Source organism: Pongo pygmaeus, chromosome Y (genome assembly GCF_028885625.2).
Source record: "Pongo pygmaeus isolate AG05252 chromosome Y, NHGRI_mPonPyg2-v2.0_pri, whole genome shotgun sequence".
Taxonomy (NCBI): domain Eukaryota; kingdom Metazoa; phylum Chordata; class Mammalia; order Primates; family Hominidae; genus Pongo; species Pongo pygmaeus.
Window position 1 is genome coordinate 15,010,836 of NC_072397.2, and position 546,126 is coordinate 15,556,961.

Below are 546,126 nucleotides of genomic sequence, written 5' to 3' on the forward strand. Positions count from 1 at the left end.
TATGAAGAAAGAGTGCATTGTACTGGATCGTAAGAAACATATTGAATTGTGTTTCTTCCCTCTATAACATGAAAGGACAATTAGAGATATAGAAACAATGGAACATTTCACAGCATGGCTTGACATTTCACTGAAATTTTATCCTTTTAAGCATATACAAAGTTTGTGGATCACACCCTGAGAGCTGAATTAGAGTGAGAATTAACTTTCCGGTTGCCAAAGGAGAACAAGGAGAATGAAGCTATCAGCAGTTTACAGTATTGGATTAATTGAAATGAATGTTGACAGACATTTTTCGCTTTCCAACAAATTGAGTAAAGAAAAGGTAACTGCTTATCTAATTTCACACATACACAATAGTGGATTAATTAAAAAGTTACATAACCCATATATTACGGGTATCTCCTATAAATGTATATGCACATGGGCAAACTCACAGTGTGCAAATATGTGTCTATAGCTAAATATATACTAACCCATTGACTAACAGCAAGTTAGAAATTATTCTTACATTTCACCATTCCCTTTCCTAGAATTTTGTCACAAACATAATGTTTCCACATATTTGAAGCCTACTCTCTGAAGGGATGTAATGTATACACACAGTAAAGCTCTGAGATATTACAATGTTGGTGTCAGAGAAAACAATAACACTGGTTTTATAAAAGATTAATTGTGAGGAGAAAGGTATACTTCACGTTACTGCAAATACACAAGTAGAATTTCATCAAAAGCTGAAATCAGTCAATATAATTTCTTTTTAATGTTTTATTTAAAATACTTAATTTCAACAGGATTACTCAAGGAAAATAATGGTATTCGTAACAAAAAATGTGGAAGAATTCCCTCTAATTGTTGATTATTTAAAATGTGAGTAAAATACTAAAAGGCACTGTATAATGTAGTTTCATGAAGCATTCTTTATGGTTTTCATAAAATTAATAGTTTCAATGGAATATTTTGAGACTGTGAACATTCCCTATGTTATTTTATTGTACTTTCACTTCATTACTTACTTGCGTGTCATCACTGATGGAAATAAAAACATGTATATTTACACATATGAAAAACGTGGATGTTTTTCTATGTTTCATAGTCAGACAAAGTTACCAATAATTTTAAGTATATAGGAAAATTTTTACAAACCCAAAGTTCTTAACTTTCTTTTCTTTTGAAGTTTCTTATTTCAGTCTAGGTATGAAATGGAACTGGCTGTGATCATTCTTTGATTTCACTGTTATTTGTGAGTTTCTGATACAGTGTTCGGAATGTATAGACTTTAAAACTTGCTTTATTTTTCTTCATCTCCCCTTGGACCTGTACATGTGACTTCTGCAGTAATGTGCACCATTATCTCACATATGGTTGCTGAAAGACACACGCATAAATAGAATTCTTAGTTTCACTGAATCTTGGGGAACAGACAAGTAAAACTCAAAGATAATTTTGGTATGAATGTAAGTAAGCAGTTTATCACAGAGGTACAATAAGGGTGAAAATCAATTTAAAAACACATGCCTCATCCAAAACATGAGGTAGTAAAAATGAAACATTTAAGTTGGCATGAAGAACAGTTTAAAGGTTATGATTATTTCCGGTGAGAGCAAGTAGCTCAAAAACCATGAGGAAGTCCTTCAAAACTACATGTTGGATTTGCTGGTCAGGATGGGAAGCCTGGATCCGGGGAAGGGTTCTAAGATCCTGGTCAGTTTGACGTGCTCCTGGAGCTCAGGGGTGTCTCAGTGGGAGAGCTAGGAAGGGGAAACGCATGTTTCACCCCAGCTAGAAGGACACCTCAGCCCACCTAGATGAAATTGTCCCTTGACTGTCCTCTATCTCCTTCTTGGACTGGGAGGTGGAGGAACTCAGTCATCATGAGTACAACTGGCAGGAAGAAGTTTGCCTGTCATCACAACATTTACTTCGGCAATGAAGTGCTCACTAAGGAGTATTGCGTTGGCATCCTCAATGAGGAGTGCCTCCTGGTATGGTAGAGGGGGTAGTACCTGGGAAGCTCGGCCTGGCGTTAGCCTTCCTGACTCCTCTCCCTCCAGGATACAGGGCGACTGGCTCCACTGCAGTCAAGTGGTTCTAGGCTCATTCAGGTGAAGGCCCCAGTTTCCTGCAGGGCACTGCCTAACTGAGCTTCCTCAGCTGGTTGGCTGACTGTGACTGCCCAGGGTATGGCTGGTTTGCTGAGGTGGGGCAGCTATGGGGCGTCATGGCAAAGGACCTTGTTGGACATTCCTTGGCATCGGAAGAATTGGCTTTGCATCGGAACCTGACCTGTCACGACCACTTTGCCCAGTCTCCCAGGTCATCAGCCAGGGCCTGTGGCTCAATCTCCTGCAGCACTACTCAAGAGAGTTAGGCCCTCAGAGAGGGAACAGAGAAGAGGACAGGGAAGCAGCCCAGGCCTGGGGGTTGAGAGGCCTGTGGGTCCTGGAGTTAGGATGCACATAGAGAAGCCAAGGCTCAGGGAGGAGATTGCAGTAAGCAAACTCAGGCCATCATGGGCTGGTGGAGAAAGGTCCATAAGGGAACTGTAGTTCCCACATTTCAGGATGGGGGAACCCTAATCTGCTAAATAGGCATAATTAGCTAAGGTCAATGGGTAAGAAGCCAGGATCAAGAGATAGCTGCCTCATCATCCCTTGCTAGCTCCCTTCTCTGTCCTGAGGCGTGCCACTACCTGGCCTTCAGTTTGGGATCCACCAGGGCTGTCTCACCCTCCATACAGATGCCCACCTGAGGCCTGTCCAGGTTTACATCCTCCCAGAATGGCTCTCCCAGGCCTGCCAAGTCCCATTTGTATGAACCCAGGCTCTCCTGACATGCTTGTTTCCTTCTGCCGTCCTCATTCACCCAGCAACTCCCCACTGCCAAAAAAGGCAGGCCACTGCACGGGGAATCTGGGGACCACACAGGGCTCACAGGGGAGGAAATGTGAAGAGACAGCAAAATGGAAGGGGATCTTCTGTGTGTTTCCAGGAAGCAAATCTGGCTGGACATTAAGGCCCACCTCACTATTGCTGAGGACACGCAGTGTCTCTTGGCCCTGGGCATGTGCACCCAAACACACACATTGTCTAAATCGCATTGACATCAATACTACCTGAGTGATCCTCAGATCCTATACAACCCCTGTAAAAATATCAATGACCCATTCTTCTTAGAAAAACAATCTGAGAATCCTAAATTTCCTGTGAAACGGCAGAACATCCTGAAAACCCAGAGCAATCCAGTAAAACGCACAAAGCTGGAGGCATCACACTACCTAACTTCATGATCTACTACTACAAAGCTTTACATACCAAAATAGGATAGCACTGCAGAAAAGCAGAGACTTGAGTTATGAAAAACAATAGGAGCCCAGAACTAAGTCACAGCATTTGCAGCTAAGTCACGGCCTTTTCCCAAAGAAACAACAACGCCCAGTGCAAAATCAAGTATCTTCTATAAACTAGGTTGGGGAAAACCTGAATAGCCACATAAGGGATTTTACAAGTAGAGAATTTATCACCAAACTCCAATGTCAGACATGAAATGATAAAAATACCAGAACAAATCACAAGGAGGAAGCTCCATGGCATCCCTGTGGTCTGAAAGTGACTGCAAGAGCACAGTAAACACCTTCAAAAATAGATAATGTAATCATACAAATTAAAGTGCTTCACCACACCCAGAAAACTAAACATACAGGTGGGGCATCCTACAGGATGGGATCAATGATTGAATCAACATACATCTGTTTTGGGTGAATATTCACAGTTCATAAGGAACTCCCAACAACTCAATATCATGAAAACAAATAGGCGAAAGCTGCAAATACTCATTTTTGAAACTAAGACATACAGTTGCCCAGAAGACACACTAAAAAGTCCTCATCATCCCTAACCCATCAGGAAATTGCAAATGAAAAACACAGTGAGATTTCTTCTGACTTCAGGCAGAATGCCTATTATGCAAAAGACAATAACAAAACAAATCAAAAAAACCCTCATTTTTGGTGAGGTTGCAGAGAAAAGAAATTCCTTGCTCACATTTGGTGAGAATGTAAATTAGTGCAGGCATTACAAGAAGCTTTATGACTTTTATTTAAGTATAACCAGCCTTCAGAAATCTACAAGTAGAACCACCCACCATATGATCCAGCAAATCAGAATACCCGGGCACGCCCACAAGTACACAGATCAGTATGTTGAGGCGGTGCGTACACCCATGCAATTGTTGCTGTACTCATTACATTTTTGCTATAGCCAAAATATGGAAGCAACCTGAATGTCCCTCCATTGATGAGTGGATTAAAAAATGGGGCAAAAACACATATGCGCAATGGAAAAATGTATTGCAATAATAAATAAGGAAATCCGGCCAGTTGTGAGAATGGGTGTGAATCTGCTGAATTTGTGCATGCCATTTTGTTAAGTGACATAAGCCTGGTATCAGAAAGGCAAATAGCAGATGACCTCATTCTTATGTGAAATCAACAAAGCAGACTTCACAGAGGTAGTGACTTCAATAGCTGGGGTGAAGAGAGTTCACTGAGGAGATGCTGGATCAAGAATTCATATAAAGGAGGGAAAGGTTAAAAATATTTTCTTCAGCATGCGACTATAACTAGGGATAACATATTCTTTGCCTAAAAAAATTCTAAGACAGTGCATATCATGATTTTCCACAACAAAAATGACAAGTATGTGAGGTCATGCATTTGTTGATTAGCTGGATGTATCCAATGCATAATGTATATGACCTTTTGAACATCACCCCTTAAGTTATAAATATGTATCATTTCATATGACATTTTTAAAATAAACATAATTTTTAAAATGCCTTAAGAGAATAGAATAAATGTCAATAAAGTATTTTATTATAAAGCAGTGTTTTTCTTTTCTATCAAAGTCTTTTTCATGACACAGGAAAGAATGCAACGTTGTTTGCTAAGTTAAGAAAAAAATGTATGTGTACATATATATATATATATGAAAATCCCAGTGAATGCTGATGATGAGTTGAAAGATAGAAATTACAGGCACGGAGACTATAGTCCATGAATTGAAACCTTCACTGCATGTTTCAAAAGAATACATGAAGAGGAAGAAGAAAAAAGCAAAAAACTCAAAGCCATGCCTGAGCCATGGTTCACACCTGTCATCCCAGCACTTTGATAGGCTGATGTGGGAGGATTGCCTGCACTCAAGAGTTCCAGAGGAGCCTGGGGCAACATGGGCACACTTCCAAAAAGTAATCAATTAGTTAATTAATACATAGCTGGGAGGGGTGGCATGCATCTGTAGTGCCAGCTGTGTGAGAGTCTGAGTTGAGAGGATCACATGGGTGTGTGCTGTCTGGGCTGCAGTGGGCTGAGATCCTAGCACCTACAGGTCACTCTCACTTTGCCTGTAAGTTGGATAAATGGCTGAAAGCTGATTCTTTTTCAAAGCTGGTTTCTATTTGGGAAAGAAGGGTGTACGGAACAACATGATATTGTAAACTGCATAGCAAAATAAGGATATAGAGTACATAGAGGAAGAAAGACCTCGGGCACAAGAAGATCTTGTTCCCCAAACCACATGCTGCCTACTTTCTAGTCTAGCTTCACATTAACCCTACTCCAGTTTCCAAAAGAACAATGATTATTTCATTTAATCGGACCAAGAGCACTTTACACATCCCACCATGTACCTCTGTCATTTCAAAGAAGAAAGAGTATTTTAGGACCACAAATAAAAATAATGTACTATTAACATTAAAATCTAAGAACAAATCTAGCTTCATTGAAAGTCTGTCTATACTGATATCTTATTTTTTTTTTAATTCTGCCAAGGATTGGTGAAAATATTATCCCATTCTTGTGTCTGTCCAGAAATCAGTATTGGGAAATTACTAAACTGATTGCCTTATGAAATCACTTCCAATTCAAATTCTATAATTCAGTTAATAATTACAAAACATATCGTATTTGAAGTAAAATAATTTCCTTTTTTAATCTTCCATTCAAAGATCTTACAAATAACTCTTTCTTTCGCATGTCACCTTTGCAGTTCTCTCGGCTATAGAGGGATCTAAAGGAACACTTTGTCACCCTCATCAGTTTCAAAGGTCTATCCTCCCAAGTTTTCAGAGAGCCCAAAGCATTTACAATAAGCATATCTCTCTGCAGAACAGATAATAGCTGCTTCAACTGTTCTCTGTCAGCCTGAATGTTAAGACCTCTATAATCACACTTCACTCTGCACAAATCTAAAATCACAAATGTAGATTAATTTATGAGAACAGAAGGAAATAATTGAAAGAAAAAAAAAGGCTATCTTGCTCATTTGGATATTTTTATTTTTAAACTGTTCAAGCATCCTAGTATTTTCTCAGCACGTTAAAGAGACAATTAAATATTGTATCAAATAGGATATCTAAAAAGATGACGTATGTTGTAACAGGTGGACTCTCAACAGGAGAATTATCACTGGCTCACTGAGAACTCTGATCTGCAGGCATATGATTGATGATGCCTTTCTAATTCCAACAACATGGGCCTGTAGCAAAGTGTATTTTACTGCAAGGTCTACTTTATTGAATTCATTTCCTGTCCTAAGTCTATAGATTTCTGATTAGCTGACTTCAAAACTGATGTTAGTAGAAGGAAATTGTTTTCTGTCATGCTAACATTTTAAAGCTAATCATTTTTTTAAATAAGCGATTGAGTTTGCAGCATTCTCCTCCTGTTATGTTTTATTAGTGTTTGTGCTGTAATTTGGTATGTGTCTTTTGGCATTAACTCCAAGGGCAGGTCCAGTTATAAAAATAAAATCAATTAGAATCACTGTGATGTCTGATATAAGCATTCCAAGCTTTGCTTTTAAAACAAAATAGTAGGCTGGCTTTTTCCCGAGTCCTGAAAAGAAAATGTATTGATTCTGTAGGCCTTTCTGTACCGTATCTTTTTGAAATTTTGTTGCCATTCTTCACATGTCCAAATCCACAATCTCCTAAACAGCTTTTATTGAGAACCACAACCTCATCTCCTCCTTTTTCGAAGCAATTAAGTCCATCTAGCTGGAGAGCCCAAACAGTTTGTTTTCCTCTTTAAAGTCTCTCTCCAGTGCTTTCTACAGTACTGCCAATTAAGAGGGCCTTAATAAATCTTCCTTAAATGACAGGTTGAATGAATCTGCACTCTCTTCTCTTTTCTCTGACTTGCAGTAAGAGAAATTTCATTTTTCCAATACTAAACCTTGTCAGTGATGTAGAATTTATCTGATTCTTTACACGCATGCCTTCTTCAAGATGTTGATTCATGATGTATTTCTTTTTAGTCTGTCTTTGGTCTTCCTTTCTTCATTAGCCACTGGGTGGCTTCTTAATAACACAAACAAATATCTCAGTGTTGTGAAAAGGCCTGAAAGGAATGGTGATTTGGACAAGGCAACTGCACTGGAATACTAGTTTGGTTGGCAATATTCTGTTGCTTTATATCTGCATGCAGGAAATAAAACTATACACTTGTGTACTTTCCATATCTGAGTTTTATCTTAAAATAAAAACGTAAAAATAAAAAAAAACACATCGAGGACAAGAGGTTCATTAAGTCTGACAAAAATTAAAACAGAGATCAGACATGAAGAATTTCTTAGAAGAAAAACAACAGTTAGGCTTCAGAAGTCACTTCAATCTTTCTTGATTTTCAAACATAAGCAAAACTTAACTTGAGCTATTTCTTGTAAATGTTTATATCATTAAAAAAAAAGTAAACTCAACCAATCAGAAGCAGTTAACAAACTTCTATAATTAGGACTTTCTGATGGGATAGATCAAATGAGGCAACTGTATAATTGTAACCAATCAAATATCATCTGCTTTATTTCTGTGTGTGTTTTATAAAATTCTCCCCGTTGTCTTCCCTTGATGGAGCTCCTGAATGGCTTCTAGTTTGGAGCTGCATAATTCATGGAATATTTCTTGCTCAAACTCTTTAAAAATGTGCCTCAGTTTACCTGTTAGCATTAGAAATATAAGTCATTGGCTTCACAAGGTGAACAATTCTAAAGGCTAGATAGTAACTCCTCTTGTAAGTCAAGCAATTATCAATGCTTTGTTTTCAACAAAATTGAATGACTTGCAGTTGTCATTTATATAGTTTTCAGTATTTAATTCATGAAGAATTGAAAGAATTGAGTGAAATTGCTTAAAAAATTCCTTCTTCCATTCCTATATACATATTCATTGGAACAAGGTCTCTTTTTGACACTTCCATCCATAGAAAGAAAAAAATAAAAATTGAATTAATAATGAATCCTGCCTCATTCTGTCATTTAGTAATAGTTATCTATGTCTACAAGACAGAATGAGAGTAAGTGAGAGGGGACAGGAACAATACCATGCATCTCATTAAGAAATGTATTTTTTGTGTGTGTGTGTGTTTGTGTGTGTGTGAAATGGAGTTTTGCTCTTTTTGCCCAGGCTAGAGTGCAATGTCACAATCTCATCTCACTGCAACCTCCACCTCCTGGGTTCCAGCGATTCTCCTGCCTCAGCCTCCTGATTAGGTGGGATTACAAGCATGCGCCACCACTCCCAGCTAATTTTGTATTTTAAGTAGAGATGGGGTTTCTCCGTGTTGGTCAGGCTGATCTCAAATTCCCAACCTCATGTGATCCACCTTCCTCGGCCTCTCAAAGTGCTGAGATTACAGGCATGAACCACCTTGTATAGGCATGAACCACCGTGCCTGGCCAAGAAATGTATTTTAAATAAAGTTAACATTGTATGTTTAGCAATTATTTTCCAAAAAACACTTAGCATGCTCTTTTCAACCAATTGTATGCTCTATTAATTGAAACTGGCAAGTATGTTTATCAAAACAATAAGGATAGTTTTTTTTGTATTGTTGCATTTCATGTGTTTTTTTTTTTACATTTTTCTTTGTACTTTTTGTATTTTTAAATCCTATAGTGGGCACATATCATTTTTCACTGAATAAAGCAATAAGCTATTAACATTATTAAAAAATATTTTCCCTTGAAAACACCTCCCTAAAGCTATTTATCTTTTTTCTTATTTGCTTATCTCCTTTTCATCATTATTCACTCATCTGATTTTCCACAAGAATCCTGCCCCTACTATTCCACTGAAAATATACTCTTCAAGGTCAACCTTATCATTACAAAATTTCTGTCTTTACTTCCTTTGACAGCTCTCCACAAGATTCAGTAGAGTAAAGTGGACAGAGCCTTGCAAAATGTGTCCCTTGGCTATTCATTCCCTTGTTTTCTTTCCCTTTCTGCTTGCATCTTCTCTCTCTCTTTGATTGGCCTTTTTATGTCATCTGCTAGTTGTGAAATGTAAACCCAAGCCTAAATATTTAGGATACCATGAGCTATGTGTCTCCAGGTCAGTATATCATTGTTGAATGACTTTCCAGCCTGCATTTGCCATTCAGAGTGTTCCCTGACCTTGAGTCACAGTTCTGTAACTGCCATTTTCCATGGAATATCTTGACACCACCTTAAACTCAACATGTCTAAAACCACATCTGTTGGCTCCAAGTCAGTTTCCCCTCTAGACCATATTTGTTCTGCCACAAAACTAGGTCATAACTTCATTGCTTTTGCAATAGTCTTTGGGAAAAAAACAAGAAAAAGCCACAAAGTGATCTTTAGCTACAGTAGAAAGAGGAAAACAGAACATACAGAAAGTCTGAATGCACGAATATTTATTTTTGAGCTGATTTCGTAGACAAAATCAGACCAATATATTATTATGTTGGTTTAAGCATAGCCATAAAAGTAAATTTGCCTTCAAATTTGGAGTCAGTCAATCTCTGGAGAGAAATGTGTTCATTACCAATATTAGCAGCACTTTATCCTCCAAGTCATTTGGGTTAAAAATCACGGGGAGGTACAATTCTGTGTTTTGAACCCTCATATTCAGTCTTTTGCCTACTCTTGTCGAGTATTTTTGACTGACTTTTGTTGTTTGTTACGTTTGCACTCCCACAAAATACCTAATTCAGGTCATGTTCACCTTACCTTAAGATGTTACAACACTCAAACTCTTAACTGATAGGCTTGACCTCCATTTTCTTCCATATGCTGTTCCTGTTCGTATAAATTCAACCTGCTTTAAAAATTATATTTGGTACTTGATGACTATAGTAAACCTGAGTTTTCAAGGTGTATAAAATCTGATCAGAAACCACCTTCCAATCTAATCCACAACTATATTTTTTCACGAACTATGTCGAATCAACTTTGATAAATGCTAAGTATGAAGGAAATATAAATGGTGCATACACCGTTAAAGAAACAGCATATTGGAAGCAGAGGTTAGGTAGAATCTAGTGAATGTTGCAAATAACTAGACAGCCTAGGACAAACATTTACGCGTTGAATTAAGTAGGAGCCAGTAAAGGAGAGTGAGAAAGAGAAGTCTGTGAGTTAGGAAGAAAACAAAGTTAAACGTGACATTACAAAAGACAAGGGAAGAAGATGTTCAACAAAGAGAGAATGACCAACACTTTAAGAGTGATAGGCGACCATTAAATTGGAGCTATGGAAGTCACTGATGACTTTGACAAAAGCAAGATCTATGGAGTGGACAGTTTGAAATTTGGAGTGGTTTAAGGAGTGATCAGAATTTTGAGAAAAAGAAACAATGAGTATCAACAACTTTTTTTTTCTTTTTCTTTTTTTTGTTTGTTTCTTTGTTTGTTTTTTTCTGAGATGGAGTCTCACTTTGTCACCCAGGCTGGAGTGCAGTGGTGTGATCTTGGCTCACTGCAACCTCCGCCTCCCAGGTTAAACCAATTCTCCTGCATTATCCTCCACGCCTGGCTAATTTTTGTTGTGTTTTTGTATTTTTCGAAGAGACGGGGTTTCACCGTGTAGGCCAGGATGGTCTTGATCTCCTGATCCACCCATGTTGGCCTCCCAAAGTGCTGGGATTACAATTATGAGCCACCGCCCCCAGTCAACAACTCTTATAGCAGGTTTTGCAGTGAGAAGAGCAGATAAATTAGACTGTACATAGAGATTTAGGGTGAATAAGTACTTTCTTATATTATTTTGAAGATATGATTATTTTAACATATTTGAGTGTTAACAGACATGATCCAATACAGGAGAAACTGAAGTTGCAAGAGAAAGATGGTATAACTGAAAGAGCAAAATCTTTGGGAGGTGAAAAAGAATGGGACCCAGTGCAATTGTGGAGGGATGGCCCCATCATAGGAATGGGGACACTTTTTTGATTTGAAATAAATAAAAGGGGTATATTAACATGAGGCTTGGAGATGTCACAGTCAAAGATGGAGGAGGCTTCTTTTCATAGCTTCCTCCCATTTTCTCAGTGAGGTATACAACTGGAAATAAGGAGATTGGGACAGGTGGGTATATAAAGTTTAAGGAAAAGGAAGACATGAAAATGAGCTTACAGACAGTGAAAAAGTAAACTTGCTATAGAAAAACAGTGGAAATTCCAGGAAGGATTGACACCTAATTTGAGTTTTGAGAGCATTAAAGTTAAACTAGGGTGTCTGATGATTTGATTTTCTCCAGCTATGAAGAAAGGATAACTAATGTGCCAGGCAAAAATGGGACTCAACTTCATGATTTCTGACTCTAAGACCAAAATTCTTTGTACTATACTATATTAATGGTATTTTATTTTAAATTCACTAGAAAAGTCATAGCTCAGGTAAAATATTTTCTTCAAATTAAAAAATATATATCCAAGTGGAGGATGAGCAACAATACTTATGCAAATAAATAGAAGAAGCTTACAACATGAAGCCATTTGTAGATTGCATGCTAATCAGCATACATTTCCCCCTGGAAATATTGCAAAATGTCCCTATGTTTATGTTGCAAAATCCCTCTTGGAGCCTTGTAATCAGGCCAGTGGACCATGTTGTTAGGCACAATCTAACTTCTTTCATTCTTGGCCCCAAACAAAGACAGCAGTCTGATAGCACTAGAGCTAATTAGCACACCATTCATCTTGTCTTTTGCTTAGAATGCCTAAAGGAAGCTTCTTTTTTCTGGCTGATGATAAAACAAAATGAGTCTCTTTTGCTCTCTGATTTGAGTCATTTATTAATCATCATTCTGCAGACCCACTGAGCAGCAAAAATACATACACATATGTATGCTGATGTTTAAAATGTTTTATAGGAGGGTATATACATTTTTTAGCAGGAGTGTGTGTGTGTGTGTGTGTGTGTGTGTGTGTGCTTGGCAACACAATATAATGAAAAGAAAAATAGGAGGGGTTAAGGGAAGCGAAGTCTGGAAACTAAGTACAGCTATTCCTGGAGAGACAGAATGGTGTAAAGTTAAAAGGATGGGCTTTGGAGTCAGACTTCTTGGCCTGAATCCTGGCTCTGACACTTTTTAGCCACATGGCCCTAGCCAAGTTACTTACCTTTTCTGGACCTCAGTCACCTTATTTGTAACAAGTAAACAATAGTGGTACTTAAAATAAAAAGTTGTTGAAAGAATTAAATGAGTTGATGTTTGAAACTCTAGTATTCACCAGCTGATAATCCTGGGAACATCATTTAAATTCTTAAGGTTCAGTGTCCTTATCAGTAAAACATAATCCAAAGCCTCCTCTGCTTTTGCAATTGTTTTTTCTTTTCACAAGATTTTACATTTTCTGGTATTTTCGCAACAGATTCATGGTTAAATAATATTGTATTAGGTACAAGATTTCCTCAAAATTATGTTACCTATACCGAAGTCCTCATCAGTGGCCAGATAAATTTATGACCATAAATATTTGATTCAAGAATGTCATCTGTTGGCTGGGTGCAGTGGGTCAGGACTGTAATCCTAGACCTTTGGGAGGCTGAGGCAAGCAGATCATGACGTCAGGATTTTCAGACCAGCCTGACCAACATTGTGAAACTTTTGGCTACTAAATATACAAAAAATAAAAATAAAAAATAGCCGGGTGTGGTGATATGCACCTGTAATCTCAGCTACTTGGGAGTCTTAGGCAGGGGAATGGCTCGAACCTGGGAGGCAGAGGTTGCAGTGAGACAAGATCAAGCCGTTGCACTCCAGCCTGGGGAGAGGTTAAGACTCTGTCACAAACAAACAAACGTCATATGTAAACCTGAAAAGCTGATGAGTCTTCCTAAGAATATATCTACATTAATATCCAATTTGGTTTGTATTGTTTGAGACTTTCTCAGTGGAACCCAAAAAGGTGTACAACTAATGAAGCTCAGACTATGTAGTGGACTGCATGGAAGATGCCTCATCTACAAAGCTCAGAGGAATTATAGAATGGTCACCATCAACAGCCAGCAATTTGTCTACCTGTCATATGTCTCCCTATACTTGCTTCATAATAAGGGTAGTCCTATGTCTTGTTCACTCTGCATTCTCTTGCCCAGAGCAGAGTCTGTGACACTAAACAAGTCTAAAAATTGTGTGAAAACTGAATGAGGAAATGAATGGACTTGACCATTTTTCTTGTCTTTCATTTACCTTGCAGCCAATTCTCATTATCCAAAACCTTTTAAGTAATGTTATAATAAATATTTATTCTGATAAGAGAGAAGAATAGTAAGCATATGTTTGAGTAATCAATTCCTGAGCAATATTCAGAAGGCTCACAAAAATACCTGATTATTTACAATACCTAAAGTACCATCTTTGCCTATAGCATAAAATGTTGCTTCTTATAACAATTTTGGTGCCTGGCATCACTCACTTCATGCACAATACATGGGGGCATGTGCACAAAGACACACACACACACATACACACACAATTTCTTCAATAAAGACTTCAGTAGTGATGAAGGACACATTGTTAAAATGGTAAGGAAAAAAGCAAAACAACAAAATGCTGGTTGAGACTTAAGGCTCTGGGCTTCTGTGTTCCATATGGTAACTGAGCTTGGAACACAGCAAATATAGATTCCAAAAGATCTTTTTATCCCTCTATTCTGTGATTTGTGCAGCCAAGCACGTTAGAAAGAATAAGTAACCAGAACGAAGAGCTGAGAGGCAAACAGAGAGTAATTTACAATCAGTGAAGATAAAACTTTACTCAGGCTCAATATTATTATCATTATTGATATTTTAAACCCATACTGCTGGGCAGAACAAACATAAGTGTACAGAACCCAATCACAACAGGTGAAATCACGATGAAATAACACCCTGAATCTTGGATAGAAAGAAGGTGGTCAACATTCTATAAAGAAGGGTGGGAGGTAACTCTACAAGAATCATTTGGATATGGAAAGTCTGGAAATTATTTTTAATATATTTTTGTGGCTTAACTTGGCTTAACCATAAGCTTAAAAATACTCAGGAGTCATTAACTTTCCAAATTGTTTGGAGGATTCTGAGGAGTTAATCCTGGAAGATAGTATAGTGTACCAAAAAGTCACTTACTAGAATTTTTTTTATTACAAAGAAGCAAAAAGAAATAAAATAGAAAGGAAGTTCTATGCAGTATAGAGGGTGCTAGACTAGGAGTCAAAAAAACCTGGAGTCCAATCTTGGTCTAAAGTAAACTAATTCTCCTTTTCCGTGCTTTCCGTTTCCTCTGCATAAAAAAGGGGTGATGAAAGGAGATGTGCATTCAATCAGTTCCCTCCAAGCACTACCATCACTATTTGGAATGTCCTTCCTATTCACAGAACATGCCTTAGTTTACAAAAAGCTCCATCATTGAATCCCTAAAACAATACTGTTAAGATAATAGTTATTATCCTCATTTACAAATAAGCAAGGAAAAACTCAGAGTGATTAACACATTTCCCCAAAATCCTCCTTCTAGAATGTTGGAAATCCAGTTCTCATATCAAATTCAATGCCCTTACAAGGATCTTATAGTGATTTCCTAATATGATTTATCCTAATATACATAGTATCTCTCAAAATATAAACTGTTATGTGACCCACAGAGAACAGGGCTTTAAAACAATAATGGATTTCATCAAACTGGAAAGAACCAATTTTAATAAAATATAAGGGTGAGGAAGATATTGGTCAAAGGATGCAAAATGTCAGTTAGATAGGAAGGATAAGTTCAAGAGATCTATTTTACAGATAGCATGGTGACTGTGGTTAATAAAAACATTATATTCTTGTATGTTGCTAAGAATTAGATTTTAAATGTTCTTAACTCAAAAAAAGATAAATATGTGAAGTAATGTATATGTTAATTAGCTAGATTTAGCCATCCTACAATATATATGTTTTTCAAAACAATGTGATACACACAATAAGTATATATAATTTTTACTAATCAGTTAAAATTAATAAATGTTTAAAAGTGAAATAAAAATAAAAAGCATTTGGACTTTATACACACTATGTTTTTATGTGATTATTTGAAAGCTCTCTAGCTGAAGACTATCAGGAACACACTATAGTTGAACAAATTGGGTTTATTACTCATTACAGTAAGAGAGAATGTACACCACAGAGAACTATTTTATCAATTATTGGGGCATCTAAGTAGGAAGATAATAAAAGGACTTGTTATGGTGTTTGGATTTGTATTGGGTGATTTGGGGAAAATATTGAGGAAGCAGAATTTTTCTCTGGATTGAATACTCTCAGGAAGTAAGGGTAATGTGATGATTAGGTATCTTAATACATCTTATCTATTGTGAGGGCAGTCTAAAGCAAGGGTAAAGCTGTAATTGATAAAAGAAAAAAAGCAGTAACTTATATTAGTCAGAACAGTGAGATAACTGGTCATTTTCATGACTTGCACAATGTTCATGTTCTCTCTGTGTTCAGACATGATTGCAGAGCGGTCTTGTTTTCGCCTTCATCCATCATGGTCACAGGGTGACCTCATTTAATGCTGATGTTCCTGAAATAGTAATACCAAGGCCTAGCTGTGAGTGCCAAGCCAGCTCCTAGCAACAACTGGGCCTAGCCTGTGAATGTAGGAAGCTGTTTCCCTCTTTCTCAAAACCAGTTAAACATTTTAGTTAAGTGATTTGCCCTGCACCTGGTGAATGAGAAGGAGTTTTCAAAAGCAGAAAAAAATAGAACAAGATATGCTCTTTCTCAAAAGGCATGTTTTCAAACACTACTTCTATATGACAAATTATTTCTTATACAAACGTAAAATATAATGAAGAGATTAGGAGAAAATTCTTGCAATATGTATAACAAACAAATGACTATACAATTTTTTTCTATAAATAAAAAACCCAATAGAAATATACAGCAACAATTCACAGATTGATAACTACAAATAGATGTGTAAAGATATTCAAATTTACTATTCATGAAGTAAATACAAATTAAAACAGAGAAACAATTAATTTTCTTCCATTGGATTGACACAAAAAATGATGAGGGAATAGGAAATCCTAACACTGTTAAATGTGAACAAAGTACAAGTACTTTACACGATATTTTGGGAATTTCTAGCAAACTTTAAAATGTGCATTAAATTTTTAAGAATTTTCCTTTCAGAAATCCTACACATGTGTATAAAAACATACTATTCAAAAATGTTCATTGTAACATTTGTTAAACAGAAAAATTGGTGAATAACATTTGAACATCAATAGAGAAATACCTAAATTTAAAAATGATGTATCCATACTATGAAGTTATATGCAGGCAATTAAAATATTTACATAGATATGTATGGCAAATATAGAAGAAAAACAAAGATACAGATTTAGACAAGAAAATTAATCTACAAAAAGTTCTTAATATGTCATTTATGTCAAAATATTTATGTAGGCTAGTTGCAGCAGCTCAGTCCTGTAATTCTAACACTTTGGGAGGCTGAGCCAGAAGGATTGCCTGAGTTCAGGATTTCGAGACCAGCCTGGGCAACATAGTGTGACCTCTTCTCTCCAAAGACAAAAACAAAAAAGAGCCAGGTGTGGTGATGCATGCATGTAGTCCCAGCTACCCAGGAGGCTGAGGTGGGAGAATTGCTTGAGCCTGGGAGTTTGAGGTGGCAGTGAACTGAGAGCCTGACACTGCACTCCAGCCTGGGCAACAGAGCAAGACCCTGTCAAAAAATATATATATATTTATGTATTTGTAATATTTGCATATATGTGTATGACTATATATATATATAAATACACACATATATATAAAGTATGTGTGTATATATATTTAAATGCATATAAAATTATCTGTAATTGAGCATACCAATTATGAGCTGTTTCCTTTGAAGACCAGGAATGCAGTTGAATTTTGGGAGAAAGAGGGTGGGGAGAATGGTAGAAATGTAAGTTTTTCTGTATATACATCTGTAGTGCTTGAAATTTTTATAGGAATATATTATTTTCATTATAAAAAGTTTAATAGTAATATATTCTCTTAGGAAACATCTAGCTGAGATGGGATAACTTGTAATGCAGTTATCTTCCTGGTAGAAACAACTGAAAACACTGGACTGTATACGTACATATATCAATGTTTTTAAGTGTTAGAAATTAGGTAGAGAAAGAAAATAATTCATTAGAAGGGGAAAGCAAAATAAAACCTTATGATTGTCCTGGCTTACTGCCTGAAAGGAGACTGGGCTACATCATAGAAAGGGAGAACCCAGATGGAATCCAGTAGCCTCTGTAAGTTGAGATGACAGAGCTAGGAGTCCAGAAAGGGAAATACAGCTAGAATTCTTCAGGGAAGAATAGAAGAGAAAAAAGATCTGCACAAAAAGTATGACAACTGCGATTTGCTGAAGGTCCTCCTCAGCTCTAGTTGAGCATGAATCTGTGCATAAATGTGAGGAAACTAACTGAGGCTGGAAAAATAACTATAAACAGCAGAAAAAACAATTCTTAGTGTTCAAACAGTTCATGTTCCCTAAGTCAGAGTGAAAAACCTTGTATTTCACATGATATTAGGTAAGTTCCTCAGAGAGTATTGCCACAGTAGTGGAAAACAAAAATAGCCCAAGATTAATACCTAGTCTGGTTCTAACAAAGTTTAAAAACAAGCCTTGAAAGAATCAATGTTTTTTTTTTCCAAGTAAACATAAAGCATCTGAGATTTAAGTGTGAAAATAATATTAGAAGAAAAACACCATTAAAAAGTAAAATCCACATTGTCTGATATCAAATAAAAAATTATCAAGCGTGGATGAAGCCAGGAAAGTAAGAGCAGAAAAGCCATTCAGCACAAAGAGACCAGAAAATGGCACATATAGAATAAGTAGACAAGAACATTAAAACTGCTTCTGATGTTCTAACTCTATTACGTATGTTCAATAAATAAGAGGGCCTGGCGCAGTTTCTCACACCTGTAATCCCAGTACTTTAGGATCCACCAAGGCATGTGGATCATGAAGTCAGGAGATAGAGACCATCCTGGCTAACACAGTGAAACTCTGTCTCTACTAAAAATTCAAAAAATTAGCCGGTCTTGGTGTGATGTGCCTGTAGTCCCAGCTACTTGAGAGGCGGGGGCAGGAGAATTGCTTGAACCTGGGAGGCAGAGGGAGCAGTGAGCCACGATTGTGCCACTGCACTCCAGCCTGGGTGATAGAGCAAGATTCTGTCTCAAAAAAAAAAAAAAACAAAAAACAACGAGGAGGAAAGGTTGAACATGTTAAGGAAACATATGAAAGATATACCAAAATCAAACTTCTATGGATATAAATTACAGGTCTGAAATGAAAAATAAACTGGTGGATACATAGCAGATTCAACACTGCCGAAGAGAAGACCAACACTACAGGTTGAATTTTGTTCCTCTACTTAATATGTTGAAGTTTAAAGCCCCAGTGATGCCGAATGTGACATTATTTTGATACAAGATTCTTCCAGATGTGAGCTAAGATTAAGTAATTAGGGCAAGACTTAATCGAATACTACAATACTACTGTCATTTTAATAAACGGGAAATTTGGACGTGGAGGCACATACTGAGGTAGAATGCCACATGAAAACACAGGCAGAAAAATCACTGAATCTACCTAGGCAAGAGAGGTGGTAGATTCTGAGAGCCCTCAGAAGAAACCAACCTTGTTAACACCTTGATATTGAACTTACAGCATCAAGAACTATGAGAAAATAAATGATGTATAAGCCCCCTAGTTTGTGGTATTTTACTATGTCCAGCTTAGCAAACTAAAGCTAACATTAACATTGAAAAAATTAGAAGAGTAATTTCCACATTAAATGCAAAGAGGGAACAGTATTTGAAAAAAATCACAAGCATTCTTATACACCAATAACAGACAAACAGCCAAATCATGAGTACACTCCCAATGACAATTGCTTCAAAGAGAATAAAATACCTAGGAATCCAACTTACAAGGGACGTGAAGGACCTCTTCAAGGAGAACTACAAACCACTGCTCAATGAAATAAAAGGAATACAAACAAAGGGAAGAACATTCCATGCTCATGGGTAGGAAGAATCAATATTGTGAAAATGGCCATACTGGCCAAGGTAATTTACAGATTCAATGCCATCTGTATACCCCATCAACCTACCAATGACTTTCTTCACAGAATTGGAAAAAACTACTTTAAAGTTCATATGGAACCAAAAAAGAGCCCGCATTGCCAAGTCAATCCTAAGCCAAAAGAACAAAGCTGGAGGCATCATGCTACCTGACTTCAAACTATACTACAAGGCTACAGTAACCAAAACAGCATGGTACTGGTACCAAAACAGAGATATAGACCAATGGAACAGAATAGAGCCCTCAGAAATAATGCCACATATCTACAGCCATCTGATCTTTGACAAACCTGACAAAAACAAGCAATGGGGAAACGATTCTCTACTTAATAAATGGTGCTGGGAAAACTGGCTAGCCATATGTAGAAAGCTGAAACTGGATCCCTTCCTTACACCTTATACAAAAATGAATTCAAGATGGATTAAAGACTTACATGTTAGACCTAAAACCACAAAAACTCTAGAAGAAAACCTAGGCAATACCATTCAGGACATAGGCACAGGCAAGGACTTCATGTCTAAAACACCAAAAGCAATGGCAACAAAAGCCAAAATTGACAAATGGGATCTAATTAAACTAAACAGCTTCTGCACAGCAAAAGAAACTACCATCAGAGTGAACAGGCAACCTACCGAATGGGAGAAAACTTTTGCAACCTATTCGTCTGACAAAGGGCTAATATCCAGAATCTACAATGAACTCAAACAAATTTACAAGAAAAAAACAAACAAACCCATCAACAAGTGGGCAAAGGATATGAACAGACACTTCTCAAAAGAAGACATTTATGAAGCCAAAAGACACATGAAAAAATGCTCATCATCACTGGCCATCAGAGAAATGCAATTCAAAACCACAATGAGATATCATCTCACACCAGTTAGAATGGCGATCAATAAAAAGTCAGGAAACAACAGGTGCTGGAGAGGATGTGGAGAAATAGGAACACTTTTACACATTGGTGGGACTGTAATCTAGTTCAACCATTGTGGAAGTCAGGGTGGCAATTACTCAGGGATCTAGAACTTGAAATACCATTTGACCCAGCCATCCCATTCCTGGGTATATACCTAAAGGATTATAAATCATGCTGCTATAAAGACACATGCACACGTATGTTTATTGTGGCACTATTCACAATAGCAAAGACTTGGAACCAACCCAAATGTCCAACAATCATAGACTGGATTAAGAAAATATGGCCCATATGCACCATGGAATACTATGCAGCCATAAAAAATGATGAGTTCATGTCCTTTGTAGGGACATGGATGCAGCTGGAAACCATCATTCTCAGCAAACTATTCCAAGGACAAAAAGCCAAACACTGCATGTTCTCACTCATAGGTGGGAATTGAATAATGAGAACACATGAACACAGGAAACGGAACATCACACACCGGGGCCTGTTGTGGGGTGGGGGGAGGGGGAGGGATAGCATTTGGAGATATTCCTAATGTTAAATGAAGAGTTACTGGGTGCAGCACACCAAGATGGCACATGTATACATGTGTAACTAACATGCATGTTGTGCACATGTATCGTAAAACTTGAAGTATAATAAAAAAATGAAAACAAAGCTAGAATACCTATATAATAACAGTAGATTTCAGAGGCAAGAATATCACATGCAAAATGAGGGACACTGTAAACTGACAAAGGGAGAATTAACCAGGGAAATATAAGAATTTAAATATTTGATATTTAGGCATCCAAAGTAACTGTGCTTCAAAATCAACATTGTAAAAAAAAATACAACTTAAAGGAGAAACAGGCAAATTCACAATTACAGTCAAATATGCCAAGATTCTTCTTTTAATAAATGATAAAAGATTTGGACAAAAAATCTGTAAAATATACAGACTTGAAAAACAATATCAAATAACTTGACAACTGACTTTGGTAGAACACATGACACAACAACAGTAGAATATACAGTGTTTTCAAGTGCACACAGAACATATACCAAGATAAGACAGATACAGGATCATTAAATAAGTCTGAATAAATATAAAATGATTGAAGCCATACGAAGTACATTCTCTGAACCCAACGGACTTGAACTAGGAATTAGTATCAGAAAAAAATGTCTAGGAAATCCGCAAGTATTTTAATACTAAATAGCATAGTTCTGGAGAGGATATGGATCAAGGTAAGAATAAGATACAATTAGAAAATAATTTGAACTAAATGAGAATGAAAAGACAACCTATCAAAATTTGTGGGACTCAAATTTAACAATATTTGGAGGTAAATTTATAGCACTAAAATTTCTACATCATAAAAGATTGGTCTCAGCTGGGTGTGGTGGCTCATGCCTATAATCCTCTCACTTTGGGAGAGCCAGGCGGGTGGATCACCTGAAGTCAGCAGTTCAAGACCAGCCTGGCCAACATGGAAACCCATCTTTACCAAAAATACAAAAATTAGCAGAGTGTGGTAGTGCATGCCTGTAATCCCAGTTACTCAGGAGGCTGGGCAACAGAATCACTTGAACCTAGGAGGCGGAGGTTGCACTGAGCCAAGACCCTGCCACTGAACTGCAGCCTGGACATCAGAGAGAGACAAAAAAGATTGCTCTCTTAACAATGGCCTCAGTTTCTATATTTAGAAAATAAGACAACAGAGCAAATTAAATCCAAAATAAACAGAATGAAGAAATAATAAAATTAAAGCAGAAATGAAATAGAAAACAAAAATATACTAAGGAAAATCAATGTAATGAAAAGGCAGTTAGTGCAAATGATTAATATAACTGAAAAACATGTAGCCACATCAATCTGGAAAAAATATACACATTAGGAATGATAGAGGTGCCATCACTAAAGTTCTACATCTATTAAGTGGATAATAATTGAATATCTTCCACAATGGTTGAACTAGTTTACAGTCCCACCAACAGTGTAAAAGTGTTCCTATTTCTCCATATCCTCTCCAGTACCTGTTGTTTCCTGACTTTTTAATGATCACCATTCTAACTGGTGTGAGATGGTATCTCATTGTGGTTTTGATTTGCATTTCTCTCATGGCCAGTGATGATGAGCATTTTTTCATGTGTCTTTTGGCTTCATAAATGTCTTCTTTTGAGAAGTGTCTGTTCATATCCTTTGCCCACTTTTTGATGGGGCTGTTGGTTTTTTTCTTGTAAATTTGTTTGGATTCATTGTAGATTCTGGATATTAGCCCTTTGTCAGATGAGTAGGTTGCAAAAATTTTCTCCGATTTTGTAGGTTGCCTGTTCACTCTGATGGTAGTTTCTTTTGCTGTGAAAAAGCTCTTTAGTTTAATTAGATCCCATTTGTCAATTTTGGCTTTTGTTGCCATTGCTTTTGGTGTTTTAGACATGAAGTCCTTGCCCGTGCCTATGTCCTGAATGGTAATGCCTAGGTTTTCTTCTAGGGTTTTTATGGTTTTAGGTCTAACATGTAAGTCTTTAATCCATCTTGAATTAATTTATGTATAAGGTGTAAGGAAAGGATCCAGTTTCAGCTTTCTACATATGGCTAGTCAGTTTTCCCAGCACCATTTATTAAATAGAGAATCCTTTCCCCATTGCTTGTTTTTCTCAGGTTTGTCAAAGATCAGATAGTTGTAGATATGCGGCATTATGCGGCATTCAACCACTGTGGAAGTCAGTGTGGTGATTCCTCAGGGATCTAGAACTAGAAATTCCATTTGACCCAGACATCCCATTACTGGGTATATACCCAAAGGACTATAAATCATGCTGCTATAAAGACACATGCACACGTATGTTTATTGCGGCACTGTTCACAATAGCAAAGACTTGGAACCAACCCAAATGTCCAACAATGATAGACTGGATTAAGAAAATGTGGCACATATACACCATGGAATATTATGCAGCCATAAAAAATGATGAGTTCATGTCCTTTGTAGGGACATAGATGAAATTGGAAATCATCATTCTCAGTAAACTATCACAAGGACAAAAAACCAAACACCGCATAGTCTCACTCATAGATGGGAATTGAACAATGAGAACACATGGACAGAGGAAGGGGAACATCACACTCTGGGGACTGTTGTGGGGTGGGGGGAGGGGGAAGGGATAGCATTAGGAGATACACCTAATGCTAAATGGTGAGTTAATGCATGTAGCACACCAGCATGGCACATGTATACATATGTAACTAACCTGCACATTGTGCACAGGTACCGTAAAACTTAAAGTATAGTAATAAAAAAAAATAATAATAATTGAATGTCATAAGAAACTTTATGCAAATAAATGCAACAACTGAAATGAATGACAAATACCTTGAAAAGACAAGCTACTAATGCTAACACAAAAATAAATAGATAACCTCCATACTATGTCTAAAAACAGAACTGAAATTTTTAAATAAAACTTTCACACAAAGAAAATATCGGCCCAGATGACTTTGCATAAGAATTCTAGTGAATATCAAAAGAAAAAATAATGCCAACTCTATACAATATCTTCTAGAAAATTAATAGGAGAGAATGCTATCTAACTCATTATACAAGCCCAACATTACCTTGATGCCAAAGCTAGACAAAGAAATTACAAGAAAAATCACAAATCTAATGTCCCCCATGAACAAATTCAAAATTTTCTAACCAATTTTTTACTAAAACAGTTTACAGAATGGATAACATATCCATAACCAAGTGAGTTTTGTGTACTGTTGAATTAACTTTAGAAAAATAATCAGTATCACTCAGTATCATTAACAATTAACAGATTATAAAAGAAAACAAGATCATATTAATAGACATAGAAAAAGCACTTGACAAAATCCAACATACATTCTTGATAAAACCTCACTCTTAGCAAATTAGCAATAGAAAGGTAATTCTCCCATCTGATAAAAGGCATCTTTAATAAATCTACAGCACCATACTTAATGAGAAATGGTTGAAAGCTTTCCCTTTGAAGACAGAAAAAAAATAAAGATATTAGTGCTGACTACTTCTCTTCAATGTTGTATTAGTGGTTCTACCCAATGTAATAATGGAAGAAAAAGATGTCACATCTTTCCAGAATGAAAGAATTAACACTGCTTATTAATCATCTAAATTAAAAAAAATGTTAAAATCTACAAAAAATCATCTAGAACTAATAAGTAATTTTTCAAGGCTGTGGAATCTAAGCTCAGTATAAAATGATATATCTATATGCTACACTAAAAATTAGAAATTAAAATTTTAAAACAATGCCCTAACAATCAAACAAAAATATCAAATACATAATAATAAATTTAACAAAAACTATGCAAGAACTGCATAGCAGAAATAACAAAGTATTACAAAGAGAAATTAAAGAAAACCTAAATACATTGAAGCATATTATTATGTATAACATGATAGAGGAAACATCATATATTGATGTAGCATATAAATAGTGGAAAGGGATAATAGGTCCCTTTTGGGTTCAATAGGGGCTTATTGAGGGTTTGATGGCCGAATATTGTTATAATTTCAAATCTTCACCTAAATTATTAATATAATCAATGTAATCTCAATTACAAATCAGGCAGATTTAAGAAAAAAGACAAGCCAATTATAAAATGTGTGTGGAAATACAAAGGAACTGGAATATCCATTAAAACTTTAAAAGTAAAAACACAATTGAAGAACTGACATTAGCTGATTTGTAGACTTGTTTTTTTACAAATGGTTATCAAGACAGACACACATATCAATGAAATGGAATACTGATTCCAGAAATTGACCCACACAAAAATGGTCTGTTGATTTTTGACAAAGTTCTACATAAAATTTGGTGGAAAAGGATACTCATTTCAACAAATAATGTTAGAAAAATTAGATATCCATATGCAAATAATAATTATAATTAACTTCAATCCATACCTTACACCATATATAAAAATTTACTCAAGATGGAACTTAGATTTAGACATAACTTCTAAAACTATAAAATTTCTAGAAGAAAATGTGGGGCAACATCTTTATGAATCTGGATTTGGCATAGATTTTTTAAATACAACACAAAAAGCACAAAATATAAAAGAAAAAAGTCAATAACTTATATTAGTCTATTTGTGATGCTATACAAAATAACTTAGACTGGGTAATTTATAAAGAAAATAAATTAACCTTTTATAACTCCAGAGGCCGGGAAGCCCAAGATCAAGATATCAGCAGGTTTGGTGTCTAGTGAGGGTTACACATTTTGTCTAAGGTATTACCTTGCTGCTGCATCTCCAAAGGGGGAAGTGCTATATTCTTATGTGTAAGAAAAGCCCAAAGGGCTTAAGTTAGTTCCTTCTTGCCCTTTTATAATGATCTGCCCCACATGACTTAATTACTTCCCATAAGGCCTCACCTTTTCATATCACCACCATGGGGGTGAAGTTTCAACATGTGAATTTTGGAAGGGACATTGAAATCATAGCACTCCACCACTGGTGGCCCAAAATTCATGTTCTCCTCACATACAAAATACATTAATTCCATCCCAAAAGTGTTAACTCCTTCCAGCATAACCTTTAAAGTCTATATCCAAAGTCTCATCTAGAACATGCAAATATTATCTAAATCAGATATGGGGGATACTCAAGGTATAATTCATCCGGAATCAAATTTTCCTCCAACTGTGAGCCTGAGAAATCAAACCAGTTATATGCCTCCAAAATACCATGGCGAGACAGTCATGGGATAGGCATTTCCATTCCAAAAGATAAAATTAGGTAAGAGGAAAGCAGTAGTAGTTTGCTTTTGGGTTCAAAACAAAGCAGGACAAACAACATTAAATCTTAAGGCCTGAGAACAATACTATTTGACTCCATGTCCCAATTTTCAGACACACTTGAGTGAAGGTTGAGTCCTCAAGGCTCCAAAAATCTTTGTCCCTTTGATTTTTGGGATATACCCATGCCACAGCTCTTAGGGTTTGATTTCATTTGCCTGGAGCTCTCCTAGGCTGGCATTGCAGTACTGGCTGTGTAGGCCTGGAGTCTTGGAGGTGGCCTTCACCCAATAACCCCCGTAAACACTGCTCTAGTGGTGGCTGTCTGCAGTATCCATGACCCCTTAGCTCCACTGGGCATTTAACCTGTGGAGATCCCCTTTGGTAGCCCTGACTCCATGGCTCAACTGGACATTGCCCTAGTGGAGGGAATGATATGGTTAGGCTTCCTGTCCCCACCCAAATCTCATCTTGGCTTGTAATCCCCATAATCCCCACACATCAAGGGTGGGATCAGGTGGAAGTAATGGAATCATGGGGGCATTTGATAATGAGTGAGTTATGATGAGATCTGATGGTTTTATAAGTGTCTTGATGTGGTTTGGTTGTGTCCCCACCCAAATCAGCATCTTCAATTGTAGTTCCCATTATCTTCATGTGTCATAGGTGGGACCCAGTGGGAAGTAATTTGATCATGGGAGTGGTTACCTCCATATTGTTCTCATGATAGTGAGTGAGTTCTCACCAGCTGGTTTTATAAGGGGCTTTTCCCCCTTTGGTCAGGACTTCTCCTTCCTGCTGCCATGTGAAAAAGAACATGTTTGCTTCCCCTTCCATCATGATTGTAAGTTTCCTGATGCCTCCCTAGCCCTGTAGAACTGTGAGTCAATTAAACCTCTTCCCTTTATAAATTACCCAGTCTCAGGTATGTCTTTATTAGCAGTTTGAGAATGGACTAACACAGCGCACTTACCCCTTTACTTAGCACTTCTTTCTGCTGCCTTGTGAGAAGATGCCCGTCTTCCTCTTTGCCTTCCTCCATGATTGTAAGTTTCCTGAGATTTTCTCATCCATGCTGAACTGTGAGTCAATTAAACCTCTTTCCTTTATAAACTACCCGGTCTCAGGTATGTCTTTATTATCAGTATGAGAATGAACTAACACAGGGCTCTTAACCCTTCACTCAGCACTTCTTCCTGCTGCCTTGTGAGAAGGTGCCTTGCTTCCTATTTCCCTTCCTCCATGATTGTAAGTTTCCTGAGATTTCACCACCCATGCTGAACTGTGAGTCAATTAAATCTATATCCTTTATAAATTACCCAGTGTCAGGCAGTTCTTTATAGCAATATGAAAACAGACTGATGCCGGTATTCTGCAATGGCCCCGATTCTGCAGTATTTCTCTGACTGGACCCGAAATTTCTCTGGGGCATTCATTGAAAATTAGGAGGTATCCATGCCTCCACAGCTCATTTGATCTGCATGACTGCAAAGTTAGCACTACATGAACGCTGTCAATGTTTATAGCCTGTACCTTCCAGAGAAGCTGCCCTTGCTGAAACTAGGCCCACTTGAGCCACAGCAGAGACTGCTGTGGAGCACTGCACTGGAATGGGGGAAGCAGAGACTTGAGGTGGGCCTAGGAAGCAAACCCTGAGAATCTTCAGGCATCCCAGGACCCTTCCTTGAAACTATTCTGCCCTCAAGGGCATAGTTCTATGTGTCTGTGATGAGAGAGGTATCCTGGAAGACCTCTGTTTTGCCATCAGGATCATTTCTCCATTATTTTGATAAAAGGAATCTGGCTTCATCCTACATATGCTAATCTCCTCATCAAATGGTTCACTTGGCCACACACTTGGTTTTGTCTCCTAAACATAGGTTTTTATTCTTTACTAGGCAAGGTTGACAGTTTTCCAAATCTTCATGTTCTTCTTCCCTTTTTAATTCCCTAAGAATTATAAATTCTATCTTTAATATCTTTATCTTTTATTGCATTTTACTATAAGCAGCTAAGCCATGCCATCCAGCACCCTGAACAATTTGCTTATAGATATTTCTTTCACCAAATATTCTAGTTCATTACTCTAAATCCTGCCTTCCACAAAACAGAACATGGACACAAGTCCACCAAGTACTTTGCCACTTAGTAACAAGGATGGCTTTTCCTCTAGTTTCCAGTAAGATATTCTTAATTTCCATCTGAGACCTCATCAGAATGGCCCTTACTGTCCATATTTCTATGAACATTCTGTTCATGATCACTTAGGTAATCTCGAAAACTAAGCCTTTCCCTACAGCTCTCGTCTTCTAAGCTCTCACCAGAATTGCCCTTAACCTTCAGTTCATGGCAATCTAAGCTTTTACTAGTCTGCACCTTAAAATTCTTCCAACCTCTACCCAGTTCCAAAGCCACATTCACATTTTTAGGTATTTGTTAGAGCAGCACATTCACTTGTCAATACCAATTTGTCTTAATTTGTGCAGCTATGAAGTACCTTAGACTTAGTAATTTACAGTTCAGGAGGCCAGGAAGTTCAATATCAATGCACAAGCAGATTAGGTGTCTGGTGAGTGCTGCTCTCTACTTCTAAGATGGCACCCTGTAACTGCATCTTCCAGAGGGGAAGAATGCTCTGTCTTCACCTGCCAGAAGAGCAGAACACTGGTATTCTATGGCTTTTCCTTGAACATTTCAAGCTGCTTCATACAACAAGGCTGTTGAACTTAGCTATCTCCTCTGCCCAGAACACTCTTCCTCTAGGTATTTACTTACCTAATTATTTATGTCATTTAAATGTCATCTCTCTGTAGAAGCATTGTTCATCCCCATTCCTTCTGCTAACTCTCTATTCTCTTTCCTTTAATTAGCAGCACCACTTGAAATTAAATATTTGTTTGCTCTTGAGTTGGAAGCTATATGAAGGCAGAAACATTTGGTTAGTTTTATTCACTGCTGAATCACCCAGTGCCTGGAAGAGTACTCACAAAGAGGAATCTCTCATGAAACACTTGTTGAATGATTGTATGAGTAATTGTGGACTTACACTAAAAGTGAAAATAAATAAAATGTTAGCTCTTAAGACAAAAAGATCTTCAGGCAAGGACTGCCAAGTGAATCTGAGCACAGAGCTATTGCAGCCAACTAGAGAAAAGGAGAAACTTGGAAGCTTGGAAGTCATAGATAAGGAAACACCAAAGAAGACTTTGAAGATTACAGATTAATCTAGTATCTTATGACTAGAAGAGAATGTGAATATTTGTCTAAAGAAGAGATGGTGAGTGGGAAAGTGATGTAATTAGATATGTTCCATGCATGTCATAATTGTTGTATATAATTATTGGTATTAGTGCCTTAATTTACTCTTTGATAAGCATAGGTTCTACCCTTTCCTCATCAGTTTTCTTCTGAGTTCCCAATACATTGGGTAGTTGAATAGGAAAAATCTGTTTATTTAACTTCGTATTAATCTATTCATATATAATGTGTATATATATATACACGTTTGTATATACATACATGTTTGTATGTATATATAATCTGTATATATATATACATTTCTACTAAGTTTATGTCCAATTTTAGCAGTAGTTTCTTTTTATCCAGTTCTTAATAAAGTAACTAATATTCTGAGGAAAATAGAGTTAAGATACTTACATTAGGCCGGCCTAGTGGCTCACGCCTGTAATCTCAGCACTTTGGGAGGCTGAGGTGGGCAGATCATGAGGTCAGCACTTCGAGACCAGCCTGGCCAACATAGTGAAACCCCATCTCCACTATAAAGTACAAAAAATTAGCTGGGCATGTTGGCGAACACTACTCATGAGGCTGATGCAGAAGAATTTCTTCAACCCAGGAGGCAGAGGTTGCAGTGAGTTGAGATTGTGCCATTGTACTCCAGCCCAGGCAATAGTGTGAGACGCCAAAAAAAACTTATGTTAACTACTGAGATTAACTTTGTTAAGTATTTTTAAGTTGTATCATTTCATTCACTTCTGCAAGGATGTATCTTGCTGCCATTGATTGTATTTTTTTTGAGATAGGGTTTCACTGTCACCCAGGCTGGAGTGCAGTGGCATGATCTAGGCTCACTGCCACCTACACCTTCCAGGCTCAAGCAATCCTCCCACCTCAGCCTCCTGAGTAGCTGGAACTACATACAGGTGCACACCCTCATGTGCAGCTAATTTTTTGTATTTTTGGTAGAGATGGGCTTTCACCATGTTGCCCAGGCTGGCCTCGAACGCCTGAGCTTAAGCAATCTGCCCCCTTTGGCCTCCAAAAGTGCTGGGATTACAGACATGAACCACTGCACCCAGCCAATTGTATTTGTTTACAAGCAAATTATTGAGGAAAATTGGCAATAAATATATATACATATATATATTAAATTTCTCTAATTTTTTTATTTTGAAAGTGTCTTTTAAATGATAAATGTACCCATAGACTTAATGAAAAGAAAAAAAAAACAAAAATATTAAATTTTCTCTTCAGTAAAACATTTTGAAACTATAAATAAACAATAAAACACAAGGTGAAAACAAGCAGGAAAGTAGCATTTAAAAATGCATATAAATAAATGTTATCTTCACTGATATCTTCATTTACACCAGTAAACTATTACAAAATCATTTTTAAATCTGCATGGCCTTTAAAAAAGGAAAATTCAGTGTATCTTTTAAAAATCACTGAAAATATATTTGCAAATAAGTTTAAAGATATTTCTGAGATGTTTTTATTGATTTTTTTTCTTTCATACACAGAAAGCAATCGAGAATTTTCACAGAAAACTTGTTTTTTAATAAATTGGTGGCTGATTGTGCAGGTGTGTGAATGAATTTTGAGAGGATCCCAGCATTCCTGGGGGCTCATCCTTCAGTAGATAGATTATAGGGTAGAAACAGAGGGTTGCGGGCCTCTGACTCCCCTTTAAATGCCAAAACTGTGAAAATGCCTCTCTGATTTGCCTATAGCCATCCACAGAAGAACTTACACTATGAAAAAATCTAAAGGTTGGGTGCGGTGGCTCATGCCTGTAATCCCAAAACTTTGGGAGACTAAGGCGGGTGGGTCACGAGGTAGGGAGTTCCAGACCAGCCTGCCCAACATGCTGAAACCTCGTCCCTGCTAAAGATACAAAAAATTAGCCTGGCGTGGTGGCATGTGCCTATAAACCCAGCTTCATGAGAGGCTGAGGCAGGAGAATTGCTTGAATCTGGGAGGCAGAGGTTTCAGTGAGCTGAGATCACGCCATTGCACTCCAGCCTAGGCAACAGGAGGAGACTCTGCCTCAAAAAAAAAAAAAAAAAAACAAAAGCCAAATGTCACTGGTATTTTTATAAGATCCAGCAGTAATACTCAGAATGTTTTGTCCTCTAAGTTTTAATTGGCAATGTTTCTTCTAAACAAATATCCAGAAATATTTTTTAAACAAAGCTTGGGGAGTTGTATATAAAGCACCCACACAAAGCCATTTTAATGTTTTGGAAGAGAACTAGTTATATAACATTTATATTGAATTCAAGGTAATTTTTAAGTAATGAAGTGTCTTACCTCATTTTATTCCAGTCCCCTCATTTTACATATTTTACAGCCTAGAGAAGAGAAAAAACTTCTGGCAATTCCTACTGCCAGATAATGAGAAAACCAACGGTGGAAACCCGGTCTCCTGCCCATGAACTCACCAATCCCCATCCTTTTATCTTTTCACTATATCACTCAATTTACTTTTGGATTCAAAGTAGAAAAAATGTAGTGGAAATGTGTATAAGATAGTTTCTTGATTTTTTAACTAATTATTCTATTTAAGCCTAGGAAGAGAAAAAGGAGCATTGTATTTTATAGTTAATAAACTAAAACATACATTTTTCTTAACTAGAAAGGCAGAAACTAAGTTGACAAGTCCTGTGCACAGTATCATGTCAAGCATATATCTGATGAAAAAAGTATTGAAAGGAACAAAAACAACTGTTACATGAAGTGTATAACAAATTGGTAAATGCTTTTGATTCTTCCATCAGGAAGGGACAATGGAGTAGATAATCTCCATGCAACTGTGGGAAAATACCCACTGCTCTTTATTCTGGGAAGCTACTTTCTGAATGCAAACACAAAAGAAAAGTAAAATAAATTAAGCAACTCATCCACATACAGCTAAGATGAAAACATGTAGTATATAGTTTGTAGACGACAGTGTCAAATGTGAAATCAATCACTACCAGAAGAGAAGAGAGCCAGCTAACTATATCAGGGAAGAAAAACTGGATAAGCAAGATGTATTGAAAAGCATTGTAGGCTACAAATTATAATAGACTCAGTGAGGTTAAGTGCAGTTTTTCAGGTCCTGGACTTGGCTTCAGAACTCAACTGTACAAGATGGGAAGTAATGGCTTACCTACATTCAAATAAGACTTGGGGGCTTGAGGGGATAGTTAATATAAATCAATTAGGAATGAAAAATCATACAATCTTAGGCACATATTCACTGAAATATAATAACTGTAATAGGAGAAATTCTGACTCCACTCCACTGTGTGCAGTCACAGGTAAATTACTCAATTTCCATATGCCTCAATTTCCTCATTGTCCAAATGGAGATTCAAATTCCACACTCCTTGTCATGTTGTAAGGATTAAATTAATTAATACAAGAAAAGTACTTGGAACAGTACTTGATACTCAATAAGTGCTTGCTTCCATTATTATTAATTATTATTATTATTCAGATCACCGTAAGACACTGAACTCAGTGATACATTTTTTAAAAAGGGATAAACTAGTAAGCATTCAACAGAATGTGATCACAAAGTGACTGAAAAGACCCTCAGAATCTCATCATATAACTATAACTTATGGGAACTAGCATGTTTAACATGAAGAAAAGATGACTTCAATTATTATGTAAACTGTTACTACATATCAGAAAGGCTGTTACGTGGAAGAGGAGGTAGATTTGTTCTCTAAGGCTGGAGACAGAGGGTAGAAAATACAAGGAGACAAGATCTGGTTTAATACAAGCAAGGCTGTTATAATCAACAGAATTATCTACAGATGGAGTGGACTGTCTCAGGAGGCAGATAGTTGAAGCTGAATATTTGGCTAAGATTTTGAAGACAAGGTTTACATATCAGATGGTTGGGCAGGACTAAATGACAGCTAGAATTCTGTTCTTTCCAGACATGAGTTCCTGTAATTCTATCACAGTTCTCAAAGCCAGTCTAGCATCACTGACCCTAAAATTTGTCTGGGTGAAGAAGCTTGCCATTATCACACAACTATTAGCAGTTTACAATGTAACACTGTGATGATGACTAACCAAATTAATTAAAGAGCAAAATACTGAAGATGGCAGAATACAGCAATCCACAGGGGGAAGAAAAAGATCACAAATGTAGGCAAAGCTGCCCAACCTCCTCCAAGGATCAGAGAAATGCACACTGAAAATAATATTTTTGCTGTGCATGGTGGCTAATGACTGTAATCCCAACACTTTGTGAGGCAGAGGCAGGCAGATCACCTGAGGTCGGCAGTTTGAAACCAGCCTGACCAACATGGAGAAACACCATCTATATGAAAAATACAAAATTAGCCGGGCGTGGTGACGCATGCCTGTAATCCCAACTACTTAGGAGGCTGAGGCAGGAAAATTGCTTGAATCCAGGAGGTGGAGGTTGTGGTGAACTGAGAAGGCACCACTGCACTCCAGCCTGGGCAAAAAGAGTGAGACTCCATCTCAAAAAAATAAAATAAAATAAATAAAATAAAATAACAATTTAATTGCTAATGTTTTCAAAGTTAGATGATATTAAAGCTGAAGAAAAGGCTGGGCACAGTGGCTCACTCCTGTACTCCCAAGCACTTTGGGAGGCTGAGCTGGGTGGATCACCTGAGGTTCAGAGTTAAAGACCAGCCTGGCCAACATCTTGAAACCCCGTCTCTACTAAAAATACAAAAATTAGCTGAGCATGGTGGTGGATGCCTGTAATCTCAGCTAGTCAGGAGTCTGAAGCAGGAGAATTGCTTGAATCTGGGAGGCAGGGAGATTGTAGTGAGCCAAGATTGTGCCATTACTCTTCAGCCTGGGCAGCAAAGCAAGAAACCATCTCCACACAAGAAAAAAAAAAAGTCAAGGCGTTAGATGTACAAACTAAGTTTTTAGAGGTACGAAGCAGGAGCTGAGCTTTCTTGACTGCGTGAGATCCAGTAAGCCAGGAGGAAATAGTTTTGGAAGTTCTTCAATGTCTATTTAAATCCCTCTTTCATCTTGGAGGTCCTAGGAGAGTTATAAATGCCAGTCTGTGTTAGAATCCAGAGAATGGCAAGCGAGGAATCATTTCATGGAGAAGCAGATGTAACAGGTGGAGTACTACATACGTGGTTTAATACTTCAGTCGTCTGAGAGAAGCTGTGAAATAATAGTTCTCTATGCATTCTAGGACACTGTCAGACATAAACTCTAGAAAAAAATTATGATTCAGTTTTTCTTACCTCTTTTAAGTGAGTATTTTCATAATACTATGTGTGTATCTCAACTGGTTTCTGAGTTTACAGGGAATGGATGTGGGTGTGGCTTTTTGTTGCATTTTTGGGTGGAGGAACAAATTAGAGCCTCCTATTTTGTCACCTTGTGGAGATACACTTTTTATTATTTTTTTACTTATTTAAAAAAATTTGTACGCAACAGTTGTAGATACTTTTGGCAATATCATACAATATTTTGATACAAGCAATGTGTATTGGTAAGGAAGGGATCAAAGATGGTTTGGGGGTGGGTTAAATTATGGCTGCTTAGAAGGAATAAGATCTAGTGTTCAGTAGCACAGGATGACTAATCTTAACAATGACTTATTGTATATTTCAAAAGAATTAAAAGAATGAAGGTGGAATGTCGCTCATACCAACAAATGATATGCCAGTCTCAGTGGCTCACAACTATAATCACAACATCTTGGGAGGGCAAGGAAGGAGGATCACTTAAGCCTGGAAGTTTGAGACCAGCCTGAACAATATATCTGAAGCATTGTCCCTACCACACACACACACACACACACACACACAAACACAAAAGCTGGGCACAGTGGTGTGTGTCTGTAATTCCAGCTACTTGGGAGGCTGAAATAGAAGGCTCGCACATTTCAACACAGGAGTTCAAGGCTGCAGCGAGCTATGATGGTGACACTGCAGTCCAGGTTGCACAACAGAGTGAGACCCTGTCTCTAAAAAAGAATAAAGATGTGCTGCTGGATTCGGTTTGCCAGTATTTTATTGAGGATTTTTGCATCAATGTTCATCAAGGATATTGGTCTAAAATTCTCTTTTTTGGTTGTGCGTCTGCCCGGCTTTGGTATCAGGATGATGCTGGCCTCATAAAATGAGTTAGGGAGGATTCCCTCTTTTTCTATTGATTGGAATAGTTTCAGAAGCAATGGTACCAGTTCCTCCTTGTACCTCTGGTAGAATTCGGCTGTGAATCCATCTGGTCCTGGACTCTTTTTGGTTGGTAAGCTATTGATTATTGCCACAATTTCAGCTCCTGTTATTGGTCTATTCAGAGATTCAACTTCTTCCTGGTTTAGTCTTGGGAGAGTGTATGTGTCGAGGAATTTATTCATTTCTTCTAGATTTTCTAGTTTATTTGCATAGAGGTGTTTACCATCACTGGCCATCAGAGAAATGCAAATGAAAACCACAATGAGATACCATCTCACACCAGTTAGAATGGCAATCATTAAAAAATCAGGAAACAACAGGTGCTGGAGAGGATATGGAGAAATAGGAACAATTTTACGCTGTTGGTGGGACTGTAAACTAGTTCAACCATTGTGGAAGTCAGTGTGGCGATTCCTCAGGGATCTAGAACTAGAAATACCATTTGACCCAGCCATCCCATTCCTGGGTATATACCCAAAGGATTATATAACATGCTGCTATAAAGACACATGCACACATATGTTTATTGTGGCATTATTCACAATAGCAAAGACTTGGAACCAACCCAAATGTCCAACAATGTTAGACTGGATTAAGAAAATGTGGCATATATACACCATGGAATACTATGCAACCATAAAAAATGATGAGTTCATGTCCTTTGTAGGGAAATGGATGAAATTGGAAATCATCATTCTCAGTAAATTATCGCAAGAACAAAAAACCAAACACTGCATGTTCTCACTCACAGGTGGGAAGTGAACAATGAGAACACATGGACAGAGGAAGGGGAACATCACACTCTGGGGACTGTTGTGGGGTGGGAGGAGGGGAGAGGGATAGCATTGGGAGATATACCTAAAGTATAATAATAATAAAAATAAATAAATAAATAAAATAAAATAAAATAAAATAAAGAAAAAAAGAATAAAGAAATGATAAGTGCTTAAAGTGAAGGATAACAGATTATCTACATATTTGTTGATTTATATAATTATTTTTGAGTTGGAGTCTCGCTCTGTCACTCAGGCTAGAGTGTATGGTACAATATGGGCTCACTGCAGTCTCAGGCTCCCAGGTTCAAACAATTCTCCTGTCTGAGCCTCCCAGTTAACTGTAACATACTACAGGTGTGGGCCAGCATGGCTGGCTAATTTTTGTATCTTTTTAGAAATAGGGTTTCATGGTGTTGGCCAGGCTCGTCTTGAACTCCTGACCTAAAGTGATCTGCAAGCCTTGGCCTTCTAAAGTGCTGGAATTAAAGAACTGAGCCATCACACCTGGACAGTAACATACAAAAGACTAGGCAGTTTATCTTTTCACTTCATCCTCACAATGCTACATTATAGATGAATGAAAACACAACTTCATAACATGAATAACTCACTTGAAAATCAAAGTTGGTAAATTCTCCCTTTAAAATTATTTGCACCCTTAGTCTATAAAAATTGGAGATCTTATTAAAATGTTGCCAAGAAAATACCTTGTCCTTGCTGATTAGTCTGTTAATTTTAAGAATGATGGACTGTAAAACTTCCAGAACTTCATATATTTCATTTCTTTAGGTTGGATAATCAGGAAAATTAATTGGTTTAGTTATTTGGGTCCAGATATTTTATTTTTTTATCATTTGTTGATTTGTTAAACCTTTAAGCAACCCCCGTCTGAAACTTTATGCTGTTGTTTTATGTTTTATATACTTCACTTTCCAAAAGTATGAGGTCTAAAGTGTTCCCATTCACCTCTTCAATTAAATCTGATCAGCTGATAGTTGTGGCTTATACCTATAATCCTAGCATGTTGGGAGTCTGACGAGGTGGGTCAGGATTTCAAGAACAGCCTGGCAAACATGGTGAAATGCTGTCTGTACTAAAAATACAAAAAATTAGCCAGCTGGGGTGCACACACATCTAATACCAGTTACTCAGGATGCTGAGGCAGGAGAATAGCTTGGACCCAGAAGGCGAAGTTTGCAGTAATCCAAAATTGAGCCACTGCACCCCAGCTTGGGCAACAAAGCTACACTGCATCTCAAAAAAAAAATTGATAAAATCCCAACTATACTAGATCATTACTATTTGTAAGAACTTATTGCTAAACCATTACTTATAACATCCATTGTCAAATCTTTCAAGAAAAAATTAACATGAGTAACTCTCAAGACAAAACACATACTTTCCACTATTTAAACTAGGAACATTTAATTTCATTGTGCTCTGCACTTAAGAAACTTAATTGGTTCAGTTTTGATTCAGGTTAAAAAAATTTTTCATTCCCAATATCCCCCTTCAGTCACAGAATGCTTCATGTAGAATGTTCCAGATGTCTTAAACTTTAGTATCAACCACATCTAATTATTTCCTTTGACATGTAATATTCCTCTAAAAGATAAACATTATATGGTGAGGCAGAGAGTTGTGTAGTCTTTCTGAAGATTTCTCAAACGTTTTAAGCTTGTGATTTTTAAAAGAGAAACACAGCCTAATTAGAAAACTTATGCAGCTTGCAAGGGAGACATAACATATGCTTGATTTTGTATCTACTTATCTCCAAAGAAACAAAGGAAAATGTTCAAAAACAACACAATTTACTCTCCTATTGAATTTGCTTTTAATTATGTATAGCTAAGCAGTAACATCAGGCATTTTGCATTACATGTAAAATTTCTTTGTGAAAATTTTAATGCAGATATTACATCTAAACAGAGAGTTTTCAAATAGCATTAACAAGCATGAAATTACTTTGAAAAAAAATTCCTTTTCCTTTGAATATCTCAACAAATTCATGGAGTAAGTTAGTTTCTACATCTCTGCACACAACCAACATGTTTCTTTGAGTGGTACGCAGGTAACAATGAAGAAATAACGTTTCAATTTTCAATTTGCAAACAAGGTTTGGTATGAAATAACTATTATTTTGAATACTTGCTTTAATATCTACTTCAGCCTCCTTTTTCAGATCGGCTTCTCTCACCATCTCCTGTAGATGCCATATAACTTGAGCTACCATATGCTTCACGAGGAGCAGCATGCACTCTATCCAAAGAAATCAGATTCCTATCCAGAGGAATTAAATTCCTTTGGTCTTTTCTGCCAACGTGCTCATGAAAACAGGAATAAAAATCACCGCAGTGTCTTGAGTAACTCTCCGACTTCTGCTACATCTATCTCGTGTATTGTTATAATAATGGCGGCTTCTTCCACCAGAAGACATCTGAGGTCCTCGTGCAGGTGGTGCACCATGAGAGGTCCCTGCAGGGTTGATAAAATAATATGTTGGACAACATTTGAACATTTTTACTGCTATCACTAAAGCATGAATTAAAGTACTATTTGGAAATATCTGCGTTCCTCTGCCTTTGTTGCAGGATATTAATTATGCCTGCAATAGTCGGAAGGTTTATTTAAAAGAAGTGTAAGAGTAGTATTTTGAAGCTTAACAGATTTAATTCTAAAGTAAACGTTGAATCATATTTTCTGAACATGAACTGAAGTTCTCACCCTCGTATCATTTCCTATGTTTTATACTGTTAACAATATTGAATATTTAAACATGTTATATTTGTCCTTTATAATTTTCCTTAGAATTTCATTAAAATAATGATCTGGTCTAATAAATATAATTCTATAATTTACAAATCCATCCTGGACCCTCACCATATCTCTGAAATGCATCTCTGTAAGAACTTCGACCTGGATGTTCAGAATGATCTCTACCACGGGCCTCACCATAGCCATCATGATCACTAAATTGGAAAAAAAAAAGCTTTCTTAACGTCAGAATAAACAATTAAAGAAATCTATTTGACAAATCTGGAAAACCTTATAGTACCTATATTCTCTAGAGGAATGTTCATCCTGAATAGAATGACCATAATTATGGGATGCATAGTCTCTAGGTGGTGGAGCATAATCCCTGGTTTCTGGGGAACTTGGATGATTTCTGTATGCATAAGTTTAAGCAACAAATTTTAAATTTTCAACTTCTAGTATCCAAAACATAACTAACTTACAACTTAAACAAAATTAAAAGGCCAAACATCTAAATAGATATTTCTCCATATAAAATAGGCAAATGCCTAAAAAGCACATGGAACAGATACTCATAATCAGTCATACAGAAAACGCATTTCAAATCCCAAATGAGATACCATACTTCACACCCACACTGGAATGGCAATAAATTTTAAAAAGCCGGAAATAACAAGTGTTTGATAGGATGTGAAATAAATTGGAACCCTGATACAATGCTGGTTGGAATGGAAAATGATGCAGCTACTATGGAGAAATGTGGTGCTTCCTCAAGAAAACAAACATATTTATCATAGGACCAAGCAATTTCACTCACATACACCCAGAATTGAATAAGTATACTCAAACAAGTGCTCATGCATAGAAATACTGCCATGGAAACAACCCAAATAAAATAATGGATTAACAGCTTGGGGAAGGAGTAAAGTGCTGTGATGTAAATGAACCTTCAGGACATCACAGATGCAAAAAGTGTGTAGCATTTGAGCCCATTAACATTAAATGCCCCCAACCAGGGGTTCAGAGGTAGAACACAGATTGGTGTTTGCTAGCAGCTGAGGAAAGGGAAAAAATGGAAGGACTGCTTAACTGGTAGTTGGAGGTTCAGTTTGGAGTGATGAAAATGTTTTGGAACTCAATGAAGGTAGTTGGTGTGTGACACAGAATGTATTGAATGCCACTTAACTGTTTACCTTATAATATTTAATTTTGTTATGTGAATTTCATCACCACAAAAACAACTGTTTTTTTTAATGTTTCCTTTACCTATCCTTAGTTGCATAACCATCATCTCTTGGTGACATATGATTATGTGCCAAGAAGAGATTGGCTCTCTGCGTGGAGGACCTCCATAATTCTCTCTTCCATGTGACATGGGACCTTTAATATTAAAATGATGGAACATTATGTAAAGAATGCTATTTTCTGAAACACTATTTTCTCTTCTCTCAAGCAACTTTTAAAAATTATTTCTTCTATGTCTCCATTCTTCATTCCCTAAATCACTAGACAGTCATGATACTGTGAATATTTCTTATGGATTTGGATAATCTCATGGCTCCTGCAAGGCCAGTTCTTCTAAGGAAGCTGAAGCCAAACATTAATTCATAGGTAAACGTTCATTTGTAATGGTTAATAACTACTTAGTTATTATTTTCTTTTTCCTTAGTTATTATTTTCCTTTTCACATGAATTACTGATGACTACTAATGGAACATGGACAAATGTAAAACCATCAAACTCTTCACTGTTTTTAAAGTTTACACACATTGTCCTTTCTCAGCTGAAGAAGGTAAATTTTCCCTTGTTGTTCAGTTAATCTGACACAAAAATACTGCTAACTTTGAACAACTCCATGCTAAATTTTTACATAAAAGTTCTCCTTTATCTCTAAATGGTTGGCTTTATCTTAAATGTTGACAAATTAAAATGTACTAGAGAAGATTTTCTAATGATGGCCAAGATTTACTTTTATTGCAATAAGCAATTCTGTTAAAGGGGAGATTACAACATTGTTGCTATTTCAAAACAGAAAAGGTTCTCCTGTAATATACTCTTCATGTGTTATTCCTTAGAGGTCAGTCTTTCACCTATGGTATGTTCACTGGCTAATTTTCCAATGGAAATGTGTCGGCTTATGTATCTTGAAGTCAATAAATACCTAATTTCACCAATACTCTACATATGAAATATAAAGGTGCAAATGGCAGTTTTCAATTTCCTCCAAATTAGGATGGAGGACTAAGTAAGAATTTTAATTAGTTCTGCTTAAACTTCTTTACTAAGAACTTTTATTTATTGTCTTGCTTTCTTCTGTACAGTCTGCAAACTTACAATTCTCCTTCTCAAAATATTACTTCTATTCAGTCCTACTGCTCACATCATATTGCTTAGTTCTAAATTCTCTCCTCAAATAATTTCACATCTTTCACTAAGGATCTTGTGTTAATGTTTAAACATCCAGGTACAATATTAATTATTGATTTACATTCCCTTTTATTTCACAACTCTGCACTTCTGTGATATCCACTTAATTTTCGAATATTGGACTCCTTCATGTCTACCTTTCAAGCCTTAAATTTATTTTTAAATAATATTTAAACCCAGGGATACCTTTTCTGCCAAATGCTCTTGTATTTCTTTTGAGTCTTTATACAAGCTGTAAGAATGCCTTGTACATAAGCATTATTGAATTATCAGAAGCGGGATGGCCATGCTCAGCGGCTCACACTGTGAGCCAATGTGGAAGGCTGATGCAGATGGACTGCTTGATCCCTGGGCTTTAAGGTCAGTTTTCACAATATAGTGAGATCCTCTCTCTATAAAAATATAGGAAAAAATTTTTGCTAGGTGTGGTGGTGCATGCCGGTGGTTGCAGAAACTCTGAAGGTTGAAACAGGAGAATTAGTTGAGTCCAGGAATTTGAGGCTGTAGTAAGCCATCATCTCACCTATGCACTCTGACCACATAAGAGCAAGACTCCAACCCAATAAACAAATGTAACAAGCAATTTTTAGATTGGGACACCAGGGGACCTAGGAAATGGAAGAGATCATTAGATGAAGAAGCCTACCATCAAAGAATACTTCTGGGAGCTTTTAGAAAAATTAAGGGGAATCTTCTAGCAACACAGGATGAAAAGGAATGTCATCCTCAATCCAATCACTTCATTAATCTGCAATGAGAGGCTCAAGTATATTTTCACCATAAATCTGAAATGTACCTAGTGAGATAGAAACTATAATAGAAGGTATCGATCTCTAATTATGCCCATGTATGTGTCACTTCTCTTTTGTTCGATGAACTTAAAATTAAGCATCCAGGTAAAATAACTCATTTTTAGTCATACAAAAAATACAGTCTTTCTATCTGGTAGTATTTACCTTGGCCTCCCATCCAACTATTCCTTCTTGTCACAGGAGCAGATTTTTTAGGAGTATCTCCATTTCTTGAAGATGGACTTCTTTTAATTGGAATGGGTCCCCTAGAAGAACTCATGTTGAAATCAAGAGTGTATCCACCATCATCTGTATTTCAAACAAAATTTTTAGTTGACTAACATCGCTGTTTCTTAAATGGCTAAGTTTTAGTTGTTTATAAAGATTTTCTACATATTATAATCTTCCAAATTCATATTTATCTAAACCAATAAAATTAATATTTCTATATGAAATTAGTACAATTCAAGCAATAAAAGTCCATTTAGAAAATCTAGAAAGAAACTCAAGAATCATAATATGTTGGTGAGAGAGAGAGATGTGGGAAAAGTGGGAAGTGAACACAGAGCAGAAATCTATCAGTAAAATATCTAAGTATAATATACATAAAAATACTAAAAGAAAAATGATAAATGACGGTTTATATCATTCTGTTATGAGGAAAAATTTTCAAAGCATGTCATAAAGATAAACTAAATTCCATTCAAAGAAATTTAAATATTTACAATATCAAAACATGACATATCAGGGAAATACATTATCGCTAAAAATTGTTAACATAATGTAGACTTCTTACAATCCTCTTGTGAGACACTAATTTTCAGATTAGACTATGCTAAATTTTAATAATCTTTAAGAATTGCACATTGAATAATATGTAAATATTTTTATATATCTACAAAAAATGTAGATATATGCCAATTTCCAGGTGGTGTTAGAAGTTAGAATATGCACATTCTCCTTCATGGCAGAGTATTATTGAATCTCACCCTCAAGACGAATAGAGAGACAAAATAGGCATGAAGCTATGCATCTTAAAATGGAGCAGACACTGTAATTTCACCTTTTAAAAAAATCTCCAATTAATTATACATCTGGTTATTAAAACTCAAAGTTAAATGTTCGATCTTTGAAGCTTGGTTAATAGATAATACAAGTTAACCAATAGGTTTGTTTGTTTATTTATTTATTGAGATGGACTCTTGCCCTGTCCCCCAGGCTGGAGTGCAATGGCATGATCTCAGCTCACTGTAGCTTCCACCTCCCAGATTCCAGTGATTCTCCTGCCTCAGCCTCCTGAGTAGCTGGGATTATAGGTGTACACCACCATGCCAGGATAATTTTTTTGTATCTTTAGGAGAGACAGGGTTTCACCATGTTAGCCAGGCTGGTCTGGAACTCCTGACCAGAAACCATCCTCCCTATTCCCCCGATGCCCCACCCTGTCCCTGTGACAGCCCCACTGCACCACCTGCCCTCTGTCACACTGCTCCCACTGGAAGCCCAGGCCCACCATGTGCCCCTCTGGGCCCTGCTGCCAGCCCCCACTGCCAAATGTGTCCACCTCGCCACCTTCTTCCCCTGTGTAACCCTTGTCTGAGGAAAAACTGTCTTCCACTAAACTGATCCCCAATGCAAAAATGGCAACAGATTAAAGGAGCCCTTTATGTTACCCAGGCTGGTCTCCAACTCCTGACTTCAAGCCATCCTTACACCTCCTCTTCCCAAAATGGTAGGATTACAAGAGTAAGTCAGTGTGCCAGGTTAATAGAATAACTTAAAGCGCATTTACTTTGTTCCCGTTTTAGGCTATCTAACTCCATTTATCTTGATTACACCCACTTACTTGGTTTAAATTATTTATGGTGCCAGAGATACATGAAACATGTTTCAAATACTGTCATACAGGGAAGAAGACAATTACAGTTTTTACAGAGGCGAATTTAAACTGAGATTATTTATCGCCCCACGTTTCTACATACAAGAAAGTAACAGAATTTATGTCAAAATATGTGTGCCCTGGGCACACGGGAGGCCAGCCACCATGGTCCCCCATTCGATGACCCATGTGCAGTGCTTTGCTGGCGCAGAGGCTCTTGCAAGAGCAGCAGCGGCCATGGTGCCAGCTAGCAGGGCTCTGGAAGCCCAGGGCCTTGGCCTCCGACTCCAGGGCTACTGTGCACAGCTAATCCTACTGGATGTCTGGGCCCCAAGGAGAGTGCGGCAGGCTGTGGGCCCTGAGGAGCTCCCCAGGAGCCCTGTATTCACCTAGGAGTGGGACGTGGTTCTTAGCAGGGCTAGGCCCTCGGGCTCCTCCGGGAGCTTCCCCTAGAATCTAGGGGTGCCAGGGACTTGAGATGGGCGGTGCAGGCCTTAGTCTGTGGGAGCTTCAAGGAGGGCACTGAGTTAAGGCTTGAGGCTCTGCAGGAGAGGGTAGACTGTGTGCAGAGCAGGGAGGCAACCCTGTGGGAAGAGGCATGCCAGGGGGGGATGACATCATGGCAGAGATGGAAGTGGTGGCCAAGGAGGAGGCCAATGTGGCCCTGGCTCCAGTACACCCCGGCCGACAACGGACTCTCTGGACGTCCTTCACTTGGAGCTGGACCCCGTGAATGCCGCAGGCCGCAGGGCATCCCTGACTTCTGGGCCAGAGCCATATCCTTGCAGCTGCCAATTCAGGGTGACTGGCAGCAGCGGGTGGGCGTCGAGCTCCCGGGAGCAGGTTTGGGAAAGCAAGGTGGTAGGTACCGGGGGTCAGCCAAGATTCAGGGGATGGGGGACAAGGATGGCAACCGAGGACCGGCTTCTGCAGATAGGAGGGCAGCTTGCTTGCCGGTGCCCTGAGGGCAAGTGGTAGGAACGGGAAGCCAAGCACAGCACGACAAAGGAGAATAACAGTGCAAAGGACCCTTCATAAACAGCAGAAAGTTGAAGGACAGGTTTCACTGGGAAAGTCCTGGAGGAAGGGGAGTCTGCATGCCCATGCCAGCCATGGAACTACTCCTGCTTCCCGTGCCTGTGTGCAGCAGACTCACCCCAGAAACACAACTTGGTTCACAGTGCACAGGGCTGCTCTCCCCTGCAAGGCAGGCACCAGCTCCCCATACAGGATTTCTTCCCTCTGCCAGAGCTGCACCCAAAGATGTGTAGGCCCTGAGCATATATAATCTCTGTTGAACCCACACGAGCCCCATGGGGATAGCCAGGCATAGCCCTGCAGCCACTTCTACCCACAGAGGTTCCCTGGTGTGGGCAAGCCCACCCCTCAGGGAGACCAGGAGAAGGGGAGAGCGCACATCCGGACAGCAGCGGCAGCTGTCCAGCATCCAGCACACAAGGGCCTCCTGCAGCTCAGGAACGCTGAGCAAGTAGCCGCCCGACACCACAATACCCCGCCCACAACCCCCAGACCACTTCTTCTGTGCCCGCCCCTGGTCAGAGCAGGCTGTCTGGGCCCGCCTCCAACCACCGCCAAGACCACCACAGCCGCGACGGTGCCCCGTATGCCAGACAGAGACAAAGGACCAGGAAGGGAAGGTGCCAGACCAAAGGCCTGCGGGGTAGCCCTGCCCCACACTCTCTGTGCTCTTGCAAAGTTGCAAGGTGTCTCCTTGCACGCCCACCCAATCATCTGGCGGCTCTTTGACCAGAGGCGGATTGTACGGCACACGCAGATGTTGGCTGGGATCACAAATGGTAATGAAGTCAGTCCTACTAAGCTACATAACGGATTTGTAGGTCAGGCTAAGGAGCCTGGGTCTGCAGGAGGAGTCCGGTTTCTGAGTGAGTTTGAGGTCGCCCTGGGTTGTCTCAGTGGGAGAGCTGGAGAGGGGAAACGCATTCTTCACTCCAGCTAACTCAGTGAAACTCCATAAAACTCAGCCCAGCTACATGAAATGGTCCTTTGAGTCCATCCTCTTTCTTCTTCTTGGCCAGGTAGTGAGAGGAACTCAGCCATCCTGGGCACCAGTGGCAGGATGACGTTTTCCTTTCATCACAATCTTTATTTCCACAATGAAGTGATCATTAAGGGGTATTGTGTTGGCATCCTCTGTAAGGAGGGCCTCCCAGCATGATAGGGGATGTGGTGTATGGGAGGGTAGGTCTGGCATGAACCTGCCTGTATCCTCTCTCTCTAGGATACAGGGTATCTCATTCCACTGCAGTCCAGTGGTTGTGGCATCATGAAGGTCAAGCCTGCAGGCAGTTACACCTCCTACCTGAGCTTTTTCGGCTGGTTGGCTCACCATGAGTGCCGAGGTTCTGGCAGGATAGCTGAGGTAGGCGCCATGGTGGGGCATCATGGAAAAGGACCTTGCTGGTCATTCCTTCACCTCTGGGTAATTGGCTTTGAGCCATGACCTGACCTGTCCTGTAGCCCCTTCTGCATTCCCCCAGATCATCAGCCAGGGCCTGCAGTACTTTCCGATGAAGGGAGGCCATTAGAGAGGGAAACAGAGAGGAGGTCAGGTGAGCAGTCTAGGGCTGGGGACTGAGAGGCCTTTGATTCCTGGAGTTGTGCCCTACATGGAGAACCTGAGCCTCAGGGAGGTGACTACAGTGAGCAATCCCAAGCCATTCAAGGGGTGGCAGAGAAATGGCCATCAGAGAACTGTAACACCCACATTTTAGGATTGGGGCACCTGAAGCCTCCTAAGATGCATAAGTGTTTAAGGCCAGTGTGTGAGAAGCAAGGCTCAAGGGATAGCTGTCTCATCATCCCTCACCGGCTCCCTTCCCCGCCCTGAGGCCAGCTACCAGTTGGTGCTTAGTTTGGGCTAAACCAGGCCCCTCTCACACTCCATGCAGATGTGCCCCCCGGCCCATTTCTGTGTCCTCCCAGAATGGCTCTCCCAGGCCCATCATTTTCAGTTACAATGATCCCAGGCTCCCCTGACATGCTTACTCCCCTCTGCCATCCTCACTCACACTGGCCCACTCCTCCAGACAAGAGAGGCCACTGCACAGGGAATCTGGAGGACCACACTGGGTTTTCAGGGGAGGAAATGTGAAAAGATTGCAAAATAGCTGGGGACCTTTAGTGTGTGTCCAGGGAGGGAAACTGGCAGGGAATTAAGGCCCACCTGAGTACTGGTGTGGACACCCAGTGTTACTTACCATGATGAAGACCTGCTTTGTCACATCCCTTAATATTAATATGGAAGTTATTTTCTTGGAATAGTGAAACAATGAGTAAGAAGAAATAGTGTTTGTTCAGATTTGTATAGAAATACTGCAGATGTACCCAGTTTCCATTAAAATTCTTATATGAGACTTGAAGTGTTTATTGAATTTTAAGATACATTTTGATTGTTCTGCTCCTGGCAAATTTTATGGTCATGTTTGCAATGTAGAGACAAAGAATCCAGAAAATTTTTGAGTGACTTTTAGCTTCTTTTAGAGGACTTACTTGTAAATTTTGAATTTTTTCCCCTGTGGTTCTCTTCAGTTTATTATTTGAACTTTATATGCAAGGTGATAAATTTGTTTTGTTATTTGCCTGTTGTGGAATTTTTGCTTTAAAGGACTTTTTTTTTCTGTTAGATATGTGAGTTTGGCTGTGAATACCTTTTCTAGTACAAAATTTTTATTTTCATTGGTTAGTTTGTGTGTGTGTGTGTGTGTGTTTGTGTGTTTTGAGATGGAGTCTTGCTCTGTCACCCAGGCTGGAGTGAAGTGGCAGGATCTCCACTTGCCTCAACCTGCGCCTCCCAGCTTCAAGCAATTCCCCTGCCTCAGCCTGCTGAGGAGCTAGGATTACAGTCACATGCCCCCATGTCCAGCTAATTTTTGTATTTTTAGTCGAGACTGGGTTTCACCATATTTGCCAGGCTGCTCTCAAACTCCTGACCTCAAGTGATCTTCCTGCCTTGGCCTACCAAAATGCTGGGCTTACAAGTGTGAGCAACCATGCCTGGCCTCATTTGTTTGTTTATGTATTTGAACCCTTGTTCTATTTTCTTTGTGTACACGTATTTTAGAGTTATTGAAATAATATATTTTATTTATTTACTGAATACTGTAGGATTTTAAAAGTAATGTTTTTATTCACTAAATACAGTATTGTGAATAGGTTCAACCTTGTGTAGTACTGTTATTCTTTCTTTCATATATTCTTCAAGAACTCTGTTGCTGTTTTTCCCCCACCTGAGGAGAACATGCAGATAGTTACAAAAAATTGTGTGAGTGAGTGCGTATGAAAATGTAATTTGAAGGCTGGGAGGCATGGCTCATGCCTGTAATCTCCACACTTGGGTAGGCAAGGCAGGTGGATTACCAGATGTCAGAAGTTCAGGACCAGCCTGGTCAACATAGTGAAACCCCATCTCTACTAAATATTCAAATATTAGCCAGGTTTGGTGGCAAGTGCCTGGAATACCAGCTACTCTGGAGGCTGAGGAAGGAGAATCAGTTGAACCCGGGAGGTGGAGGTTGCGGTAAGCCAACATCAGACCACTGCAATCCAGCCTGGGCCACAAGAGCAAAACTTGATCTCCACCCCCACAGCCCCCCAAAAAAGTGTCACATTTACGTAAACATAATTATCTTAAAAGCCAGTATAATTTTAATTTTACTGTAGTCATCACCTTCAGACATTGTTTATTTTGGAGGAGTGATTATGGAAATCTGAAAAATCAAGGCCTGATGAGAACACTTAAATTAACCACACTCCAGAAGCCCAAATCTGAAAAGCAAAGATGTTTCTGATAAAACAGCCCAAATTCTGCATTTCCTCTCTATTGGGCAGTGTAATATTGCACGTATGAAAAACAAATGCAGTGTTAAATAAAAAGTAATGGGATTAAGAGGAGTCATTGCTTAGTGAGTTAAAATGACACACAAATAAATTGAGAAGAAAAGAAAGACAATGATAGAAAATATATTGTCTATTGATTTAATTCAGAATAATTTTCATTTTTCTCTATTAGCAGTAAATAGTACAGTTAACATAATATAATTTTGTACACTGACTTCTAACATGTGAGTGGTTTTTATTTCATATATTTGGAAGCCTGATCAAAGATTCTTTATACATTTTTCTCCCAAATTTGCTAGCTAATAGCTAGCTAAATGCTAGTTGACTGAATACCACTCACTAAGTAGTTTGTCTTTTCCCATTAATTTTAACATGAACTTTGGTCTGTATTTTCTTGGCATCTTTACTAAATCTGTGGGTGTTGATGTTGTTCATGTCTCAGTCATGGATTCTCTTTCATTTTCTCAAGGCTATAACACGCTTTTTATGCTGACCATTAACAAATTCCCAGTTTCAGGCCAGATCTTTTTTCTGACCTTTGGACTTGGCATATGGAACTGCATGCCTTACATCTTTACATACCAAAACCAGATCTTCATTTCATTCCCCAAACATGTTTCCTCCTACAGTATTCCACTATTTCAGAAATTCATAGCACCAAATACCCTGTATTTCAAGCTAGAAATGTAGAGGATGATTCTTGAGGCAGCCTTTTCTCAATGACTCTGCATCATTCACATCCAACTCTTCACAGGTTGTATGTCCCCTCTGAGAATTATATAGTCTTAGTAAATAAAGACTGGCCCCTAAACAACCTTCAATCATCCATTTTTTTTTTTTCAATTCATGTCAGTTTCTCTACAGAACAGCTGGAGCTCTGCAAGGTCAATGTTGGACAAAGTACCATTCTCTGCCAATATTACTATTTTATTTATCATGATATAAATGTTCCTTAAAAATGCCCAAATGAAGCTATGTTAAGTAACACAATTAAATGATGGCTTTGTTTCACAGAGAAGCACAAGGCAAATAGAATCCATTGTTATATGATCTTTATAACTACATGTACAGGTACTAGATATTTTAGATCCCACTTCATACGTCTGATATTTGGGTCTCAAAATACTTAACTTCTCTCAAAGTCTAATTTCAGATTACAAAACTACCTCTTTCCACAATATTGTGCTATCTCCCTTTAAGATCCAGCTAGGGAATCACTAAAAACAAAAAAAAGTCATTTTCTTCCACCTCTCCTAGCTGTGCCAAAATCTAAATTTTCTGTGGAGATGTTGTCATGTGCAATTTCACCAAAACTCTTACAACTATAACCACAGCAGTGGCCTACCTGTTCATCCAATACCTGCACACCTGCTTTAACACAGAGAAATTTGGAAGTTAATATGATTATTAACTATCATTATAGACAATGACATCTGAAGATGCTTTCCAATCTTCCTTGAATATATGAAATTCAAAATGCCAGTACAATCTCCAAATTGTCAGTTAATCTTAGTAGCAGTGGATCATTTACAGAAGGTAATTTTGCTGCAGTGGTCAAATATTTTTGTTAAATACTGCTATTTTATAGCCATACATACCATTAACTGACACACAGGGTATAGCTAGAAATATGATCCTAAAGAAAATGTTAAGAAATAGGTTTCTTATTTTTGCTAAATTGCAAACTAATAGGTTAATTACTACTCTGAAGTGCTAGATAGTTGGAGTAGTATTTGCCAAGAATGAAAAAAAAGTTAGGGGCATATGACTTGAGAAGACTGGAGTGAGAGAAGGATAAGGTATTTATTCCTGACTCCTGGCTTGATGTTCTCTCTGTGTGTGTGTTTATTGTTTGTTTTTTGTTTTTGTGGGTTTTTTTTTTTTTTTTTACTTTCTCTTACTTGTGAGACCAAAGTTTCACAAACAACCCCAAATAATTATGTGGGTCATAAAATATATGTCCAGATACTTCTAGCTATTTTCCTTCAAAATCCTGGTTCAGTCATCTGAAATGAGGCCTGTTAGAACCAGTAGTTCTAACAAATTTGCTAAGAGATGATTACCAAAATGACAATTGTGAGATATTTAGAAAACCATCCAGGAGCTAGGTAATCAACATTTAATAATTGGTTCTTACTATAAGGGTAAAGGATTTTATTGAAATGACTATTTAAATGATTTTTATTAAAAAGATATAATTGAGCATTTCAGTGCCTTCTAATTAGTCTCTTTAAAGCACACTTTGCTAAATTGGCAAAATTATTTTTTCATTTGAAGTTAGCATCACGGTCACAAATGACTTCTGAGTTAGCTTTTTGAAAATCTTCAGATCATAAATTCTAAAAACTATCTTGAGTGTTTATAAAACTCCAGAAAAATCACTAAGAAAAATATAAATAAAAATACCAGTATCCAAAATAATAAAACTAACTCTTACAAATATGCAAGAAAAAATATATACAATCTAGCCCAGGAGAAGGAAAAAGCAGTACAGGTAACTAGTTAGATCCTTTTTAGAAAAGAGGAAAGTCAAATGACCAAGAAAAATGACTAGATGCTTGAGCTCATTAGCAATCCAGGTATATAAATCAAAACCACATTAGGTTCTAACTTTCCTTCATTAGCTTGGCAACTATTAAAATAATAATACTGAGTGTAGTCAAGAATGTAAGAAAATTGTAAATTTTTTTCCATCAATCCACAGGACTATCTGATGATATTTAGTAAAATTAGGGTGACTACACCTTTATTGTTCCAACAGAAACTTTTTTTAGGATAAAAGAGTCCTAACATATATAAAACCATTTATTATTTAGTATATTATTTCCTTACAGGCAAATTGTTTTTACTATATCAATGGATCTATTAAATAGTTATCTTCCAACTATTTTTGGAAATGAAATTCCTTCAAATATTTAAAACCACAATTATATATCTTCAAGCAAAACAGAAAAATAGCTTCTTTACATTTATTATTTAAATATTAGAAATAGTAGGCAGAAAATGACTGTGGAACATATTTAGATGAACTAATCTGTTTCTTAGCAATAATTATCCATAGTTCTTTTCTGGAAAATGCATTTCTTTTAATTTTATATTGATTTTTTTTTTTTTTTTTTTTTTTTTCGTTTTTTTTTTTATTATTATTATTATTATTATTATTATTATTATTATTATACTTTAGGCTCTATGGTACATGTGCACAACGTGCAGGTAAGTTACATATGTATACATGTGCCATGCTGGTGCGCTGCACCCACCAACTCGTCATCTAGCATTAGGTATATCTCCCAATGCTATCCCTCCCCCCTCCCCCCACCCCACAACAGTCCCCGAAGTGTGATGTTCCCCTTCCTGTGTCCATGTGTTCTCATTGTTCAATTCCCACCTATGAGTGAGAATATGCGGTGTTTGGTTTTTTGTTCTTGCGATAGTTTACTGAGAATGATGATTTCCAATTTCATCCATGTCCCTACAAAGGACGTGAACTCATCATTTTTTATGGCTGCATAGTATTCCATGGTGTATATGTGCCACATTTTCTTAATCCAGTCTATCATTGTTGGACATTTGGGTTGCTTCCAAGTCTTTGCTATTGTGAATAATGCCGCAATAAACATACGTGTGCATGTGTCTTTATAGCAGCATGATTTATAGTCCTTTGGGTATATACCCAGTAATGGGATGGCTGGGTCAAATGGAATTTCTAGTTCTAGATCCCTGAGGAATCGCCACACTGACTTCCACAAGGGTTGAACTAGTTTACAGTCCCACCAACAGTGTAAAAGTGTTCCTATTTCTCCACATCCTCTCCAGCACCTGTTGTTTCCTGACTTTTTAATGATTGCCATTCTAACTGGTGTGAGATGGTATCTCATTGTGGTTTTGATTTGCATTTCTCTGATGGCCAGTGATGGTGAGCATTTTTTCATGTGTTTTTTGGCTGCATAAATGTCTTCTTTTGAGAAGTGTCTGTTCATGTCCTTTGCCCACTTTTTGATGGGGTTGTTTGTTTTTTTCTTGTAAATTTGTTGGAGTTCATTGTAGATTCTGGATAATAGCCCTTTGTCAGATGAGTAGGTTGCGAAAATTTTCTCCCATTTTGTAGGTTGCCTGTTCACTCTGATGGTAGTTTCCTTTGCTGTGCAGAAGCTCTTTAGTTTAATTAGATCCCATTTGTCAATTTTGGCTTTTGTTGCCATTGCTTTTGGAGTTTTAGACATGAAGTCCTTGCCCATGCCTATGTCCTGAATGGTATTGCCTAGGTTTTCTTCTAGGGTTTTTATGGTTTTAGGTCTAACATTTAAGTCTTTAATCCATCTTGAATTAATTTTTGTATAAGGTGTAAGGAAGGGATCCAGTTTCAGCTTTCTACATATTGCTAGCCAGTTTTCCCAGCACCATTTATTAAATAGGGAATCCTTTCCCCATTGCTTGTTTTTCTCAGGTTTGTCAAAGATCAGATAGTTGTAGATATGTGGCGTTATTTCTGAGGGCTCTGTTCTGTTCCATTGATCTATATCTCTGTTTTGGTACCAGTACCATGCTGTTTTGGTTACTGTAGCCTTGTAGTATAGTTTGAAGTCAGGTAGCGTGATGCCTCCAGCTTTGTTCTTTTGGCTTAGGATTGACTTGGCGATGCGGGCTCTTTTTTGGTTCCATATGAACTTTAAAGTAGTTTTTTCCAATTCTGTGAAGAAAGTCATTGGTAACTTGATGGGGATGGCATTGAATCTGTAAATTACCTTGGGAAGGATGGCCATTTTCATGATATTGATTCTTCCTACCCATGAGCATGGAATGTTCTTCCATTTGTTTGTATCCTCTTTTATTTCCTTGAGCAGTGGTTTGTAGTTCTCCTTGAAGAGGTCCTTCACATCCCTTGTAAGTTGGATTCCTAGGTATTTTATTCTCTTTGAAGCAATTGTGAATGGGAGTTCACTCATGATTTGGCTCTCTGTTTGTCTGTTATTGATGTATAAGAATGCTTGTGATTTTTGTACATTGATTTTGTATCCTGAGACTTTGCTGAAGTTGCTTATCAGCTTAAGGAGATTTTGGGCTGAGACAATGGGGTTTTCTAGATATACTATCATGTCATCTGCAAACAGGGACAATTTGACTTCCTCTTTTCCTAATTGAATACCCTTGATTTCCTTCTCTTGCCTAATTGCCCTGGCCAGAACTTCCAACACTATGTTGAATAGAAGTGGTGAGAGAGGGCATCCCTGTCTTGTGCCAGTTTTCAAAGGGAATGCTTCCAGTTTTTGCCCATTCAGTATGATATTGGCTGTGGGTTTGTCATAAATAGCTCTTATTATTTTGAGATACGTCCCATCAATACCTAATTTATTGAGAGTTTTTAGCATGAAGGGTTGTTGAATTTTGTCAAAGGCCTTTTCTGCATCTATTGAGATAATCATGTGGTTTTTGACTTTGGTTCTGTTTATATGCTGGATTACATTTATTGATTTGCGTATATTGAACCAGCCTTGCATCCCAGGGATGAAGCCCACTTGATCATGGTGGATAAGCTTTTTGATGTGCTGCTGGATTCTGTTTGCCAGTATTTTATTGAGGATTTTTGCATCAATGTTCATCAAGGATATTGGTCTAAAATTCTCTTTTTTTGTTGTGTCTCTGCCAGGCTTTGGTATCAGGATGATGCTGGCCTCATAAAATGAGTTAGGGAGGATTCCCTCTTTTTCTATTGATTGGAATAGTTTCAGAAGGAATGGTACCAGCTCCTCCTTGTACCTCTGGTAGAATTCGGCTGTGAACCCATCTGGTCCTGGACTTTTTTTGGTTGGTAAGCTATTGATTATTGCCACAATTTCAGATCCTGTTATTGGTCTATTCAGAGATTCAACTTCTTCCTGGTTTAGTCTTGGGAGGGTGTATGTGTTGAGGAATTTATCCATTTCTTCTAGATTTTCTAGTTTATTTGCGTAGAGGTGTTTGTAATATTCTCTGATGGTAGTTTGTATTTCTGTGGGATCAGTGGTGATATCCCCTTTATCATTTTTTATTGCATCTATTTGATTCTTCTCTCTTTTTTTCTTTATTAATCTTGCTAGTGGTCTATCAATTTTGTTGATCCTCTCAAAAAACCAGCTCCTGGATTCATTTATTTTTTGAAGGGTTTTTTGTGTCTCTATTTCCTTCAGTTCTGCTCTGATTTTAGTTATTTCTTGCCTTCTGCTAGCTTTTGAATGTGTTTGCTCTTGCTTTTCTAGTTCTTTTAATTGTGATGTTAGGGTGTCAATTTTGGATCTTTCCTGCTTTCTCTTGTGGGCATTTAGTGCTATAAATTTCCCTCTACACACTGCTTTGAATGCATCCCAGAGATTCTGGTATGTTGTGTCTTGGTTCTCGTTGGTTTCAAAGAACATCTTTATTTCTGCCTTCATTTCATTATGTACCCAGTAGTCATTCAGGAGCAGGTTGTTCAGTTTCCATGTAGTTGAGCGGTTTTGAGTGAGATTCTTAATCCTGAGTTCTAGCTTGATTGCACTGTGATCTGAGAGATAGTTTGTTATAATTTCTGTTCTTTTACATTTATTGAGGAGAGCTTTACTTCCAAGTATATGGTCAATTTTGGAATAGGTGTGGTGTGGTGCTGAAAAAAATGTATATTCTGTTGATTTGGGGTGGAGAGTTCTGTAGATGTCTATTAGGTCTGCTTGGTGCAGAGCTGAGTTCAATTCCTGGGTATCCTTGTTGATTTTCTGTCTCGTTGATCTGTCTAATGTTGACAGTGGGGTGTTAAAGTCTCCCATTATTAATGTTTGGGAGTCTAAGTCTCTTTGTAGGTCACTCAGGACTTGCTTTATGAATCTGGGTGCTCCTGTATTGGGTGCATATATATTTAGGATAGTTAGCTCTTCTTGTTGAATTAATCCCTTTACCATTATGTAATGGCCTTCTTTGTCTCTTTTGATCTTTGTTGGTTTAAAGTCTGTTTTATCAGAGACTAGGATTGCAACCCCTGCCTTTTTTTGTTTTCCATTTGCTTGGTAGATCTTCCTCCATCCTTTTATTTTGAGCCTATGTGTGTCTCTGCACGTGAGATGGGTTTCCTGAATACAGCACACTGATGGGTCTTGAGTCTTTATCCAATTTGCCAGTCTGTGTCTTTTAATTGGAGCATTTAGTCCATTTACATTTAAAGTTAATATTGTTATGTGTGAATCTGATCCTGTCATTATGACGTTAGCTGGTTATTTTGCTCGTTAGTTGATGCAGTCCCTTCCTAGTCTCGATGGTCTTTACAATTCGGTATGATTTTGCAGTGGCTGGTACCGGTTGTGCCTTTCCATGTTTAGCGCTTCCTTCAGGAGCTCTTTTAGGGCAGGCCTGGTGGTGACAAAATCTCTTAGCATTTGCTTGTCTGTAAAGTATTTTATTTCTCCTTCACTTATGAAGCTTAGTTTGGCAGGATATGAAATTCTGGGTTGAAAATTCTTTTCTTTAAGAATGTTGAATATTGGCCCCCACTCTCTTCTGGCTTGTAGGGTTTCTGCCGAGAGATCCGCTGTTAGTCTGATGGGCTTCCCTTTGATGGTAACCCGACCTTTCTCTCTGGCTGCCCTTAACATTTTTTCCTTCATTTCAACTTTGGTGAATCTGACAATTATGTGTCTTGGAGTTGCTCTTCTCGAGGAGTATCTCTGTGGCGTTCTCTGTATTTCCTGAATCTGAATGTTGGCCTGCCTTGCTAGATTGGGGAAGTTCTCCTGGATAATATCCTGCAGAATGTTTTCCAACTTGTTTCCATTCTCCCCGTCACTTTCAGGTACACCAATCAGACGTAGATTTGGTCTTTTCACATAGTCCCACATTTCTTGGAGGCTTTGCTCATTTCTTTTTATTCTTTTTTCTTTAAACTTCCCTTCCCGCTTCATTTCATTCATTTCATCTTCCAGGGCTGATACCCTTTCTTCCATTTGATCGCATCGGCTCCTGAGGCTTCTGCATTCTTCACGTAGTTCTCGAGCCTTGGTTTTCAGCTCCATCAGCTCCTTTAAGCACTTCTCTGTATTGGTTATTCTAGTTATACATTCTTCTAAATTTTTTTCAAAGTTTTCAACTTCTTTGCCTTTGGTTTGAATATCCTCCCGTAGCTCGGAGTAATTTGATCGTCTGAAGCCTTCTTCTCTCAGCTCATCAAAGTCATTCTCCGTCCAGCTTTGTTCCGTTGCTGGTGAGGAACTGCGTTCCTTTGGAGGAGGAGAGGTGCTCTGCATTTTAGAGTTTCCAGTTTTTCTGCTCTGTTTTTTCCCCATCTTTGTGGTTTTATCTACTTTTGGTCTTTGATGATGGTGATGTACAGATGGGTTTTTGGTGTGGATGTCCTTTCTGCTAGTTTTCCTTCTAACAGACAGGACCCTCAGCTGCAGGTCTGTTGGAGTACCTGGCCGGCCGTGTGAGGTGTCAGTCTGCCCCTGCTGGGGGGTGCCTCCCAGTTAGGCTGCTTGGGGGTCAGGGGTCAGGGACCCACTTGAGGAGGCAGTCAGCCCGTTCTCAGATCTCCAGCTGCGTGCTGGGAGAACCACTGCTCTCCTCAAAGCTGTCAGACAGGAACATTTAAGTCTGCAGAGGTTACTGCTGTCTTTTTGTTTGTCTGTGCCCTGCCCCCAGAGGTGGAGCCTACAGAGGCAGGCAGGCCTCCTTGAGCTGTGGTGGGCTCCACCCAGTTCAAGCTTCCAGGCTGCTTTGTTTACCTAAGCGAGCCTGGGCAATGGCAGGCGCCCCTCCCCCAGCCTCGCTGCCGCCTTGCTGTTTGATCTCAGACTGCTGTGCTAGCAATCAGCGAGACTCCGTGGGCGTAGGACCCTCTGAGCCAGGTGCGGGCTATACTCTCCTGGGGCACCGTTTCCTAAGCCCGTCGGAAAAGCACAGTATTCGGGTGGGAGTGGCCCGATTTTCCAGGTGCTGTTTGTCACCCCTGGAAAGGGAACTCCCTGACCCCTTGCGCTTCCCGAGTGAGGCAATGCCTCGCCCCTGCTTCGGCTGGCGCACGGTGCGCTCACCCACTGACCTGCGCCCACTGTCTGGCACTCCCTAGTGAGATGAACACGGTACCTCAGATGGAAATGCAGAAATCACCCGTCTTCTGCGTCGCTCGCGCTGGGAGCTGTAGACCGGAGCTGTTCCTATTCGGCCATCTTGGCTCCTCCCCTATATTGATTTTTTAAATAAAGTTACTTGCAAGCTTTTCCAAAGTTGCTTCTTGTCACCAATAAAAGTTATCAACAATGTTTAGTGTAACTGAACATTAAAAATCATTTATCATATTGTTCAATGTTTTATTTCTCGCACAATAATATTTAAGAGCTTTATTTTAATTCCAATGATTGATTAAAAATTCAAACCATTTTTTAATTTAATTTTCTGTTTGAAACATCTAAATGGAATTATTGAATTCTTTTGGAATTTCTTCTGTAGCTAATAGAGCTAACATACTAACAATTACTGGTGCATATTTCTTAACTGCAGAAAAATTAGAATTAAAATATATACACAATCGATTTTTTAAAAAATAGTAATTTGATGTAAATAAAAAGCCGTGCATCTCAGAGTTATATGCTTAATTTTTCCAAATTCACATACTAAACCTGTGAAAATGTCATCATCAGGCATAGTTTCCTTAATGTAACTAGGTATTACCTTCTGAAATAGCAGCTGCTTTTTCCCCTCAGCCTTCTATATTCTGGATTTCAGGATATCACTTTTAGCCTTGTGGTTCCAACAAGGACTACAAGGCTTTATGACTACATCATTTGTTTATTGACACTTTTCAACCCATAATTTGATTTAAAGGGAAATTGAGTAGTTTTTAATTAAATACCTACTTGCATTTTTCAGTCATTACTGCTGAAACAGATTTTTGTAAAACAGTCATTAGCAAACAGCCCATAAATAGTTGTAGGTATATGAGAGATGACAAAACCACTGTGGCCAGACCAATTAACTATGCTCTGTGTGTTAAGCTTCTATTTCTAGCACATAATTTACATATATCTAGCCTATTATTTCCTTCTTTTTCCCCAAACCTACCATAGGATGATCTGGGAGTGTCATGTAAGTGGACCACATAGAAACAAAACAAAACAAAACAAAACAAAACTATGTCAAATACTTCTTCCATCACCAGGCAAGACTGGAAGAAACTATTCATCCCCAGGCCCTACTGACTCAGTGCATATTGATTTATTATCACTCACTGTGCTGCATGCTGTCCTTGAAAAAGTAGCAGTATCTATGTTTTGTGTGAACTGTGTCAGGAAAATAAAGTTGATTTTCAGATTATCCCCATACTAAAGTCACCATTCTGTTAACATTTATTTTTCTCACATACTGATAGAGGCCTGACAAGCTGTAATTATTAAACAAAATGAACATTTAACACACACATGCTGGTTCTCATTAATGTAACATAATAATACTTCAGTAAAAATGAAAAATCTAAGACATATGCTAAATTGATCAGCATGGATCAACAATAGTAATAAAGTGGTAGTCCAGGGAGCTAATGAGAATATTTTATCCCCTCAAAGTTAAAACGGTACACACACTGCAGTCCTGCCATTCTTCTAGTATATTCATTAGAAACTCTCACACATGTACACCTGGAGGCATAGGGAAGGTTTTTCATTGTAGCATTTCAATAAACCCATCATGCAACATGAGAATTCAGTAGACTGAGAACTATGCCATCAATAAAGGCAGCTCTCAACAAGAATGTTAACAGAAAAAAATATGTGAGATAATACACACCTTATAATATTGACATAAACACTCAAAATTCACAAAACACCAGTATTATTCAGAAATAAATCTTTTAATAAATTTAAAAAATATGAATAAAATATCAGTTCATGATAATGGTGCTTCTGGAAATGGAAGAAAGGAAACAAACCTGAGGGCGTATATTCCACTTACAACCAGAGGTAATGTAAGTACAAAAAGGAATATATTAATATCTGTTATTTTTAAGTGGGGTTAAATTTGTATCTGTTATATTATTTTGTATTTCTATATCTTTTTAAATTTTCCTCAAAAGCCAAATAATTTTATAATACTGTTTACATTGCAATCACCTTGTGAAGTAATTGCTTTATAATTTCCTTGTCTCCGTTGTCACTTCCAAGGTATTAAAAAAATTAAAAATTAGAACATGTGGTATTTTTCAAAGAAAAACATTTTACAAGTATGAAATAAAATATATTACCAGCACATCACATTTTTTGACTCTTTATTCATGTAAAATCGTGTAGTAGGAGAAGAGAGAAGGACACAGGCAGAATTTCACGTATAAGTAGAGGAAATATTTCTATATTTATTTAAAAATCTTCTTTTATTACTATTATTATACTTTAAGTTTTAGGATACATGTGCACAACGTGCAGGTTTGTTACATATGTATACATGTGCTATGCTGGTGTGCTGCACTCATTAACTTGTAATTTAGCATTAGGCATATCTCCTAATGCTATCCCTCCCCGCTTCCCCAAACTCACAACAGGCCCCGGTGTGTGACATTCCCCTTCCTGTGTCCACGTGTTCTCATTCTTCAATTCCCACCTATGAGTGAGAACATGCGGTGTTTGGTTTTTTGTCCTTGCCATAGTTTGCTGAGCATGATGGTTTCCAGCTTCATCTATGTCCCTACAAAGGCCATGAATTCATCATTTTTTATGGCTGCATAGTATTCCATTATGTATATGTGCCACATTTTCTTAATCCAGTCTATCATTGTTGGACATTTGGGTTGGTTCCAAGTCTTTGCTATTGTGAATAGTGCCACAATAAACATACGTGTGCATGTGTCTTTATAGCAGCATGATTTATAATCCCTTGGGTATATACCCAGTAATGAGATAGCTGGGTCAAATGGTATTTCTAGATCCCTGAGGAATCATCACACCGACTTCCACAATGGTTGAACTAGTTTACAATCCCACCAACAGTGTAAAAGTGTTCCTATTTCTCCACATCCTCTCCAGCACCTTTTGTTTCCTGACGTTTTAATGATTGCCATTCTAACTGGTGTGAGATGGTATCTCATTGTGGTTTTGATTTGCATTTCTCTGACGGCCAGTGATGATGAGCCTTTTTTCATGTGTCTTTTGGCTGCATAAATGTCTTCTTTTGAGAAGTGTCTGTTCATATCCTTTGCCCGCTTTTTGATGCGGTTTTTGTTTTTTCTTGTAAATTTGTTGAGTTTATTGTAGATTCTGGATATTAGCCCTTTGTTAGATGAGTAGGTTGCAAAAATTTTCTCCCAGAGGTACAAGGAGGAGCTGGTACCATTCCTTCTGAAACTATTCCAATCAATAGAAAAAGAGGGAATCATCCCTAACTCATTTTATAAGACCAGCATCATCCTGATACCAAAGCCTGGCAGAGACACAACAAAAAAAGAGAATTTTCGACCAATATCCTTGATGAATACTGATGCAAAAATCCTCAATAAAATACTGGCAAACCAAATCCAGCAACACATCAAGAAGCTTATCCACCATGATCAAGTAGGCTTCATCCCTGGGATGCAAAGGATGGTTCAACATGTGAAAATCAATAAATGTAATCCAGCATATAAACAGAACCAAAGACAAAAACCACATGTTTATCTCAACAGATGCAGAAAAGGCCTCTGACAAAATTCAACAACCTTCATGCTAAAAACTCTCAATAAATTAGGTATTGATGGGACGTATCTCAAAATAATAAGAGCTATCTATGACAAACCCACAGCCAATATCATACTGAATGGACAAAAACTGGAAGCATTCCCTTTCAAAACTGGTACAAGACAGGGATGCCCTCTCTCACCACTCCTATTCAACATACTGTTGGAAGTTCTGGCCAGGACAATCAGGCAGGAGAATGAAATAAAGGGCATTCAATTAGGAAAAGAGGAAGTCAAATTGTCCCTATTTGCAGATTACATGATTCTATATCTAGAAAACCCTATCATCTCAGCCCAAAATCTCCTTAAGCTGATCAGCAAGTTCAGCAAAGTCTCAGGATACAAAATCAATGTACAAAAATCACAAGCATTCTTATACACCAATAACAGACAGAGAGTCAAATCATGAGTGAACTCCCATTCACAATTGCTTCAAAGAGAATAAAATACCTAGGAATCCAATTTACAAGGCATGTGAAGGACCTCTTCAAGGAGAACTACAAACCACTGCTCAATGAAATAAAAGAGGATACAAACAAATGGAAGAACATTCCATGCTCATGGGTAGGAAGAATCAATATCGTGAAAATGGCCATATTGCCCAATGTAATTTATAGATTCAATGCCATCCCCATCAAGCTAACAACGACTTTCTTCACAGAATTGGGAAAAACTACTTTAAAGTTCATATGGAACCAAAAAAGAGCCCGCATTGCCAAGTCAATCCTAAGCCAAAAGAACAAAGCTGGAGCCATCATGCTACCTGACTTCAAGCTATACTACAAGGCTACAGTAACCAAAACAGCATAGTACTGGTACCAAAACAGAGATATAGACCAATGGAACAGAACAGAGCCCTCAGAAATAATGCCACTTATCTACAACTACCTGATCTTTGACAAACCTAACAAAAACAAGAAATAGGGAAAGGATTCCCTATTTAATAAATGGTGCTGGGAAAACTGGCTAGCCATATGCAGAAAGCTGAAACAGGATCCCTTCCTTACACCTTCTACAAAAATTAATTCAAGATGGATTAAAGACTTACATGTTAGACCTAAAACCATAAAAATCCTAGAAGAAAACCTAGGCAATACCATTTAGGACATAGGCATGGGCAAGGACTTCATGTCTAAAACACCAAAAGCAATGGCCACAAAAGCCATAATTGACAAATGGGATCTAATTAAACTAAAGAGCTTCTGCACAGCAAAAGAAACCACCATCAGAGTGAACAGGCAACCTACAGAATGGGAGAAAATTTTTAAAATATCTTCTTAAGACATACCAGTGGCCAAGAAACATAAGAAAAGTGCTCAACATCACTGATCATCAGAGAAATCCAAATCAAAATCACAACAAGATACCATCTCATACCCAGTCAGAATGACTATTATTATTAAAAAGCCAAAATAATAAGAATAATGTACATGGGCAAGGCTGCAGGGAACAAGGAACTCTTATACACTGGTGGTAAGAATGTTCAGTCACTGTGGAAAGTGGTTTGGGGATTTCTACAAGAACTAACAATAGAACTACCATTCCATCCAGAAATCATATTACTCGGTATATGCTCAAAGGAAAATAAATCATTAAAGCTACCAAAAAGACGCATGAAGTCTCATATTCATCACCACAGCGAAGACATGGGGTCAACCTAGGAGCCCATCCATGGTGTATGGGTTAATGAAAATGTGGTACCTATGAACCCTGGACTAGCACACAGCCATAAAATGAACAAAATCATGTCCTTTGCAGCAACATGGATGTAGCTGTAGGTTATTAACCTAAGCAAATTAATGAGGAAACAGGAAAGCAAATATTGAATATTCTCAATTATGAATAGGAGCTTAAACTTCAGTGCACGCAGAAATAAAGACAGGAACATTATACAATGGGGACTCCAAAGTAGTGACAGAGGGAGAGAGGCAGGGGCTGACAATCTTCTTATTGGGTACAAAGTTCCCTGGGTGGGAACTTCTATTGATGGGATCAATAGAAGACTAAACATCAGCATCACACAATATGCCTTTGTAACAAGCCTGCACATGTACTCTCTGAATCTATAATAAAAATGAAATACAAATATAATAAATATACTACTAAAGGAAATAATATATTACATTACAGAATTGACATTATTGCAGTGATACATAATTGAAACATGCTAATAAAATCTATATAAGCTTTGGGGAAACGGTGAAGTCTCCTGACTGTCTTTAAAAGTATAAAAACGGGATGGCTACCTTTAAGCAAATTAACTGGACTTCAGTTGCACTAATTGAGAGCATCAGCTAATTCAATCAAACAATAATAGATAAGTTACAATTGATGTCAAAATTCTACCTTATTATATTACCTCCGAAATCATACCCCAAGTTTTCTTCTATTTTGAGAAACATCACTCTACATATATATGAAACAAAGATTGCTTTTGCAGATTAGCATGATTTTAATAGAGCAAATTCCATCTTCAAATCTGATAAGCCCTTTCCAACCATAAAACGCTGTTGGAAAAAACTATCAGGTTAGACACATTTCACAGAGCCTATGAATCTGCAAATCACTTATGCTTCCCTCTTGTGTTACCAAGATAATGCATAGCCCTTACATACTGTTTCTTAGCTTGAAAGAGCCTAGGAACTTTAATTAATCCTTAGACTACCCAGTGAGAAGAAGCCCAGTGAAGAGATCATTTAACTACATAATTCACACTTGCTTAAATGTAATTCAGGATATGTGTCATGTTGTGTTCTCCTAGCTTTCTATTTCAATCTTCAGAGAAATAATATTTACCTGTGAATGTATGATGCATAGGCATCTATTATGAATAAAATTGTATAGACTGCACTCTGTCTGCCACTAAAAGCTAACACATATATGTACATCCAACACACAAAAAACATCTGGTACATTCTGCTGTATTTTCTTTTCTTATTCATTTCATATATCATTTTCAGGTATTTCAGAGTGGACTTCTTAGATCTGAATAGGCTAAAAATTTTTAATAAGGAATATACAATTCTCTTGTTAATTTTTATAATTACTTTAGTTTTTTTGGAAAGCGTATTAAACGTGAATGTTTATAAATGAATATAAGAGAATATCATATGTGAATGCTTCACCCAAATGAAAGAATCTTGAACTATTCTATTTATGATTCTGTTTAGTAGGATTTTCTTCTCTGCAGGTAGCTGGCTACAGGGGTCTACCAAAACAAATCTATTTCTGCAGTAAATACCAACACTGGGTTACTCAGGAAAGAACTCTTTCAGTCTGCAAAACACAATACATCTTTTCCCTGAGCAGGGTATATTCTTATACAGTTTTATTGTTCAACTAAAATTTCAATTAAAGTTAATCATTTTCCTTTTTATTACAAAGAAAATCTGGTTATTTCTAATTACTTGCCCGAAATCTATTCTCTATAAGTATATAAAATTACGTAGACATACACACCCACCTACAAAAGAAACAGTACAACTGGAAGACCAACCAATGTGTACATGTGTTCTGTTTTATAAAACTTTCTACAGTACTATTTGCATTAAGGTCATAGTTGTAATTCAATCAATGACCTATTTTAAATGAGTGGCTAGGACATCCCTGGAGAAAGTGTGTACAATGCAAGAAACATTTCCCTATGCATTCACTTTATCTGTAAATACATTTATACTGTGAAGTTAAAATGGTTAACATTTTTGTCAAAGACTGATACTGGCAAAGGTTTTGTTTCTTAATATATTCTTCTTTAATTTTTTCCAAAATGTTTTTAAATATCATTCATATATTTATTCTAATTTCTTCTGGGAATAGATGACCAAAGAAAAATGGACAAAATAATTTTTTTCCTATAAGTTTATCATCTCCTGAGTGTCAAACTTGTCATGAAAGGAGAAATGCATCTGCTGCTCTTACTTTAGGACCAGAGTTTCCACCAATAGATTATAAATGTGAAAATAACTGCCTACTTAAAGACACTGTTCTGCAGAAAACACTACTACAGTCTGAGATTGAACCCTAAGGACTGGCCTTGGGAAACTTGAGACTTTGGTCAACTAATTTCTAAGGATGTTCTCAGTTGCAAGAGTTATTGACTCTTTAGTCAAACACTCTATCACGGAAAATCTAACCTAGTGGGTCACTTGGTTATGAGATGGTAAAAAATAATAAAAATATTTCTGGAATGCAGATAGCCAGAACTGTAGGTCTTCAGTTCTGTAGTACTCTCAGTAACAATGTGAAAGTGTGTATGAATTTCCATTTCCACATTATGATAATTATGCCACATTTTGTAGCATTTCTGTAAATTACTTCTGGTTTTGAAAATCTTTACTTTTGAATGTGGATTTATCTTTAAAAATTATTGTTTCATAGGACCATTTGCTTGTATAAATTATGCAACATTTTATGGGAGCTCATACATAGACATCTCATACAAAGCAGGTGATGAGACATATGTTTGAGATGCATTAGGGTGGATGAAGAGGAAGCACTGTTTTTACTCTCTTGGTTTCTCACTTCCAATAAGATAAACTACAAAATAATTACAAATAAGGGTTTAGAAAAGAATGACTCAATCTCTTGTGTCTGACTGTTGTTTTGTATCCCATAAACCCTTTTTGCTATATCTAAGACTTAAAGTGTTTTAAACATTAGATATTTGTCTTTAGGATACCAAGTGTAGGCAGGGTGACACATGCAGTTGCTGCCTGGGGGATCTTATCTAACGAAAGAAGTCAGCAACAGGCAGCTGAAAGGGCAGTGGTCCAGTGCCAGGTGTTTAGCTGAGACTTGTGTTTCTCAGAAATTGATCGATGCCGAGCTGCCCATAAGTTACTTACACTTCCCCAAGAGCACCTCTCAACCAGAAAGGCAGAAGAAACACTGAAAAGGATACCACATTGGCCCAGAAGCCAGGGACGCTCTGGATGACCGCGCCTCTGCGGTCCAGGTGGGCCTTGCACCTCTGCTCCCTCTTTCCCCTCTGCTGAGAAAAGGCCTTCCTGGCTCAGGCATTAACCGGCTGCAGCCCCACCTGAACGGCCAGCAGCTCCTCCAGTGCAGACTCTGGGCTCATGGGCCCAGGGCCAGGCTGTGCCCGCTGGTCCTTCTGCTGCTCCACGAGGGACTCCTCCCGGGCCACCACCACCACCTCCGCCATTATGTTATCCAACACCAGCACCGTCTCCTCCTTCAATGCTGCCTCCTCAGTCTGCGCCCCGGGCGCCTCCTCCTGTAGAGACTCCATCCTGAAGACGGTGCCCTCCTCCGGACTAACAAAGACCACCGCCTGTGCTGCCGGACCCACTGCACAGGAACCCTGCCGCTGCCCTTTCTGTAGCCTGTGGGTCGGCGGGACCTCAGGGCGCATGCACCGGGCTTCCAGGCGCCACCTAATGGACTGCACTCAAAGGGCGCCTGGAGCCGCGCCAAGACCGCCAGCCTCCCCCCGCGGCCAATCAGTGCAAGCGTGGTGGTCATCTCCCTGGGCGGCACCAACCGAGACTGGCCTGCAGTCCCTGCCTCCCGGGATAAGCCTCCTCTGAGAAGCCCTCAGAGCTAGTGCCAGTAGCTCTGCATCCAGGCACACGCGGGCTGCGTGGCCTTTGGAAATGTGGGCATGGGAGCCCTGTGCCCTAACTGACATCCTGAGTGTGGCAAGCCATTGCCCCACAAGGAACACATGAACCATCTCACTTCATTAGGCAAGCCAGGTAGGCGGTACGGAATATTGCAGATCCGGGGAATTCTCTGGCTGCTCGGGCGAGGGCAGTGGGAGTGGCCTGGGGAAAGTGGGCCCAGGCGGGCGCGTGGGAGAAAAGTCGTCTGGTTATGCTGAGGTGGAATTCGTCTGCTCTAGAGGCCAGAACCCCGGCACGCACTCTCGCAGGTCTAGGCAAATACAGGCTCCGCATACCATGCTTCCCCCCTGAGGATGCTGTACTCCAAAGAGCATTCCAAAGGTCCTCTCGTGCTATGCCCTGGGCACACCAGAGACCAGCCGCCAGGGTTGGCCATCGACGGCCTTTGTGTAAGCTGCTGTGCACTGCCTTGCTGACCTAGAGGCTCCCGCACGTGCAGCAGAGGCTGAGGTGCCTGCTAGTGGGGCTCTGAAAACAGAGAGCCTCGGCCTCCTGTTCCTAAGCTCCTGTATGCAGTTGACCCTGCTGGAGACCTGAGCCCCATGGCGAGTGCGGCCATCTTCGGGCCCAGTGGGGCTCCTCAGGAAACCTGGATCCACATAGGTTTCAGACGAGGTACTCAGCAGAGCAAGGCCTGTGGGCCTTTCAGGGAGCTGGAGGTCGTACACTTGGAACTGGGCTCCGTGAATGCCCCAGGCCACAGGGCATCTCCCGCTTCTGGGCCAGAGCCATATGCTTGCAGCTGCTGATTCGGGATGGCTGGCAGCAGGGGATGGGGATCGGACTTCGGGTGGGCATGGGGGCTGGGTGGGGGGAGGAGCCAGGAGGGAGGTGCATGGCGTCAGACAGGAGGCAGAGGATGGGGGACAGGTTGGGAGCCGAGGCCAGGTTCCTGCAGATAGGAGGCCAGCTTGCTTGTGGGAGCCCTGGGAACACGTGGTAGGGAAGGGGAGCCAAGCACAGCACTCACAAGGGAGAATCAGGGTGCCAAAGGCCCTTCAGCACAGCACAAAGTTAAAGGGCACGTTTCCCTGGGAAATGCCCTGGAGGAAGGGAAGCCTGCAAGCCCTTGCCAGCCAGTGAACCACCCTCTTAGTTCCTGTTTCCAACAGGCTCGCCCCAGAAACACAAAGTGCTGAAGACTTGGGTTCGCAGTGCATGGGGCTGCTGACCTGGACAATGCAGGCACCAGCCCCCCAGATATGCTTTCTTCCCCCTGCCGGCACTGCACCCAAAGGGGTGTAGGCCCTGAGCATATATAACCTCCTTTGCACCCATGCAATTCCCATGGGCAGTGCCAGGCAAAACCCTGCAGCCCCTTCTACCTACAAAGCGTCCCTCAAGTGGACAGGCCCACCCCTCAGGGAGGCCAGGATAAGAAGACACCACACACCTGGACATCCACAGAGCATGTCCAGCACCCAGCACACAAAGGCCGCCTGCAGCTCATGAACCCTGAGTAAGCAGCTGCCTCACACCAACCACCCAGCCGCCACCCCCAGGCCCCCTTCCCTTCCCTGTCAGCAGCAACCACCTGCCTACTTATTCTGTTTCCTGTCCCTGTTCAGCGCAGGTGTCTTGCCCTGGCTCCACCCAACCCAAAAACCACCACAGTTGTGATGATGCCTCCTCAGCAGAGACAGGATCAACAAGGGAGGGTGACAGCCCAAATGTCTGGGAGATAGCCCTGCTCCACATTCTCTGTGCTCTTTCAAAATTGCAGGGTGTCACCAGGCTTACCTACCCAATCATCTGGAGGCTCCTTGACCAGAGGTAGATTGTTTCGCACACGAGATGTCGGCCTAGGTCAGAAACCATGATGAAGTCCTGCTTTGCTACATGATGGATTTACAGGTCAGGGTAGGGAGCCTGAGTCTGTGGGAGGTCTAGTGTCTGAGTCAGTTTGAGGTGCCCTGGGGCCTGTGGGTGTCTCAGTGGCAGAGCTGGGAAGGGGAAACTCATGCTTCACTCCTGCTAGCAGCCCACTTCAGCCCAGCTAGTTGAAATGGTCCCATTGAGTCCATCCTCTTTCTCCTTCTTGATCAGGCAGGTGGAGGAACTCAACCATCCTGGTTACTGGCGGCAGGATGATGATTTCCTTTGGTCACAACCTTTACTTCCACAATGAAGTCATCATCATGGAGTACTGCTTTGGCATCCTGGGTAAGAAGTGCCTCCCAGCATGGTAGGGGAGCTGGTGTGTGAAAGGGTAAGCGTGTCATGAACCTTCCTGACTCCTCTCCTTCCAGGGTACAGGGTGTCTCAATTCACTGCAGTCCAGTGGTTCTGGGATCATGAAGGTCGAGCCTCCAACTGCAGGCAGAACATAGCCTACTTGAGCTTGTTGAGCTGGTTGGCTGAACATGACTGCCTGGGTTTTGACAGGATTGCTGAGGTGGAGTCCCAGGCGGGGCATCATGGGAAAGGACCTCACTAGCCATTCCTTGTCCTCTGAGGAATTGGCTTTGAACTGTGACCTGACCTGTTGTGGACCCCTTCTTCAGTCCCCCAGATCATCAGCCAGGGCCTGTAACTCAATCCCTTGTAGTTCTACCCCAGTGAGGAAGGGACAGCATTAGAAAGGGAACAGAGAGGAGGCCAGGTGAGCAGCCTAGGGCTGGGAAGTGAAAGGCCTTTGAGTTGTGGATCTGTGCCCTGCATGGAGAACTCAAGGATCATGGAGGAGACTGTGGTGAGCCATCCCAGGCCATCCATGGGTTGGGGGAGAAAGGCCCATCAGGGAACTGTAACACCCACATTTCAGGACTGGGGAACCCTAAGCTGTCTAAGATGCATATGTGGCTAATGTCAGTGAGAAGCAAGGCTTACGGGATAGCTGCCTCATCATCACTCTCCAGTTCCCTCCCCTGCCTTGAGGCCTGCTACCCCCTGGGGCTCAGTTTGGGCTCAACCAGGGCCCTCTCCCTTTCCACACAGACATCTACCTGCAGCCCATCTAGGTCTACGTCCTTTCAGAATGGTTCTCCCAGGCCTGTCTTGTTCTGTTTTGATGACCCCAGGCCCCCCTGACATGGGTTCTCCTTTCTGCCATCCTCACTCCCTCTGCCCTGACTTTCCAGATAAGACAGGCCATGTCACAGGGCATCTGGAGGACCACACTGGGCTCCAGTGTGAGGAAATGTTCCATTTTCTTCATGTGCATGTATTTTAGAGTTTCCTCCAGGGGAGGAAATGTGAAGAGATTACAAAATGGCTGGGGACCTTCAGTGTGTGTTCAGGGAGGGAACCTGGCTGGGAATTAAGGCCCACCTGAGTAATGGTATGGGCATCCAGTGTCAGTTATCTTGATAAAGACCTGCTTTGTTACATCACCTACTATTTATACAAAAGTTAATTTCTTAGAATATTAAAAAATAAATTTAAGTATGAAGAGATATAATTTGTTCATAATTGTATGGAAAAACTGCAAACTGATCCATTTTCCATTACAATTCTTACACGAGACTTGAAATGTTTATCAAGATTTAAGATACATTTTTATTGTTCTACTCTTGCCAATGTTTATGATCATTTTTGCAATACAGGGATATGGCGTCTAGAAAGTTTTTGAGGGAATTTCAGCTTCTTTTAGAGTACTTAGTTGTAAATTTTGAATTATTTCCCCTGTGGTCCTTTGCAGTTTACTATTTGTACTTTATATGTGAAGTGTTAAATTTTGTTTTCTTATTTGCCACTTCTGGAACTTCTGTTTCCAAGATTTTTTTTTTTTCCGTTAGATATGTGAGTGTCCTGTGAGCACTTTTTCTATTACAGATTTTTTTTTTTATTCATTAGTTTTTGGGGGGTGTGTGTGTATGTTTGTTTGTTTGTTTTGAGATGGAGTCTCACTCTGTCACCCAGGCTTCGGTGAAGTGGCATGATCTTGATTCACTGAAACCTCTGCCTCCCACCTTCAAGCGATTTCCCTGTCTCAGCCTTCCGAAGAGCTGGGATTACAGGTGCATAACACCATGTCCAGCTAATTTTTGTATTTTTAGTTGAGGTTGGGTTTCACCTTATTTGTTAGGCTAGTCTTTTACTCCTGACCTGAAGTGATCCGACTGCACTGGCATCCCAAAATGCTGGTCTTCCAGGTGTGAGCCACCACACCCAGCCTCATTTATTTTTCATGAATTTTAATCATTGTTCTATTTTCTTCATGTACACATATTTTAGAGTTATTGAAATCACATATTTTATTTACTTACTCAACACTTAGTAGGATTTTAAATGTAACGTTTTCATTCACTACAGTATTGTGAATAGGTTAAACCTTGTATAGTATCGTCATTCTGTCTTTCATAAATTATTCAAGAACTCTGATACTGTTTTTCTCCCACCTGAGGAGAACATGCAGATAGTTATAAAAAATTGTGTGAGTGGGTAGGTATGCATATATTATTTGAAAGAATGATAAAGTTCACAAATACAATTTCACATTTGTATTTTGCATCATTTTGAAAATTTTATTTGCTGACACATGAAATTCTGTATTCAACTTCATGTTAAACAGACACTTTTGAATCAGTTTCAGGAATGAAAACAATCCAAGGCCAAGCATTAGTTCAGGAAGTAAGTAGAAACAGTTGTTATGTAGAAAAACATATTTATTGAAGGTATATGTAGGGAGATTTTAGGAGGCTTAAGTCAATATTTTTGTTTTTGTTGCTCTGGTTGTTTTATCATACTGTGAGCAGACTGTAGCATCACTAGTTATATTCACTAGGCTACCAAAGTCTCAGGGCTGCAGTAATTATTACTGAAGAAAGTGGCAGTGTGGTTGGCTGTTCAAGGAGACTAGAGGACTTAGGAGTTTGCACCCAAGGCATAAGGGCCTGGTTTAGTGGGTGGCCTTCTTTTGCTGAAGTAGATAAGATCCAGGAGAAGTGTGAACTCACTGTAGTAGCTAGGGCTATATAGTAGACAGATATTGGTCTGCACATAATGGCACTTCCTGGACTCGCTGACTCCTGTAAATTCAAATGTAGAATTTGGATTTAAACACTTGTTCCAACATCTTAAACTTAGATCTAATAAATGGATAATAAAATATATATTCAGAGGACAGTGAGACATCATATAAGTACATAAGGAAATCATCCTCATTAAATACAATAAAAATATTACTACAAAAAAATCACTGAGGATTAAACCTTAAAAACGTTATTTAATTGGGAAAATAGGAAAAGGTTAGACTGTTTTCAACTTTGAGGTGTGAAGAAACTATTATTAGAATATGGGAATTATATAAAATGTCTAATTTTTTCAAGTGCAGCATGCTAGCTATTTAGTATGGCTAGAGATTAATAACCCATGTAAGAAAACTCAGAGATTGACAACAAAATTTTTTCAGAGATTTTTTTCTGTAATTAAAGACTTTTAAAATGGTTTCTTGTTGATCAATTATTCACTTACATTTATCGTTTAAGCGTATGCTGACCTTTTATAAAGGTCAAAGTTATAGTTTCTGTCATGTAGATAGAAAAAAAAATTGACTGTGTACCACATTTGCATTAGAGTCTTTGGCCTGAGTAACGAAGCAAACAATGGAACTGCATATGTCAGGGTACGGGTGGGCATGGCTGGAAGCTTCCATCACTTGCATCTTTAACATTTCTGGAAACTCATCAGTCTCTCCTAGGAAGAAAAATGTAGTATAATTATCCTAAGGAACATATGTCACATTTAAACACTAAGTATTGAGATAAAACCATGAACTGTCTTATCACTGTTTCATCATTACTTTAAATTTGTATGTATAACCTATACAAAGAAATTCAGTTAATTTTATCACCATTAACATTTTACATCACATGTTTATGTATTTCATTCGCTTTCTAGTGACTTGATTTTTTTTTTTTGAGATGGAGTTTCATTCTGTCACTCAGTCTGGAATGCCCTGGCCTGATCTCACTGCAACCTCTGCCTCTTGGGTTCAGGCAATTCTCCTGCTTCAGCCTCCTGGGTAGCTGGGATTACAGGCACACACCACCACTCCTGGCTAATTTCATATTTTTAGTAGAGATGGGTTTTCCCCATGTTGGTCAGACTAGTCTCAAACTCCTGACTTCAGGTGATTCACCGGCCTCAGCCTCCCAAAATACTGGAATTACAGGTATGAGCCACCACACCAGCGCCCGGTTTTTTGAGACAAGTTCTTGCTTGGTCACACAGGCTGGAGTGCATTGCCACCATCTTCACACACTGCAGCCTCCACCTCCCAGTCTCAAGCTATCTTCCTGTCTCAGCCTCCCACGTAGCTGGGACTACATGTGTGCAACACAACACCAGGCTATTTGTTGTTGTGTAGTCATGAAGTCTTGCTACATTGCCCAAATGGGTATCACATTCCTGGACCCAAAGGGTTCTCCTAGATGAAGCTCCCAAAGTGCTGGAATTACAGGAGAGAGACACTGTAGACAGCATCGTCACTCTTTAATCACTTTTTAAATGCCACCCTTCAAAAGTAATAGGTAAATTTTTACTTAAGAAATTCCAAATTCCAAGTCAAGTTCAGCTTCTTTTTCATAAAGAGGGAAAAACAAAACAAAACAAAACAAAAACTTCTTTTTCCTTTTTTTTTGAAGTCAGCAAAGAGTTGGAAAGCAAATCATCTCTACTTTAGTTTACAAAATTGACTGTACAGAGAAAGATCCTCATATAATTGTTTTCAGATCTAAAATCCTATGAAGTTATCATCAGAACCATCAACTTATAAAATGAAAACAAATCTCCTGTTGGGTTTTTTATGTGGATTAAATATCTTATAATTAGTAATTTATACAGTTGTGATCATACTTCTTCCTTGAACCATAATATTAAAAATATGGACCTCATTTCGTAGAACTGCTACCCTAGTAAGAAAACTCACCGCTGACCTGGTATAATAATTTGTGGCAGTTTCTGTTGCTGTGCAGAAGCTCTTCAGTTTAATTAGATCCCAGTTGTCAATTTTGGCCTTTGTTGCCATTGCTTTTGGTATTTTAGACATGAAGTCCTTGCCCAGGCCTATGTCCTGAATGGTGTTGCTTAGGTTTTTTTCTAGGGTTTTCATGGTTTTCACTATTCACGATAGCAAAGACTTGGAACCAACCCAAATGTCCAACAATGATAGACTGCATTAAGAAAATGTGGCATACATACACCATGGAATACTATGCAGCCATAAAAAATGATGAGTTCATGTCCTTTGTAGGGACATGGATGAAACTGGAAACCATCATTCTCAGCGAACTATCACAAGGACAAAAAACCAAACACCACATGTTATCACTCATAGATGGGAATTGATCAATAAGAACACATGGACACAGGAAGGGGAACATCACACACCAGGGACTGTTGTGGGGTTGGGGGAGTGGGGAGGGATAGCATTGGGAGATACACCTAATGCTAAATGAGGAGTTGATGGGTGCAGCACACTAACATGGCATGTGTATACATATGTAACAAGCCTGCACGTTGTGCACGTGTACCCTAAAACTTAAAGTATAATAATAATAAAATAAAATAAAATAATAATAATAATTTGTGGCCCAGACATCCAGCATTCTGAACTATTCAGCTTCTTCAGATAGCCCAAGGGTGCTAAGAGCCAAATGGGAGTCTGGACGTCTTGGAGGAATAGCAATGCCAAGTCATTCCTTGCTGCCTCCCACTCACCAACTGGCACCTCTCATGCAGTAGAATGGTAGACATCTTCACAACTCTCATTGGTGTCCCAGGGTACCTCAGGCCCAGAATCACAGCAGTGTCTTCAGGATTCCTGTGTAGATAGGCAAAGATTTACTATAGTACATTCTTTAGAAAACCTGAAACTTCCACAATGGTTGAACTAGTTTACGGTCCCACCAATGTGTAAAAGTGTTCCTATTTCTCCACATCCTCTCCAGCACCTGTTGTTTCCTAACTTTTTAATTATTGCCATTCTAAATGATGTGAGATGGTATATCATTGTGGTTGTGATTTGCATTTTTCTGATGGCCAGTGATGATGAACATTTTTTCATGTGTCTGTTGGCTGCATAAATGTCTTCTTTTGAGAAGTGTCTGTTCATTCCTCCAGGATCTAGAACTAGAAATACCATTTGACCCAGCCATCCCATTACTGGGATTATACCCAAAAGATTATAAATCTTGCTGCTATAGAGAAATATGCACATGTATGTTCATTGCGGCACTAGTTACAATAGCAAAACTTTGAAGGAACCCAAATGTCCACCAGTGATAGACTGGATTAAGACAGTGTGGCACATACACACCATGGAATACTACGCAGCCATAAAAAGGATGAGTTCATGTCCTTTGTGGGGACATGGATGAGGCTGGAAAGCATCATTTGCAGCAAACAATCGTAAGGACAAAGAACCAAACACCACATGTTCTCACTCATAGGTGGGAATTGAACAATGAGAACACTTGGACACAGGAAGGGGAATGTCACACACTGGGGCCTGTCATGGGGTAGGGGGAGTGGGGAGGGATAACAGTAGGAGATATACCTAAAGTAAATGATGAGTTAATGGGTGCAGCACACGAATATGGCATATGTTTACATATATAACAAACTTGCACATTGAGCTGTAGTAAGGATCCACTGTTCATTTAGTATGGAGCCAGCACAGAAATGGGAGAAAGTTGCACAGAAACTATACAAGGGAATTCACCAATTTCTGCCTTCCAGCAGTTGTGACAGAGGGTGACATGGCCAGGGCATAATCCAGACTCTGCAGAAGGAATACACATGTGGAATAGAGTGAGATTAGTGTTGCTACTCTCCTATTTCTAAAATCTAATTTTAGGTTTTTAGGAATATGCTTGAAAATTCAGTATCTTCAATCTGAGAAAATACTTGGAAATATACGTTATTCATCCTACAAGTTTAGATTACTACAGAGGTTATCTGCATACTTTCCCTTCAAATAATAATTTAATGTATATATAAATATATATTTTATTATTTATATCCAAGTTATTATACTATTATCCAATAGTGTGTGTATATATTTATATACCTCAAAAGGAATAATAAACCCTTTCTAAGAAGTAAGAGTCCTTTAAAATACTGTTCTCTGAATAGAATTCTGTTTATAAAACATAGCCCATAAATCTTGTTTGGCAAAAATAAGATATTCTCTCAATATTGAGATGTCTCTGCTGATTCTTGCAATAACCTTAATTTTGGTTTTGCAAATGTTTGAGGACATAACCTCTGATCTTAAAAACTATGGTTTTAGGGTTCAACAAGAGTGTTTGTACCAAGTATAATAACTTCAACATATGACTAGACCAAATGTGCCTGTGGTTTCATGAGAAATAACAACTATCCTGAAGAGCCAGAAAGCCTGGAAACTTTCTTTCCAGATCACAGCTAGTTGACACTAAACCAGGGAAACATTGAGTTCTGAATGCCTAAGAGGTTGTTGTTCAGACATGGGTCCAGATTGAGATCCAGGCATCAGGTGAGGTTATTTTGTGAAAAGCGTGGCTGGAGCAGCATGCAAGGATGAAAAAGAATGAGAAAGAATGGACTCTTCAGGAAATGTTGAGGAAGATATTTTCTGAAGAGCATTAGCAGAAGAGGCTATGGATAGGAGAATAGGAGAGGAGACCAGAGGAGAAATAACTGAGCAAGATGGGAAAACGAAGAATGAAGGGAACGTACAAGAAGAAAAGACTGAACAAGAAGGGCACAGTGTACATGGAGATGGAAGAGAATAAGAAAGAAGGAAAACAGAGGAAGAAAGAGAGACAAGAGAGGTACCTGGGACATCAGGGCATTCTTTTACCTGTATAATTTTTAATTTCCTGCTGTAGTGCTGGTAAACAGCTCTTCCAGGAAGCCAAATGCTTGTAAGCTGGCTTGGTTAGAGAGAATTGATTTTATATTGGATTTCTGTGTCAGTTATCTCAGTTAACAAAGAGATAAATACAGATCTGGGAAAGAAACAGTTTTTACTGGCAAAAAGAGTACGCGTTTAGACAAGCAGCCAAAATGACTCGTTAACAGTGTTTCTCCATTAGGCTCATTTTTAGAAGGAGAAAATGATGCAGTTATATCAGCCTTATAATGGTTTCTGGGTCTTAGTATTTATGTTTCAGGCTGGATCCATGTTCTTACTTTTCCCACTTTAAAAACAGCAAAGGATTCAATAATATCACTTCAGACTGGATCCAGTGGATGTCTGCTGTGGTTACAGGCAGTATCCAAGAGATGAGTGTTCTTCCCATAAGCAAGGTCCATGTTTTGACTACCGGAGATGGAACCTTGGGCCAGAATCTTAGCAGCAAGGTTTCAGACTGGATAAAAGATGGAATTATATCAACTTCCAGCTGGATCCAGGGACTGACTCTTTGAGATTTTGAATAAGCCCATGATCTGCCTTTATTCATTTGAATGTAAAATGAAGATCTGACTATATCAGTTTCCTGCTTGATCCAGTATCTCACTGCTTGGGTTTCAGGTGGGTCTGGGTTTGATACGTAGCAGCTCTTTGCTGAGTCTAGGGCCAAAATATACCAACTTCAGTCTGGGGCCAGGGAGAGAGAAGCTGACTTTCAGGATTAATCTGAAAGGGTCTAACTGTATCACATTGAGTCTGTAAGCAAGATGTGACTGTATCAATTTCAGTCATGTTTCAGGGTTTTATTTCTTGGCTTACAGTCCAAATTTGGAATACTTGTTTCAGGTCGGCTCCAGGATCTTATTGAATTCGAGTCTGGAACCAGTATCTTATCACTGTATTGTCTTCACTGTGGGTCCAGGGATGAATTTCAGAATAAGTCTATTATCTAATTGTAGCAGATACATGCTGAGTCCAAGAGTTATTTATGCTAACTTGATTCTGGGTCCAGAAGTGTGTCATTTGAGATTAAAGTTTGGTCCAGGTCCAAACTGCAGCGCTTTGAGTTGGGGACCAACATGTCAACATACCTGCCTCAGGTCAGGTCCTAATTGCTTGAGATTCAGGCTCAGTCCATTGTTCTATTTTATCAGTTTCAGAATATGTCCAGTGTCTGACTGTATTAGTTTCAACATTGATCCAGGTTTTGATAACACCACCTTCAGACTGGGTCAGGGTATTACTGCATTCTTTTCAGATTGGTTTAATGGGTGGATTATTTGCCATTCTGGCTGCATCCAGGTAGTAACTCTTTGAGAATAAGGTTGAGTACAATTTCTTCTTACATAGTTTTGGATCTGAAACCAAGCACTTGCAGTATTAATATCAGGTATGTTCAAGCGTTTTGGGGCCTACATTTCAGCCTGATGCAGTAGTGTATCAGACAAGGATTGTATTAGTTTTACCTTGAGTCCAGGAGTAGATTGTGCCTGCTTCAGTCTAGATCCATAGTTTTACTGTATCAGCTTCAGAAATGATCTGGGATCTCATTGTATCTACTTCAGATTGGGTTCAAAGGAAGGAGGCATCAGTTTCACATTGGATCCATGTCATAAATGTTGTAGTTCTCTGTTTGGCCCAGGATTCTATTTTACCAAGTCCAAAGGGAGTAAATGTGCTCATTGTTTGAAATTCTGGCTGAGCCCAAGGTTTTATTTTTTCTGTTCCAGTTTTAAACAAAGTTATGTAACTAAAGCTTCAGGTTTGGACCATGGTTTTGCTGCCTGAGGCATAGGCACTATCCAGGATATAAGTGTTCCAAATTCAGGCAAGGTCTATTCATTGATATTTTCAATTTCATGATGTGTCCAAAAAATTGAAGCTTGATTTTCATCTTGGATTAAAAGTTGTATGGTATCAGGCTGAGGCAGTAATGAAATTCTATAAATAATTTAGCTTCAGGCAGTGCCCAGAGTTTCTTAGCTTCAGTTTTAAGCATTGTCCAAAATGAGCCCATATCACTCCGTGTATAAGAATTTGCGTCAGGAAAATCATCGTAAGTCCACTTTGTGTCTGTCGAAGCTGCAGCCTCTGTCCATGTGTTTACCACTGGAGACTCAGACTGGGATCATGGGGTGATTGATTCAGACACAGGTAGTGTCCAGGTTTTTTCTGCTGAAGGGATATCCTGGGTCCATGGTAACACTGAGGAAACTACAGCCCATGCCTCTGGATTTTCTGCTGAAGATTCATCATCGTTCCATGATATAAGTATATCAGATACAGTCTGTGTCCAGGTAACGCCTACTGGAGACTGGGCCTACAGCCACAGTATAATTTTGTCAGATACTGGCTGTGTGGAGGTGATGACTGCAGAAGATTCAGCCTGGGTCCACAGTGCAACTAAATCAGATACAGGATGCGGCCAGGGATTTGTTGCTAGAAGTAAAGCTTTGGTCCATGGGATGACTTGGAAACTATTGCCTCTATCCATGATTGACTGCTAGAGATACAGGCTGGGTCCACAATGATAATGTATTAGATATAGGCAGTAATCAGGGGTTTACTGCTGAAGATTCAAATTGGATCAATCCTATGTATGTGTCAGATACAGGCAGTATCCACATAATTAGTGCTGCAGATTCAGATTGGGACCATAATCTGGTCATATTAGGTGAAGGCTGTGCCCAGGCCTTTACTGTTGCAGATACAGGCTGTGCCCAAATTGTAGCTGTATAAAAAACAGGCTGTATCCAGGGATTTATTGCTGGAAATTCAGCCTTGGTCCAGAGTATAATTTTGGAAGCTACAGCTTCTGTTGAGGTATTTATGGGTAGACATTCAGTTTGATGCCCTGTTTTCAGTGTAGCATGTAAACTTTGTGAAAAGAAGATTAATGGTGGAGTTACAGGCTGTGTACACAGTGTGAGTGTATCAGCAACAGGCTTGGTCCATGGATTTACTGCCAAAAATTCAGTCTGGGTCCATGGTATGACTCTATCAATAGTCTCATCCTGTAACAGAGGACTTGGGGCTGGAGATTTGGACTCTGTCCGGATATTTACAATTAGAGACTTAGACTGCATCATGGGATTTACAGCTGGAAATTCAGCCTCATTCTAAGTGATTACTTAGATATTTTGTTTAGGTCCATAGTGTGACTGTATCAGGTACAGGTGGTAACCAGAAATGTATTGCTGGAGATTTTGTCTGTGTCCATGTTATGACTGTATCAGCTAGAACCTCTCTGCTGGGAATTATTATTAGAAATACAACCATGTACTGCAGTGTGACTATACCAGTTACAGCCACTGTTAAGTGACTTACTACTGGCAACAGATCCTGGGTCCATGATGTGACTTTCTCAGTTTTAGACTGGCTCCATGGATTTACTACTACATAAACATTCTTAGCCAATGGTTTCAATCTATCAGTTGAGTATATGTACAGAGATTATTGATTGTAGAATCAGCCTGAGTCCACAGTAAGACAATTTCTGTTTCAAGCTTTGTGGAGGGACTTACTAGTACAGGTTCAGCTTGGTTCTGTGGTACAACTGTAACAGGTAGAGGCTGTGTCCACTCATTTACTTTTGGACATTCAGTCTTGGTCCACTGTGTGAAGATATCAGTTTCATATTGTTTCCAGAGATTTATGGCAGGTGATTTGACTTGGTTCCATAGTTTGATTGTATAAGCTATTGCCTGTGTCAAATTTCTTTACTGCTGAAGACTCAGCCTGGGTCCACACTATGAGTGTATAAGATACAGAGTTGATCCAAGGCTTTCCTGTTAAAAATTCAAACTGAGTTCATGAAATGTGTGTATCAGCTGCGGGTTCTGTCCAGTAAAATACTACTGGAGGTTCAGCCTGAGGCCATAGTGTGTCTGTATCATACAAAGGCTGTGTCCAAAGATTTCCTGCTGGAGATTCAGACTGTACCTGTAGTGTGACAGTAGCAGCCCAAGGCAGTATTCGTAGAAATCCTGCTGTTAATTCAGCCCCTTTCCATAGTGTGATGCTGTCAGCTATGGAGGTTGTCCAGGTATTCACTGATAGACATTCAACCTGGGTCCAAGGTTTGACTATTGAAGGTATACTCTGTGTCCATGGAATTTCTGCTGGAGATACAGCCTAGGCCCATGGTGTGACTGTGGAAGTAACATCCTCTATGCACAGATTTACTGTTGGAGACTCAGCTTGTATCCACAGGATAATGTTATCAAATTCAGGTAGTGTACAGAGATTTACTGCTGAAAATTCATCTTGGTCCCATGGTTTGATTGTATAAGATAGATACTGTGTAAATGGATTCATTGCTGGAGAGGCATCCTGAATCCATGGTATAGTACTATCACCTAGAAACTTTGTATAGAGATTTATGGCTGGAAATTCACAGTTTGTCCACAGCTTGTTTGCATCAGCTATTGTCTGTGTCCATGAATTTACTGCTAGAGAATCATTCAGGATCAACTCTCTGACTGTATACATTTCAGACTGTGTCCATGCATTTCCTTCTATAAATTCAGCCTGATTCCTTGGTAAGACTGTTGTGGGAAGTCAGGAACCCCGAATGGAGGGACCAGCTAAAGCCATGGCAGGAGAAGATAAATTGTGAAGATTTCATGGACATTTATTAGTTCCCCAAATTAATACTTTTATAATTTCTTACGCCTGTCTTTACTGCAATCTCTGAACATAAATTGTGAGGATTTCATGGACACTTATCACTTCCCCAGTCAATAACCTTGTGATTTCCTATGTCTGTCTTTACTTTAATCTCTTAATCCTGTCATCTTCATAAGCTGAGGAGGATGTATGTTGCTTCAGGACCCTGTGATGTTTGCATTAACTGTATAGATTTTTTGTAGATCAGGTGTGTTTGAACAATATGAAATCTGGGCACCTTGAAAAAAGAACAGGATAACAGCAATGTTCAGGGAACAAGAGAGATAACCTTAAACTCTGACTGCCGGTCAGCTGGGCAGAACAGTGCCATATTTCTCTTCTTTCAAAAGCAAATGGGAGAAATATCGCTGAATTCTTTTTCTCAGCAAGGAACATCCCTGAGAAAGAGTATTAGTCCCTGAGGGTAGGCCTCTAAAATGGCCACTTCGTGGGGTGGCCGTCTTTTACAATCAAAGCTGTAGGGATGAAATAAACCCCAGTCTCCCACAGTTCTCCCAGGCTTATTAGGAAGAGTAAATTCCTGCCTTATAAATTTTGGTCAGACCGGTTGTCTGCTCTCAAACCCTGTCTCCTGATAAGATGTTATCAATGACAACATGTGCCAGAAACTTCATTAGCAGTTTTAATTTTGTCCTGGTCCTCTGGTCCTGTGATCTTGCCCAGCCTCCATTTGCCTTGTGATATTCTATTACCTTGTGAAGCATGGGATCTCTGTGACCCACAGGCTATTCATACACTCCCTCCCCTTTTGAACATCACTAATAAAAACTTGCTGGTTTTATGGCTCAGGGGGCATCACGGAACCTGCCGTCATGTGATGTCTCCCCTGGACACCCAGCTTTAAAATTTCTCTCTTTTGTACTCTGTCTCTTTATTTCTCAGAGCGGCCGACACTTAGGGAAAGTAGAAAAGAAGCTACGTGAAATATTGGGGGTGAATTTCACCTGATATCTGGCTGAAATTCCCCTGATAGGACCATATCAGCTGTAGCCTATCTCCAGGGATTCATTGCTGTAGTTTCAGCCAGAATCCATGATTGAGTCTAAGATATTTGTGGATGTTCAGCATGGGTACATGGTAGGAATATATCAGGTGCCCAGGGACTTACTCCTAGAGTTTCAACCAGAATCCATGTTGTGACTATATCAGTTTCAGACTGTGTCCAAGGATTTAATAATAGTGATTCAGCCTGGATACACATTGTGATCATATCAGATAGAGTTTATTCATGAATTCATCACTAGTGATTCAGCATGTGTTCCTAGTGGGATTATATCAATTTCCAACTGTTTCCAGAAATGTACTGCTGGAGACTCAACCTGGATTCATAGTGTTATTTCTTCATCAAACTGTATCCAGTAATTTACTGCTGGAAAATAAGCCATGGTCCACAATGAGACTGGATTAAATTCAGATGGGAGTCAGGTATTTCCTTCTAGATATTCAGGCTGCAATTTTGTCCATGGATTTATTGGTGACATTTCCTCAAGGGTCAATTGTATAACAGTTTCAGCTATAGTTTTTGCCCAGGGATTCATTGTTGGGAATCTATCCTGGATCCATGGTGTGACTGTCTTAGCTATATGACTCTGTCAAGGGAAATAAGGCTGGAAATTCTTCTTGGTTCCAACATGTGACTACATTGGATACAGAATGTGTCCAGAGATTCACTGTTGAAGATTTGGCAATAATTCACAATATGATTGGATCAGTTTAAGACTGTCTTCAGGATGTTTATCCTTGAAACTCAGCCTTTGTCCATGTTGCCAGTGTATCTGCTAACATCTTGGTCCAAGAGTTTACTATTGCAGTTTCATTCTGGGTCCACAGTGGGACTGTGTGAGTTTTAGATTGTATCCATGGATGTAATTCTTGAGATACAACCTGCATCCATTGTGTTAATACAGTAACTTTACTTTGTACCCAGGGGTCGATTACACCAATGTCTTTCTGATTCCAGGGTCTCAAAGTATCATCTTCAGCTTGGGTCCACAGTCTGACTTTAACACTTTCAAACTTGCCCCAGAGTCTAAATGCATAAGCTTCATTTTGTATCCAGTCTTTTAACTTATCAGCCACAGATTGGTTACACAACATCACTATTTCAGTTTCAGACTGTATCCAATGGTGATCTGTCAGAGTTACTGGTTCTCTCCACTGTGTGGCTGTCTCTGATTGAGACTGAAACCAAAGTTTGATGATATCAGCTTCAGTATGATTTCAGGGTCTGGATCTATCACCTCCAGGCTGGGGCCCAGGTACCACTGTCTCCATCCCAGTTTGGGACCAGTACCTAACTGGATCTACTTCTGATTGGGTCCAATGTTTCTCTTTCCATTCTTCAGTCTGAGTTCTGGGCCTCAATATTTTAAATTTATGCTGAATGCTGGGTCTCATTCTTTCAGTTTCAGTTTGTAACAATGGTTTAATCGTATCAGTTTTCAGGTGAATCAAGAGTCTTCCTGATTGAGTTTCTGGCTGGATCCAAGTTTGGACTATGGCTGTTTTAGGCTGACTTTAGGGTCTGATCATGTCAACTTTGGAGTGAAGTAAGGGCTCAATTATATTCATAATAGGATGTTTTAAGATCCATGTCTGCATCAGGGGTTTGAGAATAATAGCCTCATGTTTACTAAATGGACTACATCTATCCATTTGATTTGAGGGCCTGATCATACCGGTTTTCTGTTGCACCCAAGCCCTAATATTGTCACCTTTTGACTTGGCACATGAAGAGTATGCCGTATAGAAGAAATCCAGAACTCAGTTGACTCAGGTTCAGTGAGAATCCAGTATCCATCTGAGCTTTCTGTAGTTTCTTGAGGATCGAAGTACATTCAAAACTAGCTGACACCATGTTTCAACAGTAAGAGTTACTGTAGGATGCTGAGATCCATCTTCACTGAGGGATGAATCAGCCCATAGTTCAACTGTATTAACTATGAAAGGTACCAGTGGAATCTAGTTGTAAGTTACTGGTTTAGTACCCGGGTTAACTCTATGAGCTACATGATACATTTGTTTTCTATTACTCTCTTCACTGGATTGAATCTGCATCACTCTTCCTGCTTTATAAGATAAAAATTGTTTTCAAGCTTCAACTTCAAGGGTAATTTCTAGCCAAGGTCTAGCTACAAGTTGTCTATGAGATGGAACATTAATAAATTGAACTTGAGACTGACGAGTATCCCTCTTAACAGGAACTTGAGATCCATATATCCCACTTGAAAAGACTAACCAGAATCCACAAGCATTAACTAACTGTAGAGTATGATGCCTAATTATACTAGCTAATGTATTAATCTAGAATCTTGCTGAATCATTCACAGCTTAATATTTATAATTCATTGTATTTTTCTGAAGAAAATTCCAGGGTATAGGTTTAATAGCTGTTTGGGAGTTCTGGGGTCCAGAAAAAAAGAAATATTAAGATTTTTCCATTTCTGGGGTATGCCAGCATTCAGCTGTATCAGGATGATCCCACGGTTTGGCAACAGGAGAGATACAGGATCATACCACTGGGAATTTGCTAGCTGAGGAGAGGTGACCACTTTGAAAGTGTAATGGTCTATTGGCATAAAACAAGTCTCTATTATTAGAACTAAAAAAACATTGAATGAAGGTCTCAGTGCCTTCTGTTAACTGAGGAAGTGCTTAATCTTCTCCTACATGTTTGTTCTCAGAATCCATGAAAGATCAAAGTGACAGAGCCTGTGTTAGAGCAAAGTGTGTTTTGTGGACTATCTTCTACTCCTGGAGAAAAATTGCAGGGTAAAGAAAAAAATGGGACCCAGTGGTTTCTGGGATGCCTTGATAAGCCATCTCATTCAAGATATGTATTGGGCTGTCCTGATGACAAGAACAGGGTCATAACATGCTTCTGAGGTAAAACTGACCAGGCCTACCAGTTCCCAGTGACTGCCGAAGAGGCAAAGAACAGGACGACTTTGCTGTACCTGAATGGTTGGAAACAAAGTTAACCATATATATTAGAATACTTACAGACATGTAGTATACATGGATTACAATGTATAATGCGTAAATTACATATGTATGCAATACATATATAAATTATAAAATACACAGATACATATCTTGTATATGTTTATGAATACTTATATCTATAAATTAGTTATATAGCTTATATGGTTTATACACATATTAAATTAAAAGATTAAATTATAAGTATAAATTATACTTTTCTATCACATGTACATTTCATATTACTTGATGTACAGTAATAAATATTACATGGTACATACTTCAAGAGTTCCATATAACACTTAGGCATAAATAATTCTAATTCTGGTTAAAACAGTAAAATCAAATACTAGAAAGAAATTAGAGGAAGGTTCTAAACAATAAAAAATCACCTACATACTCATTACATTTGTTGAAGCAATCATCATTAGTTTAGTCTCTCTGCTTGATTCTGATACCTACTTGCAGCTTACAGTTTGTTCTCCCAGTAGCCGGAATTACACTCAGAGTAAAAGCACTTGTTCTAAAATTGACTGCATAATTGGAAGTAAAATACTCCTTGGCAAATGCAAAAGAACAGAAATCATAATAAACAGTCTCCCAGGCCACAGTGCAATCAAACTAGAACTAAGTATTTAAAAATTCTCTCAAAACTGCACAACTATGTGGAAACTGAACAACCTGCTCTTGAATGACTACTGGGTACATAATGAAATGAAGGCAGAAATAAAGATGTTCTTTGTAACCAATGAGAACAAAGATACAGCATACCAGAATCTCTGGGAAACATTTAAAGCAGTGTTTTGAGGGAAATATGTAGCACTTAATATTCAAAAAAGAAAGTAGGAAACATCTAAAATTGGCACACTACCATCAACATTAAAATAACTAGAGAACCAGAAAAGCAAAAGCAAACAAATTCAAAAGCTACGAGAAGACAAAAATAACTAAGATCAGAGCAGAACTGAAGGAGATAGAGACATGAAAACCCTTCAAAAAAATCAATGAATCCAGCAGCTGGTTTTTGGAAAAGATCAACAGAATAGATAGAACACTAGCCAGACTAATGAAGAAAAAAAGAAAGGAGAATCAAATAGACTCAATAAAAAATGATAAAGGGGATATCACCACTGATCCCACAGAAATACAAACTACCATCAGGGAATACTATAAACACCTCTATGCAAATAAACTAGTAAATCTAGAAAAAATGGATAAATTCCTGGATGCCCACACCCTCCAAAGTCTAAACCAGGAAGAAATTGAATCTCTGAATAGACCAATAACAAGTTCTGAAATTGAGGCAGTAATTTGTAAGCTATGAACAACAACAACAACAACAAAATCCAGGAGTAGATGGTTCACAGAAGAATTCTACCAGAGGTACAAAGAGGAGTTGGTACCATTCCTTCTGAATCTATTCCAAACAATAGAAAAAGACGGAATCCACCCTAACTCATTTTATGAGGCCAGAATCATCCTGATATCAACATCTGGCAGAGACACAGCAAAATAAGAAAATTTCAGGCCAATGTCTCTGATGAACATTAATGCAAAAATCATCAATGAAACACTGGCAAACCCAATCCAGCAGCACATCAAAAAGTGTGTCCTCCATGAAGAAGTCAGGTTCATACTTGGGATGTAAGGCAGATTCAACATACACAAATTAATAAACATAATCCATCACATAAACAGAATCAATGACAAAAACCACATGATTATCTCAATAGATCCAGAAAAGCCCTTTGACAAAATTCAACACAACTTCATGACAAAAACTCTCAATAAACTGGGTATTGATGGAACATATTTCAAAATAATAACAGCTACTTATGACAAAACCACAGCCTGGAAGAACCTGGAAGCTTTCACTTTAAAAACCTGCACAAGACAAGGATACCCCCTTTTCCACCACTGCTATTCACCAAAGTTTTGGAAGTTTTGACAAGGGCAATCAGGCAGGAGAAAGAAATGAAGTGTATTGAAATAGAAAAAGGGGAAGTGAAATTGTCTCTGTTTGCAGATCTCAAGGTTGTATATGTAGACAACCCCACTGTCTCAGCTCAAAATCTCCTTAAGCTTATAAGCAACTCAGGAAAGTCTCAAGACACAAAATCAATGTGCAAAAATCACAAGCTTTCCTATACACCAATAGCAGACAAGCAGAGAGCCAAATCATGGGTGATCTCACATACACAGTTGCTACTAAGAGAATAAAATACCTAGGTATACAACTCACAAAGGATGTTAAGGAACTTTTCAAAAACTACAAACCACAGGTCAAGGAAATAAGAGAGGACAGAAATACAAGGAAAAACATTCCATGCTCGTTATAGGAAGAATCAATATTGTGAAAATGGCCCTACTGTGCAAAGCAATTTATAGATTCAAAGCTATCCCCATAAAACTACCATCTGACAATGGACAATGTATCCATCTGACAACAGACCAATATCCACAATCTACAAAGAACTTAAACAAATTTACCAGAAAAAAACTAAACCAACCCATCAAAAACTGAGTGAAGGATATGAACAGCCCCTTCTCAAAAGAAGATATTTATGCAGCCAACAAACATGTGGAAAAAATTCATCATCACTGGTCATTAGAGAAACGCAAATCAAAACCACAATGAGATACCATCTCATGCCAATTAGAATGGCGATCATTAAAAAGTCAGGAAACAACAGATGCTGGAGAGGATGGGAGAAATAGGAATGCTTTTACACTGTTGGCAGGAGTGTAAATTACTTCAACCATTGTGGAATACAGTCTGATGATTCCTTAAGGATCTAAACCAGAAATAGCATTTGACCCAGTGATGTCATTTTGGGTTATATACCCAAAGGATTATAAATCATTCTACTATAAAGACACATGCACACTTCTGTTTATTGAGGCATTGTTCACAATAGCAAAGACTTAGAACCAACCCAGATGTCCATCAATGATAGACGGGATAAAGAAAATATGGCACATATACACCATGTAATACTAAGCAGCCATAAAATAGGATGCAGGGACATAGGTGAAGCTGGAAAGCATCATCCTCAGCAAAATAACACAAGAACAGAAAGCCAAAAACCACATGTTCTTACTCATAATTTGTAGTTGAACAATGAGAACACATGGACATAGGGAGGGGAACATCACACACCAGGGCCTGTTGGGGGTGGAGGGCTAGTGGAGGGATAGCTTTAGGAGAAATATATAATGTATATGATGATTTGATGGGTGCAGCAAACTACCATGGCAGGCGTATACCAATGTAACAAAACTGCACGTTCTGCACATGTACCCCAGAACTTAAAGCATATAAAAAATACATATAGACATATACTATACATGAATTAAAATATATATAGTGTATAAATTTCATCTATATGCAATACATATATATTATAAAATATACAGATACATATATTGTACATGTTTAGGAACACATATTTATAAATTAGTTATATAACATAGGATTTATACATATATTAAATTATAAGATATTAACTTCAAAGTATAAATTATACTTTTCTATCCCATGTAAATTTTATATTACTTGATGGACAGTAAGAAATTTTACATGGTACCTACCTAATGGTCTCCATATAACACTTAGGCATAAATAATTTTAATTCTGGTTAAAAGAGTGAAATCAAATACTGGAGGGAATTCCGAGGAAAGTTGTAACAATAAAAAATCACCTACATACTCAACATCATTATCTGAATATTACTTACACCGTCAGGTCAGCCAAGTAACATTTGGCAAAGCACAACTTACACAGTCACATGAAAAGACTGCTTGTATCACCTCCTCTGCCATTATGTTTCTTGAAGCATCATCATTTGTTTGGTCTCTTTTCTTGATTCTGATACTCACTTTTAGCTTAATTTGTTCTCCTGGTAGCCAGAATTATACTGGGCATAAAACCAAAAGGATTTGTCTTTGATCTCACTTAAGCATTTTCCTTTGTTCATCTTGCTACATGATGAGAGTATGACTATTTGCTTAATTCTAATGTCAGAATTATTTCAATGGTTATTTTCTCTGCCTGGAATTCTCTTCCTCCAAATATGTTCCTAGATTACCTCCCCAAGGGTTTAGTCTCTGCTCAATTAAAGCATTTTTAAAGACTCGTGACATCTGGCTTAGGATTGACTTGGCAATGCGGGCTCTTTTTTCAGTTCCATATGAACTTTAAAGTAGTTTTTTCCAGTTCTGTGAAGAAAGTCATTGGTAGCTTGATGGGGATGGCACTGAATCTACATATTACCTTGGGCAGTATGGCCATTTTCATGATATTGATTCTTCCTACCCATGAGCATGGAATGTCCTTCCATTTGTTTGTATCCTTTTTTATATCATTGAGCAGTGGTTTGTAGTTCTCCTTGAGGAGGTCCTTCATGTCCCTTGTAAGTTGGATTCCTAGGTATTTTATTCTCTTTGAAGCAATTGTGAATGGGAGTTCACTAATGATTTGGCTCTCTGTCTGTTATTGGTGTATAAGAATGCTTGTGATTTTTGCACATTGATTTTGTGTGCTAAGCCAAAAGAACAAAGCAGGAGGCATCACACTGTGTGACTTCAAACTATACTACAAGGCTATAGTAACCAAAGTAGCATGGTACTGGTACCAAAAAATTGATATAGACCAATAGAACAGAACAGAGCCCTCAGAAATAGTGCCACATATCTACAACTATCTGATCTTTGACAAACTGACAAAAACAAGAAATGGGGAAAGGATTCCCTATTTAATAAATGGTACTGGGAAAACTGGCTAGCCATATGTAGAAAGCTGAAACTAGATCCCTTCTTTACACCTTCTACAAAAATTAATTCAAGATGGATTAAAGACTTAAATGTTAGACCCAAAACCATAAAAACCCTAGAAGAAAACCTAGGCAATACTATTCAGGGCATAGGCATGGGCAAGGACTTCATGTCTAAAACACCAAAAGCAATGGCAACAAAAGCCAAAATTGACAAATGGGATCTAATTAAACTAAAGAGCTTCTGCACAGCGAAAGAAACTACCATCAGAGTGAACAGGCAACATACAGAATGGGAGAAAATTTTTGCAATCTACTCATCCAATAAAGAGCTAATATCCAGAATCTGCAATGAACTCCAAAAAATTTACAAGATAAAACAAACAACCCCATCAAAAAGTGGGTGAAGGATATGAACAGATACTTCTCAAAAGAAGACATTTATGCAGCCAACAGACACAAGAAAAAATGCTTATCATCACTGTTCATCAGAGAAATGCAAATCAAAACCACAATGAGATACCATCTCACACCAGTTAGAATGGAGATCATTAAAAAGTCAGGAAACAACAGGTGCTGGGAGGATGTGGAGAAATAGGAACACTTTTACACTGTTGGTGGGACTGTAAACTAGTTCAAACATTGGGGAAGTCAGTGTGGCGATTCCTCAGGGATCTAGAACTAGAAATACCATTTGACCCAGCCATCCCATTACTGGGTATATACCCAAAGGATTATATAACATGCTGCTATAAAGACATATGCACACATATGTTTATTGCAGCACTATTCACAATAGCAAAGACTTGGAACCAAGCCAAATGTCCAACAATGACAGACTGGATTAAGAAAATGTGGCCCATATACACCATGGAATACTATGCAGCCATAGAAAAGGATGAGTTCATGTCCTTCATAGGGACATGGATGAAGCTGGAAACCATCATTCTCAGCAAACTATCACAAAGTCAAAAAACCAAACAGTGCCTGTTCTCCGTCATAGGTGGGAATTGAACAATGAGAACACTTGGACACAGGAAGGGGAACATCACACACCTGGGCCTGTTGTGGAGTAGGGGAAGGGGGAGAGGGATAGCATCAGGAGATATACCTAATGTTAAATGAAGAGTTAATGGGTGCAGCACACCAACATGGCACATGTATACATAGGTAACAAAGCTGCACGCTGCGTACTTGCATCCTAAAACTTAAAGTATAATTAAAAAAAAAAAAGACACATGACTTCAAAAACACTTCTTCCAATATCTCCCTATCACCTAATTAACTACAAACTGTAGTTGATGTAAAAATGTTTGTAAAATGTGCTTAGGTTAAATGTGCCAAAGTCATTGATAGTACCCTTAATACTTGTAGTGTTTGGATGGAAAAGCAATAAAAGTAGAATAAGCCAAGAAACCATCTTTTCAAAGTGGTGGTTAGCATAGACCACCACCCTCTTCAAGAAACAGAAGCCCTACAGGAAGTCTGAGATCTGCAAGAGGAAGTAGTGGAGGAACAAGAGGGTGGCTTCCCTCACATGAAGGGCACTTGGGTAATGTTTTAAAATATAAAGATGGAACCATAGGACTGAAAGAAAATAAGTTTGAAGGTATCAAAATTTCTCAATTTTATTTATTATCTTTATAAACAGAAAATTTATTATTGATTTATTTCTAACTAGTAAAGGTGTATTATAAGAATAATTGAATTAATGTCTAAAATTCATTTTAAAATTGTAATAACTTTTGCATTGAAATAACACAAATTTCAGACTGAATTGATTTTATGAATGCTGATTGCCTGTAAACCGGTTTTCTGCAGAACTCATTTATATTCATTATACTTTAGCATTTTCTACTCTGGGGCCCAGAACTTCATATCAGTTTTATCATCAAAATACAATGGAATATTTAAAACTTTCAAATGAGAAAAAGTAACTCAGTACTTAAGATTGATTTTGCAATATTTGTTTTTTTGTGTGTATTCATGTGCAAACATCTGTGCAAGTCAATTCCTTTGTAATTTTGATATAGAGAGTGTGTACATCAGCCTGCCGTAAAGCATTTTCAGTTTAAGAAATGTAGAACTTTAATTTCTGAAAACAGTTTGTGACTCTGGAAAGGTCTAAGAACTGCTGCTTCACAGATATGTATGTATCTTTCTTTGCTGGAGAATGAGTCACTGAAAATGATATTTAGTAGTGATTTACACAATAGAAATAAGGGGTCAATTTTTACATGAAAAAGAAAATCACATCATGTATTATACATATATAATATGTATAGATATATAAATATATCTATATATCTATATATATCTCTATCTATCTATCTATCTATCTATCTATCTATCTATCTATCTATATCATGGGCTGGGTGAGGTGGCTCATGCCTGTCATCTCAGCACTTGGGAAATATGGGGCAGATGGACCACGAGGTCAGGAGTTCCACACAAGCCTGGCCAACATGGTGAAAACCTGTCTCTCCTAAAGATACAAAAAATTAGCCTGGCATGGTGGCTTGCAGCTCTACTCCCAGGTACTTGGGAGGCTGAGGCAGAAGAATACTGGAAATGTGGAGTTGGAAGCTGCAGTGAGCCAAGATCATGCCATAGCACTCCAGCCTGGGGGATAGGGCAAGAGTCTATCTAAATAAATAAACAAATAAATAAACCCATTGGTTAACTTGTATTATCTATTAACCAACCTTCAAAAATAAGCCATTTAATTTTGAGTTTTAATAACCAGATTTTTTATTAATTGGAGATTTTTTTAAAGTTGAAATTGCAGTGTTTCCTCCATTTTAAGATACACAGCTTTGTGATTATTTCATCTCCATTGATCTCGAGGGTGAGGTTCAATTATACTCTGCCTTGTATAAGAATGTGCGTATTCTAACCTGTAACACCGCCTGGCAATTGGCATATATCTACATTTTTGTGTGTGTGTATATATATATATATATATATATATATACACATATATATATAATATTATTTCATATGCAATTCTTAAAGATTATTACAATTTAGCATAGTCTAATCTGAAAATTGGCATTTTATAAGGGATTTGTAAGAATTCAATATTATGTTAACAAATTTTAGAGATGATGTATTTTCCTGATGTGTCACCTTTTGAGTTTGTAAATATTTGAGTTTCTTCGAATGGAATTTAGTTTATCTTTATGATTTGCTTTGAAAATTTTTCCTCATAACAGAATGTTAAAAACAGTCATTTATCATTTTTCTTTTAATATTTTATTTATATTATACTTAGATATTTTACTGATAGATTTCTGCTCCTTGTTCACTCTCCACTTTTCCCACATCTCTCTCTCTCACCAACATATTATGATTCTTAAGTTTCTTACTAGATTTTCTAAATGGACTTTTATTGCTTGAATTGTACTTCTTTCATTTAGAAATGTTAACTTTATTACTTTAGACAAATGTGAATTTGCAAGATTATAATATGTAGAAAATCTTTATAAATAATTAAAACTTAGCCATTTAAGAAACAGTGATGTTAGTCATCTAAAAAGATTTTGTTTGAAATACAGATGATGGTGGATACACTGTTGATCTCAACATGAGTTCTTCCAGGGGACACATTCCAGTTAAAAGAGTTCCATCTTCAAGAAGAGCAGGTCCTCCTTCTAAAAAATCTGCTCCTTCTGCTGTGGCAAGAACCAATAGTTGGATGGGAGGCCAAGGTAAATACTACCTGAAAGAAAGACCATATTTTTTTGTCTGACAAAAATAAGCTATTTTACCTGGATGCTTAAATTAAGTTCTTCGAACAAAAGAGAAGTGACACAAGCATGGGCATAATTACAGATCGATACCTTTTGTTATAGTTTCTATCTCACTAGGTACCTTTCAGATTTTTGGTGAAGAAATACTTGATCTTCTCATTGCAGTTCAAAGAAGTGATTAGAGTGAAGCCAACATTAATCCTGTTTGCTAGAGAATTCCCCTTAATTTGTCTAAAAGTTCCTAGCAGTATTCTTTGATGGTAGACTTATTCATGTAATGAATTCTTCCATTTCCTAGGTCCCCTGCTAGTGGTCCCCTGGTGTCCCATACTAAAAATTGTCTGTTCAGTTTCTTTGTTGGGTTGGAGTCTTACTCTTCCCAGGTCAGAGTGCATAGGTGAGATGATGGCTTACTACAGCCTCAAATTCCTGGACCCAAGCAATTCTCCTGTTTCAGCTTCCTCAGTTGCTGCAACTACAGGCATGCATCACCACGTATAGCTAAATTTTTTCCCTATATTTTTGTAGAGAGAGGATCTCACCACATTGCCAAAACTGACATTAAAGACTTGGGCTCAAGCAGTCCAGGTGCCTCAGCTTTCCACACTGGCTCACAGTTTAAGCCAGTGCACCTGGCCATCTTGGTTCTGAGACCTCAATAATTCTTATGCACAAGGCATTTTTACTGCTTATGTAAAGATTAAAAAGAACTACAACAGCATTTAGCAGAAAAAGAGGCACTGGGCTTAAATATTATTTAAAAATAAATTTAAGGCTTCAAAGGTAAACATGAAGGAGTCCAATATTCTTAAATTAAGTGGATATCACGGAAGTGCAGAGTTGTGAAATGTAAGGGAATGTAAATCAATAATTCAGATTGTACCTGAATGTTTAAACATTAACAGAAGACCATAGTGTAAGATTTGAAATTATTTGAGGAGAGAATTTAGAACTAAGCAACATGAGTTGAGCAGTAGGATTGAATATAAATAATATTTTTGAGAAGGAGAATTGTAAGATTGAAGACTGAACAGAACAAAGCAAGACAATAAATAAAAGTTCTTAGCGATGACTTTAGCAGAACAAAATAAAATTGTTACTTACTCCTCCATCCTAATATGGAGGAAATTGAAAACTGCTATTTTTAATTTTACATTTCATGTGTAGAGTATCAGTGAAGTTAGGTATTTAGTGAATTCAGGATACACAAGTCAACACATTTCCATAGGAAAATTAGCTGGTGAATATATCGAATATATCATAAGTGAAAGATGGAACACTAAGTAATAGCCCGTGAAGAGTATATTAAAGGAGAATTTTTTCTATTTTGAAATAACAACACTGTTGTTATGACCCCTTTTACACTATTGCTTATTGCAGTATAAGTAAATCTTGGTCATCATTAGAAAATATTCACTAGTATATTTTAATTTGTCAACATTTGTGATAGAGCCAACTGCTTAGAGATAAAGGAGAACTTTTATGTAAAAGTTTAGCATGCAGTCATTCAAAGGTAGCAGTATTTGTGTGTGTGAGATGGATTGAACAACATGGGAAAATTTACCTTCTTCAGCTGAGAAATGACAATGTATGTAAATTTGACAATCAGTGAAGAGTTTGATGGTTTTACATTTTTTCATGTGTCATTAGTAGTCAATAGTAATTCATATAAAAAGGAAAATAATAACTAAGTAGTAATTAACTATTACAAATGAACTTTTACCAAAGAATTTATGTCTGCCTTCAGCTTTTTTATAACTGGCCTTGCGGGAGCCATGGGATTATCCAAAGCCATAAGAAATATTCACAGTGCCATGATTTTCTAGTAATTTAGGGAAAAAAGAATAGAGACATAGAAGAAATAATTTTAAGAAGTTGTTTGAGAGAAGAGAAAATAGTGTTTCAGATTTGGTGTCTTTACATTACGTTCCATCAATTTAGTTTTAAATTTAATGGAAGAGAGAATTATGGAGGCCCTCCACTCCAGAAGCCTATCACTTCCTGGAGAAATGACCATATGTTGTCAAGAGATGATGATTATGCAATTAAGGATAGGTAAAGTAAAAATCCCACTTAGCTGGAATTACAGACACACACCACCATGCTCAGCTCTTGTGTTTGTGTGTGTGTGTGGTAGGGACAATGCTTCCATATATTGTTCAGGCTGGTCTTCCAGGCTTAAATGATCCTCCTTACTTGGCCTCCCAATCTGTTGTGATTATAGCTGTGAGCCACTGAGTCTGGCATATCACTTATTGGTATGAGTGACATTCCACCTTCACTCTTTTAATTCTTTTCAGATATGCAATAAGTCATTATTAAGTGTAATCATCCTGGGCTACTGAACACTATATTGTATTCCGTCTAAGCAACCATAATTTAACCCACCCCCTTCCCCTCTTTGATCTCATCCTTACCAGTACACATTGCTTGTATCAAAATATCACGTAATATCACATGATATCACCAAAATTATCTACAAATGTTACATACAAATTTTTAAAATAAGTAAAAAAAAAAAAAAAGAATAACTCCATCAAGGTGATAAAATAGGAGGCTCTAATTTGTTCCTCCACCCACAAATGCAGCAAATAAAAGGCCACACCCTCATCAATTCCCTGTGAGATGAACTCAGAAACTAGTTGAGATGCTCTTGCACACACAGGATTATGAAAATGCTCACTTAAAAAGAGGTAAGAAAAACTGAATCATAATTTTTTTCTAGAGTTTATGTCTGACACAGTGCCACAGAATGAATAGGGAATTATTATTTCACAGCTTCTCTCAGAGGACTGAAGTGTTAAATCACATATGTAGCACCCCACCTGTTACAGCTGCTTCTCCAAGAAATGATTCCTAGCTTGCCTATCTCTGGATTCTAACATAGACTTGCATTCATAACCCTCCTAGGACCGCCACGATAAAAGAGGGATTTAAATAGACACTGAAGCACTTCCAAAACTGTTTCCTCCTGGCTTACTGGATCTCATGCACTCAAGAAAGCTCAACTCCTACTTTGTGCCTCGAAGAACATAGATTGTGCATCTAACACCTTGACTTTTTTTTCTTTTTTTTTTGAGATGGAATCTTTTTCTGTTGCCCAGGCTGGAGTATAATGGCATGATCTTGGCTCACTGCAACCTCTGCCTCCCAGTTCAATTGATTCTCCTGCCTCAGCCCCCTGAGCAGCTGGGATTACAGACATCCACCATCATGTTTGGCTAATTTTTTGTATTTTTAGTAGAGATGGAACTTCAAGATGTTTCCCAGGCTGGTCTTGAACTCCTGACATCAGGTGATCCACCCACCTCAGTCTCCCAAAGTACTGGGAGTACAGGAGTGAGCCACTGTGCCCAGCCTTTTCTTCAGCCTTTAATATCATCTTTCTTTGAAAACATAAGCAATTAAAATATTATTTTCTTTTCCTTTTTTTTTTTTTTTTTTTTGAGATGCAGTCTCACTCTTGTTGCTCAGGTTGGAGTGAAATGGCACCTTCTCAGCTCATGGCAACATCCACCTCCTGTGTTGAAGCAATTCTCCTGCCTCAGCCTCCCAAGTAGCTGGGATTAGAGGCATGCACCACCATGCCTGGCTTTTTTTTTTTTTTTTTTAGTAGAGACTGGGTTTCTCTGCTTTACTGATTATACACCCTAAAGAAATGAAACACATGAAGTTCCAGAAGTTTTACAGTCCATAATTCTTACAATTAACACACCAATCTGCAAGGAGGAAGTATTTTCTTGGTAAAGTTTTGACAAGATCATCAATTTTTAGAAGATAAGTGTGGAAACAATTTTAAAGAGAGAAGTTACCAACTTTGATTTTCAAGTGAGTTCTTCATGTTATGAAGTTGTGTTTTCATTCACCTATAACATAACATTGTGAGGATGAAGTGAAAAGATAAAACTCCCTAGTCTTGTGTATGTTACTGTGCAGATGTGATGGCTCAGTTCTTTAATTCCAGCACTTTGGGAGGCCTAGTCTTGCAGGAGTTCGAGACCAACCTGGCCAACACCATGAATCCCCATTTCTACCTGAAATAAAAAAATTAGCTGGGCTTGGTGGTCCATGCTTGTAGTATGTTATAGTTAATTGGGAAGTTCAGGCAGGAGAATTTTTTGACCCTGTAGGCCTGAGGCTAAAGTGAGCTGATATTGCACCATGCACTCTAGCCTGAGTGACAGAGTGAGACTCCAAATCAAAATCAACAAATATATAAAGAATAAATAGCTTATCCTTCAGTTCAAGCACTTATCCCTTTTTTTTTTTTTTTTTTTTTTTTTAAGACCCAGGGTCTTACTCTGTTGTCCAGCCTGGACTACAGTGGCACCATCGTAGCTCACTGCAGCCTTGAACTCCTGGGTTCAAATATGTGACTTCCATTTCAGCCTCCCAAGTAGATAGAATTATAGACACACACTACTGTGCCCCAATTTTGTGTCTGTGTGTGTGTGGTAAGGACAATGCTTTGGATATATTGTTCAGGCTGGTCTCAGACTCTGAGGTTTAAGTGTCCTCCTTCCTTGGTCTCCCAAAGTGTTGTGATTATAGCCTTGAAACACTGAGTTTGGCATATTGTTTCCAGAGTTGCTTCCTTCTGGTGCATTCTTGGTCTTTCTGACTTCAAGAGTGAAGCCTTGGACCTTCATGTTGAGTGTTACAGCTCTTAAAGATGGTGTGTCTGGAGTTTATTCCTTCAGATGTTCAGATGCGTCCAGAGTTTATTCCTCCTGGTGGGTTCCTGGTCTTGCTGACTTCAAGAATGAAGCCACAGATATTCATGGCCAATATTGCAGCTTTTAAAGTTGGTGTGGACCCAAAGAGTGAGCAGCAGCAAGGTTTATTGTGAAGAGTGAAAGAACAAAGCTTCCACAGCATGGAAAGGGACCTGTGTGGGTTGCCACTCTGGGGTGCGGTGGCCAGCTTTTATTCCTTTATTTGGCCCCACTCACATCCTGCTGATTGGTCCATTTTGCAGAGTGCTGATTGGTCCATTTACAATCATTTAGCTAGACACAGAACACTTATTTGTGAGATTTTACAGAGTGGTGATTGGCGTATTTACAATACTTTAGCTAGACAGAAAAGTTCTCCAAGTCCCCACTCAACCAACGAAGTCCAGCTGTCTTCACCTCTCAATGCCCCAATTGCTGTTGGGAATTGGGCAATGACCACTCTAGCTACTTCCTGCTGGATAGAGGTGAAGAAGCGGCCCTCCAGTGGTAGTGTCCTCTAGAGGGGAACTCTCTAGGCCAGCCAAAGGGTCAGAGGGTTGATCCAAGGTCCTTGGTAGAAGTTGTTAGTTGAGCTCATTTGGGGTTCCATTTGTAAGACCATCTGTAACCTTGATCCTAGAAGAAATAAATATGACAAGGTGGTTAAAAATACAGGGCCTGAAGGAAAGTAATAGCAAGATGGCTGTCATGGGACCTGGAAAGGGGAGAAGCCATATTGCCCAACTTCAGAAGTTGATATAAGAGTTTGAAAGGCATTGTCTGATTTCAGAAGCCTTTTCCTTTAAATGCCAGGCAGCATCTCTTACTATCCCTGACTGGTTGCAGAGCCTTCCTTTCTCAGCAGTGAGGAGGCCTAGGCCTCAGCAGTTTTGGAGAGTCACTGCTGCCAAAGAGTCTATTTGGGTTTGTAGAGAAAGGATAGATTTTATTTTTCACAAACTGAGAAATCCTTTGAGAGTGTGTGGTAGTAGGATAATACATGTTACACTGTTAACTTTTAGCAAACTTTACTTTTGTTGAAAACCTAAGTTTGGGATTTCAATTATTCTTTGCTATTAATAAGACCTCGTTCAGTCGCTGTTAACTTAGAAATGGTATAGATGGCTCCTTCCTGATTCTGTAAGTACATTGAGGTTTGACTGAGTGCAAACAGCTCTCACCTTTGAGCAGACAAATAATTAGGCAAGTTTCCTAATTGCTTCTACAAGTGTTCCCTTATCACTTACTGAATACCCATTGCATCTTTTTCCCTTAATTGCCTGGAAGGAACCATCTATCATCCTGCCCTGAAGGGAGTTCCTCCTAGGTCTGGTTGGACTTTTGTATGGTAATTAGTTAAGACTTACATCCCCTGTTAGGAAACCTGCTGTGTTTAAAATTTTTGATAGAAGGGCTATGGGTTGTCAGTAGCCTCAGTGATTTCAGGCTATGCCCTTGTTTACACTGACAACAAGGTGGTATTGGAGTGTCATAGGGTCATTGACAAGACCTTCAATTATCAATTATAGGTTTTAAATTTACCCTGGCTTTTAAAGGAATAGGGTACACTGTTTTTTCTTTATTACTTTGCTTTCTCTCTCTTTGACTCCTTCCTTTTTTGTCTCTTTCTCTCTCTTCCCTTCTGTATTTGACTTTGTCTCTCTTTTTCTTTCTCTCTGACTCCCTCTTTGTCTATCTCTTCTTCTCTTTCTCTCTCTCTCTATCTCTTCTCTCTCTTTGACTTTCTTTATCTGTCTCTTCCTCTCTTTCTTTCTGTCTTTGACTTTGTCTCTCTCTCTTTCTCTCTGAATCCCTCTTTGTGTGTCTCTTCCTCTCTTTCTCTCTCTCTCTGATTTTCTGTCTCTTACTCTGTCTCTCTGTTTCTTTCCTCTCTGTTGGTCTTTCTCTGACTCTGCCAGCCACTCATGCTGCTGTTCTCTCCTCTCCTTCCCCTTATGATGACTTTGGCAGTGTGAGACTGCCACCTCCTTGGGCTTTTGCACAGCATTCAATAACTCCATGGTTTCCTTGTGATATTTAATGGGGGTTCCTCCAGAGGTTAGGAACTCATTTTCTTTCCATATTGCAGGATGGGCATGTAGGTTTAGATAAGCATATTTACTATCCATATACACATTTATTCTTCTTCCCTTTCCCAGTTCTAAGGCTTGGGCTAGTCCCACTAGTTTTGCTAATTGGGGGCTGGTCTCTGGGGAAGAAGCTTACTTTCAAGTACTGTTACACCACTAACTATGGCATAACCTGCCCTTCATATCCCATTCTCCAAAAATGAACTTTCATCGGTATATAGGTTAATATCAGGATTAACGAAGGACACTTCTAACAGATCCTCTTGGGAAGCATAATTTTGGACTATAATTTGTTGGCAGTCATGCTCGATTAGTGTTTCCCATCCTCTAGGAGAAAAATGGCAGTGTTGAGGGCTGCACATATGCATATTTGAAGCATCTGTCCCTCAAGGAGTAGCACCTGCTATGTAAGCAGCCTGTTTTCTGATAGCCATAAACTTCCATTGGCACCTAGTGTGCCATTTACATCATGAGTAGTCCAGACAGTGAGATCCTTTCCTGGAATTATTTTGATAGCCTCTGACACTAAGATGGGCACCACCACAACTACCAGTAAACAATGAGGACGGCCTTTTGCTACTAAATCAATTTCCTTACTTATGAATGCCACTGGTTGTGTGGTTGTCCCATGAGTCTGAGTAAGGACTCAAAGAGCTATTCTTACTCTCTCTGTGACATATAAAGAGAAGTTTTGTCCTGTGGGAAGGCTTAAGGCTGGAACTTGAGTTTGTTTCTTCCAATCCTCAGACTTCAGGGTTGACTACCTCCTCAAGCAGGGGACAACAAATGGGTAAGTTTTTCCCCATATTCATTTAGATAATAGTGCCAGCTTTGGCCAATGTGTCCTTCCCTAATAAAGTATGGGTCATTCAGGCATAACAAAAACGGCATGTGAAAAGAGCAAAGTCTCCCAGTTACAACTGAGTAGGTGGGAGAAACACCTGGTTACAGGCCATCCCAGGATTCCTCGGATGGTAACTGACCTTGAGGATAGCTGTCCAGGACAGGAGATTAACACTGAGAAGACCGCATCAGTGTCCAGGAGGAAGTCAATTTCCTGGTCCTCAACAGTTAAATGCACCCAGGGCTCAGTGAGGGTGACAACATGAGTTGGTGCTTGTCCCCAGGCACTCTCAGGCCTGTTATTGGATCATCTGGTTGGGGGATTCTGGCCTAGAGAACCTTTGTCCTGTGGGGCAGTGAGCCTTCCAGTGATTGTTTCGGCATAGTGAACACGGGCAAGAGGGCAGCTTGTTTCTTGTGGGACACCCTGTTTTAAGGTGTCCTTGCAAACCACACTGGTAAGAAACCCCACCATGCAATTGGCGTGCTCCATTTTCTGTCCTCTCTGAACCACCAAGGTTTGTTTGTCTGAGGGCCATGACTAAGGCTGCAGCCTTTCTCTGATCTCACTTTTCCTTTTTGGCCAGGTCTTCTTGGTCCCTACTATAGAAAACTGAGATTGCCAGGTTTAATAATGCCTCCAGATTTTGTTCAGGGCCTGGCGCTGACTTTTGGAGCTTTCTCCTGATATCTGCAGCTGATTGGGTAATAAACTTATCTTTCAAGATCAGTTGACTCTTGAGGGAATCAGGTGACAGGGGAGAATATTTCCTTAAGGTTTCCTGTAGCTGCTCGAGGAAGGCAGAATGATTTTTTTTCCTATGCCAGAGTTATGGTGGACATCATTGCATCATTCATGAGCTTCTTCCTGATTCTCCTTAGTCCTTCTAGAAAACAGGTCAACAGATGTTTGTGAACTCAGTCCCAATAATCTGAGTTGAGACCCCAGTGGGGATCCATACTGGGGATGACTTGCTGACTGGTAGGAAATTTGTCCCTTTCTTCAGCTGTCATTCTATCATTTACTTGACTAAGATACTAGGTATCTCCAAACTCTTGGGTGGCAGCTAAAGCCACATTCTTTTCATCAAAGACCAGGATTTGATCTAACAATAGCATGACATCTGTCCAAGTGAGGTCAAAGGTTTGTCCTGGACCCTGTAGGACATCTATGTACCTATCAGGATGATCTGAAAACTTCCCCAGCTCTGCCTTGATTGGCTTTAAATCAGGGAGGGAGAAGGGGACATGTACCCAGGTTGGGCCAAATTCCCATCCTCCTACAGCTTGAAGGGGACATAATTGATAGCCCAGGTTTTTTTGTGGTCCTTTATAGATTTCTTTGCTTGTTTCCTTCTGGGAGTGGGAGATTAGAGGAGGCTTATCATGAATAGGAAGGGGAGCTATAGGGAGGCTAGGATATGGGGGTAAGATGAAAGGTCCTCCTGTGGGATGTAAACGTCAAGATTTCCATAGTTGTGGATTCTCCTTCAATGAAAACAAAGCTTGGACATAAGATATTTCACTCCACTTGCCTTCTCTCTAACAGAAAAGGTCAAGCTGCAGGATAGTATTGTAATTTATACTGCCCTCAGGTGGCCATTTTTCCCCATCAGAGAGAGAATATTGGGGCCACACCACAGTGCAGAAAAAAATGAGCCACCCACCTCTTTTTCAGGATTTGTGGATCAAATTGGTCCCAGTGGCTTAGGATACATTTCAAGGGTGAGCCTGTTGATGTCTGAATGTTTCCCATCTGAAAGGCAAAACTGCCCACAGTTTTGGTTTGCTTCTTTCTCTCCCAGTCCTAGGAACTGCAATGGTCCCTGGACCCTGCTGATCAGAATAGTTTTGCTCACTGATGCAGCAGCAGAAACCCCTCTTGCCCAAGAACCTGCAATGATCCCTGGACCCTACTGATTGGAATAGTTGCGCTCACAGATGCAGCAGCAGGAACACTAGTTTTCCTCCTAGACCACAAGGAGGACGCAGGAAGGTTGGATTTAGTGGCCTTTACCGACACATTCTTGAAAACCTGCACCATTTCCTGTCCTCCTATACCACAAAGAGGAACCAGAAAAATTGAATTTAGTCGCCCTTACTGACTCATTCTTGAAAAACTGTTAGAATCCTAAGCATTCTCTCACTGGTATTGGGACTTTACCCCTGTCCTATAAAGATGTTATGCCTCAAAAATGAAGTGGAGGGCCATACCTCGTGGGACAGAAGTGATCTCCAGGGTTGGAAGAGTGATGCCTTTTGTCCTCATTTGAATAGGAAGGATATGATTTCTGAAACTCCCCATATCCTAGCTTCAGGAGGAGCTTCGTTAGGCCTGCTGGTTTGAGGAGGCATCCTAAAATTCTAGATAAGATAGTCCCCCAAGACCCCCAACAGGGCTTTGGGCAAAAATTATGTCTTTCTGATTGGTGAGCCTGGGTGCCTAAAGAAGGGAATAGAGTCCTGGAGTTTAGAGTCGAAATCATTCTTATAGGTTCTAGAAAAGCACCAGAGACAGGGAGTGGTTTTTAAAATCAGGACTTGGAGAAGAGGCAAGAGGAAGTTTGTCTGACAGGCATTAGTATCCAGTATGCAAAGGTCAGAGGTCAGGATAGATAGGATAGATGGGTGAGTCTGGCTTGCACAACGTGACTTTGAGAGTTCTGCTCATGGCTGCAGGGTCAACCAACTTATTGGGACCCCAGAGCTGAATGGCTTTCCTCTCTGTCAACGCTCAGCTCAGCCCAGGAGTACAGGAAAATCAGAAGCTCTTTCCAGGAAAACCAATTCTCTTAACTAAGAAGAGTTGGGGGTTGTTACAGAGCACTTTCCCAGAAAGCCTGTCACCCATGTCTTTAGTCCAGCAGCCATGCCAGTCGCTTTTAACTGGCTGACAGGTGCCTGGTATGTAACCCCCAAGTTCTAAGGAAAAATAAGACAGAATAGCAAGTGAAAGGGGTTCGATGGTACTCACTGCTTTGTGATAGGCAATAGTCCCTTCATGGTCACCATAATGTGTCCGGAATTTACTCCTTCTTGTGGGTTCTCGGTCTCACTGACTTCAAGAATGAAGCCACAGACTTTCGTGGTGAGTGTTACAGCTCTTAAAGATGGTGTGGACCCAAAGAGTGAGCAGCAGAAAGATTTATTATGAAGAGAGAAAGAAAAATCTTCCACAGCATGGAAGGGGACCCAAGCAGGTTGCCACTGCTGGGCGAGGTGGCCAGCTTTTATTCTCTTATTTGGGTCCACCCACGTCCTGCTAATTGGTGCATTTACAATCCTTTTGCTAGATACAGAGTGCTGATTGGTGCATTTTTACAGAATGCTGATTGGTGCATTTACAATCCTTTAACTAGACAGAAAACTTCTCCAAGTCACCACTCGATCCAGGAAGTCCAGGTGGCTTCACCTCTCCCTAGGACCTCCGAGAAAAAAATAGGGATTTAAATAGACATTCAAGCACTTCTTAAACTGTTTTTTCCTGGCTTACTGGATCTCAAGCAGTCAAGAAAGCTCAGCTCCCACTTTGTACTTTGAAGAACTTAGATTGTACATCTAACACCTTGACTTTTTTTTTTTCTTATTTCTCTTGTGATGGAGTCTTGCTCTGTCACCTGGGCTGGAGTGCAATGGCATGATCTTGGCTCACTGCAACCCCTGCCTCCCGGGCTTAAGTGATTCCCCTGCCTCAGCCTCCTGAGTAGCTGGGAATACAGGTGACCACAACCATGTCAGGCTAATTTTTGTGTTTCTTAGTAGAGACAAGGTTTCGCCTTGTTTGTCAGGCTGGTCTCAAATTCTTGACCTCAGGTGATCCCCAGCCTCATCCTCCCAAAGTGCTGGGATTACAGGCTTGAGCCACCACACTTGGCCATGTCTTGACTTTTATAGCTTCTGCCCAGGTATCTTGCTTCTAATTCTCCTGACTTTTGGATCTGTCAAGGTCCTCTGAGAGCAGGCACATAGGCATTTCTCATCAGTCTTCATCATCACTCACTCTAGCAATATACTGAGCTCCCAAATTTTCCTTCCAAGAAGTTAAACTACCTAACAATGGCCCTGACATCTCAGGTTGCTGCCTAAGAGTTTGAATACCAACTTGCTAATCTCTGGAAACTAATGAATTCCAGCTTTTTGTAGTCCCAGATTCTAAAGAGGAAAAATGATTGTTTTACCATAACTCTACGTGATTTTTAAACTTCCCTATTGTTATAGTTTGGACATTTGTCCCTGCAAGCCTTAGGTTGAAATGTGGTCCTCCACACTGTAAATGGCACCTAGTGTGAGGTGTTTGTTTGTGTCATGGGGCTGGATCCCTCATAAATGGCTTGGCACCCTGGCCATGGTTAATAAGTGAGTTTTCCACTGTATTAATTCCCACAATGCAACTTATATTTAAATAGGTTGTTGAAAAGAGCCTGATACCACCTCCCCTCTCTCTCTTGCTCTTTCCACATATGACATGCCTATTTTCCTTTTACCTTCTGTCCTGAGTGGAAGCCTCATGAGGATCTCACCAGATGCAGATGCTGGCACCACACACATCTTTTACAGCCTGCAGAACCAGGAACCAATGAAAGCTTTTTTCTTTATAAATTTTCCAGTCTCATCCTTTTAGAGGAACACAAAAAGACTAAGGCATGTATCTCTGGCTGATAATGTGCTTATATCAGTAAACAGTGCACCTCAGCATTCACTATTTCCTGCATTCCACAGAGGACAAAGAAGTGGTTTTTCATGGTCCCGTGAGATCTTCCTTAAATCCAACCCTTGGCTTGCTCTAGCTTTCAGGTTCTCCATGGAAGCACCCCAGCGTTTTACATTCATTCCTCCCTTAGGACCTTTTTTTTTTTTTTTTTTTTTGAGATCCAGTCTCACTCTGTCACCCATGTTGGAGTGCAGTGGCATGATCTCAGCTCACTTTGACCTCCATCTCTCGGGTTCAAGAGATATTCCTTCCTCAACCTTCCAAGTAGCTAGGACTACAGGTAAAGGCCAACAGGCCCAGCTAATTTTTTTTTATATGTCTAGTGGAGAGGAGATTTCACCGTGTTATTCAGGATGGTCTTGACCTCCCGACTTCATGATATGCCTGCCTCATCCTCCCAAAATGCTGGGGTTACAGGCATGAGCCACTGTGCTCAGCATGGACCAATGTTTTAACTTGGCTGTTTCTAGGGTCTGATGTGACAGAACAAGCATTCCGTAATTCTGCTAATTCCTAACTCTCCACAAAAAAACTCAACTCACAACTATCCTTAGATAAGGACACCTTAGTGAATGATTCTATAACTTGAGATTGAATCTATTACACCTTTTTTGACTGTAGAACTGAAAATAGCCACACACACATACAATAAAAGAACAGTTTTAATTTGATGTTTTTATTTTTTTTTCCTCCCCAAGCCAGCACAGTGTTGCATAAATTTTTTTTTCCCGGAATCACAGTTTCTTCAGAGTGGAGAGAGTTGAAAGTGTACACTCAGGCTTTTCTTTTCCATTTTGCAATTCTTCACATGATGTTCTCTCTAGTCTTACCCAGTGGGAAATATTGAGGGTATCAGACAACTGGGGTCAGTTAGAAACAAACTACATGGATGGGGCTCACATTGACCATAAAAGTAATCTTACTTGTGCCTTTGCATTCCAGCCAGCAGAGGTGCACCATCAGAGAAACTAGGCAACAGCATCATTCTGCAGCAACCAACCATGGTTGATGGATCTGCCATGCTCCAATCATTAGCTAACTGCCAAATTCCAACCTGGCTTTCTCTGCAAAACTTTCCAAGCTGTGACAAAGAGGCAACTTGGTGATTATCAACAGAAGGGGCATGTGAACCCACCTAATCCCAGCTGCCATATGCTTTTGACCATCCTAGCCCTGTGTGCTCCATCAATCCCCAGGCTGAAAATCAGAGACAATTTAGTGGTTAAAGATGAAGTTTCTAGCTCTACCTGGACCCAGTGGGCAAGTAGCTTATATAATAAGCCTTGGTACCCCTGCAAGGAAGTTCACTTCTGATATATCTAAAGGAAATCACTGGGGCATTAGAATCTCTAGAGGACATGACTTTATTGAGAAACAGAATCCCAGTCTCAGCTCCAGCCCCTCCCTCTTCTGCTGGGAAGCAACTACCCTGCTGGGGAACTTGCCTGTCTGAGCCAATGAATGTAGTCTATCTAGGCTCTATCCAGCAGGAAATGTATCTAGACTCTCCAGACTTTGTCCCCTATGGGGAGGACCCACTCTCAGCTCTGGGCCTTCCCTAACTCAGAGAACTATATAATCTTTGGGAAACTTTCTGGGAAAAATGCAACTTTCTTAGCTGAGAGCAGGCTCTAAGTGATCTGTTCAACAGCAGATGTCAAGGGAGCTGATTTTCAGCCCCAGGGCCTCCTGCTGCAGGCAGAAAACTAGCCCATCTGTGCAGCAACATTCCAGTAATAATCACAGCCAAAATTACAGCCATGCAGTTTTCTGTTCCACAACAGAATCAAAGTGGACCCAGTCTCAGCTCCAGCCTGTCCAATTTCAATTTCCAAAATTGATTCATTACTAATAAATAACCTACCAGCCAGAAAAAAAAAAAGCTGAGAAACTGATAGATTCAGGATGCATTCTACCATATCTACAAACAGTTGCATCATATTCCATTCTGTGGGTGATCCTATTTTGTTCAACTGGTTTTGCATGTATGCTTACACACACACACACACACACACACACTGCACACCACTATGTTTCATGTTTTCTCTAAAAGCAGCAATGGAAATGCCATGCTGGCCTCTGGTATTATCTGAAGGCTCAGAGGGAAGGAACTATTCCTCTGCTTGCATGACATTGTTGTCAGCAGCCTTGTCCACAATGGCAGTTTTTCAGTGGTTTCTTACAGCTGTCTAGATAACCGCAATTAGATTTATTTATATGGTTTACAATATCTTCGTTAGCCTTTATCTCTAAACTTGAGGCTGGATACAATGACTAAAGTCTGTAATTTCAGAACTTTGGAAGGCTGATTTTGGAGGATCCTCTGAGCCCAAAAGTCTGAGACCAGAGTGATGTATAATTCAGCCTGTTGACAGAGCAAGACCCTGCCTCTAAGTAAATAAATAATAAAAATACAACTGATCATAATATTGTTGTTTTACTGTTTGGACGCACAAATCTCCTTGATCAAATGTATGAATATTTTATAGTCACTAACACAGCATATTTGCTTGTGCATGGGAACCAATGCAGGAAAGTGGTAGGATTGGATGCTCTTTCTTCTTGATGCCTGAACATGTGTATACTGTGATGATAAGAGGTGAATTTGGACCAGGAAGGCTTTCTGCCAGAGCCGTCTAAACAGTGGGAATAAAACCCTCCACAAGTCAGGAAACAAAACAGTCTTTACCGGTAATAGTAAATGGAAAATCTTTTGCAGATTTGATTTCATTTTTAATTTAGTGTAGATTAGGCAGCATAATACAGACTACCCTGCCCCAATACTATGCAATTTGATGACATATGTCAATTTTATTTGTTGAAAACTAGGTTTCAGCTCCACCAAGAAGCTTAGTTACTTGAGTAATTTTGACAATACTCATAGTTAAATAAGTAATTTTGACAATATATACCTGCTTATTTTAAAGTTTGTGTTAGTCCACCGGACACCTAAATATTAGTATTATTTTAAACATAAATTTTTTTTAAACATAGCTCAAAATTCATGTGGATAATGAGAAAAATGGCACATTCTTATTTTTATTCATCTCCTTTTGGTTTTATGCCTTTCATTCTCTCTTTCTCCCTCCCTCCCTTCATCCTCCCTTCCTTCCTTTCTTTCTTTTCTTTCTTTCTTTCTTTCTCTTTTTCTTTCTTTCTTTCTTTCCTTTTCTTTCTTTCTTTCCTTCTTTTTCTTTTCTCTGTATCTCTCTTTGTTTTTTTTTTTTTTTCTGTAGCCTAGGCTGAAGTGCAGTGGCATGATCTTGCCTCACTGCAACCTCCCCATCCTGTGTTCCAGCAATTCACCAGTCACACCCTCCCAAGTAGCTATGACTGCAGACATGTGACACCAATCTTGGTTATTTTCTTTTTTTTCGTATTTTTAGTAAAGACCAAGTTTCACAATGTTGGCTCAGGCTGATCTCGAACTCCTGTCCTCAAGTTATCCACCCACCTTAGCCTCTCATAAGGCTGATTTCAGGCATGAGCCACAATGCCCACGCAGTTTTATGCATTTCTCTTCTCAGTGATCTCTCCTATTTTATTATTTAACTTCATTTTTATTTCTGAGACAGTGTCTTGCTCTGGTGCCCAGGATGGAGCTCAGTGGCATCATCTTACTTCAATGCAAACTCTGTCCCAGGGTTTCAGTGGTTTCTCCTGCATCAGCCTCCCAAGTAGCTGAAAGTATATCCATGGACCACCAAGACCAGCTAGCTTTGGTATGATATCAGACATGGGATCTTGCCATGTTGGCCAGGCTTATCACAAACTCCTGAGGTCAAGAGATTCACCCATCTCGGCTTTCCAAACTGCTGGGAGTGCAGGTGTGACCCTCCATGCCCTGCCTCGTATCTGTTTTAAAGTTCAGTTGATAAGCAATATTGTCTTCCTGGAATGCTTTATGTTTACAAAACAACTATAGCACTATTATTTAGCTCCTTAGGATAAAATATGGTAACACACAAAACATACCGACACAGACACAGACACAGTCAGTGATCAAAAGATCAGTGTAGGCCAGGACCTAAAATGATATATGAGTTGCTGCAGTTGATTTGAACTAAAGCAGACCAGAGTTCACCCATACCCAGACAAAACATGTGAACAGACGCTTTCAAAAAACTCTATCAGATACATGTTAGATTATTTTCCAGCCATAGCAAAGGGACATTAAAGATCTATTGTGTTTAGAAGAGCCTTGATTGTTTGACTTTTCCAGGGTATTAGCATTCATGATGTTGGCCTTTAAAGCTCTCCACGATTACTCAAATCAGTAGACAACTCAGTTTTTCTAGGAGTTGAAAGTGCTTTTCAAAATTATCTAAAACTCAGTGGCTAAAAACAATGATTATAATTTACTGTCAGTCTCTAAAACCTTCCAGAGTCTCTCAGCCAAATGACTGTGGTTCAGGGGCACTCAGGAGGACACAATCTAGGGATGGCTCAAGATGGAGACATTGTCAGGTGTCTTCTCATCTACCTGGTGCCATGGCTAGCAGAACTCAAATAGCGGGGCCTGGACTGCTGAGATCCTCAGGCATCTCCTTTTATTCCTATGAATCTCTCCATGGGATGTCCCTTCTGCATTGTGTTATCAGGGTGCTAGACTTCATGATGTACTGGTCTGGGGCTCCTGAGGGGTTTGTCCCCATGAGAGCAGGAGACTTAGGCAGAGCTGTGTCACCTTTTCTCACCTAGGCCAGAGGTAGCCCAGTATCCAGAAAATCCTTGCGCTGTTTTCTGTTAATTAGAAACAAGTACTGGGTTCTATCACATCAGGAATATTTTCAAATTGGTTTCTGAAGAATTTCAAAGTGTGTTTTAGAACACTACCTTGGCCATGCCTAAAAATTACTTATTTTTATAAGTGCTGGATGGGTTTTACCCAACATAATAGCAGATACAGACTTTTAAGCTTGAAACATATATGTCATAGCTCCGAACATTTGATTATATGTTGAAATAACTCTCAAGCAAAAATTGATTTTGAAATGAGAGCTATAAATAAATAAATAAAATAAATGAGATAAACTCATAAATATCTGCATGAAATGCTTATAAAGAGGTTAGCCTTAACAATGTCATGAAGTCTAATGTGCCACTCTTTTACTATTTCTATGGATATTACTTGGACAGGAGGACAAGAACTCATGTGTCTGCTGGTCAATCTCTGCACCTTTAAACAGCGCCTGGGGAACCAGGAGTAACAGTTTGGGCCATAGCCATGTAGTAAGGACTAGGAGTCCATCCAGGTTAAAGAGAGTGTCACTATACATATCATATACTATGTAATATATACATACAATATAATATATACTGAATTTCTTATATAGTGTTTTTTATATATATATATCAGAAACTCAGTAGTCATAGTGAAATAAAAAAAATCACAGTCAATTTGATCTCATACTTAGACTGAAATATGAAACTTCAAAAGAAAAGGAAGTTGAGAAGTTTGGGCTTGTCAGAATTTTCCTATATAGATAAAATTATTGGTGATTTTCTCTCAGTAGAAAACATAAACAAAAATCCATGCTTTGTATATGTGTAAATGAAAATATTTTTATTTCTATCAGTTATGACATGCAAGCAAGTAATAAAGTGAAAGCACAATAATAAATAATAAAATTGTATAAGGACATTTCTCTGTGTCAAAAAATTCCTTTGAGTCTATTAATTTTATAATACCATGGAGAATGCTTCATGAAACTACATTATACAGTACTTTTTAGTATTTTACTTACATTTTAAATAATCAACAAATTAAAGGAAATTCTGAATCATTATTTCTTACCAATATCATTATTCTACACAAGAAATCCTTTTGAGGTTGAATATTTTAATAAAACATTAAAAACAAATTGTATTCACTGATATCAGCTTTCAATGAAATAATACTTCTGTATTTGTAATCATGTGAAATATAACTTTCTCCTCACGATGGATCCTTTATAACAGCAGTGTAATTATTTTCTCTGATACAAACCCTGTCATATCTCAGGGCTTTACCATATCCATAAATTATGTCTCCAGATAGCAGGCTTCAAACAGATGGAAAAATTATATTTGTGACAAAATTCTAGGAAAGTGAATGATAAAATGGGAGAATAATTTCTAAATTTCTAACTGTTCATCAATGTATTTAGATATATTTAGATATAGACAAATATTTACATACTGCATGTTTGCACATGTGTATATAAATCTATATGAGATATCCATAATATTGTATGGGTTATGTAATCTCTTAATTAATTCTCAATTTTACATGTGGGAAACTTGATAAGAGTTTACCCTCATCAAATACTCAATTTGAAGTACTATATTCAATTTGATTTAAAGCCAACAAAATTTCTATCAACATTCATTTCAATTAATCCAATAATGTTAACTGCTGATAACTTCATTCTCCTTGTCCTTGTTAACAGCTGAAAGTAGATTCTCACCCAAATTCAGTGCTCAGGGTGCCATCCACAAGAGACTATCACCTTTCTGTGGATTGTGACCTCTGATTCCACCACTTTCATCCTATAGCAGTCCTACTTTTGCATATTTAATGAATTTTGTACATGGTTAAAAAAAAAAATTGCAGTGAAATGTCAGGCCATAGTGTGAAATGTTCCAGTGTTTCTATATCTCAAATTCACCTTTGATGTTATAGATGATAAGAAAAACAATTCAATACATTCCTTAGTATCCAGTCCAATGCACCTTTTCTTATTAATATGCCAAACCTGTCCCTTCAAGGCACTGACATCCAAACACAGCTAGATGTATCAAAATTTCTTCTCAACAATAACCATTATATTAATAACTGTTGCCCAGATCTGGACCCTGCCTGTGAAATATTTGATTGGAAATTGCTATAATGGCTCAAACTAGGGGAATGACTATTTTTTGGCATAATTACTGCTGTCATCCTACTGAAAAATATCATATTAGATGGCAGCTTTTAGTTAGATAAATCCTGTTGATTAATTTTTAATATCTATGATTTATGATTTTGTAGAAGTAAAGATATTTGATAACTTAAATGGTTAGCTGAGAAATGACTAAAATAACTCACAGCAATTCAAACATTCATTTACTTACTTGAAGTGCCGTACATCATTAACTTATGATTAAAACAAAGTTGGGAAATTGCAAGTGCTAAGTTGGTTACTAAACTATGTATTTCAGGGTATTTTATAAAACTATCCATGCCATGTATGATGCTTCACCAGCCAGGATAAAGCTTTAACATATACATATATATATATACATACACACACATATATACATGCTAAATACTTTATATATATATAAAGTCTTTATGTGTATATATATGTAAAGTCTTTATATATATAAAGTATATATATATATAAAGACTATATATGTGTATATATGTGTGTGTGTATATATACGTGTATGTGTGTGTGTGTGTGTGTATATATATATTATATATATATATAAAGTCTTTGGTTTGTAATGCATCTCTACATTTTTCTTCATAGCCTCAACACAGAAGCAAGCATGTACTCGACTTTCAGCTCAGCTGACTACCAGTTATTAGGGTTTAAGTAAACAGAATAAAGATTTCAAAATTTGGTGACCAAATATGAGAAATCACAGTCTCACCATAAGTAATAATGATTATCAAGTGCCACTGCAAAGGCAAAATTGAAAGAAGAAATTAAACCTAATATATTTCAATATTCTAAAATCTAAAATTTCCTCTTTGAGGTCTGGTGGTTCATGCCTGGAATCACAACTCTCTGGAAGGCGGAGAAGGGAGGACTGCTTCAAACCCAGAGTTTGACATTAGCACAGGCTACACAGCAAAACCTATATCTAAAATGTAACTAATTATTTAATTAGTTAATGTGGGTATGATGGCACCCATCTGTTGTTCTATTTACTCAGGAGTTCACGGTTGTAGTTAGCAGTGATCACCCACTGCACTTCAGCCTGGGCCACGAGGCAAGACTGTCTCTACAAAATAATTCAATATAAAAAGCAAAATAAATTCAAATAAAAACACTTTCAGGTGTTTTTTGGAAGTTTGTATAATTGCTCTAAAATCCTAGACATTGTTTAAATTTGAGCAGTTCATGGGGGAATGGGCAGTGAACATTGTTTATTCTGTTTTCCATAAATTAGGATAAATATTTATATAAATATCTAATAACCTCTTACACAATAAATATTGACAAGTGTCAAACCATTGTGTTTATAGATTTTCCTTTGAAATATTAATTGGAGAATGAAGGGAAGAGCAAGAATTGGAATGTACTCTGACAAGTGTTACAGTATATACAATTTAGTAACTTAGTTGGAGAGGAAGAAAGTTCTTAGCTGGGTTTACACCTGTGTGGGGAACCTTCTTAGGACAGGAACAATTGAGAGCATCTGTAAGGATACAAATTTGCAAGAAGAATGTTTGAGAGAAAAGCATTGTAGAAAAAAAGAAACATTCTTTCTATCAATGATAGAAGTACCAACAGTGTATATGATGGCATCTGCTGAATGCTTAGACCATTCTAGCTCAATAAATATTTCTTGAATGAATCCATGAATGGAAGATATTGGGAAAAGGATTCTGGAAGGGATTTTCAAAATCCTATAAAGGAAAGGTAAATAGCCTGGACTTTACAATTTTTGGCTGCTTTTCTTTATGTTCTTTTTATGTTTACTGCCTCATAAGCTGTTTTACTTTTTGGTCTTTTCACAAATATCACACATGAATCATTCCTGAGAATAATTCTCTCTTAATCCCTTGATACTGTATTTGTTGTTGATACTCCTTTGTGTGAGGCCCTGGGTTTGCATGCCCACAGCTACATCACTCACATCTCCATGGCACTGTTCTGTAATAGAGAGGCCTGGCCCCTGGGAGGCAACATTACTAGGCTCCCATAAAAATTACTTCCTCTTTCAGTTCAGTCAAGGGGTGACACTGCAGAGATTAGAGAACAAGAAGATGAGAGATGCCAGTTTGTTTCCTTTTCCTTCTCAGTAAGAGATACGTTTCTGCAGTGATTCCATGCCCGCAGGACATGCTCTCTGTGTTTCCATTTTCTATGTAGTGAGCCTAATCCTAGACTGGTTCTTCTAATGACATTTTCTCCAATTGTCTTCTATAAAGGATTTGGGTATAATTTATGGAGTTTTAGATTTAAAATATATTGATATGGAAGGGGGGCAGGGAAGTGTCTGGTAGAGGAGGGTGTGGTTCTTGGCTAGGGATCCAATATCAGGCCTGTGCTCACTGACCTAGGTGAGGACAGGAACTTCTATTTTCTTGCCTCAGTTGGTGAGGGCATGTGTTTCTGTCTTTTTGCCCAAGTGTTGCATTTTCCAAGACCACCCTGGCCTGCCATATCCCCATCCTGTGTTATAAGAAACCCTGAGACCCTAGCAGGCAGACACACAGCAGCTGGATGTCGAGAGGAACCATTAGCACAAGAAGACACAGCAACTGGACCTCAAGAGGACACCAGAGAAAGGAGAGCACAAGGACTGCGGTGGCAGGCCATCCACCACAGAAGAACACGAGGTTTGCAGGGCTGTGGGAGGACAGCACTAAGCTGCCCCATTCCAAGGGAAAACCACCTTCCCACTCCATCTCCATTCTGGCTCCCCATCCATCTACTGAGCACTTCCAATCAATGAAACCTTGCACTTCTTCTCCAAGCCCATGTGTGAGCCAATTCTTCAGGTACAGCAAGGCAGAATTCTTCAGGTACAGCAAGGCAGATAAGCCTAGGATCCAGAAAGCCCTCTGTCTTTGCAGTAAGGCAGGGTGTCTAATTGAACTAACACTAGTAGCCTACAGATGGATAAACTAAATTAGCACCATGTAACATGCACGCTAGGGATTCAGGAAGTGTAAGCATTCACCCCTAGATGCTACCTGGGGTCAGAACCGCAGATCCCATCCTCCTTGATCTCCCAGCTGCGGGTAATAAGGGATGTTTCCCCATTTCAATATGAATCTGTTTTAAATGCAGTGTATTCTGCAATACTGCAGTGTTACCTCATTGCATATGTTTGACAAAATAAGTTACAAACTGTAACTAATCTGAGAAGAAAATAAATGGTGGAGAGTAAGGAAGAAAAATGAAACATTATGTTACACAATGAATGTTAACAATTATAAGTATGATTAATCAATACATGAGACCAGCCAAGCAGGTGCTTTATGTCATGAGGGAGCACTGCTTAATCATCTTGGGATTTCATTCTGGGACAGAGAGTGTGGGCAGCTATAAGGTCAGATAGAGAAGAGGATACAATCTGGTGAGGTGTGGATTGTGTCCCACATGTGCATGTGCAAAAAAAGTGAAGACATGACACAGAAGTTCCTTCCAACTGCATTCTCACATCCCCTTAATTGCACAAGCAGTGCACACCAGGGCCCGGTGTTCAGTTGGGAGTTCTCCAACATGCCATGAACATGTAGAGTACAAACTGGGTCTTTGCACTTAGAGGGCTTTCATACATGGGGACAAATGGGAGTGGGATGGAGTGATGCTGGGTGGGATGTGGCCTCCATAGTTGCTCTTTTTATTCTGACTTCAATCTTCCTCATTGAATTAGGGTTTCTTTGGTCTGGCACATCATCTTCCACATTAAACATTTCCCAGTTCACAAAGGATGACCCTCATAGGAATCCACTGTGTGAGTGTTTTCTTCTAAACACTGTCACATTTTAATGGCTCGGCAGCTTTATTATTTTTAAAACTGTAAATTCCTTTAGAGCTGCCAACAGGGAAACTCTTGTCTTCCCACTTCTATCAGAGGGTGACTTGATTCATATGGAATGAGAAGCAGGCAACAGTGTCTAATATTTGCCTGGTAATCTTTGCTCTGTTTCATTTCATCTGCACGTCTTTTCTTATTGTCACAGATCTCCTTCAATGGGCTGTTGCTGGATGGGACTCCCTCTCACCACAGGTCTTTTGACTGAAAGGAATTTCAGAGAGTAATGAAGACTTCGGATAGACTGGCTGAGCTCCAGGTTGTGGGTAATCGTTGCATTGTTGCGGGTGAAAATTTTCACAGTTTGCAGGAGGATTTTGAGTCCTCTGTCAAGAATCACTGAACATTTCTTTGACTCCAGCACAAAGCAGCTTGTTCTCTCAGGTAAGCATTGATTTTTCTTGGCTTTCCTAGGGATTCCCCATTGCCCATCAACCGAACTACTGGATACCATTTTCAGGTTAGCAATTGCCACAGATGGCCTCTGAGACACTGTCACAACTTCATCTGCCTATAGGTGAGGCCAGTTCGAGGTGAGAGAACACTGCTCCACCTTGAAATCACCTTTATAGTGGTTCCTGCCTTTCCCAGAGAGCCCCTAAAAGGCCCAGGATGAAGGGAAGCAGTGAGGTCAAGAGCCCAGCCATCTTTTGCAGACACCGGCTTCTGGGGTCTCAGGTGTGATTCCATCACATAAAGAACCCTCAACAACTCACTGGCCCCTATCCCAATCCCCATGGGACCTGGTTCTTACACATGGTCTCTTTCAGGAATGGAGTCAGAACAACAGGTTCCAGTGACCACCTCACAGTTTCTAAATACCTCCTCCTCCACCAGGACTCCACCACCAAGATGACCTGATGGGGTAATTAGTTCGAGACTTTTAGGGTTGTGCAGGCAACATTTTTATCAATACCAGGCTGGCTCTGCCTATACCATTTACCTCTGCTTAGGCAGCTGATGGCTCTGACAGGGAGGGACCTGAGCCTACCTCATGAATACGCATGAGCTAGTCTCACAGCACCGGGCCTGAGCAGTGAGCTCTGGCTAGTGTCACAAAAAATGACACCATTGCCTAGCGACAAGTCCCTGCACCTTGGCGGATAATGAGACCTCTGTGGAGGTGTGTTAGTGGTGGACTCTCCCCTGTCTTTTGTGTGGGTTACACAGGACAGTCCCATGATTCTAGTAGATGGTAGATGTGAGCCAGCCCGAAGAAACGTTAAGGAGAGTTCCAGGAATGAACCACGAAATCCCTAATGATCCAAAAGTATATGCAGGATGCCTCCAGCCTGGTTAGATGTTGTAGAGGTGACTCTTTTTAAAACTTGCCTCAAAGTGATTACTAGATACAGCCCGCCTGTGTTCCCTAAGGTTGCTGTTTCCCAGATGTGTCTTCCTGCAGAACCACGCAGCCTCAGAAGCTGGCTGTCTGTTTATTTCTGTGGGAGTGCTCCTAGTGGTGGATGTCTGCTTGTGTGTGTGGCTTTGTGTATTTGTGGCGGTGTGTGTGGGAGTGTGTGCCTGTTAGTGGAGTCTGCTTAAAATAATGTGGCTAATGCATTGCAGCAGCACTTCTTCTTCTTCCTTTTTTTTTTTTTTGAGTAACCTAACATTTTGTTCGCCTGTGCGTGTGGTCATGCTTGGGATGCAGGGCTCCGTGTTCTTTCTTTTTCTGTGGATCATGAATCTGTAGTGAATTAGGAGTCTGGCCAAGATGAGCCGGAATCCAAATCACCTCCCCCTGAAAAAAATACACTTTTCTAGAAAGAAGAGCAGCACATCATACCCAAGAACCAACATCTCCCAGTGTTTCAAGCCAACCCAAGGAGAGACACTAGCAGTCTTGTCCACAGGACCCCTTGAATTTACATTGAATTCCATTCCCAGGTGAGCAGGTGCTTAAATTTTACAGGGGACACTCCATTTTCTTGGGATTTCATTCTGGCAAAGAGGGTGTGGGCAGCAATAAGGTAAGAGAGGGGTTAGGACACTATCTGATGAGGGGTGTATGGGGTCCAGCACCTTCACCTGCAAAAAAGGTGAAGACAGATGAAACAGAAGTTACTTCAAACTCCATTGTTGCATTCCCTTAATTGCATCAGCAGTGCACACCATGGCCCCATGTTCATCTGGGAGTACTCCAACGTGAAAGGAACATTTGCAGTGCAAACTGGGGCCATCCGGGCAAACCTCAGATTCATTATGATAGCCAAATGGGAGTGGGATGGATTGATGCTGTGTGGGATGTGGCCTCCATACTTGCCTCTTCTTTTCCTGACTTCCATGTTCCATATCGACCTAAGGTTTCTTGGGTCTGGCTAAATGTCTTGCACACTAAATGTTTCCTAGTTCACAGAGGATGACATTCATGGGAATCCATTGTGTGAATGCTTCCTTCCAAACACTGTCACGTTTTAATGACCAGGCTGCTTTGATATATGTAAAACCATAAATTCCCATTACAGTTGTGGGAAAAGAAACTGTCACTCTCCAACTTCTATCAGAGGACAGTGTATTCCTGGAGCATGAGAAGGAGGCCAGTGTGTCTGGCTTTTGCTTGGTAATCTAGGATGTGTTTCATTGTATCTGCATATCCTTTCTCATTGTGGAGGGAATATTTCATTGAGCTGTTGCCAGATGTGACTACCTCTTTCCACAAATTATTTAGCTGTCAGAGATTTCAAAGTGCAAAAGGGACTTTGGGTAGGCTGGCTGCACTCCAGGATATGGGTGATTGCATCATTTTGGGGGCTGAGGTTGTTTGCACTTTGCAAGAAGATTTGGGTCCTCTGACAAGAATCCTTGAACATTGATTATACTCCAGCAAAAGGCATCTCATTTTCTCAGGTGAGCCTTGATTGTTCTTTGCTTTCTTGGGGAATCCACAGTGCCCCTCATCAGCACTACTAGACACCCTTTCCAGGCTTGCAATCACCACAGAGGGCCTCTAAGACACTGTCTCAACCTTATCTGCACCCATGAGAGGCCAGTCTGAGGTGTGGGAACACTGTAATACCTTGGACTTAACTTTGTCTTGGATTCTGCCTTTCCCAGAAAGCCCCAGTGAGGCCAAGATGAAGGGAGACAGTGAGGTCAAGAGCTTGGCTATCTTTCACTGACACCTGGTTCTGTGGTCTCAGGTCTGAGGTATAATTCTATCACCCAAAAATCCTAAACAACACACCAGACTATATTCCAATCCCCATGGGACCCGATTCTTGCACAGAGTTTCTTTCTGGAATGGAGCCAGAAGAGCTGTTTTCAATGACCACCTCGCAGTCTCAAAATGCCTCTTCCTCCAGCGAGACCCAACCACGGAGACAACCCAAATGGGGCCTGAGGTGGAGACTTTTATGGTCTGATAGTGAGTTTTCTTAGGCAGCCTTTTCTCCAATACTAGGCCGGCTCTGCTCCAGAAATAAACTGTGAAATCCTTAATGATCAAAAAGATCTGCAGGACTCCTCAGGTCTGCCTAAATATTGTGGGGGTGAGTAGTTTTGAAACTTGCCCCACTGTGATTTCTAGGTACACCCTGACTGTGTTCTCTGGTGTTGATCTCTCCCAGTTGGGTCTTCCTGAAGAACCAACCAAACACTGGAGCTACCGGGCTGCGTGTTTCTGTGAAAGTGTTGTGAGTGTTGGATGTCTGCATGTGCGTGTGGCATTGTGTGCTTAGGTGTGTGTGGGTGTGTGTGTGTATGTGTGTGTTTGCCTGTAACTGGAGTCTGCTTAAAGGACTGTGGATAATGCACTTCAGTGCTTCTTTTTTTGAGTCTTGCAAACTTTTGGTTGCCCCTTGAATTTACTTCAAATTCTTTTCATTGCTGAGCAGGTGCTTCATATCATGAGGGGACATTTTTCTATCATCTTGGGATTTCATGCTGGGACATAGAGTGTGAGCCACAATAAGGTCAGATGGGAGTGAGGATACAATCTGGTGAGGGATGAATTGGGTCCAGCAACTTCACCTGCAAAATCAATCAATCAATCAATCAATCAATCAATCAATCAAGACAGATGACACAGCAGGTGCTTCCAACTCCATCCTAGCATTCCCTTAATTGCACAAACAGTCCACATCATGGCCCAGTGTTCAGGTGGGAGTATTTCATTATGTAAGCAACATTTGGAATGAAAATTGGGGCCCTCCTGGCAAACTCTTGAGTTGAGGTTTTTCATACCCAGAGGCAAATGGGAGTGGAATGGATTGATGCTGGGTGGCATGTGGCATCCACACTTGCCTCTTCTTTTTCTGACTTCCATATTCCACATTGGCCTAGGGCTTCCTGGGTCTGGCTCAACAACTTCCACACTAAATGTTTCTCAGTTCCCAAAATATGACCCTTATGGGAATCCGTTGCCTGGGTGTTTTCTTCTAAAAACTGTCACATTTTAATGACTAGGTAGGTTTGACTTTTAAAATTGTAAATTCCCATTAGAGCTGCCAACAAGAAACCTCTTGACTTTCACTTCCATTGGAGGGCTGCATGATTTCCATAGGATGAGAAGCTGACATCAGTGTCTGGCTTTTGCCTGGGAATCTAGCCTGTTTCATTTCAGCTGCATGACCTTCTCATTGTGGAGGAGCTCTATCATTGGGCTGTTGCTGGAAGGGATGGCCTCTCACAACAGATTATTCTGTAGCCAGAAATTTCAGAAAGCAAAAGGGACTTTGGGTAGGCTGGATGTGCTCCAGGTTGTGGGTCATTGTCTTGTTATGGGGACTGAGGTGTTTTGCACTTTGCAGGAGGCTTCTGGGTCCTCTAACAGGAATCATTCAACATTGCTTAGACTCCAGCTCAAAGCAGCTCTTTTTCTGAGTCAAGCCTTAGTTTTTCTGTTTTCATGGGGAATCCACAGTGCCCCTCAAAACCACTACTGTAAACATTCTTCAGGCTTGCCATAACCACAGATGTCCTCTGAGACACTGTCTCAACCTCATCTTCACAAGTGAGAGGCCAGTCCGATGTGTGAGAATGCTGCTCCCTCTTGGACTTACCTTTGCCGTGGTTTCTGTCTGTCTCAGAGAGCCCCTGCGAGGCCCAGGATGAAGGGACTCAGTGAGGTCTAGAGTCTGGCCATCTTTCTCTGACACCCGCCTCTGTGGTCTCCAGTATGATTCTATCATCCGAAGAACCTCAGCAATACACCAAACTATATTCCAATCCCCATGGGAAAAGATTCTTGGAAACAGCCTGTTTTGGGAATGGTGTCAGAAGAGTATTTTCCAGGGACCTCCTCACAGTCTGTATATGCCACCCCCGCCAGTGGGACCTGACAACAGAGATGGCACAAAGGAGCCCTGATGTCAAGACTTTTAGGGTCCTGCAATGGGTTTTTGCAGGCAGCCTTTTCCCCAATATTAGGCCAGCTCTGCCTTTACCATTTTCCTCTGCTTAGGCAGGCTGACAATTCTGATAACCCGGCACCCAAGCCTGCCTCACAAATGCACATGCACTAGTCTCAGGGCAACAGGCATGATTGTGAGGTCTGGTTAGTGTCATAATGAAAGTCTCCATTCCCTAGTGACAAGTCTTTGTGGGTTGGTGGAGAAAGAGACCTCTGAGGAGGTGTTTCGGTGGTGGACACTCGCCTGTCTTCTCTGTGGGATCCACGAGATAGCCCCATGATCCTAGGAGAGGGCAGACGTTAGCCAGCCTGAAGAAACGTCAAGACAAGCTCCACAAATAAACCGCAAAATCCCTAAGAAACCAATAAGATATGCAGAATTCCTGAAGGCTACCTAGATGTTGGAGGTGTGAGTCTTTTTAAACTGGCCCCACTGTGATTTCCAGGTTCAGCCTGCCTGTCTTCCCCAGGTTTGCTGTTTCCCAACTGCAGCTTCCTGCAGAACTATGTAGCCTCAGGGGCTGCCAAGCTGTGTGTTTCAGTGGGAGTGTTGCAAGTGTTGAATGTCTGTGTTTGTGTGTCTGTGGCATTCTGTGTGTGTGGGTATGTGCCTATATGTGAAGTCAGTTTAAAGAAACTTGACTAACACATTATTGCTTCCTTTTTGAGTCTCCCAACCTTTAGGTGGCCTCTCTGTGTCTCTACTTGGGCTGCAGGAATCCGTGTTCTTTATTTTTCTGTGGATCACAAATCCACAGTGAATTGAAAGGCAAGCCGGGACCCGCTGGCATTGAAATCACCTCTCCCCACATTAAAAAAACAAAAAACAAAAAACACAACAACAACAAACAAACAAAAAACCCCCACTCTTCTAGAAAGAAGAGGAGCACACCACACCAACAAACAGACATATTGAGTGTTTGATTGTCTGCAGAGACACTAGCAGTCCTGTCTGTACAGCTCCTTGAATTGTTCTCAAATTCGGGTCCCAGCTGAGCAGGTGCTTCTTGTCGTCCGGGAGCACTCCTCCATCATCTTTTGCTCTCTGAAATCCCTGGAAGCTAAATACTCTGTTACGAGAGGCAGTCCCATTCAGCAACAGACCAATGAAAGAGCCCCTCCACTATGAGAATGCTATGCAGATGAAATGAAACAGAGGCTAGATTACCAGGCAAAAGCCATGGCTGCCTGCTTGTCAACCTACAGGAATCATGCAGACCTCCAATAGAAGTGGGAGAACAAGAATTTCCTTGATGGTGCCTGTAATGGGAATTTATGATTTTAAATTTCTCCTCCGTCATCTTGAGTTTTCATCCTGGAAGACAGAGTGTGAGCAGCAAGAAGGTCAAATAGGAGTGAGGATACAATCTGCTGAGAAGTTGATGGGGTCTCGCAACATCACCTGCAAAAAAATTGAAGACAGATGACACAGCGGGTGCTTCCAATTCCTTCCCCACATTCCCTTAATTGCACAAGTTGTCACATCATGACCCAGTGTTCAGGTGAAAGTACTCCAATGTGCAAGGAACATTTGGAGTGCAAATAGGGGCCATCCTGCCAAACTCCTGATTTGGGTGCTTTCACACCTGTAGCCAAGTGGGAGTGAAATGGAGTGATGCTGGGTGGGATGTGGCCTCTGCACTTACCTCTTCTTTTCCTACTATGTTCCTCATCAGCCTATCATTTCCTGGGTCTAGCTCAATGACTTTCACACTAAACGTTTCCCAGTTCAAAAAGAACAACCATCATGGGAATCCATTGCCTGAGAGTTTCCCTCTAAACACTGTAATGTTCTAATGACTGGGCAGTTTGATCCTTGTTTCCAACAAGGAAAGTCTTGTTCTCCCACTTCTATCAACAGGCTGTATGATTCCTGTAGAATGAGAAGCAGGCAGCCATGCCTGGCTTTTACTTGGTAATCTAGCCTCCGATTTATTTCATCTGAAAGGTCTTCTCATTGTTGAGGTTCTCTTTAATTGGGCTGTTGCTGAATGGGACTGCCTCATGCCACAGATTACTTTGCTGCCTGGAATTTTGGAGAGGAAAAAGGAACTTTGGGGAGGCTGGCTGCCCTCCAGGTTTTGGGTCATTGACTCGTTGTGGGGGCTGAGGTGGTTTGCACTTTGCAAGAGGCTATTGGGTCCTCTGGCAGGAAACATTGAACTTGCTTGGACTCCAGCACAAGACAGCTCCTTCTCTCAGGTGAGCCTTGATTTTTCTTTGCTTTCATGGGCAATCCACAGTGCCCTTCAGCAGCACTACTGGGCATACTTTGCAGGCTTTCCATCACCAAGCCTTTTGGTGGTGTGTCTGTGTGGCTCTGGTTGGGATGTGGGGCTCTGTGTTCTTTATTTTTCTGTGGTTCATGAAGCTGCAGTGAATTGGGAGGGATGCGTCCAAATCCCCTCCTCCTGCAAAAAAAAAATCCACTCTTTTAGAAAGAAGAGGAGCACACCACACCAAAAAACTGGAATCTTCTAGTGTTTCACAGTCCTGCAGCCAAACCAGGGAGAGCCCCTGCCGTCCTGTCCCATGGGCCCCATGAATTTACTTTAAATTCAGTTCCCAGCTGAATAGGTGATTCACATCTTAAAGGAAAACTCCTCCTTTGTCTTGGGATTTCATCCTGGGACATAGAGTATGCACAGAAATGAGGTCAGAAAGGGGTAACCATACAATCTGGTGAGGGCTGGATAGGATCCCCAAATTTCACCTAAAATAAAAGTGAAGACAGATCACACAGAAGTGTTTCCACCTCCATTTTTGCCTTCCCTTAATTGCACAAGTAGTCCACACCATGGACCGGTGTTCATGTCAGAGTACTCCAACGTGCTAGAAACATTTGGAGTGCAAATAGGGGCCATGCTGGCAAACTCCCGATTTGAGGACTTTCATGTCCGGAGCCAAATGGAAGATGAATGTATTAATGCTGGGTGGGAAGTGGCCCCACACATGCCTCTTCTTTTCCTGAGTTCCACGTTACTCATTAGCTTGGGGTTTCCTGGATCTGGCTTGACCACTTCCACACTAAACATTTGCCAGTTCACAGAGAAGGTCTCTCATGGGAATCCATTGCCTGAGAATTTCCTTCTAAACACTGTCACATTTTAATGACAGGGCAGCTTTGATACTTCAAATTTTATTGGAGGGATGCATGATTCCTGTAGAATGAGAAGCAGGCAGCCGTGTGTGGCTTTTGCCTGATAATATAGCCTCCTTTTCATTTTATCTACATGGCCTTCTTACAGTGGAGGGGTGTTTTTGTTGGGCTGTTGTTGGATGGAACAGCCTCTTGCCACAGAGTATGCAGCTGTCAGGAATTTCAGAGGCAAAAGGGACTTCAGGTAGTCTGGCTGCTCTCCAAGTTGTGGGTAATTGTCTCATTGGGAGCTGAGGTTGTATGCACTTCAGAGGGGGCTTTTGGGTACTCTGACAAGGATCACTGAACAATGTTTCAACTCCAGCATAATGTAGTTGGTTCTTTCAGGCAAGCCTTGATTTTTCTTTGCTTTCATGAGGAATCCACAGTGCTCTTCCACAGCATTACTAGACACCCTTTTCAGGCTTGCCATCACCACAGATGGCCTCTGAGACACTATCTCAATCTCACCTGCAACCATGTGAGGCCAGTCTGAGGTGTGAGGACACTGCACCACCTTAGATTTGCCTTTGTAATTCCTGTCTTTCCCCAAGAGCCCCTGCAAGGCCCAGGATGAAGGGAGAGGGTGAGGTCAAAAGCCAGGCCATCTTTCACTGACACCAGTGTCTGGGGTCTCAGGTATGATTCTATCACCGAACGAACACTCAACAACACAGCAGACAATATTCCAGACCCATGGGACCCAGTTCTTGCACACCGCCTCCTTCTGAAATGGAGCCAGAATATCAGTTTCCGGTGACCACTTCACAGTCTAAAACCACCTCTTCCTCCAGTGGGACCCAACCACGGAGATGCCCTGAAGGGGCCTTGAGGTTGAGACTTTTATGGTCCCAAAGTGGGTTTTTACAGGCAGGTTTTTCCCAATACCAGGCTGGCTCTGCCTGTACCATTTTCCTCTGCTTAAGCTGATTGAGAGTTCTTACAGCCAGGCGTCTGGGCCTGCCTCAAAACGCTCATGCCCTAGTCTAAAAGCACCAGGCCTGATTGTGAGCTCTGTCTAGCCTCACAGTGAATATCACCATTGCCTAGCCACAAGTCCCTGTGGCTTGACAGAGAAAGAGACCTCCGTGGGGGTGTGTCTTCTATGGACTGTCCCATGTCTTTTCTGTGGAATTGACCAGATAGTCCCATGATCCAAGGAGCGGGCAGACATGAGCCAGCCTGAGAAAATATCAAGCAGAGCCCCAGGAATAAACTGTGAATCCCTGAGGATCCAAAATAATCTGCAGGATTCCTTAGGCCTCCCTAGATGTTGCAGGGGTTGAGTCTTTTTGAAACTGGCCCCATTGTGATTTCTAGGTATAGCCTGCCTTTGTTCCCTGGGGTTGCTCTCTCCCAGGTGGGGTTTCCTGCAAAACCACACAACTGTAGGAGCTGCTGGGCTGTGTGCTTCTGAGGGAGTGTTGTGAGTGTTGGATTTCTCTGTGTGTGTGTGCACCTGTAAGTGGAGTCTGCTTAAAGGAATGTGGCTAACGCACTTCAGCGATTCTTTTTTTTTTTCTGAGTCTCCCCACTTTTGATGGCCTGTCTGGGTGGCTCTTCTTTGGCTGTGGTGCTCTGTGTTCTTTATTCTTCTGTAGATCATGAATCCTCAGTGAATTGGGAGGTGGGCTGAGATGTGTTGGCATCCGAATCACCCCCACCCCTGCAAAAAAAGCCACTCTTCTTGAAAGAAGAGGGGCACACAACATCAAAAAACAGGCATCTCCTAGAGTTTGATTGTACTGTGGCCAAACTGGGGAGAGACACTAGCAGTCTTGTCCAAAGGGCCTCTTGAATTTAACTCGAATTGGTTCTCTGCTGAGCAGATGCTTCACATCATGAGGGGGCAGTTCTCCATCATCTTGTGATTTCATCTTGGGACATAGTGTGTGAGTAGAAATAGGGTCAGATGGGGAAAGGATACAATCTACTGAGGTGTGGATGGTGTCCTGCAACTTCACCTGCAAAAAAACAAATGAAGACAGATAACACAGAAGATGCTTCCAAATACATTCCCTCATTCCCTTAATTGCACAAGCAGTCCACACCATTACCTGGTGCTCAGGTAAGAGTACTTCAATGGGCAAGAAATATTTGGAGTGCCAACTGGGGCCACCCTGGCAAACTCCTGTTTTGAGGGTTTTCATACCTGGAGTTAAATGGGAGTGGAAATGATTGATGCTGGGTAAGATGTGACCTCCACATTTGCCTCTCCTTTTTTTACTTTCATGTTCCTCATTGGCCTAGGAGTTCCTGGGTATGGCTCAACGACTTCCACACTAAATGTTTCTCTGTTCACGGAAAATGATCCTCATGGGAATCCATTGCATGAGTGTTTCCTTCTAAACACTCTCAGGTTTGAATAACTGTGCAGCTTTAATACTTTTAAAACCATAAATTCCCATTACAGCCACCAACAAGGAAAGTCTTGTCCCACATCCTTCAGAATGCCACATGATTTCTGTAGGATGAGAAGCAGGCAGCCCTGTCAGGATTTGCCTGGTAATACAGCCTCAGTTTCATTTCATCAGCATGGCATTTTCATTGTAGGGGGACTCTTCATTGGGATGATGCTGGATGGGACTGCCTCACACCACAGATTATTTAGCTGCCAAGGATTTCACACAGCAAAAGGGACTTCAGGAAAAATCGCTATGCTCCAGGTTGGGGGTAATTGTCTCTTCGTGGGGGCTGAGGTTGCTTGCACTTTGCAGCAGGTTTTGGGTCATCTGACAGGAATTATTGAACATTGCTTAAATTTCAGCATGAGGCAGCTCGTTCTATCATGTGAGCCAAGTTTTTTTTTTGGTTTAATGGGTGAATCCATAGTGCCCCTCAACAATGCTACTGGACACCCTTTTCAGGCTTGCCATCACCACAGATGGTCTCTGAGATACTGACTCAACTTTATCTGCACCCATTAGAGGAAGGTCTGAGGTGCAAGAACACTCCTCCGTCATACACTTGACTTTGTTGTGGTTCCAGCCTGTCCCACAGAGCTTCTGCAAGGCCCAACACAAAGGGAGGCAGTGAGATCTAGGGTCCAGCCATCTTCCACTGGAACCCATCTCTGGGGTCTCAGGTGTGATTCTGTCACTGAAAGAACACTCAACAACACACCAGACTACATTCCAATACCCATGAAATCAGATTCTTTCACCAAAAAACAGATATCTCCCGGTGTTTCATTTTCCTGTGGCCAAATCAGGGAGACACACTAGCAGTCTTACCCTTAGGTCCCCAATAATTTACCTCAAATTCAATTCCCAGCTGAGCAGGTGCTTCACATCATGAGGGGTTACTCCTCTATTTTCTTGGGATTTCATCCTGGGACATAGAGTGTGAGCAGCAATGAGGTCAGATAGGTGTGACGATACAATCTGGTGAGCGGTGGATAGGGTCCCACAGCTTCACCTGCAAAAAAATGAAGACAATTGAAACAGAAGGTGCTTCAAACTCCATCACCATATGTTCAGATGGGAGTATTTCAATGTGCAAGGAACATTTGGAGTGCAAATTGGGGCAACCCTGGCAAACTCCGGATATGAAAGCTTTCATACCCGGAGCCAAATGGGAGTGGAATGGGTTGATGGTGGGTATGATATGGCCTCCAGACTTCCCTCTTAGTTTCCTGCTTTTCATGTTCCTCATCAGCCTAGGGTTTCCTAGGTCTGGCTCAATGACTTCCACACTAAACGTTACCCAGTTCATGGAGAACGACCATCATGGGGAGCCACTGTGTGATTGTTTCCTTCCAAACATTGTCATGTTTTAATGACTGGGAAGCTTTAATACTTTTAAAACTGTAAATTCCTGTTACAGCCACCAACAAGAAAACACTTGTTCTCCCACTTCTATTGGAGGGCTGCATGATTATTGTAGGATGAGAAGCAGGCAGCCATCTGTGGGTTTTTACCTGGTAATCTAACCTCTGTTTCATTTCATCTGCACGGCTGTCTCATTGCTGAAGGGTTCTTTCTTTTTTATTTATTTATTTATTATTATCATACTTTAGGTTTTAGGGTATATGTGTGCAATGTGCAGGTTAGTTACATATGTATACGTGTGCCATGCTGGTGCGCTGCACCCACTAACTCATCATCTAGTATTAGGTATATCTCCCAATGCTATCCCTCCCCGCTCCCCCCACCCCACAACAGTCCCCAGAGTGTGATGTTCCCCTTCCTGTGTCCATGTGTTCTCATTGTTCAATTCCCACCTATGAGTGAGAATATGCAGTGTTTAGTTTTTTGTTCTTGTGATAGTTTACTGAGAATGATGATTTCCAATTTCATCCATGTCCCTACAAAGGACATGAACTCATCATTTTTTATGGCTGCATAATATTCCATGGTATATATGTGCCACATTTTCTTAATCCAGTCTATCATTGTTGGACATTTGGCTTGGTTCCAAGTCTTTACTATTGTGAATAATGCCACAATAAACATACGTGTGCATGTGTCTTTATAGCAGGATGATTTACAGTCCTTTGGGTATATACCCAGTAATGGGATGGCTGGGTCAAATGGTATTTCTAGTTCTAGATCCCAAACAGCATGGTACTGGTACCAAAACAGAGATATAGATCAATGGAACAGAACAGAGCCCTCAGAAATAACGCCGCATATCTACAACTATCTGATCTTTGACAAACCTGACAAAAACAAGCAATGGGGAAAGGATTCCCTATTTAATAAATGGTGCTGGGAAAACTGGTTAGCCGTGTGTAGAAAGCTGAAACTGGATCCCTTCCTTACACCTTATACAAAAATCAATTCAAGATGGATTAAAGACTTAAACATTAGACCTAAAACCATAAAAACCCTAGAAGAAAACCTAGGCATTACTATTCAGGACATAGGCATGGGCAAGAAATTCATGTCTAAAACACCAAAAGCAATGGCAACAAAAGCCAAAATTGACAAATGGGATCTAATTAAACTAAAGAGCTTCTGCACAGCAAAAGAAACTACCATCAGAGTGAACAGGCAACCTACAAAATGGGAGAAAATTTTCACAACCTACTCATCTGACAAAGGGCTAATATCCAGAATCTACAATGAACTCCAACAAATTTACAAGAAAAAAACAAACAACCCTATCAAAAAGTGGGCGAAGGACATGAACAGACACTTCTCAAAAGAAGACATTTATGCAGCCAAAAAGCACATGAAAAAATGCTCACCATCACTGGCCATCAGAGAAATGCAAAATGCAGATGAAAACCACAATGAGATACCGTCTCACACCAGTTAGAATGGCAATCATTAAAAAGTCAGGAAACAACAGGTGCTGGAGAGGATGTGGAGAAATAGGAACAATTTTACGCTGTTGGTGGGACTGTAAACTAGTTCAACCATTGTGCGGAGGGGTTCTTTCATGGAGCTCTTGCTCAATAGGACTACCTCTTGCCACAGATTATTTTGCTAACAGGGACTTCAGGGAGCAAAAGTGACTTTGCAGAGACTGGTTGCACTCAACTTTGTGGTTCGTGGTCTTACTTTGGGGGCTGAGGTTTCTTGCAGTTTGCAGGAGGTTTTTGGGTGTTCTGACAGGAATCACTAAACATTGCTTGGACTCCAGCGCAAGGCAGCTCATTCTCTCAGGTGAGCCTTAATTTTTCTTTGCTTTCATGGGGAATCCACAGTGCCCCTTAGCAGCACTACTGGACACCCTTTTTCGGCATGCCATCACCACAGATGGCCTCTGAGACACTGGTCTCAACCTCATCTTCACCTGTGAGAGGCCAGTCTGAGGCATGAGAATAGTGCTCCACCTTGGACTTTCCTTTGCTGTGGCTCCTGCCTTTCCCACAGAGGCCCTGCAAGGCTCAGGATGAAGGCAGGCAGTGAGGTCCTGGCTATCTTTCACTGACACCAGGTCCTGGGGTTTCAGGTATGATTCTATCATCCACGGAACCATCAACAACATATTAGACTTTATTCCAATCTCCATGGGACCCGATTCTTTCACACAGCCTCTTTCAAAAAGGGAGACAGAAAAACAGTTTCCACAGACCACCTCACAGTATTGATATGCTTCCTCCTTTGGCAGGACCTGACCACAGACATGGCCTGAAAGGGACCTGAGGTCAAGACTTTTAGGTTCCCATAGTGCGTTTTGCAGGTCTCCCTTTTCGTGATACCAGGACAGCTCTGCCTGTAGCATTTTCCTTGGCTTAGGAAGGCTGACAGCTCTGACAGCTGGGTGCCTGAGCCTGCCTCACGAATGCACATGAGCTGGTTTCAGGACACCATTCCTGATTGTGAGCTCTGGCTAGCATCACAATTAATGTCACCATTGTCTACAAGTTCCTGTATCTTGGCAATGCAGGAGACCTCTGTGGTGGTGCATCCATGGGGTACTCTTGCCTGTCTTTTCTGTGGATTCTTGGGATAGTTCCATAATCCTGGTAGAGGGCAGGTGGGAGCCAGCCTGAAGAAATGTTAAGCACAGCCCCAGGAATAAACCACAAAATCCCTAAATGTCCAAAAGTATCAGAAGGATTTATCAGGCCTGCCTACACATTGTAGGGGTGAGTGTTTTTGAAACTTTCCCCACTGTGATTTCTAAGTGCAGCCCACCTGTGCTCCCTGGGGTTGCTCTCTCCTAGGTGGGGCTTCCCACAGAATGACACAGTCTCTAGAGGTGCCTCACTGTGTTTTTCTGTGGGAGTGTTGCAAGTGTTGGATGTCTGCATGTGTGTGTGCCACTGTGTGTTTGTGTTGTGTGTGTGTGTGTTTGTGCCTGTAAGTGGAGTCTGCTTAAAGAAATGTGGCTAACCCACTTCAGCACTATTTTTCTTGAGTCTCAAAACCTTCTGGTGGACTGTTTGTGTGGGTCGGCTTGGGCTGTGTTTTCTTTATTTATCTGTGGTTCATGAATCCGCAGTGAATTAGAAGCTTGCCAAGTCCCACCATCATCCAAATCACCTCCTCCTGCAAAAAAAGCCACTCCTCTAGAAAGAAGAGGAGCACACCACACTGAAAAACAAACATCTTCCAGTGTTTCATTTTCCTGTAGCCAACGCAGGTAGAGACACTAACAGTCCTGTCCGCAGAGCCCCTTGTATTTACCTAGAATTCAGTTGACAGCTGAGGAGGTGCTTCACGTCGTGACGGGGCACTCCTCCATCATCTTGGGATTTCATCCAGGAACATAGAGTGTGAGCAGCAATAAGGTCAGGTAGGGTGGAGGATCCAATCTGGTGAAGAGTGGATGGGTCCTGCAACTTCACCTGCAATAGAAATGAAGACAGATGACACAGAAGTTGCTTCAAACTTCATCCCCTCATTCCCTGAATTGCACAAGCAGTCCCCACCAAGGCCAAGTGTTCAAGTGGGAGGACTCCAACATGCACAGAACATCTGGACTGCAAATTGGGGATATCCTGGCAAGCTGCTGATTTGAGGGCTTTCATATTCAGAGCCAAATGTGAGTGGAATGGATTGATGCTGGATAGGATGTGGACCTCCACACTTTCCTCTTCTTTTTTTTGACATTCATGTACCTCATCGGCCGAGTGTTTCCTGTGTCTGGCTCAAGGACTTCCACATTAAACATTTCCCAGTTCATGGAGAGAGACCCTTATGGAATCCATTGCATGAGTGTTTCCTTGTAAACACTGTCATATTTCAATGACTTGGCAGCTTTGACATATTTAAAAATGTGAATTCCCATTACAGCCACTAACAAGGAAACTCTTGTTCTCCCACTTCTGTCAGGGGGCTGCTTGATTCCTGTAGGATGAGAAGCAGGCAGCCATGTCTAGCTTTTGCCTGGCAGCCTAGCCTCTGTTTTATTTTATCTGCATAGCCTGCTCACTGTAGATGGTCTCTTTCATTGGGCTTTTGTTGGATGGGACTTCCTCTCACCACAGATTATTTAGCTGCCAGATATTTAAGACAGCAAAAGGGACTTCATGTAGGCTGGCTGTACTTTAGGTTTTGGGTAGTTTTCTGGTTGTGTGGGATAGGCAGTTTGCACTTTGCCTGAGGATGTTGGGTCCTCTGACAGGAAGAATTGAACATTGCTTGGACTCCAGCACAAGGCAGCTAGTTCTCTCAGGTGAGCCTTGATTTTTTGTTTGTTTTCTTAGGGAATCCACAGTGTGTCTCAACAGCACTACTGGACACCTTTTTCAGGCTTGCCATCACCACATACTGCCACTGAGACACTGTCTCAACCTCATCTGCACCCTTGAGCAGCCTGTCTGAGGTGTAAGAACACTGCTCCACCTTGGACTTGCCTCTCTTCTGGTTCCTGCCTTTCCCAAAGAGCCCTTGTGAGGCATAGAATAAAGGGAGGAAGTGAGGTCAAGATCCTGGACATCTTTCACTGACACTCACCTCTGGGGTCTCAGATATGATTCTGTCACCTGAGGGATCTTCAAAAACAAACTAGATAATACTCCAATCCCAATGGGACCCGATTCTTGCACACTGTCTCTTTCAAGAATAGAGTCAGAAGAGCAGTTTCCAGTGACCACCTCACAGTCTGGAAACATCTCCTTCTCCAGTGGAACTTGACAATGTAGAGGCACTGAAAGGGCCCTAAATTTGAGCCTTTTATGATCCTGTGGTGGGTTTTCACAGGCAGCCTTTCTCCTGATACCAGGCTACCTCTGGCTGTACCATTTTCCTCTGCTTAGGCAGGCTGACAGCTGTGACTCACAGATGCCCGAGCCTACCTCATGAATGTGCATGTGCTAGTCTCAGAGCACCAGACCTAATTGTGAGCTATGGCTAGTGTCACAATGAACTTCACCGTTGCCTAGCATCAAGTCCCTGCAGCTTGGCAGAGAAGGAAACCTCCATGGGGGAGCATTGGCGGTGGACTCTCGCCTGTCTTCTCTGTGGGATCCCTGGGATATTCCCATGATCCTAGGAGAGTGTAGACATGAGCCAGCCTGAAGAAACATCAAGCACAGGCCCAGGAATAAACTGTGAAATCCATAATGATCCAAAGGGATCTGCAGTTTCCTCAGGCCTGCCTAGATGTTGTAGGGGTGACTCTTTTTGAAACTTGGCCCTCTCTGATTTCTTGGTACATCCCACCTGTGTTCCCCAGGGTTGCTCTCTCCAAGGTGGGGATTCCTGCAGAACTATGCAGCCTCAGGAGCTGCTGGGCTGTGTGTTTGTGACAAAGTTGTGAGTGTTGGATGTTTGTATGTGTGTGTGTGTGTGTGTTATTGTGGGTTTGTGTGTCTATGTGTATGTCTGTGTGGGCCTGTAAGTGGAGTGTGCTTAAAGGAATGTGGCTAATGAACTTCAGTCCTTCTTTTTTTTGAGTCTCTTAACCTTTTGTTGGCCTGTCTGTGTGGTTCTGCTTGGGCTGCAGGGCTCAGTGTTCTTATTTTTCTGTGGATCATTAATTGAAAATGAATTGAGAGGCAGGCTGAGGCACGCTGGCATCCAAATCACCTCCCTATGCAAAAAAAGGCACCTTTCTAGAAGGAAGAGGAGCACACCACACCAAAAAGACAAACCTCTCCTAGAGATTCATTGTCCTGAGGGAAACCCAGGGAGCACACTAGCAGTCTTGTCCACAGGCCTTTTGAATTTACCTCATATTCGGTTTCCAGCCTGCCAGGTGCTTCACATCATGAGGGCGCACCCTCCATCATCTTGGGATTTCACTGTAGGACGCAGAGTGTAAGAATCAATAAGGTCAGATAGGAGGGAGGATACAATCTGGTGAGGGGTGGATGTGGTCCAGCAACTTCACCTGCAAAGAAAATGAAAGATAACACAGAAGGTGCTTCTAATTCCATCCCTGCATTCCCTTAATTGCACAACCAGTCCACACCAAGGCCTGCTGTTCAAGGTGGAGTACTCCAACGTGCAAGGAAGATTTGGAGTGCAAATTGGGGGCATCCTGGCAAACTCCTGATTTGAGGGCTTTCATTGCTATAGCCAAATGAAAGTGGAATAGATTGATGCTGGGTGTGAACCAGCCTGAAGAAACATGAAGCAGAGCCCCAGGAATAAACCGTGAAATCCCTAAGGATCCAAAAGGATCTGCAAAAGGCCTGAAGCCTTCCGAGACATTGTAGCAGTTAGTCTTTTTGAAACTTGTCCAAATGTGATTTCTAGATTCAGCCCACCTGTGTTCCCTAGGGATCGTCTCTTTCAGGTGGGGCTTCCTGCAGAACCACACAGCCTCAGAAGCTGCTTGGCTGTGTGTTTCTGTGGGAGTGCTGAGTGTTGGTGTGGCTGTGTTTGTGTGTGTGTGTGTGTGCCTGTAAGTGGAATCTGCTTAAAGGAATGTGGCTATTGCACTTCTGCACTTCTTATTTTTGAGTCTCTCAAACTTTTGGTGGCCTGTTTGTGTGGCCCTCCTTGGTCTGTGGGATTACATGTCCTTTCTTTCTTTATTTTATTTTATTTTTTTGTGGATCATGAATCCACCGTGAATTGGGAGACTGGCTGAGACATGCCAAAGTTAAATTATGTACCACTGCAAAAAACAAAACAAAACAAATCACTCTTCTAGAAAGAAGAGCAAACCACACCCTAGAACAGACATCTCCCAGTGTTTCATGTTCTGCAGCAAACCCAGGGACAGACAGTTTCAGTCCTGTCCACAGGGCCCCTTGAATCTGCCGGGAATTTGATTCCCAGCTGAACAGGTGCTTTTTGTCACAATCCTCCATTGTCTTGGGATTTTATTCTTGGACAGAGAGTACGAGCAGCAATAAGGTCAGATAGGTGTGAAGATACAATCTTGTGAGGGGTGGATGTGGTCCTGCACATTCACCTGCAAAAATGGTGAAGACACATCACACTGTCAGAATTCAATGACTGGGCATCTGTAATACATTTAAAACCATAAATTCCCAGTACTGACACCAAGAAGGAAACTCTTGTTCTCCCTCTTCTATCAGATGGCTGCCTGATTCCCATAGGATGAGAAGCATGCAGCCATGTCTGACTTTTGCCTGGTAATCTATGGTCTGTTTCATTTCAACTGCAGGTCCTTTCTCATTTTGGAGAGGGTCTTTCAGCCATTGCTGGATGTGACTGCCACTCACCACAGATCTTTTGGCTGCCAGCGATTTTAGGGAGCAAAGGGGCCTTCAGGTAGGGTGGCTGCATTTCAGGTTGTGGATCACGGTCTCATTGTGGAGGCTGAAGTTGTTTGCACTTCTCAGGAGGCTTTTGGGTATGCTGACAGGGGTCTTTGAATGTTTCTTGGACTCCAACAAAAGTTAGCTCATTCTCTCAGGCAAGCAGTGAGTTTTTTGTGCTTTCATAGGGTGTCCCCATTGCCCCCCAACAGCACTATTGGAGACACTTTTCGGGCTTGCAATAGCCACAGACGACCTCTGAGACAATGTCTCAACCACATCTGCATCCATGAGAGAGCATTTTGAGGTTTGAGAACTCTGATCCACCTTGGACTTGCATTTGTTGTGGTTCATGCCTTTCCCAGAGAGCCCCTGGGGGGCTCAGAATGAAGAGAGGCAATGAGGACAAGGGCTTGGCCATATTTCGCTGACAACCACCTGTGGAGTCTCACATATGATTCCATGATAAAAAGACCCCTCAACAACTCACCAGACTGTATTCCAATCCCTATGGGACCTGATTCTTACAAATAGCCTCTTTCAGGAATGAAGTCAGAAGAGCAGTTTTCCATGACAGCCTAACAGTCTCAAAACACCTCTTCCTCCAGTGGGACATGACCAAGGAGATGGATGGAAGGGATCCTGAGGTTGACATATTTAGGGTCGCACAGCTGGTTATCGCAGGCAGCCTTTCTCCTGATATGAGGCCGCATCTGCCTGTACCATTTTCCTTTGCTTAGCTCTGACAGCCTAGCGCCTAAGCTTGCCTCATGAATGCGCATGCGCTAGTCTCAGGGCACCACCCCTGAGTTGTGAGCTCTGGTTAGCCTCATAACCTCAGAGTGCCTGCGGCTTGGCGGAGGAGACCTCCATGAAGATGCTTCACGGTGGACTCTCACCTCTCTTCTCTGTGGAATCCTCGGGATAGTCCCATGATCCTAGGAGAGGGCAGATGTGAGCCAGCACGAAGAAGCATCAAGCAGAGCCCCAGGAATAATCCGCGAATTCCCTAAATATGCTAAGGATCTCCAGATGCCTCAGGCCTGCCTAGACTTTGCAGGGGGTGAGTCTTTTGAAACTTGTCCCACTGTGATTTCTACATATAGCATGCCTGTGTTCCCCGGGATTGCTCTCTCCCAAGTGGGGCTTCCTGCAGAACCACACAGCTTCAGAAGCTGCTGGGAGTGTGTTTCTGTGGGAGTGTTGCCAGTTTTGGATGTCTGTGTTTGTGTGTGTGCATGTTTGTGTGTGTGTGTGCCTGTAAGTGGAATCCGCTTTAAAAAATGTGGTTAACACACTGCAGTGCTTCTTTGTTTTTGAGTCTCCCAACCTTTTTTGTGGCCTGTCTGTGTGGCTCTTCTTGGGCTGCTGGGTTTTGTGTTCTTTATTTTTCTGCAGATCATGAATCTGCCATAAATTGAGAGGCTGCATGAGACCCGCCATGGTCCAAATAACCTCCCCGCTGCAAGAAAAAAAAAAAAAAAAGCCACACTTCTAGAAAGAAAAGGAGCACACAAAACCCAGGAACAGAAATCTTTCACTGTTTTATTGTCCAGTGTACACCCCATTTCAAAACACTAGCAGTCCAGTCCGCAGGGCCCCTTGAATTTACTTCGTATTCAGTTGCTAGCTGAGCAGGACCTTCACATCATGAGGGGGCACTCCTCCATCATCTTTGGATTTCATTTTGGGAAAGATACTTTTAACATCAGATAAAGGTGAGGATACAAGCTGGTGAGGGGTGGATGGGGTTCTGCACATTCACCTGCAAAAAAATATGATGACAGATGTTACAGAAGGTGCTTCCAACTGCATCCCCGCATTTCCTTAATTACACAAGCAGTCCACACTGTGGCCTGGTGTACAGTTGGGAGCACCCCAATATTCAGGCAACATTTGGAGTGCAAACTGGAGCCATCCTGGCAAACTCTCTATTTGAGGGCTTTTATACCAGGAGCCAAATGGGAGTGAGATCATTTGATGCAAGGTTTGATGTAGACACCACACTTCCCTCTTAGTTTCCTGACATCCATGTACCTCATCGGCCTAGGGTTTCTTGGGTCTGGCTCTACATATTCCACGTTTAACGTTTACTGCTTAATGGAAGACGATCCTCAAGGGAATCCATTTCATGAGTGTTTTCTTCTAAATACTATTGGGTTTTAATGACTGGGCAGCTTTAATAGTTTTAAAACCGTAAATTTTTGTAACAGTAGCCAAGAAGGAAACTCTTCTTATCCAGCTTTTATCAGACAGCTGCTTGATACCTGTAGGAGGAGAAGCAGGTGGCTGTACCTGGCTTTTGCCTGAGAAGCTAGGCTCTGTTTCATTTCATCTGCTTGTCTTTTTTCATTGCGGAAGGCTCTTTCATTGGGCTGTTGCTGGATGGGGCTACCTCTTGCCACAGACTTATTGGCTGCCAGGGATTTCAGAGAGCAAAAGGGACTTTGGGTAGGCTGGCTGTACTTTAGGTTTGGGGTGATGGTTTCCTTGGGGGGCTGAGATTATTTGCACTTTGCAAGAGGCTTTTGGGTCTTCTGACAGAAATCTCTAAATGTTGCTTGGACTACAGCACACAGCAGTTCATTCTGTCATGTGAGCCTTGATTTTCCTTTGCTTATATGGGGGGTCCACAGTGCCCTTCAACAGCACTACCTGACAAAGTTTTCAGGATTTCAGTCATCACAGATGTCCTCTGAGACACTGTCTCAACCTCATCTGCACCCGCGAGAGTCCACTTAGAGCTGTGAGAATACTGTTCTACCTTGGACTTGCCTTCGTCATGGTTCCTGCCTTTCACCAAGAGCCCCTGCGAGGCTCAGGATGAATGGGGGCAGTGAGGTTAAGAACCTGGCCATATTTCACTGGCACCCACCTCTAGGGTCACATGTATGATTCTATCAACCAAAGAACCCTCCACAACTCACCAGACAACCTTCCAATCCCCATGGGACCCGATTCTTGCACACAGCCTCTTTCAGGAATGAAGTCAAATAAGCAGTTCTCAAAAACCCCCTCACAGTCTAAACACCTCCTCCTCCAGTGGGACCAGATCACAGCTATGGCAGAAAGGGGCCATAAGTTGAGACTTTTAGGGTTCCACAGTGGGTTATCACATGCAGCAGCTTTTTCCCCAGTACCAGGCCAGCCCTGCCTGTACCATTTTCCTCTGACATACAGGCACTGAGCCACCCGCAAATGCACATGTGCTAGTCAGCAGGGCCTGCTGTTAGAGCTGTCATGCTGTAGAGCACATGCTGTAGAGCTTGCACTACTCAAAGGACACCAGGCCTGATTGTGAGCTGTAACTAGCGCCACAGTGAATTTCATCGTTGCCTGGTGACAATTCCTGCATCTTGGCAAAGAAGGAGTCTTCTGTGGAGGTGCGTCTGTCATGAACTCTCACCTGTCTTCTCTGTGTGATCCATGGGATTGTCCCATGAGTGTAGGAGACGGCAAACATAAGCCAGCCTGTAGTAACGTCAAGAAGCATCCCAAGAATAAACCACAATATCTCTAAGGATCCAGAAACATCTACAACATTTCTCAGGGGTGCCTAGATATTATAGAGGTGAGTCTTTTTGAAACTTGCCCCATTGTAATTTCTAGGTACAGCCCACCTGTGTTCCCCAAGGTTGCTCTCGCCCAGGCAGAGATACCTGCAGAACCATGCAGCCTCAGGAGCTGCTGGGCTATGTTTTTCTGTGGCAGTGTTGCAAATGTTGGATGTCTCTCTGTGTGTGTGTGACATTGTGTATTTCTCTGTGTGCATTTGTAAGTGTGTGTGTGAGAGCCTGTAAAGGTAGTTTGGTTAAAGCAAATGTTGCTAACAAACTTCAGTGTTATTTTTTTTTGAGTCTCCCAACATTTTGGAGGCCTGTCTATGTGTCTCTGCTTGGCCTGCAAAGCTTTGTGTTCCTTATTTTTCTGTGAATTATGAATCTGACATGAATTGGGAAGTGAGCTGAATCCCACTGGCATCCAAATCACCTCCCCTTGCAGAAAAATCTACACTTCTAGAAAGAAAATGAGCACACCATATCAAAAAACAGACATTTTTCAGTGTTTTATTGTCCTGCAGCAAACACAGGGGGAGACACTAGCAGTCCTGTCCACAGGGCCACTTGAACTTACATTGAATTCGGTTCCAAGCCCAGTAGGTGCTTCACATCATGAGGGGGCACTCCTCCATCATGTTGGGAATTTATCCGGGGACCTAGAGTGTGAGCAGCAATAAGGTCAGATACAGGTGAGTATACAATCTGGTGAAAGGTGGTTGGGGTCCCGTAACTACACCTGCAATAAAAATAAAGACAGATGACACAGCATGTGTTTCTAACTCCATCCCCTCATTCCCTTAATTGCACAAGCAGTATAGGCAATGACACAGTGTTCAGGTGGGAATACTACAATGCGCAATGGACATTTGGAGTGCAAATTGGGGCCATCGTGGCAAACTCCCGATTTGAGGGTTTTCATATTCAGAGACCAATGCAATGGAATGAACTGATTCTGGATGAGTTGTGGCCTCCACAGTTTCCTCTCCTTTTTCTGACTTCTATGTTCCTCATCCGCCTAGAGTTTCATGTGTCTGTTTCAACAAGTTCCACACTAAAGCTTTCCCAGTTCACAGAGAATGACCTTCATGGGAGTCCATTGCATGAGTGTTTCCTTCTAAACCCTGTCACATTTTAATGACTGGGCAGCTTTGATATTTTAAAACCAAAAATTCTCATTACCACTGCCAACAAAGGAACTCTTTTTCTCCCCCTTCTATCAAATGGCTGCATAATACCTGTAGGATGAGAAGCCATGTCTGGCCTTTGCTTGGTAATCTAGCCTCTGTTTCATTTCATCTGCACAGCCTTTTCATTGCAGAGGGGCTCATTCACTGGATTGTTGCTGGATGTGACTGTCTCTTGCCACAGATTATTTAGCTGCCAGGGATTTCAGAGGGCAAACCTTTGAAATCCTTCTGCCATCCCGGTTGTGGGTCATTGCCTTATTGAGGGGCTAAGGTTGTTTGCACTTTGCAGGAGGGTTTTGGATCATCTGACAGGAATCACTGAACATTGCTTGGACTCCAGCACAAGGTAGCTCATTCTGTAAGAAATGTCTTGATTTTTCTTTACTTTCATGGGTATTTCACAGTGAATCTAGACAGCACTAGTATTCACCTTTTTCAGGCTTGCCATCACCATAGATGGTCTTGGAGACACTGTCTTAACCTCATCTGCACCCGTTGGAGGCCAGTTGGAGGTGTGAGAACACTGCTCCTCCTTGTACTTGCCTTGTCATGGTAACCGCCTTTCCCAGATCCCCTGTTAGTCCCAAGATGAAGAGAGGCAGTGAGGTCAAGATCTCGGCCATCTTTTGCTGACACACACCTCTGGGGTTGGTCTCAGGTAAGATTCTATCACTCAAATAACCCTCAACAACACACCAGACTGTATTGCAATCCCCATGTGACCTGATTCTTGTACACACACATTCTCTTTCGGGAATGCAGTCAGAAAAGCAGTTTCCAGTGACCACCTCACAGTCTCAAAATGCCTCCTTCTCCAATGAAAACTGAAAACGGAGACAGCCTGAAGTTGCCCTGATATCAGGAATTTTAGGGTCCTGCAGTGGGTTTTTGCAGCCACGACTTCTTCTGATACCAGGCTTGCTCTGCCTGTACTATTTTTCTCTGCTTAGGCAGACTGACACCTCTGACAAATGGGCACCGGAGCCTGCTTCACAAGTCTGCATGCACTAGTCTCAGGGCACCAGGACTGATTGTGAGACCTTGCTAGCATCACAATGACTATAACTGTTGCATAGTGAGAAGTCCCTGAGGCTTGGCAGAGAAGGAGACTTTCGTGAAGTTGCGTTGGCATTGAACTCTCGCCTGTTTTCTGGGTCTGGCTCAACGACTTCCTCAACAAATATTTTCCTGTTCATGGAGAACGACCCTCATGAGAATCCATTGCATGAGTGTTTTCTTCTAACCACTGTCACGTTTTAATGACTACGAAGCTTTGACATTGTTAAAACCGTAAATTTCCATTACAGCCACCAACAAGAAAACTCTTGTTCTCCCATTTCTATCGGGGGGGCTGCATGATTCCTGAAGGATGAAAAGCAGGCAGCTGTGTCTGCCTTTTTCCTAGTAATCTAGCCTCTGTTTCATTTCATGTGTGTGGCATTCTCATTGTGGAGGGTCTCTTTCATTGGGTTGTTGCTTGATGGGACTGCCTCTGGCTAGAGATTATTTAGCTGCCACGGATTTCAGAGAGCAAAAGGGACATTGGGTACTCTGACTGCACTCCATGTCATTGTCTTGTTGTGGGGGCTGAGAATGTTTGTACGAGGCAGGAGGCTTTTGGGTTCTCTGACAGGAATCACTGAACGCTACTTGGACTCGAGCACAAGGCAGCTTATTCTCTCAGGTGAGACTTGATTTTTCTTTGTTTTCATGAGGAATCTACATTATCCCTTAACAGCACTACTGGACACCCATTTCAGGCTTGCTATCCAAACAAACGGCCTCTGAGACACTGTTTCAACCTCATCTTCACCCAATAGAGGGCAGTATGAGGTGTGAGATCAGTGATCCAACTTTGACTTGCCTTTGTTGTAGTTTCTGCCTTTCCTTGAGAGCCCCTGCAAGGTCAAAGATGAAGGGAGGCAGTGAGATTAAGAATCCGACCATCTTTTCATGACACCCACTTCTGGAGTCTCAGGTATGATCCTATCACACAAAGCAACCTCAAGAACACGTCAGACTATATTTTAATCCCCATGGTACACAATTCTTGCACACAGCCTGTTTTGGGAATGTAATCTGAAGAGTAGTTTCTAGCGACCACCTCACAGTCACAAAATGGCTCCTCCTCCAGCAGAACCCAACCACCGCGATGGCCTGAAGGGTCCCTGAGGTCGGCAGTTCTAGTGTCTTCCAGTGGGTTTTTGCAGGCAGCCTTTTTCATGATACCAAAAGGACTCTGCCTGTACCATTATTGTCTACTTAGGCAGGCTGGTAGCTCTGACAGCCATGCTCCCCAGCTTGCCTCAAGAATGTGCATGCACTAGCCTTAGGGCACCAGGCCTCATTGTGAACTCTGGCTTGCATCAATATAAATGTCACTATTACCTAGCGACAAGTCCCTTTGGCTTGATGAAGGAGACTTCTGTAGAGGTGCATCAGCAGTGAACTCTCGCCTGTCTTCTCTGTGAGATCCACAGGATAGTCCCATGATCTTAGGAGAGGGCAGACGTGAGGCAGCCTGAAGAAATGTGAAGCACAGCTCCACGAATAAACCACGAAATCCATAAGGATCCAAAAGGATCAGCAGGATTCCTCTGGCCTGCCTAGACATTGTAGCGATGACTCTTCTTGAAACTTGCCCCACTGTGATTTCTAACTACAGACTGCCTGTGTTTGCTTGTAGAACTGCAGAGCCTCAGGAGCTCCTGGACTGTGTGTTTCTGTGGGAGTGTTGTGAGTGTTGAATATCTGTGTGTTCGATGTCTGTGTGTCTGTGTGGCATTGGGTGTGTGTGTTTGTACATGTGTGCCTGTAAGTGGAGTCTGCTTATAAGAATGTGGCTGAGGCACTACAGCATTTCTTTCTTTCTTTTTTTTTGTCTCCCAAACTTTTGGTGGCCTGTCTGTGTGGCTTGGCTTGGAATGTGTCGCTCTGTGTTCTTTATTTTTCTGTGAATCATTCATGAGTCTGCAGTGGATTGGGAGGCATGCCAAAATGTGCCAGCATCCAAATAACCTCCACCTGCAAAACAAACAAACGAACAAACAAAAACCCACTCTAACCCACTCTTCTAGACAGAAAGGGAGCACACATACAAAAAGTTTCCCAGTTCATGGAGAATTATCCTCATGGGAATCCATTTGTGAGTGTCGTCTTCTAAACACTGTCATGTTTTAATGAGTAGGAAGCTTTGATGGTTTAAAACCATCAAGTCCCATTACAGCCATCCACAAGATGGCTTATTCTTCCACTTCTGTCTGAGGCCTGTGTGATTCCTGCAGGATGAGAAACAGGCAGCAGTGTCTTCCTTTTCCTGGTAATCTAGCCTCTGTTTCATGACATCTGCATGGACTTCTTATTGTGGAGGGGCTCTTTCATTGGGATGTTGCCAGATTGGAATGCTTTTCACCATAGATTATTAAGTGGCCAGGGATTTCAGAGATCATAAAAAATGTCGGGTAGTCTGGCTGCACTCAAGGTTTTGGGTTGTTGTCTCTTTGTGGTGGCTAAGGATGTTTGCACTTTGGAGGATGCTTTTGGGTCCTCTGACAGGAATCACTGACCATTACTTGGGCTCCAGCACAAGACCGCTTGATCTCTGGTGAGCCTTGATTTTCTGTTGCTTTCACGGGGAATCTACAGTGCCCATCAACAGCACTACTGGACACCATTTTAAGGCTTGCCATCACCACAGACAGCCTCTGAGACACTGTCTATACTCATTTGCACTAGTGAGAGGCCAATCTGAGGTGTGAGAACACTGTTCCCACTTGGAATTGCCTTTGTCTTGGTTCCTGCTTTTTCCAGAGAGCCCTGTGAGGCTCAGGATGAAGGAAGGAAGTGAGGTCAAGAGCCTGGCCACCATTCACTGACATCCACCTCTGGGATCTCAGGTATTATTTTATCACCAAAAGAACCCTCAACAACACACCAGACTATATTCCAATCCTCATTGGACCCAATTCTTGCACATAGGTCTTCCTTGAATGGAGTCACAAGAGCAGTTTCCTGTGACCACCTCACAGTAACATAATGCTTCTGCCTCCAACATGACCTGATCACCGAGAGGGCCTGGAGAGTCCATCAGTTTGACAGTTTTAGGGTCCTAAAGTGGGGTTTTGCAGGCAGCCTTTTTTTTGATACCAGGCCAGCTCTGCCTGTACCATTTTTCTGTGCTTAGATAGGCTGACAGCTCTGACGGCACAGCACCTGAGCCTCCCTCACAAATGTGCACGTGCTAGTCTCAGGGCACCAGGCCTGATTCTGAGCTCTGGCTAGCATCGCAATACATGTCACCATTGCCTAGCACCAAGTCCCTGTGTCTTGGTGGAGAAGAAGATTTCCATGGAAGTGCGTAGGCTTTGGACTCTCACCTGCCTTCTCTGTGGGATCCACGAGATAATCCCATGTTCCTAGGAGGGCACAGATATGAGCCAGCCTGAAGTACCATCAAGCACAGCCCCAAGAATAAACCACAAAATCCCCAAGAATGCAAAAGATCTGCAGGATTCCTCAGGACTGCCTAGATGTTGCAGGGGTGAATCTTTTTGAAACTTGCCTCACAGTGATTTCTAGGTACAGCCTGAATGTTTTTTTGGGTTGCTCTCTCCAAGGTGGGGATTCCTGCAGAACCACACAGCCTCAGTAGCTGCCAGTGTGTGTTTATCTGTGGGAGTGTTGCAAGTGTTGTTTGTGTGTGTGTGTGGCATTGTGAGTGTGTGTTTGTGTATGTGCCTGTAAGTGGAATATGCTTAAAATAATGTGGGTAATGCACTTCAGCGCTTCTTCTTTTTTGAATCTCCCAACATTCTGTTGGGTGGTCAGTGTGGCTCTACTTGGGCTGCAGGGCTCCATGGTCTTTATTTTTCTGTGGATCATGAATCTGCACTGAATTGGGAGGCAAGTAGAAACACACTGGCATATAAATAACCTCCCCCTGCAAAAAAAGCCACTCTTCTAGAAAGAAGAGGAGCACACCACACCAAAAATAGACATCTCCCAGTGTTTCATTGTCTTGCGGTGAACCCAGGGAGAAACACTAGCAGTCCTGTCTGCAGAGTCGCTTGAATTTACCTCATATTTGGTTCACAGCCAAGCATGTGCTTCATGTCATGAGTGGCCACTCCAGCATTGCCTTGAGATTTCATCCTGGAACATAATGAGAGGCAATAAGTTCAGGTAGGGTTGAGGATACAATCTGGTGAGCAGTGCATGGGGTCCCGCAACATCTCCTGCAAAAAAAAAAAAAAAAAAAAAAAAAATTAAGACAGATGACCCAGAAGGTGCTTCCAACTCCATAGCTGGGTGTGCAGCTGGAAGTACTCCAACATGCAGGGAACATTTCAAGTACAAACTGGGGCCATCCTTGTAAACTCCTGATGTGCAGGCTTTCATACCTGGAGCCAAAGGAGAGTGTAATGGATTGATGCTGGGTGGTATGTGGCCTATACACTTGCCTCTTTTTTTTCTGCCTTCCATGTTCCTCTTTGGCCTAAGGTTTTCTGGGTCTGGATCCACATCTTCCACACCAAAAGTTTCTCAGTTCACAGAGGAAGACCCTCATGGAAATCCATTGCATGAGTGTTTCTTTCTAAACTCTGTCATGTTTTAATGACTGGTCAGCTGTGATATTTTAAAAGCTTACATTTCCATTACAGCTGCCAACATGGAAATTCTTGTTCTCCCACTTTTATCAGAGGGTTGCATGATTCCTGTAGGAGGAGAAGCAGGAAGCCATTCTGCATTTGCCTGGTGAACTTGGCTCTGTTTCACTTCATCTGCATGTCCTTCTTCACTGTGGAGTGGATCTTTCCTTGGCTCTTGCTGGATCGGACTGCCACTTGCTATAGATCTTTTGGCTGCCAGGAATTTCAGGAATCCAAAAGAACTTTGTGTAGAATGGCTATGCTCCAGGTTGTGTGTTGTGGTCTCCTTGTTGGGGGGCTGATGTTGTTTACACTTTGCAGGAGGCTTTAGGTTACTCTGACAAAAATCTTTGAATATCGCTTGAACTCCCATACAAGTCAACTTGTTCTCTCAGGCAAATCTTCATTTTTCTTTGCTTTCATGGGGGGTCTGCTTTGCACCTCATCAGCACTACTGGACACCATTTTCTGGCTTGCATTGCCACAGACGGCCTCTGATACACTGTCTCAACCTCATCTGCACCTGTGAGAGGCCAGTTTGAAGTGTGAGAACAATGCTTTATCTCTGACTTGCTTTTGTCATGATTCCTGCCTTTCCCTGAGGGCTCCTGTGATAAGCAGAATGCAGGAAGGCAGTGAGGTCAAGGGCCTGTCCATCTTTTGCTGACACCCACCTCTTAGGTCTCAGCAATGATTTCATCATGCAAGGACACCTCAAAGACTCACCAGATGGTATTCCAATCCCCATGAGAACGAACTCTTATACACAGCCTCTTTCTGGAATGGAGGCAGAGGAGCAGATTGCAGTGACCACCTCACAGTTTCAAAATGACTCCTCTTTCAGTTGGACCTGACCATAGAGACTGCCCAAAAGGGCTCTAGGGTCTAGACTTTTTGGGTAAGGCAGTGGGTTATCTCAGGCAGCCTTTTATCCCATACTAATTCAGTTCTGCCTGTGCCATTTTCCTCTGCTTAGTCAGGATGAGAGCTCTGAGAGTTGGTTGCCTGAGCCTGCCTTAAAATGTGCATGGGCTACTCTCAGGACACCAGGCCTGATTGTGAGCTCTAGCTAGCATCACAATAAATGTCACCATTGCCTAGAGACAAGTGACTGTGGCTTGCCAGAGAAGAAGACCTCCATGTAATTGTGTGGGCAGTGGACTCTCGCCTATCTTCTCTGTGAGATTTACTGCATAGTCTCATTATCCTAGGACAGGGCAGATGTGAACCAGCATGAAGAAAGGTAAAGCTGATCCCAGGAATAAACATTGAAAACCCTAAGAATCCAAAAGAATCTGCAAGATTTCGTGGGCCTGCCAACAAGTTGTAGCAGTGAGTCTTTTTGAAACTTGCCCCACAATGATTTCTAGGTACAGTTATCCTGTGTTCCTTGGGGTTGCCCTCTCCTAAGTCGGGATTCCTGCAGAACCATGTGGTCTCAGGTGCTGCTAGGCTTGTATTTTTCTGTGGAAGAGTTGTGAGTGTTAGATGTCTGTGTGTGTTTATGGCATTGTGTTTGTGTGTGTGTGCCTGTCAGTGGGTCTGCTTAAAATAATGTGGCTGACACACTTCCACGCTTCTTCTTTTTTTTTTCCTCCCAACATTTTGTTGGCTTGGCTGTGTGGCTCTGCTTGGGCTATGGGGCCCCATGTTCTCTATTTCTTGGAAGATCATAAATCTGCAGTCAATTGAGAGGTGGGTCGAGACACGCCTGTGTGCAAGTCACCTCTCCGTACCAAAAAAAGCCAATCTTCTAAAAAGAAAAGGAACACATCACACCAAAAATATGATATCGCCCAGTGTTTCATTGTCCTTTGGCCAAACCAGGGAGAGACACTGAGTCCTGTCTTCAGGGCTGCTTGAATTTACCTCAAATTTGGTTCCCACCTGAGGAGGTGCTTTATATCATGAGGGGGCACTCCACCATCATCTTGGGATTTTATACTGGGCCATAGAGAGTGAGCAGCAATAAGGTCAAATAGGGGTAAGGATACAATCTGTTCAGGGTAGATGGGGTCCCACAACTACACCTGTAAAAATAGTGAAGACAGATGACACAGAAGGTCCTTCCAACTCCATCCCCATATTCCCTTATTTGCACAAGCAGACACAACATGGCTCAGTGTTCAAGTGAGAGTATTCCAATGTGCAAAAAATATTTGGACTGCAAATTGGGGCCGACTTGGCAAACTCCTGATTTGAGGGCTTTCATACTCAAAGCCAAATGGGAGTGGAATTGATTGATGCTGGGTGGGATGTGGCCTCCAGACTTGCCTCTTCTTTAACTGACTTCCATGTTTCTTGTTGGCCTAGGGTTTCCTGGGTATGGCTTAACCACTTCTACAGGAAACATTTCTCAGTTCATGGAGAATGATTATCATGGGAATCCATTGCGTAAGTGTTTCCTTCTAAACGCTGTAATGTTTTAATGACTGGGCAGCTTTGATACTTTTAAAATCCTAAGTTCCCATTACTACCACCACCAAGGAAACTCTTATTCTCCCACTTCTGTTGGAGGGCTGCATAATTCCTGTAGGATGAGAAGCACTTAGCCATGTCTTGCTTTTGCCTGGTAATCTGTCCTCTGTTTCATTTCATCTGGATGACCTTCTCATCATGGAGGGGCTCTTTCATTAGGCTGTTGCTAGATGAGACTGATGCTGGCCACAGATTATTTAGCTGCCAGGGATTTCAAAGAGCAAATGGGACTTCAAGTAGGCTGCCTATGCTCCAGGTTGTGGCTTCTTGTCTCATTGTTGAAACTGAGATGGTTTACAACTTTCAGAAGGCTTTTGGGTCCTCTGACAGGAATCATGAACATTACCTGGACTGCAGAACAAGGCAGCTCATTCTCTCAATTATGCCTTGATTTGTCTTTGCTTTCCAGGGGAATTGACAGTGCCCCTCAACAGCACAACAGGACACCATTTTCAGGCTTACCATCCCCAAAGACGGCCTCTGAGACACTGTCTCAACCTCACCTGCGTGGGTGAAAGGCCAGTCCAAGGATGAGAACAATGCTCCACCTTGCCTTTATTGTTGCTCCTGTCTTTCCCAATAAGCCCCTGTGAGGCCCAGGACCAAGGAAGGCAGTGAGGTCAAGAGCCCTCCTGTCTTTTGTTAACACCTGCCTCTGGGTACTCAGGTATGATTCTATCATCCAAGGAACCCTCAACAATACACCCGACAACATTCCTATCCCTAGGGGACCGGATTCTTGTACATATCCTCTTTCTGGAACGGAGTCAGAAGAGCAGTTTCCAGCGACCAGCTCACTGTCTCAAAATGCCTCTTCCTCCACCTGGACCCAACCACAGAGATGGCCCAAAGGGGAATTGAGATTGAGACATTTAGCATCCTGCAGTGGGTTTTCAGAGACAGCCTTTATCTTGATACCAGGCTGGCTCTACCTGTTCCATTTACCTCTGCTTAGGCAAGCTGACAGCTCTGACAGCTGGCTGCCTAACCTGCCTCATGAATGCATGTGTGCTAGTCTCACAGAATCAGGCCTGATTGTGAGCTCTGGCTAGAATCACAATGAATGTCACCATTGCCTAGCAAGAAGTCCCTGTGGCTTGGCACAGAAGGATATCTCCTTGGAGGTGTGTCGGTGGTGGACTTGCACCTGTCTTCTCTGTGGTATCCATGTGATTGTCTCATGATCCTAGGAGAGGGCAAATGTGAGCCAGCCTGAAGAAAGGTCAAGCACAGCCCCAGAAATAATCTGTAAAATCCCTAAGGATGCAAAAGGATCTGCAGGATTCCTCAGGCCTACCTAGATGTTGTAGAAGGGAATCTGTTTGAAACTTGTCCCACTGTGGAGCACAGCCTGCCTGTGTTTCTTGGGGTTATTCTCCCCCCAGATGGGGATTCCTGCAGAACCACACAGCCTAAATTGGTGCTGGGATTTATTTTTCTGTGGAAGTGTTGTGATGTTGCTTGTCTGCCTTTGTGTGTGGCATTGTGTGTTTGTGTATGTGTGTTCCTATAAGTGGAGTGTGCTTAAAATAATGAGGCTAACACACTTCAGCACTTCTTCATCTTTTTTTCTTTTTTTAGTCTCCAAACCTTTCTGGTGGAGTGTTGTGACTGTTGGATAGCTGTGTGTGTGTGTGTGTGTGTGTGTGTGGCATTGTGTGTTTGTGTGCATGACTGTAAGTGGAGTCTACTTAAAGGAATGTTGCTAATGCCCTTTAGCACTTCCTTTTTTTTTTGAGTCTCCCAACCCTTGGTGGCATGCCTGTTTGGCTCTGCTTGAGCTATGGGGCTTTCTTCCAGGTGGTGCTGCCTGCACAACAACAGAGCCTCAGGGGCTGCTGGGCTGTGTGTTTCTGTGGGAGTGGTGTAGTGTAGGACATCTGAGTGTGTGTGTGTGTGTGTGTGTGTGTGTGTGTGTGTGCGCGGCATTCTGTGTGCCAAAAAAGCCACTCTTCTAGAAAGAAGAGGAGCACATCACACAAGAAAAGAGACATCTCCAAATGTTTCATTGTCCTGTGGCCAAACCAGGGAGAAACACTAGCAGTCCTGTCCAAAGGGCCACTTGAATTTACCTCGAGTTTTGTTCCTAGCCAAGAAGGTGATTCACATCTTTAGGGGGCAATTCTCCATCATTTTGGGATCTCAACCTGGGACATAAAGTGTGAGCAGCAATAAAGTCATTTAGGGATGAGGATACATTCTGGTGAGGGGTACATGGGGTTCTGCATCACTTGCAAATAAAATGAAGAAAAATGACATGGAAGGTGCCTTCAACTCCTTAGCCCAGTGTTCAGGTGAAAGTACTCCAATGTTCAGGGAACATTACAAACTGAGCCCATTCTGGCAAACTCTCGATGTGAGGGCTTTCATACCAGGAGCCAAATGAGAGTGTGATTGATTGATGCTGGGTAGTCTGTGGCCTCCACACTTGCCTCTTCTTTTCCTGACTTCCATGTTCCTTTTCAGCCAATGGTTTCCTGGGTCTGGCTCCATGTCTTCCACACTAAAATTTCCCAGTTAATGGGAAATCCATTGTTTCCTCATGGGAATCCATTGCCTGAGTGTTTCTTTCTAAACTCTGTTACATTATAACGACCGGGCAGCTGTGCTACTTTTAAAAGAGTAAATTCCCGATACAGCGGCCAACGTGAAAAACCTTGTTCTCCCACTTTTATCAAAGGGCTATATGATTCCTGTAGGATGAGAAACAGGCAGCCATGTCTGTATTTGCCTGGTAATCTTGGCTCTGTTTCACTTCATCTGCACGTCCTTCCTCGATGTGGAGTGGATCTTTCATTGGCTCTTGCTGAATGGGACTGCTTCTTGCTACAAATCAGTTGGCTGCCAAAAACTTCAGGAACCAAAAAGGACTTTGTCTGTGCTGACTAAGCTCCAGTTTGTGGGCCATGGTCTTCTTATGGGGGCTGATGTTGTTTGCCCTTTGCAGGAGGCTTTTAAATCCTCTGGCAAAAATCTTTGAACATTGATTAGACTCCCACACAAGTCAGCTTGCTCTCTCAGGTGAACCTTCGTTTATCTTTGCTTTCATGGGGGGCCCACATTGCTCCTCATCAGCACTACTGGACACACTTTTGGCTTGCAGTTGCCACAGACGTCCTCTAATACACTGTCCCAAACTCCTGTGAGAGGCCAGTTTGAGGTGTGAGAACACTTTATTTTGGACTTGCTTTTGTTGTGCTTCCTGCCTCTCCCCAAGAGTCCTTGTGAGGTCCAGGATGAAGGGAGGCAGTGAGATCAAGGGGCTGGCCATCTTTTGCTGATACCTGCCTCTTGGGTCTCAGTGATGGTTTCATCACCAAAGGACCCATCAAAAACTCACCAGACAGTATTGCAATCCCCACGGGAATGGAATCTTGCATACAGCCTCTCTGGGGAATGAAGGCAGAGGTGCAGATTGCAAAGACAGTTCTCAGTCTCGAAACAACTCCTTCAGCAGAATCTGACCCTGGAGACTGCCCAAAACAGCCCTTTGGTCTAGACTTTTTGGGTCTGGCAGTGGATTATCACAGGCAGTTTTTCTGGCCATGCCAGGCCAGCTTTGCCTGTACCATTTTCCTCTGCTTAAGCAGGCTGACAGCTCTGAGAGCCAAGTGCCTGATCCTTCCTCACGAATGCACAGGCACTAGTCTCTGTGGTATCCACGGGATTGTCCCATAATTCTAGCCTGGAGACACATCAACCACAGCTCCACGAATACACTGTGAAATCCCTAAGGATGCAAAAGTATACGCAGGAATCCTCAGGCCTGGCATCGTAGGCGTGAGTCTTTTTGAAACTTGCCCTACCGTAATTTCTAGGTACAGTTCCCCTGTGTTTCTTGGTGTTGCTCTCTTCCAGATTGGGATTCCTGCAGAACCACACAGCAACAGAAGTTGTCCAACACTTTTTTTTCTTTGCGGGAGTGTTGCAAGTCTTGGATGTCTGCATGTGTGTGTGGCATTGTGTATGTTTGTGTGTCTGTAAGTGGAGTGTGCTTAAAATAATGTGACTAATGCACTTCAGTGCTTCTTCTTTTTTTTTTTTTTTTGCCTCCAAACCCTTCTGGTGGAGTGTTGTGAATGTTGGATGTCTGCATGTGTGTGTGGCATTTAGTGTTTGCATGTATGTGTATGTGTGATTGTAAGTGCAGCCTGCTTAAAGGAATGTTGCTAATGCAGTTCAACACTTCCTTTCTTTGTGTCTCCCAAACTTTTGTTGGCTTGTCCATGTGACTCTGCTTGAGCTGTGGGGCTCTCTCCCTCATGGTGTTTCCTGCACAACAATGCATCCTGAGTAGTTGCTGGGTTGGGTGTTTCTGTGGGAGTGTTGTGAATGTTGGATGTCTGAGTGTGTGTGTGGCATTGTGTGTGCCATAAAAACCACCCTTCTAGAAAGAAGAAGAGCATCACACCAAAAGAGATATCTTTCAGTGTTTTATTGTCCTTTGGCCAACCCAGGAGAGACACTAGCAGTCCTGTCCACAGGGCCCCTTGAATTAACCTCGAATTCGCATCCCAGCCAAACAGGTGATTCACATCTTGTGAGCAGGGGTCACTTCTTTATCATCTTGGGATTTCATCTTGGGAGTTCATCCTGGGACATAGAGTGTGGACCACAATAAGGTCAGATGGGGTGATGGTACAATCTGGTGAGGGATGCATGGGGTGACACAAATTTACCTGCAAGAGAAATGAAGACAGATGACACAAAATGTGCTTACAACCTCATAGCATGGTGTTCAGTTGGAAGTACTCCAAAGTGCAGGAAACATTTGGACTGCAACTGGGAATATCCTGGCAAACTCCAGATTTTAGGGTTTTCATACCCACAGCCAAGTGGGAGTGAGATGGATTGAAGGTGGGTGGGATGTGGCCTCCACACTTGCCTCTTCTTTTTCTGACTTCCATGTTTCTCACGGGCATAGGGTTTCCTGGGTCTGGCTCCAAGTCTTTCATACTAAACATTTCCCACTTTATAGAGGATGACCCTCATGGGAATCCATTGCTTGAGTGTTTCCTTCTAAACACTGTCATGTTTTAATGACTGGGCAGCTGTGATACTTTTAACACCATAAATTCCCATTACAGCCACTAACAAGGAAACTCTTTTTCTCTCACTTCTATCAGAGGGCTGCATGATTCCTGTAGGATGAGAAGGAGGCCATCGTGTCTGGCTTTGAACTGGTAAACTAGGATCTGTTTCATTTCATTTGCACATACTTTCTCATTGTGGAGACTGTCTTTCATTGGGTTGTTGCTGGATGGGACTGCCTCTTGCCACAGATCTTTTGGCAGCCAGAGATTTCAGGGAGCAAAAGGGAATTCGGATAGGCTTCTGTGCTCCAGGTTATGGGTCATGGTCCGTATGTGGGGGCTGAGGTTGTCTGAATTTTACAGGAGGATTTTGGGTCCTCTGATGGGAATCTTGCAACATTGCTAGGACTCCAGCACAAATCAGCTCGTTCTCTCAGGAGAGCCTTGATTTTTCATTCCTTTCATATGTGGTCCACTGTGTCCCTTAACAGCAGTACTGGATACTTTTTTCAGGCTGGCAATCACCACAGCGGGCATCTGAGACATTGTCTCAGCATCATCTGCATGCATGATAGGCCTTTCGAGGTGTGAGAATGCTGCTCCAACTTGGACTTTCCTTTGTTGGTGTTCCTGGCTTTCCCAGAAAGTGGCAGTGAGGCCCAGGGTAAAGGGAGGCAGTGAGGTTAAGGACCCAGTCATCTTTCACTGACACCCACCTCTGATGTCTCAGGTTTGATTCTGTCAACTAAAGACCCCTCAAAAACACACCAGACTATATTCCAATCCCCATGGGACCTGATTCTTGCAGGCAGCCTCTTTCAAAAATGGGGTCAGAAGAGTAGTTTTCAGTAACCACCTCAGAGTCTCGAAATGCCTCACCCTGAAGGGGGCCCTCAGGTGGAGACTTTAGGATCCCACAGTACCTTATCATAGGTAGCCTTTTTTCTGACACCAAACATTCTCTGCCTGTACCATTTTCTTCTGCTTAGGCAGTCTGACAGTTTGACAGCTGGGTGCCAGAGCCGACTTCATGAATGTGCATGTGCTTGTCTCAGGGCACCAGGCCTGAGCTGTGGTCTCTGGCTAGAGTCACAGTGAATGCCACCTTTGCCTAGTGACAACTACCTGCAGCTTGGCAGAAAAGGAGACCTCGGTGGAGATGCTTTGGTGGTGGACTTTCCCCTCTCTTCTCTGTGGGATCCAAGGAATAGTCCCATGATGCTAGGAGAGGGCAGATGTGAGCCAGCCTGAAGAAATGTCAAGAAGAGCCCCAGAAATAAACCAAGAAATCCCTATGCATACAAAAAATCTGCATGATGCTACATGCTGGCCTAGAGGTTGTAGGGTCAATCTTTTTGAAACTTGCCCCACTGTGATTTCTAGGTACAGCCTAACTGTGTTCCCCAGGTTTGCTCTCTCTCAGTGGGGGCTTTCTGCAGAACCAGGCAGCATCAGAAGCTGCCAGGCTGTGTTTCTGTGGGAGTGTTTTGCAAGTGTTGGATGTCTTCATGTGTTTGGGGCTTGGTGTGTGTGTGTGTGTGTGTGTGCATGCGTGCATATGTGTGTGTGCCTGTAAGTGGAGTCTGCTTAAAGGAGGATGGCTAATGAATTTCAGCACTTATTTTTTGGGTCTCAAAACCTTTTGGTGGCCTCTCTGTGTGGCTCTGCTTGGGCTCTGGAGTTCCATGTTCTCTGGATTATTAATCCACAGTGAATTGGAAGGTTGGCTGATACCCACAGGCATCCAAGTCACCTCACCCTGCAAGAAAATTGACTCTTCTAGAAAGAAGAGGGCACACCACACCAAAAAAGAGACATCTCCCAGTGTTTTATTTTCCTGTGGCCAACCCACAGACAGACACTAGCAGTCCTGTCTGCAGGTCTCCTTCAAAGTACCTCGAAATCGGTTCCCAGCCCAGGAGGTGCTTCACATCATGAGGAAACATTCCTCCATCATTTTGGGATTTCCTTCTGGGACACAGAGTGTGAGTAGCAATAAAGTCAGATAGGAGTGAAGATACAATCTGATGAGGAGTAAATGGGGTTCCGCAACTTCACCTGCAAAAAAAATGACATGACACAGAAGGTGTTTCCAACACCATCACCACATTCTTTTAATTGCACAAGCAGTCTGTACAATGACCTGGTGTTCAGGTGGATCCCCCCAATGTGTCAGGAAAAGTTGGAGTGCAAATTGGGGCTGTTCCGGCAAACTCCCAATTTGAGGGTTTTCATACCCAGAGTCAAATGGCAGTGGAAAGGTTTGTTGTTGAATGGGATGTGGCCTCCACACTTGTCTCTTCTTTTCCTGACTTCCATGTTCCTTGTCAGCCTACAGTTTCCTGAGTCTGGTTTAATCACTTGCACACTAAAGGTTTCCCCCTGCATGGAGAATGACCCTCATAGGAATCCACTGCGTGAGTGTTTCCTTCTAAACACTGTTATATTTTAATGACTGGGCAGCTTTGATACTTTTAAAATCGTAAATTGCCATTACTGCCACCAACAAGGAAACTCACCATACTATATTCCAATCTCCTTGGGACCAGATTATTGCACACAGCCTCTTTTGGAAATGAAGTCAGAAGAGCAGTTTCCAGCCACCACTTCACAGTCCCGGAACACTTCATACTCCAGTGGGACCCAACCGCAGAGATGACAAGAAGTGGCCCTAAGTTCGAGACATTTAGAGTACCACAGTGTGTTATCTCAGAGAGCCTTTTTCTCATTATGAAGCTGGCTCTACTTGTACCATTTTCCTCTGCCTAGGCTGACAGGTCTTACAGCTGTGTGCATGAACCATCCTCACAAATGCATATTCACTAGTCTCAGGGCACAAGGCCTTAGCTTTGAGCTCTGGCTAGCATCACAATGAATGCCACAGTTGCCTAAGTCTAGGCATCTTGGCAGAAAAGGGGACTACCATGGAGGTGTGGGTCCTTGAGATAGTCCCATGAACCTAGAAGGGGGCAGACATGAACAAGCCTGAAGAAACATCAAGCAGAGCTTCAGAAATAAACCACAAAATCCACAGGGATGTAAAAGGATCTTCAGGATGCCTCAGGCATGCCTAGATGTTGTAGGGGTGAGTCTTTTGAAACCTACCTCACTGTTTTTTGAAGGGTTTTTGCATCTCTATTTCCTTCAGTTCTGCTCTGATCTTAGTTATTTCTTGCCTTCTGCTAGCTTTTGAATGTGTTTGCTCTTGCTTCTCTAGTTCTTTTAATTGTGATGTTAGGGTGTCAATTTTAGATCTTTCCTGCTTTCTCTTGTAGGCATTTAGTGCTATAAATTTCCATCTACACACTGCTTTGAATCCAGGAGCTGGTTTTTTGAAAAGATCAACAAAATTGATAGACCACTAGCAAGACTAATAAAGAAGAAAAGAGAGAAGAATCAAATAGATGCAATAAAAAATGACAAAGGGGATATCACCATGGATCCCACAGAAATACAAACTACCATCAAAGAATACCATAAACACCTCTACAAAAATAAACTAGAAAATCTAGAAGAAATGGATAAATTCCTTGACACATACACCCTCCCAAGACTAAACCAGGAAGAAGTTGAATCTCTGAATAGACCAATAATAGGCTCTGAAATTGAGGCAATAATTAATAGCTTACCAACCAAAAGACATCCAGGACCAGATGGATTCACAGCTGAATCCTACCAGAGTTACAAGGAGGAGCTGGTACCATTCCTTCTGAAACTATTCCAATCAATAGAAAAAGAGGGAATCCTCCCTAATTCATTTTCTGAGGCCAGCATCATCCTGATACCCAAGCCTGGCAGAGACACAACAAAAAAAAGAGAATTTTTGTCCAATATCCTTGATGAACATTGATGAAAAATCCTCAATAAAATACTGGGAAACTGAATCCAGCAGCACATCAAAAAGCTTATCCACCATGATCAGGGAGGCTTCATCCCTGGGATGCAAGGCTGGTTCAACATATGCAAATCTATAAACATAATCCAGCACATAAACAGAACCAAAGATGAAAACCACATGATTATCTCAATAGATGCAGAAAAGGCCTTTGACAAAATTCAACAACCTTCATGCTAAAAACTCTCAATAAATTAGGTATGGATGGGACGTATCTCCAAATAATAAGAGCTATCTATGACAAACCCACAGCCAGTATCACACTGAATGGGCAAAAACTGGAAGCATTCCCTTTGAAAACTGGCACAAGACAGGGATGCCTTCTCTCATCACTCCTATTCAACATAGTGTTGGGAGTTCTGGCCAGGGCAGTCAGGCAGGAGAATGAAATAAAGGACACTCAATTAGGAAAAGAGGAAGTCAAATTGTCGCTATTTGCAGATGACATGATTCTATATCTAGAAAGCCCCATCATCCCAGGCCAAAATCTCCTTAAGCTGATCAGCAAGTTCAGCAAAGTCTCAGGATACAAAATCAATGTGCAAAAATCACAAGCATTCTTATACACGAATAACAGACAAACAGAGAGCCAAATCATGAGTGAACTCCCATTCACAATTGCTTCAAAAAAATAAAATACCTAGGAATCCAACTTACAAGGGATGTGAAGGACATCTTCAAGGAGAACTACAAACCACTGCTCAATGAAATAAAAGAGGATACAAACAAATGGAAGAACATTCCATGCTCATGGGTAGGAATAATCAATATCATGAAAATGGCCATAATGTCCAAGGTAATTTACAGATTCAATGCCATCCCCATCAAGCTACCAATGACTTTCCTCACAGAATTGGAAAAAACTACTTTAAAGTTCATATGGAACAAAACAAGGGCCTGCATTGCCAAGTCAATACTAAGCCAAAAAAAAAAAAAACAAAGCTGGAGGCATCACGGTATCTGACTTCAAATTATACTACAAGACTACAGTAACCAAAACAGCATGATACTGGTACCAAAACAGAGATATACACCAATGGAACAGAACAGAGCCCCCAGAAATGATGCCACACATCTACAACTATCTGATCTTTGACAAAACTGACAGAAACAAGCAATGGGGAAAGAATTCCCTATTTAATAAATGGTGCTGGGAAAACTGGCTAGCCATATGTAGAAAGCTGAAACTGGATCCCTTCCTTACACCTTCTACAAAAATTAATTCAAGATGGATTAAAGACTTACATGTTAGACCTAAAACCATAAAAAGCCTAGAAGAAAACCTAGGCAATACTATTCAGGACATAGGCATGGGCAAGGACTTCATGTCTAAAACACCAAAAGCAATGGCAACAAAAGCCAAAATTGACAAAGGGAATCTAATTAAACTAAAGAGCTTCTGCACAGCAAAAGAAGCCACCATCAGCATGAACAGGCAACCTACAAAATGGGAGAAAATTTTTGCAACCTACTCATCTGACAAAGGGTTAATATCTACAATGAACTCTACAATTTTACATTGTAGAATCTACAATGAACCCAAATAAATTTACAAGAAAAAAACAAACAACCCCATCAACAAGTGGGTAAAGGACACAAACAGACACTTCTAAAAAGAAGATGTTTATGCAGCCAAGAAACACATGAAAAAATGCTCATCATCACTGGCCATCAGAGAAATGCAAATCAAAACCACAATGAGATACCATCTCACACCAGTTAGAATGGCGATCATTAAAAAGTCAGGAAACAGCAGGTGCTGGGAGGATGTGGAGAAAGAAGAACACTTACACTGTTGGTGGGACTGTAAACTAGTTCAACCATTGTGGAAGTCGGTGTGGCAGTTCCTTAGGGATCTAGAACTAGAAATCCCATTTGACCCAGCCATCCCATTACTGGGTATATACCCAAAGGATTATAAATCATGCTGCTATAAAGACACATGCGCACATATGTTTATTGTGGTACTATTCACAATAGCAAAGACTTGGAACCAACCCAAGTGTCCAACAATGATAGACTGGATTAAGAAAATGTGGCCCATATACACCATGGAATACTATGCAGCCATAAAAAAGGATGAGTTCATGTCTTTGTAGGGACATGGATGAAGATGGAAACCATTATTCTCAGCAAACTATCACAAGGACAAAAAACCAAACACTGTATGTTCTCACTGGTAGGTAGGAATTGAACAATGAGAACACATGGACACAGGAAGAGGAACATTACACACCATGGACTGTTGTGGGGTGTGGGGAGTGGGGAGGGATAACATTGGGAGATATACCTAATGCTAAATGACGAGTTGATGGGTGCAGCACACCAATATGGCACATGTATACATATGTAACAAACCTGCACATTGTGCACATGTACCCTAAAATTTAAAGTATAATAAAAAAAAGGAAACCTACCCCACTGCGATTTCTAGATACAGCCTACCTGTGTTCCCCAAAGTTGCTCTCTTTCAGAGACTCCTATCTTTTGTTGGCCTGTCTGTGTGGCTCTGCTGGAGCTGCAGGGCCCCATGTTCTCTATTTTTCTGTTGATCATGAATCCATGGTGAACTGGGAGGAGGCCTGAGACCCCCCGGCATCCAAATTACTTCCCCTTGAAAAAAAGGCCCTCTCTAGAAAGAAGAGGAGCACACCACACACACACAAACAAACATCCCAGTGTTTTCTCATCCTGCAGCCAACTCTGGGAGAGACACTAGTTGTCCTGTCTTCAGGGCCCCTTGAATTTACCTCGAATTTGATCAGATGCTTCATGTCATGAAGGGACACACTTCCATTGTCTTGGGATTTCATCCTGTGAAATAGAATGTGAGCAGCAATAAGGTCAGATAGGGGTGAGTACATAATCTGCTGAGGGATGGATGGAGTCCCACAATTTCACCTGCAAAGAAAAAAAAAAAAGAACACAGGTGACACAGATGGCACTTCCAAAACATCCCCACATTCCCTTAATTGCATCAGCTGTCCACACCATGTCCTGGTTTCAGGTGGAATTACTCCAACCTTCAAGGGACACTTGGTATACAAATTGGGGCCATTCTGGCAAACTCGTCTTATGAGGGCTTTCATATCTCAGCCAAATGGGGGTGGAGTGCATTGATGCTGTGTGCGATGTGACCCCAAGACTTGCCTCTTCTTCTCCCGACTTCCATGTTCATCATTGGCCAAGGGTTTACTGTGACTGGCTCAGTGACTTCCACACTAAACATTTCCCAGTTCACAGAGAATGACCCTCATGGGAATCCATTGCATGAGTGTTTCCTTCTAAACAGTCATGTTTTAATGACTGGGCTTCTTAGATACTTTTAAAACAATAAATTCCCATCACAGCTGTCAACAAGAAAACTCTTGTTCTCCCTCTTCTATTGGAGGGCTGCATGATTCCTGAAGAATGAAAGTCAGGCCGCCATGCCTGGCTGTTGCCCAGTAATGTAGCCTTTGTTTCATCTCATCTGCACTGCCTTCTGATTGTGGAAGTGATTTATTTTTGGTGAATATATTATTATTGCTGCTGGATTGGACTGCTTTTCACCACAAATTATTTGGCTGCCTGGGATTTCATAAAGCAAAAAGGTCTTCGGGTAGGCTGGCTGCATTATAGGTTTTGGGTCATTTTCTCATTGTGGTGACTGAGGTTGTTTGCACTTTGCAGCAGGCTTTTGGGTCCTCTGACAGGAAATATTGAACATTTCTTGGGCTCCAGCACAAGGCAGCCCATTCTCTCTGGTGAACATTAAGTTTTCTTTGCTTTCATGTTGAATCCACAGTGCCCCTCTACAGCACCACTCGACACTCTTGTCAGGCTTGCCATTGCCACAGGCAACCTCTGAGACATGGTCTCAATTTTTATCTGCACCCATGAGAGGCCAGTCCAAAGTACTGCTTTACATTAGACTTGGCTTTTTCATGATTCCTTCCTTTCCCAAAGAATCCCTGCAAGGCCCAGGATGAAGGGAGACAGTGAGGTCAAAAGCCTGGCCATCTTTAACTGACACCTGCCTCTGGGGTCTAAGGTATGATTCTATCACCAAAACACCCCTCAACAATACACCAGAATATATTCCAATCCCCATCCTATTCGATTCTGGCACACAGCCTCCTATGGGAAGGAAGCTGGAAGAGTGGATTCCAGCGACAACCTCATAGTCTTGAAATGCATCCTCCTCCAGTGGGATATGACAACAGAGGCTGCCTGAAGGGTCCCTGAGGTTGAGACTTTTGGAGTCCCACAGTGGGTTTTCACAGGCAGCATTTTTTCTGATAGTAGGATGGCTCTGCCTCTACCATTTTTCTCTGCTTAGCCAGACTGACAGCTCTGAGAGCTGGGCGCCCGAGCCTGCTTTGTGAATCCACATGCACTAGTCTCCAGGTCAGATTGTGAGCTCTGGCTAGCATCACAAAGAATATCACCATTGTCTAGCCACAAGTCCCTGCCTCCTGGCAGAGACAGAGACCTCCATCGAGGTTTGCCCATTGTGGATTGTCACCTGTCTTCTCTGCGGAATCTGTGGGATAGTCCCATGATCCTAGGAGATTTCAGATGAGAGCCAGTGTGAGGAAACATAAGCACAGTCCCAGGAATAAACTGCAAAATCTTTAGGAGTCCAAAAGGATCTGCAGGATACCTCAGGCCTGCCTAGACATTGTAGGTGTGAGTCTTTTTGAAACTTGCCCCACTCTGATGTCTAGTTACAGCTCACCTGTTTTCACCAGGGTTGCTCTATGCCAAGTGTGGCTTCCTGCAGAACCACACAGACTCAGAGGCTGCCAGACTGTGTGTTTCTGTGGGAGTGTTGTGAGTGTTGGAAGTCTGCATATGTGTGTGGCATCATGTGATTGTGTGTCTCTGTTGTGTTTGTGCTTGGATGTGCAGTCTGCTTAAAGAAATGTGGCTATCACACTTCACTGCTTCATTTTCTGTGCCTCCAAACCTTCTGTTTGGCCTTTATACGTGGCTCTGCTTGGCTTGCGGGGCTCCATGTTTTTAAATTTTCTGTGTATCATGAATCCACAGTGAATTGGGAGGCAGGCAGAGATCCACTGGCATCCAAATCACCTCTCCCTGAAAAAAGAATCCACTCTTCTAGAAAGAAGAAAAGCACACACCACAAAAAGTAGACAAATGGACATCTGCCACTGTTTCATTGCCCTGTGTCCAACCCAGGGAGAGGCACTAGCAGTCCTGTCTGCAGGTGCCCTTGAATTTACCATGAATTCGGTTTCCAGCCATGCAGGTGCTTCAAATCATGAAGGGGTGCTTCTCCATTGTCTTGGGTTTTCATCCTGGGACATTGATTATGAGAAGGAATAAGGTGAGATCGGAGTGAGGATACAATTAGATGAGGGGTGGAAGGGGTCCCACAACTTCCCCTGCAATAAAAATGAAGACAATTGATGCAGGAAGTGCTTCTACCTCTGTACTCACATTTAATTAATTGCACAAACAGTCCACACCATGGCCCAATGTTCAGGTGGGAGTTCTGCAACATTCAAGGAACATTGGGAGTGCCAATTGGGACCATCCTGGCAAACTCTTGACTTGAGGTCTTTCATACAAGGAGCCAAATGGGAGTGCAATGTATTGATGCTGGGTGGCATGTGGCCTCCACACTTGCTTCTTCGTTTCCTAACTTCTGTGTTCCTCATCGGCCTAGGGTTTTCTGTGTCTGGGTCAACAACTTCTACACTAAACATTTCCCAGTTCATGAAGAATGACCCTCATTGGAATCCATTGCGTGAGTGTTTGTTTCTAAACACTGTCACATTTTAATGACTGTGCAACTTTAATATTTTTAAAACCGTAAATTTGTGTTACAGCCACCAACAAAGAAACTCTTCTTCTCCCACTTGTATCAGAAAGCTGCGTGATTTCTGAAGGATAAGAAGCAGGCAAACACGCTTAGCTTTTTCCTGGTAATCTAGTTTCTGTTTTATTTCATCTGCACAGCCGTCTCATTGTGGGGGGGCTCTTTCTTTTGGTTGTTCCTGGATGGGACTCCCTCTCTCTACAGTTTAATTAGCTGCCAGGGATATTAGAGAGCAAAATGGACTTTGTGTAGGCTGGACAGCCTCCACATTGTGGTTGTTGTCTCTTTCTGGGGGCTGAGGTTGTTTGCCGTTTGTAGGAGGCTTTTGGGTCCTCAGATAGGAATCATTGAACATTGCTTGTACTCCAGCACAAGGCAGCTCGTTCTCTCATGCGAGCCTAGATTTTTCTTTGCTTTCATGGTGGATCCACAGTGTCCCCCAACAGTACTACCGCACATACTATTCACCCTTGCCATTACCACAGATGACATCTGAGACACTGTCTCAACGTCATCTGCACCCATGAGAGGCCAGTCTGTGGTGTAAGAATAGGTAAAGTTCTGCTTCTGGGGTTTCAAGTATGATTTTTTTACCCAAAAAACCCTCAGCAAAGTCTGATTCTATCACCCAAAAACCCCTCAAAAGTGTGCCAGACTATAAGCCAATTTCCATGGGACCTGATTCTGGCACACATCCTCTTTCAGGAATGGAGTCAGAATAGCAGTTTCCAGAGACCACCTCATAATCTCAAAATGCCTTCTCCTCCAGTGGGACCCGATCCCAGAGATGGATGAAGGGGCCCAGAGATGGAGACTTTTTTGGGTCCAGCAATGGGTTTTCACAGGCTGCTTTTTTTCTGATACCAGGCAGGTTCTGCATGTACCATTTTCCTTGGTTAGGCAGGCTAACAGCTCTCACAGCCAGCTGTGTGAACCTAACTCATGAATGTGCTTGCACTAGTCTCAGGGCACCAGGCCTGATTGTGAGCTCTTTTGAGCATCACAATGAATGTTATCATTGCCTAGCAAAAAGGCCCTGAGGCTTGGTGGAAAAAGGAGACCTTCATGGGGGTGCATCTGCAGTGGACTCTGCTTTTATTCTCTGTGGGATCCACGACATAGTCCCACGATCCTAGGAGAGGGCAGAAGTGGATTCCTCAGGCCTGCCTAGACATTGTAGGGGTGTGTTTTTGAAACTTGCCCCACTGTGATTTCTAGTTACAGCCCCCCTTGTGTTGTGCATTGTTGCTCTATGCCATGTGGGGTTTCCTGCAGAACCGCGCAGCTTCAGGAGATGCCAGGCTGTATGTTTCTGTGGGAGTGTTGCAAATGTTGTAAATTTGCATGTGTGTGTGGCATTGTGTGTTTGTGTGTGCGTGCATGTGTGTGTCTGTTAAGTGGAGTCTGCTTAAAGGAATGTGGCTATTGCACTGTAGCATTTTTTTTGAGTCTCCAAAAATTTTGGTGGCCTGTCTCTGCTGCTTTACTTGGGATGTGTGTTCTTTATTTTTCTGTGGATCATGAATCCACAGTTAAATGAGAGGCTGGCTGTGACCTGCCAGGGTCCAAGTCCCCTCCTCCTGCAAAAGTGTCACTCTTCAGGAAAGAATAGGAGGAAACCACACCTAAGAACAGACATCACAATGTTTTTCTTTGTTCTGTGGTCACCCCAGGGAGAGACAATAGCAGTGCTGTTCACAGACCCTTTGAATTTACCTAGAATTTGGTTCCCAGGAGAGCAGGTTCTACATGTCATGAGGGGCAACTCCTCCATTGTTTTGGGATTTTTTTTTCTGGAACAGAGAGTGTGAGCAGCAATAAGGACAGATAGGGGTAAGGATACAATCTGCTGAGGGGTGTGTGGGGTCCCACACCTTAGCCTGCAAAAAAGTTGAAAACAGATGACACAGAAGGTGTTTCCAACTGCATCCCCAAATTCTCTTAGTTGCACAAGCAGTCCACACCATCCCTGTTGTTCAGGTAGGAGTACTCCAACATTCAGGGAATATTTGGAGTGCAAACTGGGGCCATCCTCACAAACTCCCGATTTGAGGGCTTTTATATCTGAAGCATAATGGGACGGCAAAGGATAGATGGTGGGTGGGATGTGACCTCCACACTTGCCTCTTGTTTTCTTGACCTCCATGTTCCTTGTCAGCATAGGGTTTCCTTGGTCTGGCTCAATGTCTTCCAAACTAAATGTTTCCCAGTTCATGGAGGATGACCGTCATGGGAATCCACTGAGTGAATGTTTTCTTTTAAACACTATCACATTTCAATGACTAGACAGTTGTGATACTTTTAGAACTGTAAATTCCCATTGCAGCCACCAACAAGGAAACTCTTGTTCTCCCACTTCTATCTGAGGGCTACACAGTTTCTCTAGGATGGAAGCAGGCAGCCATTTCTGTCTTTTGTCTGGAAATCTAGACACTATTTCATTTCATCTATATGTCCTTTCTCATTGTGGAGGGGATCTTTCACTGGGCTGTTTCTGGGTGGGAGTGCTGCTCACCACAAATCTTTTGGCTGTCAGGGATTTCAAAAGCAAAAGGAAATTTAGGTAGGCTGGCTGAGCTCCAGCTTGTGAGTCACGATCTCATTGTTGCAGCTGATGCTGTTTGCAATTTGCAGGAGGCTTTAGGGTCCTGTGACAGAAATCTTTGAATGTTGCTTGGACTCCAGCACAAGTCAGGTGGTTCTCTCAGGTGGGCCTTGATTTTTCTTTGCTTTCATCTTGGGTCCACAGCGCCCCTCAACAGCACTAATGGAAACCCTTTTTAGGCTTGCAAACATCACAGACGGGCTCTGAGACACTGTCTTAACCTTATCTGAATCCATTAGGGTTCAGTTCGAGGTCAGAGAACACTGTTCTACCGTGGACTTGCTTTTTTCGTGGTTCCTTCCTTTCCCAGAGAGCTGCTGCAAGGCCCAGCATGAAGGGAGGCAGTGAGGTCAAGAGCCTAGCCATCTTTTGCTGACACCCACTTCTGGTCTCTCAGGTATGATTCCGCCACCCAAAGAGCCCTCAACAACTCACCAGACTATATTCTAATCTCCATTTGACCCGATTCTTGCACACAGCATCTTTCAGGAATGAAGTCAGAGTAACACTTTCCAAAGACCACCTCGTAGTCTCGAATCACCTCCTTCTCCAGTGGGACCCGGCCACAGGAACAACTCGTAGAGGAACTACAGTTGAGACTTTTACGGTCCTGCATTGAGTTAATGTAGGCAGCATTTTTTCAATACCATGCCGGCTCTTCCTGTACCTTTTTTTTCTTTTTTTTTTTGTTTAGGCTGGCTGACAGGTCTGACAGCTCGTCGCGCAAGCCTGTGTACTCTTAGGCACAAGGACTGAGCTATGGGCTCCAGCTAGCATCACAATGAAGGACACCATTGCCTAGGGATAAGTCCCTGTGGCTTTGTGGAGAAGAACTCTGTGGAGGTGACTCAGCGGTGGACTCTCGCGTATCTTCTCTGTGGGATTCCCGCGATAGTTGCATGAGCCTAGGAGAGGGAAGAGGTGAGCCAGCCTGAAGAAAAGTCAAGCACAGCCCCAAGAATAAGCCACAAAATCTGTACGGATCCAAAAGAATCTGCAGGATTCCTCAAGCCTCCCAGACTTTGTCGAGGTGAGTCTTTTTAAAACTTACCGTACTGTAATTTCTAGGTACAGGCCGCCTCTGTTCCCCGGGATTGCTCTTTCAAAGGCAGGGCTTCCTGCAGAACCAAGAAGCCTAAAAGCTGCCGGGCTATGTGTTTTTGTGAGAGTGTTGTCAGTGTTGGAAATCTGCGTGTATGTGGTAGTGTGTATGTGTGATTGAGTGTGTGTGTGCCTGTAAGTGGAGTCTGCCTAAAGGAATGTGGCTAATGCACTGCAGTGATTCATTTTTCTTTCTTTCTTTTTTTTTTTTTTGAGTCTCCAAACATTTTAGTGGCCTGTATGTGTGGATCTGCTTGGGCTGCTGGGATCCGTGTTCTTTATTTTTCTGAGGATCATGAATCTGCAGTGCATTGGCAGGCTGGCTGAGAAACACCGCTGTCCAAATCACCTCCCTTTGTCAAAAAAGCCACCCTTGTAGAAGGAACAGAAGAACACTACACCCAAGAACAGAAATATACCAGTGTTTAATTGTCTTTCAGCCAACCCAGAGACACTATCATTCCTCTCTGCCAAGCCTATTAAATTTACCTCGTATTTGGTTCCCAGAGGAATAGGTGCTTCACATCATCAGGGGGAACTTCTCCATTGTCTTGGGATTTCAGTCTGGGATAGAGACTTTGAACAGCAATAAGGTCAGATAGGGGTGGGGATACACTCTGGTGAGGGGTGGATGCCATGCTGCACTTTCACCTGCAAAAAAAAAAAAAAAAAAAGTTGAAGACAAGTTACACAGAAGTTGCTTCCAACTGCATCCCAGCATTCTCTTAGTTGCACAAGCAGCCCATACCATGGCCCTGTGTTCACATGGGAGTACTCCAACATGCAGGGGACATTTGGAGTACAAACTGGGGCCAGGCTGGCTAACTCCACGTATGAGGGCTTTCATACCTGGAGCCAAATGGGATTGGGAGGGATTGATGCTGGTGGTATGTGGCCTCCACACTTTCATCTTTGTATTCCCACTTCCATGTTTCTCATCGACTTAAGGTTTTCTGGGTCTGGATCTAAGTCTTCCACAATAAGCATTTACACTTCACAAGGACGATATCTTCATGGGAATCCATTGTGTGATTATTTCCTTCTAAGCACTCTCTCAGTTTAATGTCTGGGCAGCTGTGATACTTTTAAAACAATAAATTCCCATTCCAGTGGCCAACAAGGAAACTCTGTTTCTTCCACTTCTATCGGAAAGCAGCATGATTCCTGTAGGATGAGAAGGAGGCAGCCGTGTGTGGCTTTTTCTGGTAATCTAGGATCTGTTTTATTGGATCTGCCCATCCTTTCTCATTGTGGAGGGGTTCTTTCACTATGCTATAGCTGGATGGGACTGCCTGTTGCCAAAGATCTATTGGTTGCCAGGGGTTTCACGAAAAATAGAAACTTCAGGAAGGCTGGCTACACTCCAGGTTGTGGGTTGTTTTCTCATTGTGGAGGCTCAGGTGGTTTTCACTTTGTAGGAGGCTTCGGGTTCTCTGACAGGAATATTTGGACATTGCCTGGACTCCAGTGCAAGTAACCTCATTCAATCAGGGGAGTCTTGATTTTTCTTTCATTTCATGGGGGGTCCACAGTTATCTTCAACAGTGCTAATAGACATTCTTTTCAGGCTTACGATCACCACAGACAACCTTTGAGACACTGTCCCAACGTCATCTGCACCCATGAAAGGCCAGTTTGAGGTGTGAGAACACTGCTTCACACTGGATTTGCCTTTGTCGTGGTTCCTACCTTTTCCAGAGAGCCCTTGTGAGGCCCAAAATGAAGGGAGGCAGTGAGGCCAAGGCCCTGGCTATCTATCACTGTCATCTGCCTCTGGGGTCTCAGGTATGAGTCCATCATGCAAAGACCTCTCAACAACTCACCAGACTATATTTCAATACCCATGGGACCCAATTCCTGCACACAACCTCTTTTAGGAATGGAATCAGAAGGGCACTTTCCAGCTACCACCTCACAGTATCAAAATGTCTCCTCCTCCAGAGGGAATGACCAAGAGATGGCCCAAAGGTGCCCTAAGCTCAAAATTTTAGAGTCCCACAGTGAATTATCACAGGCAGCATTATTTCTGACACCAGGTCGTCTCTGCCCGTAACATTTTCCTCTGTTTAGGCAGGCTGACATCTCCTAGAGCCTGGCACAGCCAACTGCCTCATGAAGGGATACGTGCTAGTATCAGGGCACCAGGCATGAGATGTGAACTATGGCTAACATCACAATCAATGCCACCATTGACTAGTCACAAGTCCCTATGGCTTGGCGGAAAAGGAGAATTTCATGGAGGGGTGTTGGCATTGGACTTTCGCCTGTCATCTCTGTGGGATTCATGGCATAGTCCCATGATCCCAGGAGAGGGCAGAGGTGAGCCAGACTGAAAAAAACGTCAATCAGAGCCAGGAATAAGCCTTGAAATCCCTAAGGATCCAAAAAGATCTGCAGAATGCCTTAGGCCTGCCTAGACATTGTAGGGGTGAGTCTTTTGGAAACTTGCCCTACTGTGATTTCTAGGTAGAGCCTGTTTTCCCCATGGTTGCTCTCTCCCAGGTGGGGCTTCCTGCAGAACCACACAACCCAGAAATTGCAGGGCTGGGTTTTGCTGTGGGAGTGTTGGGAGTGCTAGATGTCTGCATGTGTGTGTGTGTGGCTTTGGGTGTTTGTTTTTGTGTGTGTGTGTGCCTGTATGTGGGGTCTGCTTAAAAAAATCTGGCTAATGCACTGTAGCACTTCATTTTTCAAGTCTCCCAACATTGTGGTGGCCTGTCGGTGTCACTCTGCTTTGGCTGCAGGGTTCAATGTTCTCTATTTTTCTGTGGATAATGAATCTGTTGTGAATTGGGAGGCTGGCAGAGATCGAAATCACCTTTCCCTGGAAAAACAGTCACTCTTCTAGAAAGAAGAGGAGCACACCACATTCAAGAACAGACATCTCCCAGTGTTTTTTAATCCTGCAGCCAACCCAGTGATAGACACTAGTACTGTCCACAGGGCCCCTTGAATTTACCTCGAATTCAGTTCCCAGCTGAACAGGTGCTTCACCTTGTACAGAGGCACTAATCCATCATCTTGAGGTTTCACTTTGGGTCAGAGAGTGTGAGCAGCAGTGAGGTCAGATAGGGGTAATGATACAGTCTGGTGACGGGTGGATGGGGTCCCGCGCCCTCACCTGAAAAAAGGTGAAGACAAATGACAAAGAAGTTATTTCCAACTGCATCCTTGTATTCCCTTAATATGACAAGCAGTCCACACCATGGCCCCATTTTCATGTGGGAGTACTCTAACATGCAGGGAACATTTGGAGTGCAAACTGGGGCCATCCTGGCAAACTCTCAATTTGAGGGCTTTCAAACATGGAGCCAAATGTGAGTGGGATGGATTGATACTGGGTGGGATGTAGCTTCCACACTTGCCTCTTCTTTTCCTGACTTCCATGTTCCTCGTTGGCCTAGGGTTTCCTTGGTCTGGCTCAATGTCTTCCAAACTCAACATTTCCCAGTTCATGGAAAATGACCCTCAGGGTATTCCATTGTGTGAGTATTTCCTCCTAAACACTATCATGTTTTAATGACTGGGCAGCAGTGGTACTTTTAAAACTGTAAATTCCTGCAACAGCCACAAACAAGGAAACTCTTGTTCTCCCACTTCTATAGAAGAGCTGCATGATTCCTGGAGGATGTTTTATTGTCCTGCAGCAAACCCAAAAAGCGACACTACCAGTCATGTTGCAGAGCTTCTTGAATTAACCTCAAATTTGGTTTCCAGCTGAGCAGGTGCTTCACGTCGTGAGAGGGCAATCCTCTGTCATCCTGGGATTTCATTCTAGGACACAGTTTGAGCAGCAATAAGGTCAGGTATGGGTGAGGATATAATCTGGTGAAGGGTAGATGGGGTCCCGCACCTTCACCGGCAGAAATGGTAAAAACAGATGACACAGAAGGTGCTTCCAACTGCATTTAAACATTCCCTTAATTGCAAAAGGATTCCACACCATGGCCCTGTGTTCTGGTGTCAGTACTCCAAGTTGCAGGAAACAATGTTAGTGCAAACTTTGGCAATGCTGGCAAATTCTCTATTGCAGGGCTTCTGTACTCGGAGCCAAGGGGGAGTGGGATGGAATGATGCTGTGTGGGATATGGCCTGGCCTAGACACTTGCCTCTTCTTTTCCTCACTTTCATGTTCTTCATTGGCCTAGAATTTCCTGGGTCTGGCGAAACATCCTTCACACTAAATGTTTCCCAGTTCACAGAGGATGGCCCTCATGGGAATGTATTTCATCAGTGTTTCCTTCTAAACACGGTCACGTTTTTAATGACAGAGCTGCTGTGATAATTTTAAAATCATAAATTCCCATTCCAGCCACCAACAGAGAAATTCTTTTCTTTTTTTTTCTTAGACAGAGTCTCACTCTGTTGCCCAGGCTGGAGTGCAGTGGCATGATCTCCACTTACTGCAAGCTCTGCCTCCTGGGTTGGCACCATTCTCCTTCCTCAGCCTCCTGAGTAGCTGGGACTACAGGTGCCTTCCACCATGCCTGGCTACATTTTATATTTTTAGTAGAGATGGGGTTTCACCATTTTAGCCAGAATGGTCTCATTCTCTTGACCTTATGATCCTCCCACCTCAGTCTCCCAAAGTTCTAGGATTACAGGCTTGAGCCACCACATCTGGCCCTTGGGAAACACTTTTTCTCCCACTTCTAACAAAAGGCTGTATAATTCCAGTATGATGAGAAGCAGACAGCAGTGTCTGGCTTTTTTCTGGTAATCTATGCTCTGTTTTATTTCATCTGCAAGTCCTTTCTCATTCTGGAGGGTGTATAGCATTGACTGTTGCTAGATAGGACTGTCTCTAAATACAGATTTTGCTGCCGCTGATTTCAGAAAGCAAAAATGACTTTGCATAGGCTGGCTGCCCTCCTGTGGCTCGTGGTCTCATTGTGAGAGCTGAGGTTGTGTGCAGTTCTCAGGAGACTTTTGGTTCCTCTGACAGGAATCTTTGAAAGTTTCTTGTACTCCAGATCAAGTCAGCTCCTTCTCTCAGGCAAGCCTTTATTTTTCTTTCCTTTCAGGCTGGGTCCACATTCCCCCTCAACAGCATTAGTGGACAACATTGTCAGACTTGCAATTTGCACAGACACCCTCTGTGAACATTTTTCAACATCATCTGCACCAGTGACAGGCCAGTTCGACATGTGAGAATACTGCTTGACTTTGGACCTGCCTTTGTCATGGTTCCCGTCTTTCTCATAGATCCCCTGCCAGGCCCAGGATGATAGGAGGCAATGAAGTCAAGGGCCCAGCCCACTTCACTGAAAGCTGCCTCTGGGGTCTCAGGTATGATTCCATCACAGAAAATCCCCTCAACAGCTCACCAGACTATATTCCAGTCTCCATGGGACCTGATTCTTGCACACAGCCTCTTTCAGGAATGAAGTCAGAAGAGCACTTTTCAGTGTACTCCTCACAGTTTGGAAAAGCCGCGTCCTTCAGCAGGTCCCAGCCACAGAGTCATCCTGAAGGGGCTCTAGCATCAATACTTTTAGGGTCCTGCAGTTGGTTATCACAGACAGACTTTTTCATGATAGCAGGCCATCTCTGTCTACATCAGCCTGCTTAGGCAAGCTGACAGCTCTGACAGCCAGGCGCCGAAATCTACCTGGCAAATGTGCATGCTCTAGTCTCAGTGCAAAAGGCCTGTTTGGGAATTCTGACTAGTGTCACAATAAATGCCGCCATTGCCTAATGACAAGTCTTTGCAGATTGAGGGAGGAAAACTCCATGTAGGGGCACTGGTAGTGGACTCTCATCTGTCTTCTATGTAAAATGCATGGGACAGTCCCATGATGCTAGAAGAGGGCAGACAGAAGCCAGCCTCAAGAAACCTCAAGGGCAGCCTCAGGAATAAACTGCAGCATTCCTAATGATTTAAAAGACATGTAGTATTTCTAATGCCTGCCTAGATGTTGCAGGGGTGAGTCATTTTGAAACTTGTCCCACAGTGATTTGTAGGTAAAGCCCACTTGTGTTCCTGGGGTGGCTGTCTCCCATGTGGGGCTTCCTGCAGAACCACAAAGCCTGAGAAGCTGCTGGGCTTTGTGTTTCTGTGAGAGTGTTGGTAGTGTTGCATATTTGCGTGTATGTGTGGCTGTGTGTGTGTGTGTGTGTCTGTAAGGGGAGTCTGCTTAAAGTAATGTTGCTAAAGCACGGCAGCCCCCCTTTTTTTAAGTCTTCCAACTTTTTAGTGGATTGTCTCAGGCTGAGGGGCTTTGTATTCTTTCTTTTTCTATGGATCATGAATCTGCAATGAAGTCTAAGGCAGGATGAGATCCACCAGGTAACAAACCACCTCCTTCTGCCAAAAAAAGCCACTTTTCTAGAAAGAAGAAGACCACACCACCCTCAAGAACAGAAATCTCCCAGTGTTTTATTGTTCTTCAGCGAACCTAGGGAGGGACACTAGCAGTCCTGTCTGCAGGGCTTTTTAAATGTACCTCGAATTCAGTTCCCAGCCAAGCAGGTGCTTCACATCGTGAAGGAGAACTCCTTCATCATCTTGGGATTTCATTCTGGAACAGAGAATGTCAGTAGCAATAAGGTCACAGAGAGATGAAGACACAATGTGGTGAGGGGTGGATGAGGACTTGCACCTTCACATGCAAAAAAGGTAAAGACAGAAGACAGAAAGTGCTTCACACTGCATCCCTGCATTCCCTTAATTGCACAGCAGTCCACACCATGGCCCATTGTTCAGGTGGGAGTACTACAAGGTGCAGGGAACATTTGGAGTGCAAACTGAAGCCATCTTGCAAGCTGCCGATTTGAGGGCTTTCATACTAGAGCCAAATGGGAGTACGATGAATTTATCCTGGTTTGGATATGGCATCCACACTTGCCTCTTTTTTTCCTGACTTCCATGTTCCTCATCAGCCTAGGGTTTCCTGGGTCTGGCTCAATGTCTTCCACACTGAACATTTCCCCATACAGTGATTACAACCCTTATGAGAATCCATTGTTTGGATTCATATTAACTCACACAATGGATTCATATTAACACTCACACAATGGATTCATATTAACAATGTCACAATTTAATTACTTAGTGGCTGTGATACTTTTAAAACCATGATTTCCTATTATAGCTGCCATCAAGGAAACTCTTGTTTTACCACTTCTGTTGGAGGGCTGCACGATTTCTGTAGGGTGAGAAGCAGGCAGCCATATCTTGCTTTTGCCTGGCATTCTAGGCACTGTTCCATTTCATATGCACATCCTTTCTCATTGTGGAAGGGGTCTTTTACTGGACTGTTGCTGGATTATACTACCTCTCATTACAGATCTTTTGGCTGCCAGGGATTTCAGGGAGCAAAAGAAACTTTGGGTAGGCTGGCTGCAATCCAGGTTGTGAGCCATGGTGACGTCGTTGGGGCTGAGGTTTTTTGCACTTTACAGGAGGCTTTTGGGTCCTCTGACAGGGATCTTTGAACATTGCTTGGACTGCAGCACAAGACAGATCATTCTTTCAGGTGAGCATTGATTTTTCTTTGCTTTCATAAGGGCGAATGGCAAACCTTTCATAAGATATGTATAGTGCCCATCAACATCAGTACTTGCATTTTTCCCCCTGACTTCTATGTTTCTCATCAACTTAGGGTTTCCTGTTTCTGGCTGAATGACTTCCACACTAAATGTTTCCCAGTTCACAGAGAACGACCCTCCTGGGAATCCATTGCATGAGTGTTTCCTTCTAAACATTGTCACAATTTAAGGACTGGGAAGCTTTGATAGTTTTAAAATGGTAAATTCTTGTTACACCTGCCAACAAGGAATCTCTTGTTTTCCCACTTCTATCATAGGGTTGCATGATTCCTGTATGATGAGAAGAAGGCAGCCATGTCTGGCTTTTGCCTGATAGTCTAGCCTCTGTTTCATTTCATCTGCATGGACCTCTCATTGTGGAGGGGCCCTTTCACTGGGCTGTTGCTGGCTAGGACTGCCACTTGCCACAGATTATTTTGCTGCCAGGGATTTCAGAGAGTAAAAGGGACTTTGATAAACTGGCTGCACTCCATGTTGTGGATCATTTTCTTGTCGTAGAGGCTGCAGTTGTTTGCACTTTGCAGGAGGCTTTTGGTTTCAGACAGGAATCTTGAACATTGCCTGGACTCCAGCAAAGGCAGCTCATTCTTAGGTGAGCCTTGATTTTTCTTTGTTTTCTTGGGGAATCCGTAGTGTCCCCAAACAGCAGCACTGACACCATTTTCAAGCTTGCCATTACCACAGATGGCCTCTGAGACACTGTCTCAGCTACATCTGCACAAGTGAGAGGACAGTCCGAGATGTGAGAACACTGCTCCGCATTAGACTTGCCTTTGCCATGGTTCTTGCCTTTCATAGATAGCCCCTGCAAGGCTCAGAATGAAGGGAGGCATTGAGTTCAAGAGCCTAATCATCTTTTGCTGACATCCACCTCTGGCATTTCAGGTATGTTTCTGTCACCCAAAGAACACTCAGCAACACACCAGATTATATTCCAATCCCCATGGGACCCAATTCTTGCACACACCCTCTTTTGCTAATGGAGTTAGAAGAGCAGTTTCTAGCGACCACCTCACAGTCGCAAAACACCTCTTCCTCCAGTGGGACGTGACCAAGGAAATGGCCAGCAGGGTCCCTGAGGTCAAGACATTCAGGGTCCTGCAGTGGGTTTTTATAGGCAGACTTTTTCCCGATACCAGGCTGGCTCTGCCTGTACCATTATCCCCTGCTGAGGCAGGCGGACAGCTCTGACAACATGGCTTGTGAGTCTGCTTCACAAATGCGCATGCACTAGTCTCAGGGCACCTGGTCTGATTGTGAGCTCTGTCTAGCATCACAATACATGTCACCATTGCCTAGCAAGAAGTATCTGCACCTTGGTGGAAAAGGAGACCTCCGTGGAGGTGCGTCAGTGGTGTCTTCTCGTCTGTCTTCTCTGTGAAATCCACGAATAGTCTCATGATCCTAGGAGATGGCAGATGTTAGCCAGCATGAAGGAACATCAGGCATAGCTACAGGAATAAACTGCAAAATCCTTAAGCATCCAAAATGATCTGCAAGATATCGTAGGCCTGCCTAGATATTGTAGGGGTGAGTCTTCTTGAAACTTGCCACACTGTGGTTTCTAGGTACAGCATGTCTATGTTCCTTGTGGTTGCTCTCTCCCAGGTGGGAATTCCTGCAGAGCTACACAGCCTCAGGCACTGCTGGGCTATGTTTTTCTGTGGGAGTGTTGCAACTGTTGGATATGTGTGTGTGTCATTGGGTGTTTGAGAATGTGTTTGTGACTGTAAGTGGAGTCGGCTTAAATAATGTGGCTAACACACTTCAGTGCTGCTGCTGCTTTTTTTTTCTTTTTTGAATGTTTCAATCTTTGTTGGCCTGTCTGTTGCTCTGCTTGTGCTGTGGTGCTCCGTGTTCTTTATTTTTCTGTGGATCATGAATCTGCAGTGAATTGGGAGGTAGGCCAAGACACGCAGGTGTCCAAATCAACTCCTCCTGAAAAAAAAAAAAAGCCACTCTTCTAGAAAGAAGAGGAGCACACCACAACAGAAACAGACATCTTGCAGTGTTTCACTGTCTCAACCTTATCTGCACAGTCCAAGGCCAGTCTGAGGTATGAGAATAACCTCAACTGCACAGCGAAAGACCAGTCGGAGGTATCAGAACACCCCTCCACCTTGGACTTGCCATTGTTGTGGTTTCTACCTTTCCCAGAGAGCTTCTGAGAGACCCAGGATGAAGGGATGCAGTGAGGTCAAGAGCCCAAACTTCTTTCACTGACATCCACCTCTAAGGTCTCAGGTATGATTCTATCACCCAAAGAACCCTCAACAACAAAACAGATTACATTCCAATTCTTATGGGACAAAATTATTGCATACAGCCTGTTTCAAAAATGGAGTCAGGAGGGCAGTTTCCAGTGAACAGGTTACTATCTCAAAATACCTCCTCCTGCAGTGGGACCTGACAATGGAGACAGCCCGAAGGGGCCCTGAGGTCGAGACATTTAGGGTCCCACAGTGGGTTTTCGCACACTGCCTTTTTATAAACAACAGTCCTACTCTGCCTATACCATTTTTCTCTGCTTAGGATGTCAGCTTGCTTAAACACAGGCAAAAGCATCTGCAGGATTTCTCAGGCCAGCCTAGATGTTGTAAGCATGAGTCTTTTGAAACTTGCCCAACTGTGATTTCTAGGTATAGCCAACTGGAGTTTCTTGTGGTTGCTCTCTCCCAGGATGGGATTCCTGCGGAATCACATAGCCTCAGGAGCTGCTGAGCTGTGTTTTCCTGTGGGAGTGTTGTGAGTGTTGGATGTCTGCGTGTGTGTGTGGCATTGGGTGTGTGTGTGCACCTGTCAGTGGAGTGTGCTTGAAATTATGTGGCTAACCCACTTCAGCCCTTTTTCCTTCTTTTTTTTTTTTTAATCTCCCAACATTTCTGGTGGAGTATTTCGAGGATTGGATGTCTGCATGTTTGTGTGGCATCGTGTGTGTGTGTGTGTGTGTGTGTGACTGTAAGTGGAGTCTGCTTAAAGGAATATTACTTACGCACTTCAGTGCTTTCTGTTTTTGAGTCTTCCAACATTTTGGTGGCCTGTGTTTCTCTGCTTAGGCTGTGGGACTCCCTTCAGGTAGTGCTTCCCGCACAACAACACAGCCTCAGTAGCTGCTGGGCTGTGTATTTCTATGGAAGTATTGTGAGTGTAGGATGTCTGAATGTGTGTGTGGCATTGTGTGTTCAAAAAAAGCCACTCTTCCAAAAAGAAGAGGAGCACACCATGTCAAAAATAGACATCTCCTAGTGTTTCATTGCCATGAGGCCAACCCAGGCATAGACACTGTCAGTCCTGTCAGTCAATTGTCTGTTGGGCAATTTGAATTAACCTTGAATTTGGTTCCCAGCTGAGCAGGTGATTCACATCTTGTAGGGGGGTTACTCCTCCATCATCTTTTGATTTCATCATGGGACATACAGTATGAGCAGGAATCAAGTCAGATAGCGGTAAGGACAAAATCTGGTGAGGGGTGTATAAGGTTTTGCAACATCACCTGCAAAAAAAAAAAAAAAAAAAAAAAAACAAAACAAAACAAAATACAGATAAATGACACAGAAGCTGCTTCCAAGTAAATAGCCTGGTGTTCAGGTGGACATGCAGAGAACATTTTGAGAACAAACTGGGGCCATCCTGGCAAACTCTTAATGTGAGGGCTTTCATACCGGGAGCCAAATGAGAGTGTGATGGATTGATGCTGGGTGGGATGTGGCCACCATACTTGTGTCTTCTTTTCCTGACTTCCATGTTACTCTTTGGCCTAGGGTTTTCTGGGTCTGGTTCCACATCTTCTACACTAGAAGTTTCCCAGTTCACGGAGGATGACTCTTATGTGAATCGATTGCATCAGTGTTTCTTTCTAAACTCTGTCACATTTTAATGACTGGTCAATATGAGACTTTTAAAAGCATAAATTCCCATTACAACTGCCAATATGGAAACTTTTATTCTCCCTCTTTTATCAAAGGGCTGCATGATTCCTGTAGGATGAGAAGCAGGCAGCCGTGTTCTGCATTTCTGTTTCACTTTATCTGCCTGTCCTTTCTTGCTGTGGAGTGGATCTTTCATTGGCTCTTGCTGGATGGGACTGCCTCTTGCTATAGATCTTTTTACTGCCAGGAATTTTAGGAAGCCAAAAGGACTTTGTATATGCTGGCTATGCACCAGGTTATGAATCATGGTGTCCTTGTGGGGGCTGATATTGTTTGCACTTTGCAGGAGGCTTTTGGGTCCTCTGACAGGAATCTTTGAACTTTGCTTTTATTCCTGCACAAGTCAGCTTGTTCACTCAGGTGAACCTTCATTTTTCTTTGCTTTCATGGGGAGTCCACATTGCTCCTCATCAGCACTACTGGACACCATTTTCTGTCTTGCAATTGCCACGGACTGCCTTGGAGATACTCTCTCAAACACATCTGCATCCGTGAAAGGCCAGTCTGAGGTGTGAGAACAATGCTTTATCTGGGACTTGCTTTTGTTGTGGTTCCTGTATTTCCCAGAGAGCCCCTGTGAGTCCCAGGATGAAGGGAGGCAGTGAGGTCAAGGGCCCAGCCGTCTTTCACTGATACCCACCTCTTGGGTCTCAGTGATGATTCCATCACCCAGAGATGCCTCAAAAACTCACCAAGTGGTATTTCAGTCCCCATGGGAATTAACGGTTGCACACATCCTCTTTTGGGAATGGAGGCAGAGGTGCAGATTGCAGTGACCCCTTCACAGTCTCAAAATGACTTCTCCTTCTGTGGAACCCAAACTTGGAGACTGCCCAAAAGGTCCCTATCGGTTATTGCAGGCAGCATTTTTCCCATTACCTGGCAGACTCTGCCTGTACTATTTTCCTCTGCTTAGGCAGGCTGACAGCTCTGAAGAGTGCCTGAGCCTGCCTCAGGAATGCACATGTGCTAGTCTCAGAGCACCAGGCCTGACTGAGCACTGGCTAGTGTCACAGTGAATGTCACTGCTGCCTTGTGACAAGTCCCTGTGGCTTGGCAGAGGAGACCCCCTTGGAGATGCATCAGCGATGGACTCTTGCCTGACTTCTTTGTGGTGTTCATGGGATTGTCCCATGATCCTAGAAAATGGCAGGCATGATCCAGCCTGAAGAAAAGTCAAGTACAGCTCCAGGAATAAACTGCAGAATCCCTCAGGATGCAAAAGGATATACAGGATTTCTCAGGCTTACCCAGAAGTTTGTAGGGTTGAGTCTCTTTGAAACTTGCACCACCGTGATTTCTAGGTACAGTTCCCCTGTGTTTCCTGGGGTTGCTGTCTCCCAGGTTGGGATTCCTTCAGAACCACACTGCCTCAGGAGCTGCCAGTCTTTGCTTTTCTATGAGAGTGTTGCATGTGATGGATGGCTGTGTGTGTGTGTAACATTTTGTGTTTTTGTATGTGTGTATGTATGTGCCTGTAAGAGGAGTGTGCTTAAAATAATGTGCCTAACACACCTCAGCACTTCTTTCTTCTTTAGTCTGTCAACATTTCTGGTGGAGTGCTGTGAGTGTTGGATGTCTACGTGCATGTGGGTGGCATTGTGTGTTTGTATGTGTGTGTGTGAGAGAGACTGTAAGTGCAGTCTGCCTAAGGAATATTGCTAATGCACTTCAGTGTTTGCTGTATTTGCACCTCCCAATCTTTTGGTGGCTTTTCTGTATGGGTCTGCTTGGGCTGTGGGGCTCTCTCCCAGGTGGTGCTACAACAACACAGTCTAAGTAGTAGCTGGTTTGTATGTTTCTGTGGGAGTGTTGTGAATGTTGGATGTCTGAGTGTTTGTGTGGCATTGTGTGTGTGAGAAAAGCCACTCTTCTAGAAAGAAAAGGAGCACACCACACCAAAAATGAGACATCTCCCAGTGTTTCATTGTCTTGCAGCCAACCCAGGGAGAGACGCTAGCAGTCCTGTCCACAGGGCACATTGAATTAACCTCGAATTTGATTCCAAGCCAAGCAAGTAATTCATGTCTTGGGTGGGGGGGCTCTCAAATATCATCTTTGGATTTCATCCTGGTGCATAGAGTGTCAGCAGCAATAATGTCACATAGGAGTAAAGATGAATTCTGGGGAGGTGCATGGGATACCCCAACTGTACCTGTAAACAAAAAAAAGGAAAAAGACAGATGACACAGAGATTGTTTCCAGCTAAATAGCCTGGTGTTCAGGTGGACGTACTCCAATGTATGCAGAGTACACTGGGGCCATCCTGGCAAACTCCCACTGTGAGGGCTTTCATACCCAAAGACAAAGGAGAGGGTGATGGATTGATGCTGGGTGGAATGTAGCTGCCACACTTGCCTCTTCTTTTCCTGACTTTTATGATCCTCTTTGGCCTAAGGTTTCCTGGCCAAAGGAATACATGTTTCCTGGCTAAATGTATTCCACACTAAAAGTTTCCCAGTTCATGGAGGACGACTCTCTTGGGAATTCATTACGTGAGGGATTCTTTCTAAACTCTGTCACATTTTAATGACTGGGCAGCTGTGATACACTTAAGAGCATAAATTCCCATTACATCCACCAACATAGAAACTCATGTTTTTCCACTTTTATTGGACAACTGCATGATTCCTTTAGGATGAGAAGCAGGCAGCCATGTCTGCATTTGCCTGGTAATCTTGGCTCTGTTTCACTTCATCTGCAAGTCCTTTCTCACTGTGGAGTGGATATTTCACTGGCTTTTTCTGGATGGGACTGCCTCCTCCCTACAGATGTTTTGGCTGCCAGGAACTTCAGGAAGCCAAAAGGTCTTTGCATATGCTGGCTATGCTCCAGGTTTTGGGTCTTTGTCTCGTTGTGGAGGCTGATGTCGTTTGCTCTTTGTAGGAGGCTTTTGGGTCCTCTGACAAAAATCTTTGAATATTGTTTGGACTCCTGCCCAAGTCAGCTTATTTGCTCAGATGAGTCTTCATTTTTCTTTGCTTTCATGAGGGTTCCACGTTGCCCCTCATCAGCACTACTGGACACCCTTTTCTGGCTTGCATTCACCACGGACGGCCACTGAGAAACTGTTTCCACCTCACCTGCACCCGTGATGGGCCAGTTTAAGGTGTGAAAACAATGCTTTATCTTGGACTTTCTTTTGTCATGGTTCTTACCATTTCCCGAGAGCCCCTGTAAGGCCCAGTAACTTACCAGTCTGTATTACAATCCCCATAGGAATTGCCTCTTGCCCACAGTCTGTTTCCAGAATGGAGGCAGAGTATCTGATTGCAGCAACCACTTCATAATCTCAAAATGACTTCTCCTTCAGTGTAACTTGACCTCGGAGACTGCCCAAAACGGCCCTATGGTCTAGACGTCTTGGGTCCAGCAGTGGTTTATCACAGTGCCTGTTCTTTGTTCCTCTTTTTGGTCAGGCTGACAGCTCTGACAGCCAGGCCCCAAAACATGCCTCTTGAATGCAAAGGCACTGGTCTCAAGGCACAAAGACTGAGCTGTGAGTTTTGGTTAACATCACAGTGAATGCCACAATTTCCTAGAGACAAGTTCCTGCAGGTTGGCAGAGAAGAAGAACTTTTTACAAGTGCTATTGGTGATGAACTCTCACCTGTTTTCTCTGTGGGAATTACTGGATAGTCCCATGATTTTAGGAGAGGGCAGACATGAACCAGCCTGAAATAATGTCAATAAGGGCACTAGAAATAAACCATGAAATCCAGAAGGATCCAAAAGGATCTGCAAGATGCCTCAGTCCTGCCTGGGCACTGTATCCTCACCCATGTGAGTGAGTGAGGGGTGAGTCCTTTTGACACTTGCCCCACTGTGATGTCTAGGTACAGCCCTCATGTGTTCCTTGGTGTTGCTCCCTCCTAGGTGTGACTTCCTGCAGAACCACGCTGCCTCAGGAGCTGCTAGGCTGTGTGTTTCTGTGGGAGTTCTGCCAGTGTTGGATGTCTGCCTGTGTGTTTGACTTTGTGCATTTGTGTGTGTGTGTGTGTGTGTGTGTGTGTGTGTGTGTGCCTGTAAGTGGAGTCTGCTTAAAGGAATGTGGCTAATGCACTGCAGTCCTTCATTTTGTTGAGTCTCCAACCTTTTGGTGTCTTCCTGTATGCCTCTGCTTGGGATGTAGAGCTCCATGTTCTTTATTTTTTTGTGAATCATGAAAATGCAGTGAGTTGGGAGACTGGCCGAGACATGCTGCTGTCCAGGTCGCCTTGCCCTGCAAAAAAAGCAACTCTTCTGGATAGAAGAGTGTCAAACCACACCCAAGAGCAGACATCTCCCAGTTTTTCATTGTAATTTGGCCAACCCAGGGAGAGACACTAGCAATCCTGTCTGCAAGGGCCTTTGAATTTACCTCAGGTTCTATTCACAGGTGAACAGGTGCTTCACATTATGAGGGTCACTCCTCCTTCACCTTGGGTTTTCATCCTTGGACAGACAGTGTGAGCAGCAATAAGGTCAGACAGGAGTGAGGATACAATCTTGTGGATGGGGTCCCACAACTTCACCTGCAAATAAGTTGCAGACAAATGACACAGAAGATGCTTCCAACTGAATCCCTACATTCCACTATTTGCAGAAGTAGTCCACACCATGGCCCATTGTTGAGGTGGGAGTACTCCAACGTGCAGAGAACATTTGGAGTGCAAACTGGGGATATCCTGGCAAACTCCAGATTTGAGGGCTTTCATACGCAAAGCCAAATGGGAATGGGATGGACTGGTGCTGGGTGAAATGTGGCCTCTACACTTGCCTCTTTTCTTCGTGTCTTCCATGTTCCTCATAAGCCTATGGTATGCTGCGTGTGGCTCAATATCTTCAACACTAAACCTTTCCCACTTCACGGAGGTCGAACTAATTGGAATCCATTGCATGAGTGTTTCCTTCTAATCACTGTCACGTTTTAATGAATGGGCAGCTGTATTTATTTTTGAAGCATAAATTCCCATTACAGCTACCAACGAGGAAACTTTAGTTCTCCCACTTTTATTGGAAGGCTGCTTGACTCCTGTAGGATGAGAAGCAGGGAGCAGTGTTTGGATTTGCCTAGTAACCAAGGCTGTGTTTCACTTCATCTGCACTTGCTTTCTCATTGTAAACAGAGTCTTTCATTGAGTTTTGCTTTCTGGGACTGCCTCTCACAATGGATCTTTTGGCAACCAGGAATTTCAGGCAGCAAAAGGACTTCGATCAGCTGCTGGTGTTCCAGATTTTGTGTTGTGGGCTTGTTGTAAAATCTGAGGTTGTTTGCACTTTGCAGGAGGCTTTTGGTTCCACTGGCAGAAACCTTTGAACATTTGTGGAAATCCAGGACAAGTCAGCTCATTCTCACAGGTGAGCCTTTATTTTTCTTTGCTTTCATGCTGGGCCCACATTGCCCCTCAGCAGCAATACTGGCCACCATTATCAGGCTTGCAATTGCCAGAAATGGCCTCTGAGACAATTTCACAATGTCAACAGCACCCATGACACTCCAGTTCGGTGTAAGAACAGCTTGGCATTGGACCTACCTTTTTCATGTTTCCTGCCTTTCGCAGAGAGCCCCTGTGAGGACCATGATGAAGGGAAGCAATGAGATCAAGGGACTGGCTATATTTTACTGACACTCAATTTTGGTGTCTCAGGTATTATTCCATTACACAAAAAGCCTTCAACAACTCACCAGACTATATTCCAATTTAGATGGGTCCTGATTCTTGTACAAAGGCTCTTTCAGGAATGGAGTCAGAAGGGCTCTCCTAAGCAATCACCTCACAGTCTTGAAACGCCTCCTCCTCCAGTGATACCCAAAGATGCAGATGTCCCAAAGGGGTTCTAAAGTCGAGAATTTTAGCGCTAGTCTCAGGACGCTAGGGCTTAGATCTGAGCTCTGGTTAGCATCACAATGAATGCCACATTTGCCTAGCGACAAGTCCCTGTGACTTGGCTGAGGAGGATACCTTTGTGGAGGTGCATCAGCTGTGGGCTCTCATTTTTATTCCCTGTGGAAGCCTCAGGATAGTCCCGTGATCAGAGGAGAGGGCAGATGTGAACCAGCCTAAAGAAACATCAGGCATAGCCCCAGGAATAAACCGCAAAATTCCTAAGGATCCAAAAGGATCTGCAGGATTTTTTCAGCCTCGCTAGATGCTGTATTGGTGAGTCTTTCTGAAACTTGCCCCACTGTGCTTCCTAGGTAAAGCCTAGGAAAAGCCTAGGTAAAGCCTGCCTGTATGCCCTGGGGTTGCTCTTTGCCAGGTTAAGTTTCTTGCACAACCACGAAGCCTCAGGAGCTGCTGGGCTGTGTGTTTCTGTTGGAGTGTTGTGAGTTTTGGGTGTCTGCCTGTGTGTGGCATTTTGTGTGTGTGTGTTTGTGTGTCTGTGTGTCTGTGTGCCTGTAAGTGGAGGGTGCTTAAATAAAAGTGGCTAACGCACTTCAGGGCTTGTTTTTTTGAGTCTCCAACCCTTTTGGTGGTCTGTCTATGTGGCTCTGCTTGAGCCACATCATAAATCTCAGTGAATTGGGAGGCAGGCCATAACCCACCCATGTCCAAATAACCTCTCCCTACAAAACAAAAAGCCACTTTTCTAGAAATAAGAGGAGCACACCACACAAAAACATGGATATCTTTAGTGTTTCATTGTTATGTGGCCAACCCAGACAGAGACACTAGCAGTCTTGTTTGCAGGGCCCCTTCAATTTACCTCAAATTCAGTTCTCAGTTTAGCAAGTGCTTCACGTCCTGAGGGAGCACTCCTCCATCATCTTGGGATTTTATTCTGGGACACAGAGTATAAGCAGCAATAACATCGGATAGGGGTGAGAATTCAATCTGGTGAAGGTTGTCACTTGAAGACAGGTGACACAGAAGGTACTTCCAACACCATCCCCACATTCCCTTATTTGAAGAAGCAGTTCATACCATGGCTTGGTGTCCAGGTGAGTGTACCAGCTGGGGCCATCCTGGCAAACTCCCGATTTGAGGGCTTTCATACCTGGAACCAAATGGGAGTGGAATAAATTCATGCTAGGTGGAATGTGGCCTCCACACTTCCCTCATCTTTTCCTGACTTCCATGTTCCTCATTGGCCTACAGTTTCCTGGGTCTGGTTCAATAACTTCCAACACAAAATGTTTCCCAGTTCACAAAGAACAACCCTCATGGTGATCCATTGTGTGAGTGTTTCCTTCTAAACACTGCCACATTTTAATTACTGCGCTGTTTTGATACTTTTAAAACAATAAATTCCTGTTACAGCCACCAACAAGCAAACTCTTGTTCTCCCAGTCCTATCAAAGGGCTGCATGATTTCTGCAGGATGAGAAGCAGGTATCCATGTCTGGCTTTTGCCTGGTAATCTATCCTCTGTTTCATTTCATCTGCCTGGTTTTCTTATTGTGGAGGGGCTCTTTCATTCAGCTGTTTTTCAGTAGCATTGCCTCTCTGCACAGATAATTTGGTTTCCAGGATTTCAGTGAGGAAAAGGGACTTCAGGTAGGCTGGCTGCACTCCAGGTTCTGGGTCATTGTCTCATTTGGGGGGCTGAAGTTCCTTCCACTTTACAGGAGGCATTTGGATCCTCTGACAGGAATCATTGAACATTGCTTGGACTCCAGCACAAGGCAGCTCATTCTAGACAGATGAGGTTTTATTTTTCTTTGCTTTCATGGGGAATCCACAGTACCCCTAAACAGCAGTACTGGACAACTTTTCATCCTTGCCATGCCACAGATGGCCTTTGACACACTGTCTCAACCTCATCTGCACCCATGACTGGTCAGTCCAAGGTGTGAGAACAGTGCTCCACCTTACACTTGCCTTTATCTTAGGTCCAGCCTTTCCCAGAGAGCCCCTGTGATGTCCAAAAGGAAGGGAGGCAGTGCGGTCAAGGGCCCAACTATCTTACACTGATCCCAGCTTCTGGGGTCTCAGGTATGATTCTATCACCCAAATAACCCTCAACAACACAGCAAACTATATTTGTATCCCCATCGTACCCAATTCATGCACACAACCTCTTTTGAGAATGGAGTCAGATGAGCAGTTTCTAGCGATCAGCTCACAGTCTTGAAATGCCTCCTCCTCCAGCATGACATGGACATGGAGATGCCACGAAGGGACCTTGAGGTTCCCAGTTATGGTTCCACAGTGGGATTTCACAGGCAGCCTTTTTTCTCATTACCAGGCTGGCACTGCCTGTACCATTTTACTCTGCTTAAGCAGGCTGACAGCTCTGACAGACAGACAACTGAGGCTGCCACAGGAATGGGCATGCACTACTCTCAGGGCACCAGGCCTGATTGTGAGCTCTGGCTAGCATCACAATGAAGATAAGCATTACCTAGCAACAAGTAGTCCCTGTTGCTTGGTGGAGAAGAAGACCTCTGTGGAGTTGTGTCAGAGGTGGACTCTCACCTGTCTTCACTGTGGGATCCATGGGATTGTTCCATGATCCTGGGAGACGGCAGACATGAGCCAGCCTGAAGATACCTCAGGCAGAGTTCCAGCAATAAACCATGAAATCCCTAATAATCCCAAATGATCTTCAGAGCTCCTCATTCATGCCTAGACATTGTAGGGGTGAGTCTTTTTGAAACTTACACCACTGTGATTTCTAGGTAGAGCCAGCCTGTTTTCCCTGGAGTTGCTCTCTCCCAGATGGGGGCTTCTTGCAGAAGCAGGAAGCCTCAGGAGCTTCCAGGCCATGTGTTTCTGTGGGAATGTTGCGAGTGTTGGATGTCTGCCTGTGTGTGTGGCATTGTGTGTTTGTGTGTGTGTGTGTGACTATAAGTATAGTCTGCTTAAAGGAAAGTGGTTAATGCACTGCAGCACTTCTTTTTTTTGAGTCTCAAACCTTTCAGTGGCCTGTTTGTGTGGCTCTGCTTCTGCTGTGGGGTGCTGTGTTCTTTATTTTTCTGTGAATTATGAATGTAAAGTGAATTGGGAGGTGTGCTGAGATCCATCAGCATCCAAACCACCTTTCACTGCAAAAAAAAAAAAAAAAGAAAGAAAAAAAAGCCACTCTTCTTATAAAAAGAGGAACATAACACAACAAAAAACAGACATCTCCCAGTGTTTCATTGTCCTGAGCCCAACCCATGAAGATACACTAGCAGTCCTGACCGCAGGACCCCTCGTGTTTAACTCGAATTCACTTTCCAGGTGAGCAAGTGCTTCTCATCACGAGGCGGCACTCCTTCATCATCTTGGCATTTTATCCCTGTACATAGAGTGTGAGCAGGTATAAGGTCATATAGGGGTGAGGATATAAGTAGATGAAGGGTGGATGAGGTCCCACAACTTTACCTCCAAAAAAAAAAATGAACACAAATCACACAGAAGTTTCTTCCAGCTCCATCACTGCATTCCCTTTGTAGCAAGACAAGTCATGGACAAAACCCCTCAGACACTGGATTAAAGAAGAAAGTGGCTTTATTCTGCTGGGAGTGTTGGCAGACTCCTGTCTCAAGAACTGAGCTCCTGGAAGAAACAGTTCCTGGCCCTTTTAAATGCTTACAACTTTAAGGGGTTACACGTGAAAGGGTTGTAATAGATTGAGATCTAGAGATAGCACATGTGGTTAGAGTGGTGGGTTAAACTTTTAACCTCAGGCCTGTTGATTAGTGGCACCAGCTAGTCTTGCTAATGATTTCATTTCTGTTGTTTTTCAGCTTTTACTTCCTCCTTCTATTCAGAGAACAGGAGACAGTAAGAGAAATGGCCTTTCTCCTCATCCCCCTCTTTGAGAACCTCGCTCACTAGTGGGAGTTCTCTTTCTCATCTTCATTAGCCGGGTCTTTCTGTGAAACAGATTGATAGTGATTTATGTAATGCAACTGTGCTGTGGTCTTTTGATGAACTAAGATGGTAAAAGTACAAGTACCATACACCATACAGGGAGTAAACACCGGCTTGGGAGAGGGCCTGTGGACCTCCCCTTAGACTAAAATATTTACTTGGGGATCCAGTCCATTTCCATTGATTCCTAGAATTACATACTCTCCTGTTTTCCAATGGGGATCAAGTAGTTCTAATGAGTTTTCACACATCAGGCTGGTTACTTCCTGGGCTGCATACTTTGTATTGGGTGGCATTATAGAAAGTCATCCCTTTTGAAGTTGCAGTACATTCATAATAACTATAAAACAGAAAGACTGCTTTACCTTTTTTCCCTACCTCAGTAACTTGAACAGCCCTCAGTCTGAGGAAGGTCAGCTGAAGTCCTTACTGTACACGTCCAAAATTTAAGAAAAATGAGTCCCACAATGAGATTCCTCATGCTTTGGCCATGCGTGGACCAGTCAGCTCCTACGAATGACTGGAGTAGGGCTTGTCATGTTCTTCAAAGTCACCTTGCAGGTGTTATTTGGGCTTGGTCTCTCCTCCCAGGTCTCAGGTGCTGCAGTTTTAGGTGGCTATGATGGATCCAGGCTAGAATTTTCTCTACCTTTATGGCTGTGGGAGTGGTCAAGAGGAAGGCCTAGTGTCCTTTCCACCTGTGGCCACAAGGGGGCTACTTTCCGATCCTTGATCCACACCTGATCGTCTGGGGAGAAAGGGTGAACTGGGCACCTGTCATTTACCCTGGCTGAAATTGTTTGTCTAATTTTCCCTAAAGCCTGTAGCTGTTGTTGTAACTCAATTTTACCTAGCTCTCAATGAGTGCCTCGGAGTCCGCATAGTATGGCAGGAGGCCTATGATATAATATTTCATAAGGGGAATATCCTGTTCTTTTAGAAGAAATACATTTCATCTTAAACAATACCTTAGGAGAGCTTGTACCAGCTTTGATCCTCTTTCTTAACACACTTTTTCTAAACTATTTTTGATAGTCCAGTTCATTGCTTCACCTTTCTGCAACTCTACTGTCAATAAGCAGTACGTAGTTTCCACGTTATTTCCAATACCTTTGCTGCCTTTTGTGCCAAGTCAGCAACAAATGATGGCATGTCGTCCGAGCTCATTCATAATGGCAGTCTAAACCTAGGGATGACATTTTAGAGAAGTTCACGGGATACTTCACGAGCTTTCTACATTTTTGTTGGATAGGCCACCACCCACCCAGAGTATGTACACACTAGAACTAGCAAATACTTGTTACCTCTACATTTGGGTATCTTGGGGAAGTCTGTTTGGATGTTTTCAAAGAGAGCTAACCCATAACTTGCATGCTGGGCAAAAAGGTTGGACCTTGCCTAGCATTGTGCTGTGGAAAGGTGACACATTGACTCTCAGTCTAGGTGGGTGGTCTCATGCACAGCCAGTACCACTGTGGATACTAGCAGTTGTCGCATGGCTATTCTTCCATCAAATAACAGAATCCTTCCCTCTTTTATCACATGCCCTCCCTCTGCTTGGAGAAAGTCTTTCTTTTCTGTAGAATAAATAGGTACAAGGTCAGGTACCTGATGGAGCAACAGGGTTGTGACTGATGCCCGGTAGGGGATGGATGCTGCTTTCTAAGCCTCTGAGTCAGCTTGGGAGTTCTCCAAGGCAATCGAGGTGGAAGCTTGCTGGTTTCGTCTGCAGTGTATGACTGCTTTTCTTGTAGATTGACAAGCTAATCCCATCCATGTACAGCTCCAAATCTACTGATGTCCAAGAATGGTCTCAATGGGGAGCCTGCTAAAATAAACTGTTTCCAACGCCTCTACACAGTTATGTTCACCTGGGCTCTCTGACACCGGTAAGGTTTAAGTAAGGTGGTGGAGTTCAAGGTGTTGCAAACTTCAATGGTTGTGTGGGGATTTTCACAGAGCAAGCTTTGGTAGCTAGTCTTGCATTCATTAGCCAATGATGTCCTTTGGTATTCATTAATAACACCACAGCATGGGGAGACTTTATATTCAGGTTTTGCCCAAGAGTTAGTTTATCCACTTCTTGTGCTAGCAGGGCAGTTGCAGCCAAGGCCTTCAAACATGGGGGCCAACCTTTAGAAACTCCATCTAGCTGTTTGGAGAAGTAGGCTACCAGTCTTGGCCAGGGCCACACCATGTGGATTAAAACTCCAACTACCATCTTTTCTCTCTCTGACACATGTAGTGTAAATGGCCTTGTGAGGTCAGGTAGCCCCAGGGCTGGGGCTGACGTGAGTTTCTCTTTTAACTCATGAAAACTCATTATTGTTGGGACTCCCATTCAAAATGCTCTTTGTTACCTCCCTTTGTGACTTTGTACAGTACTGCAAATACAACTGCTAAGAATTCTCTCATCTGCCTTCTGGTTTTAGTCTCCAGTAGGTTGCAAATTACCTGCTTTCTTTCTGATCCCAGGCTGTGCTCCATTGTAGGATAGTAAATCCCAGATAATGTAAATGCTGTCAGCAGATCTGAGCTTTCTTCAGACACCTCATACCCACAGTCCCCCAGGTGCCAGAGCAGGGTATCCATTCCCTTGGGGCACCCGACTACTGTTGGATGTCCCCGCAGGAGGTCATCAATAGACTAGAGCAACACACAGTCTAGGTCTCTGTGGGAAACTTCTAGAGGTCTCGAGCCAGTACCTTCCCAAAGATAATGGGGGAGTTCTTGAACCCTTGGGGAACCAAGGTCCAAGTGTACTAAGCAGTGACACCTGGCCCTGCATCTTTCCACTGAAAGGCAAAGAGTTTCTGGCTCCCAAGGGCTAGTCTGATGCTAACAAAGGCATCCTTCAGCTGTCCTCAGCTGGCAGCAACCCCAACAATTTGTATGAGTTAGGTACAACTGGGGCAAAGTCACTGTAGCTTGGGTGACTGAACACAACTCCAGTACTGGCCTGTAGTCCTTGATCCCTGGCTTGGGAACAGACAGGGAGGGAGTGTTCCATGGAGACTGACAAGGGACTATAATTCCAAAGGCCCTCAGGTGCTTGAGATGGACCTGGGTACCTTCAAGAGCTTCTCTGGGGACTGGGGATGTTTTTTGCCTGGCTGGCTGGGCCATAGACTTATCTTCTATGAGTAAGAGGGGCTAGTTAATTGCCAACCCTGGAGGGTTCTTTTCTGCCCACACTTTTGGCCATCACTTAGCCAGAGCTGGTCTTATATCTTAGCTTAACTGAGTTAAGAGGCATCTCCATTCCTTCTCGCAAGGAAAAATAAGGGCCATGGTGACTCTCCTTCCAGGTGACTTTAGCTGTGAAGAGCCATGCTTTGTAAAAGAGATGGTGGCTGTCAGCTTGCTAAGCAAGTCCCTTCCTACCAAAGGCAAGGGGCAGTCAAGCATGTACAGGAACTGGTGAATCACTTAATGACCCCCGCATGTCCCACAGTGCAGGTCTAGGGCAAACAGAAAGTTTGCTTTGCCAAGACCCCTGTGTATCTGATTATATTACTAGTCTTTGTAGAAAAGAGAGTGACCAGGGTGGTTACTACTGCACATTAGCCCAGACCTCCACAGTCCAATAACACTTCTGCCAGACTGAACAAGGCCCCTTCATCCTTGTCTGAGGACTGCTGCTCAGAGTCACCTTATTTCCCTTTCAACCTGGGGCACTTGTCCTTACAATGTCCTATTTCCTTACAGCAAGAACACTGGTTACACTGCAAGCATGGATGACCAAACTGGGTATTTTTCCTAGGGCCCCCCTTCTCTCGCCCCTTTGGGGGGGCCCCTCTAATGGCTGCAGCTAGAAGGTCGACGTTTCAGTGGGCTTGGCATTCACTCTCTCTGAGGTTCCCTCTGCAGCTTACTGTATCTCTGTTTACAAACATCTGGTTGGCTATCTCCAATAACTGTGAAGTATTCATGCCTGCAAATCCAGCCTGTTTCTGCAATTGTCTTCTAATGTCTTCTATAATTTGAGTCACTAAAGCCATGTTAATCATGTGCTGATTTTCAGGGCTACTGGGATCAAATGGAGTATACATATGATAGGCCTCACCTAGTCTATTGTAGAACATTTATGGCCTTCTGAGCTCCCTATTTTAACAATTCCAGAAGGGCTTCCCTGTACCGGTTTAGGCTTTGCCTACCCTGCCTTTCATTTAGATCCTTTTGGAGGTCTGTTCCTGGTAATTGGATTCTTACATACTCTTGGGCATTTTGGTAATCAGCTGGAATATGTTCTTCTAGCCACTTAGTTGCTGCTTGGAACACTCTCCTCTTTTAATCTGTGTTAAAGATGAACATGAGCAACTGAGGGCAATAAGCCCTTGTGAGGTTGTGTCTTTGAATAATAGTTTGGAGGAAATAAGTTATAGTTTGAGGCTTTTTGGTATATTATGGGGTATTGTTTTTCCAGTTGTGGAGATCGGCAGAGGTGAAGGATTGATACACAAAGGCATGCCTTTCCACCATATGCCCATCCTTGTCTACGCCAGTATATCATTGTTCTCGCAAGGGAATTTGTATCCCGGTTCTATGCCTCAAACGTGCTGCCAATGGAGGGTTTTCTCCTGATGTCTCACATCCTTTCTTTTCTACTCTGGGTGGCCTAGGAATATGTAAGCCATGTTGAAGCTTGGGCCCAGTGGGCTCAGGAGTGGGAGGCCTTCATTCTTGGTGAAGTGGGGGCCACTGGCACCATTTCTTGCCATGAGTCCTATGATTTTGGATCAGGACTTCAGGAGCCAATTCTGCTCAGTGGGTGGCATGGGAATCTTCCTTGGCTATCTGTCTCTTTGCTACTAGTACTACTGCTGCCTGTCCTCTCAACCACTCTGCAGAAGTGGGTGGGGGTCTAATACCAGCTGTAACCAAGTTTCTGTGTACAGAAACTGGACTGGGTATCCTGGCTTACCAGTCACCTTGTGCCACACCTTTGAAACAGGAGGCCTATCTAGGCTTCCTTCTGATGGCCAACCCATTTCTAATATTCAAAATTTATTTATAGAAGCAGACATATTCAAATACGACACTGGACAAAAATAAAAAACCTGGAATGCCAATGACGCCAGAAAATCTCACTTGCACTTTACATTTCTCTGAATTAGCACCAAAAGTGCAGAAATCACAGATGTAATTAAAATTACTAATCCAATTCTATGGCTTATCAAAGAGAGTGAGACATAATAAGCTGTACTGGAAGAAAGTGCCTGAATTCAACTTCTAGCTTTCTTCTAAAAACCAAGTAGATACACACATTGAATATTACTACAGAAATATGAGTCATCTAAAACTGGTCTTAGAAAATATTTTCCTAAACTTCAAAAATACTAAAAATGTACCTAAAACTGTCTTGTACCACAATCATCACAAACATCAAGTATTATTCTAATCAATGTTCTATGATTCATTCCGATTCAATGTTTATTTTTCCTCAAGTTTTTTTGTAGAGTCAGATGCCGGCCAGTCTATCTCGCATAAAGTTCTAAGTTTTCCAGGTGTCTTGAAATTTTTCAGCATGGTTTCTAACAGAGTGGGCTTACTTTGCATTCCACCCAACTTCCTCCTGAGTCAGAACAACACTCACACCACAAGAAGGAAAGGGTAAAGGGGTCACTCACTCATCTCACTCATCTCAAACTCAAGCACCCACTCACTTTCACTTTTCTTCTTGCAAACAAGTCAAGCCAAATGAAAATCAATACCAAAGTGCCGATAAGGGCACATACTGGGTTATCAGGCCACGTTTCCACTCAAATGCAGTGGGCAAGATCCCGGGACCAGTTCTACCAAATTCCAGATGTTTGGACTCCAATCACCAGTTTCTTCCTGGTGTACAGCCACTGCGTTGATCCTTTGTGGAGGCCTGCAGTGTACTGCTCTGATAAGGCATTCCACTGGGGAAAATGCCTGCACAGGAGTGCTCTCAGGATGCATGTTGCTGAAGGTGGCTGGAGTCCCCTGAAGAGATATGTTTCAGGGCAGGCCAAAACTGCCTTAGGGGCTGCCTCGATGTTCTATTAATCACCTCACTTCCCGGTCAGGCAACCAAGAAATGTAGCAGCATGGGTGGCAAACAAAACCCCTCAGACACCGGATTAAAGTAGAAAGTGGCTTCATTCAGCCAAGAGCATTGGCAGACTCATATCTCCAGAACCAAGCTCCCTGAAGAAAGAATTCCTGGCCCATTTAAGGGCTTACAAATCTAAGGGATTCCATGTGAAATGGTGGCAATAGCTTGAGGTCTATAGATAGCACATGTGGTTAGAGAGGTGGATTAATCCTTTAGCCTCAGGCTTGGTCATTAGTGGTGCTGGCTTGTCTTGACACTGATAGCATTCTCCTGTTTTTTAGCTTTTACTTTCTCCTTCTCTTCAGAGCCATTAAACAGTAAGAGCAGTGACCTCTCCTCAGCTTAATTGCACAAGAAGTCCTTACCGTGGCCCAGTGTTCAGGTGGAAGTACTCTAACATGGAAGGAACATTTGGAGTGAAAATTGGGGCCATCGTGGTGCACTCCCAATGAGGGCTTTCAAACCCAGAGCAAAATGGGAATAGAATATATTGATGCTGAGTGGAATGTGGCCTCTACAGTTGCCTATTCTTATCCTAACTTCCATGTTCCGCATTGCCCTAGGGTTTCCTGGGTCTGGCTCAACGACTTCCACAGTAAACATTTCCCAGTTCACAGTGAATGACACGCATGGGAATCCATCGCATAAATGTCTCCTTCTAAACACTGTCATGTTTTAATGACTGGGAAGTTCTGACACTTTTAAAACGGTAAATTTGTATCACAGACGCCAACAACAAAACTATTGTCTTCCCACTTCTATTAGAGGGTTGCATGATCATTTAGAATGAGAAGCAGGCAGATTTGTCTAACTGGCCTGGTAAGCTAGCCTCCATTTCATTTCATCTGCCTGGCCTTCTCATTGTGGAAGGGCTTTTCATTGGGCTATTGCTGGATTGGACTGCCTCTGTCCACAGATTACTTAGCTGCCAGTGATTTCAGAGAGCAAAAGGGACTTCAGGTAGGCTGGCTGAGCTCTAGCATGTGGGTGGTTGTCTCATTGTCAGGGCTGAAGTTGTTTGCACTTTGCAGTGAAATTTTGGGTCCTCTGAGAGAAATAGTTGAATACTGCTTGTACTCCAGCACAAGTTAGTTTATTCTCTGAGGCGAGCCTTGAATTTTCTTTGCTTTCACAGGGAATCCGCAGTGCCCATCAACTGCACTGCTTTTCACACAACACTTTTCAGGATGGCCATCTCCACAGATGCCCTCTAAGACACTCTCTCAACCTCACCTGCACCAGTGAGAGGCCAGTCTGAGGTGTAAGAATACTGCTACACCTTGGGCTTGCCCTTTTACCTGGTACCTGCCTTTCCCAGAGAGCCCCTGTGAGGCCCAAGATGAAGAGAAGGAAGTGGATCAAGAGCCCAGCCATCTTTCACTGACACCCACTTCTGGGGTCTCAGGTATGATTCTATCATTCAAAGAACACTCAACAACCCACCAGACTATATTCCAATTCCCACTGGACCCAATTCTGGCACACAGCCTTTTTCAGGAGTACAGTCAGAAGAGCAGTTTCCAGCAACAAACTCACAGTCTGAAAATGCCTCCTGCTGCAGTAGGATCCAACCACGGAGTCCGCCCAAAAAGGCCCTGAGTTCCAGTCTTTCAGAGTCCCACAGTGGGTGTTCATAGGCAGCTTTTTCATAATACCAGGATGGCTCTGGCTGTACCATTTCCCTCTGCTTAGGCAGGCTGACAGCTCTGACAGCCTGGAAGCAGAGGTTGCCTACAAATATGCATGCACTAGTTTCAGGGGACCAGGCCTGATTGTGAGAGCTGACTAGCATCACAATGAATGTTATCATTGCCTAGAGAAAAGTCCCTGCATCTTGGTTGAGAAGGAGACCTCCATGGAGTTGCATCATCAGTAGACTCACCTGTCTCCTCTGAGGGATTGTTTCATGATCCTAGGAGAGGGCAGACTTGAGCCAGCCTCAAGAAAGGTCAAACAGAGCCCCAGGAATAAATCTCAAAATCCCTAAGTTTCCAAGAATACCTGCAAGATTCCTCAGGCCAGCCTAGATGTTGTAGGGGTGAGTCTTTTGAAACTTGTTCTACTGTGATTTCTTGGTACAGCCCGCCAGGGTTTTTTGGGGTTGCTCTCTCCCAGGTAAGGCTTCCTGAAGAGCCACATAGTGTCAGGCACTGCCAGATTGTGTGTTTCTGTGAAAGTGTTGGGAATGTTGGATGTGTGTGCGTGTGAGGCATGGTGTGTTTCTGTCTGTCTATGTGTACGTGTGTGTGAATGTAAGTGGAGTTATCTTAAAGAAATGTGGCTAACATTCTTCAGGGCTTTTTTTTGAGTCTCCCCACCTTTTGGTCACCTGTCTGTGTGTTTCTGCTTGGTCAGTGGGGCACCGTGTTCTTTATTATTATGTGGATCAAAAATCCGCAGTGAATTGGTATGCGGGCAGGAAACTGCCAGTGTCCAAAAAAACTCCCTCTGCAAGAAAAGCCACAGTTCTGGAAAAAAATAAAAGCACAGAACACCAAAAGACAGACATCTCCCTGTGTTTCGTATTCCTATGGCCAACTCAGGAAGAGACACTAGCAGTCCTGTCCGCAGGGCCCCTTAATTTTACCTCAAATTCTGTTCTGAATTGAGCAGCTGCTTCAAGTCCTGAGGAGGCACACCTCCATTGTCTTGGGATTTTATCCTGGGATATAGAGTGTGAGAAGCAATAAAGTCAGATGGGGTGAGAATATAATGTAGTGAAAAGTGGATAGGGTCCCACAACTTTATTTGCAAAAAAAAATAATAAAGACGGATAACAAAGAAGTTTCTTCCAACTCCATCCCTGCATTACCTTAATTGCAAAAGCAGTCCAGAGAATGGCTCAGTGCTCAGGTATGAGTATTCCAATGTGCAAGGAACATTTGGAGTGCAAATTGGGGCCATCCTGGGAAACTGCCGATTTGTGGGCTTTAATACCCAAAGTCAAATATGGGTGGAATGGATTGATGCTGGTTGGATGGGGCTTCCAGACATGCCTCTTCGTTTCATGACTTCCATGATTCTCATTGTTTTAGGGTTTCATGGGTCTGGCCTAGCGACTACTACACTAAACTTTTCCCAGTTCATGGAGAATGACTCTCATGGGAATCCATTGTGTGAATGTTTCCTTCTAAACACTGTCATGTATTAACAACTGGGAAGATTTGATACTTTTAAAACCATATATTCACGTTACAGCTGCCAAAAGAAAACTTGTCCTCTCACATCTATCAGAGGGGTGCATGATTCCTGTCGGATGAGAAGCAGGCATCTGTGTCAGGCTTTTACCTGGTAATCTAGAGTCTGTTTCATTTCATGTGCACAACTTTCTTATTTTGGAGGGGCACTTTCATTGAACTGTTGCTGGATGGAATTGCCTCTCACCACAGATTATGAATCTGCCAGTGATTTCGGAGAGCAAAATGACTTTTAACAGGCTGGCTGACTCCTCATTGTGGGTCATTGTCTCATTGTGGGGGCCGAGGTTGTTTGCACTTTGTAGGAGGGTTTTGGGTCTCCTGACAGGAATCATTGAACATTGCTTGGATTACAGCACAAGGAAGCTTGTTCTCTCAGGTGAGACTGTTTTTTTGACATCCTTTTCAGGCTTGCCATTACTGCAGATGGTGTCTGAGACACTGTCTAAACCTTATCTGCACCCAAGAGATGACAATACGAGATGTGAGACCACTGATTCATATTGGATTACCTTTGCGTTTTTCCTGTGTTTCCCAGAAAGCCTCTGCAAGGCACAGCATGAAGGGAAGCTGTGAGGTCAAGAACCCAGCCATCTTTAACTGACATCTGCCCTTGGGGTCTTAGGTATGATTCTATCACCCAAAGAACCCTCAACAGCACATCATACTATATTCCAATCCCTATGGTACCAGACTCTCCCAAACAACATCTTTTGGGAAAGAAGTCAGAAGAACAGTTTCTTGTGACCACCTCAGAGTCTCAAAACCCTTCCTCCTCCAGCAAGACTCAACCATGAAAACGGTCTAAAGGGGCCCTGAGTTTAAGAATTTTAGTGTCCTGCTCTGGGTTTTTCCAGGCCGCCTTTTTCTTGATACGAGGCTGCCCCTGCCTATACCATTTTTTACTGCATAGGCAGGCTGACAGGTCAGACTGACTGATGGTGGAGCCTGCCTCACAAATGTGCATGTGCTAGTCTCACAATACCAGGCCTGATTGTGACCTTTAAATAGAGTGACAATGTCATTGTTGCCTAGTGCCAAGTCCCTGTGACTTGCAGAAGAAGGGCACCTCCAAACAGTTTTGTCGCCAGTGGACTCCCACCTGTCTTCTCTGTAAGGTAGACAGGATAGTCCCATAATCCCAAGAGAGGGCAGTCGTGACAGTCTGTGGAAACATCAAGCACAATTTCAGAAATAAATTACGAAATCCCAAAGGATACAAAGAAATCTGTAGGATTCTTCAGGCCTGCCTAGGCATTGTAGTTGTGAGTCATTTTGAAACTTGCCTCACTGTGATTTACAGGTAGAGCATGCCTGTGTTCCTCAGGGTGGGGCGGGGAGGGGGGCTCTCTCTCACTTGCAATGTCCTGCAGTACCATGCAGCCTCAGGAGTTGCCGTGCTGTGTGTTTCTGTGGGAGTGTTGTGAATGTTGGATGTGTGTGTGTGTGAGACGTGTGTTTTTGTGTGTGTGTGTGTGTATGTGTGTGTGCCTGCAAGTGGAGTCTGCTTAAATGACTGTGGCTAATGCACTTCATTGCTTCTGTTTTTTGAGTCACCAAACCTTTATCTGCCCTGTCTGTGTGGCTTTGCTTGGACTGTAGGGTCCATGTTTTCTATTTTTCTGTGGATCATGAATCCGCAGTGAATTGGGAGGTGGGCCGATACCCGCCACAGTTTAAGTCACCTCCCTCTGCAAAAAAAAAAAAAAAAAAAAAAAAAAAGAAAAGAAAAGAAAAATAAAAAAAAAGAAAGCCATTCTGCTAGAAAGAAGAGAAGCACCCCACACCTAAAAAAAAAAAGACATCTCCTGTGTTTTGTTGTCCTGCAGCCTAACCAGGGAGACACTAGCAGTCCTGTTCTTAGGTTCCCTTGAATTTATGTTGAATTCGGTTCCCAGATGAGCAGGTGCTTCACGTCATGAGGGGGTATTCCTTCATCATCTTGAGATTTCATCCTGGGACATAGAGTGTGGAAGGAATAAGTTCAGATAGGGGCAAGGATAAAATCTGGTGAGGGTTGAATGGAATCCCAAACTTCACCTGCAAAACAAATGAAGACAGATAACACAGAAGGTGCTTTCAATTTCATCCCTGTAATTCCTTAATTGCAGAAGCAGTCCACACCATGGCCAGGGGTTCAGGTAAGAGCACTCCAACATGCTATGGACATTAGGAGTGCAAATTGGGGCCATCCTGGCAAACTCCTGATTTGAGGGCTCTCATACCCATAGCCAAATGGGAGGGGAATGGATTGAGGCTTGGTGGGATGTGGCCTACAGACTTGCCTCTTCTTTTCCTAACTTCCATGATTCTCATTGCCCTAGGGTTTTCTGGTTCTGGCTCAATGACTTCCACAATAAATGTTATCCAGTTATTGGGGAATGACCCTCAAGGGAATCCATTGCCTGAGTGTTTCCTTGTAAACACTGCCACGTTTTAATGACTGGGCAGCTTTGTTACCTTTAAAACTGTTAATACCCATTAGAGCCACAAACAATGAAACTTTGTCTCCCATTTCTATTGAGGGGCTGCATGATTCCTGGAGGATGAGAAGAAGGCAGCTGTGTCTCGCTTTTGTCTGGTAATCTAGCCTCTGTATCACTGCATCTGCATGGCCATCTCCTTGTGGAGGAGCTCTTTCATTGAGATGTTGCTCGATAGGACTGCCTCCAGCAACAGATTATTTAGCTGCCAGGAATTTCAGGGAGTAAAAGGCACTCAGCATAGGCTGGCTGCATTCCAGGTTATGGGTCATTTTCTCCTTGTAGGGGCTGTGGTGGTTTTAACTTTGCAAGAGAATTTTGGGTCCTGTAACAGTAATCATTGAACATTGCTTGGACTACAGAAAAACTTAGCTCTTTCTGTCAGGTGAGCCTTGAGTTTTGTTTGCTTTCATGGGGAATCCACAGTACTCCTCAACAGTACTACTGGACATGCTTTTCAGGCTTGCCATGGTCACAGATGGACTCTGAGACACTCAGGCTCATTTGCATCTGTAAGAGGCCAGTTTAAGGTATGAGTTCACTGATCCACATTGGACTTGCATTTGTCTTGGTTTCTGCTTTTCTCTGATAGCCCCTGTGAGGTCCAGGATCAAGGGAGGCATTGAGGTCAAGAGCCCAGCCATCATTTGCTGAAACCCACCTCTGGGGTCTCAGGTATGATTCTATAACCCAAAGAACCCTTTACAATACAACAAACTGTATTCCAATATGCATAGTACCCGATTCTTGCACACAGCCTCTTTCTGGAATGGAGTCAGAAAAGCAGTTTCCAGTGATGACCAACTCATAGCCTCGAAACATCTCCTCCTCCAGTGGGGCCTGATCATGGAGATGGTCTGAAGGGGGCCTGAGGTCTAGACTTTTAGTGTCCCACAGTGGGTTTTCATAGGCAGCCTGTTTCCAAATATTAGGCCAGATCTGACAGTAGCATTTTCCTCTGCTTAAGCAGGCTGACAAATATGACAGCCAGGGGCCATAGCCTGCCTCACAAATGTTCATGTGCTAGTCTCGGAGCACCTGGCCTGATGATGAGCTCTCACTAGTGTCACAATGAATGTCATCATTGCCTAGCAAAAAGTCCTTGTGGCTTTGCAGAGATAGAGACCTCTGTGGAGAAGGGTTGGCAGCAGACCGTCACCTTTCTTCTAGGTGGGATCCACTGGATTATCTCATTGTCCTAGGAAAGGGCAGACATGAGCCAGCCTGAAGAAATGTCAAGCAGAACCCCAGGAATAAAATGCAAAGTGCCTATGGATCCAAGAAAATCTGCAAGATTCCTCAGGCCTGACTAAACGTTGTAGGAGTAAGTCTTTTTGAAAATTGCCCTACTGTGATTTCTAGGTACAGCCCACCTGTGTTTCTCAGGGTTGTTCTTTCCCAGGTGGGTCTTCCTGAAGAACTACGCAGTGTCAGGAGATGTCAGGCTAAGTGTTTCTGTGGGAATGTTGTGAATATTGGATGTGTGAGCGTGTGTGAGGCATTGTGTGTTTCTGTCTTTGTGTGTGTGTGTGTGTGTTCCTATAAGTGGAGTCTGCTTAAAGGAATGTGGCTAACACACTTCAGCACTTCTTTTTGTTGTGTCTTCCCACCTTTTGGTGGCCTGTGTGGCTCTGCATGGACTGCAAGGGTCCATGTTCTTTATTTTTATGTGGATAATAAATCTGCAGTGAATTTGGAGGTGGGCCGGGAACCGCCAGCATCCAAATCAACCACCTCTGCAAAAAAGTCACTGTTTTAGAAATAAGAGGAGCACACCACATCAAAAAAGCAGACATCACCCTGTGTTTCATATCCCTGTGGCCAACACAGGGAGAGACACAAGCAGTCCTATAGGCAGGGCACATTGAATTTACCTCAAATTTGGTTCCCAGATGAGCAGGTGCTTCACGTTGTGAGGTGGCACTCCTCCATCATCTTGGAATTTTATCTTGGGACATAGAGTGTGAGCAGCAATAAGGTCAGATAGACATAAGGATACAATCTGGTGCGAGGTGGAAGGGGTCTCACAACTTCCCCTTCAAATAATAATAATCATAATAATAATCATAATAATAATAAACACTGATAACACAGAAGGTGCTTCCAACTCTATCCCTGCATTCCCTGAATTGCAGAAGCAGTCCACATCATGGCTCAGCTTTCAGGTGGGAGTACCCCAATGCTCAAGTAACATTTGAAGTGCAAATTGGGGCCATCCTGGCAAACTTCCAATTTGAGGCCTTTCATACTCGGCGCCAACTGGTAGTGGAATGGATTGATGCTGGGTGGGATGTGGCTTCCAGACTTGCCTCTTCTTTTCGGGACTTTCATGATTCTCATGGCCCTAGGGTTTCCTAGGTCTGGCTTAATGACTTCTACACTAAACATTTCCCAGTTCACAGATAATGACCCTCATGGAAATCCATTTCATAATTCCTTCTAAACAGTGTCACGTTTTAATCACTGGGAAACTTTGATACTTTTAAATCCATATATCCCTGTCACACCAGCCAAAAGCAAACTTGTTATCTTTTTCTATCGAAGGGCTGCATGAATCCTGTAGGATGAGAAGCCGGCAGTTGTGTTAGTCTTTTACCTGGTAATCTAGACTCTGTTTCATTTCATCTGCATGGCCCTCTCAATTTGGAAGGGCAATTTCATTAAACTGTTGCTTGATGATACTGCCTCTCACCACAGATTATGTAGCTGCTAGGGATTTCAGAGAGCAAAAGGGACTTCCATTAGGCTGTCTGTGCTCCAGGTTGTGGGTCATTTTCTCATTGTGGGGCTGAGGTTGTTTGCACTTTGCAGGAGGTTTTTGGGTCTTCTGAAAGGCATCATTGAACATTGCTTGGACTCTAGGACAAGGCAGCTTGTTCTTTTAGGTGAGTGTTGATTTTTCTTTTCTTTCACAGGCAATCCACAGTGCTCCTCAACAGAACTAATGGACACCATTTTCAGGCTTGCCATCTTTATAGACGGCATCTGAGACACAGTCTAAACATCATCTACACTTGTTACAGGACAATATGAGGTGTGAGAACACTGTTTCATCTTGGACTTTCTTTTACCTTGGTTCCTGCATTTCCCAGAAAGCATCTGTGAGGCCAAGGATAAAGGGAGACAGTGAGGTCAAGATCGCAGCCATCCTTCGCTGACATCTGCATCTATGGTCTCAGGTATGATTCTATCACCCTAAGGGCCCTCAACAACACACCATACTGTATTCCAATCCCCATGGTATCTGATTCTGGCACACAGCCTCTTTTGGGAATGCAGTCAGAAAAACAGTTTCCAGTGACCACCTCAGAGTCTCAAAACGTTTTCTCCTTCAGAGAGATCCAACCATGGAAATGGCCTGAAGGGGTCCTGAGGTTGAGACATTTAGTGTCTCACAGTGGGTTTTTGCAGGCCCCCTTTTTCTTGATACCAGGCTGGTTCTGCCTGTACTATTTCCAACTGAGTAGGCAGGTTGACAGCTGTGACAGCCTGGCACCAGAGCCTGCCTCACGAATGTGCATGAGCTAGTCTCACAGCACCAGACCTGATTGTGGGCCCTAGGTATTGCCAGAATGAATATCATTGTTGCCTAGCACCAAGTCCCTGCACCTTGGAGGACAAGAACACCTCCATTGAGTTGCCTAGGTTGTGGGCTCACACCTGTCTTCTCTTGGGATAGATGAGATAGTCCCATGATCCCAAGAGAGGTCAGACATGAGCCAGCCTGAAGAAATGTCAAGCACAACCCCAGGAACAAATTGAGAAATCATTAAGGATGTAAACAAATCTTCAAGATTTCTCAGGCCTGCCTGAGTGTTGTAGGTGTGAGTCTTTTTGAAACTTGCCCAAGTCTGATTTCTAGGTACAGCCCACCTGTGTTCACTGGGGTGGCTCTCTCTTCAGTGGGGCTTCCTGCAGAACCAGGCAGCCTCAGGAGTTGGAGGTCTGTGTTTCTGTGACAGTGTTGCAAGTGTTGGATGTCTGAGTGTGTGTGTGTGGCATTGTGTGTTTGTGTGTGTGTATGTGTGTGCCTGTAAGTGGAGTCTGCTTAAATGAATGTGGCTAATGCACTTCATCGCTTTTCTTTGAGTCACCAAACTTTTAGATGACCTGTCTGTGTGGCTGTGCTTGGGCTGCAGGGCTCTTTGTTTGTTATTTTTTCTGTGGATCGTGAATCCTCTGTAAATTGGGAGGTGGCCTGAGACCTGCTGTTGTTTAAATCACCTCCTTCTGCCAAAAAAAAAAAAAAAGTCACCCTTCTAGAAAGAACAGGAGCACACTACACCAAAAAACAGACATCTCTCAGTGTTTCGTCTTGTGGCCAAACCATGGAGAGACACTAGCAGTCCTGTCTGTAAGTACCCCTGAATTTCATCCCTGTGACTCACATATGATTCTGTCACCCAAAGAACCCTCTAGAAGACACCAGACTATATTCCAATCAACATGGAACCTGATAATTGCACAGCCTCTTTTGGGACTGGAGTCAGAAGAGCAGTTTCCAGCAACCACCTCACAGTCTCAAAATGCCTCCTTTTCCAGTGGGACCTGACCATGGAGAAGGCTGGAAGAGTCCCTGAGGTCTAGACTTTTAGTGTCCCACAGTGGTTTTTCACAGGCAGCCTGTTTCATGATACAGGGCTCTGCCTGTACCATTTTCCTCTGTTTGGGCAGGCTGACAGCTCTGACAGCCAAGGGCCCTAGTCTGCCTCACGAATGCCCATGTGTTAGCCTCAGGGCACCTATCCTGATTATGAGCTTTGGGTACCCTCACAATGAATCTCACCGTTGCCTAGCGACAAGTCCCTGCAGCTTGGTGGAGATAGAGACCTTTGTGGGGGTGCCTCAGCTATGGATTCTCACCTGTCTTCTCTATGGTATCCACAGGATTGTTCCCTTGTCATGGAAAAGAGCAGACATGAGCCAGCTTGAAGAAATGTCAAGCAGAGCCCCAGGAATAAACTGCAAAATTCCTAAGGATCCAAGATCTGCAGGATTCCTTAGGCCTGCCTAGACATTGTAGGTGTGAGACTTTTTGAAACTTGCCCTACTGTGATTTCTAGGTACAGCCCAACTGTGTCCCTGGGGTTGCTCTCTCCCACGTGTGGCAACCTGCAGAATCAAACAGGATCAGGATCTGCTGGGCCATGTGTTTCTGTGGCAGCATTGTGAATTTCAGATGTGTGCGTGTGTGTGAGGCATTGTGTGTCCTTCTGTGTGTGTGTGAGTGTGTGTGCCTTTAAGTTGAGTCTCCTTAAAGGAATGCGGCTAATGCACTTCAGCTTCTTTTTTTTGTCTCCCCACCTTTTGGTGGCCTGCCTGTGTGGCTCTGCTTGGGCTTCAGGTCTCCGTGTTCTTTATTTTTATGTGGATCATGAATCTGCAGTGAATTGAGAGATGGGCCTGGAATCGCTGGTGTCCAAATCAACTCCCTCTGCAAAAAGAAGCCACTGGTCTTCAGAGAAGTGTAGCACACCACACCAAAAAACAGATATCTTCCAGTGTTTCACAGTTTTATGGCCAACACAGGGTGAGTTCAACACAAGCAGTCCTGTCTACATGGCCCCTTGAATTTACCTCAAATTCGGATCCCAGCCGAGCAGGTGCTTCATGTCATGAGGAGGCACTCCTCTATCATTTTGGGATTTCACCCTGGGACATAGAGTATGAGCAGAAATAAGGTCAGATAGGGTGATAGTACACTCTGGTGAGGCATGGATGGGGTTCCACATTTTCACCTGCAAAAAATAAAATAAAATAAAATAAACACAGACGTCGCAGTTTGTGCTTCTAAATCCATCCCTGCATTCCCTTAATTGAACAAGCAGTCCACACCATGGCTCGGTGTTCAGGTGAGAGTACTCCAAACAAACAAACAAAAAGCTTGTTCTCTCACATCTATCAGAGGGGTGCAAGATTCCTGTAGGATGAGAAGCAGACCACCATGTCACGCTTTTACCTGGTAATCTATACTCTGTTTCATTTCATCTGCACAGGCTTCTCATTTTGGAGAGGTTTTTTCATTGAACTGTTGCTGGATGAGACTTCCTCTTGCTACAGATTATGTAGCTGCCAGTGATTTCAGAGAGCAAAAGGGACTTTGGGTAGGCTGACTGCGTTTCATGTTGTGAGCCATTGTCTTATTGTTGGGGTTTAGGTTGTTTGCACTTTGCAGGAGGATTTTGGTTCTTCTGACAGGAATCATTAAACATTGCTTGGACTCTAACACAAGGCCACTCTTTCTCTCAGGCAGGCATTGATTTTTCTTTGCTTTCATGGGGAATCCACGGTGTCCCTCAGCAGCAATACAGGACAACCATTTCAGGCTTACCATCACCACTCATGGCCCCTGAGACCCGGTCTCAACCACACCTTAGAGTTGTCTTTGTCATGTTTCCTTCCTTTACCAGAGAGGCCCTGTCATGCCTAGGATTAAGGGAGATAGTGAGATCAAGATCTCAGCTGTCTTTCAATGACACTGACCTCTGGGGTCTCAGGTATGATTCTCTCACTCAAAAAACAGTCAACAACACATCAGAATATATTCCAATCTCTTTGGGTTTCAATTCCTGCACACAGCCTCTTTCAGGAATGGAATCAGAAGAGCAGTTTGCAGCGACCACCTCACAGTCTTGAAACGCCTCCTCCTCCAATGGGACCTGACCACAGAGACGGCCCAAACGGGTGTTGAGGTCAACACATTCAAGGTCCTGCAGTGGGTTGTGGCAGGTAGGCTTTTTCCCGATATCAGGCTGGCTCTGCCTGTAGCGTTTTTCTCTGCTTAGGCAGACTGACAGCTCTGACAGCCCAGCGCCTGAGCCTGCCACACGAATGTGCGTGGGCTAATCTTAGGGTAGCAGGCATCATTGTGAGACTTGGCTAGCATCACAATGAATGTCATGGTTGCCTTGTGATGAGTCCTTGTGTCTTGGCGGAGAGGGAATCTTCTGTGGAGGTGTGTCAGCGGTGTACTTTTGCCTATCTTCTCTGTGGAATTCATGTGATAGTCCCATGATGCTAGAAGAGAACAGAAGTGAGGCAGTCTGAAGAAACGTGAAACACAGTGCCAAAAATAAACCATGAAATCCCTAAGGATACAGAATTATCTTCAGGATTCCTCAGGCCTGCCTATACATTGTGGGGTGAGTCTTTTTCAAAGTTGCCCCTCTGTGATTTCTAGGTAGAGCCTGCCTGTGTTCCCCAGGACTGCTCTCCCACAGGTAGGGCTTTCTGAAAAACCATGCAACCTCAAGAGCTGCTGGGCTGTGTGTTTCTTTGGGAGTGTTATGAGTGTTAAATGTCTGTGTGTGTGTGTGGCATGGTGTGTTCGTGTGTGTGTGTGTGTGCCTGTAAGTGGAGTCTGCTTAAAGAAATGAGGTTAATGCACTTCAGCGCTTCTTTTTTATGAGTCTCCCAGTTTTTCGGTGACTTGTCTGTGTGGCTCTGCTTGGGCTGCAGGGCTCCGTGTTTTTTTTTTTTTTTTTTTTTTTTCTGTGAATTGTGTATCTGCAGTGAATTGGAAGGTGTGCAAGATGCAGTGGTGTCCATATTATCTCCACCTGCAAAAAAATTCACTGTTCCAGAAAGAAGAGAAGCACACCACACCAAAAAGCAGGGATCTCCCAATTTTTCATTGTGCTGAGGCCAAACCAGGGAGAGACACTGGCAGTCCTGTCCGGAGGTGCGGTTGAATTGAATGCCAGTTTGGTTCCTAGCTGAGCAGGTGTTTTATGTCATAAGGGTGCACTTCTCCATCGTCTTGGGATTTTATGCTGGGATATAAAGTGTGAGCAGCAATAATGTCAGATAGCGGTTAGCATAAAATCTTGTGAGGGGTGGATTGGTCCTGCAACTCCACTTGCAGAAAAAAATGAAGACAGATGCCACAGAAGGTGCTTCCAACTCCATCTCTGCGTTCCCTGAATTGAACAAGCAGTCCACACTGTGGCTCAGGGTTCAAGTTGAAGTACTCTAATGTGCAAAAAAAATTTGCAGTGCAAATTGGGGCCATCCTGGTCCACTCCCTATTTGAGGGCTTTCATTCCTGGATCCAAAAGGGAGTGGAATTGATTGATGCTGGGTGGGTTGTGGCCTCCACACTTGCCTTTTCTTTTTTGAATTCCATGTTCCTCATCAGCCTAGGGTTTCCTGGGTCTGGCTTAACAGCTTCCACACTAGATATGTCCCAGTTGACAAAGAACAACCCTCATGGGAATCCACTGAGTTAGTGTTTCCTTTTAAACAATGTCAGGTTTTAATGACTGGATAGTTTCATACTTTTAACACTGTAAATTCCTGTTACGTCTACCAACAGGAAAACTCTTGTTCTTCCACTTCTATCGGAGGGCTGCATGATTCTATAGGATAAGAATCAGGCAGCTGTGTCTGGCTTTTGCCTGGTAATCTAGCCTATCTTCCATTTTATCTGCATGGCCTTCATATTGTAAAAGAGTTCTTTCATTGGGCTGTTGCTGGATGATACGGCCTCTTTCCACAAATTATTAAGCTTTCAGGGATTTCAGAGAGCAAAAGGGACTTTGGGTAGGCTGACTGTGCTCCATGTTGTGGGTTGTTGTCTCACTGTTGGGCTGAGGTCATTTGCACTTTGCAGTAAGCTTTTGAGTCCTCTGACAGGAATCACTGAACAGTGCAGAGACTCCAGCACAAGGCACCTCATTCTCTAAGGCAAGCCTTGATTTTTCTTTGCTTTCAAGGGGAATCCACAGTGCCCCTCAACAGCATTACTAGACAGGTTTTTCAGGCTTGGCATCACCACAGAAGGAATCTGAGACACTCTCTCAACCATATCTGCATGCATGAGAAGACAGCCTGAGATGTGAGAACACTGCTTTATTTTGGGTTTGCCTTTGTTCTGGCTCCTGTGCAGAGATCCCCTGCAAGGCCCAGGATGAAGGGAGGCAGTTAGATCAAGAGCCTAACCATCATTCACTGACACCCACCTCTGGGGTCTCAGTTATGTTTCTATCACTTAAAGAACCCTCAACAACAAACCAGACTATATTGCAATGCCCATGGGGCCTGATTCTTGCACACAGCCTATTTCAGAAATGGAGTCAGAAGAGCAGTTTCCAGGAACCACCTCACATCACAGTCTTGAAACTCCTCCTTCTCTAGTGGGATCCCACATTGAAGAAGGCATGAAGGGGCTCTGAGGTCCAGACTTTTAGGGTAGCACAGTGACATGTTGCATGCAGCCTTTTTCCCAATACAAGGCTGGCTCCGCCTGTACCATTTTTCTCTGTTTAGGCAGGTTGACAGCTCTGACAGCGGGGCACCTGATCCTGGCTCACGAATGCACAGGCACTAGTCTCAGGGCATCAGGCCTCATTGTGAGCTCTGGCTTGCATCACAATGAATGCCACCATTGCCTAGAGAAAAGTCCCTGGGGCTTGGCAGAGAAGGAGACTTCATGGAGGTGCTGCAGCAGTTGACTGTCACCTTTCTTCCCTGTGGGATTCACAGGATAGTCCCCTGATCCTAGTAGAGGGCAAAGGTTAACCAGCCTGAAGAAAAGTCAAGCAAAGACCCATGAATAAATCTCAAAATCCCTAAAAATCCAAATGAATCTTAGGTTTCCTCAGACCTGCCTACACGTTGTAGTAGTGAGTCATTTTGAAACTTGCCCCACTGTGATTTCTATGTACAGCTGGCCTGTGTTCCATGGAGTTGCTCTCTCCAAGGTGCAGCTTCCTGCAGAATCATGCAGCCACAGGTGCTGCCAGACTGTGTGTTGCTGTAGGAGTGTTTCTATTATTGGATGTTTGCGTGTGTCTGTGACATTGTGTGTGTAATAAAATCTGCTTAAAGGAATGTGGCTAATGCACTTCAGTGCTTCTTTTTTTTTGAGTGTCCCAACCTTTTGGTGGCCTGTCTGTGTGGCTCTTCTTGAGTTGCAGGGCTCGATGTTCTTTATGTTTCTGTGCATCATGATTCCACAGTGAATTGGGAAGCAAGCCAATATTTGCTGGAGTCCAAATCACCTTCCCTTGCAAAAAAAAAAAAAAAAAAAGCCACTCTTCTAGAAAAAAGAGGAGCACACCACACCAAAATTCAGAAATCTCCAGTGTTTCATTGTCCTGCGACCAACCACGGAAGAGATACTAGCAGTCGTTTTTGCATGACCCCTTGAATTTACCTCCCATTCGGTTCCCTGCTGAGCAGGTCCTTCACATTGTGAGGGGGCTCTCTTTCATTGCCTTGAGATTTCATTCTGGGACATAAAGTATGAGCAACAGTAAGGACAGATAGGGGTGAGGATATAATCTGGTGAAAGGCAGATGATGTCTCAAAACTTCACCTACAAAAAAAAGTGAAAACAGCTGACACAGAATGTGTTTCCAGCTCCATCCCCACATTCCCTAAATTGCACAAGCAGTCCACACTATTGCCTAGTGTTCATGTGGGAGCACTCCAATGTGCAAGGAACATTTGGAATGCAAATTGGGAACATCCTGGCAAACTCCCAATTTGAGGGCATTCATACCCAGAAACAAATGGGAGTAGAATGAATTGATGCTGGGTGGGATGTGGCCTCCACAGTTAACTCTTCTTTTCCTGAATTACATGTTTCTCTTCAGGCCTAGGGTTTCCTGCATCTGGCTCAATGACTTCCACACTAAGCATTTCCCAGTTCATGGAGAATGACACTCATTGGAATCCACTACCTGAGTGTTTTCTTCTAAACAGTGCCACATTTTAATGACTGGGCAAAACCACAAATTCCTGTTATAGTCACCAACAAGGATACTCTTGTTCTGTCACTTCTATCCAAGAATTGCATGATTCCTGTAGGATGAGAAGCAGGCAGCTGTTTGTGGCTTGTGCCTGGTCATCTTGCCTATGTTTTATTTTATCTGCATGGCCTTTTTATTGTGGAGGGACTCTTTCATTACGCTGTTGCTGGATGAGACTGCCTCTCACCACAGATTATTGAGTTGCCAAATATTTCAGTGAACAAAAGGGACTTTGGATAGGCTTACTGTGCTCCAGGTTGTGGGTTGTTGTCTTGTTATGGGGGCTGATGTTGTTTGCACTTTGCAGGAGGCTTTTGGGTCCTCTGACAGGAATCACTGAAGACTGCCTGACGCCAGCACAAGGCAGCTCATTCTCTCAGGTGAGCCTTGATTTATCTTTGCTCTCATGGGGAATCCACAGTACCCCTCAACAGCACTACTGGACACACTTATCAGGCTTGACATTCCCACAGATGGCCCCTGAGACCATGTCTCAACCTCATCTCCACACTATAGTGTTCAGTCTGAGGTGTGGGAACACTGCTCCACCTTGGACTTGCCTTTGTCTTGGTTCCTGCCTTTCCCAAAGAGCCCCTGCGAGTCCCAGGGTGAAGGGAGGCAGTGACATCAACAGCCCAGGCATCGTTCACAGACAACCACCTCTGTGGTCTCAGGTATGATTCTATCACCCAAGGAACCCTCAAAAACACACCAGACTATATTCCAATACTTATGGGACCTGATTCTGGCACACAGCCTCTTTCAGGAATGGAGTCAGAAGAGCAGTTTCCACTGACCACCTCACATTCTCAAAATGTCTCCTCCTCCAGTGGGACTCATCCATGGAGCTGGCTTGGGGAGCCTTGAGGTCGAGACATTTATGGTCCTGCAGTGTGTGTTCACAGGCAGCCTTTTCCCCAATACCATGTTGGTTCTGCCTGTACCATTTTCCCCTCTTAAGGCAAGCTGACAGCTCTGACCGCCAGTCACTCAAGCCTGCCTCAAGATGTGCATGTGCTAGTCTCAGGGCAACAGGCCTGATTATGAGCTCTGGCTAGCTTCACAATGAGTGTCACCATTGCCTAGTAACAAGTCCTTTCAGCTTGGTGAAAGAGGAGACTTTTGTAGAGGTGTGTCAGCCATAGACTCTTGCCTGTCTTTTCTGTGGGACCCCAGGATAGTCTATTGATCCCAGGAGAAGGCAGATGTGAGCCAGCCTGAAGAAACGTCAGGCACAGCCTTAGAAATAAACTGAGAAATTCCTAAGGATACAAAAGGGTCTGCAGGATTACTCAGGCTTGTGTAGGCATTGTAGAAGTGAGTCTTTTTGAAACTTGCCCAACTGTGATTTTCGACTACTCCTACCTGTGTTCCCTGAGGTTGCAATCTCCAAGGTGGGGCTTTCTGCAGAACCACACAGCCTCAGGAGCTGCTGGGGTGTGTGTTTCTGTGGGAGTGTTGTGAGTGTTGAATGTCTGTGTGTGTGTGGCACTGTGTTTTTGTGTGTATATGCATATGTACGTATAAGTGAAGACTGCTTAAAGGGATTTGGCTAATGCATTTCAGCCCTTCTTTTTTTTTGAGTCAGCCAACTTTTGGTGATCTCTCTGTGTGGCTCTGCTTGGGCTGCTGGGCTAAGTGTTTTTTATACTTATGTGGATTATTAATCCGCAGTGAATTGGGAGCCAGGCTTAGACCCAACAACATTCAAATCAACTCCCCCAGCAAAAAACAAAAAACACTCTTTGAGAAAGAAGACATCTCCCAGTGTTTCATTGTCCAGTGGCCAACCCAGGAAGAGACACTAACAGTCCTGTCCACATCACCCCTTGAATTTACCATGAATTCAGTTCCCAGCCTAGCAGGTGCTTCATGTCATGATAAGGTGCTCCTTCATAGTCTTGGGATTTCATCCTGGTACATAGAGTGTGAGCAGCAATAAGTCACATAAGGGTGTGGATACAATCTGGTGAGGAGTAGATGGGGACCCACAACTTCACCTGCAAAAAAATAAAGGCAGATGACACAGAAGGTGCTTTCCACTCCATTCGCACATTCCCTTAATTACACAAGCAGTCCACCCTGTGGCCCGGTGTACAGGTTGGGAGACTGCAACGTGCAAGGACCATTTGGTGTGCAAATTGGAGTTATTCTGGCAAAATCTTGATTTGGGGGCTTTCATACCCAAAGCCAAATGGGAGTGAAATGGATTGATGCTGTGTGGGATGTTGCCTCAACACTTGCCTCTTTTTTCCTGACTTCCATTTTTCTCCTTGGCCTAGGTTTTACTTGGTCTGGTTCAACAATTTTCATGCTAAACATTTCACATTTCACAAAGAATAACCCTCATTAGAATCCGTTGCATGGATATTTACTTCTAAACACTGTCATGTTTTAATGACTGGGCAGCTTTGATACTTTTAAAACCATAAATTCCCATTAGAGCCTCCAACAAGGAAACTCTTGTTATCCCATATCTATCGGATAGACCTTGATCCTCATTGTGTAGGATGAGAAGCGGGCAGCCATGTCTGGCTTTTCCTGGTAATCTAGCCTCAGTTTTATTTCATCTACATGGTTTTCTCATTTTGGAAGGGCTCTTTCATTGGGCTGCTGCTAGATGGGACTGCCTCTCACCACAGATTATGTAGCTGCCAGGATTTCAGAGAGCCAAAGGGACTTCAGGAAAGCTGGCTGAGCTCCAAGTGGTGGGTCATTGTCTCGTTTTGGGGGCTGAGGTTGTTTGCACTTTGCAGAAAGGATTTGGGTCCTCTGACAGGAATTGTTGAACATTGTTTGGACCCCAGGACAAAGCAGCTTATTCTCTCAGTGAGCCTTGATTTTTCTTTGCTTTCATCGGGAATCCACAGTGGCTCTTGATAGCACTGCTGGACACCCTTTTCAGGATTGCTATCACCACAGACAGCCTTTGAGACACTGTCTCAACATCATCTGCACCTGTGAGAGGCCAATCAGAGGTGTGAGAACACAGCTCCACCTTGGACTTGCCATTGTCATGGTTACTGCCTTTCCCAGAGAGACCATGTGAGGCCCAGGATGAAGAGAGACAGTGTGGTAAATAGCACAGCCATCTTTCACTGACACCAGCCTCTGGGGTCTCAGGTATGATCCTATCACCCAAAGAACCCTAAACAACACACCAGGCTATATTCCAAATCCCATGGGACTTGATTCTTGCACACAGCCTCTTTTGGGAATTTAATTAGAATAGAAGTTTCCAGCAACAAACTCACAGTCTTAAAATGCCTCCTTCTCCAGCGGGAAGCAACCACAGAGATGGCACAAAAGGGGCCCTGGGAGGTCTAGACTTTTAAGGTCCCACAGTGGGATTTCACAGTGGGTACCTTCTTTGCAGGTACCGGGCTTGATCTGACTGTACCATTTTCTTCTGCCTAGGCAGGCTGACAGCTCTGATGGCTGGGCACTTTAGTCTTCCTCACAAATGAGTACGCCCTAGCTCTAGGGCACTAGGCCTGATTGTGAGCTCTGGCTAGTATCACAATGAATGCACCGCTGCCTAGGGACAAGTCTCTGTGGCTTGGCTGAGAAGGAGAACTCCGTGGAGGTTGCATCAGCAGTGGACTCTTGCCTGTCTTCTCTGTGGGGTCCATAGTATGATCCCATGATCCTAGGAGAGGGCAGACGTGTGTCTGCCTTAAGAAACTTCAAGCAGAGCCCAAGGAATAAACTGCAAAATACCTAAAAATCCAAAAGGATCTACAGGAGCTTTCATGCTTGCCTAGATGTTGTAGGATTGAGTCTGGAATGCAGCCCACCTGTGTTCCCCGGGGTTGCTCTCTCACAGATGGTGCTTCCTACAGAACCTCAGAGCCTCAGAAGCTGCCGGGCTGTGTGTTCCTTTGGGAGTGTTGTGAGTGTTGTATGTCTGTGTGTGTGTTTGGCATTGTGTGTGTGGGTGTGTGAGTGGGTGTGTGAGTGCAGTTGTAAATAGAGTTTGCTTAAAGGAATGTGGCTAATGCACATAAGTGCTTCTTTGTTTGTTTGTTGGTTGGTTGGTTTGTTTTAACTCTCTTAACCATTTGATAGCCTGTCTGTGCATCTGCTTGGGCTGTGGGCCTCCGTGTTCTTTATTTTTTTGTGGATTATGAATACATAGTGAATAGGGAGGCTGGGTAAGACCTGCCAGAAACCAAATCACCTTCCCCCTGCAAAAACAGCCACTCTTCTCGAAAGAAGAGGAGCACATCACACCTAAAAGCAGACATCTCCCAGTGTTTTATTGTAATGAGGCCAATCGAGGGATAGACACTAGTAGTCCTGTATGCAGAGCCAATTGAATTTACCTTGAATTCCATTCCCAGCTGAGCAAGTGCTACAGGTCTTAAGGGGGCATTCCTCCATCATCTTGAGATTTCATTCTCAGACAGAGTGTGAGCAGAAATAAGATCAGATTGGGATGAGGATACAATCTTCTGAGGGGTGAATGAGGACCCACACCTTCACCTGCAAAAAACTTGAAGACATTTGAAACAGAATTTGCTTCCAACAGCATACCTGCATTCCTTTAACTGTACAACTAGTCCACAAGATGGCACGGTATTCAGGTGGGAGTACTCAAATGCAAAGGGAACATTTGGAATGCAATCTGGGGCCATGCTGGCAAACTCTTGATTTTATGGCTTTCATACCCAGAGCCAAATAGAAGTGGGATGGGTTGATGCTTGGTGGCAGGTGGACTCCATACTTCCCTCTTCTTTTTCTAACTTCCATGTTTCTCATCATGCTAGGGTATCCTGGGTCTGCCTCAATGTCTTCCATACATAAGTTTTTCAGTTAATCGCAAACGACCCTTATGGGAATCTATTGAAAGAGTGATTTCTTCTAAACACTGTCACGTTTTAATGACTGGGCAGCTGTGATACTTTTAAAACCATAAATTCCCGTTACTTCAGTCAACAAGGAAACTTGTTCACCCACTTACATTGGAGGGCTGGATAATTCCTATAGGATGAGAAACAGGCAGCCCCATCTGGCTTTTGAGTGGGAATCTAGAATATATTTTATTGCATCTGCACATCCTTTCTCACTGTGTGTGACTTTCATTATGTTGTTGCTGGATGGGACTGCCTCTCACCACAGATCTTTTCACTGCCAAAGATTTCAGGGAGCAAAAGGGATTTTGAGTAGGCTGGCAGCACTCCAGGTTGTGGGTCATGGTGTGTATTTGGAGGCTGGGTTTTTTGCAAACTGGAGGAGGCTTTTTGTCTGCTGACAGGAAATTTTGAATGTTGCTTTGACTCCAACACAAGGCAGTTCATTCTATCAGGTGAGCCTTGATTTATCTTTATTCTCATGGAGAATCCACAGTGCTTCTCAATAGCACTACTGGACAGCCTTTTCAGGCTTGTAATTGCCACAGTCAGCCTTGAAGACACTGTCTGAACCTCCTCTGCACCTGTGAGAAGACAGGTTGAGGTGCAAGAACACTGCTTCATCTTGGACTTGCTTTCTTGTGGTTTCTACCTTTCTGAGACAGCACTGCAAAGCCCAAAATGAAGGGAAGCATCAAGGTTGAAAGCATGGCCATCTTTTCCTAATACCCACCGCTGGAATCTCAGGTACGATACCATCATCCAAAGACCCCTCAACCTCTGACCAGACCATATTCCAATCCCCATGGGAAAAGGTTCTTTGACACAGCCTCTTTCAGGAATGGAGTCTGAATATCAGTTTCCATGGACCACCTCACAGTCTCAAAACACCGCTTCCTTCAGTGGGACCTGACCACAAAGACTGCCTGAAGGTGTGGTAATGTTGAGACTTTTAGAGTTTTGAAGGGTTTATCACAGGCATCATTTTTTTTTATATCAGGCCACTACTGCCTATAACATTTTCCTTTGTTTAGGAATGCTGACAGCTCTGACAACAGGGTGCCAGAGCCTGCCTCACCAATGCACATGCACTAGTCTCAGGGCACCAGGCCTGAGCTGTGAGCTCTGGCTAGCATCACAATGAATGCCACCATTGCCTAGTAACAAGTCCCTGCCATAAGGTAGAGAAGTAGCCCTCCATGGAGGTGCGTTGACCATGGATTCTTGCCGCCTTCTGTGTGGGGTCCACAGGATATTCCCATAGTTCTAGGAGAGGGCAGACATAAGCCTGCCTGAAGAAACATCAAGCAGAGCCCCAGGAATAAACTGTGGAATTCCTAAGGATTCAAAAGGATTTGCAGGATGCTTCAGACCTGCCTAGACATTGTAGGGGTGAGTCTTTTTGAAATTTGCCCCACTGTGATTTCTAGGTACAGCCCGCTTGTGTTCCGCAGAGTTGTGGCTTTGTGCAGAACCACGCAGCCTCAGAAGCTGCAAGGATGTATGTTTCTGTGAAAGTAATGTGAATGTTGAATGTCTGTGTATGTGTGTGGCTTTGTGTGTGTGTGTGTGGGGGGGTGGGTGCGCCTGTAAGTAGAATCTGCTTAAAGCAATGTGGCTAATACCCTGCAACACTTTTTTTTTTTTTCAGTCTTCCAACCTTTTGTTGGCCTATCTGTGGCTCTGCTTGGGCTGCTGGGCATCCTTTTCTTTATCATTTTGTGGAGTTTGAATCTGCAGTGAATTGGGAGCTGGGTCAGACCTGCCAGAATCCAAATTACACCCATCTGTAAAACACCCACTCTTCTAGAAAGAAGAGAAGCACACCACACCCACAAACACACTTCCAGAGTTTCATTGTCCTTGGGCCAACACATGGAGAGACACTAACAGTTGTGCCCAACTTGAATTTACCTTGAATTCGGTTGCCAGCCTAGCAGTTGCTTCAGGTCATGAGGGGTTACTCCTTCATCATCTTGTGGTTTCATTTTAGGACAGAGTGTGAGCAGCAACAAGGTTAAATAGGGGTGAGGATACAATCTGTTGAGAGGTGGAAAGGGACCCACACATTCACCTGCAAAAAATGTGAAGATAGTTGACACAAAAGTTGCTTCCAACAGCACCACAGCATTTCTTTCATTTCTTTTTTTTATTATTACTATTATACTTTAAGTTTTAGGGTACATGTGCACAATGCGCAGGTTAGATACATATGTATACATGTGCCATGCTGGTATGCTGCACCAGCATGCAACAAATACAAACAAATGTTCTTCCATTTGTTTGTATCACATTCCATGCTCATGGGTAGGAAGAATCAATATCATGAAAATGGCCATACTGCCCAAGGTAATTTATAGATTCAATGCCATCCCCATCAAGCTACCAATGACTTTCTTCACAGAATTGGAAAAAAAACTACTTTAAAGTTCATATGGAACCAAAAAAGATCCCCCATCACCAAGTCAATCCTAAACCAAAAGAACAAAGCTGGGGGCATCATGCTACCTGACTTCAAACTATACTACAAGGCTACACTAACCAAAACAGCAACATGGCACAGTGTTCATGTGGGAATTCTCCAATGTGTAGGGAACATTTCAGAAGCCAAATTGGGCCATCCTGGCAAACTCCCGAGTTGAGGGCTTTCATACCCATAGCCAAATGGGAGTTGGACTGATGCTGGGTGGGTTGTTGCCTCCACACTTCCCTCTTATTTTCCTGATTTTGATGTTTCTTGTCAGTCTAGGGTTTTCTGGGTCTGGCTCACCATTTTCCACACTAAATGTTTTCTGCTTCATGAAGAACGACCCACATGGGAATCCATTGCAGGATTGTTTCCTTCAAAACACTGTCAAGTTTTAAGGACTGGGCAGCTTTGATAGTTTTAAAACTGTAAATTCCAGTTATAGCTGCTAACAAGGAAATTCTTGTTATCCCACTTTTATTGGAGGGCTGCATGATTCCTGTGGGATGAGAAGGAGGCAACCATGTCTGGCTTTTGCCTGGTAATCCAGCCTCTGTTTCATTTTGTCTGCATGACCTTCTCATTGTGGAAGCGTTCTTTCACTGGGCTGTTGGTGGATAGGACTGCCTTTCATCACAATTATTTAACTGCCAGGAATTTCAGAAAGCAAAAATGACTTCAGGTAGGCTGGCTATGCTCCAGGTTGTTGGTTGTTGTCTCATTGTTGAAGCTGAGGTTGTTTGCACATTGCAGGAGGCTTTTCGGTCCTCTGACAGAAATCATTGAACATTGCTTAAACACCAGCAAAATGCTGCAGGTTCTCTCAGATGAGTTTTGATTTTTCTTTACTTTCATGAAAAATCCACAATGCCCCTCAACGACACCACTAGACATACTTTTCAAGATTGCCATTGCCACAGATGGCCTGTGAGAAGCCAGTCTGAGGTGTGAGAACACTGCTCCACCTTGAACTTGCCTTTGTCACTGTTCCTGCCTTTCCCAGAGAGGCCCTTCCAGGCCCAGGATGAACGGAGGCATTGAGGTTAAGAGCCCGGGCATCTTTCACTGACACTCACCTCTGCAGTATCACGTAAGATTCTATCACCCAAAGAACCCTAAACAACACACCAGACTATAGTGTCTCCATGAGGCCCAATTATTTGCACACATCCTCTTTCAAGAATGGAGTCCAAATAGTAATTCCTGCGACCACCTCACAGTCTTGAAAAGCCTCTTCCTGCAGCAGGTGGAATTCTGAGTTTGTGTGTGTGTGTGTGTGTTCCCATAAGTGGAGTCTGCTTAAAAGAATGTGGCTAATGCACTTCAGCCCTTCTTTTTGTTTTGAGTTTCTCAATCTTTTCATGACTTATCTGTGTGGCTCTGCTTGAGCTGTGGGGCCCATGTTCTTTATTTTTTTGTGGATCATTATTCAGATCCCAGATGAGCAGGGGCTTCACATCATGAGGGGGCAATCCTCCATTTTCTTGGAATATCATCCTGACACAAAGTGAACAGAAACAGGGTCAGTTTGGGGTGAGGATACAATCTGGTGGGAGATGGATGGGGTCCCATAAAGTACACTTGGATGGGGTCCCATAAAAAAAACGCAGATAGATGACACAGAAGGTGCTTCCAACTCCATCCCCATATTCACTTAATTGCATAAGCAGTCAATATGGTGGCCCAGTGTTCAGGTGGATGTACTCCAGCATGCAAGGACATTTGGAGCTAAAATTGGGGCCACCCTGGAAAACTCCTGATTTGACGTCTTTCATACCTGGGAGCCAAGTGGGAGTGGAATGGATTGATGCTGGGTGGGATGTGGCCTCCCTTGCCTCTTCTTTTCCTGACTTTGGTGTTTCTTGTTGGCCTAGGGTTTCCTGGGTCTCGACTTCCACACTAAACATTTCCCAGTTAATGGAGAACGACTCTCATGGGAATCCAATGCATGAGTGTTTCCTCCTAAACACTGTCATATTTTAATGACTGCATAGCTTTGATACTTTTAAAACCATAAATTCCTGTTACAGCCACCAACAAGGAAACTTTTATTCTCCCACTTCTATTGAAGGGTTGCATGATTCCTGTAGGATGAGAAGCAGTCAGCTGTGTCTGGTTATTGCCTGGTAATCTACCCTCTTTTATTTTATCCGCACTGCTTTCTTATTGTGGGGGGACTCTTTTATTGGGCTGTTGCTTGATGGGACTGGCCTTCATTACAGATTATGAGCTGCCAGGGATTTCAGAGAGGAAAAGGGACTTCGGGAAAATTGGTTGCACTCCAGGTTGTGGGTCCTTGTCTCCTTGTGTGAGCTGACCATATTTCCACTTTGCAGGAGGCTTTGGGGTCCTTTGAGAGGAATCATTGAACATTGCTTATACCCTAGCACAAGGCACCTCATTCTTAGCCAAGCCTTGATTTTCCTTTGCTTTCATTGAGGGTCCACAGTGCCTCTCAACAGCACTATTGGACACCCTTTTCAGGCTTCTATCACCATAGTGGGCCTCTGAAACACTGTCTCAACCTCATCTGCACCCGTGAGAGGACGTTCCGAGTTGTGAGAACACTACTCCACCTTGGAATGTTAAATGTTTGCATGTGTGTGACATTGTGTGTGTGTGTGTGTGTGTGTGTGTGTGTGTTTGTGTGTGCCTGAGATTGCCTCTGGGGTCTCAGGTATAATTCCATTACCCAAAGAACCCTCAATGTCTCACCAGACTATATTCTAATCCACATGGGACTTGATTCTTATACACAGCCTTTCTCGGGAATGGAGTTAGAAGAGCATATTCCAGCAACAACCTCACAGTCATGAAATGGGTCTTCCTCCACCATGACCCAACCATGGTGATGGTCATAGGGGCCTTAAGGTAAGACTTTTAGGGTCCTGCAGTGGGTTATTACAGTCAGTCTTTTTCCCAATACAAGGCTGTCTCTGTCTGTACCATTTTCCTCTGCTTAGGCAGGCTGACAGCTCAGTCCACCTCGCTAACATGCATGCGCTAGTTTCAGGGCATCAGGCCTGAGCTGTGACCTCTGGCTAGCATCACAATGAATTTGACCTGTGCTCACCGACAAGTCCCTGCAGCTTGGTGGAGAAGGAGACCTCTATGGAAGTGTGTCAGTGGTGGAATCTCACCTATCTTCTCTGTGTTATCCATGGGACAGTTCCACAATCCAAGGAGAGAGCAGATGTGAGCTGCTCTGAAGAAATGTCAAGCAAAGCCCCAGAAGTAAACTGCAAAATTCCTACGGATCCAAAAGAATCTGCAGGATTCCTCAGGGCAGCCTAGATTCCTCAGGGTGAGACTTACTGAAATGTGCCCCACCATGGTTTCTAGGTTCCGACCTCCTGTGTTCCCTGGTGTTGCTCTCTTTCAGATGGGGCTTCCTGCATAACAATGCAGCCTCAGAAGCTACCAGGCTATGTGTTTCTGTGGGAGTGTTGTGAGTGCTGGATATCTGTGGGTGTGTGTGGCTTTGTGGGTTTGTGTGTGTGTGCCTGTAAGTGGTTTCTGCTTAAAGCAATGTGGCTAACACACTGCAGTGCTTTTTATTTTTTAGTGTTTTAACCTTTGGATGGCCTGTCTGTGTGACTCTGCTTGGGCTGCAGGGCTCCCTGTTCCTTATGTTTCTCTGGATCATGAATCAGCAATGAATAGGTAGGCTGGTTGTGACCAGCCGGGGTCCCCATCATCTTCCCCTGCAAATAATGGCACTCTTCTGGGAAAAAAAAGAGGAAAACACTACACCCAAAACAAACATCTCTCAGTGTTTCATTGTAATGCAGCCAATCCAGAAAGAGACACTAGCAGTCCTGTCCACAGAGCCCATTGTATTTCCCTCAAATTCAGCTTCCAGCTGAGCAGGTGTTTAGTGTCATCAGGGGGCACTTCTCCATTGTCTTTGGATTTCTTTCTGGGGCAGAGACTGTGAGCAGAAATAAGGTCAGATAGGGGTGAGAATACAATCTGGTGAGTGGTTGATGGGGTCCTGTATCCTCACCAGCAAAAAAGATGAAGGCCGAGGACACAGAGGTGCTTCAAACTGCATCCCCACATTCCCTTAGTTGCACAAGCAGTCCACACCATGGGCCAGTGTTCAGGTGGGAGTACTCCAACTTACAGGAAACATTTTTAGTACAAACTGGAGCCAACCTGGCACACTTCCCATTTGAGGGCTTCAATACCCAAAGCCAAATGGGAGTGGGATGGACTGATGCTGGGTAGTATGTGGCCTCCACACTTGCCTCTTCTTTTCCTGACTTCCAAGTTACTCATTGGCATAAGGTTTCCTGGATCTGTCTCAATGATTTCCATGCTAAACATTTCCATGTTCATGAAAAATGACCCTCATTAAAATGCATTTCGTGTTTCCTCCTAAATACTGTCATGTTTTAATAACTGAGCTTCTGTGATAATTTTAAAACCACAAATTTCCATTACAGCCAGCAACGGAAAGTTTGCTCTCCCACTTCTATCAAAGGGCTGCATGATTCCTGTACTATGAGAAGCAGGCAGTCATGTCTGGCTTTTACCCAGTAATCTAGCTGTTTCATTTCATTTTCATGTTCTTTGTTATTATGGAGGGGGTCTTTCATTGGACTGTTGCTAGATGGGCTGCCTCTCACCACACATCTTTTTGATGCCACTGATTTCAGGGAGCAAAATGGACTTCAATTAGGCTGGCTGCACTCCACATTGTGAACTGTTGTCTCATTGTGGGGGCTGAGATTGTTTGCACTTTGCAGGAGGATTTTGGATCCTTTCACAGGAAATCTTTTAACATTTCTTGGACTCCAGCACATGTCTACTCATTCTCTCAGGAGAGCCTTGATTTCTCTTTGCTTTCATGTTGGGTCCACATTGCCCCTCAACAACAATACTGGCATTTTTCAGGCTTGTAATCACCACAGACAGCAACTGAGAAAATTTCTCAACCTCATCTGCACCCATGAGAACACAGTTCGATGTATGAGAACACTGCTCCACCTTGGACTTGCCTTTGTTGTGGTTTCTACCTTTCTGAGACAGCCCCGGTAAGGCCCAAAATGAAGAGAGACAATGAAGACAAGGGTCCAGCCATCTTTTATTGATCCCCACCTCTGGGGTCTGAGGTATGATTCCATCACACAAAAACCCTTCAACAACTCACCAGACTATATTCCAATTCATATAGGATCTGATTCTTGCACATAGCCCCTTTCAGATTGGAGTCAGAAGAGCAGTGTTCGGCATCCACCTTACAGTATTGAAACACCTCCTCCTCCAGCACAACCCAAATATGTAAATGTCCCGAAGAGGCCCTAAGGTCGAGAATTTTAGCATCCTGCAGTGCGTAATGGCAGGAAGCATTTTTTTTTGCAATACCAGGCTGGCTCTACCTGTACTGTTTTCCTCCACTTAGGGAGGCTGACAGCTCAGATGGATGGTCACCTGAGTTGGTCTCACGAACCCACATGTGCAAGTCTTAGAGCAGCAGGCCTGATTGTGAGCTCTGGTTAGCGTCACAATAAATGTCACCATTGCCTAGCAACAATTCCTCCTGCTTGGCAGAGAAGGAGACATCCATGAAGGTGCGTTGGCAGTGGACTCTCGCCTATCTTCTCTGTGGGATTCATGGGATAGTTCCATGAATCTAGAAGAGGGCAGACTTGAACCAGCCTCAAGAAACTTCAAGCACAGCTTCAAGAATAAAAAGTGAAATCCCTAAGGATCCAAAACAATCTGCAGGTTTCCTCATGCCTGCCTAGATGTTGTAGGGTAGAGTCTTTTTGAAAGCTGCCCCACTGAGATTTCGAGGTGTAGCCTGCCTGTGTTCCCCATGGTTGCTCTTTCCCAGGTGGGACTTCCTGCAGAAACACGCAGCATCAGGAGCTGCTGTACTGTGTGTTTTTGGGGAAGTGTTGTGAGTGTCTGATGTCTGTGTGTGTGTCTGGCATTGTGTGTTTGTGTGTGTGTGTGTGCCTGTAAGTGGAGTCTGCTTAAAGGATTGTGTCTACTTCGCTTCAGTACTTCTTTTTTTTTTTTTTTTTTTTTAGTCTCCAAACCTTTTGGTGACCATTCTGTGTGGCTCTGCTTGGGCTGCGGGGCTCCCTGTTCTTTAGTTTTCTTTGAATCATTAATTTGCACTGAATTGGGAGGTGGGTGGAGACCTACCAGCGTCCAAATCACCTTCTCCTGCAAGAAAAAGCTACTCTTCTAAAAATAAATACATAAATAAAAAATAAATAAATAATAAATTAATAAATAAATGAAAGAGGAGCACACCACACCAAAATATCAGACATCTACCAGTGTTTCATTATGCTGAAGCCAACACACAAAGAGACACTAGCCATTTTGTCTGCCAAGCCCCATGTATTTACCTCAAATTCAGCTACTGGCTGAGCGGGTGCTTCATGTCATGAGTTGGCCCTCCTCCATCTTCTTGGGATTTCACCCTGGGACATGGAGTGGGAGCAGCACTAAGGTCAAATAGGGTGTAAATACAATCTGGAGAGGGGTGGATGGGGTCCCACAACTTCCCCTGCAAAAAAAAAAAAAAAAAAAAAAAAAAAAAAAGTCACCGAAGGTATGACAAACTGCTTCCCTGAGTTCCCTTAATTGCACAATCAGTCCACAGCAGCCCTGTGTTTGAGTGGGAGTACTCCAATGTGCAAGAAACATTTGGAGTGCAAACTGGGGCCATCCTGGCAAACACCTGATTTGAGGGCTTTCATACCTGAAGCCAAATGGGACTGGAATGGATTCATGCTGCTTGGGATGTGACCTCCACACTTGCTTCTTCTTTTCCTGACTTCCATGTTCCTTGTTGGCCTAGGGTTTCCTGGGTCTGGATAAATGACTTCAACACTAAATGTGTCCCAGTTCATGGAGAACGACCCTCATAGGAACCCACTAAGGAAGCATTTCCTTCTATCCACTGTAATGTATTAATGACTGGGCAGCTTTCATACTTTTTAAATTGTTAATTCCAGTTACAGCCACTGACAAGGAAACTCTAGTTCTATCACTTCTATTGGGGGTGCTGCATGATATCTGTAGGGTGAGAAGCAGGCAGTAGTGTCTGGATTTTTACTGGTAATCTAGCCTCTGATTCATTTCATCTGCATGGACTTCTCTTTGTAGAAGGGCTCTTTCATTGGGCTGTTGCTGGATGGGAATGTCTTCATCACAGATTATTTAGCTGCCAAGGGTTTTAGAGAGCAATAGGGACTTCAGGCAGGCTGGCTGTACTTCAAGTTGTGGGTCGTGGTCTCATGGGGGCTAAGGTTATATCCTCATCCTTATCTGACCTTATTGGTGTTCATACCATATGTTCCAGGATGAAATCCCAAGATGATGGAGGAGTGTCCCCTCACAACATGAAGCACCCACTCAGCTGCAAACCAAATTTGAGGTAAATTCAACGGGCCCTGTGGACAAGACTGCTAGTGCCTCTCCCTGGGTTGGACTCAGGACAAGGAAACAGTGGCAGATGTCTGTGTTTTAGTATGGTGTGCTCCTTTTCTTTCTAGAGGATTATTATTATTATTATTATTACTATTACTATTATTTGCATGGGGATGTGATTTGGATGCTCGCTGGTCTTAGCCCACCTTCCAGTTCACTGGGGATTTATGATTTTCATAGAAATAGAGAACACGGAGCCCCAGAGCTGAGCAGAGCCACACAGATGGGCCATTAAATGGTTTTGATATTCAAAACAAAGAAGTGCTGAAGGGTATTAGCCATATTCCTTTAAGCAGACTCCACTTACAGGGACAGAAACATACCCACGCAAACACACAATACGACACACACACACACAGACATCCAATACTCACAACACTCTCACTGAAACACACAGCCTGGCAGCTCCTGATGCTGCATGATTCTGTAGGAAACCCTACTGGAGAGAGAGCAACCCCGGAAAACATAGACGGGCTGCTCCTAGACATCACAGTGGGGTAAATTTCAAAAAGACTCACCCCTACAACATCTAGGCTGGCCTTGGAAATTTTGCAGCTTCTTTTGGATTTTTAGAGATGTCGCGGTTTATTCCTAGGGCACTGCTTGACGTTTTTCAGGCTGGCTCATGTTTGCTTTCTACTAGGATCATGGGACTATCCTGTGGATCCCACAAAGAAGACAGGTGAGAGTCCATCACTGACACACTTCCATGGAGGCATTCTTTTCCGGCAAGCCACAGAGACTTCTCACTAGGCAATGGTGACATTCGTGGTTCCACTATTCAAAATCAGACCTGGTACTCTGAGACTAGCACATCTGCATTTGTAAGGCAGACTTGGGGGCCCAGTTGTCAGAGCTATTAGCCTGCCTAAGCAAAGAATATTGGTACAGGCCGAGACAGCCTGGTATTTGGAAAAAGGCTCCTTGTGAAAACCCACTGCCAAACCCTAAATCTCCCAACCTCAGTGATCCTCTGAGCCGTTTTGGTGGTCGGGTACTGCTGCAAAGAAAGGCCTTTTGTGACTGTGAGGTCGTCGCTAGAAACTGCTCTTCTGACTCCAATCCTGAAAGAGGCTGTGTGCCAGAATCGGGTCTCATGGAAATTGGAATATAGTCTGCTGTGTTGCTGAAGGTTCTTTGAGTGATTAGAATCATACCTGAGACCCCAGAGGCGGGTGTCAGTGAATGATGGCTGGGCTCTTGACCTCACTGCCTCCCTTCATTGTTGGCCTTGCAGGGGCTCTCTGGGAAAGTCATGAACCATGAAAAAGGCAAGTCAAAGTTGGAGCAGTGTTCTCACACCTTGGACTGGCCTCTCTTGGGTGCAGATGAGGTTGAATCAGCATCTCAGAGGCCATCTGTGGCAATTGCAAACCTGAAAATAGTGTCGAGTAGTGCTGTTGATGGGCAATATGGAATCTCTAGGAAAGCGAAGAAAAATCAGTGCTGGCCTGAGAGAATGAGCTGCCTTGTGCTGGAGTCCAAGCAATGTTCCATGCTTCTTGTCAGAGGATGCAAAATCCTCCTGCAAAATGCAAACATTCTCAGCCCCCATGATGCGACCACAACCCATAACCTGGAGCTCAGCCAATCTATCCAAAGTCTTTTTTACCCTTTGAAACCCCTTGCAGCCAAAAGATCTGTGGTCAGAGGCAGTCCCATTCAGCAACAACTCCCTGACAATGAGAAGGAGCCCTGTGATAATGAGAATGGACCTGCAGATGAAACGAAACAGAGCCTAGATTACCAGGCAAATGTTACACGGGGTTGCCTGGTTCTCATTCCATAGGACTCATGCCACCCTCTGATAGAGGTGGGACAACAAGAGTTTCCCTGTTGGTGGCTGTGCGGGAATTTACTGTTTTAAAAGTATCAAAGCTGCTGACTCATTAAAATGTGATAGTGTTTAGAAGAAAACACTCACGCAATGGATTCCCATGAGGGTTGTCCTTTGTGAACTGGGAAATGATTAGTGTGGAAGACGGTGACCCAGACCAAGGAAACCCTAATTCAATGAGGAAGATGGAACTCAGAAAAAAAAGAGGCAACTCTGGAGGCCACATCCCACCCAGCATCAATCCATCCCACTCCCATTTAGCCCCATGGATGAAAGCCCTCAGAGTGAAAGGCCCCAGTTTGCACTCCACATGTTCATGGCAAGTTGGAGAACTCCCACCTGAACACCAGGCCTTGGTGTGCTCCACTTGTGCAATTAAGGGAATGTGGGGATGCAGTTGGAAGTAACTTCTGTATCATCTGTCTTCACCTTTTTGCAGGTGAAGGCGCAGGACACAATCCACACCTCACCAGATTGTATCCTCTTGCCTATCTGACCATATTGCTGCTCACATTCTCTGTCTCAGAATGAAATTGCAAGATGATGGAGTAGTGCCCCCTCATGACATTAAGACTGCTTGGCTGGTCTCATGCACTGATTAATCATACTTATAGTAGTTTACATTCACTGTGAAACACAATGTTTCATTTTTCTTCCTTATTCTCCACCATTTATTTTCTGCTTACATTAGTTATACTTTGTAATATATTTCATCAAATATGTAAAATGAGGTAACACTGCAGTGTTGCAGAAAACACACTGCAATGGAAACAGATTCACATTGAAATGGGAAAATGTCCTTTATTCCCTGCAACCTGGTGAGAAATGAGGACACGTTGTGGGGCTTCGACCCCAGGCAGCATCTAGGGGTGAATGCTTACAGCTCCTGAATCCCTAGTGGGCATGTGTTACATGGTGTTAATTTAGTTTACTCATCTGTAGGTGGCTTGTGTTAGCTCAATTAGATGCCTTGTCTTACTACAAAGACAGAGGTTTTCTCAATCCTGGGGTATTTGCCTTGGTGTACCTGAAGAATTGGCTCACACATGGGCTTGGAGAATAAGTGCAAGGTTTCATTGACTGGAAGTTCTCAGCAGATGGATGGAGAGCCGGAAGGGAGATGAAGTGGGAAGGTGCTTTTCCCCGGAATGGTGCAGCTCAGTGCTCTCCTCCCACAGCCCCATGGAACTCAATGTTCTTTGCAGTGGATGGCCTACTGCCTCAGTCCTTGTGCTCTCCTTTCTCTGGTGTCCTCTCCAGGTCCAGTTGCTGTATCTTCTTCTGCTGATGGTTCCTTTCGATGTCCAGCTGCCATGTGTCTGCCTGCTAGGATCTCAGGGTTTCTTATAGCACAGGATGGTGTATGGTAGACCAGGGTGGTCTTGGAAAATGCAACACTTGGGCAAAAAAACAGAATCGTATGACCTCACCAATTTGGGCAAGAAAACAGAAGTGGGTATCCTCACCTAGGTCAGTGAGCACAGGCCTGATGGTGGAGCCCTAGCCAAGAACCACAGCCTCCTCCACCAGACACTTCCCTGCCCCCCTTCCATATCAATATTTCTTTTTTAAATTTAAAACTCCAAAATAGTACTGAAATCCTTTAGAGAAGACAATTGGAGAAAATGGCATTTGAAGAACCAGTCTAGGATTGGGGTCACTATATGGAAAATGAAAACACAGAAAGCATATCCTACAGGCATGGAATCACTGTGGAAACATATCCCTTACTGAGAAGGAGAAGGAAATAAACTGGCTTCTCTCATCTTCTTGTTTTCTAATCTCTGCAGCGTGACCCCTTGACTGAACTGAAACAGGAAGTAATTTATATAGGAGAGTAGGAACCATGCCTCCCAAGGCCCAGGGCTCTCTCTGTTACAGAACGGTGCCAGGGAGAGGAGAGTGATGTAGCTGTGGGCATACAAACCCAGGGCCTCACACAAAGGAATATCAGAGATAAATACAGTATCAAGAGATCAAGAGAGAATTACTCTCAGGAAAGATTCATTCATGATATTTATGAAACGAACAAAAAGTAAAACAGCTTGTGAGGTAGTAAACATAAAAAGATTGTAAAGAAAAGCAGGCAAAATTGCAAAGTCCAGGCTAATTACCTTTCCTTTATAGGATTTTGAAAATCCCTTCCAGAATCCTTTTCCCAATATCTTCCATTCATGGATTCATTCAAGAAATATTCATTCAACAATATTTATTGAGCTAGAAAGCATTTGGCAGATGGCATCATATGCACTGTTGGTACTTCTATCATTTATAGAAAGAATGTTTCTTTTTTCTCTACAACATTTTTCTCCCAAATATTCTATTCTTCTTGCAAATTTGTATCCTTACAGATGCTGTCAATTGTTCCTGCCCTAAGAAGGTTCTCCACACCCCTGTAAACCCAGTTAAGAACTTCTTTCCCCCCAATTAAGTTACTAAATTGTATATATAGTAATGCTTGCCAGAGTACATTCCAATTATTGCTCTTTTCTTCATTCTCCAATTGAACTATGAATATTTTGAAGGAAAAGTCTATAAACACAATGGCTTGACATTTGTCAATATTTATTGTACAAAAGGTTATTACATATATAACCTTTTTTAATATTTTATTTATATATAATATTCTAATATATTTATCCTAATTTTTGGAAAACAATATAAACAATGTTCACTGCCCATTCCTCCATTGACTGCTCAACTTTAAACAATGTCTCTACTTTTAGAGCAATTATACAAACTTCCAAAAAACACCTGGAAGTGCTTTTATTTTAATTTATTTTGCTTTTTATATTGAATCATTTTGTAGGTCAAAGTCTTGCCTCATGGCCCAGGCTGAAGTGCAGTGTATGATCACAGCTAACTACAACCATGGACTCCTGAGTAAGCAGAACAACAGATGTGTGCCCTCATGCCCAATTTAACTAATTAAATAATTAGTTACATTTTAGAGATAGTTCTTTCTGTGTTGCCTATGCAGCTGTCAAACTCTGGGTTTGAAGCAGTCCTCCCTTCTCAGCTTCCCAGAGAGCTGCAATTCCAGGCATGAACCACCAGACCTCAAAGAGGAAATTTTAGATTTTAGAATATTGCAATATAATAGATTTAACTTCTTCTTTCAATTTTGTATTTGCAGTGGCACTTGAGAATAATTACTACTTATGGTGAGAGTGTGATTTCTCATATTTGGTCACCAAATTTTGAAATTTTTATTCTAAACAGAATAAAAATCCTAACAACTGGTAGTCAACTCAGCCGAAAGTCAAGTACATGGGTGTTTTTGTGTTGAGGCTATGAAGACAAATGTAGAGACGTATTAAGAACCAAATACTATTTTTTATATAGGCTAAAGCTTTATCCTTGCTGGTGAAGCATCATACATGGCATGGATAGTTTTATAAAATATCCTGAAATACATACTTTAGTAAGCAATTTAGCACTTGCAATTTCCCAACTTTGTTTTCATCAGAAGTTAATGATGTATGGCACTTCTAGTAAGTAAATGAATGTTTGAATTGCTGTGAGTTACTTTAGTCATTTCTCAGCTAACCATTTAAGTTTTCAAAGATCTTTACTTGTACAATATCATAAATGATAGACATTAAAAATTAATAGAATTGATCTAACTAAAAGCTGCCATCTAATGTGATATTTTTCAGGAAGATGACAGCAGTAATTATGCCACAAAATAGTCATTCCCCTAGTTTGAGCGATTATAGCAATTTCCAACCAAAGATTTCACAGGCAGGGTCCAGATCTGGGCAACAGTTATTAACATAATGGTTATTATTGAGAAGAAATTTTGATACATCTAGCTGTGTTTATATGTCAGTTCCTTGAAGGGACAGGTCTGGCATATTAATAAGAAAGGGTTCATTGGACTGGGTACTAAGGAATGTATTGAATTGTTTTCCTTATATTCTATAACATGAAAGGTCAATTAGGGATATAGAAACAATTGAACGCTTCACTGCATGGCCTGACATTTCACTGCACATTTATTTTTTTTAACCACATACAAAGTTCATTAAATATGCAAAGGTAGGACTGCTATAGGATGAAAGTGGTGGAGTCAGAGATCACAATCCACAGAAAGGTGATAGTCTCTTCTGGATGGCACCCTGAGTGCTGAATTAGGATGAGAATAAACTTTCAGCTGTTAACAGGGGACAAGGAGAATGAAGTTATCAGCAGTTAACATTATTGGATTAATTGAAATGAATGTTGACAGGTATTTTGTTGGCTTTACGAATTGAGTACAGTAGTTCAGATTGAGTGTTTGATGATGGTAAACTCTTACCAAGTTTCCCACATGTAAAATTGAGAATTAATTAAAAGATTACACAACCCATACATTATGGGTATCTCATATAAATGTATATACACTGTGCAAACTTGCGGTGTGCAAATATTTGTCTATATCTAAATATATCCAAATCCATTGATGAACAGTTAGAAATTTAGAAATTATCATCCCATTTTATCATTCCCTTTCCTAGAATTTTGTCACAAATATAATTTTTCCATCTGTTTGAAGCCTACTCTCTGGAGGCATGTAATGTATGGGTACAGTAAAGCCCTGAGATATCACAGGGTTTGTATCAGAGAAAATAATAACACTGATGTTACAAAAGATCCATTGTGAGGAGAAAGATATATTTCACAAGATTACAAATAGAGAAGTATTATTTCATCAAAAGTTGATATCAGTGAATACAATTTGTTTTTAATGTTTTATTTAAAATATTTAATATCAAAAGAATTTGTTGAATAGAATAATGATATTGGTAAATAATGATTCAGAATTTCCTTTAATTTGCTGATTATTTAAAATGTAAGTAAAATACTAAAAAGTACTGTATAATGTAGTTTCATGAAGCACTCTCCATGGTTTTATAAAATTAATAGTCTCAATGGAATTTTTTGACAAAGAAATGTCCTTATATAATTTTATTATTTATTATTGTACTTTCACTTTATTACTTGCTTGCATGTCATAACTGGTAGAAATAAAAATATTTTAATTTAAATATATACAAAACACGGATTTTTGTTTATGTTTTCTAGTGAGAGAAAGTCACCAATAATTTTATCTATATAGGAAAATTTTGACAAGCCCAAAGTTCTTAACTTTTTTTTCTTTAGAAGTTTCATATTTCAGTCTAGGTATGAGATCGAATTGACTGTGATTATTTTTTGATTTCACTATGACTACCGAGTTTCTGATATGGTGTTTTATATATATATATATATATATATATATGTGTGTGTGTGTATATATATATGTGTGTATATATATATAGCAATATACATAGTGACACTCTCCTTAATCCAGATGGACTCCTTGTCCTTACTACATGGTTATGGCCCGAAGTGTTACTCCTGGTGCCCCAGCCACTGTTTCCAGGTGCAGAGATTGACCAGCAGACCCCTGAGTCCTTGTCCTCCAGTCCAAGTAATATCCATAGAAATAGTAAAAGGGTGGCATATTAGACTTCATGGCATTTTTAAGGCTGACCTCTTTATAAGCATTTCATGCAGATATTTATGACATTACCTCATTTATTTTATTTATTTATAGGTCTCATTTCAAAATCAATTTTTGCTAGAGAGTTGTTTCAATATATAACCAAATTTTCAGAGCTATGACATAGGTTTCAAGCTTAAAAGTCTGTATCTCATATTATGTTGGGTAAAACCCATCCAGCACTTATAAAAATAAGTAATTTTTAGGCATGGCCACTGTAATTGTCTAAAACGCACTTTGAAATTCTTCGCAAACCAATTTGAAAATATTCCTGATGTGAAAGAACACAGTACTTGCTTCTAATTAATAGAAAATATTGAAAGCATTTTCTGGATATTGGGCCACCTCTGGCCTAGGCTAGAAAAGGTGACACAGCTCTGCCTAAGTCTCCTGCTCTCATGGGGACAAACCCCTCAGGAGCCCCAGACTAGTACATCATGAAGTCTAACATCCTGACAACACTGTGCAGAAGGGACATTCCATGGAGAGACTCATAGAAATAAAAGGAGATGCCTGAGGATCTCAGCAGCCCAGCCTGCACTATTTGAGTCATGCTAGCCATGGCACCAGGGAAATAAGAAGACACCTGCCAATGTCCCCATCCTGAGCCATCACTAGATTGTGTCCTCCTGAGTGCCCCTGAACCACAATCATTTGGCTGAGAGATGGTGGAAGATTTTAGAGACTGACAGTCAGTAAATTATGGTTATTGTTTTAAGCCACTAACTTTTTGATAATTTTGAAAAGCACTTTAGACTCCTAGAAAAACTGAGTTGTCTACTGATTTGAGTAATTTTGGAGAGCTTTAGAGGCCAACATCATGAATGCTAATACCTTGGAAAAGTTAAACAATCAAGACTATTCTAAACACAACAGATATTTAATGTCCCTTTGCTATGGCTGGAAGATAACATGTATCTGATAGAGTTTTTTGAAAGACTCTGTTCACATCTCTCTTCTGGGTATGTGTCAACTCTGGTCTGCTTTAATTTTAGTCAACTGCAGCAATTCATATTTCATTTTAGGTCCTCGCCTACACTGATCATTTAATCACTGATTGTGTCTGTGTCTGTGTCTGTATGTTTTGTGTGTTACCGTATTTTATCCTAAGGAGCTAAGTAATAGTGCTATAGTGGTTTTGTAAACATAAAGCATTCCAGGAAGACAATATTGCTTATCAACTGAGCTTTAAAGCAGATATGAGGCAGGACACAGGGGATCACAACTGCACTCCCAGCAGTTTGGCAGGCCAAGGTGGGTGGATCTCTTGATGTCAGGAGTTTGTGATAAGCCTGGCCAACATGGCAAGATCCCCTGTCTAACTTCATACCAAAGCTAGCCGGGTTTGGTGGCCCATGGATATAATCTCAGCTACATGGGAGGCTGATGCAAGAGAATCCACTGAATCCCTGGGGCAGAGTTTGCAGTGAAGTAAGATGACACCACTGCACTCTATCCTGGGCACCAGAGCAAGACACTGTCTCAGAAATAAAAATGAAATTAAATAATAAAATAGATAGGAGAGATCACTGAGAAGAGAAATGCATAAAACTGGGTGGGCATTGTGGCTCATGCCTGAAACCCCAGCATTTTGAGAGGCTAAGGTAGATGGATGACTTGAGGAAAGGAGTTCGAGACCAGCCTGAGCAAATATTGTGAAATCTGGTCTTTATTAAAGTACAGAAAAAGTATATATAAAAAAGCCAAGATTGGTGTCATATTCCTGCAGTCATAGCTACTTGGGAGGGTGTGACAGGAGAATTGCTGGAATCCAGGATGGGGAGGTTGCAGTGAGCGGAGATCATGCCACTGCACTCCAGCCTAGGTGACAGAGCAGGATTCCCTCTAAAAATATCAAAGAGAGATACAGAGATAGAGGAAAGAAAGAAAGAAAAAGAAAGAAACAAAGAAAGAAAGAAAGGAAAGAAGGAAAGGAGAAGGGAGAGAGGGAGGGAGGGAGAAAAAGAATGAAAGGCATAAAACCAAAAGGAAATGAATAAAAATAAAAACACAATTTTGCTCATTATGCACATGAATTTTGAACTATGTTTAAAATAATATTTTATGTTTAAAATAATATTAATAATATTTAGGTCTCTGGTGGACTAACAGAAACTTTAAAATAAGCTGGTGTATACTGTCAAAGTTACTCATGTAACTATGAGTATTGTCAAAATTACTCGTGTAACTAAACTTCTTGGAGGAGCTGAAACCTAGTTTTCGACAACTAAACATAGTTGACATTTGTCATCAAATCATACACTATTAGGGGCAGGGTAGTCTCTATTATGCTGCCTAATCCATACTAAATTAAAAGTGAAATCAAATCTGCAAAAGATTTTCCATTTACTAACACCAGTAAAGACTGTTTTGTTTCCTGACTTGTGAAGGATTTTATTCCCACAGTTTTGATGGCTCTGGCAGAAAGCCTTCCTGTTCCAAACTCACTGCTTATCATCACAGTACACATGTTCAGGCATTAAGAAGAAAGAGCATCCAATCCCTCTGCTTTCCTGCATTGGCTCCCATGCACAAGCAAATGTGCTGTGTTAGTGGCTATCAAATATTCATGTATTTGGTCAAGGAAATTTGTGTTTCCAAACAGTAAAACAAAAATACTACTATCAGTTGTATTTTTATTATTTATTTACTTAGAGGCAGGGTCTTGCTCTGTCAACAGGCTGAATTATACATCACTGTAGTCTAACAGTTTTGGGCTCAGAGGATCCTCCAACATCAGCTTCCCAAAGTACTGAAATTACAGACTTTAGCATTGTACCCAGCCTCAAGTTTAGAGGTAAAGGCTAACGAAGATATTGTAAACCATATAAATAAACATAATTGCAGGTTATCTAGAGAGCTGTAAGAAACCACTGAAAAACTGCCATTGTGCACAAGGCTGCTGGCCACAATGTAATGCAAACAAAGGAATGGGTCCTTCCCATGAGCCTTCAGATAATACCAGAGGCCAGTGTGGCATTTCCATTGCTGCTTTTTGACAGAACATGAAACCTAGTTGTGTGCATTTTGTGTGTGTGTGTGTGTGTAAGCATACATTCACAACCAGTTGAACAAGCTAGGATCACCCACACAATGGAATATGATGCAGCTCTTCGTAGATATGGTAGAGTGCATCCTGAATCTATCAGTTTCTTGGCTTTTTTTCTTTTTTTTGGCTTGTAGGTTATTTATTAGTAATGATTCAATTTCAGAAATTGAAATTGTACAGGCTGTAGCTGAGACTGGGTCCACATTGATTCTGTTGTGGGACAGAGAATGGCATGACTGTAATTTTGGCTGTGATGATTACTGGAAGGTTTCTGCACAGATGGGCTAGTTTTCTGCCTGCAGCAGGAGGCCCTGGGTTTGAAAATCAGCTCTCTTGACATCTGCTGTTGAACAGATCATTTAGAGACTGGTCTCGGCTAAGAAAGTTGCATTTGCCCAGAAAGTTTCTCAAATATTTTATAGTTCCCTTATGTAGGGAAGGGCCAGAGCTGAGAGTGGGTTCTCCCAATAGAGAACAAAGGATGAAGAGTCTAGATCCATTTTCTGCTGGAGAGAGCCTGGATAGACTACATTCATTGGCTCAGACAGGCAAGTTCCCCAGCATGGTAGTTGTTTCCCAGCAGCAGAGGGAGGAGCTGGAGCTGAGACTGGGATTCTGTGTTTCTCAATAAAATCATGTGCTCTAGAGATTCTAACACCCCAGTCATTTCCATTAGATATATCAGAAATGAACATCCTTCCAGGGGTAACAAGGCTTATTATGTAAGCTACTTGACCTCTGGGTCCAGTTAGAGCCAGAAACTTCATCCTTAACCACTAAATTACCTAAACTGCCTCTGATATTCAGCCTGGGGTTGGGTGGAGCACACAGGGCTAAGATGGTCAAAAGTATGACAGCCTAGATTGGGTGGGGTCACATGGACATTCTGTGGGTAATTACCAAGCTGCCTCTTTGTCACACCCTGGGATGTTCTGCAGAGAAAGCCAGGGTGGGATTTGGCAGTTGGCCAATGATTTGAGCCTGGCAGACCAATCAACCATGGTTGGTTGCTGCAGAATGATGTTGCCTACTTTCTCTGGTGGTGCACCTCTGCTGGCTGGAATGCAAAGCCACCAGTAAGATTACTTTCATGGTCAATGTAAGCCCCATCCATGTAATTTGTTTCTAACTGACCCCAGTTGTCTGATTCCCTCAATGTTACCCACTGGGTAAGACTAGAGAGAACATCATGTGAAGAATTGCAAAATGGAAAAGAAAAGCCTAAATGTACACTTTCAACTCTCTCCAATCTGAAGAAACTGTGAGTCCAGGGAAATTGTTTTCATATGCAACACTATGAATGCTCGCTTGGGGAGGAAAAAAAAACATCAAATTAAAACTGTTCTTTTATCCTATGTGTATGTATCTCAGTTCTACAGTCAAAAAATGTGTCATAGATTCAATCCCAAGTTATAGAATCGTTCACTAAGGTGTCGTTATCTAAGGATATTTGTGAGTTGAGGTTTTTTTTTTTGTGGAAAGGGTAGGAATTAGCAGAATCTCAGAATGCCTACTCTGTCACTTCAGACCCCAGAAACAGGCAAGTTAAAAGAATGGTCTATGCTGATCACAGTGGCTCACACCTGTAACTCCAGCACTTTGGGAGGATGAGGTGGGCATATCACAAGATCAGGAGGTTGAAACCATCCTGGCTAAAATGGTGAAATCTCCTCTCTATTAAACATACCAAAAAAGAAAAAATATCAGCCAGGCCTGGTGGCATGTGCCTGTAGTCCCAGCTACTTGGAAGGTTGGGGCAGGAATATATCTTGAACCCAGCAGGTGGAGGTCAAAGTGAGCTGAGGGATCATGCCACTGCACTCCAACATTGGTGACACAGTGAGACTCGATCTCAAAAAAAAAAAAAAAATACTGGTCCTAAGGGAGGAGTTTAAAACGTTGGGGTGCTTCCATGGAGAACCTGAAAGCTAGAGCAAGCCAGGGGTTGGATTTAAGGAAGATCCCATGGGACCACTGAAAACCACTTCTTTTTCATCTATGAAACAGAGGAAATAGTGAATGCTGTGCTCCACTGCTTACTGATATAGGCAAGTTATCAGCCAGAGATACATGCCTTAGTCTGTTTGTGTTCCTATAAAAGAATGAGACTGGAAAATTTATAAAGAAAAAAGCGTTCATTAGCTCCTGGTTCTGCAGGCTATAAAAGATGTGTGGTGCCAGCATCTGCATCTGGTGAGAGCCTCATGAGGCTTCCACTAAGGACAGAAGGTAAAGGAAAACAGGCATGTCACCTGTGGAGAGAGCAAGAGAGAGAAGGGGAGATGGTATCAGGCTCTTTTGAACAACCTATTTGGATGTCAATTCCATTTTGGGAAGTAATAGAGTGGAAAACTCACTTATTAACCGTGGTGAGGGTGCCAAGCCATTTATGAGCCATCCAGCCCCACAGTAGGTGCCATTTATAGTGTGGACGACCACATTTCAACCTGGGGCTTAGAGGGAAAAATGTTTAAACTATAAAAATAAGCAAGCTTAAAAATCATGCAGAGTTATGGTAAAACAATCCTTTTTCCTCTTCAGAATCCTGGGACTACAAGATGCTGGGCTTCATTAGCTTTCAGAGATTGGCAAGTTAGTATTAAAACTCTTAGTCATCAATCTGAGAAGTCAGGGCAATAGTTGGGTAGTTTGACTTCTTGGAAGGAAAATTAGAAGCTCAGTATATTGTCAGAGTGAGTGATGATGAAGAAGGATGAGAAATGCCTATGGGCCTGCTCTCAGAGGACCTTGACAGATCCAAAAGTCCAGAGGATTAGGAGTAAGATACCTGGGCAGAAGCCATAAAAGTGATGATATGACTGGGTATGGTCATGCCTGTATTCCCAGAACTTTGGGAGGCCAAGGTAGGGGATCACACATCAGGAATTTGAGACCAGCCTGACCAACATGGTGAAACTTTGTCTCTAATAAAAAATGCAAAAATTAGCCTGTCATAGTGGTGGTCACCTGCATTTTCAGCTACTCAGAAGGCTGAGGCAGGGTAATCACAGGAGGTTGGGGTTGCAATGAGCCAAGATCATTCCATTGCACTTCAGCCTAGGTGACAGTGCAAGACTCCATCTCAAAAGAAATAAGAAAACAAAAAAAGAGTCAAGGTATTAGATGTACAGTCTAAGTTCTTCGAGGTATAAAGTGGGAGCTGAGCTTTTTTGACTACTTGAGATCCCTTAAGCCAGGGGGAAACCATTTCAGAAGTGCTTGAATGTCTATTTAAATCCCTATTTTTTCTTGGAGGTCCTAGTGAAAGGTGAAGCCACCTGGACTTCCTGGGTCAAGTGGGGACTTGGAGAACTTTTCTTGCTAGCTAAAGGATTGTAAACACACCAATCATCACTCTAAAAATGCACTAATCACCACTCTGTGTCTAGCTAAAGGATTGTAAATGCACCAATCAGCACTCTCTAAAAAGGAACAATAAGCACTCTGTAAAATGGACCAATCAGCAGGACTTGGGTGGATCCAAATAAGGGAATAAAAGCAGGCCACCTCACCCAGCATCAGCCACCTGGTTGGGTCCCCTTCTATGCTCTGGAAGCTTTGTTCTTTCACTCTTCACAATGAATCTTGCTGCTGCTCATTCTTTGGGTCCACACCAACTTTAAGAGCTCTAACACTCACTGTGAAGGTCTGTAGCTTCATTCTTGAAGTCATTGAGACCACAAGACCAATGGAAGGAAGAAACTCCAGGCACATCTGAACATCTGAAGGAACAAACTCTGGATATGCCATCTTTAAGAACTGTAACACTCACTGTGAAGATACACAGCTTCATTCTTGAAGCCAGCAAGACCAAGAACCCACTAGAAGGAATAAATTCCAGACACATTATGGGACCACAAAGGGACTATCACCTATCACCAAGCACTGAGTACCATCAGATGCCTTTCACTTGCTATTCCGTCCTATTTTTCCTTAGAATTTGGAGGCTAAATACCAGCCACCTGTAAGCCAGTTAAAAGCAACTAGCGTGGCCGCTGGACTAAAGACATGGGTGTCATGTTTCTGGGAAAGTGCTCTCTAACAACCTCTGACTGTTCAGAGTTGCAAGTATTGGTTTGCCTGGAACCAGCTTCCACTTTCCCTGTACTTCTGGGCTGGGCTGAGGGTCAACAGAGAGGAAAGCCATTCAGCTCCATGGTCCCAAAAACAAGTTGGTTAATGCTGCGGCCATGAGTAGTACTCTCAAAGTCACCTTGCACAAGTGAGACTCGCCCATTTATCCTATCTATCCTGACCTCTGACCTTTGCTCCCTGGGTCCTAATATCTGTCAGACAAACTTCCTCTTGCCTCTTCTCTGAGGCTAGTCCTGATTCTAAAAACCACTTCCTGTCCACTATGGGGAGCTTCAGAAATGATATCCTTCCTATTCAAGTGAGGACAAAAGGCATCACTCTTCCAACCATGGAGAACACTTCCCTCCCTCAGGGTATGGCCCTCCACTTCATTTTTGAGGTATAATATCTTTATAGGACAGGGTTATAGTCCCAATACTAATGGGAGAATGCTTAGGACTCTAACAGTTTTTTGAGAATGCATCAGTAAGTGCCACTAAATCTGATTTTTCTTGGTCCTCTTTGTGGTCTAGGAGGACAGAAAAGGGTGCAGATTTTCGAGAATGCATCAGTAAGGGACACTACATCTGACCTTCCTAAGTCCTCTTTCCTCCACTAGGAGGAAAACTAGTGTTTCTGCTGCTGGGTCAGTGAGCACAACTATGCCAATCAGCAAGGTCCAGGGACCATTGCAGGTTCTTGGGCAGGGGAAGACACAAACAAACAAAAACTGTGGGCAGTTTTGTCTTTCAGATGGGAAATATTCAGGCATTAACAGGCTCACCCTTGAAATGCATCCTAAGCCATTGGGACCAATTTGATCCACAAACCCTGACAAAGAGGTGGCTTATTTTTTTTCTGCACTATGGCCTGGCCCAAATATTCTCACTGATGGGGAAAAATGGCCAGCTGAGGAAGGTATAAATTACAATCCTATCCTGCAGCTTGACCTTTTCTGTAAGTGAGAAGGCATGTGGAGTGAAATACCTGATGTCCAGGTTTTATTTTCATTGAAGAAGAATCCACAACTTTGCAAAGCTTGCCATTTACATCCCACAGGAGGGCCTTTCAGCTTACCCCTATATCCTAGCCTCTGTGTAGCTCCTCTTTCTCCTAGTGATAAGCCTCCTCTAATCTCCCCTCCCCCAGAAGGAAACAAGCAAAGAAATCTACAAAGGACCACAAAAAAAAACCTGGGCTATCGATTATGTCCCCTTCAAGCTGTAGGGGGAAGGGAATTTGGCCCAACCTGGGTACATGTCCCCTTCTCCCTCCCTGATTTCAAGCAGATCAAGGCAGACCTAGAGAAGTTTTCAGATGATCCTGATAGGTAAATTCATGTCCTACAGCATCTAAGGCAAACCTTTCACCTCACTTGGAGAGATGTTATGCTAATGTTAGATCAAGTCCTGGACTTTAATGAAAAGAATGTGGCTTTAGCTGCAGCCCAAGAGTTTGGAGATACCTGGTATCTTAGTCAAGTAAATGATAGAATGACAGCTGAAGAAAGGGACAATTTCCCTACCAGTCAGCAAGTCATCCCCCATATGGATTCCCACTGGAACCTCGATTCAGATTATTGGGACTGGAGTCACAAACATCTGTTGACCTGTGTTCTAGAAGGACTAAGGAGAATTAGGAAAATGCTCATGAATTATGCAATGATGTCCATTGTAACTCTGGGAAAGGAAGAAAATCTTTCTGCCTTCATCAAGTGGCTATGAAAGGCCTTAAGGAAATATACTCCCCTGTCACCTGATTCCCTTGAGGGTCAATTGATCCTGAAAGATAACTTCATTACCCAATCAGCCACAGATATCAAGAGAAAGCTCCAAAAGTCAGCGCTGGGCCCTGAACAAAATCTGGAGGTGTTAGTAAACTTGGCAACTTCCGTGTTTTATAATAGGGACCAAGAAGACCTGACCAAAAAGGAAAAGTGAGATCAGGGAAAGGCTGCAGCCTTAGTCATGGACCTCAGACAAACAAACCTTGGTGGTTAAGAGAGGACAGAAAATGGAGCAGGCCAATTGCTTGGTAGGGTTTCTTACAAGTGTGGTTTGCACGGACACCTTAAAACAGATTGTCCCACAAGAAACAAGCTGCCCTCTTGCCCATGTCCACTGTGCCAAAACAATCACTGGAGGGCTCACTGCCCCAGAGGACAAAGGTTCTGTAGGCCAGAAGCCCCCAACCAGATGATCCAACAACAGGCCTGAGGGTGTCTGGGGCAATTGTCAGCTCATGTCATCACCCTCACTGAGCCCCGCATACATTTAACCATTGAGGGCCAGGAAGTTGACTTCCTCCTGGACACTGGTGTGGCCTTCTCAGTGTCAGTCTCCTGTCCTGGACAGCTGTTCTCAAGGGCCGTTACAATCTGAGGAATCCTGGGATGGCCTGTAACCAGGTGTTTCTCCCACCTTCTCAGTTGTAATTGGGAGACTTTGCTCTTTTCACATGCCTTTCTTGTTATGCCTGAACATCCAATACCTTATTAGGGAGGGACATATTAGCCAAAGCTGGAACTACTATCTATGTGCATATGGGGAACAAGTTACCCATATGTTATCCCCCTGCTTGAGGAGGGAGTCAACCCTGAAGTCTGGGCATTGGAAGAAATAAACTCAAGCTCCAGGCTTAAGCCTTCCCACAGGACAAAACTTTTCTTTATATGTCACAGGGAGAGTAGGAATAGCTCTTGGAGTCCTTACTCAGACTCATGGGACAACCCCACCGGTAGCATACCTAAGTAAGGAAATTGATGTACTAGCAAAAGGCCGTCCTCACTGTTTACTATTATTTGTGGTGGTGGCCATCTTAGTGTAAGAGGCTATCAAAATAATACAAGGAAAGGATCTCACTCTGTGGACTACTCATGATGTAAAGGGCATAGTAGGTGCCAAAGGAAGTTTATGTCTATTAGACAACAGCCTGCTTAGATACCAGGCACTACTCCCTGAGGGACAGGTGTTTCAAATATGCACATGTGTAGCCCTCAACCCTGCCATTTTTCTCTTAGAGGATGGGAAACACTAGTCAAGCATGACTGCCAACAAATTATAGTCTAAATTTATGCTGCCTGAAAGCATCTCTTAGAAGTTCCCTTAGTTAATCGTGACCTTAACCTATATACCAGTGAAAGTTCATTTGTGGAGAATGGGATATGAAGGGCATATTATGCCATATTTACTGGTGTAACGGCACTTGAAAGTAAGCCTCTTCCCCCAGGGACCAGCGCCCAGTTAGCAGAACTAGTGGCACTTATCCAAGCCTGAGAACTGGGAAACGGAAGAAGAATAAATATATGTATAGATAGTAAGTATGCTTATCTAATCCTACCTGCCTATCCTGCAATATGGAAAGAAAATGAGTTCATAACCTCAGGGGTAAGCCCCATTAAATATCACAAGGAAACCATGGAGTTATTGCACACTGTGCAAAACCCAAGGTGGTGGCAGTCTTACACTGCCAAAGCCATCATAAGGGGAAGGAGAGGGGAGAACAGCAGCATAAGTGGCTGGCAGAGGCATGAAAAGACCATCAGAGAGAGGAGAGAGAGAGAGAGAGAAACAGAAGAAGAGAGAGAAACAGAAGAAGAGAGAGAAACAGAAGAAGGGACAGAAAGTCAGAGAGAGAGAGAAAGAGAGGAAGAGACAGACAAAGATGGAGTCAGAGAGAAAGAAAGAGAAAGTGAGAGACAAAGTCAAAGACAGAAGTGAAGAGAGAGAGGAAGAGACAGACAAAGAAAGAGTCAAAGAGAGAGAAAGAGATAGAAGTAGTAAAGAAAAAACAGTGTATCCTATTCCTTTAAAAGCCAGGGTAAATTTAATAACTATAATTGATAATTTAACATTTTCTCAATGACCCTCTAACACTCCAATACCACCTTGTTCTCAGTGTAAACAAGGGCATAGCCTGAAAGCACTGAGGCCACTGAGAACCCATAGCCCTCCTGTCAACAAATTTTAACCCAGCAGGTTTCCTAACAGGGGATCTAAGTCTTAACTAATTACCATAGAAAGGTCCAAGCAGACCTAGGAGGAATTTCCTTCAGGACAGGATGATAGATGGCTCCTCCCAGGCAATTAAGGGAAAAAGACACAATAGGGAACTCTTGTAGAAGCAGTTAGGAAAATTGTCTAGTAATTCGTCTGCTCAAATGTGCGAGCTCTTTGCACTCAGCCAAACCTTAATGTACTTACAGATTGAGGAAGGAGTCATCAATACTAATTCTAAGTTAATAGGGACTGAATGAGGTCTTATTAATAGCAAAGAATAATTGAAATCCCAAACTTAGAAGATTTTCAGCAAAAGTAAAGTTTGTGAAAAGTTAACAGTGTAACATGTATTATCCTACTACTGCACACTCTCAAAGGATTTCTCAGACAGTTTGTGAAAAATAACAAAATCTATCATTTCTCTACAATCCCAAATAGACTCTTTGGCAGCAGTGGCTCTCCAAAACCACCAAGGCCTAGACATCCTCACTGCTGAGAAAGGAGGGGTCTGCACCTTCTTAAGGGAAGAGTGTTTCTTTTACACTAACCAGTCCAGGATAATACACAATGCCACCCGGCATTTAAAGGAATAGGCTACTGAAACCAGACAATGCCTTTCAAACTCTTATACCAACCTCTGGAGTTGGGCCATATGGCTTCTCCTCTTTTCAGGTCCCATGACAGCCACCTTGCTATTACTTTCCTTCAGGACCTGTATTTTTAACCATCTTGTCAAATTTGTTTCCTCTAGGATTGAGGCCATCAAGCTACAGATGATCTTACAAATGGAACCCCAAATGAGCTCAACTAACAACTCCTACCAAGGAAATTGGATCAACCCACTGGCCTTTTGGCTGGCTTAGAGTGTTCCCTTCTGGAGGACACTACCACTGGACGCCCCTTCTTTACCTCTATCCAGCAGGAAGTAGCTAGAGTGGTCATCACCCAATTCCCAACAGCAGTTGGGGCTTTGAGAGGTGAAGACAGCTAGACTTCATGGGTCGAGTGTGGTCTTGCAGAACTTTTCTGTCTAGCTAAAGGATTGTAAGTGCACCAATCAGTACTCTGTAAAAATGCACCAATCACCGCTCTGTGTCTAGCAAAAGGAATGTAAATTCACCAATCAGCACTCTGTACAAAAGCATAAATCAGTGTTCTGTGTCTATCTAAATGATTTTAAACACAACAATCAATTCTCTGTAAAATGGACCAATCAGCACATTGTAAAATATATCAATCAGCAGGATGTGGGTGGGGCCAGATAAGGGAATAAAGCTGGCCAACCCCCCCAGCAGTGGCAATCCACGCAGGTCCCCTTCCATGCTGTGGAAGCTTTGTCAATAAATTTTGCTGCTGATCTGGGTCTGCACCAACTTTAAGAGATTCAGTACTGGCCACGAAGCTGTGCAGCTTCATTCTTGAAGTCAGGAAGACCAGGAACCCACCAGAAGGAAGAAACTCTGGACACATCTGAACATCTGATAGAATAAACTCTGCACACACCATCTTTAAGAGCTGTAACACTCTATGTGAAGGTCCAAGTCTTCATTCTTGAAGTCAGAAAGACCAAGAACCTACCAGAAGGAACCAACTCTGGAAACAATATGCCAAACTCAGCGTTTCAGGGCTATAATCACAACACTTTGGGAGGTCAAGGAAGGAGGACACTTAAGCCTGGGAGTTTGAGACCAGCCTGGACAATATATCTGAAGCATTGTCCTTACCACACACACACAAACACAAAAGTGGGGCACAGTGGTGTGTGTCTGTAATTCTTTCTACTTGGGAGGCTGAAGTGGAAGGCTCACACATTTGAACCCAGGAGTTCAAGGCTGCAGTGAGCTACAATGGTGCTTCTGCAGTCCAGGCTGGACAACAGAGTGATACCTTGTGTCTAAAAAGAAAAAAAAAATGATAAGTGCTTGAAATGAAGGATACACTATTTATTATTTATATATTTGCTGATTTATATAGTTATTTTTGATTTGGAGTCCCACTCTCTCACCCAGACTAGACTGCATGGTGTAATATTAGCTCACTTCAGCCTCAGGCTCACAGAGACAAAAAATTATCCTTCCTGAGTCTCCCAATTAACTACTACTAGTTAACATACTACTAGCATGGGCCACCAAGCCCAGCTAATTGTTGTATTTTGGTAGAGTTGGGGCTTCAGAGTTTTGGCCAGGCTGGTCTTGAACTCTTGACCTACTGTGATCTGCAAGACTAGGCGTCCTAAAGAGCCGGAATTAAAGAACTGAGCCGTCACTCCTGGACAATAACATATATAAGACTAGGGAGTTTTATCCTTTCATTTCATCCTCACAATGCTACATTATAAGTGAATGAAATCAAAACTTCATATCATGAATAACTCACTTGAAAATCAAAGTTGGTAACTTCTCCCTTGAAAATTATTTGCACACTTACCCTGTAAAAATTGATGACCTTGCCAGAATTTTACCATGAAAATACTTCCTCCTTGAAGATTAGTCTGGTAATTGTAAGAATTATGGACTGTAAAACTTCTGGAACTTCATATATTTCATTTCTTTAGGGTGTATAATCAGGAAAATGGAGAAACCCAGTCTCTACTAAAAATACAAAATTAGGCAGGCAGGGTGGCACCTGCCTGTAATCCCAGCTATTTGGGAGGCTGAGGCAGGAGAATTGTTTGAACCTAGGAGGTGAAGTTTGTGGTGATCTGAGAAGGTGCCATTGCACTCCAGCCTGGGCAACAAGAGTGAGACTCCGTCTCAAATAATAATAATAATAATATTTTAATAGCTAATGTTTTCAAAGATAGATGATATTAAAGGCTGAAGAAAAGGCTGGGCACAGAGGCTCATTCCCGCACTCCCAGCACTTTGAGAGGCTGAAGTGGGTTGGTCACCTGAGGTCAGAGGTTCAAGACCAGCCTGGCCAACATCTTGAAGCCCCGTCTCTACTAAAAATTCAAAAATTAGCAAAGCGTGATGGTGGATGCCTGTAATCCCAGCTACTCAGGAGGCTGAGGCAGAAGAATCACTTGAACCAGGAGGCAGAGGTTGCAGTGAGCCAAGATCATGCCATTACCCTCCAGCCTGGGCAACAGAGCAAGACTCTAACTCAAAAGAATAAAGAAAACAAAAAGTCAAGGCATTGGATGTACAATCTATGTTCTTTGAGGTATAAAGTGGGAACTGAGGTTTCTTGAGTGCATGAGATCCAGTAAACCAGGAGGAAACAGTTTCAGAAGTGCTTGAATGTTTACTTAAATCCCTCTTTTATCTTGGAGGTCCTCGGAGAGTTGAAGGCAAGTCTATGTTAGAATCCAGAGATAGGCAAGCTAGGAATCATTTTGTGGAGAAGCAGCTGTAACATGTAACAGGTGGGATGCTAAATATGTGATTTAATACTTCGGTCATCTGAGAGAAGCTGTGAAATAATAGGTCCCTATTCACTCTAGGGCACTGTGTTAGACACAAACTCTAGAAAAAATTTATGATTCAGTTTTTCGTACCTCTTCTTAAGTGAATATTTTCATAATCTGATGTGTGCAAGAGTACTTCAAATAGTTTCTGAGTTTATCTCACAGGGAATTGATGTGGGTGTGGCTTTTTTGTTGCATTTGTGGATGCAGGGACAAATTAGAGCCTCCTATTTTATCATCTTGATGGAGATACCCTTTTTATTATTATTTTTACTTATTTTAAAAAATTTTACGTAACATTTGTAGATACTTTTGGTGATATCATGCAATATTATGCAATATTTGATACAAGCAATGTATACTGGTAAGAGAGGTATCAAAGAGGGGTTGGGGGTGGGTTAAATGATGGTTGCTTAGAAGGAATACAATCTAGTGTTCAGTAGCCAAGGATGACTACACTTAATAATGGTTTATTGTATACCTCAAAAGAATTAAAAGAGTGAAGGTGGAATGTCACTTATACCAACAAATGATATGCCAGACTCCGTGGCTTACAGCTACAATCACGACACTTTGGGAGGCCAAGGAAGGAGGATCATTTAAGCCTGGAAGTTCGAGACCAGCCTGAACAATATATACGAAATATTGTCCCTACCATATATGCACAAACAGAAGAGCTGGGGATGGTGGTGTGTGTCTGTAATTCCGGCTACTTGGGAGGCTAAAATGGAAGGTTTGCACATTTGAACCCAGGAGTTCAAGGCTGCAGTGATCTACGATGGTGACACTGTAGTCCAGGCTGGACAACACAGTGAGGCCCTGTCTCTAAAAAAGAAAAAAAGAAATAACTGGTTGAACTAATAGATACACTATTACTTATATATTTGTTGATTTATATAATTATTTTTAGCTGGTGTCTCACTCCATCACCCAGGCTAGAGTGCATGGTGTAATATGGGCTCACTGCAGTCTCAGGCTCCCATGTTCAGACAATTCTCTTGTCTGAGCCTCCCAATTAACTGTAACATAATACAGGCATGGTCCACCATGCCCAGTTAATTTTTGTATCTTTGGTACAGATGGGGTTTCATGGTGTTGGCCAGGCTTGTCTTGAACTCCTGACCTAAAGTGATCTTCAAGCCAAATTCCCCTTCAGTCACAGAATGCTTCATGTAGAATGTTCTAGATGTCTTAAACTTTAGTATCAACCACATCTAATTATTTCCTTTGACCTGTACTATTCGTCTATAAGATAAACATGATATGGTGACCCAGACAGTTTTGTGGTGTTTCTGGAGATTTTGCAAATGTTTTAATCGTGTAATTTTTTAAAGAGAAACACAGCCTAATTAGAAAACTTATGCAACTTGAAAGGGAGACATAATATATGCCTGATTTTGTATCTATTTATGTTCAAAGAAATGAAGAAAAGTGTTCACAGCGCTATTTACTGTTATATTTAATTCACTTTTAAGCATGCGTAGCTAAGCAGTAACATCAGGCATTTTGCATTACATGTAAAATTTTATTATGAAAATTTTATTCCAGACATTATAACTAACAGATAGTAACAAGTATGAAATTACTTTGAACAAAATTCCTTTTCCTTTAAATAGCTCAAAAAATTCATGGAGTAAGTTAGTTTCTACGTTTCTACCTCTCTCCACAAAAACAAGAAGTTTCTTTTAGTAAGACGCAGGTAACAAGGCAGAAATAAAATTTCAATGTTTGATTTGCAAACAAGGTTTGGTATGCAATAACTATTATTTTGAATACCTGCTTTAATATCTACTTCAGTCTCCTTTTTCACATCGGCTTCTGCCACCATTTCCTGTAGATGCCACATAACTTGAGCTACCATATGCTTCGTGAGGAGCAGTGTGCACCCTATCCAGAGAAAATGGATTCCTTCAGTCTTTTCTGCCACTGTGCTCACAATCACAGGAATAAAAATTACCGCAGCTTCTTGAGTAACTCTCCCAACTTCTGCCATATCTATCTCGTGTATTGTTATAATCGTGGTGGCTTCTTCCACCATAGGACATCTGAGGCCCTCGGGCAGGTAGTACACCATGACAGGTCCCTGCAGGGTTGATAAAATAATATGTTGGACTACATTTAAGCATTTTTACTGCTATCACTAAAGTATTAATTAGTTAAACTACTACTTGGAAATATCTGCTTTCCTCTGCCTTCATTTACAGATATTAATTATGCCTGCAATAGTCAGAAGGTTTTATTTAAAAGAACTGTAAGAGTAGTATTTTGAAGCTTAACAAATTTAATTATAAAGTAAATGTTGAATCACATTTCACTGAATGTGAAATGAAATTCTCACCTTCATATCATTCCCTACACTTTATACTGTTAAGCATACTCAATATTTAAACATGTTATATTTGTCCTTTATACTTTTCCTTAGTTTTCATTAAAATAATGATCTGGTTTATTAAATATAATTATATAATTTACAAATCCATCCTGGACCCATACCATATCTTTGAAATGCATCTCTGTAAGAACTTCCTCTTGGACATTCAGAATGATCTCTACCTCACTGCAGCCATCAAGATCACTAAACTGAAAAAAAAAAAGTTTTCTCCTGTCAGAATGAACAATTTAAGAAATCTGTTTTGTAAATCCACAAAACATTATAGTACCTATATAGTATTTATATAGTACCTATATCCTCTAGAGGAATGTTCATCCTGACTCAAACGACCATAATCATGGTATGCATAGACTCTAGGTGTTAGAGCATAATCCCTCATTTCTTGGGAACTTGGATGATTTCTGTGTGCATAAGTTTAAGAAACAAATTTTAAATTTTCAACTTCTAGTATCCAAAATATCCATCATAACTAAATTACATCATCCATAATGCCTAAATTACAACTTAAACAAAATTAAAGGGCCAAACATCTAAGTAGATATTTCTCCAAATAAAATAGCCAAATGTCTCAAAATCACATGGAACAGATACTCATAATCTGTAATTCAGAAATACATTTCAAATCCAAAAAGAGATACCATACTTCACATACACACTGGAAAGGCAATAAATTTTAAAAAGCAGGAAAGAGCAAGTGTTTGAGAAAATGTAGATAAATTGGTACCCTGATGCAATGTTAGTTGGAATGAACAATTCAAGAACTGTATTTGAGAAATGCAGAAAATATTATTATAGTACCTATTTCCTCGAGAGGAATGTTCATCCTGACTAGAATGACCATAATCACAGTATGCATAGTCTCTATATGGTGGAGCATAATCCCTAGATTCTTGGGAACCTGGATGATTACTGTGTGCATAAGTTTATGCAACAAATTTTAAATTTTCAACTTCTTGTATCCAAAACATAACTAACTTACAACTTAAACAAAATTAAAAGGCCAAACATCTAAATAGATATTTCTCCAAATAAAATAGACAAATGCCCAAAAAGCACATGGAACAGACACTCATAATCAATGATTCAGAAAATGCATTTCAAATCCCAAATGAGATACCATAATTCACACACACATTGGAATGGCAATAAATTTTAAAAAGCAGGAAATAACAAGTGTTTGAGAGGATATAGATAAATTGGAACCCCGATACAATGCTAGCTGGAATGGAAAATGATGCAGCTCTATAGAGAAATGTGGTGGTTCCTCAAGAAAACACACATAATTATCATACGACCAAGCAATTCCACTTCTATATATACCCAGAATTGAATAAGTGTACCCAAACAAATGTTGGTTCATAGAAATACTGGGGTGGAAACAACTCAAATAAAATAATGGGTTAACAGCCTGTGGAAGAAATGAAGTGCTATGATGTATATCAACCTCCTGGACATCATGAAGAAGGAAAAGAGACAGATAAAAAAGTCATGTAGTGTTTGAGCCCATTAACCCACAACAGGTATGTGCAGAGGCAGAATACAGATTGGTGTTTGCTAGCAGCTGAGGGAAGGGAGAAAATGAAGGACTGCTTAACTAGTAGTTGGAATTTTAGTTTGGAGTCATGAAAATGTTTTGGAACTCGATGGAGGTACTTGCTGCACTACACAGAAGGTATTTAACTCCACTTAACTGTTTACCTTATAATATTTAATTTTGTTAAGTGAATTTCATCACCACAACAAAAAAACAACTATTTTTTCTTTAATTTTTTTTTTTTTTTTTTTTTACCTATCGTTAGTTGCATAACCAACATCTTTTGATGACACATGGTCATTTCTCCAGGAAGAGATTGGCTGTCTCTGTGGAGGACCTCCATAATTCTCTCTTCCATTACATTTAACATTAAAATGATGGAACATAATGTAAAGAACACCAAATCTAAAACACTATTTTCTTTTCTCTCAAACGACTTTTTAAAATTATTTCTTCTATGAATCCATTCTTTTTTCACTAAATTACTAGAAAGCCATGACACCGTGAATATTTCTTATGGCTTTGGATAATCCCATGGCTCCTGCAAGGCCAGTTCTTCTAACAAAGCTGAAGGCAGATGTTAATTCTTCGGTAAAAGTTCGTTTGTAATGGTTAATAACTGCTTAGTTATTATTTTCCTTTTTATAGAATTACTGATGAATACTAATGATGCATGGAAAAATATAAAACTATCAAACTCTTCACTGATTTTAAAGTTCACATACATTGTCCTTTCTCAGCTGAAGAAGGTAAATTTGCTCATGTTGTTCAGTCCATCTCACACACACAAATACTGCTACCTTTGAATGACTGCATGCTAAACTTTTACATAAAAGTTCTCCTTTATCTCTAAGTGGTTGGCTCTATCTTAAATGTTGACAAATTAATATATACTATTGAAGATTTTCTAATGATGACCGAGATTTACTTATACCGCAATAAGCAATACTGTTCAAGGGGTCATTACCACATTGTTGTTATTTCAAAATAGAAAAGTTTCTCCTTTAATATACTCTTCACATGCTATTCCTTAGACTTCCGTCTTTCACTTGTAATATGTTCACTGGCTAATTTTCCTATGGAAATGTGTTGGCTTGTGTATCCTGAATTCAATAAATACCTAACTTCACTGATGCTCTACACATGAAATGTAAAAGTAAAAATGGCAGTTTTCAATTCCCTCCATATTAGGATGGAGGACTAAGTAAGAATTTTATTTAGTTCTGCTAAAAGTCATCACTAATAACTTTTATGTATTGTCTTGCTTTCTTCCGTTCAGTCTGAAATCTTACAATTCACCTTTTCAAAAATATTACTTCTATTCAATCCTACTGTTCAACTCTTGTTGCTTAGTTCTAAATTCTCACCTCAAATAATTTCAAATCTTACACTAAGGTCTTGTGTTAAGGTTTAAACATCCAGCTACAACCTTAATTATTGATTTACATCCCCTTATATTTCACAACTCTGCACTTCCGTGATATCTACTTAATTTAAGAATATTGGACTCCTTCATGTCTAACTTTCAAGCCTTAAATTTATTTTTTAAATAATATGTAAGCCCAGTGACTCTTTTTCTGCTAAATGCTCTTGCAGTTTTTTTGAATTTTTATATAAGCAGTAAAAATGCCTTGTGGATTAGAATTATTGAGGTCTCAGAATCTAGATGGCCAGGTTAACTGGCTCACACTGTGGGCCAGTGTGGAAGGCTGAGGCACCTGGAATGCTTGAGCCCCAGGCTTTAATGTCAGTTTTGACAATGTGGTGAGATCGTCTCTCTACAAAAATATAGGAAAAAAAAATTAGCTAGATGTGGCATTGCATGGCTGTAGTTGCAGCAACTCAGGAAGATGAAACAGGAAAATTGGTTGAGCTCAGCAATTTAAGGCTGTAGTAAGTCATCATCTCACCTATGCACTCTGACCTGGTAAGAGCAAGACTCCAACCCAACAAAGAAACTGAACAAGCAATTTTTAGAATGGGACACCAGGGGACCACTACCAGGGGACCTAGGAAATGGAAGAGTTCATTAGATGAAGAAGCCTACCATCAAAGAATACTGCTAGGAACTTTTAGAAGAATTAAGGGGAATTCTGTAGTAAACACAGGATTAAAACTATTGTTGGCCTCACTCTAATAACTTATTTCATCTGCAATGAGAAGCTCAAGTATTTCTTTACCATAAATCTGAAATGTACCTAGTGATATAGAAACCATAATAAAATGTATCAATCTATAATTATGCCCATGTATGTGTCACTCCTCTTTTGTTCAATGAAGTTAAAGTTAAGCATCCAAGTAAAACAGCTTATTTTTAGTCATACGAAAAATGCTGTCTTTCTATCTGGTAGCACTTACCTTGGCCTCCCATCCAACTATTGCTTCTTGCCACAGCAGAAGGAGCAGATTTTTTAGGAGGAGGACCTCCACTTCTTGAAGATGGATCTCCTTTAACTGGAATGTGTTCCCTAGAAGAACTTATGTTGAGATCAAGAGTGTATCCACCATAATCTGTATTTCAAACAAAATCTTTTTAGTTGACTAACATCACTGCTTCTTAAATGGCTAAGTTTTAGTTGTTTATAAAGATTTTCTACATATTATAATCTTACAAATTCACATTTGTCTAAACTAATAAAATTAACATTTTATATGAAGTAAGTACAATTCAAGCAATAAAAGTGCATTTAGAAAATCTAGAAAGAAACTCAAGAATCATAATATATTTGTGTGAGAGAGAGATGTGGGAAAAGTGGGGAGTGAACAGGGAGCACAAATACATCAATAAAATACCTAAGTATAATATACATAAAAATATTAAAAGAAAAATGATAAATGACTGTTTATATCATTCTGTTATGAGGAAAAATTTTCAAAGCATAATTAAAGATAAACTAAATTCCATTCAAAGAAACTCAGATATTTACAATATCAAAAGGTGACACATCAGGAAAATACATTATCTCTAAAATTTGTTAACATGATACTGAATTCTTACAATTCCCTTATGAAACACTAATTTTCAGGTTAGACTATGCTAAATATTAATAATCTTCAAGAATTGCATATTAAATAATATGAAAAAAATTTTTTATATATCTACAAAAATGTAGATATATGCCAATTGCCAGGCGGTGTTACAGGTTAGAATATGCACATTCTTATCCATGGCAGAGTATTATTGAACCTCACCCTCAAGACTAGTGGAGACAAAATAATCATAAAGCTGTGTATCTTAAAATGGAGCAAACACTGCAATTTCAACTTTAAAAAACATCTCCAATTAGCTAAAAATCTGGTTATTAAAACTCAAAATTAAATGATACATTTGTTAAGGTTGGTTAATAGATAATACAAGTTAGTAAATGGGTTTATTTATTTATTTATTTATTGAGATGGACTCATAAATATCATATGATATCATATGATATCATAAATATCAGTGACTCATCCTCCAGCAAAGAAAGATACATAGATATGTGTGAAGCAGTAGTTCTTAGACCTTTCCAGAGTCACAGACTCTTTTCAGAAATTAAAGTTCTACATTTCTTAAATTGAAAACGTTTTATGGCAAGCCAATGTACAAAATTACGTATCAAAATTACAAAGCGATTCATTTGCATAGATATTTGCACATGTATACACACACACAAAAAAACAAATACTGAAAAATCAATCTTAAGTACTGAGTTACCTTTTTCCAGTTTGAAAATTTTAAATATTCCATTGTATTTTGATAATAAAACTGATGTGAATTTCTGGGCCCTGGAGTAGAAAACTCTAAAGTATAATAAATATAAATGAGTTCTACAGAAAACCAGTTGAGTACATGCGATCAGCATTCATAAAATCAATTCAGTTTGAAATTTGTGTTATTTCAATGCAAATTTATTGCAATTTTAAAATGAATTTTAGATATTAATTCAATCATTCTTATAATACACCTTTAGTAATTATAAATAATTGTGCTTATCAACAATTCATATTCTGTTCATAATGATAATAAATAAAATTGAGAAATTTTGATACCTTCAAACTTATTTTCTTTCAGTCCTATGGTTCCACCTTTATATTTTGAAACAATACCAAGTGTCCTTCATGTGAGGGAAGCCACCCTCTTGTTCCTCCACTACTTCCTCTTGCAGATCTCAGATTTCCTGGAGGCCTTCTGTTTCTTGAAGAAGGTGGTGGTCTCCACCTACCACCACTTTGAAAAGATGGTTTTTTAGCTTATTCCACTTTTATTGCTTTTCCATGCAAAGAGTAAAAGTACTAAGGGTACTATCAATAACATTGGCACATTTAATGTAAGCACATTTACAAACATTTTTACATCAACTACAGTTCATATTTAATCAGGTGATAGGAAAATGTTGGAAGAAGTGTTTTGAAGTCACCTTGTCATTAAAAATGCTTTACTTGAGCAAAGACTAAACCCTTGGGGAAGTAATCTAGGAACATATTTGGAGGAAGAGAATTCCAGGCGAGAAAATAACCATTAAAATAATTCTGACACTAGAATTAAGTAGATAGTCATACTCCCATCATGTGGCAAGATGAATGAAGGAAAACTCTTAAGTGAGATCAAAGACAAATCCTTTTGATTTTATTCTGAGTATAATTCTGGCTACCAGGAGAACAAACTAAGCTACAAGTGAGTATCAGATTCAAGCAGAGAGACCAAACAAATGATAATGCTTCAACAAACATAATGGCAGAGGAGGTGATACACACAGTCGTTGCATGTGACTGTATAAGTTGTGCTTTGCCAAAAGTTACTTGGCTGAGGGTGTAAGTAATATTAAGATAATGATGCTGAGTATATAGGTGATTTTTTATTGTTACAACTTTCCTCTAAATTCCCTCTAGTATTTGATTTCAGTCTTTTAACCAGAGTTTCAATTATTTATGCTTGTGTTATATAGAACTCATTAAGTATGTACCATGTAAAATTTCTTACTGTCCATCAAGTAATATAAAATTTGCATGTGATAGAAAAGTGTAATTTATATGTTTGTTAATATTTTATAATTTAATGTATGTATAAACCCTGTAAGTTATATGACTAATTTATAAACATAAGTCTTCCTAAACATATATATGTATCTGTATATTTTATAATATATATGTATTGCATATAGATGAAATTTGTGCGTTATATATGTTTTAATTCATGTATAGTATATGTCTATATGTATTTTTTATATACTTTAAGTTCTGGCGTACATGTACAGAACGTGCAGTTTTGTTACATAGGTATAAACCTGCCATGGTGGTTTGCTGCACCCATCAACTTGTCACACACATTAGGTATTTCTCCTAATGCTATACCTCCTCTAGCCCTCTACCCCTGACAGGCCCTGGTGTGTGGTGTTCCCCTCCCTGTGTCCATGTGTTCTCATTATTCAACTGCAACTTATGAGTGAGAACATGTGGTGACTGGCTTCTCATTCTGGTGTTAGTTTGCTGAGAATGATGTTTTCTAGCTTCACCCATGTCCCTGCAAATGACATAAACTAATCCTATTGTATGGCTGCTTAGTATTCGATTGTTTATATGTGCAACAGTTTCTTTATCCAGTCTATCATTGATGGACATTTGAGTTGGTTCCAAGTCTTTGCTATTGTGAACAATGCATCAATAAACATAAGTGTGCACGTGTCTTTATAATAGAATTATTTATAATCCTTTGGGTATATAACTCCTAATGAGATTGCTGGGTCAAATGGTATTTCTAGTTTTAGATCCTTGAGGAGTCAACAGACTGTATTCCACAATGGTTGAACTAAGTTACACTCCCACCAACAGTGTAACAGCGTTCCTATTTATCCACATCCTCTCCAGCATCTGTTGTTTCCTGACTTTTTCATGATTGCCATTCTAACTGGCATGAGATGGTATCTCATTTTGGTTTTGATTTGTGTTTCTCTAATGACCAGGGATGATGAGCTTTTTTCATGTTTGTTGACTGCATAAATGTCCTCTTTTGGGAAGTATCTCTTCATATCCTTCACTCAGTTTTTGATGGGTTGGTTTAGTTTTTTTCTTGTAAATTTGTTTAAGTCCTTTGTAGATTGTGGATATTGGTCTGTTGTCAGATGAATATATTATCCCTTGTCAGATGGTAGCTTTATGGGGATAGCATTGAATCTATAAATTTCTTTGCACAGTAGGGCCATTTTCATGATATTGATTCTTCCTATAATAAGCGTGGAATGTTTTTCCATGTATTTGTGTCCTCTTTTATACCTTGAGCTGTGGATTGTAGTTCTCCTTGAAAAGGTCCTTCACATCCCTTGTAAGTTATATTCCTAGGTATTTTATTCTGTTACTAGCAACTGTGTATGTGAGATCACTCATGATTTGGCTCACTGCTTGTCTGCTATTGGTGTATAGGAACGTTTGTGATTTATGACCATTGATTTTGTATCTTGAGACTTTCCTGAAGTTGCTTATAAGCTTAAGGAGATTTTGAGGTGAGACAGTGCAATTTTCTAAATATACAATCTTGTGATCTGCAAACAGAGACAATTTGATTTTGTCTCTTTCTATTTGAATACACTTTCTTTCTCTTGCCTGATCGCCTTTGTCAGAACTTCCAAAACTGTGGTGAACAGGAATGGTGAAAGAGGGGGTATCTTTGTCTTGTACAGGTTTTTAAATTGAAAGCTTCCAGGTTCTGCCATTCAGTGTTATATTGGCTATGGGTTTATCATGAGTAGCTATTATTATTCTGAAATACATTCCATCAATACCTAGTTCATTGAGAGTTTTTATCATGAAGTGTGTTGAATTTTATTGAAGGGCTTTTCTGGATCTATTGAGATAATCATGTGGTTTTTGTCATTGATTCTGTTTATGTGATGGATTAGGTTTATTGATTTGTGTATGTTGAATCAGCCTTGCATCCCAAGTATGAACGTGACTTCTTCATGGTGGACACACTTTTTGATATGCTGCTGGATTCAGTTTCCCAATGTTTCATTGAGGATTTTTGCATCAATATTCATCAGAGACATTGGCCTGAAATTTTCTTATTTTGCTGTGTCTCTGCCAGACATTGATATCAGGATGATTCTGGCTTCATAAAATGAGTTGGGGTGGATTTCCTCTTTTTCTATTGTTTGGAATAGTTTCAGAAGGAATGGTACCAGCTCCTCTTTGTGCCTCTAGTAGAATTCTTCTGTGAACCATCTACTCCTGGACTTTTTGTTGTTGTTGTCGTTGTTGTTGATAGGCTCCTAATTACTGCCTCAATTTCAGAACTTGTTATTGGTCTATTCAAAGATTCAATTTCTTCCTGGTTTAGAATTTGGAGGGTGTATGCATCCAGGAATTTATCCATTTCTTCTAAATTTTCTAGTTTATTTGCATAGAGGTGTTTATAGTATTCTCCGATGGTAGTTTGTATTTCTGTGGGATCAATGGTGATATCCCCCTTACCATTTTTTATTCTGTCTGATTCTTCTCTCTTTTCTTCATTAGTCTGGCTAGTGGTCTATCTATTTTGTCGATCTTTTCAAAAAACCAGCTCCTGGATTCATTGATTTTTTTGAAGTGTTTTCATATCTCCGTCTCCTTCAGTTCTACTCTGATCTTATTTATTTTTGTTTTCTCCTAGCTTTTGAATTTGTTTGCTTTTGCTTTTCTTGTTCTTTAGTTCCTTTAATGTTGACGGTATTGTGCCAACTTAAGATGTTTCCTACTTTCTCTTCTGGATATTAAGTGCTATATATTTCCCTCAAAACACTATTTTAAATGTTTCCCAGAGATTCTGGTATGCTGTGTCTTTGTTCTCATTGGTTTCAAAGAACATCTTTATTTCTGCCTTCATTTCATTATGTACCCAGTAGTCATTCAGGAGCATGTTGTTCAGTTTCCATATGGTTGTGCAGTTTTGAGTGAATTTTTAAATACTGGGTTCTAGTCTGATCGCACTGTGGCCTGAGAGACTGTTTGTTATGATTTCTATCCTTTTGCATTTGCTGAGGATTGTTTTACTTCCAACTATGTAGTCACTTTTAGAATAAGTGCTTTTACTCTGAGTGTAATTCTGGCTACTAGGAGAACAAACTGTAAGCTGCAAGTAGGCATCAGAATCAAGCAGAGAGACTAAGCAAATGATGATGGCTTCAACAAATGTAATGGCAGAGGAGGTGGTACAGTCATTTCACATGACTGTGTAAGTTGTGCTTTGCGTAAGACTACTTGGAGAAAGGCATAAGTAATATTCAGGTAATGATGTTGAGTATGTAGGTAATTTTTATTGTTTAGAACCTTCTTCTAATTTCCTTCTAGTATTTGATTTTACTGTTTTGACCACAGTTAGAATTATTTATACCTAAGTGTTATATGAAACTCTTGAAGTATATATCCTATATCATTTATTACTGCCCATCAAGTAATATGAAATGTACATGTGATAGAAAAGTATAATTTATACTTATAGTTTAATATCTTTTAGTTTAACATATATATAAATCATATAAGCTATATAACTAATTTATAGATATAAGTATTCTTAAACTTATACAAGATATGTATCTGTGTATTTTATAATTAATATATATGTATTGCATGTACATGTAATTTATGCATTATATATTGTAATACATGTATACGACATGTCTATATGTATTTCTAATATATATGGTTAACTTTGTTTCCAACCATTCGGGTACAGCAAGGTTGTCCTGTTCTTTGCCTCTTTGGCATTCACTGCCTGGTCAGTGATACCTCAGTAGTAGGCCTGGTCAGTGATAACTCAGAAGCCTTTATGATCCTGTTCTTGTCATCAGGACAGCCCAATACATATCTTGAATGACATGGCTTATCAAGGCATCCCAGAAACCACTGGGTGCATTTTTTTCTCTACCCTGCAATTTTTCTCCTGGAGTAGAAGATAGTCCACAGAATACACTTAGCTCTAACACAGGCTCTGACAATTTGGTCTTTCATGGATTCTCAGAACAAATATGTAGGAGAAGATTAAGCACTTCCCCAGTGAACAGAAAGCATGGGAACCCTCACTGAATGTTTTTTTCATTCAAATAATAGAGACTTTTTTCATGCCAATAGACTATTACACTTTCAAAGTGGTCACCTCTCCTCAGCTAGCAAATTCCCAATGGTACAATCCTGGATTTCTCCTGTTGCCAAACCATAGGATCATCCTGGTACAGCTGAATGCTGGAGTACCCCAGAAATGGAAACTTCTCAATATTTCCTTTTTTTTCTGGACTCCAGAACTCCCAAACAGCTATTAAACCTATACCCTGGAATTTTCCTGAGAAAAATAGAATGGATTATAAATATTAAGCTGTGACTGATTCAGCAAGATTCTGGATTAATACATTAGCTAGTATAATCAGGCTTCATACTCTACCATTAGTTAATGCTGGTGGATCCTGGTTTCTCTTTTCAAGTGGGGTAGGTGGATCTCAAGTTCCTGTTAAGATGGATACTGGTCAGTCTCAAGTTCAATTTATTAATGTTCCATCTCATGGACAACTTGTAGCTAAACCTTGGCTAGAAATTACTCCTGAAGTCGAAACTTAGAAACAATTTTTGGCTTATAAAACAGGAACAGTGATGCAGATTCAATCCAGTGAAGAGAGTATTAGAAACCAAAAGTATCATGTAGCTCATAGAGTCAACCCTGGTGCTAAACCAGTAACTTACAACTAGATTCCACCAGTACCTTTCATAGTTAATAAAATTGAAATATGGACTCATTCATCACTCAATGAAGATGGATCTCAGCATCCTACAGTAACCCATACCTTTGAACCATGGTGTCAGCTAGTGTTGAATATATTTGTATCCCCAATAAATTATAGAAAGGACAGATGGATACTGGATTCTCACTGAACCTGAGTCAACTCAGTTCTGGATTTTTTCTATACTGCATACTCTTCATGTGCTAGTCAAAAGGTGACAATATTAGGGCTTGGACACAACAGAAAACCAGTATGATCAGGCCCTCAAATCAAATGGATAGATTGAGTCCATTGAGTAAACGTGAGGCTACTATACTCAAACCTCTGAGGCAGACATGAATCTTAATACATCCTATTATGAATTGAGCCCTTAATTCACTCCAAAGTTGAGATGATCAGACCCTGAAGTCAGCCTAAAACAGCCATAGTCCAAACGTGGATCTAGTCAGAAACTCAATCAAGAAGACTCTTGACTCACCTGAAAGCTGATACAATTAAACAATGGTTACATATTGAAACGGAAAGAATGAGACCTTGGATTCAGCATAAATTTAAAATATTGAGTCCCAGAACCCAGACTGAAGAATGGAAAGAAAAACACTGGACCCAACCAGAAGCAGATGCAGTTAGGTACTGGGCCCAAACTGGGATGGAAACAGTGGTACCCAGGCCCCAACCTGGAGGTGACAGATCCAGACCCTGGAATCACACTGAAGCTGATATCATCAAAGTTTTGCTCTGGTCTCAAGCAGAGACAGTCACAGAGTGGAGAGAACCAGTAACTCTGACAGATCACCATTGGATACAGTCTGAAACTGAAATATTGAGGTTTTGGAACCAACCTGTGACTGATAAGTTAAGAGACTGGATACAAATGAAGCTTATGCATTTAGACTCTGGTGCAAGTTTGAAGGTGTTAAAGTTAGATCGTGGGCCCAAGCTGAAGATGACACTTTGAGACCCTGGAATCAGAAAGATATTGGTGTAATTGACCCCTGGGTACAAAGTAAAGCTACTGTACTAACACAGTGGATGCAGGGAGAGTCTCCAGAATTAAATCCCTGGACACAATCTAAAATTCTCACAGTCCCACTGTGGACCCAGACTGAAACTCCAATAGTAAACTCTTGGACCAACATGTTAGCAGATACAGTCACAACATGGACAAAGGCTGAATTTCAAAAATTAATATCCTGAAGACAGTCTGAAAGTGATCCAATCATACTGTGAACTATTGCCAAATCTCCAACAATGAATCTCTGGACACATTCTGTATCTGATAAAGTCACATGTTGGAACCAAGAAGAATTTCCAGCCTTATCGCCCTTGACAGATGTGTGTAGCTAAGACAGTCACACCATGGATCCAGGATAGATTTCCAACAGTGAATCCCTGGGCAAAAACTATAGCTGAAACTGTCATACCATTGACTCTTGATGAAATGCTACCAATACATCCATGGAAAAATTGCACCCTGAATATCTAGAAGGAAATAACCTGACTCCCATCTGAATTTAATCCAGTCTCATTGTGGACCATGGCTTATTTGCCAGCAGTAAATACTGGATACAGTTTCATACTGAAGCAATAACACTGTGAACCCAGGTTGAGGCTCCAGCAACACATTCCTGGAAACAGTAGGAAACTGATATAATCACACTAGGGACCAATGCTGAATCACTAGTGATGAATTCATGAATATATTCTGCTATATCTTATACAGTCATAATAATGTGTATCCAGGCTGAATCACTACTATTACATCATTGGAAACAGCCTGAAACTGATATACTCACAACATGGATTCTGGCTGAAACTCTAGGAGTAAGTCCCTGGGCACATGATATATTCCTACCATGGACCCATGCTGAACATCCACTGGTATCTTGGACTCAACCATGGATTCTGGGTGAAACTCCAGCAATGAATCCCTGGAGAGAGGCTGCAGCTGATATGGCCCTACCAAGGAATCAGGCTGAACTTATAAAAGGAAATGCATGGACACAGTCTGAAATGTATACAGTCACAGAGTGGATCCTGAATAATTCTCTAGCAGTAAATTCATGGACACAGACAATAGCTGATGCAGACAAGCTGTGGACCAAGACTGAATTTCCAGCCATAAATCCCTGGACAAAGTCTCTAGGTGATAGTACTATACTGTGGATTCAGGATGACTCTCCAGCAATGAATCCTTTTACACAGTATCTCTTATACAATCAAACCATGGGACCAAGATGAATCTTCAGCAGTAAATCTCTGTACACTACCTGAATTTGATAACATTATGCTGTGGATACAAGCTGAGTCTCCAGCAGTAAATCTGTGCATAGAGGATGTTACTTCCACAGTCACACCATGGGCCCAGGCTGTATCTCCAGCAGAAATTCCAGGGACAGAGACTATACCTTCGATAGTCAAGCCTTGGACCCAGGTTGAATGTCTGTCAGTGAATACCTGGACAACGTCCATAGCTGACACCATCACACTATGGAAAGCGGCTGAATTAACAGCAGCATTTCCATGGTTACTGCCTTGGGCTGCTACTATCACACTATGGGCACAGTCTGAATCTCCAGTGGGAAATCTTTGGACACAGCCTGTGTATAATATAGACACACTATGGCCTCAGGCTGAACCTCCAGTAGTAGTTTACTGGACAGAACCTGTAGCTGATACACACATTTTGTGGACTCAGTTTGAATTTTTAACAGGAAAGCCTTGGGTCAAATCTGTATCTGATATGCTCATAGTGTGGACCCAGGCTGAGTCTTCAGCAGTAAAGCATTTGACACAGACAACAGCTTATACAATCAAACTATGCAACCAAGTCAAATCACTTGCCATAAATCTCTGGAAACAATATGAAACTGATACCTTCATACAGTGGGCTGAGACTGAATCCCCAAAAGTAAATGACTGGACACAGCCTATACCTGCTACAGTTATACCACAGAACTAAGCTGAACCTGTAGGAGTAAATCCCTTCACAAAGCTTGAAACAGAAATTGTCTTACTGTGGACCCAGGCTCATTCTAAAATCAATAATCTCTGTACATATACTCTATTGATAGAGTGAAACCATTGGCTAAGAACGTTTATGTAGTAGTAAATCCATGGAGCCAGTCTAAAACTGAGAAAGTCACATCATGGACCCAGGATCTGTTGCCAGCAATAAGTCACTTAACAGTGGCTATAACTGGTATAGTCACACTGAAGTACATGGATGTATTTCTAATAATAATTCCCAGGAGAGAGGTTCTAGCTGATACAGTCATAACATGGACACAGACAAAATCCCCAGCAATCAATTTCTGGTTACAACTTGTACCTGATACAGTCACACTATGGACCTAAACAAAATATCTAAGCAATCAGTTGGAATGAGGCTGAATTTCCAGCTGTAAATCCCATGATACAGTCTAAGTCTCTAATTGTCAATATCTGGACAGAGTCCGAATCTCCAGCCCCAAGTCCTCTGTTACAGGATGAGACTATTGATAGAGTCATACCATGGACCCAGACTGAATTTTTGGCAGTAAATCCATGGACCAAGCCTGTTGCTGATACACTCACACTGTGTACACAGCCTGTAACTCCACCATTAATCTTCTTTTCACAAAGTTTACATGGTACATTGAAAGCAGGGCATCAAACTGAATGTCTACCAGTAAATACCTGGACAGAGGCTGTAGCTTCCAAAGGTATAACCTGGACCCAGGCTGAATTTCTAGCAATAAATCCCTGCATACAGTCTGTTTTTTATACAGCTACAACTTGGGCACAGGCTGTATCTGCAACATTAAAGGCTTGGGCACAGCCTTCATCTAATACAACCAGATTATGGTCCAAATCTGAATCTGCAGCATTAAGTATGTGGATACTGCCTGTATCTGACACATACATAAAATTGATCCAATTTGAATCTTCAGCAGTAAATCCCTGGATACTGCCTATATCTAATACATTATCATTGTGGACCCAGCCTGTATCTCTAGCAGTCAATCCATGGATAGAAGCAATAGCTTCCAAGTCACCCCATGGATCAAAGCTTTACTTCTGGCAACAAATCCATTGACACATTCTGTATCTGATATAGTTGCACTCCATGGATCAAAGCTTTACTTCTAGCAACAAATCCCTGGGAATATCCTGTATCTGATATAGTTGCACTCCTGGCCTAGGCTGAATCTTCTGCCGTCATTATCTCCACACAGCCAGTATCTGACAAAATTATACCGTGGCTGCAGGCCCAGTCTCCAGTAGGAATTACCTGGACACAGACTGTATCTGATATACTTATATCATGGAACTATGATGAAACTTCAGCAGCAAATCCAGAGGCATGGGCTGCAGTTTCCTCAGTGTTACCATGGACCCAGGGTATCCCTTCAGCAGGAAAAACCTGGACACTACCTCTGTCTGAATCAATCACCCCATGATCCCAGTCTGAATCTCCAGTGGTAAACACATGGACAGAGGCTGCAGCTTCCACAGACACAAAGTGGACTTACGATGATTTTCCTGATGCAAATTCTTACACACAGAGTGATATGGGCTCATTTTGGACAATGCTTAAAACTGAAGCTAAGAAACTCTGGGCACTGCCTGAAGCTAAATTATTTTTATAGAGTTTCCTTGCTGCCTCAACTTGATACTACACAACCTTTGATCCAAGATGAAAATCAAGTGTCTATTTTATGGACACATCATGAAATTGAAAATATCGATGAATGGACCTTGCCTGAATTTGGAACACTTATATCCTGGATGGGGCCTGTGCCTCAAGCAGCAAAACCATGGTCCCAACCTGAAGCTGTAGTTAAAGAACTTCATTTAAAACTGGAACAGAAAAAATAAAACCTTGGGCTCAGCCAGAATTTCAAACATTGAGCACATTTATTCCATTTGGACCTGGTAAAATAGAATCCTGGGCCCAACAGAGAACTACAACATTTATAACATGGATCCAATATGAAATTGATGGTTTTTTCCTTTGTACCCAATCTGAAGTAGGTACAATGAGATCCCAGACTATTTCTGAAGCTAATACAGTAAAACTATGGATTCAGACTGAAGCAGGTACAATCCACCCCTGGACTCAAGGCAAAACTAATACAATCATTGTCTGACACACTATTATATCTGGCTGAAATGCATGCAGAAAAATGCTTGACCATGACTGACATTAATACTCTGAATGCTTGGTTTCAGAGCCAAAACAATATAAGAAGAAATGGTACTCAAATTTATTCTCAAAAAGTTACTACCTGGATGCAGCCAGATTGGCAAATAATCCACCCATTAAACCAATCTGAAAAGAATGCAGTAATACCCTGACCCATTTTGAGGATGATGTTATCCAACCTTGGATCTATGTTGAAACCAGTACAGTCAGACACTAGACACATTCTGAAACTGATAAAATAGAACAATGGACTGAGCCTGAATCTCAAGCAATTAGGACGTGGCCTGAGGCAGGTATGTTGACACGTTGGTCCCCAACTCATAACGCTGCTGTTTGGACCTGGACAAAACTTGGATCTCAAATGACACACTCTTGGACCCAGAATCAAATTAACATAAATTATTCTTGGACTCAGCATGTAGCTGCTACAATCAGACCATGGACTTACTCTGAAATTCATCTCTGGACCCACCCTGAAGCCAATATAGTGATAAGATACTGGTTCCAGACTCAAATGAATTCAATAAGATCCTGGAACCAACCTGAAACTGAAGTAGTCCAAATTTGGACTGTAAGCCAAGGAATAAAACCCTGAAACATGACTAAAATTGATACAGTCACATCTTGCTTATAGACTCAACGTGATACAGTTAGACCCTGGATTCATCCTGAAAGTCAGCTGCTTTCTCCCTGGCCACTGACTGAAGTTGGTACATTTTGGCCCTGGACTCAGCCAAGAGCTGCTACATGTCAAACCTGGACCCATGCTGAAACCCAAGCAGTGAGGCCCTGGATCAAGCAGGAAACTGATATAGTCAGATCTTGATTTTACATTGAAATGAATAAAGGCAGATCACGGGCTTATTCAAAATCTCAAATAATCAGTCCCTGGGTCCAGCTGGAAGTTGATATAGTTCACCCTTTTATCCAGTCTGAAACCTTGCTGCTAAGATTCTGGCCCAAGTTTCTACCTCCAGTAGTCAAAACATGGACCTTGCTTATAGGAGAATACCCGTATCTTGGATACTGCCTGTAACCCAAGCACACAGACACTGGATCCAATCTGAAGCTGATAGTATGGAATCCTTTGCTGTTTTTAAAGTGGGGAAAGTAAGAACATGGATCCAGCCTGAAACAGAAATAATAAGACCCAGAAACCATTTTAAGGCTGATATAATTGCATCATTTTCTCCTCCTGAAATTGAGCCTAATGAAGAAACACTATTAACAAGTCATTTTGGTTCCTTGTCTAAACGTGTGCTCTTTTGGCCAGTAAATACTGTTTCTTTCTAAGATCAGTATTTTATCTCTTTGTTAACTGAGATAACTGCCACAGAAAGCCAGATAAAATCAATTCTCTCCAACTAAGCCAGCTTACAAGCACATGGTTTCCTGGAAGAGTTGTTTACCAGCACTACGTCAGGAAATTAAAAATTATCAATATAAAAGAAAGCCCTGATATCCAGGTACCCTACCTCTCTTATCTCTCTTTCTTCCTCTGTTTTCCTTCTTCTTTCTTATTCTCTTCCATCTCCATGTACACTGTGCCCTTGTTGTTCAGTCTTTTCTTCTTGTACATTCCTTTCATTCTTCATTTTCCCATCTTGCTCAGTTATTTCTCCTCTGGTCTCCTCTCTTGTTCTCCTATCCATAGCCTCTTCTACTAATGCTCTTCAGAAAATATCTTCCTCAACATTTCCTGAAGAGTCCATTCTTTCTCATTCTTTTTCATCCTTGCGTGCTGCTCCAGCCACACTTTCAACAAAACAACCTCTCCTGATGCCTGGATTTCAATCTGGACCCAAGCCTGGACAACAATCTCTTAAGCATTCAGAACTCAATGTTTCCCTGGTTGAGTGTCAACTAGCTGTAATCTGGAAGTTTCCGGGCTTTCTGGCTCTTCAAGACAGTTGTTATTTCTCATGGAACCACAGGCACCTTTAGTCTAGTCATATGTTTGAGTTAATATACTTGGTACAAAGACTCTTGTTGAACCCTAAAACCATAGTTTGTAAGATCAGAGGTTATATCCTCATACCTTTGCAAAATCAAAATTTAGGTTATTGTATGAATCAGCAGAGATATCTAAATATTGAGAGAATATCTTATTTTTGCCAAACAGGATTTATGGGCTATGTTTTATAAACACAATTCTATTCAGAGAAGAGTATGTTAAAGACAGTCTTACTTCTTAGAAATGGCTTATTATTCCACTTGAGGTATATGAATATATACACACACAACTGGATAACACTATAATATCTTGGATACAAATAATAAGATATATTATATGTTTATATATACATTAAATTATCATTTGAAGGGAAAGTATCCAAATAACCTCTGTAGCATATCTAAAATTGTAGGATGGATAATGTATATTTCCAAGTATTTTCTCAGAACTGAAGATACTGAATTTCCAAGCATATTCCTAAAAACCTAAAATTAGATTTTAGAAATGGGAGAGTAGTAACACTAATCTCCCTCTATTCCACAGGTGTATTCCTTCTGCAGAGTGTGGATTATGTCCTGGCCATGTCACCCTCTGTCACAACTGCTGGGAGGCAGAAATTGGTGAATTATCTTGTATAGTTTCTGTGCAACTTTCTTTCTCCCATTTCTGTGCTGGCTCCATACTAAATGAACAGTGGATCCTTACCACAGCCAGATGTGCCAATTTTATGTAAGTCTAAGCAATTCATCTCAAGATTAAGATATCATTATAAAGCAATAATAACATTAAGATTCTAAAGGAATACATTTACCTTTTTGTGTGTGTGTATGTGTGTGTGTGTGTGTGTGTGTGTGTCTATGTGTGAGAGAAAGACAGAGAGAAAGAGAGAGAGAGATAGGGTCTTACTCTATTGCCCAGGCTGGAGTGCAGTTGCATGATTCAGAGTAGCCTCAAACTACCAAGATTAAGGAATTTTCCCAACTCTGCCTCCTGAGTACCTGGAACCACAGGCACATACCACTGCATCTGGCTAATTTTTTTTTTCAGCAGAAATAAAGTCTTATCATGTTGCCTACCTGGTCTCAAATGATCCTTGAAAATAGTTTCTAAAGGAGTATTTGTACTTTAGTGCTTAACTGGACTTCATCTGATTCACGTGACCTCCAGGGCTTTATTCAAATTGAAATGTAGAAATAATAAGACTTTTTCTTGGCTTTTTTTTTCCCCTGAAAAAACTCAGCAGCCCTGGCCCTGGTTCAAGTGGGGCTTAGTCATCTTCTAGATTCTGCCCAAGCTCAGACTGTCAGCATTGACTGTGCCATACCCTACCTAGGTTCCAAGTGATTCTGTGACCTGGGTTGATCTTCCTGAAGCAGCCACTATATTTTCAACCCCTGGTCCTTCCTATATGCCTGAAGGAAAGTCTGGAACAGAAGAAATTTATACAACTATGTGACTGTTGGCTACCTAGTTGGTCCCTTATGTGGGCTGAGTAATGAAGAAGACAGTGAGATGAAAGAGAAGCATGTTTGGAAAGAGAATATTATTCTCTCTTGAATAATAAAATATTTGTCTTTCTCTTCACCATACTTCTCTCTCTAATCTAGGCTAAGTATGAAAACAAACAAACACAAAAACCTCTTCTCTGTTTTCTGTCGGGAAGTCCTGGAATTATGCAGAAACAGCACCTGAGCATCCTAAAAGTCAGCACTTTTAACCAATTTTGCCCAAAGCTAAATGAATTCACTTTATGTGTGGAGGCCAAGAAAGCTATGTGGGAGCCTGGCTGTAAGGTGCCAAATTCATGGGGTGTGAATGCTAGGGAGAAAGAGGAATATCTTGAACACCAAAAGTTACTTCTGGCCATCCTTCAAAATATTGTTTCCTTGGAAATTGAGGGATCTCTTTTGGTCTCATGAATTAAGTGTGCATTTAACCACAGCTATTTTATAGCTACCACCTATTTCTACAGATACAGTGAATAATACATTTAAAACATGAAGGAGACCATAATTATTTGCTCACATCCTCCAAAGTCTAATTCAAAGACAACTACATGTAAGATCTTAGTTATGCTTCTAATTTCATCTCTACTTGCTTACCCTTTCTATAGACAGGTTATCTTCACCATTTTTATCTCTCTATATATATTCATGAGCATTGCTTCAACTCAATTTTCTGAGGAACTCTAAAATCATTTCAAAAATATGAGCTCTTTTGTGAAACTCAAACTTGAATTTTCTATTTAAATTATTGGTTTGGTATCTCAGTAACACAATAAGTTTATGAAGATAAGCCCTCTCTAATTTAGAGACAGGTGCTTTATCTCCAAATTTTTCATTATTTATCTAATATCTTCAAATCATTTCATTTTTTGTTGCCTATTTACTTCTATGACTTCTAAGTAGCTAAAATCATAGATAAATATATGTTGCAATGGGGGAGAAAGCTGGAATGACTCCCAGTATTTTGATTGAAGAAACTTAAGCTAGGACATAAAGAAACTATGATCTTGGAAAGGTAATAAGAGGAACACTTATTTTCAAGAAAAATGCATAAACACAAAAGAGGTAGAAGTTTGTCCTTGCTAGTCATATTTAACAATGCTGACTTGGTTAGCAGAAATAGGAGGGATTTAAAACTTTAAATAATGGTCTACAGATGGCAATTCTATTCAAATTAGCACATTAGGTTATTTTTCTCCTCAGCTTCAGCAGAGCAGATTTCTCTGCAATATGCCATGCCTTGGTAGGCTGGGATCATCAGCTGTGGCAGTCAGGTCTGCAGTGGTTCCACAGTTAGCAGCTCTTGGGTTCTCACAGCTGCCCACTATATCAGGAACATGTAAGATTGTGCCTGCCTCTTCCCAGACCCCGTGATTCATTATCCTATAATTACATTGCTGAAGGTTTCTCTGTCCAAATTCACTTCAATAATGCATGACCATCTTACTTATACATATATCATTTATGTTTTAGGCTGAAAAGAAATTGCCTTACTGTGGCTTATTAGTACCTCTGTTAGTTAATTCCTCTGCAATGTCATTGTCTGTGGGATTTATTCGTAGATTTCTGATTTCTCTTAAGATGAGCTAGGGATCTTGTGTATCATGACTAAAAAATATGCTAGGAAGCTGGATGTACTTCCAAGTTTCAGGTTTTCTAGTGAATGTACTATAATAAATCTTTGCCTATGCACACCGGAATCCTGAAGACACTGCTGTGATTCTGGGCCTGAGGCACCCTGGGCCACTACTGAGAGTTGTGAAGGTGTCTAGTATTCTACTGCATGAGAGGTTCCAGTTGGTCAGTGGGGCAGAAGGAATGACCTGGCATTGCTACTCCTCCAAGATGTCCAGACTCCCATTTGGCCTTTAGCACCCTTGGGCTATGTGAAGAACCTGAATAGTTCAGAATGCTGGATCTCTGGGCCACAAATTATTATACCAGGTCAGCGGTTAGTTTTCTTATTAGGGTAGCAGTTCTAAAAAATGAGGTTCATATTTTTAATATTATGGTTCAAGGAAGAAGTATAATCACAATCGTATATATTACTAAGTATAAGATATTTAATCCACGTAAGAAACCCAATAGGAGATTTGTTTTCATTTTATAAGATGATGTTTCTGATGACAACTTCATAGGACTTTAGATCTGAAAACAATTATATGAGGATCTTTGTACAGTCAATTTTTTAAACTACAGTAGAGATGATTTGCTTTCCAACTCTTTGCTGACTTCAAAACAAAGGAAAAACGAGTTTTTTTGTTTGTTTTGTTTTTCCCACTTTATGCAAATTAAACTGAACTTGACTTGGCATTTAGAATTTCATAAGTAAAATTTTCTTGTTACTTTTGAAGAGTGGCATTTCATAAGTGATTAAAGAGTGACGATGTTGTCCGCAGTGGCTCACTCCTATAATTCCAGTACTTTCGGAGCTTGAACTAGGAGAATCCTTTGGTCCCAGGAATTTGATACCCATTTGCGCAATATAGCAAGGTTTCATCACTAAAGAACAACAACAACAACAAATATCCTGGTGTGGTGTTGCACTCATGTAGTCCCAGCTAAGTGGGAGGTTGAGACAGGAGGATAGCTTGAGACTAGGAGGTTGAGGCTGCAGTGTGTGAAGATGGTGCCAATGCACTCCAGCCTGTGTGACCAAGCAAGAACTTGTCTCAAAAAAAAAGAGAGGGGGCTGGTGTCGTGGCTCATGCCTGTACTCCCAGCATTTTGGGAGGCTGAGGCCAGTGAATAACCTGAAGTCAGGAGTTTGAGACCAGTCTGACCAACATGGGGAAATCCCATCTCTACTAAAAATATGAAATTAGCCAGGAGTGGTGGTGTGTGCCTGTAATCCCAGCTACTCAGGAGGCTGAGGCAGGAGAATTACTTGAACCCAAGAGGCGGAAGTTGCATTGAGATCAGGCCACTGCATTCCAGACTGAGTGACAGAGTGAAACTCCATCTCAAAAAAAAAACAAAAAAAAAACAAAAAAAAAACAATGAAGTCACTAGAAAGAGGCCCTTTGGAATGCTCCTTGGAGTACAGCATCCTCAGGGAGGAAGCATGGTGCTCAGAGCCTGTATTTGCCTAGACCTGCGAGAGCGCTTGCAGGGGTTCTGGCCTCTAGAGTAGACGAATTCCACCCCAGCATAACCAGGCGACTTTCTTCCCGAGCGCCCGCCCCGACCCACTTCCCCCAGGCCACCCCCACTGCCCTTGCCCCAACAGCCAGAGAGAGTTCTCCTCTGGATCTGCAATATTCGGTATCATCTGCCTGGCTTGCCTAATGAAATGAGATGTTTCATGTGTTCCTTGTGGGTCAATGGCTTGCCACATTCAGAATGTCGGTTAGGGCACAAGTCTCCCATGCTCACAATTCCAAAGGCCGCGCAGCCTGCGTGTGCCTGTATGAAGCGCTACCTGGCACAAGCTCTGAGGGCTTTTCAGAGCAGGCTTACCCCAGGATGCTGGGACTGCAGGCCAACCTGGGTTGGTGCCGCCCAGGGAGATGCCCACCGTCCTCCCACTGATTGACCGCGGGGGGAGGCTGGCGGTCTTGGCGCGGCTCTAGGCGCCCTTTGCCTGAAGTCTATTGGGGGAGCCTGGAGCCCAGTGCATGCGCCCTGAAGGCCCGCCGACTTACAGGCTCCAGTAAGGGCAGAGGCAGCGTTCCTGTGGTGTGGGTCAGGCAGCACAGGAGGTGGTCTGTGGGAGTCGGGGGGAGGGTACTGTCTTCAGGATGGAGGCTCTACAGGAGGGGGGTCCCGGGGAGCAGAGCAAGGAGGCAGCCTTGGAGGAGGAGGCGGTGCTGGTGTTGGATGACATAATGGCAGAGGTGGAGGTGGCGGCCTAGGAGGAGGCCGACGTGGAGCGGCAGGGGGAGGACAAGCGGGCACAACCTGGCCCTGGGCCCATTACGCCAGAGTCTGCACTGGAGGAGCTGCTGGCCGTTCAGGTGGGGCTGGATTTGGTTAATGCCCGAGCCAGGAATACCTTTTCTCAGGAGAGGAGAAAGATGGAGCGGAGGCTTAAGCCCCAGGGGGACCGCAGAGGCGCCATCATCCAGAGCATCCCTGGCTTCTGGGCCAACGTTGTATCTTTTTAAGTGTTTCTTCTGCCTTTCTAGTTGAGAGGCAACTCAACTAGAGAGCACTTGGGGAAGTGTAAGTAACTTACGGGCAACTCGGCGTCGATGTGACTATTTGGGGAAGAAAGGTGAGTTGCTACGGACACATGTGGCTGTAAAAAGCCGGAGCAGAGGCGGGTACTATCTTCCAGCATGCAGCAGAGAAACCCTTCCTGATGCTGAGCATCAGAGGTTTGGGGCATCTTTTTGAAGAGCAGAAGCGAGTTCTCACCAGAGCAGGTTTTTCTGTGAATTAAGGTATTGTTAAGCGTGTGTGATTTCTCCCCCTTACTAGTCCGATCTGAGCCTGGGCGTCTTTGGTTATAAGCAGATTCTGCCACTCCTTAGACATCAGGAACTCTCTGCAAATTGCCCCTCCCAATGTCAATGCTGTCAGCCTCAGAATTATACACCCTCCGTGAACCCAAGATGCCTTAATTCAGGGTGAGGGAGAGGAGAAAGGGAGGTCACAGATGGAAGCAGATCTGATAAATTCTGTACCCCTGCCTTTGGGTGCTCTTAGGCCTTCCTCACTGTTGTTTCTAGCTTTTCCTTTCATGGCATCTAAAGCCTCTTTGACCTACATCAGATTGTGAACCACCCCCAGATGTCAGCCTTGATCACGAGTTTATATACCCACAGATACATCAATCACCTCTCTTGGCACTGCTCTGTAATAGAGAGGCCTGGCCTCTGTGAGTCATGGTTCCTAGTCTCCCATAAAAATTACTTCCTGTTTCAATTCAGTTGAGGGGTGATACTGAAGAGATTAGAGAACAAGAAGACTAAAGAAGCCAGCGTGTGTCCCTCTCCTCAGCAGGGGATATGTTTCCACAGTGATTCCATGGCCTGCAGGACATGCTTTCTGTTTTCATTTTCTATTTTGTAACCCTAATCCTACACTATTCTAATGCTATTTCCTCCAGTTGTCTTCTCTAAAGAATTTGGTTATCATTTTTGGAGATTTAAATAAAAACTATTGATGTGGAAGAGGGGTAGAGTAGTGCTGTGTAGAAGACGGCATGGTCCTTGGTTAGGGCTCCACCCTCAGGCCTGTGTTCACTCACTTAGGTGAGGACACACACTTCTGTTTTCTTGCCCAAATGTTGAATTTCCCAAGACCACCCTGGCCTGCCACTCCTCCATCCTGTGATATAAGAAACCCCAAGACCCTAGCAGGCAGTGACACAGCCGCAGATGTCAAGAGGAACCATCAGCAGAAAAAGACACAGCAACTGGACCTCAAGAAGACACCAGACGAAGGAAAGCACAAGGACAGAGGTGGCAGGCCATCCACCTCAGATGAACACCGAGTTCCACGGGGCTGTGGGAGGAGAGTCCTGAGCTGCTCCATTCCAAGGGAAACCCACCTTCCTACTCCATCTCCCTTCTGGGTCTACATCTATCTGCTGAGAACATCCACTCTATGAAACCTGGCACTTATTCTCCAAGCCCACATGGGAGCCAATTCTTCAGGTACACCAAGGCAAGAAACCCTGGGATTCAGATAGCCCTCTGTGTTTGCAGTAAAGCAGGGTGTCTGATGGAGCTGACTAACACAAGCCACCTACAGATGGATAAACTAAAATAACACCATGTAACACATGCCCACTGGTGATTCCAGATCTGTGAACATTCATCCCTAGACACTGCCTGGGAGCAGAGCCCTACAACCTGTCCTCATTGCACACCCTATGGGGGAGGGTAAAAGGGACATTTTCTGGTTTCAGTATGAGTCTGTTTTCAATGCAGTGTGCTTTCTATAATACTGCAGTGTTACCTCATTTCATATATTTGAGAAAATAAGTTACAAACTATAAGTAATGTGAGAAGAAAATAAATGGTGAAGAATAAGGTAGAAAATGAAACGTTGTCATTAAGGAATGTGGTTTACTTCATATAGCAGAAAAAAGTTAGCATGAATTGAACAAAAAGGGGTTTCTGTTTCTCACATGTGAACCAGCCATAGTGAGGCAGTTGCTGCCTTTGATCAGTTGCTCTGCTGCATGATAGTAGCGGTGAGTTTTTTGCTATTTTCTCTAAGGTAAAATCTAGCTGAAATTCAACACCAGATTGGGTCCAGCTGTTCCTAGCCAGCTTTGCCCAAACCCTGGTTTTCCACAGTCTTATCGACTCCTACTTTATGCGGCTATTTTAATAGTGTATATTTGCTAGTCATGTGAAACAGCTGCCTGAGATTTTCTATGTTCCTGCAATCACCTAGTATTTTTCCTAACTCAAATTGTGTGCCTTGCTCAGTTTTCTCCTCAGGACACTATAGGGTGTTCTTTAGCTGATTTTTTTTAAAGAGCATTGGTAAACCAGTTTCATTTCCCTCAGATACTTGTGGGAGTTTCTGAGAAACATCTACAATTCTCAGCTAAACACCTGGCACTGGACCACTGCCCTTTCAGCTGCTTGTTGCTGACTTATTTCATTAGATAAGATTCCCTAGGCAGCAACTGCATGTGTCTCCCTGCCTCCACTTGGTGTCCTAAAAACCAATAGCTAATGTTTAAAACACTTTAAGTCTTAGATATAGCATAAAGGGATTATGGGATACAAAACAACAATCAGACACAAGAGATTGAGTCATTCTTTTTTAAACTCTTACTTGTAATTATTTTGTAGTTTGTCTTATTGGAAGTGAGAGACCCAGAGAGTAGAAACAGTGCTTCTGCTTCATCCACCCTAATGCATCTCAAACATCTGTCTCATCACTTGCTTTGTATGAGATGTCCATGTATGAGGTCCCATAAAATGTTGCATAATTTATACAAGCAAATGGCCCTATGGAAAAATATTAATTTTTAAATATAAATCCTCATTCAAAAGTAAAGATTTTCAAAACCAGAAATAATTTACAGAAATGCTACAAAATGTGGCAAAGTAAGAGCAGCAGATGCATCTCTCCTTTCATGACAAGTTTGACAGTCAAGAGATAATAAACTTATAGGAAAAAAATGGTTTTCTCCATTTTTCTTTGGCCATCTATTCCCAGAAGAAATTAGAATAAATATATGAATGATATTTCAAAACATTCTGGAAAAAATTAAAGAAGAGTATATTAAGAAACAAAACTTTTGCCAGTATCCGTCTTTGACAACAAAGTTAACCACTTTAACTATACAGTATAAATTTATTTACAAATAAAGTGAATGCGTAGGGAAATGTTTCTTGCATTGCACACACTTTCTCCAGTGATGTCCTAGCCACTCATTTAAAATAGGTCATTGATTGAATTACAACTATATCCTTAATGCAAATAGTACAGTAGAAAGTTTTTTAAAACAGAACACATGTACACATTGGTTGTTCTTCCAGTTGTACTGTTTCTTTTGTATGCATGTGTGTATGTCTATGTAATTTTAGATAGTTATAGAGAATAGATTTTGGGCAAGTAATTAGAAAGTAACCAGATTTTCTTTGTAATAAAAATGAAAATGATTAACTTTAATTGAAATTTTAGTAGAACAGTAAAACTGTATAAGAATTTATCCTGCTCAGGGAAAAGATATGTATTGTGTTTTGCAGACTCAAAGAGTTATTTCCTGAGTAACCAAGTGTTGGTATTTACTGCAGAAATAGATTTGTTTTGGTAGAACCCTGTAGCCAACTACCGGCAGAGAAGGAAATCCTACTAGAGAGAATTCTAAACAGAATAGATAAATATTCTTTCATTTGGGTGAAGCGTTCACATAAGATATTCTTTTATATTCATTTATAAACATTTACTTTTAATTCACTTTCCAAAAAACTAAAGTAATTACAAAAATTAACAAGAGAATTGTATATTCCTTATTTAAAATTTTTAGCCTTTTCAAATCTAAGAAGTCCACTGTGAAATACCTGAAAATGAGATATAAAATGAAAAAGGAAAGAAAATCCAGCAGAATGTACCAGATTTTTTTTATGTGTTGGATGTACATATATCTGTTAGCTTTTAGTGGCAGACAGAGTGCAGTCTACATAATTTTATTCATAATAGATGCCTATGCATCATACATTCACACATAAATATTATTTCTCTGAAGATTGAAATAGAAAGCTAGTAGAACACAACACAACACATATGCTGAATTACATTTAAGCAAGTGTGAATTATGTAGTTAAATGATCTCTTCAAGGGGCTTCTTATCACTCTCTCACTGGGTAGTCTAAGGATTAATCAAAGTTCCTAGGCTCTTTCAACCTAAGAAACACTATGTAGTGCTATGCATTATCTTGGTAACACCCAGAGGGAGGCATAAGTGATTTGCAACTTCATAGGCTCTTTGAAATGTGTCTAACCTGATTGACAGTTTTTTCTAATGGTGTTTTATGGATTGGAAAGTGCTTATCAGATTTGAAGGTCGAATTTGCTTTATTAAAATCATGCTGATCTGCAAAAGCAATCTTTGTTCTACATATATGTAGAGTGATGTTTCTCAAAATAGAAGAAAACTTGTGATACAATTTCAAAGGTAATATAATGAGGTAGAATTTTGATGTCAATTATAACTTATCTAATATCATTTGACTCAGCTAATGCTCTCTTAATTAGTGCAACTGAAGTCTGGTTAATTTGCATAAAGGTAGAGGAAATTTTGTAACAAATGCAATATTATTTAACCATGAATCTGTTGCCAAAATGTCAGAAAATGTAAAATCTTGTGAAAGGAAAAAAATGCAAAAGCAGAGGAGGCTTTGGAGGTATTTTTACTGCAAGGACATTGAACCTTAAGAATTTAAATGATGTTCCCAGGATCACCAGCTGGTAAATACTAGAGTTTCAAACATCAACTCATTTAATTCCTTCAAAAACTTTTTATTTTAAGTACTACTATTATTTATATGCAACAAATAAGGTGACTGAGTTCCAGAAAAGGTAAGTAACTTGGCCAGGGCCATGTGGATAATAAGTGTCAGAGCCAGGATTCAGGCCAAGAAGTTTGACTCCAGAGCCCATCCTTTTAACTTTACACCATCCTGTCTCTCCAGGAATAGCTGTACTTAGTTTCCAGACTTCGCTTCCCTCATCCCCTCCCACTTTTCTTTTCAGTATATCGTGTTGCCAAGCACACACACATACACACACACACCCCTGCTAAAAAACGTATACACCCCATAAAACATTTTAACATAAGCATGTATATGTGTATACATTCTCTGCTTCTCAGTGTGTCTGCAGAATGATGATTGATAAATGACTCAAATCAGAGATTAAAAGAGACTGATTCTGTTTTATCATCAGCCAGAAAAAGGGAGCTTCCTTTAGGCATTCTATGCATAAGGCAAGATGAATGGTGTGCTAATTAGCTCTAGTGCTATCAGCCTGCTGTCCTTTGTTTGGGGCCAAGAATGAAAGAGGTTAGATTGTGCCTAACAACATGGTCCACTGGCCTGATTACAAGGCTCCAAGAAGGATTTTGCAAAATGAGCATATGGACATTTTGCAATATTTCCAGGGGGAAATGTATGCTGATTAGCATACAAGCTACAAATGGTTTCATGTTGTAAGCTTCTTCAATTTATTTCCAAAGGTATTGCTGCTTATCCTCCACTTGGATATATATTTTTTAATTTGAAGAAAATATTTTACCCAATTATAACCTGAGCTATCACTTTTCTAGTGGATTTGAAAGAAAATACCATTAATATAGTATAGTACAAATAGTATTGTAGAGTCAGAAATCATGAAGTTGAGTACCATTTTTACCCTGCACATTAGTTATGATTTCTTCATAGCTGGAGAAAATCAAATCATTGGCCACCCTAGTTTAACTTTAATTGTTCTCAGAACTCAAATTAGGTCTACATACTTCCTGGAATTTCCACTGTTTTTCTATAGCAAGTTCACTTTTTCACTGTCTCTAAACTCATTTTCATATCTTTCCTTTCCTTCAACTTTATATACCCACCTGTCCCAATCTCCTTGTTTCCAATTGTATACCTCACTGAGAAAACGGGAGGGAGCCATGAAAAGAAGCTTGCTCCATCATTTGACTGTGTTATCTCCAAGCCTCATGTTAATATACCCCTTTTCTTTATTTCAAACCAAGAAAGTGTCCCCATTTCTAAGATGGGACAGTCCTTCCACAATTGTACTGGGTCCCATTCTCCTTCACTCCCCAAGGATTTTACTCTTTCAGGTGCACCATCTTTCTCTTGCAACATCAGTTTCTCCTATATTGTATCATGTCTGTTAACAGTCAAATATGTTAAAAAAAATGCCACTTCAAAATAATATAATAAAATACTTATTCACCCTAAATCCCTATCTACAGTATAACTTATCTGCTTTCCTCACTGCAAAACCTGTTACAAGAATTGTTGACATGGGCGGTGGCTCACGCCCATAATCCCAGCCCATAATCCCAGCACTTTGGCAGGCCAAGGTGGATGGATCACGAGATCAACTCCATCTTGGCTAACATGGTGAAACCCCCTCTCTTCTTTTCTTTTTTTGGAGAGATTAATATTTTATTTTATCTTACTTTTTTATTATACTTTATGTTTTAGGGTACATGTGCACCACATGCAGGTTTCTTCCATATGTATCCATGTGCCATGTTGGTGTGCTGCTCATTAACTCGTCATTTAGCATTAGGTGTATCTCCTAATGCTATCCTTCCACCTCTCCACACCCCAAAACAGGCCCCAGTGTGTGATGTTCCCCTTCCTGTGTCCATGCGTCATGTGTTCTCATTGTTCAGTTCCCACCTATGAGTGAGAACATGAGGTGTTTGGTTTTTGTCCTTGAGATAGTTTGCTGAGAATGATGGTTTCCAGCTTCATCCATGTCCCTACAAAGGACATGAACTCATCATTTTTTATGGCTGCATAGTATTCCATGGTGTATATGTGCCACATTTTCTTAATCCAGTCTATCATTGTTGGACATTTGGGTTGGTTCCAAGTCTTTGCTATTGTGAATAATGCCACAATAAACATACGTGTGCATGTGTCTTTATAGCAGCATGATTTGTAATCCTTTGGGTATATACCCACTAATGGGATGGCTGGGTCAAATGGTATTTCTAGTTCTAGATCCCTGAGGAATCGCCACACTGACTTCCACAATGCTTGAACTAGTTTACAGTCCCACCAACAGTGTAAAAGTGTTCCTATTTCTCCACATCCTCTCCAGCACCTGTTGTTTCCTGACTTTTTGATGATCACCATTCTAACTGGTGTGAGATGGTATCTCATTGTGGTTTTGATTTGCATTTCTCTGATGACCAGTGATGATGAGCATTTTTTCATGTGTCTTTTGGCTGCATAAATGTCTTCTTTTGAGAAGTGTCTGTTCATATCCTTCACCCACTTGTTGATGGGGTTGTTTTTTGTTTTTTGGTTTTTTTTTGTGTAAATTTGTTGGAGTTCATTGTAGATTCTGGATATTAGCCCTTTGTCAGATGAGTAGATTGCAAAAATTTTCTCCCATTCTGTAGGTTCCTCGTTCACTCTAATGGTAGGTTCTTTTGGTGTGCAGAAGCTCTTTCGTTTAATTCGATCCCATTTTATCAATTTTCTCTTTTGTTGCCATTGCTTTTGGTGTTTTAGACATGAAGTCCTTGTCCATGCCTATGTCCTGAATGGTATTGCCTAGATTTTCTTCTAGGGTTTTTATGGTTTTACATCTAACATTTAAGTCTTTAATCCATCTTGAATTAATTTTTGTAGAAGGTTTAAGGAAGGGATTCAGTTTCAGCTTTCTACATAATGGCTAGCCAGTTTTCCCAGCACCATTTATTAAATAGGGAATCCTTTCCCCATTTCTTGTTTTTGTAATGGTTGTCAAAGATCAGATAGTTGTAGGGATGTGACATTATTTCTGAGGGCTCTGATCTGTTTCATTGGTCTATATCTCTGTTTTGGTAAAAGTATCATGCTTTTTTGGTTACTGTAGATTGTAGTATTGTTTGAAGTCAGATAGCATGATGCCTCCAGCTTTGTTCTGTTGACTTAGGATTGAGTTGGCAATGCAGGTGCTTTTTTGGTTCCATATGAACTTTAAAGTACTTTTCTCCAATTCTGTGAAGAAAGTCATTGGTAGCTTGATGGGGATGGCATTGAATCTATAAATTACCTAGGGCAATATGGCCATTTTCACGATATTGATTCTTCCTACCCATGAGCATGGAATGTTCTTCCATTTGTTTATATCCTCTTTTACTTCATTGCACAATGGTTTGTAGTTCTCCTCGAAGAAGTCCTTCGCATCCTTTGTGAGTTGGATTGCTAGGTATTTTATTCTTTTTGAAGCAATTGCAAATGCGAGTTCACTCAGGATTTGGCTCTCTCTTTGTCTGTTATTGGCGTGTAAGAATGCTTGTGATTTTTGCACATTGATTTTGTATCCTGAGAATTTGCTGAAGCTGCCTATCAGCTTAAGAAGATTTTGAGCTGAGGCAAAAATGCAACAAAAATTAGCCAGGCATGGAGGGTTACACAGGAGAATTGCTTTAACCTGGGAGGCAGAGGCTGCAGTGAGATGAGATCGCACCACTGCACTTCAGCCTGCATGATAGAGTGAGACTCCATCACAAAAAAAAAAAAGAAAAAAGAAAAGAAAAGAAAAAGAGAAAAAAAGAGTTGTTGTTGATACTCACTTTTTCTTTTTCTCAAAATTCTGATCACTCCTTAAACCACTCTAGATTTCATTCTGTCCACTCCATTGATCTTGCTTTTGTCAAGGTCATCAGTGACTTCTATATTTCCAATTTAATCATCACTTATCACTATTAAAGAGTTGGACATTCTCTCTTTGTTTGAACATCTTCTTCCCTTGTCTTTTGTAACGTCACGTTTGATTTTATTTTCTTCCTACCTCACTGACTTCTCTTTCTCATTCTCCTTTACTGGCTTCCACTTAATTCAACCCCTAAATGTTTGTCCTAGGCTGTCTACTTATTTGCGACATTCAATAGATTCCACTTAACCTCTGCTTCCAATATGCTGTTTCTTTAACTATGTATGCACCATTTTTATTTCCTTCATACTTAGCATTTATCATGGCTGATTACACATAGTTTGTGGAAAAATATATTTCTGGATTAGATTGGAAGTTGGCTTCTGATCAGATTTATTCACCTTGAATACTCAGGTTTACAGTGTCTATCTTATAGTCATCAAGTACCAAATATAGTTTTAAAAGCAGGTCGAATTTATTTGAACATTAACAGAATATGGAGACAATGGATGTCAAGTCAATCAGTTAAGAGTTTGAAGAGGTGGAGCCAAGATGGCTGATTAGGAGCAGCTCCACTCTACAGCTCCCAGCATGAGAGATGCAGAAGAAGGGTGATTTCTGCATTTCCAACTGAGGTACTGGGTTCATCTCACTGGGGAGTATCAGACAGTGGGTGCAGGACAGTGGGTGCAGTGCAACAAGCATGAGCCATAGCAGGGCAAGGCATCATCTCACCCGGGAAGCACAAGGGGTCAGGGAATTCCCTTTCCTAGTCAAAGAAAGGGATGACAGACAGCACCTGGAAAATTGGGTCACTCCCACCCTAATACTGCGCTTTTCCAACAGTTTTAGCAAATGGCACACCGGGAGATTATATCCTGCGCCTGGCTTGGAGGGTCCTATGCCTACAGAGCCTCACTCATTGCTAGCACAGCATTCTGAGATCAAACTGCAAGGCAGCAGTGAGGCTGGAGGAGGCTTGAGTAGGTAAACAAAGTGGCCAGGAAGCTCGAACTGGGTGGAGCCCACCACAGCTCAAGAAGCCCTGCCTGCATCTATAGACTCCACCTCTGGGGGCAGAGCATAGCCAAACAAAAGGCAGCAGAAAACTGCAGACTTAAATGTCCCTGTCTGACAGCTTTGAAGAGAGTAGTGGTTCTCCCAGCATGCAGCTGGAGATCTGAGAACAGTCAGGCTGCCTCTTCAAGTGGGTCCCTGACCCCTGAGTAGCCTAACTGGGAGGCACCCCCCTGTAGGGGCAGACTGACACCTCACATGGCTGGGTACTCCTCTGAGACAAAACTTCCAGAGGAACGATCAGGCAGCAACATTTGCTGCTTACTAATATCCGCTGTTCTGCAGCCTGCACTGCTGATACCCAGGCAAACAGGATCTGGAGAGGACCTCCAGCAAACTCCAACAGACCTGCAGCTGAGGGTCCTGACTGTTAGAAGGAAAACTAACAAACAGAAAGGACATCCACACCAAAACCCCATCTGTACATCACCATCATCGAAGACCAAAGGTAGATAAAACCACAAAGATGGGGAAAAAACAGAGCAGAAAAACTGGAAACTCTAAAAATCAGAGCACCTCTCCTCCTCCAAAGGAACGCAGCTCCTCACCAGCAATGGAACAAAGCTGGATGGAGAATGACTTTGACAAGTTGAGAGAAGAAGGCTTCAAACAATCAAACAACTCCAAGCTAAAGGAGGAAGTTCGAACCCATGGCAAAGAAGTTAAAAACCTTGAAAAAAAATTAAACAAATGGTGAACTAGAATAACCAATGCAGACAACTCCTTAAAGGACCTGAGGGAGCTGAAAACAATGGCATGAGAACTACATGGCGAATATACAAGCCTCAGTAGCCGACTCAATCAACTGGAAGAAAGGGTATCAGTGATGGAAGATCAAATGAATGAAATGAAGTGAGAAGAGACGTTTAGAGAAAAAAGAATAAAAAGAAATGAACAGAGCCTCCAAGAAATATGGGACTATGTGAAAAGACAAAATCTACATCTGATTGGTGTACCTGAAAGTAAAGGGGAGAATGGAACCAAGGTGGAAAACACTCTGCAGGATATTATCCAGGAGAACTTCCCCCATCTAGCAAAGCAGGCCAACATTCAAATTCAGGAAACACAGAGAACGCCACAAAGACACCCCTCAAGAAAAGCAACTCCAAGAAACATAATTGTCAGATTCACCAAAATTGAAATGAAGGAAAAAATGTTAAGTGCCACCAGAGAGAAAGGTCGGGTTACCCACAAAGGGAAGCCCATCAGACTAACAGCTGACCTGTCACCAGAAACTCTACAAGCCAGAAGAGAGTGGGGACCAATATTCAACATTCTTAAAGAAAAGAATTTTCAACCCATAATTTCATATCCAGCCAAACTAAGCTTCATAAGTGAAGGAGAAATAAAATATTTTACAGACAAGCAAATGTTGAGAAATTTTGTCACCACCAGGCCTGCCCTAAAAGAGCTCCTGAAGGAAGCACTAAACATGGAAAGTAACAACCGGTACCAGCCACTGCAAAAACATGCCAAATTGTAAAGACCATCGAGGCTAGGAAGAAACTGCATCAACTAATGAGGAAAATAACCAGCTAACATCATAAAGACAGAATCAAATTCACACATAACAATATTAACCTTAAATGTAAATGGGCTAAATGCTCCAATTAAAAGACATAGGCTGGCAAATTGGATAAAGAGTCAAGACCCATCAATTTGTTGTATTCAGGAAACCCATCTCATGTGCAGAGACACACATAGGCTCAAAATAAAGGGATGGAGGAACATCTACCAAGACAATGGAAAACAAAAAAAGGCCAGGGTTGCAATCCTAGTCTCAGATAAAGCAGACTTTAAACCAACAAAGATCAAAAGAGACAAAGAAGGCCATTACATAATGGTAAAGGAATCAATTCAACAAGAGGAGCTAACTATCCTAAATATATGTGCACCCTATACAGGAGCACCCAGATTCATAAAGCAATTAGAGACCTACAAAGAGACTTAGACTCCCACACAATAATAATGGGAGACTTAAACATGCCACTGTCAACATTAGACAGATCAACGAGACAGAAAGTTAACAAGGATATCCAGGAACTGAACCCAGCTCTGCCCCAAGCGGACCTAATAGACATCTACAGAACTCTCCACCCCGAATCAACAGAATATACATTCTTTTCAGCACCACACCACACCTATTCCAAAATTCACCACATAGTTGGAAGTAAAGCACACCTGAGCAAATGTAAAAGAACAGAAATTATAATAAACTGTCTCTCAGACCACAGTGCCATCAAACTAGATCTCAGGATTAAGAAAATCACGCAAAACCACTCAACTACATGGAAACTGAACAACCTGCTCCTAAATGAATACTGGGTACATAACAAAAAGAAAGTAGAAATAAAGATGTTCTTTGAAACCAATGAGAACAAAGACACAACACACCAGAATCTCTGGGACACACTCAAAGTAGTGTGTAGAGGGAAATTTATAGCACTAAATGCCCACAAGAGAAAGCAGGAAAGATCTAAAATTGACATGCTAACATCACAAATAAAAGAACTAGAGAAGCAAGAACAAACACATTCAAAAGCTAGCAGAAGGCAAGAACTAACTAAGATCAGAGCAGAACTGAAGGAAATAGACACACAAAGATCCCTTCAAAAAAATCAATGAATCCAGGAGCTGGTTTTTTGAAAAGATCAACGAAATTGATGGACCATTAGCAGGACTAATAAGGTAGAAAAGAGAGAAGAATCAAATAGATGCAATAAAAAATGATAAAGGGGATATCACCACCGATCCCACAGAATTACAAACTACCATGAGAGAATACTATAAACACCCGTACACAAATAAACTAGAAAATCTAGAAGAAATGGATGAATTCCTCAACACATACACCATCTCAAGACTAAACCAGGAAGACGTTGAATCTCTGAATAGACCAATAACAGGCTCTGAATTTGAGGAAATAATTAATAGCTTACCAACCAAAAAAGTCCAGGACCAGATGGATTCACAGCTGACTTCTACAAGAGGTAAAAGGAGGAGCTGGTACCATTCTTTCTGAAACTATTCCAATCAATAGAAAAAGAGGGAATCCTCCCTAACCCATTTTATGAGGCCAGCATCACCCTGATACCAAAGCCTGGCATAGACAGAACAAAAAAAAAAGAGAATTTTAGACCAATAACCCTGATGAACATTGATGCAAAAATCCTCAATAAAATACTGGAAAACCGAATCAAGCGGCAAATCAAAAAGCTTATCCACCATGATCAAGTGGGCTTCATCCCTGGGATGCAAGGCTGGTTCAACATACGCAAATCAATAACCATAATCCAGCATATAAACAGAACCAACAACAAAAACCATATGATTACCTCAATAGATGCAGAAAACGCCTTTGACAAAATTCAACAACCCTTCATGCTAAAAACTCTCAATAAATTAGGTATTGATGGGACGTATCTCAAAGTAATAAGAGCTATCTATGACAAACCCACAGCCAATATCACACTGAATGGGCAAAAACTGGAAGCATTCCCTTTGAGAACTGGCACAAGACAGGGATGCCTTCTCTCACCACTCCTATTCAACATACTGTTCAAAGTTCTGGCCAGGGCAATCAGGCAGGAGAAGGAAATAAAGTGTATTCAATTAGGAAAAGAGGAAGTCAAATTGTCCCTGTTTGCAGATGACATGATTGTACATGTAGAAAACCCCATTGTCTCAGCCCAAAATCTCCTTAAGCTGATAGGCAAATTCAGCAAAGTCTCAGGATACAAAACCAATGTGCAAAAACCACAAGCATTCTTATACACCAGTAACAGACAAAGAGAGAGCCAAATCCTGAGTGACCCCCATTCAGAATTGCTTCAAAGAGAATAAAATACTTAGGAATCCAACTTAAAAGCAACGTGAATGAACTCTTCAAGGAGAACTACAAACCACTGCTCAATGAAATAAAAGAGGATATAAACAAATGGAAGAACATTCCATGCTCATGAGTAGGAAGAGTCAATATCATGAAAATAGCCATATTGCCCTAGGTAATTTATAGATTCAATGCCATCCCCATCAAGCTACCAAAGACTTTCTTCACAGAATTGGAAAAAACTACTTTAAAGTTCATATGGAACCAAAAAAGCACCTGCATTGCCAACTCAATCCTAAGCCAAAAGAACAAACCTGGAGGCATCACGCTACCTGACTTCAACCTACACTACAAGCTACAGTAACCACAACAGCATGATACTTTTACCAAAACAGAGATATAGACCAATGGAACAGATCAGAGCCCTCAGAAATAATGCCACATCCGTACAACTATCTGATCTTTGACAAACATTACAAAAACAAGAAATGAGGAAAGGATTCCCTATTCAATAAATGGTGCTGCAAAAAACTGGCTAGCCATATGTAGAAAGCTGAAACTGAATCCCTTCCTTAAACCTTCTACAAAAATTAATTCAAGATAGATTAAAGACTTAAATATTAGGTGTAAAACCATAAAAACCCTAGAAGAAAATCTAGGCAATACCATTCAGGACATAGGCATGGACAAGGACTTCATGTCTAAAACACCAAAAGCAACGGCAACAAAAGAGAAAATTGATAAATGGGATCGAATTAAACGAAAGAGCTTCTGCACACCAAAAGAACCTACCATTAGAGTGAACGAGGAACCTACAGAATGGGAGAAAATTTTTGCAATCTACTCATCTGACAAAGGGCTAATATCCAGAATCTACAATGAACTCCAACAAATTTACAAGAAAGAAACAAAAAACCCCATCAAAAAGTGGGCAAAGGATATGAACAGATACTTCTCAAAAGAAGACATTTATGCAGCCAAAAAACACATGAAAAAAAGCTCATCATCACTGGCCATCAGAGAAACGCAAATCAAAACCACAATGAGATACCATCTCACACCAGTTAGAATGGCGATCATTAAAAAGTCAGGAAACAACAGGTTCTAGAGAGGATGTGGAGAAATAGGAACACTTTTACACTGTTGGTGGGACTGTAAACTAGTTCAAGCATTGTGGAAGTCAGTGTGGCGATTCCTCAGGGATCTAGAACTAGAAATACCATTTGACCCAGCCATCCCATTAGTGGGTATATACCCAAAGGATTACAAATCATGCTGCTATACAGACACATGCACACGTATGTTTATTGTGGCACTATTTACAATAGCAAAGACTTGGAACCAACCCAAATGTCCAACAATGATAGATTGGATTAAGAAAATGTGGCACATATACACCATGGAATACTATGCAGCCATAAAAAATGATGAGTTCATGTCCTTTGTAGGGACATGGATGAAGCTGGAAACCATCATTCTCAGCAAACTATCTCAAGGACAAAAACCAAACACCTCATGTTCTCACTCATAGGTGGGAACTGAACAATGAGAACACATGACGCATGGACACAGGAAGGGGAACATCACACACTGGGGCCTGTTTTGGAGTGTGGAGAGGTGGAAGGATAGCATTAGGAGATAAACCTAATGCTAAATGAGGAGTTAATGGGTGCAGCACACCAATATGGCACATGTATACATATGGAAGAAACCTGCACGTTGTGGACATGTACCCTAAAACTTAAAGTATAATAAAAAAACAGTTCGAGTGTTGTAACATCTTAATGTAAGGTGAACATGTCCTGAATTAGGTACTCCGTGGGAGTGAAAATGTAACAAACAACAAAAGGCATTCAAAAATACTTCAGAAGAGTAGGCAAAAGACTGAATATGAGGGTTATAAAACAGACAATTGTACCTCCCCATGATTTTTGACCCAAATAACTTGGAGGATAAAATGCTGCTAATCCTGGTAATGAACACATTTCTCTCCAGAGACTGGCTGACTCCAAATTTGAAGACAAATTTACTTTTATGGCCATGCTTAAATAACATAATAATATATTGGTCTGATTTCTTCTATGAAATCAGATCGAAAAATAAATAGTCTTGTATTCAGACTTCCTGTGTGTTCTGTTTTCATCTTAGTACTGTAGCTAAAGATCACTTTGTGACTTTTTCTTGTATTTTCCCAAAGGCTATTGCAAAAGCAATGAAGTTATGACCTAGTTCTGTGGCAGAACGAGTATGGTCTAGAGGGAAAATTGACTTGGAGCAACAGATGTGGTTTCAGACATGTTGACTTTAAGGTGGTGTCAAGATATTCCATTGAAAATGGCAGTTACAGAACTATGACTCAAGATCAGGAACACTCTGAATGGCGAATGCAGGCTGCAAAGTCATTCAACCATGATATACTGACCTGGAGACACATAGCTCGTGGTATCCCAAATATTTAGGCTTGGGTTTACATTTCACAACTAGCAGATGACATAATAAGGCCAATCAAAGAGAGAGACAAGATGCAAGCAGAAAGGGAAAGAAAACAAGGGAATGAATAGCAGGGCTCATTTAAGTTGACTATACTGAATGTTGTGGAGAGCTGTTAAAGGAAGTAAAGACAGAAGATTTTGTAATGATAAGGTTGTCCTTGAAGAATATATTTTCAGTGGAGTAGTCAGGGCAGGATTCTTGTGGAAAATGAGATGAGTGAATAATGATGAAAAGGAAATAAGCAAACAAGAAAAAAGATAAATAGCTTTAGGGAGGTGTTTTCAAGGGAAAGTATTTTTCAATAAGTTTAATAGCTTATTGCTTTATTCAGTGAAAAATGAGCCTACTGTAAGATTTGAAAATACAAAAAGTACAAAGAAGGATGTAAAAATAAAACCACGTGAAATGCAGCAATAAAAAAAAGCTACCCTTATTTTGATAAACATGCTTGCAGGTTTCAATTAATAGAGCATACAATTGATTGAAAAGGGTATGTTAATTTTTTTGGAAAATAATTGCTAAACATACAATGTTAATATTGATTAAAATACATTTCTTGGCCGGGCACGGTGGCTCATGCCTGTAATCTCAGCACTTTGGGAGGCCAAGGTAGGTGGATCACCCGAGGTCAGGAGTTTGAGACCAGCGTGACCAACATGAAGAAAGCCTGTCTTTACTTAAAATACAAAATTAGCTGGGCATGGTGGCGCATGCTTGTAATCCCAGCTACTGAGGAGGCTGAGGCAGGAGAATCACTTAACCAGGAAGGGGAGGTTGCAGTGAGCCTAGATTGAGCCATTGCACTCTAGCCTGGGCAACAAGAGCAAAACTCCACCACACACACACACACACACACACACACACACAAAGAAAATATATTTCTTAATGACATGCATGATATTGTTTCTGCCCCCTTCTCATTTACTCTCATTCTCTCTTCCAGACATAGATAACCATTACTAAATGCCAGAGTGAGGCAGCATTCATTAGTAATTCAATTTTTACTTTTTTCTTTCTATGGATGGAAGTGTCAAAAAGAGACTTTGTTCCCATGAATATGTATATAGGAATGGAAGAAGGAATTTTTAAAGCAATTTCAGTCAATTCTTTGAATTCTTCATGAATTAGATACTGAAAACTATATACATGACAACTGCAAGTCGTTCGATTTTGTTGAAAACAAGCATTGAAAATTGCTTGACTTAGAAGAGGAGTTACTATTAGCCTTTAGAAATTGTTCACCTTGTGAAGCCAATGACTTATATTTCTAATCTTAAAAGGTAATCTGAGGCACATTTTTAAAGAGTTCGAGCAAGAAATATTCCATTATTGTGCATCTCCAAAGTAGAAGCCATTCAGGAGCTCCATCAAGGGAAAACAATGGGGAGAATTTTATAAAACACACACAAAAGTAAAGCAGATTGTATTTGATTGGTTACAATTATATAGTTGCCTCATTTGATTAATCCCATCGGAAAGTCTTAATTATATAAATTTGTTAACTGCTTCTGATTGATTGAGTTTACATTCTGTTTTTTTAGATATAAACATTTATAAGAAATAGCTCAAATTAAGTTTTATGTTTGCAAATCAAGCAAGGTTGAAGTCACTTCTGAGGCCTAACTGTTGTTTTCTTCTAAGATATTCTTCAGGTCTTGTCTCTATGGTTGCGTCAGCCTTAAGGAACCTCTTGTCCTCGATGTGTTTCTTTTTTGTTTGTTTTTATTTTTACCTTTTTATTTTAAGATAAAACTCAGATATGGAAAGCACACAGTGCATGGTTTTATTTCCACCACGCAGATATAAAGCAAGAGAATATTGCCAACAAAACTAGTATTCCAATGCAGATGCCTTGTCCAAATCACCATTCCCTTTAGGCCTTTTCACAAACACTGAGACATTTGTCTGTGTTATCAGGAAGCCACACAGTGGCCAATGAAGACATGAAGACCAAAGACAGTTAGACTTAGAAGAAATACATGATGAATCAAGGTGTTGAAGAAGGCATGAGTGGAAAGAATCAGACAAATTCTACATCACTGACAAGGTTTAGTCTTGGGAACATGAAATTTCTCATACTGCAAGTCAGAGAAAAGAGAAGAGAGGACAAATTCATTCAACCTGTCATTTAATAAAGATTTATAAAGGCCCTATTACTTGGCAGTTCTCTAGAAAGCACTGGAGAGAGATTTTGAAGATGAAAATAAACTGTACTTGGGCTCTCCAACTAGATGGACTTAATTGCTTCGAAAAAGGAGGAGATGAGGTTGTGGTTCTCAATGAAAGCTGTTTAGGACATTGTGGATTTGGACATGTGAAGATTTGGAGATGTGAAGATTAGGAACAAAATCTCAAAAGGCTACAGTAGAGAAAGCCCTACGGAATCAATATATTTTCTTTGCAGGACTCTGGAAAGAGCCAAGTCTACCATTTTGTTTCAAAAGCTAAGCTTGGAATGCTTATATCAGACATCACAGTGAATCTAATTGATTCTATTTTTATAATTGGACCTGCTGTTGGAGTGATGCCAAAACAAACATACCAAATTAAAGCACAAACACTAATAAAACATAACAGGAGCAGAATACTGAAAACTCAATTGCTTATTTAAAAAAATGATTAGCTTTAAAATGTTAGCATGTCAGAAAACAATTTCCTTTTACTAACATGAGTTTTGAAGGTCAGCTAATCAGAAATATATAGAATTAGTGAATTCAATAAATTAGACTTTGCAGTAACATAAACTTTGCTGCAGGCCCATGCTGTTGGAATTAGAAAGGCATCATCAATCATGTGCCTGCAGATCAGAGGTCTCAGTGAGCCAGTGATAATTCTCATGTTTAGAGTCCACCTGTTATAAGTCACCTTTTTAAATATCCTATTTGATGAAATATTTAATTGTCTCTTTAAGAGTGATGAAAAAATACTAGAACATTTGAACACTTTAAAAATAAAATTATCCAAATGAGGTAGGCAGTGGGACTTCTTTTGTGTTTTCCTTTCTTTGAGCAAGACAGCTTTTTTCTTTCAATTATTTCCTTCTGTTCTCATAAATTAATCTGCATTTGTGATTTTAGATTTCTTCAGAGTGGAGTGTGATTACTGAGGTCTTAATCAACATTTAGGTTGACAGAGAACAGTTGAACCAGCTATTATCTTTTATGCAGAGAGATATGTTTACTGTAAATGCTGTGAGCTCTCTGAAAAGTTGGGAGACCAGGCCTTTGAAACGGATGAAGGTGTGAAAGTGTTGCTCTAGATCCCTATGTAGGTGAGAGAACTGCAAAGATGACTTGGAAAGAAAGAGTTATTTGTAAGATCTTTGAATGGAAGATAAAAAAGGAAATTATTTTACTTCAAATATGATATGTTTTGTAATTATTAACTGAATTATAGAATTTGAATAGGAAGCGATTTCGTAAGTCAGTCAGTCTAGTGATTTCCCAATACTGATTTCCAGACAGACACAAGACTGGAATAATATTTTCACTACTCCATGGCAGAATTAAAAAAAATAAGATATCACTATAGACAGATTTTCAATGAAGCAAGATTTGTTATTTGATTTTAATTTAATATTACATTATTTTTATTTGTAGTCCTAAAATACTCTTTCTTCTTTGAGATGACAGATGTATATGGTGGGATTTGCAAAGTGCTCTTGGTTAGATTGAATGAAACAATTCTTGTTCTTTTGGAAACTGGAGTAGGGCTAATGTGAAAGTAGACTAGAAAGTAGGCAGCATGTGGTTTGAGGAACAAGATCTTCTTGCGACTGAGCTCTTTCTTTCTCTATGTACTCTATATCCTTACTTTGTTATCCAGTTTACAAAGTCATTTTGTTCCCTACTCCCTTCTTTCCCAAATAGAAATCAACTTTGAAAAAGAATCAGCTTTCAGCCATTTATCCAACTCACAGGCAAAGTGAGAGTGAACTGTAGGTGCTAGAAACCGCAATCCACTGCTTTCAACTTTATTTTCTCATGTACGTTAATCTCTCCCTCTCTACCAGCTCAGTATACATATACAACTGTGATCTAAATTATTATATTACTCTTATAAATTAGAATTTTTCCCATTGTTTAACTCCCTGCCACCTACCCCTTCATTACTTTTCTCCACTAAGCACACCGTACCCACTTCCCTCATTTCTTCCCACTGGCTTTTCAGTTCAGTTCAATTTGGTTTTGGTCTCATTCCACTGGAACTACTTTTATCAAGGGCAGCATTCCCAACTGTACCATTAAAACTACTAGTTACTTTACCATTTTCCTCTTACTCAAATTCTCAGCATTATTCTGCACATTAGCAACTCTTTGTTATTTAAACACAGAACTATGCCAAAATTGTCCTATTTTAGGGAGATGGCAGCTGTTTTTTTCCTCTTTGTCAATGGCTGCTCTTTCTGATATATCAAATAAGAATCCCTTGGAGAAAACTTCACTTAGCGCCCAAAATACAGTAGTTCTGTCTGTTACAGCAACCATCACTACTGTCTGTTACTCTCTTTCAGCATCCCAAAATTTCCTTCACAGCATTTACAATTGCTTGTGACTTTTATTTATTATCTGTCTCTCCCTGTACATAAAGCTTCAGGAAGACAGGGACCATTAACCCCATATTCATTGCTGTACCTCCAGAACCCAGCACAGTGCTTGTTGCATAGTATTAAATATTCATTGAATATTTATTATTCAATGAATAATAAATCTTAGTAATCTCAAATAATAATGAAGATTAATAATAATCTTGAATCTTAATAAAGATTCATTGAATAATTTGATAGATAGATGAATGCCAAGAATCCCACAATACTTTTTAGTAACCTCAACTTGAAAACTCATGCCAAGACTTTTGGACTTTATCTTTGCAATGATTCTTGCACCTGTCTCTTTCTTCCAGTCCGTTCTTCCACTTTCCTTGCCCAGGTGACCATCAGCTATTAGTTTAACCATTTAAAAAAGCTCATAACTCCCCTTCTGTTTCTCTTGCTGATCTTCAACCCATCCTATATATTGCAGTTAGTCTTATAACCTTCCTGAAACTCAGATCTTATTTTCCTATGAAACAACAACAACAACAACAACAACAAAAACTTGCCTTTGTGTAGACAGTTTGTTCTAAACTTTCTTTCCTGGCATTTATGCTCCTTGAAGATCTGGCTTTAATTGACAACAGCTCTAAGTGATCATAATGTCCCAGGTATTTGCCTAGCTCTTTTTTTGTGTGTACTTCTCTTTTGAAACTTTTAGGACTCAATGTTGTGTTATTACAACATTCAATAGAATGAGAACGTGTTGAGGGCAGATACATGGTATGTTTTCTAATCTCAGCACTTACCACAGATTTGGTACACACAACTCTATACATATTTACTGAATAAATCATTGTGTGACCCTCTTCTTGAAGTTCTATGTTCAATATCAAAGAGAATATAGCATATAAAAATGATTAACTGCAAACCTTATATAGTGTTTGGTGTAACTAAAAATACTGAATTCTGTACATTCTGTTTAAGGCAATGGACAGGACTTAATAGCTGTGCTATTAAATATTGTTGTGCAACTGATGCCTGCATCAGTTATACACACATATATGTATATATGTGTGTGTATATCTATATATATATGAAAGAGTGAAACTCCGTCTCTCATACACACACACACACACACATACATATATGCTTGGCCACTTTAATTACATATCTATATATGTATATATGTATGTGTATACATATATATATGTATAACTGTTCCAGTTATATTTCTTAACTTTTAGAAGAGGGTTGACATGATGTGCATAATTTTAATCGATCATAGTGTTGTCTCTGAGTAAACAAAGTGCATGACTACATATATATGTATAGACCCACACACACACACTCATATATGAGACAGAGCCTCACTTTGTTGCCCAGACTGGACTGGAGTGCAGCAGCTCAATCTCTGTGCACTGCAGCTTCAGCCTCCTGAGTTCAAGGGATCCTCCTGATCAATCCTCTCACCTTACCTTCCTGAGTAGCTGGGGCCACAAGCACGCAGCACCAGGCCTGGGTAATTTTTTGTAGAGACAGGGTTTCACCATATTTTCAAGCTGGTCTCAAACTCCTCAGTTCAAGTGATCCACCCACTTTGGCCTCCCAGAGTAATAGGATTACAGGCATGAGCTACTGTGCCCTACAACATATATTTCTAAATATTTTAAAATATTAATTCTGGCTGGGCACAGTGGTTCATGCTTGTAATCCCAGCACTTTGGGAGGCTGAGGTGGGTGGATCACTAAGTCAGGAGTTCAAGACCAGCCTGGCCAACACAGTGAAACCAGGTACCTACTGAAAATACAAAAACTACCTGGGTGTGTTTGTGGCTGCTTGTAATCCCAGCTACTTGGGAAGCTGAGGAAGGGGAATCACTTGAACCCAGGGATTGGATGTTTCAGTGAGATGAGGTCATGCCAATGAACTCCAGCCTGGGCAACAGAGCTAGACTCCATTTCAAAATAATAATAATAATAATAATAATAATCTTTACTTGTATCATGCTGCATGAGAACAGTGTAATATAATTAAGAGCAGATGAGTCGATAGGAACTTACTTTCATGGATTATTGTTCTTAACATAGTTGTTCTCAATTTTCAATGCACGCCAAAGTTATCTGTCAAGCTTTCAGAAATTCACATACTTAGGTTCCATTGATCCCCATAAATTCCAATTTTAATTGGTCTGGGATAGATCTCACATGTGGTATGCTTTTTGTAAACTTCCCAGGTGAATCTAAGTTGTTTCTATGATTGAGAAGCATGTCTACTCATTGAAGATTGCCATTCTGCTGTAAGTTATTCAGGAATAAAATAATTGATGTAGTGGTTGAGGGGCTTTTTGTTTCATTCTAACATAATCTTTCCTTCATGAAGCTATAAGCTTGAGGTTTGAGCACTCCAAACTAAACACTTGTAAGGAATGCCAGTGAAAGCCTGTAGTCAGAATGTTAAATAGTATTTCATGGGTACTAGCTGTTCCAGTTACATTTGTTAACATTTAGAAAAAGGTTGACATGATGTGCATAATTTTAATCAATCCTGGTGTTGTCTCTGAGTGGACAAAGTGCATGAGTGACATTGGAGATCCTTAATGCTTTGTCTCTGGATATCTACTTATCTTCTATTTTCATTTTTTTGTTTGTTTGTTTTTGAAGTGGAGTTTTGCTCTTGTTGCCCAGGCTGGAGTGCCATGGCATGATCTCAGCTCACCATAACTTCCACCTCCTGGGTTCAAGGGCCTCTCCTGCCTAAGCCTCCCGAGTAGCTGGGATTACAGCCACCCAACACCACACCCGGCTTATTTTGCACTTTTTTTTTTTTTTTTTTTGAGATGGGTTTCAATCTTTCTTCCAGTCTGGAGTTCAGTGGTTCAATGGTGCAATCTCAGCTCACTGCAACCTCTGCCCTTCTGGTTCAACTGATTCTACGCCTATACCTCCTGAGTAGCTAGGATTACAGGCACCCACCACCATGTCTGGCTAATTTATGTACTTTTAGTTGAGTTGGGGTTTTGCCGTTTTGTTCACGGTGATCTCAAACTTCTGACTTCAGGTGATCTGCCCACCTGGGCCTCCCAAAACGTAGGATTACAGGCATGAGCGAACATGCCTGGCCTTCTGTTTTCATCTTATGCCATGACTGGTTCATCTTCCAGCTATGCTCCAGTCACCATGAATTATCTTATAGTCACCATGAATTATCTTATAGTCACCTTCATTCCAGTAATGCACAAGCGTTTTTGTCTCCAGGCTCTTGCACAGGCTGTTTCCTCTGTTTGGACTCCCCTTCCCTTCTTGTCTACCTAAAATATTTCTACTCATTCTCCTATATCCAGAGCTCTTGATGATGCACATTCTGAGTTAGTAAGCAAAATACATATGGATGTTCTATAAATTTTTATTGAAAGAATCATCATAAATTTCATCACTTTTAAAAAGGGTCTGTGACCCCATACATATTAAGATTCATTTGTTTCTGCCTATAATCAAATGTGACACAGTGAAAGCATACACTGAGACCTCCTCATTTCCCACTGCCCCAAACAACTTATCTGTCAAATATTCTGTCCCTTTTCTCAGTTTTTAAAGCACACTTTACATATCTCTTTTTTTTTTTTTTTTTTTTTTTTGAGACAGAGTCTTGTTCCCTTGCCTAGGCCAGAGTGCATTGGCATGATCTTGGCTCACTGAAAACTCCGCCTCCTGGGTTCAAGCAATTCTCCTACCTCAGCCTCCCAAGTAGCTGGGAGGCTCCCAAGTAGTCTCCCAAGTAGCTCCCATCATGCCTGGCTAATTTTTTGTATTTTTTTTTTAGAGATGGGGTTTTACCATGTTAGCCAGGATGGCCTCCATCTCCTGACCTCATGATCCTCCCACCTTGCCCTCCCAAAGAGCTGGGGTTATAGGCATAAGCCACTACACACGGACTAATATCTCTCTTTTTATATCATTTCTACTTGTCTCCCTTTGGACTGAGCTATCACTGAAGGCAGAAACAATGTCTTATTCACCTTTAATCACAGAACTGCAGTCCAGTGGTTCTGGGATCATGAAGGTCAAGCCTCCAGCTGCAGGCAGTACACCTCCTACCTGAGCTTATTCAGCTGTTTGGCTGAACATGCCTGCCTGGGTTTTGGCAGGATTGCTGAGGTGGGGTTTGCTGTGGGGCATCATAGGAAAGGACCTCGCTGGTCATTCCTTGGTCTCTGGGGAACTGGCTTTAAATTGTGACCTGAACTGTTCTGGACCCATATCTGCAGTCCCCTAGATCATCAGCCAGGGCCTATGGCTCAATCCATTGCAGTTCTATCCCATGGAGGGAGGGACAGCATTAGAGAGGGAACAGAGGCCAGGCTAGCAGCCTAGGGTTGGGAACTGAGAGGCTTTCCGTCCTGGATCTGTGCCCCACATGGAGAACCCAAAGATCATGCAGGAGACTTCAGTGAGCAATTGCAGGCCATCCATTGGTTGGGGGAGAAAGGCCCATCAGGGAACTGCAACACCCACATTTCAGGATTGGGGAACTTTAAGCCACTACAATGCATATGTGACTAAGATCAGTTGGTGAGAAGCAGAGTTTAAGGGACAGCTGTCTCATCATCACTCGCCAGCTCCCTTCCCTGTCCTGAGACCTGCTACCACCTGGGGCTCAGTTTGAGCTCAACCAGGACCCTCTCCTTCTCCACACAGATATCCACCTGAGGCCCGTCTAGGTCTACGTTCTTTCAGAATGTTTCTCCCAGGTCTGTCATGTTCTGTTTTGATGACCCCGGGCTGCCCTGACGTGTTATCCTCTCTGCCATCCTCACCCCCACTGCCCTGCCTTCCCATATAAGACAGTCTACTTCACAGGGAATCTGGAGGACCACACTGGGCTCCAGTGTGAGGAAATGTTCTATTTTCTTCATGGACATGTATTTTAGAGCTTCCTCCAGGGCTGGGAATGTGAAGAGATTGCAAAATGGCTGGGGACCTTCAGTATGTACCCAGGGTGGGGAACCTGGCTGGGAATTAAGGCCCACCTGAGTAATGGTGTAGACATCCAGTGTCAGTTATCTTGATAAAGACCTGCTTTGTTACATTACCTACTATTAATATAAAAGTTAATTTCTTAGAATATTGAAAAAGCTAATTTAAGTTTGAAGAAAAATAATTTCTTCATAATTGTATGGAAAAACTGCAAAAGGATCCATTTTCCATCACAAATGTTAGGAGAGACTTGAAGTGTTTATCAAGTTTTAAGATACATTTTTATTGTTCTACTCTTGGCAATTTTTATGATCATTTTTGCAATACAGGAACATGGACTCTAGAAAGTTTCTGAGGGCCTTTCAGCTTCTTTTAGAGTACTTGGTTGTATATTTTGAAGTTTTTTCCCCTATGGTTCGTTTCAGTTTACTATTTGTACTTTATATGCGAGGTGTTAAATTTGTTTTCTTATTTGCCCCTTCTGGAACTTTTGTTTTCAATGATTTTTTTTTTTCTGTCAGATATGTGAGTTTGCCTGTGAGCACTTTTTCTAGTATACATTTTTTTTTTTATTAATCATTAGTGTTTTGGGGGTGTGTGTGTGTTTGTTTTCAGATGAAGTCTTGATCTGTCATCCAGGCTTAAGTGAAGTGGCAAAATCTCGTCTCACTGCAACATCTGCCTCCCAGCTTCAAACGAATACCCTGCCTTAGCCTTCTGAGGAGCTGGGATTACAGGCACATGCCACCATGTCCTGCTAATTTTTCTATTTTTAGTCAAGACTGGTTTCACCATATTTGCCAGGTTGGTCTCATACTGCTGTGATCTGCCTGCACTGGCCTCCCAAAATGCTGGGCTTCCAGGTGTGAGCCACCATGCCCAGCCTCATTTGTTTGTTTATGTATTTTAATCATTATTCTATTTTCTTCATACACATGTACTTTAGAATTATTGAAATAATACATTTTATTTACCTAATACCTTTGTCGGATTTTAAAAGTAATGTTTTCACTCACTAAATACAGTATTGTATATAGGTTAACCTTGTATAGTATTGTCATTCTGTCTTTCATAAATTATTCAAGAACTCAGATACTGTTTTTCCCCAACCTGAGGAAAACATGCAGATAGTTATAAAAAATTGCGTGAGTGGGTAATTATGAAAATATAATTTGAAAGAATAATAAAGTTCACAAATACAATTTCATATTTGTATTTTGCATCATTTTGAAAATTTTATTTACTGACACATGAGATTCTGTATTCACCTTCATGTTAAATATGCACTTTTGAATCAATTTCAAGAATGAAAGCAATCCAAGGCCTAGCATTAGTTCAAGTAGAAAGCAGTTGTTATGTAGAAAAAAAAACATATTTATTGAAGTTATATTTAGAGAGATTTAAAAGGCTTAAGTCAATATTTTTGTTTTTGTTGTTTTGGCGTTTTATCATACTGTGATCAGACTGTAGCATCAATAGTTGTAATTAGTAGGCTACCAAAGTCTCAGGGCTGCAGTAATTATTATTGAGGAAAGTGGCAGTGTGGCTGGCTGTTTAAGGAGACTAGAGGACTTAGGAGTTTCCACCCAAGCCACGAGGGCCTGGTTTAGTTGGTGGCCTTCTTTTAATGAAGCAGACAAGATCCAGGAGAAGTGTGGACTCACTGAAGTAGCTAGGGTTTTGAGACTGGTGAAGCCTATTTGTCTCCAACTGCCATTGCCAGATATTTGTCTGCACATAATGACACTTCCTGGACTCACTGACTCCTGTAAATTGAAATGTAGAATTTGGATTTAAATCCCTATTCCAGCTTCTTAAACTCAGAATTAATAGATGAGTAATAAAATATGTATTCAGAAGAAAGGGAGACATCAGGTAAGTACATAAGTAAATCATCCTAGTCAAATACCTTAAAAAATGTTACTACAAAAAAATCACTGAAGTGTAAATCTTAAACAAGCTATTTTAATTGGAGAAATAGAAAAAGGTTGGATGTGTTTTAAACTCTGAGGTGTAAAGTTACTATTATTAGAATACAGGAATTTTATAAAATGTCTAATTTTGGTTGAAGAACAGCATACTAGCTCTTTAGTATGGCTAGAGATTAATAACCCAAGTAAGAAAACTCAGAGATTGACAAGAAAATGTTTCCAGAGATTTTGTTCTGTAATTAAAGACTTTTAAAATGGTTTCCTACTGATCAGTGATTCACTTATATTTATCATTTAGGCATATGCTGTATATCCATTTATGTAGGGATGAAGTTATAGTTTCTATCATGTAGATAGAAAAAAATTTGACTGTGTTCCACATTTGCATTAGAGTCTTTGGCCTGGGTAATGAAGCAAACAATGGAACTGTCTATGTCAGGGTATAGGTGGGCACAGCTGGAAGCTTCCATCACTTGCATCTTTAACATTTCTGCATTCTCATCAGTCTCTCCTAGAAAGAAAATGGACTATAATTATCCTAAAGAACATATGCTACATGTAGACACTAAGTATTGAGATAAGACCATGATTTGTCTTATCACTGTCTTGTCATTACATTTGTATGTGTAACCCCCACAAAGAAATTCAGTTTATTTTATCACCATTAACATTTTACATCACACATTTATGTATTTTATTATCTTTCTAGTGACTTTTTTTTTTGAGATGCAGTTCTGCTCTGTCACTCAGTCTGGAATGCAGTGGCCTGATCACAGCTCACTGCAACCTCAGCCTCTTGGGTTCAAGCAATTCTCCTGCCTCAGCCTGGTCTTTACCAGTCTGACTTCAGGTGATTTACTGGTCTCAGCCTCCCAAAGTGCTGGGATTACAGGCATAAGCCACCATGCCAGGCCCCCTCCCATTTTTTTGAGACAAGTTCTTGCCTGGTCACCCAGGCTGGAGTACATTGGCAGCATCTTCACACACTGCAGCCTCAACCTCCTGGGCTCAAGCTATCTTCCTGTCTCGGCCTCCCACATAGCTGGGACTACATGTGTGCAACACCACATCAAGCTATTTGTTGTTGTTGTTGTTGTTTAGTGATGAAGTCTTGCTCTATTGCCCAAGTGGGTATCAAATTCCTGGGCCTAAAAGGTTCTCCTGGTTCAAGGTCCCAAAGTGCTGGAAATACAGGAGTGAGCCACTGCGGACAGCATCGTCACTCTTTAATCACTTTGGAAATGCCACTCTTCCAAAGTAACAAGTAAATTTTACTTATGAAATTCCAAATGCCAAGTCAAGTTCAGCTTCATTTTCATAAAGAGGTAAAAACAAAACAAATCAAAAAACCTTCTTTTTCCTTTATTTTGAAGTTAGCGAAGTTGGAAAACAAATCATGTCTACTTTGATTTACAAAATTGACTGTACAGAGAAAGATCCTCATATAAATGTTTTCAGATCTAAAATCCTGTGAAGTTATCATCAGAACCATCATCTTATAAAACAAAAACAAATCTCCTAGTGGGTCTATTGTGTGGACTAAATATCTTATAATTAGTAATGTATACAATTGTGATTATGGTTACTCCTTGAAATATAATATTAAAAATATGAACCTCATTTTTTTTTACAACTGCTACCCCAATGAGAAAAAAAAAACGCTGACCTGGTGTAATAATTTGTGACTCAGAGAGCCAGCATTCTGGACTATTCATATTCTTCAGATAGCCAAAGAGTGCTAAGAGCCGAATGGGAGTCTGGACATCTTGGAGGAGTAGCAATGCTTGCTGCTCCACTCACCAACCAGAATCTCTCATGCAATAGAATGGTAGACACCTTCACAACTCTCAGTTGTGCCCCAGGGTGCCTCAGGCCCAGTATCACAGCAGTGTCTTCAGGACTCCTGTGTGCATAGGCAAAGATTTATTACAATACATTCATTAGAAAACCTGAACCTTAAACCTACATCGGGCTTTCTAGCATATTTCTTTATTTATGATACATAAGATCCATAGCTCATCTTTAGAGAAATCAGAAATCTATGGATAAAGAGTTCATAGACAATGGGATTGCAGAGGAATTGACTAACAGAGGTACTAATAAGCCAAACAGTGTGAGACAATTTTTTTTAGCCTAAAACAAAAATGTTATCTGTATAAGTGAGATGGTCTTGTATTATAGAAGTGAATTTGGACAGAGAAACCTTCAGCAATGTAATTGTGGGATAATACGTTATAGGGCATGGGAAGAGGCAGGCACAAACTTATATGTTCCTGACACAGTGGGCAGCTATGAGAACACACAAGCTGCTAACTATGGAACCACTGCAGACCTGACTGCCACAGCTGATGATCCCAGCCTGCCAAGGCATGGCATATCGCAGAGAAATCTGATCTGCTCAAGCTGAGAAGAAAAATAACCTAATTGTGCTAATTTGAATAGAATTGCCATCTGTAGACCTTTTTTTTTTTTTTTTTGTGAGATGGAGTCTCGCTCTGTTTCCCAGGCTGGAGTGCAGGGCACGCTCTCTGCTCACTGCAAACTCTGCCTCCTGGGTTCCTGCCATTCTCCTGCCTAAGCCTCCTGAGTAGCTGGGACTACAGATGCCCACCACTGCACCTGGCTAATTTTTTTGTATGTTTTAGTAGAGACGGGGTTTCACCATGTTAGCCAGGATGGTCTCGATCTCCTGACCTTATGATCTGCCCGCCTCAGCCTCCCAAAGTTCTGGGATTACAGGCGTGAGCTACCACGCCCGGCACATTTTTTTAAGTTTTAAATCCCTCCTATTTGTGCTAACCCAGTCAGCATTGTTAAATATGACCAGCAAAGACAAACTTCTACCTCTTTTGTGTTCATGCATTTTTCTTGAAAAGAAGTGTTCCTCTTATTATCTTTCCAAGTTCATAGTTTCTTTACGTCCTAGCTTAAATTTCTTTAATCAAAATATTTGGAATCATCCCAGCTTTCTCCCCCATTGCAACATTTATATACCTATGATTTTAGCTACCCAGAAATCATTGAAGTAGATAAGCAACAAAAAATGTAATGATGAGAATATATTAATAAATAATGAAAAATTTGGAGATAAAGCACCTGTCTCTAAATTGGAGGGGACTTTTCTTCCTAAACTGATAATTTTAGTGAGATATCAAACCAATAGTTCAAATAGAAAATTGAAGATTGAGGTTCAGGAAAGAGCTTATATTTTAAAAATTATTTTAGTGTTCCTCAGAAAACTGAGTTGAAGCAATGTTCGTTAATACACATATAGAGAGAGATAAAAATGGTGAAGATAACCTGTCTGTAGAAGGGGTAAGAAAGTATAGATGAAATTAGAGGCATAACTAAGATCTTAAGTGTAGTTGTCTTTGAGTTAGACTTTGGAGGATGTGAGCAAATAATTACGGCTTCTTTTATATTTTAAATGTATTATTCACTGTAACTATGGCAATTGGTGGTAGCTATAAAACAGCTGTGGCTAAGTGCACATTTAATTCATGAGATCAAAAGATATCCCTCAATTTCTAAGGAAACAACTAGAAGTACACTAATGTGAAATAGCCACTGCTAATATTGTGATAGGTTTTCTCATAGCCAAGGGAAGGGGGAAACTGATAATAGCAACGTAATCCAATCTAGTACACCAGCACCTAAAACTCATTACTTACCAACTATTATACTGTTTCCAAACATCATCATATCTTTAACTTAAAATATACTTAATTTAAAATAACTGTATTACAAATGTAAGCTACTGTTTGGTAGTAAAGAAATGTCTTTGTGTTAGGAGAGTGTGTCTTAATATTAGCCCTATTCATCTTTTGCCATGAGAAATTGATCAATCCATTCTACTTATCTAGTATCAGAATACACATTTAAGATAACTATAATAATCATGTTAAATGATCTATATCATAATCCATAGGGATACTATGGGAATTGAATCATATAACAAGTATGAAATGCCTTTGTAAGCCATAAGGAAATAATTTCTATGATTTGGGAGATAAAATCTCGTGCATTTTTCAGGAAGAGCTTTCTCTCCTCTCTCCTTCCATCTATTCTTTTCTATTTCAATTATCTTCTTTTGCTTTGCCTACCAAGGTTTTGAGCCTTACTCTGAGGCTGTGGCAGAGAGATGAAGTGTGGCGGAATAGAAGTGGGAGTGGAGGTAAAAGCTGAGGCATTTTTAGAAGTAGAGGCAGAAAGGGACATGGAAGCAGAGGTAGTCATGGGCCCTTGGTGGTGTCAGGGTGCATGGCTAGGCCATGGCACTCCCTGGAGCCAGAAAGGAAAGGGGGCACTTGGCTCAAGACACAAGGCTTTGTGCAACACTCCTCAAAGTGACACAAGATTCCCACTTGCACCCAAGTGTCCTTTCGCTGTAGATGGCACACCAAAGGTGCTCCCAGGTCACCCTGCAAGAAACAAAATACAAGATATGAATCAATATTTTGAAGGAGGGCCAGAAGTAACTTTTAGTGTGCAAGATATTTCTCTTTCTTCCTGGCATTCACACCCCATGAATTTGTCACCTTACAGCCAGCCTCCCAACAGCTTTCTTGGCCTCTACACAAAAAGTGAATTCACTCAGCTTGGGGCAGAATTGGGCACAAGTGCTGACTTGTTTGATGCTCAGGTGCCTTTTTTGCAGAACTCCAGGATTTCCTGATAGAAAAGAGAGAAGAAATGTTTGCGTTTGTTTGTTTTCAAACTTAGCCTAGATTACAGGGAGAAGTATGGTGAAGAGAAAGACAATTTTTTTATTATTCAAGATAGGATACTATTCTCTTTCTAAACATGGTTGTCTTCCAACCCAGAGTCTTCTTCATTACCCAGCCCTCATAAGGGACCAACTAGGTAGCCAATAGTCACATAGTTGTATAAATTTCTCTTGTTCCAGACTTTCCTCCAAGCATAGAGGAAACACCAGGGTTGAAAACGTAGTGGCTGCTTCAGGAAGATCAACCCAGGTCCTAGAGGTCCCTTGGGTCCTAGGTAGGGTATGGCGTGGTCAATGCTCACAGTCAGCTTGGTCAGAATCCAGAATATGACTAAGCCCCACTTGGACCAGGGCCAGGGCTCCTGAGCTTTTTCTGCGGAAGAAAAATCTTATTATTGCCACATTTCAATTTGAATAAAGCCCTGGAGGTCATGTGAATACAGATGAAGTCCAGGTAAGCACTAAAGTAGAAATACTTCTTTAGAAACTATTTTTGAAGATCATTTGAAAACAGGTGCACAACATGATAAGAGCTTATTTCTGCCAAAATAAAAATAGCCAGATGCAGTGGTGTGTGCCTGTGGTCCCATGTACTCAGGACGCAGAGGTGAAAGAATTCCTTAATCTTGGGAGTTTGAGGCTACTGTGAATCACGCCACTGCACTCCAGCCTGGGCAGCAGAGCAAGACTCTGTCTCTATCTCTATTTCTCTCTATCTCTCTCTCACACACAGACACACACAAATAAAGGGAAAGATATTCATTAACAATCTCAATGTTGTAAGTGCTTTATAATGATATCTTAATCTTGAAATGAATTACTCAGACTTACATAAAATTGGCACATCTGGCTGTGGTAAGGATCCACTGTTCATTTAGTATGGAGCCAGCACAGAGTGGGAGAAAGACAGTCGCACAGAAACTATCCAAGGGAATTCACCAATTTCTGCCTCCAAGCAGCTGGGACAGAGGGTTACATGGCCAGGACATAATCCACACTCTGCAGAAGGAATACACATGTGGAATAGAGTGAGATTAGTGTTGCTACTCTCCCATTTCTAAAATCTAATTTTAGGTTTTTAGGAATATGCTTGAGAAATTCAGTCTCTTCGATTCTGAGAAAATGCTTCAAAATATACATTATTCACCCTACAATTTCAGATATACTACAGAGGTTATCTGCATACTTTCCCTTTAAATAATAATTTAAAGTATATACATATATATAAACATATATATATCTTATTTATATCCAATATATTATACTATTATCCAGTAGTGTGTGTATATATTCATATACCTCAAGTGGAATAATAAACCATTTCTAAGAAGTAAGACTTTAAAATACTGCTCTCTGAATAGAATTGTGCTTATAAACCATAGCCCATAAATCCTGTTTGGCAAAAATAAGATATTCGTTCAATATTTAGACATCTCTGCTGATTCATAAAATAACCTAAATTTTGGTTTTGCAAAGATCTGAGGACACAACCTCTTACCTTACAAACTGTGGTTTAGGGTTCAACAAGAGTCTTCTTACCAAGTATATTAGCCCAAACCTATGACTAGACGAAAGGTGCCTGTGTTTTCATGAGAATTAACAGCTGTCTTGAAGAGCCAGAAAACCAGGAAACTTTCTTTCCACATCACAGCTAGTTGACACTCAACCAGGGAAACATTGAGTTCTGAATGCCTAAGAGGTTGTTGTCTAGGCTTGGGTCCAGATTGAGATCAGGCATCAGCAGAAGTTAAAAGTGTGGCTAGAGCAGCATGCAAGAATGAAAAAGAATGGGAAAGAATGGACTATTCAGTAAATGTGAAGAAAGATATTTTCTGAAGAGGATTAGCAGAAGAGGCTAAGGATAGAAGAACAGGAGAGGAGACCAGAGGAAAAATAACTGAGAAAGATGGGAAAATGCAAAATGAAGTGAATGTACAAGAAGAAAAGATTAAACAAGAACACAGCGTACGTGGAGATGGAAGACAACAAAACAGAAAAAAGAAAAAGGAGGAACAAAGAGAGATAAGAGAGGTACCTAGGACACCAGGGCTTTCTTTTATCTGGATAATTTTTAATTTCCTCCCATAGTGCTTGTAAACAAATCTTCTAGGAAGCCAAATGCTTATAAGCTGGCTTGGTTGGAGAGAAATGATTTATCTTGGCTTTCTGTAACAGTTATCTCAGTCAACAAAATGATAAAATACTGATTGGGGAAAGAAACAGTTTTTACTGGCAAAAAGGGTACACGTTTAGACAAGGAGCCAAAATGACTTGTTAATAGTGTTTCTTCATTCAGCTCAATTTCAGGAGGAGAAAATGATACAATTATATCAGCCTTATAATGGGTTCTGGGTCTTAGTATTTCTGTTTCAGGTTGGGTCCAGATTCTCATTTTACCAGCTTTAAAAACAGCAAATGATTCAGTAATATCAGCTTCAGACTGGATCCAGTGCATGTCTGCTTTGGTTACAGGCAGTATCCAAAATATGAGTGTTCTTCATATAAGCAAGGTCCACGGTTTGACTACTGGATATAGAACCTTGGGCCAGAAACTTGGTAGGAAGATTTCAGACCGGATAAAAGCATGAATTATATCAACTTCAGGTTGCATCCAGGGAATGAATGACTGCTTGAGATTTTAAATAAGCCCATGATCTGCCTTTATTCCTTTGAATATTAAATGAAGATCTGACTATATCAGTTTCCTGCTTGATCCAGGGTCTCACTGCTTGGGTTTCTGTGCGGGTTCGGTATGTAGCAGCTCTTTGCTGAGTCCAGGGCCAAAATATACCAACTTCAGTTTGGACCAGGGAGAGAGTGGTTGACTTTCAAGATGAATCCAGGGTCTAACTGTGTCACATTGAGTCTGTAAGCAAGATGTGACTGTATCAATTTCAGTCATGTTTCAGTGCTTTCTTCCTTGGCTTACAGTCCAAATTTGGACTACTTCAGTTTCAGGTTGGTTCCAGGATCTTATTGAATTCATTTGAGTCTGGAACCAGTACCTTTTCACTGTATTGGCTTTAGGGTGGGTGCAGGGATGAATTTCAAAGGAAGTCCGTGGTCTGATTGTAGCAGGTACAGGCTGAGTCCAGGAGTAATTTATGCTAACTTGATTCTGGTTCCAGGAGTTTGCCATTTGAGATTCAAGTTGGGTCCAGGGCCAAACTGCATCGTTTTGAGTTGGGGACCAACGTGTCAACATTCCGCTGCAGGCCAGGTCCTAATTTCTTGAGATTCAGGCTCAGTCCATTGTTCTATTTTATCAATTTCAGAATGTGTCCAGTGTCTGATTGTATTGATTTCAGCATAGGTCCAAGGTTGAATAACATCACGTTCAGACTGTGTCCAGGGTCTGACTGCATTCTTTTCAGATTGGTTCCATGGGTGGATTATTTGCCATTCTTTCTGGCTTCATCCAGGGAGCAACTGTTTGAGAATAAAGTTGAGTACCATTTCTTCTTACATGTTTTCAGGTCTGAAACCAATCACTCAGAGTATTAATGTCAGGCATGGTCAAGCCTGATACAATAGTGTATCAGACTCATACAACAGTGTATCAGACAAAGAAAGGGTCCAGGGTCTGACTGCTTGAGATTTACCGTGAGTCAAAGGTCTGATAGTATTAGTTTTAGCTCTAGTCCAGGCGTGGATTGTGCCTTCTTCAGTCTGGATCTATAGTTTTACTGTATCAGCTTCAGAAATAGTCTGGGATCTCATTCTACCTACTTCAGATTGGGGACACAGGAAGAAGACATCAGTTTCGTATTGGATCCATGTTATAAATGTTGTAGTTCTATGTTTAGCCCAGGATTCTATTTTACCAGGTCCAAAGGGAGTAAATGTGCTCAGTGTTTGAAATTCTGTTCCCGTTTAAACGAAGTTCTGCTAGCTAGAGCTTCAGGTTGGGAGCATAGTTTTGCTGCTTGATAGTGCAGAGGCACTATAAAGGATATAAGTGTTCCAAATTCAGGCAAGGCCCATTCATTGATATTTTCAATTTCACGATGTGTCCACAAAATAGATGCTTGATTTTCATATTGGATCAAGGGTTGTGTAGTATCAGGTACAGGTTCTGTCCAATAAACTACTACTGGAGATTCAGCCTGAGGCCATGGTGTGTCTGTGTCATTCGTAGGCTTTGTCTAAAGATTTCGTGCTGGAGATTCAAACTGTACCCATAGTGTGATAGTAGCAGCCCAGAGCAGTATTCATGGATATTCTGTTGTTAATTCAGCCCCTTTCCGTAGTGTGATGGTATCAGCTATGGATGTTGTCCACGCATTTACTGATGGACATTCAACTTGGGTCCAAGGTGCAACTATGGAAGACATAGGCTGTGTCCATGGAATTACTGCTGGACATACAGCCTAGGCCCATGTTGTGACTTTGGAAGGTACAGCATCTGTGCACAGATTTACTGTTGGAGACTCAGCTTGTGTCCACAGAATAATGTTATCAGATTCAGGTAGTGTATAGAGATTTACTGCTGAAGATTCATCCTGGACCCAAGGTTTTGTGTCCAGAATTTATTCCCTCTGGTGGGTTCTTGGTCTCACTAACTTCAAGAATGAATTCACAGACCCTCACCGTGAGTGCTACAGCTGTTAAACATAGCGCGTCCGGAGGTTGTTTCTTCAGATGTTCAGATGTGTCCAGAGTTTCTTCCTTCTGGTGGGTTTGTGGTCTCGCTGACTTCAAGAGTGAAGCCACAGACCTTCCCAGTGAATTTTACAGCTCTTAAAGGTGGGGCCTCCAGAGTTGTTTGTTCCTCCCGCTGGGTTCTTGGTCTCACTGATTTCAGGAATGAAGCCACTGACCCTGAGGTGAGTGTTACAGCTCATAAAGGTAGTGCTGACCTAAACAGGCAGCAGCAGCAAGCTTTATTGTGAAGAGCAAAGAACAAAGCTTCCACAGCATGGAAGAGGATCCAACAAGGTTGCCTCTGTGGGCTAGGGTAGCCAGCTTTTATACTCTTATTTGGCCCCATGCACATCCTGTTGATTGGTCCATTTTACAGAGCACTAATTGGCCCATTTTATAGAGTGCTGATTGGTCCATTTTACAGAGTGCTGATTGGTGTGTTTTTACAGAGTGCTGATTGCTGCATTTACAATCCTTTAGCTAGATACAGAGCCCTGATTGGTGCATTTACAATCCTTTAGCTAGACAGGAAACTTCTCCAAGTCCCCACCCCATCCTCAAACTGAGGTAAAGCTCAGCTGGCTTCACCTTTCAGTTTGATTGTATAAGATAGAGCCTGTGTAAATGGATTTACTGGTGGCGACTCACTCTGAATCCATGGTATAGTACTAAACCTACTACTTTGTCCAGGGATTTATGGCTGGAAATTCAGGCTTGGTCCACAGCTTGTCTCCATCAGCTATTATCTGTGTCCCTGAACTTCTTGTTGGAGAATCATTCAGGATTCCATGTGTGACTATCTAAGTTTCAGACTGTGTCCAGGCATTTCCTTCTATAAATTCAGCCTCATTCCATGGTAGGACCATATCAGTGATAGCCTTTCTTCAGGGATTAATTGCTGGAGTTTTACCTGGAATCCATGGCTGACTACAAGATACTGGGGGATGTGCAGCATGGGTCCATGATAGTAATATATCATGTGCCCAGGGACCTACTCCTGGAGTTTCAGCCAGAATCCATGTTGTAAGTATATCAGTTTTAGACTGTGTCCAACGATGTAATAATAGTGATTCAGCCTGGATACACATTATTATGGCTGTATCAGATATAGGAGAATATATCCAGGAATTCATCACTAGTGATTCAGCATGGGTCCCTAGTGTGATTATATCAGCTTCCAACTGGTTCCAGGAATGTACTGCTGGAGACTCAACCTGGGTTCACAGTGTTATTGTTTCAGTATCAAATTGTATCTAGTAGTTTACTGCTGGCAAATAAGCTGTGGTCCACAATGAGACTGAATTAAATTCAGATGGGAGCCAGTTGTTTCCTTCTAGATATTCAGGCTGCAATTTTGTCCAAGGATTTATTGTTGGCATTTCATCAAGGGTCAATTGTATGACAGTTTCAGCTATAGCTTTTGCCCAGGGATTCACAGTTGGGAATCTATCCTGGATCATGGTGTGACTGTCTTAGCTATAGGCTCTGTCAAGGGAAATAAGGCTGGAAATTCACCCTGATTCCAACATGTGACTTTATCAGATACAAAACGTGTCCAGAGATTCACTGCTGGAGATCCAGCTATAGTCCACAGTATGATTGGATCAGTTTCAGACTGTCTCCAGGATGTTAATCCTTGAAATTCAGCCTTTGTCCATGTTGTGACTATATCTGCTAACATCTTTGTCCAATAGTTTACTGTTGGAGTTTCAGTCTGGTTCCACAGTGGGACTGTGTGAGTTTCAGATTATGTCCAGGGATTTAATTCTTGAGACTCTCCCTGCATCCATGGTGTTTACATAATAGCTTCATTTTGTACCCAGGAGTTGATTACACCAAGGTCTTTCTGAATCCAGGGTTGCAGAGTGTCATCTTCAGCTTGGGTCCATGATCTAACTTTATCACTTTCAACCTCACCCCAGTGTCTAAATGCCTACGTTTCATGATGTATCCAGTGTCTTAACTTATCAGCTACAGGTTGGTCCTAAAACCTCACTATTTCAGTGTCAGACTGTATCCAGTGGTGATCTGTCAGAATTACTGGTTCTCTCCACTATGTGACTGTCTCTGCTTGAGACTGAAACAAAAGTTTGATGATACCAGCTTCAGTGTGATTCAGGGTCTGTATTTATCAGCTTCAGGTTGGGAGCTGAGTACCACTGTTTCCATTCCAGTTTGGCCTAATACCTAACTGGATCTGTTTCTGTTTGGGTCCAATGTTTTTCTTTCCATTCTTCAGTCTGGGTTCTGGGCCACAATATCTAATATTTATGCTGAATCCAGGGTCTCATTCTTTCAGTTTCAGCTTGTAACCATGGTTTAATTGTATCAGCTTTCAGGTGAGTCAAGAGTCTTCCTGATTGAGTTTCTGGCTGGGTCCAGGTTTGGAATATGGTTGTTTCAGGCTGATTTCAGGGTCTGATAATGTCAACTTTAGAGTGAATTAAGGGCTCAATTATGTTCATTATAGGATTTATTAAGATCCATGTCTGCACTGGGAGTTTGAGTATAACAGCCTCATGTTTATTCAATATACTAAATCTATTCATTTGATATGAAGGCCTGATCATACTTGTTTTCTGTTGCATACAAGACCTAATATTGTCATCTTTTGACTTAGCGCATGAATATGGAGTATGCAGTATGGAAGAAATCCAGAAGTGATTGACTCAGCTTCTGTCAGAATCCAGTATCCATCTGTCCTTTCTATAGTTTCTTGGGATCGAAATATATTTAAGACTGACTGACACCATGGTTCAAAGTTATGGATTACTGTAGGATACTGAGATCCATCTTCATTGAGGGAGGAATGAGCCCATAGTTCAATTTTACTAACTCTGAAAGGTACCAGTGGAATCTAGTTGTAAGTTACTCATTTAGCACCAGGTTTAGCTCTATGAGCTACATGATACATTTGGTGTTTGAATCTGCATCACTGTTCCTGTTTTATAAGACTCAAATTGTTTCCAAGTTTCAACTTCAGGAGTAATTTCTAGCCAAGATATAGGTACAAGTTGTCCATGAGATGGAACATAAATAGATTGAACCTGAGACTGACCAATATCCATCTTAGAAGAAACTTGAGATCCATCTATCCCACTTGAAAAGAGAAACCAGGGGCAGGGCACGGTGGCTCACGCCTGTAATCCCAGCACTTTGGGCGGCCAACATGGGCAGATCACGAGGTCAGGAAATTGAGACCATCCTGGCTAACACGGGGAAACCCCGTCTCTACTAAAAATACAAAAAATACAAAAAAAAATTAAGTGTTGGCGGACACCTGTAGTCCCAGCTACTTCAGAGGCTGAGGAAGGAGAATGGCGTGAACCAGGAGGTGGAGCTTGCAGTGAGCCGAGATTGTGCCACTGTACTCCAGCCTGGGCAACAGAGTGAGACTCTGTCAAAAAAAAAAAAAAAAAAAACCAGAATCCACCAGCATTAACTAACAGTAGCATATGAAGCCTAATTATACTAGCTAATGTATTAATCCAGGATCTTGTTGAATCAGTCACAGTTTGATACTTAGAATTCATTGCATTTTTCTGAGGAAGATTCCAGGATATAGGTATAATAGCTGTTTGGGAGTTCTGAGGCCCAGAAAAAAAGAAATATTGAAAAGTGTCCATTTCAGGAGTACTCCAGTGTTCAGCTGTATTAGGATGATCCCGTGGTTTGGCAACAGGAGAAATCCAGGATCATACTATTGGGAATTTGCTAGCAGAGGAGAGGTGACCACTTTGCAAGTGTAATAGTCTATTGGCATGAAAAAAGTCTCTATTATTTGAAATAAAAAACATTGAATGAGTATTCTAGTGCTTTCTGTTCACTGGGAAAGTGCTTAATCTTATCCTCCATGTTTGCACTGAAAATCCATGGAAGACCAAAGTGGCAGAGCCTGTGTTAGAGCAAAGTGTGTTTTGTGGACTGTCTTCTACTCCAGGAGGAAAGTTGCAGGGTAGAGAAAAAAGTAGGACCCAGTGGCTTCTGGGATGCCATGATAAGCCGTCCCATCCATATGTATGGGGCTGTCCTGATGACAAGAACAGGGTCATAACAGGCTTCTGAGGTATCACTGACCAGGTGTACCAGTTCCCAGTGACTTCCAAAGAGGCAAAGAACAGGACCACCTTGCTGTACCTGCAACTTTGGAAACAAAGATAACCATATATATTAGAAATACATATAGACATATAGTATACAGTATTAAAATATATAATGCATAAATTACATATATGTAATAATGTATATTAATTATAAATATTATATTTATAATTATAAATATAATTATAATTATATTTTTATAATTATTTTTTATATTTTATAATATAATTTTATTATTTTATAATATAATGTAATATAATTTTATAATATAATATAATTATATTACAATTATATATTATAATTGTATATATAATATACAATTATTAAAATATATTAAATTAAAAATATATTAAAATATATTATATTAAAATAATATAATATAATTATAAATAAGTGTAAATATTTACACTTATAAGTTAGTTATGTGGTTTATACATATATTAAATTATAAGATATTAAATTGTAAATGTAAGTTATACTTTTCTATCACATGTAAATTTCATATTACTTGATGGGCAATAATAAATATTACATGGTCCATACTTCAAGCGTTTCATATAACACTTACGAATAAATAATTCTAACTCTGGTTAAAATAGTAAAATTAAATACTAGAGGGAAATTAGAGGAAAGTTCTATACCATAAAAAATCACCTACATACTCAAAATCATTATCTGAATATTACTTATGCCTTTAGTCAAGTAATGTTAGGCAAAGCACAACTTATACAGTCATATGAAATGACTGTTTGTACCACCTCCTCTACCATTACATTTGTTGAAGCCATCATCATTTGTTTGATCTCTCTAGTTGATTCTGATACCCACTTGCAGCTTACAGTTTGTTCTCCCGGTAGCCAGAACTACAGAGTAAAAGTACTTACTCTAAAATTGACTACGTAATTGGAAGTAAAACACTCCTCAGCAAATGCAAAAGAACAGAAATCATAACAAACAGTCTCTCAGGCCACAGTGCAATCCTCGGGATTAAAAAACTCACTCAAAGCTGCACAACTACATGGAAACTGAACAACCTACTGCTGAATGTCTACTGGGTAAATAATGAAATGTAGTCAGAATAAAGATATTCTTTGAAACCAATGAGAACGAAGACACAACATACCAGAATCTCTGGGAAACATTTAAAGCAGGGTTTTGAGGGAAATTTATATAACTTAATATCCACAAGAGAAAGCAGGAAAGATCTAAAATCAGCACACTAACATCAAAACTAAAAGAACTAGAGAACAAGAAAAGCAAGAGCAAACAAATTCAAAAGCTAGCAGAAGACAAGAAATGATTAAGATAAGAGCAGAACTGAAGGAGACAGAGACACAAAAAACCCTTCAAGAAAATCAATGAATCCAGGAGTGGTTTTTTGAAAACATTAACAAAATAGATAGACCACTAGCCAGAATAATAAGGAAGAAAAGAGAGAAGAATCAAATAGACACAATACAAAATGATAAAGGGGAGATCACCGCTGATCCCACAGAAATACAAACAACAATCAGAGAATACTATAAACACCTCTACCAAAATACAGTAGAAAATCTAGAAGAAATGGATAAATTCCTGGATGCACACATCTGCCCAATTCTAAACCAGGAGGAAGTCAAATCCCTGAATAGACCAATAACAAGTTCTGAAACTGAGACAGTAATTCATAACCTATAAAACAAATAAACAAAAAAATTCAGGACTAGACAGATTCACAGAAAAATTCCTGCAGACATACAACGAGGAGCTGGTAGCATTCCTTCTGAAACTATTTCAAAAAATAGAAAAAGAGAGAATCCTCCTGAACTCATTTTATGAGGCCAGAATCATCCTGATATCCAAACCTGGCAGAGACACAGCAAAAAAAAGAGAATATTTCAGGCCAATATCCCTGATGAACATTGATGCAAAAATCCTCAATGAAATACTGGCAAACCGAATCCAGCAGCATATCAAAAAATATATCCACTACAATCTACTCAGGTTCATACCTGGTTGCAAGGCTGATTCAACATGAGCAAATCAATAAATGCAATCCATCACATAAGCAGAACCAATGACAAAAACACATGATTATCTCAATAGATCCAGAAAACCCCTTCGACAAAATTCAACACCCCTTCATGATAAAAACTCAATATATTAGGTATTGATAGAACGTATTTCAAAATAATAAGAGCTACTTATGACAAACCCACAGTCAATATCATACTGAATGGCAGAACCTGGAAGCTTTCTTTCCCTTTGAAAATCTGCACAAGACAAGGATGCCCTCTCTCTCACCACTCCTATTCACCATAGTATTGGAAGTTCTGACCAGGGCAATCAGGCAATTGAAAGAAATAAAGGGTATTGAAGTAGGAAAAGAGGAAGTCAAATTGTCTCTGTTTGCAGATTATAAGATTGTATATTTAGAAAACCCCACTGTCTCAGCTCAAAATCTCCTTAAGCTGATAAGCAACTTCAGCAAAGTCTCAAGATACAAAATCGATGTGCAAAAATCACAAGCATTCCTATACACCAATAGCAGACAAACAGCAAGCCAAATCAAGAGTGAACTCACATACACAGTTGCTACAAAAAGAATAGAATACCTAGGAATATAACTTACAAGGGATGTAAAGGACCTCTTCAAGGAGAACTACAAAACACTGCTCAAGGAAATCAGAGAGGACACAAATACATGGAAAAACATTCCATGTTCATTATAGGAAGAATCAGTATTGTGAAAATGGCCATACTATCCAAAGTAATTTGTAGATTCAATGCTATCCCCATTAAAGGTATGATTGACTTTCTTCACAGAATTGTTAAAAACTATATTAAACTTCATATGGAGCCAAAAAAGAGCCGGCATAGCCAAGACAATCCTAAGCAAAAAGAACAAAGCTGGAGGCATCATGCTACCTGTCTTCAAACTGTAACAACACAAGGCTACAGGAAGCAAAACAGCATGGTACTGGTACCAAAACAGATATATAGACCAATGAAACAGAACAGAGGTCTCTGACATAATACCACACTTCTACAACCATGTGATCTTTGGCAAATCTGACAAAAACAAGCAATGGGGAAATGATTTCCTATTTAATAAATGGTGTTGGGAAAACTGATTAGCCATATGCAGAAAACTGCAACTGGACCCCTTCCTTACACCTTATACAAAAATTAACTCAACATGGATTAGAGACTTAAACGCAAGACCTAAAACCATAAAAACCCTAGAGGAAAACCTAGACGATACCATTCAGCACATAGGCATCAGCAAACACTTCATATCTAAAACACCAAAAGCAATGGCAACAAAAGCCAAAATTGACAAATGGGACCTAAGTAAACTAAAGAGCTTCTGATAGCAAAAGAAACTATCATTAGAGTGAACAGGCAACCTGCTGAATGGGAGAACATTTTTGCAATCTATCCATCTAACAAAGGACCAATATCCACAATCTACAAGGAACTTAATCAAATTTACAATAAAAAAATAAAACCTCCCATCAAAAAGTAAGCCAATGATATGAACAGACACTTCTCAAAGGAAGACATTTATGCAGCCAACAAACATGAAGAAAGCTCATCATCACACTGGTCATTAGAGAAATGCAAATCAAAACCACAATGAGATACCATCTCATGCCATTTAGAATGGTGATCATTAAAAAGTCAGGAAACAACAGATGCAGGAGAGGACTGGAGAAATAGGAATGCTTTTACACTGTTGGTGGGAGTGTAAATTAGTTCAACCATTGTGGAACACAGTCTGGTGATTCCTCAAGGATCTAAAACTAGAAATACCGATTGACCAGGCAATTCCTTTACGGGTTATACACCCAAAGGATTATAAATCATTCTACTATAAAGTCACATGCACACATATTTCTTGAGGCATTGTTCACAATAACAAAGACTTGGAACCAACCCAAATGTCCATCAATGATAGACATGATAAAGAAAATGTGGCACATGTACACTATGGAATACTAAGAAGCCATAGAAAAGGATGAGTTTATGTCCTTTGCAGGGACGTGGGTGAAGCTGGAAAGCATCATTCTCAGCAAACTAACACAGGGACAGGAAGACAAACACTGCATGTTCTCACTCATAAGTTGGAGTTGAACAATGAGAACACATGGACACAGGGAGGGGAACATCACACACTGGGGCTTGTCGGTGGGTGGAGGTTTAGGGGAGGTATAGCATTAGGAGAAATACCTAATATATATGATGGGTTGGTGGGTGCAGCAAACCAGCATAACATGTGTATACCTATGTAACAAAACTGCACGTTCTGCACATGTACCCCAGAACTTAAAGTATATACAAAAAAGAAATACATGTATATATAGACATATACTATACATGTATTAAAATATATATAATGCACAATATACATGTAGTAAAATATATATAATGCACAAATTTCATCTATATGCAATACATATGTAATTATTATAAAATATATGGATACATATATTGTATATGTTTAGGAATATTTATATTTATAAATTAGTTATATAGCTTATATGGTTTATACATAAATTATAAGATATTAACTTAAAAGTATAAATTATAGTTTTCTATCACATGTAAATTCCATATTACTTGATAGTAATACATTTTACATTTTATATACTTCATGAGTTCCATATAACACTTAGGCATAAATAATTGTAACTCTGGTTAAAAGAGTGAAATCAAATACTAGAGGGAATTTAGAGGAAAGTTCTAAACAAAGATCATTTACATACTCAACATCGTTATCTGAATATTACTTAAGCCCTCAGCTAAGTAACTTTAGGCAAAGCACAACTTATACAGTCACACGAAATGACTGGGAGTATCACTTCCTCTGCCGTTACATTTGTTGAAGCATCATCATTTGTTTGGTCTCTCTGCTTGACTCTGATACTGACTTACAGCTTACAGTTTGTTCTCCCTGTAGCCAGAATTATACTCAGAGTAAAACCAAAAGGATTTGCCTTTGATCTCACTTAAGTGTTTTATTTTGTTCATCTTGCCACATGATGGGAGTATGACTACTTGCTTAATTCTAGTCTCAGAATTATTTCAATGGTTATTTTCTTTGCCTGGAATTCTCTTCCTCCAAATATCTGCCTAGATTACTACCCCAAAGATTTAGTCTTTGCTTAAGTAAAGCATTTTTAAAGGCCTGTCACTCCAAAAGACATTTTCCAACATCTTCGTATCACTTATTAATTTATCAAAATATGTTTTATCACTGAACATTTTACTTTACTTTTTTTCTTGCTTGTAGTTTGACAAAAAATGTAAGCTTCATGATAGTAAGCCTAATTACATGATTTTATAACCAATAACCCTTAGCCCACACAAAAATAAATGCTTAAGCACTTGATATTTTACGAATGAATGACCGCTCATTGTTTTTGTTCTATATTCAATATCATTATGTTGAAATGTAAAGAATATAAATTTCTTTAACAGATTGTTTACCAGATTCTTAAATCTGATTTAATTTTTTTAAGGCCATCTTTCCTATTGCTTTCCAGAAGAGAAAATGTTTTATTCCTCTAAAGTATGCTACTTTTGCTTTAAAATATTTCTGTAGGAAATTTTTTTCTGTGGCTCCTACTGATTAAATAATCAAGTCTAAATATCATAACTTCAAATTATGAATTCAGCTTATTTTTCTGTTCTCATGTCTTCTCTATCTCTTTTTACCAACTTTTTTCAGGAAAAAAAACCACATTTTCCTATCCAAATATAATCTATGTATTAAATATTCTTCCTACATCTGTATATCTTATTTCTATAATAAAGAGCTGCTTTTCTTTCAAAGCCCATTCTAAAAACCTAATCAATGTGTACATATAATGAACCATATATTCTATATATTCTTACTGTTTGCAATACAGATTTCTGCATGAACATGGATAATAATATCTCATAATGTTATTGCACTATACTGTACACTTGATTTATGTTATATTAGACAGTAAGTTTTCTAACTACTGGGCTCAGGATTGCATTTTTCTGAGAACTGGGATGAGGCCTGTTTCCTATATGTGCCCTATTAGGTTAGAATTATTTGTCTGTACCGGTATTCTGCCTGTCTTAATTGCAAGTTTTTTAAGTACTAATTTTATGATTGTTTTATGTTAGTCTTTTGGACTTTGAAAATGTTCCAATAATGTTTCTTAGCAAAGAATATTGAAATGATTTAGTATCCCTTCTCCATCATAAATTCCATTCATATTTCAAATAGTTTAACTTTTCTATTTATTTATTTATTTATTTATTTATTTTTGAGAGAATGACTCTTCTCTGTCCCCTAGGGTGGAGTGCAGTGGCACAGTCTCAGCTCACTGCAAACTCTGCCTCCTAGGCTAAGCAAGTCTTGTGCCTCAGCCTCCTGAGTGGCTGGTATTACAGGCATGCATAACCACAACAAGCCAATTTTTGTATTTTTATTAGAGAATAGGGTTTCACCATGTTGATCAGCCTGGTTAAGTTTCCTTCTAAGGCCAAGCATGGTGGCACATGACAGTTATCACATGTAATTTGGGAGGTTGAGGTGGGCAGATCACTTGATCCCAGGAGTTCAAGATTTGCCTGAGCAACAGTGAGACTCCAACACTAGAGAAAAATAATTAACTGGGTGTTGTGGCACATGCCTATGGTTCCAGCTACTGGGAAGTCTGAGATGGGAGTATCACTTGAGCCTGGGATGTCAAGGCTGCAGTGAGCACTGATTATGTCATTGTACTCCAACCTGGATGACAGAGTGAGACCGTGTGTTAAAAAAATAATAATAATAATAATAATTCTGGCCATTTTTGTCTCTTAATTGTGGCTATTTATACACTAAATATTACCCCCTTCAGAAGGTACTACATGATATCCTACATTAGGCTTTAAGAAAAAGACCATGATATTCTTTTCAAAAGTAGATTTTTGTAGACGTGTGTTTTTCAGGACTAATTTTGTTGTTTTATTTTGGATTTTCATGATTGATGATGACCTTTCATAACTGCAGATTTTCATTTCTTATAAATTCTCAGTTTATATTTGTTTAATTGGATTATAGATTTTTTCTAACAACTGAGTTCAGGAATCTAACTATAACTCTGTCGGTTTTTCCCATTGTTTCTAAATACCTTTTCATTTATTCTATTTATTCATTTTTTTTTTTTTTTTTTTTTTTTAGAAACATAGTGTCCCAGGCTGGAGTGAATTGACAAGATCATAGGATACTGCAACCTCAAACTCCCTGGCTCAAACACTTCTTTCACCGCAGACTTCAAAGTAGCTAGGGCTGCAGCACAGTCCAAAACGCCCAGCTACTTTTTTTTTTTTTCTAGAGACAACATCTCATTATGTTCACTAAGCTAGTCTGGAACTCTTGGCCTCAAATGAGCCTCCTGCCTCAGTTTCCCAAAGTATTGAAATTATACGCATGAGCCCTTGTGGCTTCAAAGACTTTTTATGTAAGTTCCCGACTTCTCAAATTTGTAAAATCACTAAAAATGCTTCTGCTTTATTTATTTGTGATTAAAGAAAATACATGCCCTCATGCACCTTAATAGAATTGGTAATGTGTTTCCAGAACCCCCTGACAATGCTATCTTTGTCTTTATATAGGAAGTACCCAGCAGTCTTCTTGTGGCTGACTCCAGATACATAAATTATTATTTCTAGTCTTGTGAGTATGTTGATGGTGGCAGAAGAAGAGGTCTAGAAGCTTAACTGACAACTTCTTGATACTGCTGCCAAAGTTATTGTGAGCTGAAGAAACAGAGATGAGAAGGATATGAGATATGCATTATTCCATTAGACAATTTATAGCATGGCTTTCCTATAAGATTTTATATTATAGCTTTCATTCATTACAAATATCCCTGAGACAGTTCAAATTCTCCTTATCTCCATCTTATCTCATATATGCTTACTTCATAGACTCTTGGATTTTGGCAAATCACCTTACACCATTGTTACCCATATAAAGAGGAGTAATATGGATTCAACTGTATACTAGTTTTTCACAAACTTCTGATTTTATTTTCCATTAATTTTGTTTTTATTTTCAACCTCTGAATTTTATTAATGATATAGAGAATATGACTCTTGTGGCTTAGTCTGATACTGGTATACCCTGCAGTGTCTGTACAAGCAGTTATAACAGCTCTTCCAAAAGATGTAAGTGTGAGAATCTCACATTTCTTCACTTCTGATGGGGTATTGAAGAAGGACCACACCTATAGCTCTCATTCCAGGATCTGTTCTGATTTGTGGATTAAATCTTGGGTGCAGGCAGATTTTGTGGCCCAGTAAAACACCTTCCTGGTCAATGTCTCCTGAAATGGTTAGGATGCAAATGCTTCTTTATAGAATGGAAACATAAAGAATACAATTAAAATTAAAATGAGAAAAGCATTTAATTTTACTTCAATTTAAACTTAAATGTTTGCTTAAATATATTTTTTGTTGGCTTGGCATGGTAGGTCAGACCCGTAATCCCTGCATTTTGAGAGGCCTGTAATCCCATGACTGCCCAAGGCAGGCAGACTACTTCAGGTCAGGAGTTTCAGACCAGCTTGGATAATATGGTGAACCCCTCACTACTAAAAATACAGGGAAAAATGGCTGGGCACTGTGGCATGCACCTTTAATCCAAGCTACTCAGGAGGCTCAGGCAAGAGAATCACTTGTATCTGGGGAGTGGAGGTTTTGGTGACTGAGATTGTGCCACTGCACTGCAGCCTGGATGACAAAGTGAGATCCATCTCAATAATAATAATAATAATGATAATAATAATAATAATAATAATAATAATACAACAAAATATAAAATAAATCCTTATTTAGCAATTTAAGTACTTGATATTTTACGAATGAATGATCCCTCATTTTTATCCTATATGCTATATCATTACATTGAAATGTAAACAGTATAAGTTTCTTTAATAGACTGCATTGTTGCTAGATGCTGACAATGGGGCAATCATTGGGGTCAACGAGTATAACCACTGCTTCTGAGAATTAGGTACTAAATGCCTTTATACTGTATTTTATTTTGTAGTTTTTGTTAATTTGTTTGTTTTTGGGACAGGTTCTCACTCTGTCACCCAGACTAGAGTGTAGTGGCTTGATCATGGCTAACTACAGCCTTGACCTCTCCACTCAAGCAATCCTCCTACCTTAAACTTCTGAGTAGATCACACTAAGGCATATAGCACCAAAAGTAGCTAATTTTTGCAACAAATATTTTTACAGATAAGGTCTTTCTATGTTGTTCAGGTTGGTCTTGAACTCCTGGACTCCAGTGATTCTCCCACTTCAGCCTCCCAAGCAGCTGGCACCATAGGCATGCACCACCAAGCATGGCTAATTAAAAAAAAAATTCATATATTAGAGATGGGGTATCCCTATGTTGCCCAAGATGATCATGAACTCCTGGGATCAAGCGATTCTTTCACTGCAGCCTCCCAAAATGCTAAGATTACTGGTGTGAGCCACAGCACCTATTCAATATTTTCTCCCTCTGTTTCTCTTCCTTCCTTCCTTCTTTTTTCTTTCTTTCTTTCTTTCTTTCTTTCTTTCTTTCTTTCTTTCTTTCTTTCTTTCTTTCTTTCTTTCTTTCTTTCTTTCTTTCTTTCTTTCTTTCTTTCTTTCTTTCTTTCTTTTTCTTATCTTTCTTTCTTTTCTCTCTTTCTTTCTCTGTTTCTTTTCTTTTTCTGTCTTTCTCTCTTTTCTTTTGTTTCTTACAGGGTCTCACTCCCAGCAACATGTCATGGCTAGTGTCCATAGCTGAATCCTGCCAGGGCATTATTCTGAGTCAGTGGTGGATCTTGTCTACAGCCAGCTGTCCGACTAAACTGTAATTATTTAGAACAAGCCTAAGTGCAGTGGCTCAATACAGCCAAGTTATCAGGCTTAGGTGATCCTACCACCTCAGCCTCCCAAGGAGCTAAGATGGAGTCTCACTCCAGTTGTCCAGGCTGGAGTGTAGTGGAACAATCTTGGCTCACTGTCACCTCTGTGTCTCAGGTTGAAGCCATCTTCCTGCCTCAGCCTCTTGAGTATCTGCAAGTACGGGTATGCACCACCATGCCCAGCTAATGTTTCTATTTTTGGTACAGATGATGTTTCAGCATGTTGCCCAGGCTGGTCTCAAAACCCTGGGCTGAAGCAATTTTCATGCATTGATCTCCCAAGGTGCTGGGGGTTACAGGAATGAGCCACCATGCCTGGCCTATTATTTTCTAAAGAAGATTAAAGTCCCTTTCATGTATCAAAATCCAAGACAAATGTAGTTAATAATGATGAAGTAGATCAAAAAACTAAATGAAAGCATAATTCCATTCTCATAGTTCTAAATACTTACAGTTTAGTCGGACAGCTGGCTGTAGACAGGATCCACCACCAACTCAGAATAATACCCTGGCAGGATTGAGCCATGGACACTAGCCATGACATGTTGCTGGATGCTGATAATGGGGCAATCAATGGGGTCAACAAGTACAACCACTGATTCTGAGAATTAGATACTATAAATGAGGGGGAAGTGGTAAATATAACATGAAAAACAGTATGTTTTCAAATGATCCGTGGGATATGTCATCCTATATATTTATTTGTTTGATGAAGAGGAAATTAAGGAAATATAGAGAAGAATGAGGAGTAAAGACAAGCATCTTCAAAATGTAGAATTAAGTGAAAGAGATCCATTAAATATAGTAAATGAGATAAATAATATAGAGAAGAAATGATAATATTTTAAAGACTGAAAAAGAAAAAACCCTAAGTACTCAGAACAGCAAGTCTTAGTAAGGAGATTTACTTGAGAAAAAAAAAAATCCATGTTCTGTAACTTACCACCAGAACAGTGAAGAAACAATCCCCAAGAAGAAAAGTAGAACTCCCATGTTGGCTTAAGCGTGTGTGAATAGAAGATAGGGTTAATGGTTATCTATGAAGACAGCGTTTTAGGAAACTATTTAAGAGATTGAAATGGCAGGATATAGAATGTCTCACATCATAAGAGGTCCTTGTGAGATAACTGCCTTCCTTTAGGATTAACTAAGTGTTATATCCAAGAAATGTAGCCAAATTAAAAGAGATATTAAAATTTTAACTCTTTCATTAGTTCAGTGTTAACCATTAATTTTGGAGTAGGGACAGATAATATTCCAGTCCCACACCTTTTAAAAATTTAGGGTCTATTCTATGTTACTATGTCGCTTTTTTTTTTTTTTCATTGTTTTTTTGAGATGCAGTCTCACTCTGTCACCCATACTGGAGTACAGTGGTACAATCTTGGATCACTGCCACTTCTGCCTCCAGAGTTTGAGACATTCTACTGTCTCAGCCTCCTGAGTAGCTGGGATTACAGGTGCACACTAGCATGCCTGGCTAATTTTTGTATTTTCAGTAGAAGCATGGTTTCACCATGTTGCCCAGGCTGGTGTCGAACTCCTGTGCTTATATGATCACACTGTCTCAGCCTCCCAAAGTGCTGGGATTGCAGGTATGAGCCAATATGCCCTACCAATATGTAGCATTATTTATCTATCAAATACTACTTAGTAATTAAAAACAAATAGATAATCTATATTATCTGACATATTTTCTGCAAGAAGTTAAGGAAATATTTATAATTATTTAAAATAACCCATAAATAAATATAAAGAACAATAGCATATTTCATTCATATATCTGTTAACATACCCACAACTACTAATTATTATATCTCTGCTCAGAAACATTCATATTGTAAATTTACAGAAAATATCTGAAGACAAATTATCGGGCTTTCCTTTAATGGCTATCTGAAGCAAAGAGCTACAATTCAGTAAATTTTTATCAAATCTGTCAATTGAAATGTGCTATAAGTCAGACATATATGAAGAAGACCAGTCTTTGCTCTCAGGGAGTTTTCAAGGCAGGGGAGAACAATTAATACATAGTATGGGTAGTTGCTACTAAACAAAATAGAAAAGCTAAAATAAATTATATATAAATAAATTTATATTCCGTACTATGTGAGTCATTAGATAACAGAGAAGGCAGATTAGGCAGATTAATGATTTTACTCTAGATCCAAATATATTCTATCATTCCACTTAGCAATTATAGTACATTACTTTCAACTTCAAGATGACTGTAAGATGGCCTCACTGTACCCATCTTTGTGTCCTTGTTCAAAATACCAAAAAAGAGGAAAGAAAATAGGAGGAAATCTTTGTTTTTCTTTCTTTTTTTCTTTTTTTTTTTTTTTTTTGAGACTTAGTCTTACTCTGTAGCCCAGGCTGGAATGCAGAGATGTGATTTCAGCTCACTGCAACCTCTGCCTCCCAGGTTCAATTGATTCTCCTGCCTGAGCCTGCCAAGTAGCTGGGATTACAGGTGCCCACCATCGTGCCTGGTTAGTTTTTCTCTTTTTAGTAGAGATGGGGTTTCACCATGTTGGCCAGGTTAGTCATGAACACTGACCTTAGGTGATCCGCTCACCTTGGCCTCCCAAAGTGCTATGATTATAGGCCTGAGCCACCATGCTCAGCCAATAAATGACTTAAAAAAAATAATTAGCCAGGCATGGTGGTGCATTCCCCTAGTCTGAACTACTGGGGAAGCAAAGAAGAAGATATGTGAGACTTGGAATTGGAGGCTGCAGCGAGCTATGATGGCACCACTGCACTACAGCCTGGGGAGAGAGACCCTGTCTCAAGAAAAAAATAAAAAGAGAACAAAAGAAGAAAAGAAGGAAGGAAGAGAGGAAGGAAAAGAAAGATAAGAGTAGGGAAGTGAAGGGAAAAAAAGAAATAAAGGGAAAGGAAGAAGGAAGAATTTGTCAGCAAAATAGTGGCACTGAAGCAGATTTTTCAGATTTATGCCCTAGAATTCATTACATATTACTTTGTTTTTTGTGTGTGTTTAATTTTTTTGTTATGTTTTTGTTTTTGACACAGGGTCATGCTGTATCACGGAGTCCAGGGTGCAGCGGCGTGATCTTGTCTTAGAGCAAATTCCACCTCCCAGGTTTAAGGGATTCTCCCAGCTCACCACCTGTAGCTGGGACCACAGGCCCATGCCACTACTCCTAGGTAATCTTTTGTATTTTTGGTAGAGACAGGGTTTCACCATTTTGCCCAGGCTGGCCTTGAACTCCTGGCCTCAAGTTATCTGCCCCCACCTTGGCCTCCCAACATGCTAGAATTACAGACATGAGCCACCAAGCTGTGCCTACATATAGGGTTTTTCTTTCTTTCCAAACAATTCTTGATAAATCGTTTTTTTAAAATTATCTGTCATCTTTTTCACATCACTATGATAATGGTGCAACGATTTCTTTCAATTCTTTTATTTTTCTGTCTCTTGTTAAATTATCTTGTTATTTATTCTTCCACTGTGTGTATGTGAGTTTGTGTGTACTCATAAATGTGTGTTTCTTCATTTATTTGTCTTCCTTGTTTATGCATGTATAAGTGTAAGTATACATTAATATAATTAAACTACTGGATGTTTCACTTGATGCAAAACATCCAAAGCAACTCAATTTTTAAAGTATATTTTGTATATTTTTGACCAGTCACTAAAGAAAGCAGGATTGCAAGTAAACCTCTAGGTGTCACTGAATATAAATGTAATTATGACAATTCTATATATTTTTTAGCCCTAAACTATGTTGTATGTACTGTGCTTAATACATTATTAATCTTATGATAATAATATCTAGTAGATATCATTATTATATTCTCTTTGTTGATTGGGTAAATTTCAAAGATTAAGCAGTCTAACTTCACACAGCTATTAAGTGGTGAAGGTTAGATTTTTCTTGGTTTGCTTAACTTTGTATTGTACAAATCACCACATGCATTATACTATCTTATAGACATTAAACTTTTACTGAAATGATTTTTAACTGCTGCCCTAAAAAAAAAGTAGCCAATTTGCATGGCAAGCAAAATGTTTCATGATCTTGCCCTCCCTCCCTGTGTCCACTACTGACATTCCCTGATCTTTGTGTATTTAGTCCTTTTTCACTGATCACAAGAAAATGCAGGTTATTCCATCAAGTTGATTTTTACTTACAACACTTCATGTTTCTGCACATTCTCCCAGCAAATATCATTCCATATTTGTGTTTTTGCTTTTCCTTCCACCACACAGATTTTAAAAACAACATTCATCTGCACATTTTATCTCTGCCTAGAAAATATTTCTTAGTAGTATGTAATATATTAAAAATCATTTTCAGTCTCATTTTTTCCATTTCTTTATAAGAGATAGTTTTCTTTAAGAACAAAATATTTCTGGAGGAAAGATTGGTTGGTTTAAATCCTAATTTTTTTAGTAATATACTCCTAAAACTGTGTACCTTTCAAACACTTGTAACTTGTTTCTTGCTTTGCAAATTAGGCCTGATAAAAATTTTACAAATGCTATGGGACTTCTAAAAATGAAGTTGGTATAAAATATATGTAGATATTTTATCAAAGAGGTTGATCCTTATTATTTAGAAAATGACATTATGTGTATCCTCTTTTAGAAAAAAACACTGAAGCATTTTCTCATACATCTTATGGCATCAACCATATGTATTATTTACAAATCTGTTTTTCCTGTGGTATAGTCTCACTGGCTAACTTACTAATTCTTTTTTGTATTAGTTATCAATTTAGTATAATATACTACTCCATTACATATAACATTAGTAAATGTATTCCCTCAAGTAAATATAAATTGAAACAAAGGGAAATATTTTCTCTTCAAAATGGAAAAAGAGTAATCTATAATGTGGACAGAGCCATGGTCAAATTAATGTTTTTCTGGTAAGAATGTGACAAAAAAAATGTGAGAATAGAATGCTACAGTGGGTTTTGTAACAAAAAAACTAATAATACCAATAGATTTGTAACCGTAATTTAAGAAACTTTTCCTAAAATATACATAAACATATAAAATATATTTCCTTCAGAGCATGATTTTACTGTTAGAATATTCATCAAAAAAGGAAGCATTAAAAAGATAAATTAAAATATTTATGCAGACACAAACAGCTCTATATTGGTGTGGTATAGTTTATGAACTAAGTACTTCATAAGTGTAAGTATAGAATGTATAGACTTTAATTTGTTAAAATTAATATAAAGGACTTAAAATGTGGCTTATAATAAGCATTTTTAAAGTGCTATTCTTTAAAATTCTGATATGCACCATTTATAGACAAACTCAGAAAAATAAGTTTGGGTTGCATTGTGTAGATATTTAAATGTATTTTTTATGTTACATTTTATTTTGCAACAAAATTCATAAAATATAATAGGTAGGGGGAGAATAACTTAATGGACAATATAGTCTGTCAGCTAATAAAATATTTTTTTCAGGCATGTAAGTGGTATTTATTTTACTAGAGCTCTGTTAATTAAGGATGTTATTTATTATATACAAATTGAGGACAGAGAAATTGCTTATTTGTGTATATTGTTTTTGTTAATTTTGGAATTTTGGGTCAAGTCACTACATTTATCTACTAAGCAAATAACATGTTCAAATATTTATATTATAAGCAAAAAGAGAAGATACAAGATTAAGATGTAGAAACTTTACAGTCTTAATTGACTTATTTTTCTTGCCTTCTTTTAATGTTACTTATTATTGCTTGTTTCTTATGGAGTTCTTTAAAATTTAGTTATTACTTTTCCCCTTTATGCATTATTTTACGAAATAAGCAAACACCATGTAGAGTAAGCTTGTTGCTAATATTTGAGAGGAGGATGAAACATTGATGACTATTTCATAATAAAAATACTTCTTTAAGGTTGATCATACTACCACAATTGAAGAAAACTAAAAAATGAAAATAATATAGAATATATTTTGGCATTTTAATTTTCTTTTCCTTCTCTTTTTGTTTTTAATTCAAAAGTTTCTTGGGCCACGCTTCCTTTTATTTGTTATGCTTCTTTTTCTCTACTTCCTTTGCGGCTCTCACAGGGGTGGTACATCAGGGTTTCTAAGCTTTTTAGCTGGGTATGCCACTAGCCTTGACTTTTCCTTCAGCTCATGGTGACAGAGGGTCGCACACAGGCGGTTTCTCAGAAAATCAGGGAAAATTAGGCAAAAAAATTCTTAATTTTAAGCAGGAGGACATGTTTGTATCTCAGGCGACAGAGTTAATATCTAAATCATCTCCTGCGAATCGAGGAAATGTGGTAATTCAATCCATGTCTCTCAGGCTTATTTTAGCAAATGTTAAGAAATGTTATAATTGTTATTATGTGTGGATTTGTGTATATGGGTATAACTGGTTTCTTGGCAGTTATACCCCGGAGTTTTTTCAGACCCCTAAGTTTTTGGATTTTTTCTTTTTTCTTTGATGCGTTTTCAATGTGTGGGTGTTGAATTATGGGAGGAAACAGTAGGGAGAGAACTCTTTACTGCTATTAAGAAACTCACTTTCGTTAAACTCACTGATTTTTCTTGAGTATTTTTCCCTTTACTGTCAGACATGTCCGACATGTGGGTAAGTTGTGGGAGATGGAGCTACAGCGCCATTTTTTTCACGTGCACTTTATGTTAAAGCATTTTTTCTCTGTGAATATGGTCATAATTCAAATATATAGGCAATATACTTAACCACTGTGATTAAAAACTTGTATTTTTACTCATCACATGTAAAATTTGTGATTTGCTGGACAGAAATTATGTAATTTTGACATAAATTGCATTACTTTTGTGTATGAGGAAGTCTGGGGCCATAAATAATCTGTTTAAACTTGTCTCCGTAAAACCTTTAATTGTCTCCTTCCTTGTATGTCAATGTTTGAAATATGTTTCATGTATCTCTGGCACCGTAAATAATTTAAACCAAATAAGTGGGTGTAATCTAGATTAATGGTGATAGATGGCTTAAAACGGAGACAAAATAATACGTTTAAGTTACTCTATTAACTTGGCACTCTGACTTATTCTTGTAATCCTACCACTTTGGGAAGAGGAGGTGTGAGGATGGCTTGAACTCACGAGTTAGAGGCCAGCCTGCGTAATATAATGAGCTCCTTTAATCTGTTGCCATTTTGGCACCAGGGACCGGTTTAGTGGAAGCCATTTTTCCACAGACAAGAGGAGGGTAGGGGGAGAATGTGGCGAGGTGGACACCTTGGGGAGGTGGTGGGGGGGGCCGTTCCAGGAGGAGTACAGGGTAGGGAGGGACTTCGGGCCAGAGCACTGTGACAGGGCGCAGCGATGGGACAGCGGGGCTGCGAGGGGGACAGCGCAGGCCAGCGGGGAATAGGGAGAATGGATTCTGAATGAAACTGTTCCACCTCAGGTCACACTCAGGCGTTACATTCTTCTACGGAGAGCGTCACCTAGATCCTCGCATGCGCAGTTCACAGTAGGGCTCCTACTCCTGTGAGAATCTGATGCCTTTGCTGATCTGACAGGAGGCGGGGCTCAGGCGGTGCGAGTGGTTCACCACCTGTTCTGCATCCAGGTTCCTAACAGGCCACAGACAGATACCGGTTGGAGACCAGGGTTTGGGGATCCGTGATCTATTGTATATTTCAAATCACTAAAATATTGTAAAAAACTTAAAATGTTCTCCCCCAAGAAAGCATGTATTTTAGTTAGCTTAGTTTAATCATTTATTAAAACATCAAGCTGGTCGTTGTTGTTCACCCTGGAAATATCATCACGTTTGTAGCACCAGGCCAGAAGATCGCTTGAGCCCAGGAGTTCGAGACCAGCTTGGATACCATGGGGAATCCCATATCTATTAAAGAAACACAAAAAATTGCCTACTAGCTCTGACAGCCAGAGCCTGTAGCTTCCCAAGTAACTGAGAAGTGGGAGGAACACTTGAGGCTCCGTAGGGGACGCTGCAGTGAGCAGTGCACGCTGCAGTGAGCAGTGCACGTTGGCAACAGGAAATTTACATCTCAAAAAAAATACACAAAACATCACATTGTACAGTATAAGTATATAGTTTTCAAATAAAATCATTTAAATGGGGCATCCTGCATATTGCAGCTTAAGAAAATTACAATAGCTTTTCTCATCTAATTTTTACAAACAAGTTTTTGCCAGGTACGTATTAAAATGCAGCATTTGTCAATGAAGTCAGTGCCCCTTTCTCTCTGCATGTTACAAATTTTACATATTTAAAGTAAGAAATACTAAAAAGATGTCAGCCTTTGTAAGGGAATTTCACTTGAGTTTTCAACACAGTATTTAATAAAACTTTATCATTTTGGCTTATTTATTGTTATCTAAAGATGGATTTTTTTTTTTTTTTTTACCATTTACAGCAAAATGGTGGAAGCAGATGGGCCTGGCAACTTTTTCACTGGTGTCCTCCGTTTAGAAACCAATGAAAACTTGCTTAAAGCAGTATTTGGGAAATATGGTCCCATATTGGAAGACAACATATATATATATGTGTGTGTGTGTGTGTGTGTGTGTATATGTTGGATATATATACACACATATATATGTTGGATATATATATATGTTGGTTATATATATATTTTTTCAAAGTAAATATATAGTTAATATATTCACTGAATATATAAACTAAAATATTTATTTGTTTTTAAAGTGTTATTTTCAAGTTTTTATTTGATATTGGGAAAATTCTCATGGCAGCAATTCAGGGTCTGTGGTAAAGGTCACCTACTAGTGAGAAAGGAAAATGAGCAAAAGTAAATGTGTTGTGGAGGTAGGGAACAAATTGGAATAAAATAGGCTGACTATAAAGGTGACTTAGTATTAAGAATCATAGTAATGATTTGAAATGTAATTTTTTCTTTGGTTTGTTAGTACTATGGTGTGTCCACTATATAAATGTAAAATATTTTCATATATTTTACTTCTTCTGATAAATGATTGGGAAACCAGCAATTTCAGACACTTTACATTTATTCTGAGAACGTTGCAGATGAGTCCCTTATTAATAATATCCTAACTGTTCTTCACTTAACAGCATGTCAAGGTCTTTTTGGTATTACTAAACTTTTGAAGATATCATAATGTCATATGATCTGAAATACTTTTTCCATCCTCTTCTCTTTGCCGTATAAGTGCAAATGTAGCTGGAAGGATATTGGAATAAACGTTACATAAATTAATACATGGTAATCCTATTTGTATGTTAGTATCTCAATACAAGTGTAAATAGATTTTCAAAGCTTTCAAGCAGCTTTAAAACTTGTAACTCTCACAAAAATGAGATAAATAAGTCAGTATTTATTAAATACTAGTAATGGAATTACTTCCAATTCATGGAAATACTTCTATAGCATAGACAAACTATGCATAGACAGCTAGAAAGACTTACAAGATGGCAATCCTCTATAGAGAGACAAATAGACTCATAAGAAGGAAAGATTCTTTCACATTTTCTGAAAATACATTCTTAAGAAAGTGTGTCTGAACAAGACCTTTACATTTAAGGAAGTGTTAAGTACTTGAAAGTCGAAAATAATATGAGAACATTGAAGTTGGGTAACAGAACTACTAACTGGCATTTTTGCCCCATCCTTGCTCTTTTTCTCCTAAAAACATTTTTATTCTGTCACCAGAGTGATTTATGTAACATGAATACCTAATTACCCATTTTCCCAGTGTGTTTGAGGACTTATTTTGATCCAACCAATGGTCTCTGTCTTATTAAATCTTAAATTCTAGGAATTGTGTGTTTATTACAGCTTTAAACTTTTGTGTCGTTCTATTGCCTACTGAATTTCTTTATATTACCATCAAAATCATTGCATTCTGGATACTTTGGAGACTTTTTGTTTTATAATATCATCCCAATCTGTTTTTAGTTCCCGTTACTCTTTATGCTATCACCACTATGCTTTTTTGGACTTCTTGAGAGTTGTTCTCCCAGCGTACATCTCACAAATAGGAATTTATGCTCCAAGAACAGCTTAGATTTTACATTTTCTTCTTCATTGTATATTGTGGGTATTTTGGCCTCACTGTACCAAGTACTAATCTGTTGATTGTTAAATTGTCTTTAGTGCATATTTAAGTTTTCCTAGTTGCCTTTGTTTCTGTTACATCTAGCACGCTTCCTGGTACATAGCAGAAGTACATTTTCATTCAGGTTATACTTTCCTATTTTAAGTTTTGGTAGAAACTGACAGTTGCTTTTGCCTCATGGTTTTGTAGGCATGGAAATAATTTTGATTTATGTATAGTAATCTATGATAATTTCTTTTTCCCTGTAGCTTTCAAGCACAAGAACAGGTGATTTCCGTAGATGTTACTTCTAAGTTATTTCATCTAACATATCTTATTGTGTAAGAATAAATATAAATGCAATATGCACACAAAAGTTAAGAAGGGAAATAAAGGAAGTACTTAGAGGTTTCAGGGGGAATGAACAGTTTCAGAAAGTTTGGCTGATTTCTGAATAGTGGGAAGGAAGCAGTCATGCATAAACCTGAGAAACATATTTTGGGCCTGTAAATAACAAAAGAAGTCCCAAGGTTAGAACGACAGGCTATGTGACTGCAAGAGGTCTTGGAAAGGATTTAAGTTCTTCCCCAAAATAACAAAACAATGTAATTTTTAAATACATTTTTGCTGACAATTTTTCTAAAACCACCTTTGCCTATAGAAAAGATTAAACTGAAGACCGTTATTATGAAATTAATTAGGACATTTAAGCATTTCTGAGAAATAACTTGAAGTAGTATATTGAGTCATTTATTAGGGACACTTCTAAGGCAAGATATGAAATGAGGAAGGCAAAAAACCTGAATGAGACCAAACAAGGATCACATTTACAGAAACAGAACTAGAGTAAATATAGAATTGTAAATCATATTGGGATATTTTATGTAAGTGTTAGGAGAACAAACAAGAAACAGTTCGTAACAAATAACGTGTCTAATCACTTTGAATAAATCTTTTTTTTTAGATGACACATTCATTCATATACCCTTGGGACACTGAAACAATTAAATAATGTGAATACAAAGATGAAGTAGATTATAGCTTGTAAAAAAGAAATGTGCTACATTATCTGATAGAATGTGTGGTGGGTTAATTTTTCTTGAGGTGTTATTTTTTAATACTAGAAAACTTTTCAAGGAATTTAAATAACAGAATTCGTGTTTGGTCCCTTAATGTAAGGCATGTGCTCAGTAATTGTCTCAAATTTGGCATTGTGAAAGAGATGGTAATTTCAGGAAAAAAAAAATATTTGCTTTGGGAGAAAACATCTAGAACTGAAATATAGTGGATGCAAAAATGTTTGTAAAATGTGTTTAGGTTAAATGTGCAATGTTATTGACAGGATACTTAATACTTTTAGTTTTTGGATGGAAAAGCAATGAAAGTAGAACAAGTTAACAAACCGTCTTTTCAAAGTGGTGGTAATGTGGAGATCATCACCTTCTTGGAGAAACAGGAGCCCTTCAGGAAGTCTGAGACAGGAAAAAAGTAAGTCAGTATTTTGTGATTGATCTTGCAATATTTGTTATTTGTGTATACACATGGAAAATCTATACAAATATATTCCTTTGCCATTTTGATATGCATAATTTGCACATTAGCCTGACATAAAGTGTTTTGCATTTGAAAAATCTGTAACTTCAGTTATTGAGTCTGTGACTCAGGAAAAGTCTAAAAACCACTGCTTCACAAATATGTTAGTATCTTTCTTTGCTGGAGGATGAGTCACTGAAAATGGTATTTATGAATGATTTACTCAATAGGAATGAGGGGTCAATTTTTACTTTAAAAAGTCCATGCATTAAAAAAAAATTCATTCAATTGTATTATCTATTAACCAACCTTCAAAAATCTAACATTTAATTTGAGTTTTAATAACCAGATGTGTAATTCATTGGATATGTTTTCTCAAGTTGAAATTGCAGTGTTTGCTCCATTTTAAGGTACATAGCTTCATTTTATTTTTTTCTCAATTGATCTTGAAGGTGAAGATTAATACTACTTTGCCATGTATGAGAATATGCATTTTCTTACCTGTGACGTCACCAGGGCATTAGAATATATCTACATTTTTTGTAGATATATGAAAATATTTTTATTATTTAATATACAATTCTTAAAGATTATTAAAATTGAGCATAGACTAATCTAAAAATTAATATTTCATAATGGATTTTTAAGAATTGTATATTATGATACAAATTTTACAGATAATGTATTTTTCTGAGGTGTCATTTTTTGAGTTTGTAAATAACTGAGTTTCTTTGAATGGGATTTGGTGTACCCTTATGATATGTTTCGGAAAAGCTTTACTCATACCAGAATTATATGAACAGTAATTTATCATTTCTCTCCTAATATATTTTTTCTTTATGTAGATTGTATTTATATATTTAACTGATGATAGATTTTTGCTGTCTCTTCACTCTGCATTTATCCAAAATCTCTCTGTCATACCAATATAAAATGATTCTAATGTCATTTTTTTAGATTTTCTTCTGTCGCCAGGCTGGAGTGCAGCGGTGTGATCTCAGCTCACTGCAACCTCTGCCTCCTGGGTCCTAACGATTCTCCTGCCTCAACCCCCCATACACCTGGGACTACAGTTGCACACCACGAGGCCTAATTAATTTTTTTTTTAATTTTTAGTAGAGATGGGGTTTCAACATGTTGCCCAGAACGGTCTTGATCTCTTGACCTCATCATCTGCCCACCTCAGCCTCCCAAAGTGCTGGGATTCACACTGTGAGCAAAAGTTAGTTTTAATGCTGTGTTTGCTAGAGAATTCCTCTTAATTTTTCTTAACGTTCCTGGCAGTATTCTTTGATGGTAGGCTTTGTAATCTAATGAATTATTCCATTTCCTAGGTCGCTTGGTAGTGGTCCTCCAGTGTGCCAATCTAAAAATTGTTTGTTCAGTTTCTTTGTTGGGTTGGAGTCTTGCTCTCACCAGGCCAGAGTGCATTGATGAGATGATAGCTCACTATGGCCTCAAATTCCTGGGCTCAAGTAATTGTCCTGTTTCAGCCTCCTGGATTGCTGTGACTACAGGCACGCACCACCACACTTAGAAAAATTTGTTTTTCTTTTTTCTATATTTTTGTGACACGGGATCTCATTACATTGTCATAGCGGACATTAAAGCCCTGGACTCAAGCAGTCCAGCTGCCTCAGCTTTCCACACTGGCTCACAGTGTGACCCACTGCACCTGGCATCCAGGTTCTGAGACCTCAATAATACTTATGTGCAAGGCATTCTTACTGGTTATGTGAGGATACTAAGAACTAAAAGAGCATTTTGCAGATAAGCAATCACTGGGCTTAAATAATAACTAATAATAAAATTAAGGCTTGATAGGTAGACTTGAAGGAGTCCAGCATTTTTAAGTTAAGAGCATACCACAAAAGTGCAGAGTTGTGAAATATATGGGGGTTTTAAATTAAGATATAGTGTAAATTAATATGTGGAGGGTGTAAATATGTGGGGGGTGCACAAATGTTAAGATTGTACAGGGATGTTGAAACCTTAACACAAGATCCTTAGTGTAGGATTTGAAATTATTTGAGGAGAGAATTTAGTTCTAAGCAGCATGAGGTGAACAATCGGATTGAATAAAAGTAATATTTTTGAGAAGAAGAAGTGTGAGATTTCAGACTAAACAGAAAAAAACAAGACCATAAAGTAATAGATCTTAGCAAAGAAATTTAAGCAGAACAAATTAAAATTCCTACCTAGCCCTCCATCATAATATGGAGGAAATTGAAAAGTGCCATTTTCACTTTTGGCCTGCAGTAGTTCAAAGGTAGCAATATTGGTGTTTGTGAGATGGATTGAACAACATGGGAAAACTTACCTTCTTCAGCTGAGAAAGGACAACATATGTAAACTTTATATTCAGTGAAGAGTTTGATGGTTTTACATGTTTTCCCTGTGTAATTAGTAGTCATCAGTAATTCATATGAAAAGAAAAATAGTAACTAACTAGTTATTAACAATTAAAAGTGAACTTTTACCTAAGAATTAATGTCTGCCTTCAGCTTTGTTAGAAGAACTGGCCTTGTGGACCATAGGATTATCCAAAGCCAGAAGAAATATTTAAGTTGTCACGAATGTGTAGTAATTTAGCGAAAGAAGAATGGAGTCATACAATAAATAATTTTAAAAAGCTGTTTCAGAGAAGAAAAAATTGTGTTTCAGATATTGTGTTCTTTACATAATATTTAATCATTTTAACATTAAATGTCCCATGCTACGTGGATGAGGGAATTCTGGAGGTCCTCTATGCAGAGAGCCAGTCTCTTCCCAGAGAAATGACCATGTATCATCAAGAGATGAGGGTTATGCAACTAAGGATAGGTAAAGGAAAAATGGAAAAACAGTTGACTTTTATTGTGGTGATGAAATTCACATAACAAAATTAAACATTTTAAGATAAATAGTTAATTGTCGTTTAATATATTCTGTTTTGTGCAAGAACTACCTCCATCTGGTTCCAAAACATTTTAGTCACTCCAAACTACAACTCCACTAGCAGTTAAGCAGTTCCTTTCATTTTCTCCATTCTGTCAGCCAGTAGCAAACAACAATCTGTTTCCTGCCTCTCAACTTACCTGTTCTGGGCATTTCATGTTAATGGGCCCGGACATTACACAACTTTTTATAAGTGTCACCTTTCATCTGCATGATGCCATGAAGTTTCATTTACGTTGTAGCACTTCTCTCATTACACAAGCTGCTAACTCATTATTTTGTTTGGGTGTTTCTACCACAGTATTTCTATATATACATACTTGTTTGGGTACACTTATTCAATTCTCAGTATATATGAGTGGAATTGCTTGTCCTATGATAATTGTGTTTATTTTCTTGGGGAAGCACCACATTTCTCCATAGTAGCTGCATCATTTTCCATTCCAGCTAGAATTGTACCATGGTTCCAAATTATCTACAACCTCTCAAACACTTAATATTTCCTGCTTTTTAAAATTTATTTCCATTCCAGTGTGTGTGAAGTATGGTATCCCATTTTAGTTATGAAATGCATTTTCTGAATAACTAATTATGTTTATTTGTTCCATGTGCTTTTTGAGCATTTGCATATTTTATTTGGGGAAATAGCTATTTGGGTGTTTGGCCCTATATTTTGTTTAAGTTGTAAGTTATGTTTTGGATATTAGAAGTTGATAATTTAAAATTTGTTCCTTTAACTTATGTAAGCAGAATTCATACAAGTTCCTGAGACACAAGAGATTTATCTAGAGATTATGGATACCATGATTATGGTCGTTCTAGTCGGGATGAACATTCCTCTAGAGGATATAGGTACTATAATATTTTCTGGTTTTGTCAAATAGATTTTTTAAGTTGTTCCTGCTGACATTAGCAAACTTTTTAAATTTAGTGACCGTGATGACTATGGTGGGGACTGTGGTAGAGATCATTCTGAACATCCAAATGGGAGTTCTTACAGAGATGCATATCAGAGTTATTTGATTTGTGAATTGCAGTATTATATTTAATAGACCAGATCTTTTTTTAATAACCATTTAAGGAAAATCATAAAGGGAAAATATAACATGTTTAAACACTGAGAATTGTTAACAGTATAATGCATAGTGAACATGTAGGTGAGAACTTCAGTTCATTTTCAGAAAATGTGACAATGTTTTACTTTAAGATAAACTTTCTTATGCTTTGAAATTATTCTTATACTTCTTTTAAATAAGACCTTTTGACTATTTCAGGCATAATTAATATGGTGTCAACGAAGACAGAAGAAAGCAGTTTTCCAAATAATACTTTAACTGAGGCATGCATTAGGAATACCATTAAAAATGTTTAAATGTAGTTCATTATAAGTTCTATATTTTAACAACTTTGCAGGGACATCTCATGGTGCACCACCTGCACGATGCCCTTGGATGAGTTATGGTGGAAGTAGTTGCTATGATTATAACAGCACATGAGATCAATATGTAGGAGTTGGGAGAGTTACTCACGGAGCTGTGGTGATTTATATTCCTGTGGTTGTGAGCACTGTGGCAGAAAAGAATGAAGGAATCTACCTTCTCTGGAGAGGGTATACTCTGCTCCTCATGAAGGATATGGTAGCTCAAGTTATGGGGCATCTACAGGAAGTGGTGGGGGAAGCCAATGTGAAAAAGGAGACTGAAGCGATATTAAAGGAGATATTAAAAATAATAGTTACTTTGGTACTCAGGAGGCTGAGGCAGGAGAATTTTGCTTGAACCCAGGAGACAGAGGTTGCAGTGAGCCAAAATCTCATCACTGCACTCCAGCCTGGGCAACAAAGCAAACGGTCTCTCAAAATAAAAAGAAAAAAAGTAAAGAAAAGGAAAATAATAGTTATTGCATACAATCTTTGCTCGCAAATCAAAAATGAAAATGTCATTTCTGTATCATTATGTGAGTACCACTAAAAGAAAATGTTGATTTTGTGGGGAGAGGTAGATCTTAACTTCCTCCATGAATTTTTTGAGGTATGAAGATGAAAAGGAACTTTTTTCAAAGTAATTTCATAATTGTTAATGCTTTTTGAAAACTATCTGTTTAGATGATATGGCTATATTAAAATATTCAGAATAAAATTATACATGTAATGCGTAATGCCTGATTTTATTGCTACACATGCTTAAAAGCAAATAAAATAGGAGATTAAATTGTGGTGTTTGTTGAAAATTTTCTTTTGTAGGTTTGAATATAAATAGATACAAAAGTAGGCGTAGGTTAGGTCTCCCTTGCAAGCTGCACACGTTTTCTAATTAGGCTGTGTTTCTCCTTAAAAACTTACAAGCTTTAAAAGTTTGAGAAGTCTTCAGAAAGACTACAAAACTGTCTGCCTCACCATAAATTGTTTATCATTCAGAAGAATCATGTAGGTCAAAGGAAATAATTAGATGAAAGTTTAAGACATCCATAACATTCTTCTTGAAGCATTCTGTGACTGAAGGGGAATAATGGTGATGAAACATTTTTTTCAGCCTAAATAAAAACTGAACCAGCTACGTTTCCTAAGTACATAGCTTAATGAAATTAAGTATTCCTAGTTTTAAATAGTGGAAAATAAGTGTTTTACGTGGGAGGTACTTATGTTAATTATTTCCTCTAATATTTGACAATGGTTGTTATAAGTAATGGTTTAGCAATAAGTTCTTGTAAATAGAAATTATCTAGAAGGCTTGGGATTTTATCAGTTTTGTTTTTTTTTTTAGGACAGAGTCTAGCTTTGTCACCCAAGCTGGGGTGCAGTGGCTGGATCTTGGCCCACTGTGACTGAAACCTTCTGGGTTCAAGCTATTCTCCTGCCTCAGCATCATGAGTAAGTGGGTTTACAGCTGTGTGCCACCACAGCTGGCTATATTTTTTGTATTTTTAGTACAGACAGCATTTCACTATGTTGGTCAGACTGGTCTTAAAATCCTGATTCACCCTCCTCAGCCTCCCAAAGAGCTAGGATTACAGGCATGAGCCACTAGGCTCAGACTATCAAATTTAGTGAAGATATGAAGAGGAATGCTTTAAATCTCATATTTTTTGGAAAGTGAAGTGTATAAAACATGAAACAACCTCATAAAGTTTCAGATAGGTGATTGCTTAGCGGTTTAAAATATCATCTAATTATAAAACTGAAAAGATTTGGACCCAAATGAGTAAACCAATTAATTTTCCTGATCATACAAGCTAAAGAATTGAAGTATATGAAGATCCAGAACTTTACAGTCCATAATTCTTAAAATTAACATAGTAATCTGTAAGAAGGACATATTTTTATGAGAAAATTTTGACAAGATCATGATTTTTTATAGGGTAAGGTGGCAAATAATTTTAAAGCGAGAGGTTAGCAACTTTGATTTTTGAAGTGAGTTATTTACGTTATGAAATACAGGTTTTCATTCATCTATAATGTAGGATTGTGAGGATTAAGTGAAAGGACACAACTCTCTGGTCTTGTGTATCATCACAGTAGCAACACAAGAAACAGTATCTGTCCAGGTGTGATGGCTCAGGACTTTAATCCCAGCATTTTGGGTGGCTGAGGTGGGCATATTGCTTCAACTCAGGAGTTTGAGGCCAGCCCGGGCAACATGAAGAAATCTTGTCTGTGTAAAATAGACAAAGTATTGCCGGATGTGGTAGTGCATCAATGGAGTCCCAGATCCTTGGGGGCTGAGGCAGGAGGATCGCTTGAGCCCATGAGGTCCAGGCAGCAGTGAGCCTGTTGCTCCACTGCATTTCAGCCTGTGTGACAAAGCGAGACCCTGTCAGAAAACAAAAAAAAAAACAAACAAACAAAGAAAGGACAAGGTGTCTATGATACTCTGTCCCTAGGCTTTTTTTTTTAACCCTAATTATCTCCGTGAGGCATTATGTCATAATGATTAAAAGGTATGGAAAACAGAAGAGTAACCAGTGAGATACAGTTTGTCAACCTTGGAATAGGGATTCTGTTTCAGCAATAGAATAAATGCTGAAAACCCTTTATATAACAACAGCGAAAGCCTTATTGCGTCATTCTTCATAGGAACATAACTAATAATGCTTCTGAATGAGTAATAGTTAATTTTTTATCATCTTTGTCCACAGACATTACTATGAGAAGATACCTGGACTTGGTGGTTTATAACAAACATTTCTTATAATCCCAGAGGCTGAGAAGCCCAAGGTCAAGGCATCAGCAAATACAGTGTTCAGGTGAGGGGTCACTTCCTGGATTTTATTTTTATTTATTTATTTTTCAGACAGAGTCACTCTGTCGCCAGGCTGGAGTGCAGTGGCACGATCTCAGCTCACTGCAACCTCTGCATCCAGGGTTCAAGTGATTCTCCTGCATCAGCCTCACAAGTAGCTGGGATGACAGGTGTGCACCACCATGCCCAGCTAATTTTTTGTATTTTGGTAGAGACAGGGTTTCACCATTTTGGCCAGGATAGTCTCGATCTCCAGACCTTGTGATTTGCCTCCCTCGGCCTCCCAAAGTGCCAGGACTACAGGCATGATCCACCTCACCCAGCCACTTCCTGGATTTTAAACACCCCTCTTGCTGAGTCTACACGTTATAGAAGTGAGTTGGGAACTCTATGGTCTTTTAGGAGGGTGCTAATAACATTTACGAAGGTGCTGCCTTCCTGACCTGATTACTTACCATCAAAGTCCCTTTTCCCCTTCCAAAGGGCAGCCAATTAACACTTCCACATGTTGAGCATAAAGTATTTTTTAGATGGTGGAGTGAGGATGGCAGTGATGATTTAATGAGTTCTTTGCTTTGCAGTTTTTAATGCCTTCAGTGTTGTCATCAGGTATTAAAGGCATGAAGATGATTTTTTAAATTGTTCATATGTAGTCATCCACTTTCAGCTTACAAGGTTTGGGGACAGTTGGGCAGTTTTGGTTTTCAGTGATGCTAAATCATGAAAATGGGACCCAGGGGTGAAATTTTAGTTTAGAGAGTTGTAGCTATATAATGGATAAAACGAGAACTGAAATTGTAGACTAATAAAATATGTAAGGCAACTCACATGGGGGTGTGTTTTAGTTTTCCACTGAAACAAAATTCTCTCTGAAGTTACTTCTCTTGACTCTTGTTCACAAAATAAGTCTGGTCTGACTAGATTTGTCCTCATTTTTTACCTAACTGCAGTAAGAATTGTCACTGATCACAAAGGCATATATATACACACACACGTATGTATGTATAAAATAAATTTTTAAATATATAAATAAATTTATTTTTATTTTTATGTATACTTTATAAATTTGTATTTATTTATTTATATTTAAATATATATAAATTATAAATATACATTTTATATCATATATAATATAAAATAAATTATTTACATAATTTACTTTTAAAATCAGAGACAATATCCGACTCAATGCCGTCTCAAACTCATGAGCCCAAGTGATCCTCCCACCTCAGCCGCCTGAGTAGCTGAGACTGTAGGTGCAAACCATCATGCTTGGCTAATTTTGTATATTGTTTGTTTGTCTGTTTGTTTGATTTTAGAGATGGGCTTTTACCATGTTGCTTAGGCTAGTCTTGAACTTCTGGGCTCAAGTGATTCTCCCACCTCTGCCTCTGAATGTGCTGGTATTACAGGTGTGAGCCACCATGCCTGGCAATAGAGGCCTTGGCAGTATACGTGGTGAGAACTTTATATAATTAGTTTCAGATTATAATTTTTAATGCTTTGAGACTAGGAACTAAGCCAGGAACTTGCCACCAGGCTTCCTTTTCAGAACCTATATACTTGGTGGAATATCTTTCCTTTCAAAGTCCCCAGATATTGTGAGGTTTTCCAGAGCTTGCCAGAAGTGACCTGTCTTTCTCACCTCTTAGGCTAGGAACTCTAACCAATTACCAGGCTGGTTTTTCCAAGAGGGCTGTGTAAGTATTTTCTCCACAGTCAACTTTACTTCTTAAAGCTGCCTGGTTATCTGTGATTTTCTGCAAATCGTTCTTAAATGTATTTGATATTTCAGACAAAGCTTTGTTATAAAACCAGGTTCTAATTAGGTTATATTGAAGGGATAATACATTCTTACTACTTCGTAAATGACTCTATTGCCATATAAATGTTTACAAAATCTTAAATGTCCAGTGAACATAACACAGCTTAACTAGTAAATTAGTAATTCTAAGAAGGATACAAATGATGAATGTATTCTCTCTCTCCTTTTTTTTTTGAGACTGGATCTCACCCCCTCACCCCGGCTGGACTGCAGTGGCATGATTTTGGCTCACTGCAACCCCTGACTCCCAGGTTCAAGCAGTGCTCCTGATTTGGCCTTCTGAGTAGCTGGGATTACAGCTGTGTATCACCATTCCTGGCTAATTTTTGTATTTCTAGTAGAGATGGGGTTTCATAATTTTGGCCAGGCTTGTCTGAAACTCCAGACCCCATATGATCCACTTCCTCAGCCTCCCAAAGTGCTGGGATTAAAGGCATGAGCCATCATGCCTGGCCCACAAATGTCTTTTTATACTTAATAATAACCACAATTTGTAATATGTAGCTCTCTGTATTAAACAATTTTAAAGTAATCTTAGTTACTAAATATTTGCATGAATCATGTGAACTTGAATACATATTTCTAGGATTATTAGGAGTATGTAATTCACAATAGTGCTCATTTATCTCTCAGCCAGTTTGAATAGCACCTTTTTAAGTGATATTAAAAATTAACTTGGTAATAATATCCAGAGATAGAAATATATCACACACACATAGCATATTTGCATAAAAATATAGAAGCAAACATATTTTATAGCTCTCCTAAAATTTAGTTATGAATGAGGCAATAGAATAATATAAAACTCACTAGTTTATATCCATCTCATATTGTATCTGAATTGTTCTTCTGGCAAATGAGACAAGGTTACCTATTCAATAGGAGGTCTAATATCTTTTGTCTATATTGGTGAAGAAGACTTTGATGATATTATTTTTCCCTAATATTTAATATATGGAGCAAGAGGACTACATTTTAGGCATAGAATACATCTAGTTGCAGTCTGGATGTCTCCAAAGGCTGGGTAGATAAAATACTTAATCTTTTCTAATGAATTAGCCATTTTTCATTTCAACTTCAGGCCAATAATTTTTTGGAGTGTGGGGAAGATTCTCAAGTCCCTCAAGAGCCTCTGATTTAGAGGGCCTAAATTTCTGTTGACTATAGAGAGTTGAAAGGCTTAAATAGGAAGGGAAATGTTTGTTTAGGGGTAGATAGAAGAGTGGATGATGAGAGGCTTGAAGGAGGATATGTCAAAGGATTCAAGGAAGGTAAAGGGAGGATCAACGGTGGTGAGAGGAGAAACAACAAACATGAGTAATAAAAAGGAAGATGTCAAAGAGCACCAGTGTAGGGAGATGTTAAGTTTCTCAAAGGTCACTGAAGTTCCAAATTATCCTTGAAAAATGCATTCCAACAACAAGGATATAGAGTTACCAAAGCCTAAAGTCCACAAGCGTTCAACAAGGTGGGTTTTAGTTGGCTGGGAGACTTCCATGGGAAAGGCAAGAATCCAAATAAACAACAGAGAGATGTCAAAGAGCTTCAGTGGAGATTAGAGATAGAGATAGTGAGATAGAAAGATAGAGCTAGCGCTAGAGCTAGAGATAGAGATAGAGATAGAGAGAGATAGAGATAGATAAAGACAGAAACAAACTTCTTAACCTTCCAGAAAGATGGGAAAATTCACATTAAGGAAAAAAGTCTCCAACATAGAGAATCAGGAAATAATCTTCACTCAGGAAAGAGACTAGAAAAAGGGAACCCAGCTGATGGAGTCATGGAAAACCCCACTCAGGGAGTAGCTAGGAAAGAAGATGTTTAGCATAGAGAATCAGGGAAAAAATCTTACTTCATCCAAGGGGAAAATTCAAGCCAAAAATGTCAGAGAATGAGCCACTCTTGGGCAGAAGGGTATACAAAACAGAACCTAAAGGAATAATCTCAAACATGAAGCAAAGCTGACAGAAAAAGAGTTCCAGACTTGGAAATCAGGAAACAATTTCCAGTCAGATTAGAGAGCAAGGCAAGAGACACTTGCAACCCAAGGGAGTCAGGGAATAATCATAAGAAAAGTGATAACCTGGGAAAAGAAAATGTCACCCTAGGAGACAGGGAATAATACCCAATAAAGAAAAAGAGCCAGGAAGATGAGATTTCCAACTAACGTATCAGGAAATAATCCTCAGAAAATTGGAATAATCTGTAATAAGGGGAAAAAAGTTAAGAAAAACAAAACAAAACAAGAAAATGTCCATCTCCTGGAGTCAGAGAGTAATCCCTAGTAAGGGAAACACCAGGAGGAAAATACTTTCTGCACATTAAGAATAAATGCCACTTGGGAAAGAGAGAGACCGTAAGAAGGACTTCTACCTAAGAAAGTTAGAATAGTCCTTATTATTTTTTTAAAGGGAGAGAAAGAAAGCTTTTTTAAAAAAGTCAGAGTATAATCCCAATCAGGAAATAGAGTCAGAAAGAAGAATTTTGAGCCCAAATGTCAGAGAAAATTTCAAATCAGGAAAAAGAGTTAGGGATTACAAAATTCTATCCTAGGGAGCCAGGAAATAATCTTCAATCATGAAAAGTAGAAAAACATTCTTTCATCACAGAGATCATTTAATATTTACCTCAGAGAAAAGAACAAAGGAGAAAAAAAGAGGTTCAGTCCAAGGATTCAGAGAATAATACCAGTTTAGGACAGGGAGCCAAAAGGAAGTGACTTTAAGCTCAGAATCACTTGAGAATTGTTCTCATTTAGGAGAGAAAGAGACAATCATATAGTCAGAACATTTTACCCATTAACAAAGAGACCAGAAAGAAGAGATATCTAGCCAGAGAGTCAGAAAAGAGAGCTAATAAGAAGTGACTTACATAATAAAATAACAACAACAAAAGGATAAAGATGGCTGCTAGAGTCACTCAAGACTCACCTCCTCCACAGAGAAGGTCCAAATAGCAAATAGATGACTGTGCATTGAATTGAACATCTTTGGGGGAATGCTGGAATTCAGCAGGGAAGTGACTGTGACTCTCTTGGGAAAACTGGCTAGCCATATGCAGAAAACTGAAACTGGATCACTTTCTTGCACCGTTTACAAAAATCAACTCAAGTTGGATCAAAGACTTAAATGTAAGACCTAGGACCACTAAAATCCTAGAAGAAAACCTGGGCAATACCATTCAGGACACAGGCATGGGCAAAGACTTTATGTCCAAAACACCAAAAGCAATGGCAACAAAAGACAAAATTGACAAATGGGATCTAATTAAACTAAAAAGCAAAAGAAACTATCATCAGAGTGAACAGCCAGCTTATGGAATGGGGGAAAATTTTTGCAATCTATCCATCTGACAAAGGGCTGATATCTAGAATCTACAAAGAACTTAAACCAATTTACAAGAATATAACAAGCAACCCCATAAAAAAAGGGCAAATGATATATGAACAGACACTACTCAAAAGAAGACATTTATGCAGCCAACAGACTTATGAAAAAATGCTCATCATCACTGGTCATTAGAGAAATGCAAATCAAAACCAAAATGAGATACTATGTCACTCCAGTTAGAATGGCAATCATTAAAAGTCAGGAAACAACAGATGCTGGAAAGCTTGTGGAAAAATAGGAATGCTTTTACGCTGTCAGTGGGAGTGTAAATTAGTTCAATCATTGTGGAAGACAGTGTGGCAATTCCTCAAAGATCTAGAACTGGAAATACCATTTGATCCAGTAACCCCATTACTGGGCATCTACCAAAGGATTATAAATCATTCTACATAAAGACACATGCACACGTATGTTTATTGTGGCACTATTCACAATAGCAAACACTTGGACCCCCAAAACATAAGATGAAGAAAGGAACCACGCGGTCAAGTTAGTGAGTAATCACTAAGTCATTGGTCTGCACTCGAGGTCGCCACGTTCTGGAGGAAGTTCATTCAAGCTGAGTTTTCATTATGGGACAACAGTTATCAGCACCACAGAAACAGTATATAAAAATATTGAAGCAGTTGCTTAAGTCTAGCAGAGTGTCAGTTTCACAGGTTCAATTAAGGAAATTATGAACTGTGGTCTCATATAATCCATGACTTCCAGAAGAAGGAACGCTACACGTAGAACTCTGGCAACAAGTAGGGAGAAATCTTAAACAATATTATGCACAAGGGCATCAGGTCCCAGCATCAACTTTAACATAATGGGCTTTACTAAGGATGGCTTTAGTCCCATCATACACAGAAGAGACTAAAAAGGAGAAGGAGAGAGAACATCACCTGCCTTGTCACCTCCTTTTCCCTCAGTCCCACTATCACTGGGCCAAAATAACAAAGAGGAAACTGAGGGTTTGTCTGAGCCCTCTTTTACTATAAGTAGAAAAAAAGACAAGAAGCATACTTCAGCTATGGGACCTTGTCTTAAACAAGCAGCATTAGAAGGAGAGCTCTTAGCCTGTCCAATAATGCAAGACTGACATGGTAATCAAGTACATGAACCTGTTTCCTTTCACACTTACAAAGAACTAAGAAAAAGCATTAAAGAAAATGGAGCCACTAGACCATTTACAAAAGGAATGATTGAGGCCTTAGCTGACCACTTCTGTATGGCCCAATGGGACTGGTCAATGCTGGCTAAAGCCACTCTGGAGCCGAGCCTAGCCCATACCTACTCTGGAAGGCAGAATATGACGAGCTGTGCAAACAAGAAGCCAACCAGAATCAGGCAGCGGGGCAAAATATAACTGCTGATAAGCTCCAAGGGAAGGGTCCTCATGCTGATGTACAACAACAACTAAATTTTGATCCCCAGTCCTATGATCAAGTGTCTTTGTGCGCTCTCAGAGCTTGGGACTGAATTCCCAAGAGCTGAATTCATCAGGTGTCTTTTGTAAATATTTGACAAGGGCCTCAGGAGCAATTTGTTGAGTTTATGGATCAGTTAACTCAGGCAATTAAGAGGCAAATTAGTCACACCCAGTCCACTCCTATCTTATTGTTGCAATTGGCTTTTGAAAACATTAATGTGGATTGCCAGCAGGCAATGAAGGCAATCAAAGGAAAGGCAAGCACTGTCAGGGAGCTGATATAAGCGTGTCACCTGGTAGGAACTGAGACAAACGAGGCCAGAATATTAGCTATAGCATTAAGGCCTCTTAAAGTGAGAAGGGAGAGAAAGCGAAATCATTTTCTATGTTGAGTGAAAGGTCATGTGAAGAGGCAATGCCCCCATAGTAAAAACCAAGCTAACTCAGGGAAAGGACCCTCTTCTATATGTCCTGGATGTAGGAAAGGGAAACATTAGGAAAATAAACGCAAGTCTAAATTTGATAAAAATGGCAATCTCATAGGAAATCAGTCGGGAAACTTCATGAGGGGCTGGCCCCATGCCTCAATCCCAACTAGGGCAATGCCAACAGCTTTCCTCAGTTGGCTGGAAAGCCCACAGTCCTTTCTCTCAGAGCAGTCACTACTGGAAGTGCATGACTGGACTTACTCTTCCCTGCCAAATTAGTGCTAAAAGAGGGAGAAGACCCTAAAAGGGTTGAGATTAGGATCTGTGGCCCGCTGCCTCTGGGAACAGCAGGATTAGTCCTGGGGCAGTCTAGTCTATCCAGTAAAGGAATTAATGTGCTCCTGGGGTAATTGATAGTGACTACCAAGGTCAGATATTGGTTATGAAGGAATGTAAAGGTCTACATGTTCTTCCCCCTGGATCAAAAAATAGCTTAGTTAAAGATTTTACCATACTGCGTCCCTAATGCCTATGAGAAGGAAAGGAGAAAGTGAAGTTTTGGAAGCACAGGAGCATATTGGAATAAATTAATCACTGATCAGAGATACATGATTACCTTAAAAATTGGTAATAAGAATTTTACTAGCTTATTGGGCACAGGGGTAGACATTTCAATCATTAGTGATCGAACTGGTCAAAAATCTGGCCTTGGGTCACTCAGAAACAGAAAACTGTCAGCATCAGGGAAGCGCACACAGCCGAACAGAGCACATGTCCCTGAACATGCTGTGATTCAGAAGGAAAAAAGGCAGTTATACAACCTCTGATTATGCTCATCCCTGCTAATCTTTGGGGATGGGACCTATTAGCGCAATGGTTGGGGGTGGGGCACTCTGCATACCCCTTTCTAACAATGGCCACTCTTGTTATTCCTCCACTACCTCTGACTTGGATCTCTCAACACCTGGTCTGGGTAGAACAGTGGCTTCTGAAGGGAGAGAAATTACAGGAAACTCATGAATTTGTTGAGGAGCCATTAAAGGCTGGACATCTTGAACATTCTACCAGCCCCTGGAATTCACCTATATTTGTCATTCCCAAAAAGTCTTGGAAACAGAGGTTTTTAAATGACTTACAGGATATTAATGCTAATTTGCAGCCCAGGGGACCCCTTCAAAGGCCTCACCTCCCCCACAGGGATTACTCAAGATTGGCCTATAATTGTTATTGACTTAAGAGATTGCTTCTATACCATTCCTTCAGCAGAACAGGAGACAGAAAACTTTGTGTTTACACTACTAGCTGTCAATAATGAAAAGTCAGCTTGTCAATTTCATTGGAAAGTGCTTCCTCAAGGAATGCTAAATAGTCCTACCATGTGTCAGTATAATGTAAATCAAGCTCTGCTCCCTAGTAGAAAAGAATTTCCTGACAGTAAAATTATTCATCCTATGGATGATATTGTACTAGCAGCCCGAACAGATCAATACTTTTAAATTTGTTTACCTCTGTCCTAAAGAATACACAGCTGAGAAGTTTAGTCATTGCACCTGGAAAACTACAAGTGTCAAATGTCCTCTCCTTGGAACTACCTAGGATATCTGTTAACCCCCTGGTCAATAAGACCTCAAAAGGTTAAACTAAGTAATAGCAACTTATACAACTTAAATGATAATCAGAAATTACTGGGTGATATTACCTGGCTCCATCCCATTTTGGGAATTCCTACTAATAAACTGCAAAACCTGTTTTCTATCTTAAAGGGCAATCCAGCTCTTGATTCTCCCAGATATTTAATCCCTGCAGCAAAAAGAGAAATCTAGGAAATCGAGCAAGTCATCTCTCAGTGGCAGCTAGATCGCATTGATCCATGGTATTCAATTCAGTTGTATATCTTTCCCAGCAAACACTCCCCTGCAAGGTTACTAAGACAAATGACCCCTGGGCTACGTTTCCTACAATGGTTTTTTGCTGACATACTGAGACTAAAATACTGTCCCCGATATTCAGTTAATTACTAGAGTCATCTATTCAGGTTGCAAACGTTGCAATCATTTACTAAGTTATGACCCTGATGTCATCAGGATCCCTTTAAATAAAAAGCAATTCAAAGCAGAATTACCTTTGTCAATATACCTGCAAATAGCTTTCTCTGATTACACAGGGCAAATAGAGCACATCCTCTCTACTGATAAACTCCTTCATTTCTTATCTCACACTCCAATAATACTGTCTTTATAAATAATTTACTCCCCCATGCATAATCCTTTAATGCTGTTTACTGATGGGTCTGCTAAACATGGCAAAGCAGCAGCCTGGAGACCCCAGAATTCAGTCTCTCAATCTGGGTTAACTAGCACTCAGAGAGCTGTGATTGGGGCTCTGATTTTGGCCATAGAAACGTTTTCCACTCAGCCCATAAATATAGTTAGTGATTCTGCATACTCACTTCATTTATTACAGAAGTTTGAAACAGCACTGATTAAGTCCACTCTGGAGCCAACCCCGTTTACTCTTTTTCTCTGACTTCAGCAATTGCTAGATCAATGTACACATCCTATTGTTATTACCTACATTCGAACCCACAGCTCACTGCCTGGTCCATTGGCTTATGACAATGAACAAGCCGACCTTCAGGTTATGACATCACTGCTAGACCAAGCCACCCAATCACATCAATTTTTCCACCAAAATTGGAGAAACTTGTCTAAACAATTTCAAGTAGCCCAGAGACTGGCTGAACAAATTATCCTACAGTGCCCAGATTGTCAGCTCACAGGCATGTCCCCTCCTTCTAGAGATGTGCACCCTAGAGAATTGGAAACTAATCAGTTGTGGCAAACAGATGTTACAGACATCCCTGAATTTGGAAAACTAAGATATGTGCATGTATCCCTTGATACCAACACTCGTTTAACTAGTGCAGATGCTTTGCCTGGAGAGCATCTCGATATGTCATTAAACATCTTCTTTTAACTTTTGCATTTATGGGGTGACCCACAAAAATTAAGACTGATAATGGTCCAGCTTATACCAGCTCAAAATTTCAAAAACTTTGTCACATATGGAATATTTGACATTCCACAGGCATCCCATAAAACCCCCAAGGACAGGCAATAGTAGAACATGCACACTTCACCCTTAAAAATATGCACAAAGAACAGAAAAAAGGGGAATATAGGTAAGGCCTCCTGCAACACTAGTGGTACAAGCCTTGTTTACCCTTAATGTTTAAAATTTAGGTGTCAAATTGCAATCAGCTATAGAAAAGCACTTTTCTAAAACCTCTCAAGGCGTAAAACCTGCAGTTTTATGGAAAGATGTAAACAGTAATGAATGATGTGGTCCTAGCAAATTATTAACACTGGGGAGATGGTATGCTTGTGTTTACACTCCATCAGGTCCTCTTTGGATTCCAGCATGAGGCATCAAACCATACCGTGGTGTAGCTAGGATCCAACCCAGTACCAGAACTGAAAGAGTTAACCCTGCAAGACCCACAGTTCCAGAGGATGCGGCTTCCACAGACAACACAACCCTGGACATTAGCTGGGGATGCTTAAGAGGACAACTCAGGAGGCTGAACAAATCCTGTTCTGGACATAGATAACATTTACTCCAGATAATTTGTTTCTTGCTATGCTTTCTATTGTACCTTGAGACTCATATAGGGTATTGATCCTTTTTATCCTCTTGCTTTGTCTGCAGCCTGTACCTGCTATGCTCTATTGGGCTCATATTTTAGACCCACTTTTCTTTCACCCTGTCACCTGGACAGACACTCCCTTCCCAGTCTACAATAATGTGACTGCTTGGCAAGGAAGGATAGAATTGCCCCCAGCAGGGTCCCTCAATAATGGCACACATTGGACTAAGGTGCCAGATAACACTACATATCACTCCACTATCCTCCCACAGCATGTAAGTTATAAAGGCTCTAACCCTTACTGTGTACCTGGTAAAGACAAGTATGGCTACATCATGGCAAAGAAAATGCCTTAACATTTTTAGCTGCAGGTAGCCTCAAACCGGGTAATGCAATCCATGCTGCTTTCCCAAGTAGTCCTTCCTGTGCCAATGAACAGAGCTGAGAAAGTAATGAATTTCACTTTAGCTGGGAAGTCTGTCATGGGAAACAAGCCTATAGCCTCCAGTTGGGCAATTAAAACATTTTAGACTGGAGTCCCCATGGCCAATTGCAGGGCAGCCTTACAAATGTCTTTGACTATCATAGCATTAATCACTGTTTCATAGCCACTTCTCGTTCCCCTCTAATTTGGGCTGATGGGGTGATGGGATATCCCCAGATCCCAAGTAATGTCCATGCCAATCCAAGGCACCTTATGGTGCCTGGGACATCTTAGTACCTCCCTTAACACCTGCCATGGGAGATATAATAATTCCAGTTGCAACTACGCTATAGTCTTTATTCATATTCACACTGATCAGTGGCTGGTTTGCACTACCCATCCATATGTTTTCCTTATGGGAACTAACATTTCCATTACCACTGGAAACTCCGCATTTATGACCTGGGTGCAGGGACAGGCTTGGTTTCCCTCATGTATCACTAGTCACAATATATTTAAATTAAAAACTTCTAGTGTCATGGTATTAAGGAGACAAACTGAGGCATTTCTACCAGTCAATTTGACACGCGATTGGCAAGGTTCCTCTGCCCTTGCCACCTTAGCCCTGTCCCAGGTCAGACACAAAAGATTCACATTTACACTTATGGCCTTTATAGTCTCAGCCATGGGCGTTCTGGCAACTGCTAGTGTTGTTGTTGCATCCATTACTGAATCAGTACAAAAAGCTGCTTTTGTATTAATCTGGCCAAAAATGCAAGTAATGAACTTCTCTTACAGTAAGGGAAGAATATGCGAGAGAGTGACAAGATGCACTAGCATTCTGTCAACAGTTAAACTGTGACTGGGAACATAAACACAACTGTGTCACTTCTCTACCATTGAATCAATCAGTGCATAGCTGGGATGAGGTGAAACAACACCTCTGGGGAAACTTTCATAACAATTTAACAGCAGACATGAAGCAACTTAAAACTAAAATTTTGGAATCCGTTCACACATAGATCTGCACACCCAACAAACAGCCATGTGGAAGGGTGTACAAGATCACCTCTCCTAGTTAGACCCTCACTCCTGGGGGGCATCTCTTTGACTGGAAAAGAATTTAGCTTATTATGCTCATGTGTGTCTTATGTTATTTGCTAATCCTAGGATGCAAAGTTTGAATAAGAGCAGTGACCGCCTCATCTGAAAATCCTGTGGCTGCACATGTCTGTGCTCTGCAATCAAAAAAACCTAAAAAAGAAAACAAAAATGGGGAAATGTTGGGATTCACTCAGGATAGTGGCAGAAATATTAAAGGGAAATATTGAGAAAAGTTCTATGGAATAGTCACAAACATTTTGGAAGGCCAAAAGGTCACATAGCTTGTAATACTTGAACAGGCTGAAGGCAACCGGTTCTTATCTTACAACATTAGTTCATAGGGTAAATACGAGGGACAATAGAGGCTTCCCTAAATAAGTCTGATTATCCTACCTCCGTTAACTAACTTTTGAGCCAGATGGCCCTCTCAGAAGGAGGCCGACCAAGGATATTGCCCCCTAATGGTATTTACTTTAGACTAGGGTACCTGAGCTTTAATTATTCATAGAACTGCTATCTTAACCATGTTCATTATCCTCAAGTGTATTTACTCAAGGCTTCTGTTGGCAGTTGTATACTAAATCAATGCCTGGAGTGCCAGCTGCTCAGGGCCAGTTGCAGTAACAAACCTGTCTTGCTGTGTAGGCGGTCAGACACAGCAGGACTGGCAAAACAGAATATCTTTGTATCAGTGTACATTTTATTCAACCATCGTTTGGGTCAGGTCCCACAGGCAGACCCCCATAGCTAATGCCCTCTTGTGAGGAGAAATACCTCAGTTAGGAAACTCAAACTACTGGTAGTTCAACTCAGGGTAGTTGAGTTTGAGTCCCACTAATTTAGAGAGAGTAGACAAAAACCTATGGCTTCCTATTGAAATTGCAGAAAGGATACACGTCAGGAAGAAAATCTATATGCCAGGAATAAATAATTCGAAATGAGAATAAGGATAAGATCCAAACAGTCTCATCCCAATAAAGTATAAGACAAAGGTTCTACAACATCTGTATGACTAGCCAACAATTTCTGCTAGAACAAATGCCAGCCTTCTTCAGAGAAAGAAAATGAATCCATTCTCTAAACATGCAACTGCAGTTCACAGAAAATTGTTATTACGTATACAAAGAAACAAGAACATATTGACATAGGAGAGATAAATAAGAAGTCAGACTGCTCCATGACCCAGATATTGGAATTAACACACAAGGACCTTAAAACAGTGTGTTCAAGGACTTAAAAGAAAAGATAAAAAGGCTGTATTAGCAGAGATAATTCAATATCTGAGAAATTTAGAAAGTGGATGCTTTTAGCAAGACTTGGAGAAGAAAATAAGGTCAGTGTTCAAGAATGTGGTAGGCAGTACGGCTTCTAGATGCCAGAAAAAATAAAAGGAATGGACTCTCTCGTAGAGACTCTACAAGAAATGCAGCCTTGCCTACACTTTTGTTATAGATTACTGACCCCATTTCAGACTTTTGACATCAATAACTGTGAGAAAATAAAGTGTAATCTAACACCTGAAGAAAAAGAAAGTGTCAGCTCTGAGAAGACTAACAGAAAACAGTATGGGAAAAGAGCAAATGGGAAAAGCTGTGAACCAAGACAGAACTTGAAAACATGGGCAACTTGAATAAAATATTGTTGACTCTGGAATAAGGGTGGGCCTGAGATATGCGGTTAGAGCATTGGAGGCACATCGTGAGGGCCTTGTGGATGCTGGTAAAGCAAGTAGTTACTTTCTGAGACATATCCTCCACCAACATTCCTTAAGAAGAGTGACTTAATGTAATTTATATTTTTAAAAGAGGGAGTATTATAGAGAATAAATTTGAGAAGGCAAGAGTGAGAAGGTGTTAAATTTTAGGAAAGCTATTGCAGTAGATGAAGCAAAATATAATGGTGGCTTGGATTTACAGTGGATATTTAGGGCAGAGCATAGTCTGATTGGGGATATTCTGAAACTAAGTTTAGCAGGACTGAATTATGGATTTGATGTAAAGTTTTAAGGAAGAAAGAAATTGAGGATAAACCTTTGGTGTTTTGTCTTGAGTGTTTGGTAGTGGCTTACAGGTTTTTAGCAGTGAATGCCACTGTTAATAAAAGACTCATTTGGAAACTGATGCTGGGACTGCCTGAATGCAAAGCTCATGATTTTTATGAGCTGAAAAAAAATCATCCCTACTTGGTCCCAGGATTTCTATATATAAAAAATAAAAAAGGAAAAAAAGTTGTGAAACCAATATGATTTATCTCACTTTTTTAATTCTCTGAGACTTTTACTCAATTCCTTGGTCTGTAAATCAAAAAACAAGAACTGAATAAATGTATATTGAATTTGTTACCCAAATGTGTTCGTCTAAAAAATTCAACATTCACACACACTATGACATACACACAACCAAGAAATAATGAAATATATTGTAAAGTACAAGAACTTGGGGCTGGGCGTGGATTGCTGATGCCTGTAATCCCAGCATTTTGGGAGTCTGAGGGGGGTGGATCACGAGGTCAGGAGTTCAAGACCAGCTTGGCCAAAATGGTGAAACCCTGTCTCTACTAAAAATACAATAATTAGCTGGGAGTGGTGGTGGGTGCCTATAATCCCAGCTACTCGGGAGGCTGAGGCAGAGAATTACTTGAACCCTGAAGGTGGAGGATGCAGTGAGCTGAGATTGCACCACTGCACTCCAGCCTGGGAGACAGAGTGAGACTCCGTCTCAAAACAAAAACAATAACAAAACAAAAAACAAAAAAAAACTTGAAACCACAAATACACTTGTTTTTGAGTCTTGGCACTAGCACTTTCTAACATGTGTAATTATATATGTCATTTAACCTTTATGAAACCCAATTTTTTTATAAGTAAAAGCATATATTAATACTCTCAACATTGTTGTAAGCATATTAACCAAATTACATTTGACTGTAAAATTAAAAACCAGAAGTACGTGTTGGTTTTTCAGTGCTCTTACAAAAAATTAATCTTTATAACATTTGAAAATAAGAAGGTGTGGAAGATAAATTAATACTTTTTTCTTCTTCCAATTTCAAATATAAGCACTAATGGCAATTTAACAATAATTTTCTTGAAGTTAATTTTGCATATAAAACATCTGCAAAGATTATGTTCACATTTATAAAACTGAAACTGCTATACACACTTCCATGTACACACATAATACATGCACATTGTATAATTTGCCTTTGCTAAAATACACATTTTAGATTTTCTTCCAAAGCAACACATATATGAACCTTATTTGCATTAATAGCTGCATAATAATCAATATTATATTTATACCAAGGTTTCAATGGATGCACCATTTAATCTTTCCGATTTTGAGGAAAAGTTTGTCATTCCAAAACTTTTATATTAATAACAATGGTATAATAAACATGGTGGTATATTTATCTTTTAATCTTGGTAATGTTATTTGTATTTAATAAGTGGTACAAAATGTGAAAACTTGGCCAAGTGCTGTAAGTACTAGGTATTGAAATTATTTAAATACTAAATTTATGTAATATTAAATAAAATTATAACTATTTAAATACCAAATTACTTTCCAAAATCCTTGTAGTAATCACGTTTCTTCTAGTACCTACAATTTTATCAACATTGGATGCTATTAGTTTTATTTTTGTAAACTAATAAATGTATTATCTATTATCTTAACTTCATTTTTTTTTTGAGAACTGGAAATTTTGTTTTATTGTTACTGATCTCTAGGATGTTGATTTTTTTCTAGCCAGAAATGTCTGTGGCTGTGACACCTTTGCCTGAGATCTTGTCGTGTGTCAGGAAGAATGAGGTAGAATGAGGTATGCAGAGAAGTGAATGGTGAACAAGTAGAAACATTTTATTTAGTGTTAGTACAGCTCAGTGGAATGGTTTGCTCCTCTCTGTAGGCAGGTTTTCCAGTTGAGTCTTCAGCTCTTAGCAGAGAGGACGTCCTGGAGAGGGTGGCTTTTCTCCATGGCAAAGTCATTCGAGTCTCTGCAGGCCTCTGAAACTGTCAGCAGAGACAATAGCTCCTCTCTGTTTGTGTCCTATATGTAATGCTAAGAAAATAATGATATTGAGCTTTAAAGCAATATTTCACTATCTTTCTCCACTGGCAATGCTCTTATTAAAATATAAGTAATCATTTGGCTTATACAGTATCATAGTGTGAAATGTAATGAGAGGCACCTACTTAGAATTTTTAGATCGCAATTTTGGTAATGAATATGGGCTTTGCCAGACACCCATGTAAGATGTACATCTAAAGTTTATGTTATTTGGATATTATTTCATTAAATATCTAAATCTTGGAAAGCATTAATCAATGTGTTTCACTTCAGAAATGCCTGCCATATATCTTTCATATTTGTTAATCAAATGAAGTCTTGGCAAATTAAAATTTTTGCAGCTTAGAAATTTTCAAGGAAAATGCAATGCACAAAATCATAAATGGTGATATTATCCCAAATCTTAAGTCAAGTAACATGTCGTTAAGAAACACATAAATTCTTCTCTAAGAAAAATATTTTATCTAATGAAATGTCGAAAGATATCTTAGAAAGCACGTTGACTATTGAGTAGTAATTGCTTAGAAATCCAGAATAGTGGAAATAAGAGTAACAATGACTCACTATTTCATCAAACAAAATATGGGAAATCATCTTTAAATACAAAAATGTACTTATAATTAAAAGCACTGAGTTTTTACTGGGTAGAAGTGTATTCAGCCTTCCAGATGGTGGGGCTGGGCTGAATATTAGATCAAAGACACTGATAGCTAATTAAATGTGTGTATGGATGCTGTGAAATGTGACAACATAAGCAGAAGGAATCTCTCTTTCCCAATCTGCTCTTCCACTTCTCACCCTCAACCTCATGTAGCCTGACATGTGACAGTTGGCAGATACTTCATTCCAAGGAGTGAGGCTAGCAAGGCCAAATCTTTGATTGGAATTAACACATGGAAACTGTCTCACTTTAATGCCCATGACAAATTTGTTTGCATTGTCTATTTCTTTTGTTTTTCTTTTTTCTTTTTTTTTTTTTGAGACAGAGTCTCACTCTGTCACCCAGGCTGGAGTGCAGTGGTGCAATCTCAGCTCACTGACACCTCCACCTCCTGGGTTGAAGAAATTCTCCTGCCTCAGCCTCCCAAGTAGCTGGAACTACAGGTGCATGCCACCACGCCTGGCTAATTTTTTTGGATTTTTAGTAGAGACGGGGTTTCACCATGTGAAAATGTTTATTAAAAAAAATTGGAAATTTGGATGTTATTAGATTCCTTCTTGTGTAGGACTTTGTCTCAGGAGTAAAGTATAACAGTATGTTTCTTTCTTTCAGTTGAAAAAAAAGTACCAGTCTGGCATGGTGACTCATGCCTGTAATCCCAGAACTTTGGGAGGCCAACGAGTGTGGATCACCTGAGGTCAAGAGTTTCAGACCCTCCTGGCCAACATGGTGAAACCACATCTCTATCAAAAAGACAAAAATTAGTTGGATGTGGTGGCATGCACCTGGATTTCCATTTACTCTGGAGGCTGAGGGAGGAGAATCACTTGAACCTGGGAGGTGGTGGTTGTAGTGAGCTGAAATCATGCCATTGCAGTCCAGACTGGGCAACAGAGTGAAACTCCACCTCAAAAAAATAAATAAATAAATAAAATACAAACAATAGAAAAAGAGGGAATGGATTCCTCCCTAATTTATTTTATGAGGCCAGCATCATCCTGATACCAAAACCTGACAGAGACACAACAGAAAAGAAAATTTCAGGCCAGTATTCCTGATGAATATCCATGCAAAAATCCTCAATAAAATCCTGGCAAAATGAATCCAGCAGCATATCAAAAGGCTTATCCACTACAATCAAGTCAGCTTCATCCCTGGGATGCAAGCCTGGTTCAACATAGGCAAATAAATAAACATAATTCATCAAATAAAGAGAAGCAATGACAAAAACCACATGATTATATCAATAGATTCAACACCCTTTCATTCAAAAACTCTCAGTAAACTAGGTCTTGGTGTTATATATCTCCAAGTAATAAGAGCTATTTGTCACAAACCCACAGTCAATACCATACCGAATAGGCAAAAACTGGAAGTAATCCCTATGACAACTGGCACAAAACCAGGGCACGGCAATCAGGAAAGGGAAAGAAATAAAGAGTATTCTAATAGGTAGAGAGGAAGTCAAATTGTCTCTGTTAGCAGATAACATGATTGTATATTTAGAAAATCCCATCATTTCAGCCTGGAATCTCCTTAAGCTGAGAAGGAACTTCAGCAGAGTCTCAGAGTACAAAATCAATGTGCAAAAATCACAAGCATTCCTGTACCCCAATAATAGACAGCCAAATAGTGAGGGAGATCCTATTCACAATGGCTACCAAGAGAATAAAATTCCTTCAAGTACAATTCACAAGGGATGTGAGGGACCTCTTCAAAGAGAACTACAAACCACCACTTAAGGAAATAAAAGAGGACACACACAAATGGAAAAATATTCCATGCTCATGGATAGGAAGAATCAATATCGTGAGAATGGCCATACTGCCCAAAGTAATTTATAAATTTATATATTTTTATATCTATATCTATATCTATATCTATATATAAAATATATAAAATCAATGCGACAGATCAGAGGCCTCAGAAATAACACCAAACATCTACAACCATCTGATCTTAAACAAAACTAACAAAACAAAGCAATGCAGAGAGGAATCCCTATTTAATAAATGTTGTTGGGAAAAATGGCTAGCCATATGCAGAAAATTGTAATTGGACCCCTTCTTTAGACCTTATACAAAAATTAACTCAAGATTGATTAAAGACTTAAATGTAAGACCTAAACCCATAAAAAACTAGAAGAAAACCTAGGCAATACCATTCAGGTCACAGGCATGGACAAATACTTTATTATTAAAACACCAAAAACAATGGCAAAAAAGCCAAATTTGACAACTGAGATCTAATTGAATGAAACAACTTCTGCACAGCAAAAGAAAGTATCATAATATTGAAGAGGCAACCTGCAGAATGGGAGAAAAATTTTGCAATGTATCCATCTTACAAAGGGCTAATACTCAGGATCTACAGTAAATTTAAACAAATTTACAAGAAAAAAACAAACAACCTCATCAAAAAGTGGGTGAAGGATATGACAAGACACTTCTCAAAAGAAGACACCTGTGCAGCCAATAACTATAGGAAGAAAAGCTCATCATCACTGATCATCAGAGTAATGCAAATTGAAACCACAAAGAGATACCATCTCATGCCAGTTAGAATGACGATCACTAAAAAGTCAAGAAACAACTGATGCTGAAGAGAATGTGGAGAAATAGGAATGCTTTTACACTGTTGGTAGGAGTGTAAATTAGTTCAACCACTGTGGAAGACCCTGTGGTGATTCCTCAAGGATTTACAACTAGAAATACCATTTGACCCAGCAATCCCATTACTAGGTATATACCCAAAGGATTATAAATCATTCTGCTATAAAGACACATTCGCACATGTTTATTATGGCACTGTTCACAATAGCAGAGACTTGGAACCAATCCAAATGCCCATTGATGTTAGACTGGATAAAGAAAATATGGCATATATTCACCATGGAATACCATGCAGCCATAACAATGATGAGTTTATGTCCTTTGCAGGGAGATGGATCAAGTTGGAAACCATCATTCTCAGCAAACTAACACAAGAACAGAAAACCAAACACTACATGTTCTCACTCATAATTGAGAGTTGTATAATGACAACACATGGTTACACGGAGGCAAACATTAGACAGGGGGGCCTGTCGGTGGAAGGGGATAGGGGAGGGATAGCATTAGGAAAAATTCCTAATGTAGATGACGAGTTAATTGGTGCAGCAAGCCACCATGTCAAGTGTATACCTATGTAACAAACCTGAATGTTTTGCACATGTACCACAGAACTTAAAGTATAATAATAATTTTTTACAAAGACCTTATTAAGAAAATTAAACTTTGAATTGTTGCCTTATTTTTGGTTTTTTGGCTTCTGAAGAATCTCTAAATGTAATCTCATTACACTTTTTGCACATGGTTAGTATTGGAGATAATGCTTATCTTTAGTATTGAGAGTGGAGACTCCCAATTTATGATCAAATAATTTAGCATTATGCATTTGGGTCACATCATATCCATTTTGGGATGACAGGATGCTGTTGCTAAGGACCTACTTTTGAAGTCACAAGAAGGAGCAAGCATAAAATGCAGAAGTGAGTTTTCTGGATGCATGCATACATGTGGTCCTACAAAATTCTTTTGTTCAACAAATTTTATTTGGCATACATATACTGTTTAGTGTTGTGGATACAATAAGGATTGAGGAGTCAGTCCTTCACTCAAAAGACTTATGGTACAATGGGAAAAATGGAGGCCATCTCCCATTTCATTTCTCTATATCAGTAAAGAAAATTTCAAAAATAAAATTCTAAAAATAGGAATTTATATTATTATACAAATTATGTAATACCTAGATGTAAATGGAATTACAAGCTGTTTCACCAAAACTACATGTTATTATTGAGATAAATTAGAAAATATTTAATAATAGGATAAATATAACATGTTCACAGATTAAAAGCAATATTTTTAAGAATTAAAATTTTTCTAAATTTATTTATAGATTCAATACACTCTCAATCAACGTCTCCTCATTTGCCTGTGTTATCAGTAAAGTCCATTTCATACATGAGATATGATCTCAGATAAGAAAAGGAAGAGAGAAGTGAAATGAGAAAGTGAAATGCTTATCTGAGCATTTGAGCATCGTTCTTAAGGGACTATTTTTGTTATTGTATTGAGCTAAGACTACTTGATTTCTTTTTTTTAATTTTTATTTTTTTGTGAATACACAGTCATTGTATGTATTTACTTGGTTTTTTTAATACAATTTTTCCCAATCCTGAGGTTCGAGATGCTCAAGAGGAACATCAGGTAACTTGAATACATAATAAAGAAGTTATAATTTATTTATACCTCTGAGTATAATGCAGATACATGTAAGTCTTCCTATACAGTTCTTAAAACATATATCTAATTTGCTTATAAAAAGTTGAACCATTTTTAGGCTTTTTAATATCAGTGCTCAATTCATCATCATTCTTCATTTTCGGTATTTCTGTTATAAAATTTTATTAACTTTAATTTCGGCATTGAAACACTCGAACAGTATCATAAATTCTATTGCATCATGCATTCCACTATTGCATATCATACCATTAGAAAAGAAGTGCAGTGCATAAACAAATTTATTTAATATGTTATTTTCATTTGAGTGTTTTGATCTACATTAAAATTGATGAATATAAGCGAGAATCCAAGACAAGGATGCAAAATTTTGACCAATTGATGAACATGGCTAATATTTTAATCTTTATTATTTTGAGATAAAAATTATCGGTTTTAAATTTGTAACCTCAGCAATTTGTAAAAATTCATGTGTGTGTTGATATCTGTCTATCTATTCTGTCTATCATCTATCTATATATACAACTTAACATTAACATTAAAACTATACATAAAAGAACTGAACTTTATATTATCTTTGCAGTATGCAATATTTTCCGGGGCATTATAGGCTCCATTTAGTCCATTTAATACACTATGACTTCACAGTAATATGCAAATATATTTCTTAATGAACTACTTCACATTATTAATCAGCTATATATAGGAAGACAAAGGTTGAGATAAGGACCAAATATAGCCATTTTAAATAAAATAGTCCAAGGCATCACCATATTCTATGTTCTAATGAGGTGCTACTATAAATTTAAAATTATTTTTAATGGCAAATATAAAGTATTATTGAAGCTAATTTACTTCTGTAGTTTCCTAGAGACAAGACATCTTATTCCTTTTGCTTACCGGGTGTGTGTATGTCTTAGGGAAGAATTTAGCTGAGGTTGTATTTGATTAGATCGATTAAATATGCATTTTACTCCATAAATACAATTTTTATGTGTATTAGTTGGATATCTATTTCTAAAAACGTAGAGCTTTCCTTTATTTCATGCTGTTTGCCCCTGTCTGCTAGGGATTTGAATAGGGAAATTAGCTGTGTTCCTGAAAATCTGAATATATTCCTAAATGTGTTCTCTACCTCATCTGTGATATTTTGCACCAAGAGAGTCAATTGCCCATTTCATTGTGAATACTTTTTTTTTTGAGATGGAGTCTCGATCCCATCATACAGGAGTGCAGTGGTACAATCTCAGCTCACTCCAACCTCTACCTCCCGGGTTCAAGTGATTCTCCTGCCTCAGCCTCCTCAGTAGCTGGGATTACAGGTATGTGCCACCATGCTCAGCTAATTTTTCTATTTTCAGTAGAGATGGGGTTTCCCCATTTTGGCCAGGCTGGTCTCAAACACCTGACATCAGGTGGTCCAGCTGCCTTGCCTCCCAAAGTGCTAGGATTACAGGTGTGAGCCACCATGCCTAGCCAAAAAAAAGAAAAAAAAAGTCTGTTTTCACTTTTTGCTCATAGTGTCCATACAGTTTCTCTTCCTCTTGCCTTCTTTAATCAAGAGATATGTATCTCTCCATCTTTCTGTGTAAATCTTTTTAATCTTTTTAAATCTTTCTTTCTCATCTCCTATGCCATCTCTTCTCTGAAAGCAATGATTATCTTCTGCTGTACTCAATCTCTCTCTTCATTCAACCTTCATAATACTAATATACCTCTGTATCTCTCTCACAGCACCATTCACTTTCTGTTTCTAGCATGGTTAATCAGCTTTACAAACATTCCTTGAGGAAGGGGTTTTTATCTAATTTATTTACTTTTTCCTCCCACAAAACTAAGACAATAGTTTGTGGGCAATTGGTGCTCAACAAACACTTTAAATGGGTTATTTATTCAAGACAGTAAAACAAGTGAGGTAGATATGCTAGTCTTTTCCTTAAAAGTGTAAAGACTGGAAAACTCCAAAAAACCAGAAATACCAAAGCCTGAGCATGGTGGAACTGGCATGGGGTGTAAATCATTATTTACAACTGAGCCTCAGGTTCCTCAACTCATTTTTAATCCCCGAATATTTTAGACACCACTTTTCTTCATCAAATCATACACTTCATAAGAATTAATTATTCTTAACTTTTGGCTAACCATGACATCCCTTGTCCCCCATGTCCATTCTTATTTTTTTATACAACAGAATTTTTGGCTTATTGTATAACTGCACAGATCAATACATTATATTCCAGCTTTGCCTGAGGTCAGATATAACCATGATATAAATTTCTGAGTGATGCAATACATCAGAATGGGTTTGTACAACTTCTGGGCTGTGCCTTTCAAAGGAGGGAACTGTCATTCCATTGTCCTTATAAATCATCCGGCTGGCTGGCTAGAATGTGGTCATGACTACAGGAGTTGGAACAGCCTTCTTGCACCATAAGATGTTGTCTGTTGAGGATAGCAGAACAACAAAATAGAGGGAACATAGGTCTCTGAAAATGTTGAGGATTAGAGCAACCACATCAGCTTAGAATCGCATATAAGAGAAAAGTTAACTTCTGTCTCATTTAAAACTACAATTATATTTTAATGAAACACAACTCATTGATTCCACTGTTGCTATTATCCCTACCACTATTGTGTGGGCAACCTTTACTACAGAATCAAATAAAGTTATCATGACAGGTTATCAGAAACCAACTGGATCAGTATCTTGCCATCCCCATCTCATATTTGTCAACTTAGATGACAAATGGATAAATGCTAGAATATAAAATAAATCTCAAATTAAAATATAACACAATTTCATCTGAACAATGCCTAGGTTTTGGTTTTTGCTTTGATTCTCCATTCAGCAGTGAAAGAAAAGAGAATATTTCAATAATCTTTATATAATATAATATATATTACTTATTCTAATAATTTGATTTTTAAATAATTTAAGAATATACATATTTATATTTATAAAATTTATAAAATTATTTATAAAATTTTTGACTTTAAAACTTTCATTTAGCAATAATATGTATTCTATGATACAGTTTTTGCTTAGAAATATGCATTTATATATTCTTGGACATTTGAATGAATGTGTCAATGTATATTCAAAGAAAAATCATGAAAGTTTACATAATGACTTCTCAGTTATGCCCTCTGGGAGAGCAATTAAAAATGGTAAGTGAATAACTTTGGCTTTTTTATTATATACTCATGTATTAATTAAAGTTTTCAGTAAGCATTGGTCTTTTATCAGCAGCATTACTCAACAGACTAATATAGTAAATTGTTATGAGGAGTGGGGTGCTGCCGAAAAGATACCTGAAAATGTGGAAATGACTTTGAAACTGGGTAACAGGCAGATACTGGAACAGTTTGGAAGGCTCAGAAAAAGAAAGAAAATATGGAAGAGTTTGGAACTTCCTACAAATTTGTTGAATGGCTTTGACAAAAATACTGATAGTGATATGAACAATAGGTCCAGGCTGAGGTGGTCTGAGATGGAGAGGAAAAACTTGTTGGGAGCTGCAGGAAAGGTGACTCTTGTTATGTTTTAGCAAAGAGACTGGCAGCATATTGCCCCCGTCCTGCAGATTTGTGAAACTTTGAACTTGAGAGAGATGATATAGGGTAGCAGTCTCAGGGCATATGCCTGCAGCTTCAGGAAGATGTATGGGAACAGACACAAAACTCTCACTCCCAGATAAGCACAACAAAGAGACAAAGAAGTAGTCCAAGCCTCTGATATACTCTTCCACCTTGAATCCTTAGAACTGTTAGTGTTCCTTGAACTAACTCAGTCTGTTGACTGCCCTTGAACTAACTCAGCCAGAAACACCTCTCATATTTGTTTTCTTTAAAATAAACCTGTCCTTCACTATCAAGCCACCTTTCTTGTTTCTTTCCTCTTTCTCCTATTCCTACATTTGGTGCCAAAACCTTTGACTGGTGTTGGGAGCAGAGGCTCTCTTGCAACCCAGGAAGCAGTGAGCAGTGAGCAATGGTAGCTCATCCTGAGTTAACTCCTGTACCCTAAAGGTCTCTGGCCACACGCCCCATCTTTTCTCTCACTTCACTTTTCAAGTGATTTGTGTGAGGAGGACAACTAACTTGAAGGGACCATGAGGCTCAGGCCGAGACTACTCCCCAGTGGGCTCTCAAAACACTCAGGTCTCAGGAATCCACTTCTGACCACCCGCAATGAGTATTTTGTTCCCTAACCCTCCCTTGCAACTTCTTCCTTCATCTTCTTTCTTTCTGTCTTTCTCTCTCTCTCTCTGTCTCTCTCTATCTCTCTCTTCCTGAAATGGCTACAATCTAGGAGGCCCTGTGCGATTTCCAGCCAGAACATCCAACATCAGATACTAATTTATATGACTGGTGAGATCTGCCTTCTCCTGGCTTTCTGCCAGTGCCAGAGAAAGTCTGGCCTGCCCTCCATGTCTTGGGAGGTCCAATGGGACTAATGGGGCTGAGCTAGAGGAAATCTTGGCACCCAGTTCCTTCTCAGCTTAAGGATACCATTTTGGAAGGAGGACTCTGCGTCTCTGTCTTTTGTCTGGGGATGCCTAGAACAAAACAGACACACCCAGCTTCCACTTACCAGTCCACATGGGTGCCAAATAATCTCACATCCCTACATCCTCCCCACTGGACTGCTGTATTCACAACCTAGCCAAACTTGGCTTATGGCGGACCTTAAAGGCGAAGCATTTAATTTTCTACTTCAACATAGCCTAAACAAATTTATTACTAGAAACAACAAAAGACGAGAGGTTTCCTCATATTCAGGTTTTCTTCTATGGTCAACATCACCCCTCCTCCTTCTCTACCTGTTCAAAAACTACTCCAACCATTTATACCTTCTCTGCCATTCTCCCTCTTCAGGAAGTGGCTAGGGTTAAAGGCAGTCCTCACATTCATGTCCCCTTCTCCATGTCTAATTTGTGGCAAATCGAATGGCTTCTGGGATTTTTCTCTAAAAATCCCTCTCATTAGCACAGGAAATTTCTGCACATAACCCAATCCTTTAACTTGGCATAGCATTTATATAATTCTATCCATCCTTACCCACCCTTACCCTTAATAAAAAAAGAGTGCTCAGCTTAATGAAAATGGATATCTAAGCTATAAGTATATTCAAAAGTCCTTTATGGTTTTCTCTTCATAAATCTTGTTTTCCTAAAAAAGGTTTTTTTCTCAGTCAAAATTACTTTTCTTCACTCTGTCTTGCCATTCTTGGTGCATGCATAAAAGACCCCAGAATAACTTGGTGGCCTAGGAATCCCTAGTAAGATAGAAAACTTACTACAAATCCAAGGCCAGGTGCAGTGGCCCATGCCTGTAATACCAGCACATTGTGAGTCTAGGTGGGCGGAGCACCTGAGGTCTGGAGTTCGAGACCAGCCAATCCAACATGGAGAAACACCGTCTCTACTAAAAATACAAAATTACCTGGGCATTGTGGTGCATGTTTGTAATCACAGATAACTCCAGAGACTGAGGCAGGAAAATCTCTTGAACCCAGGAAGCAGAGGTTGCGGTGAACCGAGATTGCCCCATTGTACTCCAGCCTCAGGAAAAGAGTGAAACACGCAAAAAGAAAGGAAAAAAAAAAAAAAAGGGAAAACATAAGGAGTATAGGTTTTTCCTGCTCTTCTGAAATCCCAGAGTCAGAGGTATGGAGTTAAAGGAAAGGTTTTCCCCCTTGTGATTTGATCTCTGAAAAAGAATTTCACCATGTGGTGTTTGTGGCAACATAGGTCACCTATGGCACAGAAAAAGTAAAATGAGCGTATGGCATTGTTAAGCAGAGAGAGAATGCTGAGAGAAGTTTCAGAGATGCTCTTATATAGGGGCCAAGGATAGGACTCTGATGTGCCCAAGTGTTTCCTGGAAGCATTCCCCGAGCTACCCTGACAAGAGATAAGGTAGTCATGGTGCTGAAGCCACTGCATAAACAGCCTCTTTGTGCATCTAATAGAGAATTTATTTATTTATTTATGTATTTATTTATTTATTTTCAAATTTTTGAAAATAAGAGCACAACTAATTCCTGAATTGTCCAATACAAGGCACAAATTTATGCTATCACTCAGAACAGAGCATGAGAATCTCAGAAATGATCCAGAAATCCTACAGCAAAGATCTGGGTGAAATCAGGTGCCCAAAGCTCACACCAGAAGTCTCCCATCTCTTTTCCACTTTTGAAAGGGCAAGTATTCCATTTGTGACCCTCCTGACATTCTCCTTTGCTACTTTGGGACTTATCAGTGGCACTCTGTAAAACAAAGCCCTATCCTGAAAAAAATAAAATAAACACTAGTGTTAGATACTATTAATTAGCCACTTAAAACCTCCACCATAAATTTGTCAAGGTCAGAGCTTGTGAGGAAGATTAGGTTGATAAATCACACCCAACAACTTTCAAGTACTGTTACATCACAGTTGTTCTGTGTGTTAATTTGTAGCACTACCACAACACATAGATTTAATGTTGTTCCATCTGTTTCAGTTCATTCACCCTTCATATGTAATTGGTACAGTTTTAAAAATACATACTTCAGATATGTGTACTGCTTTCAGTAAAGGAATCCAAAATGAAAAGTATTCCGATCCAGAGTAAAAAATTGTATGTTTTGTGGCTGATGCTGTCTCTGCTGCCAACTGGCTCTGTATCCTATGCCAAGTCATTTAATTTCTCTGGGCATTCCTTTTCTCCAGAAAATGACCAGACTGGACTAAGTCATTGCTGAGATCTATTTTGATTTCTGATGTCTTTCACTCATGGGAGTGATAAAATAAGGACTGCTGAGATGACCATGGTTAGATTGGCATTAATCATGAAACAAAGTTAATAAATACACAACCATTTAGTGAGTCCAGGCCATTTGCCTGGCACAAAGTAAGTCATTTTATATAAGTCATTTCTAATCATCTAAACAACCCCATGAGGAAATAGAAGTTCAGAGAGTTTGTAATTTGCTCTATGCTACACATTTGGTAACTGGCATAGCCAGACTTCTCACTCATGTTTTCTCTGAAGTTGCTAAATTACATACAATAATACTTATTTCCATTTTTTACACTGTTTGATTGAAGATAACAGCTTCCAGGCATTGTGAATATCTTATACATTATCCAAGCTCCCCATTCTATCTGAATCTATTTTTATAGCATTGAGGCAAAGCAGTCTATGTCCTGAACTCATGAAGAATTCACTTAGATCATTCCTTTAGCACTGATTTTCAAAGCTAACGCATTTTTCTAATCTCCTATAACTATCGCCTGTGTCCTTCCCACAAAACTATAAATGCTCTGAAGGAATGTCAAGAAATGCTTGGGAGGAGTGTGGCATCAATAGGGCTGGAACTCAAGTGAAGAGAGTAAGGTGTCTGCCATCAAAACCTCAGGAGGTCTCGTTGTCAGGACCTCACCAGTGCTGGGTCAGCACAGCTGGTTCCTGGCCCTGGACAGCCCATAGCAGCTGGTGGATGGCTAACTCACTGAAACGGTCTGAATGAAGTTCAACAAACTTAGTTCTTGGCTCTGATGCCCACTGATTTTGCTGCCCGAAGAGATCCTGTGTAGTGCCTGGGAAATCAATCTGGTGAAAACAATACTGAAGTCCAGAAGGCAGAGTAGAGGAAAGCCAGTGGAAATGCCTTCCTTGGTAGCATATTATTGTAGTATAATGAGTCACCAAATATCTGAAATACAAACTCATTCAGTCATTCCCTGGAGCTAAAAGCCCCAGCAATATAATGTTGTAAATGGAAAGATTTTTGAAGAAATTCCTTTAGATTTTATCAGCCCTTGACCTATGTGAGTTAGTGCCATAGCAAAACATCACACACTTGGTGACACTTGGTAACATTATCAAAAACAACAACAACAACAAAAAAAACCTAGAAATTTATTGTCTTATAGTTCTGGAGGCTGGAAGTCCAAGTCAAGGTGTCATCACCTTTGATTTTTTCTGAGACCTCTATCCCTGGCTTGGAGATCAGGGCCCACCCTTTTTGTGTTCACATGGTCTTATCTCTGTGCTCAGGCATTCCTGGTGTACCCTTGTGTGTCAAAATGTCCTCCTCTTATAAGGCCACCAGCGAGATTGGAATAATGCCATATCCAATTGCTTTAGTTTAACTTAATCACCTTTTTAAAGCCCTTATAACCAAATACAGTAACATTCTGATGTAATGGTTTTAGGACTTTAATAGGAATGGGTGGGGGCTTGGGAAATCAGCCCATTATATCATCAGTCTGGAAAATTATAAGCTGTCACATAGGCAGATACAGTCATAATGACAAGAAGAATACCATGCATGTTAATAAATAAGTATTGTTTATTTATGCTTCAAGATTTAACTCTGACAACACCTAGATAAACAATACATTTTTGTTGATTCAATACGATTGATTTAATGAATGAATAAACTTGTTTACTATTGTCAGTGGTCACCATCACACTATATGAACAGCAAAACTTAAGGGTTAGAGATGTGTCTGACATACAAGATATTAGTTATCCCCGTCTTTCTTATTTAAAAATTAGTATTTTAATTAAACAATTGAACTTAAGCAATATTACAAGTTAAGCAGATAAATCTTATTTAGCAAGATCTCTTTTTAGTAAATAAGTAGAAATGAATATTTTCCCTCACTTTTTCTCCTCCATTAGCTTGAATCAGACCTAATTCATATACTTAAACATGGATTGTATATTTATTATTATTAATTCCTACACTGACACAAGAGTCACCTTTGGGCTGACCCTCTGGTTTCAGATTATCATAAAATACAATATATGGTATTTAGTTCAGATGCTGAAAAAGTTTCTGCATTATGAATACTTATTTTAAGTATTTATTACAACAATTATGCTAATAATAGATTTTCAATGTTTATTTGTTCATTGTATTTTACACATATTCTTATCAACCCAAATATCTGGACCTTTCCCCTTTGCACCTCTGCTCCAAGATCCTCTGATTCCCTTTGTTCACATAGCAATAGAAGGAAATAGAAGGAAAAGAGAAAACACATATTGTAGATTTTCTTCTTTTACACATTAGAACCTTTGTTTTTTGTTTTTTTTTTTTTTTGGTCTGGATTCTGTCTAATCAGATGCAATTTTTCCATTTGGCTGTAAAAATAATATTGTCCATCACTCATCAATTACAAACAACAAAAATTATTGAGTTGTTTTTACATGAAATTCAAATTGAATAATGTACCCTTAGCTGCAGGCCAGCAGCAAACGTCTTCAAATGTATTTTTTTGGAAAAATTATGTATTCTTACTTATTAAATTTATCTTTACATTATCTTTTCACTTGAATTATTTAAGTAACATTATCAAATATGATTAAGTATATTATTATATCATATGTAATTTCTGATTTTTATAATATTAATTTATAGTAGCACTTAGCAAATAGAGCTTGTGTCAAGCTTAAAAGGCCACAAAATATGTAGATTCGAATAGTAAAGATCTAATCACTCATTTTACAGGTGAAGAAACTAAAGGTCATATAGAAAAGGCAAAGTCGTAAACAGGAATTATTTTGAAGGAACTTTCATATTTAGGTTCAGAAATTATTTGAGAAATGTGTTCTGAACAGAGTGTAATGGAAACGTAATCATGTATAAACCAAAAGTATTAATAACTAATTCAAAATGGTGAGTATTGGGGGCACAAGTAGCAGGTTTTAAAGCAAAAATAAATTTCAGGTTTGTGTATTAGAAGATGAGGAGTCAGTTGAAAAATGGCATAAATTTCAATGTGACAATTACATAGTTTGTGACAATGATTTTTGACAAAATGAACTAATGATGAAAGAATGGAACAAAAAACACCTGTGAGGAAAGAAAACCAAAAACAATTTTTGATCCATTTGTAAACTTACTTAACTTTAGAGGAAGACTACAGTAATGCAAATGAAGAGAATAAAGTGAATCCATAGAATGGGGTAAAGAAAAATACAACAGGATTGTGTCATATATTTATATAAATGATTCAAATTCTAATAATAGATTCGATTCTTGGTCCTAAAATTAATCATGCTTAATTTTTTAACAATAATAAAATATTATATATAAAAAGTGGGAAAACCATTATCAAAGGTGACAAAGAGCTTTAAGACGTAAAATATCTGCAATTTGGAATTTTTCGTGGGTGTAACATAAATATTAAACTAAGAGAACTCCATATTCATATTTCCTTGAAAATTATTGCTCACAGTAGTGTAAAATTAATAAAACACGGTGGCCTTAAGAAACAAACAACAACAACAAATCTAATGTGTGTTTAAAGAGGACATGTAAAAAGACTTTCAACTTTTCTACTTTCTGTAGATAGCTAGTCTCCTAAAATGTCCTGTGTTTTAGAATTGAGAGCTCGTCTGCATGACAGCACTTATCTGCAGTGCTGAAGGCTGTGAGAATGGAGCAAAATCTCTTTGCTTTCACATATCCTTTGTAGCAAAATATAGAGAAACTCCCTTTTGTTCTTCCTAGTGGTGTTTCTGGTAAGAAAGAAGCTTAGTGTTTCACAGTATGCATTTGCACGTTGTTTGGATGCTAAGCACTCCACCTCAGAGAACGTTGAGATAGTGGGGAAGCTCAAAATCCAGTCACTGGAAGGAGGAAAACAACTCTGACGTACTGCCCCTTTTATTTTTGTTTTCATTAAGGGATGAGGCCCCTAAGGTGTTCTCAACTCCAGTAACTGGGAACAGCAAAGCAAAGCTACAACATCAGCAGGACTAAGGATATGCCTAATCTAAGAACTATCTTAATTGTGGTTAGAGATACAGTTTCTTTGGAATTATTTACTTAGGTAAACTGCCAAATCTCATGACTGCTTCCAGGTCGTGAGATTTGGCAGTTTACCTGAGTAATATATTTGTTACCTTGCTAACTCATCTTTATTTACTTGTTTTAGTAGAAGCTTTGGTTTCTGGAATTAGTGTCAAAATTCCAATACTTATTTGATAATAACCCTGTAGTTGGTTGACTTTTCTAGAAAAAAAAATGTTGAAATGATAACCATGGGACATGTGACTGTAAATTTATTTGGAAATATAAACTTTTCAAATATAATCAAGTTAAGGTAAGGTCACAGTAGATTAGGGTATGCCCTAAATTCAATGTCTTGTATCATTATAAAGAAATAGAAATTTAGAGACACAGAAACACACACAGAGGGAAGACAGCCATGTGAAGACAGAGTTAGATGCTGAAGCGATATAGCTACAAGCTGATGAATGTCAGGGATTATTGGCAACAACCAGAAGCTGGGAAAGGCAAGGAAGAATTCTCTTCCAGAAATCTCAGAGGTCCAGCAACATATTGACTTCAGACTCTTAGTTTCCAGAATGCAGGAAAAAAAAATTATGTTTTTAAAAGCCACTTGAGGCCGCTCACGGTGGCTCACGCCTGTAATCCTAGCACTTTGGGAGGCAGAGGCGGGCGAATCACAAGGTCAGGAGATCCAGAGCATGCTGGCTAACATGGTGAAACCCCATCTCTACTAAAAATACAAAAAAATTATCCAGGCATGGTGGCGGGTGCCTGTAATCCCAGCTACTCTGGAGGCTGAGGCTGGAGAATCACTTGAACCTGAAATCCTGGGGCTCAAGTGGTCCTCCCACCTCAGCCTCCCATGTGGCTGGAACAACAGATGCACACTACCATGCCAAGTGAATTTTTTTTATTTATGTACTTATTGTAGAGATGGGTCTTGCTATGTTGCCCAGGCTACTCTCAGACTCCTGGTCTCAAGCAATCTTCCTGCTTTGACCTCTCAAAGTGCTGGAACTATAGGAATAAGCCACCACACAGGGTCCCCTTAATGATTTATTTTACTAATATGTTGCAGTACCTTGCCTATACATCTCACCTGTGGAAGCCCAAATGTGGACCACCTCACCCATCCCCTGTCCAAGCTGTTTCCTAGAGAGCTGGCTCATGTTTGAGCTGCATAATGAACACACTCATGTGTCAATAGAGTAGATACCACCTTTAGCTAATAGCCAGTTAGGAACTGAAGTCCTTAGTCCAACAGCCCATGAAGAACTAAATCCTGCCAACAGTCAGGTGAACAAGCTTGGAAGCACATGTTTCCCCACCTGTGTTTTAAAATGACTGAAATCCTGGCTAACACCATGACTGCAATTTCGTGAGAAGCCTTGAGCCAGGCATACCCTGATAAATATGCCCAGTTTTCAGACCCACAGAAACTGTGAAATAATTAATGGTGTTTTTTTAAGCCACTAAGTTTTGCTATAATTTGTTACTCAGTGATAGATCACAAATAAACTAGCTATGCCCCCTTACCAAAGTCATCTCCGCTTCTGGCAGCTAAAGTCCATGCTAGAAACTAATGTTATGTGATTAGGTAAATGGCAACTGGGGAACAATATTAAAATCGCTAAAAAAGTCATCATAAAAAAAAAGAGAGCTTAAGTAGCGAAGGGTAGTCACATATAACCCATAACACACTCTGTAAATGCATCTAAATTTCTGCTTTCCCCACAAAAGTATTGTTAGTGCCATGCCTACTTAAGGTTAGCTCTTAAGGACATGTTGTTCTAGTCAAAGAGTATATTATGTGTAGAATTACTCTGAAGCATTATTTGAGCTCTTTCTGCAGTATGTGTGCAATTTGATGATACTTACTTCTTTGAATTCCCATCTTTCCTCTGCCCACTCTAATTTAGTAACATTTTCATTTCATCATCTTACTCTCACCAATAGGCTGTATCATATCTCAAATACTTCTTTGCCATATTTTAAATACTTCTTTGCCATATTTTTAATTTCTGCTTTTGTTTACAAGTGCTATGATAATGATACTAACAAAGAATAATCGAAGGGCCCAAACTTACACAGTTAATGGCTGTTCAAGAGGAGGTCACTATCACTATCCTTTTTTCCTCTATGGCCAAAGTCCATTGTTTCCACTTAGACAATTTAGATATTTTGATTTCTCTCTTCTTTCTTTGGAAGTGTAGTCTTATGTTTTTATTAAGAGAAAGAAAATGTCTAATCTCACCATTTGATAAAATATAATAAAACCCATAAAATAAATAATAATATACATGTCATGTTTTATGGTACTTGAATAGTGTTTCTGATTTTAACATAAGCTAACACATTGTACATTTTGTACAATGCATTAACACAATTTTCCACAACACATTTTATACAGTGCATGTTGTACAATGCAATAACACAATTTTCTTTTGTATTATTGCTTTGTACAAAAATGCAATAACACAAAAGAAAGTGTACATACTAATGGAAGTAAGCCATGTATTATTCAGTCTGTCTAGGGGGTTAAGTCTCTTTGTTTTCACTCACACTGAATGAAACATTGCCAAGAGAAATAGATATAACTGTTATAAAATATCAGAAAACTACAATTTTTAATATCCAACTAACTGCTTTTAATGTCTGAATTTCATGTCTTGTATACTTTAGGTTTTTTTTTTTTTTAATGGAAACACACTGTCAGCAGAGAACTATCAGGTCCTAGTGTTTTATTGATAGCACTGGTGAAAGTTCCACCTGACTATCAAGACCTACTGTTCTATCTGTAGCACTGGTGAAAGCTCCACCTGCTTACTTCAGGCTTGTGAGAGTTTCTTTCCTTTGAGATTGGTGGCTGGTGCCAGAAGAAGAAGAAATATCATGCCCTGGGAGAGTAGAGAGCAGCTGGTGTAGTTGCCCTGGTGTTTATGGGATATAATAGGTATAAAGGCACATTTGGAACTTGTTGGGGATATAACGTAATGCGTCTTACATTTATCTTTATAATCTACTTTCCTAGCAAGTACTATCCTGCTGTTCATACTATTTCAGGAAATGCAAATGAAAAAAAAAAAGCTCCGTTACCACAGTGGCTGAGAGAATGGAATCCATGTCCTAGTTAGTTAAACTATTTTTTTAATCAAATGGAAAATAAATACACTGAGAAATTTGTTCTTTTTTTATTTTGAAAAATGAAAGACATTTTCGTAAGAATTAGCCAGGGGAGTATGTCTGGAAAGCAATCAACACAAAGTTTCTATTTGGAGAAAACTAACATAATTGCTAAAAAACAAACAAACAAACAAACAACTCATCTGTAGTATGATCCAAATTTGTCAAGCCAGGGGTGTTACAGAAAGGAATTTGCTACCAGAAATTTGCATTAGATGGTATTTCCACTATTCCAAACTGTTTATTTTTGAGGACATCTTCCTTTCTTTGGGCAGAAGTTTTATTGCATGTATTTAGTGAAGAGCCACAGAACCTTAATAAAATGAAATAAGTAAAGTATCAGCATGGCAAAACTCAGGTCATTACGGTGACTTTAAAAATACCTTCCTATAGAAATCAGGTCTCAGGCAGCTTTTGCAAGTCACAGAAATTATTCCTTAGTTTCATGTTGTCCGCTGTTTTATACTCTCCCCTTTCCCATTATTTCTTATTATTTTTCCTGAAATGTTTTGGGGTCCATTGTCCACCCTCTCAATGGACATCAGCATTGTGACTCTTATAGGATATTCACACCTGCTTTATTCATTTATTAAATGGTTAATTCAGGAGACACAACCATGGCCTACAGATTTGGGAAGACACTGGAAGTATAAAGATACCCAGTTGACACAGCAGAGTGAACTTTTCCTCCAAAAACATAGGAATTCTGTGTAAATGAAAACTATTAAATATTAACAATGGAACTCAAAAAAACACATGTGGGATATGAAGCAAGATCACAAAGTTCATGCAGTAAGCTAGAGCTGAAGCCAAAGTGGGCTTACTGTTTTCCAACACAGATTTATACTGTGCAGGGTGAGATCATGAGTTCTGATTCCCAACTAAGGGTGCAAGATGAGGCTCTCATAGCTTGAAAGGCACAAAATCTCCATATAGACTCAGAAACTATGAGAGATGATCTGGTTATTCTCCTGGAGAATGGCATTGGCAACATTCCTTTTTCATATCACTCAGGGGTTGTGGGGGAGGGAGTGGCCTGTCAGCAATTGGAACATAAGCCTACCCACATGCAACTCAATGAGAATTTTTACTTTATAGATGGGCATCTACTGCATTGACAGTAAATTTTGCCTCCTCTCAGAGGTAAAATTGAAATGCATGTGTGCACTAGCATCCAAAATGCAGGGTGCTCCCAGAAAAGACAGTGCCTACTAGAAATAATCATAGCATCAGAAATCACTAAAAGTTACCATAATGAAGTAAACATCCATGAAAAAGCCAACAGATGCACTAAAGATAAGCCAACTTGAATTCAATAATAGTGTTTGATAATGTGTTATCAAATATTATTAAATAACGTTATCAAATAATGTTTTTAGTTTTCATACCAATATTTTAATCTTCTCTCAATTTTCTATTTAAAAATATATAGACTCTTAATTCTCATTCCTAAACATGTCTATCCGATGGATTGCATTCAACTTCACTTACAGAAATGGTGTCAAATTCTGTAATTTTATAAAAGGTTTATATTTGCTGGCTTACTCATTTCCTCAACAAATATTTATTGAGAGTTATGTTATATGAAGCATTGTGCAACATTCTAAAGAAACAACATTTAAAAAGGCAAAATTAATGTGGCTAAAGAGGTAAGTGGAGCCTATGAGGCAAGGAGGCAGGTCAACAGGTATGATAATTCAGCAAGATAAATTAATGGCATAAACAAACAGCACAGTACACAATGATCTTGTGGTAACCTCACTTATACAAACTGGGAGAGTCATTGAGCTTATCCTGGTCAAATTTTTGAATTTAATGTGTTAAAAAATCTTATAACAAAAAAAGATTAAGAATTTTCCTGAATAGAAGTCACTGGTCAAATTGGCCTCAAATGTCTGTTCTATAAACAAAACTTCAGAATATTTGGCAATGTCTAAAGAATTCTTGGTAAAAAATATGGCATGACCCAAAATTTCATATACCTAAATTTTCAAACTCATGGAAAATTAGTGGAAAGACAACTTTATATATAACAGAGCTTGTACAGTGTAAACCATGTTACCCCATGGAAAAAAAAGTTAATATAAAAGCACATTGCAGTTGAACCAGAGATTAACTAAAATAATGAATAGAAACATTAGGTTATAAAAAGATGTGATTCAAAAGAAAACATAGTTCACAAACAAAAAGAACACACACACACACGCTGCAAATGGTTGTGGGTGCCTGTAATTCCAGCTACTCAGGAGGCTGAAATGGGATACATGAGCATTTGAACCCAGGAGTTCAAGCCTCCAGTGAGCTATGATGATGCCAATGCAATCCAGTGTGGACAATAGAGTGAGACACTGTCTCAAAAAAAAAAAAAAAAAGAGAGAGATAGAGAGAAAAATGATAACTGCCTGAAGTGAAGAATGCCCTATTATTCATTTATTTGTTTCTTTTTATATTTATTTTTGAGTTGAAGACTCACTCTGTCACCCAGGCTAGGGTACGTGGTGCAATGTCATCTCACTGTAGACTCAGCCTCCCAGGTTCAAACAATTCTCATTCCTCAGTCTCCCAAGTTAGGATACTACAGGCATGCACCACCATGTCTGGGTAATTTTCCTATTTTTGGTAGAGACAGGGTTTCCTGGTGTTGGCCAGGCTGGTAGTGAACTCCTAGCTTAAAGTGATCTGACTTTCTCAGCCTCTGAAAGTGCTGGGTTACAAGCTTGAACCACAGCTACCAACCTTTGTTTATTTTGTAGAGTGGCAAATAACTTCATACTAAAGATTGTGCCATGAAGACTGGTTTATTCACCATTTGAGACCTGGGAAATATTTACTTGTTTTATTTTGCACTTTATATTCTCTAACTGGTCTGTTTATATTAAACATGTACAACTGTACATGTGTGTTGCTGCATGATTATCAACATAAAATACCTACTTACAAATTTCCTTGTACATTAGGAAAGTAGGGACATAGAAGAAAGTTATCTGAAACAATATTTAATACCAAAATGTAAGAAATCACCTAAGTGTGCACCAAAAAGGGCCAATAGAAAAAAGGGCACCCGTAGTTGATACCATTAATACTAATGTTAAATTTAAACTACTTACATTAAATTACATACAAATGCAGTAAAAGTATACGGACACTCACGGTAGTAAAAATGACCAAATTTTACTTAATTTTACATTGAAATGTAGAAGATAATGTCGTAGTTTTCTTTACTTTAAATTGTATGTAGTATAAAGAAGCAAGTTCAGCCTTGTTACTGGAAATAGGAATAATGCTAAGATAAGTAAATTCTAACAGTTCAGAAAATAAAACAAAGGTGAGAAGGTTAAAATCCACCATCTTAATCCATCATGCTGAGGGGAGAAGAATTGAAAAGCCATCTCCTGACTTAATGGAAATCAATATTTCTGCCAAAGTCTGGGTACAGCTATAAAGGGTCACAAAAATTATCATCTCTGAATGACTTCTGCTTTCTTACTCACTGAGAAACTTTATGTTCTAAACTTATAAACAGAGTATTTGCTGTTTGAAATGTTATCAGTGAAGAGAAAACTTAGCACTTTTGCCTGGCTGATTTATGTCACTTTCCACAGAAGAAAAACTGATTTCCAATCTAGGTGCATAGCTTCAAATAACAAGGATTTGCACTCAAAATTCCACATAAATGTCAACTTGTGATCTACAAGGAATAAAGACACTGTGTTCTCTCACAGCATAAACACGATGTTTTGGCCTTTCATACATCGGTGTACTTTACCTTGAAACTACTTAAACTCTGCTGTGTTTAAATATCTATTCACCACCTTTCTCATATATCCTACAGTACCTAGTTTTATTACTTTAGTTGCCACACAGGCATGGTCTACCTGACTCTACCAAATCAATGCAATTTTATCAGACTATAGGTTTGTCCTATGCAGCCATAGACTAGCTGGATTAAGTCAAATAATTTCTCTGTCTAGCTCTTTTCCCCATAATAAATGCAACCAGCAAAAATGTCTAATATGCCTAGAATTCCCAGAAATAAAACACATTTTCTGATTTGGCAAAATTGATTCCTGTAAATGATACTCATTTGACAGAAGTGCCATTTTTCAAGTGACTGATATAAAAATGGTAATGTCCATAATAATTTGTATGCTATTTTATTTTAAAATATTCCTTTTTTTTTTTTTTTGCCAGGCAATGTTGTTTATGCCTGTAATCCCAGCACTTTGGGAGGCTGAGGCTGGTGTATCTCAAATGAGACCAGACTGGCCAACATGGCAAAAGCCCATGTTTACTAAAAATACAAAACCTTTGCCAGGTCTGGTGGCTTATGCCTGTAGTCCCAGCTACTCAGGAGGCAGGAGAATCGCCTCTGGGAGGTGGAAGTTGCAGACAGCCAATATCACGCCATTGCACTCCAGTGTGGGCCAGAGAACAGGACTCTGTTTCAAAAAAGTAAAATATAATAAAATAAATATGGATTTTTCTGAAAACATAATAAGCCAGTTTTTATGTTATTTCTGAAATTTTTATCTGTATCTATTCTTTTGACACAGAAAGGAGTATATAGACAAGCATATACAAATGTTTCAACTATATTTGAATTTTATTTGCACAACTGTCTGAATAATTTTAATACCCTAGATAAAAGTTAGATAGAATATGCATATTTTACCCTTTGGTCTGGTTTTTTGATTATTTTAAGTCTGAGCATAATAACACCCTAAAAAGATTTCTGTAGGGTCTGGTTTCTCCTAACATTATTTTCTTGGCTGTATTTTATCTAAGTTCATTATGCAAACAGAATTTGTGTTGTGTCTTCAAAAATGACTTCTGAAAGCCTTCCATGGCCCCTGCTATGCCACTAACCATAATGGGGTAACGGGGACCATATTTACCCTCCCAGGTTAAATAACTATAAAACTAGACAGAAATATGAAACAAATATTTTTCTAGATTCAATTACAGGCAGCACCAAACAATCATTTCTTGGGAAAGATGAACAAAGACAGTGTAAGGGTGAACCCGGCTTATAACCAGGCCATAACTTAGGGGGTCTTACTAGACTGAGAAGACTAAAATCAGACTTCAACTATACCAATCAGACTTCAACTATACCAAGAAAACTAGAATTTGTAGAGCAAAATGCCTGAAAAAAAAAGAAGACTTACACAAAAAGAAAACCCCAGAGAGGCAAAAGAGTTCTTGCAGGTCTTCTGCTGGCTGTTAATCTGCATATCCATGTGAGAAAATTATTTGAAGTTTAAAAGAAAGCATGGGAACAAAACTATTCCCTGTACATGCATCTATAATGTTAATTGGGCAGAGTACTTTGACTTTGTTTCTGGGTAAGAAACATAGCATGATCTTCCTATTATTTCTTTAGTTATACTCAATATCTGAAATGAATGACAGTGCCTTAATGGCTTACGTTGTAGTTATTTTAAGATGAGATGAGATGAGATGAGATGGCCTGGGATGAGACTTTGCTGGGATTTGGTGTGCTATTCAGGCCTGTACTCAGGCTCCTGGGTAGCATCAGAAGACACGAGCTGTGGCAGCTGCATTGGGCAGGTAAGTCCTAACAGTCCCAGGCAGCATAGAAGGGCCCCACTGTGGTGGCTGTAGGCTAGGTGGGCCAGTCTTTGGTCCTCCATGTGGTACATGTGGGTGGCTATAGTGGTAGTAGCAGCTTAGGTTCTGGGTTGTGGGTCCTGACATGACACTCACTGGTGTTTGGTTGTCTTGCTGCTGAGGGGTTGGGAGGAGTTGGTGCCTCAGTGGCAGCAACTGCAGGCAGGTATTTCCCATGCCCTATGGATCACACATTTTTGTTCCCTGTGTTTTGGAGCAGCCTCTCAAATATGCTGGAATGCCTGTTCCCTGGGGTATAGCATGCTGCATAATTTCCATTACCATGGACCCAGCCACAATGCTGCATCCAGCTGACATCGTGACACTGAGGCCTCTGGGTAGACAAAAGGGCATGTCAGCAAGGACCCAGATATGGAGATGCAGGGGATATTGGACCCCTGGGCCAAAGGCTCTCTGATGTAGCTTCTAGACAGCCTTTTGCCTAATATCACCCTCAATATTGGGCCATGCACCAGCAGTGTGGGCCTCTGTGGGCACAGGGTCTTGCGTAAATTCCCTCTCTGGGACACTGTAGTTGTGTGGACATCAGGCAGGTCTCTGTATTCGGCTTAGGACCTGTCCTCACAGGGCCAAGGGGATTCTTTGCATCTAGGATTGCAAATGTGGTCTTTCTTTCTCCCACAGTGGAGAATTCCTTTTGGTTTTGAGCCAATTCCAGCTGGCTGCTTTGGTCCCTCTCTATACTGCTGTCATCCTCAGTTGTCATGCCTCAGAGAGTCACAGTCACTTCCCTGCTGAATTCTAGCATTCTCCCAAAGATGTTCCATTCAATGTATAGTTATCTATTTGCTATTTTGGATATTCTTTGTGGAGGAGGTGAGTCTTGAGTGACTCTAGCAGTCATCTTTATCCTTTTGTTGTTGTTGTTGATTTTATTATTTATTTATTGAGATGGAGTCTTAATCTGTCACCCAGGCTGGAGTGCAGTGGTGCAATCTCAGCCCACTGCCACCTCTGCCTTCTAGGTTCAAGTGATTCTTCTCTCTCTGTCTCCCAAGTAGCTGGGATTACAGGCCCCCAACACCAAGCCCAGTTAATTTTTTTGTATTTTTAGTAGAGATGGGGTTTCACATATTGGCCAGGCTGGTCTCAAACTCCTGACCTCAGGTGATCTACCTGCCTCAGCCTCCCAAGGTACTGGGATTACAGGCGTGAGCCACCACGCCCAGACTTTTATTTTTTATTTGTTTAAAAATATATGTCAATTATTTTTCTCTCCTTTTATCTTTGTCTTCTCCTTACAGTACTCCATATATTTCATCCCACTTCATAATGTTCCATAAGTTCCTTAGGCTATCTTCATGATTCCTTATTTTTCTCTTTTATTTTTATCCTCCATTTTGATTATTTTCAAAGACTTGCCTTAATTTTGCTTGTCCTCTGTTTCCTCTGTTCTTGCTTGATCCAGTTTACTGTTTGGCCCCTGTATCTAATTTTTGACTTAGGTTTGTATATTTTTCACTTCTTTGATTTCCGTTTGATACCTTGAACTATTTTCTACCTCTTTGTTAAACGTCTCAGTTTTTAAATGCATTGCTTTCCTGACTTCTGTTACTATCTTAGTGCTTTTTGTTTTATTTCCCTGTCAGGGACATTACATATTTTCATTTTATCAGAGTGCAATTCTGTTGATTTCTTTTGTTCTTTTCCTCAGAACATATTTTCCTCTCCCCTGCACTCCTTCATCACCCTGCCCCCCCCCCATACCCCCTACCACCAGCCCCACTTTTCTTGACTATGAGTTGGTTTCTGCAAGTCAGTGAAGACAACCATCTTTCTTGGTTTTCCTTAACTCATCCTATGTAGGAAATTTCATTTCCTTATCAGTGCAACCATAGATTCCAGGTGCTTCTCAATTCTGTGATTGCCCAACTCACTGTCTTTCTTCTTATGCCCCCCCTGGATTGTAGGGTGTGTGAAATCATACTATTCCTTTGCCATAGGCAAGACAGTAGCCAGCCCCATGATGTGCAGCTAAAAGTTTTTGAGATTAGATGTATATTACTTGTGGAGAAGGTTAGATTCAGAGTTTATGTCCAACTAGTTCTGCCCTATGCCAAGAATAGTGCCCATGACTGACACATGTACAGTCATTCATTATGCTCACCCTGAATCTGGACAGATAGCCACTGAATATTTACAACTTTGACAATCTTGTCTTCTGGGATATAGGAGACTTGAACATCTTTGGGGCTCCAGCCGCTGTTTCGAGGGGCAGAGAGTGATCAGCAGTCCTCTGATTCCTTCTCCTTCTGTCCAAGTATTGTCCATAGAAATAGTAAAAGAGTGGCACATTAGGCTGCATAACATTTTTAAGGCTGACCAACATAAGCATTTGATCCAGATATTTATGAATTTATCTCATTTATTTTATTTATTTACAGCTCTCATTTCAAAATCAATTTTTGCTTGAGAGTTATTTCAACATATATCCAAATGTTTGGAGCTATGATACATAGATTTCAAGTTTAAAAGTCTATATCTGCTATCATTTTGGGTAAAACCCATCTAGCGCTTGTAAAAATAAGTAATTATTAGGCATGGCCACTGTAGTGGTCTAAAACACACTTTGAAATTCTTCGCAAACCCATTTGAAAATATTCCTGATGGGACTGAACACAGTACTTGTTTCTAATGAATAGAAAACATTGGAAGCTTTTTCTGGATATTGGGCAACCTCTGGCCTAAGTTAGAAAAGGTGACACAGCTCTGCCTAAGTCTCCTGCTTTAATGGGGACAACCCCCTCAGGAGCACCGGACCAGTACATCACAAAGTCTAACACCCTGATAACACTATGCAGAAGGGACATTCCAGGGAGATATTCATAGAAATAGAAGGAGACGCCAGAGGACCTCAGAAGTCCAGCCCACACTATTTGAGTCATGCTACCCACGGCACCAGGTAGATGAGAAGGCACTTGACAATGTCCCCATCCTGAGCCATCACTAGATTGCATGCTCCTGAATGCCCCTGAACCACAATCATTTGGCTGAGAGACTGTGGAAGATTGAAGAGACTGAGAGTTAGTAAATTATAATTATTGTTTCAAGCCACTAAGTTTTAGATAAAATTTTGAAAAGCACTTTAGTGTGCTAGAAAAACTGAGTTGTCTACTGATCTGAGTAATTGCGGAGAGCATTAAAGGCCAACGTCATGAATGCCAATACCCTGGAAAAGTCAAACCATCAAGACTCTTCTAAACACAACAGATTTTTATGTCCCTTTGCTATGGCTGGGGAATAATCTAACATGTATCTGATAGAGTGTTTTGAAAGCCTCTGTTCACATCTCTCGGGTGGGTATGGGTCAACTCTGGTCTGCTTTAATTCTAGTCAACTGTAGCAACTCATCTTTCATTTTAGGTCCTGGTCTACACTGATATTTTGATCACTGACTGTGTCTTTGTATGTGTATGTATGTTTTGTGTGTTACCATATTTCATCTGAAGGGGCTAAATAATAATGCTATAGTTGTTTTGTAAACATTAAGCATTCCAGGAAGACAATATTACTTATCAACTGAGTTTTAAAACAGATATGAGGCAGGCCATGGAGGCTCACACCTGCACTCCCAGCAGTTTGGCAGGCCGAGGTGGGTGCATCTCTTGATGTTAGGAGTTTGGGACAAGCCTGGCCAACGTGGCAAGATCCCATGTCTAATATCATGCTAAAGCTGGCCAGGCGTGGTGACCCATGGATGTAATCCCAGCTACTTGGGAGGCTGATGCAGGAGAATACATTGAATCCTGGGGATGGAGTTTGCAGTGAAGTGAGATCACACCACTGTGCTCCAGCCTCACCACCAGAAGTGAGATTCTGTCTCAGAAATAAAAATAAGATAAAATAATAAAAGAGATAGGAGAGATGACTAAGGAGAGAAATGCACAAAACTGGGTGGGCATTGTGGCTGACTTCTGGAATCCCAGCCTTTTGAGAGGCTGAGGTGGGTGTATCACTTGAGGACAGGAGTTCAAAACCAGCCTGAGCAAATATTGTGAAATCTTGTCTCTACTAAAAACACACACACACACACAAAAAATAGCCAGGATTTGTGTCATATGCCTACAGTCACAGCTACTTGGGAGGGTTTGAGTGGAGAATTGCTTGAATCTGGGATAGGGAAGTTGCAGTGAGCTGAGATCATGTCACTGAACTCCAGCCTAAGTGACAGCGGATTCCATTAAAAAAAAATCAAAGAATGAAACAGAGATAGAGAAGAAAAGAAACAAGGAAAGAAAGAAAGAGAGAGAGAGAGAAGGTGAAAGAGAGAAAGAAAGAAACAAAGAAAGAAAGAAAGAAAGAAACAAAGAAAGAAAGAAAGGAAGGAAGGAAGAAATAGAGAAAGAAGGAAAGAAAGAAAGAAAGAGAGGGAGGGAGGGAGGAAGGAAGAAAGAGAGAAGGAGAAAGAAAAAAGAGAAAGAAAGAGGAAGGAAGGAAGGAAGGCAAGCAGGCAGGAAGGGAGAAAGAGAGAGAAAGAGAGAAAGAAAGAGAAAGGGAGAGAGAAAAATGAAGGAAAGAAGGAAGCAAGGAAAGAAGGAGAGAAAAGAAAGAAAGAAAGAGAGAGAAAGGAAGGAAGGAAGAAAGGAAGGAAGGAAGGAAAAGAAAAAAAGAAAGAAAGAAAGAGAGGAAGGAAGGAAGGAAGGAGTTGGGGGGTGGGAGGGACAGAGGGAAGGAAGGAAGTGAGGGAGGGAGGGGAGAATGAAAGGCATAAAACTAAAAGGAAATAAGTAAAAATAAAAACTTGTCATTTTGCCCCATTATCCACATGAATTTTTATTATGTTTAAAATAATATTTTGGTCCCTAGTGGACTAACTGAAACTTTAAAATAAGGTCATGTATATTGTCAAATTAATCATGTAACTATGGTGTTAGCTGAGATTCTTGTAGTTTTTGAAAACCAAATCTAATTGACATTTGTCATCAAACCTCATACTAATAGGGGCAGGGTAGTCTGTATTGTGCTGACTAATCTACACTAAATTAAAAATGAAATCAAATCTGCAAAAGATTTTATAGTTACTACTACCAGTAAATGCCATTTTGTTTCCTGACTTCTGGAGGGTTTTGTTTCCCCAGCGTTGATGGCTGTTGCAGAAAGCCTTCCTGGTCCAAACTCACCCCTTATCATCACAGTATACACGTGTTCAGACATTAAGGGGAAAGAACATCTAATCCTACTGCTTTCCTGCGTTGGTTCCTATACACAAGCAAATGTGCTGTGCCAGTGACTATCAAATATTCATATATTTGATCAAGGAAATTTGTGTTTCCAAAGTGTAAAACAAAAATATTACTATCAGATGTATCTTAATTATTTTAGTTAGAGGCAGAGTCTTGTTCTGTCACCAGGCTGAATCACACATCATTGTAGTCTCAGACTTTTGGGCTCAGAGGATCCTCTAACATTAGCCTCCCAAAGTACTGAAATTACAGACGAGTCATTGTACCCAGCCTCAAGTTTAGAGATAAAGGGTAATTAATATATTGTAAACCATATAAATAAACATAACTGCAGTTTCTCTGGAGAGCTGTAAGAAACCACTGAAAAACTGCCATTGTGGACAAGGCTGAGGGCAACAAGGTAATGCAAGGAAAGGAGTGGGTTCTTCCCCACTGAGTCTTCAGATGATACCAGAGGCCGGCTTGGTATTTCCACTGCAGCTTTTTTAGAGAACATGAAACATAGGTGTGTGCAGTTGTTTTTTGTTTGTTTGTTTGTTGTTGTTTTGTGTGTGTGTGTAAGCATACCTACATAACTGGTTGAACAAACTAGGATCACCCACACAATGGAATATGATGCAGCTTTTTGTAGATCTGGTGGAATTCATCCTGAATCTATCGGTTCCTGGGCCTTTTTTTTTTTTTTTTTTTTGGCTCTTGGTTACTTATTACCAACGATTCTATTTTGGAAATTGAAATTGGACAGGCTGGAGCTGAGACTGGGTCCATTAGATTCTGTTTTGGAACAGAGAATGGCATGCCTGTAATTTTGGCTGTGATGGTTACTGGAAGGTCTCCGCACAGATGGGCTAATTTTCTGCCTGCAGCACGAGGGCCTGGGGCTGACAATCAGCTCCCTTGACATCTGCAGTTGAACAGATCATTTAGAGCCTGGTCTCTGATATAAAAAAAAGTTGCATATTGCCCAGAAAGTTTCTCAAAGATTAGATAGTTCCCTGACTAAAGTGGAAGGGCCAGAGCTGAGAGTGGGTCATCCCTATAGGAGACAGAGGCTGGAGAGTCCAGATCCATTTTGTGCTGGAAAGAGCCTGGATAGAATACATTCATTAGCTCAGACAGGCACTTTCCCCAGCAGGGTAGTTGCTTCCCAAAACCAGCGGGTGGGACTAGAACTGAAACTGGGATTCTCTGTTTCTCAATAAAGTCATGTGCTCTAGAGATTCTAACGCCCAGTGATTTCCATTAGATGTATCAGAAGTGAACTTCCTTCCAGGGGTACCAAGGCTTATTATATAAGCTACTTGCCTGCTGGGTCCTGGTAGGGCCAGAAACTTCATCCTTAACTACTAAATTGCCTCTGGTTTTCAGCCTAGGGATAGTGGAGCACACAGGGCTAGGATGGTCAAAAGTATGGCAGCTGGGACTGGGTGGGGTCACATGCCCCTTCTGTGGATAATCAGCAAGCTGCTTCTTTGTCACAGCCTTGGAAATTTTGCAGAGAAAACCAGGGTGGGATTTGGCAGTTGGCCAGTGATTTGAGCCTGGCAGACCCATCAACCATGGTTGGTTCCTGCAGAAAGTATGCTGTTGCCTAGTTTCTCTGATTGTGTACCTCTGTTGGCTGGAATACAAAACCACCAGTAAGATTACTGTTATGGTGCCTGTGAGCCCCACCCCTAGTTGTCTCCCATTGTTTACTCCCAATGTTTCCCACAGGATAAGACTAGAGAGAACATCATGTGAAGAAATGCAAAGTGGAAAAGAAAAGGCTGAATGTACATTTTCAACACTCTCCTCTCTGAATAAACTGTGAGACTGGGGAAATTTTTTGTATGCAACCCTGTGCTGGCTTGGGGAGAAGAAAAAGCATCAAATTAAAACTGTTCTTTTATCCTATGTATGTGGCTATTCTCAGTTCTGTGGTTGAAGAAGGTGTCACAGATTCAATCCCAAGTTATAGAATCATTCACTAAGTTGTCCTTATCTAAGGATAGTTGTGAGTTGAGTTGTTTTTGTTTTTTGTTTTTTGTTTTCTTGTGGACAGCGTAGGAATTAGCAGAATCACAGAATTCCTATTCTGCCACATTGGATCCTAGAAACAGGCAAGTTAAAAGACTGGTACAGGCTGAGCACAGTGGCTCATGCCTGTAACCCCAGCACTTTGGGAGGCCAAGGCAAGCATATCATGAGGTCAGGAGGCTGAGACCATCCTGGCTAACATGGTGAAATCATATTAGTCAGGCCTGGTAGCACATGCCTGTAGTCTCAGCTACTTGTAAGGTTGAGGCAGGAGTATCTCCTGAACCTGGGAGGTGGTCAAAGTGAGTTGAGATCACACCACTGCACCCCAACCTGGGTGACAGAGTGAGACTCAATCTCAAAAAAAAAAACAACAAAAAATAAAAGACAAAACCAAAAAAAAAAAACTGGTCCTAAGGGAGGAGTTTACAAGTTTTGGGTGCTTCCATGGAGAAGCTGAAAGCTAGAGCAAGCCAAGGGCTGGATTTAAGGAAGAGCTCACGGGACCATTGAAAGCCACCCCTTTGTCCTCTATGGAAGACAGGAAATAGTGAATGCTGATCTTGACTGCTTACTGATATAGGCAAGTTATCAGCCAGAGATACATGTCTTAGTCTGTTTGTGTTCCTATAAAAGAATATGAGACTGGAAAATCCACAAAGAAAAGAGCTTTCATTGGCTCCTAGTTCTGCAGGCTGTAAAAGATGTGTGGTGCCAGCATCTTCATGTAGTGAGAGGCTCATGAGGCTTCCACTCAGGACTGAAGGTAAAAGGAAAACAGGCATGTCACATGTGGAGAGAGCAAGAGAGACACAGGGAGAAGATATTAGGCTCTTTTCAACAACCTATTTGGATGAAAAGCTGCATTGTGAAAACTAATAAAGCAGAAAACTCACTTGTTAGCCATGGCAAAAGTGCCAAGCCATTTATGAGGGATCCAGCCCCATGACACAAACAAACACCTCCCACTAGGTGCCATTTACAGACTGGAGGACCACATTTCAACCTGAGGCTTGGAGGGACAAATGTCCAAACTGTATCAACAGGCAAGTTTAAAAATCATGCAGAGTTATCATAAAACAATCATTTTTCCTCTTTAGACTCCTGGGACTACAAAAAGCTGGGCTTCATTAGCTTCCAGAGATAGGCGTTAGTATTGGAACACTTAGGCAGCAACCTGAGAAGTCAGGTCCGTAGTTGGGTAGTTTGACTTCTTGGAAGGAAAATTTAGAAGCTCAGTATATTGCTAGAGTGAGTGATGATGAAGACCAATGAGAAATGCCTGTTTGCCTGCTCTCAGAGGATCTTGACATATCCAAAAGTCAGAATTAGAAGCAAAATACCTGGGCAAAAGCTATAAAAGTCAAGATATGGAGAGGAGCATTGGCTCACTCCTGTAATCCCAGCACTTTGGGAGGCCGACGCAGGTGGATTACCTGAGGTCAGGAGTTCGAGACCAGCCTGACCAACATGGTGAAATCTTGTCTCTACTAAAAAATACAAAAGTTAGCCTGGCATGGTGGGGGTGCCTGTAATCCTAGCTACTTAGGAGGCTGAGGCGGGAAAATCACTTGAGCTCGGGAGGTGGAAGTTGCAGTGGGCCAACATCATGCCATTGCACTCCAGCCTAGGAGACAGAGCAAGACTCTGTCTCAAAAGAAACAAGAAAAAAAAAAAAGTCAAGGCATTAGATTTACAATTTAAGTTCTTCCAGGTACAAAGAGGGAGCTGAGCTTCATTGACTGCTTGAGATCCAGTAAGCCAGGAGGAAAGTTTCAGAAGTGCTTGACTGTCTACTTAAATCCCTCTTTTATCTTGGAGGTCTTAGGAGAGTTATGAATGCCAGTCTGTGTTAGAATCCAGAGATAGGCAAGTTAGGAATCATTTCATTGAGAAGCAGCTGTAAGAGTTGGGGCATTACATATGTGGATTAATACTTCAGTCCTCTGAGAGAAGCTGTGAATTAACAGTTCCCTATTGATTCTAGGGCACTGTGTCAGACATAAAACTCTAGAACAAGATCATGATTCAGTTTTTCTTACCTCTTTTTAAGTGAGTATTTTCATAATACTATGTGCAAGAGTATCACAACTAGTTTCTGAGTTTATCTCATAGGGAATTAATGTGGGTGTGGCTTTTTATTTATTGCATTTGTGGATGGAGGAACAAATTAGAGCCTCCTATTTTATCACCTTGTTTTAGATACCCTTTTTATTAATTTTTTACTTATTTTAAAAAATCTGTACATAACAGTTGTAGATACTTTTGGCATACATGTAATATTCTGATACAAGCAATGTGTCCTGGTAATGAAAGGATCAAAGAGCGGATGGCAGTAGGTTAAATTCTGGTTGCTTAGAAGGAAAAAGATCTAGTGTTCAGTAGCATAGGATGACTACACTTAATAATGATTTATTGTATATCTCAAAAGATTTAAAAGAGCAAAGGTGGAATGTCACGCATACCAAGAATTGATATTCCAGACTCAGTGGCTCACTGCTATAATCACAACACTTTTGGAGGCCAAGGAAGGAGGATCACTTAAGCCTGGAACTTTGAGACCAGCCTGAACAATATATCCAAAGCATTGTCCCTACCACACACACACAAACACAAAAGCTGAGCACGGTGGTGTGTGTCTGTCATTCCAGCTACTTGGGAGGCTGAAATGGAAGGCTTGCACATTTGAACCCAGGAGTTCAAGGCTAGTGTGCTACAGTGATGCCACTGCAGTCCAGGCAGGACAACACAGTGAGACCCTGCCTCTAAAAAAGAAAAAAAGAAATGTTATGTGCTTGAACTGAAGGATACCCTATTTATTATTTACATGTTTGTTGATTTATATAATTATTTTTGAGTTAGAGTCATACTCTGTCACCCAGGCTAAAGTGCATCGCGCAATATCGGCTCATGCAGCCTCAGCCTCCCAGGTTCAAATGATTCTCCTGCCCGAGCCTTCCTATTAGCTGATACATATTAAAGGCGTGCGCCTCCGTGGCTGGCTAATTTTTGTGTTTTTGGTAGAGATGGGGTTTCACAGTTTTGGCCAGCCTGGTTTTCAACTCCTGACCTAAAGTGATCTGCAAGCCTTGGCCTCCCCAAGTGTTGGAATTAAAGACCTGAGCCATCACACTTGGACAGTAAGATACACAAGACTAGGGAGATTTATCTTTTCACTTCCTCCTCACAATGCTACAGCTGAATGAAAACACAACTTCGTAACATGAATAAGTCACTTGAAAATCAAAGTTGGTAACTTCTCCCTTTAAAATTATTTGCACCCTTAGCCTATAAAAATGATGATCTTGTCAAGAGAATACTTCCTCCTTGCAGATTGGTCTGTCAATTGTAAGAATTATGGACCATAAAACTTCTGGAACTTCATGTATTTTATTTCTTTAGGTTGTATAATCAGGAAAATTAATTGGTTTAGTTATTTAGGTCCAAATGTTTTTATTTTTATCATTCGAAGATTTGTTAAACTTTTAAGCAGCTCCATCCTAAAATTTATGCTGTTGTTTATGTTTTATACACTTCACTTTAACAAAAGTATGAGGTTTAAAGCATTTCCATTCATATCATCAATTAAATCTGATAGGTTGAGATCGGTGGCTCATGCCTTTAATTGTAGCACTTTGGGAGTCTGAGGAGGGTGGATCAGGATTTTAAGAACAGCCTGGCAAACATGGTGAGATGCTGTCTGTAGTAAAAACACAAAAAGTTAGCCAGCTGTGGTGCACACACGTCTAATACAAGTTACTCAGGATGCTGAGGCAAGAGAATAGCTTGGACCCAGAAGGCAGAGTTTGCAGTAAGCCAAGATGGAGCCACTGCACCCCAGCTTGGGTGACAAAGCTACACTCTATCTCAAAAATAAAAAAATTGAAAAAATCCCAACCATTCTAGATTATTCCTATTTGTAAGAACTTGTTACTAAACCATTACTTGCAACAACCATTGTCAAAACTTTCAAGAAAAAATTAACACGAGTACATCCCAAGACAAAACACTTACTTTTCAGTATTTAAATTAGGAACATTTAATTTCATTATGCTATGCACTTGAGAAACTTAGCTTGTTCACTATTGATTTAGGTAAAAAGAAATAAATTCATTACCATTATCCCCTTTTAGTCACAAAATGCTTCAAGTAGAATGTTCCAGATGTCTTAAACTTTAATATCAACCACATCTAATTATATCCTTTCATGTGTACTATTCCTCTAATAAATAAATATTTTATTGTGAGGCAGATAGTTTTGCAGCCTTTCTGAAGACTTCTCAAACATTTTAACCTTGTAAGTTTTTAAAGAGAAACAGCATAATTAGAAAACTTGTGCAGCTTGCAAGGGAGATGTAACATATGCCTAATTTTACATCTATTTATATTGAAAGAAACAAAGAAAAATGTTCAGCAAACACCACAATTTACTCTCCTATTGAATTTGTTTTTAAGCATGTGCAGCTAAGCAATAACATCAGGCATTTTGCATTACATGTAAAATTTTATTCAAAAAGTTTAATGTAGATATTACATCTAAACAGATAGTTTTCAAATAGCATTAACAAGTATAAAATTACTTGGAAAAAAAATTCCTTTTCCTTTGAATACCTCAAAAAAATCATGGAGTAAGTCAGTATCTACCTCTCTCCACAAAACCAATATGTTTCTTTTAGTAATATGCAAGTAACAATGCAAAAAGGACATTTCAATTTTTGATTTGCAAAAAAGGTTTGGTATGCAATAACTATTATTTTGAATACTTGCTTTAATATCTGCTTCAGTCTCCTTTATCAGATTGACTTTCCCCACCATCTCCCGTAGATGCCACATAACTTCAGCTACCATGTGCTTCACAAGGAGCTGGTGCACCCTATTCAGGGAAGATGGATTCCTTTGGTCTTTTCTGCCAACGTGCTCATGACTCAAAGCCCCTTGAGTAACTCTCCTGACTTCTTCCATATCTATCCTGTATATTGTTATAATCATGGTGGCTGCCTCCACCATAAGACATTCAAAGCCCTTGTGCAGGTGGTGCACCATGAGAGGTCCCTGAAGGGTTGGTAAAATAATATGTTGGACTACATTTAAACATTTTTTACTGCCATCAATAAAGCATGAATTAGTTAAAGTACTATCTGGAAATATCTGCTTTCCTCTGCCTTTGTTGACAGGATATTAATTATGCCTGCAATAGTCAGAAGGTTTTATTTAAAAGAAGTGTAAGAGTAGTATTTTGAAGCTTAACAGACTTATTTCTAAACTAAAAGTTGAGTCACATTTTCTGAATGTGAAGTTCTCAATGTCATATTGTTCCCATGCTTTATACTGTTAAGAATAAAACTACTTTAAAGTTCATATGGAACCAAAAAAGAGCCCGCATCGCCAAGTCAATCCTAAGCCAAAAGAACAAAGCTGGAGGCATCACACTACCTGACTTCAAACTATACTACAAGGCTACAGTAACCAAAACAGCATGGTACTGGTACCAAAACAGAGATATAGATCAATGGAACAAAACAGAGCAGTCAGAAATAATGCCACATATCTACAACTATCTGATCTTTGACAAACCTGAGAAAAACAAGAAATGGGGAAAGGATTCCCTATTTAATAAATGGTGCTGGGAAAACTGGCTAGCCATATGGAGAAAGCTGAAACTGGATCCCTTCCTTACACCTTATACAAAAATCAATTCAAGATGGATTAAAGACTTAAACGTTAGACCTAAAACCATAAAAACCCTAGAAGAAAACCTAGGCATTACCATTCAGGACATAGGCATGGGCAAGGACTTCACGTCTAAAACACCAAAAGCAATGGCAACAAGAGCCAAAATTGACAAATGGGATCTAATTAAGCTAAAGAGCTTCTTCACAGCAAAATAAACTACCATCAGAGTGAACAGGCAACCTACGAAATGGGAGAAAATTTTTGCATCCTACTTATCTGACAAAGGGCTAATATCCAGAATCTACAATGAACTCTAACAAATTTACAAGAAAAAAACAAACAACCCCAACAAAAAGTGGGCGAAGGACATGAACAGACACGTCTCAAAAGAAGACATTTATGCAGCCAAAAAACACATGAAAAAATGTTCGCCATCACTGGTCATCAGAGAAATGCAAATCAAAACCACAGTGAGATACTATCTCACACCAGTTAGAAGGGCAATCATTAAAAAGTCAGGAAACAACAGGTGCTGGAGAGGATGTGGAGAAATAGGAACACTTTTACACTGTTGGTGGGACTGTAAACTAGTTCAACCCTTGTGGAAGTCAGTGTGGCGATTCCTCAGGGATCTACAACTAGAAATACCATTCGACCCAGCCATCCCATTACTGGGTATATACCCAAAGGACTATAAATCATGCTGCTATAAAGACACATGCACACATATGTTTATTGCGGCATTATTCACAATAGCAAAGACTTGGAACCAACCCAAGTGTCCAACAATGATAGACTGGATTAAGAAAATGTGGCACATATACACCATGGGATATTATGCATCCATAAAAAATGATGAGTTCATGTCCTTTGTAGGCACATGGATGAAATTGGAAATCATCATTCTCAGTAAACTATCGCAAGAACAAAAAAACAAACACCGCATATTCTCACTCATAGGTGGGAATTGAACAATGAGAACACATGGACACAGGAAGGGGAACATCACACTTCCGGGACTGTTGCGGGGTGGGGGGAGGGGGAGGGATAGCATTGGGAGGTATACCTAATGCTAGATGACGAGTTGGAGGGTGCAGCGCACCAGCATGGCACATGTATATATATGTAACTTACCTGCACATTGCGCACATGTACCATAAAACCTAAAATATAACAATAATAAAAAAAAAAAGAAAATGTGGCATATATACACCATGGAATACTATGCAACCATAAAAAATGATGAGTTCATGTCCTTTGTAGGGACATGATGAAATTGGAAATCATCATTCTCAGTAAACTATCGCAAGGACAAAAAACCAAACACCGCATGTTCTCACTCATAGATGGGAATTGAACAATGAGAACACATGGACACAGGAAGGGGAACATCACACTCTGGGGACTGTTGTGGGGTTGGGGGAGGGGGGAGGGATAGCATTAAGAGATATACCTAATGCTAAATGAGGAGTTAATGTGTGCAGCACACCAGCGTGGCACATGTATACATATGTAACTAACCTGCACATTGTGCACATGTATCCTAAAACTTAAAGGATAATGATAAAAAAAAAAAAAACTGCAGCTGAATTTGAAATAAAGTAAACCATCAAAAAAAAAAAAAAAGAATACTCAATATTTAAACATGTTATATTTGTCCTTTATAATTTTCCTTTGAATTTCATTAAAATAATGATCTGGTCTATTAAATACAATTCTATAATTTACAAATCCATCCTGGACCCTCATCATATCTCTGAAATGCATCTCTGTAAGAACTTCCACTTGTATGTTCAGAATGATTTCTACCACATAGACATCACAATCACTAAATTGAAAAAAAAGAGTTTTTTTTAAATGTCAGAATGAACAATTTAAGAAATCTATTTGATAAATCCAGATAACATTATAGTACCTATATCCTCTAGAGCAATGTTCATCCCAACCAGAATTACCATAATCACAGCATGCATAGTCTCTAGGTGGTGGAGCATAATCCCTGGTTTCTCTGAAACTTGGATGATTTCTGTGTGCATAAGTTTAAGCAACAAATTTTAAATTTTGAACTTCTAGTATCCAAACCATAACTATTACAAGTTAAACAAAATTAAAAGGCCAAACATCTAAATAGATATTTCTCCAAATAAAATAGGCAAATGCCCAAAAAGCACATGGAACAGATACTCACAGTGATTCAGAAAACGCATTTCAAATCCAAAATGAGATATCATACTTCACACACACATTGGAATGGCAATAAATTTTAAAAGCAGGAAATAACAAGTGTTTGAGAGGATATAAATAAATTGGAACCCTGATACAATGATAGTTGGAATGGAAAATGATGCAGCTACTATGGAGTAATGTGGTGGTTCCTCAAGAAAACAAACATAATTATCATAGGACCAAGCAATTTCACTTATATATACACCCAGAATTGAATAAGTGTACTCAAACAAATATTGGTGCTTAGAAACACTGTGGTGGAAACAACCCAAAGAAAATAATGAGTTAACAGCTTGTGGAAGGAGTGAAGTGCTATGATGTAAATGAACCTTCAGGATATCATGCAAAAGAAAGGAGATAGATACAAAAAGTGGTGTAGTATTTGAGCCCATTATCATTAAATGCCCACAATAGGTAAGTTCAAAGGCAGAACACAGATTGGTGTTTGCTAGCAGCTGAGGGAAGGGAGAAAATGAAAGGGACTGCTTAGCTGGTAGTTGGAATTGTAGTTTGGTGTGATAAAAAATGTTTTGGAACTCGATGGATGTAGTTGCTGCACAACACAGTATGTATTTAACTCCACTTAACTGTTTACCTTATAATTTTTAATTTTGTTATGTGAATTTCATCACCACATCAAAAAAAAGCAACTGCTTTTTAAAAATTTTTCCTTTATCCTTAGTTGTATAACCATCATCGCTGGGTGACATATGGCCATTTCTCCAGGAAGAGAATGGCTCTCTGTGTAGAGGACCTCCATAATTCTCTCTTTCATGTGATATGGGACCTTTAATATTAAAATGATGGACCGCTATGTATAGAACACCAAACCTGAAACACTATTTTCTCTTTTCTCAAACAACTTTTTACAATTATTTTTTCTATGACTCCATTCTTCATTCCTTAAATTACTAGACAGTCATAACACTGTGAATATTTCTTACGGCTTTGGATAATCCCACGGCTCCTGCAAAGCCAGTTCTTCTAATGAAGCTGAAGCCCATCATTAATTCTTAGATAAAAGTTCATTTGTAATTGTTAATAACTACTTAGTTATTATTCTCATTTTCATATGAATTACTGATGACTGCTAATGACACAGGGAAAACATGTAAAGCCATCAAACTCATCAAACATCTTCAAAATGTAAAATACATTTAAAAAATGTATTTTAAAGTTTACATACGTTGTCCTTTCTCAGCTGAAGAAGGTAAATTTTCCCACATTGTTCAATCCATCTCACACACACAAATACTGATACGACTGCACGCTAAATGTTTTGAACGACTGCATGCTAAATGTTTACATAAAAGTTCTCATTTATCTCTTAGTGGTTGCCTCTATCCTAAATATTGACAAATTAAAATGTACTACTGAAGATTTTCTAAAGATGGCCAACATTTATTTTACTGCAATAAGCATTACTATTAAAGGGATCATTACAACATTGTTGCTATTTCAAAATACAAAAGTTTCTCCTTTAATATATTATTCACGTGTTTTGCCTATGATATGTTCACTGGCTAATTTTCCAATGAAAATGTGTTGCCTTGGGTATCCTGAAGTCAATAAATACCTAACTTCACCGATACTCTACATATGAAATGTAAAATCGAAAATGGCAGTTTTCAATTTCCCCCATATTAGGGTGGAGGACTAAGTAAGAATTTTAATTTGTTCTGCTTAAACTTCTTGGCTAAGAACTTTTATTTATTGTCTTGCTTTCTTCAGTTCAGTCTGCAATCTTACAATTCTTCTCAAAAATATTACTTTTATACAATCCTAGTGGTCACCTCATTTTGCTTAGTTCTAAATTCTCTCCTCAAATAATTTCAAATCTTACACTTAGGATCTTGTGTTAATGTTTAAACATCCTGGTATGATCGCAATTATTGATTTACATCCCCTTATATTTCACAACTCTGCACTTCTGTGATATCCACTTAATTTAAGAATATTGGACTCCTTCATGTCTACCTTTAAAGCCTTAAATTTATTTTTTAATAATATTTAAGCCCAGTGACTCCTTGTCTGCTAAATGCTCATGTAGTTCTTTTGAATCTTCATATAAGCAATAAGAATGACTGGCACGTAAGCATTATTGAGGTCTCAGAAGCTGGAAGGCCAGGCTCAGCAGCTCACATTGTGAGCCAGTATGGAAGGCTGAGGCAGCTGGACTGCTTGAGGCCCGGGCTTTAATGTCAGTTTTGACATTGTAGTGAGATCCTATCTCTACAAAAATATAGGGAAAATAATTTAGCTAGCGGCGGTGGTGCATGCCTGTAGTTGCAGAAACTTGGGAGGCTGAAACAGGAAAACTGCTTGAGCCCCAGGAATTTGAGGCTTTAGTAGGCCTTCATCTTACCAATAAACTCTGACCTGGTAAGAGCAAGACTCCAACCCAACAAAGAAACTGAACAAGAAATTTTTAGATTAGGACACCAGGGGACCATTACTAGGGGATGCTAGGAAATGGAAGAATTCATTAGATGAAGAGGCCTACCATCAAAGAATACTGCTTGCTAGGAACTTTCAGAAAAATTAAAGGGAATTTTCTGGCAAACACAGGATTAAAAGGAATGTTGGCCTCACTCTAATCACTTCTTTGATAGGCAATGAGAAGCTCCAGTATTTCTTCTCCATAAATCTGAAATGTATCTAGTGAGACAGAAACTATAATAAAAGCTATGGATACGTAATTATGCCCGTGTATGTGTTACTTCTCTTTTGTTCAATGAACTTAAAGTTAAGCATCCAGTTAAAAGAGCTCATTTTCAGTCATACAAAAAATATGGTCTTTCTATCAGGTAGCATTTACCTTGGCCTCCCATATCACTGTTGCTTCTTGCCACAGCAGAAGGAATAGATTTTTTAGGAGGAGGACCTTTTTAGCTGGAATGGGTCCCCTAGAATAACACATGTTGAGATCAAGAGTGCATCCACCATCATCTGCATTTCAAACAAAATATTTTTAGTTAACTAACATCACTGTTTCTTAAATGGCTAAGTTTTAGTTGTATATAAAGGTTTTCTACATATTATAATCTTACAAATTCACATTTGTCTAAACTAATAAAATTAACATTTCTATATGAAATTAGTACAATTCAATCAATAAAAGTCCATTTAGAAAATCTAGAAAGAAATTCAAGAATCATAATATATTTGTATGAGAGAGAGATGTGGGAAAAGTGGGGAGTGAACAGGGAGCACAAATACATCAATAAAATACCTAAGTATAATATACATAAAAAATATTAAAAGAAAAATGATAAATGACTGTTTATATCATTATGTTATGATGAAAAATATTCAAAGTATATCATAAAGATAAACTAAATTCCATTCAAAGAAACTGAAATATTTGCAATATCAAAAATTGATATATCAGGAAAATACATTATCTCTAAAATTTGTTAAGATAATATAGAATTCTTACAATTCCTTTATGAGACACTAATTTTCAGATTAGACTATGCTAAATTTTAATAATCTTTAAGAATTGCATATAAAAATGTTTTCATATATCTACAAAAAATGTAGATATATGCCAATTGCCAGGTGGTGGTACAGGTTAGAATCTTGGACATTAGAATGCGCACGTTATCGTACATGGCAGAGTATTATTGAACCTCACCCTCAAGATCAATGGAGACAAAATAACCAAGAAGCTATGCATTTTAAAATGGAGCAAACACTGCAATTTCAACTTTAAAAAAATCTCCAATTAATTACACATCTGGTTATTAAAACTCCAAGTTTAATGTTAGATTTTTGAAGTCTGGTTAATAGATAATACAAGTTAACCAATAGGTTAATTAATTTATTTATTTGTTTGTTTGTTTATTGAGATGGACTCTTGCCCTATTGCCCAGGCTGGAGTGCAATGGTGTGATCTTAGCACTCTGAAGCTTCCGCCTTCCAGGTTCCAGTGATTCTCCTGCCTCAGCCTTCCGAGTAGCTGGGATTACAGGTGCATGCCACCACACCAGGCTAATTATTTGTATCTTTAGGAAATACAGGGTTTCAACATGTTGTCAAGGCTGGGGTGGAACTCTTGACCTCGTGGTCCACCTGCCCTATATTCTCCCAGTGCTGAGATGACAGGCATGAGCAACCTTGCCCAGCCCAAACAATAGTTTTTTGGTTTTTGTTTTTTTTTTAAATAACACGTTTTTTTTTCATGTAAATATTGGCCCCTCATTTCTATTGTGTAAATCACTCATAATTATCATTTTCAGTGACTCATCCTCCAGCAAAGAAAGATACATACATATCTGTGAAGCAGTTGTTTTTAGACCTTCCCAGAGTCACAGACTCTTTCCAGAAATTATTACATTTCTTAAATTGAAAATGCGTTATGGCAGGCCAATGCACAAACTCTCTGTATCAAAATTACAAAGGAATAGATTTGCATAGATGTTTGCACATGTATACACACAAAAAATTGCCAAATCAATCTTAAGTACTGAGTTACTTTTTTCCTGTTGGAAAGTCTTAAATATTCCATTGTATTTTGATAATACAACTGATATGAAGTTCTGGGCCCCAAAGTAGAAAACTCTAAAGTATAATGAATATAAATCAGTTCTGCAGAAAACCAGTTGAGTACAGTCAGTCAGCATTCATAAACTCAATTCAGTTTGATATCTGTGTTATTTCAATGCAAAGTTATTATAATTTTAAAACAAAGTTTAGATATTAGTTCAATCATTCTTATAATACACATTTGATACTTAGAAATAATTTTGCTTCTTATCAATAAGTTAATTTTCTGTTCATAAAGGAAATAAATAAAATTGAGAAATTCTGATATCTTCAAACTTATTTTCTTTCAGTCCTATTGGTTCCATCTTTTATTTTAAAACATTACCCAACTGTCCTTCATGTGAGGGAAGCCACCCTCTTGTTCCTCCACTACTTCCTCTTGCAGATCTCAGACTTCCTGAAGGGCTTCTGTTTCTTGAATAAGGTGGTGGTCTCTGCCCATCACCTCTTTGAAAAGATGGTTTCTTGGCTTGTTCTAATTTTATTGCTTTTCCTTCCAAAGACTAATAGTATTAAGGGTACTATTAATAACATTGGCACATTTAACCTAAGCACATTTTACAAAGTTTTACATCAACTATACTTCAATTCTATATATTTTCTCCCAAAGCAAACTTTTTTTTTTCCTCCTAAGATGAACACACCTTTCACAATGCCAAATTTGAGACATTTACTGAGCACATGACTTCCATTAGGGGATTAAACACAAATTATATTATTAAAATTCCTTGAAAACTCCTCCATTATTAAAAAATAAAACCTCAAACAAAATAGATTAACGTGTCACATATTCTATGGAAGAATGTGGCACATCTGTTTTTTACAACATATAATCTACTTCATCTTTGTATTCACATCACTGATTTAAAAGTTTTAATGTCCCAAGGAAGCTTGTGTCATTTAAAAAAATGAGGTTACTCATTCAAAGGATTAGTCACATTAGTCATTATGAGTTGTTTCTTGTTTTATCTGATAACACTTACATAAATGTCCGCATATGATTTATAATTCTGTATTTACTCTAGAAATGTTTCTGTAAGGGTGATCCTTGTTTGATCTCATTAAGGCTTCTTACCTTACTCATTTCTTATACTGCCTTATATGTGCCCCTAAAAAAAATGACTCTAATATAGTACTTCATGTAATTTCTCAGAAATACTTAAATATCCTAATTAATTTCACAATAACATTTTTCAGTGTAATCTTTTCTATAGGTCAAAGTAATTTTTGAAAACAGTTAATAACTCGATTTAAAAATTACATGGCTTTTGTTATTTAGGGGAAAATCTTAAATCCCTTACAAGACCTCTTGCAGCCATATCACCACTTGTTCCTACCTTGAAACTTTTGTTATTTCTGGGCCCAAAATATTTTCCCCAGATTTGCGCATGGCTGCTTCTTTCCCAGTGTTCCGAAGTCAGCCAAAATTCCTTAAACTGTTAATTCCCCCTGAAAACTCTGAGAAACTCCTTTATTGGCCATCTTAACATTTATGTGCATATAACATTCATATTTATTTTTACACAATAAAATATGTGAGATGAAGTAATTTAGAAATAACATTGGCCAGGCGCGGTGGCTCAGGCCTGTAATCCCACAAGGTGAAGAGATAGAGACCATCCTGGCCAACAGGGTGAAACCCCGTCTCCACTCAAAGTACAAAAACTAGCTAAGTGTGGTGACACTCACCCATAGTCACTGCTACTCGGAGGCTGAGGCAGGAGAATTGCTTGAACCCAGGAGGCAGAGGTTGCAGTGAGCCAAGATCGCCCCACTGCAAACCAGCCTGGCGACACAGCGAGACTCTGTGTTAAAAAACAAATAAACAAACAAATGAAAACTGTGCACAAATTACCTGCTCTTTGGCTTGAAAACTAGGGGGAAAAAGAATTATCACAGATTACTATACATAAGTCAAAATCATCTCCATACCTACCACAAAGCCATGAACCAAAAGCTACTCTCGGTTTCTACCACAGCTTGAAATACTAATTTTTAAGAGTGAATAAAAAGGTACTTTCTGCTATGTACCAGGAAGCATGCTAGATGTAGCACAAATAAAAGCAACGAGGAAGACTTAAATAAGCACTGTATACAATTTCACAATCAATAGATTAGTACATGCTATATTGAGTACAAAATACCTACAATATGCAATGAGGGAGAAAATATGAAATCTAAGTTGTTTTTGAAGCATAAATTGTTATTTGTATACATACATGGGGAAGGATAATTCTCAAGAAGTCCAAAAAAGCATTTTGGGGATAATGTAAAGAGTAACAGGAGCTAAAAACAGACTGGGATAATGTTATTTATTTTATTTTTATTTTTTATTTTTTTGAGACGGAGTCTTGCTCTGTTGCCAGCCTGGAGTGCAGTGGTGTGATCTCGGCTCACTGCAACCTGTGCCTCCCAGATTCAACTGATTCCCCTGCCTCAGCCTACCAAGTAGATGGAACTACAGGCACACACCACCAGGCATGACAAATTTTTTGTATTTTAGTAGAGAGATGGTTTCACCATGTTGGCCATAATGGTTTTGTTCTCATGACTTCATGATCTACCCTCCTCGGCCTCCTAAAGTGCTGGGATTAAAGGCGTGAGCCACCATGCCCAGCCTGACTGGGATAATGTTATAAAGCCAAAAAGCTCTACAGGGCCCAGAATGGAATGATCTTGACTACAATGTAAAGGAATTCAACAGTTAATAGAATTACACAAAAGTTTAAAGCTTTAATAAACACACAATCCCTAGATTTAAGACTCAATAGGACGCGAGACCATTGGTTGTGATCAAAACAAGTCCTTAAACACACTGAGGAAATGAGTAATTAGGTATTCGTGTTACATAAATCACTCTGGTGACAGGAGAAAAAAAAAAGTCCTTAGGAGAAAGGATTAGACAAAAATGCCAGTTACTTTTGTTATCCAACTTCAATGTTCTCATATTATTTTCTATTTTCAAGTACTTAACATTTCCTTAAATGTAAAGGTCTTATTTAAATATACTTTCTCAAGAATATAGTTTCAGAAAATGGGAGAGATTCTTTCCTTCTTGTGAGTCTGTTGAGATTTTTTCCACAGTTTGTCTATGCTATATTTCCATGAAATGGAAGTAATTCCATTAACAGCATTTAATGAATGTTGACTTATTCCTTTCATTTTCTTGAGGGTTCTTTATAAGTTTTAAAGCTCTTCAAAACCTTTCAAAATCTATTTACACTCGTATTGAAATACAAACATAGAAAAAAGTTACCATATATTAATATTTTTAATGGTAATTCCAATAACCTTCCAACTACACTTGCATGTATATAGCACAAAGAAGAGGATGGCTTCATACGGCATTCTACTATCTTTAAAAGTTTAGTAATACTAAAAAGACCTAGAAATACTGTTAATTGAAGAACCGAGTTAGAATATTATTAATAAGGGACTCTTACCTTTCCATTCATATCTTTGGCAGCATTCTTAGCATCTGCAGAGTTCTCAAAAGTAATAAATGCAAAGCCTCTGGATTTGCTGGTTTGATCATTTATCAAAAGAACTAAAATATATGAAAACATTTTCCATTTATAAAATGCACTCACCAAAGTACTAACCATCTGAAAGTTACATCAAACCAAAAAATAATTACATTTCACATCACTACTGTGATTCTTAGTACTAAGTCACCCCTACAGTCAGCTTATTTTATTCCACTTTGTTCCCTAATTCCACAACACATTTACTTTTCCTCATTTTCCTTTCTAAGTAGTAGGTGATTCTTACTACAGACCCCTCACCTGCTGCTATGAGAATTTTCCAAATATCAAATGGATACTTCAAAATAAGAGTTTAAAAATGATAAGGCATTTTAATGTAGGTATACAATTAACTTTGAAAAAATATATTTTTTTCAAAACATATATATAAATACATATTTTAAATAGACATATTCAAATATATATATGAAAATACACACACACACACACACACACACACGGTTTTAAGAGTTACCTTCTGATATGGTACCATGTTTCACAAATACTGCTTTAAGCAACTTTTCATTGGTTTCTCTATTGAGATCACCAATGAAAAACTTGCCAGGACGATTGTGCTGTAAATGGTAAAAAATTATCTATATTTAGATGAAAATAAATAACCTAAAAAGATAAAATTTTATTACATACTGTGTTGAAAACTCAAGTAAAATTCCCTTCCAGAGGCTGACATCTTTTTATTATTTCTTACTTTAAATATGTAAAATTTGTAACACAGAGAGGAAAAAGGGCACTGACTTCATGAACTAATGCTGCATTTTAATATGTACCTGACAAAATCTTGTTTCTAAAAATTACATAAGAAAAGCTATTGTAATTTTCCTAAGTTGCAATATGTAATTTTCCTAAGTTGCCCCATTTAAATAATTTTATGTGAAAACTATATATTTATGAGGAACAGTATGATGTTTTGTGTATTTTCTTTCTTGAGATGTGTATCTCCTGTTGCCAAAGTGCACTGCTCACTGCAGCCTCCTCCACCCAGGCTCAACTGATGTTCCCACGTCTCAGCTTCCCAAGTAGCTGGTACTACAGGAGCTTTCTATCAGAGGTGGGCAATTTTTTATGTTTTCATAATAGATATGGGTTTCTCCATATTGCCCAAACTGGTTTCCAAATCCTGGGCTGAAGTGATCTGCCGGTTTGGGACCACTAAAGTGATGGGATTTCAAGGGTGAACCACCATGCGCAGTGTGATATTTGGATAAAAGATTAAATCAACCTAATTAAAATGTTCTTGGGAGAGAATATTTTAAATATTTTACCATCGTTTAGTGATTTGAAATATACAATAGGTCAAGGGTCCCCAAACCCTGGCTTTCAACCTGTACCTATCTGTGGCCTGAATGCAATGCCTGAGGATGACCTGGAATACCTGTCTGTGGAGAATGTAATGACTGAGGATGACCTGAGGTGGCACAGTTTCATCCAGACACCATCTTCCCTATCCCCCTGCTGCCCTGCCTGCCCTCTGTCACACTGCTCCCATGGGAAGCACCGCCCAACCACGTGTCTCTTGGGGCCCTGTGGCCAGCCTCCACTCTCAAATGTGTCCACCTCACCACTTTCTTCCCCTGCCCAACCCTTGTCTGAGGAAAAATTGTCTTCCACTAACCCAGTCCTTGATGAGAAAATGTCAATAGATTAAAGGGGCCCTTTATGTTACCCAGGCTCGTCTCCAACTCCTGACCACAAGCCATCCTCCTACCTTCACTTCCCAAAATGCTAGGATTACAAGAGTAAGTCAGTGTGTCAGGTTAACAGAATAACTAACGCACAACTATTTTGTTCCCGTTTTAGGCTAACTCCATTTATCTCGATTACACTCACTTATTAGGTTTAAATTATTTACGATGCTAGAGATACATGAAACATGTTTCAAATACTGTCGTACAAGGAAGGAAACAATTACAGGTTTTATAGAGGCAAATTTAATCGGAGATTATTTACGGCCCCAGACTTCTGCATACACTAAAGTGATACAATTTATGTCGAAATTTGATAATTCCTGGCAAGCAAAGCAGACATGTGACATGTGCTGACTAAAAGTATAAGTTTTTAATTGCAGTGGTTAAGTCTATTGCCTGTATTTTTAATTAGGACCACATTCATAGAGAAAAACTGCTTTAATAAAATGCGCACATGAAAACCAATGGCGCCTTAGCACCATCTCTCACAACTTGCCCACATGTCGGACATGTGTGACAGTTAAAGGTAGAATCCTCAAGAAAAATCAATGTATTTAACAAAAATGAGTTTCTTAAGAGCACTAAGGAGTTCGCTCCCCACTGTCTCCTCCCATAATTCAACACCCACACATAGAAAACCCAACCCTTTTATAGACAAAATCCCAAAACTTTGCTTTCTATTCTTGCCGAAAGACCAACCTGTCCAGAGAAACAGAAATACAGGTGCTCTTCAGTAGGACAAACAGCCTCAGGGTCGTTCGGCCCTCAGTTTGTATGCATCTGGCTTCTGGACACCACAGGGCCAACTGCAGGAGGGACACCTCGAGCTGGCCTGAGAGGGAAGGACTCCAGAAGCCATGCCAGGAAATCCTGCCTACCTCCAGCAGCCAATCATTGTGAGGGCGGTGGGTGTAGGCCAACTATTGCGAGGTCTGTAGGCGTCTCCCGAGGCGCCCGGCCCTTGGCTGGCCTGCAGCTCAGGCCTCCGCTGGTAAGCATCCTCTGAAAAGCTGCATGTGCCTGGGGCCTGGAGGCAGTGGATTCAGGCACAAGCGGGCTGTGAGCCCTTTGGAATTGTGGGCATGGAAGACCTACACCCTAACGGGCATCCTGAGTGTGGCAAGACATTGACCCACAGGGAACACATGAAACATCCCACTTCAGTAGGCAGGCTAGGCTGATGGTACTGAATATGGCAGATCGAGAGAGAAGAGAGAGGAACAAGCGCTGTCTACTGGGGCGAGGGCGACGGTGGCTTGGGAGGAGTAGGGTAGGGCGGGTGCGTTGGAGGAAAGTCGACTGGTACATTGCTGGGGTGGAATTAGTCTGCAACAGAAACTGAAACCCTCAAGGACTCTCAGGTCTAGGCAAAGAGAGACTCCGAGTTCCATGCTTCCTCCCTGAGGATGCTGTACTCACAGGGGCAATCCAAAGGACCTCTCATCCTCTGCCCTGGGCACACGGGAGGCCAGTAGCCATGGTCGGCAATCCGATGACCCATGTGCACTGACTTTATAGCGCAGAGGCTCCGCAAGTGCAGCGGTAGCCATGGTTCCTGCCAGCCAGGCTCTGGAAGCCCAGGGCCTCGGATTCCGACTCCAGGCCTACTGTTGTGCAGCTAACCGTGCTGCGTATCTGGACACCACAGCGAGTGCGGTGGGCTGTGGGCCCTGTGGGTCTCCCCAGGAACCCTGTTCCACATAGATGTGGGACGTGTTTCTCAGCAGGGCAAGGCTCGCAGGCAAGGCTCAGCAGGGCAAGGCTCGTGGTTCTTAGCAGGGCAAGGCTCCGCCAGCTGCCCCCAGAGTCGAGGGGTGCCAGGGGCGTGGGGTGGGTGGCACAGACCTTGGTCTGTGGGAGCATCAAGGAAGGCACCATGTTAAGGCTGCAGGCTGTGCAGGAGAGGATGGCCTGTGCACAGAGCAGGGAGGCAACCCTGGGGGAGGAGGCATGCTAGTGGGGGATGACATCATGGCAGAGATGGAGGTGATGGCCAAGGAGGAGGCCAATGTGGAGCGGCAGCAGGAGGACCAGCAGGCACAGCCTGGCTCTGGCCCCAGTACGCCCCGGCTGGCAAAGGACTGGCTGGACGTCCTTCACTTGGAGCTGGGCTGCGTGAATGCCTCAGGCCTCAAGATATCCCCGGCTTCTGGGCCAGAGCCATATTCTTGCAGCTGCCAATTCGGGATAGCTGGCAGCAGTGGGTGGGGGCTGAGCTCCCAGGATTGGGGTTGAGGGAAACAAGGTGACAGGTACCGGGGCTCAGCCGGGATTCAGGGCATGGGGGACAACGAGGGGAACTGAGGACAGGCTCATGCAGACAGAAGGGCAGCTTAATTGCGGTCGCCCTGAGGGCATGTTATAGGGACAGGAAGCCAAGCACAGCACTCACAGGGAAGAATAGCAGCTCAAAGGACCCTTCATAAGCAGCAGAAAGTTGAAGGACACGTTTCACTGGGAAAATCCCTGGAGGAAGGGGAGTCTGCATGCCCATGACAGCCATGGAACTACCCCTGCTCCCCGTGCCTGTGTCCAGCAGGCTCACCCCAGAAACACAAGGTGCTCAAGACTAGGGTTCACCGTGCATGGGGCTGCTGTCCTCTGCAAGGCAGGCACCAGCTCCCTGGACACGATTTCTTGCCTCTGCCAGTGCTGCACCCAAAGATATTGTGGCCCTGAGCGTATTAACCTTAGTTGAAACCACTGGAGCCGCATGGGGAGACCCAGGCACAGACCTGCAGCCACTTCTACCCACAGTGGTTTCCTTGGGTGGACACGCCCACCCCTCAAGGAGATCAGGAGAAGGGAAGACAGCACACCCAGACAGCAGCAGAACCTGTCCAGCACCCAGCACACAAGGGCCTCCTGAAGCTCAGGAACCCTAAGCAAGTAGCTGCCTCACACCACAGCACCCCGTGCCCAGCCCTCTGCCCACTTCTTCTGTGCCCACCCCTGGTCAGAGCAGGCTGTCTGGGACTGCCTCCATCAGATGCCAAGACCACCACAGCGTGGACGGTCTCCCCCAGGCCAGACAGAGAGGGAGGACCAGGAAGGGAGGATGCCAGGTCAAAGACCTGAGGGATAGCCCTGCCCCAGACTCTCCATGCTCTGGAAAAGTTGCAGGGTGATTCCTTGCATGCCTACCCAATCATCTGGCAGCTCCATGACCAGAGGCAGATAGTGCAGCACACCCAGATGTTAGCCAGGAGAACAAATGATATTGAAGTCAGTCCTGCTAAGCTACATGATGGATTTGCAGGATAGGCTAAGGAACCTGGGTCTGCTGAGGTGTCCAGTGTCTGGGTCAGGTTGAGTTACCCCTGGGACCTGGGGGTATCTCAGTGGGAGAGCTGGGAAGGAGAAACACATGCTTCACCCCAGCTAGCAAGTCACCTCAGCCTAGCTACATGAAATGCTCCTTTGAGTCCGTCCTCTTTCTTCTTCTTGGCCAGGTAGGGGGGGAACTCAGCCGTCCCAGGTACTGACAGTGGGATAAAGTTTTCCTTTCATCACAACCTTTACTTCCACAATGAAGTGATCATTCAGGAGTACTGCATTGGCATCCTAGGTAAGGAGTGCCTCCCAGCATGGTAGGGGAGCTGGTGTGTGGGAGGGTAGGTCTGACATGAACCTTCCTGACTCCTCTCCCTTCAGGACACAGGGTGTCTCATTCCACTGCAGTCTAGTGGTACTGGAATCATGAAGGTCAAGCCTTCAGCTGCTGGCAGTATACCTCCTACCTGAGCTTCTTCAGCTGATTGGCTGACCATGACTGCCCAGGTTCTTGAAAGATTGCTGAGGTGGGCACCTCAGTGGGGCATCATGGGAAAGTACCTTGATGGACATCCCTTGGCCTCTGGGGAGTTGGTTTTGAGCCATGACCTGATGTGTCCTGTAACCACTTCTGCAGTCCCCTAGAACATCAGCCAGGGCCTGTGGCTCAATCCTCTGCAGTACTTCCAGAGGGAGGAAGGCCATTAGAGAGGGAGAACAGTGGAGGTCAGGCAAGCAGTCTAGGGCTGGGGACTGAGAGGCCTTTGATTCCTGGAGTTGTTCCCCACATGGAGAACCCAAGGATCACAGAGGTGACTGCAGTGAGCAATCCCAAGCCATCCATGGGCTGGTGGAGAAATGGCCATCAGGGAACTGTAACACCCACATTTCAGGACTGGGACACCTTAAGCTGCCTAAGAGGCATAAGTGTCTAAGGTCAGTGAGTGAGAAGCAAGGCTCAAGGGATAGCTGTCTCATCATCCCTTGCTGGCTCCCTTCCCTGCCCTGAGGCCAGCTACCACCTGGGGCTCAGTTTGGGCTCAACCAGGGCCCTCTCACCCTCCACGCAGATGTCCTCTCGAGGCCCATCTCTATGTCCTCCCTGAATGCTGTCCCAGGCCCATCATTTTCTGTTACGATGACCTGAGACTCCTCTGAAATGCTTACTCCCCTCTGCCATCATCATTCACACTGCCCTGCCCACCGAGACAAGAGAGACCACTACACAGGGAATCTGGAAGACCACCCTGGGCTCATAGGGGAGGAAATGTGAAGAGATTGTAAAAAGGCTGGGATCTTCAGTGTGTGCCCAGGGAGGGAACTTGGCTGGGATTTAAGGCCCACCTGAGTAGTGGTGTGGACACCCTTTGTTACTTATCATGATGAAGATCTGCTTTGTCATATGTCCTAATGTTAATATGGAAGTTATTTTCTTAGAACAGTGAAACAATGAGTACAAAGAAATAGCGTTTGTCCAGATTTGTATGGAAATACTGCAGATGCATCCATTTTCCATTACAATCCTTGTGTGAGACTTGAAATGTTTATTGAGTTTTAAGATACACTTTGATTGTTCTGCTCCTGGCAAATTTTATGGTCATGTTTGCAATGTAGAGACATAGAATCCAGAAAAGTTTTGAGTGACTTTCAGCTTCTTTTAGAGGACTTACTTGTAAATTTTGAATTTTTCCCCTGTGGCTCTCTTCAGTTTATTATTTGAACTTTATATGCAAGGTGATAAAATTGTTTTCTTATTTGCCTCTTGTGGAATGTTTGTTTTAAAGGTCACTTTTTTTCTGTGAGATACGTGTGAGTTTGACTGTGAGTACTTTTTCTAGTACAAAGTTTTTATTTTCATATGTGTGTGTGTGTGTGTGTGTGTATGTTTTGAAGAGTCTCACTCTGTCACCCAGGCTGGAGTGAAGTGGCAGGATCTCCACTCACCTCAACCTCCGCCTCCCAGCTTCAAGCAATTCCCCTGCCTCAGCCTTCCAAGGAGCTAGGATGACAGGTGCCTGCCACCATGTCCAGATAATTTTTGTATTTTTAGTCGAGACTGGGTTTCACCATATATACCAGGCTGGTCTCCCCTCCTGACCTCCAGTGATGCACCCGCCTTGACCTGCCAAAATGTTGGGTTTACAGGCATGAGCCAGCATGCCCGGCTTCATTTGTTTATATATTTGAACACTTGTTCTATTTTGTTCATGTACATGTATTTTACAGTTACTGAAATAATATATTTTATTTATTTACTCAATACTTTAGTAGGATTTTAAAAGTAATGTTTTTATTCACTAAATACAGTATTGTGAATAGGTTAAGCCTTGTGTAGTATTATCACTCTCTTTCATAAATTTTTCAAGAACTCTGATACTGTTTTCCCCCCACCTAAGGAGAACATGCAGATAGTTACAAAAAATTGTGTGAGTGAGTGGGTATGAAAATATAATTTGAAGGCAGGGCGGGGTGGCTCACACCTATAATCCCTGCATTTTGGGAGGCCAATGCTGGTGGATTACCAGATGTCAGAAGTTCAAGACCAGCCTGGTCAACATGGTAAAACCCCATCTCTACTAAATATTTAAAAATTAGCTGGGCATGGTGGCAGGTGCCTGTAATCCCAGCTACTCAGGAGGCAGAGAGGTAGGAGAATCAGTTGAAGCTGGGAGGCAGAGGTTGCAGTGAGCCAAGATTGCACCCTGCACTCCAGCCTGGGCCAAAAGAGCAAAACTTTGTCTCTACCGACCCCCACAACCCGCCAAAAAAAAGTGTCAAATTTACATAAACATAATTTTCTAAAAAGCCAGTGTAATTTTAATTTTATTGTAGTCATCACCTTCAGACATTGTTTATTTTGGAGAAGCGATTATAGAAATCTGAAAAATCAAGGCCTGATGAGAATACTTAAATTAAGCACACTCCAGAAGCCCAAATATGAAAAGCAAAGTTTTTCTGATATAACAGCACAAATTCTGCATTTCTTCTCTATTGGGCAGTGTTTTCATTTCACATATGAAAAACAAATGCAGTGTTAATTCAAAGTAATGGGATTAAGAGGAGTCACTGCTTAGTAAGTTAAAATGACACACAAATAAATGGAGAAGAAAAGAAAGACAATGATAGAAAATATATTGTCTGTTTAATTCAGAATAATTTTCATTTTTGTCTATTAGCATTAAATAGTACCATTAACATAATATAATTTTGTATATTGATTTTTAACATGTGAATGGTTTTTATTTTGTATATTTGGAAACCTGATAAAAGGTTCTTTAGGCATTTTATTTTTTCCCAAATTAGCTAGCTATTAGCCTGACTACCTCTCACTAAGTAGTTTGTCGTTTCTCATTAATTTTAATAAGAACTTGGTCTGTATTTTGTTGGCATCTTTACTACATCTATATGTGTTGAAGTTATTCAGATCTCAGTCATGGATCCTCTTGGGTTTTCTCAAGGATAAAACACCCTTTCTATGCTTACCATTAACAAATTCCCAATTTCAGGCCAGATATTTGTTCTGACATTCAGATTTGGCATATCCAACTGCATGACTTATATCTCCACATACCAAACCAGACCTTCATTTCATCCTCCAAACATGTTTCCTTGTACAGTATTCCACTATTTCAGAAATTCACAGCACCAAATACCTTGTATTTCAAGCTAGAAATGTAGAGGATGATCCTAGAGGCAGCCTTTTCTCAATGACTCTTCATCATTCACATCCAATTCTTCACAGGTTGTGTGTGCCCTCTGAGAATTATATAGTCTTAGTAAATAAAGACTGGCCTCTAAACAACCTTCAATCATCCACTTTTTTTTCAATTCATGTCAGTTTCATTACAGTACAGCTGGAGCTCTATAATGTCAATGTTGGAGTAAGTACCATTCTCTGCCAGTATTACTATTTTATTTATCAAGAGATAAATGTTCCTTAAAAATGCCCACATGAAGCTATACTAAGTAACACAATTAAATGATGGCTTTGTTTTACAGAAAAGTACAAGGCAAATAGAATCAATTTTTACTGTATTATCTTTATAACTACATACTCAGGTACTGGAAATTTTAGACCCCACTTCATACATCTGAAATTTGGGTCTCAAAATAATTAACTTCTCTTAAAGTCTAATTTCAGATTACAAAACTACCTCTTCCCACAATATTGTGCTATCTCCCTTTAAGAACCAGCTAGGGAATCATTAAGAATAAAAAACATCATTATCTTCAACATCTCCTAGCTGAGCCATAATCTAAATTTTCTGTGGAGATGTTGTTATGTGCAGTTTCGCCAAAACTTTTACAACTTTAACCACAGTTATGCTTCGGTGGCTTACGTGTTCATCCAATGCCTGCACACCTGCTTTAACACAGAAAAATTTGAAAGTTAATACGAGTATTAACTCTTATCATTACAGACAATGACATCTGAAGACACTGTCCAATCTTCCTTGAGTATATGATATTCAAAATGTCAGTACAGTCTCCAAATTGTCAATATAATCTTAGCAGTGGATCATTTACAGAAGTAATTTTGCCCAGTGGTCAAATATTTTTGTTAAATACTGCTATTTTATAGCCATACATAGCATTAACTGGCACATGGTGCATAGCTAGAAATAGGATCCTAAAGAAAATGTTCAGAAACAGATTTCATATTTTTTGCTAAATTGCAAACTATCAGGTTAATTACTACCGTGAAGTGCTAGATACTTGCAGTAGTATTTACCAAGAATGAAAAAGAAGATAAGGCCATATGACTTGAGAAGGCTGGAGTTAGGAAAAGATAAGGTTTTATTCCTGACTCCTGGCTTAATGTTCTGTGTGTGTGTGTGTGTGTGTGTGTGTGTGTGTGTGTGTTGGGTTCACTTTTGTTTGTTTGTTTGTCATTGTTGTTTTACTTTCTCTTATGTGTCAGACCAGAGTTTCACAAACATCCTCAAATAATAACATGGGTCATAAAATATACATCCAGATACTTCTAGGTATTTTCCTTCAAAATCCTGGTTCAATTATCTAAAATGAGACCTGGAGAACAAGTAATTCTAACAAGCATGCTAAGTGATTATTACCAAAATGAACAACTGTGAAATATTTAGAAAACCATCCAGGAGCTAGGTAATCAACATTTAATAATCCGTTCTTACTGTAAGTGTAAAGGATTTTGTTGAAATGACTATTTAAATGCAAGTTTTATTAAAAAGGTAGAATTGAGCACTTATGTGCTTTCTAATTATTATCTTTAAAGTATGTTTTGCTGAAGTGGAAAAAATATTTTTTCATTTGAAGATAGCATTATGCCCACAAATGAGGTCTGAGTTAGCTTTTTGAAAATCTTCAGATCACAAGTTCTAAAAATTGTCTTGGGTATTTTATAAGACACCAGAAAATCATTAAGAAAAATATAAATAAAAATACCAGTATCCAAAATAATCAAAATAACTCTTACAGATATATAAGAAAAAATATATACAATCTAGTTGAGTTGAAGAAAGCAGGACAGGTAAATAGTTAGATCCTTTTTAGAAAAGAAGAAAGTCAAATGACCAATGAAGAATGGCTAGATGCTTGAGCTCATTAGTAATTTGGGGATATTAATCAAAACCACATTAGGTTCTAACTTTCGTTCATTAGCTTGGCAAATATTAAAATAATAATATTGAGTGTAGACAAGGGTGTAAGGAATGGTAATTTTTCCATCAGTCCACAGGACTATCTAATGATATTTAGTAAAATTAGGGTGATGAAAACCTTTAGTGTTCCAACGGAAACTTTTTTTAGAATAAAAGAGTACTAACATATACAAAATTATTTATTATTTAATATATGATTTCCTTATAGACAAATTGTCTTCACTATTTTGATGGATCTATGAAATAGTTATCTTTCAACTATTTTTGGAAATGAAATCCCTTCAGAAATTTAAAACCACAATTACATATCTTGAAGCAAAACAGAAAAATAACTTATTTACATTTATTATATCAACATTAGAAATAGTAGGCAGAATAATGATTCTGGAACATATTTATATGAATTAATCCATTTCTTAACATTAATTATCCATAGTTATTTTCTGAAAAATGCGTTTCTTTTAATTTTATATTGATTTTTAAATGAAGTTACTTGCAAGCTTTTCCAAAGTTGCTTCTTCTTGTCACCAATAAAAGTTACCAACAACGTTTACCTTTTTAACTGAACATTAAAAAACATTTATTACATTGTCCAGTGTTTTATTTCTGGCACAATAAAATTTCAGCAGCTTTATTTTGGTTCCAAGGATTGATTAAAAATTCAAACCACTTTTAATTTAAATTTCCGTTTGAAACATCTAAATGGCATTATTGAATTCTTTTGGAATTTCTTCTACAGCTAATGGAGATAATATACTAACAATTACTGATGCATATTTCTTAACTGCAGAAAAATTAGAATTAAAAATATACACAATTGATTTGTAAAAAATAGTAATTTGATGTAAATAAAAAGCCAAGTATCTCAGAATTATATGCTTAATTTTTCCAAATTCATATATTAAACCTGTGAAGATGTCATCTTCATCATCTTCAGGAATAGCAATAGTTTTCTTAACGTAACTAAGTGTTACCTTCTGAAATAGCAGCTGCTTTTTCCCCTTAGCCCTCTATATTCTGGATTTCAGGATACCACTTTTAGCCTTGTGGTCCCAACATGGACTACAAGACTTTATGATTACACCATGTGTTTATTGGAACTTTTCAACCCGTAATTTGATTTAAAGGGGAATTGAGTAGTTTTTAATTAAATACCTACGTATATTTTTCAGTCATTGCTGCTGCAACAGATTTTTTTTGTAAATAGTCTACATCTAAGGATGTTCTCTGTTGCAAGAGTTATTGACTCTTCAGCCAAACACTCCATCATTGAAAATCTAACCTAGTGGGCCATTTGCTTATGAGATAGTAAAAAATAATAAAAATATTCCTGGAATGCAGATAGCGAGAACTACAGGTCTTCAAGGAAAAGTACTCTCAGTAACAATGTGAAAGTTTGTCTGAATTTCCATTTCCACATTATCAAAATTATGCCACCTTATGTAGCTTTTCTATAAATAATTTCTGGTTTTGCAAATTTTTACATTTTGAAAAGATAAATGTGGATTTATCTTTAAAAATTAATATTGTTTTGCAGGAACATTTGCATATATAAATTATGCAACATTTTATGGGAGCTTATACATGGACATCTCATACAAAGCAAGTGATGAGACAGATGTTTGAGATACATTAGGGTGGATGTAGAGGAAGCACTGTTTCTACTCTCTGGGCCTCTGATTTCCAATAAGACAAACTACAAAATAATTACAAACAAGAGTTTAAAAAAGAATGACTCAATCTCTTGTGTCCAATTGTTGTTTTGTATCCTATAAACCCTTTATGCTATATCTAAGATTTAAAATGTTTTGAACATTAGATGTTGGTCTTTAGGATACCAAGTGGAGGCAGGCGGACACATGCAGTTTCTGCCTGGGGGATCTTATCTAAGGAAATAAGTCAGTAACAGGAAGCTGAATGGGCAGTGGTCCAGTGCCAGGTGTTTAGCTGAGACTTGTATAAGTTTCTCAGAAATTCTCAGAACTATTTGAGGGAAATGAAACTGATTTACCAATGCTCTTTTAAAAATCAGCTAAAGAACATCCTAAAGTGTCCTGAGGAGAAAAGTGAGCAAGGTAATTTGAGACTGCAAAATTACTAGGTGACTGTAGGGGCATAGAAAATCTCAGGCAGCTGTTTCACATGACTAGCAAAAATACACTATTAAAATAGATGCATAAACTCAGAGTTGATAATACTGAGGAAAACCAGAAAGCTAGCTAGGAACAGCTGGACCCAACATGGTGCTGAATTTCAGCTAGGTTTCACCTTGGAGAAAATAGCAAAAAAAATCACTGCTACTACCATGGAGCTCTGCTACTACCATGCAGCAGAGCAACTGATCAAAGGCAGCAACTGTCTAACTATGGCTGGTTCACATGTGAAAACTAGAAATCCCTGTTTGTTTAATTCATGCTTACTTTTTCTGTTATATGAAGTAAAAAACATTCCTTACTGGCACAATGTTTCATTTTCTTCCTTATTCTCCACCATTTATCTTCTTCTCACATTACTTACAATTTGTAACTTATTTTGTCAAATACATGCAATGAGGTAACACTGCAGTATTATAGAAAACACACTGCATTGGAAACAGACTCACGTTGAAATGGGAAAACGTCACTTATCCCCTCCCCAGGGGCATGCAATAAGGACAGGTTTTGGGGCTCCGACCCCAGGCAGCATCTAGGGTTGAATGCTTACAGCTCCTGAATCCCCAGCAGGCATGTGTTACATGGTGTTAATTTAGTTTATCCATCTGTAGGCGATTTGTGCTAGCTCAGTTAAGCACCCTGCCTTACTGCAAAGACAGAGAGCTGTCTGAATCCCCTGGTTTCTTGCCTTGTTGTACCTGAAGAATTGGCTCACACATGGGCTTTGAGAATAAGTGTAAGATTTCATTGACAGGAAGTTCCCAGCAGATAGATGGGGACCCAGAAGGGAGATGAAGTGGGAAGGTGGTTTTTTCTTGGAATGGGGCAGCTCAGCACTCTCCTCCTACAGCTCTGCGGAACTCCATGTTCTTCTGAGGTGGATGGCCTGCAGCCTCAGTCCTTGTGCTCTCCTTCATCTGGTGTCTTCTTGAGGTCCAGTTCCTGTGTCTGTTTCTGCTGATGGCTCCTCTTGATGCCCAGCTGCTGTCACTGCCTTCTAGGGTCTCCGGGTTTCTTATATCACAGGATGGAGGGGTGGCAGGCCAGGGTGGTCTTGGGAAATGCAACATTTGGGCAAGAAAACAGAAGTGCGTGTCCTCACCTAGGTCAGTGAGCACAGGCCTGAGGGTGGAGCCCTAGCCAAGGACCACACCCTCCTCTACCCAGCACTTCCCTGCCCCCCTTCCATATCAATATTTTTTATTTAAATCTCCAAAAATAATACCCAAATTCTTTAGAGAAGACAACTGGAGGAAATGGCATTAGAAGAATCTAGGATTAGGGTTACTAAATAGAAAATGGAAACAGAGATCATGTGCTGCAGGCCATGAATGACTGCAGAAATGTATCCCCTGCTGAGGAGAGGGAGACACACTGGCTTCTCTCATTTTCTTGTTCTCTAATATCTGCAGTGTCACACCTCGACTGAACTGAAACAGGAAGTAATTTTTATGGGAGCCTAGGAACCATGCCTCCCAGCGGCCAGGCCTCTCTATTACAGAACAGTGCCAGGAGAGTGATTGATGTATCTGTGGGCATATAAACCCAGGATGACAAACAAAGGAATATTAGAGAAAAATATAATATCAAAGGATCAAGAGAGGAGTAGTCTCAGGAATGATTCATGCAGGATATTTGTGAAAAGATCAAAAAAGGAAAACAGAGCTTATTGTCACATGCATCCGTGTGAAGAGAGTCCACCAACAGGCTTTGTGTGAGCAATAAGGCTGTTTATTTCACCTGGGTGCAGGTGGGCTGAGTCGAAGAAGGAGTCAGCAAAGGGTGGTGGGATTATCATTAGTTCTTATAGGTTTGGGATAGGTGTACAAAGTACCTTCTTAAGGGTGGGGGGGAATATATCATATCAGTTAGGATGGGGCAGGAACAAATCCCAATGGTGGAATGTCATCAGTTAAAGCTATTTTCACTTATTTTGTGGATCTTCAGTTGCTTCAGGCCATCTGGATGTACATGTGCAGGTCACAGGGGATATGATGGCTTAGCTCAGGCTCAGAGGCCTGACATTCCTGTCTTCTTATATTAATAAGAAAAACAAAACAAAATAGTGGTGAAGTGTTGGGGTTGCAAAAATTTTGGGGGGTGGTATGGACAGATAATGTGCTATGTTTCTCAGGGCTACTTTGAATGGGATTAGGGGCAGCATGGGACCTACAGTGGGAGAGATTAAGCTGAAGGAAGATTTTGTGGTAAGGGATGATATTGTGGGGGGGTTAGAAGGAGCATTTTTCATATAGAATGATTGGTGATGGCCTGGATACAGTTTTGCATGAATTGAGAAACTAAACAGAAGACACAAGGTCCAAATAGGAGAAGGAGAAAAACAGGTATTAAAAGACTAAGAATTGGGAGACCCAGGATATCCAATTAGAGGGTGTCCAAGGGGGTTCAGCATAATTACTTGCTTGGTTGGTGAGTTTTTGGGCTCTATCCTTGAGTTTTTTACGTTGTCATATACCAGGCCGACTGATTTAGGTAAAAACAGCACTCTTCATTTAAAAACACAGAGAGTTCTCCCGCCCCACATTTTTTTTTTTTTTTTTTTTTTTAGCAGTGAGTAAGTCAAGGCCTCAGCGATTTGAGGAAAGAGAAATGCAAAGCCAGCAATTTTTTGATAAAGAAAGATTAGAAAAAGCTAGGATAGAGTGAGTGAGATTGATAGTGTGTTGGAGATAGCTGGGGAGAGGTAGAGGGTGGCATAAGAATGGGAACAAAAATAAGAGTGAGTATAAAAGTAAAGAATAGGACATTATCCGGGTGAGAGTATTGGAGGGTGCCCTGTCAGCAAAAATTATCTATCCACTGCAAGAGGGAGTCAAGAGTGGTGGATTCGGGATAGTACCAGGAGATGTCCACTACGATGGTTTGCAGGAAAAGTGTAAACTGGCAGTGTAAACAAGGGCAGGGCACTTATGAGTATTTGAGAATTGTGAATAGGAGTATGACTAGACAGAAGATAGTAGATATAACAAGTTTTTGGGGTGTAGTCCAAGTAATGGGGGTGACTGCGTAAAGCCCTGTTGTAAAGAGTAGGGTAAGGAAGAAGATACCTAATAAAAATGAAAGGGTGTATTAGGCTTATAAGCGTTTCTATTATCCTTGAGGAATGTGGGTGAGCTTAAGGGAAGTAGGGGTGAGTAGTTGTGACTTTCAGAAGGAAGAGGAGAAATCAGGCTGTCTGATGGGCATAGTTTTACTCTGGAATGATGAACCGAATGGTGGGGGGTGGTCCTGCAGACGAACAGCCATTGGGATACTATAGATGACTAAGTGGGCTCCAGTCCACTGAGGGTGTAGAGTCTGAGGGGTCCGATTTTTAACAAGAACTGACCGTCCAGTTAAAGTATTTTCATATAGCTGGGAATCTGGGCTAGGCAAAGGAAGATTAGCAGCTCAGTGAATTTCCTGTCTAGCTTGCTGGAGGACTGGAAGATAATCACCTAAAGGGCTGGTGTCTGGAATGAGACTGGGGCCTAATAAGGAGCATCCATACAGGAGCTCAAATGGCTGTACCCTGTAGCATCCCAAGGACAGGCCCGAATTCTGAGAAGGGCAATTGGTAAAAGTACTGTCCAGTCCTTTTTAAGTTGGAGGCTGAGCTTGGTGAGGTGTGGCTTTAAAAGATCATTAGTTCTTTCTTCCTTTCCTGAGGATTGAGGGTGATAAGGAACATGAAGTTATTATTGAATGCCAGGGGCCTGGGAGACTCCCTGAGTGTCTTGACTAATAAAGGCTGATCTGTTATCAGACTATATAGAGGTGGGAAGGCCAAACTGAGGAATTATGTCTGACAGAAGGGAAGAAATTACTGTGGTGGTCTTCTCAGACCCTGTGGGAAATGCCTCTACCCATCCAGTGAAAGTGTCTACCCAGACCAAGAGGTATTTTAGTTTCCTGACTCACAGCATGTGAGTAAAGTTAATTCGCCAGTCCTGGGAAGGGGCAAATCCCCAAGCTTGATAGGTAGGGAAAAGAGGGGGCCTGAACAATCCCTGTGGGTTGGGATATTGGCATGGAGCGAGGTAAGGGTGATTAGGTATTAATGGGATGGTAAGGGGTGCATCATCCATCGCCAAGGAGGGAATAGACGTGTCCTATACTTGTGGATTAAGGTGGGGAGATACAAGGAGAGGATGTGAAGGTGGCTTTAAACTGGAGGAAAAGGTGGCAATGAGGTGTGGCTGTAGTCCAGGAATAGTCATGGAAACAGATAATTTAGTTAAAATGTCTCAACCTAATAGGGGGGCTAGGCAGGTGGGGATAACTGAAAAGGAATGCAGAAAAGAATGTTATCCAAGTTGGCACCAGAGTTGGACAGTTTTAAGAAGTTTAGAAGCCTGGCCATCAAGACCCACAACAGTTATGGAAGCAAGGGAAACATGTCCTTGAAAAGAAGGTAATATGAAGTGGGTAGCTTCTGTATTGATTAAGAAGGGGACGGACTTACCCTCCACTGTAAGAGTTACTCAAAACATCTGTGATTGTCCTGTAGGCTTCTGAGGCAACTGGGCAGCAACAGTCTTCAGCCACTAAGCTGAGAAGATCTGGGAAGGAGTCAGTCAGAGAACCTTAGGCCAGAGTTCCAGGGGCTCTGGGAGTAGCTGCAGGGTGAGTTGGACTTGGACAGTCTGATTTCCAGTGGGGTCCAGCACAGTTGGGAGACAGATTAGGAGGAATCCTGGGCTGTGGGCATTCCTTGGCCCAGTGGCCAGATTTCCAGCACTTGAAGCAGGATCCTGGGGGAGGTAGTCCTGGAGGAATGCCTGGCCCCTGCGGTTTAGGTGTATTGAAGTTCTTGTGTGCTGGAGATGTGGTTGGGGTTTCTCTCACAGCGGAGGCAAGTAATTGCAACTCTTCTCTATTATTGTACAACTTGAAGGTGAGGTCAATTAAGTCCTGTTGTGGGGTTGAGGGCCAGAATCTAAATTTTAGAGCTTCTCTAATGTCAGGAGCAAATTGGGTAATAAAATGCATATTAAGAATAAGACGGCCTTCTGGCCCCTCTGGGTCTAGGACAGTAAAGCATCTAAGGGTGGTTGCCAAACAGGCCATGAACTGGGCTGGGTTTTTATATATGATGAAAAAGAGCTTAAATGCTAACTGATTTGGGAGGGGCTGGATAAAGAAAAAAGGAGCATTAACCTTGACTATGCCTTTAGCTCCAGCCACCTCTTTAAGAGGAAATTATTGGGCAGATAGTGGAGGGCTAGTTGCAGAACAAAACTAAGCTGGACCAGGTGTGAGGAGGGGAGGAAATAGAAGGGTTATAAGGTGGAGGAGTGGAGGCTGAAAAAGAGTTGGTACCTTTCTCGGCCTGCTGAGGAGCAGCCTGGGGAGTCGGGCAGAGGTCAGATGAGTCCATAGAAAATGAAGATTCAAAAGATTCAGAGCTTGGGATGGAGACTGAAGGAACAGACAGGAGAGAAAGAAGAAAGATTTGGGATTAGTCGCATTAGGAGCAGAGACTAGGGAGGGACCAGTGTGTAAAAGAATTCCTGGACATCAGGCACATCAGACCATTTGCCCATTTTTTGACAAAAATTATCTAGATCTTATAGGATAGAAAAATTGAAAGTGCCATTTTCTGGCCACAAAGTGGTCAATACTGTCGAGTTTGTATTGGGGCCACATGGTATTGCAAAAGAAAATAAGGCACTTAAGTTTTAGGTCAGGTGTGAGTGGAAGAGGTTATAAATTATTGAGAACACAGGCTAAGGGAGAAGAAGGGGGAATGGAGGGTGTAAGGTTGCCCATAGTGAAGGAGGTAAGTTTAAAGGTAAAGGAAGAGACATGGAGAAGGGGGTGAGCAGCCCTGGGCTGCAATGTGGGTGAGCATTGAGTCTTCCTGAGTCTGTGACTGGCGCCGGAGTTTTGGGTTCACAGGTAAAATGTGTCTCCTTGTCTCTACTAGAGAGGAAAAAGAACTGGAATTGGAAGGACAGGGAGATTGAAGAGTAGTGAGAGAGGGAGATTGAAGAGTAGTGAGAGAGGAAGATTGAAGGGTAGCGAGAGAGTCTGGAGAAGAGTGAAAAGACTGCTTATCCGATTTGAAATTGATGAGATGTTTCTTGGGTTGGCTGGTCTGAGGACCCAAGGTCATAGGTGGATCACCTCAGGGAGTGAGGGCAAGGACAGGCAACTGGTCTCCTGAAGGACTCCTCCTGTCCCGCGTATCAGCTCCACGTCATGCACATTCATATGAAAAGAGTCCACCAACAGGCTTTGTGTGAGCAACAAAGCTGTTTATTTCACCTGGGTGCAGGCTGAGTCTGAAAAAGGAGTCAGCAAAGGATGGTGGGATTATCATTAGTTCTTATAGGTTTGGGATAGGTGTACAAAGTACCTTCTTAAGGGCGGGGGAGAATATTACAAAGTACCTTCTCAAGGGAGAGGGAGAATATATCGTATCAGTTAGGGTGGGGCAGGAACAAATCACAATGGTGGAATGTCATCAGTTAAAGCTATTTTCACTTCTTTTATGGATCTTCAGTTTCTTCAGGCCATCTCGATGTATACGTGCAGGTCACAGGGGATATGATGGCTTAGCTTGGGCTCAGAGATCTGACACTTATGACGTAGTAAACAGAACAAGAATGTAGAAAAAAAGAGGCATAAAGGTAAGTGTATGTACCTTTCCTTTTAGAATTTTTAAAATCCCTTCCAGAACCCTTTTCCCAATATCTTTCATTCATTGATTCATTCAAGAAATATCTGTTGAGCTAGCATGGTCTAAGATTTGGTCAAATGGCATCTTATGCACTGTTGGTACTTCTATCATTGATAGAAAGAATGTTTCTTTTCTCGGACAATGTTTTTCTCTGAAACATTCTTCTTGCAAGTTCATATCTTTTTTTTTTTTTATCTTTCGTATTTTTTTGAGACAGATTCTGAATCAGTTGGACAGGGTGGAGCACAGTGGTGCGATCTTGGCTCACGGCAAACTCCGCCTACTGGGTTCATGCCATTCTCCTGCTTCAGTCTCCCGAGTAGCTGGGACTACAGGCACCCACCACCACGTCCAGCTAATTTTTCTGTATTTTCAGTTGAGATGGGTTTCACCATGTTAGCCACGATGGTCTCGATCTGACCTTATGATCCACCCTCTTCGGCCTCCCAAAGTGCTGGGATTACAGGCGTGAGCCACCGTGCCTGGCTGCAAATTCGTATTCTTACAGATCCAGTCGATTGTTCCTGCACTAAGAAGGTTCCCAAAACCCATCTAAACCCAGTTAAGAACCTACTTCCTCTCCAACTAAGTTACTTAATTTTATATATCATAACACTTGTCACAGTACATTGCAATTATTGTTCTTCTCTTCATTCTCTGATTAAGCGATGAATGTTTAGAAGGAAAAGGCTATAAAGACAATGGCTTGACATTTGTCAGTATTTACTTTACAAAAGATTATTAGATATTTATACATAATATTCTAACATATTTATCCTGATTTTTGGAAAACAATATAAACAATTTTCTCTGTGTGAGAAAGAGAGTTTCTGTGATGCCAGATGAGTTGGTCTCCCCTGTGTGAGACACCCAAGGGGAGCCATGGGTGGCCTCTGAGAAGAAAATTATCCTTATTGCCTTCATGTCCTTATGCCTGGAGAGCATAACACCTCAGTGGCATGCCACAGCTTGCTCCGGGAGATAACACTCCCTTGAAGCAGTGGAGTATAATCAAACATCTTGGCTCCTCCTGAAACCCACTCCTACCTATTTCAGTCCCAATAAGTTAAAGATCTTAAGTAGTTTAAACACAAGCCTTTGCTCCAGGAAATTAACAGAAAGCACCACTGCTATACATCTTATTGAGTGACTCACGAGTTCTCCTTCACTGATTAAACCTTTTCCTCATCCCTTCCTCCCCTCCCATCTGCTGTAAGAACAAAGAGCTTGTAAACCAATAAATTGGATGGAGGCTGGGAGTTCGGGCCGTGAGCAAGCCTCCAATGTTCTGGTCCCCTAGACCCACCTTTTAAACTCTTATTCTGCCTCTTTCTAATTCCTTTGTCTCCACTGGACTCAGGGTACCCGCTGGGTGGTGTGGGGCTGGTTTTTCCAACATCTCTGCTCATTCCCCATGAACTGCTCAACTTTAAACAATGTCTATGCTTTTGAAGCAATTATACAAACTTCAAAAAAACACCTGAAAGTGTTTTTATTTTGTTTTGTTTCATTGTATTATTTTCTAGAAACAAATTCTTGCCCCATGGCCCAGGCTGAAGTACAGTGTGCCATCACTGCTGATGAACCTTGAACTCCTGAGTAACTAGAACAACAGATGAGTGCCATCATACCCTAGTTAATTAATTAATTACTTTTGTAGAGTTAGGTCTTGTTAGGTTGCCTATGCTGGTCTCCAACTCTGGGCTTGAAACGTCGTCCCTTCTTAGCCTCCCAAAAAGCTGGGATTCCAGGCATCAACTACTGGACATCAAATAGGAAATTTTAGATTTTAGAATATTGCAATACGTTAGATTTAATTTATTTTTCAAGTTTGCAGTTGCACTGCACTTGAGAACAATGATTTCTTATGGTGAAAGTATGATTTCTCATATCTAGGCATCTACTTTTGAAATCTTTATTCTATTTACTTAAATCCTAATAACTGGTAGTCAGCTCAGCTGAAAACTGAGTACATGGGTGTTTTTGTGTTGAGGTTATTAAGACAAATGTAGAGAGATATCAAGGACAAAAGGCATTTATTTTGTATATAAACACTTATCTTTTTAGTATGGACATATATTTGAAGAATTAAGATAGGCATCTGATATGAGAAGGACTATGTATTGCTTAGTATACCCCAGGTGTTATCTAGGGAAACATATATTTCTTGAGTCATATTATCATATACTCAATGTATACATATTACATATACATAGTACAGTATTATGAGCTAAGTAGTTACCTTCTCACTTTACTGATAAACTGAAAGTTATCTGAGCATTCATAGTTCATAGGAAGATTAAAAGAAGTTAATAGAAATATCAAATAGTGAAACATTTATTTGTTTTAAATAAAAGAGGTACTGGAGTGGATGAAAATGGTAATATTATATACTATTTAATTTGCAACCTAGAGGCACAAATAGGCACTTAGGCACACAACTGGGATGCCATATTGCCAGTATTGTTTACATTTCTTTGCTTTGAAACATTTATTCCAAAACATTATCCTTGCAGGTGAGGTATCATATATGGTATGCGTAGTTTTTAAAAAATATCCTGAAATACATAGTTTAATAACCAATTTTCCAAATTTGTTTTAATCAGGAGTTAATGATGTATGGCACTCCTAGTAAGTACATGAATGTTTGAATTGCTTTGAGTTATTTTAGCGATTGCTTAACCATTTAAGTTATCAAAGATCTTTACTCGTGCAATATCATATACATGTGGGAAATTAAAAATTAATAACAGGATTTATGTGACTAAAAGGTGCCATCTAAAGTGATATTTTTCAGTAAGATGACAGCGATAATTATGCCAAAAAATAGTCATTCCCACAGTTTGACCCATTATAGCAATTTCCACCTAAGGATTTCACAGTCAGATTCCAGTTCTGGGCAACAGTGATTAACATAATGGTTATTAGTGAGAAGAGATTTTGAGACATCCAGCCTTTTTTAGATGTCAGTGCCTTGAAGGGATGGGTTTAGCATATTAATAAGAAAGACTGCATTGGACTGGATACTAAGAAATGTATTGAATTGTTTTTTTTTTTTTTTTTTTTTTTGTCGTCTATAACATGAAAGGTCGATTAGAGATATAGAAACAATGGAACATTTCATAGCATGGCCTGACATTTCACTGCACTTTTATCCTTTTAACCATGTAAAAAGTCTATTAAATATGCAAAGGTAGGACTGCTATAGGAAGAAAGAGGAGGAGTTACAGGTCACAATCCGCAGCAAGGTGACAGTCTCTTGTGGATCACACCCTGAGAGCTAATTAGAGTGACAATCAACTTTCAGGTTGCCAACAGGGAACAAGGAAAATTAAGCTATCAGCAGTTAACATTATTGAATTAATTGAAATGAATGTTGACAGAGATTTTGTTGCTTTCCATCAAATTGAGTATAAAATAATGTGACCACTTATCAAGTTTCACACATACAAAATTGTGGATTAAAAGATTACATAACCCATATATTATGGGTATCTCATATGAATGTATATGTACATGTGCAAACTCACAGTGTGCAAATATGTGTCTATATCTAAATATATACAAATCCATTGTCCAACAGTTAGCAAGTTAGAAATTATTCTCCCATTTTACCATTCCCTTTCCTATAATTTTGTCACAAATATAATTTTTCCATCTGTTTGAAGCCACTCTGTGGAGGCAAGTACAGTAAAGCCATGGGATATCACAGTGTTTGTATCAGATAAAACAATAATACTGGTGTTATAAAAGACCCATTGTGAGGAGACAGTTATATTTCACATGACTACAAATATGGAAGTATGATTTCATTAAAAGCTGAAATCAGTCAATATAATTTGTTTTTAATGTTTTATTTAAAATACTTCATTTCAAAAGGATTACTCAAGTAGAATAACAGCATTGGTAATAAATAATGCTGAAGAATTCTCTTTAATTTGTTGATTATTTAAAATGTAAGTAAAATACTGAAAAGTACTGTATAATGTAGTTTCATGAAGCATTCTTTACAGTTTTTGTAAAATTAATAGTCTCAATGGAATATTTTAAGACTGAGAAAGTTCCATATATCATTGTACTGTACTTTCACATTATTATTTGCTTGCATGTCATAATTGATGGAAATAAAAATATTTATATTTAAACATATACAAAACATGGATTTTTATGTTTTTAGTGAGATAAAGTTACCAATAATTTTATCTATATAGGAAAATTTTTACAAGCCCAAAGTTCATAACTTTCTTTTCTTTTGATGTTTCATATTTCAGTCTAGGTATGAGATGGAATTGACTGTGATCATTCTTTGATTTCACTATGATTACTGAATTTCTGATACAGTGTTAGGAATGTATAGACTTTAAAACTTGCTTTCTTTTTCATCTCCCTTTGGACCTGTATATGTGATTTCTGCAGTAACATGCATTGTTATCTGACATGTGGTTGCTGAAAGATACAAGCATAAATAGAATTCTTAGTTTCAGTGAATCATTAGGAACAGACAAGTAAAACAGAAAGATTATTATGAATGTAAGTAAGCAGTTTATCACAGAGATACAATAAGGGTGAAAATAAATGTAAAAATACATGCCCCATCCAAAACATGAGATAGTAAAAATGAAAAATTTAATTTGACATAAAGAACAGTTTAAAAGTTATGATTATGTCTGGTGAGAGCAAGTAGCTCAGAAACCATGAGGATGTCCTGCAAAGCTACATGTTGGATTTGCAGGTCAGGATGGGGAGCATGGGGGAGGGTTCCAAGGTCCTGGTCAGGTTGAGGTCCTCGTGGGGCATGGTTCACCCGAGCTAGCAGGCCACCTCAGCCCACCTAGATGAAATTGTCCCTTGACCATCCTCCTTCTCCTTCTTGGACAGGCAGGTGGAGGAACTCAGCCATCCTGACTACCAGCAGCAGGAGGAAGTTTGCCTCTCCTCACAACATATACTTACACAATGAAGTGATCATTAAGGAATACTGTTTTGGCATCCTCAATAAACAGTGCCTCCCAGCATGGTAGAGGGGGTGGTATGTGGGAAGCTAGGCCTGGCATGAGCCCTTCCTGACTTCTCTCCCTCAAGATACAGGGCGACTGGCTTCACTGCAGTACAATGGTTCTAGGGTCATGCAGATGAAGGCCCCAGTTTTAGGCAGGGCACCACCTAACTGAGCTTATTCAGCTGGTTGGCTGACAGTGGGTATTGCCCAGGGTATGGCAGGATTGCTGAGATGGGGCAACTGTGAGGTGTCATGGAAAAGGGTCTTTGCAGGTTATTCCTTGACGTCGGAGGAACTGGCTTTGAACCAGAACCTGATCTGTCACGACCACTTTGCCCAGTGCCCCAGATCATCAGCCAGAGCCTGTGGCTCAATCTCCAGCAGCACTACCCGAGGGAGTTAGGCCCTCAGAGAGGGAACAGAGAGGAGGCCAGGGGAGCAGCCCAGGGCTGGGGGCTGAGAGGCCTGTGGGTCCTGGAGCTAGGACATACATAGAGAAGCCAGGGCTCAAGGATGAGACTGCAGTAAGCAAACTCAGGCCATTCCTCGGCTGGGGGAGAAGGCCCATCAGGGACCTGTAGCACCCACATTTCAGGACTGGGAACCTTAAGCTGCTTAAGAGGCATAAGTAGCTAAGGTCAATAGGTAAGAAGTCAGACTCAAGGGATAGCTGCCTCATCATTCCTTGCTACCTTCCTTCCCTGCCCTGAGGTCTGCGTTCACCAGGGGCTCAGTTTGGATTCAACCAGGGCGCTCTCACCCTCCAGGCAGATTCCCTCCTGAGGCTCATCTAGGTCTACACCCTCCCAGAATGGCTCTCTCAGGCCTGTCAAGTTCCGTTTCGATGACCTTAGCCTTTCCTGACATACTTTTTCCCCTCTGCCATCTTCATTCACCCAGCCTCTGCCCACCCCCAGAAAAGACAGGCTACCACACAGGGAATCTGGAGAACCACACAGGGCTCATAGGGGAGAAAATGTGAAGAGACAGCAAAATGGAAGGGGACCTTCTGTGTGTCCAGGAAGGCAATCTGGCTGGACATTAAGGCCCACCTCACTATTGGTGAGGATGCCCAGTGTCTCTTGTCCCTGAGCACGTGCACACAAACACACACCTTGTCTAAATGGCATTGACATCAATACTACCTAAGTGATCTACAAATTCTACACAACCCTTGTAAAAATATCAATGAACCATTCTTCATAGAAAACCAACCTGAAAATCATAGATTTGCTATGAAATGGCAAAAGATCCTGAAGACCCAGAGCAATCCAGTAAAAAGCACAAAGCTGGAGGCATCACTCTACCTAACTTCACAATATACTACAAAGTTTTTCATACCAAAATATAACAGCACTGCTAGAAAAGCAGAGACATGAGCTAATGAAAAACAATAGGGGCCCAGAACTAAGTCACTGCATTTATAGCTCATGACCTTTTCCCAAAGAAGCAAGAACACACAAGGCAAAATTCAGTATCTTCTATAAACTAGGTTGGGGAAAACCTGAATATCTATACAAAAGATTTTAAAAGTAGATTATTTCTCACCAAACTCCAATGTCAGACCTGAAACGATAAAAATACCAGAAGAAATCACAAGGAAGAAGTTCCATGACATCATTGAGGGCAGATGGCCTCAACGTGACTGCAAGAGCACAGTGAACACCATCAAAAATAGAGAATGGGGTTATATCAGACTAACATGCTTCAGCACACCAGAGGAAACTAAACAGAGGAAAGGGACATTCTACAGGATGGGAGAAATCATTGGATCACCATACATCTGTTAATGGGTGAATACTTACAGTACTTAAGGAACTCCAACAACTCAATAGCATGAAAATAAATGGGCTAAGGATGTGAATACTCATTGTGAAACTAAGACATACAGTTGCCCAGCAGACACACTAAAAAGTGCTCATCATCCCTAATGCATCAGGAAAATGCAAATCAAAACCACAATGAGATTTCATCTCATGTCAGTCAGAATGCCTATTACCCAAAAGACCAAAAAAAAAAAAAAAAAAAACCAAAACCTCATTTCTGGTGAGGATGCAGAGAAAAAGGAAATCCTTGCACACTTTTGGTGGGAATGTAAATTAGTGCAGGATTACAAGAAGCTTTATGGATTTTATTTAAGTATAAAGAGTCTTCAGAAATCTACAAGTAGAAACACCCACCATATGATCCAGCAAATCAGAATACCGGGGCACACCCATAAGTATACAAATCAGTATGTTGAAGTGGGGCGTGCACTCATGCAATTATTGCTGCATGCTTTACATTTTTGCTGTAACCAAAATATGGAAGCAACCTGAGTGTCCCTCAATTGATGAGTGGACAAAAAAAAGTGGGGCACATATGCACAATGGAAAAATGCGCTGCAATAACAAAGAAGGAAATCCTGCCAGTTATGACAATACATCTGAATCTGCTGAATGTGTACATGCCATTTTGTTAAGTGACATAAGCCAGGTATCAGAAAGGCAAATAGCACATGACCTCATTTCTATACAAAATCTAAAAAATGGACCTCACAGAGGTAGTGATTCCAATGGTTGGGGTGGTGTTTAATGAAGAGGGTGCACTGAGGAGATGTTGGATCAAGAATACATATTTCTAGTTAGAAAGTAAGAATAGGTTAAAAACCTTTTCTACAGCATGCTGATTATAACCAGTGATGAACACATTCTTTCTCTAAACAATTCTAAGACAATGCATGTCAAGTTTTACCACTATAAAGATGACAAGTATGTGAGATAACGTATGTGCTGATTAGCTGGATATAACTAATGCATAATGTATATGACCTTTTGAACATCACCTTGTAAGTTATAAATATGTATCATTTCATAAGAAAATTTAAAAAATAAAATGGGATCTAATTAAACTAAAGAGCTTCTGCACAGCAAAAGAAACTACCATCAGAGAGAACAGGCAAACTACAGAACGGGAGAAAATTTTTACAGTCTACCCATCTGACAAAGGGCTAATATCCAAAATCTACAAAGAACTTAAACAGATTTACAAGAAAAAATCAAACAACCCCATCAAAAATTGGACAAAGGATATGAACAGACACTTCTCAAAAGAAGACATTTATGCAGCCAACAGACACATGAAAAAATGCTCATCATCACTGGCCATCAGAGAAATGCAAATCAAAACCACAATGAGATACCATCTCACACCAGTTAGAATGGTGATCATTAAAAAGTCAGGAAACAACACGTGCTGGAGAGGATGTGGAGAAATAGGAACACTTTTACACTGCTGGTGGGACTGTAAACTAGTTCAAATATTGTGGAAGACAGTGTGGCAACTCCTCAGGGATCTAGAGCTAGAAATACCATTTGACCCAGCCATCCCATTACTGGGTATATACCCAAAGGACTATAAATCATGCTGCTATAAAGACTCAAGCAGACGTATGTTTATTGCAGCAATATTCACAATAGCAAAGACTTGGAACCAACCCAAATGTCCTTCAATGATAGACTGGATTAAGAAAATGTGGCACATATACACCACAGAATACTATGCAGCCATAAAAAAGGATAAATTCATGTCCTTTGTAGGGACATGGATGAAGCTAGAAACCATCATCTTGAGAAAACTATTGCAAGGATAGAAAACCAAATACCGCATGTTCTCACTCATAGGTGGGAATTGAACAATGAGAACACTTGGACACAGGGTGGGGAACATCACACACAGGGACCTGTCCCAGGGTGGGGGGAGGGGAGAGGGATAGCATTAGGAGATATACCTAATGTAAATGATGAGTTAATGGGTGCAGCACACCAACATGGCACATGTATGCATATGTGACAAACCTGCACATTGTGCACATGTACCCTAGAACATAAAGTGTAACAATAAAAAAAGTGTAAAAATAAAAAAATACAATTTTTAAAATGCCTTAAGAGAATAAATGTCTGTATTTTCTTATAAAGAAGTGCCCATATGTGTGTATATATATATATATATATATATATACACACACACACATATATACATACATATCCCACTGTAGATGATCAATTACAGGCCTGGAGACTATAGTCCATGAATTGAAACCTTCACTGCCTATTTCAAAAGAAGACACGAGGAGGCAGAAGAAAAAAGCAAAAAACTCAAAGACATTTTGGGGCCCTGGGTCACACCTGTAATCCCAGCATTTTGAGAGGGTGAGGTGGGAGGACTGCCAGCACTCAAGAGTTCCAGACCAGCCTGGGGCACCATGGGCCCACGTCTAAAAAGTAACTAATTAATTAATTAATATGTAGCTGGGAGGAGTGGCATGCACCTCTAGTGCCAGCTATGTGAGAGTCTGAGTTGAAAAGATCACATGAGTGTGGGGTGTCCAGGCTACAGTGGGCTGAGATCATGGTTTTGCTCTCTAACCTAGGATACAGAGTAAGACCCATTCTCAGAAAACAAACTAACAACAACAAAAAAGTCAAATTAGGTAAATTAAAACTATGTAGTATGAAGAGAATAAAAATAAACAAAACATCATTACAGCCTATGCAATCCAATGAAGGAAACCAGCTTTCAAATAACACCCCCGTTGGGGAGAACAATGAGAAAGGTCAGAGATAACACTGTAAATAATAATACACCTAACTCCTCAAATGAGTTAAAAGACATGAATGTACAAAGAGTACTTCCTTTGGCCTCAAAGCCCTTAATAACAAGTGTCTTTTTCTGAATCCCTGACATGGATTCAGCTCACCTGAACCTCTTGGTATGGTTCTCAGTCCATGATCAGCCCTTTCTGTACGTTCTCATCTTATTTAACATCACTTATCTATAGCAGTTCATAGTGATTCATGATTCTTTGACATTGTTTGACACAATGAAGAACTCAGATATGAGTTCATTAAACAATAATTTATGACATGTCAGAAGAAATTCTGTATACATGATGTTTGTTAAGGGTAATACAAAATAAAAACATAGGGAGAAGTACATTTTCTTTGTTTCATCATTGCGCTTGTGTTTACATCACATGTATCTACGAACTATAGCTGCCTCCTGGAAAAGGATCTCACACAATCTCTTGAAATTTCTCTTTCCACTTTAGAAATCATAGGCATAACCCACTTTTTCACTTTTCCACCTTTTGGAGATACTGAGTGGGACGAGTGGGATCCATCTGACTTTTGGCTTTACTGTAATGCCCAGTTATTCTTTTTTTTAACACTGTCTTTCCTAGATAGGCCTGAAATAAATGGTTCATTATGGCTCAAAAAAGAACTCATCTCCTTCAGCTGAGATTCTTTATAAAAGGAACTTCATCCAGACATGAAAACAAGAATCTGATGCCACTGCCAACAGATTCAGAATTACAAAGTAAATTCAGAAGAGGATAGGAAGATAGTTGATACAGATGGAGAGAGGAGGGTGCATAAGAAAGGGAAGGAAGAAAGGAGGGGTGTAAGGGAAGGAAAATAACAAAGGAAGGGAGAGAGCGTGATAGATGTCCAAAGACACAGATAGAAAGTCTGTCAGGGTTGTAGAGATAGGTGCGTACAAATTAACACAGGCAGTGTGGAAACATATCTGACAGACAGAGACATAGGTGGAGTCAGAGGAAAGATACAAACTCATACAGATATACAGACAAACACTTGGCAGTTTAAACATGAAAAAACTCCAAGACCCTGACACTAGAAATAACAGAGGTGTTTCAGAGTTACTGAGGCAGAATGCAAATTTGTCAGTGACCTTAGCATCTGTGGCCCGTGTGAACGGATATTCAGCGGAAGCAGCATTAGACTGACTGTATAATTCAGCACGATCTCTGATAATGCCTAAACAATGGAGCACATGTGAAATCACTAGACTGAATTGCATGTAGGATACGAGGAAGAGGCCCAGTCAGGCGCATTCACTCGGTGGGGTGGCCAATATGGCTCAGCCACCAGCCCATGGCAAGCTCGTCATTGTAGACAGTTTCTGGTTTGCTGCCTGCCTTGGGAAAAGCTCTTCCCCTACCACCACTTTAAAACAGGCTAGCTCAAAAACTGGCCCTGGCATCTACTTACAGTCTTTTCCTTATCTATTTACCTCCTAGACAAATCATTGCAAGACGATTTCCTCAACTTTTTCCTATGCATTAAATTTGGTGCAAGACCTTTTCAGATGACCTGATTATAGGCAAGTCCCCAGACATTTCCCAATCTGAGTTGCCCTGAGTGCACACACCAATCTACTGGCCCACTCCCACTATAGGGTTACTGTACTGGACCACAGTGCCCTTTGACCAACACACAGTAAGATAGGGGGCAGCTTGAGGGGGCCAAAGAGTTCTCACTGTTTTCGGGAATAGTTTGCTGAGAAAACCTATTTCTCATGTGTTTGTGGGTCATGGGGACAGTAGTCAGAAGATGTCAAAACTCCTGCTCAAGAGCCTCAGCCATCTGCATGGGAGCAGGGGCAAAACTGAGCTATACAGATTTTCAAAGCTCATCTGCTGATACCGAGCAGAAGGTGTGGAATGCATATTGAAGGCAGCACAACAGATTCATGAACTTCTGACTGTCAAACTCTCTTCCCTGAAACAATATAGCTCTTCTCACAGAAGCTGGGCTGACCACAGTCCATATAGGACAGGAATGATAGCACTCTATTAGTGTGTCTTTGACAGCTCATGTTGGATCTGTTTTATCTGGGAACGGGGAAGAAAGTTCTGCACCCAACTCTGAAATCCTCCTCCTCCGTCCATGACAGAGGCCACACCTTGTCCTGTGCATAGACACAGATGTTCCTGGGAAGCAGCCACCCACTAGAGAATGAACGCCGTATGTTTTGTTCTCCTGTGTGAGGCTTGTAACACATGCTCTGCAATTACATTCTCTTTACATTATTAACCTTATGCAAAGTATGCTGAAAGCCCACCAAAAATAAAAGAGCCCTGGGCTCCAAAAACAATCTGCAGTGCCAATCACTGGGGAGCATAGAGCCTCACTAGAGTTTGCATGAGCACAAAATGCACTCGTAATGGTGTTAGCTACACACAATATTGGCTCCTCATCTAACAAAAATCTTGGAGAAAATCTTAACCCAAATAAAGATGTAAACATCAACAACAGTGTCCATATCCTGGACAATCAATTGACACAGAGTCCAAGTGTGGATCCTCTGGCAATCTTATATTCCACAAATCCACCATCTTTCCCCTCACTTCTGCATGTTTGTGTTTTCCCATAGTCACCTATGCCAGAAAAAAAAAAAAAAAGGCATATCCTGAACGCCTTCCCACATGCCTCTGTAACCTTTCCAATAGTCCCTCCATACACCTTACATGCCCATTTCTTCTCATGTTGATGGTACTCCTAGTCCTGAGAGGCTGATTGTTCCAGAAAAGGATTACGCATTCACCTTTAAAAGGAGAACATGTGATTTTAACACGAAAGCAAACTTTAAGATTTCCATCATCCTGTGCTATCTTAATGTCTCTGATGATACCCAAAATAAAGGATTTTGGAGGTACCTTATCCCAGCAAACTGGGCCCTGGATATCTTAGTGGCCACTAACCCCTTTTGATGAACTACCTCTGCTTCCATAGGGTGAAGTAAGCCTCCAAGTAAACTGTCTTTTCTTTCTTTTAGCTCCCCAACTCTGTATTGTAGGAAGAATCCCCAAACATTCCACACCATTCACTCTACAACTTTAGAGGCCCAGCTCCAACACAGACTGGTCATTTCCATGAAGAGAATAAAACATATGGATTGATCAATTCATTATAACACCTGAATCCAGGGGATGAACATACCCACACACACAGATACACACACACACACACACACACACACACACACGGAGTCACACATCCTTAATAGTGTTTATTTTTCATTCCATGAAATCCAACTTCACCCCCTCTTCGTGTCTGCATTTTTTGTGACTGGATCTGTTTTTCCTTTAATTCCTGTGCATAAGACCATACTGAGTACTGACATCCTGCATACAATAGTAACTTTTTAGGAGTTCTGCTGTTTTAGGTGAAGCCTGTTGCTCCATCATATTCATCTCAAAATCTGGGAGTCCCCTAGAAAAACACAAATGCATGTCAAAATACATTTCCTCTGAGCCATGCTTTAAAATGTTTTAATTTTAGGGCCTGCTGAGTAAAGACTACCCCTTTCCCATTTTTGATCTCTTAAACTTCCTCCTACAGTGTTACAAACTGCTCTCTGCAATACCTGCTCCATTCCCAGTATACTCTGTGATGGGAGTCAGCTAACAAGATGCATTGTTCACAAAAAGCACACAGAAATCTCATCAGGCAGTAGCTTAAGAAAATCCATCAATCTAAACAGTCTTGTGTGGTTTGTGGCAAGGATGACAAGGAGGCATATTCAGGGAGTTAAATCTTAAGGGGTTGGTGGGATAACTGCCGGTGGGGCTGACAGCCATGGAATCAAGCGCCACAAACTGAATTTAATGATTCAGCTTTACTTCTCAGTGAGTCTGGACATGCTCTATGCTTCTCTGGGCTTAAGACTATGCTTTGCAGTGTAGTCTCTACAGTGCCTTTTTCAGCTCAATGCCCTGAATGTCCTGGATTCTGTCCCTCTCTGTCTTCCTCTCAAGGAATTTCCACATGTATGAAAGAAGCCTCAATTTCTACATTTCTGAAATGGGAGTCCAGGCTCCCTGAATAGTGAGGAGTGTCAATCCCCTCATAGTGGGCATCAAAGAGCTCTAGTTCCAACTGAATGGCTCACCTGAAATCTCTGTTCCCTCTTCAGGTGCCTTCATCCTCTAGTAGTATTGCAGGGGATTGTGCCACAGGTCCTTACATAGGATTCATCAGGGGAATCAATCGGGAAAGGCCTCATCAGGGCTCAGACTGGTGACCCAAGCAGCTGGGAACACACCAGGGTTATTCCTGATGTTTCCTGGTGAGGATCCACCTCAGCAATCTTATTAGGTCCTGTGAAGTTGTGGTCAGAAAACCAGTTGAAGAAGTTAAGGCTGCTGTTGTGGTGTCTGGGGCAATAAGCCTCAACTTCATAATCTGGATACCACTGAACTGGAGTGGAATGAGAATCCCTGTATTCTACAGAGAGAGGATTTTGTGTGAAGAGGGCTGGATCATGATGGCAATGATCCACTCACCATCTTCCTTCCACTACCCATCCTGGGAGCGACCTGTCACCTGTGAGGTTCATGAGATAGTCCTTAGTAATCACTTTATTCTGGAAGTAGGGGTTACTCCAAAATACAACATGATCTTGCAGAGATGAATGGGATGTTTCACTTCTTTCACCTGTCAGGACAAGGTGGAGAAAGCTTAAATATCTTTTTGGGTGAGGTGCCCACTGTTGCTTACAGGAATGAATTATTTCCCTTACCCTCCCCCACTAAACCCTCTAGCCTCAGTCTTCCCACCCTCACCTCCAAGTTGACCATGTAACTCAGCATGTCTTCATCTTGGTCACTGATCAGGGCTGATATCTGGGGGTGGTTTGCCATCTGCTTTAGGTCAAAGAGCCTTTAGATGCAATGGAAGGAAAATCTAGAAGCAAGAGGGAAGAAGGCCTAAGAGCACCCAGAGGCTTGGGTAGGGAATTTCTAAGATCTGCTTCCATGTATGACCTCACTTTCTCCTCTACCTCCCCCTGAATTAAGACCTCTTGGGTTCATGGAGTGTGTATAATTCTGAGGCTGACTGTACTAACACGGGGAGGGGTGACTTGCAAAGAGTTGCTGGTGTCTGAGGAGTGGCAGAATCTGCTTATACCCGAAGACGTCCCTTCCCAGATCGGATTGGCAAGGGGCAGCAATCACACTCCCTTAACAATAGCTTGATTCACAGAAAAACCTGTTCTGGTGAGAACTCGCTTCTGCTCTCCAAAAAGATGCCCCAAACGTCTGCTGCTCGGCATCACGAAGGGTTTCTCTGCCGCAGGAAAATAATACCCGCACCTGCTCCGGTTTACTACAGCCACATTTGTCCACGGCAACTCATCGTTGTTCCCCAAATAGTCACACTGATGCCGAGCTGCCCATAAGTTACTCACACTTCCCCAAGTGCACCTCTCAACTAGAAAGGCAGAAGAAATACTGAAAAGGTTACAACACTGGCCCAGCAGCCAGAGATGCTCTGGATGATGGCGCCTCTGCAGTCCAGGCGGGGCTTGAGCCTCTGCTCCAGCTTTTCCCTCTGCTGAGAAAAGGCCTTCCTGGCTCGGGCATTAACCGGCTCCAGCTCCACCTGAACGGCCAGCAGCTCCTCCAGTGCAGACTCTGGTGTCATCGGCCCAGGGTCAGGCTGGGCTCGCTAGTCCTCCTCCTGCCGCTCCAGGTCGGTCTCCTCCTGGGCCACCACCTCCACCTCCACCATTACGTCATCCAACACCAGCACCGCCTCCTCCCCGAAGGCCGCCGGCTCGCTCTGCGTCCCGGACGCCCCCTGCTGCCGAGCCTCTATCCTGAAAATGGTCCCCTTTTCCGGACTCTCACAGACCACAGTCTGTGCCACCCGACCCACGCCACAGGAACCCTGGTGCTGTGCTTACTGGAGCCTGTGGGCGGGCGGGCCCTCAGGGTGCATGCGCCGGGCTTCCAGGCGCCCCCTAACGAACTGCACGCAAAGGGCGCTGGGAGCCGCGCCACTACCGCCCACTTCCCCTCAAGGCCAATCAGTGCGAGGGTGGTGGGCATCTCCCTGGGCGGCACCTCCCCAGGCTGACCTGCATCGCCAGCCCCCCGGGGTAAGCCTCCTCTGAGAAGCCCTCGCAACTTGTGCCAGGTAGCGCTAGGTACAGGCGCACTTGGGCTGTGTGGCCTTTGGCATTGTGGGCATGGAAGCCCTGTGCCCTGACATCCTGAGTATGGCAAGCCATTGACTCACAGAGAACACATGAAAACATCTCACTTCATTAGGCGGGCCAGGTAGGTGGTATGGAATATTGCAGATCCAGAGGAGAACTCTCTCTGGCTGCTGGGGCGAGGGTGGCGCGGGTGGCAGGGGTAAGTGGGTCGGGGCCGGCGCTTGCGAGGAAAGTCACCTGGTTGTGCTGAGGTGGAATTCGTCTGCTCCAGAGGCCGGAACCCCGGCAAGCACTCTCGCAGGTCTAGGCAAATACAGGCTCTGAGTACCATGCTTCCTCCTTGAGGATGCTGTACTCCCAGGAGCATTCTAAAAGGCCTGTCGTCCTATGCTCCGGGCACACCGGAGGCCAGCCGCCAGGGTTGGCTACTGACGGCCTGCGTCCATGCTGTTGTGCACTGCCTTGCTGACCCAGAGACTCCCACACGCGCAGCAAGGCTGCATTGCCTGCTGGTGGCGCTCTGAAAGCCCAGGGCCTTGGCCTCTGGATCCTGAGCTCCTGTGCCCAGTTGACCCTGCTGGGGACCTGAGCCCCATGGCGAGTGTGGCGATCTGCGGGCCCAGCGGGGCTCTTCAGGAAACCTGGGTCCATGTAGGTGTGGGACTAGGTTCTCAGCAGGGCGAGGCCCACGGGCCTTTCAGGGAGCAGGCCTCCTGTGGAGCGGCCGTCCTGTGGAGCGGCCCCCAGAGCCTAGGGGTGCTGGGGATGGGCTGGGCTGCACAGGCTGGGGTCTGTCGAAGCACCCAGGAGGGCACCATGTTCAGGCTGGAGGCTCTGCTGGAGAGGACGGTGGGGGTACAGAGCAAGGAGGCGGCCTTGGAAAAGGAGAAGGTGCTGATGGTGGAAGACATAATGGCTGAGGTGGAGGTGGTGGTTGAGGAGACCGACGTGACGTGGCAGAAGGAGGACAAGTGGGCACAGCCTGGCCCTGGAGGCAGCACACCCAGGCCGTCAATGATCGCACTGGAGGTCTTCACTTGGAGCTGGGCTTCATGAATGCCTCAGGCCACAGGGCATCTCCAGCTTCTGGGCCAGATCCATATCCTTGCAGCTGCCCATTTGGGATGGCTGGCAGCAGGGATTGGGCATCAGGCTTGGGGGGGTATGGGGGATGGGTGGGGGGAGGAGCCAGGAGGGAGGCGCATGGGGTCAGCCAGGAGGCAGGGGGTGGGGGACAGGGTGGGAGCTGAGGCCAGATTCCTGCAGATAGGAGAGCAGCTTGCTTGTGGGAGCCCTGGGAGCACGTGGTAGGGATAGGGAGCCAAGCACAGCACTCACAAGGGAGAATCGCGGCGCCAAGGACCCTTCAGGCACAGCACAAAGTTGAAGGGCATTTTTCCCTGGGAAAGTCCCTGGAGGAAGGAGACTTTGCACGCCCATGCCAGCTATTGAACCACCCCTGCTCTCAGTGCCTGTTTCCAACAGGTTCACCCCAGAAACACAAGGTGCTCAAGACTCTGGTTCCCAGTACATGGGGCTGCCAACCTCCAAAAGGCAGGCATCAGCTCCCCAGATAGCTTTATTCCCCCTGCCAGCACTGCACCCAAAGGGGTGTAGGCCCTGAGCATATATAACCTCCTTTGCACCCATGCAATTCCCATGGGGAGCGCCAGGCACAACCCTGCAGCCTCTTCTACCTACAGGACTTCCCTCAAGTGGACAGGTCCACCCCTCAGGGAGACCAGGATAAGAGGACACCACACACCCGGTCATCAGCAAAGCGTGTCCAGCACCCAGCACACAAGGGCCTCCTGAAGCTCATGAACCTTGAGGAAGCAGCTGCCTCACACTACCCTGCCCCTGCCCCTCAGTCGCAACCACTTGCCTACTTCTTCTGCCTCCTGCCCATGGTCACCGCAGGCTGTCTTGGCCTGGCTCCACCCACCCCAAAGACTACCAGAGTTGGAACATTGCCTCCTTGCCAGTCAGATACAGAGGACCAACAAGGGAGGGTGACAGACCAAATGTCTGGGACATAACCCTGCTCCACATTCTCTGTACTCTTGCAAAGTTGCAGGGTGTTATGAGGCATGCCCACCCAATCATTTGGAGGTTCCTTGACCAGAGGTAGACTGGCACAACCAGATGTTGGCCTGGGTCAGAAACCATGATGAAGTCCTACTTTGCTAACTGATGGATTTGCAGGTCAGGCTGGGGAGCCTGGGTCTGTGGGAGGGGTCCATTGTCTGAGTCAGTTTGAGGTCCCCCTGGGCCCCAGGGTTGTCTCAGTGGGAGAGCTGGGAAGGAGAAACTCATGGTTCACTCCAGCTAGCAGGCCCCACAGCCCAGCTAGATGAAACAGTCCTATTCAGTCTGTTCTCTTTCTCCTTCTTGGTCAGGCAGGTGGAGGAACTCAGCTATCCTGGTCACCGGTGGCAGGATGAAGATTTCCTTTCATCACAACTTTTACTTCCAAAATGAAGTAATCATTAAGGAGTATTGCATTGGCATCCTAGGTAAGAAGTGCCTCCCAGCATGGTAGGGGAGCTGTTGTGTGGGAAGGTAGGCCTGGCATGAACCTTCCTGACTCCTCCCTCCAGGGTACATGGTGTCTCATTCCACTGCAGTCCAGAGGTTCTAGGATCATGAAGGTCAAGGCTCCAGTTGCAGGCAGGACATCAGCTACCTGAGCTTGTTCAGCTGGTTGGCTGAACATGACTGCACGAGTTTTGGCAGGATTGCTGAGGTGGGGGCTGTGGTGGGGCATCATGGGAAAGGACCAGGCTGGTCATTCCTTGACCTCTGGGTAATGGGCTTTGAACCATGACCTGACCTGTCCTGGACACCCTCCTGCAGTCCCCCAGATCATCAGCTAGGGCCTACGGCTCAATCCCTAGCAGTAATACCCCAGGGAGAGAGGGACAGCATTAGAGATGGAAGAGAGAGGAGGCCAGGCAAGCAGCATGGGGCTGGGAACTGAGAGGCCTTTGAGTCCTGAATCTGAGCCACACATGGATATCCCAAGGATCATGGAGGAGACTGCAGTAAGCAATCCCAGGCCATCCATGAGTTGGGGGAGAAAGGCCCATCAGGGAACTATAACACCCACATTGCAGGACTGGGGAACCCTAGGCCATCTATGATGCATATGTGGCTAAAGACAGTAGGTGAGAAGCAAGGCTTAAGGGATAGCTGTCTCATCATCACTCACCAGCTCCCTCCCCTGCCCTGAGACCTGCTACAACCTGGGGCTCAGAGTTCAACCACGGCCCTCTCCCTCTCCACGCAGATGTCCACCTAAGGCCCAGCTAGGTCTATATCCTGTCAGAATGGTTCTCCCAAGCCTGTCATGTTCTGTTTCAATGACCCCAGGCTCCCCTGACATGCATTCTCCTCTCTGCCATCCTCACTCCCACTGCCCTGCCTTCCCAGATAAGACAGGGCAGGGAATCTGGAGGACCATACTGGGCTCCGGTGTGAGGAAATGTTCTATTTTCTGCATGTACATGTATTTTAGAGTTTCCTCTAGGGGAGAGAATGTGAAGATATAACAAAATGGATGGGAACCTTCAGTGTGTGTCCAGGGAGGGAACCTGGCTGGGAATTAAGGCCCACCTGAGTAATGGTGTGGATATCCAGTGTCAGTTTTCTTGATAAAGATATGCTTTGTTACATCACCTACTATTAATATAAAAGCGAATTTCTTAGAATATTGAAAAAATGAATTTAAGTGGAAGAATTATAATTTATTCATAATTGTATGGAAAAACTGCAGATAGATCCATTTTCCATTAGAATTATTACGTGAGACTTGAAGTGTTTATCAAGTTTTAAGATACATTTTTATTGTTCTACTCCTGGCAATTGTTATGATCATTTCTGCAATACAGGGATATAGATTCTATAACATTTTTGAGGGACTTTCAGCTTCTTTTAGAGTACTTACTTGTAAATTTTGAAATTTTTTTGCCCTGTGGTTCTTTACAATTTACCATTTGTGCTTTATATGTGAGGTGTTAAATTTGTTTTCTTATTTGCCACTTCTGGAAGTTTTGTTTTAGAGGATTTTTTTTTTTTCTGTTAGATATGTGAGTTTCCTGTGAGCACTTTTGCTAGTACAGATTTTTTTTTTTATTCATTAGTTTTTGGGGTGTGTGTGTGTGTGTGTGTTTGTTTTTATGTTTGTTTGTTTTGAGATGGAGTCTCGCTCTGTCAGCCAGGTGGGAGTAAAGTGGCAGGATCTTGGCTCACTGCAATCTCTGCTTCCCAGCTTCAAGCGATTCCCTTGCCTCAGCCTTGTGAGGAGCTGGGATTACAGGCGCATGCCACCATGTCCAGCTAATTTTTGTATTTTTAGTCAAGACTGGGTTTCACTATATTTGGCAGGCTGGGCTCGTTCTCCTGACCTCAAGTGATCCATCCGCATTGGCCTCCCAAAATGCTGGGCTTCCAGGTGTGAGCCACCATGCTCAGCCTCATTTGTTTGTTTACGTATTTTAATCCTTCTTCTATTTTCTTCATGTACATGTATTTTAGAGTTATTGAAGTCATATATTTTATTTACATTCTCAATACTTTAGTAGAATTTTAAAAGAAATATTTTCATCCAATAAATACAGTATTGTGAATGGGTTAAACCTTGTATAGTATTGTCATTCTGTCTTTCATAAATTCTTCAAGAACTCTGGTAGTGTTTTTCCCCCACCTGAAGAGAACATGCAGATAGTTATAAAAAATTGTGTGAGTGGGTACGTATTGAAATATAATTTGAAAGAATAGTAAAGTTCACAAATACAATTTCATATTTGTATTTTGCATCATTTTGAAAATTTTATTTGCTGACACATGAAATTCTGTATTCAAGTTCATGTTAAATATACACTTTTGAATCATTTTCAAGAATGAAAATATTCCAAGGCCAAGCATTAGTTCAGGAAGTAAGTAGAAAGCAGTTGTTACGTAGAAAAAAAACATATTTATTGAAGGTATATTTAGAGACACTTTAGAAGGCTTAAGATAATATTTTTGTTTTTATTGCTCTGGTGATTTATCATACTGTGACTAGACTGTAGCATCACTAGTTATAGTCACTAAGCTACCAAAGTCTCAGGGCTGCAGTAATTATTATTGAAGAAAGTGGCAGTGTGGTTGTCTGTTTAAGGAGACCGGAGGACTTAGAAGTTTCCACCCAAGGCGTAGGAGCCTGGTTTAGTGGGTGGCCTTCTTTTGCTGAAGTAGATCAGATCCAGGAGAAGTGTGAACTCACTGTAGAAGCTAAGGGCTTTGAGATTGAGTTTTGCTCTGTCACTCAGTCTGGATTGCAGTGGCCTGATCACAGCTCACTGCAACCTCCGCCTCTTTGGTTCAAGCAATTCTCCTGCCTCAGCCTCCTGAGTAGCTAGGATTATAGGCACACACCACTACTCCTGGCTAATTTTGTATTTGTAGTAGAGATGGGGTTTCCTCCTGTTGGTCAGACTGGTCTCAAACTTCTGACTTCAGGTGATTCACCAGCCTCAGCCAACCAAAGTGCTGGGATTACACATATGAGCCACCACGCCTCGCCCCCACTTTTATTTTATTTTTTTGAGACAAGTTATTGCTTGGTCACCCAGGCTAGTGTGCATTGCCACAATCTTCACACTGCAGCCTCAACATCCTGGGCTTAAGCTATTTTCCTGTCTCAGCCTGCCACTTAGCTGGGACTACATGTGTGCAACACGACACCAGGCTATTTGTTGTTGTTGTTGTTGTTATTTAGGGATGACGTCTTGCTATATTGCCCAAACAGGCATCAAATTCCTGGGCCCAAAGGGTTCTCCTAGTTCAAGCTCCCAAAGTGCTGGAATTGCAGGAGAGAGCCACTGCAGACAGCCTTCCCACTCTTTAAACACATCTTAAATGCCATTCTTCAAAATTAGCAAGTAAACTTTTACTTATGAAATTCCTAATTCCAAGTCAAGTTCAGCTTCACTTTCATAAAGCGGTGAAAACACAGCAAAACAAAACAAAACAAAACAAAAAATCTTCTTTTTCTTTTCTTTTGAAGTTAGCAAAGAATTGGAAATCAAATCATCTCTACTTTGGTTTACAAAGATGACTGTGAGAAAGATCCTCATACAATTTTTTTTTCAGATCTAAAATCCTATGAAGTTATCATCAGAACCATCATCTTATAAAACAAAAATAAATCTCCTAGTGGGTCTCTTATGTAGATTAAATATCTTATAATTAGTAATGTATACAATTGAGATTATAGTTATTCCTTGAACCATAATATTAAAAATATGAACCTCATTTTTTTAGAACAGCTAACCTAATAAGAAAAGTAACTGCTGAACTGGTATAATAATCTGTGGTCCAGAGAGCCAGCATTCTGAATGATTCAGGTTCTTCACAGAGCCTAAGGGTGCTAAGAGCCAAATGGGAGTCTGGACATCTTGGAGGAGTAGCAATGCCAGGTCATTTATTGCTGCCCCCCTCACCAACTGGAATCTCTCATGCAGTAAAATGGTAGACACCTTCACAACCCCCAGTGGTGTCCCAGGTTGCCTCAGGCCCAGAATCACAGCAGTACCTTCAGGATTCCTGTGTGCATAGGCAAAGATTTATTATAGTACATTCATTAGAAAACCTGAACCTTATAAACCTACATTAGGATTTCCAGCATATTTCTTTAGTCATGATACACAAGGTCCGTAGCTCATCTTCAGAGAAATCGGAAATCTATGAATAAAGAGTCCACAGAAAATGGGATTGTGGAAGAATTAACTAACAATTCGTAACCAAATACAGTGAGGCAATTTATTTTTAGCCTAAAACGAAAATGTTATCTGTATAAGTGAGACGGTCATGCATTATAGAAGTGAATCTGGACAGAGAAACCTTCAGCAATGTAATTAGGGGATAATGAACTATAGGGTATGGGAAGACGAAGGCACAAACTTACATGTTCCTTACACAGTGTGCAGCTGTGAGAACCCAAGAGCTGCAAACTATGGAACCACTGCACACCTGACTGCCACAGCTGATGATGCCAACCTGCCAAGGCATGGCATATTGCAGAGAAATCTGATCTGCTGAAGCTAAGGAGAAAAATAAGCTAATTGTGCTAATTTGAATAGAATTGCCATCTGTAGACCATTTTTTCAAAGTTTTAAATCCCTCCTGTTTCTGCTAACCGAGTCATCATTTTTAAATATGACTAGCAAGGACAAACTTCTACCTCTTTTGTGTTTATGCATTTTTCTTGAAAAAAAGTGTTCCTCTTAATATCTTCCCAAGTTCAAAGTTTATGTCCTAGCTTATGTTTCTTTAATCAAAATATTGGTAGTCATTCCAGCTTTTTCTTCCATTCCAACATTTATTTATCTATGATTTTAGCTACTTAGAAGTCATTGAATTTGATAGGCAACAAAAAATGCAGAGATTTGAAGATATTAGATAAATAATGAAAAATGTGGAGATAAATGTCTCTAAATTGGAGGGGGCTTATTTTCCTAAACCTTTAATCTTAGTGAGTTATCAAACCAATAGTTCAAAAAGAAAATTCAAGTTTTAGGTTCAGGAAAGAGCTCATATTTTTAAAATTATTTTGAAGTTCCTCAGAAAACTGAGTTGAAGCAATGCTTATTTATATACAGATAGAGAGAGAGAGATAAAAATGGTGAAGATAACCTGTCTATAGAAGGGGTAAGGAAGTATAGATGCAATCAGAAGGATAACTAAGATCTTAAGTGTTGTTGCCTTTGAATTAGACTTTGGAGGATGTGAGCAAATAATTATGGCTTCCTTTATGTTTTAAATGTGTTATTTACTGTAGCTATGGCAATAGGTGGTAGCTATAAAATAGCTGTGGTTAAGTGCACATTTAAAACATGAGACCAAAAGCGATCCCTCAATTTTCAAGGAAATAAGTGGAAGTACAGTAATGTGAAACAACCATTGCTAATATTATGATAGGTTTTCTGATAGCCAAGGGAAAGGGGAAACTGATAATAGCAATGTAATACAGTCTGGTACACCAGCACCAAAAACACATCACATACCAACTACTATGCTGTTTCCAAACATCATAGTGTCTTTAACTTAAAATATACTTAATTTAAAATAATTCAATTACAAATGTAAGCTACTGTGTGGTAGTAAAGAAATGTCTTTGTGTTAGGAGAGTGTGTCTTATTGTTAGCCCTATTCATCATTTGCCATGAGAACCTGATCAATCCATTCTACTTATCTAGTGTCAGAATATGCATTTAAGGTAACTATAATAATTATGTTATATGATCTACATCATAGAGTAATCTATAGGGATACTATGGAATTGAATCATATATCAAGTATGAAATGCCTTTGTAAGCCATAAGGAAAATAATTTTTATGATTTGGTAGATGAAAACTCACGCAATTCTCAGGAAGAGCTTTCTCTCCCCTCTCCTTCCTTCTATTCTTTTGTATTTTCATTGTCTTCTTCCTTTACTCCTTACTCTGGAGCTGTGTGTGGCACAAAGATGAAGTATGGCTGAATAGAAATGGGAGTGGAGGTAAAAGCTGAGGCATTTGTAGAGGTAGAGATGAAAGGGAAATGGAAACAGAGGCAGTCATGGGACTTTACTAGTGCCAGGGTACATGGCTAGGCTGTGTCACTCCCTTGAGCCAGAAAAGGAAAGGATGCACTTGGTTGAAGACATAGGGCTTTGTGCAATGCTCCTCAAAGTGATTCAAGATTCCCACTTGTACCCGAGTGTCCTTTTGCTGTAGATGGCACACCAAAGGTGCTCCCAGGTCACCCTGCAAGAAACAAGAGACAAGATATTAATCAATATTTTCAAGGATGGCCAGAAGTAACTTTTGGCATTCAAGAAATTCCTCTTTCTCCCTGGCATTTACACCCCATGAATTTGTCACCTTACAGCCAGCCTTCCCCATAGCTTTCTTCTCCTCCACACAAAAAATGAATTCATTCAGCTTGGGGCAAAATTGGGCACAAATGCTGATTTGTAGGATGCTCAAATGCCTTTTTTGTAGAATTCCAGGACTTCCTAATGGAAAACAGAGAAGAGGTGCTGTGTTTGTTTCTTTTCAAATTTAGCCTAGATTAGAGGGAGAAGTATGGTGAAGAGAAAGACAATTTTTTTATTATTCAAGAGAGGATATTATTCTCTTTCCAAACACGCTTCTCTTCCATCCCAATGTCTTCTTCTTTACTCCCCTCTCATAAGGGACCAACTAGGTAGCCAACAGTCATATAGTTGTATAAATTTCTCCTGTTCCAGACTTTCCTCCGGGCATATAGTAAGGACCAGGGGTGGAAAATGTAGTGGCTATTTCAGGAAGATCAACCCAGTTCCCAGAGGTCCCTTGGGACCTACGTAGGGTATGGCACTGTCAATACTGACAATCTGAGTTTGGGTAGAATCCAGATGACTAAGCCCCACTTGGATCAGGGTCAGGGCTCCTTAGCTTTTTCCAGGGAAAAAAAAATTAAGGAAAAGTCTTATTTCCACATTTCAATTTGAATAAAGCCCTGGAGGTCACGTGAATCAGATGAAGTCCAGGTAAGCACCAAAGTACAAATATTACTTTAGAAACTATTTTAGAGGATTTTTTGAGACCTGGTGGGCAACATGATGTCTCTTTATTTCTGCCAAAAATTAAAAAAAAACTTAGCCAGATGCAGTGGTGCATGCCTGTGGTCCCATGTACTCAGGAGGCAAAGGTGGGAGAACCCCTTAATTCTGGGAGTTTGAGGCTACTGTGAATCATGCCACTGCACTCCAGCCTGGGCAATAGAGCAAAACCCTGTCTCTCTCTCTCTTTCTGTCTCACACACACAGACACAGACACACAAATAAAAAGAAATATATTCATTAACAATCTCCACGTTGTAATTGCTTTATAATGATCATAATTTTGAAATTATGATCATTACTTAGTAAGTATGAATTACTCAGACTTACATAAAATTGGCACATCTGGCTGTGGTAAGGATCCACTGTTCATTTAGTATGGAGCCAGCACAGAAATGGGAGAAAGACAGCTGCACAGAAACTATACAAGGGAATTCACCAATTTCTGACTCCCAGCAGTTGTGACAGAGGGTGACATGGCCAGGACATAATCCACACTCTGCAGAAGGAATACACCTGTGGAATAGAGGGAGATTAGTGTTACTACTCTCCCATTTCTAAAATCTGATTTTAGGTTTTCAGGAATATGCTTGAAAATTCAATATCTTCAATTCTGAGAAAATACTTGGAAATACACATTGGTCATCCTACAATTTTAGATATACTACAGAGGTTATCTGCATAGTTTCCCTTCAAATAATAAAGTATATATAATATATGTTATTATTTATATCCAAGATATTTTACTATTATCCAATAGCATGTGTATATATTCATATACCTCAAGTGGAATAATAAACCATTTCTAAGAAGTAAGACTGTCTTTAAAATACTGTTCTGTGTATAGAATTTTGTTTATAAAACATAGTTCATAAATCCTGTTTGGCAAAAATAGATATTATCTCAATATTTAGGCATCTCTGCTGATTCATAAAATAACCTAAATTTTGGATTTGCAAAGGTCTGAGAACATAACTTCTGATGTTACAAACTCTGGTTTTAGGGTTCAACAAGAGTCTTCATACCAAGTTCATTAACTCAAGCACATGAATAGATTAAAGGTGCTTGTGGTTTCATGAGAAATAACAGCTGACTTGAAGAGCCAGAAAGCCTGTTAACTTTCTTTCCAGATCACAGCTAGTTTACACTCCCAGGGAAACAATTGAGTTCTCAATGCCTAAGAGGTTGTTGTCCAGGCTTGGGTCCACATTGAGATCCAGGCATCAGGAGAGGTTGTTTTGTTAAAAGTCTGGCTGGAGCAGCATGCAAGGATGAAAAAGAATGAGAAAGAATAGATTCTTCAGTAAATGTCGAATAAGATATTTTCTGAAGAGGATTAGCAGAAGAGGCTATGGATAAGCAAATAGGAGAGGAGACAAGAGGAGAAATAACTGAGCAAGATGGGAAATGCAGAATGAAGGGAATGCACAAGAAGAAAAGCTGAACAAGAAGATCACAATGTACATGGAGATGGAAGAGAACAAGAAAGTGGAAGGAGAAAGGAGGAAGAAAGAGAGACAAGAGATGTACATGGAATACCAGGGCTTTCTTTTATCTTGCTAATTTTTAATTTCCTGCCACAGTGCTGATAAAGAACTCTTCCAGGAAGTCAAATGCTTGTAAGTTGACTTGGTTGGAGAGAATTGATTTATCTTGGCTTTCTGTGGCAGTTATCTCAGTTAACAAGGTGATAAAATACTTATCTGGGAAAGAAACAGTTTTTACTGGCAGAAAGGGTACATGTTTAGACAAGGAGCCAAAATGACTCATTAATAGTGTTTCTCCATTAGGCTCAATTTCAGGAGGAGAAAATGATGCAATTATATCAGCCTTAAAATGGTTTCTGGGTCTTAGTATTTCTTTTTCAGGCTGGATCCAGCTTCTTACTTTTCCAGCTTTAAAAACTGCAAAGGACTCAATAATATCAGCTTCAGACTGGATCCAGTGTGTGTCTGCTTTGGTTACAGGCAGTATCCAAGATATCAGTGTTCTTCCATTAAGCAAGGTCCATGGTTTGACTACTGGAGATAGAACCTTGGGCCAGAATCTTAGTAGGAAGGTTTCAGACTGTATAAAAGGGTGAATTATATCAAATTCAGGCTGGATCCAAGGACCAAATATTTGAGATTTTGAATAAGTCCATGATCTGCCTTTATTCATTTGAATGTAAAACAAATATCTGACTATATCAGTTTCCTGCTTGATCCAGGGTCTCACTGCTTGGGTTTCAGGGTGGGTCCAGGTTTGATATGCAGCAGCTCTTTGCTGAGTCCAGGGACAAAATATACCAACTTCAGTCTGGAGCCAGGGAGCAAGTGGATGACTTTCAGGATGAATCCAGCGTCTAATTATTATCACATTGAGTCTGTAAGCAAGGTGTGACTGTATCAATTTCAGTCATGTTTCATGGTTTTATTCATCGGCTTACAGTCCAAATTTGAAATAGTTCAGTTTCAGCTTGGTTCCTGGATCTTATTGAATTCATTTGACTCTGGAACCAGTATCTTATCAGTGTATTGGCTTCAGGATGAGTCCAGGGATGAATTTCAGCCTAAGTCTGTTGTCTGATTGTGGTAGGTACATGCTGAGTCCAAGGGTAATTTATGCTAACTTGATTCTGGGTCCAGGAGTGAGTCATTTGAGATTCAAGTTGGGTCCGGGGCAAACTGCATTGTTTTGAGTTGGCGACCAATGTTTCAACATACCCACCTCAGGCCAGGTCCAAATTGCTTGAGATTGAGTTGCAGTCAATTGTTTTATTTTATCAGTTTCAGAATGTGTCCAGTGTCTGACTGTATTGGTTTCAACATAGATCCAAGGTTGGATAACATCACCTTCAGACTTGGTCCAGGGTCTGACTGCATTCCTTTCAGATTGGTTCCATGGGTGAATTATTTGCCATTCTGGCTGCATCAGGTAGTAACTGTTTGAGAATAAGGTTGAGTACCATTTATTCTTATATTGATTTGGGTCTGAAACCAAGCACTCAGAGTATTAATGTCAGGCATGGTCAAGCATTTTGCTGCCTGCATTTAGCCTGATACAACAGTGTATCAGAGAAGGATGGGGTCCAGGGTCTGACTGCCTGAAATTCAGCATAAGTCAAAGGTCTGATAGTATTAGTTTTAGCTTGAGTCCAGGGGTGGATTGTGCCTGTTTCAGATCCATAGTTTTACCGTATCAGCTTCAGAAATGGTCTTTGATCTCATTGTACCTATTTCAGATTGGGTACATGGGGAGAAGACATCAGTTTTGGATTGAATCCATGTTATAAATGTTGTAGTTCTATATTTGGCCCACAATTCTATTTTACCAGGTTCAAAGGGAGTAATGTGCTCAGTGTTTGAAATTCTGGCTGAGCCCAAGGTTTTATTTTTTCTGTTCCAGTTTTAAATTAAATTCTGCTAAATAGTGCTTCTGGCTGGGACCATGGTTTTGCTGCTTGTGGCACAGGCACTATCGAGGATGTAAGTGTTCCAAATTCAGGCAAGGTGCATTCATTCATATTTTCAATTTCATGATGTTTCCATGAAATAGATGCTTGGTTTTCATCTTGGATCAAAGTTGTGTAGCATCAGGTTGAAGCAGTAATGAAACTCTGTAAATATTTTAGCTTCAGGCAGTGCCCGGAGTTTCTTAACTTCAGTTTTAAGCATTGTCCAAAATGAGCCCATATCACTGTGTATATGAATTTACATCTGGAAAATTGTCATGAGTCCACTGTGTCTGTGGAAGCTGCGGCCTCTGTCCATGTATTTACCACTGGAGACTCAGACTGGGATCATAGGGTGATTGATTCAGACACAGGTAGTGTCCAGGTTTTTCCTGCTGTAGGGATACCCTGGTTCCATGGAAACACTGAGGAAACTACAGCCCATGCCCCTGGATTTTCTGCTGATGTTTCATCATAGGTCCATGATATAAGTATATCAGATACAGTCTGCATCCAGGTAATTCCTACTGGAGACTCGGCCTGCAGCCACCGTATAATTTTGTCAGATACTGGCTGTGTGGAGGTAATGACTGCAGAAGATTCAGCCTGTGTCCGCAGTGCAACTATATCAGATACAGGATATTCCCAGGGATTTGTTGCCAGAAGTAAAGCTTTGATCCATGGGGTGACTTGGAAGCTATTGCCTCTATCCACGGATTGACTTCTAGAGATACAGGCTGGGTCCACAATGATAATGTATTAGATATAGGCAGTATCCAGGGATTTACTGCTGAGGATTCAAATTGGATCAATTTTATGTATGTGTCAGATACAGGCAGTATCCATGTAATTAATGCTGCAGATTCAGATTGGGACCATAATCTGGTTTATTAGATGAAGGCTGTCCCCAGGCCTTTACTGTTGTAGCTACAGCCTGTGCCCAAATTGTAGCTCTATAAAAAACAGGCTGTGTCCAAGGATTTAGTGCTGGAAATTCAGGCTGGGTCCAGGGTATAACTTTGGAAGCTACAGCCTCTGTCCAGGTATTTACTGGTAGATATTCAGTTTAAGTCCATTCTTTCAGTGTAGCATGTAAACTTTGTGAAAAGAAAATTAATGATGGAGTTACAAGCTGTGTACATGGTGTGAGTGTATTAGCAACACACTTTGTCCAGGGATTTACTGCCAAAGTTTCAGTCTGGGTCCTTGGTATGCCTATATCAGTCTTAGCCTGTAACAGAGGACTTGGAGCTAGAGATTCAGACTCTGTCCAGATATTTACAGTTGGAGACTTAGACTGCATCATGGAATTTACAGCTGGAAATTCAGCCTGGTTCCAAGTCTTTACTGATGCATATTTCATTTGGGTTCATAGTGTGACTGCATCAGGTATAGGTTGTAAACAGAAATTGAGTGCTGGAGATTTTGTCTATGTCCCTGTTATGACTGTAACAGCCTCTCTCCCTTACTAGAGATACAGCCATGTACTGCAGTGTGACTATACCAGTTACAGCTACTGTTAAGGGATTTATTGCTGGGAACAGATCCTGGGTCCATGATGTGACTATTTCAGTTTTAGATTTTCTCCATGGATTTACTGCTACATAAACATTCTTAGCCAATGGTTTCAGTCTATCAGATAGAATATATGTGCAGAGACTGTTGATTTTAGAATGAGCCTGGGTCCACAGTAAGACAATTTCTGTTCCAAGCTTTGTGAAGGGATTTACTCCTACAGATTCAGCTTGGTTCAGTGGCACAACTGTAGCAGGTATAGGATGTGTCCACTCATTTACTTTTGGAGATTCAGCCTCCTCAGTCCACCATGTGAACATATTGGTTTCATATTGTTTCCAGAGATTTATGGCAGATGATTTGACTTGGTTGCATAGTTTGATTGTATAAGCTATTGCCTGTATCAAATGCTTTACTGCTGAAGACTCAGCCTGGGTCCATTGTATGAGTGTGTCTGATACAGACTGGATTCAAGGCTTTACTGTTAAAAATTCAAACTGAGTCCACAGTGTGTGTGTATCAGCTGCAGGTTCTGTCCAGTAAACTACTGCTGGAGATTCAGAATGAGGCCATGGAGTGTCTGTGTCATACATAGGCTGTGTCCAAAGATTTCCTGCTGGCGATTCAGACTGTGCCCATAGTGTGATAGTAGCAGCCCAAGGCAGTATCCATGGATATCCTGTGGTTAATTCAGCCCCTTTCCATAGTGTGATGGTATCAGCTATGGACGTTCTCCAGGTATTTACTGATGAACATACAACCTGGGTCCAAGGTATGACTATGGAAGGTATAGGCTGTGTCCATGGAATTACTGCTGGAGATACAGCCTGAGCCCATCATGTGACTGTGGAAGTTAAAGGCTGTGTGCACGGATTTACTGTTTGGGACTCAGCTTGTGTCCACAGGATAATGGTATCAGATTCAGGTAGTATACAGAGATTTACTGCTGAAGATTCATTTTGGGCCCATGGTTTGTTAGTGTAAGATAGATCCTGTGTAAATGGATTTATTGCTGGAGAATCATTCTGAATCCATGGTATAGTACTGTCACCTACAGACTTTGTCCAGGGATTAATTGCTGGAAATTTAAGCTTGCCCACAGCTTGTCTGCATCAGCTATTGTCTGTGTCCATGAATTTAGTGCTCGAGAATCATTCAGCATTCCCTGTGTGACTGTATAAGTTTCAGACTGTGTCCACACATTTTCTTCTATAAATTCAGCCTGATTCCATGGTAGGACTATATCAGCCGTAGCCTTTCTCCAGGGATTCATTGCTGGAGTTTTACCTGGACTACATGGTTGAGTCTGAGATACTGGTGGATGTTCAGCGTGGATCCATTGTAGGAAAATATCATGTGCCCAGGGACTTATTCCTAGAGTTTCAGCCAGAATCCATGTTGTGAGTATATCAGTTTTAGATTGTGTCCAAGGATTTAATTATAGTGATTCAGCCTGGATACACACTGTGACCATATCAGATATTGGAGAGTGTATCCATGAATTCATCACTAGTGATTCAGCATGGGTCTCTGGTGTGATTATATCAGTTTCCAACTATTTCCAGGAAGATATTGCTGGAGACAAAACCTGGGTTCACAGTGTTATTGTTTCAGTATCAAACTGTATCCAGTAACTTACTGCTGGCAAATAAGCCATGGTACACAATGAGACTGGATTAAATTCAGATGGGAGCCAGGTATTTTCTTCTAGATATTCAGGCTGCAATTTTGTCCAGGGATTTATTGGTGGCATTTCATCAAGGATCAATGGTATGACAGTTTCAGCTATAGCTTTTGCCCAGGGATTCATTGTTGGAAATCTGTCCTGGATCCATGGTGTGACCATCTTAGCTATACGCTCTGCCAAGGGAAATAATATTGGAAACTCTTCTTGGTTCCAAAGTGTAACTTTATCAGATACAGAATGTGTGCAGAGATTCACTGCTTGAGATTTGGCAATAGTCCACAGTATGATTGGATCAGTTGCAGACTGTCTCCAGGACAGTCCTAAAGACAACTCTAAAATATTGTTGAAGACATTTAAGAAAATTGAAATAAATGGAAAGATATCTAATATTCATGGATTGGAAGATAACATTAGGTGACAACACTGAAAAATTGACCTACAGTTTCAATTAAGTCTCTACCAAATCCCAGGTGGCTTGTTTATAAAAATAGCTATGGCAATTCTACTATTCTTATGAACTTTCATAGGACCCAGAATAGCCAAAACAATACACTTTCCATTCAAAATTTACCACAAAGCTGCGGTAAAGATAGTATGGTACTGACACAATACACTAATGAAATAGAATTGAGATTTCAGAAAGAAGCCTTCCCACCTGTGTGCAATTGATTTCCAACAAAGGTACCAAGATAAATGAATGGGGAAACATAGTCAAAATCTCAAGACATGGAGCTGAGACAACTAGATATTCACGTGAATTTGGAACCCTGTCTTTTACCGCAATTATCTCAAAATGTATCAAAAACCTAAATTCAGGAGCTGAACCCTATAAAATAAAACTCTAGAAAAAAAGGTAGACATTAATCTTTGTGACCTTAGATTAGGCAAACGTTTCTTCAATATGTAACCAAAAACACAAATAATAAACATCAGTTAAATTGAACTTCATTGAAATTAAACTTCTGTACTTCAAAGAGATCATGAAGTAAAATGACACTGTGGGAGAAAAATATTGTCACATCACATCTAGAGCTAAGTATAGGAAATGATAATTAGCTATCAGAAAAATGAAAATCAAACCACAATGAGACACAATCAGTCTCAAACCGCAATGAAATATATTGAATAGAATGGAGTGTAATCAGAAAGAAATAACAGATGTTGGTGAATATATGGAAAACTTGGGAACCTCATCCAATTGCTAATGGGAACATCAAGTATGGTTGCTTCTTTAGAAAACAGTCTGGTACTTTCAAAAGATTGGACATACGTTCACCATATATTCCTAAAATTAAGATATAATTATGAACATTTGTATATGAATGTTACTAGTAGCATTATTCGCAATATAAATGTTTCCATCAACTCCGGATGTGGAGGTGGGCCTAGGTTGATGTTACCTTGCAGTGGGTTTGCATCATACATTCACTCACCATATATCTGATATAATTGATGCAAATCCATATATTCTATAATAAAACCACCAAGATAAAGAATTTGGACAAATTACTTAAACTTTCTGGCCTCAGTATGCTGGGCTTAAAAATCGGACAGCATAGCAAGCCTGTTGTAGAAATCTCGAATTTAGGAAACACCAGCCTTTTAAAGGGAGGTAGCAGCAAACCTGCTTAACTTCTGCCTTAGAAAGAGGAATTATCTTTATCTTCTTTTTGTTTTGTTTTGTTTTGTTTTGTTTTCTTTTGTGTTTGAGACCGAGTCTCGCTCTGTCGCCCAGGCTGGAGTGCAGTGGCTCAAGCTCACTGCAAGCTCCGCCTCCCAGGTTCAAGTCATTCTCTTGCCTCAGCCTCCCGAGTAGCTGCGACTACAGGCACCTGCCACCACGACCGGCTAATTTTTCGTATTTTTAGTAGAGACGGGGTTTCACCGTGTTAGCCAGGATGATCTCTATCTCCTGACCTCGTGATCCACCCGCCTCGGCCTCCCAAAGTGCTGGGATTCCAGGCGTGAGCCACGGCGCCCAGCCCATTATCTTTATCTTCTACAGTGATTGTTATATACAGCTTCATGAAGATAATCTACAACAAAAGGCTGTAAGTCACGAACAGCCTCATATCGTATGAGTCTGTTTATATTATATTAAGTGTGTGTAATAGGCAAATCCACAGAGACAGAAAATGGCTTATTGGATACCAAGGGCTCTAGGAAAGGGGGAAGCTGGTACAGAATGCTAATGGTACAGAGTTTCTCATTAAGGTGATGAAAATCTTCTGTATGTAAGTAGTGGTGGTAATGTTTGTACAACTTTGTGAATACCTTGAAAGTCACCGAGTGTGTACTTTATTTTATTATTATTATTTTTTAGATGAATTCACACTCTGTCTCCCTGCCTGGAGTGCAGTGGTGCAATCTCAGCTCACTGCAACCTGTGCGTTTAGGGTTCGAGTGATTCTCCTGTCTCAGCCTCCTGAGTACCTGGGATTACAGGTGCACACCACCATGCCCAGCTAATTTTTTTTATTTTTAGTACAGACGGGGTTTCACCATGTTGGTCAGGCTGTTCTTGAACTCCAGACCTCATGATCTGCCTGCCTCAGCCTCCCAAAGTGCTGGGACTACAGAGGTGAGCCACTGCGCCCAGCAAGTGTGTAATTTAAAGTGGCTAATGTTATAGTATGTGAGTTATCTCTCCATCCAAAAAGTGTTTAAATCTTGGTTAAATTGGTGTGCACTACAAGCCTTAGCAGAAATGTATACGCAGGTTAAACACACAAATAAAAGTACTGAATGTGCCCCAGTGACATAAAGGGGCGGGGAAGTGAACAACTGGAAAACAATGTGAGCTAAACTCAAAATTGGCATTGAATATGAAAGAATGCTTTCTCCAGTCAATGTAAGAAAAACTGGAGGAAGTGGCCATGTAGTTGGATAATTTTTCACTTACAACAAATGCCTGTAAATATGCCTCTAAATATTAAACCTTTTTTTGTTTTGTTTTTGTTTGTTGTTTTTGTTTTATTTTGTTTTTTGAGATGGAGTCTTGCTCTGTCACCCAGGCTGGAGTGCAGTGGAGTGATCTCAGCTCACTACCAGCTCCGCCTCTCAGGTTCAAACCATTCTCCTGCCTCAGCCTCCCAAGTAGCTGGAACTACAGGTGCCCACCACCATGCCAGGATAATTTGTTTGTATTTTTAGTAGAGACGGGGTTTCACCATGTTAGCCAGGATGGTCTCCATCTCCTGACCTCGCGATCTGGCTGCCTTGGCCTCCCAAAGTGTTGGGATTTCAGGCATGAGCCACCGGGCCCGGCCATATTAAATCATTTTTTTACAAGAAAGTGAAGTTCAGAATCTAGAAAGGAGTTGGCAGTACCACCATTAAATTATAAATTGTTCAGCATACACGTGAAGAATATAAATTACATTTTAGTTCATGTTAGACATACATATAAGCAAACACACTTTTCTATTTTGATAAGAAAACCACCAGGATAAAGAATCGAGTCAAATTACTTAATCTTTTCTTACTTTATTCTCCTTAATTAAATAAGAAGACAGAATAGTAAGCCTGTTACAGAAATTAAGTCTGTGAACCTTTTAGAATAAAGATCAGGCCAGCCACGGTGGAGTCACGGTGAATCCAAACACTTTGGTGGGGCCAAGGCAGGTGGACCACCTGAGCTCAGGAGTTCGAGACCAACCTGGCCAACATGGCAAAACCCCAACTCTACAAAAATTACCAAAAAAAAAATAGCTAGGTCAGGTGGTGAGCACCTGTGGTCCCAGCTACTGAGAGGCTGAGGCAGGAGATCACCTGAATCCAAGAGTCAGAGGTTGTATGGTGAGCCAAGATCCTGCCACTCCTGGCTGAGCAACAGAGCAAGACTTTGTTACTTCCTATAAAAAAAAAGAAAGAAAGAAAGAAGAAGAAAGTGAAAAAGAAAAAAAATGATCAAAGTGAACTGAAAATGTATCACGTATTGTTTTCCACAGTTCACCTGACAAAAGACAAATATCCACGTACTGATAGAACTCACATTTTGGCTTTAGTAGGAAGCAGTGACAACAACTAGTGACTTTTTTTCTTAAGTAAGAAGCGTAAGGATTGTGGGTTCATGTATATATGCAGGTGCATAATATAAACTTAAAGGAGATTTGAACAAATTTTTTGAAATGGCAAGGAGAGCCGAACCTCTGAGGTTGTAGTATATATTGGGGCCCTGACCAAGAAAAATAATGGTAGAAGAAGATATGTAAAAGTGAATAAGAATAAAATTATATATGTGTTTTTGTTGACATTATAAGGACCACAGTTTTAGCTTAGGAAAGGGGAAGGCTGGGATTGAATGCTAATGGGTAGTTTCTTTTTAAGGTAATGGCAACATTCTATATATAAATAGTGTTGACCTTTCTCGTAACTTTGGGAATACCCTAAAAATCACTAAATGTGTACTTTAAAATGGTTACTTTTACAATATCCGAGATATAACTCACATAATATAAGAGGTAATTGAGGAAGGTAGGGGATCACTAAAGAGGCTGAGTTAATCGCCTGAGAAATGTGGATGGCCTGCATCTGGGTGACAGCAGGAGGAATAGGGAAAAGTGGTTAGATTCTGGATGTGTCTTAAAAGTAAAACATGCAGAATTTGACGATTAATAGAAATGATGCAATGAAAAGAAAAGTGTTAAGGATGACCTTACATGCCTTAGCAACAGGACGTAATTATTATCAGGTGAAATGGGAAACATATGGGGAAAGTTGTTTGGAAAGTGGATCAGAATTCAGTTTGTAGCCTTGAGTTCAAATTGCCTATTAAACTTGAATATGTACAACAGACTCCTATAAGTTTGGGGCATTGGTAAGAGACTGGCAGGAGATATAAATATGGGATTCATAGTATCATTCAGAAATCCATTGTACAGGAAAAGATAACCAGGAGATTGAGAGTAAATGTATCAGGAATAGTTCAAGTAAGAGGGAGACTAAAAAATAACTCTTATAATTGGCCAGGTATGGTGGCTTGCACCTCCAATGCCAGCAGTTTGGGAGCCTGAGGCAGGGAGAAGGCTTGAGCCCAGGAGCTTGAGACCACCCTGGGCAATATGAAGAGACCCTGTCTCTACAAAAATACCAAAATTAGCTAGGCCTGGTGGCCTGCAGTCACAATCACCTGGAAGGTGGAAGTGGAAAGATAGCTTGAGCTTGGGAGGTTGAGGCTGCAGTGAGTCCTTGATCGCACCACTACACTCCAGTCTGGACAACAGAACCAGACCCTGTCTCAATAAACAAACAATGATATGAATTTTTTTTTAAAAAAAAACTATTATATTTGGCAAAAAGGAAGTTAAATGTAGTACTTTTGGTGGACTCTTGGGATGAAAGCCTGACTGGTTAAGGTAAGTGGAATGTTCAAATGAGAGCATATTATCAATGGCAAAAATATTCAACTGAAGTTTAAGGTAACATATTAAATTTAGCAATTAGGGTGTTACTGATGACCTTTGAGAAATGACTGTGACTTCACTGTTGTGGGATAAAACCTGAGAAATAATAAGAACTGATGGAAAGGAAATAACTAATAGAAATTCTCTGTGGAAATTAAAAGCAGAGAAAAAGTTCAGCACCATGAGAGACAGTTTTTGCTCTGAATTGTAAAATATGGTGTTTTTTTAATACACGTGTAATAAGGAAATCAGGGCACTGACGAGGAGAATGAAATAAATTACACAAAAGAGAAAAAGATCAATCATATTGATGGATTGGGTCCAGGAGGACATATTTTAAAATGTGATGAAGGTTTTGTCTTTGAATAAATAAGTGCATATAGATAAAGGTGTGATTTAGATCAGATTAACAAACAAAAGAAGTTGAGGAATTTAATATTCTGCACCATAAAATTTAAAGAATTTGAGGAATATTTATGATAAATTATGACAAAGCAACGCAAAGAAAGTTCAAGAAATGAACATATTATCAAATAAAATAGATAACTTCCTGCTTCTTCCCTCACACTTTTTTTAACTACTACTTTTACTTTTCCCATTAATATATTTTAAAAAATGACCAACATCCTCTGGGGAAATATTATCTTTCTTTCTGGAAATTTGCATTAGATGCTTACTCATTTTTTGTGATTTCAATATATTAACAGCACTTTTAGTCAGAAAAATATTTCTCTCTAAAAAAATTTCATTTTAACATTTACTTGATTTAAAAGTACTGTTGCCTTTTATTTTCCTTCTTATTCATTTTGTTTTATATTGCGTCCCACACATAGTAACTAATTGCCATTCACATTATGTCAGTAATTTTTCTGGCAGTTTGTCTACAGAGAACCTAAAATGAGCTGTTTTTCCCCCCAACAAAAGAGAGTTTACACCTACTATTGCCATGCAGTCTGAATTTTGTATCTATTTAAATTGAAACTTTACTAGATTAATAACTTCATAGAGTTAAGTTCAGCCAAGAAACAGTATTTTAAATGCAAATAACCAACATCTAACAATAAGTGGAACTTAAAGGCCTCACTATTCTGTATTCCTTTACTGATCAGGAATATCTGGAGATAGTTTTCTTAGTTTCATCATGGTTAGACTTGGCTTAGATTGTGCCGTTTTATTTTAGTGGATGTCAGCTGCAGACATTGGCTGAAAAGCCCAAGAAGAAAACTTATGAGAAATGAACATTTCTTTCATACTACTTGAAGATCGGACTATCATCTCAGTGTTAAGAGGTAGTTGATGCCTCATAGAAGTTTGATCGTCTACTTCTTTAAAACAATGTTTTCTGAAGAAATAGTACGTCAAGTTAGATATTGTAGTTCAATATTCCCTAAACCAGACATAGATTTTTCTATTGTGATTAGTGATCCATATCTACCTATTAATATTTTCTATGAATAGTGAATTATAGATAATCTTGTTTTCTTCTGTTTAAATTTAATACTGAACTCTACTGGATTCACTGACAAGATGACTTTGAATAAGCAGCACCCTGAGAATGGAGACAGTGTTTGAAGAGATGGATGAACAAAGCACAGGAGGAGTTTCATCTTTGGAAGAAGAAATAGTCCTTGGCCAGAGACCCCATATAAGCTTTCCTTTTAGCATTCTCTTCTCAACCATTCTCTACTGTGGTGAGGTTGCCTTTGGTTTATATATGTTTGAAATGTATCGAAAAGCTAATGACAGATTCTGGATGTCAGTTACCATCAGCTTTATTATTGTGGGGGTAATTTTGGATCAAATAACCCTGATGTTTTTCAACAAAGACTTGAGGAGAAATAAGGCTGCATTACTTTTTTGGCACATTCTTCTTTTAGGACCTATTGTGAGGTAAGTGACACAAATATTTCTCATTCACTGCCTCCAACAAGTAAATTGAATATAAATAGATGGCTAAAAAGATTAAGGATGCCATAATTATCGTTTCTGGAATTGAAATATTTCCTTCTTTAGTTTTATTTAGTTTTCACACTATCATAACTGTTCCTATTTAATTGTCCTCAGTTATAAGGTAATGATAGTTTTTTTAAAAATGCAAATGGGAATAAGTCAGTCATTTCTTCTGTTCTTTCTATGCATGTGTTGCAGTCCAGTCTTTACTATTTGTCTCATTCAGCCTAATGGGCATTTTAAATAGTTATGAGGCCTAGAAATATAACCTTAAATTAAGTAATGAGAGTACAGTGAGAAGAGAGAAAAGCTTGAAAATAATCTCATAAATTTTATTTGTCAACTGAAGCAAATTTAAAATTTTAGTGGTAGATTTTCCAGACATCCTGGAATTTGTAGCTGTGACGTGGAATATCAAAACATAGCTTAGCAATTCATTTCCATATCACTTCAGTCTGTTACTACACTGATTTGCGTGAGTACTGTAAATTTTGTTATATTAACCTGTCTTACTCATAGTTCTAAATTGTTAGTTACTATATATGTGAATAAACGTAAAATTTGGCAGGTAAATTCTTTCTTTTATAATTTTCTTTTCACTGAGTGTTTTAGGTAAACTCAAGTTTATTTTTCTGTGTGAACTGCAGAGCTAGATTTGATAAATTTTATTTTATCCAATTAAATTTATAGATTAACTTTAGGAAAGAGTGACATGCTTTATAAGAACAGTTCTTCATATTTATGGACCACATAGGAATTAATATTTATTTAAGATTGATGTATCTTAAGTGGGTTTTTTTGGTGTGTTTTCTTTATTGAAGTTTTTATATTTTTTAGGATTCTTGCATCATGGATTTACATTTTAGGTTAGTACTATGCAAAGTATATTTTCATTTTACTTTTTATTATTGTTAACTGTTTTATTATTGATTTAAAACTTACCTGTAGGTTGGGCGTGGTGGCTCACACCTGTAATCACAGCTCTTTGGGAGGCCAACGCAGGCAGATCATTTGAGGTCAGGAGTAGAGTCCAGCCTGATGAACATGGTGAAAAGCATGATCTCTGCTAAATACCAAAAAATATACCAGTCTCTGCTAAATACCAAAAAAAAATAGCCGGGCGTGTTGGTGCTTGCCCGTAATCCCCGCTACTTGGGAGGCTGAAGCCAGAGAATCTTTCGAAACTGAGAGGCAGAAGTTGTGCCTAGGCAATAGAGCAAAACTCTGTCTAAAAAAAAAAAAACCCTTAACTATATTCCATCACAAAATGTGATCTGCATTATAAAATGGAAATATATGTTTGTATATGAATTATATAAACATATAAATTTAAAAATATAAATATATAAAGGGAGCCTTGAATTATTACTAGATCTGATGTCAGCTGTTACAAAGGTTTTTCACTAAATTAGAAAGTATTGCTTAATTGACTTTCTTTTCTTTTTTTTTTTTTTTTTGAGATGAACTATCATTCTTTTTTGCTGAGGCTGGAGTGCATTGACACAATCTTGGCTCACTGCAAACTCTGCCTACAAAACTCAAGAGATTCTCGTGTCTTAGCCTTCCAAGTAGCTGGAATTATAGGTGCCCACAACCATGCTCAACTAATTTTTATACTTTTATTAGAGATAGTGTTTCACCACATTGGCCAAGCTGGTCTCCAACTCCTGACCTCTAGTGAGGAATTGGCAGACTGTCAGACTGACATTTGAGAAACTCTCAGGCTGTTTACCAAAGTAACTGTACTTCCTCATCCTTACCTCCCACCAGCAATAATTAGGGGTTCTTATTTCTCCACGTCCTACTCCACTCCTACTGTCTCTTTAAATCATAGCTCCTAATGCGAATGAATAAAATTTCATTGTGATTTTGGTTTCTATTTCATTTTTGAATGGTCCTGGCAGCCTTGTTGAAAATCAGCTGATGGTAAATATGAGTGTATATTTTGGAGTGTCTTATCTATCCCATTGATCTATGTATTAATCCTTATTACCAGTTTGATGAATAATGTTTTGTAATAAGTTTTTAAGTAGAAAGTATTAATTAACAAATTAAGTTGATAATATTATTTTTGCAAAATTGTTTGGCTATGTGGAGTCTTTTGCATTTCCCAACTGATCATTTGTTTGTTTCTGCCAAATATTGTTAATAATAATAACAACAATAAAGGCAATGAATTTTGAAATCGAATGAATTGAATCTATAGATAAGTTTGGGGAGTATTGTCATCTTAATAATATGAAGTCTTTCAACTCACGGTCCTGTGGTGTATTTCCATTTACTTAAGTCTTTAACTTCTTTTGTTGATGTTTGGTAGTTTTAAATGTACAGGTCTTACACTTATTTGTCAATTATTTCTAAATATTTTCTTATTTAGGTTATTATAAATAAGGTTTTTTAAGCATCATTCTCAATTATTCATTCCTAGTATGTAAAAACACAAATCGTTTTTGCATACAGTTGTACTGAAACTGCTGAAACTATTTACTAGCTTTAATTTTTGTGTGTGTGGATTCCTTCAGATTTTCTATATACAAATTATGTCATCTTGAATAGAGGTAGTTTTACATCTCCTTTTTTTAATCTGTTTGCCTTTCACATCTTCCCTGGTAACCCAACAACTAATTGTTTTGGTTAGAACCTCCAGTACTATATTGAAAATAAGTTTACATGTTTCACTTATTTCTGATATAAGGGAGAAAGTTTTCAGTCTTTGGTTGATGAAAAGAGTTAAACTCTGTAAAATATTTTGAAGGATTTATTCTGAGCTAAATGTGAGTGACCACGGGCTATGATACTGTTCCCAGGAAGTCCTGAGTACATGTGCCCAATGTGGTCAGGGTACAGCTTGGTTTTATACATTTTAGGGAGGTATGAGACATCAATCAAATAAATTAAGAAATACATTGGTTAGTTCCAGAAAGTCTTGACAGCTCAAAGCAGTGGGGTGGTTGGGTGGATTGCAGGCTATAGGTAAATTTAAACATTTTCTGGTTGACAACTGGGTGAGTTTGTCTAAACAGCTGGGATGATAGAAAGGAAATAGGTTAAGATAAAATATTATAGAGACCAAGGTTCTTTTGAAGTCTTATAATGGCTGCCCTTAGAGAATACATAACAAATGTGTTCTATTCACACCTTTTGAAAGTGCTAGACTTTCAGTTAATCTCCTCAGATTTGGGTGGGCCTGGAAGTAAAAGGTCTGGGGAAATTAATAGACATTCCTTACAGATCCAAGTTTTCCCCTACATAGGACAGCTTTGTAGGGCCATTTCAAAACATGGGGGGGGGGAAAACATGTTTTGGGGTAAAATACTTTTACTTTCTTCTTTATTTTGTTTTGTTATGCCAGAGTCAGACTGGAAAGTAAGTCACAATATATGGGGTTAATTAAAATTCATCTGATGAGAATTTATGGTTTGCAGGGCATTAGTACCCAGACCCCTTATGTAGGAATTTGGGCAAGATTAAAAAATGAGAGCTTAGTCCTCATTTTTGTCATGAAATATTGTACTAGCTTTTTTTTTTCTTAATTGACAGTCTTTGCTAGTCTGAGAAAGTACTGTTTGTTGAGTGTTTTTATTTTGAGATGTGTTGGATTTTGCAAAATGATTTTGTCTGCCTGTTGAGATGATCCTGTGATTTTTGTTCATTATTCTACTAATATGATAATTTCACTGATTTTTATATGTTGAATCTGTTATAGGAAAGTGGTCCTGATCCAGATCCCAAGAGAGAGTTCTTGGATCTTGTACAAGAAAAAATTCAGGGCAAGTCCACAGTGTGAAGTGAAAGCAAATTTATTAAGAAAGTAAAGGAATAAAAGAATGGCTACTCCATAGACAGAGCGTGCCCGAAGGCTGCTGGTTGTCCATTTTTATGGTTATTTCTTGATGGTATGCTGAACAAGGGGTGGATTATTCATGCCTCCCCTTTTTAGCGCGTATAGGGTAACTTGCTGATGTTGCCATGGCATTTGTAAACTGCCATGGCACTGGTGGGAGAGCAGCAGTGAGGATGACCAGAGGTCACTCTTGTGGCCATTTTGGTTTTCATGCATTTTGACTGGCTCCTTTGCTGCAACCTGTTTCATTAGCAACTTCATTATAACCTGTAGTGTTTATTACACACATTTGAGAACACATTTGTCATGTATTCTCTAAGGGCAGCCATTATAAAACCTCCGTTCCATCCTGTGACTTAGAATGCTTTAAATATCTGGGAATGCAGCCCAGTATGTTTCACATTCATTTTTCCTAGCTCCTGTTTAAGATGGAGTTGCTCTAGTTCACATGCCTCTGACAAATCTCTTCTTGTTGTGGAAATAAATCCTATTTGGTTGTTGTGTATTATCATTTTTTATATGTTGCTGAGTGTGGCTTTCTAGTGTGGTGTTGAGGGCTTTTTTTTGTCTGTGGTTCATAAAGGATATTGGTTTGCAGTTTCTTCTAGTTTTTTTCTCATTTTTGACAGGCTATAACATTTTTAATAGATTTTATGATATTTATGCCTTAAGACAACAAAACAAATATATGCAAAAGTGGAAAGGTAATTTATGAAAGCATAATGATTGTTAAATTCTGGTCTACTGTAACTAAGAGGAAAATTGTGTATATGTCAGTCAAGGACATTACCAACCTTAAAATGGATTGACATGGAAGTCCCTGATTAACATAACTTTACAGCTTAACATCCTCTCCAAGATCTCCACAAGTTTTTAAAAAGTCTTATTTTCATGGCCAACTTTTTAACTTGTGTGTCTATTTTATTTCTGCAAAGCTGTCTTAATGCTTATTTTAATGTTAAAAAAAAAATAAAAAGAAAAGGTTGAAGGAAAAACCTTTTTTTTTGTTTTTCACAAGCATCACCTTTGGTGTCAGTTAATGAGTTTGCAGAAAGACTGGGATGATTGCTGGGCGCAGTGGCTCATGACTGTAATCCCAGCACTTTGGGAGTCCCGGGCAGGCAGATCACAAGGTCAAGAGATCAAGACTATCCTGGCCAACATGGTGAAAACATGTCTCTACTAAACCTAAAAATTAGCTGGGTTTGGTGGCACCCACCTGTAGTTCCAGATACTTGGGAGGCTGAGGCAGGAGAATCACTTGAACCTGGAAGGGAGAGGTTGCACTGAGCCAATATCGCGCCACTACATTCCAGTCTGGCAACAGAGCAAACTCTGTCTCAAAAAAAAAAAGAAAGACTGGGATGGTTTACATAAATTATCTGTTAGGATTAAATATTAGACATTCTACCTCTAAATGTTCTCAGTTGTCTTCTTTCTTTCCTTTACTCCTTATCTTCTTTCTTTTTCCTTTTTGAAGCTAAGACAATTCAATCAAGTATCTATAAATTTTTCCTTCCCCAAACCCTGATAAAATTCTTCATATAAGATAATGAAAGACAAGGATGCGAGAAAAACTGTTTTCTATTTGGTCAGAAGATAGAGATAATAAATGATAGTGTGTACTTAAAGGACAAAAGTATCTAAAATGTATGGTGATATGATTTTCTATTTAATTTATCATACATTTCATAATTGCTAAAGAAGAGCTAGTTCATAGGGTCTAATGAAATGATATGTTACGGCCATTGGATTATGTGGTGAGAGAGAGGTACAATAGTAGACAATGCCAGAGGAGACTTTGGAGATATTGAGAATATCCTGTTTGTTTAAAGAAGGGTGTTACTTACATTAATGATTTTTTATAAATTTTAACAATGTCTCCTTTTTTGAAAATTGCAGTTTGTATTAGAGAAAATGGGCTCCAGACCATTTAGTCACATATTGTTCTTTTAGATTTATGCTGGATTTGTTCATTTTTGCAAGTTATTGGGTGTATAGAAGCTTAAAATTAATACAATTTTCTGACAAAATATTATTTTGCACTGACCTTTATTAGGCTGATGATGCTTTTTTTGCATTGAAATGTTTCTTCTGATTTTACAAAAGCACAAACAGCCTTTTCTGTTGTTTGTATTGTTTTGTTTTGTTTTTGTTTTTTGCTGATTGCTTTTATTTCTTGTTCTTATGCTTTAATTATAACTCTTTAACACCTGACAACTTGTAGTTCTGAACATGTAAGTTTAGTCTATTTGCCCGCATTGTGTTATTTTAAAACTTGCACTTACTTATGTATTTATTTTTTTGAAATGGCATCTTGCCATGTTGTGCAGGTTGGAGAGCAGTGGTGTAATCTCAGCTCACTGCAATTTCTGCCACCCAGGCTCAAGCGATACTTCTGCCTCAGCAATAACTGAGACTACCTACAGGCACGCACCACCACACCAGGCTAATTTTTGTATTTTTAGGTGACATAGCGTTTCACCATGTAGTCCAGGCTGGTCTCCAACCCCTGGGCTCAAGGGATCCGCCCCTTCTCGACCTCCCAAAGTGCTGGGATTCTAGGCATGAGCCACCGAACCTGGCCACACTTATTTAATTTTATTCTTCATAAGTCTTTTCTGCCTAGGATATATAAGACTTCCTTAATCTGAGGATTCATGATTGTAACAATTTGAAATTCTTTTTCTAGTCATTATTTTAAAAATACTGCCACTTCCTGTATTCTTTCAAAATTCTGATCAGAAGTGTAGGCTTTGTCACTCTTTTCTTAAATGCCCTATAATCTCCATCATATATTAGATGCTTCTTTCTCTCTTTGCTACATTTTTTTGTAATTTTGTTAAAGTTATTTATTTTTCAATTATCTAATTAGCTTTCAACTATTTAATTTACCCAGTGATTTTTATATTTTGTTTTCTAGAGATTCTGTTGGTTCTTTTTAATACTTGCTCATCATTGAGAAGCATTATTTTTTCATACTTCTGAAGTGCTCCATTATTTCTTCAAAAAGTAAATATTTTTTGCTTTGGTAAATTTTACATAGGAAATATGTTGGGGTCATCTTGTGCTTCTTATTCATGGTATCTTGTTTTTATTCACGTTTTGTGATTTTTTTATAAAAATCTGATTTTTTCCCATGGATTTTTATTTGTGAAAGTTCTTTGAGGACTACTTTGAAGTTAAACTCCAGTATGGATCATATCTGTGTATGGTTTTGTCACTTACCTGTGGCTGTTTTAAGCATTCATTGAGTTTTTTTAGACTGCTGTCTTAAAATAATGCTAAATGAGCTAAATTTCATCACTAGAGAAAAATCATAAGTCAAAATATGTTCCAATGAAAATTTGGGGTCCTTCGTTTGAGGCAGTTGACATTTGTATCATGGGAAGAACACCAAAAACATTGATGTCTTTAAAAAGTTGCCAGAATAGTATGTTTCTGGAGAAATAAATTTTGTATGTGTCAGACTATAAATGCATTAGAAAAATATTGTGATATTATTTAATCAAACTGACCTTGAGAAAGTGAATTGAATTGTGTATGAATGAGGGAATTTTTACTTTTTCATCTGCTGTTTGAATTTTTTTTTATCAGACTACAGTTATGTATTATTTGAAGCTGAAAATGAGGGGAAGAACTACCATAAATAATAATATTAGAAACTGTTAGAAACTTATTTTTTATCCAGTGTGATTAAGTTAATGTTTGTCATTTGATGGTATAATTTCAAAATTAAGAGTTCCTCTACTGATAAACTTTCAAATATTTCTAGATGTCTGTCACCAATAAATGTTAATCTTGGATGTTACTTCATGTTAACAGGTGTTTGGAGACCATTGTCAATTACCACAAATTGTTGAAAAATCTTAAACAGGAGAAGGAAGAGAGTCAAGTTAGCATCACAAAGAGAAACACGATGCTGGAAAGGGAGATTGCACTCTCAATCTGGGATATTTTCATGCAGCAGAAGGCTTTCAAGTACATGTCAGTGATTCAGGCTTTTGTCAGTTCTGTTCCACAATTAATTTTTCAAATATATATCACTCTCACTATAAGAGAATGGCCTTTGGGTAGAGGTAAGTTGAGTTACTTGATGCTGAAAGACAGATAAAGGTCAATAAGGTGTACTAATATAACAGAAATGGAGAAGTTGAAATATGTAATCCCAAATTACAGTTGCACTAAATTTTTTATAAGATTTTCTATTAATTTATTTGATTAGCCGATTGTAAAAAGATGCTGCTGGAATCCATATACATTTAATATAAATAAAAGTTAGCATCAATTTATTTTATTGACCCTGAAGAGTTAAATTAAGCTTGATATAATATTTGGAGATGAAGTGGAGGAATTAAGTTTTTATCTAAAACATATTTTTGTTATAACCTGCCTTGTATAAACAGCATTGCATTTTTTTTTTTTTTTTTTGAGACAGAGTCTCGCTTTGTTGCCCAATCTGGAGTGCAGTGGCCCGATCTTCTTGACCCACTGCAAGCTCCACCTCCCAGGTTCACACTATTCTCCTGCCTCAGCCTCCCAAGTAGCTGGGACTACAGGTGCCCGCCACCACGCCTGGCTAATTTTTTCGTATTTTTAGTAGAGATGGGGTTTCACTGTGTTAGCCAGGATGGTCTCAATCTCCTGACCTTGTGATCCACCTGCCTTGGCCTCCCAAAGTACTGGGATTACTGGCATGAGCCACCGCGCCCAGCCAAACAGCATTGCTTTTAATAGAAGTTGAAACTGCATGAAAATTAGAATGTGCAGAAGACTATAAAATTTTATAAAAGTCACCAGGCAAATAGTTCTGTATCTTTTATTTTAAATTTTTACCTTAGATACAGGGAGTATATGTACAGTATATGTAAAGGTTTGTTACATGGGACTATTGTGAGATACTGAGATTTGGAGTGTGGATCCCATCACCCAGGTAGTAAGCATAGTACACAATAGGGAGTTTTTTTTAGCCCACCGTGTCCTTCCCTCCACCCAATAGTGGTCGACAATGTATGTTATTTCCATATTTATGTTCAGGTGTGCTGAATGTTCAGCTTCTGCTTATGAGTAATAAATCTATTTGGTTTCCTATTCCTGCATTTATTTGCTTAGGATAATGGCCTCCACCTGCATTTATGTTGATGCAAATGACATGATTTATTTATTTTGTAGGCTGCACAGTATTCCACATATGCATACATGGAATACTATGCAACCATACAAAAGACATTAATCAATTATTTTCCTTATCCAATGTACCATTGATGGGCACCTGAGTTGATCCCATGTGTTTGCTATTGTGAATAGTGCAGCAATGGACATACGACTGCATGTGTCTTGGACATAGAATGATTTATATTCCTTTGGGTACATATCCAGTAATGGAATTGCTGGGTTGAAATGGTAGCTCTGTATTAAATTCTTTGAGAAATTTCCAGAGTGCTTTCCACAATGGCTGATCTAACTTACACTTCTATCAGCAGTGTGTAAGCATTCCCCTTTCTCAGCATCCTCACCCAGCATGTGTTGGTTTTTGACATTTTAATAGTAGCCATTTTTGCTGGTGTGAGATACTGTCTCATTGTGGTTTTGATTTGCATTTCTCCGATGATTACTGCTGCTGAAATTGTGGGGGTTTTTGTTGTTGTTGTTTTTTGAGATGGAGTTTCACTCTTGTTGCCAAGGCTGGAGTGCCCTCACATGATTTTGGCCGACTACAACCTCCACCTCCCAGATTCAAGTGGTTCTCCTGCCTCAGCCTCCCAGGTAGCTATGATTACAGGCAAGTGCCAAAATGCACAGCTAATTTTTAAATTTTTAGTAGAGACAAGGTTTTGCTATATTGGCCAGGCTGGTCTTGAACTCCTGACCTCAGGTTATCCACCCATCTCAGCCTCCCAAAGTGCTGGGATTATAGGGGTGAGCCACTGCACATGGACTTATGCTGAGCAGTTTTTTATGTGCCTGTTGGCCACTTGTATGTCTTCTTTTCAGAAGTGTCTGTTCATTTTCTTTTACCTACATATGTTTTTTTTTTTTTGAGACAGAGTCTTACTCTCTTGTCCAGGCTGGAGTGCAGTGACGCAATCTCGGATCACTGCAAGTTCTGCCTCCTGGGTTCACGTCATTCTCCTGCCTCAGCCTCCCAAGCAGCTGGGACCACAGGCGCCCACCACTACACCAAGCTAATTTTTTTGTATTTTTAGTAGAGACAGGGTTTCACCATGTTAGCCAGGATGGTCTCGATCTCCTGACCTCATGATCTGCCCAGCTCAGCCTTCCCAAAGTGTTGGGATTACAGGCGTGAGCCACTGTGCCTGGCCACTTTTACCTATTTTTAACAGAGTTATTTGTTTTGTGCTTGTTGATTAAAGTTCCCTATAGATTCTGAATCTTAAGCCTTTGCTGGATGCATAGTTTGCAAATATCTTCTCCCATTGTGTAGGTTGTCTGTTTGCTCTGTTTACAGTTTCTTTTGCTGTGCAGAAAACCTTTAGTTTAATTAGGTCCTATTTTTCTATTTTTGTTTTTTTATGCAAAATTGCATTTGGGGACTTGGCTAAAATTTTTTTTGCCACTATCAGTGTTTAAAATAATACTTCCTAGGTTATTTTCCACAATTTTTATAGTTTGAGGTCTTACATTTAAACATTTCATCCATTTTGAGGTAATTTTGTATATGGTGAAAGGTAGGAGTAAAGTTTAATTCTTCTACATGTGGCTAGCCAGTTATCCTAGATTCATTTATTTAAAAGGGAATCCTTTTCCCATTGCCTGTTTCATTGCCCTTGTCAAAGATCAGATGGTTGTAGGTGTGTGGCTTTATACCTGGGATCCCTGACCTGTTTTCTTGGTCTCTGTGTCTGTTTTTGCCCCAGTGCTAAGCTGTTTTTGCTACTGCAGCTTTTATGTGTAGTTTGAAGTCAGGTAGTGTAACATCACTGGCTTTGTTGTTTTTGCTTATGATTGCTTTGACTAATTGGGCTTTTTGTTGTTGCTGTTCCACATGAAATTTAGAATAGTATTTTTTCTAATTTTGTGAAGAATGACATTGGCAGTTTGACAGGGATGGCATTAAATAATTTGAGCTTCTGACCATTCAGTATGATGTTGGCTATGGGTTCGTTATAGAAGACTCTTATTATTTCAAGTACATTCTTTTGATGCTTAATTTGTTGAGTTTATCATGAAGAGATGTTTAATTTATCAATCCCTTTTTCTGTTTTGGTTTTTACTTTTGACTCTGTTTATGTGGTGATCACATTCTTTGATTTGGATATGTTGAGCCAGCTTTGCATTCCAGGAATAAAGCCTACTGTGATTGTGGTGTACTAGCTTTTTGATGCACTGTGAGATCCAGTTTGCTGAGATTTTGTTAAGGATTTTTGCATGTGTGTTCATGAGGGTTATTGCCCAGAAGTTTTCTTGTGTCTCTGCCAGGTTTTGGTATCAGGCTAATGCTGGGCTCATAGAATGAGATGAGAAAAAGGCCCCTCCACCATTTGTTTGAATAATTATAATAGCATTGTTATGAATTCTTTGTACCTCAGGAAAAATTTGGCTATGAATTCATCTGCTCCAGGGATTTCTTTTTAAAATATTGGTAGGTTCTTTATTACCTAAAGAATTTAAGAGATAGATATTGGCCTATTCAGAGTTTCAGTCTCTTCTTGATTTAGTCTTGGGAGATTATGTGCTTCCAAGAATTTATCTGTTTCCTCTAGGTTTTCTAATTTGTGTGTATAGAGTTGTTCATAGTTGTCTCTGAGGATCTTTTGTATTTCTGTGGGATAAGTCATATACAGCCTGTATTGTTTTGATTGTTCTTCTTTGGATTTTCTTGTCCCTTTTTTTTTGAGACTGAATTTTTTTCTGTCACTAGGGCTGCAGTTCAGTGACATGATCTTGGATCACTGACACCTCCACCTCCCAGGTTCAAGCAATTCTCATGCCTCAGCCTCCTGAGTAGCTGGGATTACAGGCATGCACCACCATGCCTGGTTAATTTTTGTGTTTTTAGTAGAGACAGGGTTTTACCATGTTGGGCAAGCTGGTCTCAAACTCTTGACTTCAAGTGATCCTCCCATGTCAACCTCTGAAAGTACTGGGATTACAGAGGTGAGTCATCATACGCAGCCTTTTTTTTTTTTGTCTTTGTTAATTTAGATAGCATACTATCCATTTATTTATTTATTTATTTATTTATTTTATTTTCAAAGGTCAACTTTTTTTTGGTTTAAGTGATCTTTTATATTTATTTTGCATCTCAGTTTCATTAACTTCTCTAGTTTTAGTTATTTTCTTCTGCTAGATTTGGTGTTGGTTCCCCCTCCCTCCCAGTTCTTTCAGGTACAAAGTTAAATTGTTAATTTGAGATTTTTCTAACTTCTTGATGAAGGCATTTTAGGGCTATAAACTTTCCACTTAACCCTGCTTTGGCTGCATCCCAGAGATTTGGGAAAGCTTTTCCTATTTTCATTTATTTCAAATAATTATTTTAATTTCTGCCTTAATTTAATTTTTATGTTCACCTGGGAGTTATTCCGGTGTAAGTTGTTTGATTTCCCTGTATTTTTGTATTTTGAGAGATCTTCTTGATATTGATTTCTATTTTTATTGCACCATGGACCAAGAGTGTGCTTTGTGTGATTTGTTTCTTTGAATTTAATGAGGCTTGCCTTAGTAAATTGCTCAGAGTCAATCTTAGGCTATATTCTGTGTGCAGATGAGAAGAATGACAATTCTTTGTTTGTTGGGTGGCATGTTCATTCTGTAGATGTGTGTTAGTTCTAGTTGGTCAAGTGTTGAGTGTAAGTCCAGAGTTTCTTTGTTACTCAAGAAGAACTTGTTCTACAAATCAGTGCTCCATTTTTGTATGTATGTGTATTTAGGACAGTGTTGGATTGTACCCATTATTATTATGTAATGACCTTCATTGTCCTTCTCAATTTTCACTGGTTTCACATCTGTTTTCCTGCTCTCTTTGTTTTCCATTAGCATGATGAATCTTACCCGCTCCTTTACTTTGAGGGTACAGGTGTCATTGGATGTGAGATGAGTGCCTTGAAGACCATAGAGGGTTGGGTTTCGTCTTTTTATTCAGCCTACCACTGTATGTCATTCAAGGTTAGTATTGATATGTGTGATTTTGATCCTGTTATGTTGTTAGCTGGTTGTTAGGTAGATTTCCTTGTGTAGCTGCTTAAAAGTGCATATGGGCTTGCGCTTAAGTGTGCTTTTGTGAGAGCAGATATCATTCTTTCAAATGCATGTTTGGCATTCCCTTGAGGATGTCTTGAAAGCCTAATCTGCTTGAAGTGTATGCCCTTAGCATTTGTTTGTCTGAGAAGAATTTTATTTCTTTTTTCCTTATGAATCTTAGTTTGGTGGGATATAAAATTCTTGGATTTTTTTTTTTTTTTAATGTTGAAAATAGGCCACCAGTCTCTGGTTTCTGCTAAGAGGTCTGCTGCCATCCTGATGGTGTTCTCTCTATAAGTGACCTGCCACTTCTCTCTAGTTGCATTTATATTTTCATGTTTGTTTCCTTTCTTTTGTTTGTTTGTTTCTTTTTGCACTGACCTTGGTGAATCTGATGACTGTGCTTTGGGAATGGTCATCTTACACAGCGTCTGGCTGGGGTTCTCTATCTTATTTGGCTTTGGATGTTGGCCTCTCTAGTGTGATGAGGAAGACTTTCATGACTGTCTCCTCAAATTTATTTTTCAAGTTGCTTATTCTATCTCCTTTTCTCTCTGGAATGCTGGTGAGTCAAGTCATAGATTTGGTCGCTTTACATAACCCCATATTTCTTGAAGGTTTTATTCATTTTGAATTATTTTTGCTTTATTATTGTTTGACCAAGTTGATTTGAAGAACCAGTCTTGGAGCTCTGAAATTCTTTCCTCAGCTTGGTCTATTCCCTTCTTAACACTTCCATTTGTATTATAATTTTCTTATTGTGAAGTTTTCAGCTGAAGAAGTCAATTTTTGGTCTTTTTTTAAGTGGCTATTTCATCTTTCAGCTCTTGAATTTCTTTATTGCATTGCTTAGCTTCCTTGGGTTGATTTGAAATTTTAGTAACTTACAGTAAATGTTGAAAGAGACCCAAAACGACATGCTACCTTTAGATATTCAGAAAATTTGATTCTAAATTCTCAGGCAAGGAGTTTTGCCTCTTTGACAGCCTATTTGATGGTCACCAGGTGGTCTTTGCTCCCATTTAAATTCCTCAGATAAGAAGTTTTGTCTCTGGGTGATCTGTTTTATGGTCACCAGGTGATTTCTGCTCTCCTCAATAACATGATTATAGTGGCAGTTACCTGAATCTACACCTAAATAACATGAAACAGAACCCCCAACACATACACTGAACCAATGTCAGTTTTCTCTTAACCTGTGTACTGGAATTATGCAAAATAATTTAAAATGCAACCTTTGGGGGAATATGTAATTGTACATTGAATATGTCTGCTCTGTCTTTACACCTTTTTATTAGCCTATTATGTCAAATTCAAAAAATAGTCACCAGTGCCAGGGGCAGTGCCTCATGCCTGTAATCCCAGCCCTTGGGTAGGCCAAGGCGGATGGATCACCTGAGGTCAGGAGTTAGAGACCAGCCTGGCCAACATGGAGAAACCCTGCCTCTACTAAAAATACAGAATTAACCGGGCATGGTGGAGCATGCCTGTAATCCCAGCTACTGGGGAGGCTGAGGCAGGAGAATCGCTTGAACCCGGGAAGCAGAGGTTGCGGTGAGCCAAGATGGCACCATTGCACTCCAGCCCGGGAAACAAGAGCAAAACTCCATCTCAAAAAATAAAATAAAAAATAAAAAATAGTCACCAAGAATGTAGACATTTAGCTATATGCTGTTCAAGTATACATGAAGAGGAAGATAACTAGTTGAACAGATGCATGTTGATTATCTGCAAAGGTAAAATAAAATCAAAACATTTTTATTTGGCATTTAAGAGGGAAGTGCTGATTGCAACATGTAAAAGGAAGGTAATCATTTTTTATTTTCAGAGTTGATAAATATAGACTTGAACAAAACATCACTAAAAGACATGGAATATATAGTATTTTATTACAAAGATGTCATTTGACATCAGATGTCATTTGAAATTCTTTCATAACAAGGGAAGTTTTTAGCATATATGTGAACAACAAACTAATACTAAGAAGTTGTTTGTTAAATAAATAGATATTTGACAAGTGGACATTCAAACCAAATGTGAAGCAGTTAGGTACATGTTTACATGTGTCCAAAATTATTGAATTATATGGGACCTTCAGCAGTAAAACATATGATGGCTAAATAAACCTATAACTATACAACTGCAACCATATCCCATGGGATATGATCTATAGTTGGAAATTTTTTTACAAATAAGTTCTACTAGCTTCATGGCATTAGATTCAGTTTTCATTGTACACACAGATCTGTAGACTGTGTGTATTTCTGTGTTCACTTTTCCTATTACACTATTTTTTTAATAAGGTTCATAATTATTTGCTTTCTATTAATTGACAAAATGTAGACAGACACCTATTTATAAACATATGAAAATTGTGTCAGTGTAGGCTGGGCATGGTGGCTCACACCTGTAATCCTAGCACTTTAGGAGGCCAAGGTGGGTGGATCACATGAGGTTAGGGTTTCAAGACTAGCTTGGCCAACATGGTGAAGGCCTGTCTGTCTCTACTAAAAATGCAATAATTAGCTGGACATGGTAGCGGGTACCTGTAATCTCAGCTACTCGGGATGCTGAGGCAAGAGAATGGCTTGAACCCAGCAGGCGAAGGATGCAATGAGCCGAGATAGTGCCATTGCACTCCAGTGTGGGGAACAAGAGCAAACCTCCATCCCCTCCAACAACAGCAACAACAACAAAAGCAAAAAACAAGAAAAAAACAAAAAGAAAATGGTACCAGTGGTCAGTGTAATACAATTTTATGGTGTGGCTGTTTTTCCCCTTTCGTCTCAGAGTCAGTCTCTCTCTCTCTCTCTCTCTCTCCCTCTCTCTCTCCCCCACCGCCTCCTTTCTTTCTCTCTCTATTTATTTTTTACATTGACAGGTTACATTGTATGTTTTTATTGTGTACAAGAAGATGTTTGAAGTATATATATAACATGGAATAGTTAAGTCCAGAGAATTAACAAATGCAATTTCTCACATAGTTATCTCTTTTTTTCTTTTTTGGTAAGAGTAATTAACATCCATTCTGTGTACATGTTTCAACAATATACCTTCACTAACTGTAGTGACCCTGCTATACAATAGATCTCTTTAAATTTATTACTCCTATCTGACTGTAATTATAAATCTTTTGATAAAATTCTCCTCATTCTTTCTTTTCCCATAACCACTCCAGTCTCTGGTAACCATTGTTTCACTCTCTATATCCACAGAGTCTTTTTTTTTTCTTTTAAGTTTTCTCATAAAAGTGAGACCATTTTTTTTCACTCAATGTAATGTCCTTCAGGTTCATCCCTGTTGCTGCAGATGAGAATTTCATTCTTTTTTATAGCTGAATACTATTCCATTGTGTATATGTACCACATTTTCTTTATGTATTCATTCACTGATGGACACTTGAGGTGATTCTATATCTTGGCTACTGTGAATAATGCTGAAATAAACATGAGAGTATATATATCTCTTCAACATACTGGATTCAATTCCTTTTGATACATTCTCAAAAGTGGAATTTCTGGATAATGCATTAGTACTAATTTCTAATTTTTGAGGAAGCTCCAAACTGTTCATGGGGTAAAATGGGTTTAGTGATGTATAATGGGTGTAATAATTTACATTATCACCCATAATGTGCAAGAGTTTTCGTTCCTCCATGTTCTTTTTTTTTTTAAATGTTTCTTTTTTCTTTTTATTCTTTAAATAATGACCGTTCCAACCAGGATGAGGTAAAGTCTCATACTGGTTTTGATTTGCGTGTCTTCTTTTGAAAAATGCCTTTTGAGAAAGGCCTGTTAAGAGACCTATTTTCTTTACAGAGAATTGTTTATTTTTTTCTTTCTAATTTTTAAAATTTAACTTCTATTTTAGTTTTAGGGCTACATATGAAGGTTTGCTATATAACTAAACTTGTATGATAGGGGTTTGTTGTACAAATTATTTCATCACTCAGGTATTAAGCCTAGTGTCCATCAGTTGTTTTCACTGATGTTCTCCCTCCTCCCACTCTGTAGCCTCCAATGGGCCACAGTGTGTGTTTCCCTCTATTTGTCCATATGTAATCATAACTTAGCTCCCGTTATAAGTGAGAACATGTGGTATTTGTTTGTTTTGCCTTCGAATATTTTTAAGTTCCTTGTATATTTTAATTAACCCCTTGTCTGATGTATAATTTGCAAATATTTGCTCTCATTCTATCACTCTGATTTTTGTTTTTTTCTGCATGGAAGCTTTCTAGTAGGATGAAACTTCATTTGTCTGTTGGTCGTTTTGTTGCTTGTGGTTTTGAGGTCTTATCCACACACACAAAAAAATCCTTGCCCAGACCAAGGTCATTAAGTTTGCCCTGTGTTTTATTAGGTTTGACAGTTTAGGGTTTTCATTACATATTTTTTAAAGGTTTTTAAAAATCTATTTTTATAGATGAGGTCTCACTGTATTGCCTAGGGTTAGTGCAGTGGCATGAGTGTGGCATGCTACAGCCTTGAACTCCTAGGTTCAGGTGATCCTCCTGACTCAGACCCCTGAGTAGCTGGAACTATAGGTACATGCCACTGCACTAGGCTTTTTAGTGTATTTGAGTTATTTTTTGTATGTGGTAAGAAATAGGGTTCTGATTTTGTTTTTCTGCATGTAGCTCTCTTGTTTTCCCAGCACCACTTATTGAAGAAACTGACTTTTCCTCATTTTGTGTTCTTGGCACCTCTGTAGAATATCAGTTGGCTATCTATGTGTGGATTTATTTGCGCTCACTATATTCTGTTGCATTGGTTTATAGCATTGTGATGCCTCCAGCTCTATGGGTTCACTCCCCAAACCTATGGCCATCTTCAGGATTGCTTTGGTTATTCAGGGTTTTTTTTTCTGTGATTTCATATTAATTTTGAATTTCTTTCTATTTCTGTGAAAAATGCCATTGGTGTTTTGATAGAGATTGCATTGAATCTGTGAACCTATTTGGGTCCTATAAACATTTTAACCACATTACTTTTTCCCAATCAATTAGCATAGATATCTTTCCATTGATTTATGTTATTTTATTTTTTTATTAATACTTCCTAATTTTCAGAATGCAGATTATTTTCTACCTCCTTGGTAAAATTTACTCCAAAGGCTTTTTATTCATTCATTTGTTTTCCCATAGCTATTGTAAATGGGATTATTTTATTGAGGTTTGTTGTAGACATTTTGGTATTAGTATATGAAAATGCTACTTAATTTATATGTTGATTTTGTAAACTGAAATTCAACTGATTTTCTGAAATAGTTCTAACTGCTTTTTAGTGGTGTGTTTAGGGATTTCCATATTATATCATTAGGAAATATGGACAATTTTACTTCTTTCTTTCCAATTTGGGTACCTTTTCTTTCTCTTGTCCAGTTGCTCTAGCTAAAGACTTACAGGATTATGTTAATATAAGCAGTTAAAGTGAACTTCTTAGTCTCCTTTCAGATCTTCAGAGAGAAGCTTTCAATTTGAGCTCCCATTGAGTGTGATGTTAGCTATGGATTTGTCATGTAAAGCATTATTTGGTTATTCTTGTTTATGTCATTTGTTGTGTTGAGTTACAATTGTTCTATGCATAATTTGTTGAGAGATTTTGTTATAAAAAGATGTTGAATTTTGTCAAATGGCTTTTTTATTTATTGAAATGACCACCTAGATTTTGTTATTTATTTTGTTGATGTAATGTATGACATTTAATGGTTCTTGTGTATTAAACCATTCCTGTATTTCTGTATCATGGAAAATCATGAATGATTTTCTAAATGTGCATTATAACTCAGTTTCCCAGTATTGTGTTGAGGATTTTTACATTATGTTAATCAGGTATATTAGCCTGTAGTTTTCTCCTCTTTGTTGCGTCCTTGTCTGGTTTTGTATTGAGCATAATGCTGGCCCCACAGAATGAACTGGAACAGTTCACATATCTTCTTTTTTTTATTTTTTCCATTAGGTTAAAAAGGTTTGATAGTAGTTATTTTTTAGTGGTAGGTAGAATGCAGCACTTAATCTATCAGGTCCTGGGCTTTTCTTTAATGGGTAACTTTTTATTGCTGATTTGATTTCTTACCATTAATTTGTTTCTAGGTGTCAGTTATGACATCTCCTTTTTTGTCTCTGATTATATTTATTAGGGACTTTTTTTACTTTTGGTTTTAGCTTTTTGTTTTTCTAATTCTTTGGTTTGGTGTATTTGGTATCTTCTTTTTGATGAAGACATTTATTGCTATAACTTTCCCTTTAAAACTGCTTTGGTCATATCCAGTAAGTTTTGATGTGTTCTGTTTCTATTTTTGTCTCAAGAAATATGGTATTTTCTGTGTAATGTCTTCATTGACTCACTGGTTGTTCAGGAGTATGTTATTTAATTTTCATATACTTATGAATTAGTGATATCAGAAGAGATACCCTGTATGACTTTGATCTCTTCAAATTCATCAAGATGTGTTTTTAGGCCTACTGCATGATATATCCTGGAAAATGTTCCATGTATGCAGTAGAGAAGAATGTGTATTCTGTAACTCTTGGATGGATAGTTCTGTAACTGTTTTGTCCATTTGCCCTACAGTGCATTTTAATCTGATGTTTACTTACTGATTTTCTGTCTGCATGATCTATTCATTGCTGAAAGTAAGGTGCTGAAGTTTTCTATTAGTGCCTTGTAGTTTTTTTCTCCCTTTGCGTCCATTAATATTTACATTATATATATGCATATATTAAATATATAGGTATATTCCTGATATGATATTTTCTTTTTTATCCTGGCTAATGCAGTATGCTCTCTTTGTCTTTGATATTTTTTGGTTTGATTATATTAAGCCATGGCGATATTATTTGGATTTAATCTTATTGGAAGACTTTGATATTCCTTTACCTGAACATTTATATTTTTATTTAGATTTGGAAAATTTTTTGTTATTATTTCTCTAAATAGACTTTTTACTTTTTATTCTATAATACACTTTTTTTTTAAATATGAGATGGAGTTTTGCTCTTGTTGCTCAGGCTGGAGTGCAATGGTGTGATCTTGGCTCAATGCAACCTCTGTGTCCTGGGTTCCGTGATTATCCTGCCTCAGCCTCTTGAGTAGCTGGGAATACAGGCATCCACCAACCACACCTGACTAATTTTTGTATTTTTAGTAGAGACACAGTTTCACCATGTCGGGCACTCTGCTCTGAAACTCCTGACCACATGTGATCCACCAGCCTCTGCCTCCCACATAGCTGTGATTGCAGGTGTGAGCCATTGCACCCAGCTTTTCCTTGAACACCAGTGACTAATACATTTGTTCTTTGGATGTTATCCCATAAATCCTATGAACTTTCTAGATTTCTTTTTTTTTCTGACTGTATATTTTTAATTAATCTGTCCTTGAGTTTTTCTGCTTGGCCACTTCTGCCAATGCTCTCAATTGCATTTTTTTTTATTTTATTGTGTTTTTATCTTCAACATTTCTGTTAGTTTTTTCCTCCCATTATTTCAATCTCCTTGCTAAGTTTCTCTGATAAATTTCTGAATTGTTTGTGTTTTCCTTAAGTCCACTACATTGTCTTAAAATAAGTACTTTGAATTTTTTGTCAGGCTATATGTCCATGCCCATCTCTTTCGGGTCACTCACAACTGGCACCTTATTTTGTCCACTTGGTGCCATGATGTTCTCGTCCTAGATCCTGATCTTTGTGACTATGCATTGTTATCTGCACAATGATATAGATGCCTGATTCAGTGTTCATGGCTGGGCTTTGTTTGGAAGCTTCTTTCTGTAGTAAGCCTGTCCAGAGATTCAGGGCAAGAAGAAGAAGGAAATTAAGGTCTTTAAGTCTATGATAGCTTCAGCCCTGGTAGAAGTAGGGGGAATCCTAATGCCTAAACTTTGATGGCTGAAGTAATTTGACCACCAAAGCTGACTCAGTGGCAGGTTGCACCTGTAGCCCTCAGTAGAGCACTGGATGCACTCAAGGCCTGCAGCTGCCATGGTCTTCCCTCTGAGGTTTATTCAGTCAACCAGTAGGAATGTTGACTGGAACTCAATTCCATTCTGCTGAAGCCACAGTTTCCCATCTGTTGTAGGGATGGGTCTAGAAGTTTGCCCCTTGATATCATCCTCCCAAAATGCTGGGGTGAAGTCACAGACGAATAAAAACTCAAGTGAAAGTCCTATGTTTACTTCCTGGGCTCAAGCAATCCTCCCACTGCAGCCTCCTGAATCTGGGACTACAGGCATGTGTCACCATGCCTGGCTAAATTTGTGTATTTTGTGTGTGTGTGTGTGTTTTGTAGAGATAGGTTTTCACCATGTTGCCCAGGTTGATCTTGAACTCCTGGGCTCTAGTGATCCATTCACCTCAGCCTCCTCAAGGTATGAGTCACCATACCTGGCCAAATTTTACTTTCAAACATTTAATTTTTAGGTCGTTTATTATATTCAGTCTCATTTCTCATAAATGCAGTTATAATGCTAATGTTTTAGAGTTTCACTTTGAGTATTCCTTAAGGAATAAATGGAGTGTTAATATTCATTTTCTAAATGGTGTTAGAAAGTGAATAATAAATTTAGATGAGGAATGACTATTTTGCTATTTGGCCTCTTTTTGTTTTCTGGCTTAAATTCATTGTGTATGAAGAGTGTTTTTTGTTAGTGTTTATTTGTTTGTTTGTTTGTTTTTTGGGATGGAGTCTCACTCTGTCACCCAGGCTGGAGTCCAGTGGTGCTATCTTGGTTCACTGCAACCTCTGCCTCCTGGGTTCAAATAATTGCTCTGCCTCAGCCTCTCGAGTAGCTGGGTCTATGCCCAGCTACTTTTTTGTACTTTCAGTAGAGATGGGGTTTCACTGTGTCACCCAGAATGGTCTTGATCTCCTGACCTCATGATAACACCTACCTCAGCATCCCAAAGTGCTGGGATTACAGGTGTGTGAGCCACCGTGCCCAGCTGGAGTGTATTTTTTTAACCTGCATGTATATGTCAAATGAATTTTTTCTTTTTCAACTGAATGTAGTACAAAAGTGCTTAAGCCAATTATTCAACTACTTCATAATTTTGCTTTTCTTCCATGTGCTTATTCATCTAATTATTGAGAGAAAAATGTTGAAATTAAAATAATTTTGCTTATGAAAAAGCTCATAAAATTGCATGGATACATACAATCACACACATGCACACACACACACTTCTTAATTTTTGTAACTTTTTATTTTTTCTGCTTCTCTAGTACCTTGTATTCCGTCACTCAGCAGAATCTGTCAGCTCCACTTCCAGGATTTACTTTAACTCCACAGCTTATTTCTTCTTTTCTGTTGCCACCATAGTCTAAAACACAGTTTATATTACATTAGTCTCCTATTTCACATGCTAACTTCCTAGTTGACACTCTTAACTTTCTATAAAGAATGGAACCGTCTTTTCAATGTCTAATTCAGGTAATTTTTTTAATTGAGACTGCTTTCTATGTGCTGTCACACCTTATAGCATCAGATCTGAATGTGTCTCTCCCATTTTATCTGTGCCAGTCTTCTCTATGAAGGAATGTGTATATACATGTATAAATGTAGATATGTATGTATTTGCTTATTATTTGATTTTCCAAGGTGTAATATATGTTTTGCATGCCTATACTTACCGTATCTCTGAAAATGGAAGATTAACAAACCTTTCTTTTTATAAGTAAATGATTTTCTAAGGAGGTGGATGAGGAAGAATATATCTTAAAATGGCAAGTTTAAAAAAGAAAGTGGTCATTACTAATGAAAAATATTCTCTAACATTTTCATGTTTGTCTTTTATAGCATTGCTGATAACATGTTCCCTGTTATCAGTTACTTATGGGGCCATTCACTGCAATATACTGGCCATCCAGATCAGCAATGATGATACTACCATTAAGCTACAGATGATAGAATTCATCTGTGTCATGATATGGCGTTTTTTGGAGATTATCTCACGTGTAGTGACTCTGGCACTTTTCACTGCATCTCTGAAACTGAAGAGCCTACCCTTTTTATTAATCATATATTTTGTATCATTGTTGGCACTGTGGCTGGAGTTTTGGAAAAGTGGAGCTCATCTTCCTAGCAACACAGAAAATAATTCCAATATGGTGGGGACAGTACTGATGCTTATCTTGATCACGCTACTATATGCTGCCATCAACTTCTCCTGCTGGTCAGCAGTGAAACTGCAGTTGTCAGATGAGGAAATAATTGACAGGAGACAGAGGTGGGGCCATAGAATCCTACACTACAGCTTTCAGTTTTTAGAAAATGTGATAATGATATTGGTATTTAGGTTCTTTGGAGGGAAAACTTTGCTGAATTGTTGTGACTCATTAATTGCCATGCAGCTCATCATAACCTACCTATTGGCCATTGGCTTTATGCTCCTCTTCTATCGGTATTTGCACCCAAGGTGGTCAGGCAAAGTGTTGCCAGGATGTACAGAAAATCAGCCAAAAGCACCGTAACATTATGTAAACATCTAGAGAAAACTCAAAAGAATAAAAATAAGCAGCTAAGGAATTACTATCACTCCTGGAGTAGGGTTGGGTATTTTTCAATCAAAACAAGTTTGACATATTCATAAAATATACATATATACTTTCACAGAACAATGAGTAAAGATTCTGAATGTGACTTGTTAAGAGGCTCTTAAATTTAAAAAATATACACAGCAAAATCTTGGAAGTGGTTTCTAATAAAATTCATTTTTCTCCTGTGACCATGCATTAGTAATTTTTGTTTTCTTAATGATAATTATACAATTCATTAAATAAAACAAAATAAAAAATCCATCTGGATCCAAAACTGAGCAGGAAAAATAACCGTAATGCATTTTTCACCTAGTACGTTTTTGGAAACTACGCCTTTAACAAGTGTTTGTAGCATATACATTATCAGTGAACATGTTTTCTTCAGAAAGAGTATTTACCACAGGTTTTATTCTGTACTTAAGGGAATCTGAAAGGCAAGTCTTATGAGACTGCTCCTATTTATATTAATTTAGGGTAACTAAGGCATTTCTCATTGAACTTTGACTAACAGAAAGCAACTCATATTAATGCATCTTAAAGTACAAAAACTTTTCAATTAAAAATAAATAATCATGTTTATAATTTGAAATACGAATTTACATTCCTACCAACAGTGCACAAGGATTCTGTTTGCTCTACATTCTCAATAACACTTGTCATTTTTCATCTTCATGATAATAGCTGTTCCAACATTTTTGAGAGAAGGTGCATTGTTGATTTTAATTTGCATTTCCCTGATGATTGGTGGTGAAGCATCATTAAATATACAGTTGTTCAAAAATTGGCCAGGCACAGTAGCACACACCTGTAATTCCAGCTACTAGGGAGGCTGAGGCAGGAGAATTGCTTGAACCTAGGGGGTGGAGGTTTCAGTGAGCCAAGATTGCACCACTGCACTCCAGCCTGGGCGACAAAGTGAGACTCTGTCTCCAGAAAAATAAATAAATAAATAAATAAATAAATAAATAAATAAATAAGGCTGGGCTTGATAGCTCACACCTGTAATCCCAGCACTTTGGGAGGCCAAGATGGGCAGATCATGAGGTCAGGAGATGGAGACCATCCTCGCTAACACAATGAAACCCCGTCTTGACTAAAAATACAATAAAAATTAGCTGGGCATGTTGGCATGCACTTACAGTCCCAGCTACTCCGGAGGCTGAGCCAGGAGAATCGCTGGAACCTGGGAGGCACAGGTTGTGGGGAGGCGAGATCGCGCCACTGCACTCCAGCATAGGAGACAGAGTGAGGATCCATCTCAAAATAAATAAATAAAATAAATGAATAAACAAAATTAAACATAGACTTGACCATTTTTGCCTTTTTTTGAGAAACATAAATTCAGGTCCTTTGCCCATTTTTAATAGGCTTACTTGATTTGTTGTTGTTAAGTGGTGTGAGTTCCTTGTATGTATTTATTATTCACCATTTATCATATATATGATTTGCAGACAATTTCTCCCAGTGTGGGGATTGTCTCTTCACCCTCTCTGCTAATTGTTGCCTTTGCTGTGCAGAAACTTTTTAGTTTGATGTGATGCAATCCAATTGCTGTTTTTCTGTGCTTTGGTAGCCTGTGCTTCTGAGGTGATAGAACTGAGGTTTCAAAAATAAAATTAAATTAAAAATAGAATTACAACATGGTCCAGCTACTCTACTTCTGAATATATATTCAAATGATATAAATTAGTATTTCAGAGAGATATTTGTATACCTATATTCATGTCAGCATTATTCACAATAGCCAAGATAAGGAAACAACCCAAGTGCTCATCAACAGATTAACAGATAAAGTGTGGCACATATACACAATGGAATATACTATACAGCCTTAAAGAAAAGGAGAAAGTTCTGTTATTTATTTATGGTAAAATGAATGGAATTGGAAAACATTATGCTCAGTGAAATAAGACAGGCACAGAAAAACAAATATAGCATGGTCACAATTATACGTAAAATCTAAAAAAGTTGAACTCATAAAAATAGTGAATATGCTAAGTGTGGTGACTCATGTCTGTTATCTCCAGCACTTTGGGAGGATGAGGTGGTTGGATCACTTGAGTTTAGGTGTTTGAGGCCACAGTGAGCCATAATTGTGCCACTGCACTCCAGCCTGGGCAACACAGCGAGACCCTGACTCTTTATACAAATACACAGAAAGTAGTCAGAGATTGGAGTGTGGGGTAGTGATAGGAATACATACGGAAAGGGATGACATTTGTCAAAAGGTAAAAAATTTCTGTGAGGCAGGAAGTAGTTCTGGTGATCTGTCGTACAGAATGGTGATCACAGTTAAAAAATGTACACTTCAAAATTGCTGAAAAAGGCAGGCATGGTGCCTCATGCCTGTAATCTCTGGAGTTTGGACAGCCATGGCAGGCAGATCACTAGAGGTCAGGAGTTCAAGACCAGCTTGGCCAACATGGTGAAACACCGTCTCTACCGAAAATACAAGAACTAGCCAGGTTTGGTGGCACACACCTACAGTCACAGCTACTCAGGAAGCTGAGGCAGAAGAATCACTTGAACCCGGACAGTGGAGGTTGCAATGAACCAAGATTGTGCAACTGCACTCCAGCCTGGGCAACAAAAGTGAAACTCCATCTGAAAAAAAAAATTGGAAAAGTAGAGTTTAAATATTATCACCACAATGAAATGATAAGTGTGTGAGGTGATGTATATGTTAACTAGCCCAATTTAATTATTTTGCAGTGTATACATGTATTATAAAATCACTTTGAGTCCCATAAATATTTACAATTGTTAATTTAAAATAAAATTTCTAAAAGAATGAATTAAAATTAAACTTGACTTGATATACATAGACAGTAATATATGCCTATGTGTCCTTCTATTTTGACTATTTTGCTTCTGTTATTTCTTGGGGAAACAATCACCATGATAAATGATGAAGAACACTAAAGCTTAATATTGTATAATTCTCATTATTTTGTTGTTTTTGTTTTTCTTTCTACTTTCTTCTACCAAAGCAATGTAGACAATTTTCTTATTCATACTTTCTTGTATGTTTTTTTTTCTGATGAGAAATCACCACCAAAAATTAAGCTCGTGTGGATTTGTGTAATTTTTCCTGCTCCTATCTATGACCTTCTTTACCTTTGCTTTAGATTTCACAGCTTCTTAAAACACTCATTTACTTACTATTTATTATCTCCCTGTATCATTACTTTTTGTTTTCTTTTTTTCTTTTCTTTTTTTTTTTTTTTTGAGAAGGAGTTTCACTCTCGATGTCCAGGCTGGAATGCAATGGTGTGATCTAGGCTCACCGCAACCTCTGCCTCCCAGTTTCCCCAGTTCAAGTGATTCTCCTGCCTCAGCCTCCTGAGTAGCTGGGATTGCAGGCATGCACCACCATGCTCGGCTGATTTTTTGTATTTTTGGTAAAGACAGGGCTTCACTGTATTAGCAAGGATTGTCTTCATCCTTGTGATCAACCCGCCTCAGCCTCCCAAAGGGCTGGGATTACAAGCATGAGCCACTGCGACCAGCCAACTATTTGTTATTAAATGAAAGAGAGAATGGCTCTCATAATAATGATGGAAGCAGCCTTGTATGAAATCTTACTAAACAGGCTGAACGCCGCCTTAACATTAAAAATCAAGGTAAATTTAAGCAAGTTTATATTTTATGCTGTCATTACATTTAATTGGGTTAAAAGTTAAGGGGTATAAGGCAGAGAAAAAAACCTCAGACTTGACTCTTGGAGCTCTGGAGTCTAATAACATAACTCAGGGGAGTGGTTAAAGAAGACCTTACCCCTGAGTTTGGGCAAGACAGTATGTGTCTTTTTTTTCTTCTTCTTCTTCTTCTTTCTTTTTTTCTGAGACAGACTCTGACTCTGTCACCCAGGCTGGAGTGGAGTGGCGCAATCTTGGCTTACTGCAACCTCTACCTCCTGGGTTCAAGCGATTCTCCTGCCTCAGCCTCCCAAATAGCTGGACTATAGGTGCGTGCCACAACGCCTAGCTAATTTTTTGTATTTTTAGTAGTGACAGAGTTTCACCGTGTTAGCCAGGATAGTCTAAGTCTCCTTACCTGGTGATCCACCTGCCTTGGCCTCCCAAAGTGCTGGGATTACAGGCGTAAGCCACCACGCCCAGCCAGTATGTGGTATTTTAACTGTCCATCATCACCCGCTCCATGGCTTCATGGCAACAGTGAAAAAGACTAAGTTCTAGGGGCAGCTTTTGATGCATGTGGCAAAAATATGGAGCTTATCTCAAAGAATTGTGGTTGTCATGGCAAAACCCTGTCTCTACTAAAAATACAATAATTAGCTGGGCCTGGCAGCAGAAGCCTGTAGTCCCAGCTACTGGGGAGGCTGAGGCAGGAGAATCACTTGAACCCGGGAGATGGAGGTTGCATTGAACCAAGATTCTGTCACTGCACTCCAGCCTGTGCAACAGAATTAGACTGTGTCTCAAATAATAATAATAATAATAATAATAGTAATAATAATAATAATTGTATGATTTGAACTCTCTGAAGTTCTCTTGAAGATTATTAGCTCAGATTCTTTAGCCCACCTTATAGCTTTCTTGGGGTGAGAAGTCAACTCCCAAGAGGTCTTTGTGGAAGGGAAATATACTAGTCAGAGCCACCTGGCAGTCAGGTCAAGCAGTACACAAAGAAAATGCCTGGAAGGAAGAGGCTGGGGAAGGAAATTGCTGTGGAAAATCAGCTTTGAAAAACTTTCACAGTTTGTTGTTGTTTACTTTGGTTTTGTTTTTAAATAGAGACAGAGTCTTGCCCTGTGGCCCAGGTTGGAGTCATGTGGCATGATCGTGGCTCACTGCAGCCTCAACCTCCCTGGGCTCAAGAGATATTCCCACCTTAGTTTCCTCAATAGCTCAACCTTTCTATATTCCGTGATCTTCCCACCTCAGCCTCCCACAGTGCAGGCATTGGTCACCACAAACAGCTTATTTTTGTATTTTCTATAGAGATGAGATCTTGCCATGTTGTCAAAACTGGTCTCAAACTTCTGGGCTCAAGTGACTTGTTCACCTCAGCCTCCCAAAGTGCTGGGATTACAAGTATGAACCACCATGCCCAGCCTCCTACTGGTATGTTTAGAAGGCTATAAATATTTCCAGTATTGGATGTATGCACAGAGAAGCTCCTGAAGCTTTCACTTTTCCCTGACTTTGGGCTAAACACTGGAGTTCCTCAAAGAGTCAATCTGCAAATTCTGGGCAGTTTTTCTTTTCTTTCTTTTCTCCTTTTCCTTTTCTCTGCTTGGAGTGTTTTCTAAAAATTTGTCAAAAACAGTAGATGGCAAATAGAGTGACAGAACACAGGTTAAGTGTCCATACATGACAAAGAATACAGGATACAAAAATAGCTTTAGAGGGTTGCAAAACAAGTAAATGACCCCCAAAACTAAGAGATTGTGGAGGGCAGGAATATGTTTTCTGGATATGCTGAATGATATCCAAAGTGTTCAGTGTTCAACAATAAAATACAAGGCATTCAAAAGGACAAAATAATGGCACCATAAACGGGAAAATAATGAAAAGAAACTGTACTTCAGGAATCCCAGCCATGGTATTTACTAGGCAAATATTTTAATTTACTTGACTTTAATGTTATCAAATACCTAAGAGAAGCCAGGACAGTGTTTCAAAAATGGAAAATACCAATAAAGACCTACAAATTATTTTTAAAAATGAAATCCATACCCTGTAACTAGAAAGACTGAAGAGTATGCATCAGCATGCAGGAAGGATAATCAAGGAACTTGAAGATGGAGTGTTTATTCAGTTTAAGGAAGGTACAAGAAGAGAAAAACAAGAAAAATGAATAAAACTAAGGTAGCCATGGAACAATATTAAGTATATCAACATATTCATAATGGGAGCCCCACAGGAAAAGGAGACATAGAGATAAAAAGAATAATTTGAAGAAGCAATGGCTGAAATTTCCTAAATGTGCTGATAGATACAAATTTACTTATTCCAGAATCCCAGAAGAAAAAAAAAATTCTGCAAGAAGAATAACCTCAAAGATATCTACACTGAAACACACACTGAAATTGACAAAAGACAAATTAATAGAGAACTTTAAAAGAAGCAAGACAGAAGTAACTGATCACATGCAAGTTATCCTCAATGACATTAACAGCCAATTTCTCATTAAAATGTATGGAGGAAAGTCACTGGGGTGACATATTTAGAGTGCTGAAAGAAAACATAAATCAGTCATAAACTCAATATCTGGCAAAACCTAACTCAATTACTCAATTTATGAGTAAGACATTTCCAAACAAACAGAATTAAAGAGAGCACATCACTATCAGATTGGCCTTACAAAATATGATAAAGGAACTAAGGAATGTAAGAACAATACACAGTAACCCATGTGCAAATAAACAAATAAATAACATCAATAAAGTAATTACACCAGGAAATAGAAAAGCCAATATCATTGTATTTGGGGGTTTCTGTGACTTTATTTTTCTACTAGATTTAAATGACAAGTGGTAAGGCACAGTATTTCACGTCTGTAATCCCAGCCAAGCTGGGAAGTTTGGTTGAGCCCAGGAGTTTGAGACCAGCCAGGGCAACAAAGTGTGACCCTGTATCTACAGAAAATAAAATTAGCCATGTATGGTGGCATGAACCTCTAGCCCCAGCTACAAGAGAAGTGGAAGTGGAAGGATCCCTGAGGCCAGGAGCTCGAGGCTGTAGTGAACCATGTTTAGCCTGCATGATTGAAACCATGTCTCAGTAAAGTAAAATAAAATAAAACAATAAAATAAAGAAATGACATACAATAAAACAAGAACTATATATCTGTGCTGTTAGCACATGTTGAATAAGAAGCAATTTTTGACAAAAAACATAGGAATGGAGGGACAGCAGTATGGGAAAATATTTGTATATAATGTAAACAGTTGTTATAATTCACACTATATTAGTATAAATTTAAGATATTAGTTATAATACCCTTAATGACCACTAATAAAATAACTGTTAAAATATACTAAAGAGAAATGAGACAGTCAAATTGGTACCCTAGAAAAAAATCAAATGTAAAAATGAGCAGTTTTTGGAGGAATTGAATAACAACAACAACAACAAACTTCTAGAAAACAAGGACAAAAATAGCAAAATAAATTATTTCTTATCAGTAATTACCTTAAATGCAGATAAATTAAACTCCAGTTAAAAGTCAAACATTGACAGAATAACTTTTTACATGTTTTAAAAGGGATGGAAAAATTAATTCAAACAGTAACCAAAATAGAGCTAGAGGTACTATGCAAATATCAAGAATGTTTAATTCATCAAAAAGATATTATCCTTACATATTTACCTAATAAAAGATCCTCAGGATATATGAAACAAAGACAAACAGATTTGAAGAGGTAGACAGTTCTGCAATAATAGTTGATGATTTCAACATCCCACTTTCAACAGTGGATGAAACAACCAAACAGAAGTTCAATAAGAAAACAGATGTCTTAAATAGCATTATAAACCAAATGAGGCTATTAGACATATACAAAACACTACGCTCCACAAGTGGATTAAATATTCTTCTAAACGGTTTATAGGTCCAGAATAGTCTTTACGGTAGGCCACAAAGCAAGTCTCATATTTAAAATTATTGAAATCACACATAATGCTTTTTCCAACCACAATGGAATAAAACTAGAGATTGCCCCCCTCTTTTTTTTTGAGATGGAGTTTTGCTCTGTCACCCAGGCTGGACTGCAGTGGCACAATCTCAGCTCACTGCAACCTCTGCCTTCCATGTTCAAGGATTCTACTGCCTCAGCCTCCCAAGTAGCTGAGACTACAGGTGCCCACCACCACACCTGGCTAATTTTTGTAATTTTAGTAGAGACGGAGTTTCACCATATTGATCAGTCTGGTCTTGAACTCCTGACCTCAAGTGATCCACCCCCTCAGCCTCCCAAAGTGCTGAGATTACACGCATGAACCACTGTGACCGCCTGAGCCCCATTTTCTAAAAACTGAAAAATGTATAATATTTGGAAACTAAACAATACACTCTTCAACAACCTATGGCTAACTGAAGAATCTGCAAGAAATTAAAGAATCCTTGCAGATAAATGAAAAATTAAAACATATTAAAATTTCTGGGATGCAGCAAAATCAATACTGAGAAATATATAGTTGTAAACATATAGATACATAAAGAAGAAATGTAAAATTATAACATAAATTCACACACAGGGAAGTAGAAAACGTGCAAACTAGAGAAGGGTACTTTTACAAAAAAACGACATAGTAAATGAAGCTGGCATGCTTCCCCACAAACCCTAGCTCCCCCTCCCCTCAAGAACACATACAGGAAACCAAAAACCGATATACATTGCATAGGTTATCACCAGCAATAACTCAGAACTCAAATATGAGGATGAGGTAGCTCCTAGGGTGACAGAGAAGTGAAGAAACCAGGCAGATGATAAGGAAGTTTGGCTTTTATATTCATGATACTCTTCCCCTAGTCTGCTGGCAACCAAGTGTGAAAAAAAAAATCCTCTGTCTCATGGTTACTACACTGGATTAAATAAAGTTGAGGTGGACAACACAAGCCACTTTTGATTTCCTGGCAGGAAACCTGTTCCTGTCTTAACCCACAGGAAGCCTTGTGAATGCCTGCAAGAAGAAGAATTCCTGAGGACAACCAGGCACAAGGTAGAAAGGCAGGACTAGCACCTGCAGCCTTGATATCTCAGCCATAGGAGATGCCAAACCATACTGCCTGTGCAGCAGTAGCATGAGGTAGGAGGTATATATCATAATTTCCCTAGGCAAACTCATAGCCAGCCTTCCCTCACTGTTATCATATCCCTTTCAGGATCTCTCTGACAGGAGATTGGCAGCAATCCTAAGCTTGCTAGAGCTGAGGCAAACCTGGGCTTAAGTCACCATCTACTGTCAAAAAAAAGGAACTGACCTAGCTGAAAGCAAGCAAACAAAACCCCACAATAGGTGTGTCTAAAAAAACCTCAAGGCAAATACATTCAATAAAACACAAAATAATACAGAGAAAAGAATGAACTAAATAACTAGTCCTTCAATAAAAAGATATAGATGTATAACCACTAGAAATAATACCAAACAAGGAATCATAATCTTCCCAAATGGACAAAGCACTAAACCATTGACCAATGCTAACTAATGTGATGGCTCTCAGTGAGTTCTCTAATCAAGAATTTAAAATGGCAGTTTTCAGGAAACTCAGATCTCTAAAATGACAGAAAAGGAACTAATAAACTTCTGAGAGAAATTTTTTAAAATGAAATAATTAAAAAATTAAAAAATCCTGGAACTAACAAACACATTGGCTGAAGTGAAAAATTCAAGAGACTCTCACCAGCAAAACAGATCAAACAATAAAAAATCAGTGAGCTCTAAAACAGGTTATTAGGGCCAGGTATGGTGGCTTACGCCTGTAATCCCAGCAGTTTGGGAGGTTGAGGTGGGTGGATCACTTGCAGTCGGGAGTTCAAGACCAGCCTGGACAACATGGTGAAACCACGTCTCTACTAAGAATACAAAAATTTAGCTTGGCATAGTGGTGCACACCTGTAATTCCAGCTAGGTATTAGATCTCCTATAGAATCGGTAATCTTGTCTCATTTGCTAGAAGCACAATTTAGACAAAATATAAAATGGATATAAACCAGTGAGTTTTATATTACTCTATTGCCTTATTCATGAGTAAATTTTGTCAGGGCTATAAAATCTGCTTGCCTTTATCTATATTTTTAGCATATAGATTAACTGTGTGTGATATATTTCTACCTCTGGATGTTAGTACCAAGTTAATTTTTAATATCATTTAAAAGGGTGCTATCCAAATTGGCTAAGAGATAAATGAGGACTATTGTGAATTATGTACTCCTAAAAATCCTAGAAATAGACAATCAAGTTCACACGACTCATGAAAATGCTTAGCAAATGAGATTAGTTTAAAATAGTTTATTGCACACAGCCACATATTACAAGTTATTGTTATTATTAACTGCAAGGATACATTTGCGGGCCAGGCATGGTGGCTCATGCCTGTAATCTCTGCACTTTGGGAAGCCAAGGCAGGTGGATCATCTGAAGTCAGGAGACCAGACCAGCATGGCCAATATGTTGAAATACCATCTCTACTAGAAACAAAAAAGTCAGCCAGGAAAGTTGGGGCACACCTATAATCCTAGCTACACAGGAGGTTGAGGCAGGACAATTTTTGATCCCAGGTGGCAGAAGTTGCAGTGAGTTGAGATCACACCACTGCAACCCAGCCTGGATGACAGAGGGTGACTCTGTCAGAAAAAAAAACAAAAAACAATAAACCAAAACAAAACAAAAAACACAAAAAAAGGGAATACATTTGATTTGTATACTTATTGGATTTCCTAATGTACTAATTGAGCTGTGATATACTCACTGGACATTTAAGATTTTATAAAGATTTTTATGGCAATAGAGACATTTCTGCAGTTTAGTAAAAATGCATTTGAATAGAACATAAATGGAAAGTGGTTTTATAACCAAGTCTTGTCTGAAATATCAAATATGTTTATGAATGATTTCCATAGAATCAGATATAACCAGGTAGCATTAAGAACTAAAGTTGACCGTGGGGGCAATACTTATAAAGCCCTCTTGGAAAAACCAACCTGGTAATCAGTTTCAGAGTTCCTAGCCTACAAGATAAGAAAGGTCACTCCTGGGTAAGCTCTGGAACCTCATGATATTTGAAGACTTTGAGAGGAGTGGAATTCAACCAAATCTACAGATTCTGATGGGGAAGTCTGGTGGCAAGTTCCTGGCTTGGCTTCTAGTCCCAAGGCTTCAAAAATATAATCTGAGACTAGTTACAGAAACTTTCAAAAATGAAACTGGAAAGGCCTCTGTGGCCAGGATGGTGGGTCACACTTGTAATCACAGCACTCTCACAGGCCGAGGTGGAAGAGGCAGTTGAGCCCAGGAATTCACAACTAGCCTAGACAACATGGTGCAACCCCATATCCAGATACAAACAAACAAAAAAACAAAACACAAAATTAGCCAGCCATGATGGTGTGCTCCTATGGTCTCAGTTACTAAGGAGGCTGAGGTGGGAGGACCACTTAAGCCGAGGAGGTTGAGAATGCAGTGAGCCAGACACTGTATTTAATTTTAAAAGTGTATAATGAGTAAATGAAGAAATAAAGAAAGGCGTTTGTGGTCAATGACCATTCTTATTGCACTTAGGTAAATAATGACAAAACTAGTAAGGCCAGACTGATTTTCTGAACAAGAGTGAAGAAAAGTACCACAGAGAGAATTTTGTTTCAATGGAAAATTAGAGGACACCCGCATGAGATGTTTTACAAATTTTATTTGTCTACATTTTTCAGTTCTTGTTTTATTCAATATATAGCTACAACTCTCTAAACTAAAATTTCAGCATTGTGTCCCCCTTTTCATGGTTTAGCATCACTGAAAACTAAAACTGTCGAATTTTCCCCAAACCTTGTAAGCTGAAGCTGGATAACTAGGTATCAACATTTTAAAAAATCATCTTAACGCCGTTAATACCTGATGGCAACACCAGAGACACTACAAACTGCAAACCAGGGAATTCATTCAATCATCACTGCCATCCTCACTCCACCATCTAAAATACACTTTAAGCTCAACACAGAGAAATGTCAATTGGATGCCCTCTGGAAGGGGAACAAGGCCTTTGATTACAAGTGATCAGGTTAGGAAGACAGCACCCTCATACATGTTGTTAGCACCCTCCTAATTAGAGAAACCCAAGGGTTCCCAATCCCCTTCTACAATGTGCAGTCTCAGCAAGAGGGCTGTTTAAAATCCAGGAAGTGGGCCCTTGCCAAAACAATGTATTTGCTGATGACTTCATCTTGGGCTTCCCAGGCTCTGGCTTTACAGGAAATGTTTGTTATAAACCACCAACTCCAGGTATTTTCTTATAGCAATCCTAGAGGCCGAAGATGATAAAATGTATTCTATTATTTATTAAAAAGCATAATTTTCCTATGAAAATTAAGGAATAAGGCTTTAGCTCTTGTCATATAAAGACTTTTCACCGTTTATTCTAACTTGCTGAAACACGGTCCCTATTCCAAGGTTGATAAATTGTATCTTACATTATATCTTACAGATTATACCTGTTTCCCACTTCTTTAAACCATTATGACAGAATGCCTCATGGAGATAATTGGGGTTAAAAACTCCCAGGTCAGATTACCATAGACAGTTTGTATTTTTTTTTTTTTTAAAATAGGGTCTCACTTTATCACCCAGGCAAAAATGCAATGGAGAAAACACGCTCACTGCAGCCTGGTCCTCGTGGCCACAAGTGATCCTCCCTCCTCAATTCCAAAGCAGTGGGACTGCACTGATGCAATACCACATCCAGCAATTTTTTGTCTGTTTTATAGGGACAAGATTTCTCCATGTTACCAAGGCTCGTCTCAAATTCCTGAGCTAAAGAGATATGCTTGCCTCAGCCTCCCAAAATGCTGGGATTAAAGACCTGAACCATCACATCTTGACAGATACTATTTCTTAAGATGTCACTGTGAAGATAGACAAGACTAGGGAGTTTTATCTTTCCATTTAATCCTCACAGTCCTACATTATAGGTGAAGGAAAACATAACTTCATAACATAAATAACTCACTTGAAAATCAAAGTTGGTAACTTCTTTAAAATTATTTGCAGCTTTTCCCTTTAAACACCAATGATCTTGTCAACATATTCTCATGAAAATGCTTCCTCTTAACAGATTACTCCATTAGTTATAAGAATTATGGATTATAAAACTTCTGGAACTTCATATACTCCATTTCTGTAAGTTGTATGTTTAGGAAAGTTAATTCGTTTACTTATTTGGTACTTATTCTTTATATTTTTATGATTAGACAATTTCTCAAATCTTTAAGCCATCCCCTGTAGGAAATTTTATGTTGTTGTTTTATACATTTAACTTTCCAAAAAGCATAAGATTTAAAGTATTCCTATTCATATCTTCAATGATATTTGGTAGGCTCAGCGTGATGGCTCATGCTTGTGATCCGGGCACTTTGAGAGGCAGAAGAGGGTGGATCAGGATTTTCAGAGAAGCCTGGCCAACATAGTCAAATGCTGTCTGTACTAAAAATACAAAATTTCAGCTAGCTGTGGTGGCACCCACCTGTAATGCCAGTTACTCGGGATGCTGAGAAAGGAGAATAACTTGAACCCAGAAGGTGGAGGTTGCAGTGAGTCAAGATCCAGTCATTGTGCCATGGCTTAGGCAATAAAGCAAAACTGTCTTAAATAAAACTGATAAATTCCAACCCTCCTAGATTATCCCTATTTGTAGAAATATATTGCTAAAACATTGCTTACAGCATCCATTGTCAAATATTTGAAGACCAAATTAATGTGAGCATCTCCCAAAACTAAACACTTATTTTTCGCTATGTAAACTAGGACCATTTAATTTCATTAAGCTATGTTCCTAGGAAACTTAGGTGGTTCAGTTTTTATTTTGGTGGAAAATGTGTTTTCATTACCATTGTCCAGCTTCAGTCACAGAATGCTTCAAGAAGAATATTCTGGATGTTTTAAGCTCCAGTATCAACCATATCTAATTGTTTCCTTCGACCTTTACTATTCCTCTGAAGGATAAACATTTTAGGGGGAGGCAGACAGCTTTGTAGTCTTTCTGAAGACTTCTGAAACCTGAATTCTTGGTTCGACCACCTCGTTACCTAGAAGTGAAGGGAGGCACCTTGCAAGAGAGCAACCTTGCAAGACGACAAGTGAGCCACGTTGCCTGGCCGCAGCTGATGAGTTTTTTTCTTTTTTAAAAAGAAACTTGTTCTTTTTAAAAACAATTAGGAAACTTGTTCAGCTTCCAACAGAGACTTCACATATCCTTTCTTTTATATCTACTTATGTGCAAAGTAACAAAGGCAATTTTCTACAAGCAACACGATTTACTCTCCTATTGAATTTGCTTTTGAGCATGTGTAGCAACAAAATCAGGCATTTCACATTCCATCTATAAATGTATTCTGCTAATTGTACTACAGACATTACACCCAAACAGATTGTTTTCAAATAGCATTAAAGATCATGAAATTACTTTGAAAAAAAATTCCTTTTTCATCTGAATACCTCAAAAAATTCATGGAGCAAGTTAGTATCTACCTCTCCACATAAAACTAACTTATTTCTTGTGGTGATACTCAGGTAATAATGCAGAAACAACATTTTTATTTTCAATATGCAAGCAAGGTTTCATATGCAAGAACTATTATTTTAAATATCTGATTCAGTCTCCTTTTTCCAATCGGATTTCCCTAACACATTTTCTAGAAGCCCTTTTATTCAAGCTACCATATGTTTCATGATGATCATGGTGCACCTATCCACTGAAGGTAGATATGTTCTTTCTTTTCTGCCACCATGCTCATGACCACTGGAATAGAAATCACCGCAGCTCCTTGAGTACCTCTCCCAACTTCTGTCATATCTATCTCATGTATTGTTATAATCATGGTGACTGCTTCCACTGAAAGTCATCTGAGGACCTGGTACAGTTGATGCATCACAAGGGGTCCCTGCAGGGTTGATAAAATAATAGAATTTATGTTGAACTACATTTAAACATTTTTACTGATATCACTAAACCATGAATCAGTGAAAGTGCTATTTGGAAATATCTGCTTTCCTCTGCCTCTGTTGACAGGATATTAATTGTGACTGCAACATTCAAAATGTTTTATTTAAAGGAAGTGTCAGATTAGTATTTTGAAGCTTAAGAAAGTTTATTCTAAAATAAAGGCTGAGTCATCTTTTCTGTAAATGAATTGAAGTCCTAATCTTCATATAAATTCCTATGCTTTAAACATTTTTTTCATAATTTTCCTTAAAATTTTATTAAAACAATGATCTGGACTATTAAATGTAATTCTATAATTTACAAATCATACCTGGACTCTTACTATAACTCTGATATGCATCTCTGTAAGAACTTCCACGGGGACATTCTGAATCATCTCTACCACGGCCATCATGATCACTATATTAACTAACTAACTAAATAAAAACTTCGTTAGTGTCAGAATGAACAATTTAAGATATATATTGCACAAAATCAGAAAATGTTATAGTACCCATATCCTCTAGAGGAATGTTCATCATGGCAAGAACCACCATAATCACGCCATGCATAGTCTTTACGTGGTGGAGTATAATCTCTGGTGTCTCAGGAACTTCGATGATTTCTGCTTGCATTAGTTAAAGCAAAAAATTTTAAATGATCACATTCTAGTATCCAAAACATAACCTGTTTACAAATAAAAAATATAAAGATCCAGACATCTAAACAGACATTTCTCCAAATACAATATATGCAAATACCACAAAACACATGGAACTGATACTCATAATAGGGATTCAGAAAACGCATTTCTAAGCCAAAATATGATACCATACTTCCCACATACTAGAATGCCTATAAATTGTGAAAAGCTGTAATATCAAGTCTTTGAGAAGCTGTAGGTAAACTAGAACCCTGATACAGTGCTTGTTGGAATGGAAAATGATGCAGCTACTATGGAGACATGTGGTGGGTCCTGAAGAAAACAAACATAATTATCATATGATCAAGCAGCTCCACACATATATACCCAGAATTGAGTAAATGTACTCAAACTAATATTTGTGCCTAGAAATACTGTGGTGGAAACAACCCAAGCAAAATAATGGGTTAACAGCTTGTGTAAGGGGTGAAGTGAGATGATGTAAATGAACCTCACGGCATCTGGCAGAAGGAAATGAGGTAGATAGAAAAAGTCATGTAGTGTTTCAGCCCAATACAAGGAAATGCCCAGAACAGGTAAGTTCATAAACAACACAGATTGGTGTTTCCTGGCGGCTGTGGGAAGGGGGAAAATGAAAGGGACTGCTTAATTGGTAGTGGAGTTTTCATTTGGAGTCATGAAAATGTATTTTTTACTAAATAGAGGTGGTTGTTACACAACGCAGAATGTATTAAATGCCACGTAATTGCTAACCCCAAAATGTTTAATTTTGTTATATGAGTTTCATCACCACTACAAAAATCAACTATTTTTTCAATTTTCCTGTACCTATCTTTAGTTGCAAAACATCATCTCTTGGTGACTTATTGTTGTTTCTCCAGGAAGAGAATGGCTCACTGTGTGAAGGACCTGCATAGTTCTCTCTTCCATGTGAAACGGGATCTTTAATTTAACATGATTACATATTATGTAAAGTACAGTAAATTTGAAAAGCTATTGTTTCTTCTCTAAAACAACTTTAAAAATTATTTCTCCTATGATTCTGTTTCTCTTTCCCTGAGTTATTAGACATTCATGACACCTTCATTACAGCTTTCAGCTTTGTATAATCTCTTGCCTCCTGCAAGGCCAGTTCCTCTTAAACACAGCTTAAGCCAAACATTAATTCTCAGGTAAAAGTTTGTTTTTAACTGTTAATAGCTACTTAGTTATTATTTTCCTTTTCATATGAATTACTGATAACTATTAATGACACAGGGAAAATGTGTAAAACCATCAAAATTTACACTGATTTTTAAGTTTACATGTGTTGTCCTATCTCAGCTAAAGAAACTAAATTTACCCATCTTGTTCAATCCATCTCATGCACACAGGTACTGCAACCCGTGAACTACTGAATGTGAAATTTGTACATAAAAGTTCTCCGTTATCTATAAGTAGTTGGCTTTATCTTAAATGAGGACAAATTACAATATGCTACTCAAGCTTTTCTAATGATGGCTAAGATTTATTTTACATGGAATAAGAAATACTGGTAAAAGAGTCATTACATCATTGTGCCTCATTCAAAATAGAACAGTTTTTCCTTTAATATACCTTTCACGTGCTATTTCTGAGAGGTCAGTCTTTCACCTATGATGTGTTCACTGGCTAATCTTTAAGTGGAAATGTGCTAGCTTAAGTATTGTGAACTCAATTACTACCTGACTTCACCAATCCACTAATACGAAATGTAAAATTGAAAATGGAAGGTTTCCATTTCCTCCATATTATGATGCAGTCCTTAGTAAGAAATGTAGTTTGTTCTGCTTAAACTTCTTTGCTGAGAACTGTTACTTTTTGTCTGCTTTCTTCTGTTCAGTCTGAATTCTTACCCTTCTCCTTCTCAAGATTATTACTTCTATTCAATCCTCCTGCTCACCTCATGTGGCTTAGTTCTAAATGCTCTCCTAAAATAATTTCAAATCCTGCACTAAGGATCCTGTATTAAGGTTTAGACATCCCTGTACAATCTTAATGATAAATATACAGCCCCTGAATTTCACAACACTGAAATTCTGTGATATCTACTTAACTGAAAAATGTTGGACTCCTTCGTGTCTACATTTGAACTCTTACTTTTCTTATAAATAGTATTTAAGTCCAGTGACTGTTTTCTCCTAAATGTTCTTGTAGTATCCTCAAACAACCAGTAAGAATGCCTTGCCCATACACATTACTGAGGTCACAGAAACTGGGTGGCCAGGCACAGTGGCTCACCTTGCTATCCAGTGTGGAAGGCTGAGGCAGGCAGACTGCTTGAGACCAGGGCTTTAATGTCAAATATGTCATCAGTGGCATGTAGTGAGATCCTGTTTCTACAAAAATGGAAAGAAAAACTGGATAGGTGTTGTGGTGCATGCCACTAGTCATAGCATTCAGGAGGCTGCAAGAGTAGAACTGCATGAGCTCAGAAATTTGAGGCTGTAGTGAGCCATCATCTCAGCAATGCACTCTGGCCTGGTGAGAGCAAGACTCTAACCTGACAAAGAAACCAAACATGCAATTTTTACCATGAAACACCATGGGTCAAATACAAAAGGACCTAGGATATGGAAGGAATCATTAGATTAAGAAGCCTCCCATCAAAGAATACTGCCAGGACCTTTAAGAAAAATTAAGAGGAATTCTCTAGCAAACAAAGTATTAAATGGAATGTTTGCCTTACTGTAATCACTTCTTTGATCTGCAATTAGAAGGTCAAGTATTTCTTCACAATAATTTGAAATTCACCTAGTGAGATTGAAACTATAATAAAAGCTATCAATCAATAAATATGTCCATGTATGTATCAATTCTAATATGTTTCTCAATGTTAAAGTTAAGCATTCAGGTAAATAGCTCATTTTCAGTCATTTCAGCATTTACTTTGGATTCCCATCCGACTATTGCCTTTTTTTTTTTTTTTTTTTTTTTCTTAGAGACATAGTCTTGCTCTGTCGCCCAAGCTGGAGTGCAGTGGTGTGATCTGAGCTTACTGCAAGCTCTGCCTCCTGGGTTCATGCCATTCTCCTACCTCAGCCTCCCAAGTTGCTGGGACTACAGGCACCAGCCACATCTCCTGGCTAGTGTCTGTGTGTGTGTGTGTGTGTGTGTGTGTGTGTGTGTGTGTGTGTGTGTGTTTAGTAGAGAGGGGTTTCACCATGTTAGCCAGGATGGTCTCCATCTCCTGACCTCGTGATCCGCCTGCCTCGGCCTCCCAGAGTGCTGGGATTAGGCATGAGCCACTGCACCCAGCCCCCACTACTGCATCTTGCCACAGTTGAAGGAGCAGATTTTTTAGAAGGACTTCCAGTTCTTGAAGATGGACCTCTTTTAACTCCAAACGTTCCCCTAGAAGAACTCATGTTGAGATCAAGAGTGTGTCTACCCTCATCTGTGTTTCAAACAAAATCTTTTTAGTTGAGAAACATCCCTGTGTCTTAAATGGCTAAGTTTTAGATGTTTATAAATCTTCCCTACATATTGTAATCTTAAAACTGCACATTTCTCAAAACTAATAAAATTTAGCATTTGTATACAAAATTAGTGTAATTCAAGCAATAGAATTCCATTTAGAAAATCTATAAAAATAATGAGGAATCATTATATATTGGTCTGAGAGATATGGGAGAAGTGCAGAGTGAAGAGGGAGCAGAAATCTGTCTAAATATAATCTGGATCAAGAAAAAATATAAGGAGATCAATGATAAATTGCTGCTCATATCATTCCGGTATGAAGAAAGATTTGTCAAAACATATCATAAAACTAAACCAAATTCCACTCAAAGAAACTCAAATATTTACAGAATCAAAAAGTGACACCTTAGAAAAATACATTATCTGGGCCAGGCGCGGTCACTCATGCCTGTAATCCCAGCACTTTGGGAGGCTGAGGTGAACAAGTCACTTGAGCCCAGAAGTTTGAGACCAGTTTTGACAACATGGCAAGATCTCATCTCTATAAAAAATACAAAAATAAGCTGTGTGTGGTGACCCACGCCTGCACTGTGGGAGGCTGAGGTGGGAGGATCATGGAATCCAGAAACCTTGAGCTATTGAGGAAACTGAGGTGGGAAAATCACTTGAGCCCAGGGAAGTTGAGGCTGCAGTGAGCCACGATCATGCCACATGACTCCAACCTGGGCCACAGGGCAAGACTCTGTCTCTATTTAAAAACAAAACCAAAGCAAACAACAACAACGAACTGTGAAAGTTTTTCAAAGCTGATTTTCCACAGCAATTTCCTTCCCCAGCCTCTTCCTTCCAGGCATTTTCTTTGTGTACTGCTTGACCTGACTGCCAGGTGGCTCTGACTAGTATATTTCCCTTCCACAAAGACCTCTTGGGAGTTGACTTCTCATCCCAAGAAAGCTATAAGGTGGGCTAAAGAATCTGAGCTAATAATCTTCAAGAGAACTTCAGAGAGTTCAAATCATACAATTATTATTATTACTATTATTATTATTATTTGAGACAGAGTCTCGTTCTGTTGCACAGGCTGGAGTGCAGTGACAGAATCTCGGTTCAATGCAACCTCCACCTCCCGGGTTCAAGTGATTCTTCTGCCTCAGCCTCCCCAGTAGCTGGGACTACAGGCTTCTGCTGCCAGGCCCAGCTAATTATTGTATTTTTAGTATAGACAGGGTTTTGCCATGACAACCACAATTCTTCGAGATAAGCTCCATATTTTTGCCACATGCATCAAAAGCTGCACCTAGAACTTAGTCTTCTTCACTGTTGCCATGAAGCCATGGAGTGGATGATGATAGACAGTTAAAATACCAAATGCTGGCTGGGCGTGGTGGCTCACGCCTGTAATCCCAGCACGTTGGGAGGCCAAGGCAGGTGAATCATGAGGTCAGGAGATCGAGACCATCCTGGATATCATGGTGAAACCCTGTCTCTACTAAAAATACAATAAATTAGCCAGGTGTGGTGGCAGGAGCCTGTAGTCTCAGCTATTCAATAGGCTGAGGCAGGAGAATGGCGTGAACTCAGGTGGTGGACCTTGCAATCAGCCAAGATTGCGCCACTGCACTCCAGCCTGAGCGAGAGCAAGACTCCGCCTCAAAAAAAAAAAAAAAAAAGGAAAAGAAAAATACATTATCTGTAAAATTTGTTACCATAGTGTAGAATTCTTACAGTTCCCTTATGAAATAGTAATTTTCAGCTTAGGCTCTGCCCAACTTTAATAATCTTTAAGAATTGTATATTAAATAATGAAAATATTTTTTGATATATCTCCAAAAAATGTAGATATATTCCAATTCCCTGGTTGTGTCACAGGTAACAACAAGGACATTCTCATACATGGCAGAGTATTATTAAACTTCACCCTCAAGATGATCAATTGTGACCAAAAAAGACACAAAGCTCTGTCTCTTAGAATGGAACATATACTGCCATTTCAACCTGAGAAAACATCTCCAATGAATTACATATCTACTTCTTCAAACTCCAAATGAAATATTAGGTTTTTGAAGGTTAATAGATAATACAATTTAACCCATAGGTGTATTTTTAACACATGGTTTGCTTTTGCTTTCTTAAGTAAAATTTGATCCCCCATTCCTATCATGTAAATGTTTCATAAATACCATTTTCAGTGACTCATCCTACAGCAAAGAAAGTTACATACTTATTTGTGAAGCAATGGTTTTTAGATTTTTCCTGAGTCACAGACTATTTGGAGAAAGTAGAGTTGTACATTGCTTAAATGGAAGATGCTATATGGCAGGTAAATGTCCAAATTCTCAATATGAAATGAAAAATAAAATAGATTTGCATAGATGTTTGCACATGTATACACAGGAAAACAAATACAGTTAAATTGAGTTGGTTCCTTGAGGTGGGTTCTTGGTCTCACTGACTTCAAGAATGAAGCCATGGACCTTTGCAGTGTTACAGCTCTTAAAGGTGGCACGGACCCAAAGAGTGAGCAGCAGCAAGATTTACTGTGAAGAGCAAGAGAACCAAGTTTCCTCAGTGTGGAAGTGGACCCGAGCAGTTGCTGCTGGCAGCAGGAGTGGCCAGCTTTTATTCCTTTATTTGTCCCTGCCTAGGTCCTACTGATTGGTCCATTTTACAGAGTGCTGATTGATCCATTTTAGAAACCTCCAGCTAGCCCCAGAGCGCTGATTGATCCATTGTTACAGAGCACTGATTGGTGCATTTTACAAACCTCTAGCTAGCCACACAGAGCTGATTGGTTGGTTTTACAATCCTATCCACAGAGTGCCACTGATTGGTGCAATTTACAATCCTCTTGTAAAACATAAAAGTTCTCTGAGTCCCAAACTGACCCAAAAGTCCAGCTTTCTTTACCTCTCAATCCCCAATCTAAACAGGACACCCCAACTGCTGTTGGAAATTGGGCTATGAGTGCTCTAGCTACTTCCTGTTGGATAGTGGGAAAGAAGGGGCCCTGCAGTGGTAGTGTCCCCCAGAGGGTGACTTTCTAGGCCAGCCAAAGGGTCAGTGGGTTGGTCCAGGGGTCCTTGGTAGAAGTTGTTAGTTGAGCTCATTTGGGGTTCCATTTGTAAGACCATCTGTAGCTTGATGGCCTTGATCCTAGAGGAAACAAATTTGACAAGGAGGTTAAAAATACAGAGCCCAAAGGTAAGTAATAGCAAGATGGCTGTCACAGGACCTAGAAAGGGGAAGAAGCCATGTCGCTTAACTCCAGAGGTTGGTATAAGAGTTTGAAAGGTGTTGTCTGATTTCAGAAGCTTTTTCCTGTAAACACTGAGTGGTGTCTCATACTATCCTGACTGGTTAGTGTAAAAGCAACAATCTTCCCCTAAGAAGGTGCAGAGTCCTCCTTTCTCAGCAGTGGGGAGGTCTAGGCCTCAGTGGTTTTGGAGAGTTACTGCTGCCAAAGAGTCTATTTGGAATTTAGAGTAAGGATAGATTTTGTTATTTCTCACAAACTGTCTGATAAATCCTTTGAGATTGTGTGGTAGTAGGATAATGAAGTAGATAAACCTGCTATTCTGGTTCCTCTAGCAGTGGCCATTCCTAACCCTATACGTAGGGGTATTAGTTGTGTGGCCTTGTGCTGACAGGAGTTTTGAGGGGCACTGATAGGGTCTGATTTCCACAAGACTAGACATTAGGATAATACATGTTACACTGCTAAATTTTAGCAAAGCTTACTTTTGTTGGAAACCTAATAAGTTTGGGATTTCAATTATTCTTTGCTATTAATAAGACCGAATTCAGTCCATATTAACTTAGAACTGGTACAGATGGCTCCTTCCTGATTCTGCAAGCACTCTAAGGCTTTGCCCTCTGGGTCTCCTTGGTTAGAGTATAGAGGGGCCTGACTATCTCACTGTATCCAGGAATCCATAGTTGAAAAAAGCCGGTGATTCCAAGGAACCTCCGTAACTGTTTTACTGTCTTAGAGTGAGGAGAAGCCAGTTTAGGCTGTATTTGTTCCTTGATGATGGCCCTAGTTCCACTGGCTAAGATTAGGCCTAGATATTTGACTTTCTGTAGGTAGAGCTGGGCCTTTGATTTAGACATTTTGTACCCTTGATTAGCTAGAAAATTCAAGAGATCTAAAGTAGCCTGCTGGCATGAGGCTTCTGAACTGGTAGTCAAAAGTAAATCATCTACATACTAGAGTTCCTGGACTTGAGAAATGGCCTAGATCTTGGGCATGTGCTGACCAAAGAGATGAGGGCTATCCCTAAACCCCTGGGGCAAGACCATCCACGTAAGCTGGGACATGTGGTCTGTGGGGTTCTCACAGGCAAAGAGAAACTGGGAGTCAGAGTGCAGGGGAATACAGAAGAAGTTATCCTTGAAGTCCAGAACTGGGAACCATTCTCCTTCCTCTGGTATTTGAGAGAGCAGGGTATAGCGGTTTGGTACAATTGGATATAGAGGAATTACTGCTTTATTGATGAGTCTAAGATCTTGCACTAGTCTCCCCTGATCATTCATTTTTTGTACTTCTAGAATTGGGGTGTCACAGGGACTGCTGCATTTTCTTACTAAGACTTGAGCTTTTAAATGTCTAACAATATCCTGTAATCCTTTATGAGTTTCATTTGCAAACTTTGCATAGTTGCAGATTATCCTTCAATGAAAAGAAAGCTTGGACATAAGGTATTTCACTCCATTTGCCTTTTCTCTTACAGAAAAGGTCAAGCTGCAGGATAGTATTGTAATTTATACTTCCCACAGGTGGCGATTTTTCCCCATCAGAGAGAGATTACTGGGGCCAGGCCACAGTGCAGAAAAAAATTAGCAGCCTGTTTTTCAGGGATTGCTGGTCAAATTGGTAACAATGGCTTAGGATTCATTTCAAGCGTGGGCCTGTTAATGCCCAAGCGTTTCCCCATGTGAAAGAAAAAACTGTCCATGGTTTTGGTTTGTTTGCTCTTCCCACCCTCCCCTGCCCAAGAACCTGCAACAGTCCCTGGACTGTGCTGATGGAATAGTTGCACTCACCAACCCAGCAGCAGATACACTAGTTTTCCTCCTAGTCTACTAGGAGGATAGAGGAAGGTCAGATTTAGTGACCCTTACTGATGCATTCTCAAAAACGTGCACCCTTACCTTTCCTCTTAGACCACAAAAAGGACTGAAAAAAATCAGATTTAGTGGCCCGATGCATTCTCAAAAACTGGTTAGAGTCCTAAGCTTTTTCTCCTGTTAGTATTGGGACATTACCCCTTTCCTATAAAGATGGTATGCCCCAAAAATGGAGTGGAGGGCCATACCCTGAGGGAGGGAAGGGATCTCCAGGGTTGGAAGAGTGATGTCTTTTGTCCTCACTTCTTATCATATGAATAGGAAGGATATATTTTCTGAGGCTCCTCATATCCTAGCTTCAGGAATAGCCTTTGTTAGGCCTGCTAGTCTGAGGAGGGATCCTAAAATTCCAGATAGTACCCCCTGACCCCAATGGGGCTTTGTGCAAAAATTATGTCCTTCTAATTGATGAGCCAGGGTGCCTAAAGAAGGGAACAGAGTCCCAAAATTTATGCTAGAAATCATGCTTATAGGAGACACTGGAAAATCACCAGAGATGGAGTGGTTTTTAGAAGCAGGGCTAGCCTCAGAAGAGAGGCAGGAGAAAGTTTCTCTGACAGGCATTAGGACCCAGGAGGCAAGGGTCAGGATAGATAGATGGGTGAGTCTCCCTTGGGTGATGTGACTTTGAAAGTTCCTATCATGGCCACAGTGTTGTCCAACATTTTGTCACAACCCTGGAGCTGAATGGCTTTCCTCTCTGTCCACCCTTGTCTCAGCCCAGAAGTACAGGAAAAGCAGAAGCTGGTTCCAGGCTAACCAACATTCCCAACTCCAAAGAGTCAGGGGTTGTTAGAGAGCCCTTTCCCAGACAGCCTGACACTATGTCTTTAGTCCAGCTGCTGCCCTAGTTGCTTTTAACTGGCCAACAGGTGCCTGGTGTTTAGCCCATGAATTCTAAGGAAAAACAGGACAGAATAGCAAGTGAAAGGAGTCCAATGGTACTCACCACATGGCAAAGTGCCTTCATGGTCACCAAGATGTGTCCGGAGTTGGTTCCTTCCAGGGTTTTCTTGATCTTGCTGACTTCAAGAATGAAGCCACAGACCACTGCAGTGAGTATTACAGCTCTTAAATGTGGCATGGACTCAGAGAGTGAGGAGCAGCCAGATTTATTGCAAAGAGTGAAAGAACAAAGCTTCCAGGGTGTGGAAGTGGACCTGAGTGGGTTGCCACTGCTGGCTGGGGTTGCCAGGTTTTATTCCCTTATTTGTCCCCACCCACATCCTATTGATTGTTCCATTTTACAGAGCACTGATTGGTCCATTTCACAGAACGCTAATTGGTCCATTTTACAGAGTGCTGATTGGTCCATTTTACAAACCTCAAGCTAGTCACAGAGCGCTAAATGGTGCATTTTTACAGAGCACTGATTGGCACATTTTTCAAACATCTAGCTAGCCACAGAATGTGACTGGTGTGTTTTACAATGTTAGCTACACAGGGCTGATTGGTGCATTTTACAATCCTCTTTTTTTTTTTTTTTAATTTTGAGACAGAGTCTCTTTCTGTTGCCCAGGCTGGAGAGCAGTGGCACGATCTCAGCTCACTGCAAGCTCCACCTCCTGGGTTCACATCATTTTCCTGCCTCAGCCTCCCGAGTAGCTGGGACTACGGGACTACTGGTGCCCGCCACCATGCCTGGCTAATTTTTTGTATTTTTAGTCAAGACAGGGTTTCACCATTTTAGCTAGGATGATCTTGATCTCCTGACCTTGGGATCCACCTGCCTCGGCCTCTCAACGTGCTGGGATTACAGGCATAAGCCACTGTGCATGGCCAGTACAATCCTCTTGTAAGACAGAAAAGTTCTCCATGTCCCCACCTGACCCAGAAGTCCAGCTGGCTTCACCTCTCAAAATCAATACTAAAATACTGAGTTACAGACATTCCATCTAAACACATAGTTTTCAAATAGCATTAAAATTATGAAATTACTTTGAAAAAATTCATTTTCATCAGAATACCTCAAAAAATTCATGGAAGAAGTCACTATCTACGTATCCCCCCTAAACCAACCTAGTTCTTAAAGCGGTAAATTTTTTATATGCAAGCAGGAATTGCTATGCAAGAATTATTATTTTAAATACCTACTTCAATCTCCTCTTTCAGATCAACTTTCCCCAACACCTCCTCTAGAAGCCCTGTATCTTGAGCTAAAATGTGCTTCACAAATAGGATGGTGCACCCTCTCCATTGAAGGTGGATACATTCTTTCCTTTCTTCCACCATGCTCACGACCACTGGAACAGAAATCATCATGGCTCCTTGAAACTCTCTAGACTTCTCCATGTCTATCTTGTGTATTGTTATAATCATTTCAACTCCTTCCATTGTAAGTCATCCGAGGCCCTCATTCAGGTGATGCACCATGAGAGGAATCTGAAGGGTGGATAAAATAACAGAATGTATGTTGAAATATATTTCAACATTTTTACTGATATCACTAAAGCATGAATCAGTTAAAGTACTATTGGGAAATACCTGCTTTCCTCTGCCTTTGTTGTCAGGATATTCATTATGCCTGCAATAGTCTAAAGGTTTTATTTAGAAAAAGTGTCAGAGTAGTATTTTGAAGCTTAAGCAAGACTTAAATCAGACTTTTCCTGATTCACAGACTCTTTTGAACAATTAACATTCTACATTCCTTAAATGCAAAATGCTATATGGCAGGCCAATAGGCAAATTATCCATATCAAAATGAAAAAGACATAGACTTGCATAGATGCATGCACGTGTATACCCAGAAAAATGAATATTGTGAAATCAATCCTAAAATACTGAGTTTCTAATATCCTTTTGGATTGTTTTCAAGATTTCCTCATATTTTGACAATGCAACATGTATGAACTTCAGGGCTCCAAAGAAAGAAACTCTAAAGTATTATGAATGGGAATAAGTGCTGCAGAAAACCTGTTGAGTACAGATAATCAGCATTCATAAACTTAATTCAGTTTGAAATGTATGCTATTTCCATACAAAATAATTAAGATTTTAAAAGAAATTTTATATATTAGTTCAATCATTCTTCTAATACGTCTTTAGTACTTACAAATGATTTTGCTTATTAACAAGAATTCAACTTACTTTCCCTAGGAAGTAAATAAAATTGAGAAATTTCTACATCTTCCAACACTGTCTTTCAGTCCTATGGTTCCAACTTTATATTTTAAAATATTACCCAAGTGTCCTCCACATGAGGGATGCCACCCTGTTGTTCCTTCACTATTTCCTCTTATAGATCTGAGACTTCCCAAAGGGCTTCTGTGTCTTGAAGGAGGTAGTGTTCTCAGCGTACTATCACTTTGAAAGGATGGTTTGTTGGCTTCTTCCACTTTTATAGCTTTTCCATACAAAAACTAAAAGTATAAAAGTATACTATCAATAAAATTGTCACATTTAAACTAAACACATTTTACAAACATTTTACATCAACTAGATTTCATTTCTAGATGTTTTCTCTGAACACAAACTTTCTTTTCTTTTTTTTCTGAAATGACTACAATGTGAAACTTGAGACATTTACTGAGCACATGCCTTCCATGAAAAGATAAACAAAAATTATTTTATTCAAATTCCTTGAAAGGCATCCAGTATTAAAAAATAACACCTCAAGAATAATTAACCTATCACACATTCTGTCAGACAATGTACCACATCTGTTCTTTACAATACATAATTTACTTTATCTTTACATCCATATCATTTGTTCGAAAGCTTCAGTGTCTCAAGTGTATAAAAAAGAATGTGTCATTTTAAAAAGTAAGGTTATTTATTCAAAGAGGTTAGCTACAATATTCATTTTGACTTGTTTCTTGTTTATCGCACTCATACTTACAATGTCCCAGTATCATTTACAATTCTATATCAACTCTACTTCTATTTCATTAAATGTGATCTATGGTTGGACTCCTTCATATTTTCTGCCTTACTCATTTGTTATTTGGCCTTAGACATGTCCCTAAAAAACAATTCTTACTAGAGTACTCCATGTTATTTCTCAGAAATGCTTAAATGTCCTAATAAAATTCACAACAACTTTCTTCAGTTTAATATTTTCTATAGGCCAAAGTAATTTTTGAAAACAGTTCAGCTAAGAACTCTATTTAAAGATTACATGGATTTGTTATTTGGGGAAAGATCTTAAATACCTTCACGATCTCTTGCAGTCACATAGCCAGTTGTTCTTACCTTGAGACTTCTTTTGTTATTTCTGGGCCAAAAATCTTTTCCCCAGATTTGCACCTGGCAGATTGCTTCCCAGTATTCTGAGGTCAGCCAAAATTTCTTAAATTCTTCATTCCCCCTGAAAACTCTAAGTACACCCTTTATTTCTGTTCTTAATTGTTATGTGCATATAACATTTATATTTATCTTTATACAATAAAATATGTCAGATGAAGCAATTTAGAAATCACACCTACACAAATTATCTGTTCTTCTGCTTGGAAACTAGAGCAAACAATTATCATAGATTACCATATATAAGTCAACAAATATCTCCAGTACTGATACCAAGCCATGAATCAAAAGCAACTCTCATGTTCTACCACACCTTCAAATACCAAAATATAAGAATGAATAAAAATGTATGTACCAGGAAGTGTGACAGATGTGACAGAAAGAAAAGCAACTATGAAAATTTAAATATGCACTATAAAAAATTTAACAATCAAGAGATTAATACATGCTACATGGAGTACAAAATACCTACTATATAGAATGAGAAAGAAACTATAAAATCTAAGTTGTTTTTGAAGGATAAATTGATATTTCTGAGACATTTACAGAGAACAATAAGCTCACACAGTCCAAGAAAGCACATTCACGATATCATGAAGGGTAATAAAAAATAAATCAGATTGTGATAATATTATAAAACACAAAAAGCTCCAGAATGGAATAAACTTGACTGCAATGTAAAGGAATTAAGTAGATAATAGAATTACAGAAAAGTTTTAAGCTGTAATAAATACACAATCCCTTGAATTTAAGACTCAGTAGGACAAGAGACCATGGATTGAATCAAAACAAGTCCTCCAACATACTGGGAAAATCAGAAATTAGGTATGCGTGTTACATAAATCACTCTGGTGACAGACTGAAAACATTCTTAGGGGAAAATGGCAATGATGGGGCAAAAATGTCAGTTAATTGTTGTGTTATCCAATTTCAATATTTTCATTAGTTTCTATTTTCAACCTCTTAACACTTCTTTCAGTAAAAAGGTCTTCTTTAAATATACTTTCTTTGGAATATATTTTCAGAGAATGGACAAGAAGGTTTCTGTCTTGTGAATCTGTCCAGGTGTCTCTCCACAGAAGATTTCTTTCTTGTAGTTGTGTCTAGGTCTATATCCACAGTTTGTCTATGCTACAGAAGTATTTCCATGAATTGGAAGTAATTCTATTAATAGCATTTAATAAATATGACATCTTCTCATTTTCCTGAGGGTTCTTTCTAAGTTTTAAAGCTCTGTGTAAGCTTTGAAAACCTATTTACAGTCATACTGAAATACAAACATGAAAATTGGATTACGATAGTAATTTATATAATGCTTATTCCTATATCCTTTCAAATACACTTGCATTTATATGGCAAAAAGAAGAGGATGGCTAAAGCATTTTGGTTGATATGGCATTCTGCTATCTTCAAACGTTTAGTAATACTAAAAAGACCTAGTAATACTGCTAATCGAAAAACAGAGTTAGGATATTATTCACTAGGGACCTTTACATTTTCATTCATATATTTGGCAGAATTCTTAGCATCTGCAGCATTCTCAAAAGTATAAATGTGAAGCCTCTGCACTTGTTTATTCGATCTTTCTTCCAAGCAACTAAAATGTATGAAAACATTTTACACTTCTATAACAGACTCACCATAGTATTAAACAACTGAGAGTTACATGAAATAAAAAAAATGCATTTCACATTGTTACTGTGATTCTTAGTAGTAGGTCACTCACATAATCTGCCTGTTTTATTTCATTTTGTTTGCTAGCTGCACAAATAATTTACTTTTGCTTATTTTCCTTTCACAGTAGTAGGTGACTCTTACCACAGAACCTTCACCTGCAGGCCATGAGAATTTTTCAAATATCAAGTTGAAACTTCAAAACAGCAGCTTAAAAACAACAAAAAAAATCACTTTGAGTTTACGTATTCAAGCAAATATATTGAGTATATGTTTTCTTGGGTAAAAAATATATACAGAATATAGAAAAATATATGTTGGTGTTAAGAGTTACCTTCCGACAAAGGACCATGTTTCCCAAATAGTGCCTTAAGCGTCTTTTCACTGACTTCGCTACTTAGACCACAAACAAACAGCTTGCCAGGCTGATTCACTTCCAACATTTTGCTGTAAATGGTAAAAAAAAAAAAAATCTACATTTAGATAACAATAAGGAAGGCAAAAAGATAAAATTTTATTACATAGCGTGTTGACAACTCAAGTGAAATAACCTTACGGAGGCTGGCGTCTTTTCAATATTTCTTACTTGAAATGCGAAAAATGTGTAACATACAGAGCAAAAGAAGCACTGACTTCATGGACAAATGCTGCATTTTACTACATACCTCACAAAAACTGGTTTGTAAAACTTAGATAACGAAAGCTACTGTGATTTTCTAAAGTTGCAATACTCAGAAAGCCCCCATTTAAATAATTTAATGTGAAAACTATACACTTAGGAGGTACAATGTGATTTTGTTTGTTTTCATTTTTTTTTCTAGAGACTTCAATTTCCTTTAGCCAAAGTGCACTGCTTAATGAAGTCTCCTCCACCCAGCCTCAAGTGATCATGCCACATCTCAGTTTCCCAAGCAGCTGGGAGTACAGGCCCTCTCTACCTTAGCTGGATGTGTGTGTGTGTGTGTGTTTGTGTGTGTGTGTGTGTGTGTGTTTTAATAGACACAGGTTTCCCCACATTGCCGAAGCTGGTTTTGAGCTCCTGGGCTCAAGTGATCTGCCAGCATGAGGCTATGAAATTGATGGGATTTCAAGGGTGAAACACAATGCTAAGCCCGATATTTTGATAGATGATTTAAATCACCTAATTAAAGTACATGCTTTCTTGGGGGAGGAAACTTTAAATATTTTACAAAAGTTTAGTGATTTGAAATATACAAGAGATCAGTGATCCCCAAACACTCGCCTCCAATGGGTACCTGTCTCTGGCCTGTTAGCAACCCGGATGCAGAACAGATTGTGAACCACTTGCTCTGCCTGAGCCCTGCCTCCTGTGGGATGAGCAGAGGTATTGGATTCTCACAGAAAACCTACCATCCTACCTATCCTCCTGCTGCCACACCCTTTCTTACTCACAGATCCGCTGCCCAATCCCTGACCCCTAACAGACCCCTGGTCTGACCCGAAGTCCCACCACATCCCGTGCCCACTGAGGCCCTGATGCCCACCACCCTCCCCAACGTGTCCATCTTGCAGCCTTCTCCCACTACCCACCACTTGTCTGGGGGAAAATCATCTTCCACTAAATCCGTCCTTGGTTCCAAAATGGCAACAGAATAAAGAGGCACATTATGTTACACAGGCTGGTCTCCAACACCTGACCTCAAGCCATCCTCCCACCATGACTTCCCAAAATTGCCAGGATTACCAGAGTACATCCACGTACCAGATTAATAAAATATCTTAAGCGCGATTATTTCGTTTCCATTTTAGGCTATCTATCGCCATTTACCTCAATTACACTCACTTATACCATTTAAATTATTTACGATAACAGAGATATAGGAAACATGTTTCAAATACTGTCATAAAAGGAGGGAGACAATTCAAGACTTTACAGAGACAAATGGAAACACCTGCATATGGAAAACCCATCCCCTTTTACAGACAACATCCAAAAACCTCATTGTCTTTGTATTTTTGCAGAGAGACCAACCTGAGCAGAGAAACAGAAAATAAAGATGCTTTTGAGTAGGACAAAGAGCCTCTGGGTCGCGGGGCCCTCACGGCGCATGCATCTGGCTTTGGGACGACTGGTGGCCAACTGCGGCCTAGGGTGCTACATCTGGACTTCACCCCAAGGACGCCGGGAGTGCCGGAACAGCCAGCCACTCTCCCCTGCTCCCCTGCTGATCAGTGCATGGGCAGTGGGCATCTTCTGGGGTTTCCTGCATCTGCATGGCCTGCACTTCCACCCTCCTGGGGAAAGCCTCCTGCAAAAAGCCATCAGAGCTTGTGCCAGGTGGCGCCAGCAGTGTGCACTTTGGAATTGGGTGCTTGGAAGTCCTACACCATAACTGGCATCCTGACTGTTGCAAGCCATTGACCCACAGTGAACACATGAAACATCTGTCTTCCTTAGACAGGCCAGGCAGATGGTACTGATTATTGCAGATCTAGAGGAAAGAGAGAGGAACCAGCGGTGGCTGTTTAGATGGCTTGGGGGCAGTGGGGTGTGGCTGGACCATGGAAGGAAAGTCATCTTGTACAGTGGAATTCCTCTGCTCCAGAGGCCAAAAGCCCTCCATGGACTCTTGCAGGTCCTGGCAAATACAAGCTCCCACTACTATGCTTCCTCCCTGAGGATGCTGTATTCCCAGGAGCATTCTGAAGGACTTCTCGTTCAGTGCCCTGGGCACACTGGAGGCCAGCAGCCAGGGATGCCCATCGATGGCCTATGTGGATGCTGTTGTGCACTGCCATGCAGACCCAGAGGCTCCCGCAAGTGCAGCCGCAGCCGCAGCCACAGCCACGATGCCTGCAGGCAGGGCTCTGCAACACCAGGTCTTCAGCCTTTTGCTCCTAGACTCCTCTAGGCAGGTAACCCTGCAGTGGTCCTGGGCCCCAGGGAGAGTGCGGCAGGCTGCAGGCCCTCTAGGGCTTCCCAACACTGGGTCTAAGTAGGTGTGGCACAGGATTGTCAGCAGGGGATGCCCACAGGCCTCCAGGGGAGCCGCCCCCAATGGCCAGCTGTCACATTTGTGTGGGTTGGGAAGAGTAGGTCCTGCTGTGTGGGAGCTCTGGAGGAGGGCCACTGTGGTCAGCCTCGAGGCAGGAGAGGGCTGGAGGAGTGCAGAGGGAGGAGGCGGCCTTGGGGGAGGAGGCGGTGCTGGTAGTGGACAACCTAATGGCATCGGTCCAGGTGATGGCCAGGGAGGAGGCCAACACCAAGTGGCAGGAGAAGGATCACAGGGCACCATCTGGTCCTGGCTCCAACCGGCAATGGACTGTCTGAACATCCTTCTCTTGGAGCTGGGCTCCGTGAACACCTCAAGCCCCAGGGCATACCCTGCTTTGGGGAATGAGCCTTAACCTTGCAGCGGCCCATTAGGGATGGCTGGCAGCTGGAGGTGGGTGATATGCATCCTAAGGTAGGGTGGGAAGAGGCCAGGCCAATGGCACAGGGGGTCAGCCAGAACACAGGGAACAGAGGACAGGAGAGAATCCAAGGCCATACTCCTGTAGATGGGAGGGCAGCTTGCTTGTGGATGCAGTAAGAACACATGGTAGGGATGGGCAGCAAAGATCATCACTAACAAGGGAGGATAAGGGGGCCAAGGACTCTTTACACATAGCAGAATTCTGAAGGGCACTTTCTCTTGGAACGTCACTGGAGGAAGGAGTGTCTGCATGCCCATGCAAACCATTAAACCATTCCCATGCCCCTTGCCTGTTTCCAGCAGGTTCACCCCAAAAACCAAAGGTTCACACCCAAAAGTTCCCTCAGATCATAAAGAATGAATAATTACATGTCAGGCTGTGGACACTGGGCCTCAGGAAGAGGTCAGCTTTCTGAGTCAGGTTGATGTCCACCTTGCACCAAGGGGTGTCTCAGCAGGAGAGCTGAGAAGAAGAAAAGCAGGCTTCACCTTAGCCAGCAGGCCACCTCAGCCCATCTAGATGAAATGGTCCCTTTGCTTCTTTCCACTTTCTCCTTCTTAGCCAGGCAGGTGGACGAACTCAGCCATCCCAGCTACCAGCAGCAGGATGAAGTCTTCCTCTCCTCACAACACTTACTTCTGCATTGAAGTGATCATTAAGGAACATGGTGTTGGCATCTTCGGAAAGGAGTGCCTCCCAGCATGGTAGAGGATGTGGTATGTGGAAAGGGTATGCCTGGGCCTGTAGCTTAATCCCCTGTAGTACTACCTGAGGGAGTTAGGGCCTCAGAGAGGGAACAGAGAGGAAGCCAGGGCTGAGGGTTGAGAGGCCTGTGGGTGCTGGAGCTGGGACACACATGAAGAACACAAAGCTCAGGGAAGAGACGCCATGAGCAACCCCAGGCCATCCATAGGCTGAGGGAGAAAGGCCCATCAGGGAACTGTAACATCAACATTCAGGATTATGGAACCTTAAGCTGTCTAAGAGGCATAAGTGGCTAAGTTCAGTGGGAGAGAAGCAAGTCTCAACAGATAGCTGCTTCATCATCCCTTGCCGGCTCCCTTCCCTGCCCTGAGGTCTGCTACAGCCTGAGGCTGAGTTTGGGCTCAACTAGGGCCCTCTCGTCCTCTACACAGATGTCCATCCCAGGCCTGTCTACATTTATGTGCTCCCACAATGGCTCTCTCAGTCCCGTCATATAATTTGCAATGACCCCAGACTTTCTTAACATGCTGTCTCCCCTCTGCCATCATCAATCACACTGCCTCAGCACGCGCAACAAGACAGGCCACTGCACAAGGAATCTGGATGACCATACTGGGCTCACAGTGGGGAGGAGATTGAAGAGATGGCCAAATGTCAGGGGACCTTCTGTGGGTGTCCAGGGACGGAATCTGGCTGGGCATGAAGGCCCACTTAAGTATTGATGTGAACACCAGTGTCACTTGTCTCTGAGCCCTATGCACGCAGCCACAAGGTTTAAATGACATTCACAACAATACTACCTAAGTGATCTACAGATTCTATGCAACCCCCATAAAAATATCAATGACCCATTCCTCATATAAAAACAATATGAAAATCCTAAAATTCCTATGATATTGAAGAATATTCTGAAGATCCAGAGCAAACCAGTAAAAAGCACAAAGCTGGAGTCATCAAACTACTTAACTTCAAAATATACTGCAAAGTTTTACTTACCAAAATAGCGCAGCACCATAGGAAAAGAAGAGAAATGAGCTAAAGAAAAACAATAGGGACACAGAACTAAGTCACTGCTTTTGCTTCTCATGATCTATTCCCAAAGAAGCAAGAATTATCAATGCAAAATCAAGTCTCTTCTATAAACTTGGTGAAGAAGAACTTGGATATATATGTAAAGGATTTTAAAATTAGATTATTTTGGCCAGGCACGGTGGCTCACGTGTGTAATTGCAGCACTTTGGGAGGCTGGGGTGGGTGGATCACCTGAAATCAGGAGTTCAAGACCAGACTGCCCAAGATGGCAAAACCCTGTCTCTACTAAAAATACAAAAAAGAAGGAAGCAGCAGCTCCATGACAATAGTGTGGGTAATAATGGACTCAAAGTGACTGCAAAAGCACAGGAAAAAATATGAAAAATAGAGAATGGGGTTATATCAAACTAAGGTGCTTCAGAGGAACACAGGAAACTAAACAGAGGGGGGAGACATCCTACAGGATGGAGAGATTATTGGATCACCATACATCTTATAATGGGTGAATACTTACAGTACATAAGGAACTCAAACAACTAAATAGCATGAAAATGGAAGGGCTAATGACATGAATACTCATTTGTTTAAGGCATACAGTTGCCCAGCAGGCATACTACAAAGTCCTTATCATCCCTAAACCATAAGGCAAATGCAAATCCAATCCACCATGAAATGTCCTCTCACTTCAGTCAGAATGGCTATTATCCAAAAGACAAAAGAAACACATTTCTGGTGAGAATGCAGATAACAGGATATATGTGCACCCTTTTGGTGAGAATGTAAATTAGTGCAGGCCTTACACAGGGCTTTATGCCAATTTAAGTATGGAGAGTCTTCAGAAATCTATAAGCAAATCTACCCACCATATGCTCCAGCAATCCGAATAGCCAGGCGAAACCATGTGTTTACTGCCCTTCTTTCTAGCATATTTCCTGAGTGAACATTATTTCCTGACTCCATATATTTGAGATCCATTTTCCTTAATGGTATTTTTTCCCCATTTGCCTGGTGTTTCTGGAAGTTTCTGTCTCTCTATCACTATGTCTATGTCTACATCTACGTCTATGTCAAGGTCTGTGTCTATAAGTCTATCTTTATCTCTGTCTGTGTCTCTCTATCTCTATTTCTGTCTCTATCCCTATCTTTATATCTCTTTATCTTTATCTCACTTGAAGCTGTTTGACACCTCTTTGCTCTTTATTTGGATTTTTGCTTCTGCAATGTGAATCTCTTAGTAAACTAAAACCCATCTTTTTGAACTCTAGTGGATTTATGCTTTGCTAAATAGACGTCCTGGTTTTTGGAAGCTTTTGCAAGGATAATTTGAAACCACAGTGATTTTTGAGAAACTTAACATCTCCCTGCACTGGTGCATCTTTCACATCTTCCTTCCTATTACTCATGTTCCTTACCTGTCATTTTACTAACTTCTATCTTCCATTTAGCTCTGTTGAATACTTTGACATACCCTACTTCAAACCTCTCATCGTCCATCCTTCCATCTACCACTAAACAAGGCTTTTTCTTTCTATTTAAGCTTCTCAACCCACTATAGTGATGAGAAGTGTACACTCTCTAAATCAGTGGCTCTTGAGAGACTCAAGGATCTTCCCCACCCTCCAAAAAATTATCTGACTGAAGTGGAAAAGAAAAATGACTAATTAGAAGAGATTGAGCATTTTAACTACCCGGCTTTTGAAGACATTCAGACTGTCACTGGATGTATCCTGTAAGTAAAATGCAGTCCTCTATCTCCCTAGATTAAATATTAGGGAAAATAATCTCAGAAAATTCTTCTTTAACAATATGAACAAAAGGTATTACACCTCCTATTGAATGGGTAACCTTGTCTAATTTTCTGGAAGCACAATTTAGATTAAATATAAAGTGTATCTAAACCAGTGAGATTTATATTACTCTAGTGCTTTATTCATGACTAAATTTTAGGAGAGCTATAAAATGTTTGCTGCTAATTACAGTTTTTGCATTTACATTATGTATGTGTGTTATATTTCTACCACTGGATGTTATTACTAAGTTAATTTTGAATATCACTTAAAAGGGTACTATTCTAATTGGCTTAGAGATAAATGAGCACTATTGTGAATTACATACTCCTAAAAATCCCAGAAATAGATGACCAAGTTCACATGACTCATGAAATATTTAGTAAAAGAGATTAGTTTAAAATGGTTTATTGCACACAGCCACATATTATGAGTTGTTACTGTTAAGTGCAAGAACACATTTGTGGGCCAGGCATGGTGGCTTATGCCTGTAATCCCCACAGTTTGGGAGGCCAAGGCAGGTGAACCATGTGAATTCAGGAGTTTGAGACTAGATCAGCCTGGCCAATATGGTGAAACCCAATCTCTACAAAAGTCAGCCAGGAACAGTGGTGCACACCTGTGATTCCAGCTATGCAGGGGGCTGAGGTGGGCAATTGCTTTTTCCCAGGAGGCAGGGGTTGCAGTGAGCCAAGATCTCGCCACTGCCCTCCATGACCTGGGTGAAAGAAGGCAATTCTGTCAGTGGAAAAAAAAGCAACACCAACTAACCAAACAAACAAAAAAACAGAAATAAAAAGAATATATTTGTATTTTTCTTTGATTTACTATTTCACTAATGGAGATGCATGACATTCACTGGACATTTAATATTTTTAAAACATTTTTATGGCAATAGAGACATTTCTGCTGTTCAGTAAAAAAGTGTTCTTTTTTTAACAGAACATTATTGGAAAGTGGTTTTATTACAAGCCTTGTCTGAATATCAAATACATTTAAGAACGATTTCCATAGAATTAGATATAACCAGGCAGAATTAAAAATTAAAGTTGAATGTGGGGACAATACTTATAAAGCCCTCTTGGGAAAAGTAGCCTCATAATTGGTAACAGAGTTCCTAGCCTAAGAGATGTGAAAGACAGGTCACTTCTGGGAAAGTTCTGGAATCCATGATATTTGGGGACTCTGAGAGAAAAGGAATTCAATCCAATCTACAGGTTCTGATAGAACAAATATAAAATTAGCCAGGCGTGATTGTGTGCACCTATGGTCTCAGTTACTCGGGAGACTGAAGTGGGAGGATCACTTGAGCCCAGGAGATTGAGGCTGTGGTGAGGCAGACACTGTCTCTAATTTAACAGGTTAATAATGAAGAAATGAAGAAATAAATAAATAAAGGCCTTTGTGGTCAATGACCATTCTTACTGCATTTAGGTAAATAATGACAAAACTAGTAAGACCAGACTTATTTTGTGAATAAGAGTCAAAAGAAGTAACTGCAGAGAGAATTTTGTTTCAGTGGAAAACTATAGAACACCCACACAAGATATCTTACAAATTTTATTAGTCTGCATTTTCAATTCTTGTTTTATTCAATATATAGCTACAACTCTCCAAAGTAAAATTTCAACATTGTGTCCCCCTTTAATGATTTAGCATCACTGAAAAGTAAAACTGCCAAATTGTCCCCAAACCTTGTAAGCTGAAGCTGGATGACTCAGTATCAACATTTTAAAAAATAATCTTTGGCAGGGTGCGATGGCTCACACCTGTAATCCTAGCACTTTGGGAGGCTGGGGCGGGCAGATCACAAGGTCAGCAGATCAAGGCCATCCTGTGAATGGTGAAACCCCATCTCTACTAAAAATATAAAATAAATATAAAATAAATTAGCTGGGCGTGGTGGCAGGCGCCTGTGGTCCCAACTACTCCAGAGGCTGAGGTGGGAGAATGGCATGAACCCAGGAGGCAGAGCTTGCAGTGAGCCGAGATTGTGCCATGCACTCCAGCCTGGGTGACTCCATCTCAAAAAAAAATAAAAATAAAAATCATCTTCATGCCGTTAACACCTGATGGCAACACTGGAGACACTAAAAACTGCAAACCAGGGAATTCATTCAATCATCACTGCCATCCTCACTCCACCATCTAAAATATACATTAAGCTCAACATAGAGAAATGTCAATTGGCTGCCCTCTGGATGGGGAACAGGGCCTTTGATTAGAACTGATGAGGTCAGGAAGACACCACCCTCATAGATGATATTGGTACCCTCCTGTAAGCAACCCAAGAGGTCCCAAGCCCCTTCTGCCATGTGTAGACTCAGGAAGACAGCTGTTTAAAATCCACAAAGTGGGCCCTTGCCGGAACACTGTATTGGCTGATGACTTCATCTTGGGCATCTCAGGCTCCAAGATTACAAGAAATGTTTGTTATAAACCACCAAGTCCAGGTATTTTCTCATAGCAATCCTAGTGGCTGAAGATGATAAAATGTATTCTATTATTCATTAAAAAGCATAATTTTCCTATGAAAATTAACGAATAAGGGTTTAGCTCTTATTACATAAAGGCTTTTCACCATTTACTCTAACTTGCTGAAACACAGACCCTATTCCATGGTTGATGAATTGTATCTGGCAGGTTATGTTTCTCTTTCACATTCCTTTAAATCATTATGAAAAAATGTGTCATGGAGATAATTTGGGTTCAAAACTCCAAGGGTCAGAGTATCAGAGATACTTTATATGTTTTTTTGTTGCTGTTATTTGCTTGTTTGTTTTACTGGATCTCACTGTGTCTCCCAGGAAAAAATGCAGTGGAACACACATGCTCACTATAGCCTCGTCCTCATGGCCACAAGCAATTCTTCTGCCTCAGTCCCCCAAGGAGCAGGACTGCATAAATGCACTACCACATCCAGCAAATTTTTGTCTATTTTATAGCGACAAGATTTCTCCATGTTACCCAAGTTTGTCTCAAACTCCTGAGCTAAAGTGATATGCCTGCCACAGCCTCCCAAAATGCTGGGATTAAAGATCTGAACCATCACAACTTGACAGACACCATTTCTTTTTTTGCCACTATAAAGATAGAAAAGACTAGGGAGATTTGTCTTTTCAATTAATCCTCACAATGCTACATTATAGGTGAAGGAAACATGATAATGTAAATAACTCACTTCAAAATCAAAGTTGTTAACTTCTTTTTTAAAATTATGTATACCCTTTCCCTACAAAAATTGATGATCTTGCCAACATTTTCTGATGAAAATGCTTCCGTCTTATAGATTATTCTGTTAATTGTAAGAATTAGCGACTGTAATACTTCTGGAACTGCATATATTCCATTTCTGTAAATTGTATGTTCAGGAAGCTAAATTGCTTTACTTTTTGGGGTCCTAATCATTATACTTTTATCATTAGATAATTTCCTAAACCAGTAAGCCATCCCATATCTGAACCTTTATTCTGTTGTTTTATACACATAACTTTCCAAAAAGCATAATGTTTAAAGTATTCCATTTCATATCTTCAGTATCTGATTGGCTGAGCATGGTGGCTCACGCTTGTAATACTTGCACTTTGGGAGGCCAAAGAGGGGGGATCAAAGTTTTAAGCCAAGCCTGGCCAACATGGTGAAATGCTGTCTGTACTAAAAATACAAAATTTTAGCCAGCTGTGGTGGCACACACCTGTAATGCCAGTTACTTGCAATTCTGAGAAAGTGGAATGCTGGTGGAGGTTGCAGTGAGCCAAGATCAAGTCACTGCACCTCAGCTTAGGGGATAAGGCTAGACTCTGTCTTAAAAAAAAAAAAATCTGATAAATTTTCAACCCTTGCAGATTATTCCTATTGCTAATAATATATTGCTGGTCTGTTGGTTACAACAACCATTGTCAAATATTTCAAGACAATCTTAATGTACCTCCCAAAACTAAACACTAATTTTCCACTATTAAAACTAGGAATATTTAATTTCATTAAGCTATGTACTGAAGAAACCTAGCTGGTTCTGTTTTGATTTTGGTGGAAAATATGTTTTCTTTACCACTGTCTTGCTTCAGTCACAGAATGCTTCAAGAAGAGTATTCAGTCACAGAATACTTCAAGGAGAATATTAAACTCTAGTATCAACTATATCTAATTATTTCCTTTGGCCTTTACTATTCGTCTAAAGTATAAACGTTTTAGGGTGAGACAGACCATTTTGCAATCTTTCTGAAGACTTCTGAAACTTGACTTCATGATCCATCCACTGAGGTCCCCCAAAGTGGAGTGATTACAGGCATGAGCCACCTTGCCCAGCCAAATCTGGTAAGTTTATAAAAAGAAACGCAAACTAATTAGGAAACTTGTGCAGTTTCCAAGGGAGAATTCACATATGCCTAATTTTGTGTCTATTTATGTGCAAACCAACAAAGGCAATTTTCTGCAAACAACACAAATTACTCTCCTATTGCATTTGCTTTTGAGCATGTGTAGCAATAAAATCAGGTATTTTGCATTAATGTATAATTTTATTCGGAAACTGTTAATACAGATATTACATCTAAATTGAAAGTTTTCAAATAGCATTAAAAATTATGAAATTACTTTGAAAAAAATTCCTTTTCATCTGAATACCTCAAAAACTTCATGGAGGAAGTTAGTATCTACTTCACATAAAACCAACCTATTTCTGATAGTGTTACTCAGGTAACTGTGCAGAAACAACATTTTAATTTTCAATATGCAAGCAAGGTTTCACATGCAAGAACTGTTATTTTAAATATCTGCTTTAGTCTCCTTTTTCAGATCGGCTTCCCCCAAAACCTTTTCTAGAATCCCTGTAACCTGAGCTACCATATGCTTCATGAGGAGCACAGTGCACCCTATCCACTGAAGGTGGATACGTTCATTCTTTTCTGCCACCTTACTCACGACCAGTGGAATAGAAATCACTACAGCTCCTTGAGTAACTCTCCAAACTTCTGTCATATCTATCTCGTGTATTGTTATAATCATGGTGACTGCTTCCACCAAAAGTCATCTGAAGACCTGGTGCAGGTGGTGCACCACGAGAGGTCCCTGCAGGGTTGATAAAATAATAGAACTTATGTTGAACTACATTTAAACCTTTTTACTTGTATCACTAAACCATGAGTCAGTTAAAGTACTATTTGGAAATATTGGCTTTCCTCTGCCTGTGTTGACAAGATATTAATTATGACTACAATAGTCAAAATGTCTTATTTAAAAGAAGTGTCAGAGTAGTATTTTGAAGCCTGAGAAAGTTTGTTCTAAAATAAAGGTTGAGTCTCATTTTCTGAAAATGAATTGAAGTTCTAACCTTCATATAAATCCCTGTGCTTTATACTGTTAACAATTCTCAATATTTTCATGTTATTATTTTCCTTTGTTATTTTCCTTAATAATAAAGAATGATCTGATCTATTAAACATAATTCCATAGTTTACAAATCATACCTGGACTCTTACTATAACTCTGATATACATCTCTGAAAGAACATCCACTTGGACATTCGGAATGATCCCTACCACGGCCATCATGATCACTATATTGAAAAAAAAACACACTTTTTAGTGTCACAATGAACAATTTAAGAGATCTGTTGGACAAAACCAGACCATGTCATAGTACGTGTATTCTCTAGAGGAAAGTTCATCCCGGTGAAAACAACCATAATCACAGCAAGCAAAGTCTTTATTTGGTGTAGCATAATCCCTGGTGTCTCAGGAACTTGGATGATTTCTGCTTGCATAATATAAAGCAACAAATTTTGAATGAACAGCTTCTAGTATTGAAAACCTAACTGTTTGCAACTTAAAAAAATAAAGTTCCAGACCTCTAAACAGATATTTCTCCAAATACAATATGCAAACACCCAAAAAGCATGTGGAACAATAGATACTCTTAATTAAGTATTCAGAAATTGCACTTAAAAACCAAAATGAAACACCATACTTCACACACATAGGAAGGTCTATAAATTGTAAAAACCTGGAAACATCAAGTCTTTGAGAAGATGTAGATAAATTGGAACCCTGATACAGTGCTTGTTGGAATGGAAAATGATGCAGCTACTATGGAGACATGTGGTGCATCCTCAAGAAAACAAACATAATTATCATATGATCAAGCAGCTCCACTCATATGTATCCAGAATTGAGTAAGTGTACTCAAACAAATATTTGTGCCCAGAAGTACTGTGGTGGCAACAACCCAAACAAACTAATGGGTCAATGGCTTGTATAAGGAGTGAAGCGCTAGATATAAATGAACCTTCAGAGCATCCAGCTGAAGGAAATGAGACAGATAGAAAAACTTGTGTAGCGTTTGAGCCCATTAACAGGAAATGCCCAGAACAGGTGAGTTCACACACAGAACACAGATTGGTGTATGGGAAGTAGCACCAGACTGATAGGGGAGGGCCACTCTGTCCTAGGGAGCCTTAGACTGATGGGGGAGGCCCAGCCCTGCCCCAAAGAGCTCCAGACAGATGATGGAGGCACCGCTCTAGGCTCAGGGAGCCACAGGTTGACAGGGGAGGCACAACACTGCCCTCAAGGAGCCCTACACTGATAGAGGAGGCGCAGCCCTGCCGAGCCTCAAGGAGTCCTAGACTGATGGAGGAAGCACAGATCTCAGGGAGCCCCAGACTGATAGGTAAGGCACAGACCTACCCACAGGGATTCTCTGATCACAGGAGACACGGCCCAGAGCCAGCTCTGTGGCAGACAGAGTTTCTCACACTTGGAGCCCAGGGCATGAGCAGGCACCCTGAGGTGAGTGTGGGCCGCGGGCAGAAGAGGCAGGAGCCATCCACTCATAAGCTCCCCCGTGCTATACTCAGCCTCAGCATGAAGCCATCGGAGGCCCCTGAACTGGATGAGGACGATGGCTTTGGTGGCTGGCTCCAGAGGCCAGAGCAGTGGCAGCACCGCGAAGAGGGGGAGCAAAAGGACAGGTGAGTGGGGGCCTGAGAGGTGGGCCCTGGGCAGAGTGGGGCTCCCTCTGGGCCTCGAGGGCGGGCGCTGAGCAGAGCAAGGCTCTCCCCTCACGACCCCAACCTGCACCTGAGCAGCCACCACATGCTCCCCTTCCAAGCAGCCCCTGAAATGCCCCCATGGCCAGGAAATGGGGAGAAAGGAGGGCAGGGAGGAAGAAAGCGAGACACCATGGCGGCTCGTGAGGGGCCATTAGGAAACCGATTCTTGGTCTTCCAGGGCCCCTGGGCCCCATCCAGGCAGGGGCCAGGCCAGGTGCTGCCACATCAGCACACAACTGACGCCGCTTCCATAATGGAGGCTAAGTGCCCGCCGCTGCCACCCCTTCTTACCTCGGGATTCGTTGATCTCCATGCTCATGGAGGAGAGCAGGTATTTCCAGATGTGCATGGCAGAGAGTCAGCCGGGAGAACGCACTTTCCAGAAGTGTGGATGTGTGTGCCCATCTCAACCCCTGCAGGCCCAGCAGGGGCTGCTCCCGAGCCCCACCTCACTACGCCTGCTCAGGGTCCTTGCCACTCTCGGTCACTTGTGGCCACAATGGGACTGACCCCACCTGCCCTGTGGGGCCCAGGCCATCTGGGACCCCAGCCCTGCTCAGGACCAACTTGCCCTGAGTGGTATCAGAGCCAGTAGCTTGGCTGACAGTTCTCCCTGGTCGGGGTCTTTCCTGGCCCCTGTGAGGCTCTAAAGCAGCCTAGAGCTCTAGGGACTGGCGATGCTCCTTTGTCCTCCTACAACCAGGCTCCCACTCCCCAAATGCCACTGGTCCTGGCCTGGTGTGGTGCCCACCGCCCCCCAACCCCACCCCAACCCCAGCCTCAGTCTCTCCATACGTGCTTGGGCGTCAATGGCCCTGCATTTATCTGATGAGCAGCTCCCTTCTCCCTGGCCTCAGGCTTAGGCGGGCATGGCTGCTCCCAACAGCAGGGGCCAATTTGAGTCTTCCCTGGAGCCTAGCTCTGTGACTGCCACCCTGCCCCCTGCATCTGCCTGTCCACATGGACCTGCTCCTGAATAGCCCCTCTGTGTGGCTACCACACCCATGGCCTCTTCAGGGAGCAGAGCAGGAATGGTGGCCCCGGCAGCCCGGCCCCCTGAGGACACCCCAAGACCAACCAGGTGGGCAAGCAACCTCCAGTCTGGGGCCCAGCTTGGGGTTGAACCCAGCTTAAGCCCCTGGGGGACCCTCAGTCTGTAAAGCCCTGCCTGGTGTGGAATGGGTAGTTCCACAAGGGCCTCAGGCCCTGACACAGGGGCCCAAGCAGACTGTGCTGGCTCTGAGGCCACTGGACCTTCTTTCCCAATGGGCTTGTGTCTCAGATCCCTTGGCACTCAACTAGCCTCACTGCCCTCATTTTACATATGGGGAAACTGAGGCTTAGAAATGGGAAGGGGTCAGCCAAGCAATCCAATGGCCCTAGAATGGCTTTGCCTCCCTTTCCACCCACAGCCCTGGCCTGTATGCCTGCGAAAAGGAGGACCATGATGAAATCCACCTGGAGGAGTTGAGTCTGAGCAAGGAGGGGCCAGACTCAGAGGACACTGTCTAGGACAACCTGGGGGTCCCAGAGGCTGAGTAGGAACAGGAGGAGGTGATGCCTCTCCCTCAGAGGGTCTGGGTGTACCCCCCACTCCAGGGATGAGCCTGCCTTTGCTTTCTGCCCTTTGTGAGCTCTGTGGGACTAGCCCAGAATGGGCCAGCACCCCATATCCCTAGACGTTGCAGCCCGTTCTGGGCCCATATTTTCTGAGAGGATGAGGCTCTGTTACCCTCTTGCAAGATCCAGAGACGTTTTCCCACACTCCTCAGTCCCTCACCACCAGCTCCAGAACTGGAGCACATCAGGGCCATAGAGAACCTGAGGCCCATGGAGGGGACAGCATTTGTTCCCACAGGTGCTGGATGGCGCGGGAGAGGTACATGCAGAAGATCATCTGAGATGTCTTTTTTGTTGTTGTTGCTGTTGTTTTTTCATTGTTTTCTTTTTTCCCTAGGATCAGAAATGTCAGCAGCCCAGGACATCCAGCCGCTTGGTCTTGGAGGGGACCATCGAACAGAGCTCACCTCTCCGCAGCACCACCACCAAAGTAGGTCAAGCTGCCAAGCCTACCATCTTCTCCCTTCTCCAAGACTCGTACCCAAAAGGCCAATGCCACATGCCAGCCACAGAAAGACCAGGCCCAGGCCTGGCTTTTGTCTGCTATTCTTGCCATTGCCTGGTGCTCAGAAAACCCCCGTGATATAAGGGTTGGAGGTTGGATTGGTGGATTGAGTGTTGGGGGAATGGAGGGTGGGCTTTGCCTCGGCTGCTGCAGGCCCATGTGTCTGTCCACCCTCTGCTCTTGACAGGACAGAATCCCTAAACTGCTCCATAGAAAAGAGGTCTATCTGTCTGTCTGCCTGCCTGCTTTCTGGGCTCAGATCTTAGGTTTCCCCAAGTGGAGGCTGAAAGGAGTCACAGGGTAGAGATCTGGAGACCAAACTGGGCTCTGAGAGAGGTTTGGGTGGGTGGGGAGGAGCCTTATTGGAAGACATGGGACCTGAAGCATCTTCTACCCCCCAGTAACAGTGTGAAGAAGTACCAGCCAGACTTGCCCATCTCCAAGACTGAACAGCAGCCATCGAGGTATGACCTGGCTCACCTCTGCTGCCAAGTCCCTCCTCCATCCTGACACCATTCCCTCATCCAACCACTGCCCTCCTGTCCAATCAATGCTGCATAATTCAACCAATACCATATCCAACCAATGCTTCTCCATCAAATCAGTGCCCCTCTAACCAACCAATGCTCCCGCATCTAATCAATGTCCCTCCATGTCATCAATGCCCCTCTGTTTAATCAAGGCTACTCCATCCAAACCATAATCTCCCTTCCTATCAATGGTGCTACACCCAATTAATGTTCCTTTATACAACCAATGCTCCTGCAACCAATACTCCACCAATTATTCAGTGTTCCTCCATGTAATCAATGCCTCCTATCAGAACAATAGTCCATCATCCAATCAATGATCTTCCATCCAATCAATGCCCTTTCATCTTATCAGTGTTCCTATATCCAGCCAGTATTCCTCCAGTCAACCAATGCTCCTTTATCCAACCAGTGCTCCTTAATCCAATTAATGCCTCTCCATCCAATCAAGATTTCTCCATCCATTGAATACTACTCCATAAAATCAATGCCTCTGCATCGAATCAGTGCCCCTGCATCCAATCAATGCCCCTTCATCCAATCAATGTCCCTCCCAACCAATCAATTCTCCTCCATCCATCAATGCTTCTCCATCAGACCAATACCCCTCCATCCAACCAATACTCCACTATCCAATTAATGACTCTCCATGTAACCAGCGACCCTCCATTAAATCAGTTAGTGCCTCTCTATCCAATCATTGCTCCTTCATTCAACCAATACTCCTACATTCAAACCATGTCCCTGCAGCCAATCAATATTCCTTCATCCATCAACTCCCTTCAGTCCAACCAAAACACCTTCATCCAATCAGTACCCCTATTCATTCAGTGCTCCTCCATTCAATCAATTCCCCTCCACCAAAACACTATTCCTCCAGGCAAAAAAACAACTTTATCCAATCAATGCCCCTCTATCCAAAAATGCCTTGCCATCCAATCAATGGCCTTCTATCAATTTTCCCCCATCCAGCCATTATGCCTCTATCTAAAAAAAAATAGTTTCAGCCAGTCAATGCCTCTGCTTCCAATCAGTGCTCTTCTATTCAACCAATACTTCTTTATCTAATGAGGTCATCTGCATCTAACCAGTATCCTTCCATCCAACAAATACTCCTCTACTAAATCAGTGCCCCTTCACCCACCAAGTGCCCCTCCATCCACCCAGTACTCAGTTATCCAATAAGCACTTCTCTATCTTACCAGTTTTCCTTCATTCAATTAGTTCACTTCTGTGCAATTAATGGTCATACATTCATACATTATTCCTTCACCCAATCAACAACCTTCCATTCAACCAATATGTCCAACTTCAATTAATCCCCCTTCAACCAACCAATATTTCTCCATCCAACCAATACTTCTCCATCCAATCAATGTTTCTCTGTCCAACCCACACCGTTCTCTCAAGCCAATGTTTCTCCATCCAATTAATGCCTCTCCATCCAAACCAGTAATCCTCCATCCTATCAAAGCTCCTGTATACTATCAGTATTCCTCCATCCAACCAATACATCCCCATCCAATCAATACTCCTTGAATCATTCACTCCTCCTCCATCCAGTCAATACCTTTGCATCCTACCAGTGCGCCTCCATCCAACCAATACTCCTTCATCTAATCAATGTTGTTGCATGCAATCAATGCCCCTTCATTGAAACAACATGGCTCCATCCAACCAATACTACTTCATTTAATCAATGCTCCTCCATTTAACAAATACTACCTCATATAATCAGTACCCCTCCATCGAAGTAATACTTTTTCACCTATCAACACCTTTCTATACAACCAGTACCCCTCCATCTAATCAATCCTCCCCCATCCAACCAATACTTCACAATTAAACCACTGTCCCTCCATCCATTCAGTGTCCTGCCATCAAAACCATAGTCCCCCAGCTTTACCCCATGAGCATCATGGAGGCAGACCCACATCTGTCCTGTGTAGCATCATCTCCCTGGTGCTCTTCAGGACAGGGAAGTGTCTCACAATTCTATCCAATGAAGGAAGGCACATCTTTTCAGTGATCCCTACTCTAGGGCTGCATTAGGAAAGCACTGCCAGGGAAAATATAAAGATAAGGTAGAGGGTTGCCCAGTATGTCCCTCCAATGTGTCCACAGTGGTCATCCACTAAGGTAACCCTGCTGCTTTACCTCCTCTTCATCTGTCCAGACCCCCAAGTTTGCCTGTCAGGCCTCCATAGAGCTGTCCAGCATGGCTGTGGCCAGTACCAAGAGTTAGTGGGAGACGGGTGAGGTGCAGGTTCAGCCTGTTGCCAAGACACTGTCCTGCAATGTCAGGTGCCCTCCAGGGGCAAGGCTGGGCTTCAGAGCCAGCACCTGGGAGTTTTGCAGCATGTCAGGTTTCCTTGTTAAGGCTAGCATGATACTGTCCAGCATGAAGGCAGGTAGACAGAACACTGAGAAATTGCAGTAGGGTTGGGTTCACCCTTGCTGGTGTTGAAGGCTGTGTTGGCCGAGTGAAGGTGACTGGCACCTTTATTCCTTTCCCTGCCTTTTCCACTGGGATCACACAGTAAGGTTAGGTAGGCAGGTCCTAGGCCCCCTGGACAGGTAAGGGAAAGCAAGAGAGAAGGGCCCAGGGCTTCTACTCCTAGAGAGCCAGTGTCTGCATTTGTGACATATCTTCCTGCTGCCCCCAGGATATTGTGGCTAGAGACATGAGCAAGAAAAGCCTCTGAGAGCAGAAGGGAGTCTCCAAGACCTCAACACCAATTAAGGAATAGCCTAAATGTGGTTGGGGCAAGCAAGGTAGGTGCAGCAGGGGCAGGCAAACAGGATCTGTCCTCTGTGCATCTGGGATGGCTTCCTAGAGGCAGAGGCAGCATCATCCCCTTTCTGCTGTTCTCACCTTCACTCTTGGTCTCCTTCCCCAACAGAGCACCCCATCTGGGAACAGTATATGTTTGTGGCCACCAGACATGGGAAGAATGAGAAGATGCTTGTAGAAGCGGGCCCAACACCCTAGGCCTCCCATCTCAGTGAGCCCCCGGCAACCCACAGAGCAGGACAAGGTGCACACACATGCACCATGCTGAGAACTTGGCAGGCCACAGAGCAGGATGAGGTGCACACACGTGCACCGTACTGAGAACTTGGCAGGCTGGAGGGGGCATGGAGCACTGTTGCAGGCTGCAAGAGTGGGCCCCAAGTTGGCCAGAACCCAGATAAGCTCAGTCTCCCAGCCCTGCACAGATGCCACCTCCCTCACCTGACACAAGATTCAAAGTCTGGTCATTTCACCAGAGTCAGCCTGGCTTAGCCACTGCTCCAGGAGGAAAGCTCAAGGATACCATCTGGGACTCCCCAAAAGCCCCAGCAGGGCTCATGAGGGAAGTGAGGGGCAGCCTGGCCACCAAAGGGCTAGCATTGAAGGAAGGGGATGGTGTGGAGCTCGGGTTCCCTGCCCATCTGTGTGTTGGTGGTCCATAGAGGGGCAGGAACTTTGGTCCTACTCCCTGTCCCAGCCGAGGGCCATTGGGGTCCTAATGCCCTCCCCATCTTATGGTGCAGACAGAGCAGTGCCACTCCTGCCATTGTTAGACACACATTTATTAGTGACCTGGGCCCGGGGCTCCATTTCCAGCACCCATCATCACACACCAGGGTAGGGCAGGTGGCCTCCTACCGTCTTTCCCTGCTAAACCTGACTTTCAAATGACTGCAGCAGAGGCTTTTTCTGGCACCTCTGTGTCCCACTTCTGTGGTTGTCAATCCCAGCCAGAGCCTGGCTGACTGCCAACTGGGCCCCCCCACAGTCCCTTCTCAGCTGCACTTGTCCAACCTGTTCTCTCAGGGTTGGGATTGAGGGCTCCATCCTCATCCAGTTTTCAAAGGCTGGGCATGGCCAGTGCTGAGACCCTTTCTCTCATACCAGCCAACTCCTGGAGTCCTGGTCAAGGCTGGCCTCACTCATGGGGGACAGGGAGACGCAGAAGGTCCTGAATGGGGCAAGGTGCACAACCCCGTCATCTTGTTCCAGACTGCCTTCCTCAAGAGCTTATGCAGACACAGGTTGTCCATCCCTAGCTTGGACAGCTGGGGCGATGGGAGTCCAGGTGTTCCCTGGAGGCTGCGGGCAAGATGAGAATTGCTGTGTCCTGGGGTGGGAGGGACAGGGGTCAGGCCAGTCTTCCTCCCTCCCGAGGTGGGAAGACTGTGTCTCCATTAGTCCAGGGAGGACTTGGGGCCAGGAGTGTGGAAACCTGACTGTCCTGCTTCCTGAGCACCCAGAACCTGCCTGGGGTGTCTTGAGCTGGACTGTGCTTCGGGGGCTTTGGGGTGACCCCACCACCATCCTCATGTAGAAATGAGGTCACAGTGTCTGATTCCCTCCAGGGATGGGTCTACAAGCTGCCTCCGAGGCTCTGTCCTCCATGCCACCCTGGCACAAAGCAGGTCCCAAGTACACAGCCTGGGTCATGCCTCAATGCCATGTGGGCCAGGCTGGGGGATGCAGGTGAGCCTGAAGTGAAAGGCATGCCCCTGGCCAGCTGCCAGCTGCTCCAAGGGCTGGAAGAGCAGCTGGCCACACACACGTGAGGGTTGCTCAACCATCGCCAGCCTGACCACAGTTATGTCCACTGCAAGCCAGCGGTGAGACCTGGGGCTGCTGCGGATGGGGGCTGGCTCTGCCAAGGCAAGAACAGAGCTGCTGGAGGGGTGGGGTTGCAAGGAGCCTGTCTGGGACTCGATGTCAGCTGCAGGCCTCCTCTGGATGCCGGGACTTCAGGAACCACAAAAAACACATTATAGCTCCTGGGGTGGAAAGGGTGCTTGGCAGGCAGGCCACCTTCCCTCCACCTGGAGTCAGGTCTCCAGCCAGAGGCCCAGACCTAGGGCACAAGTGCTCACACTGGGAAGCAGGCCTCTGAGGCAGGGTGTCTTGTGCCATGGTGGAGACGGAGTATGGGCAGGGCAGGGAGGCCAGCAGAGAGAGGCACAGGAAGCAGGCTCTGTGGGCTTGCAGGAGGCAGGTCTGTCACCCCTCCATGGACCCCAGCCTAATGCCTCCTGCACCCCATGCTTATATTCCAGCTTCGTGGGTCTGCAAGTCCAGCCATGTGGCACCCTCCATGTATCCAGGGGAAACTCTGGCCAGACATCTGCACCCCTATCCTGGCTAAGGAGCTGCCTTAGCCTGTTGCCAATATGGCCTACCCTAGCCTCTTTGACACCCCCCACTGCCACATTCTTTTGCTCCTGGACCCTTTCCCCTCGCTGCCCTTCCACTCTCTGACCCCCACAGCTCTGTTTCTCATTACTTGGGGGAGGAAAGAAACTCCTGATCATTTGCCAAAAGGACATACCCCTGGAGAGGCCAAGTGCCTTCTAGGAAGGTAGGATGTTGAGGCACAGCCTGTGCAGAGAGGGCTGGTCACCCCCCAGATCTGAGGGGAAACTACAGGTTAAGGGCTGACAATGGCCATGCAGAATGCTCGATGCTGCCTCCTCCCTGCACTCTGCTTGCCACCCCTCACTCCCCCATTTTGTGTGATAAAGCTCCCTGTGTATTCCTGTGTGCTGGCTGTCTTGTACTCACTAAGGGGGCAGGACTGTCCAGCATGGAAAGGCTGGGCCAGTGGACAGCCCATTCCCACACCACACAACATACTGTGACCTCTGGGTTCAGGCAGTCTGTCCTGTCTCATGGCCTTTGCAGTGTAAGACTCCAGCACATGAGCTCTGTGGTGGCCTAAGTCAGGGCACACACAAAGGAGGGGTCCAGGCTTCCTTTTCCAGAATGTCTGTGATATCCAATCCCCACCATGACTAGCCAGAAAGATCCACCTTGGGGTCTACCCCAACACCCTCCAGAATGTGCTCAGTGAAGGTTTTATAAACAGCCAAATGGGTGGATGGGTAGGTGGGTGGGTGGGTGGATGGATGGTTGAATGGATAGATGGATGTGGAGGTGAGTGGTCAAATGGGTGCATGAATAGATGAATGGATGGATGAGTGGATGGATAGGTGGGTAAATGGATGGGTAGGTGGGTGAGTGGATGAATGTTTGAGTGGGTGAGTGGAGGAATGGGTGAATGGATGAATAGGGGGATGGATGAATGGATAGAGGGATGAATGGGTGAATGGGTAAGAGGGTAATTGGATGGATTGATACATGGATGGATGAGTGGGTGAATAGGCGGGTGAATGGATGAGTGGGTGGGAGGATGGCTGGCTGGATGGCTGGATGCATTGATGGGTTAGTGAATGGATAGGTGGATGAGTGAATGGAGGGATATATGAGTGGATGGGTAGATGAGAGGATGGTTGGATGGATGAAGGGATGACTGGATGGATGAAGGGATGACTGGATGAATGGACAGAGAGAGGGAGGGAGGAATAGGGAATGGGATGAGTGAGTGGATGCGTAGGGGAGTAGGTTGATGGATTAATGGATAGAAGGAAGGAAGGATAAATGAAGGACAGGTAGACGGTTGGATGGATGGATAGGTGGATGAGTGGATGGATGGATGAATATACGTGTAGATGGATGGGTGAGTGGATGGACATTGGGTGGATGGAACAATAGGTGGATGGATGAATGGGGGGTGGATGTGTGGATGGGGAGATGAATGGATGGATAAAAGGATGGATGGATAGATAGGTGAGTGAGTGAATGGATAGGTGGATGAATGAATGGAGAGATGGATGAGTGGATGGGTAAATGGGTGGGTAGATGAATGAGTGAGGGAGTGGATGAATGTATGGACAAAGGGAGAGAGAGATGGATGGAGGAAGGGATGAATGAGTCCATGGGTAGGTGGGTAGGTGGAGGTATGGATGAGTGGACATCCACTCATGTGGATGGATGGATGGATGGATGGACAGACGGATGAATGGTGGGTGGACAGAGGGATGGATGGAGAGAGAGAGGGAGGGATGGAGGGATGGATAGATGCATAGATAGGTAGATGATTTGATGAAGAGGTGGATGGATGGATAGATAGATAGATGGATAGATAGATAGAGTACAGGAATGTATAGGTGGGTGGATGGAGGGATCAATGAATGGATAGATGAATGATGGATAGATGATTGATGGATGGATGGCAGGAGGGATAGATGAAATGGAGGGATAAAAGATTGGATGGTTAGGTGATTGTATGGGTGGATGAAGGGATGGACAGACAGAGGGATGGATGATGGAAAAGAAGAAGGGAAGATGGAAGTAGTGAAAGTGAGAGTGAATCAATCCATGGGAATGAATAGATTTGTGGGTGAATTGACAATTGTAAAAATCACAGACAGCCTGGAAACATCATCCCTCCTCTCCCTTCTCTCCCAGGCCCAACACTGGGGCCTGACACTCTGCCCTACATCCCTCAGTGTCTGGAAAGCCCCTTTGAGGAGTAGACCCTCCAACCTCTGATGTTCTGGCCTTCACCTTACCATTCCCTCGGCTCTGTAGAGGCACTGTTTTCTGAAGGATTCATGTCAAACCCTGCTTGCTTCATGAATACACACAGTTCAGAATAGCAAAACCTCAACAGAGCCACCATCCATTCCCTTCCTTTCTCAGATGACCCATCCACTGAGAGATCATCCAGGCCACCCTGCCCAGCTGGGGAGCCACCCAGGTGACAACACTCCCTTCCTTTCCCATGTGATCTGGATGGGACAGTGAGCAAGACAGCTGGCAGAGGCACACCCAAAGGCCATAGCTAGGCACTTAACATGGGTGCAGAATGATCAGCACCAGGGGAAGGGGATAGCTGGGGTCAGCAGTGCTGAGGAGGCAGCCACTGCCCCCTGCCCCTGATCAGCCCTGGCCCTTCATCAGATCCTCTGCACCCCTTGGCTGAGATCCAGGGCTTGTCCCTCTGAGCTCTGCCCAGCCACAGCTCTGCTGTGTTTCTGAGGCAGCCTCCCTTCCATGGCCACAGCAACCCCATGCCCCTGCTTCTGGAAATCTGGAGGTCAGGCCATGCCCGATGCAGAGCAGGAGGCTCAAAGGTGCTGCAGCCTATGAGGCCCCTGGACAGGGATAGCAGGTGAAGTCTCTAGCCTCTGTCCTGCCTGCCCAAGCAGCCACCTGACACCCTGTGACTCCTGCTATAGGCCCCTAGACCAGTCCCATACAGAAGACGCCTGTCATCTCTGCAGAATGAGTCAATGAATCTGAAAAATTCAGAAGGACTAGCCATGTGGGGAGGCAGTTACCTGGGGCTGGAGCAGCTCAGTCCGCAGGTGCTGTGTCAGCT

The 546,126-nt window shown here is 40.4% G+C and overlaps 1 protein-coding gene, 1 long non-coding RNA gene and 3 pseudogenes across 2 annotated transcripts; 3 read left to right on the plus strand and 2 right to left on the minus strand.

Moving 5' to 3' along the window:
* Positions 1-38,481: 38,481 nt before the first annotated feature.
* On the minus strand, positions 38,482-410,496 carry LOC129025685 (RNA-binding motif protein, Y chromosome, family 1 member F/J-like; annotated as a pseudogene).
* LOC129025966 (uncharacterized) lies at positions 218,305-232,807 on the plus strand. Its single transcript, XR_008497374.1, has 5 exons — positions 218,305-218,459; positions 222,294-222,405; positions 226,862-226,936; positions 227,633-227,671; positions 232,762-232,807. It is a non-coding gene; the product is annotated as an uncharacterized LOC129025966 (long non-coding RNA).
* Positions 410,497-441,287: 30,791 nt separating the features above from the next.
* On the minus strand, positions 441,288-444,301 carry LOC129025686 (uncharacterized; annotated as a pseudogene).
* A 23,152-nt stretch (positions 444,302-467,453) lies between these two features.
* Positions 467,454-491,361, plus strand: LOC129025983 (XK-related protein 3-like). The gene is made up of 3 exons (XM_054473515.1): positions 467,454-467,788; positions 475,518-475,771; positions 490,688-491,361. Exons 1-3 carry the CDS (start codon positions 467,454-467,456, stop codon positions 491,359-491,361), a joined length of 1,263 nt encoding a protein of 420 aa, XP_054329490.1.
* Positions 491,362-534,821: 43,460 nt separating this feature from the next.
* Positions 534,822-540,890, plus strand: LOC129025688 (lymphocyte-specific protein 1-like; annotated as a pseudogene).
* Positions 540,891-546,126: the final 5,236 nt, after the last annotated feature.

Bases quoted from the DNA above. Each gene is read 5' to 3' on its own strand.
- LOC129025983 (XM_054473515.1), top strand. From the start codon at position 467,454: ATGGAGACAGTGTTTGAAGAGATGGATGAACAAAGCACAGGAGGAGTT. The intron at 467,789-475,517 runs GTAAGTGACACA...TCATGTTAACAG, and splicing joins CTTTTAGGACCTATTGTGAG to GTGTTTGGAGACCATTGTCA. The intron at 475,772-490,687 runs GTAAGTTGAGTT...TGTCTTTTATAG, and splicing joins AGAATGGCCTTTGGGTAGAG to CATTGCTGATAACATGTTCC.